The 471538-nt window shown below is 38.0% G+C and overlaps 13 protein-coding genes across 27 annotated transcripts; 8 read left to right on the top strand and 5 right to left on the bottom strand.

Moving 5' to 3' along the window:
• Positions 1-6039: 6039 nt before the first annotated feature.
• LOC127661893 (BTB/POZ domain-containing protein kctd15) lies at positions 6040-43662 on the top strand. Of its 2 annotated transcripts, none has more exons than XM_052152847.1 (5): positions 6040-6813; positions 9979-10154; positions 17591-17735; positions 30274-30579; positions 38793-43662. In XM_052152847.1, exons 2-5 carry the CDS (start codon positions 9991-9993, stop codon positions 38949-38951), a joined length of 774 nt encoding a protein of 257 aa, XP_052008807.1. In that variant the 5' UTR covers positions 6040-6813; positions 9979-9990; the 3' UTR covers positions 38952-43662. The 2 variants fall into 2 exon arrangements, with proteins under 2 accessions (XP_052008807.1, XP_052008806.1); XM_052152846.1 differs by lacking the exon at positions 6040-6813 and adding an exon at positions 6861-7110.
• Positions 43663-44090: 428 nt separating this feature from the next.
• On the bottom strand, positions 44091-161143 carry LOC127661766 (transcription initiation factor TFIID subunit 4-like). Its single transcript, XM_052152645.1, has 15 exons — positions 160073-161143; positions 156135-156277; positions 149151-149261; positions 145986-146129; positions 144001-144123; positions 141559-141648; positions 137739-137888; positions 134955-135030; positions 132603-132720; positions 129584-129753; positions 119949-120079; positions 118302-118433; positions 110487-110543; positions 93409-93531; positions 44091-47540 (listed from the first exon to the last, which is right to left on the bottom strand). Exons 1-15 carry the CDS (start codon positions 161085-161087, stop codon positions 47367-47369), a joined length of 2757 nt encoding a protein of 918 aa, XP_052008605.1. The 5' UTR covers positions 161088-161143; the 3' UTR covers positions 44091-47366.
• A 1186-nt stretch (positions 161144-162329) lies between these two features.
• LOC127661795 (protein LSM14 homolog A-like) lies at positions 162330-188485 on the top strand. Of its 2 annotated transcripts, XM_052152689.1 has the most exons (11): positions 162330-162611; positions 163180-163343; positions 168897-169029; positions 173180-173287; positions 175825-176004; positions 176209-176304; positions 176409-176600; positions 177848-178019; positions 180624-180653; positions 180838-181081; positions 186092-188485. In XM_052152689.1, the coding sequence occupies exons 1-11, from the start codon at positions 162491-162493 to the stop codon at positions 186113-186115; spliced, it is 1464 nt and encodes a 487-aa protein (XP_052008649.1). In that variant the 5' UTR covers positions 162330-162490; the 3' UTR covers positions 186116-188485. The 2 variants fall into 2 exon arrangements, with proteins under 2 accessions (XP_052008649.1, XP_052008650.1); XM_052152690.1 differs by lacking the exon at positions 173180-173287.
• Positions 188486-188658: 173 nt separating this feature from the next.
• On the top strand, positions 188659-193672 carry LOC127661527 (SS18-like protein 2). The gene is made up of 4 exons (XM_052152269.1): positions 188659-188891; positions 191507-191583; positions 191661-191742; positions 193155-193672. Exons 1-4 carry the CDS (start codon positions 188823-188825, stop codon positions 193221-193223), a joined length of 297 nt encoding a protein of 98 aa, XP_052008229.1. The 5' UTR covers positions 188659-188822; the 3' UTR covers positions 193224-193672.
• A 53-nt stretch (positions 193673-193725) lies between these two features.
• LOC127661526 (granule associated Rac and RHOG effector protein 1-like) lies at positions 193726-244891 on the bottom strand. Its single transcript, XM_052152268.1, has 14 exons — positions 244791-244891; positions 218367-219723; positions 208598-208810; positions 206258-206398; positions 206048-206143; positions 205561-205722; positions 204776-204934; positions 202277-202374; positions 201868-201993; positions 200294-201324; positions 199006-199171; positions 198580-198717; positions 197948-198026; positions 193726-196111 (listed from the first exon to the last, which is right to left on the bottom strand). The coding sequence occupies exons 2-14, from the start codon at positions 218868-218870 to the stop codon at positions 195782-195784; spliced, it is 3243 nt and encodes a 1080-aa protein (XP_052008228.1). The 5' UTR covers positions 218871-219723; positions 244791-244891; the 3' UTR covers positions 193726-195781.
• Positions 244892-246426: 1535 nt separating this feature from the next.
• Positions 246427-256506, top strand: LOC127661525 (glucose-6-phosphate isomerase-like). Its single transcript, XM_052152267.1, has 18 exons — positions 246427-246574; positions 247111-247201; positions 248685-248753; positions 249017-249136; positions 249766-249849; positions 250694-250840; positions 251407-251478; positions 251577-251621; positions 251804-251857; positions 252740-252800; positions 252900-252943; positions 253148-253300; positions 254173-254302; positions 254672-254748; positions 254899-255027; positions 255650-255725; positions 255809-255875; positions 256091-256506. The coding sequence occupies exons 1-18, from the start codon at positions 246456-246458 to the stop codon at positions 256212-256214; spliced, it is 1662 nt and encodes a 553-aa protein (XP_052008227.1). The 5' UTR covers positions 246427-246455; the 3' UTR covers positions 256215-256506.
• A 15379-nt stretch (positions 256507-271885) lies between these two features.
• Positions 271886-319387, bottom strand: LOC127661655 (Wilms tumor protein 1-interacting protein homolog). The gene is made up of 8 exons (XM_052152469.1): positions 317484-319387; positions 302876-302977; positions 283041-283108; positions 278730-278792; positions 278338-278468; positions 278022-278073; positions 277100-277168; positions 271886-276595 (listed from the first exon to the last, which is right to left on the bottom strand). The coding sequence occupies exons 1-8, from the start codon at positions 318871-318873 to the stop codon at positions 276443-276445; spliced, it is 2028 nt and encodes a 675-aa protein (XP_052008429.1). The 5' UTR covers positions 318874-319387; the 3' UTR covers positions 271886-276442.
• Positions 319388-321209: 1822 nt separating this feature from the next.
• LOC127661833 (short-chain dehydrogenase/reductase family 42E member 1-like) lies at positions 321210-324953 on the bottom strand. The gene is made up of 3 exons (XM_052152755.1): positions 324901-324953; positions 324375-324473; positions 321210-322678 (listed from the first exon to the last, which is right to left on the bottom strand). The coding sequence occupies exons 2-3, from the start codon at positions 324437-324439 to the stop codon at positions 321580-321582; spliced, it is 1164 nt and encodes a 387-aa protein (XP_052008715.1). The 5' UTR covers positions 324440-324473; positions 324901-324953; the 3' UTR covers positions 321210-321579.
• A 3899-nt stretch (positions 324954-328852) lies between these two features.
• LOC127661384 (E3 ubiquitin-protein ligase NEDD4-like) lies at positions 328853-374015 on the top strand. 3 transcript variants are annotated; one of them, XM_052152042.1, is made up of 29 exons: positions 328853-329101; positions 330300-330373; positions 331771-331849; positions 331950-331988; positions 338178-338231; positions 349148-349198; positions 351025-351086; positions 351353-351455; positions 352574-352737; positions 352908-353028; positions 353297-353449; positions 356562-356633; positions 357368-357487; positions 358803-359021; positions 359995-360072; positions 360590-360644; positions 361020-361078; positions 361600-361665; positions 363181-363410; positions 363848-363969; positions 364384-364454; positions 367213-367308; positions 368475-368548; positions 368902-368962; positions 369059-369118; positions 369361-369468; positions 370391-370487; positions 370965-371037; positions 372743-374015. In XM_052152042.1, exons 1-29 carry the CDS (start codon positions 329057-329059, stop codon positions 372843-372845), a joined length of 2709 nt encoding a protein of 902 aa, XP_052008002.1. In that variant the 5' UTR covers positions 328853-329056; the 3' UTR covers positions 372846-374015. The 3 variants fall into 3 exon arrangements, with proteins under 3 accessions (XP_052008002.1, XP_052008001.1, XP_052008000.1); XM_052152040.1 differs by lacking the exons at positions 328853-329101; positions 330300-330373; positions 331771-331849; positions 331950-331988; positions 338178-338231 and adding an exon at positions 340305-342195; XM_052152041.1 differs by lacking the exons at positions 328853-329101; positions 330300-330373; positions 331771-331849; ... (1 more) ...; positions 338178-338231; positions 357368-357487 and adding an exon at positions 340304-342195.
• A 6353-nt stretch (positions 374016-380368) lies between these two features.
• Positions 380369-421954, top strand: LOC127661286 (protogenin A-like). Its single transcript, XM_052151919.1, has 19 exons — positions 380369-380435; positions 382048-382347; positions 397646-397790; positions 398887-399020; positions 399150-399446; positions 399622-399781; positions 401239-401486; positions 402780-402944; positions 403848-404153; positions 405661-405852; positions 414771-414866; positions 415494-415680; positions 416242-416369; positions 416858-417028; positions 418334-418501; positions 419183-419306; positions 419768-419909; positions 420017-420115; positions 421541-421954. The coding sequence occupies exons 1-19, from the start codon at positions 380369-380371 to the stop codon at positions 421952-421954; spliced, it is 3543 nt and encodes a 1180-aa protein (XP_052007879.1).
• Positions 421955-427687: 5733 nt separating this feature from the next.
• LOC127661715 (pygopus homolog 1-like) lies at positions 427688-434439 on the top strand. Of its 4 annotated transcripts, none has more exons than XM_052152552.1 (4): positions 427718-427838; positions 429109-429176; positions 430154-430239; positions 430394-434439. In XM_052152552.1, exons 2-4 carry the CDS (start codon positions 429164-429166, stop codon positions 431513-431515), a joined length of 1221 nt encoding a protein of 406 aa, XP_052008512.1. In that variant the 5' UTR covers positions 427718-427838; positions 429109-429163; the 3' UTR covers positions 431516-434439. The 4 variants fall into 4 exon arrangements, with proteins under 4 accessions (XP_052008510.1, XP_052008509.1, XP_052008512.1 ...); XM_052152551.1 differs by having other exon boundaries at positions 430124-430239; XM_052152550.1 differs by lacking the exon at positions 429109-429176 and having other exon boundaries at positions 427688-427838.
• Positions 434440-439365: 4926 nt separating this feature from the next.
• LOC127661756 (cell cycle progression protein 1-like) lies at positions 439366-458725 on the top strand. Of its 8 annotated transcripts, none has more exons than XM_052152619.1 (13): positions 439366-439433; positions 440078-440221; positions 442669-442739; positions 445391-445472; positions 445738-445826; positions 445945-446152; positions 447388-447471; positions 449412-449575; positions 451601-451712; positions 452004-452101; positions 454684-454809; positions 454993-456332; positions 457658-457851. In XM_052152619.1, exons 3-13 carry the CDS (start codon positions 442680-442682, stop codon positions 457848-457850), a joined length of 2556 nt encoding a protein of 851 aa, XP_052008579.1. In that variant the 5' UTR covers positions 439366-439433; positions 440078-440221; positions 442669-442679; the 3' UTR covers position 457851. The 8 variants fall into 8 exon arrangements, with proteins under 8 accessions (XP_052008579.1, XP_052008578.1, XP_052008580.1 ...); XM_052152617.1 differs by lacking the exons at positions 439366-439433; positions 440078-440221 and adding exons at positions 441437-441547; positions 442359-442460; XM_052152618.1 differs by lacking the exon at positions 439366-439433 and having other exon boundaries at positions 440046-440221.
• Positions 458726-458728: 3 nt separating this feature from the next.
• Positions 458729-471077, bottom strand: pigb (phosphatidylinositol glycan anchor biosynthesis, class B). The gene is made up of 12 exons (XM_052152625.1): positions 470850-471077; positions 469406-469529; positions 469167-469284; positions 468894-468998; positions 468016-468146; positions 467780-467920; positions 467642-467693; positions 464280-464491; positions 464054-464118; positions 463746-463965; positions 461007-461187; positions 458729-459003 (listed from the first exon to the last, which is right to left on the bottom strand). The coding sequence occupies exons 1-12, from the start codon at positions 470965-470967 to the stop codon at positions 458872-458874; spliced, it is 1599 nt and encodes a 532-aa protein (XP_052008585.1). The 5' UTR covers positions 470968-471077; the 3' UTR covers positions 458729-458871.
• Positions 471078-471538: the final 461 nt, after the last annotated feature.

Genomic DNA, 471538 nt, shown 5'->3' with positions numbered 1-471538 from the left:
TTTCAGACCTGTGCACTTAAATGGCCTGACAAGGGCATTCTGTATTTAGGAATTACTTTTCTCCATCATTTTAAGGATATTGTTAAAGTCACCCCCCGCCCCCCCTCTCCCCACAATTGGAAAGATTTTCAGCTGACACAGTGAGATGGGCCCCCCTTTTTCTTTCCCTTTGGGGCAAGGTCAATGTATTAAAAATGAACTCCAAACCCAAAGTAATTATGTTTTAAGCTCCCTGCCTGTCACTGTCCATTCAAAATATTTCAGTATATTTGACAGGATATGTAAACAGTTTTTGTGGAATGGGAAGAAGCCTTGAATGCAGCTAGGGAAACTGCAGCTCCCGGTTGAGAGGGGAGGACTAGGTCTCCCCAAGCTATCTCTGTATCATTATGCATTTGGTCTGAGGCACCTGGGACAATGGATGTTACCTCCAGAGCGAGCTCCCCCATGGCTAGCCATGGAAAAATCTGTTTGGGCTTATACCATTTGAGTCCTTATTTATAACAAAACTATCATTACCAGTGCGTAATCATCCAATTATTTCCCATCTCCAAACAGTTTAGAAGAAGACCTCTTGTATTTTTGGGATTGACACTTTTTAAGCCCTTTGTCTGCTATCTGAGTCAGTCCAAATTTGTTAATAGGTGGAACACCTGTGCTATGGAAGGAACGGGTATATAAAAATATCAATATTCTGTAAGATCTTTAAGAGGATGATGCATTGATATCTTTTGAAAGACAAACAAAATTCAGCTTGTCTAACGATCAGTTCTGGAGATATCTACAGATGAGACACATGCTCACAAGTATTTTTGCCACCCCCCCCCCTCCCCCTCCCCCTCCCCCTCCCCCACCTGTTCCCAGGGGTAACACTCTCGAGATGATTTGGAATATCATGGGTACTGGCCATGAGGGATCTAAATAGTATTCCTTACTTATTAGTCAAATGGGCCAAAATATTATTTCTACGGTTAAGATAATTTGAGAAAAAGATTTGGGTGCCTCACTGGGAATTTATTTCTAGAGATATTAGAACACGTCTCATACAATTAAAAATGATACACAGATTCTATTAGACACCCAGAAGGCTGTTTAGAGCGGGTTTCAAGGATAATCCTGAATGTTGGCAATGCCAGAGAGAGGAGGGCAACCGATTTCATGTCTTATGGCAATGCTCAGCAGTCCAGCATTTTTGGAGAGAGGTGCATGATTATATTTTAAAGATATCACAGACTCAGTATGATTTCTGTCCGAGTTTATACATTCTTGGTGACCCTCTGCCTTTAAGTCATGTTAAAATAAAACTGAATCACAGTGGATACAGAGCTGCATCATGTTGGTCAGACATGTGATTGTGAAAAGTTGAAAATCTTCCAGAAAGCCTCCAATTGATGAGTGGCTTTCAGATTAGGGCGGGTGGTAGCCCTTGAAAAACTCTCCTATAGTCTGCATGGGAAACATTTCTGTAATCCTCAGTAGTAGCAAGCATGTGGCGAGACAAAAATAATGGTCATGGTAAATATGATATAGCTTCTAGTGGGAACAGCGGGATATAGCTCTTGTAACAGCCGTTGTTTCTTCTTGTTGAGTAAATTAATTAAATTGCTTCATAATTTTATATTTATCCCTTGTACTGTGTAAATCATGTATTTTATGTCTTCATGATTTCATGCTGAAATCTTTTTAAATCATGCATTTACTTTTTTAAAATATTTTTAAAACAATGTCTTGAGCACTGTTTAAATGAATTTAAATTCTTATTTTCATAATCATCAACATTCAACAGAGGTAAATCCTCTCGTGAGAAGTTAATCGCATTCTCTCACATGATTGGATGTGCACGAGCACGTAATCTAATCTTAAAGTCAGGATCGAAGCATGAGTTGACAGAGAAAGTTGTTGAGCTGAAATTTGTCAACCTGAAACCCTGAGTTCATTCAGTGAACTTCATTGTACAGGCCTCTGCAAGTAGCCCTACAACACAAACACCGCTTTGGGCACTAGTGGCAGTGTTTCGAACTTCGGTAAGCACAGACTAATTCTAGCTAAAGAAAAGTCAACCTACTATTTTCGATTTACGCTGACCTGGCCTGGAGGGGTTACAAATATGGCTGCAGAGTGATCTTGCATGGCAAAATACAGTCATCTCATTGGGAATCTGCGCAATCGTAAATTCTGCACGAGACTTCGGTGGAGAAGAATTTCCCCATGTGGATTTTAAGTTAGGAAAACTTTGATAGGCGAATTTGCCCCTTGACCAAAAGGAAGTTCCTTGGTTTGGCAGTGACACTAAGTTTTCACAATGGACAAGTATATAATTAGCAGCAAGCTTCTTTTTAACTTCACTCACCCAGGGTCAAAAGTGCAGCATTAAAAAGAGGCTGCTAGGCAATTCGTTTTTAATTACCCATGCATTCTAATTGTGAACGCACCTATAAAGGGACACTGATACAACCCACTTCTGTGCTAATTGATATGGTTTGAGCTAATTAGTGAAGACAGGTGTTACAGGTTACTAAGAGACCTTAAAACCCCTCAGTTTATAATTTTCCAGAAAAGGGAAGCATGAGTGTTTGTGTGTGTAAACGTATTTATGGAACGCTTGAGAGAAGTCTTGTTGCGCGGAAGTAGCGTAGAAGAAATAAGTGTGATTTTTGCATGGATGTGTTTATAGTATGGCCCCATGGTTTTTGTACACAAAACATGGCCTTACCTAATGTCTGAATATTAGATATAATATCAAAAGCTAGTGTCATTTATTTTAAAGAGAAAAATACAAGCACACTTTTCCAGCAAACGCATCCAACAAACCAAAAGACGTTTGCTGAATGATTACAAAAGAGTGAAGTTTAAGATTTCTGCTCTAGACTTCTCTTAAAATCTATTTAGGAGACATTCAAAATTCAACACACTTTCTACCAGATGATCCACCATTCATAAACTGTGAAAGAAGAATCGTTCTTTAATTCGATGAAAAGATAATTTTATCAGATTCACATTTTTTATAAATAGCACAGTTCAATCAAAACTGGTAAAAGCATCAAGATTCCATAATTTCCAATACAAATGTTGGATGGAAATCCATAAGTGATCTGAAAAGAAATCCAATCAAAATATATTTTACACAACTCTTGTTTTATTAACATGTTTGTAGAATCTAAACTCTGCCCTCTGAATTTGAAATGTAACATGGTATTCATGTACATTATACAGTATGATCAATAATGAAAATACATCTATTTCTCTTTCTTTTCTAATTTAATACAAAATTGTTAATTACAAATAATATTATCAGCATAACAAATTAATTTGAATCAAGTTTCTTTGTAAAATGTACATTATTATTTGGTATTATTTGCTTTAATGACAGCATGTACTCGAGTTAACATGAACTAATTCTATTGAGCCATGTTATCCAGCATGGTTTGAGAATGTTCCAAAGAGTATGTGCTTCGATCGAAAGAAGGAAATCTGAGCTTTTGTACAAAGGTGTTAACATAATCAATGCTACTAATTTGCTTACCTGAATACCTACACCTAGTGCTGAATCTTAAACTATATGCTGGGTTCAATACAAGTTCATCTTTATTGACGGCATTTGTGGCATAATGTTGATTTACCACAAAAATAAATTTCGTTTCTTAAAAAAAAAGCAAAAATGTGGGTTATAGTGAGGCACTAACAATGGCCAATCCGTAAACTTTAAAATACTCACTGTTTCAGAAGTATAGCCATAACATAACATGATTTTGTAAAATTTCATGTAAACTGTTCTGTGTAATCTTGTATCCAATTTTACAACTTTGTAGCCATAATGATGTAATGCCGTAAAACCTAAAACAACTGTTAAAAAAACAATGATTTAAGCAACTTTACTTAAATAATGAACAAGTTTTAACAGAATAATTCATGTTAGTGCTTTTAAAAAATTATAAGCTTCACATCTCTGCCTATAATCCCTCCAAAAATTTCACTTCAAATGTAAATACCTTCAAACGTAAATGCCCATGCTTGCCACGGCCAACGAGCCAGCGCCTATGCCTGTGGCCTCGACCGCTCCCGTGACTACACTCCCAGCTGTCCAGAAAAGGAGAATGAAAAGGACACCTTCTCCCCAGTTGCTGCCAGTGCTCATGACCATGGAGGTCACTGCCAGTGCTCACGACAACAGAGGTCCCTGCCCAGTCATCCAGGACTCTTAGTCTCTAGCCTCTGCCCACAGAGTCTTCCGCAGCTCCCCCAGAGACTCTTCTACCAGAGGCTCCACCCGCTCCCCGAGAGGCTATTCTGCCAGTGGATCCACCCACCCCTCCTCCAGCGGCTCCACCGCCTGACCCAGTCCCTGTCCTGTGGCTATCTCCCAGGCCTACTGACCCTGTCTCGACCCTGTGGCTGCCTACCAGGCCTCCTGACTCAGTCCCTACCCTGAGGTGGACTCCTTGGTCTCCTAGCCATCAGCCTGATCTGCTCTCGCCTCTTTGGTCTCTGGCTCCACCTTGGTCCTCACTCCCACCTTCTCTGCCTCAGTTTTCTGAGCCCCCAGCTCCACCTCAGCCCTCTGAACATCTGGCTCCAGCTTGGTCCTCCGAGCCTGCAGCGTCACCCCGGTTCTCCATCCCTCCGGCTCCGCCTTGGTCTCAAGCCTCTCTGACTTTGCCTTGTTCCTCTGCTCTCCTTGCCCCTTGTGCCTCCTTGAACTGCCTGTTTCCCCCTTCCCCCGACATCCTATGGACAATTTTTTTTGGGAGCGTCTGGAATCCGCTCCTTTAACGTATTCCCTGTTTCTTTGCTTAAACTTTTATTTTGAAATCCTTGTTTAGTTCCCCCTTCCTGTTAGTTTTGTAGTCCTTTGTAGTTCTTTTTATGATTGGTTTCCCCCTGATTGTTTTCCCTTTTCCCTGGTTTCTTTCCGTCTTCATATGTGTTGTCATGTTCTGTGCCTGGTTTTCTATGTTAAGCTTCCTTTTATTCTAAATTAGCTTGAGTATCTTTTGTTTCATTAAAAGCTGCGTTTAGATCCTCATTCCTCGCCACAACAGTTTGTGGAGTTCAGTGTGTATCATAACATTGAATCTGACCCACCCATCTTTTTCCTCTCACAGACACTGTGGTAAAATCCATAAATTAAAGTAATTAACTGAAAGCAACTAAAACACCTAGGGCCACTTTGTTAGCTGTTTAAATCTTTAAATTTACAACATCTTCTGCATACTAGTGTAATTGAACGTACTGCAGAGTTATTATACTAATAACGGAACAGTCTTCCTCTCTGGATGGAATGTTCTGAGGAACACAAATTCTTGCCGCAGGGCGAGTTTTGTTCTGCTGTGCTGGGGCAACCAGGAGGGGCTTTATCGTGTGTGTGTGTTCATATGTTAAGAAAAAAATACATTACTATTTATTATCATGACTATGGCAATTTGGTATTCTATTCTGTTATATTCTGTTCTAGCTTTCCAGGTTGGAAAACAGACAGAATAGTATTTTCTAGTAGCCATACCTTCTACATTATATTACATTCTAGCTTTCAAGGTTGGAAAAAAGCCAGAATTGTCTTTGGTTGCCATACCATCTATATTCTATTCTATTCTATTCTATTCTATTCCCCTGCTTGGGCTACAGCTAGAAGTCTCTCTGGTTGTTGTTTCTCCAAACTCACACTGGTAGGCGCCATACATCACGAAAATACAACGAGCATCCGTCTTGCTCATGAGATATACGGTAAATACAGGTCTTAACGCAACATCAATTATTCAGTTATTTACACGCAAATAAACAAACATTCGTATAAATAGGCTAATCAGCTAGCCCATGCGCGCACCTGCACGGGGAGAAGGGGACAGTTATGCACACTTTGGCACAGATAATGCCCAACGCAACTCTTGTGTTTGTCTGTTGTAAAGAAATTAAAATGTACTGTAACATTCCGTTCCTGTGATTTAAAACTGAGTTTCTGTGAGCCTCCCCTCCTGTTTACATGGGAAATCTTGGCAGCAGACAGCTCCATCTAGCCGTGCGCAATAATTGAAATGGCGCATATAGCTGCGGGCAAAGGCTGTGAGGGCGCACAATGAATGCATGTCCTTAGACGTCATTTGCTTTTAATGGCCTCCAGGAAATTTGGCATTACAAGCAAAGAGAGGGAGTGAGGATTGAACACCACAAGGATATAGATCTAGAATTTAGTTTAGGCTATAGAAGAAAAGAATATGCTTTTATCGCCACTTTATCAACAAGTTAAAATGCGCCTCGTGCTTAAGAGAGACTAACTGATTCGGAGAAGGAAAATGTGTTGCCTCTGTGAAAGCGCCTGAGGGAATATTACATCAGACTAAATGACAGAGATTAAAATCAGCCTTCTCTGCTTCTCCAAAAGTCTCTGGAACAGCGTGGTGACACTTGCCTGATGCGTAAACCGTTATACGATGAACTTTAAACCCTCACCGGCTATTTTTTATTTTTTTACTTTGGCGGAAAATACGAAAAGAACACAACAGTAAATGATTACGAGTAATCGAGGAGGGTATATCAGGTTTTTATCAGTTCAGATGAGTCTGGTCGGGCTTGAGTTAATTGTCCTCTAATCCTGTGGCCCCAGAGGCGTTTGCGCAGCCCGGAGCGAGAATTCTTCTTTCGGCTGTGCTCTGTGATTTACAGACGGATTATTGTCTTTCGTCTGGCCATAAGCAAAGCAGCAGTTTCATTTTGGCAACAAAAAAAGACAGTCTAGAGGCTGATATACGCAGCAGAATCTGAGTATTAAGAAATAAGAAGATCTAGAGGGGGAAGGAGCGATCTGGTCTCCCGGAGAAGGTAAGGAACAGTCCTGTGCGCTTTTGCGCTTGAGCTCAGAACGCGTCCAGACAACAGCATCTTAGTATAGAGCTTTAAAGTCACAGCGACCATTTCCAGTACATATGACATGTTGTTTAATGCTGTTTGATGGTGGTTTCACTCTGGACAGGAAGATAATAGATAGGCTGGATCGTATATTGGATAGAAACTTGAAAGAGAGGGAGAGAGAGACAGACAGAGGAACGCAAACCTTCATCTGGGAGCCGATTGAACCGGACTCGGATCGCGATTCGGAGACCTACGATGTTTGAAACGGTACAATGTCAAATGGAATATAATCTAAATGTAGTGCATGAATGATGATTCATGCATTACTGGTGATTTGTGTTTTTGAATGAATGCTATAGACCAAAAAAACGGCGCGTATTGAAACGCTTCGCCGCTTTTTACGCATTATGTCGTGTGTGTGTGTGTGTGTGATATTTGAAGGTCTAATGATTCTGTAACATTATTAAACGCCTCTAGGCATCGAGATATGCGTGTTATTATGAGTATATGTCTCATACCTGCGGGTTTATAGCGATGAGGACGACGCCATATTGTGAAATGATCTGAATTTAAGTTTTAACCCGTAGGGCACCGACCTAAAAACTGTTCCAGAGAGCAAAACTGTAATATTTCTTTCGTATAGATTCCGTCATGAACATTTCCATACATTTCTACGTTAACCTGCAGTTTTTTTTCTTTCTCCGTATTTGCCACAATAAATGTAATTTTGACCAGAAATTACTTTAAATATTGAATACTAGCTGTTTTAACGCCTTTATAGGAGTCTTTGAGAGTTTTAAAGGATAACTAGGTATTTTTTTAATTTATTTTTTTTATGAAAATAATCTAATGACTGATACGTGTCCCAAAGTTTGATCAAGTAAATACTAGCACCATCAAGTAAATACCGAACGTCCCATAACGTTAGGGTTTTATATATTTATATATACGTATAAGTATAAACAACCATTCCGAGATTGTTTTTGGCAGGTTTTTCATAACCAGGGTGCGGGGTTTGCCCTTAATCCTTGAACCTCCATAGAAATTCAAAACAAAAGGTGTAAGTGTGGTTCTCTTTCATCATCTCGTCAGAGAACCGGAGTTACGTGAGTAACCTATTGATATTTATTTTGCTTAAGTGTAAAGGCCTATATGTACTCTACTTTTCAACGGGGTACAGCAATGATGAAAGTTACTTTTCAAGTTACTGTGCGCTGCGTAGTCGATTTTCTGAGGTCGATTTTTAAAAGTTCGAGTTTTTCTGAGGTAACCATAGCAACAGCGGATCCCGCGCTTTCCATTGTAGTCTAAAAGTCTGTTAGATAACTGACGTTAAGCTAACTGTGCTTGTGCCGCGAAATAACAACAGCTTTAAAAGTTTCCAGAACCCAAAAGGGAGCCAAAAATGGTTAGCCATTGTTGGCATAGAGATATTTGGGGTCGTTGACATTGAGTTTGTTAAGATTGATTTCCTCCTATTAAAGAATAATTCTCTACTAACGTCCCACTTAACAGATAACTTTCCAACATCTTTGGCTAACATTATTTAAAGGTTTGGAACAAACGTTGTAAATAAATCATTAATGGAACATCCTTATAAAGTTATTCACCTTAAATAACGTTCTACTTCCGTTTTCATGTTCCCACAACCACAATGTAACATTTGGATAATGATTTAAGAACATTGATCTGCTAGCTGGGGTCGATCAGCGTTTCCTGTGACTTTAACAATGTAATTGTATACTTTTATCTGGACCTTCCTATTGAGAGAAAGAGAGAGAGTGAGGGGGTGGCTGATTCACTATATTCCCCCAGCATTAATATCTGGGCTTTTGGTTACAATGCCCTGTGGCTGTAGGAGATGAGCTTTATATGCTAAAACTTCTTGAGTCTTTTTTTTTCTCTAGTGGGATCTGTAATGTATCATCTTGCTTGTGTATTAAATGAGCATTACTGCTGAATGCATTGTGGCAACACCCTGGAAAATTCTGCCATCGGCCTCAAGCGCATTGCCTCAAGCACTGGAGCTGAATGCAGCCATGGACAACTGCCTCCTGTTTACCATGTATGGCTAAAATTGCAGGCGCATAAATGAGCCACTGCATGGAAGTACTTGTCGTTGAAATCCCTTTGAACTCAACGTTCACAATGGAGCAGTCTTTCTTATGACAACTGGAATATGTTAAGTCGGATTTCCATTAAACAGATGTGGTCCTGCGTGATCCGGGTATGGTGGGGTAAAGAAGTATGGACTTGTATAAACAAGCCTTTAAGTTTGGACACTTGTGAGCAGTTAAAAAGCTAACTTGTATCATTGATTCATTTCTAAGTGAAATTCAAGAGGAAAATGAAAGTACTCTTCAATTTTAATACAGTAGAGCTGAAGTCCATATGCTGATGTCAGGTCAGTGAATGGATGCTCTTTGATTCAAATTAAATGGCTCTTGGAGATCTGAATTTTGGCCAATGCATAACCTCACTCTAATTGCTTCTCATGCAAGGACATACTGCTGGTTTATACTTACTGAGTTGTGCATGGAGAAAATGCACTGAGTTCTGCACTGAGAGTGTTTTAACAGTTGCCATTTATGCATGGGAAGTGTATTAACATATGTTTTTTTGTGAGGGTAGAGAGGGATTCGGTTAGTAATGTAGGGTTGTTAAAGTGATTTGGCTCCTTAGTTCACTAACACTGGGATTTGTGGTTGGAAGTGATGCCTGGTATTCCACGTGAGCGTGCACAATGCCCTCGTTTCCCAAATGCTCAGATTGGTTGCTGAAGTGTCGGAGGAGATCACGTCTAGCACATAACACGACCTTTAATTAGAAACTTGCAGGTTTTTTTCCCATTCCCATCCCCGGAGGCAAACACCTCGCATCTCTCGCTCGCTCGCTCTCTCTGCAGCATTAATAAACATCCTTGTATCCTGCCCTCGGGCTGCACCAGTGAAAAGATGCAAACATACTTCATTAGAGCTGTGGCAATAATTTGTAAGCTAAATATGCGATTGGGCAGATGAGAAAGCGATCTAATAAGACTTGCACTGACGCTCAAGGTGGGAGAGACGTTAACGCATCGTGAAGGTGCATCAACATCCTCATTGCTCCATGGCTTTCCCGTTTGTCTGCTTCCAGGAAGGGAGAAGCATGTCACGTCTGTCTCTGACACGGTCTCCGGTCTCTCCTCTGGCCACGCAGGGGATTCCACTCCCGGCACAGCTCACCAAATCCAACGCGCCTGTTCACATCGACGTGGGTGGACACATGTACACCAGCAGCCTTGCGACCCTCACCAAATACCCAGACTCACGGTAAGACCCTTGGCCTCTCCTCTTTCAGAAGTGTAAAGTCAGCAACGTGTAACGATAACTATGAAGTTGCCAATGTTTTATGTACAATTTTGCTTCTTTTTTTTTAGGCTGTGCAAATGTATTTGACTTTAGTTTGGTCATATTTTTTTAATTAAGATGAACTGTTCTAATAAAAATCTTTGCTCAAATTGGAAGATATCTATAAAAAAAAAATGGGTAAGAAAAGATATTTTTATACAGTGGGGTCCAAAAGTCTTTTTTTCTTTCTTTTTTTCTTTAAACCTGGAAATGAGCAAGTTTTAGAATTTTGACAAAAAGATTCTGCATATTTTTAGGTCAATTAAATGTAACCAAATGTTACTTAGAGCATGTTAAGCTCTTTTATACATACAGTCAGATTACTTGGTTATATTGAAGCACACAAGATGCTCTTTGGAACATTCTCAAATCATGCTTGGAATTCATGGATAATCAGGCTTTGCACAAACTTGTCTATGCCAGCTCGAGTGCATGAGGTCGTTAAACATACCAAATAAATGAAATTTTCAAATTCATCACAGCTTTCCATTAAACTTCACTCAAATTGTTATGCTTATAACATGTCATTTGAAATAAATATATGTATGACATTAGAAAATTTCACTTTGGGTCTTAGACTTTTGCACCTCGCTATAGACAGTATATGGTGAAGGTGCATTAGGTATTTAATAATAGGTTATGCTTGATTAGTGTAGATTTGAAGGCATCTTACTCTCATTTCTGATTGTCTGTTTTGATGGCAGTCTGATTTATTCTGAACTTGACTGTGGACAGCAGTAGCATGATCTCATCTAGAATTGGGACTTTATTAGGAGAGAGACTGAATAAAAAAAGTCTAGAACACTCATTGCTTTCTTCATTTGTTTTGAGTGATTAATTCTGATTTCTGAACAGAGAGAGTGAGAGCAAGGGGGGGTCGAATAACTTATAGAATAAGGAGCATTATTTTACTTGATAAGATGGTCAATTATTGATAACTTAATTATTGTCACTGAAACACAATGTGACAACTAAAAAGTATATGTTTGAAAATATGTTTTGAACAGTTAACATTGTTCTAATAATTATTTTCCTTTTTTAGTATTTATTTTATTTAGCGCATTTCTCAGCCATTTTTGCAATGACTTTAAATCAATTGGTGTCAAGGTGATTTTAGTGAATTTAAGTAAGTTCCTACAGGTGTCCTAGCTGAGTAACCACCGGTGAAGTTCTTTACATTTACTATGAACATGGTTTAGGAATGTTTGACAGTTTTTGGTCCACATTTTGAACACTGTTTCTTTTGTTATTTTTTTTTTGTTTGTTTGTTTTCAAATCTATAATGCTTCTTTTTGTGAAATGCTTAAAGTTAGCTTGTGCTAAAATTAATGACACTTTCTCAGTCACACTTGGAATTATTACTGCTGTCAAATGCAATGGCATTCACACATTTAAGTGTGTCGTAAGTGTCTAAAAACTTTTTTGTAGGGATGTCCTGATACCATTTTTTTGAGAATGAGTATAAGTACTGATACTTTCTTTTTGGTACTTACCGATACTGCGTCTGAGACTCTTTTTTTATATTATTTTTAAATAACTATACAGCAGTGATTTATTTCTGTCGGCCATTTTTCCCTTAATTAAATTGAGCTTTTATTTTGAAGTGTTTCTTTGTTGATATGACAGCTCTGATGTTATGCTGGTGACTTCCCACTCTGGAAAAGCCAGTCATCACATGACTCATAGTGATTATTAAACTGCAAAAGGCTGATATTTAATTAAATGGATATTTAGTCTGTATGTGCCTCCAACTACAAAGTGAATTGCCATGAGTCAAGTAGCTCTAAAAGGTATGAGAACTTTGTGTTTTTATTTCAGCACAACCCCGGCTCCACACATTCACATTTAAAGAGCTGCACATGCAAACTATACATATATCTCATTATATCAGAGCTTTTGCTGTTAAATAATATCATTAGGACAAGACCTGATTTTAATTTGTATGCTGAATGTTTACATAATGACATTTATGCATCAGATGGTATTGGTTTTTGGTATCGGAGCATTTTTATTCAAGTATATAAGTGCTGTATTGGACACGATTCCAAAAACAGTATCAGTATCGGGACATCCCTAAATATTTGATAAAGAAATTATCATACTGTTTAAGCAGATTCTCTTTTCTACATTAACTACACATGACTGGACTTATGTAACCCACTTTTATTTTACATTATTATATTTCAAAGAGTGACCAGGCCTACAAATTAGCACACAACTACTCAATATAATAACTAATCACACTGACAAGTAGGAAACCCACTCAAAGACACAATTAAGTGCACGCACACACCAGCACACAGACAGTTAAACGTTCATGGGGTTTTACGCCTCAGAGGCCGAGGTGACAGCTAAGAGAGTCGAGTTAAAGAAGTTTAAGTTGATGATGTCTTTTAATAGATTGATCAGTTAATAATGCAGCACGGGAAGAGAAACTCGCTCTATAACTAATGTGTGAACATTCGTTTGCCTGTAGCACGGTGTGCAGAAGTGACAGGACATATGAAAGTTTCATGCCCAGTCTGTGGGGTATTTCTGACAGAGATCAGTAAGACGAGGGCAGATATAAAAGGATGCTAATGAGCATGCGGTGAGATCAGAACAATGTTGTAACCAGAGTGTGCGGTAATCTTTCACACTGTGAAGTTATCATAGTTGAATAGAACTTGTAAAATAGACAGACGGACAGATAGATGAAACCTAATATACAATCTAAATCTTTTATTTTATATATATTTGTCTTTATATGCACGTCAATGTGTACCTTTACTAGGTTCTAATGCTTTGGCAATGTATAGCCGTTTAACCACGTAATAAAGCGAGATAGGTTTACAAGGTTTTTACAGTGTCACTAAAGTCTCTTAAATCTAGATAGACATAAAAAATAGACAAATAGATGGAAAGATATATGCACTGTAGGACAGAACTATTTGGTGAATTTCCATTTGCAAACCATTTTAATTCCAGACTGTGATGTGTTTCTGAGTGAAACAGGATATTCAACAAGAAAAATGTTTTCTTTATTTCAGTAGTCAATTTAATCATGAAAAGTGGGTGACTTCATACCAGAATGGAGTCAGACCTGAATGTCAGTTTGTTAAAACAATGTCTAAAGTTCATGGCATGGCCATGAAGTTTTGGTATTTTCATGCAAGCATATGTTAAGTCTAGACGGAAGTGGGTTTGGCACAATTATGCACCCAAAGCGCTAATGGGCTGGGTCAAGTGCAATTTAATTCTGAGGTTCTTCTCCGGTAGTTGTAGCGTCTGCGTCCTATTATATAGTCCATCTCGTCAAGCACCAGTGATATAAACCAAGACAGCTCATTCATAAGAAGTTGGTAGTGTAAATATGGATTGTATGCAAGAAATTAGAAGAATTGAAATAAGGATTTACCTCATTTGTGCATTAACAAAAGAATGTCCGGCATATTCCTATGACAGTGACAGTGCTCATTTTACACACATGGAAACTGTGGTTTTCATCAGAATTTGGATGTATGCTTCGTTAAATCTTATTATTAATAATTTTCATCTACTGACACATAAATTATGGGTAGTATTAACAGTGATTGCATCGGAATGCACTTCAATTCTACCTGTCGAAATTCATTTATTAAAACACAAAAAATTTTTACCAAAAATGCACTTCAATCTAAATGAAAATAAAATCAAAATAACAGAGAGAAAAAAATAAATAAAAAATCCTACCAAGTCCATACCAACTTCTTGCACCGGCCCATTTTGCAGTGACTTCAAAGTCACTCTACGACAACAGGTGGAAAAATACCAATACAAATTAGATCATAAATACAATTGTAAATATAATCATAACAATTGAAAAATAAACACTATAGATAGTGGAGTGGTGGTGGCGTAGTGGACTAAAGCACATAACTGGTAATCAGAAGGTTGCTGGTTCGATCCCCACAGCCACCACCATTGTGTCCAAGTTGCTCCGGGGGGATTGTCCTGTAATAAGTGCACTGTAAGTCGCTTTGTATAAAAGCATCTGCCAAATGCAAAAATGTAAATGTAATGTAAATGAACACAAATCTAAAACATTGTTGTTTCATAAAATCGGTATTTTTGGCAGAGTTTGGACATGACCTTTTGAAATGTCTTGGCACAATGACTTATTTCTCAGGAAAATAGCAAATTGTGCCTTGCTTTACCATACGGATAGTACTCCCACCCACGACAACTTGTGCATTGCGCAATAATTGCACTAAGAATGAGCTCTTTCATGAAAATGAAAGTGTGCTTTGCACACTCACGAAAATAGAGCCCTATATACAGTAGCTATTTGGCCTTAGTGACGTCAGTGGAAACGAAAAGTCATTTCAGAGGAAGAGCGAGATTTTTTTATGAAGTAAACAATTTTTCTTTGGATTAACATGCACTGATGAAATTTTCACAAAGTAAATATAGTCAATTTTTATTTTATGTTGACTTCAAAGACAAAATAGGCAAAATACACTCAAATAAAAGAATCTCATCTGTTTCTGACAGTTATAAATCAGGTGTCATTGTCAGACTCATGTAGTGAGAGTGTTTGTGTTTCTGGTAGACAGAGAACTCTCCTCAACACAGGTTGTAAGGTGCTGACAGGAAGTGTCTGAATGAAACTTGAGCTCAAACTTTCTCTGCCACACTTAGACAAAACCAAACCCAAACCAGCAATCAGTCCAGTTTTACTCTGAGAGACAGATTCACCTGCTGAAGGTGATGGACAGACAGTGAGAGAGAGAAACTCATCCACTCAGGCTCTCAGGGCCACAACTGCTGATTTACCCACAGAAAACAGGGAAATAAAGCGATGTAGAGGAAAAGAGGATATATAGAGAGAGTATCAGAGAAAAGAGAGAGAGAGAGAGAGAGAGAGAAAGAGAGAGAGAGACTGGGAGAGGCAGAAAGAAAAGAAAAACGGGCAGCATTTTAATTGCTTTTTTAAAAAAAGTGCAGATGAAAAACAGTGCTTGCCTGCAGGCGCATGGTGAAATTCTAGCTGGAAGAATTGCAAGACCATATGAGAAAGGAAGACCGCAGGCGCTACAGGGAGATGAGTATTGGTTTTTTATAAAGCATTTTGCATCGATTTCCAAAGGGGAAAAGAGCGGTAGAGAGACAGAGAGGAAAGGATAAAAAGAGAGAAAACGAGAGTGAGAGAGAGAGAGAGAGAGAGAGAGAGAGAGAGAGGGAGAGCTTAAGAAAATGCATGAGGTAGAGAACATGCAACAATAAAGTAACACAATGCAGCTGATAAAAGACAGACTTGCATGAAAGTGAATGAATTAAATCATACTCGCTTTAAAAGGGACAAACATTCAGCGTTATAAAAAACATCCGTTATTATCCGCACCTGGCAGAGCTCAATGAACTGTGTTTGTGTTTGTAAATCACTTCCGTTACTCTGTTGCTATTAGATGGAGTCAATAGTGGACAGTCTACAATAAACACCTTTATACCTCTGCAGTTATTCATTATAACAGGCTCTGACATGCAGACCCAGTGCTTGCTCAGTCTCACTGTCTTTGTGTAGGAACAATTAAAGCTGAGATCTGCATGACTATATCGCTCCCACTCTGACTAGGAAAGGAAATGTTGGTTGTATCAGATTTCATAAAGTGAACTGAACTACTCACAGAATACTGAAGGTACTTCCAGGTGACCTATGAGCGTACGATCAGCTCTGCATTTAGTGACATTTGTACAGTATAATATCAGAGTGCGGTTTAGGAATGATGGAAGTTACAATCAGAATTAGACCTTTCTGTAATTGGCATGTACAGTATGCTTTTAACATGTTTTCCTATTAAAATTGGCGAATGCTCTCAATTATTAGAAACTTAGAAAAGGACAAACAGTGGCTCCACAAAGTATTTGGACACTTAAAGGAATATTCAGGGTTCAATACAAGTTAAGCTTAATCGACATCATTTGTGGCCTAATATTGATTACAACAAACAATTATTTCGACTCGTTAATCCTTTTCTTTAAAAACAAAATTCAAATATTTAGGTTACAGTGAGGCACTTACAATGGAAGTGAATGGGGGCCAATGCTTCGAGGGTTTAAATGCAGAAATGTGAAGCATTTGATAAAAGCAAATTTTTCTTTTAAAACTAGTATCGTAAAAATTGTAATTTTTATGGTAGTTATAGAGTTTTAGGGTTTGTTGACATCGTCATAGCAATTAAGTTGTAAAATTTGCTATAACTTTACTCAGAAAAGAGTTAGTACGTGATTTTATCACACTAAAATCATGTTAACGGCATAATGTTTATGTCTACTCTTTTGAAACAGTGAGTATTTTAACGCTTACAGATTGGCCCCCATTCACTTCCATTGTAAGTGTCTTACTGTTACACACAATTTTTTTACGCTTTTTTTAAAGTGTCATGTCAAAGTATTTTTTTAATCAATATTATGCGACCAGGGCTGGACTGGGAAGAGAAATCGGCCTGGGGATTTTACATGGCAACTGGCCCAAAACTTGTTTAAGGTGGGGGTGAGACAAAAGTTGTGGGGGTGGGGGGTTTCGCTGTCCTTTTCTGCATATCGTGGCGCCGTTTTTTAAGTTCGTTCTGCATAACGCAGCGGCTCATTTTAGCTTATCGCGGGCCAAATCAGCCCGTTTCGTGGCCGACCCACCGGCCTGCACGGTTCTTTCGATGGCCAGTCCGACCATGATCGGCCCCAAGGTGCGTCGGCCCACTGGGAAAATGCCTGGTATGCCAGATTACCAGTCCAGCCCTGTATGCGACACATGCTGTCGATTGATCATAACTTGTATCGAACCCGGACTATTCCTTTAGTGGACTAGAGTGAGATTTGTAATGGATGTATAAAGTCAGTTCCCCTTAAGTTTACACAGGTAGCAGAGTAACCGCAAATGTAGTTCACATTTTCATCACATTTTCGCCTGGTGGAAGTAAACAACCACTCAGAACACTCTAACAACCACATTGCAACACCCTGGAAACCACCCACAACACCCACCAGCATCGTGGCAACAAGTTTTGCAAGGGCAAACACCACATTTTATGTCTTGTTTTAGTGTAATAGTTTGTCATGTTTTCTGACAATGTAATAATGTTTGGGAGTTACATTATGACTTTTGAGAATATAAACCATTGCTAAACTGAAGCGTTTTCAGTGCTGTACTAATGTCACACTTGAAGGACGACTTCAAAATAGTTTTCTTAGGTGCTTAAATCCACCTAAAGCCTCTTGTTTTGGAACGGGAACGTTAATACACTTTTGGCTGGCCACTAATAAAATTGAAAAAGAAATGCTAATTGTGTCATGCTGGCTTCACTCTATTAACTGTGTGTGTGTGTGTTTTTCATTTTCAGGATCAGCAGGCTGTTTAACGGAACTGAACCGATAGTTTTGGACAGTTTAAAGCAGCATTATTTCATCGACAGGGACGGAGAAATATTCCGCTACATCCTTGGTTTCCTGCGAACCTGCAAACTGCTCCTGCCGGAAGATTTTAAGGTAACGCATGCCAACCCATCAGTAGTGTGCTCTTCTGAAACTGGACAAACATCGCAGTGAACTCAATGGCTGTGTACTAAATAGACTACTAGCATACTATCTACTAAAAATGTTACTCTATATACTGTATACTATTTTCAAAACAGTTGAATTACATTACATTATACAATGATTAATGTTTCCATAAACAGTATGCTACTTTGTTGTCATATGACCTCATTTTATTCAGCGAGTGGCATCCAGTTTTATTTTAGAAATCATTACATTTAATAAAATAAAATCCAATGCAAAGTATAAAAAAAACTTTTATATTTTATATTAAAATAATAGTTAGCATGCCATTCTGAACATTCTGAATTGAATGTTTAATACAGCTCCATATTTCTGATATGTTTTTTAATTAGGCTTTTACAAATGAACTTCTAAAATGTCTAAACTTTCTAAAACCTTCAATTAAATAACGAGTCAATAAGGAAATATCAGGGTTGTTATTTGCTACCGGTTCATTCTTCATATTGGAAAGGAAAATCAAGACTCATTGTTGAATACTGTATCTCACACATGTGCTCTGGTTGTAGATGGCACATTTTGGCAAATGTTGTAGGTCATATGGGTATTCCATGCATATAGAAAATTGATTTACTGTGCACAGTATGCATACTACAAAAATAGTTAGTAGTATGCCATTCTGAACATATCCAATGTCAGTTACACTGCAGATTACAATGCAGGTTTTCATTCAGTTTTGATTAAGCATACATACAAACGTCAAATTTTGTATTCAACTAATTTAAATAATTAAAAATATGAGTAGCTCGTAGCTTGGCGAGTTACAAAACTGCTTCCCCAACACTGGATTTGTTGATCATAATGTGAGAATTCGGAAAGAAATGCAAATGGTAGTCAGCGGTATCAAGTGTCTGCTTATCTGTGCGGCATCATGACTGCAGTGGCCTGCGGTTCCGTGTGTTTTTCTAAATCAATGTGAACGTGAAGCCAGAGCAGAATATGTTTTGCATCTATCAGTGGAAAAAGCATCATTTGTTTCTGTCTCACTTAACATAGAGAGAAAGAAAGATTATCTGTTGCTAGGCTACTTGAGTAAATAAAAGATGATTGCTCCTGTATGTACTGCTTATGAGGCCATAATGTGACGTAATTTCAAGCAAAACAGAAGAAAAAAAATGGAGTGCAGGACATGATTTTATAGATTGGGAAATGAGTTTTACATATTGTACCAAGATAGAGCAAGACCTGAATGCTAGTTGGCCAAAACAATGTCTAAATAGCTATTTGACTATTAAATAACATTTAACCAATAGCATTTAACCAATAGCAAGCATGATCTAGGTGATGTCAGGTAAAAAGGAAATTCATTTAAAAGGTGAAGCAAGTTACATTTTGGTGAAAGATTACTAAGACAAACATTTTTACTTCAGAATAGCATGCTCTGATGAATCGTTTGAAATAACACCAGAGACATATATAGATCAAGTTAATAAGGTCAATTTTGATTTCATGTTGACTTGGTTTTGACCTCTACAACAGCATGTGCTTGACAAAATCAGAAAGTAATGGTCATATCTTAGATGTATTAGATGGAGACAGGGGAATATCTCTGTCTCTCTCTCTGTCTGTCTGTGAGATGTTGTCTTGCCAGTGGGCAATAGAGTCAGATCATTATTTTGGATCACAACAGGCCTGTCGGAACGCCTGAACTTGGGATTTCAGGAAGGGAGTTGCTCTCTAAGAGCTAGCCGCTTCTCTTGCTCTTTCTCTCTTTCAGTCTTGTCTTTTTGGTTCTCTTTCGGTCTCCTTAACGCTGTTGTACAGTTTTGGTGCATAGAGCTACACTATAGATATTGAAAGTGCTTTAGAGAATGAAATATACAAAAAGACAGAGAGAGAGAGAGAGAGAGAGAGAGAGATGTTAAAAACAGACTCTGGCACATGTGGAGCACTTTTTTTAAGGCCTTGCAGACCCTGGAGCACTGATGCACTGCATGCGGTCTGTCATCTGCACTGTGAAGGGCAAAAGAAAGAAATAAAGAGAGGTAGATAAAAAAATAAGCACTCTCGGCCATCTTCTGTAATCTTACATATAACAGCATCAGTTTTCTGATTGTGTTGCATCACAGAGTCTCTCTCTGGGCTTCAGAACACGGCAAGGATATTTTCAATCCTAATTGGATTGAAACCCCATTTGGGGTTTGGAGAGTCTGGCTGGGTTAATATCCATCCATCCATCCATCCATCGTCAACCGCTTATCCTGTGTACAGGGTCGCGGGGGCTGGAGCCTATCCCAGCTAACATTGGGCGAAAGGCGGGGGACACCCTGGACAGGTCGCCAGTCCATCGCAGGTCCATTGCAGTCCACACATAGACAGACATACACTCACATTCACCTCCACATCCACACCTAGGGCAATTTTTTTTGGAGACACCAATTAACCTAGCCTGCATGTCTTTTGGATGGTGGGAGGAAGCCGGAGTACCCGGAGAGAACCCACGCAGACACGGGGAGAACATGCAAACTCCACACAGAAAGGCCAGGGCAACCAGGGTTTGAACCCACGACCTTCTTGCTGTGAGGCGACAGTGCTAACCGCTGCACCACCTAACTGCCGCCCCTGCGTTAATATATGCCAGAAAATTATTTTGAAAACACTAATTGTCCGATTGACATAGCTAAGATAACATACATCATAAAGAAATGTTGTTTTCTTTTTTTGGAGCTTGGCTTTAAAAAGCACCATCCACTGTTTTTATGAAAAAGAGCAGCTCAGACATTTTGCTTTGCATCTCTTTTTGTGTTTTTGACATAACTAAAAATAAAAATAAAAGAAAGAAAATAATATAACACGGGTGTTGTATTATTTTTCATTTGTTTAAACTATTACTTTAATGTTAAAGGAATATTCCTGGTTCAATACAAGTTAACCCTAAAACAGGCAAGAGTGGAAAATGATTAGCAAAAAATCATTTCATGTCACTTTTTATATCATTTGGACTTAAGTAAAACATATCCAAAGGACTTTTTCATTTTTTTTATATATTTTGGATTTTCCAGGATACATTGCCCTATTAAGGGACAAAAAAGTCAAAGTCATCAATATTTCTGTGTTTTATTTAATATAAAAAAAGATGAGTTTCTGAATTCCCCTCTATTTTAAAATATATGATACGTGTGTGTGTGTGTGTGTGTGTGTAAAGAAAGTATGTGTGTGAGAGAAAGAGTGTGTATGCGTGTTTTTGCATTTGTGTGTGTAGAGAGAGAGAGAGAGAGAGAGAGAGAGAGAAAGACTGTGTGTACTGTATGTGTGTATGTGTGTGTGAGAGAGAGAGAGAGAGAGTGAAAGAGTGTGTGTATGTGTGTGAGAGAGTGTGTGTGTGTAAGTGTGTGTGTGTGCATGAGAGAGTGTGCATTTGTGTGCGTGTGTGCGCGCGCGTGTGTGTGTGTTTTTGCGTGTGCATGAGAGTGTGTGTGTGTGTGTGTGTGGGCAGGTTTAAGTGGTTTACGAGGAATTTTTGTTTAGGTTACAAACTGGTAATTACAAGGGTATTATGCTATAAATGTGGTTACTGAGGACATTTCTAGTGTCCCCATAATTCAAATCGCTTAAAAAACATACTAAATTATGTTTATTTGAAAATGTAAAAATGCAGAAAGTTTGTTGTGAGGGTTAGGGGATAGAATCTATATAATTATGTCTGTCCTCATAAGGATAGCCACACCAATGTGTGTGTGTGTGTGTGTGTGTGTGTGTGTGTGTGTGTGTGTGTGTGTGTGTGTGTGTGTGAGAGAGAGAGTGTGTGACGTGTGTGGGGGAGAGTGTGTGTAAATGTGTGTGTGAGAGAGTGTGCTTTAGTGTACATTAACATTCCTTGCGTTTGAACATCATATTTACTGGCAAATTGGTGTAGTTTCTTTTTAGACGTTTCCATTGATGCAAAGAATTGTGGTTTATGAGTGCCCATGAAGGATAAACCTCTTGCATCCTCCGAATTACTGTGAAAGAAGGTCGCATTCGAAGGCTGCATTCGAAGTGTTTTACTCGCTTTTCTGAAATGAGACAGCCTCGATGACTTTGCGGCTGACAAATGCGACCTCCGGAGGACGTCTCATTCTAAACGAGACACAGCCCGTCATGGGACACAAATACTCAAAACAGACCCACATGATAAATGATAACAATATTGGTGTAAAGAAGTCAATGGAAAGGAGTAGGCGAGAACCGGCTTGATAATATAAATTATATTTTTTATGATAAACTGAAACAGAAGACAAACACACACATGACGGACATGTCCGTAAACGATCTCTCTCTCCCGCACCACCGTCTTGTCATCGGCCTTTATCCCTCTCAGAGGCTTGATTAGCCTGATAAGGGACCGGGAGTGTATGATCACGACCCGACCCGGCCCCGCCCTCCGCCCTGCCACAACTGGGTTTCTATTGGGTATCTCATATCCCCCATAAGATACTAAAGAGTATGCATCTTGTGGTGCACGTTGCCCGTTTTAGGGGTAAGCCCAATTGACAGCATTTGTATCATTATGTTGTTTACCACAAAAATTTATTTTGACTTGCCCCTCCTTTTCTTTAAAATAAGCAAAAATCTGCATTACAGTGAGGAACACACAATGGAAGTGAATGAGGGCAAACGTTAATGTTAAAATACTCACTGTTTCAAAAGTATAACCTCAAGATGTAAACAATATGCATGTTAACATGATTTTAGTGCGATAAAATCACTTACTAACCTTTTCTGTGTAAAATGATGGCCAATTTTACAACTTCGTTGCCATGACGATTTTATATCAACAAACCCTAAAACGACTGTAAAGATGAGGATTCAAACTTTACAGCTCAAATCATACATGACTTTTAACTGATGAATTAATGTAAGTGCTTTTATAAAATGATAAGCTTTGGCCCCATTCACTTCCTTCCTTTGTGCTTTTTTAAAGAAAAAAATTATCGATTGGAAATACGTTTTTGTGGTAATCATCATTATGCAACTGTCAATACTGTCGATTGACCTTAACTTGTATTGAACCCGGAATATTCCTTATTGTCCACTTAGCATCCCTTGTGGCAACGCTGAGAATGCAATGCATACTTGTGTTGCCTTATTTTATTTTTTATGCCCAATTCCCAATGCGCTCTAGGTCCTCATGGTGGCATAGTTACTTGCCTCAAACCGGGTGGCAGAGGACAAATCTCAGTTGCCTCAGCATCTGAGACCATCAATCCGCTCATCTTATCAGGTGGCTTGTTGAGTGCGTTAACGTGGAGACATAGCATGTGTGGAGGCTAGTTCATTCTATTCTCCGCAGCATCCATGCTCAACTCACCACTTGCCCCACTGAGAGCGAGAACCACATTATAGCGACCAGGAGGAGGTCACCCCATGTGACTCTACCCTCCCTAGCAACTGGGTCAATTTGGTTGCTTTGGAGACATGGCTGGAGTCACTCAGCACACCCTGGATTCGAACTCGCAACTCCAGGGGTGGTAGTCAGCATCTTTACTAGCTGAACTACCAAGGCCCCACTTGTGTTGCATTATTAATTGTGGTCTTAAGACCGAAACATACTCTACACAAGTACATAAATGCAGACATTTGAGCTTGATTTCGTGCGTAGTTGCCTTCCAAAATGTGTCAGACCACAATTCATAACACAACGTTAGCATTTTATTCTCAACATTGCCACAAGGGACGCTATAGTGGATATGTGTCTTTCCGCTTCTGCAGTGAGTTTTCTCTTTTAAGTCAACTAAAGCAACAGTTTGGAGAGAATTTTTGCTGAGCAAGTAAGGTAAAGTCAATATATTTATAGAAAATTACCTGAATAGTAACACATCCAGTTTAATGGCACAGACTTTTGAAGGTAGCTCTATAGCCCCCTTGAATACTGTGGTTTGTTACCAGCACAGTAACGCAAGAACGCACGTTGTGTATGCTCAATTGGACAGTGTGTTGGCCAAGTGCTCACAACTGCGTATGTATACTTGCATAAAGTAGGTTTCTGGTCTTACAAATTTCAGAATGCAAAGACACATAAAAATGAGCTTGTGTAGCTAGAAGCATTTCCGTTTATACACTTGCTTAGTGTATGTTCTGTGTCTAAGAACTGGTTATGAATGAATTCTTGTGTTTTATATTACGGTGATGTGTGGCTAACAGTACATTTCTCAGTCTGTTGTCTGCAGCAAGCAGAGTAATGCAGAGAAACTGTAAACAATTACTCATGTAGTTTAGTTACCATTCAGGCTGTGTGCTGTTTATGACTGTTTTCATCCATCTTTATGCAGATTTCTCTGCAGATGGTACAAACACAATCTTATCCTCAGATGCACTCAAATCTTCTTCCCTCATCCACACGCCAGTTCCTGCTCATGCAGTGCGAGGGATCAATCTGTGATGGAGAGAATAGGAAAAATTTAAGTACCATCTGGACTTGTGGGAAATAAAATCCAATATAATTCCAACATATTAATCTAAATTAGGTGATATCAGCAACTTTGGAAAACAGTCTTTATCATTAGGAATAAGTTTTCCCACACAATATTCCCTAAGCATATTTTTTTTTTCCTCTATTGCAAAAAAAGTCTGTAACGTTTGTAGTATCTTGCAATCACAAAACCTGCCACTTTATCCACTTCTCCAAAATTTGGACCTGCCAATCTGATTAAATGACCAAGTGTTGTTTTGGCATTAATAAAAGATTCAGTCAATGAAACACATGTCTCAGTTATATGTAATCTTGCACCATACACCAGTGGTTCTTTAAGAAGCCAATATAAGGATGTTGTGTTAATTGACCTTTGAAATTTAAAAAGGTTTCAGACTTTAAAAAGGTTCCGGTAAAAAAACATGAGCATTGATTACATTTTTTCAGAACGCAAATTTTGAATGTAACGCTTTTGGCCTTTCTTTTTTTCTGAACAAAAAAAAACTTGGATGGAACATCCATCTGCTCTATATTCTGGAATCGTGATCTGACCAATGCCACTTGCGCTTTCGTTCTATATAACTCCGAAAAAGCAGATCTTTTTGAGATGAGCGACTCATGAGAGTTCTTGATTTCCAGATGTCTGAATTATACCTTGAACATTTAATATAGCATTGTCTAACTCTTTATAGACTGAGTTAAATGTTTTGTGACATTTTGAGTAAATTGTTGACATAGTTGCTTAATTTGCACTTTGCCAATATCCCACCATTCCTGTATAGAAACAAAATTAACATTTTCTTCTATAAAATTCTTCCAGTGAAACTCAAAAACATCTTTAAACTGTAAATCGCTCAACAAAGTTGTATTGAAATGCCAATAAGCACTGTTTAATTTTACAGAACTTAAAGTTATTGTACATATAACTAAACTATGGTCAGAAAAGCCTACTGGAACAATAGAACAATTAAAAAAAATAACAAATGATACTTAAAACAATAAAACCTGTACAATCGTGCCAATGATATAAAATTATCATGTGCATGTGTCCATGTATACATTTATGTGCAAATTTCTCCATACATCACATAATTAATTTGTTTCTATCATTTGTTTAAGCTTTCTACGTGAAGCCATATGCGGTTCAATATGATTCCTATCTATGCTTTCTTCCACACAATTAAAATCTCCACCAAAACTAGAAACTAATCATTATTACATTTTTCTAATTCTGCACATAATTTGCACAAAAACAAATACATGATCTTCGAATTGAGCTCTAATCTTCAATAATCTAACTTTTACAATGTCTTCTACCAGAAAAGATGAATGATTGAAACTTCTATTAAATAAAACTGCAACTCCTCCACTTAGTGGAGTGTTGTGGCTTAAAAAAGAGAGACCACCCCATTCTTTAGCCCACTCAATGGCATTTCTTTCACTGCTGTGCGTTTCCTGTATAAACATTGCATCAATTTTATTCTGTTTCATTACTTCATATATCTCTGCTCTTTTTCTGCAGTCACTAGCTCCATTCACAATTATTGAAGCAATGCGAATGTCACTCATTCTTATGGAAAAAGAAGAAAAAGAACTATAAAGAGCGAGATAACTAAAAAAGGTATAAAAACTAAGCCATTTCACCATCACCATCATTCAATTGAGTTTGGATTTTTGTGACAATCTTCCTTAAACGATAGACTTATTTGTCTGTAAATTTTTCCTCACTCATTAAACACTTACAATTTTCAACAAGTCGTTTTAGATCGGGAAAGTATTCTACAATTTGTACTCTTACATTCTTGGTCAATTTCATGATTTTTTTTATTTCTTCTACTCCATAATCTAGACAAGTCCAACTTGACTGCAAACAAACTGAAACATTGGAATCAAAGAACTCACTCTCACTGCCATCATCATCTATGTTGTTCTTTTTTCTGTTTCCTGTTTTTCTTGCTTGTTTCAATGCAGTACCATTTTCATTATTTTTTCTCTTTACAGATGTTTTAAACACAACCTGGTCCATGTCCATTAACGAGCATTCACCTTGGTTTACACTTTGGCAAAAGCTTCTACATCAGAATATTGACTCAAACACATTTGTGTATCATGCATACCTTCTTCACTATCATCACAAGCATTCACATTATCACTTTTTTCTCACTTTCATTAGCACTCTCACCAACTAAAACTACAGATTTACTGCTGTTTACTACAGCACTAGTGGGACATGATTTATTCAGATCGGACTCGATAGCATTTTCATCTGCTGATCTTTCTGACTCGACTCCCTGTTCAGGAGGCGGTCTGGTTGCGGTCAGACTATTATTTGATAGCTGAGCAGTGTTAAAAACTCTGTCCTCACTTTGTCTTTTAAGACCATTGAAGGTAAATCTCCTAAATGATACCACATGTTTTACTAAATCCAATTTACTCCCAATTACAATCTTTTTCACAGTAGCTATCAGTTTACCAAAACATGACAATTCCTTAGTCAACATCTCATCCTTAATAAAGGGAGGTACATTTGAGATAGTGACTTTTTTACTGGGGGTGGAGAGAGGGATTACTGGAGTAAACAAACCTCGATTTTCAATTCCTTTCTCCACAACTTCATTCACTTTCTCCACTGTGCTTAAGAACAGGACAATTGAATTGTTCATTCTTGACGCTGCTAACACACACTTATGACCAATCAGTTCTCCAATGGCCAAACTACATTCCTCTACACTCCCCGCAGACACCACCTTCACTCTATGGCGTCACGTGAGTGAATCCAAAGAACTCACACCATGGGTTGCCACACTGCCCAGTGAATCACTGGATTTGGCGCCCAGCCCAGATAAACTATGTTTAATATAACTTAATATACAGAAAATCAATACAAAAGAAAGCTTTGAACCCCAAAAAAAAGGAATAGCTCTTCGTTAAACGCACTCACCAAATGCACACTCCACTCACTCAACAAACGCTCGCACATGCGCACAGAGAGAGAGAGAGAGAGACAGACAGAGAGAGAGACAGAGAGAGAGAGTTTGGCAATCTGCGGTTGTCTTCCTGGAAAATGAAACACTCCCAGCTTGAGCTTCATCACTGAGATGTTTCAACAAGATCATAATAGTGATAGTGGTGTTTGCTCATAGGGTTAGGGATTTCAACAAACCCCTAACCCTAAGTATTACACATCGACATGTTACTCTGCATGTTTGTGCTATGGATGTGAATGATACCTAAAATCATGTGGCTTGTTAAGGAGATGTTTGCTATTGCCTTCTAAGAGATCAGATTTATGGTTTTTCCAGCCTGATTTCACGAAATGTATGTGACAATGGCAACATATTTGTAAACCAAAATTACATGCTTCATTACACGTTTGGCTGCAGTTTCACAGTGAAATGTCCAGCAGGGGGTATCAAAAGCGAGTAAAATTATGTTGTAATCAGTCAAGGTATTTAAGGTGAATATTAGGTGGATGTTTCAATCAGTAAAATGTACCTTTATAACCTAAAACCTAAGCCTGAACCTAACAAATAGTGTTCTAAAAGATAAATGAGAGGTGAACAAAACAGACATCCTTACCTTTAACCAACACCTAAACCAAACCAATAGTGTTTTTAAAGGAAATTTGACATGAAAATCACATATACTGAAGCAACCATCACTTTAACTAAGAGTGTTTTGGCTGGGCTTGAGGCTCGAGACTCAGTCTCCAAATTTAAAGTCCAACAGGTGAGCTAGAGCAGAAGGCTTGTTGGAATAAATGTGTAAATGTAGGTGGGTCTAATACAGGTGTTACAATTTATTGTTTTTCAAATGATGTGTTAGAGTAAACGTGTTTTGATATAATAAAAAGGCAGGATATGAGTAATAGAGTGAAAAATAAGTAGAGCTGTCGTAATTAATGCATTAATCGTATGCGATTAATTAAAAAAGTTTAAAGTGTTAATTATTCTTAATCGCGATTAATGGATTTACTTTTAATACAGCATAAACCAGCATAAACACTTGTTGGGAGGGTGGAACCTTTGTGATGTGTCCGCCCGGAATCAATTCACTGACACATACATCACAAAATTTGCGATTAACTACAAGAAATGTGCGATTAATCGTGATTACAAATTTTAATTGACAGACAGCCCTAAAAATAAGTGTTTATAAAATCATAAACAGCCATAGTTCCTGTGATTTGTGTGAAAGTGAATAAAAAGCACAGTTATTGTTGCTTTTCTAGTGTAAATTTCACCAGAAAACTGCAGCAAAACGTAGAATGCAGCACGTAAAACACAGTTTGTAAAAATGTTGTTATAGTTACGTTCATTCTATGAGACTAGGTTGCGTTTTTCACCTGGTACGGGAAAAATTCTCATGTATTTATATTGAAGAAGGGACTCGAGCCAGAATATCACAGAGACTTGGGGATGAGCGCTTTTGACTTGGGCCAGTAAGCAACCACCCAAAATAGCAACATTAAAAACCACCCAGAACACTATATTATATTATAACACTATATTTGTCAGCAGCCATATCACTCTGCAGCTCTTGCCTGGTTGCCCACTAAAGCTAGGTAGGGTTGAGCCTGGCCAGTACCTGGATGGGAGACCTCCTTGGGAAAACCAAGGTTGCTGCTGGAAGTGGTATTAGGGAGGCCAGCAGGGGGTGCTCAGCCTACGGTCTGAGTGGGTCCTTATGCCCCAGTATAGTGATGGGGACACTATACTGTAAAAAAGGCACTGTCCTTTGGTTGAGATGTTAAACTGAGGTTACTCTCTGTGGTCATCTGTGGCCAGGACACTTCTTGTAAAGAGTAGGGGTGTAACCCTGGTGTCCTGGCCACATTGGAATTGATGACTACATCACTCTACTCTCTCCTCCCCACCAATAGCTGGTGGGTGTTCTGGTGCACTATGTCTGCTGTCGCATCATCATCCCTTTGCTATGAAAAGCGCTATATAAATGTAAGGAATTATTATTATATTTACACCCTAGCATTTACTTAAAAAAAAATCTAGTTTATACCTATGCCAATTGAAAGGCAGTTTAGTAATCTTTATCAAAACATAATCAAAATGTATTATTGATAATGATTATGTGTATTTTGGTCAATTTATAATTGTAGGATAAGAATATTTATGTCCTAATTATGGGGATATTAATGTTAAGTTCCTACCATAACGGAGTCCATTACAGTTTATAATTTAATGCTGTCTGAGGTTGGTTTCAGCTGTTCGGCTGTGGCCTGGATCCGTTTTTCTGCATCTTGCTCATGGAAAATTACTTCCACTAAAATCCAAATGACTGCATTTGTGGTTGTCAAGATTCATTTCTGTTGTATGTGTTGTGCTGTTAGCGATTTGCTATGAGAAGTTTCACAAGTAAATAAAAGTCATTTCACATCTACATTACAAAAGCCAGTCAGATTAACCAAAGTTTTCTAGAAGTGTTTTAGCACCAAGATCATTGTAAGACCTTCACTGAGGTGTTTTTATATATTACAATGTGATCTGCACAAAATATGACAGCTAGCAAAGGTCACTGTGGTGTCAGGTCAGATTCATGTAAAGACACATTTTAAATGGAAATAAATGTTTGCAGCAATCTCCATTAGCAGTTTCACCACTTTTTATTCTTGTTATGCTGATGCTTTTCATAATACAGTCTTGCAGTATTTCCAGACATTCATTTTAGTGCTCAGATGTTGCTTTTTAATAGCTCAGGACACTTAATGGAGTTCCCTATTATGTTTGATTCAAGTATAAATGTTGTTTCAGATGTTTCTTAAAAAATTCCTTACGATAAATAAAAATAGACACAAATTAGACAATTGTTGATGCTCAGTAGGAGTATAAAGCTATAAAGTTATGTGGATAACACAGCTCCAATCCTTTGCTTTTGGAAGAATTTGATGAGAAATGTTTGAGTTCTTATTGAAAGCTTTGACTTTTGATTCCAGTCTGTAAATTTTGTAACACGAAATTACACACATCAACTTTAATGAGTTTTTTTCCCTTGGACTTGGGAGAGTCCTGCAGGAATTAGACACATATTTCTAAACTGTCCTTGATCTTCCCTGTGTTTTAGGAATTCCACCTCCTGTATGAAGAAGCCCGGTATTACCAGCTGTCGCCCATGATCAAGGAGCTGGAACGGTGGAAACAGGAAAGAGAGCAGCGACGCCTGGCACAGCCCTGTGACTGCCTGGTTGTCCGCGTTACCCCTGACCTCGGTGAGAGGATCGCACTCAGTGGGGAGAAAGTTCTAATCGAGGAGATCTTCCCCGAAACCGGTGATGTCATGTGTAACTCCGTCAACGCTGGCTGGAACCAAGATCCAACCCATGTCATCCGCTTTCCCCTGAACGGCTACTGCAGACTGAACTCTGTTCAGGTAAATGCAGTCTACTGTTTTACAGTCACTAGTAACTGCACTTGTTTATCTTGACATCATGCGGGTCATTTCGTTTTATCATCAGGATCGTGTAATAACATTCCTACATGTTTAACATGTTTAAACATTAACTCAGTGGAGGCGTGTGTATGAAATATTGGTGGAGAAATCCATCCAAATATTGAGGAAACTCATTCCGTCCAAATGTTTATCATAATAATGGTTAAGACTTGAAAGGCATAAGTAGAGCGCTGGGTAAATGGCTAACATACTGTTTGTTTGTAGTTGATCATGCTATACCTGACTAGTGTTACCATATTTAACATTGTTCAAGTAGCTGCCTACATTGCAAGTACATTAAAAATAGTGCATGGAAGTAAATATGCCTTCTGATAATTTTTATTGCATTTTAATATCTAGCTGTTTTTAATGAAAGAACGCCACCTTAGATGGTAGCTGCCTATTGAGACAGTAGATAGCGAGGCAAGATGTGGCTCAAGGCATCTGTGCAGTAGCTTCTTTAAAGGTGATAAAGTTTGATATGTGGTTTTAGCCCAATTCTGGAAAGAAGAAAGTTTATTTGCACAAAAAAAAGCTAGATGCAGCGCCACAAATAGAGCAGAACACAGGTTAATACCATGCACTTTTTACAGATTAAATTATTTTTAACTTCACACAGTGTCTATAAAAATCGCGAGATGCAGAAAAATCAACGAGGCACAACACAGCGGTCAAAGACATTTATCTAGCGCATGGTTACATGGGAAAACAATTGAAAAATGGACACAAAAACGTGATTGTTGTGAACGGCCCGTAGTGGTTTATTAACTAGAACGAGAGTGGCAAGCAATAGTAACAAACCTGAACTCACACACACACACACACACACACGTGCGCGTTTATAACATAATACCCTTTTAATTACCAGTTTTTAACCTAAAAAAAGTCCATGTAACCACCCAAACCCGCCCACACACACACACACACAATAGAGACATAATACACACATACACCTGGGCACACCAGTAAAAGAGAGAAAGATGTCATGTGCAGCCATATTTTCAACTCTCTCAAAAACAAAATGAAAGAGAGCCAGAAGAAAAAATAGCTAGAAAATGATATGCATAATTTACACGTTTCTCCTTTTTAAGACACAGCTCTTCCCTTTTATAAAAGGCTCCAATGTAAGAGTGCCCAGAGCGGTTGAAATACACGTATTGCATTTTTTAATACATACTTACACTTTCTCAAACAGCCTCAACCCCTTTATGCTTGTTTTATAGATTTCTAAATGGCTTACAATATAATTAATTGGCTGCATCAACTAACACAACATTTTCTCTCTGAGATTCCTGTAAAAGTGTGTCCCTTATCTGTTTCCACTGAAAATGGCCTCTCTTTATTTGCATGCTACAGTAAAGCTCATTTCCTTCTACTACTAGTTGCTTTCCGTTAACCAATGAAGCTGGTCTTTCTTTAAAAATCTCAATAATAAATGCATCTCTTTTAAACAATTTAAAGAAAAGCTCAAAGCTTTATTCCAAAAATCACAAATTAGATCTCTCCACTACCTCATCTTTTCTCTTAGACAGCAGTGAGATTAAAAGGAGACTATTGATTTAGTGTCTTGCTTTTTATTTTAATTTTGGCCCTGTATCCACCTGTGATTTAGATGCGTTTTCGGTGATCAGATCACATGTGGTAAGCGAAACGCATTCCTGTTTCCACCTGGTATTACCATGCATCTCAAATGCATCTCCTGTGATCACTTGTTTTTGGATTTCGAGGGTAGGGTCTTTGATTTCATGATGACATACATCCGTTACTATGTCAGTGTGTTACTGCATGATAATAAACTGCAAAAAGGTAAAAAAAAAAGCGGCACACTGTTTCTCCCAGATGCAGCTGAAAAATAACCTGAGCTTCAGATGTGTGTGCTCGTCATCTATCTCTGCATATTGATATCAGACACACTGAAGAAGTTCTGTGAACTTCTCGTGCTTGTATATGTATTAGCTCTTTCAAAATTTCAGATGAGACGATTATTTTCTTTCAAAGCCGCATGTAACCGGCTAAGTTTAAACTTTGTTTTTTAGCACAGCGGTTAAAGAATCACAAATAAAGCATCTTAATGCCAAGTGGATATGGGGTCTCTGAGAAACAGACCCCACTTATCTCACATGTGTCTTCTCTAGAGTTTCAGAAAATTTCAAAACAATAACATTTTTCTCTGGGTACTGCCTTCATTGGCGGCTCCCTTCTAAGGCAGCATCCTAACGAAATATCACTTCCTAAGTGACCGATTTGGATCACTCTACATAAGTAGAAACAATCAATTAGCACTGTGACCTCTTGATTTTGTGAGAGGATTTCTGATTGAACAGACTGTGTCTCTCGCTTTAGTATTTTTTTAGACAGGCATTGCATGGAACACCTGGTTGGGCTGGCACAGAGGATAGAGAGTAGCTATGTTCAGAATGGCATACTAAAGCAATTCCAAACTTGGCCGGTGTGTGTTTTAAGGGTGTGTTTCTTTCTGAAGAGATTTTGATCATTACACTCTTCCTGTCTGTTGACTCTTTATTGTATGATGATATAGTTATCCTGTCTCACTGTATAACATAATACAACTGTGATCTGATTTCTGGCTAAAACCATGACTGCAGGCGTCTAACCACACCTCACCTGACAGACAAAGAGAGCGACAGAGAGACCCTAAAATGTGAAAACCCCACTAATAACAGACACAGAAATCTACAACAAACTTGGAAAAAGTGAGAGAACAAACTAATAAACCAATGCAGAGTGAAAAGCACTGTACATGAATGATATCTGTTGAATTTAGGAACTATAATCTAGCTTACTTTTTAATAGTTTACTTCCACAATTCAAACCCGGAAATATGAAAAGGATTCATTGAAACCACCTGCGTTGAGTGAGTCTACAGTGAGATGATTTGAGAAGTGAGAGTAAGCTTGCGGTAGGCCAAATAACACGTGAACAAGTCCAAAAAGGAAAAACATTTAGTCAACGCCTCACACACACACACACACACACACACACACACATAATGTTCCAGAGCTGAGTCTGTCTGGCTCTGTTCATTTCTCACAGTGATTGAGTATCTGTATCAACACAGACACAGTTGAATTTCAATCAAAATGACAGACACGCCACTGCCGAGAGAAAGAACTACTCTTAACAGAGACAACACTCACACACACACACAAACTACGTATGGATCAGGAGTCCTTATAGACTGTAATGGGCTTTTCACACTTAAAATTGTTAACCTGGGGTCATTTCTAACCCTGGGTTAACATAATCCTGTTCCATGCTTTAGAAGTTCACACTGCATGCTTTTGTCAACCCAATATGGGTTAAGCTACAGGCTTCTTAACTGACTAGTCGACTAGTGACATCAACCTGTTTTGTATATTTTTTTGTTGCTGGCTTTGTGATGAATATTGTGTTTACATGTGAGGTCTCCACTGTTGGTATTAGAACATAATTATGCTCTCTATACAGCATCAAACACACACACCATCTCTTATTTTGAATTATAAAATTCCACAAAATAAATAAATGGATGAAAAAAATTTATATAATAATTTCAGGGATCCAAACTATTCACCTTTCGGAGAAATTTGCCATTTCGAAACCATAATCGGTCACTTTTGTGACTGTGTGGAGCAATGATTAACGTGCAAAAGTGAGTGATATTTATATGTTAAGGGTCCTTCACATGACTTGTCAGCGCTGCAGAATACATTGTCTATGAAGTCTATGAAGTCACTTTACACCAAAGTGCCATCCGATTGAAGATCAGCGTTGAGATGAAAGGAGAGGAGAAGGTTGCTCCACCCCACAGCCAGTACACGTTTACACGAGGTATGCTTGACTTTAGCAGTCCTTGCTCTGCCAAAGTAAACAGTGCTAAAAACAAATATTAATACTGAATCTCAATAAGACTGAAGTCTTGTTAAAAAAAGTTTCACACTATCACAAATTTTTTACTGCTTGCAATGTCCAACAGTATATGTACATGCACCACAGGAAATGGCTGTCGTTTTTTCATTAGGTCATTCAACTTTCCACCACAGCTTAATTTTTTAGCACATTTCAAGTTCTGTACAATGGTTAACAGAATTCTGTGGGGAAATGATGGTGATGAAAATGGCAATTGAATGGTTTATGCATTTGTCTTGCTAAGGCCAATATTTATAGCAAACATTTTATGTATACTAAATACTTTTATTTGTTTTAATTACAGCTTCATTGGAAGTGATGCGCAATAATTTTTATTTTTGATGTGTTGAAAATGCGTGAAAATCTGTTTAATGTTTATTTAGCTATTTATTATATTATCATTGTTTTAAACATGTTATAATTTTTATTTCTACAAGGTGCTCCCCAAAAAAAAAACAGGACTACTATGTTTGATTGTTCATATCTTAAAAATGCATTTGCAAGAATTCTGGCGTACTTCTACGACTTTTTGTAAACAATAAAATTACTGTGATGTCATCGTGAGCAACAACTTGCTACAAATAAAAAAGTAAATTTTAGTTAAATTGCCAATGGCAGCAAACTTCTATTTCACCATGTGATCCTGTTTTTTGGGGGGATCAAACTATGTACTTATTTATTTATTTGTTGCAAGATGTTGCTCACAATGACATCACAGTGACAAAGAGTTACAAAAAGTCGGACAGTAGAAGCACGGCAAAATCGTGCAAACACCTTTATGCACTTTTAAGATATGAGCAATCCAACATAGTGGCTCTGTTTTTGGGGGAAGGAAAACATATATGGATTTTCATAGTTCAGTTTTGAAAGTCTGCGTCTGGGGCAAGGTTAAAACTAAATAAATTGTACATAAAAAGCATTAAAGAATACATGATGAAGGCCTAGTAAAAAGTTTGGGGATGCTTTCTGCTACTCTTGTCACGTGGAGGGCAATGCGGAGCTTGATGCTGGGTTCAGCCTCCAAATTTAAACTGCCACGTGAAGTGGTCTGTCCAAGCCAAAGATGCAAAATCTAATGATAATTACCTCAGCATCAGTCTCCCATCATGCGTTTGATTACGCATAGCCAAGTACCCAGTTTAAGTCGATGCGGTCGTGTTTTGTTCATATTTTAATCGTATTTGGTTTTTTTATATTGCGTTGTTCATATGTCGTGTTTTAGTGGCCTCCGCTGTCACTTCGGGGGGGGGGCATTCATCTGCTTCGTATGTCTCTGTTTTTCATCTGTTCTCTTCATAAATAAATAAATGCATAATCTGCTGTATGCTCGTCCTGTAAGTTCATGATTAAAAATGAAAATGTGAATGAAAATAAAAGCTATTAAATGTCTTATTATCATTAAAATATGAAAATTAAAATGATGGGTAATAATAAATTGTGACGAAATTTCTAACGCAAGCACTGTATGTGACTTTTTTTTTTTTTTTTTGCATAGCCGAATTTCAAACATTACAAGTAAACACACTACTAAGACGGACAGAAAACATGGGCAAGTTCTTGAAAAGGAAAAATATTGACGATGGTTAGCCTATGTGGGATAGTGGTGTACCGTAGAATGTTTTTAGTCGTAAAAAGTGTGCCGTGGCAGAAAAAATTTGGGAAACACTGGGCTAATATTTTATATTGAAAAATAAGGTCTCTGTGTGAACTTGAGAGTGTTACCATAAGTGTTTGAGGCAAATCTGAGGTCTGTGTGTGTCTTTGTCTATAACCTATAACTCACTCAAGGAGACAAAAGTCTTTTCTGTGATCGTCTTTGCCAGGAGAAAGATACACTTCCCTGATGCTTGTGTGACGCTCCGGTGAGATAGTCAGTCCTGTTTCACACTAAATGAGGTTGTATCCACTTATGATGGAATCAAAACTCACATCAATAATCTCTTGGCCATTCACATATCATTAATGACTTCATGAATGTGATTTTTTAAACAGCAGGGAGAGAAATAATGGGGGTTGTGCCTAATGATTAATGGCCCCATTTAAATACCTCTCGGTTGTGGCAATTACAGACATAACCAGACACACGCTTCTAATACATATACGATGCTGCTAAAGCCATGTTTGGCTAAATTAGAGAGTTTGGTGGAGAGAGGGTGTTTGTGTTTTGCCTGTTGGAAAGTTTTTTTTAAATGTTTTAAGATAGTGTCAAGTAACGGTCGACAATATATCGCATATTCTGAATTCTTTTAAATGTCGGCATCGGCCGATACATTTTCCCATTTGACCGATTTGTTTCTTGAGTGGGCTGAGAATTGCCTGCTTGCATGTGAAGCAACTGAGACATGTAAACGACCTGCTGTTATGGGTCATCTTGTTATTACAATAATAGACCGGTGTGCAACACAGTCTCATTTAAATGGTCCGCGTATCAAAGTCGCGGCAGACGCGTTTGAGTGTTCACCTGTTTCATTTTCCCTCTCTCTCCTCAACAGTTCCCTGTAACTTTGAACTGTCTTGTCTATTGAGAAAAAGGTAAATATCACTAAAACTAATATCATATATATTCACGAGCCAGTGTTTTCATCCCGTCGAGCGCTCATCTAATATCTTCCTCTGAAGTGTGTATTCCACCAGCCAGACACAAAAACTTCAGGAGCATACATTCCTCTGATTCACAAATCAAGATAGTCAGTCAGTGGCAATCTAAGCAGGTGATCCAGGCCATTTAAATGGTCAGTTGATTACTGCTGCTCATGCTGGATCCACTCGAGACCGTGAGTACAACTTCAAAGTAAAAGCGCTTCACATGAGCTATGAGTAAATGTCATATTCACTGTGCACTGTATGTACAATGGGTTTGATTTTGTATTTTTTGAGAAAATGCTATTTTTAATGTGCACTTGCCATCCATACTGTGTGTACTGTTATTTCCTTCCTAATATATAAAAAATGTCTTAATGTGCAATTAAATGACTAAAATTGACTAACATGACTAAATGTAATGTTTATTTTTGTCCAAACAGAGTGCTGAAACGTTTGTTTTGCCTGTTGAAGAGTGTTTTAAAAAAAAAGTTTTTTGTCTGTTGGACAGTAGTGTCAAGTTTGCTTTGACTGTTTGGAGGTAGTGTAAAGTTTGTTTTGACTGTTTGGAGGTAGTGTCAAGTTTTCTTTGACTGTTTGGAGGTAGTGTCAAGTTTTCTTTGACTGTTTGGAGGTAGTGTCAAGTTTTCTTTGACTGTTTGGAGGTAGTGTAAAGTTTGTTTTGACTGTTTGGAGGTAGTGTCAAGTTTGTCTTTGACTGTTTGGAGGTAGTGTCAAGTTTGTCTTTGACTGTTTGGAGGTAGTGTAAAGTTTGTTTTGACTGTTTGGAGGTAGTGTAAAGTTTGTTTTGACTGTTTGGAGGTAGTGTCAAGTTTGTTTTGACTGTTTGGAGGTAGTGTCAAGTTTGTTTTGACTGTTTGGAGGTAGTGTCAAGTTTGTTTTGACTGTTTGGAGGTTGTGTCAAGTTTGTTTTTTGACAAAGTTTGTGTTTTGGTTGATGGAAGGGGGTTTATTTTTGGCCAAACAGAGTGTTGAAATCTTTGTTTTGGTTGAAGGGGGGATAATGTTTCTTTTTGGCTAAACAGATCATTAAAATGTTTTGCCTGTTGAAGAGTGTTTAAAAAAAAATTGTCTGTTGGATGGTAGTGTAAAGTTGTTGTTTTTTTTGACAATTTGTGTTTTGGTTTATGGAAAGGAGTGTAATTAGTGATAGTGTTTTATTTATTTAATTTGTTTGCCTGGAATGTGGTGGAAAGTAAATTTTTTGTTTTCTGATGAAGGGTGTTGTAAAGTTTCTGTTTTGTTAAGTTGTGTTATCTCAAAACAGCTCTTTATCTCCAGTGCTACTGTTCATGTTATAACAGGAAAAGATACAAATTCAACACAAAACACACTGATAGTATCCAAAAAATAATACAATACAGGTTGGATTTAAAGGAGGAAGAAAACTAAACAACAAGAATGGTCAATTCTGACAAATGCATGAAGCACAGTGGGGTTTTGTCTCATTACGAATACTGTTGCTAGGTAGGACGCATCTTCAGTAGGCAGCGGTCTGAAACAAGACCGCCTCTGTGACATATGCTGCTGTCAATTACAACCTCAAGAGCACACATCCTTCGAAACAAGACACAGCTATTCTCTTCCATCCGATTTCATTTTTGATTGTGAGTTTTGACCATCTGTGTTCTCTGTTCTCACAGGTGCTGGAGCGCCTCTTCCAGAAAGGTTTCAATGTGGCAGCATCCTGCGGTGGCGGAGTTGACTCCTCCCAGTTCAGTGAATACGTGCTGTGTCGTGAGGATAGGCGGAGTCAGTCCATGAACACGCCCATTAGGATAAAACAGGAGCCACTGGACTAAAGGCACACATCGAGGCCCTCAGCCCTGATCGAACTACACAACACACTACACACACACAGACAGACGTCCACAGACTCACAGCTCTACAGAGCTCAGCGTTTATAAGGGGAATGTAATTTATCACACACAATATCCACAGCAGTTACAAACCCAAAGAACTTTAACAGGGAGCAGCTCAGCGTTCCAACTTCCTGTGTTCTCTCCAACCCACCAATGAGAGGGCGCCTTCAGTTCAGATGGGATACATGCCCCACCCCTCTCTCACTGCAGTGTGTATAAGTATGTTTTATTGTGCTGTGATGATTTTATGAGGTGTGCACCATTTTATCGGGTCACGCTTATGGACGCACTGTTCTTCTTTGTACGTACGGAATGGATGAAAACGATCTCTTGAACAACAACTGAGGCTGACATCACTCTCAACATTAGGGGTCTGGCGTAAACTTTTCTCACCATACGATTGTTTTTAATTTCGTCATTGTTGCTTATAAAGTTCTTTTTAATTTGTTTATAGCACCATGTTGTATGCAGTTATCACACTGTGAGAAATCTTTTTTTAATCAGTGTTTTTGTCTTGTTTTCCAGTAAAAATATCGAAATATAAAACAAGATATATTCACTTAAAGCAAAAATGAGTAATAAACAGAGTCAGAAAACAACTTTATAAGTTGTTACAAATACAAAACAGAAGAATTCATTATGAGGAAATTTCTTTTGCCACCCACATTTTGAATTTCTGGGGAACTTTTATCATTTTTGGTGGCTTCTTGCCATGAGCCTTCCTTAAAGGGATAGTTCACCCAAAAATTAAAATTCTCTCATCATTTAATCCCCCTCATGCCATCCCAGATGTGCATGACTTTCTTTCTTCTGCTGAAAACAAACAAAGATTTTCAGAGAATATTTCAGCTCTTTAGGTCCATACAATACAAGTGAATGGTGACCAGACATTTGAAGGTCCAAAAGACACATTAAGGCACCATAAAAGTAATCCATATGACTACAGTGGTTAAATCCATGTCTTCCGGAGTGATATGATAGGTGTTGGTGTGAAACAGATCAATATTTAAATCTTTTTTTACTATTAATTCTCATCCCTGCCCAGTAGGTGGCGATATTCACAAAACTCACACTATTGGTTGAGACAAAGTTGCTGCATCGATCTGGAAGGGCCCCTCAAACAAACAGTTTTATAGCCACTTTTTGGTGAAATTAACCTACAATTGGCTTACTTTATATTTGATTCTGCATATTAAGCGGTGATAGGATAGGTCTTTTAACTTGGAAAAAATTACAAACTTCAGCTTTAAAGATGTTTAGATATAATCACTAGAAATCATTACAAAAATACTGATTAAGACATTTTTTTTTTGCAGTGATTAGTACTATGATTAATTTTTTGTCTCTTTTTGTGTATGTTTCATGTGTTATATGAAGGATGTTGGGAGTGGCATTCTGAAGGCATTATATTTGAGAGCTTCAGAGAGACTTTTCCTGGCAGGGTTTGCAGAAACACTATTACGCCCTAGGGCTGCATGGCAAAAGCAGTCTGGGCTTTAATGCATTTGCCGCTGAAGAAAGCTTCTTTGTTTAAATGAGCTTCAAGCAAACATGGGTATTTCTAAACCCTGTGTTCAAAAATAGGTAACACTAAGAGAGAGACCAAGCGAGAACATTCACACTTAAGCATATCATTAAGGATTTTAAATGTTTATACGCTCTATAATTTTACTCAATGCCAACAGAGGGACCCATGTTGAATCAAAATCATTTTGAGTTTTGAGTGAAAATACACAAAGAAGGAAATTCAAAACCCTTCGGGGTAACTTGAGGCAAAATATTGAAAGATGAAGATACGTGATTATGTCTAGATGAAATACACATGATTAACTTTTGCACTCACAGTAAATACCGCTCTGACACCAAGCTAGTATAAAAATAAGCAGCCAGTGTTTAAACATTTAGTGGAAATAGACTCATGTCTGAGCTCACTGACAGAATGAGGGTAGGCCTACTAACTGTGATGCATACATTTTTAAACCATCTTTGTGAATGAATAATTATTAGCCAGATTTATCAGAATGGTTCATCTATCCAATTGTTTAAAGCAGGTTGAAGTTGACGTTATAATGTTAGATACTAAAATGTGTGAGTAAATGGTAGATACATCGTAAACAGGGTGCTGTATGATTTCACAAAATGATTTCAGGTTATTTCAGATTTAAGGTTGAATGTGTGGTCTGTACAATGCGTGTGTATACTTGTGCTCTTGTCTTGAGTGAAAGTGAAAATAAAGTAAAACTAACAGAGTTCTTACAAACCTGGTCTCAAGACAAGTCGTAATAATAGTACAAGATGGCAAAATTGTGTTGGCTCGTACAAAAACTAAACGAACCAACAAACCAGCAAGCGAGGTTTTTAGGTAAATAAAGTAATATACCAAGTTCAATTCAAGTTAAGTTCAATCGACAGCATTTGTGGCATAATATTGATTACCACAAAAATGTATTTTGACCTTTTCTTTATAAAAAAAAAAGCTCAATTCTGGGTCACACATACAATGGAAGTGAATGGGGGCCAATCCGTAAACGTTAAAATACTCACTAATTCAATAGTATAGCCACAAGACGTACACAAAATGAGTGTTGGCTTGATTTTAGTGTGATAAAATCGCTTACTAACCTTTTCTGTGTAAAGTTATAGCCACTTTTACAACTTCATTGCCATGACGATGTATTGTCAATAAACTCTTAAACGACAATAAAACTTACGATTTAAACAACTTTACAGCTCAAATCATATACGATTTTTAACAGAAAAATGCTTTAAAAAAAATATACGCTTAACATTTCTGTCTTTAAACCCTCGAAAACTTGGCCCAATTAATTAAAAAAATGTTTTATGGTAATCAACATTATACCACAAATGCTGACGATTGAGCATAACTTGTATTGATATATATTATTTCTTTAGGTTTAAACCTTTACCCTAACCCTAAACCTAACAAACTTGTATACCACGGATGAAAGAATACAACGATTTCACCATCTCATACAATTCATTTTGTGTTGTCATGAAGCTCTGTTAGTTCTTACACTATACATACATTGGATGCCTTCTCCACTGCAAACACTCAATGTTACTCGGCCTCAGTTTACGGAAGTCTATTTTTTAACGTGGTACACATCTACTATATGTTTTATTTACAAACATCAATTGATAGCAATGAATTTTACTTGTTGCGCTGCAACATTGGTTGCTTCCAGTGTAGACAGTTTTGCACCATGGCATTGGTTGACTTGAGTTAGGGGACTCAACTGTGGCCGTCATTTCTTTGCCTCCAAATTTCATGACTGATCAACATCTCCAGTTCAAAGATCTACAGAAGAAAGAATAAAGTCTTTCCATTCTTTGTGTTCATGTAACTCAGCAATGTGGTTTCTTCTTGCCCAAATGTGTTGATCAAAAAGATTAGGTCTCATTCTCATCCGTCTTGTTTAAACTCAAGATGGTTAGAAAACAATGTAGTATTAGAGCTGAACACTTCATTAACATAATGCCATTTGCTTGGACAGAATCATGTGGTTTTCTTTGCTGACTGATTAAATGTCCACCGTTGAGGCATCTCACCCCGTCCAGTAGGCACAACCAGACCCCCTATAGGGGAGCCAACTCAAGCTTGGCTTTGTTCTAACCCACAGCGGCCCAGTTCTGTCATCCAACTACCACAAAGGGAATGGCGAACCACTCCTTTCATCTGCCAAAGGGTGAGTGAGATATCCCAACATGCCTTCAACAGAATCCTCATACACGCTCTCAAAACTACACATTTAAAACCGCAAACACACACACACAGACCGCAAGCCACTGAACTGCTCAGAACATCAATGGACTTACTCAGAAGATGGTAATTCCCAACGTGGATAAAGTTTGGGAGTTTTGATAACATTGTGGGACAATTGTGCACTGGCATCATGACCGTATCTGATGTAAGATCAAAGTAAGAATGCTTGCACATTAGAGTTTAAGCTGCAAATCTATTGATTTCAATGGGGATGGTGCGTGGAGGTCAAACGTAAAGGTTTGTGAATGCAACGCTTCGTCATAGGACCAAACTATGAGAAAATGTCAACTTTTTTTATGTATACATCCGTTGACCAATGAGAATTTCGCACAGGTGCGAAATTGCGCTTTTGAAAGTTCAACAAATCACCTGACGTGTGAAAAATGTCAATGAAGTGCATTTGAATGTTCTCAAGTGCATCACCTAGTAGCAAAAGAGGCAAAAACGGTCTTTACATTGGAATTATTTCCGTATCGTTGTAATGCATTTCACATGTTGTAGATTGGACGATGTCGTTGACCAACATTTAAACATCATCAGTCCAAACCTCTGGAACCATGTACAGTTATTTGTAAATTGAAACGGTCCGGATGCAGGTTTTTTCTTTGTAAACGGAACCTGAAAAAATGAAAGAGATGTTGACACTGCTTTAATACTTGACTGATAGATTTCAAAAATTAGCAAAGCAATATGATATGTACATACACATAAAAAAAGAGGAAACATTTCAAAATGTCTACCAAGATGAAAATTGTCATTATTTAATGTATTAATAATTAGACTGTGGTATTAAAGGGCATGTTTATTTACAGTGTCTTCTTTTTATTTACTTGCATATTTGCTATAATAAAAAAGTGTACTATTCACCTGAAACATTGTTTGTACTTTGCTCTGGACAATGTTCTGCTGGGAAACCCAGCCATTCATGTGGACATCAATTTGACGTGTGCCACCTACCTAAACATTGTTGCAGACCAGGTACACCCCTTCATGGCAGCGGTATTCCCTGATGGAAGTGGCCTCTTTCAGCAGGATAATGCACCTTGCCACACTGCACACATTGTTTGGGAATGGTTTGAGGAACATGATGAAGAGTTCAAGGTGTTGCCCTGGTCTCCAAATTCCCCTAATCTCAACCCGATTGAGCATCTGTGGGATGTGCTGGACCAACAAATCCAAATGTAATGTATAAATCAGTTTATACGCAACAAAACAAAATGAGTACAATCAAATTAAGGAAATGGTTAATTGCACACTTGTAAACAAAGTATTTAAGTTTAGTAAACAGCTTATTTATTCCTTTACAAAATAGGTACAAATACAGAAGTATGTTCACACAAACAGAAATATTTCAGGATATGTACAGAATTTACCAAAAATAAGATAGTTCTAATTAACACAAGGTCTTGTAAACAATATATACGAATATTCCATAGACTGAAACATTAAATTCCAGCTGTGCACAGAAGTAATAGAATATGAAGAGGTTAGAGACCTAATAATATTTTGGCTACAAAGCGAAAGATCTAGAAAGAGCATCCTTCAGAAAACAGAAATGATAAGAAAAACAAAGTTGTTTGAAACAACCGAACAAATATATTTGTGCTTTCAAATTTGTGTGGCGTTCCAAAGAACGTGGGGAATAAACTGTACTGCCTAAAACATAAATGACAGAAACAAAAAATATAAATAGCTACAAAACAAGCTTTCCCTTTTACAGTTTTATGGGCATAGACTCATGGTTTGACATCAGAAATACTGTTTCCTATTAAGATATAAAAAGTAAACAGACATTCATAAAAATAAAAATGTAAATGTGCATTACTTTCTGGAAATTGTGTGTTAAACAACTGCAAATCAACAGGATTCATGGTGCATAGAAAAGAGGGCATCTGATTTTAAATCTGACATCCCGACTGTGATTGGGTCGGAACTCAGAAATGTCACACAGTACATCACCTAGAGGTGACGTCATGTCACGAGAGGTGACATGATGTCGAAATGCTTACAGATCGGTCCATAGTGGACGACAGTTCTTTTTTATAGTGGAGTAACTGAGCTTATGAATAATACGAGGTACAAATGTAATGAATAACTTAAGATTTACTTAAAATATCTGTATTACAATACAAGGTAACTGATGTAACAAGATAACACTGAGTGAGCATAAAACTGAAGTGTGTAATTTTTTTTTAATGTTTTTAAAAATATTTCTCCTATTCCAGCTTAACTGTAAGTAAGCCATTCATAAGTTTATTACCATAAAAAATGGGACTTTCTGACTAATGGCAGATAGGAGAGTGTAATCTGTGATCATTTTTGCAATTCCATTTGGTGACACTAGTGGTGCAGATGTTACACTTTTATTTTGTTTTTATTTTTTTAATTAATGTAGAGTTGGTTTGAAATGCACAGTTTAGAGCTGTGAAGTCCAGTTTTACACACCAAACATCAAAAATGTGTGAGAGAAAAAAAAAATGCTTATTTAATTCAACATCAAAAATGACCCTGTTTACTTCCTTAATACATATTCCTGGTCTGCGGATGCCATTTCATGTTGACTTTAAGTTTCGGACACAGGAACATCAAACTGATAGTGGCATGTGATGTGTTTTGTTGTCGTATTGCTCTAGCATGGATCGCTGCTGGCCTGTTTTTGGAAAACACGAGATATGTGCTTCTCATGGATACATATTAAAGGTGCACAAAACACGATGAAACAGTAAAGCATCGTGATATTAAAAAGCTCATGAGTTTTAAGGAATATTTCATTCCTTGTTATGGAAATGATTTTGAAATATTATTTTGTTGCTATAATATCATGTGGAAATAATTTCTACATGCTTTTATAAACACAATTCTTCAAAAAAACCTATTTACAGTGTTTCGTTGATAAAGATTTTGAAAAGTTCTTTCTTAAAAGATTTTTTAAGTGAATAAATTATTTTTATGGGGTTTTAAATACTGTGAATTGGTTTGACACTGATGTATACATTTGGGAAACCGTTCACCCCAAAATGGAAATTCTGTCATTATTTCAGCACTCCCATGTTGTTCGAAACCCGAATGCTGTTGTTTTTACCACTGAACACAAAAGTACATATTAAACTGAAACGCTAACTTCGAAGTCTTCTAAAGCCATACGATAGCTTTGTATCGACGTTCAGATTAAAAAATGGTGTCTAAGCATTATTGATGCCAAAACGGCACTGGCTTACAATAAGGCTGTCTAAAATTATTTTAAAAATTCGTCGAATTTAAGAAAAAAATTTACATTTGTGTGCCAAGCACTGACGATGACCGACAGGCCAGGCTGTTCAGACAGATCACATTCTTGGTCTTAAACACACGTAGCGCAGCAAATAAAACAGAAGGCGGGTGTCTCCAGACATGTTTAAAAGATTGAATTTCCTTTTAAGTTGACACAGCATCTAATAAAATTCAGTACTTCTGTACGAAATGCTGACAAAACAGAGAGACGTAGCGCAGCGGTCAAAGACATCCACCTAGTGTACGCGTTCGGAGTGAACGGCCCCTCTTTGGCTGTTGTGTCTTGCTCACTTATCAGCATCTCACTGTATAAGCATGAGGTACGTACATAAAACTTTATTTAATGAAAAACAATCTGGTACCTCCAGTATTTTGAAGCTTGAGTCTGTGGTAGTACTATGGCACCGGTATAGGCTACTGTGCAACACTAATTTTACATTGAACCGTCTATTGAAGCATTTCTTCTGGATTTCAGAATAAGCTAAATCATTTGACTTGATAATTGAAAGCATTTTTATTAACAGCTAGATATGTTCTTTGCAATAATCAATTGCTATAATACGGTGCTGTTTGGTTTATATTGATTCATTGCACAATCTTCTGGACGTAGGAGACAACAGTCATTTAGATATCAGATATCTTGAAGCTACCTTTTCCCCTACCTGAAATTATGTCTTTGATTAAAATGTTGTTAATATTTAAGTAAAACGTTCAAATGTAGTTATCAAATGAGACGTCATTTTAAAATTCTTGAATTCATAACAGTATACAGGTTAAGGCTGAGTTTTAAAGGTTATGGTGTGAGGAACGACATGGGAGTTAGTAAATGATGACAGAATTTTCATTTTAGGGTGCTATATCTTTAAAAAACTACATTGATCACTTTAAGATGTTTCGTCTTAAAGATTGTTCATTGTAAGCTCTCTGTGGTAAATATACAGTGAATTAGATCTGAGATCCACACACATAAAAACAAACATACATAAACAAAAATGTTTCTTGGCTCAAAGCCAGAGATTACATAGCTTTAAAATTCACTATCATAAATACAATTAATGTAATCACCGAATAATGGTGAGGAGAAACAGAGGAAACATGAAGTACATCTTAGAAAAACGTTGAAAAAAGAAAAGGAACTATCAAAAGTAACAATGACATTACAACGTCACGGACACTCAGACGGTGAATGAGGCTGAAGGCACGTTGCAGGGCTGAGGAGGAAGTCGATCGCTGGATGAACATTTGCTCGTTTCGTTTGGCTGCTGTTTCCTGTGTAGTGTTGACAGTTTGGTTAGCGTTAGCTACTTGAGAAGAGCACGGTACAGTAAGAGAGATCGGCTGGTCTCTCTCTCCTGCTCCATGTAGAAGATGAAGTCCCTGAGGTTGATGCGTGTTATTCTCTGGCGGGAATACTGCCGCGATGAGCTGGGAGGGGTGGACGTTCCGGATGGAGAGACTGCAGAACTCCCCGACACCTGAGGAGAAACAAAACAGACAAATACTGTGAATGGCATATTAAAATGAGACAAAATATCATTGAATCATATATGTTTATAATGAGCTTGAAATTGCAATGTCACAATTTAAGTGATAGTTCAACCAAAAATGGAAATTCTCTCATAATTTACTAACTTTCATTATATCCCAGATGTGTATGACTTTCTTTCTTCTGCAGAACACAAACAAAGATTTTAAGAAGAATATCTCAGCAATGTAGGACCTCACAATGCAATTAAATGGTGACAAGAAATTTAAAGGTCCAGCAAATCACATTAAGCCAGCATAAAATAATAAATAATGACTCTAGTGGTTAAATCCATATCTTCAGAAACTAAGTGGGGGAGAAACAGATCAATATTTAATTCCCTTTTTACTATAAATCTCCACTTTCACTTTCTTTTCCAAATAATTTTGTTTTTGGCGATTCACATGCTTCATGCATACTGCCACCTACTGGGCAGGGAGGAGAATTTGAATTTGAAAGGACTTGAATATTGATTTAACCCACACCTATCATATCGCTTCTGAAGATATGGATTTAACTACAGGAGTGGTATGGATTTTATGATGCCTTTATGTGCTTTTTGGACCTTCAAATTTCTGGCCACCATTCACTTGCACTGTAGGGACCTACAGAGCGGAGATATTCTTCCAAAAATCTTCGTTTATGTTCTGCAGAAGAAAGAAAGTCATATACATCCAGGATAGCATGAGGGTGAGTAAATGATGAGAACATTTTCATTTTTGGGACTATACCTTTAATATATTGTTTATTTCCATATCATTGAATATAAGCCTATCTGTTCACAGTTCACAGCAATCCATTCTGCAATTTGTTTACATTTACATTTGGCAGATGCAGACACATTTCCAAAGCAACTATTACAGGACAATTCCCCAGAGCAACCTGCAGTTAAGTGCCTTGCTCAAGGACACAATGGTGGTGGCCGTGGGGTTAGAATCTGTGACCTTCTGATTAACAGCCCTGTGCTTTAGCCACTACACCACCACCACTCCAACATTTGTTAATTGATCAAAGCCAAACTTTGGGGCTTTTCCCACTGTATTCTCACAGTCAGCAGTGGAAATCTGAGAGCAACGTGAAGGGGAACATTTTCATTGAATAATGACTATAAATTTGATCTGTTCCTCATAAGCCATTGTACGGCTTCGGAAGACTTTATTTAAAGTACATGAGTCAGATGGACTGCTTTTATGAATCTTTTATGGTGTGTTTTTTCTTTTGTCATTTTGGAGCTTGACAGTGTCCATCCCCATTCACTTTCATTGTATGGAAATGAGCAGCATGAACATTCTGCTAAACTAAAATCTTCTTTTGTGTTTCATGGAAAATAGAAGTCATGCCTTTTTGAAATGACACCAGAGTGATAACCCTTTAAAAATGAATAGATTCTGATATGAATTTCTCTTCATCTGCTGCTTTCACATATAAACCGATGTTTCTTTTAAATAAACATACAGATTCGTACACAGTTGCATCAAACTTCCATCACTCATGAATAAAATAAAAAAATCAGATGGTAGAATCCATAAATGAAAACAACAGACCGAACAGAAAGCAATATATGACCGGAAACAAAGTCTTACTCTCCGACAGACATTGTATAATTATATTGATTGCGTTCGGTAAACAATGCTGCGAGACATGGGAGTGGTAATAAAAACCATGTGAATGCAGACACAGGGCTTGGCCTGAAGTTTAACTCTAGCTGAAATCATTAATACGCCGCAGCTATGCTCAGAAATACAGGGTGGCCGCTTTCGTCCTGTCTTTCCAAAGGCATCAATGAATTTGACAAGTGGGGTGTATTTAGGACAGGCAGAACGCAGGAAGCCCTTGGGGTCGAGGTCCTTGGAGAAGGAAGTTCTGGCCTCATCAGACCAATCAGAGTTGACCTGGGTGGGCCTGCCTTCTGCCATGCCAATTACTGCCAATCATAAAGTGGACCAATCATTTGCATCCATCTACCTGGACACAGAGACAGCCTGGCCTCTGGCATGTGTGTGTGTTTAAAAATATTCACGTGCGCATGAGTTTTAGAGATGGGGAGAGAGAAAAAATGTATGAAGAGATGTGTGAGTAAAAGAGATACACTAAAAAGAGATGAGATGGCCCGCTAGTTTACATATGAATGGGGAAAATTGTAATGCTCAATATGGCACCTATTGTCTCCATGTAAGCAGGGCTCCCACTGTGCACCTTGCTGTAGAATTAAAAGTGCTTTTTTATAGATGTATTGCAACTCTCCTGTAGTAATGGAAGTTCCACATGTGTGGACATTGCATTTTGGCTTCACTACATGTAATGCATAACTTCAATTAATTTTAACTGACTGAATACTGTTCACAAGATTCTAGACTGTCATTTAAGTGTTAAACTTCTGTAGCACAGAGTCACGTGGCACAACAGCATGGCATTGTGTCACATGACTCCATTTTTTTGACTCCATTTCCATGAAGTGCTTCCATGGGCACAGCACCAACAAAAGTGCCTCTGGTAAGAAACCTCTTTAAGCTTTTTCCATTAAAACCTATTTAGGTGTAAAGAATAGTGTCCCTAGTACCGTTTGACATGCCACTTTAAAAAGCTCATACATTTTTCACGAGTCAGCATGCTGTTGTGATATTATTCCCTCAAAAGTTGAAAAAACATGTTTTTTGAAAACTTTCAACATTAACATCTCTATTGGCCATTTTGCTTCATTTTAATTTAAATTATTATTGTTATTATTATTTTGCTATCACTTTACAATACGGTTCTATTCAATAACATTAGTAAATGCAATCCTAAATTCACAGTCTATTTTTACATTGATGGGTTCAACTAAAAGCTGAAAAATGTTCAGAGGCTTTATATGTAGTTAGGATGAAAATAAGGTGCATTTCGAGTTCCTGAGACCAGTCAGCACACTCGAGGTTAAGCCATTCACTAAATAGGGAGCAAGGGAGCACCCTATATCTTTCTATGCAGCTATGTTTATTCACTCCTAAAACCTGTTCAAAAGCTCAGTTTCAGGTTGCTGATGATGTTTGTACCACTCAACATATTTAGCAGACATGGGACAATGATAATCAGTACATAGATTCAGAATTTATAAAGTATAATTTTATTTTAACATTGTTGGCAGTGATTGGATGATGCTGGTCATTGCTTTGAATCAGATTTAATTATGCTAATTTCTGATTGTGACAGGGCGGAGGGCGGGGCCGGGTGGTGATTCTACACACCCGGTCCCTTATCAGGCTAATCAAGCCTCTGAGAGGAATAAAGGCTGACTGCGGAGGGTGGTGCAACAGAGAGAGAGATAGTTTACGGTCAGCTGACCATCATCTATGTGTTTGTGTCTTTTGGTTTATTTCTTCATTAAACTATTATTTATATTGTCAAGCTGGTTCTCGCCTCCTCATTTCTCTTATATTCCCTTTACACTGATGTAATGTCTGTAACATCTCAATAACTTGAATAACTCCTGGAAACATATTAAACAGTTTTATGACTTTTTTATCCATTGAGAATTGATTGGATCATGAAAAGTGGACATGACATGCGAGAATGTTAAAGGGGCTTCCACATGACTCAGAGTGCACTTCCGTCAAGCGTTGTAAAGTGGCACTCGAAGTTTCAAGCGGTAGCTGATGATTACCGGGCAATTTGCATATCCAGTATGCAAAGTTTCTTTGCAAAGACAGGTCCAACTTAACATTCTAGTGATTTTCTCACAGGTTTCTGCCTCATTTAGATGAAAAAAGCCACTAAACTGTCAACATTTACGAAAAGATATTGAATGTCTAATTTTTTTCATGAATATTTACCTTTTTGTTTCCGAGCATCTAAAGACCTCAGTTCCTAAATTTAAATTCACCAAGAACATCCTAAGACCTTAATGTAAACGAGTCGATAACACTTTACAATAAGGTTCCATTCGTTAACATTAGTTCTTGAACTAGTAACATTAGTGCATGAACTAGCAATGAACAATATATTTTGTACAGAATTTATAAATCTTTGTTAATGTTAGTTAATAAAAATAGAATTGTAAATTTTTGGTTAGTTCACAGTGCATTAACTTATGTTTACATATACACGTTTTGATTTAAAAATGTATTACTATGTTTAAAATTAACATTAACAAAGATTAATAAATGCAGTAAAAGCATTGTAAATTTTTTGTTCATTTTAACTTATGATGTAGTGTCTAAATACATGTTTTAATGTTTACTGTGCACACTTTTTTTTTCACTCATAAATTCGGCCTTCCGTGGTGCTATCTGCAAGGCTTGTCATGTGGAGATCAAAGAGGCAGTCGGCACTCCTGCAATTTGTATTTGGCATGTGTGTATTTCAATGTGCGGTGAGTGATGAGTTGCTGTCTAGTAGTGTGTTCATTGCCTAGGGAACACATTTTGGCCCCAGTGCCTCCAAGTCCACACAAAGGCAGAGAAAGTGATCCAAACGCAGGTAGAAAGGTCACTCCTCCACCAGCACTCTCAGATCTCCGCCCACTGTACGAGTCTTATAACCAATGCCAACAACCCAAACATAGCCTTGTTGTTGTCAGTTTCCATGGAAATTCATGCATCTTGTATCCTCAAGCTAAGAAGGTCAGCTAAGCTGGTCTTGAGTCTGTTTACTCACTCTAATGTCGTTTTAAACCCATATGACATTCCTTATTCCATATGGCTTCTATCGTATGGCTTCAGAAGTCATATGAACCACTTTTATGTGATTTTGGAGCTTTACAGCCCCAGTCGACTCGACATTCACTTCCGTTACATGGCAAAGAGTGACCATGATATTCTTTAAAAATGTATTCAAGGGCGAGTTAAAAAATTAATCTATTTTCTAAGCAAACTATTCTTTTAATGAAGAATAGAAGACAAGATTCTGAGGTCTGCTTTGTGGGAAGGCAAAAATCCTGGAGGCAAAAAACAGCATCTGTCATTTTATCAGCGCCGAGCCCTCACAGGCGTAATGTCATATGACATATCCATCTGACTGCTCGCACACGGATACCTCCATACATCTTTCAGACTTCTCTGACTGCATGCACGTGTTTAGAGCAGAGACAGAGAGAGAGAGAGAGAGAGAGAGGACCCTAAGAGGATGTTGATGTTCTGGAAGGGTCCGACGAGGTGCCTGCCAGCATTCTCACCAACATGCTCGCCGATGACAGTTTGCTAGCGGCAACCGTACACACAGTCACTCACATATATGTGTCTTCACACCATAAGACTGGGAGAAAATGCAAGGTGACAGTGACATTAAGGAGTGTACGACTGTGAATCGGACCTAATTTAAATGTAATGCATGCATGTGTTTTTGGTCAGATACAGTATATTCATCTAACTCATTGCACTGTTAAGGTTGGGTTAAAGCCTTTGCTTCTGTCTCTTAATAGCCTACAGGTTTCAAAGTCCTTTAGACAAATTAAATAACATGGATAAGGATTTTAAACCTTCTTTTTTATAGAGATTGGACAAAGCTGAGCATAACTAGAAAAAAATGACTGTATATGAACATTTCCATGACTTTATTAAGATATTATTTTATTTACTCATATGTCATATTTTTAGGTGAACTATTCCTTAATCATTAAGTGCATTAGGAACCAGATGATGTCCTTATGATTGGAAGTCTTGATCAGAATCTCTGGATTTATTTCTAAACAAATCAATCCAAAGTTTAAAAGGCCTTGTATATTGTTTATCCTATCCATCTATAAGCTTTTGACCTTTTCATTCTTGTCAGCTGACACTGTATAACAGATCTAACAGAAATCTGTATTTTTGTCTTGTTTTACATTAAAATGATCAAAACATCCTTAAAACAAGATTACATTTACTTGAGAAGTGCACAATTGATCTTTTTAGAGTGAATTAAAAAGGTTTTTATGCTTTTTGCTTCTAGTTTTAACCTCCTGAGACCCAAGATTGACTGCTGTGTGAATTTCTCTTTTTTTTTTGTAATTAGTAGAACCTAATAAAAAAGATTTCTAGAGCAAATACTTTTCCTAAAAATAGATGTCCACATATGTGGACAGCGGGACTAAGTTGTTAAATGTTAAATAATACCAAACTATAGAAAGTATGATTTTTTTATATATATAAAATTGTTTATTATGTTTCCAGGAGTGTTGTTTATTCATGTTTTAGACATTACATCAGAAATTAGCTTAAATAATAAATCTGATTTAAAGTAATGGCCAGAATCATTCAATCACTGCCAACCATGTTAAAATAAAATGATACATTATAAATTCTTAATCTATGTACTGATGATCATTGTCCCATTTCTGCCAAACATGTTGAGTTGTCCAAACATCATCTGCAGCCTGAAACTTTTGACTAGATTTTTGGAGTAAATGCAGTTAGCTGCATAGGAAAGTTAAAGGATGCTTCCTTGGTCATTAGCTCCCTATTTAGTGAATGACATAACCTCCACTGTACTGTCTGTCTGCTCCGGTCTAAGAACAGTTTGAAATGCACATTATTTTCATCATAACAAAAATTCTCTGAAAGCAAAATTTGTCAGCTTTTGGATGAAACCATTGATTCTCAATGCTTTAATGTACAGTCAATATAAGATTTCTAAGGAAAAAATGTGCTAAAGTACACATTAGTGTACATTATATTTATCAGCATGGCGTTTCACGATAAATCGCTAAAATTTAAAACAGGTTTCAATTTTACATTGAAATTAGGATTAGAATTAGTTTTCTTCCCAGATGTAGTTTTGTTGGTGATTAGTGCCATGTTGTTTTGTCACGACACAGTGCAATAAAAGTTTAACCCTTTACTTACAGCACAGAGTCTTCTGAACTAAGATCAGTCGGTTTAAATTAATTTAGCCACAATACAACTTCCACGCAAGTGTACGCGGGGTGGCACGGGTTTAAGCAAAACTAACAAAATTTGTGAGGTTTATACATAAAATAAGAAAAAAAGCAATTTACCAATGGACCCCTCACAGACAGCAACACGTTTCCACATTATTTAGCTGTGTAAACCTAGCAAACGTTATGCAATTTCTAAATGATTTAGTGTAAACTTATAACATTATACTTGGTCTTATATTACCCTGGAATTAGTTCTGTGGGCTCTATTTTTGCAAGTCCACAAAGCGCAGAGCAATTTTCATGCCAGCGCAAATGCGCGTGGGTGGGAGTGTTTGCACTACTGTGGGTGTAGGCACGCAAACTATATAGAAAGTACAGAACATCAAATAATGTCCTTGACGATCACTGTTGAAGCCGTTTGTTGAATCCAAAAATTATGAGATTTGTTGAAGAAAGAGAGTAAAATGTTTATATTTGGTATGATTTTTTTTTTACCACTTCGTTATGTTGATTATATTTTCATTTAGTTTGAAGTGTAATTCGAATTTAGAAATATTTTTGGTTTAATTATTTAGTGTTTCAATAAATGAATACACATTTTCAAAATCAATGTTGACCGGTAGAAATGTAAGCGCAGCATAGTTCTAGCAGCAAGACTAGCAGCTGTACATCATTGCACCATTAGCTAGATTAAATTCACAACCCAGCCAATCACATGTAAGCCGTTGCTTTATAAGTCTGCTCACAATCTATCACATTACTGTTTCAGTGTGCTAACATGGCAACCTCCACCACACCACCACCACCAGTTGAGTCCCGTCCTGCACGGGGGTAGGTTCCTCACCCCTGTTCCTATCTCCAACAAGATATGACAGTTCCAAGCACAACCCCTTCGGACTGCCAGACGGGGCATATGCCAAAGAGAGACATTACATTTCTGTTTTATCTTCACCAAACAAATGTCATCTTAAATTTCACTCAAGTCTGCGAGTCTTCCTGATAGAACTGAAGTGTGTGCCGATACAATCACTGTTAATACAACCCATGATTTGTGTGCCAGTAGATAAAAATGATTAATAATACTAACATTCTCCGTAATTTAATGGAGCCTACATCCATATCCTGAACCACATTTTCCATGTGTAAAATGAAGAAGTGGCCCATTTAACAAGGGCGAACAAAATAATTTAAATCCATATTTTTTTCTTCCAATTCATTGCATACAGTCTATTTACACTACCAACTTCTTATGAATGTTTTGTCTTTGTTTATATCGCAGATGTATGCGATATATGGACTGTATAATAGGACGGAGACCGTGCCACAGAAGAACCACCATTGATCTGTGATTATGCCAAACCCACTTGCGCCTATACAGTGCACGATTGCACAAAAATACCAATACTTGATTAAATATGCCTATTGACTTTGCACATATGAGTTAATGCATTGTGCTGCACTTAGCGCTTGCACACTTAAAATAGTCCTAGACACCACAGCTAAGATGAGGTTCCTAATATAGCTGCTAAGTTTGGAACCTTTCTCTCTTCTGAATGCTGTAATCCACTGCTCTAAATTTTTTACATTTGAAACGAAATAATGGAGTTTTATTTTACAGTAGGAGCAAACGGGAACGCAAAAATTATATTTGCTGTGGTCTTCCATTTAGCGCTATACAGGTTTACCCTGCTATTGTTTACTTCTGCGTTTCACACCTGGATATGTGAAAAGGGTTCATTGGGTAAGAACAATTTTATTGGATGTTTAGATATTTTACTGAAATCAAGACAAAAATACTGATTAAGAAAATGTTTTTTTGCAGTGATTTGGCAATCAACGGTCAAGCCCCCACTTCTGGTTGTGAGCTAGTCACATTACAATTTTTCCTTGCAGTTTTTCAAGAGTGTAGTTTCTGAGAGCACGTCTAGTTCATAACAGGTTAGTGCTTTTATTTGTAAATCAATCACAGACTGTGTAACTAGTTCATCTTGTGCCAGAGTCTCACTATGCCTTCATACTGTATGTGCTCAGGGACGGAGCAAGTTTAGCTCCCACTTTGCTAAATTTACTTTCTGTTAATAATGTATGTTTTTCGCCCCACTATCTCTCTCTGTCTGTGACTTCCTAATTGTTTGATGGTTGGCAGAGAGCTGAAAGGTAGCTCGTTGAATTTGCATTCGGTCCATCTGCAGTAGGTTCCTGCTGATCAGCATCTTTCAAAACGTTTTTGAGTGGTGGTGAGGCGAGAGCCCTTGATGTTGGAGCTTATATTGGACTTTGCGGCGATTTTACCTAAGGGCTCCAGGTTAATGGTCCACTTTGCCAAGGACACACACACAAACATTACCAATACTGCTATCTCAGCAAACACCAAGAAAAGAAAGAAAGAGGCTGTAGATGAAACAATGGAATCAAGAGACACTGGGTTGAGTTGTTGCCTTTAAAATCTGAAAGAAAAGTGATGAAATAAAATCGTTTACTGAGGGAAAATGGGGCATTTATGTAGTGGTCAGCCGATATGAGTTATTCTATGACCAATAGCTAGAGAACGGATGATATACATTATTCCATGTTGGAGAAGCTGTATTCTTTTTATTGTGAAACTGGTGTTTGCCAAGCTGTAAGTTACTTGTAAACCCACTCTGAACTTATCCCATTGGTTGAGCCAGTGTCAGGTCAGATGCTCAAACAAGTAGAGCAATGTTTTAAAGTCACAAGTACTTTTCAATAGATTTCAATAGAGTTGGGATAAGAGAAAAAACAAGTATACTATAATTATAATAAAAAATGACTACAGTCAAGCTACTCTAAAAAGTAGTTAGCTACACAATGTTTTAAAGGGTGTATCTTGTTAAATATATAACTATCGTATGACATAAAAATACAGGGAAGACCAGGGCTAGTAGTCTCACTTTTTACTCCAGTTATTATTTCTCAAGGTAGGTTTAGTGTTGTAAATCAATTTCTGTCAAGCCATATCCTTAAGTCTTTGCTACAAAAACTCTTTCCATATACTGCCCAGGAAACACTTACCATTGTTGATCTTTTGTGACAACGTATAATATATATATTAGGCTTGCACCGAAATAAACATTTTAGCCACAATGAAAGTTATTTTGCACTTCTGTTTTTGCAGTTCAAAACAACAGAACACACATTTTACATGTATTTACTTTACTGTATATGATAGAACATTACAAATAAATTCTATGCATATGTTGGGTTATTCCATGGAAATGTCAACCACATCATCGAAAAATAAAAAGCCCCTTTTAAATTCTGTATTTTAGTGTATAATAAATAATGGATTGTATGCCTTCAAGACCGCTTACAGGGCGCTGCTTGCTCCCACAGCGCTGACTGAAGCGTTGAATGCAGAAATGCAGCCTTTTAAGGTTTAGTAATCACGCAAGGCCACATTGTGATTTCAAACTTAATTCAATCAATCATGCAGCATTAACGGCTATCCTACCGATGTCTGAGAAGTCAAAGTCTGCTGGTTTCAAAACATTTTGAATGGTTTCCCTCAGCATGTTGCCTATAGGTAAGTGCTGTTTACACAACTGTCATGTCCATTTATAGCAGTTTTTCTGCAATAAAATAATAATTAAATATTACATGTTCTTGGGAGTGCCAACCCTTCCACAAATTTTGACTATTATTATTTCTGGACAGTGCATTTAAATTCACAATGTTTTGCATTTAAATTCATTAGTTAGTTTTACTAATTAATTATAAACAACCATCCTTTTTTGGTCAATAATTGGCCGATAAATATTGGCAGCCGATACATTGGTGCAACCCTATATATATATATATATATATATATATATATACACACTCACCTAAAGGATTATTAGGAACACCATACTAATACTGTGTTTGACCCCCTTTCGCCTTCAGAACTGCCTTAATTCTACGTGGCATTGATTCAACAAGGTGCTGAAAGCATTCTTTACAAATATTGGCCCATATTGATAGGATAGCATCTTGCAGTTGATGGAGATTTGTGGGATGCACATCCAGGGCACGAAGCTCCCGTTCCACCACATCCCAAAGATGCTCTATTGGGTTGAGATCTGGTGACTGTGGGGGCCATTTTAGTACATTGAACTCATTGTCATGTTCAAGAAACCAATTTGAAATGATTCAAGCTTTGTGACATGGTGCATTATCCTGCTGGAAGTAGCCATCAGAGGATGGGTACATGGTGGCCATAAAGGGATGGACATGATCAGAAACAATGCTAAGGTAGGCCGTGGCATTTAAACGATGCCCAATTGGCACTAAGGGGCCTACAGTGTGCCAAGAAAACATCCCCCACACCATTACACCACCACCACCAGCCTGCACAGTGGTAACAAGGCATGATGGATCCATGTTCTCATTCTGTTTATGCCAAATTCTGACTCTACCATCTGAATGTCTCAACAGAAATCGAGACTCATCAGACCAGGCAGCATTTTTCCAGTCTTCAACTGTCCAATTTTGGTGAGCGCTTGCAAATTGTAGCCTCTTTTTCCTATTTGTAGTGGAGATGAGTGGTACCCGGTGGGGTCTTCTGCTGTTGTAGCCCATCCGCCTCAAGGTTGTGCGTGTTGTGGCTTCACAAATGCTTTGCTGCATACCTCGGTTGTAACGAGTGGTTATTTCAGGCAAAGTTGGTCTTCTATCAGCTTGAATCAGTCGGCCCATTCTCCTCTGACCTCTAGCATCAACAAGGCATTTACGCCCACAGGACTGCCGCTTACTGGATGTTTTTCCCTTTTCACACCATTCTTTGTAAACCTTAGAAATGGTTGTGCGTGAAAATCCCAGTAACTGAGCAGATTGTGAAATACTCAGACCGGCCCGTCTGGCACCAACAACCATGCCACGCTCAAAATTGCTTAAATCACATTTTCTTTGACATTCTGGCATTCAGTTTGGAGTTCAGGAGATTGTCTTGACCAGGACCACACCCCTAAATGCATTGAAGCAACTGCCATGTGATTGGTTGATTAGATAATTGCATTAATGAGAAATTGAACAGGTGTTCCTAATAATCCTTTAGGTGAGTGTATATACACACATACACTTGAAGTCAGAAGTTCACATACACCTTAGCCAAATACATTTAAACTCAGTTTTTCACAATTCCTGTCATTTAATCGTAGAAAACATTCCCTGTAGGTTCACTACTTTATTTTAAGAATGTGAAATGTCAGAATAATAGTAGAGAGAATTATTTATTTCAGCTTTTATTTCTTTCATCACATTCCCAGTTGGTCAGAAGTTTACATACACTGTGTTAGTATTTGGTAGTATTGCCTTTAAATTGTTTAACTTGGATCAAATATTTTGGGTAGCCTTTCACAATCTTCTCACAATAAATTGGTGGAATTTTGGCCCATTCCTCCAAACAGAACTGGTGTAACTGAGTCAGATTTGTAGGCCTCCATGCTCGCACATGCTTTTTCAGGTCTGCACACAAATTTTCTATCGGATTGAGTTCAGGGCTTTGTGATGTCCACTCCAATACCTTGACTTTGTTGACCTTAAGCCATTTTGCCACAACTTTGGAGGTATGCTTGGGGTCATTGTCCATTTGGAAGACCCATTTGCGACCAAGCTTTAACTTCCTGGCTGATGTCTTGAGATGTTGCAATATATCCACATAATTTTCCTTCCTCATGATGCCATCTATTTTGTTAAGTGTAACAGTCCCTCCTGCAGCAAAGCACCCCCACAACATGATGCAAACACCCCCATGCTTCACGGTTGGGATGGTGTTCTTCGGCTTGTAAGGCTCATCCTTTTTCCTCCAAACATACTGACGGTCATTATGGCCAAACAGAGGACATTTCTCCAGAAAGTAAGGTCTTTGTCCCTATGTGCACTTGCAAACTGTAGTCTGGCTTTTTTATGGCGGTTTTGGAGCAGTGGCTTCTTCCTTGCAGAGCATGTCGATATAGAACTTGTTTTACTGTGGATATAGATACTTGTCTACCTGTTTCCTCCAGCATCTTCACAAGGTCCTTTGCTGTTGTTCTGGGATTGATTTGCACTTTTCGCACCAAACTACGTTTATAATTAGGAGACAGAATGCGTCTACTTCCTGAGCGATATGATAGCTGCGTGGTCCCATGGTGTTTATACTTGCGTACTATTGTTTGTACAGATTAACGTGGTACATTCAGCCATTTGTAAACTGCTCCCAAGAATGAACCTGACTTGTGTAGGTCCACAATTATTTTCTGAGGTCTTGGATGATTTCTTTTGAATTTCCCCATGATGTCAAGCAAAGAGGCACTGAGTTTGAAGGTAGGCCTTAAAATAAATCCACAGGTACACCTCCAATTGATTCCAATAAGCCATCAGAAGCTAATTAGCTAAAGGCTGGAAATCATTTTTTGGAATTTTCCAAGCTGCTTAAAGGCACCGTTAACTTAGTGTATGTAAAATTAGGACCCACTGGAATTGTGATATAGTCAATTAAAAGTGAAACAATCTGTCTGTAAACAATTGTTGTAAAATTACTTGTGTCATGCACAAAGTAGATGTCCTAAACGACAAAACTATAGTTTGCTAATATGAAATGTGTGGGTTAATGATTTCAACCTAAATGTATGTAAACTTCTGACTTCAACTGTATATATACCTGTATTATACATGTACACTGGCGGTCAAAAGTTTGGAATAATGTACAGATTTTGCTGTTTCGGAAGGAAATTGGTACTTTAATTCACCAAAGTGGCATTCAACTGATCACAAAGTATAGTCAAAGTATTTTTTTATAAAAAAAAAAGCACCATAACTATTTGAAAATATCTAGACAGGCCCCATTTCCAGCAGCTCCAACACCTTATCCTAGAGTAATCATGCTAAATTGTTAATTTGGTACTAGAAAATCACTTGCCATTATATCAAACACTGCTTAAAGCTATTTGGTTCGTTAAATGAAGCTTAACATTGTCTTTGTGTTTGTTTTTGAGTTGCCACAGTATGCAATAGACTGGCATGTCTTACGGTCATAATTAGGTCAAAAATGGCAAAAAAGAAACAGCTTTCTCTAGAAACTCGTAAGTCAATCATTGTTTTGAGGAACGAAGGCTATACGATGCTTGAAATTGCCAAAAAACTGAAGATTTCATGCAAAGGTGTACATTACAGTCTTCAAATACAAAGGACAACTGGCTATAACAAGGACAGAAAGAGATGTGGCAGGTCAGATGTACAAATAAACAAGAGGATAAGTACATCAGAGACTCAAGTTTGAGAAATAGACGCCTCACATGTCCTCCGCTGACAGCTTCATTGAATTCTACCTGCTCAACACCAGTTTCATGTACAACAGTAAAGAGAAGATTCAGGGGTGCAGGACTTATGGGAAGAATTACAAAGAAAAAGCCACTTTTGAAACAGAAAAAAAAAAGAGAAAAGAAAAGGTTAGAGAGGTCAAAAGAAACACAGATATTGGACAATAGATAATTGGAAAAGAGTGTTATGGATCTTAACCCCATTGAGCTTTTGTGAGATCAGCTAGACTGTATACAACCGCTGTTGTATATATTATAAAATACATGCTCGCATTAAAGAGTAAAAAAAAACTATTTAATAAACAACAAAAATTTAAAAGGTAAAATACAAAAACATCTAAACAATTTAGTCAAAATTTTTGATAACAAATTTATTTAAAATACACTTGATGGCCTGCCCCAATAAAAATGTGACAATATGCCCCATCCAGACTTTCATGAAAAATACTTTTACTTTAATGTATGGCAGTGTGGTTTGATTATGTTTGCTTGCTTACCCAGGAGCTATAATAAAAATATGATAGTGAAGATTTACTTTAGGAGGCTAGAAATCACAAAAAGTATTCTCATTTAAAGAGGGTTTTGAACTGGGTGTATGAAACCAATATAGAAAACTTCTGTTAGAGAAAACATGTTTGAACAATTGGACTTTTGGACAACTAGCCCCGGTCTTCTCTATTTTTATAATAACAACCTCTCTGTCCTAGAGAAAGGCATTTTAATCTAAAAGAGTTCTAGAGGAATTTTCCTAATTGCGATAAAACACAAATGAATGCAGTCAAACCCAATGGCAGCTTGGAGTCTTCAGGCTCTGTTTGAAAATTACTTCAGACATTGAGATGACTTCTGCTTTTCCATTAGAACTTCACCACTCTCTGTCTCTCTCATCGTGAGTGTGGGAGAGGCCCTCCCATCATTTCAGAGCATCTGAGGCCGAGCCAAGGCTCAAAGCTTTCCCACATGTCTACCTCCATGTTGCCCCAGCTCACCCGCCTCCCCTCTCCCCATGCTCAGAGCACTCACACCAGCCTCGCCCCGGGGCAGACAGCCCTCTCTCTCTGCGCTCCACCTCCTACGCCAGCAACAGCCAATAATTAAGACCAGAAATTCCCTCTCGCTTTTCCTCCCCTCCTCCACCAGCAGAAAGGCCGATGAGGACATTTTGAAACAGTTAGCAGATGTCGAATGATTAGCCCGAGGCGTGTTCGACATCGCCTGAGTGATGTATTTGATGTGGAGTTTATTCAGCTCCAAAAAACGTATAAAGAATTACAATAATAATTCACAGATGTATATTGCGTGGATTATACATGGAGCCCTCACTTTGAACCATTCGACGGCAGCCAAGATTAACAAAGTCAGGAGAAAAGGATGCGGGATGCATTGTTTTTCAGCTTTGCACTAATCAAAGGATCAGGGTCACTAAAAAGCTGAACCCGTTTTAACATGCGGTTTATGCACCTTGATAATATTCTGTTGTACTGTTTGACAAGATGAAGTCTGTGTAATTTGTGTTTTTTCATTTTTAATTATATTGGTCTCTGAAAAGAGTAAATTGGGTAAATTATGAAAATGCTCAGCGGGGTCCCCCACACGCTTACCAAGTACTGTGGTGGTAGCATGGTACAGTACCAGATGGTAATACCCACGACTTAAAGGTTAAGTATGTAACTTCTGTCACTAGCATCACCTAATGGAATTGTAAAAATTAGGAGAAATATTTTTTTTTACCATTGGCCGGCCAAAAGATCAGCACAAGGACTGGTCATGAAATGGACTACATATACAATTATGAAAAAGAGTGTATTTAATACCCAAATGCAGCTAAAATCAAGTGACAAGAAGCAAAACAATGCAAAGCTCTACTACAAACAATGAAACTGTCTACAATGCAACGTGATATCGTGCTCTTGCAGTTTAGATGGGTTTTATTGATTTTATTGTGTTGTGATATGGTGATTTTCACAATAACTTGCATTAAAGATGATGTCTGTTAAATACTTTTTATTATGCAGGTGCAATTATAAGCATGCCATTCATTGCTTGATTTCCCAGAAGTGTGTAAACACTGTGTCGCTATTCAAATTTGCTTTGTTTGTTTTGAGCATCGTGACGAGCTCACCATAGCAAAATTGGCTCAATCAATTGCTTGAGTTTTGGAAAGGTTGACCTGTTTATTCAACCGATGGAAGACAGGAGGAGTGTTTTAGAAACCTGTTTGAGAACACAAAAAGGGCAATTATTTTAACCTTATATTAATTTATAGACTACATAGAATTGTACTAGTAGTGTAATCTGATTACAAATTAATTTGTTACTGTTATCTAATTACTTTCAAAATAAAAAAGTAGTGTAATACTTTACATTTTAAATACTTCTAAAAATATTACAGTTACTGATTTTCAATGAAATACTTTAAAATTACTTTTCAGTACATTACTTCGGATACACATATTTGTGAAATAATATTTATGTATAAAAAAAATTAAATATGAATTCATATGTTCATATGTATGTCTGTTTGTGTTTCTGTGAAGGTTAATCGATAATGAAAAAGGAGGAAATATAGGCCATGTCCACACTAATAATGTAGTTTGAAAACACATCTTTTTCTCTATGTTTTGGCCTTCTGTCCACACTGAGGCAACAATTCTGACAGCGAAAACTGAGCTTTTCAAAAACGTGCTCCAAAGTGGATAAATTTGAAAATGCTGTCTTCACGTTGTAATGTGGACTGGGAAAACAAAGATATCTGAAAACGATTACATATTTGCTATAATTTAACGCAGTCGTGTGATCCATTCAACCCAAAACAATCAAGACAGCAGCCCATGTTGTAGCGCTGTTGTTGTGCCTGATATTCACTTAAATGTTGTTAAAGATAAATGTTACTTTGTACAAGCTTCACATTGCATTCCTTCAAAGGCGATAGGAAATTTACTTGGATTTGCTGTCTGGGATGGAACACGACAAGGAAAATTGCGTTTCAGACTGTACAGAGATTTTTCGCATGCACAGTAAGGGGATTTAAGAGTTTTATTGTTTTAGTGTGAACGAGCAACTTTTGGAAAACACTCAAATACGGCAGTGTGGACAGAGAGCGTTTCGAAAAACGAAAACACAGTTTTCAAATGTATCTTGATTAATGTGGACCTAGACATTATTTTGAATTCATTGAGCTTAAAATTATTATTTTTTTAAATACAATTAAAAAACAATTGTGAAGTGTTTTAGTAATGTGATTACTTGATGAAGTAACCAGTAAAGTGACTAAAATTTTAGAGAAGTAATTAGTCATTTGTAGTGGATTTTTGTCACAATGCTGTTCCATTTCAAATTAATTAGTGTAGGCAAAAAGGTACAATATGTAAAAACACAATATTTAGATGGTAATTCAAGGTACTTCAAAGAACACTATGATGGAAGTGTCAAAAAAGGTAATACTGAACAATGGTACTTCTTAATACTGGCCTGAATGTTTTATTAACAGTAAGAAAATAGCTGTAAAATCATAAAGTACGTCACCTCGTTTTTGTTACAGTATTAGATTTCATGTAGTGTAAATAAAGGAAAAGAGAAACACAAGGAATGCAGGGAAAGAGAGAGCTGTGCTAGTCTGAAATTGATGAAAAATGGCAGAATTATGTTCAAAACAAACAACTGCAATTCGCTCCGTAAATACAGAGCAACAAATCTAAAAAAATATGGCGAGTTGGTAAGCATCTTAATGGCGCTATAAAAAACAAGAAAAAAAACCTGAGCAGTGAACTCCATGGCGATGCATAGCAACTGCAGGATTTCAGTCAAGGAGAAAGAAGGAAAAAAAAAACACCTTATTACTTCTAACTCCTGCAAGCCATTTTGGTCTCCAAAGGTTTCAGAGCGCCTGGGGCTCAGTGTCTGCAGTGTTTCGGGAAATGACTTGCCTTCGCACGAACACGGCTATGTTCTGCAGCAGCACCCGCGCTCACAGCATCCCCTCTCACACACTCCTTAACCCCTTCCTGCCTCGCACGGCACTGAGCTCTCGTTCGCTTGCTCGCGATCTGAGCCGCCCTGTCGCAATGTTTAGATTCACACCCACGCAAACAGCTTTTCCTTAGCCACCCCTCGGCCGTGAAGTCATGCGACATTCTAGAACAGCATTCTAGTTTTGTCTGTGTGAATAACGCGCTGCTCTTTCCTGCTCGAGTGTGTATCAAGTGTGGATTAACTCTTGACACAACACATAATTAAAACATCTCGCTTGAGGTCAGGAATTTTCTAATTAGTAGTGTACTGACAAAGCTGTAATTGCCTTGAGTTGAAGCATCCACACGTTACGGCTAAAGATGAAAGTGGTTCCCGAAGCGAACTACAGCGGGTTCCTCGCGTTCTACCTCTCTGAAGGTGTCAGTGAGCTAAGTGCCCAGAAGCTTCCCTCGCAAACAAAAAGCGCCCCAAACTTTCCTGCTCGTAAACTTATCTATGTCCCTTGGCCCCCCATAAGACCCCCAAGAGAAAGAGTTGTTAGTGCTAGACACTGAACAAAAGGTCTAATTAGTATTCAGTATTTTTCTAGAAAACACTAGTTTGGAACAGGTATTACAAAGAACTCAAAGTTCGTTTGATATGTAAGGGTGAAGATCACACAAGTTCCTGTCAGAACAGGCTGTAACGCAATACATGCTGTGTTTTTATTCCTATAAACAGAGCTGTTGTCTAGAAACAAACTCATTTGAGCAGAACCACTCCAGACAACTCGGCCGGCAGAGTTGCGTGAATATAAATGGGAATACGACCCAAACACATGTGAGCGAATTATGCTATTTTCCACTGCCATTCGTGCTGACCCGGATCTCCTCTTCCCTCTTTGACTCGCAGGCCATTAAAACAAGACTGTAGCAAAGAAGCCAATTTATGCAAAGGAGCATCCTTGCCAGTTATGGAACTTTAAAAAGTGCCGCATTAAATATTCAAAGCATTTCTTATATAAAACGAGCCCAATTAGAGTTAGAATGAGAAGTTTGTGTAATGAGTATCAAGTCTAAACGGTTGTACTCAGAATATCCAGCTAATGAGGCCTTGTTGATTTTGCCGACCTCGCTTTTTAAACGGCGTGGCAGCGTGTAATTTCTACAACTGTTTTAAATTTAAATTCTCAACAAGATAGAAGGTGGAGCTCTAAAGATAGCAACCAACACCTTTGTGGGAGTTAAAAAGAATGATTCGTTCTAGGAGGTCCCTGAACACGAGTTCCAAACAGTTTTTGATGTCTCTGTGAAACTGAACTACAATAGAAAAAACATTTTAACCCAAGAACCCTCAACAAGGCACAAGGGGTGACCTGGCAGAAGCAAAACATTCTCTAATAGGGTTGTTAAGGGAAAAAAAAGTGGCAAACAGAAGAGAGAGGGGAGTTATTTTTTATATGAAAAACTTTATCAGGCCCCTACATCAGTACAACTTTCGACCCAGAGCTGTCAAATGTGTCTCAAAAAGCTTTTCAGAGACAAAAAACATCTCACTCCAAATAAATAAAGCATGCACACACTGTGCACAAGTGCTGCAGAGATGCAAAAAGCTACAAAAGAACAAGATAGGCCTACATGTCAATCACAAAGAGCCAAATCGTTTATCCTCGATTTGTCCTTGAAGACTTCTCAACTTCCAAGATTTTCTTGTCTGGGATTTGGAGAGTGAATTATCAAACTTCCATTGAAGCAATAACAGTCATGTTTAAAATAGAGACTTCCCTTTTACACTAATAGTGCCTTTCCCCAATGCATTCAACTCTATGGAGGCGTCAAGCTATAGCACGACACTGCCATTGTGTTGCGAGATCCACACAATCTATTTGCCACCGAATAATGTCTCTTTAAATATCCTTTTTGTACTTTACAGTAAAAAAAAATCTAATAATGATCTAATTACACATAGTGATAAAGCAAACATGACTGTTTTTGCATCAACAAAATTTGGGAAGTCGCCCTCCAAATCCCAGATGATAAAGAAACCACTCGCAATAAGTGCTCAATCAAAACACTTCAGTGAGGCGCATGCTGAACTGCTGCTATTCTTAAAGGGACTGTCGCATTTTAGCACTTGTTCTACATGTACTTGTAAATAGTACAGTTATTCCTACCATCCGACCTATTCAAGATTGAAGTACCATCTGTTTTCAGCAGGGGGCAGTAAGCAAATCTCCAGCTGTATAAGCAATGCACAGCTGGTCAAACATTAAACCAAACTCAGGCTTGCTTGACAGTTGCAACAGGTCAAGCTGAGAATGCGTGCTTGCGTTCGTGTATGTTCAGCTGGACATAGTGCAACTCCAATTGCGGAGATCTCGAAACTTGTTTTTCTAAGTTTTGAACTATGTTTAACTTGACAGTGCGTGATGCTTCAAAAGCATCATTTGTACATTGATGCATACTTCAGACAAGCCATTATAAAACAATCTATCTTGGACAGACCGTCAAATGCAAAATGAATTGCTTTAAGCCAATGATAAGCTTATGTTCAATAATATGGAAATTAACAATATATTGCTTTCTAAAGCCACTTTTTGCATTGTCTTATCAACTATTTACTTGTCAGCCACAATATTGTAATGCATTTTAATCTGAAATATTCTATTTTTAATATATATTTTATAATTATTTAAATATAACTATAATTATTTAATAATTAAATACTGAATTGTTGTTATTTAATGGCCTTTCTCATCAAATATTAATATATGCAATTAATTGCTATTGGCATATTATGTAATATATGTGATTCATAAAAATATAATGTGACCAAAATGATGAAATACTAATGATTAAATGACTTGAACCAAGTTAGAAGGTTCCATGTACAAGTAACATTATTAGCTTAGAGAGGATTTCATTCATAAATAAGCAAAATGGGCTTTCAACTGAAACCAAATACAATCGAATCAAGAGCTTGTGAGTCAGAATTGAACAGAATCAGGAAATCTACATAGCCCTTGAAGCGCAGCTCATGATTACCAAACAATTGAAATGTCGAGTCGTTACATGGGCAGTGCCTGTGTAAAAATCGAAACAAGATGGAAGAGAGAATGTTCCTGTGCGTATCTAGATACTTTGAGTTGTACAACACAATGTCTCAACACATTCAGAGGGTAATCATCACTGTATGCACATTAGATATTCTATGCAAATTAATCAATTCTAATTGTGTTATTGTGTCGACTACCCTTTTTATGTGAAGATGAAAGTGCCGCATGATTCTTGAGAGATGTGTTGAACCCTTGAAAAGGACTTTATCCCTTGTATGGGAAGTTCCATTAGACTCGCACAAACATGTGCAACGTTTAAAAGCTTTTACATGTACTCTTTCGCAATGCGTTACACAGTGCCAAGTTTGAGTGAAATGAATATGCAAAATGCTAGTTTTAAACTTCTCATGTTCACAACAATCCACACACTATCAAAATAGTTCTAATGTACTGTAAAATAGTTAAATGTACACATCAAGCTAACTGTTAAGCGTTACCTCTGTGCCAAAATATCCTAATGCACTGTTAAGCTGGAAACTTGCCTTTTTCAACAGTTACGTCACAGAAGGCCCGCGGGCACGCAGTGCGCCAGCGGGCACACCTCATACCTGCTTGCTTTCTGCAACAAATCCAACTTCCTTTGTATTTAGATGTATGTATGTACAAACCTATCTACATATTGACTCGGATTAAATCTACAGCCTTGTCTGCTGTGATAATTACACAAGTTTGCAAGAGGAAGTGCTGGAGTCTTCCTGCACCTTAGGCGGGGGGCCCATTGGCACTGTCGGAAAACACCTAGAGCGCTGTATGATATTAGAACAGCTTCAGAACATAAACAAGCGCACACATTGACAAAAAAATAAACTGGATTAACTACTATATGAATATACACACACCAACATATAAAAACATAAAAAATTTCTAGTTAATCACTACGTGTGTGTGTGTGTGTGTGTGTGTGTGTGTGTGTGAGGAGGCCTAAGTATACAGGGCTTCCTTAAAGGGATAGTTTACCCAAAACTGAAAATTCTGTCATTATTTACTCACCATCATGCTGTTCCAAATACATATAACTTTCTTGCTTATAATGACATGATGGTGAGTAAATGCTGACAAATTGTTCATTTTTTGTGTGAACTATCCCTTTAAGACTCATCACTCAGACTCAAATATTCGATTTCGTAAACATGCCATATGAACGACAAAGAGATGCCAATCATTTATGATGGTAAGTAGGATATTTACATGTATGCATTCGTACATGGGACATATATTACAGCAACCTAATCGCATAATGAGCAGTCTGACGCTCTACGAGAAAATACCAGGTCGCTTTCAGAGCCACATCAGAGAGAGCTATCACTCAACTCTGTTCATTATGGCTCAGAATACATAATTTATAGATTGCTAAAAAATACATGTACGGATACATCAGACAGCGATATGACAGATGTAGAAAGCAGAACTTCTGTGCAAGTGACTGATTTGGGATGGTGCTGAAAATAAGGCTGTCTGAAAGCAGATTTGATGGGGTAAAAGTTTGTAATTACCATCAAAAGGTTTTAGAGTGTCTCGCATAATCACAGCCAAGAACAAACACAAGCATTCCAACTTTATTCATTTGTAGGTTTTTGAATTTATAAAACATTTAATTAAACGTATTATGATATATAACCCTAACCCTTACTTTAATTGCAGGTGTCACTACTGCCTAAAAAAGCTTTTGGCACACGAGTAAAGCATTGAATAGACTTTAAAAATGGCTTTAGATGTCAATATGTTGTTTGTTTTATTTCCTTGGTAATGAACAGTCCACAGGAACCCTTTTTGCAATGGTGTAAGGGGTTGTTCACACAGAATGCATGCTAGTTGTTACGAATGAGGCAGCGAAGCAGACGAGGAGAGCGGATCTAAATGCAGACTCACTTTATTTAAACAGTCAAACCAATAAACAAAGGAAAACCCTCAATGGGGAAATAAACATAAAACTGAGAACATGATGAAACAAAACTGAAAACTCGGGCAGGGAACACATACCAGGCTAACAACAACATTCAAACATTCAAACAACGACTGAACAAACAGACAGGGTTTAAATACAAGAATCTGGGACAAAGGGGCCAATGAACAAACAGAACACAAACTAGATGACAAGGTGATTAACAGAAACCAAAGGCAAATTAACAAGGGCAGGTGAAAACAATGAACAGTGAACACGAGGGAAAACAAGACTGTGGAGCTACAAAAGGGACAAAAATAGTAAACAAAAAGGGCAACAGTGGAACAAGACAGGGTATACATAACAGAGCCACCCCTCAAAGGATCGGCTTCCAGACGATCCTAAAAAACAAAGACAAAAGACAAAAAACCCACAAAGAACAAAATGATGGCACCGGGGCAGACAGGCAGACCAGGGGGGGCACAAGAGCAAGGCGGCAGTCCAAGGGGCACAGAGGGCAGGCAGGAAGTCCAAGGGGGCACAAAGGGCAGGCAGGAAGTCCAAGGGGGGGCCACGAGGGGAAATGAGACAGTCCACGGGGGCACAAAGGGAGATGAGACAGTCCATGGGGGCACAACGGGCAATTAGGCAGTCCACGGGGGCACAAATGGACAGGTTTAGATGGCCCGGGGGCTGGCCATAAGGCAAGGATAGGTTCAGGAGGCCTGGGAGTTGGCCACAGGGCAGGGACAGGTTCAGGAGGTCTGGGAGCTGACCTCAGGGCTAGGACGGGCTCAGGTGGCCTGGGAGCTGGCCACAGGGCAAGGATAGGTTCAGGAGGCCTGGGAGCTGGCCACAGGGCAGGGACAGGTTCAGGAGGCCTGGGAGTTGACCACGGGATGTGGGTAAGCTTGGGGGACCTGGGTGGTAGCCGCAGGATAGGGACCGGCGGAGCCACGTGAGGCGGAGCCAAGGAGGACTTCGGCGGCGGAGCCGTAGAAGACTTGGGAGGCAGCGCCGAAGGAGGCGTAGGCAGGACCGTGGGGGGCTTAGGAGGCGGAGCCGAGGGAGGCCCAGGAGGCGGATCCGAGGAAGGTGGCGCCGTAGGAGGCTCTAGAGGCGGAGGCCCGGAAGGCTCAGGAGGTGGAGCCAATGGAGGTGGCGCCGTGGGAGGCTCTAGAGGCGGAGCTGAGGGCGGTGGTGCCGTAGGAGGCTTTAGGGGCGAGGACCTGGAAGGTTCTGGAGTCTCTGGGGGCAGAGTCGTAGGAGGCTCGGGAGGCGGAGCTGTAGGAGGCAGAGCCGTAGGAGGCCCGGGAGGCTCTGAGGGCGGAGCCGTCGGAGGCTCAGGTGGCCCGAGAGGCGGAGCCGTAGGAGGCCCGGGAGGTGGAGCCGTAGGAAGCTCGGGAGGCTCGAAAGGTGGAGCTCTGGAAAGCTCGGGAGGCGGAGCTCTGGAAAGCTCGGGAGGCTTGAGAGGCGGAGCCCTAGGAGGCTCGGGAGGAGGAGCTTCCGGAAAGCCTGGGAGACTTGAGAGACGGAGCCCTGGAAGACTCGAGAGACTTGAGAGGCGGAGCCCTAGGAGGCTCGGGAGGAGGAGCCCTGGAAGGCTCGGAAGGCAGAGTACTAGGAAGCACGAGAGGAGGAGCCCGGGGAAGCTCGGGAGGAGTTCTGGGAGGCTCGAGAGACTTGAGAGGCGGAGTCCTGGAAGACTCGGGTGGCGGAGCTCTGGGAAGCTCGAGAGGTGCCATGGAAGACTCGGTAGGCGGAGCTCTGGAAAGCTCGGAAGGAGGAGCTCTGGAAAGCTCGGGAGGCGGAGCTCTGGAAAGCTCGGGAGGCTCGGAAGGTGGAGCTCTGGAAAGCTCGGAAGGCGGAGCTCTGGAAAGCTCAGGAAGCTCGCAAGGCGGAGCTCTGGAAAGCTCAGGAAGCTCGCAAGGCGGAGCTCTGGAAAGCTCAGGAAGCTCGCAAGGCGGAGCTCTGGAAAGCTCAGGAAGCTCGCAAGGCGGAGCTCTGGAAAGCTCAGGAAGCTCGCAAGGCGGAGCTCTGGAAAGCTCAGGAAGCTCGCAAGGCGGAGCTCTGGAAAGCTCAGGAAGCTCGCAAGGCGGAGCTCTGGAAAGCTCAGGAAGCTCGCAAGGCGGAGCTCTGGAAAGCTCAGGAAGCTCGCAAGGCTGAGCTCTGGAAAGCTCAGGAAGCTCGCAAGGCTGAGCTCTGGAAAGCTCAGGAAGCTCGCAAGGCGGAGCTCTGGAAAGCTCAGGAAGCTCGCAAGGCGGAGCTCTGGAAAGCTCAGGAAGCTCGCAAGGCGGAGCTCTGGAAAGCTCTGGAAGCTCGCAAGGCAGAGCTCTGGAAAGCTCTGGAAGCTCGCAAGGCAGAGCTCTGGAAAGCTCTGGAAGCTCGCAAGGCAGAGCTCTGGAAAGCTCTGGAAGCTCGCAAGGCAGAGCTCTGGAAAGCTCGGAAGGAGGAGCCCTGGGAGGCTCGATGGGTGCTGGCTCTTGGACGAGCACGGCTGCTGGCACTGGCTCTTGGACGAGCACGGCTGCTGGCACCGGCTCTTGGACGGTCGAGGCGACAGGCGCTGGCTCAGGGACGGTCGAGGTGACAGGCGCTGGCTCACTGACCTCTGAGGCGACAGGCGCTGGCTCACTGACCTCTGAGGCGACAGGTACTGGCTGGGTGACCGTGGCTGAGGAGGGCTCTGGCTCGCTGACCGTGGCTGAGGAGGGCTCAGGCTCGCAGACCGGGGCGGGCGTGGGCTCAGGCTCGCAGACCGGGGCGGGCGTGGGCTCAGGCTCGCAGACCGGGGCGGGCGTGGGCTCAGGCTCGCAGACCGGGGCGGGCGTGGACCGGAAGGCGGACGCCTGTCTTCTCCTCCTCCTTCGAGCAGACGAAGTTGGCCGTGCTGGCTCGTTGACAGCGACAGGCGTGGGGGTTTGCTCTCTGACCGGAGGGGCTGGTGTGACAGGAAGCGCTAGGGACGACTGGAGTCACCGCCATGGGTGGAGAGGTAGGGTCCTCCTCAACGATGCCCACGGTGAACAGTGAGCCGCAGACCAGCAACGTTGCCTCCAGAAGTCGCGGAGAGTCCAGCCGCGCGTTGCCTGTGGCAACCGCTCCTTCAGTGAAGCGTTTAAATTGCCCCTGAAGAAGACCACCAAGGCTGAGTCCGGGAAGTCTGAGATCTTTGCCAGGTTCAGGAAGTCGCAGATGTGGTCTTCTATAGGGTGGTCTTCTTGCTTTAAGCAGAGCAGGTGGTAGTTAGCTCGCTGAACCGCTGGATCCATTGTTAGGTCAGTCGTTCTGTAATGGTTGTGGAAGTAGGAGAAGGCAGACGAAGGTTGAGCGGATCTAAATGCAGACTCACTTCATTTAAACAGTCAAACCAATAAACACAAAGGAAAACCCTCAATGGAGAAATAAACATAAAACTGAGAACATGATGAAACAAAACTGAAAACTCGGGCAGGGAACACATACCAGGCTAACAACAACATTCAAACATTCAAACAACGACTGAACAAACAGACAGGGTTTAAATACAAGAATCTGGGACAAAGGGGCCAATGAACAAACAGAACACAAACTAGATGACAAGGTGATTAACAGAAACCAAAGGCAAATTAACAAGGGCAGGTGAAAACAATGAACAGTGAACACGAGGGAAAACAAGACTGTGGAGCTACAAAAGGGACAAAAGTGAAAACTAAGGAGTACAAAAGTGACAAAAATGGTAAACAAAAGGGCAACAGTGGAACAAGACAGGGTATACATAACACTAGTATTCCAGCTGCACTATTTGTTAATTGTCGAATATCACATCTCCCTAGTTTGGGTTTTTAAAAAGTGGCTCCTTTTACTACCTAATTAACTACATTTATGTTAAACACATCCACTTGAATTTCAAGCCTATTAATTATATTAATATTAACTACACTGTAAATGTATTTACAATCACCAAAGTTAATTTTGTAAACAACTGATTAGTTATGTCAAAATGATGAATTGTTTAGCCAAAATGAAGAATGCAGAAAGTAAAAAGAAAACATCCCAAAATTTGAGAGTTAATTAGGCACTATAAGGAAAATCACTCAGCAAGCCGTGAGGTAAACAGGCTCTTTTAGCAGGCGGATATGAGAAAACAGAGTCCCTGCGCACGGATTACTGTCTCCTACATTATGCATTCAATGATCGATTCTAAATCTTAATTACCCGAGTCAGAAACACACACTGGCTCTAATGAACCCAGTACCCTGTCAAACAGCTGGATGAATATATTTATTAAGATCATGGTTAAATTTAATTATTTGGCCAATTAGCCACAAATGACTCAGAAGTCTCAGAGGACACAGGAAGAGTCAGAGCAGGTGCTGGGTTAATCGATTTGATGACTGTTTGAAAGCAAATATTTAGCATCTTACATGAAATGGTTTATGACATCCTTTTGCCAAAAACGACGGCTTATTTTTCTCTGTTTTTTCAATTCTGGTACTGCATTGGGTACTTGAAGCAAAACCAATAGAGAAGCTATGACTTAACCAACCTGCTTCTTCAATAACTGATCTGTAGTAAATTATATGAATGCACACACATCCATGTAATATCATAAGAAAAAGAACTGTGATGTATCGATATATGAGCACATCAGCACAGCCCTATTGCAAACAGAGCTTCAACGTGCCAACAATTTATGCAGCACTAGAAGGATTTTTTCCATTAGAAAACATTGCAAACTTTTTAAAATTGATCAAATGGAGGAAGCAATGAACAGTGAAAGAGCGAGCGAGTGAGCGAGTAAGAGAAGAAATTAAGCTGAGCCAAAAAGTGTGACTTGGATTTAATATTTTATAATTGCCAAGGGACATTCCAAGATCAATGCATTTTTGCCTGAGACGCACATCAGAAAGAGATGTTCTTCAGTCTTTTTAGGGAACATTGGTCTATTTAATTCAGGCGTCTGATGCATTTGAAACATTTCTCCCTGGCCTGCACCGACTCCCTCGGGCGAGGCTGCGGGCGCACATTACCACTTTTAATGGGCCGCCCTTAAAAGAGGCGAAATAAGCCAATAACCCATCCACGCTAATGGATTGGCTTGTTTATTCACTACAGCCCCTTCTTGTCTCTTCTAATTTTAGCTGTGCTATGTTTTTCCACTCTTACACACACAAAGACACACAAATAAAATATAAGTTTGTGAAAAACACGCCATATGATCTTTGACAGCAAAAGGCGAGATGCTAGAGAGATTATTTGACATTGTTGTTTTAAACTCTACGTTTGGAGGGAAATTCAATAAGATTAGAAAGTTAGCTGAACATGGTGAGCGTGTTTTTTTAAAAACACAGCAAAGGATTTTACATGCAAAGTGTTTCATATGGATCAGTGACTTCATGTTAAACTAGAATAGAGGCATGTGAATGGACATTTGTATTGGAAATCTCAAAATTCAGTTCATTTTATTTTTGAAAGTCAATTTCTGTACAGTCACATACTGTAAAGTATTGGCTACACAAAAACTATTTCCAACATTATTGCTCAGGAAAAAAGATACAATGTTGTCACTCTATATGGGGTAAGTTGTCATAATGAAACTTGTCATTAAACAGCCTATTATTGGCTTTCCAACTAAACCAATTGTGAAACACAAATGTTACATTGATAAAATGCTTAATGGTCCTAAAATAGGCTTCATTTTCTTTATGCAAACATTTCTGGAGTGAAACAATACTTGTGACGCAACATGAGCAATCATCAAAATAAATCATGTCTTTATCTGTTGTTGCTTGGTAACATCTCTATCCTATCATTTTAATGATTGTTTCTGAAGAATTCCAAAGTGGAAGATCTTTTTCAATCACTCTTAAATGTAGCGTGTTGTGTCCGGTTTTAGGTGCCAGACAGGTGCTGGTGTTTGGCCTGTGATCTCTGGGCAGAAATTCAATTAGACTCCACCTGAAGCGCCTCCATCTGCAAACAATATGGTGCTCTCATTTTTAATCAAGCCTTCCCTGAACGCATCGACCAAAGGGCTTTCAAATTAAAAGTCACTTGCAGAAACTCTCGGAAACATAAAAATTCTCCACTGAACTCCTGGGAAAATAAATAACAATGATTTTACTAGAGCGAAAGATGAAACTCTCTGAATTTGGTTATGGCAACTTAATTTCCCCAGCAGCAAGGTTGTTTAAATATAGTATGATTATAAATTCTATTCGACTTGGGCTCTCAAAAAGCTGTTCAGGGTTACACACATTTTCCTCTGGCTTGCGTCTGCTTTTACGTCCCGCTAAAGCAAAAAGATCTTAATGAAATCAGTCAAATGCAGTTCGGTAATGTTTATTTTGGCAGATCTGTTTTGCCCACTCCATATACACTCACCTAAAGGATTATTAGGAACACCTGTTCAATTTCTCATTAATGCAATTATCTAATCAACCAATCACATGGCAGTTGCTTCAGTGCATTTAGGGGTGTGGTCCTGGTCAAGACAATCTCCTGAACTCCAAACTGAATGTAAGAATGGGAAAGAAAGGTGATTTAAGCAATTTTGAGCGTGGCATGGTTGTTGGTGCCAGACGGGCCGGTCTGAGTATTTCACAATCTGCTCAGTTACTGGGATTTTCATGCACAACCATTTATAGGGTTTACAAAGAATGGTGTGAAAAGGAAAAACATCCAGTATGCGGCAGTCCTGTGGGCTGAAAATGCCTTGTTGATGCTAGAGGTCAGAGGAGAATGGGCCGACTGATTCAAGCTGATAGAAGAGCAACTTTGACTGAAATAACCACTCGCTACAACCGAGGTATGCAGCAAAGCATTTGTGAAGCCACAACACGCACAACCTTGAGGCGGATGGGCTACAACAGCAGAAGACCCCACCGGGTACCACTCATCTCCACTACAAATAGGAAAAAGAGGATACAATTTGCAAGAGCTCACCAAAATTGGACAGTTGAAGACTGGAAAAATGTTGCCTGGTCTGATGAGTCTCGATTTCTGTTGAGACATTCAGATGGTAGAGTCAGAATTTGACGTAAACAGAATGAGAACATGGATCCATCATGCCTTGTTACCACAGTGCAGGCTGGTGGTGGTGGTGTAATGGTGTGGGGGATGTTTTCTTGGCACACTTTAGGCCCCTTAGTGCCAATTGGGCATCGTTTAAATGCCACGGCCTACCTGAGCATTGTTTCTGACCATGTCCATCCCTTTATGGCCACCATGTACCCATCCTCTGATGGCTACTTCCAGCAGGATAATGCACCATGTCACAAAGCTTGAATCATTTCAAATTGGTTTCTTGAACATGACAATGAGTTCACTGTACTAAAATGGCCCCCACAGTCACCAGATCTCAACCCAATAGAGCATCTTTGGGATGTGGTGGAACGGGAGCTTCGTGCCCTGGATGTGCATCCCACAAATCTCCATCAACTGCAAGATGCTATCCTATCAATATGGGCCAACATTTCTAAAGAATGCTTTCAGCACCTTGTTGAATCAATGCCACGTAGAATTAAGGCAGTTCTGAAGGCGAAAGGGGGTCAAACACAGTATTAGTATGGTGTTCCTAATAATCCTTTATGTGAGTGTATTTGAACGTCTCTTTCTGTACTCTGATTCCCTCCTCCACTGGCAGCTGTTAATGAAAGATCATTCCACCATTTTTACTCGCTCGTGTCCCCAGGCATCTACCTTTTCACCAGCAGAACATAGCTGACACAAATAATAAAATCAAAGAGAAACAACATTCTTTAATAGATAGCAACACAGAAGTGTTTTGCAGTAATGTCACAATGCAACGATACCACAGCTAATTTCACAGAGTCTAAATAAGTTTTGTAAGGTGATAGAAAGTAGATCCTGGGGTGATGTAAAACCTGACTGGATTCAGATTCCAGACATAATAGCTTCAAATAAAATTCAGACTATGTGTCCATCGTTATTCAGATGATTGAAGCATTTGTACTGGTGTTTGAGTGAATTTTATGAAAACAGTTCATATTTCATCCTAAAATCAATAGAATAAGAAATAAAATTTTGCATTTTACATAGGGAAAAATCTAAATTCTTAGATTCTCATTACTGTAATACAGCATTTTTAGATTTAGAAATTAATTCACCAAAATAAAGGTACATGTTACATACATATTTTCAATTTAACCTCATTCGACCCATGTATACATGCGTGTACATTGTATTTTGTCGATTGTATTTCAGTTAATTTATCCCGACTGAATACTCTTCACAACACTCTAGACTGTCATTTAAAGGGATAGTTCACCCAAAAGGAAAGTCTGATAACTGACTCACCCTAATCTAAATTCGGCCATTCGTCAACGCCTGACTGGAAGCGATATTTATAGTGAACAAGTGCTTAAATATTCTTTTTTGGACACAAAGTCATTGATTCGCTTTAGAAGACATTAATGTGAACACTGGAGATGGATTACTCTTATGCTGACTATCTGTGCTTTTTTGGACCTACAAATATCTAATCACCATCCTCTCCCCTTCTAAGGACCTGCTGAGCCTGGATTTATTTCTACAAACATTTAAAAGTGCTTTGCAGAAGAAAGAAAGTCATACACATCTCAGATGGCATGAGAGTGAGTAAATTATCAGAGAATTTTCATTTTTGAGTGAACTATCCCTTAAAGGGTTAAACTTGTGCCACACCAAGTCATGTGACACAACAGCATGGTGTTGAAGTACTAGTACGAAAGCAGAGCCAACAAAAGTGCCTCTGGTAAGTAACCTCCTCAAGTTCATTGAAACCCATTTGTGTAAAGCATTTCTAGTTTCATTTGATATGCCGTTTAAAAAATTTATACATTTTTCATGCATCAGCGTAATGATAAACATTATGTCCACATACGTGGATTTTCAGATAATATTCCCTCAAAAGTTTTTTGGTTATTTTGAATAACTTTTAACATTAACACATCTGTTGGTCATTTTGCTTCATTTTATATAATATATTCTTTTTTAGTTATCACTGTGCAATACAGTTCTATTCATTAACATTAGTAAATGCAATCCAATATTCACCCTGCATTTTCACATTGAACATTTTTCTGCTTTTGGATGATCCCATTGATTCTCAGAGGCTTTATATCGAGTTAGGATGAAAATAAGGTGCAGTTCGAACTGTTCTGCAACCAGTGCAGACAGACAGCACACTGGGGTTTAAGTCATTCACTAAATAGGAAGCAAGGGAGCAAGGGGACATCCTATTGCTTTCTATGCAGCTGAGTGCATTCACTCATAAAATCTGACCAAAAGTTCAGTTTCAGACTGCAAACGATGTTTGGACAACTCAACATGTTTAGCAGACATGGAACAATGGTAATCAGTACATAGATTCAGATTTGATAATGCAAAAATTTATTTTAACATGGTTGGCAGTGATTGGATGACATTACATTAAATGTAAAATATTTTATTCAGCTTCACAGAAAAACTGCACATTTAACCATTATGTCAGCGCAACGTTTCACAGGCAGCAATACCGATCCCAGATTTTACATGAATATGGAAATATTCATCTCAACACTACACTATTAGTAAAAATGTGTGTTTATGTACACACATTTAGCCTGAATTAACTCATTTGAGATTTAAATTCATATTTATATGTTGTGATATAATACACCTTTGTCGTACTGTAATTTCATACATGAGAAGATTAACATGGTCTCTTGACCTTCCTGTTGCTTGGTTTTCCATTCTGGCATAAGGGAGGACGCCAATATACTGTTAAACTTGTGATGTAGCTGATCTGTCCAAACTGGCAACCTTCCAGGTGCAAGACAGAGCGCTATTGTCAGGACACTTCTGTAGGCCAGTCACTGTTCAGCTCTACAGGACCATAGGGAAAACAGTGGCACTAAACGGCCTTTTCCTACGTGATGTGTAGCGTTTTTAGCTCCTCTATTTCCTTGGAAATTCCTCTCGTGTTGCACAAAAAAACACTTAGGGGGTTGTATACAGAGTCTTTTCCAACATAACATGCACATAGTACTAACTTTAAACCAATGGCAAAGATGTGTACACATGCAGCCAAGAAATATCTCTGCTGTGGAACATATGAATTGTGCTGGATTGTTTGGGAAGAGATGCCCATTAATGGAGCCCAAAGTCTAAATAGGTGTCAGCGAAGTAAACGTGACGTGACTACAGTGAATATATCAGTGCCGATGGTTTTAATTTTGTATGATTATTTCTGAAAATTGTTTATTTCATTCCGACATCTAGTCTAGTTTAAGGATTGGATTCAAATTGATTAATTGGGTGTGGTACAGTTTGGAGAAACAAACTCATGCGATACAGAATAAAAAAAAAGACACTTTACCAAGTGTCAGACCATTGATTATTGCATGCATTTATCTGCGAATTGCAAGAGCCCTTAAACCTATCTAAACCACAGACACGTGTTGACACGCTCAGTGATCAGATGTTTGGGTTATCCTACCATCTTCCTGTGGTTAGTTAAATCACCATTGAGTTGTAAAGAAACACATATATGATGCATCATTCTTATGCGTAAAATAGTAATTGCTCTATTGTTGGCAAGTGCTTTGCAAATATTTGCAGACAGATGCAAACAAACATTTCAAACCTAAGTCATGAGGTGAGATCAGCTGTGACATATTTCATTATGAATTTGTCTGTTTCTTATTAAGAAGGAAGGAAATGATTAATTTGCTCGCTTTCTCTCTAAAATAAGATGCCCGATTACATATTGGCATGTTCTACAGTAATGTGTTGCAAACCAAGTTCATAGCAGCCCTTTTGAAAACTGAAAAGACAGTCTTGAATTTCCATGCTGGTCCAGGCTGGTCTGGGTGGTGGACCATCATAGCCATGCGGTTCACCAATAAAACTTAAATGTATATATATATATATTTGACAAAACGGTATATAATTGGCCAACCTATTAGTTCATAAGTTTATTTAAATATATGAAAACAGTAATTATAACTAGGGCTGTCGATTTAACGCGTTAATTTAGTGCGATTCATTTTACAAAAAATGATGCGTTAAAAAAATTTACGCAATTAATCGCATCCCCGGACCATAATAGGAAGATTCCTGAGAAATGCAAGCTTGTAATACCACCTGTTTACTCCAGAGGGCAGTAAGTGAAATTTCAGCTGCATGAGCAACGCGCAGTTTATACAGTGAAGAAAACACAGCAGTAGGCAGAACAACACAAACATACATTACGTTCTTGCGTTCAAAACACTTGATGGAGCACAAATCCGAATTAGGGGATCTCAAGATGTGTTTAAATCTATATTTAACTTGACACAGTGACCTAAACATTTTATGTTTATGACACAATGCACCCGAGACGCTACACAAGGAAGTCTGACGTAGGTGTAAATTGACGGGTCCTTAAACAAGCCCTCATAATATATGTCGAACTGATTGACAAATTCACTTGTGAAATGGATTGCTGTGAACTGTGTGCCAATGATTAACTTATGATCAATAATATGGTAGTAAACAATACATTGTATTCTTATATATATATATATATATATATATATATATATATATATATATATATATATATATATAAAATAATTGTTTATATTTAAAAATAACTATGTATAATTATATATTGATATAAATATGTATAATCATTATATACTGAGTTATTGTTATATGAGGGGCTTTCTCAGCAAATATTTGTATATGCGATTAATCGCGATTAATTAATCGGGACACCATGCAATTAATTCGATTAAAAAATGTAATCGACTGACAGCCCTAATTATATCTAACAAGTATTGGTTTTACTAAGTTGTTACTAATAAATTGCTTACATTTTGAAATTAAAGACAACTTGACCCCCTGTTCTAAAGTGAAGGTTTAACCTATTGAAGTTATTACAGGGGGAATTACAGGGGGAATTTACTAGTAATAGCTTTGTAAAGCCAATACTAATTAGCCTTAATTACTGGCTTAATATTGTTTAGTGAACATCAGTGCTTGAAGTGGGGCAGTACGCAGCGTTACTCTGTACCTGCACTTCAATAATTTACTCTACAGAGTTTAGTCTACAGTTTTTCTTGCATACCACCACTTCTCAGAGTCTCCCTTCAGCAAGATCTTATGAAGGAATTTACGTCCAGACCTTGAAAATATTATTTAAATATCTATTTTAACGTAATTAAATACTATTTTAATGTAAATAAACATATTAACTGTTTTGTTTTTACATGTTAACATGTAAATTATAATAAAACTGTAAGATAAATAAGTATAAAAACCTTTGGCCCCAGTTCAGTTTATAAATACCAAAGATTATTTAACTATTTTTAATTAAACATATGTTGCAGATTATCAGAGTATATTTTATATACTCTCCTCTTCAAGCTCTGGTGAACATGATATATGATCTCTGAAATATAAGCATTAATTACATTACTTTCTACACAAAATAAGACATTTAATAAGTTGTAAATTATGGCAAAAATAGCCTTAATCTACATACAGTTAATTATTAATACTTATTCATGTTTCACTAGTGCATTATCCTCCTGAGACTCCCGCATGACTGCTACATGTATTTTCCATTTCCCTTTTTGATTTGTAACTAGTAGCACCTAATAAACAAGCAAAAATAAATAAATAAAGCACATAATTTATTATGTTTCCTGGAGTGTTGGATATTCATGTTTTTGAGATGTTACAGACATTACATCAGAAATTAGCATAATTAATTCTGAATCAAAGTAATGGCCAGCATCATCCAATCACTGCCAACCATGTTCAATTAAAATGATACATTATAAATTCTGAATCTATGTACTGATTATCATTGTCCCATTTCTGCTAAATATGTTGAGTGGTACAAACATCATCTGCAGACTGAAATATACTTTTGGTTGGATTATAGGATTGAACACACTTAGCTGGATAGAAAGCTATAGGATGCTCCCTTGCTCCCTATTTAGTGAATGATTTACCCTCCAGTGTGCTCTCTGTCTGCACTGTTCTCAGAACAGATTGAAATGGACCTTATTTTCATCCTAACTCCATATAAAGCCTCTGAAAGCAAAATTTTTCAGCTTTTGGTGAAAAATGTGAAAATGAACAGTGAATATATGAATGTTTTTACTAATGTTAACGAATAGGCTCGTATAGTACAGTGATAACAAAATAAAATATAACAGAATGTATATTAAAATGAAGCTATATGTTGGCACAGCCATTGATCAGGAAAATAAAAAATGGCACTCCATGTAAAAAGGTTGTCGATCCCTGGTCTAGAGTCTTGTGAACAGAATTCAGTCAGTTTTTATTCGTTTAAATTATGCGTTATGTACTGTATATCGAAGCCAAAATACAATGTCCACACATGTGGACAAGGGGTTGCAAAAGGTTATTGTGGTTTCTTAAAATAAAGTTTTACCAATATATTTTTTTTATTAAAAAATTCATTTGAGAAAAAAATATTTCTGTGTATGTTCAAATGTGTTTATACGTTTTTTGTTTCAAAATTAAATTAAAAACCATAACATAAATTATTCGTTTTGTTTAAAAAAAAAAACTGTTTATTGCTCATGGGTTTAAAAAGAGTACACAAATTTAATATTTGATTTTCCCGTGTGGATGGAACCTAAAAAAACACAATTGGTCAGCTTGCGCTGTTCTTTCTTCTGCCTCAATCACGTATTTTGTTATTCAATTTGAAAACATTGAACCAGTAATGAAACCGTTAAAAAAGCACTGGGGGCATGCTGAGTGACTCCAGCCAGGTCTCCTAAGCAACCAAATTGGCCCGGTTGCCAGGGAGGGTAGAGTCACATGTGGTTACCTCCTGTTGGTTGCGATTAAGTGGTTCTCGCTCGGGCGCATGGTAAGTTGTGCATTGATCGCGGAGAGTAGCATGAGCCTCCACATGTTGTGAGACTCCACGGTGTCGTGCACAGCGAGCCACGTTATAAGATGGGTGGAATAACGGTCTCAAAAGTGGAGGCAAATGAGACTTGTCCTCCATAACCCATATTGAGGTGAGTAACTGCACCACCACGAGGACCTACTAAAGTAGTGGGAATTGGGCATTCCAACATTGGGAGAAAAGGGGATAAAAAAAAGCTGGGAGTAGAAAAACGTTTCCCCTTTTTTATTCTGTGCTGCTTTAATGGTCTTCTAAGTTTTAGAAGGGGTGTGTGACTGTCCCTTCTGCTGGGCTACAAACCAAATAGCCTTTTAAAGCACACAAACACACACACACACACACACACACACACACACACAGACAACACACTCATGGCTTTCCTGTTTGTGTGGCCGACGATCTGCCCGTGGTTACTTGCAGGCTGGGAAATATGGGAGGAGAAACGAAAGACCAGGGCAAACATAGGAGCGAATAAACGAGCAAGGGCAAAGAATAGAGAGAGGCTGGATGGAAGACGAGGCTGTTCACTCCAAGTTGGGATTGATTTACTTAATTAACCAAGAATACAAGTTTAACTTACAAACTAGAGGTCAAAAATTCTCATTAACAAAAGGAGCATGTTGAACCGCAGGGCTTGGAGAATATTCTTATAACCGACTACACATTTCAGTCTTTCTTTGATGTTCACGTCGGCCTTTCTCTCTTTCTTTCTCTTTTTGCAGTCCAATTTTTTGGCAGTGAGGTTGATTTTATTTGTAGCTATAGAACAAGAGCACAGTTTGCCTGCAAGCCTGCCTGCACATCTGTAGCACAAGCATTTTTAGTGATACTGGGCGCAGTCCATCGCTCGAGGCGCATTTGAATGGTTCCAACCCCCCCTTTCTTTCCCAGCTCGGATTGTTTTCCACGTCATTCCTGTTAATTTAGCTGGAGGAAAGGGCATTAGTTTCCCTTGTGCTCTTACTCTCTCTCTCTCTCTCTCTCTGTTTTTCTGAATCTACCTTTTTACTACAACCTTAAAAGAAAAAGGTGACAAATTTAAATGGAAACGGCGATTCGATCTTTGGTGAAGTACCCTTGAATGTAGTAATTTTGTTACACAAGTCAGGAATAATTAGTGGTGTATGCCAAGGCAAATCGAACTATTACTATTACTCATACTTAAAGGAATAGTTCACCCAAAAATTTAAATTCTCAAATTATTCTCTTACCCTGATGCCATCCCAGATGTCTTTCTTCAGCAGAACACAAATTAAGATTTTTAGAAGAAAGCGCTCTGTCAGGTCCTTATAATGGAAGTACACGGGTGCTAGCACTTTGACAGTTCAAAAGTCACATTTTGGCATCAATAAAGTAAACCACACGACTCCAGTTGATCAATGATTGACTTCTGAAGGGAATCGCTAGGTTTATGTAAGAAACAAGTCGATAATTAAAAGTTTTTTACTTTAAATCGGCACTTCTATCCAGGGCTCTGTCGATGTTTGAAACGGTTGAACTCTCGTGTAACGTTCATTCTACTTTCATTTATTAATAGCGCCAAATCTGAATTCTCGCATGAAATCACCGACACGCTTACGTCACACTTTGCGTCAGCTGCTGGCAGGAAGCAATTTTTAAGTTAATAACGTTTTAATTATCAATTTATTTTTTACACAAACTTGCTTCAGAAGTCACCGCTCCAGGCGGTCGGGGAGTCCAGTCCCCACTCGCCTCGCGGACGGAAGCCGTTCACCGCGTCCGGGCGGTCGGTCTACTCCCTCCCCCCGGTGGATGGCAGCGGCGCTCCCCTGGGTGGACGGCAGTGTCGAGGACTCCGCGATGGGCATTCCTCCTCCTTCCCCGGCTTCGGCACCAGTGTAAAGAGATCAATGGAAAGGAGGAGGCGAGAACCGGCTTGATAATATAAATAATAGTTTAATTGGTAAACTTAAAAGACAAACACACACGTGACGGACATGTCCGTAAACTATCTCTCTCTCCCGCACGATCCTCTGCAGTCGACCTTTATCCCTCTCGGTAGGCTTGATTAGCCTAATACGGGACCAGGTGTGTAGGATCACGACCCGGCCCCGCCCTCCGCCCTGCCACAGTGTTCTAATACTTTTTTATTCAGTCAGACTGATGATATTTGGCTGGCGGATGATAAAATTGTAAATAAATAAAAAATCCCATTAACTCTATGTAAGATTTTTGATTAAAAATGAACATATTGCCATTACTGATTACCATCAGCACATCTAACAATCAGTGTTCTAAACAATGTCCTTACCTTACCCTGATTCACTACTGTAAGCCTAAATAAATTATTTAATGATTTTGATTTGCCGTGAAATCGCTGGTTTATGACGATCAAGCTTGCATCATGTCCGCACACACAGGAAAGAAGTGCCAGCTGTCTCATGTTCCGGCTGGAGAAACTAACTATGCTTGTTCAACTCAGATCAGTAACACTTACACAGTTCAGGACAGCATCGCTGCAGTTTAGATGGATATATATCCATTTGGCGAAGTTGTTTGCCTGCTGTAATGTTAGGATATGTCTTCTGGTAGGGTTGTTGAAACTTTACTCGTGTGTTAACCGATCGCAATGTATCTACATTGTCCGGTTAAAATACTGTGACATGTTTAATATGTATGACTTCTGAAATGTACTTCTTGTAATTGTTATATTGCATATTTAAGCATATTATTTTTACATTTAATATAGTATATTTTATTCCCATTATTACTGAATCCACATTTTATATTTTTAGTTTACATGTAATTGTAGTAACTGAGGCTGGACAATATAGTATAAAAATAATGATATATGAAAAATGAAAAATGAAACATCAAAATGCATCAAAACATATTTTAATATATTATTTTCTAAGGAGTGGTGGTGGTGGTGTAGTGGTCTAAACCACAGTACTGGTAAACTAGTAATCAGAAGGTTGTTGGTTCAATCCCCACAGCCACCACCATTGTGTCCTTAACTCCAGGTTGCTCTGGGGGGATTGTCCCTGTAAGAAGGGCTCTGTAAGTTGCTTTGGATAAAAGCGTCTGCCAAATGTAAATGTAAATCTAAGGGTTAAAGACATACTGCCTCAGTCACCATTTACTGTCATCTATTTATGAAAGTGAATGGTGATTTGGAATGATATGAGGGTGAGTAAATGATGACAGAATGTTCTTTTTTGGGTGAATTTTCCCTTTAAACTGAACTGACAAATTCAACTTACAATGGCATTGCAGGTATTACCTCAATAGTGAAACATAAGTCAAACTGTGATGTCATGTATCATCAAGGAAGTTACATCACCAGATAATAAAAATCTACTTGTGGGTAGAAACACCCTCTGTGTTGTATTTTTGGAGCAGATTGCTCATTTCCTGCACCTGACAACTCAACCCCTTATTCTGTTGTAACATTCAAATCCATTTACATTTTCTCCTTGTTCTTTTCCTGTTTATTCGGTCTGTTTGCGTCCCACACAGATTTTGTACTGAACTTCAAAAGCTCAAAATGAAAGAGTTTGTTACTGTGGCCCCTGGCTGTACAATGACCCCAAGCAAGGGCCAGTTAGGGGGCCCTCTGTCTCTCTCTCTAATCTATGCCTTGGAGCGCAGTAAGGTCTCTTTGTTCGCTCAGGATGGAGACAGACTTTACGCTGAACATGGGCTATCAGGTTCAGCCCCCGGGCCATCTGAAGCCTGGCCAGACGAGAGGGGGTTGAATAACGAGGTAAAAACACCCACAATCGCCCGCCACCAGTGTTACCTGAAATCAGTCACACACATACACACTCTGGGGGGGGCAATTGTGAGTAACCCGTAGAAAAGAAAAATAACATATCAGTTCTCTTTAAAGGAACAGTTCTTTAGTTCTGTCATCACTTACTCACCCTCATGTCATTCCAAAACAATGACTTTCTGTCTTTGTGAAACACAAAAGGAGATTTTTAGTAGAATGTTCAAGCAGATCTTTTCCTGTCCACCTCCAAAAATGACACAAAACAAATATAAAAAACAAAAATCACAATCGGTCACATGACATATGAGAACCAATGAGGTTAGGCAATGTTGACGTCAAACCTGGCAATGTAGCATATTTGAATATAGGTGATAGAGATTTGAGAGCTATGAAACTTGAAGAAAGAAGGTCATACGGGTTATGAGCGACATGAGGGCGAGTACATTATTACAGAATTAAACATTTTGGGTGAACTAACCTGACGTGGTCTTTTGCCGTTGTAGCCCATTCGCATCAAGGTTCGACATGTTGTGCCTTCTGAGATTATATTCTGCTCACAACAATTGTACAGAGGGGTTATCTGAGTTACCATAGCATTTCTGTCAGCTCGAACCAGTCTGGCCATTCTCCGCTGACCTCTCTCATGACCAATCAGCAGTTTCAGAAATACTCAAACCAGCCAACCTGGCACCAAAAATCATGCCACGGTCAAAATAACTGAGATCATTTTTTTCCCCCCACTCTGATGGTTGATGTGAACATTAACTGAAGCTCCTGAACTGTATCTGCTTAATTTTATGCATTGCACTGCTGCCACACTATAGGCTGATTAGATAATCGCATGAATAAGTAGGTGGACAGCTGTTCCTAATAAAGTGCTCAGTGCTTGTAGTTATTCATAACAATTCACATTCAATACGCATAATGTTTTCATATGAATAACAAGTTCTTTTAAGACCAAATGCTCAGTGCTATGCTATCCACATTAATTTTATAGCTTAATATGCTTACTGTAAGTCAATAATTGACTCAATTGTGTCTATTTTTATTTTTAATAAATAATCTTTTTAATATAAATTCCTCTGAGAAACAACATTTTCCTCTGCAAATATCACAAGCAGAACGAACAAAAGACAAACAAACAAGCTTTTTCTCCATTCAATTATAAAACAGTCCCTGATTTTTAGCATCTCACTCATTTCCTCATCTCAGGTTTGGTGACTGTTTCCAGACACTAAGAGGCTTTTGTTTGGGATTAACGCAGCAGAACAGAGTCCGGATATTCAGAGAATCTGAGCAGCCAGACCTCACCCTGAGCTCGCGCCCCACGGCACATTTCTGCGCAGATGAAATCTCTGCCGGGCCCAGAGTGAAACTCTGAGAAGGCCTGAATACGTCGGTGCTGCCATAGCCTGCAGCCACTCCGTGACCCCCTTAGAAAAGTCACATTCACTTTGCTCTGGAGAAAGCAGAGAAATCGCCCCAGGGCAGAACACAGCACCAGCCCAAATGAAGAAATGAGAGGAGGTGAAAATAAGTTTTAAAAAAGTAAGATTCCTCCCTTTGTCTCTCCTTTTCTCCTTCCTTCCTCTTCTAATTTCTAGCTATCTTGATCTTTAATAGGTGGCTTTACTTTTCAAAAACACCTTCAAATTAAACATACTGTATAACAGCATTACAAAAAGTAGTAGGGTGGTACAGTGAGGATATCAGATAGTAATACCATCATACTTTGACAAATATCTATCAAATATGATACTAAATGATAACCATATTCATATACAATGGCATGTACATACATTTACAAGGTACTTTAAAAACAACAAGTAACTATATTTTTATGATTTCTAAAGAAAATATGAGTGCCACCTGGGCAAAGGTTGCCACCATGATGCCAGATTGATGTGGGTGGTAGCCAGGGTGTTCCTATGCAGTTGTGAGGCTGTTCTGAGTAGTTCCTAGTGTGTTGCTATGCAGTTGCTAGGGTGTTCTGGGTGTTACTGGCCAAATTTACAAGTGTCCACCCCTAAGTCTCTATAATATACTGGTCTCTAGATATGGGCCAATAATGCCTACAATGTAAATCAATGAAAGTCTAAATCATTCATATCCATGGCACAAATGGTGCAGGACAATTTACATTTCAAAATTTAATTCTTAGTGTTGGCATTGAAAAGACTTGGTAGGAGGGTGCCTGGGAAGCTCAGCGAGTAAAGACGCTGACTACCACCCCTGGAGTCGCGAGCTTGAATCCAAGGCGGGCTGTGTGACTCCAGCCAGGCTTTCTTAAGCAACCAAATTTGCCCAGTTGCTAGGAAGGGTAAAGTCACATGGGGTAACCTCCTCTTGGTGAACATCAGGTGAACATCAGCTTGGGCAGGCAGGGAGACCATCTAAAATCAGCTGAACACCAGCTTGGTCAGGCTGGTAGACCATCCCGAACCAGCTCAGACCTTCTTAAACCAGCTGAACATCAGCTTGGCCAGGCTGAGAGACCATCTTAAACCAGCTAAGACCTTCTTAAACCAGTTGAACACCAACTTGGTCAGACTGGAAAACCCTTTTGAACCAGCAAACCAGCTAAGACCATCTTTAATCAGCCGAACACTAGCATGGTAAGGCTGAGAGACCATTTTAAACCAGCAAAGAAAATCTTAAACCAGCTAAGACTATCTTAAACTAACTAAACACCAACTTGGTCAGGCTAGAAGACCATCTTAAACCAGAAAAGACTACTTTAAACCAGCTAAGACAATCTTAAACCAGCTGAACAACAACTTGGTCAGCTTGGAAGACCATTCTAAACCAGCAAAGATTATCTTAAACCAGCTGAACACCAACTTAGTCAGGCTGAGAGGCCATCTTGAACCAGCTGAACACCAACTTGGTCAGGATGAGAGGACATCTTAAACCAGCTGAACATCAACTTGGTCAGGCTGGGAGACTATTTTAAACCAGCAAAGACAATCTTAAACCAGCTAAGACCGCCTTAAACCAACTAAACACCAACTTCTTCAGGATGCAGACATGTGCACGTGTCTGTTCATATACAGTTTGTGGCCGATGTTGAGGTCAGAGGCTCTCAGCTCAGTTACAATAAAACACAGTGAAAGAGGTTGCACTGTGTCACAAAGCAGAAGCAATGCATTTATTTAGTTATTTATTCTATTCATATTCATTGCAGGAACTCCCTGGCCGAACCACACACAAAACTCAATAAGCAGCAGGTTATTAAAATGACCAGTTGATGCTCACAATGTGTTTTTTCCGGTTTACCATGTTCAAGCATTAGTCACAATCCATGAGGGAATATGAACTGGCTTTCCAACTCCAAAAGCAAAGCTAAACATTCACCAGATGCAGCTAAACTCAATGACTTCATGTACGACACAACGTTGAGGAAATATAATACTCATATTTCTTCATGTCTCCAGTGTGTACAGCGTAATGCTCTATAATACAGAACAGAGCTGGTAGCCATATGTGCAGCAACAACGCTTTCTGCACCAGAATAACACTGTAACGCACTCATCCAAAACGTGCAGTGCGTGACCACTTCATTAACTGTGGGGAAGTGGAATGTTGCAGGGGAAAATGCTCTGGTGTTTACCTTTGCTTTGAGAAAATACATTCAATCACATGATGCAACACATGAATATTAACTCCTGTGGCAATATGCTGAGTATGTCATCTTGACATTAAATGACAAATGACCAATGCACATGCTATCCATCCTATAAAGAATGAGAATTAAAATTATCGCGTGCCGAATTATTGTATGTTTTAAAAAAGTCAAAAGTGGGGGCCTGGGTAGCTCAGCGAGTAAACCTGGAGTCGCAAGTTCGAATCCAGGGCATGCTGAGTGCCTCCAGCCAGGTCTCCTAGGCAACTATATTGGCCCGGTTGCTAGGGAGGGTAGAGTCACATGGGGTAACCTCCTCGTGGTCGCTATAATGTGGTTTGCTCTTGGTGAGGCGCATGGTGAGTTGTGTGTGGATGCCGCAGAGAACGGCGTGAAAACTCCACACGCGCTATGTCTCTGCGGTAACACGCTCAACAACCCATGTGATAAGATGCACAGGTTGACGGTCTCAGATGTGGAGGAAACTGAGATTCGTCCCCTGCCACATGGTTTGAGGCGAGTCACTATGCCACCACAAGGAAATGGGCATTCCAAATTGGGAGAAAAATGGGAGAAAATAAATAAATAAAATTGTCAAAAGTTATATTCTAGCTGCATTAAGTGTGTGCACTCGAGGGATGAGCGTTCCCGTGACAGAGTGTGCCTCAGCTAGGTGCAGTTTCAATCTCTCCCCCTTAGATCGGGACATTCGTGCAAGTCATAGAAGAGGCACTGACCACACAGAGAAATGCCAGTTTCAGAGTTTGTAGTTATTTACATGATCTGCTTCCGTAGTATTTGAACTTTAATAAAGCTATAACACATTAAATATAACTGCATTAAAGATGTAATACCGGGTTGTTTCCTTTAAAGACGCTCAACATGCAAGTTTTGCTTCAGCGGAGTGGCAGCTCCAGCTCTGCTTACTCCACAACGAGAGTGCTTCTGTATTTACATATTTTGTATTTTTGCATTACACTTCCCTCATACTTTGCGATCTACATCTCCTGAATCTGTTTGGAAAGTTTAGAGTGCATCTGGACTGTGAGCTGTGTAATTCTTCCTCTCCTCAGTCAGGTGCAAACTGCAGTACTGCCCACGAGCGTCATCATTACAGTTTAATCTAATGTTATTTTAAATGAGATCAAATGACACATTTTTTTATTGTTGATGCTGTCGATAAAATTGACTAATTGTTTCAGGCCTACTCTCAAGTTCCAACCAAATGCACCTATTTAAAATCAAGATAAAATTGTGTACAGAACCATCTTGATGTATTTCCTATTGATTTTATTCATCTGGGCTTGATTAAATTAAATGCTGCAGAGAAAAATAAGAGGACTTGGTGATGTCATTCCAAAAACGCAGTTGTTTAGAGATAGTAAATAGGGGCAATTTTAATTTCACGTTGCCTTGAATGTTGATTTATTGAGTCCTTAGAAGACATCATTGTTTTAGAATTCATGTAGAGGTTTGTACCTCAGTGCCTGACATGGTAGCTCCAGGTGAGTCCACCTTGCGTTTTTTTCGTGGGCCAATGGCGGCTAGTGCTGTCAAGTTGGCATCTCGTTGTCTCATTTGGGCGAGTTCCTGCTGCTGCATCTGAAAAATGGAAAAAAAACATGCAAATTATATACTGAAATGCAAGACATATCATATTAATGTACTGAAGCATATTACTGTTTGAAAGGTTTATTGTCATATAATGCTTACACTTTCACATGCTACTTTCAAAGCCGTGCATTCTGACTAAACAAACAGCAAAATTGCTAATATTTTCTTAAATTTTTTCTATCCACATTTTTCCTACATCCTGTGATGCTTAGTGAGAAATATGGGTGTTAATTCCGTTGTCAAGTAAACACAGCTTTTGGTGCACTTCGGACACACGGTCTGCACTTAAATAGCGCCTTTTTTAACCTTAGAGGTTACTAAAGCGCTTTACGCTGTGTCTCATTCACCCATTCGCACACACCTTCACACTCACATTCACACACCAATGGCGGCAGAGCTGCCATGCAAGGCGCTAGCCTGCTTGTCATCTTGTCACCCTGCATGTTCAAATCAGACAGACACACTAAGGAAGAGCTGTGAAGATCTCATACTTGGGTATGTAATCGCTTTTTCAAGTTTTCCAATCGGACGGTTATTTCCTTTTAAATCTGCGCACAAGTTTAAAACATTTGTTTGAAGGTTAATTGACTGGTGAGAGGTGGTGCTACGCTGCTGATGCTAACGCATCAGGATGCTGTTTTAAACCTCAAATGCGATGTGGTTTTTGACTTCCTCTGTATGTTTTTGTGATCCAATCACAAAACATTTTGTACCCCGTTTACAACTATATTTAGCGCTGACCTTTGCGATCAGATCATCTGAAACGTGTCTTATTACCAGCTGTAAACAGGGTCTTAAAATGACTGCAGCCAGAGCTAGGGAATGCTGTAGAGCACCTTCCGGCACATTTATTTCCTCAGTAAGACCCCCAGGAAAAAGGTGGAGAGTAGATTTTTTGGAGGGCTCTTAACAGTGGGAAATAGACTTTTGATTTCCTGAACTTCAAATATACAGTGGCATGGTAATATAGACTTTGCATTAACCAAACAAACTAGCTCCACCGTAAATCACAACATCACAAACTTTGTTTTGAGGCAAAAAAGTATATAAAAATCAGACAAAAAAGACAGGCACAAGGCTGTGTACTTACTGTCCTTCATGAGGGCATGGACTACAATCTCATGAAGCATTGTGAAATAAAAAACTATGGGAATATTTTAAACTATTGATTTTAGGTTGTTCATTATAAGTATAGAAACAATAAATGTTATGTTAATTGCAAAATATTCCTATATGTACAAATAGATAAGTAGTTTAAGGGTGACAAGACACAGACATGATTGCATCATTCACAGTGCGTCATGGGAGTGGGCAGTTGCTCTGAGGCACATTTCGCGAGCCTGGTTGGCTTCGGTTCTCTGATTGGTGAAGCTTTCTCTGCTGGACCATGGGTAATGTAGTTGTTTACCATGAAGTCCGCTATCAAATGAAGTTTTTAAATGAAGTTGAAATAACGCAGAATGATGGCTACAAAAAAGAAGCATAACATCCATGAACAACCTCGGAGCTCAAGGTAGGTCAGTCTTTAAAGGTTTATAAGTTATGGTTGAAAATAATTTAGTCTATGGAAAGTTGCACTCTATTGTAGGCCTCCATGATAGCAAATGTCTCTGTTGTGCATGGTGTCACAGAAAGTGACATCACAGTCTCCAAAATACAAATCACCAATCACTGGTAAATCACAAATAACATCTAAGTTTATGCAACCCAAAACCCTTTAAAATGGTAGTTTGTATGTTTAGAGACATTTATGTGTATTATGTGAATAAAAATATGTATAAATATTAATCAAAATGATTTGGAGAACTGTTAACATATTCTGCAGTACTGCATGAATATAAATGTGTGTGAGCTCACACGCTCTGATGTGAATTTTCACTTTGTGAAGTGTAAGAGGGCCCAGTGGCGCCGCAGGTAATGTCACGGTTTCCTGCGGGGCAGACTCGCTCGGCGAAGCCTTTCTGAGGACGCGTGAGGGCCTGGGGCAACACACACACACACACACACACACACACACACACACACACACACACACACACACACACACACAATAAGCCAAACATACAGACACATGCACACAGACATACACAGCCACATATGGCATCACACAAACACACATGCACCCGTCACAGTCTGTCTGTGGTGAGGGAGTGTGCAGCCGTGTGCCCGCTAGTGTTGCGAGTATGTATGTGTGTGTTACAGGACTGAATGAGGCCAATCAATGCAATCTTTCATTTGCTTTCCTCATTCTGTGTCTGTGTTTTGATTACAGAGACCTGTGATGTTGCAATCAAAATGTAGTCTTATAGAGATTTCTTTGGTTTTCAAAACTAAGTCCAAATTGCGCATGCTGTTTTGTGTAGTGTGTGTGTGTGTGTGTGTGTGTGTGTGTGTGTGTGTGTGTGTGTGTGAGCATGTATTTATCATTTTGACATTTTGTCGGTCCCCATGATGAAAACAGCTTATAAATCATACTAAATAATGTTTTTTGAAAATGTAAAAATGCAGAACATTTTCTGTGAGGGTTAGGTTTAGGGGCAGGGTTAGGGGATAGAATAAATAGTTTGTACAGTATCAAAACCATTATGTCTATGGAAAGTCCCCATAAAACATGGAAACACACAAGGGGGTGGGGCGGTAGTGTAGCGGTTAGCGCGCTGCGCTATGAATCTGGCCACCCACCCCCCACCCACCCGAGTTCGATTCCTGCTCATGGCCAACACCAGTGACAATTATCTGAACCGGTCCTGGGCCTCCCCTAGGTCGACTCAGCCTAAAATGAGTACCTGGTGTGGTGTGTAAAAACATTGTCACTGGGGAGACAAAGGCGGTCGGGCGTATTGCTGGCCACTCACCCCCTCGCGTTCCGGCCTTCATAGGTGCTCGCTAACAGCACTTGCCCCTACAGTCTGTTAAGGCTAAATGGGGGATCTTTGTTTTGTGTGTGTGTGTCCGAAGGCTTCACACTTTGAAAAAAACAAAGGAACACACATGTGTGGTGACATGATAAAGTTGTGTTAGTCTTTATCTACCAATAAACCTGCACCAAACCTTACAACCACCCAACATAATCACATGTGAAAAGTTGTTTCCGAAAGTTTATGTTCTCTAAAATCAACCCCATTCAGCCAACTTACTGTCAAGTGGCATACCCCATCAGACATTTTTGCAAATTTGGGTACATTTTCCTCTAGTGTTACTGATCGTTGCATGAGCAACCTCCAAAAAACAGGTTCTGGTCCCGTGATAACCAGGAAATAATCGTGTTCACATAAACAAGGATTTACGCAATTCGCAGGGTGCGTCTTTGCTCTAAAATTACACGTTTACTACACTGACGGTTAGGTTTAGGGTTGGGGTTTGAGTTAGGTGGTAGAGTTAAAAAAAATATGCATTCCTTTTGACTTAATTTAATAATTTACAACTAAAAATACAAATTGCTTTTGGTGCCACTTTGTGGACATTTCACCCGGAAACTGGAGCTCACTCATATCCATGTGTTTAACATCACTCCCATCTTTGGACACCTGGGGCAGTGATTTCAGCAGAACTTTCGAGTTCAGGGTACATTACAGTAACTTTCAAAAGCATCTTGTCAATTTCCCATGTGATCATGTTGCGTGGCCATCAGCTTTCATTGTATCATAAATAGTAACGTGAATATTTGAATAAACATCTGCTTACGTGTTCCACTGAAGTAAAATGGGTATTGGAATGACTTTAAACTCAAGAGCATAAAACCCGCCCCGACTATCTCTGCATCCCCCAGTTTTCTGTACTCGTATCGCTAAACATATCAGTACCCCCCACCCCCCTCCCCACCCACTCAGACTACTGACCCCTGCGATAATCCTGTTCCACCGACAGCCCCTGATGCACCACTCAAGTATCAGAGCGCCTCCATGTCTGCTCTTGCAGTTGGCACCAGACTCTGTGCCCGCTCAATGCCTACGGCTACTGCCCGAGTCTCAGATTTATGGCATTCTGATAAATGCAGGTCCCACTGAGCCATCTGTGGTGCCTGCTTTCTGAGCAGGCGCCATTACAGGCATATCATCCCCACATGTACCAGAGAGAGAGAAATTATAGTTCAACTATGTGTAGAGTTAGTTAACCGCTGAGCTCATTATTGGGGACAAATTTAGAGAAATATTAATATGAATTATTTTGGCTAACTGTTCATATATTCTGCAGTACTGCTTCAAAAATAAATGTTTAATAGTTAGATGATTGTAGAAATGGTAATTGCTTTCAGTGTTAAGTAAAACTTACAAAACTTCAAGTTTTAAAAGCTTGAGGTTTGAAGGTTTAACAGATGGATGGATGGATGGATAGATAGATAGATAAATAGATGTAGCTTAAAGTGCTTAATAGGATGTAGCTTGCATGAAGAAGTTACATTTAATTATTTTAGTCTTTGTTTAGGGATTTTGGAAAAACGCTAAACAAGTCTGTAGAATAGCAGTGTGTTTGCTTGACAAAGCAATTATTGAAAGCAATTACCATTTGTACAATTATCTATCTATTAAACATTTATTTTTAAAGCAGTATTGAAAGATATATTAATAATACTCATCAAATGTGTTCAGACTGTTCATACATACAAATTTTACAAAGAATATGAAATGTTTACGCACAGTATTCGTTGCTATCGAGAGACGTTTTATTTCTTAACCTGAAGTTCCTTCTAGCCTTATGTCATCTGTTTCAATTGTAACCTTTCAACAAAGAAAAGCAGCATCACAGAAAAATATAACCTTTTCAAGCCCTTTGTTCACAAATACAAAACCGCATAATGCTGTTAGATGATCAATATTTTAGTTTAAGTTTGAGGCTTTTTAAACCTTCTCTAAAACCTCCCTAAAGCTAAACCACCTGCCCTTTGAGGAGAGGGGGATACTCTTGTACACTATGATTATTTACAAAGGTCAACACTAGGGCAACATTAATGCAATTACGTGTAAAACTCTATAAAGCAATATCAGAGCAAATGGAACATTTTTACAATATTATGCACTGAAGATAAAGAATAGTCAGAGACGTGGTCTATACTCCAGCATTAAGAGCTTTGGTGCTTTTGCAGATGGCATTTAGTTTGAATCTGGCTTGCAACATTCCACTATAGTGTCCTACACTTATCTCCATTGTTTTCATATCTATCTATCTATCTATCTATCTATCTATCTATCTATCTATCTATCTATCTATCTATCTATCTATCTATCTATCTATCTGTCTATCTGTCTGTCTGTCTGTCTGTCTATTCAGGTCAGCATGTTTTCAATGCTAAAATGCCCAATATTAAAAGATCTGATTTTAAATTGCATTGCTAGTTTTCTTTCCTGCTGCCATAGGAGATCAGCAGTGTAGAGATCTACGTCTCAACCTCAAGTTCATGCACGTGAGGATTTCACTTCACATAAAGCACATGCCAGTGTATATACGAGCTGTTTGTCATGATGGCCAGACCTGCCCATCTCTATCAGCAGCAACAAAACCTTCTGTTCCCCCCACCCCCACCCCCACGAGCCACAGGCCCACAGCATTGCACACACACACACACGCACGCACGCACACACACGCTCAGACAGATGTCTGTGCCCGAGCATAACGGGAAGACTGGGGTGGTTTAGGGGGTCTTTCAATGGGCAACAGTGATTTTGAGTAACACCACAGTCTGAAATATAAAGGACCAGCAGGAGGCAAAATCTGCCCTCCTGTCCCGAGACACTGAACTGAAGTTGCTATTCTTGTGATGGCCAAACAACAGGGCTAAATGAACACCTTAATGAAAATTAGCTTTTTTCTAGTCACAAAATGTATCAAGATGGGCAAAAATATTTTATTTTTATTGAATATTGAAAATAATTTGTGTGAAATAAAATAATAATAAAAGATTGTTAATTTATTTTTTTAATTATTATTATTTATTTATTTTTTAAAGGTGACAAGTACACCTGGAGTTAAAGGCCCACAGCCTTGAGGTACAAGGACCGTAGGGGGGTTATAGTGATATAGGAGCAATAGTTATAGTGCAAAATTTGTCAACTAATGCAAATAATTTTGAGCCAGCAAATGCTTTTGTAACAAATTAAGATAATGATTGCACAAAATAGCTACTTCAGAAAAGGGTGCACGATTTCCTGTTAATTTCAAACACATTTGGCATTTTATAACATCACATGTATTCTGTAAACAAATTAATCTCCATTGTGATTGGATCAGTCAATGTGAGCCTTTCAAAATATTTCAGAACAAATCTATTCGCCTCACTATATAAAAACAGTGCATAGTATGCATATTTTATAGGGGCATTTATCCCCCGCAACAGGGGGGCTTTATACCCCAAATACTATCCTTTCACTTATTAAACAGTTCTTAAAAAAGTTTGATTTATTCACCTTGAACAAAACTGAAAATGATAAGTATTTTGTATCAAAATAAATGTTGATTTCAGGGATTTTCATTAGCTACATTTACATTTATGCACTTGGCAGAAGCTTTTATCCAAAGCGACTTACAGTGCACCTATTACAGGGACAAACCCCCCGGAGCAACCTGGAGTTATGTGCCTTGCTCAAGGACACAATGGTGGTGGCTGTGGGGGATCGAACCAGCGACTTTCTGATTAACAGTTATGTGCTTTAGTCCACTACGCCACCACCACTCCATTGCTACATAAATTAGCAAAACATTTTAAAATCAACCTTTAGACACCACACACAAAGATCTCATGGATCAGGAAATTTTTGCAGTGCACAGTGACAAACAGATGTTTAGGAAAGTGCTGTGGTAATTTTTGTTGCTATTTAGTGTTTAAAGAGAAAATAAAACCAAAGGAGCCTTTTACCCCGCTGGGCATTTAGCCCCATTGTACTTCACTCAACAGGAACAAATGTAGGGTGGGACTTGATTTTATAAATCAGGATTTACATGCATTGCTATTGTAAGACTATGATATTATCATTTAATATACATTTTCCCCGCCCACACAGCCTTGGTTACATCAGCAGAAAAAACAAAAAATTCTGTTTCAAAGACAAAAGATCAATATATTATGTTTGCTGAAAGATTATGAAAGTAAGCTTTTTTCTTTTGGAACAACATACACTGATGAATCGTGCAATCGTGCGAGACATTTATAAAGCAAAAAAGTAAAATGGGTCCATTTCATTTGGATGTTGGCTTTAAGAAACAATTTCTTATGTTAGATGTATTTTTAGCAAAACATTTAGTAAAATAATACTTTATTGTGTTTACTGGGTTTAAAATGTTTATCCATAATTACATTGATTAAAATGGCATATTTTTTAAAAGGACTGTGTATAGCTTTTAAAATACACAATTTACGTATACTGCATATACTATAATAGAATACACACAGTAGAGAAAACACAAGACCATTTGGCGAACTGTTGTGAACTAATGGCTTTTCAATTAATTCAAAGAATAAAAAAAGTAATTTACTTTTGAATGAATTGAAAAGACTGCCATTAGTTCACGACAGTTCGCCAAATTATAGAATATGCAGTATATGTAAATTGTGTATTTTAAAAGCTATATGCATCTTTGTGTTTGATTCGCAGTTATGTGTTGAATATGAGCAGTGATCTTTCTGACGTGTCACATTCATTGACCCCAGGGTCAAACAGGGCTCGACACGTTAACCTTGGAAAAAAGATACTGAAGATCAAAACTTGTGCTATCCATTAAAATGACTGGAAGTTTTGAAGCTATCCATCTGAAGCTTGGGCTTTGTTGAGAGATTTTGAGTGCCATTTCAGTGAAGCACCAATTAAACAAATGCCCTGGGCAAGCCCCCAGGGGTCAGGCTCATTATGAAGTCACTTCCTGCTCTTAAAACACCATTCGTACTCAACAAAAGACATGCAGAATAACATGTGTGCCGTTTGACCTTGGCTAAAACACATCTTAAATTATTGTAGTTATTAACATCAGCCAAAACAATGACCCCAATGTGTTAACAATAACAGAGAGGGGTTACAGCTCATTGAAATGGTTGACGTTATTATTTGAATGAGAACCTAAGAATAACACATTCAAGAGAGGAGATCATTAAAAATCTTGCTTATCTAAGTAGAAAATTTCCATCTTTTGTGTCACACAGGTTTGTCTCTGCTTGGGAAAGCAGTCTTCTCCTCTCTCTCAACCTCTTTCTTTCTTCCTTAAGTGTGGTGTGCTTCGACTTCACCTTCTATTGATCAGGTGTAATTTGCATCGGTGGCAGATGAACGGAGTCGTCTACACACTGAAAGGACTTTGGCGATGATTTATTCATTCTCAAATCAAAAACGGAGGATCTTCTGAGAGGTAGAGAGACTGCGGGCATTGAATAAGGGCTCTTGTGTTTCTCTGGATCTCTCGTTTTCTCTCCCGGAGCCCCGGGGCCGATGGTGTGCAAGTCCTTCTAATTAACAAGGTGAATCATGCTGCCGCTCCCTAATTAGCCAACACGACACTCTAATGGAAACATGCGGACAGCGCTGGCACACTTAGGAGACTCGCTCTCTAAATTCTCTCGCTCTAAATCATCTTTCTTTCTCTCACTCTTGTTTTCTGCATATCTTTCCCACAAACGACATTTTCACAATGTTCATGGGGAAAAGATAAACGTGAAGGCAGAAGTCGCATGTGTTGTCTGGTTTTTCATGCAGAGAGGTGTAAAAGGTCAGAGGTCAAGCCTACACTGGAAGTGACCAAGGGGTCAGGATTAGACTGGTTAATCTGGTGGATGCCATCATTACATCCTTCTGAATAAGGCCCAATGTTAGATGTGTTACAAATGCGTATGCATGGTTAGAAACAAATTATTTGATTGAAATGTAAAATATACATTTATAACAAAGAAATTACACATTATTTGTTAAAAAAAAAATAAATCCTTTAATTTCAGCCAGATGGAGAAAATAAAGAGGCTATAGCAGAGTAGCTGTGCAGACAGTGCAATGAAAATAGGACCATCTGTTAACTGAAGGAGCGTTGCAATAGAAAAAAGGCTCAACACATGTTCTGTGTGGTGTGTATGAAATCTAAAAATGTTTCCTTCTCAGGCTGTATACAAAGGGTAAGAAGGCATCAAAGGCACAAATCCAATGTTTGCGCAATATCCATTTTTAAAAGTTGAACAACTTTTAACTTAACATGCAGTCTCAAAGAGTGTAACTTCTGTGCCACTAGCTCCACCGAATGAGTTGCAAAAATAAATATGCTGTTGATCGAACAAACAGATTATCCCACCCAAAAACTTTGCTTTGTTGGGCTGGGCGGGTCACTCAAAACAAAAAGAGGAAATTTAGAGAGACAGTGTTTACACTTTTGAAAAAATTAAGCTTCGACTGGTTTAATGTATTCTCTGCATATTAGGGATAGGAGAAAGTATTTTAAAAGCGAAAAAGTGAAACAATTCAGCTTTAAAAACACAGTTTTCATGGCGAGAGATGCTGAAAAAGCACAACGCGACACAACCAAAAATATTGCATCACATGTTGATGCATTTTTACACGATTGCATGCAAAAAACAAAATGTTTAAATAGTGCAGATAGCATTCAAGAACATGATCTGCATGATTGGCCCCTTATTCTTCTCTTTTTTAGATAACATAGTATTTCTCTTAGCTTCGAAATACGTATCTGTGTTTACAGTACAGATTATTTGACTGAGGCTAAACGTGATATTATAATCAGTTCCCCTAAATTCACGTAGGTTTGATGACCCCTAAGAGAGCTCTGGCAACCCCCCGGTTGGAAAACCCTGTTCTAGATCATTAGTCAAACCAGTTTGCTTAGTAGGTACCTTCATTCAAAAACACGGTATGTTAGCCCTGCTGAAAAGTCTAACTTAATCCAGCATGAATTCCTATGGTTCTTTTTTGCAGTCCTTGACTGACCGGGAAGAGTGGCGGCAAGGGTTGCGTTGCAAATGGCTAGTTAGGAGCCTAATCTGCAAAAGCTGACCCTTTCATCTTTTTGTTCATTATCAAAACATCCCATACTCTTCTTCCCACTCCTTCATTCCATCTCTTTTTCTCCTTTCTCAGGCACATCGTATTATTACCAAAAGTATAGTTCTTTATTACTGAATCTCCCGCTGCTAACCCAAGGAGATTTGCATACAAAGAGAAAGACCTCCTACAGGCCACATACTCCAGGGCCTTTTCGCTTTTCAAATTCCTCACCATCTCGCTTGCAGGCAAAAATCTCGCTCGGTTGTTCTTTCTCTCATTACGGCACTTTGTAAAATTCAAAAACACACAGGGACAACAAAGGTATTTTTAAAAGCTTGCCTTTCTCCTTTTAAATATACATTTGTAATATGACTTAAGGAATTGTAGAGATGAAACTAGCAACCATAAATAGGTAAATAATAATAGTTTCAGGACATTTCAGCATTTGCATAATTTACTTTGTCTTACAAAAGAATATTTACAGTGTGATGTTTTAATTACCAATACAACTATCATCTTTTAATACTTTTAGACAGCTTCAGACAGTCTTTAGTCACGTGAAAGACTTGTTTAGAATTCCCTCTAACTATGACGGAGGGGGAAAATTCCATGCCTGATTATATTTTGAGGTCTTGACAAACATCCACCCAGAGCGTGACTTTCCGTCATATTTTCCAAAGGATAGTTTGATACAGAAGGAAGCACAGGCATTTTGGGATGTTTGTGTCTCAGCTGTGGGCTCTGTGCATATCTTGGTATAATTGGAAGTACACAATCTCAGGCCAATCGCACGGTTACCATCAACAACAGTGCAATGCAATACTCTCACAAACAGAGAGATGAAGATGGAGAAAGAAGAGTTGAATAGAAAAGGAAACAGAAAGAAATCAACTGAGGAGGAAAAATATTTGAGGAAAATTATTTGAACAAAAAGGAATTGGATAGATGCAAGTTTTACACAAATGTGAAATTTGAGATAAAAAATTAAACATCTCAAACGAGAAAAGACCACAACGGGGGTGATGCCTTGTCTGAAGATCTTCTCAAGGCTAATGTCATTGTGAGTGTGGTTTGGAAAACGTGACGTTCTTTATTTACAATCACCACCTGAGTAGAATGTAGCTAGCTAGGAATTGTCTCTCCGAGTTTGCTCAAAAGTTCTCTTTTTATATGATGCTCAATACAAACTTTACAAAGACAGTGTGTCCACAACAAATGCGGGAAGAAAATTTGCTCACCTTCATGCCATCCCAGATGTGTAGGACTTTCTTTCTTCTGCTGATCACAAACAAAGATTTTTAGAAGAATATCTCAGCTCTGTAGGTCATTTCAAGTGCAAGTGAATGGTGGACAGAACTTTGAATCTCCAAAAATCACATAATGCAGCATAAAAATAATCTATTGTAAATCAAGTAATCCAGACTCCAGTGGTTTAATACACTGTATGTCTTCTGAAGTGATGCAATCACTTTGGGTGAGAAACAGATCAATAATTAAATCTGTTGTACTATAAATCTCCTCTTTCACTTTCACGTTTGTGTGAAAGTGGAGATTCATAGTAAAAAAGGACTTAAATATTGATCTGTTTCTCACACACACCTATCATAAACCTTCTGAAGACATGGATTTAACCCCTGGAGTCAATGGATTACTTTGATGCTGCCTTTATGTGCTTAAACTTCAAAGTTCTGGCCACCATTCACTTGCACTCTATGGACCTACAGAGCTGAAATATTCTTCTAAAAATCTTTGTTTGTGTTGTGTAGAAAAAAGAAAGTAATACCCATCTGGGATGACATGACAGTGAATGGTGACTGAGACAAACATTCTGCCCAACATCCCCTTTTGTGTTCTGAGGAGAAAAGAGAGGTACATACAGGTTTGCAACGACACAAGGGTAAATGAGAGTAAATGATGACAGAATTTTCATTTTTAGGTTTACTATTGCTTAAACTTTTATTTCAAACTCTGATCACAAAACTACATGTCTAAAGAACATCTCAGCTCAACTGGATCATGAAGATGTTAGCTTTACTTGCTTTCTATACGCTGTCCACTCACACTCTCATCACTGGCAGTATAAACTAGGGTGTTTAGCTGGACTGCGAGCAACCATTTACCAACACCTATGTTACTTTGTCCTTGTCCATGACACGCTGGCCACTGGGCCTGCAGGGCCAGAGGCTGTTGTGGTAAAATGCACATGTTTACCCAGATGGTCATCAGTGGTCACTCTACGTCCTCTGCCCTACCTACCCTCTCCTATCCTGCTCAGGCCGGGGCAGCAATGATGAATCTGTGGCCGCAGAGTGTCTGTGTGTCCTGACATTGTGATGTATCTGCCAGGGTTTCGCTCGGTTTGTGTATTTGCGGCTTCTTTCACTATATTTTGCCTTCTTCCTCTCTCTATTTGTCATGTGTCCCCCGTGATCACTCTCGTTTTCTCTCCAGATTAGTTCTATCTGTGGCAGGGCGTTGCTGATTAGGGTGGGCCGCCCCGGTGCTGTATCCTGTCTCTTTATTTTGGCCATTGATTTTCACTGAGGGCATTTTAAAAATATCCGATCTGACCTTTGGGCATTGCTGAGGACTGTGGAAATAGGTTTCAAAACACACACACACATACACACACACACATACACACACACACACACACACACACACACACACAGGCTCTGTGACATTACGAGGAATCAAATGTTTGTGAAGGTCTGTAAAAGACGAATGGATAGAAAACCTGCCCCGATCAAACAACATCTGTCCATCAGACACACATGCTTGTAGAAGCAGACACTCACTTTCACATAACTTCCCTTAGGAAATAATTCACAAAAGAGATATATTTAAGATAGGTACATACAAGTCATAATAGTTTATCCTAGACAGCCATGGGATTCAATGCAGAGCAAATGGAGACAGTTGATCCTGAGAAAAGGTTATCTCAAATGTGTCTCCTCTGGAGCTCCTTATGAGATTTGAATGTCTTAAACTGTGCTCAGATTTGCCAAGATACTCAAGTCTGTAATTGAAGTTGGAGATTTACTTAATACTTTCTCAACAAGTACGAGTACCGCTACTTCTTTTTTAATACTCGCAGATCCCTTTTTTCCCCCCTGAATTTCATATCAACAGTTTGTTCAATTTTATCATAAAAATTATGCTTAAATTAATTAAAACTTTAATCAAATGAAAATATAACAATTATTATATTATTATATAAATCAACATACACTTTATCAAATGAAGTGCTTTTATACAGAACCTCACAACACAATCCAAAACACAAAGTTGGAGTTAATATACAGTAATGATATATTTCTGTCCTACTTTTTTCCTTTAAATTGAGCTTTTATTTTGGTGGAGCTTTTATTATGAAATTGTAAAGCTGTTCAATGGAAAGGAGGAGGCGAGAACCGTCCTGGTGATATAAACAATATTTTAATGATTAACTTCAACAAAAGACAAACACACACACGACGGACATGTCTGTAAATGATCTCTCTCTCGTCGCACCACCGTCCACAATCAGCCTTTATCCTTCTCGGAGGCTTAATTAGCCTGATAAGGGACCGGGTGTGTATAATCACGACCCGGCCCTGCCCTCCGCCCTGTCACAGAATGTTATGATAGAAGCTTCTCACTCTGGAAAATCCGGTGGCTACGTGATTCAAAGTGATTATTAAACCGCAAAAGGCTGCCATTTAATAAATATGTAGTCTGTACATGTGCCTCGCTCTACAAAATGAATGAGCACTCTGCTCTCTGTCATCTGCTACAAACAGACCACGGGATTCTCATGATGGTGTTTTCCGTGTATGAGACAAGGAGCTCTAAAAGGTATGAGCACTTTGTGTCTTTATGTCAGCACAACACTGGCTCCACACATTCACAAGCACTCACTTTTGAAGCACACAGCACATGCAAACTATATTTTTATCTCATTAAATCACATCCTTTGTGGTTTAACGATCAAACAGACATAATAGGATTTTTATTTGTGCACTGCATAGTTTCCGGAATGACATTCATATGCCAGATGGTATCATTTTGGTATTGAAGTACACGAGTGCAGTATCCAGAATCCGATACCTGTATTGGTAGTGGGACATCTCTAATATATGCAATATTTGTATATTTTTAAAAAGTGAAAATGTGACAAATGATGAAAAAATAATAATAAAATAAACTGTATATTTTCGTAATGTATCAAGTTAGAAAGTCCACTGTGTAATTAACAGCATTAGCTGAGAGCATGTCTTTCATATGTAAGCAAAATGGACAAATGGAATTAAATATACCCACATTTATTGGAATCTAATCAGAATTGAATTGAGAGCTTGTGAATCGAATTTGCATTTTATAATGACTAAAATGTGGGTCTGTTTTCTCACACAATTGTTATCGTGTGGCTTCAGAAGACATGGAATATAGTGCATCAGTCATATGGACAGCTCTTATGATAATGTATGGTAATTTTTTGAGGCCCCATTATATGGAAAAAAAAGTGGCTAGGGTATTATTCAGAAATTCACCATTTGTGTTCCACTGAAAAAAGACATAAGGGTTTGGAACAACATGCGGTTGAGTAAATAAGACAATTTTCATTTTTGGATGCACTATCCCTTTAACACACTCACACCCCCTACATGAGTACACAGTAGAGTGTGTGTGGTGTGGCGTGGTTATAAGTAATAAACCTCTATCTCGCCTTTCTACCCGTCAGAGAGAGTAAAGGCAGCGTGGATCAACCTCATTATACTGATGAAAATTTGGGCAGATGTGCAAAACCTCTCTGACAGACGCGAACAGCCGCTCTGTCACCCACAGCCAATCAGGGGATGAAAAAGGGAGGAAGAACCATGAAAAAAAAAAACGACTAAGGCCATTATGCCAAGAGAACGAGATGGGGAGAGAGAGGGTTTGAGAAGGAAAACGCTGCTTCTAGTGCTGAGGAACAGCAAATAAAACTATGATTTCAATAATTTTTTTGGAAACAAGTTGGGTGTGTGAGTGCTGTAGTAGTAGTCATTCATTGGGTTGTAAAGTTAATCTGCCTGTGTTGAATTGATGAGCTGCCTGCCACTTAACAGGGTGGAGATCCACTTTGATCACACGCCCTCAGGCACAGACTATTACAAATCACCTAATTTACATACAGCACAGGCTAATGGGAAGACGACTATCTACTGTAAAGGGTTACCACTAATGTGAAGCAGGAAAGAGAGAGTAAATGAGGGTTACACCCAGAAAAGTCAGACAGATGTCAGGTAATCCAGTAGTGGTGGAGATGATTACTCGTCTCGCACCATTTGTGCCTCAGACATGATTAGGTTTGGAAACCAAGAACTGGTTCTTGTTCAAAACCAGATCCGTTTCTTTAAAAAAATACAGTATGTTTTCATGACTTTCGGTTCCATTAACTGTTCTTGAACACGACATTTTCTGCCAATGCGGACAGAACACCATACCAAAATCCTCTTGACAGTGTTTTGAAGCTCAATTTGGCGGCAGCACTGTCCATCTACTGACCACTGCCCTTTACAGCGTGAAACATGTGTTCCCGAACAAATTACTCTTATGAGCCGGTTCTTTTGAATGTACAGAGTGAAACACATAGTGTAGTCTGATACCTGAGCAAATGACTCTTATGAACCTGTTCTTTTGAATCTTTAATGCACAACATACAGCGATACCAGTGTAGTCTGATTCCTGAACAAATGACTCTTATGGATAATTTTTTTAAATCTTCAGTGTGCAACATACAACACAACCAGTGTAGACTGATTCCTGAACAAATGACTCTTATGAACTGGTTCTTTTGACTCTACAGTGTGCAACATACAGCGCTACCAGTGTAGTACGATTCCTGAACAAATGACTCTTATGAACCAGATCTTTTCTCTGCTCAGTTCAACTGCTCTTACTTTCTTGCCGACTGTTTTCCGCAAACTGAAAAAAAATTTGCATTAGTGCTTCATTAAAGGGGTCATGACAAGCCTTTTTTTATTATTTTAATGTCACTTGGTATTCACTTATATTATTAATAATGTTTTTGCACAAAAAATAGACATTTATCTACCCGCATTCTCACCCTGTCAGAAACGCTCGGTTTTGGTGCTTCTTCTCCTTTAAGACTTGACAGTAAACACCCACTGTTATGATTGGCTTTTTGCTCATGACTGACCTGCTCTCTCCTTGCCATCTTTCTGCTCACCGCTACTGGCCGGGCTACGAAAGTGAATAAAGGTAAAGTGGGCTCTAATTTGTTATTGTGGAGGCGGTCAGATGCAAATGTCTACCACGGTGTGACATTACAATGTGGAGGAAGTAGAGAATGAGTCATTTTGGCAGCTTGGTTTCAACAAATGCTCTTTTTGCAGTGAGGAGGAAGTTTTGAGCTCTGAAACTTACAGCATGTTTTTACAGTACAATGACTTCTTATTTGTCAAACAATAAATGCACAATGTCATGACCCCTTCAAGTTGACTGGAAATAAAAAACAGCTCTTTAATTTAAAAATGTAATTTTAATGTAAATGTAATTTTAATGTAAAAAAACAAAATCAATGCAAAGAAAACACAAGCAAGCAGATTGTGCGGTTGTACCATAGTAACTACCAGATTGAGTGGATCTGCCACGCAGTCCGCGGATGGAGTGCCTTTACAATGCTAATGGCCTCCGCGAATTAACCGGAAAAAATGGGAAAAACTCTGACTTCATTTACAGTCAGATCCCCCGTTCCTCCCAGATAAAAGCACAGCACACACTCCTAAATATCAGCTCAGAGCGGCAGAAAAGAGGAAAACTCTCATTTTTTAATTCCTCCATTTTCGCAGGACATCAATCAATGAAAATAATTCCTCAAACTTTTTTGTTGAAGAGTCAGACTTTAAATGGCATTACATATGTAGCACAGCATGAAAAATTCATCCTGCGGAGCCTTGAAATGTCAGTGGTAATGATGGGATCACGGCTTACCTCTTTTGCTTTCTGCTTCAAACGGGCCTGCTCTGGGTCTTCCTGCCGCGAGCGACTCTGAGAGAGAGAGAGAGAGAGAGAGAGAGAGAGAGAGAGAGAGAGAGAAATAAAGAGAGCAGGTGAACATGTGGTATTGAGCTCATCTGTAGCCCTAAAATAGTTTTGTGTGAATGAGGGCACATGCGATGTGTCAAGGACAGAGTGTGTGTTCAGGAGAGAGTGATTCTATGCCCACAGGCTGTGCCCTCCAAACACACACACACACACACACACACACACACACACACAGTGCCGTGGGCAAACACTAATGAAAAGACACAAGAATTTCACAGCACACACACCTAAACACACTTTCTCTTTTTGTTCTACATGCTGGTGCATCCACAGAATGACACTGAAGTGTGTGTGTGTGTGTGTGTGTGTGTGTGTGTGTGTGCACGCAAGTGTACAAATATGAACATTTATCAGGCTTCCCCATTTTTTTGACCAACAAATTCCCATAAAAATCATTTTATAGAATTCACACTTACAAAGAGCAATTTTTTATATTTTAAAGGTGAGCATAATTACAAAAAGTTATAGAATAATACAGTTTTCCATAACTTTTTAAGATTTAAGATGTGCATACTGTATATTTGAGTGTTGTTTTTGTTTGTTGGTGCTTTTAGGTGTGAGTCAGTGTGTGTGTGTGTGTGTGTGTGTGTGTGTGTGTGTGTGTGTGTGTTGTGCATGCGCTTGATTATAGTGTTCATGTTAGTGGGTCTTGTGTGTGACCCTGAGGGCTTTGTGTTTAGATTTGTCATCTTTTTTTAATTGTCCCAAGAGGCTGTATCCTTACTCACCCTCTCATTGCTAATAGAGCTGGCGAGCAAGTAGTACTTCGCCCTTTTTCGCTGCTAATTGGATTTAAATATATCAGGCAGTTCACATACTGGTCGCTATCTCGACTGAGAGTAATGCGTTTGGCCCCTGGCCCTTGCTCACACGTCCCTGAAGACTCCAGTCATATTTAAAATGGACGATGAGACATATTTTAGTAGATTCATTTTTAAGGGGTCACATCACACTATATACAGTATATATATATATATATATATATATATATATATATATATATATATATATATATATATAGGGCTGTCGATTTAATGCGTTAATTCAGTGTGATTAATTTTACAAAAAATAAAGCATTAAAAAAATTTAGGCAATTAATCGCATGCCATAATAAGGAAGATTCCTTAGAAATGCAAGCTTGTAGTACCACCTGTTTACTCCAGAGGGCAGTAAGTGAAATTTCAGCTGTATGAGCAACGTGCAGTTTATACAGTGAAGAAAACCCTTCAGCAGCAGAACAACACAAACATGCGTTACGTTCTTGCATTCAAAACACTTGATGGAGTGCAAATCTGAACTAAGGGATGATGAATACTGGGCCAAGATACTGATGAACTCTTGGGCCAAGAGACAAACAGGCCTACCACGTTTCATTCCGAACTGCCTTTTCAAACCTATCTAATAGCTGCTAAAAGTTGATTGGCTGATGGCGGCCATGTTTTTCAAGATATGATATATATATATATATATATATATATATTATAAAAAAAATTCAGATAATTAAAATGCATTAAAATAAAGCCGCATGTGGCAATCATTGAGGTCAGAGCACATATTCCAAAAGATTCGCCGTGACACAAAGAATCACGGGAAATAAAGAATTTTGATCCTAGGCCTTACATTGAGTTGTGGTCCAAAATGTTTTGGGTTTGTTTTTTTGTTATGTATTGCTAGCCAGCCAGTGTACTACCATTCCCCATAGTTTCAAGTGTCTAGGCCTTATATTTTGGTCTGCATGATCGGTTTTAGGGCAGAATAATAATAATAATCCTTACAAATACAATAGGGTTTCAGCCCTTTAGGCTTGAACCCTAAAAAGAAAATCAGTACAAATACAATACACAAAAGGGTTGCAGCACCTTTGGTGCTTGGACCCCTAATTATTGTGGCAGACAAGTAAAGCATTGATAAGACAATACAAAAAGTGGCTTTAGAATCCAATGTATTGTTTATTTCCATATTACTGAACATAAGCCAATCATTGGCCTACAGTTCACAGCAATCCAGATTTTCAATCCAGAAGGGTTTTTCTAAGGATGCGTCAATGTACACCTGCGTCAGACGGACGCTTTGAGTGTCTCGCTTTGGTTGCATCGTGTCATAAGCATATAATTTTTAGGTCGCTGTGTCAAGTTAAACGTAGTTTGAAAGTTAGAAAAACACATTTTGAGATCCCTGCATTCGGATTTGTGCTCCATCAAGCTGTGTTTGAACGCAAAAACGCACCATCCTCTTCTTGTCATCCTGACTGCTGTCGGTAAGTGTGGTTTGTTCTCTGTTTAAGCTGCATGTTGCCAATAGTGCTGCAGTTTTTCTTACTGCCCCCTGGAGAAAACAGGTGCTGCTCCAAAGGTAGAAATATTCCTTAATATGGTCCGGGGACAAGATTAAATTGCGGATATTTTTTTAACGCTTTCTTTTTTAATATACATAATTTTACTGAATTAACGTGTTAAATACATGTTGGGGCTTAATTATGGTTTCATTAAAGTAACAAGGTTGACAGTTTTGGTATATCTACACATATTCACTTTTTAATTATTAATTGTTTACTATACAAGATCATGGTAGCAGGGTTGACATTTTAAGATCCTCACCTACTGACAAACATAAACATAACATTAAGTGTTAAAGAAATAGAATACTTTAGATTTCTTTGACTTATCTGTCAATACCAGAGTATGTGGGTGGAGTAGAGTGGCAACAATTTCCCCGCCGTGCTCAAAGCAGTCTATAATCACTCCACTCCAGCTATACTCGAATGGCTTACTAATAGTTGTTTCTGTTAAGCTGGGATAGGAGAAAGTATTTTAACAGAAAAAGTGACATACTTCAGCTTTAAATTATTTATTTATATAACTTTTGAAACGTCAGCAACATTCTCTGGATTAAATAAATTAAATAAATAAATAATAATAAAAAAACATGTATTCTATTATTTCATAGTTGTGATGATTTTACTATTATTCTAAAATATGAAAATTTTTTAAATAAAATAAAGAATGAGTAAGTGACCCTAAATTTTTGAATGGTAGTGTGTATATATATATATAAAATTACCAGACTTTCTAAATCAAATAAAAAAAATACTAATTTGTAATTCAATATTCAAATACTGGAAATAAAATATTATTAGGCCTATGTATTATTGCCCTTTAATATACTTTATAAATTAATCTTGCCCTATAATTCTATGAACGAACAAAAGGTTGGTTAAATGACATTCTCAGAATGAGAATCAAAACTATATGACCAATGTTATGTTCACTTCCAGAAATACTATAGCTTATAAACCTTTTAAAGATTTTAAATCTACCCCTCTCTGCCTCGGCCCGTGTTTGCTGAGATTCTTCATCTGCGTATGTAAATTGCATTAATTACAGCATTAAAATACATTTTAGATGGCAATCAATTAAGGTCAAACTACGCATAATTAACAAATTGATAAGTTCAGTTGGTGTATTAGGTCGTTAAAAGTTCAATTCTATTTAATGAGGGACAGTTGAGATGGTGATGCATCAGATGAGAATGATGATTTAATTATATAAAATATGTAATAGGGAAGAGAGAGAGATATGTATTACTGACCTTTAGATTTTCTTTCCACGTGTATATGGACATTATCGTGTTTTCTGGACACATACCTTTTAAGATTCCACAACAAACCTTTGTTCGTGGCAATCACCGTCCCACTCATATTCTGCTTTGCCATCATTCATTTTTAATATACATTTGTATTTTTTTTCACATTCTTCACATTCATTAGGTTGCTTTTTCCAGTGTGATAAGGTAATTACATTTTTTAATTTTATAAATACATTTTTTTTTTACATTTTAATACATTTTCATTTTTAAATATATAACTATTGTGTTTAAGTGGCAGTAAACTGCATTGTACCACAGTAATATGTTGGGAAACAATTGTTAAAAAAGTAACTGGGTTGAGAACTATAGTTTAATTTGACATCACAAGCCAAGGCTCCTACAAGGTGCTTCCTTGAAAGAGAATTTATTGCTGATATTTCTGCACCATATGAACACCAAATTGGCTCATCTGAAGTAATAAAAATAGGTGACTTAAACTTGTACTTGAAGAGTTAACTTCTTAAAAGGATGATGTCATTTTTTATTTATGGAATAGTTCATTACAGTAAAAGAGGGAAATGATAATGTCAACAGGGTTGACGCAAAACCTTTGGATATGCATGTTAACAGAAAATGTGTATATTAACACGTAGTAAAAGCTGGCACCAGCTGTTTATTCTAAAAGTTATTTTATACACATCTATATGATGGACAACAATAGCACTCATTTTGTAAAATGACAAGGGAAAGCTACAGATAGCACATTTAGAATACACTCGAGATGAAAATACACAATGTTTCCTTTATCGGATTTTAAGCTTCAGCGGAGTTAAAACCCCTCACAACTGTGATACTTCAACTTGCGTAACATCTTGCCAGAGCCCAAAGTCATGGAGGTCAGCGTGGCCATTCACACTTCGGGTATGAGCTAAACTGTCTCGTTTTGGCTGCCTAGCGGAGACATAATCTCCTGCGTCGTGGAGCTATAGCATAATAATGCCATTAGGCCGAAGGGCGGCGGGACTGGGGTGTGCGAGGGGGTCTTTACGGTGGGTCATCGTCTCAGAGCTAAATGAATTAATAACAGAAACGAGCCAAACTATTACACTGCCGTGCTCCAGGCGATGGGTGCTGGCCAGAGTGAAGCAATAGGGTCTTTAATTGGAAACTCCTCATGTGGGGTTATCGGGGACTTCCTGGTGATTTCACGGGCTTTGTTTGACACACACAGCACTAGATATACAAACACATAAAGACTCTATATAAAATGTCTCATATTTACTGTATGCTGAGTGTAGACACCACAGTACACTCAACGTTCTCCAATTTCAAAGGGTGCAAACTCTTTCAGGAAAGAGTAACTGACAGAATTTCAGGGTAAATCATTCATTAAAAACTATTTCAAATGTGTCAATTTACAAAGTAGTTTAAGGGACGAATTACACAGAAATTGTATTTATGTAATGTGTCACATTTGACGACAATTTACGTAGAAATTATTTTGCCCAAAGCCCAATTAAAAAAAAAAAAATGTTTTTATTTGATTGTTTTGAGCATAAATCACGAAGGTTATTTCTGTCCATTGTCACATTGGATGCAACAATTTTCAGACTGTAGGAAGGATTTTTCCTACAGCCAAATAGCTTTTTCCTTGTTTTTTCCTTGTTTTATTTTTAAAAAAATACAAAATACAAAATAAAAAAAACAAGAATAGGATTTAAAATGAGAAACAATATCCTAATTTACATAGGAATAATTCATAATAAAAAAAACATATTTCTGTAAATTATCACATCTGATTAGAGGTCTTCACGGGTCCACCCGAACCCAAGGACCTGACACAAGACCTGGGAACCCTACGGGTTCGGGTCCATATTTTAAACGGTCAGCCGGGTCCGGGTCGGGTCCCATTCTTGTACTTCGGGTCAAAGGTCTGTTTAACATCTGCAGTGACACGATGATTTTACCAATTGATGATTGGCACTTTTATTTAGAAGACTTTTTCCGCCATATCGGTGTTTGACAGATGACGTAAACCAAAGTGCATTACTGACATCAGCGCGATTTTTTTGATATTGTGGTTGGAGTTCGTTCGCTTTGTATATCTAAAATCTATGATCAGACATGTCTCAGAGAGCACAGATGACAGCAAATTAGGGATGCTAACGTCAGCGGCCATGGCACTGAATGAGCAATCGTTGTTATAGTTCAGGGGTTGGGAACCTATGGATCGCGAGCCACAAGTGGCTCTTTGTTCAAAATCAAGTGGCTCGCCGGGTCTCTCACCATTCACCAACACATGATCGTTTAAAACTTTCTACAGAAAACTTTCCAACAGAAAGTGTGGGTTCCATTGCAAAGCTTGAAGTCAATGACACTGTTTTGGTTTCCTTTCTCCCGAATTTTACAGCCTACTTCTGGTGAACAAGGTTTGAAATGAACACCCGCCAAATGCAGATTTTTCATGCCGAGTATTTTGCTGATGTACCAGCCACTGTGGAAGGCAACCTGAAAGACATGTCGGAGATATAATATGCATGCTAGTACACACAGCACAAAATGTGCTATCTGGCTAAAAACATGTTAGCTTTCCTGGATCAGATGACTCTATCGGAAATGATGTAGTACGTTGTCCCGCATCATGGAATGCTAAACCAATTTTATTACGATTCAGATCACTGCAACCAGAGATGGAAGTCATCTCTGGTTGCAGAGAGGACCATTCACTCTAATTAAATATAGCCACAAAGATATGGAGCCAAATACATGACACAGATTCAATGATGGCTCAAATTACATCTCGTTACTCTTGCCTGCATGCTTTGGAGAGAGAGCACACCTTTATTCATTGTTGTATTTGCATGTGTAATTAGTTACTTATGTACAATTATTATGTTTTATTTGTTTGGAGAGGTCTTTGGTCACTTGGAGACGGCATATTTTGGACACAAGGATAAATTATTTTTGTAATGCTATAACTTTTTATTGCTTTGCCATATCAACACAACATTTTACTCAGCTACAGGTGACATGATTGGGGGGAAAAACATAAGCAGTTTTTTCAGAGATACCTTATTTGTACCCTGAAATATATCATGTAAAATCAGAAAATCTTCTTAGGCTGAGAATTTCAGAATTTGAATATCATAAAAAATTGTGAAATGTTTTCTTTAAAATTATGCCAAACAATTTACCCTCCTTGTTGTTTTGTGTCGAGTTATAATCTACTAATTTAGGCTATGCCACTGAAACAGGAAATCTTTAAAAACACACTCAGAGCTTTGTATTGTAATTTATATAGCATTAGTTTTAGAAATGATTTACATATACAAAACGTTTATTTTGTAAATTACTTTGACACGCAGTTTTTTCTTCCTTTTTTAAGCATGAAGCACACAAATGTTATTTTCTAACATGTGATTAAAACGTGAAAAAAAAAAAAAGATATCTGAAAATTATTTTTTGTACATTGTTGAATTTGATACAACAGTTTACCTAGGAATGATTTTGCCTATTGGCAAATAGTTTTTTCCTTTTTTAAGCATAAACCACACTAACGTTTTTAAACGTATGCTAAAAACAAGAAAGAGAAATCTTAATTTACATAGGAATACTTTTAGAAAGAATTGTAGAAATCTTATTTTAATTTATCTTATTCAACAATTTATGTAGAAATGATTTTACCCACTGACAAATTATTTATTTAATTATTTTAAGCATAAACCACATTTAATTTGTATATATTATATGTTCAAAAGTAGAAAAATCTCACAATTTTGCTTCTCATGAAAATGTATCTTTTAAGGATTAGATAGTTTTACAGACAAAAATATTGATTCAGTTTTTTTTTTTCTTCTCAAAATGGCCACAAATTGGCCAATTTATCAGCCTGGCCAATTAATCTCTACTATAAATGTACAGATCTCTCTCTCTTTGCTTGAGTGGATATCTCATTTGTGTAGTTTCAAGTCGGGTGAACTCTCTCTCATGAAGATTCGCTCTGAACTTCCCTTGCAGAAATCCTCTTACAGTCTGTCATTAGTGTTAATGTGCTATAAGCGTTGATGAATTCGAGGTGACCTGAGAGAATATGAGGGGCCGTGGATAGACGCTCACCTTCGCTGCTCTGATGAGAATCTCTCGCTCTCTTTCGTCTTTCTGCTGTTTCTCCATTCGTTCCAAATGTTCAAAAAATTTAAGCTGTGAGCGAACATCAGATGACTGTTCGTACCACTCGTCCTCCTGAAGCTAGACAGAGAGAAAGGGGGTCATGAGCTGTTTAACCAAAACTTCTGATACTCATAAACACAGTTTAACTTACGTATTTATAATTGTTTATGACTCAATCGTGATATAAACTTTCTTCTTAAGCAGGTGGAACCAAAGTTTGTGTGTGCAAAACAAGGACTAACACAAACAACATGTTTACTTCAGAATGCGTCTTTGTTAATAGACTTCCTCTGTTACAGTATCCCTCTCCAGATCTTTTTATTTTGTCACAGCCGAATCATTATTCTCATTCCTGCCTCTCTATATTGCTGTCCTTTGTTGGCTATGAAGGAAGCACGTCTCTTTCAGGACTATCTTGTTTTTGTGCTGATGTCAACAGGCGCTCCACACGCCTCGTACGCCTCATTTACAAACCAGCGCACGGAGAAGGGTGAACACACACCAACAAAACAAAAAGCCACAACACACACACTAAACAGAAAAACAACAAGACAAAAGTGTGGCCGCGACAGCATACCTCTCTGCTAAGCTACTCACCGTGTACAAAAATAAACAGATTTTAAAGACTTCCGTCACCTGCTTTTCCTCCTTTGTGGGTTTGTTTTGTTCAGTTTTGGGTTCGCGTTAATACGAGCCGCTTGAAACAATGCTGCATTTAATGCGCTGCGCTTAACTTTGTTGTTAAAGAATATGTTGGACTCATTTTGAATATTGAATTGTTTACCTGTCTGTTTTTTCTCTATGTGATTTACTCTCTAGAGTTTCCACTTCAACATCAGTAACACTACAATAAGGTTGAATATGTTATTTTCACTTTTAAATTAGATTTTTAATCCAAGCGTTTCATGAAAAATTGTTTATTTATAAATAAATATTACCCAAAATTAATAATTGCTTTAGGATTATGTTCATTGTTCAAGATGTGGTGGTGGCGTAGTGGGCTAAAGCACATAGCACATAACTGTTCATCAGAAGGTTGCTGGTTTGATCCCCACAGCCATTGTGTCCTTGAGCAAGGCACTTAACTCCAGGTTGCTCCGGGGGATTGTCCCTGTAATAAGTGCACTGTAAGTCGCTTTGGATAAAAGCGTCTACCAAATGCATAAATGTAAGATACCTAATGTTAACATTTACAACCTTATTGTAAAGTGTTACAAGTATTTCTAAATAAATCATCACTATTCTCTTCAATTCTGATACTTGAGCAGTTGAAAATGTTGAAAGTGCTATAAAAGCAAATTATGTTCATGTTGATGATGTTTGATTCGTTTTGGTGGGAGCAGAAAAGTGCAACAATATGTGTTTGTTACTGTCAGATGATGTTGCTGTTGTTTATAGGAAAAAATACAACATCTATAAAATCTATTTATTCAGCTGAAAGAGTGTGTGTGTGTGTGTGTGTGTGTGTGGTGTGTGATATATATATATATATATATATATATATATATATATATATATATATATATACACACACTGTTTATGCATCTCTTGTGAGATTTTACAGAAAAAAAACAGACTCTTCCTCTCTTGTACCTTAGACGAGTCCATTCTGTGCTGCGCGATGGACGAAACTTTCTCCAGTACAGTTCGTAATCTGGACTGGGTGGCGTGAGAAATGAAGTTTACAGCCTCCAGCGTGACTTCCGTCAATCCAAACTTCTTGGCTGAAAGAAGACGACGCGATGTTACAAGGTTTTGACAATAAGAAAATACCAATAATCAGACAAACACAAGAAATAAGAAAGTTCAACTAAAACAAATGAAATGTGCCCTATCTTATAAATCTTTTACAAAAAGGTACAATATGTTTACAAAATTAAGTGTTATTTCCTTACATCGACATGATGTGTTTAAAACACAATTATGTTAGGAGATATTTGGACACATTTTAAACCTGAAATATCAGGAAATTAGTTTAGAGAGAGACACAAAAGCTTATTCTTCAAAGGTTGCACTTTCATAGCTCAGGTGCCTTAAAGGAGTTCTTTACGTACAGTAAAAGTATAAAGCTATAACATTACTATGGGTAGCATAGCTAAGCTCATTTGATGAGAAATGTTTGCGTTCGTATTGAAATCGTTGAATTTTTGATTAAAGACTTTGGTCTCTTGGCATATCTGTGCACAGTTTGAGATATTATTGAGATCTCTTCTGAATACTGGTGTCTTTTTCTCAGGAGAAACATCTGAGAAGCAGGAGACCCTCCATTTGCTCTCCATTTAATCTCATTAATGTTGACGAGAAACATTTATTGAAGAGATCTAATTGTCCTATTGCAAAGAGAAAAAGGACAGAAAAGGAAAAACAGGAAATTAAAAGCCTCTTTCTAGAGTAATGCACTTGACAACTTTCACTTGAAAGGATAATTAGGGCAAGAGTTTCTAAAGAACACTGCAAACCTTTAGAGCGCTTGTATCAATAACAACCCCCGTCTTTAATTTGCTATTACCATAAATTCTCCTTCAACTGTTGTTTTAAGAAAATCACACCAATTATTTAAATCAGCTGCTAAATGCTCTGAGATTCTGTAATGACTTCTAACGAGATTGTACGAGTGAACAAGTAATAAAGAAAAGAAAAGGAATGCTGAAATCGCATCTTAGAAATGTCAAGATATTCTGAAAACAAGCCCAGGATTTCCTAAGGCCACAACTTTCAAAAACACAGAAATAATTTTAGTATAAATGAAGAATATCTCTTCAGTCCAAAAAACATAAGCTACTTTTCTTGAAATAACGTCTTTTGTTAAAGCTCTTAAGGCAGGTTTACCTGTGCTTTAATACAGCATGCTCCCTGTGGTAAAAGACCTAAACCTAAATGTCTTAAAATCTACTTTTCCTTGATGTCATCTTTAAACAATTTAGCCTTATGAGAGCTGGAGAGAGCAGGACACAAACTGGATTTAGGCGAAGCCAAACATTAGGTTTAGTTAAAAACATGGCTAAAATGTGAACTAAAACATTTGTTAATTTTCTGTTTATTAAGAGGAAGAAATGGTCAAAGTTTATTATTATCAATGTTTGGTCTGGGTCTTAAGAAGGACTGCTTGTTTGACTGTTTTAGCTGGTCGGCCAGCTGGTTTCCCAGCCTGATCAGCTGAAAAGTCCCCCAAACCCCTGTAAAACAATCAAACTGACCAGTCTGACCAATGGAAACCAGCTTGGTGTACAGCCAAGAACAAATTAAAGGAATATTCCGGGTTCAATACAAGTTAAGCTCAATTGACAGCATTTGTGGCATAATATTGATTACCACAAAAATTAATTTTGACATGCCCCTCTTTTTCTTAAAAAAAAAAAGCAAAAATCTGGGTTACAGTGAATCACTTACAGTGGAATGGGGCCAATCTGTAAACTTTAATATACTCACTGTTTCAAAAGTATAGCAACAAGATATAAGATAAAAGAACAACATCTGTGATAACATTATTTTAGAGTGATAAAATCGATTACAAACCTTTTCCGTGTACAGTTATAGCCAATTTTATAACTTCGTTACCATGTAATGTCATGATGATGTAATGTCAACAAACCCTAAAATGACTGTAACAATTACGATTTAAACAACTTCAAAAAAATAATACATGAGTTTTAACAGAAGATCTTATAAAATTATAAGCTTTTGCATTTCTGCCTTTCAACCCTCCAAAAAAATATCCCCATTCACATCCAATGTACGTGCCTCACTGTAACTTTTATTTTTAGTTTCTCCCCTTTTTTCCCTAATTTGGAATGCCCAATTTGCAATGCGCTCTAAATCCTCGTGCTGAAGTAGTGACTCGCCTCAATCCAGGCCGCATCTGAGACTGTCAATCCGCGCATCTTATCACGTGGCTTGTTAAAGCGCGTTACAGTGGAGACATAGCGCATGTGGAGGCGTCACGCTATTCTCCGCATTATCCTTGCACAACTCACCACGCACCCCACCGAGTGCGAGAACCACGTTATAGAGAGCATGAGGAGCTTACCTCCTGTGACTCTACCCTCCCTAGCAACCTGGCCAATTTTGTTGTTTAGGAGACCTGGCAGGAGTCACTCAGCACACCCTGGATTCAAACTAGCGACTCCAGGGGTGGTAGTCAGCGTCTTTACTCGCTGAGCTACCCAGGCCCCCCCGTCTCACTGTAAATTAGATAAAAATTATTGTTTGTGGGAAAATCAACATTATGCCACAAATGCTGTCGATTGAGCTTAACATGTATTGAACCCGGAATATTCCTTTAAGCTGTTATTTTCTAGCATGTTTGTCACACAAAGATTTGGAATCAAACTAAAACTAAACTAAACTAAAATTGTGAAGGACAAGATAACTCTCCACATTCCTCAAACACTGAGAGAATATAAAGGATGTTTTCTTTGTCTATAAAGGTGAATCAAGGCCCTTTGTGTATTTATGTGTATGATTCTCTCAGATTGAGGCAAGCTGGCAGCCTCCATGCCTCCCTTGGTTTCCTGTCACCCAAGAGATCTGCAACAGCACATCAACCACAGAACCACACTGCTGCTCTGCCCCAGACCAGCAGGGAGTGCTCGGTCCTCCTACACTCACTTCTGGACGTTTGAGGGAATTTACTCGAATCTAACTCACGCAGCGCTTGTGGCGACAAATCAACGGTCTGCCATGCTGAGGTAAAACAGCATTGATACAAAGGCCTCTGACTCTCTGAAGATCCAACGTATAGCAAACATAACGGAGACATAACAAGTTTATGTACAGCTTGTTTAAACTAGTTTGTTATGAAGAAAGAACTGTGTGTCTTTCATACAACTCATGAAAGCTAGTTAGATAAACCGTCATGTCGAAATGTTGCTACCGTATGTTCCAGTACAGTGATATTTTCCCCATTCTGCCAAGATACTGAGAAGCTCCCATCAGACATTTTTGCATCAATTTAAATGTTTACCTTTAAATGTTTAAATGTTTAAATTTAAATGCTGTGCTGCCCCCTTCAGCCTGTCAGCGGGAAACTGTGCTGTAGTGTGCGCTCTTAAAGGCACCTCCCCTTGACCAAAAGGGCACCATTAGATTTGTGAACGAAAAGGGCAGGGACTTGCGCCCCTATAGCCCCCATTCTGTGCCCGTCCGTGAACTGCAGTACAACCCATTGAAAAGACAGTACGTCTGTACCTCACAGCCTCGTTGTCATTCTCATCAAAAAATCAAAGATGGTGCTGATGTGAATAGGGTCCCACTTCACCGCACGTAACGTAACGGATCATAAAGCTATTTTATCCCACTACATACTAGGTCCTTGTGGTGGTGCGGTTACTCACCTCAGGCCGGGTGGCGGAGGACAAGTCTCAGTTACCTCCGCTTCTGAGACAGTCAATCCACGCATCTTATCACATAGCTCGCTGTAAAAGGCACCGCAGAGACTCAGAGCATGTGGAAGCTTATGCTACTCTCCACAATCCATGCACAACTTACCACGCACCCCATTGACAGCGAGAACCACATAATCGCGACCACGAGGAGGTTACACCATGTGACTCTAACCTCACTAGCAACCGTGCCAATTTGGTTGCTTAGGAGACCTGGCTGGAGTCACTCAGCACACCCTAGATTCAAACTCATGACTCCAGGGGTGGTAGTCAGCATCTTTACTTGCTGAGCTACCCAGGCCCCCTAAGAATAACTTTTAAATTAGAGATGGGGTACTCCAGTTTGGATTCGGACTTGCATCCGAGTCACAAGTCCAATTTTAATGGACTTGGACTGGTCATGGATGCATTTTTACTCTGACTTGACTCAGACTCGAGCCATGACATTTGAGATGTAATGGAAAAAAGTAAATAAATAACAAAACAGAATTTAATGAAGACATCGCTGTCTGCATGCAGCTGTATTAGCCCCTGAAGTCGTAGTTGCTTCACTGTGTTTCAGAAAACACATACACACACACATACACACGTGCACAGGCACACTCATCAGTCAACCAATATGCTTGACTGTTACTACAGAGATTACTGTATGACATCGATTACCGAGGTGGCTGGCACGATGAAAACATAAAAATGGTTATGTATCCAATTTAATAGAAACTACTGTAAACAAGGCAGTTTCACACGACAAGGGATCTGATAACTGGTAAAATTGCGTGTGGCGTTTGTGCAGCCAAGACGGTGCTCACATTGCAGATTCATTGTGGTTAAAAACTTTAAATCAAGAACTTCTTTGAGTCAAATCACCCATATTATGTCTCTCACAGTTTACTAAAAACATAAAAATACAATCAAAATATATCAAATAATATTGAATATTAAGTGTTTTTAGGCATAATGTATCTACACATCTAGGCTTCTGTAGTCTCTTTTGGTTCATGCAGTGTTGTCAACTTGAACTGGTCCATAATAGCTTGATGAATTAACTGTGCAACTTTTTAAATAGTTGGGGGAAAAAAGTGTTATTGCTAAAGCAGACAGCAACTCTAAACAGATAAACTGCACCTATTTATTATTGACAGAATATTTTCAATGCACTGACGAGCTGATTAAAATACATTCTTTTACAGCATTTGTCCACCATTCAAAACATTCAACCACGCACAATTACTGTATATATTAGGATATTTTGGGCAGTGAAATGTTTTGTTTATAATTTAACTATAGACCATAAAATAAATGTATTATTCGATGACAGAGTTTGTGTATGAAGCTAAACTTCATGTTACGAGATTAATTTAGTTGGTTATGATGTTTTCTTTTAAATGTTTATTTTATTTGAATTGTAAACCACCGGGTAACTTATGCACGTCTTTTTTTAGCCTACATCTCTTACACTTTTGAAGAACAATTCTGTTAAATGTACTCAAAATGGTTAATCTCCATGTTTTTGCAGTTAAAGAAGAGCTCAATTAAATTTTCTTTGGTTGGTATTTAAAGATTTCAGACTGATTGCAGACCAACGAGGCTGCCGTGAGAGGCACACGGATGCATCAGGGATTTAGGTACACGAGCAGCACAAATTAACTAGAAAAGCATGTCTGTGGAAAGATATTATGAGTGGGCTAATTACTACTGTGTTGACTCATTTGTATGTACTGTATTTTCCCAAATCAGAAATCTCAGTATAGACTATTATTTTTTTAGAAAGGTATCATTTTAAATAAAACGAAATTAAATTGAATTGACAAATTGAAAATGAAGTAGAAATAAAAATGAAATTAAAATTTGAAACATAATAACCTTGTAATGACTAACTCAGCTTTCACTTTCTTTGGTTTATGTTTGAGTGGAGGTGAAAAATCAACAAATAACTGTAACGTCAACAGAACGCAATAAGAAGTGTGTTGAAGGACATTTTTGTCTTCATACACCTAAAACATATGATTTTATGTTTGTTCAGCAGGATACTAATCATAATATATATATATATATATATATATATATATATATATATATATATATATATATATATATATATATATGAAAGGCAACAGAGGTGTTTTTGTTACATTTATATTGACAAACTGAATATATTGAATATGAATATATTGACTGTGAAGTTTAAAATAAGCTTCAAATATTGATGTTGAGCTTACGGTTACAATTTGAATTCAGATTCATGAACCGACTCGGCCCCTTTTGGACACGGACACAACTCAGACTCGATTGTTTAAAGACTCGGACTTGACTCTGACTCGACTAAGGTGAACTCGAACCCAACATTACTTTAAATGATATGTCACATATCATATTATTAAACCGATGACATAAATGGTAAACTGAAGTTATTTGTTCAATATGAAATTTTGTGGAAGTGCTCTTTACTGTATTCCTGAAAGTGTTTGTACAATTTCTGCTTGTACAATAATAATAGAGAAAAAAAGAAAATAAAAATAGTAACAGCGACTTCTCTGATTGGTGAATGAATCTCGCTTCAAGATTAAATGACTGTTTACAGGAGTCTTTGCGTATGACATTGGACATTATCCATTAAACATTGAGACAGAGCTGTTGCTTCATCCAGTAAAAAAAAGAAGGGGTTTAACAATGTGCATTTCAAGTTGTATTGACCACAATGAGTGTGAATATTTACACGCCACAGCTGGCCGGTTCTGGATTAGCAAGGTCCCCGTTTCTGAATTCATATACTTATAATTAGTTTGCTTAATATGGCTAGATAAAGTGTGCTACTGTCATATTATAAGTTAGTATAATATGACAATTGACGATCCAGCTTCACATCAAACGCGATCATATATTTCCTCACACAGTGTCCCTTTTTTAACCATACCATCTGTCTAATAGTGGGGGTCAATATTAGTTCATTTCATTGTATTTATGTGCTATATATCATTTTCCACTTCAGCATAACTGCCATAACTGCCAGGGGCCAGTGGTGGCTCAGCGGTTAAGGCTCTGGGTTACTGACTGAAAGGTCAGGGATTCAAGCCCCAGCACTGCCAAGATACCACTGTTGGGCCCTTGACCCTATCTGCTCCAGGGGCGCAGTTTCATGGCTGACCCTGCGCTCTGACCCCAGCTTAGTTGGGATATGTGAAAACAACTGCATTTCATTGGCCCTGTACCTGTACTCTGCACAATGACAATAATGTTGAAACTTAATCTTAATTTATATGATTATAAATTGCATCCCATTCGCTGCTGAATGGAAGAGAGATGTAGGAATAATTATGAAAATGTTTTATTCTCCAATTCTTCCTTATTAGCAGAAAAGCAAAAAATGACGGTTAACAATGATACAATGAATTGAAATATTAAATAATGATTAAATTGTGCTATTGTTTCATTTCTATTGTTTAATTATCAAAAATAAAAATGAATCAATCATTCCACAACTGTTTATTTTTCATCAGAAGAATACGTGCTTGTCATGTGTAAACTCATGCTTTGACTATAGAGGGAAATCATAATAAATTATAAAAAAAAAAACAGTACTGTTTGAGATTTGTAGTGTTCTCGGTGAAGTGTCCTCCTGCGGATGGCGCTAAAACAGACTGTCTCCTTAACTTCAATGTATGATGTTTGTTTTTAGGTGCAAATAGGTTCCTACAGCATCTATGGATGGGTTTGGTGAAACCCATGCAGAACCCTGCTCCATAAGCATAATGTTATCCTAGCAATAGTATTAGTATAAAATAGTAATAATTATTTGTTGATGCCCACTGAGGTAAATCATGTAGGTCACAATGGACAGCGAAGGCCATTTTTATCATAGCACAAGTTAAATGTTAGATGTGTAATTTCATTTTCATTTTTAGGTTCCAATCTTGTGAATATTTTTTGTTGAAAATCTGTACCTGACATGAAATTTTACACAGTGGTATTCACCATAATACCATATGCAATTCAGCATTCATCCTATTATTGCTAGAATAAAGAATTTGTACATGTTTAAAAAGCTCAAATGTGATTAAAATGTCTCCAATCATGTATCTGTAGAGGGCAGCAATGCAGTGTACACATTGAAAAGTTTTGATCATAAATGAAGCAGCACCAAATCATTTTAAAATACCTGTCATAATATCATGTATCAAAATAAAATACAAAAACTAAATTCTTTCAAATATATACACTGTTTTTATGCTTATATTTAAAGGCTATTTGATGGAACTGTCTGGAAGTTTTTATCACTTTTTTCAGCTCCATCCAACAAACTCTGCAAAGAGTTTAGGCGTTTAGGTTCTGGCTTGCACTACTATATCTGTTCTTACTCGTCTGAATTATGGGGTGCGTTCTATTCATAATTGATCATCCCTATACCCCATTCCCTTCAACGACTTCAACCTCCACTATGAGAGCTTTGGAGGGCTCAAAAATGGTGGTCATTTTATTTGATTAGAAATTCTGTTCGGAACGACCCTACAGCTTGGCTACCATTATTATTACTCCAAACTATGTGCCCTGCGAAGGCTTTATTTTTGCTTTCAAACTGGCCACAAATCCCCAAGACTACATTACATTGACAGAGTTTGTTTTGGAATGTGGATGCTTTTTTTCTGACTGTAAGACCTGTAACAATGTCTAACTTCAAGCATTTAAAATTATTTAAAACTTTCAGACAAGGTTTGGTCAAACCAAGATTCTAGTTTGTCTCAACAACATTTACGTATCTAGTTTAATCGATACATTTCCATGCACATTTTTGAGAGAAAATAAAATATCAGTGTTTTATTTTCCCCAACCACCTAAGACAAGCTATTTGTTTGTAATGTAGGGAAAACATGCAGATATAGTATGTTTAGAGAACACCCTGGGATTTTCAGTGTTACCAAATATTAGAGTTTGCCAATGATAACTTCCTCTCCTTGCTCTATAGAAATGTATGACATTACAATTCAGCACATCAAATACAATATTATGTTTTTTTTAATAAATCAATTATTATCATGTTTTTTATACACCAAAAACTATATTGATGTTTGCTGTCTCAAGATAGTATAGTAAAATGGCATTCTAATATCTTGTAATATAAAACAATGAGATCTTTATAATGTAAATGTAAAGTAACTAGATTACTAATATTTTATGACAGTATTTTCAAAGCTCGTATTTTTATTATTATTATTATTATTATTATTACGATGGACATGGATGTAATGTAATGATGATTAAGATATATACCTCAAAACACTGTTGTATCACATTTTATACACACATTTTCAGCACAATTTTTCTATTAAATAATGTAGGACAAAAGTTAGCACACGTTGCTTCAATTCAGTAAATCCTCAATTTAAAATATTAATGGCAATATATAAACGTTATCGTTAATTTTACTCAATCAAAATCAGAAAAGATTTCACATCAGAACGATAAGTGCATCACAACACGAAGGTAGCCATTTTGGAAATAAAACTACAAGGTCTTCTACTTCCAGAATAACATGGAGACTTTCATCAGGAGGCTGTAGACATCTAGTAAATTGCATATAACAGGTTTTTCAGCAAAGTTTTGATCATGTTGATGATGTACAGGCTTTATAAGGCATGTATCAAATATGAAATGAGCCTTGTCTAGGCTTTGAGGCCCACATATTTGAGCATATATAAACATTTGTTTGTTTCTTTTTAAGACGATGGGCCACACCATGCAGCCCAGGCCCTCCACTAACGGGCCCCGGGCTGCGAGACCTTGCGGCACTGGCCTTATTGGCCCGGTCCATAATTCACCTATGGTTCAGACGTTTGTAAGTTAATACTGTACCTTTTTCCAGTATGCGTCGATGTAACAGGCCAGTAGGTAGGAATGCCTCATCTTTACAGGAGCGGATCTTTCTGCCCACCAGCTCGGAGTTGGTTGCTAAGATCCGAGCACTCTCTTCGTTGAGGTTGACCCCGGCCATAGATGCCACATCGTTGATGTCATCATCATCCCTGTCCACCCATGACACAACCAACCATCAATCTCATTACTTTGTAAAGAGTCATATTATGCCATAATAAGTGGTGCTTGCCCTAAGTATGAAATTTGGTGTGTAACCTTCTTCGTTTGTGCTACAACCACGAATTATAAAATCATGCGTTTTTTTGAGGTGTGCTATTACTTTTCCAAGCAATCAGGATAATGATTTTTGTCTGATGGACTTGTATTGAAGGAGGGATCCGAGTCATTTCTAGAGACCTTTTATCTTGTATATATTTCTGCATATAAATGACAAATATGAGTAAAGCTATTGACTTTGACAGTCAGTCACTGCTCATTTCAAGTTTTTGCACAGGCGTGACATTCCGTTGCTTTGAGTGGCAGCTTTTCCACCCAATAACTTATTTCCCTTTTCCTGTTGCCTTGGTAACAGTGTCCTAATTACGGCACATTAGCAGGGGAGCAGTGCTCGGGGCCCTGCTGAAAACTTCATCACTACGGTTAAAGAGGTCAAAGTTCACTCTGCTCCACTCTCATTTGCGTCCGCGTCTGTACCTCTGTTTCTGACACTGAGCCCCTTGGCATCTTGTGCCCGCATGCATGCCACCCTCGGTGCCCGTGTGTGCGCGTACAGCAGCGTCGAGCCCCCCCACCAGGGCTGCGATGGCCGCATGCCTCTCCCGGGCTGGGCAGGCCATATATGAGTACTGACACCGCGGTGGGAGCTGACACACACAATTAGTGCGACACAGAGTTAGCACGTTAGCCTAGCTGCTGTCTTGCGCCTCCGCCGAAAGACAAAGAAAAGAAACAAGAGAGATTCAACAGTTTAGTTTAGATGTCATAAATATTATAATTTTATCTTATTAGGAGCCCTTGAACCTAAATGATTTGTATGAGCAATAGTAATAGTGATGCTTGCCTTAGCAAACAATAGTAATAAAAACAAGGATTGGAAATAGGGATATTTTACTATAGTAACTAAACTAAAACGCAGCTAGCATTGGAGCCCAATTGGTGGACTGGTTTAGATTAGGGTGGGAGAGCCAACGAAAACATCATAATCACGAAACTCACCATTGAGTAGAAGGCCGTCATTAACAAGCAAACCTAACAACTTAATTAGCTACACTGCTAAAGATTTATTGGTTCATCAATCAGAGCCTGCGGGTGACAACCTTGGGGGAGAGAGAGAGCCATTTCAGTGAACTCTGTGAACTGTGACACACACATAAAACACAATAGCTCTGTTCCAAAACCTTTTGAGCTGCCTTGATGTCTATAAACTAAATAGGCAGATACATTTCAAGGCAGCATGCTAACTGTAATGGAACCTCATAAGCGACTGATTTGGAGTGTCCTTTATTCGGTACAACTCCATGTGTCACACAAAGAGCACTCCTCCTGTGAATCACACAAGAGACTTGTGTGATTCATAATTGATTCCAAAGCAGTTTGACAAAATGAGGTATCTTAGAAGGCAGCATAATGTTGCGGTCAGCCTTTTTGAACAGCCTTTACCTCAGCAGCACGACTATGATGTCTAGGTAGGCAGCTCACTTCCCTTGTGAAATGCCATAGTTTTTTTTACCACAGTTATAGTTACTACTGTGAAATCATAATACACTAACATGGGATTGTCTTCAAACAGTGTTAGGGGCAGTTTGCACCAAACACATTTTTATATCTGTCCACACTGTTTTAAATGTTTTTTTCTATGTACACATGCGGACATCTTTGACCGTTCACATCTTGCTGTTTTTCAGCATCTTGCGCAGGATTGTCAAGTTAAAAAGAACTTCTGTTAAAAACACATCTCGAGACACAACATGCGTTGTCTATTATTCGTGGAATTGTGTCTAACTTTTTTTAGTGTTCGCTGTGAACAGCCCCTTAAAGTTAAAAAAATATTTCTGATTACTTTTATGCTGTCTTTATGTGTTTTTGGACCTTCAAAGTTCTGGCCACCATTTACTTGCATTATATGGACCTACAGAGCTGAGATATTCTTCTAAATATCTTAATTTGTGTTCAGCAGAAGAAAGAAAGTCATACACATCCGGGATGGCATGAGGGTGAGTAAACGATGAGAGAATTTCCCTTTTTGGGTGAACTATCCCTTTAATTGTAACTATAATTGAAGTGGCAGGTATTTTGGTGGAAACTATGATTATCATGGTACATTTTTGTAAGAGTTTTTCTACTCGCACCCTCATGAGTATACACACTTGGCAATTAATTTGTGTTTGATATTAATAAACAGCGGCGCACGTCTTCCGTTCCAGTGCATTTTGTTAGGGTTAGCACAATGATGATGATACAATTTGATGATAACCTCATTGTTTTCTATAGTTTTAAAAACTTAATCAGATTACTTTGGCCTAAATTGAGCATCAAGTTGGAACACACATTTATTGTAAATACTATAAAAACACCCTAGTTTACATAACTTAAATCGTCATAGTCACATAGAAGTGATTGTTGGTAAAACAAGAAGCTATGCACTCAATAAACTGTTTAATTTCTAGTACAGAACAGTGTGTGTTAGCATGACGCTAATTGCTACACAGTCTTCTGTCACACACATCAATCAAAGGAGAAAAAAGCAATGTTCAGTAAAACCAGATTCTGAAGCAGTGAGCTACTTCATTTTAAGCTCCCTCATGTTTTCGGTCAAGAATAGAGTGACAGTTTTGAGCAAATGAGAGAGAAAATAAAGCAAAATCAGAAAGAATGGGTGGATGAGAGTGGCAGCGGTTGGCCCTAGCTGAGAGAGATGCCTGTAGGCATCAGAAGCAGCCCAGTGAAATGCTGCACCCGTGTGTCAGCAGCAGGAATTACACTTCAAACCTCTCCATACCTGAAAGAGCCGCCGCCCCCCGGATCATTCAGTTTGTTTTTCTGGTTTCCTGAGAGCTGGATTGTTACTCCTGCAGGACCTTTGCACATCTGGATAGATACTGGTTTGCCTAAAGTACCTGGGAAACGACAAGACAGTATTATCGTGATATTGAACATCTACTTTCATAAAATATATATGTCTGTGTGCCTCATGACCACTGCTGTTAATCTGGGAACTGGTTGCATTTCACTCCAAAATCAAAAGAAAGATGAATAAGAAATTAAATTTTTCATAAAGAGAACTAAGACTTTTTTAGATTTTTTGTTTTTGCATTGTAGTTTTTGTGCAAGAAAACATTGTGATTGCATTTTTATGGCAATCAAGTGGAAATTTTTAATACAATTTCTAATTATAAATTAAAGGCAGTACAAGAAATAATACAATGATGTATAAATACTTTTACAATTTGACTAATCCATTTAAAAAAATGTTTGCATTAGAGTAATGAGAATGAGATTTGTTTTTACTCATTCATTCATTCATTGATTGATTTATTTTGCATTACATGGTGTTTTAACTAGGTGCACCAGCAATACGTAATTCACCTGTCCGGTCCACACTGAAAGTAAAAATGTATTCAATTGTCATGTAAATAATGCAAATGTTTTCTTTATTTATTTATTTTCATTTTAGGGTAAAATAAGAGTCTATATGAAATATGAGGACATGGTCTTATGTGAGATTCGCTCTAAAACAAAAAACAAGAGGGAAAGAATCTATACTGGTGACTGATTTACTGACTTTCTGCATTATCTTCATGTTTCTCTGTTTTTCTCTTGTTTGTCTCTCAGCGTTCTCCAATACAGTCCTGAATGTGAAAATGACTGGCAGGGTGTTTTTGAATGTGATTTTAAGAGGCAAGTTCTTCACCTACAGCTACAGGACATCATATTTTTTTAAACTTTACCCCTGAAATCCAATTTAAGGGCTAAAACATAAAATGGATCAAACTATACTGAGCAGGAAGATCAAATCTGTATGCACATCTGAACGTGTGTATGTGGTTTCTCTAGGTGCTGTAAATTTAAGTGTGTCTTTCATGGTTTTGGTTTAACCAGCAAAGCCAATATTTCAGAATCTTTAATGTTAAGTTCACCTAAAAATCCAATCCAGTCATAATTTACTCACCCTAATGTCGTTCCAAACCTGTATGAACTTTTCCATATAATGAAAGTGAATGGGGGCCAGGGTCTGTCAAGCTCCAAAAAGGACAAAAAAAATCACCATGTAAGTAGACTCATTCGCTATATTCCAAGTTTACTGAAGTCATCCGAAAGCTTTGTGTGAGGAACAGACTGTAATTTAAAGGGATAATTCACCCAAAATGATAATTCTGTCCTCATTTACTCACCCTAATGCCTTCCCAGCTAAGCACAAACAAAGATTTTCAGAAGAATATTTCAGCTCTGTAGGTCCATACAATACAAGTGAATGGGTACCAAAATGTTCAAGCTCCCAAAAGCACATAAATGCAGCATAAAAGTAATCCATAGGACTTTAGTGGTTTAATCCATGCCCACAGAAGTGATATGATAACTATGGGTGTGACAATCAATATTTAAGTCCTTTTTCCTATAAAGTCTCCTCCCTGCCCAGTAGGTGGCGATGTGCACAGAGAATGCGAATAGCCAAAAATAAAAGAAGAATGTGAAAGTGAAGATTGATAGTAAAAAAGGACTTAAATATTGATCTGTTTATTACCCTCACCTATAATGTTGCATCTGAATACATGGATTCAACCACTGGAGTCTTATGGACTACTTTTATGCTGCCTTTATATGCTTTTGGAACTTAAACATTTTGGTACCCTTTAACTTGCCAACAGAGCTAAAATATTCTTCTAAAAATGTGTGTTCTGCAGAGAAAAAGAAAGTAATACACATCTGGGATGGTATGAGAGTGAGTAACTGATGGAAATTTTGTATTTTTAGGTGAACTATCTCTTTAAGTTAAATCTTGCCCTATATACGTATATAGTGCACAAGTATTATGGACTATGTTCATACTACATTTATTGTGCTTTTCTTTGAGCTCGACAGCCATTGGTCACTATGCTTTCTTGTATGGAAAAGATAAAAATTAATATTCTGCTAAATTATTATTATTATAATTTTCTATTGAAGTCAAAGATGAGTTTAAAATTAAAAAATTTTTACTTTTCCCATAATTTTCTAATATCATAATATATGAATCTCTCTCCTCTCACAGAAATTGTCTTCTGTTCAGTTTAGTTGGCATAAATTCTGATGAAATGAAAAGCTGATGAATATATTATGGATTAAAAAGTCCTCGGGTGTGCGGTGTCCTCACCTGCCGCTCGCACTGTCTGTGTGATGACTACAGGCATCCGTATCTGAGCCCCAGGGCCCGCCGCCCTCTTAATGCCCTACAAAGATACAACCAATACAGAATTTACATTCATTTTACTTTGTCATTTTGGCAGTTTTACAATCTACAGTTTTAAAATAAACAATTACCGGGTCAGATATGCCTCAGGTGCTTAAAGACATTATTAAACAGCATTCACAATGCGCTCAACTTGCATAATGTGGCGTATTACAGAGTGAAAAGATTATATTTTGCTAGAGTTGTTTTCAGCACAATGGAGAGAGAGGAAGAAAACAAGGTAATGATAAAGTGTAGAGAGGGGCAGAACCCGGGAAAAACACTAATAGAGACGCTTCGGTGCCCCGTGAGTCCCTTAGTGCCGCCCTAAGCAAATCCCATCCATCCATTCCACTTTCCCTCCGCCTGCATATTTCTCTGACTTGTTTGCTTTTGCCCGGACACACTGTCTGTCGCCACATTACAGCTCTGAGACAAAAAACCTCAGGGAGATTATCACATAAAGATACTAAAAAACCTTAGAATGCTACAGGACACAAACTGAGGGCCCACAGCAACTGAAAAATCACAGAAAGAGAAAAACAAATGTAGTTTTATGACAGTATCATCTGTTTACTCATACCACAGGTCACACAAATTTACCCAGAGCTGACTGAACATTCCCATAACAGTGTATTGTTGTACTGTATATTTAAAAGGCAAATATTCTGTATGTGGGTGTTTGTTCAACTTCGGATGCTTTCATGTGTCAAATCTTGATTTTTATTAAATTAACAGATTTTAACTTTTTTCTTTTTGTTATATGAAGGTTACTTTTCAAATGCCTTTTAAGTGCAGATTTAACTGTTTTAGCCTTGTCCCAGACCCTATGAAAATCCATCATAAAAATACAAATGATTAAATGTTTACAACTATGCTAATCTAAACAAAGAATTAAATAAACATAAACCCTTTCAATATTTATTGTGTAAAAAAACATTATCTATATACATTTTACAAAAATGATTACTGTCCCACATTTGTGGAGTCATTTCTACCACACCAAGCATTGTTAACCCTAATAAAACTTAGACTTAGTCAAAGGTTAGTGTATTTGTTTACCAAGTTGACAAAAGTGTCAGTGAAGAGCATAATTGGGATCAAATATGAGACAAGTAATATTTGGAGAAAACAAATGAAATTAGCATCACCTTCATTCCTGTCACTAAATTCTATACTGGTAATCACAATACAGAATTCGAGATTTACATTTACATTTATGCATTTGGCAGACACTTTTATCCAAAGCGACTTACAGTGCACTTATTACAGGGACAAACCCCCCCAGAAGCAACCTGGAGTTAAGGGCCTTGCTCAAGGGCCCAACAGTGGCATCTTGGTGGTGCTGGGGCTTGAACCCCCGACCTTCTGGTCAGTAACCCTGAGCCTCAACCACTGAGCCACCACTGCCCCACAGATGTGGTGGAAATTTTCATGACAGAGAAAATTACAAAAATGACATAAATCTCCTGTGATGCATGCACATACACTGTTGGACATTGTCAGTAGACACATTTTTAAAAGAGTTTTGAGACTTATGTTTTTAATAAGACTTTACTATCTTGAAGTTCACAGGGCTAAAAGTGTCTAAAGTTGAAACACTTTTGTAGCATTTTATTTTTCCTCTGAAGTCCATTTATAATGTTTCAGGGTTGCACTAAAAACACTCCTATTTTTAATTACTAATTTAACAGGCGGGTTTGACTACACTCGATTTACTCGTGGACAGTGGTTCGAAGTGTTTGAAATTAGTTTTCTTAAAGGGATAGTTCACCCAAAAATGAAAATTATCTCATCATTTACCCTCATGCCATCCCAGATGTGTGGAACACAAACAAAGATCCATATAATGCAAGTGAATGGAGGATTCACAGAAATTTGAAGGCCCAAAAAGCGCAAAAAGGCAGCATAAAAGTAATGCACACGACTCCATTGGTTTAATCCATATCTTCAGGAGCGACATGATAGGTGTGGGTGAGAAACAGATCAATATTTAAGTCCTTGTTTCTATAAATTCTCCACCCTGCCAATTAAGTGGCGATATGCACCAAGAATGTCTGTTTCTCACCCACACCTATCATATTGCTTCTGAGGATATTTAACCCCTGGAGTCAAATGGATTACTTTTATGCTGCCTCTATGTATTTTTTGGACCTTCAAAGTTCTAGCCACCATACTTTCATTGTACTGCATCGTTTAGTAACTGTTCCACGGTTAGCACAGCATTTGCTCACTGAAGCCTGCAATCAATTCCATGTGCGACAGCTACATATCCTCATCGTTAACTCAAGCTCCACTCTTCACCATGAACATAACATAAACTCTTCTAAATCTCAACATAACAAAACAGTAAACACTAACAAGTATCCCCCTTTATATTCATCTTGCACAAAAACACATAAAATAACACAACATTTTAACATTTACTCTCCTTTTCGAGTCCCATGCAAAGCATGCAGGGAAATATATTTCTTCTTGTGTATTATACCTTTAATGCTTCTAATTTAATTATCAAAGGGACAACGATTGCTTGTAGATGCCGTAACTACACCATTATATATCAGACCTCCTTGGTTATGACTGGCTAACCTCTTTGTGTATTCTTTTTGTTGATACATGGTTACAAAAGGAGACTTATGCATGGTAGAGAGAAAGATGAAATAATAGAAGAGATACAAATTGGAGAGAAGGTGAGATATAAGAGCATACTTGTGGCACTACAGTGGTGCTGTTGGGTTGATGTGGCCGGACGCTGACACCCATCTGGACGGGTGAGATGCTGGTTTTGTTTGGCTGTAGAGGTTGAGTGAGGAACTGCTGACTGTTCAGTAGAGACAAACGCAAAGCAGGGAGACTTTTCTAAACACACACAGGCATACAGATAGACACACAAACACACATGGTATTAGTCTCAAATGTTGTAAAACAAACCACTTTTAATTTAGATTTAGTGGCGTTTGCTAAGGCAAGCATCTCTATTCTTATTGCTCATATTTAGGTTTAGAGATTTTCAACAAACCCTAATTTTGAAACTTTAGCACACAACTCTTTCCGACTAGTTTGTGCTACAGATATAAATGATACCTCAAATCATGCGGCTTGTTGATGAGAGCTGTGCAATTAATTGTCCTAAGTGATCTGACTCATAACTTTCATTTGGCAGATGATAAAACAGGTGAAAAAATCCCATTATATTTTGATGAATTTGTTTTACCTGTAATAACATGCTTTGAGGATCGTTCACAATAAGGCCATGTAAATAGGGTACATTTCATGTTCACTTTAAACATGACATGCAATAAGTGCTGTATGTAAAGTGACATTTTATCACATAGTGTTCGAACAGTACGACAAAGATCATTAACCTCAGTAATCAAAGAAAGAATCCACACCCCCGTGAGCAGACCGCAGGCTGCTCATGTCTATTTCTGGAGGATTTTGATGTAAGCAAGCTAACCTCGCATGACAGTGTGGCTGTATTTGCGTTTACAGACTGGAGCGGGCAGGATGTGACACGTATTCGGCCTGGCTGGACGCGGCTGCGGGCTACTGACCGATGAGGCCGCGAGGAACATTGTGACATCAGGAATGGAGTCGAGTCAGAGGAGGTGGTCGTTTGTGAGAGTGTGTGTTTAAAGGAATAGTACACTCAAAAATGAAAATTCTGTCATCATTTACTTAGCTTCATGTTCTTTCAAACCTATATGACTTTCTTAATGTTCAGTGAACAACAATGACTCACACAAAGCTGTCGTATGTCTTCAAAAGACTTGAAATAAAGCTTTTTTGTAGCTTGACACCTGTAGTCCCTTTACACTTTCATTGTATGGAAACGAAGGGCCAGGATATTCTTACAAATCATCTTTTGTGTTCCACAGAAGAAAGAAAGTCATACAACAACGTGAGGGTGAGTAAATGATCTGTCCCTTTAAGTACATGTCTATTAGAGCAGAAAGATTCATCAAAATCGCAATAAGACCCACTACAATTATCGCACCGTGAGGGCTGCTTTTATTAAATAAACATAAAAATGCACTTTTTTGTCTGTAGTGTGTAGTGCTTTCTTACATACATGTAAACGGGGTCAGTGTATTACACATGTGTTTTCAGTGCTTTCAGAGCGGTTCTGTGCTGGTATCTATTTGGTGCACTGAGTGACAGATGTGCTCTGTTGGGTGTGCTGATGTGCAAATTATATTTAAAGCTGAAGTATGTCATTTCTGCGACACAAGCGCCACTGAATGGAATTGCAAAAAATAAACAATGTTTTCAAAACAGCTTTCTGAATACACCCCTCGCCTGCAGTTTTTCAGAGTCAGATATTCCTATTGGTTCAGTAACATTGTTGGGGCGGGTCTAAGTGGGTATAAAAAAAAAACACCGGAATTTTTATAGCACCACAGTGACAGTGTTTACTGTTTTCGAGACAATGAATCTATGAATGACTTATAGTTGTCTCTAGAAGAAAGTATTTTAACACTGATAAAGTTTTAAAGCACTCCAGTTTCACTTTAATTGCACAAATGCGTAATTTCGAATATGTTTAACCACTACAATTTACTATTCAAAAAATAATCCCATGACACCGAGTTTTTGTGGACAGAAAGGGAGGTGAGAGCATTTCACTGCATTAAAAGGATGTTGTCAACTCACCTGCAAACAACAGAAACTTCAGTTTCTTTAGTTTTCTGCCAAAATAAAGGCCTGAGGGTTAAACCTGACTGCATAGCGATGCCACGAGCAAATTAAGAAATTATTAAAGAAATAAATTACTACTGAAAAAAAAAACTAATGATATATAACAATAATAATATATATCTATAATAATTTATAAACTTAACATTAGTATTATTATTATTATTATTATTATTATATACAGTAACATAATATTCAGGTTATCTGGGTTTACAAAAATATTGATGAAAAATTAGCTGACTCTTTCACAAATTGGACAACAACAAAACATTGCACAGAGGTACGATGTTTTTTCCTCTATGTTTCACAGATTTCTGTATTTATTTAGTCTGGTTCTTTTAAAGGTCCCTATTATGCAAAATTCACTTTTACATGGTGTTTGAACAAAAATGTGTGTTGGCAGTGTGTGTACACAACCACCCTATAATGATAAAATTCCACCAGTCCTTTTTTTTATCCCCATTAATCACAAGCACTGTCTCAGAACAAGCCGTTCACAGATTCTGTACAAAGTGACGTCACTTTGTACATGCCCTGCCCATGACTGTTGACGGACATAAGTGAATATTGCGCAACATGTTCAACATGTTTTTTTTTTATAGCACATAACGAACGTTGTAACAGTATTTTTGTGTGTGTGTGTGTGTGTGTGTGTGTGTTGCTCATCCATCCTTGCAAAACTGCTGAAAAAACTCTACAACAAATAATTACATTTATCAAATAACCATTCAGAATCTTCCTGGTTCATTCTCAAAGTTGTTTGGACGGAGTCTCTCCCTCATCAGTGTCTGACAAATATGACATCAGTGTTCAAACATATAGGGCTGAACACCACTATTTTAGCTGTCAGTCATATTGCTTATGATGTCTAGTTATCCAAAGCAGAGATGTCAAAACTCCACCCTATTCTGGATATGGGGCAGGGAGCACCAGCTCATTTGCATTTAAAGACACACATACACAAATACAGCTTGTTTTTATTCCCACCCAAAAATGGGCATTTTCAACATGGTATAATAAATTATCTGTAATGTATTTTGAGCTGAAACTTAACAGACACATTCTGGGGACGCCAAAGGTTTAAAATACATCTTGTGAAAAGGGACATAATAGGTGCTTTTTAAGAGAACTCAAGTATGGGGGGGCCTGGGTAGCTCAGCGAGTATTGACGCTGACTACCACACTTGGAGCCGCGAATTCGAATCCAGGGCATGCTGAGTGAATCCAGCCAGGTCTCCTAAGCAACCTGGTTGCTAGGGAGGGAAGAGTCACATGGGTTAACCTACTTGTGGTCACTATAATGTGGTTCTCGCTCTCAGTGGGGCAAGTGGTGTGTTGTGCGTGGATGCCGTGGAGGATAGCGTGAAGCCTCCACACACACTACATCTCCATGGTAATGCGCTCAACAAGTCACGTGATAAGATGTGCGGATTGACTGTCTCAGACACGGAGGCAACTGAAATTCGTCCTCCACCACCTGGATTGAGACGAGTCACTACGCCACCATGAGGACCTAGAGAGCATTGGGAATTGGGCATTCCAAATTGGGGAGAAAAGGGGAGTAAAAAAAGAAAGAAGAGAACTCAAGTATGAATACCCTTTCTAGAACAGTATTCGGCAGTAGAGAATGGGCAAAACTAAATTTAAATATTTCTTTTTTTTATCATATGAAATACACCGAATTCCATTTAAATGCAACAAAACTATCAATCATTTGAAGCTAGATAATGTGTCAATCAAAAGACTTTTTAAGGCTGGTGGCAGTTTAAATCACAATATTTTTAGTAGATTTATTTATCCAAATTTTTCAGTTCTATTGTATATGTTTACGTACCTTCAGGAAAGGGACCAGGTAAGGCTGTGGAGACGATTTCAGCTCAGATTGAAGCCGGCTGGTAAACTCCTCTGGGTCAATTTTTGCATCCTGAGAGCAGATGACAGCACATGTTCAGATGTTTAGCTGGATTTGAATGTGTACAATGATATAAACATGCACACGGAACTACAGGAAAACAAGGTGATTAATGTAAGATGAAAACAAATGATCCTTTGACCTTAAACACATGAGTAAGATTTCATTTTACAAAAGCAGGGATTATATTTGTGTAGCGGGACATCATGTTTCAATATAGTTGCCGTAATACATAACATGACCTAATGAGTGAGATGATTCATAACTCGAAAAATACCGAGAAATAAAAATCAGCTGGTGTATGAATTGTTTCTGTTGCCCCCTACAGGAGACAAAGATACAACTGAGAGCCCACAGAGCACTTTATGAATTCCCTGCAATGAATTTCCATGACTTTTCAATGACCTTTCCAGTCATTCACGGGTACTGGATAAGATGTTTTTTTTTAATCATGTTATAGATATTACAAAAAAAAAAAAAAAACATTTCTAGCCAAAGTAATATTTTAGAGCCGAGTATAACTAGAAACTTTGGTAACGCTTTACAATAAGGTTGCATTTGTTAACATTAGTTATTGCAATAGTTAACATGAACCAAAAATGAGCTTTATCAGCATGTATTGATCTTGGTAAATGTACATTTTTACAAATATTAATACATGTTTTACATTAAAAGTTGCATCCATTAACATTAGTTATACAATATGAACTAACTTGATCAAACAATAAATAAAAGTATTTTTATAAATAAAACATTAACAAGATTAAAAATGTTCTAAAAAAATAATTGTTCATTGTTAGTTTATTATACCTAATGCATTAATCCTTAAAGCTCTGATGGTGTTTTTAAAGATTTCCTGTTTCAGAGGCATACCCAAAATTAAAGGCTTACATAAAAAAAACAAGGAGGACCAAGTGTGAGACTCTCTGCCAAAGAAACAGCTGAAAAATCAAAAAATAAATAGTTTTTTTCTTATTTTTCTGATTTGACATTATATATCTCTGGGTGTAAATAAGGTGTCTCCAAAAACTACTTTTGTTTTGTTCCCAATAATATCAACTGCATCTGATAAATATGTTGTGTTGAAACAACAAAGCATGTCATAACATTACAAAAATAATTTATCATAGTGTCCAAAAAATGTCTCCATATGTCCAAAAGCCTCTCCAAACCAATTAAAACATAATAATTGTACATAAGAACTAATTACACATGCAAATACAACAATTACTACAGGTTTGCATAGCATGGAGACATTAATTTAGTAATAATATATCACAGAATGAGTGCATTTGACTCAAAGAGTCTGCATCACTGAGTCTGTGTCATTTACTTGGCGCCATCTTCTGGTGGCCATATGTGACATTGTGCTTCGTATGGATTATCTAATGATCATTAATGATCATTGATTACCTGTGTGTGGGCACATTTGAAAGATATTTGCCACCTCTAAATGTAAATGGTCTGCACTTATATAGCTCCTTTTTTAACCTTAGAGGTTACCAAAGTGCTTTACACTGTGTCCCAATCACCCATTCACACACACATTCACACTCACACTCATACACCAATGGCGGCCTCTAAGTCATGGTATGTGGTAATTTATGTTCAGTTTATTTATCATGCCGTTATAAGCAAAAACGTGGCATATAAGCAACACCAATATAATTGTAAAAGACATATACTTAGATATTATGCACTATATTATTGTCTGTGAGTAAAACAAATAGGCTGGCTGTATTCTACTCTTCAGAGCTTTCATATAACCTGACATATGAATATTTGATGAGTTTGATGTTTTTACTAATATGTACAGTGCAAATTGTTTTTATAAATTATCAAAACAGAACACTTCAGATTTGTCTGCAAATTTCAAAGCACTTGTTCAGTTTTAATCATAATGCCTACGTGCATTTGAAAGTAGAGCTTCTAAGCTTTCAAACAATACCTATTTTATATAGGTCAAAACTGTAGTTATTAATATTGTGACAATTCTTTTTATTTTTTGTGGTTGCCCATGCGAAGGGTTAACTAATGAATAGAATGAAAAGAGCGAAAGTGTTGTAGTCACATGTTTATATTGTCTGTTACTCATTTTCAATACAAACTATACATACTTTGTGTAAAACAGTAAATGTGAGTAGATATTTTATGTCTCAACATGCTCTCTAACGAGTTAGAAAAAATGGCTATGTGGACTATTTGAAGAAATAGCCATTTTGTTCGCTGATGTCTCTGAAATATGCCAAAGTAATTGTTTGCGTTGTAACGATCATAAAAATAGATTCAAATTGTAAGAGCACAGATATGTCACTCTGCTCTGCTTTTAACATTCACGTTATGCATCAGAATCAGCACAAGTACCAGTAAATCCTGCACCAGCGTCTTCACGTTTCGAGACGTCTCTGGCGAAGGGGAATTATGGGATGCCAGCTTGATCAGCGTTGCTAGGAAGTTCTTACATTTCTTCACATTCTCCTGCATCTCCTGCTAAACAGAATGAGAGCAAACGTTTAGTTTTATTAGACATGTTGAATCCTATACTCATTGTGTTTATGAGCAGATCAGACTCATAATGACACAACACAGGCAGATGAAATGCGTGTCTGGATTAAGACAGCTGCTCGTGTTAGTAAACATTCGGTTCTGACTCAGACAGACGCACTCTGTTGTGCTTTTATTGTCGTGCCGATTAGCGATTATCCCTCAGGGGTAAATAAAGTATATTAATGAAATACACAGAATTCCATTTAAATGCTACAAAACTGTCAATCATTTGAGGTTAGAGACTGTGTCAATCAAAATTCTTTTTAAGACTGGTGGCATGTATTACACTCACACAAACAAATTGTTCTATTGTATACACTGAAAAAATATATTGTTGATAAACATCTTGTTTAAATGCATGACTGGGTAAATCTAAAACAAAAAAACATGTCCAGTTAATTGATGTTGTGCATAAAAGAAATAAAGCCTTTTAAACAATTTTAAAATATGCATTGTGACATCATGACCATTAAGCACTCTTGCCCCAAATTTTTATTAATGTAATGTGTAACGTTTTTGTAATTCTCATTACTGGAACAGTAATATTTGTGTAGAAAAACCATAATAGGCATCACAGCAAATACTACCATGATAATCTACTTTATCTAAATCTCATATATTTTACAATATTTGTTTTTTATTACAGTAACGAGTATCTAATGAGAATAATGAGTGAAAATAAAAGAATTACAAAAATTCTCAAAAGTAAAACAACCAGATCTCAAGCGAACAAGTACTGTTTTCACATTACGGTAATGTGAATTGTGCTTAATTGCTACTTTCTTTAAACAAAACGTAATTTCTTATGTTTTATTTAGATTTTGGAGAGAAAAAATATTATATACAGTATATGATATATATATATAGCATATGAATTTGGGAGAAAACATGCCTTATTGAAAATAATCACAATGCAAAAAAATCATAATGTTCTTAAAGACATTTTTTTTAAAGAGAAAAAATTTACTCATTCTTGTGCCATCCCAGATATGTACTGTATGACTTTCTTCTGCAGAACACATAAAAATATTTTTAGAAGAATATTTCAGCTCTGTAGGTCCTTACAATGCAAACGAATGGTGACCAGAACTTTGAAGCTCAAAACATCACATAAAGGCCACATAAAAATATATCCATAAGACTCCAGTGGTTAAATCTATATCTTCAGAAGCGCACTTTATCACACCATATCGCTTCTGAAGATATAGATTTAACCACTGGAGATTTATCTTCATTTGGCTTTTATTTGAATTTTTGAACTTCAAAGTTCTGGTCACCATTCATTTGTATGGACCTAGAGAGCTGAGATATTCTTCGGAAAACCTTTTCTTTGTGTGTGTTCCGCAGAAGAAAGAAAGTCCCATACATTTGGGATGGCATGAGGGTGAGTAAATGATGAGAGAATAATTGGGTGAACTAACCCTTTAATATTTCTTAATTTTAATCTTATTTCTTTCTTTTGATTTTGGTGTGAAATGTGACCTGTGAATGTTGTTGACAGGTTTTGTGAGATTCATGCAAATGTGAACATGAATGTGCGTGTATGTGATCATTGATGTGTGATTTGTGATATGCATCTCTTTGTGAGCTGGCAGATGTGATGAACACACAATTTACCACCACTCAGCTGTCTGTAGACTGGCACTGCCATGTGTGTGTGTGTGTGTGCGGTTTGGGGTGGAGCTTAACCAAGTCCTTTCAGCTAACTAGTTCAGCTTTAGGGGCCAAACAGTCACTCACTTGAAGAGAAACAGAGATAAAGAGAGAAAGTGCCAGGATACGATTCAGGAGGGCACACAGACCTGGGAGACGACCAGGGCTCCGGGGGCTGGAGTGGCTGCGCTCTGCGGGGCCAGTGGCATCTGAGTGAGGGGCCCCTGAGGGCCCAAGGCTGGCTGGACCTGCTGGGCAGCTGTCACTGCCACGGCAGCCACCACAGGGGCCTTCTGAAGGAGGAAGGAACAGAGACACAGAGATAAACGCGAGCTGACGTCTGCCTGCTAGCAAGGCCAAGGAGAACAGGAGAGACGCCGCAGTGTGCGCTGTCACATCGCGTGTCCCGAGAGTGCGGGACAACACTTCACACACAAACACGAGAGGGTAGAGAGAAAGAGAGGGTTGTGAGTGGATGTGAGTGTTGCACCTGACAAGTAAAAAGTTAAATTCGTTTTGTTTCCGAAGGCGCCTGTGCTGTCTCTTGCGGCCATCAATATTTTCCTTCTCTGTTCCTTATCTTTATGATAATAAATCATATAAAATAAGACTTTATGGATTACCCAAGAAGCAAACAGCAGATTTACATTTAAATTCAAATAAAACTCAAATAATGTATAGTTGAAGTTATATTGGACTTGACTTGGATTCTGATTGGTCAATACAGTGTTCCAATCATGCTAAAAAAAAAACACACAATAGTAACAACTATGCATTGTTAGAAAAAATTTACAAATATTTTACCTGTAAGGGTACAATCAAAATTTTTGATTTTTGTGGTTTTTAGTCTGTCTGTTAGCTTTAAAATCATATATGCTGATGTACTCCAAAAAGTTGGCAAAAAATATCTTTAAGCAGATATACAGGTACGTATTTAAATTTACAGTCTTTTCTGGGAATACAAACCAAAAACATTGATGACATCATCTTGCACTCACAGGCCACAGGACATTTTGTCAGTTGCGTGGATTCTATTTCTGCAGTGTCAAAGGCAGTTGCCACACCCCCTTTGAAATGTAATTGGTCCAAAATAGTGCCCGCCCACTTTTAGCCATTTTTTTAGCCATCTTGGTTTCAGAAGTGTTTTTCCCATACATTTCTTCCATTTGAGATTTCATAAAATCATTTATAAAAGAGTTCTAAGACATGAAAAAAAAAAAAAAACAGCTCCGAGGTGAATCCCTGCATTACAAACTTTGATTTGAAGCAAAAACTTATTAGAAAAGTGGAGAAAAAGACAAAGGTACAAAACTATGTACTTTGCTCCAATTTCATGAAGCATTGCAAATGGCATAGTCAATTTAAAAACTATGGAAAAATATAAAATTACAAAGCTAATCAATGTTGTTGTTTATATAGTATAAAAACAATATACTATATTTTTGCTAATATATAAGTAGTTTGAGTTTGAGTTGTAGGGACTCAATTACATCATAAATAGTGAATCTGGAGAGTGAGCGGTCACTGCAGAGATAGTTTGGCACACTTTGTTGGCCGGATTCTCATAACTAGTGTAGTTCTTCACCAGGAATTCTGCTAATAAAAACGATTCTTAAAAAACAGCGTTCAAATTACATTAAGTGATTGCTTCAACCAACCTAGTCTCTCATAAAATGAGCGGTACTATTACTACATTTTTCCAAACTGAGTTTTACATGATGCTTTCTACATTTCGCTGCAGTCTCCTGGTGAACTGAACACATGAGGCACTAAAAAAACACTTTCACACAAATCACAGGCATTATGGCCGATTATGACTTTATGAAGACTTATTTTTTCGCACTATTACTCACACCCTGCTATGTTATTATATCAAAACATTGATATAATCATATATCATACTAATTTGAAAAACAATACATTTTAACACTTGTATTACAGACCCACCTGCATTTACACACTTACTCCAATGTGATTAACTTCCGAGGTAGCTCACCTGATAGAGTTGGACTTTGGATTTGGAGACAGAGGCTCGAGCCCAGCCAATCACACACTCGAAAGTTTAAGTGAAGCAAAAGTGTCATAGAAGTGACCCGAAATGACATAGTTGCTTCAGTAAATGTGATTTTCATGTCGGATTTGATTTTAAAACACTATAAGTTAGGTTTAGGCTAGGGTAAGGATGTTTTGTTCATCTCTCATTTATCATTTTGAACACTATTAGTTAGGTTTAGGTTAAGGTTTTAGGTTAGGGAGGTATGTTTTACTGATTAAAACCTCCATCTAACATTCACCTTAAAACCTTGTCTGATTACAACATCATTTCACTCGCTTTTGGTGGACATTTCACTGGAAAACTGCAGCCAAACATTTAATGAAGCATAACATTTTGGTTAGCAAAAATGTTGTAATTGTCACTTAAATTTCATGAGATCAGGCTGGCTTCAACAGAAGCATTTGCCATCAATGAACAACCTCAGAGGCATGAAAGGTTTGTCTATAAAGGTTTATCAAAAATCAATGCCCTTGAGGGGGCCTGGGTAGCTCAACGAGTATTGACGTTGACTACCACCCCTGGAGTCACGATTTCAAATCCAGGGCAAGCTGAGTGATGCCAGCCAGGTCTCCTAAGTAACCAAATTGGCCAAGTTGCTAGGGAGGGTGGAGTCACATGGGGTAACGTCCTCATGGTCACTATAATGTGTGGTTCTCGCTCTCGCTAGGTGAGTCGTGCATGGATGCTGCAGAGAACAGCGTGGGCCTCCACACGCACTAAATCTCCACGGTAATGCGCTCAACAAGCCACGTGATAAGATGCGCAGATTGACGGTCTCAGACGTGGAGGCAACTGAGATTCATCCTCCACCACCCGGATTGATACGAGTCACTACACCACCACGAGGATTTACAGCGCATTAGGAATTGGGCATTCCAAATTGTGGAGAAAACGGGAGAACGTTTTTTTTTTAAATCAACAAAAAAAATCTATGCTCTTGTGAAGAAAATGAATGGGATTTTTACTTCCAGAACCAGACTGTTCAGCCCTATTAAACAACAAATATGTTCTGATTGGCCGTGCTTGTGTGATGTTGGACAGCATTTTCGCTTTCAGTGTGGACAGACATCAAATTGCTTGTCCCAGGAAATGTACCAAATTTATTTTATTTTCAAACTTAAACTCTGTGGCCACATACAGTTGACATTTCTAACACCTGACTCAAATAAGATAATAAACAAAGGCAGTGAAGTGCATAAGAAGGTAAAAGGAGAGAGAAAGACAGACAGATAGAGAGACAGACAGGTCAGGTGCTCACAGCAGGGCCGGTTGTAGTGCTGGTCTGGGCTGCGGCACTGGGTGAACTGGACTGGACCAATTTCGTTTGTGCCGTGGGAGCGGGCCGAATTGCCTGAGCACTTACAGGAGACTGCAGGAGGACAGGAGGAACAAAAGAGAGATAAAAAAAGACAAGCGGAAAAGAAAATAATGAAAGGAGAAGAGGAAAAGAGGAAGAAAGTGTTGAGAGCAGCATTAATAGAGGAAGAGCAGGGAATCAGACTCTGAAATTATTATCTGAGAGAGTGTGCAGAGTTTATTGCTATCTTAGAACACACTAATGTCTAAGTAGGCAGCTCACTATAAGGTTTGAAACAGAACCATTGTCACATAAATCATTGGAGGTTTCCAGAAAAGCAGCCGCACACCAAAACAGCTCTTATGTGTTAAAATCCCCCCGCTGAGGGTCAACGCTGCAATGTGAGCCACTGAATATCCCAGCACCACTCAGGAATAACCAGCGGAGTGAGAACAGATCCCTGGATGCCAGTCCTCACACGGAGAAGAGCCACTGCGGCCCCTGCCATGGCATCCGGCCATGCTTTTACAGCTTTAGCTCTGACGATCAGCCACTAGCCCTTATATAAACACTCATGGGGGGCGTTACCAGAAGCAGAAAGGGTAAAAGAGGGCACTGCCAACCCTCTCTCTCCACAGATGTGTGTCTCTTGGCGCCTACAGAGAGAGCACAGCCTTGGGGCCCCTGAGACAAGGAAGGGCCCAGGGCCACACACATGTACAGACACTGACAGCACTGCCATCAACACATCTCTCTCACTTCGCAGTGAAAGTTCTGTTCGCTTTTTAAAACATTCAGACAGTTGGAGGATAAATGATTAAACGCATTCGGAGGGAAAGAAAAACGTCTTCCGCCGCTGTGCTCGCAGAAAACGCCGGAGAGAAGTGCAAATTGACTGACAGCAGGATGAAGGCTGACACCGGGGAACATAAACTCTCACCTCAATAAATACAATTCAGACTTGAGTTTGTCAAGCATCGAGACAAAAGTTCTGCTCGATCAGCAGGGAAACATTCCAGAAGCAAAACGTTCCCGCTGAAATACTGTAGTAAAAATAGCTGTGGTAACATGGTATTTGAAAACCACTCGCTTAATAAAATTTTTTATTAAACAATATGATAAGAAGATTTTGAAAGCTTCTAAAACTCTTTGGAGGAGATCATAAATCAATTTACTAAAATTTTTCTGTAGTAACAACAACTGAAGAAACTTTGGCTGAGCGTGTTGCCACATAAAACATATAGTGAAACACAGCAAAACTTTGACTTGCTTTGTTAGGGCAATTTTAGAAATTGTTCAATTATTGGCAGGTTTATACATTTTGAATGGCCTGATTTCTTGTTAATATTGGGGTTGTGTTGAGATGTAGAAGACACAAATAAATCAGAGTATCTGGCGACATCTTATGGTAAAGAGTAAACATTGCAACCTGAGGCTGAATCAGATCTGCACTAAAGTGATAGTTAACCCAAAAATAAAGTTCTCTCATCATTTACTCACCGTCATGCTATTCCAGAAGTGTATGGCTTTCTTTCTTCTGCAGAAAACAAACAAAGATTTTTATTTTAAAGATTATCTAAGCTCTGTTGGTCCATACAATGCAAGTGAATGGGGTCCAAAACTTTGAAGCTCCAAAAAGCTCATAAAGGCAGCATAAAAGTAATCCATATGACTCCAGTTATTTAATGCATGTCTTCTGAAGCATTCCAATCTATTTTGTGTGATAAAAAAAATTTTTACTTAATTTTTTTACTACAAAACTTGACATCAGCAGTCTCCTTGGAGATAAAGATTTCAAGATTGATTACACTTTCTAGTGCTTGATTCATGCAAATGCCTAGAGACTGCAATAACAAGATGTACAGTCAAAGTTTAGTTACATTTTGGTCTGTTCTCACCCAAAACTGGTAAGATAGCTTCAGAAGACATCGATTTAACAACTGGAGTCATATGGATTATGCTTATGTTGACTTTATGTGCTTTTTGGAGCTTGAATGTGTTGGACCCCATTCACTTGCATTTTATGGTCCTACAGAGCTGAAATTTTCTTATAAAAATCTTTGTTTGTGTTCTGCAGAAGAAATAATTTCATACACATCTGGGATCACATGAGGGTGAGTAAATGATGTGAGAATTTTCATTTTTGGGTGAACTATCCCTTTAATGACAATACCAGCTTCTCTGCCATTGTTATCATCGTTATCGTTATATTAATTTATAATCTGTGTTTATTGGGAAAAATTCTGTCTTTTCCTTTTTAAACAATATAAACATAATAGTACGATGAGTAACGGACAAAATTAAGATGAAGAAGACTGCTGCTCTCTTGTGGTCACAACCTGTAAATTCTCTTCACAAAGACAAATAAAATAAAATAAGCTAACAAAAAATAAACCAACAGCTAAACCATTACATTTATACGGTCTTTAGAAAACTAAAATATTAAGGAAAACAACCGAATAACACTTAATGCCAATATTAATCTCTATAAAAGATCTACTTGGCCCTTGTAAACTTTATAAAGTAAAACCTAGAGGATATTTTCTTTGTGAGAACTCAACTCACAAAGATGAAAAGAAATCAAAGATGATAAATCGAAACTTTTTCTGCATATAGAGGATCTAATTCTGTGATAAATTAGATGTGTGTAAATACTGTTTAAGCTTTTATACAACGTTAAACAGCTCATTACAGAATGGAATACACTGAACTGCTCACTAGATGTTCTTGTGGACTTATTCAATCAAACGCTATAGATATCATAATGTAGAAGCGTTACATTTGAAACATAACAAACTATAAATTATCATGTAACTAGCAAATTGCTGAAGTGGGTTATTTTTTTCCATCTGTTACTTTTGTGTTATATAAATCTACTATGGACAGAACAACTCAAATTGAAGAAGAATTAATCTAAATTTGTTTAATTCTCACTGAAGACTTGATATGTGCTCAGGAGCCTGTGTCTACAGTTTTAAAGGAATATTCCATGTTCAATACAAGTTATGCTCAAATGACAGCAATTGTGGCATAATGTTGATAACCACAAAAAAAAAAAGAAATCGACTCGTCCCTCATTTTATTAAAAAAGAAGCATAAATCGAGGTTACAGTGAAGTATTACTAATATCACATCTCAGTGTGTAATGTCTCTCTGTGATCATTACAGAATGAAGCAGAACTTAAAACCGAAATGTTTTAATAAAGTAGAAATGTTTTAATCATTCATATATTACTGAGTCACTGTAAATTACTTAATTTCAATACCACAAGTTCACCATCAGATGGCAGCACTACATACGATTTATACATTCACTTTATCACTACTGAGGTCAACTCATGCAACTATTACGATGAGCTCATCTTCATGTCAAAACTCTACAATAAATAAACAAATAAAAATAATCTACACTTACCGTCATGTTGTTCCAAACCTGTATGACTTACTTTCTTCTGTGGAACACAAAAGGAAATGTTAGGAAAATGTTAACCTCAGTCACCATTCACTTTCATTGGATCAGAGATTCAATGAAAGTGAATGGTGACTGAGACCTACATACTGCCTAATATCTCCTTTTGTGTTCCCTGGAAGAAAGAGAGTAAAAGAGGTTAACATGAGGGTAAATGAACGATGACAGGATTTTATTTTTAGGTGAACTATCCTGTTAATTAAAAAATATATGTTTTGGATTTACCATATATGCATCATTTGAACAAGCATTATGATTGTTGATTATTACTTTGTAAAGAACTGTGCTGCCATCCATATAAATTTGTTTATTACTGAAAATCTATATAATTTGTATAATATTATATATAGGCAGCAAACAGATTTAATTTAATGAGAAGGGTTTTCATTCCTTAAGCAGAATTTTCACAGCTATCAGGGACAAACAAACATATAACTTAAGTATTGTTGAAAGTTAAACACTGGACTAACTTGTGTCACAGCAATCAAACTGATATTCAACAAGTATCATCCCAATCAGTGCTGGGTAAGTTACTCAAAATTAGTAATCCACTACAAATAAATAATAATTTATCTTAAACATTTAATCTAAAAAGTAATCACATTACTAATTATTTTACTTTTAAGTTACTTTCTAAATCACTATACCTAGAAAAGTTTTTGGTTTTCCACTCAAATTCAAAATGTATATATTTTCTCCTCATTCATTGTCGTACTCACTTCAGCCATACCTGCCAACATCGGACTGTGAAAAATAGGGAGCGGCAGCTGATGGATTTTCTGGTGGCCCCGTAGGGAGTAGGTGCACCATGCAGACTGTGTAATATACACATAGGGAGCAGTACCGGTCAGTAAATCTACACTGAAGATGAAAAATACCAAGAAATGTATTCAGATGGTCCCTTACCACATCCATCACAGCTTTAGCAATACATACTTTTTTATTTATTAATAATAAAAAGTGTAAACCTTTTCTTAAATGCTGAGAACTTTCCTGATCCATGACATATAAAAATATAACTATTTTTATTTCTTTGATTATTTATCTTGTGTATACATCTGTGTTGGTTTATATGTATTTTTATGTTTGTTTTAATTTTAATTATTAACTTTTTTCCTTCACCTGTAATTCTTGACATAATGACTTAATAGTAATAGTAATAGTAATAGTAATCATACATTGTTTAATTGTCAAATGTAATATTTATATTAAACCTTCTGTTTTTTAATAAATAAAAAAAATCCCTAGTTTTAGTTTTATGTGTGGACTTTTCACGGTCCCTTAACACACCCTCTGCAGTATTAGCACGTTTCAGCACAATGTGTAGACTTTTCAGATGACGCTTTACCCTCAATATGAATCATTTCTAACTTATATCAGTGTTAATATGATCTGGAATGATTTTGCCATGACACTGACTGGCTTATGGGACAAATTGCATCCTGTATTGATTTAATACGGGACGCATTATTTCATATTTTACAGAAACGCTAACAGACATACATATTCATTCATATTTTAAATGTATACACATATTACTTTAGCACAAGTAAGTTACTTAAAATTAATTACTTTCCTTAAAAATCAGTAACTGTAATCTGATTACAATAATTAAAAATGTAATGTATTACACTACTTTTTTGCTAAAAGTAATTAGATTACAGTAACTATTTACTTAGTAATCGTATTTGGATACACACAACACTGGTCCCAATACAACCCGTCTTCCTTCAAATGACTTGATTTCATATCAGATTCACAGCACAGAGGTTCAATTAAAATTTGGGATCTGAATTCTAAAAATAAAATGAAAGCATGAGCAGTGCTGTACAGATGAACCGTAACTCTAAATAGTAGTGAGAAATGTCATGAGTAACATCATGTTTTACTCTTGCTCTAGAAAAACAGAAACAGTGCATTGTTTGGGTATTTTATTGCTTTTCAGGTAGAATGTACATGAATGAAAAAATATGTATATATATATATATATATATATATATATATATATATATATATATATATATATATATATTATTTATTTATTTATTTTTTGATGGGGAGAGGTGGAGCTTAGCCTGCCTTTTATCTAGCTGTCAGTCCAGACACGTTTAAGTCATACTCAGAACGTCCGCTGACCGGATTTAATATTGGTAAGAAGTTTATGGATATGTTCATCACACGTGCAAAAAGGAGTTGTGGCGATGATGCGTCATCAGCACCAACCCCTAAGAAGTGTAAAACATGAAAGTATGACATAAGCTATCTTTAGTTTGGTTTTACGGTGGCTGGGACAGATGCTGAACCGCGGCCCCAGTGTGTCATACGCGCAGATTTGCTGGCAAATGATAGCCTGAAGCCATACAAGTTGAAGTGACATTTAGAAACCAAACACTCAACCCTCAAAGTGTTGATTTTTTCAAATTAAATGTATCTTGCCTTGCAACATCAGCAAACACACGTCAGTGTCTAACAGGTGTCTAGAAGCTTCATACTACGTCTCGCGATGAGTTGCTAAATTGGGAAAACATCACACAATTGCCGAGGCGCTAATCTTACCTGCTGCCAAAGATATCTGTCAAGTCATGTTTGGAGAGAATTTCGCACAACAGATTGGTGACATCTCCCTTTTTAACAACATCATTAGCCATCGCATATCTGACATGGCAAGCGACATTAAGGAGCAATTGCTAGCTAACATCATGCAAAGCCAGTACTATGCCCTGCAGCTTGATGAGACAACTGATGTTGCAGGGCTAGCACAGATGCTTACCTATGTCAGATATATCAAAAATGGTAAGATTGAGGAGGACATTCTTTTCTGTCAGTCTCTTCCAGCACACACAACTGGCGAGGCATTGTTTGAAGTTCTGGATGGGTATATATGGGATGCAGGCATCTCATGGGATAAATATGTTGGGCTATGCACAGACGGGGCCCGTTCGATGACTGGGAGGGTTAGTGGTCTCGTGTTCAGCATTTTGCCCCTTTAGCCAAGTCGACCCACTGTCGACCCTATCTCTTGAGTCTCTGGAGTCAGTTTTAAAGCAGGCAGTGCCAATGTGCATCCCAATTCGCATAATTCGTATGAAAAATGTTTTTCGAATGCAAGACGAATGGAATGCAACATGTTTTACATGTAAATAGTACACCTTATTACAACCTAGAGTTCTCTTGTTCAAAGTAATTATATAGTGTTCTGAAACATTTTTGATCATTTAGGTCCATGTTCCATATAGTTTTATAAGACATAAAAGTTATAAGAAAAATCATAAAAGTTATGAAAAGTAATTGAAAAAGTATAAAAAAAATCTATCTATCTATCTATCTATCTATCTATCAAAAACAGATTATAGATTAGGTTATATATAGATATAGATAATCATTATACCTGGTCTCCATTATACCAGGGGGGGTATAATGTAAAGGTTGAGAACCTCTGCTCTAGAACATTCAGCAGGTGTGTTTATGTACTGTACCTGTGGGGTCGTGACCCTAAATGTGGTACCGGTGGTGGGTGTGGAAGGTCGGGGTGAGATGTTGTTCTGGGCCTGAGCTTGAGCCAAAGCCTGCTGAGGAACCATCACCAGCTGACCCATCTCTGTACGCACCAGAACCATACCTGATACACACACACAGAGACAGAGAGAGAGTTATTTACCTGTAACCCAGAAATGTTAACATATTCAATTTAAACAAATCAAGAAAAACTTCACAAATCATGAAAAATATAATAAACATGCTATAATTCTGCCATATTTCTCTATGCCATATTTGATCATGTCTAGCAGCATTTTATTGTTGTTTTATTTATTTATTATTTTATAATATTAAATGTATTATTTCTGGTTTCTTATTTGCTATTTGCAAATGAAGTGTTCTTTAAAGGTGCACTCAGTAACTTTTGTCTTTGAGTCATCTTGAACTTACACTGACACCTAGTGGCTTGGATTCAGCATAATTTAAAATCAATAATTTTAGAAATTGAGACCATTTCCACCTGGTATTACGTCTTGTGTGATCCGATCCCATGTAGTCAGGTGAGACACATCGCTGTTTACACCTGGTCACTTAAATGCATCTCCTGTGACCACTTGTGTTTGGATTTGGAGGGGACGGTCTCTGTTTCATGACAACATACATCAATCACTATGTCAGTGTGTTACTGCATGATATTAAAGCACAACAAATTCAGAAAAGACAAAGAAACCGTGAAAAAAACGACACGCTGTTTCTCCCAGATGCGGTTGAAATTTAATCTAAGCACAAATGCAACAGGTCTAGCAGAACTATCCGTTAATTTAGCAGATTACCTGTATTAAAGGAGCTTCAGGAATACTTGTCATCTGTGTTGATATCAAACACACTAAACGAGATCCGTGAAGCTCTCTTGATTGTGTATGTATCTGCTTTTTTGTGTCCGATCTGACGGTTATTTCCTTTTAAAGCCACTTGTAAACGGCAAAGTTTAAACTCTTGTTTTAGTGCAGTGGTTGATTGACAGGTAAGGGGTGGCGCTTCACTGCTGCCAGGATGCATAAAGGACGTATAGAGCTGCGTTCACACTGCCAGCTGCTGTGGCTCAGGTGGTAGAGTGGGTCGGCTGCCAATCGCAGGGTTGGCGGTTTGATTCCCGGCCCACATGACTCCACATGCCGAAGTGTCCTTGAGCAAGACACTGAACCCCAGGTTGCTCCCAATGGCAGGCAAGCACCTTGCACCTTCCAATATAAATTGGTGTTTGAGTGTGTGTGTGAATGGGTGATTGGGACACAGTGTAAAGTGCTTTGGTAACCTCTAACCTCTATAAAAGTGCTGAACATTTAACATTGCATGTTGCCAGTGGCTGGTGATTAGATTGCTAGTGGTGTGTATGCAGTTTCCTTACAATTAATATTATTAAGGTTATTAATATAGTGCATTTATTCACTATATCTGATCATTTATATGATTTTGTTTGCTGTCATACATGTAACACATTTTCAAAACAAATTATTTATTAGTTAATTTTACAGGTTATTTGATGATTTAAATCTACTTGGAATCCCCGCTCTCTCAGATACACCTTTCCATGCATAATTTTTCTTAAATATATCTCTGTACGTGGACAGAAACACTCTCGTTGTGGAATAAGCGGAGCCGGAGCTCTTTAAAGGAAACACCCCGAAGTTACATCTTTAATGCAGTTATATTTAATGCGTTATAGCTTTATTAAAGTTCATATACTATGGAAGCAGATCATGTAAATAACTACAAACTCTGAAACTGGCATTTCTCTGTGTGGTCAGCGCCTCTTCTATGAGTTGCATGAATGTCCCAATCTGAGGGGGAGAGACTGAAACTGCACCCGGCTGATGCACACTCTGTCGAGGGGATGCTCATCCCTCGAGTGCACACACTTAATGCAGCTAGATTATAACGTGATGGCTCGCGACTTATTGAATCATAATATATGTGTCACTGTACATTTCTTATTGTGTTTTTTGTGAGTTAAAGATGGATTGATGTAAACAGAAAGGTGAGAGAGGTAGACTTCACCCCATTAAACACTGCAACAAAATATGTTTTTGATTTGTTTTTGTTTTGGCTTGTTTCCCGATATAAATATCTAAAACTCCTTTAAAACAACATTTACTTTAGCAGCTATACTGCAGAAGAATTTTTTTTTATCTGAGAATGTTGAATATAATATAAAAAATACAAATATTTTTAAATATCTAAAAATCCTTTAAAAAAAAGATGCATTCACCTGAGAAGCAGCATATACGATATTTAGACTTGCTTTAATACAATAAATCTTGAATATACATATATTTTGTCTTTACTGCACTCGCAGAAGTATAACCGAGTGAAAAAATACACTTACCGTATATACAAATTTACCTTATATTTAGACACATTCTCTTAAAGCAAGTATAAATCTCTTATATGTTACTCCTCAAGTAAATGTATCTTGTACTAAAGATTTTAGACCATTTTAAATGAAAACAAGAGAAAAACACTTTATAATAATAGGATTTTTTGCAGTGAATTTCTTTGCAGAATTAAACTTAATAAAAAGTATTTTCCCCCTTTATTTCAGTGAATGTCATTTAGAGGTATTTTTAAAAGATGATTTTGTCCTCTTTACTGTTAGAAAGCATGTTTAATACAACCTTTTAAGTCAGGGCACAAGCTGAATAATCAGTTAAGAGATAATGATTAATCATTACAATAATCGCCACATAATCATTCTAATAATCGTTAGTTGCAGCCCTACTTAATACCAGATGGAAACTGGGTCTAAAAGTCACATATGTTGCCTGTTTAGTTTCACTTTCACATCTTAATGTGAAAGTGGAGATTAACATGAAAAAAGGACTTAAATATAGGTCTGTTTTTCCCCCACATCAATCATATCACTTATGAAGATATGGATTAAACCACTGGAGTTTTATGGATTATTTTTATTCTGCTTTTATATGCTTTTTGGACCTTTAGATTTCTGTCCACAATTCACTTGCATTGAAAGGACCAACAGAGCTGAGATATTCTGCAAATGTAACCTGTCCTACTCCAACCGGTGTCTCTGGCATGGGAGGCGGGTGCGCTAACGAGGAGGCTAAAGGCTCAAGCGTCAGTCGCTAGTGTGCCACTTTGAGGCCAGGGGAGTGAGGTTTACACACTGCACAGCTATATCGTACCAGCCGGCTCCCATTAGACTCACCCCCCTAAACCTGACTCCCATCCGGGTCACGGCACCATTGTACATCACATGTCCTACTTGACCTGCTCGGTTACATTTGCACACTTGCCAGCTGGCTCCCGTTACACAAAGTAAATGATGAGAATTTTTATTTTTGATTGAACTATCCCTTTATGTTGATGATGCAATCGGACCATGGTTTGGGCCCAAATTATATGATGTGAACAGAGACCAGCAGGGGCAGGTGGAGGAAACTCGTGTTTGGGCCAAGCAAACTAACTAAGTTTGAGGGTTTTCACTATTTTGATTAAGTTTGATTACTTTAATATCACTTATTTTTACAAATTTGAAGTCATCTTTCGACCTCATTTGAAGTTTACTAAGAAATTTGGAAGTTTGGGCCCAGCCCCCTGGTTGAGAACCACTAAACTACAGTATGCCATTAGTACATTCATTTATACTGTATGTCTAATAAGTCTTATATGCTTACATGCTTGAAATTAGTAGACAAATATTAACTGTGCCTTTAATATACAAATATTTTTTACTACACTAAAAATGTAATTATTTTGTAATTTATTTACTTGGAGCAGATAGTGAAGGACAAGCAGCCAACAAGTGTCCATTCATGGAAACTCCTTCAATAGCCTCCTGTTTAAAAAGCATCCCAGGATGCACCTTTAAGTTGCTGTATTCAAACTTTTGACATACTTTACATGGTACCCTTCTTACCTGGTGGGATGGTGAATCCAGGTGGCAGCTGAATAGTAGTTTGTGGTTGTGGTGGTCTTACAATCAGCTGCGGCGTGACTATCCTCTGTTGCGCAGGTGTAACGGGACGCGGCTGCGTCTGCGCAGGTCTGATCAGCGGGCTAATCGGAGCCGCCCTGGGTTTGACAGGAACAGAAGTCACCGAAGTCGGCGCGGGACCAGAGACCAAATTCACCGCTGGTTTCGCGTCTGCGGGTTTACTGTGGTTCACCTGCGCGCCCGACGCTCCGATCTGGGCTCCCTGCTGGACCAGCGCGGACACCGTGGTGCCGTTGCCGTTCTGCGCGATGCTGGCGATGATATGACGCGGGAGTCGCTGCAGCGCGATAGTGGGCGTTCCGCGGTCCAGCGCGACTGCTTGAGGGTTACTAGACACGGTAAAAGTCGTGCTGTTCGGACACGGCAGGGTGACGGCGGTTGATCCGGTACCCGGAGGAGAGTTGGATGTGGTGGGTGATGCTGCTGCTGCTGCGGCTCCTCCGTTGCCATTGAGACTGTGTGATGCTACGCTCCGCAGGGAGCGCGTATTGGACGGGTGTTTCTTACAGGTGTCCCTCGGGCTCTCGCCTTTGTTGCCCGGTGCCCCATCAGATGCTGTAGTGATGATAACGATGTTGCCATGTGATTTCAGAGTGTTCTCCTTCTCCAAAGCTTTCGCGTGTAGTTCCATGCTGGTTTCTTTCGGGTCAGAATCCACGTTGCGCGCAACTGTACACCCGTGCTGCTGCTGCTGTTGTGGTGGTGGTTCTGTTTTACTGTCTACACTGGCACGCAGCTGCGCTCTTCCTCCCGCCTGCTGCTTCGCACTGCCCAGGTGTGTGTTTGCGCAGCCCGGGTGAGTGTTTTCGGGCTGTGCGGTGGCCTCATCGCTCTGGCCAACCAACTGAGACTCCAGGGAGCCAACCAGGTCGCTAACGGCTTTCTCGTCCACCTCGGAGAAGAGCATGTCTTCCAGAGGGTCGGAGGCGCCCGCCATGTTCGCTCTGTGTGCTGGGCTGTCTGATCTGCTGGTGCGCGTCCACGAGCGCGAGAGCGCAGTCGTGTTACTATGGCATTGTGGGAATGGGTGTGACGTCAGAGGAGCAAAACAGTTATCTTCCCCTTACAACTCAAGGTACTGGCAATGATAGTGATGTTGTGAATTTTACTATGTACAAATACCTCTTTTCTATGTTTTAATGGCATTGTATAATGATAATGAAAAGGATTTTTATAAAATTATTTAAAAAGAAAAGAAATGATATATTAAAGAAATTATGCTATAGGCCTACCTCTTGAATGATTCGGATAGATAGGTTCTTTTAGAAAAAAATAAGGTAAAAAAAGAAATAATGTTGTTAATTATTGTTGTTGTTATTTGTTGTTGTTTTAGAAAAGAAATAAAGTGTATGTCACCTTGTGAAGGTTATATCATTCCGTTTCAAGACAATATATATAAATTAAACAGAAATAGCTACAGATGTTTGGAAATCGAAAGGATTTTGTCATTTTTTTATTATTATTATTAAATTACTAAATAAATGAAACAGAAAAAGCTACAAAAGTTTGTAAAGCGACATTATTTGGTCAAATGTAAATATTTATTTATATATATATATATATATATATATATATATATATATATATATATACATATATATATATATATATATCATATTTAAAAACTAAAAGTCTATTTTAAATTGTATATTTATAAATATATTTTTTATTTACAAATAAAAGGGGGTGACTGAACAATACAAACTCTAAAATCTGAGTTTACAATTAAATTTAAGATTCTGAATACCATAGATCAGTGAATGAGACGACATAAAGATTAATTTCGAAGACTAAATCCTTTTTTTACTTATTTATCATTTTGCAAGGCATCTATGGATTTTATATTAGATGTTTAAGGGTATAAGATCTTTGAATTAAGTTTGAAATATCATATTTTCTCAAGAGCTAGTCCTATATATAATTGCTTTATTACACATTAATTGCTTCATTACACATGCATGAAGATGGCATGTGTGTTTGGAAAGATTTGATTATCTTCTAGGCATTGACGTAAAGACGCTTTTAGCTTTTTTACTAAAAAAACTCCCTTTTATTTATTTCCTAGATAATAAAACATACTCCCTCATACGTCATTCCCAATATAACGGGAGTCACGCTCAAACCCCGCGTGTTATCGCGATACTTAAGGCGAAGAGTCACATGTCCCAGAATGCATCTGTTCAGTGCGGAGGAGAACGAACAGAGCCGTGTTGAGTTAAACACACACTGAGAGAAAAAGCACACAAAAGAAGCAAAAACCCGCCTTTAGACCGAACGAATCTAAATAAACAGTGAGAAGGAGAGTTGGACCGCCGCGTAGGTGGGATTTAAAACATAAAGATGAGCGGAGGGACGCCTTATATCGGTAGCAAGATCAGCCTGATCTCAAAGGCCGAGATTCGATATGAGGGAGTTTTATACACAATCGACACTGAGAACAGCACTGTAGCTCTGGCGAAAGGTAAACATTTTAATCTGTATACACATTATATGTACTAACAAATGTACATTGAATATAAACGAACACTGAGAACAGAGCTGTAGCCCTGACGAGTAGGTAAACCAAAAATATGTATTCGCATATTAACACTTAATAAATACACGCATTAAGAACAGCACTGGCGAAAGGTAAATCAAAATGCATATACTCTCACTATATATTCTCATACATATGCACCCAATATGCATTTTTAGAACATCATCAGTGAAAACAGCACTGTAGCTCTGCTTAAATGTAAATAAATATACACACTATATACTTCCACATATACCCTCAGTAAATGGAACAGCACTTCTATTATATTGCAGTTGAATGCAGGCCACTCTCTGTTACCGATGCTTAGTTCAACAATGAACTTGTGCAGACTTCTGCTGCTTACGTTGCTGTCAGTCTGCTTATGCTATCCTCTTATGCATGACCTCTTAGTAAGAGTTTGCTTTTAAGATTTGCATTCAAGTAATTCATGTATTTGACTTATTGCATGTTTTGTTCTCTTTTAATATTTCCTCTCTCTCCCAAAATCTTTTAGTCAAGTCATTTGGAACTGAGGACCGTCCCACGGACAGACCTATTCCTCCTCGAGAAGACATCTTTGAGTACATCATATTTCGAGGAAGTGACATAAAAGATTTGACCGTGTGCGAGCCGCCCAAACCCACTTGTAATCTTCCCCAGGACCCCGCCATCGTTCAGGTGAGTCGTGCTCATTGATTTTAACGTTCAGCTTTATCTGCTGAACATAAAACCAATCAAAGTATTTCTAGCATGTCAGTCCACTTTCGGCCATCTTTGGAACGCTCCTGTGAGGCTATTTCCAGTCATGCCAGTGCAGCTCCTATCTACTTGAATGGAGAAAGACCAAAATCTCAAAAACGGTTGTAAAGATTACAATCAAAGAACACATTTCAAATAGCAATAAAATCTGACAATACTGGTATAATAAATATACATAAACCTCATATTAGGCAAAAAAAAAAATCCCAGTTTGTATAGCTAATGCATGCATGTTCTAGAGTTGATTGACAGGTGACGTCTGTTTCTAAAAGTTGATTGGCTCTTTTAATTGTAAGGCGGTACTTTCTACATCCATTGACCATTGGGCACTTAGAGTTCCTTGGTTGAGCTTTCCAATTTCTCCCATTCATTTTAATAGAAGTGGCCCATCTCTGAGCCAACCCTCTATGGACATGTGAAAGAATTAGGGATGTGCATGAGTAGTCGAATATTCATTCTGCAATAATTATTAGAATAGTAAAAATACTATTTTAGTTTTGCAAAGTTTTGCTTTGATGGACATATATACAGTGATGCATGTTAAATCCTGAACACACAAACTAAAACTGGCAGTTATAACTGAATGTATGTGGTGGCTCTGTTGAGTGTGGACACAAGTTGATCACATTTGTTGAGCAGACGGGTATGTCAGTATGTTTAGATGGACACCAAAAAAGCGGGAAATTGCGAGAATGTGGCTTACTGTGAGAAATCTGTGTTCCTTTTTAAATGTTCTGGATAAGCGGTGTACACTTTACTCTCGTATATGTGCAACTCATCAGAAAACGGCGTCCCCGTTGCAATGTAATCCCCGTGACGCTTCTTAAAACAACAAACATGGGATCCGAGAAAGACTATGCTAGCTGAGGTAAGGGACATTCCATAATTTAAACTGGTGTGTGTAAATGAGTATAGTTTACTGAACTTATTTTTCTCAACAAATATAACCACATAACTATTATATGCCGAGTCTTTATACTCGTCCTGTATGTTAATTGCTCTTTCTACTTCATTAGCGGTTTATTTTTCTTTGCTTTGCGTGAACTTAAATGCTTTCATTCTATTATTTTTGCTATTATACTATTTTTCACGCATTGCTTGTTTAAATATATTTAAATAAAACACAGGACATGATATAAGCTTGTTTTGAATATAATTAGAAGCTTGTTTTTTTTTTTTTTAATGGTGACGCAACCTTTATGACTAAAAAAAAAGGATTTTGCAACGTCTCTTTCTCATTAATTACCTTCATTTTAATAATAGAATATTGTAATATAATTTTTTATGAGCTTAAATATTCAAAAACCAAATTAATGATGAATGCCCATCCCTACTTGCTAGCACACGTGTGTATTTTTCTTTATAACGGCAACATTTTATATAAATAAATCTAGGCTTGCCAAGGACATGCGAGTCTTGAAATGTTGACCACTGGTTGGTAACAATGACAATCTTAATTAGTTACTACCGTGGTCTATTTGGCCAGAATATCCTGCAGTTCTAAAAACCTTACATTTGACCTTATAAGACTAACAATTGTTACAGTGAAATTTCTTTATTTAATTTTTTCCAGAGGAATGAAATGGCAGAAGAGGTTGGATGTGTTGGATAAATATGAAAAAGACTGAACTGTGTATTACACATAGTTATTGCACAATGTGGCAGTTTTAACTGTTCATGAGATGTATAGCCTGAGGGAAAAATCTGTTCCAGTGCCTGATGGTTCTGGTGCTCTGAAGCATCGGCCAGAAGGCAACAGTTCAAAAAGGTAATGGGCAGTGCGAGTTGGGTCTAGAGTGATTTTTCCAGCCTTCTTCCTCACTCTTGAAGTGTATAGTTCTTGAAGGAGGGCAGGGGGCAACCAATAATCCAGTCCAAACTGTCCTTTGTAGGCTTCTGATATCTGATTTCGTAGCTTAACCAAACCAGACAGTTATTGAAGTGCAGAGGACAGACTCAGTGACTGCTGCGTAGAACTGTTTCAGCAGCGCCTGTGGCAGGTTGAACTTCCTCAGCTGGCGAAGGAAGTACAAACTCTGCTGGGCCTTGTTCGCAATTGAATCAATGTGTGTCAGCCACTTCATGTCCTGTGAGATGGTAGTGCCCAGGAACCTGGAATGGTGTGGGGGGGTCAGTGTTGGGGGTGTTCCCCCTAAAGTCCACAATCATCTCCACCGTTTTGAGCGTGTTCAGCTCAAGGTTGTTTTGACTGCACCAAAGAGCCAGCTGTTTATCCTCCCTTCTGTATCTAGACTCATCGTCATCTCGGATAAGGCCGATGACTGTGATGTCATCTGCAAACTTCAGGAGCTTGACAGAGGGGTGCTTGGCTATGCAGTCACTGGTATACAGGGAGAAGAGTAGTGGGGAGTGCACACAACCCTCGGGGGGCACCAGTGCTGATTGTACAGGTGAAGTGAGTTTCCCCTGTCTCACAATCTGCTTCCTGTCCATCAGAATGCTGGTAATCCACTGACAGATAGACATGGGAACAGAGAGCTGGTATAATTAATTCTGGAGTATAGCTGGGATGATGGTGTTGGAAGCCGAACTGAAGTCCACAAAAAGGATCCTTCCATATGTCACTGGTCTGTCCAGATGTTGCAGGATATGATGCAATCCCATGTTGTCTGCATCATCCACAGACTCAAATAAGCAAATTGAAGATGATCTAGAAGCGGTCCAGTGATGTTCTAAGGTGTGCCAACACTAGTCTCTCAAATGATTTCATGACCACAGACGTCTGGGCAACAGTTCTGTAGTCATTACGTCCTGTGATTTTTAGTTTCTTTGGGATAGGAATAAAGATTGAGCATTTGAAGCAGCATGGGACTTCACGCTGCTCCAGTGATCTATTGAAGATCTGTCAAGATGGGGCCAACTGGTTAGCACAGGATCGAAGACACGCTGGTGAGACGCCATCTGGGCCTGAAGCTTTCTTCGTCTTTTTTTTATTTTCCCAGAAAGACCGGCTCACATCATCTTCACAGATCTTAAGTGCTGGATCATTAGCAGGAGGGGGGTTGCAGGAGGTGTTTGTGTGAAGTGAGGGTCAGAGTGGGTGTGGGATTGGGCCTTTCAAATCTGCAGTAGAACATATTCGGGTCGTCAGCCAGTTGTTGGTCCACCACAGGGTTGGAGGTAGGAGTCCTGTAATTGGTGAGTTGTTTCATGCCACTCCACACTGATGCAGGGTCGTTAGCTGAAAACTTGTTTGTTAGCTGAAGAGTCACTTCATTTAGCCACTCTGATTTCCTTACTTGGTGTGTTCCTGGCTTGATTGTACAAGACTTTATCCCCACCCATGTAAACATCCTTTTTGGCCTGACAAAGCTGCCTGAGCTCTACTGTAAACCACGGTTTGTCATTGTTGAACTTTAAATAAGTCCTAGTAGGAATGCACATATCCTCACAGAAACATGATGTAACCGTATATGTGAGCTCATCCAGGTAAGTGGCTGCAGCCCCAAAAACACTCCAATCCGTATAATCAAAGCAGGCTTGTAGTTCCCGCTCTGATTCATTGGTCCATCCTTTACAGTCCTTATTACTGGCTTGGTTGATTTTAATTTCTGCATATAGATTGGAACAAGATGAACCAGACAGTTATCAGAGAGTCCCAAACTGCTCTAGGGACAGAGCGATATGCATAATTTATTGTTTTGTAGCAGTGATCCAGTATGTTCCTGTCTCTGGTGGGGCATGTAATGTGCTGTTTGTATTTGGGCAGTTCACGTGTGAGATTTGCTTTGTTAAAATCCTCAAGAATGATAATAACTGAGTCTGGATATTGTTGTTCCGTGTCTGTGATCTGATCAGCAAGCTGTTGCAGCGTTGTGTTCACACACGCATTTGCCGTAATATACACACTCACCAGAATGAATGAGGAAAACTCCTGTGGCGAGATTGGCTTACACTTAATAAAGAGCACTTCTGCAGCTCGAGTATCTGATAGAAACACAGATCACAGCTTTGCTATATATATCTTTATTTTATCCTTAATTAAAGTTCATATAATATGGGAGCAAGTCATGTAAATAAACACAAACTCCAAAACTGTCTTTCTCGGTATGGTCAGAGCCGCTTCAACCAGTCGCGGAAGAGACCCAATCTGACCGGGAGAGATATAAAGTTCCGCAGGCTGATGCGCACTCTTAACACGGAGACGCTTGTCTCTCACCCCCGCTGTCTGCAAATTGCAACGTGTTGCATCATTGATGAGATCATCATAAGATCAATCTAATGTGAAAAATAACATTAAAATTACAACAAAAATTAAATGTGTGTGTGTACACAACAACAACAACAACAGTTTTAGTGGTTTGATTGAGTGAACCACACTTTTATATCCAATTTCCTTTTCAAAAGAGTTTATACAAAGTACATGTTACATCCTGCTTGAATGTCCCTGTTTGGACAATCTTATTTTCGTGAAAATTCGTATGTTCTTATTTATTGTTCCATTTTATTTAGGCGTAATATTGAGAAAATAACATGTTTGCAGTAATGCAAAGATATTATTTAATTTTGTAAAAATATTTTAATTTGAAAGCACTGTATTTATAGTTGTTGTTGTTGCTAGTTTGTATGATTTGAGTTGAAAAATACACATTTCAGCATTATCAGTAATCTATTTGTGCATTTTCCTTGATAACCAAGCAAGTTGACTCATGAAACCATTTGTTTATTATATCGCAATATGACTTTTTTTCCCAAATCGTGCAGCCCTACTACATATCTAAAAAAAAAAAAAAAAAAGTTTATGCACTCGTATGATTTACAGTGAGTTTACTGTACATTGATATGTATTACAAGCGCTAAAATTGTACTGTCTCTTTAAGAGAACCGGCAGCTCTGCAAGCAAATGTTTGTGGTTTAATGAGCGCAGCGCACATTTTTTGGCCTAATCCGTGCAATGTATGATTCAAATTAATGTTTCTTTTTTATCTTTTTGACCACCAGCTGACTGTAAATAACAGAAAGGATATAAGAAGAGACCTGAAATTAAAATGTGCCTGGATCTAGTTTTTGGACACAAAATACACGCAATGCGCCAAAATGAAACTTTAACTTGCATAATGTGTATGACTTTCCACTTTGTTGTCGTTAAATGCAATGCAAATGTAGTTATGCCATATCATGACATACATCATGGTGTCACCATAATCCATGGCTCCTCAGGACCCACTGCAGCAAAATAAGTTACATTTCCTTCAGAGTGTGTACACTAATGAGACACGGCATGCCGTAAAAGATGAGGTTGAGTCCAGCTTAATCGGCAGCTTTTTATTCAGCAATAGGATCTCGGTGCTTCGCCACTACACAACTCAGTCGGCGAGAGAAATCAGAATATTTACAAGCCAGAGGCTAATAACAGACAAGTTGATTTACTCGCAATGTAGAGAGCTGAAAGACCAACAATCATAAAGCAAAGTGAATGCTAACCAGTATTGTTCTCATGTTTATGTGTAGTCCTCACTGGCATCAACCACTGGCCCTGCGGCCCCTTCCTTCCAGTCATACACCCCCTTCAGTCGGGCCCCGTACAGGCAGTTCAGCTCCACTCCACTGGTACCCCAGCCATTCGGAGCAGCAGTCACCGGCGGTAAGTATATACTCACTCTCGTAGTCTCTAGTATATTGAAAGCAAAAAGTATGACCTGTAGGGGCAGGATAACCATGTGTATCGAGAAGAGATGGGTCATTATCAAAATATTGACTTTTCAGTCATGAAAAAGTTTTCAAATAGTCAAGAAACCCCATATAAAAGGCATCATTTTATAACCTAAACTTTCATAATATGGAATGGTTTGACTCTATATTGTTTAAAAAAAATAATTAATATATATATATATATATATATATATATATATATATATATATTTACATTTGTCAACCCTTGTCCACTACTGGTACACCTTTTACAATAATTTATATGATTATTTTTTTTTACTCTTTTGTTTTTTTTGCAGGTGCATTAATGCAATGCCTAACAAGTGTGCAAAAAAAGCAAAACAAAATAATTAATACTTTAATTTTCAAAAAATGTTTGATGTTTTATGTCATTTGTGTTCTCATTGTTAAAAACATGTGGCATATTTTGAAAATACAAAAAGTTGTGAAAAGGAACTTCCATGGTCAAAGTTCAGTGGAGGAAGGGGCTGCTCAAATGTGCATATAGTGATTGTCCTACCATGTTGAAAATGTTATTCATTCACATTTTAACTAGAGCCCAAATTATATGGGATTTTTAAAACCGATACTGATTTTAGAGGGGGTAAATTCATCGATTACTGATATGGTGGCTGATATAGTTAATTTGAGCTGGAATGAAAACAGACCTTTTCTATGTGGATTGTGCACCGATTGTGCACCCATATGACTATGCATAGGTACTCAGAAGGCTGTTTTCTTAAACAAATATTTGTATCACATAATATTTGACATTATTATTATACATTGTCAACAAATTCTAGAAATGAACACTGAGAAAATAAATATAAATAAATACAATAAATGGCTAAATAAACATCAGTACTGTATGTTAAGTATCAGTCAGTTGCTGACCATTTAAATAAAAATACAATAAATAGCTAAATAAATGTCAGTACTGTTTAGTATCAGTCAAATGCTGACTATTAAAATAAAGAATAAATACAAATAAAATAAATAGCTAAATAAAAATCAGTACTGTATGTTTAGTATCAGTCAATGGCTGACCATTAAAATAAAGAATACCTTAAAATAAATAGCTAAATAAACATCAGTACTGTTTTATATCTGTCAAATGCTGACCATTTTAATACTGCCAGTCAATTATTGGCAGGTTGTAAATCAAGAAGCATTTACACCTGCTGAGTCAAGAGATGAAGAGCGGCAGCGGTGTTACACAGTGTATTCTGCTATACAAGTTCAGGGGAAACTTTCAACGGTGGAAAACCGGACTTTTAAATATTACATTTTATAAATGCAATGACTGGAATTGTTCGGTTGAAGGGGGTACCAAACTTGAATTTTCAACTAGACTAAATATCAGTAAACAGCTGGACATTAATTAAATGGTTCAATCCAACCTTTGCTGAAAGCATTTCAATTGCCAGATGTTTTTGAAAAGACAACATTATCTGGTTTTAGGAAAATCTTGTTAAAATATAAAGTTTATGAATAAAACCTTGTCTAATAATCCAGTCACTGTATTTTGAGGATTGTACCATTTGAGCTACGGGAGCTAACAAGTTTAGCACTGATAAAGTTAAGTGCTTAGTGGGTTAATCACCTTGTTTTTGAATGCATTCTATATAACATTAATCAGCTGTATCAACATCATAACTATAATATTACCACTTACAGCTGCACAGAAAATTAAACGAATGCACAGCTGAACTTGAACAAGCTGTGGAGATACGCAACTCACATTGTGAATAGGCTGTAGCTGTAAAACTCTAAAGTCTGAAAACTGAAAATGTTTGTCCTTGGTAAGACTGGATTAACTTGCTAATGCTAGCTGCCTTGCTAACAATGAAGTTACGTCGGACACTGGATTGATTCCATCCGCACCGCAAGACTTAATGACAACGGTTGTGCTCTCTCATCGTCTCTAGTGAAGAGTGCGACTGAACAACAGCAATGTGGACAACAGCTTTGATCTTTCTGCGCTGTAATCTTGAATATTGTTTTCTAGCACCAAACATGCATAAAGTCTGACTGTCCCGCTCCGCACGCTGTTGCCTCTTTTCCCTGCATGCGTGTAGACATGAAGCGCCGCATGAGTTAACATGGTTTCAAAGCACCTTTTAGACCATAACGTTTTTCCCTTCTAAATGTATCTTTATTAGTCAGCAAATCGATATGTCTGGAATGGATAAGGAAAGACTAAAATTACTAGTTGGTAGACTAGTCTCTCACTTTAATGAAAATATACAATGTTTTTTACATAAAATATTAGAAAAAGGTTTTCTTATTAATTTTTCACTTGGGGCACCCCTGATCCCACATTCAGCATCATTCCACAGTCACAAAGGCTTCTATGCCCCATACTTGGGTATCTGAATCTAAAGAAATATAAAAAATATTTCATTTTAATGTAAAAATATTCCAACAAATACTGGACTGATGTCACTATGCTTCAGAACAAACAGATGATCTTTTAACATTCATTTTCAATTGATAAACTATCAAATATTTTAATATTTTGGTAAACGGTCCCGCAGACCCCACTGATTTGGCCATCTCTGAACCCCCTGTGCAGTTTGGTAGAGACTATATTGATCGTTTAGAATAAATATTTTCTTTTTTTCTTCCGTCAACTTTGAAATAAAAAAAAAAGAAAGTACAATGTGTAAATGTATATCGTGATAACAATTTTGGAAAAATCGCCCAGCCCTACATATACGGGCACTCCACAGGGTGGGGCGGATGTCACGGTGATCCTAGCAGCCCTAATCGTCACTGATGTTACAACCCTTGCTTCTTTTGTGAAACAAAATTTTATAATAAAATAAAGAACAACAGTCAAGTTGTTATTTATCAATAAAAATAATCCGTCACCGTGTTAAATGTTTACCCTCAGCTTTTATTGGCAAAAACTTTCAATATTTTGTAAGTCGGAAAATCACATTTTTTTGAGAACGTCCTGTACTTGATGGCATTTGTTGTACTTAAGTGCAAGCTGAGATGATGACATGCCATAGTTAACACTTTTTTACTGAAATGGTACTGGTTCCAAAGATCCTTCGGTCAAAGACTGTCACATTTCTGGAGACTTGAGAGACGAACTGTGACATAACTGGCTACATTTTTACTTCCTGATTGGGTGTGTACTGGCACTGTATTGGTGGAACAATGGTAAAAGTTGTGTAAATAAATATATAGGTACTTTATTAAAGAAATGTTCCTGGTTTAATACAAGTTACGCTCAATCGACAGCATTTTTACCACAAATCATTTTGATTAATCCCTTATTTTTTTATAAACATCACAGTTACAGTAAGGCGCTTACGTACAGTGGAAATTAATGGGACCAGTCCATAAACATCAAAATACACACAGTTTCTAATGTAATGCCACAAGACGTAAACGTTATACTAGTTATTATAAGTGTGATGAAATCACTTACTAACCTTTTCATTGAACAATTATATCCAATTTGACAACTTCGCTGCCATGATGTCACTTATGCAGTAACCTTGTAAGTGATTTTATCTCACTAATATCACTAAAACAGAGATTTTATCACATTCAAATCATGTCTAGACTGTAGTTAATAATATTTTGATGATTCTTTTTTTTTTCTGGCAAGCCGATCCGAGCTTATAGGTTTAACTTCAACCTGGACCTTTAATTTATCTCAGTTGGGAAACTGAGGTACAATACTGTAAATAAAACTTTGACTGTGTGACAAATAATTTATAGTGGTAAATACAAACAATTAAAAGTACATAATATACACAAGAATCCATTGCACATTTTGTGCTTCAAATTTCACACCATTTCACCAGAACTGTTGTAAACCAGGTAGCAGTTGCATTTGAAAGTCCACAAAATGTTTACATTCAATTGCACAGCTGTATTTCAAATCGGACAGAGTATGCACCAGGAACCTTAAAAACCAGAGATATATATGAATATTTGGATATTTTTCTGGCTTATAAGACTGCTAAATATAAAGCTACAGTTAGTCTCTGTCTGGAGGGTTTTTCTCGATGTGTGTCGTGTTAAAGCCCACACTTAAGGTTGTGCACTTCTTCCCCTGACAGGAAGCGGCTCAGGTCCTGCGTTCAGTAGCGAGGGGAGCAGTACTGCCCCTCTGTCCCAGAGCTCTGCTTTACCCCCGCGAACTCGCTCGCTGAGTCATGAAGCTGAAGGTAACCAGAGAACCTGTGCTAACGTGTGGCTTTAGTGTGTTGCACAGGGTTACAGCATGTGTCGTTGCTGTGTAGTGAAGTTGACTTTGCGCAGTTTTGTTACCGTCACTCTTCTCTGGTCTGTCAATTGGCAGTATAGATTCACTGTTGATGCACATGTGTTTAAAGACAACATGAAATCAAAATGTACCATTTTCTTTCTTAATAAATTTCTCTGGTCTTGTTGTGCATGATTCATCAATGCACTTTATTCACAAGCCAAAAATGTTTTCCATAATATTTCCTATGATCTAGTAATTTTTTCTGCCTTTTAAACAACTTTTCTGCTGATGTAATCAAGGCTGAGTAGGTGGGGGGAAAATCTAACCAGTATTATTAAAGCACACTTCTCCTGATCCAATAAAAATTGGAAAAGGAAAAATCAAGTCCAACTCTTCATTAACTGCTGTTGGACTCAGAAATATGTCCTGGCACTTAAAGCGTTGAAAATTATGTTTCATGTTGTCTTCTATTTACGTTTACTGCATTAAATGATACTGAGATGCATAGTTTTCTCTATTGTGTGCATAGCTGTGTTGCTTTTTGTTTATTTGTGAGTTTTACACCTTGTCCTAACAAGACGCGACAAGGAATACGTCTGTCCATGCTAGATGTGACAGTGCAATATTTATACACTAAAATTATAATAAATTACGATAAAATATTAAATCAGAACAGTCAAACGGAACAGTTTTGTTTATATATTTTGTTCTCTCCCCAATTTGGAATGCCCAATTCCCAGTGCGCTCTAAGTCCTCATGGTGGTGTATCGAATCTCAGTTGCCTCCGCGACTGAGACGTCAATCCATGCATCTTATCACGTGGCTTTTTGAGCACGTTACTGCAGAGACATAGCACATGTGGAGGCTTCACGCTATTCTCTGCAGCATCCATGCACAACTTACCACGCGCCCCACCGAGAGCGGGAACCACATTATAGAGACCACAAGGAGGTTACCCCATGTGACTCTGCCCTCCCTAGTAACCGGGCAAATTTGGTTGCTTAGGAGAACAGGCTGGAGTCACTCAGCACGCCTTGAATTCAATCTCGCGACTCCAGGTTTGGTAGTCAGCATCTTTACTCGCTTAGCGAACCAGGCCATAACTCGTTTTCTCCCGAGCTACGTATGGGCATACGCTTTCTATGGCAAAGCATTTGGGGATAAATACACAATCACACACATACACAGGGTAAAGTTACTTTATGGATTACATTCTAATTCAACCACTAAACATAACATAATTATTTTCACACATTACTCCTATTGTTATTTCGCCAATAGCCTCAGCTTTCTGTTGAATTTACACAAAAGTAGACTTGATTAAAAGAAATTAATAAAGTCTTGCAGTTACAATTTCTGCATTTTCTGGATTATGTTTTAATTACAATTTATCACCAAAACAGTGTTTAATCAAATTAATACATACATTTTTTAATCAAATGAAAATATAATAATTAATTGTAAAAACAATTGTCATTTTATTTTTTATCAAATGAAATGTTGCACAACAGAGCTTCCCAGTGTACACGCTTCATAGTGTGCTGATATTATGTACACATGATTTTGTGATATTGCATACATTGTTATTATACAACCTATATAACCATTATTGTACAATGTGTTAATTATTATTGCTTCTACGTTGTGTATTAAAAACTTTATACAGTAGTAAAAAAGAATTGTCAATGCCTTCAATTTAATGCATCTAGTTGAAAACAGCTTTTATTTTGGAGGAACTCTTGAGTTCTTCATGTTTTTGACAGTTGATTTAACAAGTTCCCCATTCCAAACAAAATGCTGAAATACTTGCAAGCTGCACCGGAGAAGGAGTTTATGTATGAGTGTTCACTGCCGCTCATACATTGAACGCACACCTTATGAGCATCACACGTGATCTCTCTGTGTGCATGTGTGTAGTTGATGACAGTGAGCACAGCGGCACCTCTATTCTATTCTGAAGCGTGAAGCATGCAGACTATATATTCAATTAAATGACATCCTTTGGTTAAGGATAACATTTGGACATTTTGAGATTTGAATTGGATTAATTGTCATTGATTTCACCTCAAATGTCACATCCTGTAAAATTGTGCTAGTAGCAACATTCTGTTTGGTAGAAGATGGTAGCACACTGTTTGACATTATTTACTAGTATTAGTTTTGTACTAGTATGCCTCACAACCCTACCTCAGACTCAAGAGAGCAAGACCTCAGGCAAAACATTCAGTAGGTGTGGCACCCTCTGCCAAAATCAAGTTGTTCTGATCCGGCTTGTGAGATGCCAGCTTTAATATCTTGTTATGAGAAGAATTTTAGACACATTTGCTTACTGGGCTGCCCAGCGCGACGTCGCAGAAATAGAAACCAGTCCAAAATATAATGCTCATTGCATGTTGCAGTCACAGGTGGTTTGGGCAAAAACTCTGTTTAACATGGAAAAGATGCCTTTTCTTCGGTTAAGACAGTGCCAAAGTCGGATTTTGCTCTGTGCTGCAGGTCGTTCGAGCCCGTCTCTGGAGCCCCTGAGAAAGACCCCGACCCTGGAGCATGCGGTTCAGACTGCCCCAGTTGCTCCCCCTGCAACTGCAGCAAGTTCGGTGGGTCAGAGGAGCCCTGGAGCGGCCCGACCCACCCTCAGTGCTCAGAAACCTGCTGAAAACCTGGAGCAAAACAAAGGTGAGAACCAGAGCTGATGCTTAGGATTTTTCTGTAACACAGACACACACACAGAAGCTATAATAAACAAATAAAAAAATAAACATGTGGCTCATCTAATAATGATTTTCAAAACTTAAAACAAATGTAAGGTCAAGGGATGGTTTTCACTGTAGAGTTTTTCATCTGCAGACATTAATTGCTATATCTTTTGTTCATCTTCAGCATCTGATCTTCGTAAGATCACCCGGGAATTACTTTGCCCGGAATCAGACACAAACAGGCCTGAAATCAAAGACTCACACAAACGGCAGTCTGGAGGCAATTCACTTTTTAGTTTAATTTTCTGCTTGTCTGTCTTGATTCACATTATCATGAGCAGAGCTATGAGGTTAATGTGTGGTAACCATTGTTTCTCTGTTTAGGTGGTGCTCCTGCAATGAGGAAGGGTCGGGGGAGTGGGGGCGGAGGTGGTGGTCAGCGTGGAAGGGGCAGGTTTAACGGGCGAAGAGACGGACCAATGAAATTTGAGAAGGACTTTGACTTCGAGAGTGCTAACGCCCAGTTTAATAAAGAGGAGATTGACCGCGAGTTTCAGAGCAAACTCAAAATTAAAGGTGCCATTCACAGACAATTCTCATTACAGTAGTAAAGTTGTTTTTTGATTTTTTTTTAATACAGTTCAGCAAATACCACCATGGTGTAGGATTGATTACGGTCATTTAAATTTTAGGGGAAAATGTGCTTCATTTTCTGGAATAGTCTCAGTGCCAGAAAAATATATATATCACGTCATTTGAAATGACATGTTATAAGACCAGGTACATTTATTTTGATTTCATATTGTCTTTCATAGAAATGCCCTATAAGCAGGGCTGGGTTACTCAAAAAAAAAAAAAAAAAAGTAGTTAATTACTAATTACATCTACATTGTAATTAGATTACTGTACTAATTACTTTCTAAAACCTTATCAACCTTGACCAGATGTAAAATACATGGATAGACATGAAAATGTTCTTTTAATTCATTCAAATAAATCCTAGTTAAAATAATCATATTTATTTTCAGTAATTACTTACTTAGTACTGCATTACACCCAACAGTGGGGTGGGTAAAAACTATCGATTTTCAGATGCATCGTGATCTTTATTTGAACTATCTCGATTCTTAAATCCCAAGATAAAATGTTACTCTGTGCGCAACACTTTACTTCAGTGTGAGGAAATAATTTGCATCTGCAACCAAATTTGTGTTATGCGACTAAATTGTATGCATTGGGCTACTAGCTGGTAAATGTTAACATTTCACTCACCATTAATTTTGTAGTATATTGGTGGAGTATTCAGCAGCAAGATCCCTTCACAGCGTGTTGAGAGTAAAAGTTGTTCTATTTAATGTGTGTGTGAGCCCAAAGACGAGATCCACGCAACTGATTTGTCATTAAATAATGTCTCTTTTTATACTCTTTCTGTTCTCTGTAGTCAGTTGTAGATCAAAAATAACAACAACAAAGAATTTAATTCTAATTATGCATAGCATCATTACAAAATAAACTTTATAATTAGTCAAATTCATATTTTTGTAATGTACCTAGTTAGAAGGTCCCCTGTATATTTATCTGCATTAGCTGAGAAATAATTTCTTTCATATGTAAACAAAAGGGACATTATAATTGATTCGATATCGAAGATAAAACGGAATAAAATCAAATTTTCATCAGTCAAATCAAAAAAGGAAATCTGTGTCAATACCCAGTCTACCTAGTCTACCAATACCCATCAATACCTAGTCATGATGTTTCTCTGTACTGACAAAGATGTTTAATATCAGCAATGTGTGTTGTAATGTGATTGTGTGTTACAGATGACAAGGTTGAGAAATCGGAGAAGACTCTGAATGGAGAGGAGAAGACCGATTCAGGTGTGGAAACTCAGAACAGTGAAGGCAATGCAGATGAGGAAGATCCACTGGGACCCAATTGTTACTATGACAAATCCAAGTCTTTCTTCGACAACATCTCTTGTGATGACTCTAGGTGAGATCTGAGTGCCTCCGTTAATGTTTTTACCACACAGAACTGTCAATGGTGCTAAGGTGTGACACAAGGAATGTTTAGTTCCTCGCTGAAAAATACTGAACATGCAGTCAATCAGAACACGTTGATGTTTAATATACAGGTGTATGGTTCAGGATTATAGACCAATAAGATTTAATTTTGTGTGGGGCTAGACAAGACAATGAAAATAGACACCAAGCGACCAACAAAATATCTTTGCAGGTGTCATCACTAGATATGGTGTGTTCACATACAGGTGAAACTCGAAAAATTAGAATATCGTGCAAAAGTTCATTAATTTCAGTAATTCAACTTAAAAGGTGAAACTAATATATAATATAGACTCATTACAAGCAAAGTAAGATATTTCAAGCCTTTATTTGATATAATTTTTATGATTATGGCTTACAGCTTATGAAAACCCCAAATTCAGAATCTCAGAAAATTAGAATATTACATGAAATCAATAAAAAAAAGGATTTTAAATACAGAAATGTCGGCCCTCTGAAAAGTATAATCATGCATATGTACTCAGTACTTGGTTTGGGCCCCTTTTGCATTAATTACTGCCTCAATGCGGCGTGGCATGGATGCTATCAGCCTGTGGCACTGCTGAGCTGTTATGGAAGACCAAGATGCTTCAATAGCAGCCTTCAGCTCTTCTGCATTGTTTGGTCTCATGACTCATCTTTCTCTTGGCAATGCCCCATAGATTCTCTATGGGGTTCAGGTCAGGAGAGTTTGCTGGCCAATCAAGCACAGTAATACCATGGTCATTGAACCAGGTTTTGGTACTTTTGGCAGTGTGGGCAGGTGCCAAGTCCTGCTGGAAAATGAAGTCAGCATCTCCATAAAGCTTGTCTGCTGAAGGAAGCATGAAGTGCTCTAAAATGTCCCGGTAGACGACTGCGTTGACTCTGGACTTAATAAAGCACAGTGGACCAACACCAGCCGATGACATGGCTCCCCAAACCAACACAGACTGTGGAAACTTCACACTGGACTTCAGGCATCTTGGATTGTGTGCCTCTCCATTCTTCCTCCAGACTCTGGGACCTTGGTTTCCAAATGAGATGCAAAATTTGCTCTCATCAGAAAAGAGGACTTTGGACCACTGAGCAACAGACCAGTTCTTTTTTTCTTTAGCCCAGGTAAGACGTTTGACATTTGAAGCCTATGTCCAGGACCCGTCTGTGTGTGGTGGCTCTTGATGCAGTAACTCCAGCCTCAGTCCACTCCTTGTGAAGCTCTCCCACACATTTGAATGGCCTTTTCCTGACAATCCTCTCCAGGCTACGGTCATCCCTGCTGCTTGTGCACCTTTTTCTTCCACACTTTTCCCTTCCACTTAACTTTCTATTAATGTGCTTTGATACAGCACTTTGAGAACATCCAACTTCTTTTGCAATTACCTTTTGAGGCTTTCCCTCCTTGTGGAGGGTGTCAATGACGGTTTTCTGCACAACTGTCAGGTCAGCAGTCTTCCCCATGATTGTGAATTCAACTGAACCAGACTGAGAGACCATTTAAAGGCTCAGGAACCCTTTCCAGGTGTTTAGCTGATTAGAGTGTGACACTTTGAGCCTACAATACTGAACCTTTTCACAATATTCTAATTTTCTGAGATTCTGAATTTGGGGTTTTCATAAGCTGTAAGCCATAATCATCAAAATTATATCAAATAAAGGCTTGAAATATCTTACTTTGCTTGTAATGAGTCTATATAATATATTAGTTTCACCTTTTAAGTTGAATTACTGAAATTAATGAACTTTTGCACGATATTCTAATTTTTCGAGTTTCACCTGTACAACGTGAAGCGAGCATTGCACAGATGCGATACGCCAGGCGGCGCTAATGCCTCATCTGGAACACGTGAAATCGCTTCATTAGTGTATTCTATCCACATGACCTGTTGTCACGAAAGCCTATCAGCATTGAGATTGTCCGGATGCCACTGACGTAGTAGCAGAAGAAATCTCAAAATGAATGAAAAACTTGTTGCGGTGTGTGGGCTGCTGGAATTGAATGACACAATTTACATACATGTACTAAGACCAGTCGAAAAAAGACATTGCTTGCAGGAAAGGAAGCCCATCCTCCTGTCCTTTTCCGGAAGAGAAGGGGGGATACTCGCGGGTTTGCGTTACTCATGCGAATGCAGGTTTGTTTTCTCATTTTTGCAATGTTTAACACATTTATAATCCAGCGGTCAAACTCGCGCGAGCAATGCGAGGCAAAGATTTTCTTCGTGTTTATGTGAACACACCATTAGAAGAAAAACTGCAGATGGAACTAGCAAGATGATTTTTTTTTGTGCCGTGTCACGCCGGTTTGGAAACTGTCATCTCTTTGAGGTTTGATCGCGTTTTTAAAATGGGCCAGAAAGGGTCCAGTTCATATTTCATTCACACTGTTGCTGGGACCAAAAGTGGGCTCTGAACTCATTGTCTTTTTCTTCCATAAACCAAGTGAAAATACCAACAGTTACCCTGGCTTTCAATGTAGAATTTGTATTTGTAATGATTAAATGTAACCATGAATGAATCAGAAAATAAAAGTGCATTCTTCTATCCTTTCTAGAAAGGAGAAATCTGGAGGTGTTCGTGGGAGGTATAGTCTCTTTAGTTGTATTTATTTAATGTATTAACTTGTACAATATGTCAGCTATACATTTTAAACCTATGTTACTGTTTCAAATCAGCCTTGAATAACTCATATTATCCTGGAATGTCTTCCCCGTATTAAACGGCACTTGGTAGAATTGGTACACTTGTATCTTTCTACTCTCATTTAGAGAGCGAAGGCACACCTGGGCGGAGGAGAGGAGAATGAATGCAGAGACTTTCGGGATTCCTCAGCGTCATAATCGTGGACGCGGCGGTTTCCGTGGCAGAGGTGGGGGCATGGGTTTCCGTGGCGGTCGTGGGCGTGCAGCCAGCAGGGGCTCGTTCATGCCCTCCCGCGGGGGCGGACCCGGATTCAGGGGTGGGTTTAGAGGTGGCAGAGAAGGGCGAGAGTTCTCGGACTTTGAATACAGGGTTAGTACTTCCTCTCTTACCCCTGTTATTGACCTTGTAAATCTTCTGACCATGTTACAGTATGTCAGTATGTTTACATGCATTTTAAAAGTTCGATTTCAGTTGGACTAAGACATTTTTCTTTTTTAAATGTTTTGTAAACACTTAAGTACAGTTCAATCATTGTAGTCTGATTTTTGCTGAGTCGGACTAACAGATCTAGCTAATGTGATTGTAGCATGCTATGTTACAGGCATGCATTATGTATTTAACCCAGTGTTTGTCACACATCGTCTTATTGCGGCTACGCAAAAACCCACTGAAGCTCAATTATAACATGTTCATGTAAGCATACTGACAATCAGCCAATCATATTTCCCCATCAGTTGGAAGCCGATAATATCAGGCAAATGTTTTCAAATTCAAAATGTTTTTTCCTATGCCTTGTTTCAACAGATATATATATATATATATATATATAAGACATAGACAATCGCGTGCGTGCGTGCGTGCACGTACACCGATCAGCCACAACATTAAAACCACTTGGCTAATATTGTGTATCTCAGAATAGCATGCTGTGGCTGAGTGGTGTGTGTGTGTGTGTGTGTGTATATATATATATATATATATATATATACGCATATTCTACCGGTCAAAAGTTTGGAAACATGACTGAAATGTTTCTCCTGATCTTAAAAATATTTTGACCTGAAGGCGTATGCTTAAATGTTTGAAATTAGTTTTGTAGACAACAATATAATTGTCACCATTAGGGTTGAAGCAGTATACCGGTTTCACGGTATACCACGGTTTGAAAATTTACGGTTATCAAACAAAATGTTTCAGTTTCATATGAAATAATCTAAAGGTAGAATCTATTAGACCTCATTTTATATCAACAGTTGCAGTTTTAGTTAAAGTTCCATGATGTGTTTCAGCTAGTATATATTTTTCATAAATAATAGTAATAATAATAAATTAAAGACTAGCACAATGACCATGGTAATGAGGAGCCTTTCCTTCTGTGTAATATATGTATAAATATGTAATATTAGGTAACAAATGGGATAATAATGGGCTCATATAAGTAAATATGCTCTTCAATTTTTAAAAGGGGGAGAGACAACTGTAGATTTTGTTGTTGACATCAACAATAAAAATAATGTCACTTGATGCATGCCCTTGTACTGGAAATCCATGAACAAAACTATGCAACATAAAAGGAAATGCAACCCAGGATACATTAAGTACAGGTTATGTTTAATCTATGGCAGGTCGACACTTAATTTCCAATGTAAAATCTGTCCTGAAGCAAAACCAGTTGAGAAGCGCTGAGATAAAGGTTCAGACAGCTGCAGTCTGGCCTCACTGTCGCACATCTACAGTATATGTTAACTGTAAATAATCATAGGACATTATTGCAAAAGCTCACACAGCTGATGTTATTTTTCATTTAGTAGTTAATTTAACATGTAAACTAACATGCTTTAGATATATAACATGTTATAGTTACATGATATTTTTATCATGTTTATAATTGTGTTATCTTTCTTATTTTTACTATTTATTTTATTTTCAAAAGGGAGACTTTTTTTTAGACATACTTCAATAAAATAAAAGGTTTCAAGTTTCAATTATAATAAAGTGTTTGCTCATATATAAATATTTAAATAACCCTTCGGTTTTCACTGATAATTGTAATTGTGTAATACCGTATACCGTGATATTTATCGTGAGACTGTTATCATACCGTGAAAATCTCATACCGTTGCAACCTAGTCACCATATTAATTTATAAAACAAAAATGTATTTAAAAAAAAAAGCTACATTTGCATGTCTGCTAAATCTAGGCAACAGGTGACTACTTTGAAGATGCTAAAATATAACAGTTTTGATTTATTTTGGAATTAGTTTAGTCACAAACATAATTCCCATAGTTACATTTCTGTTATTCCATAGTTATACATATTACGTATACGTATTATACATATATACACACACACATACACTCACAAGCACTTCATTAGGAACACCTGTACACCAACTTATTCATTCGATTATCTAATCAGCCAATTGTGTGACAGCAGTGTAATGCATACAGTCATGCAGATATGGGTCAGCAGCCTTATTTAATGTTCACATCAATCATCAGAATGGGGATAACATTTTATCTCTGTGATTTCGACTGTTGCATGATTGTTGGTGCCAGACGGGCTGGTTTTAATATTTCTATAACTGCTGATCTCCAGGGATTTCACGAACAATATTCTCTAGAGTTTACTCCGAATGGTGTCAAAAAAAAAAACATATCCAGTGAGCGACAGTTCTGTGGACAGAAACACTTTGTTAATGAGAGAGGTCAACAGAGAATGACCAGGCTGGTTTGAGCTGACCGAAAGGCTGCCGTAACTCCGATAACAATTCTGCACAATAGTGGTGAGTAGAATAGCATCTCTGAATGCACATGTCGAACCTTGAGGCGGATGGGCTACAACAGCAGAAGACCATGTCAGATTCCACATCTGCCAGCCAAGAACTGAAAGTTGAGGCTGCAGTGGGCACATGCTAACCAAAACTGGACAATGAAGATTGGAAAACTGTAGCCTGGTCTGATGAATCTCCAAATTTTTCTGAAGCACACAGATGGTAGGATCAGAACTTTGCGCCAACAGCATGAATCCATGGACCCAACCTGCCTTGTGTCAACATTCCAGGCTGGTGGTGGTGGTGAAATAGTGTGGGGAATGTTTTCTTGGCACACTTTTGGCCTGTTAATACCAATAAATCATCGCTTCAATGCAACAGCTTATTTGAGTATTGTGCATCCCTTTATGTCAACATTTTACCAATCTTCTAATGGCTATTTTGATGGTTACAAAACAAAAATTGTCTTAAACTGGTTTCATGAACAGGACAATAATTTTACTGTTCTTCTGTCTTATATATATACACACACACACACACACACACACTCACTTAGCACTTTACTAGAAACACTATTGTAATTCTGGGTTGGGCCTCCCTTTGCTCTCAAAACAGCCTCAATTCTTCATGGCATGGATTCCACAAGATGTTTGAAACATTCCTTTGAGATACTGGTCCATGTGTATATATATATATATATATATATATATACACAGTCATGTGAAGAAGAAAAAGTACACCCTCCTTGAATTCTATGGTTTTATGTATCAGGACATAATAAAAATCATCTGGTCCTTAGCAGGTCTTAAAATGAGGTAAATACAACCTCAGATAAACAACAACACATGACATATTACACCGTGTTATGATTTAACAAAAATAAAGCCAAAATGGAGAAGCCATGTGTGAAAAACTAAGTACAACTTATGATTCAGTAGCTTGTAGAACCACCTTTAGCAGCAATAACTGTCTCTCCTATTGTTGTGGAGGAATTTTGGCCCACTCTTATTTACAAAGTTGCTTCAATTCTTTTAGGTTTGTGGCCATTTGTTTATGCACAGCATTTCAATCGGGTTGAGGTCTAGACTTTGACTGGGCCATTGCAAGACCTTGATTCTTTTATTTTTCAGCCATGTTGTAGATTTGCTGGTGTGCTTGGGATCATTTTCCTGTTGCATGACCCAATTTCAGCCAAGCTTTAGTTGTCGGACAGATGGCCTCATATATTTGACCCTAGAATACTTTGGTATACAGACGAGTTCATGGTCGACTCAATGACTGCAAGGTGCCCAGGTCCTGTGGCTGCAAAACAAGCCCAAATCATCACCCCTCCACCACCATGCTTGACTGTTGGTATGAGGTGTTTTTGCTGATATGCTGTGTTTGGTTTTCGCTAAACATGGCACAGTGCATTATGGCCAAACATCTCTACTTTGGTCTCAACTGTCCAAAGGACATTGTTCCAGAAGCCTTGTGGTTTGTTCAGATGCAACTTTTCAAACCTAAGCCATGCTGCCATGTTCTTTTTAGAGAGTAGAGGTTTTCTTCTGGCAACCCTTCCAAACAAACCGTACTTTTTTTCAGTCTTTTTCTAATTTTACTGTCATGAACTTTAACATTTAACATGCTAACTGAGGCCTGTAGAGTCTGAGATGTAACTTCATTTTTTTTTTTTGCAATTTCTCTGAACATTGCACAGTCTGACCTTTTGGTGAATTTGCTGGGACGTCCACTCCTGGGAAGATTGGCAACTGTCTTGAATGTTTTCCACTTGTGAATGATCTTTCTCACTGTAGAACGATGGACTTAAATTGTATGGAAATGGCCTTATAACCCTTCCCAGATTGATGGGCAGCAACAATTCCTTATTTAAGATCACTGCTGATGTCTTTCCTCCTTGGCATTGTGTTAACACACACCTGACTGCTCCAGACAGCAAACTGCTAAAACTTTGGCTTTTATAGAGGTGGTCACACTTGCCGATGATCAGTTAATCGAGGGCATTTGATTATCAGCACTTGGCTACCAAGACTACTAACTAAGGTGTACTTAGTTTTTCCACACATGGCTTCTCCATTTTGGCTTTATTACTGTTAAATAAATCGTGGCACATTGTAATCATGTGTTGACCTCTCTCATCAACAAGGCATTTCTGTCCTCAGAACTGCCGCTCACAGGATATTTTTGGAGAAAATTCTAGAGACTGTTTTGCGTGAAAATCTTAGGAGTTCAGCAGTTACAGAAATACTCGAACCAGCCCGTCTGGTGGCAACAATCGTGCCACGGTCAAAATCAATGGTTGACGTGAACATTAACTAAGGCTGCTGACCAGTATATTCATGATTTCATGCATTGCACTGCTGCCACACAATAGGCTGATTACATAATTGCATAAATAAGTAGGTGTACAGCTGTTCCTAATAAAGTTCTCAGTGAGTGTGTATTTATTGTCCAAATAAATGTCAATTTAACTAAACATCTAAGTATGTTTTTTATCGAATATAATCAAAAGGCTGAAAAATATAAAATATTGAAACTACTTGCTACTTACTATACATTATGGTACTGTTGTAATGCATCTCTGTAATTTGTGTCTGTTTCAGAAGGAGAACAAAGTGGCAGCATAGTTAAACCTGAAGATCAGATCATCCTAACAGCCAAGAATCTACACTCATCACAGTCTAGATTAACGCTTTGGTTTTGACTCCTGAACAACAGACTCTCTCTTTCTCCGTTTAACACCAGCGCAGGTGCAGCCTGCCTTCTGCTGGACACGCAGCTTCTAGTTTTTTCCTCATTCCTTTTTTAGGGAAAAAAACATGTCTTTTGGAAACATTTGATCTTTGTTTGATATGTTTGGAGGGGAAAGAGAATTTGTGTTCCCGTTGCCGTGGAATTATCTGGTATTTTTTCATCAAACCTTTAGTTCCTTTTGTAACACACAAGAATGGATTTTGATAATACTTTGGTGAACAGAACCCTGCTGATACTGTGAGCGTTCCTCAGTCAAATAGCTTTGTTTATTATTTTTTTGGATCTAGTCTCTTATGTCTTTAGAAGCAAAAAAAAAGCCCAGGCTAGAGGCTGCAGGGTGTGTGTCAGACCAAAATAAACTGAAACCGCCTAATCGAAATAAATATTGAGTCTCTGGAGCCTGCTAGATTCACACGTGTGGACATGTGCTTTATGATTGCCCATTTGTGTTGAGTGTAATGTAGATGATATTTACTTCATTTAGTAGATTGACATGGTTCAAGTCTGTTTGTGATATTAAGTTACGTTTAAAAAATGCTTTTAGTTCGTTGTTTAATATCAGCTTTTTTTTTTTTCTTTTTTTTTTTTTTGCTGCTTATTTAGAAAAGTCATTTTTTAGTTCTGTACTGTGTACACACATCAGTATCTAACAATAGGTCAGTCCAACCTCCAGCATTTCACTTAAAAAAATAACAAAACATCCTGGTTTGGGATTGAATGTATTGATGAATTCAACGATGTCCGGAAGAACTCCTGTTGTTGTTTTTTCTTTTAAACTATTTTGTCCTTAAGTCCTCTCTATGCCACTGTATGCAGTATGTTAGTTTGTCCCTGCTGGAATACACTGCTCTGTCCTGTCTTTAAAAATTATTTAGTTAATTGAGTGGCAATTATTCTTGCTTTTTTATGTCAATGATATCGATTTCTAAGAGGGCTTTTTGATATAATCTCAACAAACCTGTATTATTGGACACTTATGAGCCCTGTTACTGCTTAACACCAAGATCTTCAGGAAAGATCATCCGTACCCTTTAAGAACAAAATTGGATGTCTCAAAAGGTTTATTATTTGCACTTTAAAGACGCATAACGCCTCCATACAGTCACATCTGTGTCATAGATGAAAATTTGATGATGTCATTTCATTATTCTCACACACCAGACTAATATTGTCAGAGAACCCAAAGCGGGGAACAAAAAAGTGATTGTTTGGAGACTTGGATGAATTAGGGAAGGATATTTTAGGTGAATAGATTGACATTAAAGGGATCCTTCCTGTCCGATCATTTCTGTCGTTTACCTACATTTTGGCTGATTTATCCCTTTAATCAGGACAGTATTACTGTTAAACACATAAATACATTGACTTATTAACGTAGTGAAAATGTTTTGCGTCATGCTTAAATGCAGATGTTGTTACCCAGACTAGTTTCACCTGAAATTAGTGTCCATAAACCCCTTTATTGTGAGTAGTTCCGCTTCCTGTTTGATTCTCATGTATGTTTGTGCGTTATTTCAGACACCAGCCGTTTATCGCTCTTTTAATTGTGGAGAAGTTTGTTCACCCAACTTTCCTTGTCTCTCCCCTTTGAATGTCTCTGAAGCATTAGTTCCCGTACTAATGGTTCAATTTAGTTATTTTGAGTTAGTTGTCACGTGGTGTGCTTCATATTTTTAATTTAAGAGATCCAAAGACTGAATTATGACTTAAAATTGAAGAAGAGATGCTCTTATAGTCTTTAGTTTTATATTTTGTTTTGCATATTAATAGCCAAGAGTTTGCCATCTTGTCTGTTTCATAGTTGAAACTGTTCTTGTATAAGCTAAACTGCTCCCTTTTAAAAGCACCACAAGTTTGCAAAGAACTCCCTCAGATACCTGGGCAGCTGGTGAAATGCAGTCTGATTGGCCACTGCGCTGATTATTTTTGAAAACCTTTGATTCACAGATATTCGGACTGAATTCAGACTGGACCGAGATGTTGAATTAAACCTCAGGCCTGATATAGTGATGAAGTTTAAGCCTAATCTTGTATTAGATTTCGAACTGGACAAATGTGCAGAATGTTTCATGTAATACCGGATTGATACATGATTTTTGTGGTATGACCTCTGGAAAAATGTAATTGGCAAGGTTTTTGTTTATTTTTTCTGAATTCAAGAAGTTGTACATGATGTGCTCTTTGAAGAATTCAAACAGGGGCAGACTGGGGTTTTTATTCAAACAAGAGAAATAAATAGTTGTTCAGTATCTTGTTTGTGTCCTTTTTATAATAAAAAAAAAATATATATATATATATATATAATATACCTTTGACGCCGTACAACCGTACTGTATGTAATACCACATTCATTCTGCAGGCGGCATCAAGACGCGCCAGATCTGAACAGCACAGAAGACATGACGTCATCAGTCAGCGACAAGACCAGTTGACCTGCGTAGAAGCACATTAACAACATTGTGAAATTCTTTAGTTCATCGTTGAGAGTTCGGGGTTTCTGAGCCGGGTTCTCATTTGGACGAGTTTGTCTATGAAGCTGAACTGGACTGTTTTGGTAGTGTAAGATTTTGAACCTGTAAAATGTCTGTTGTATTTGTTCCTAAGCGGCTGCGCGGAAAAGAGCAAATCAACCAGGAGACAATTCAGAGAGTGAGTATAAACATATACAAAATAACTCATTATTTACTGATCAATAATTTGTGAATGTGAAATTGACCAGTCACAATATTATAATTATTTACGGAGTATAAACCTACACATATGGCCGTGCGTGTGCTAAAATCACTATTTCTTTACATTCTGAGTCCATTATTTCTTTTTGTGGATAATTTAAATCGTTGTTTGTCGTTTTTGTGTGGGTGAATAGTGCCCTTTTTATTTTAAAATACCCAACAACAAAAACAATTGGTACGCCCATTATGGCGGATGTAGAAAATGATGTCCCGCCTTACAGGTTAAAGAGCCAATCACCTTTTAGAATCAGACATCACCTGTCAATCAACTCGGTAACGTGCATGCGTTTAGACCAGTGGTTCTCAACCTTTTTTGAACAAACGCCCCCCTGACCTCTTCATGATCCTCTTAACGCCCCCTGAAGTGAAAAAAACACTTCAGAAATACTATTACAGCCAAACAATTGCGACACTGATACCTGAAGCCTGAGTTTTTGGTAAAAAAAAAAAAAAAACTGAAACAGAAACAGAAGTTTCTTATTGTATTTAAACTACATGTAAAAGCCTCAAGTTGAGTAATATTGTGTTTGGAAAAAAATGCAAAAACACATGGATTGTTTGAAAGGTATTTCAAATGTATTTAGAAATTCAAACAAATTCAGGCTCACACAAATTTTTTTTAAGATGAACCAATCACGTGAACAATAACGTAACTAACCTAAATGGCCAATGAAAAAGCAGCGGTCGTTCGCGCACTCAATTAGGCAATATATACTAGGCTTCAAATTTGAATAGCCTACAAACGGTCATTTCTACCACTCTGACAGCTGCGGCATTTGTTTTTAGGCGTTGCTATGGAGATCATTTGCCGGTAACTAGCCGAGTGGGTTATTAGCAACATTTAAATATGAATTCATTAATTTGCACAGACATAATTTTATTTTACATTCAAATGAACATTGTATGAGTTGTCAGAGGCTTAAACGTTGTGATGAATAACAGTGAGTAACGTAGGGTGACCACCTGGCTATTGCTCTGTTGCAGGTCAGCAGACCTGATTTTGCGGGACACGAGGGAGAGAACTTAAGTTAATATTAATATACTAGGTGAATAACTGCAAAAGACAAATAATATAAAATCAATATTTATATTATTATGACTTTATTATTCCCATCGGCCAATTACACATTGCAGAGTAGAGATGCGCGGATCAGCTCTAACGTCACCCGAATCAGCTGTTAAAAACAAACTCACCATCACCAATGATTTTCTCCGATTAGATATCCGCACCCGATCATCACATTACAATTAAAATTCTCAGGGCCAGATGTACTAACGCTTTTGCGCCTACTTCAGGCGTATTTGTTTCGCAAAGTGCGCATAAAACCATGGCGAGGTATGTACGAACGTGACGCACCGAGATGAAAGCGCAGATTGCCTGTCGCAATTGAAAATGGCAAAATGCGCTTTTCGTGTCATGCATATGCATTCATGGGATGGACAAGGGGAAAGTGGGAGTTTCACATAAATAGATGGGAGGGAAGCGTAAACTGCGCCTAATTATGTATTCCGCGTTATGTACAGAAAAAGCCGGTGAAAGCGCCTCTATTTTGCGCTGAAAATTCTCCGCCTCTTAAAAGCATGTGTAACTTAGGAAGCGGCTCTCCTGGCATATCCTCCTGGTGAAGTGGCAGCAGTAATCCGAGCAAAACGAAGACATAGGCTAAGGAGAAGAGCTGAAAAGATTTTTGCGCAGGCCGCCTGTTGAGTACCTCTGAGTAACGCCCCCCATTTGTGCCTGAGCGCCCCCCTCTCTGCTGCCTCGTTCACACCGCCCCCCAACACTGTCCAAACGCCCCCTAGGGGGCAGTACCGCCCCCGTTGAGAAACGCTGGTTTAGACAGACCAGCTAGAGAAGGCGTTGTTTTTTATTGGGCGAAAGAAGCACAATTTACGATTGTAGTCATATTTTACTGCTGATTTGAAATATGTTCTTTGATCCTAATCTTGACCTATCGTTATGTAGATTTCTGTCTTTCCCCGTTCAAGTAGTAAGGAGTTGTACTTTCGTGCCGCTTTTATCCATAGAAAATAGCTGCACATTAGCGTCAACCGCACACACGGCCGAGTGGACTGACTTGCCGTAAATAAGCTTTTACTGGGACATCTAGTTTGTAAACAAAATGAACGAGGATTTGCTGACCGACTGAACAAGAGCGGGAATGCCGTTCGTTCAGTACAACATGTAATTAAATCTCGTTCAACAAAGGACAGAAAGGGTTCAAATTAATTCTGAATGTATTAAAGTAAATGGAGGGAGTGTCAGCGAGAGAGTGGAATATGGTAATGAAAAGCTAAATTACAAATCTTTTTGGTGCAAGAAACCTGGACATGAACATTATAATAAGTCATCAGGGAAAATAAAATGCAAAAGTGTAGAATGTAACCCCTTTAACATGACTTTTGCTGCCTTGCAAGCACTGCTATTTCCTGAAGGAAACGTATATCTGGTTTAAGTTGTGCATATTTTCCACTTTTGGGGTTTACTAAAGTTAGACTATTTAAATTCATTAATTGTTTTTTATTTCTCAGCTTCTTGATGAAAATGATCAGCTGGTCAGATGCATCACGGAATATCTACAGAAGGGGCGAGCCACCGAGTGTGTGCAGTACGTGCCATTTAATGTCTCTGTTCACATCAGATGCTTTAGTGCTTTGATGAAAGTACATACATTGTCTTTTCCAGATACCAACAGATTCTGCACCGGAACATTGTGTATTTGGGAACGATAGCTGATGCCACCACTGAAATCCAGCCTGATAAGACTGTGAGTTTGCTGCTGTATACAGCGTTGGTTTATTAGTTTGTTTTTCTGTTCACAAGAACACCGGTAACACGGTTAGTAGCAAATATGAAATAACAGTAGTGATAGGCCGTAGTACAGTGCCTATAGAAAGTCATCATAACCCTTTTTTTCCTCTTGCAGCCTGAAATAAAATCCCATTAAACAAAAATAAATAAATCCAGCTTTATTTTCACACTTTGCCTTACTACATTCAAGTAATGAAGAAAAAGCAACAGTTCCAAAACTTTTCATGCAACCATGGATTTAATACTTCATAGAGCTAGCTACCTTTTGCTTTAATAACAGCCAGCTGTCTTTCCTCAGCATCCATTTTCCCTTCAATCTTGACAGATTGCCCAGTCCCCACGGAAGAGAAACACCCCCACAACATGTTGCCACCACCATGCTTCACAGTAGGTATGGTATGTTCTGGGTGGTGTGCGGTGTTTGGTTTTCTCCAAATATAGCACTTGGAGTTCAGTCCAAAATGTAACATTTTTGTCATATCTGACCATAAAACCTTTTGCCACATGGCATCAGGATCCTCCAAGACTTTTCCAGAACAGGCTTCTTTCTTGCCACCCTGCCATACAGGCCAGCTTTGTGTAAAGCTTGGGAGATTGTGGTCACATGCACGGACCGATTAATCTCATCCATTAGAGCTTGTTAATCCTTCAAAGTTGCCTTTGGCCTTTTAATATCTTCCCTGATCAATGTCCTCCAGTCACGCTCATCCAGTTTAGAGGGACAGCCCAATCTAGGCAAGGTTTTGGTGGTGCCATGCACTTTCCACTTCTTAATAATGCTCTGATCTGTACTCAGAGGGATAGTTAAAGCCTTTTAAATCATTTTGTACCCTTCTCCTATCCTGTGCCTTTCCAAAAGATAATCCCTTAGCCCTTTTGAAAGACCTTTACAAACATGGTGAATTCTTAAATTCATTACCATGCACGACTAGTAATGTAATACTCATGGAGCAGCCGGCTTTATTTTGAAGTTATCAAAACCACTACGGTTGTCAGGTGGGGGTCAGTTAGCCAGGTATGTGATCTGAAAAGGGATTGTTTCACTAATCACTTATCCAAACCAGGTATTTTACCAATTAATTTGTAATAATGGTTTAGATTTGTACATGTTATTTTCACTTTGATGTTAAAGGTTATAATGTGTAAATACAGCTGGAAAAGATTAGATTTAATTTATTTACATTTCAAGGGTGTAATGTAACCAGTATTTTGGCAAGGCATGATGAATTTCTATAGGCACTGTAACATGCTGTTCTATTTTCTTTTTTCAGGTATTTTTAGTTTCCAGTAAATATTGTACAACGTTTATTTTTTGCATTGTTGTAGTTGTCCTTCATGTTTTTCTATTTTATTTTTTTACAAACACAGACTCCTTGTGAAAACATCACACTGGCAGCAAGCAAAGACCCTTCAGATGTTTCGGATCAAAGACATTAATGTTCACATCTATCCCGACTTTGGAACATTATTATGTACAATTTCATTTTTATTTAAAATGTGTAATAATTGTATGAAAAGAAACTCTTTAAAACGTTTATGTATATAACCTGGCCCACAAAGACTGCCATCATTTGTAAATGACCACACATTAAATATATATGTACAATGCCTGGCCAAAAACAAAATATTAAAGTATGCAACTTTTTTGGGGGAGCCAAGCAGTGTATTTGGTTAATTTGCTTTCAGCTATAAAGAGTGTAGTACTCTCAACTTTTAACAATTTAACACTGCAGATTCTCCCTCAATATCCCCCTATAAAAACACAGCATGCCCATTCATATCAAAGTAATACTAAATCCAGAATTAGATAGGCCTAGAATAGCCTAAAATGAAATGTTAGCTTGAGAAAAAACTGGGGGATTTTGTGGCCCCACATTTTGCATTTCTATTATATTTTTGCTCCAAATGTAAAAAAGAAATAAATACATTGAAAGCAGACTTTTGTAATGTTATATATTTATTTTTTGCATTGCTGGTACACTTGGAAATAATCAGTTGCCAGCTCTAGTGAACAATAAGCAACATAAGCCAAGCAGCCGCCCCTCATTTTTAAACTCCTTTAATTTTTTTTCAAGCCACTAGTAAACCATTTTGACACAGCTAAGAAATGTTGAGCGTTACAGTCCAAGGTCATTGTAGATGTTTTTTCTTAGGAAAGAAAATAAAAATTATGCCGCAACAGTTTGGGAGAAAAAACACAGGCAAAGCAACGAACCTACATTTTGATAGAACTATAAAAAGATATATTTATATACAGCAAACAATTCTCTGTAAACATGGTAAGTATGTTAGTTTTCAGAAAACATGGTCATATCATAAATACAGGCAACATTGGCATCGGCAAACGTCACAAAAAATTAACATTCTGGGCTTTTAAGATGCAGCCCAATACCACAGAAACCAAAGGAATCTGGGTAAAAAAAAAATAATCACCCCAATCCTACCATAACCATTTATTAGTGTTTATAATGGTGTATTTGGTAACCTATGCAGAAAGAAGATAGTTTAACTCTGTAGGAAAGAAAAAATGTGCTTCACATCTTGGGAAAATAATGTTTTACTTAATAATAAGCCTATATTTCGCTAACTTGTACAGTAATGGTAAAATGTTTAAGAAAATACAAAAATAAGATTAATACTGTCAATATTTGTACAAGAAATATATTGTATTTGAAAGGAATAAAATGTTATTTTTATTGTAAGTGTTAGTGTCTTTCGGAAGAAAGCCAATCGGAAAAGCAAAAGCGCATGGAGGATTATGACCATACAGATTTTCCCAAAGGTTTTATTTTTAGATATTTATAACTACTACTACTACATCTACAGCTCCCAAACGGCATTTCTTTACATTTCAAGCACCAATTTCCCCTTTCTAAACAATACTTTGGTTAGAGAAAATATCTGCAAGTGCTATTCAAAACAACATGGCACAAAGTTTACTTACTAACATCCCTTTTTTTTTTTTTTTTTAATCTGTCAGATGATGAAAAAGTAGTGTATTTCTTTCAAATTACACCTCTGCTATGATTATTATATTTCTGCTGAGCCTGCTCAAAGCCTCTTCATAAAAAGTAAATATTTATAGTTAATCTTTTTTCTCATTTTTGAGTCATTTACAAGCTATGGAACAGTTAGTTGAGAGCTGCATTCTGGCTCATCCGACATGAGATTTGGCAGTTACAGCTATTTAAACACAGTATCGTTATGGGGGCATGTCCGGTTATAGTACAAGGACACCCCTAAATCTTTGTAATGCGGCTGCAGTGATGATAACGCGCTATGAGTGAGCATGATGGCCATGCATATTGGGCGACACCACGTGTAAACGCAAACCCCGCAACACCACAGCAAGACTGAAGACTTCTAGAAAGAACTAGGCAATTTTTTTACAATGCACTTTGCGCTGTTGGCTAGTAGTTCCAGAGCGCGTTATGCTTTCAGTCGTGCGTTGGAAATCGGGCTGAACCGGCTGCCAGTGAAATGGTCCGACTTGCTTCGTCGAGCATGAATCATGCATTTTTATGGACAACGTGGAAGGCAGTTACGTTTGTTTGGGGATTTTGACACGCATCTGTGTACAAAAACTTTATTAACCACTACTCTAAATGCAAATTTCCCTATAAAAACATTAGAAATCTAATTTACAAGGTTGGAGTCTTGACCAGGGTCGTATCGATTTACGATACACTTTATACCAAAAGGTGAAAATCTCAACTAGGTTTCTACGAAGCCCCAGATGAGGGCCGTGTGCCAGCGTACGAGCCTTACAAAAATAATAAAATATCCTTCCCCCAGCCTTACATGTCTGAAAGTTTGATTTCCAACATCCCATGAACACTGAACACAGTGCCACATCATGCTCAGAACTCAAAGTATAAGTTGCCTTCAGATGGTTTATCTAGTTTCACCCACATCCTGAGCGTTTCTCAAACTCAAATACATAAAAACTGCCCATGGATAAGAAATGGGGCAACCTCTCCCAGCACAGGTCCAGCTCAGTACTGGTGCAGGTACGAGGGTCGATGCTCAGGTTTGAGTGGGAAGGTTTTAAAGCCTTTGCTCAGGATCTTGTGCTGGGAGACCTGCTGCTGCTGCTGTTGTTGTTGTTGTTGTTGTGTGAACGGGAAGCCAGAGGAGATCACAGAGGATGGAGGGCAGTCACTGGCTGTCGACCACACCGGAGACTGCAACATTTGCATGGAGTCGCCCCACTGGCTGGAGGGGATGGTCATCTGATAGAGGGAAGAGCTGGGATTGGGCATCATGTTGGAGTGGGAGGAGTGCTGCCAGGGGGCTTTAGGAGGCCACGTTTTAGTTTTACTGTCCTGTACAACAAAGAACGCAACATATATGAAGCTAACCAATGTCAACGTGCAGGAAACCCCAAACAGAAGTCAATGGCAAATAATACTTGGTGTTATTACAGTGAACATAAAAAAGCTAATTCAATATTCGGTGTGATCACCTTTGCCTTTTAAACAACACCAATTCTCCTAGGTACACCTGGACACAGTTTTTATTGGTTGTTGGCAGATAGGATGTTCCAAGCTTCTTAAACTATTTCGGCTGTCTCAATTGCTTCGGTCTCTTCATGTAATCTCAGACTGACACAATGTTCAGTGGGGGGTTTTGTTGGGACCATGACATCTGTTGCAGGGCTCCCTGTTCCTGTTCTTCTATTCTAATCTTTTCCATTTGCAAAAGTAATGTTTAGGAGTTTAAAATGTATTTTTCCTATTGACACACGAAAGCTAAAGATATAAATAACCATCTTAAGACAAATGCTTTTGTGAAACATCTTAGGTGCCTCAGACTTTTGCACTGTACTGTATAACTTGACACACCTGGTGCATCCCGAACGTCACACTTCTGCACTATTTTACGCCATTTTGAAGTGCGAGTAGTATATTCACACTGAAAATGCAACAAAAAGAAATGTACGACGAGTACCCGAATGATGCACTTTTTCAACCATCAAAATGGAGTGTGGAATGCAGGACACTTTGTGCACTCACCGGACATGGCTAGCCGTACATAGCAGAAGGGGCGGAGTTACCGGCGGATGGTGATCATGCAAAACAATTGTAAATAACGGAGAATGTGACAACTAGCGAAACTTCTGTGAAGACAGCACCTTACAAAAATGAGTTAAACGCTTTACCATCGTACCATGCTGTGTGAATATGTATATTATTGAGATGTACAGTACTGTGCAGAAGGCACATAAGACACTTCACAAAAACATGCATCTTAAGATGGCTATTCATATTTTCAGCTTTAGTGTGTCAATAGGAAATATACATATTAGAGTGCCAAACATTCCTTTTGCAAGTAGAATTAGAGATGTCCCGATCAGAGTATGTGAGCGGAGTGGGAGCGGCATGATTTTGCCTGGAGCAAGGAGCGTGTTTAAATAAATCGGAGCGTCATTGTTTCTCTCGCTCCAAGAGCACGCCACTAATGGTCCATCAAGGGCAAAACACCTGTTAACAGACCTTAATCCAATAATTCACCACGTGTTAAACACTATTGGAATGAAGGAAAGATGGAATTTCTGATATAACCAGAAATAATCAACTAAGTTTGAAGAATTTTGAGGAAAATAATGAATTGAATCCATTTTGGAATAAGGCTGTAACATAACAAAATGAGGAAAAAGTGAAGCGCTCTGAACACTTTCCGGATGCACTGTAACTGACATTTTCGTCAACAGTATGCCTTAAAATCATTTGCTTATTGTTCCCCAATCAAGCGTTTGTTTGTAATTTTGTTGGTGATATTAACACCGGATGTCTGCTTGAATGTGAATGGCTGTAGTCGTGGTGTTTTAAAGAGGAGGAATTTAAAGACTCAACTTTTCTAATAGCTAAAGCACTGCACACTATTTAAAAGTACTGCCACTAAAATATCAACACAAAAAAGAAAATAGATAAACTAGTTGATCTTATTAATTAACCATCAGGACTCATCCCTAGCACAAGTGATGCAAACACATCCGCTTGAGCTCTAAAATTCATGCTGCATCAGCAGAAAGAAACAATGGTTTGGGAAAGTGACACTCTGTGTTATGTGTGAAAGGGCTTTCTGTCAAATTTAATCTCTTGTATCATGGGATATGTGAGTGTTTATAAAAGCTGAAGTGCCATAAGTATTATGTATACCTGGTTACTGTCGTCACTGGTGTGGTGGAGTGGAGGAGAGGGCAGAGTACACACTTCCTGTTCACCACAGCTGTGTTTCCTAAAACACACTCAACATGAGAATCAACAGTACTGGGAGACATTAACAAACTAACTAGTTTCCTTTCAGGCTAACTTCTGAACTTTGTACTAAAGCACTTCTAATGTTAGTCACTTTTCTAATGTTCGTCACTTTAGAATGAATCACAATAGACTTGTATGGAGGACCACTTCTGCCAATATTCGGGATACATCTGTACATACACTTGTATTATATTAAAGACTGATATAAGATTTTGGTCATATCGCCAGCCTCTTAGACATTCATTCAACAGAGATCATTCATTCCCTATTTGACTTGCTCTGCCTTAAGTAGAAAGCACACCCCCTCATTACCACACATAAATAAAGAAAAAACATTTAATGTGGAAATATATACATTTGGAAAACATATACATGTAGAAATAAATACATGTGAAAATGAATTTATTTCTATGTTCACTTTTTCATTTTTGACATTTATTTGCAAATATATTTTATAAATATATTCTAATATTGGCAGACGTGGTCCTCCATACAATAGTGCAGGCTCAATACATATAAATGTTTGTTACCGTCTCTGCTTAACAGCTGCCACCAGGTCAGGCCCAGAAAACATGGAGAACAAGCTGTCCCCATTGGCTGAGGAGGCCTCATCACTCGAACTGGCTGAGTCACCCTGATTGGTTGACCAGCCACTGTTGACCGCCTCCCTGTAAAGCAAAAAACTAAGGTTCTTACTTATTACTTATGATCAATGACTGACAGTGTGAACTATGCTAGGTCATAGAGATTACCAAATCATAATTCAAGTAATTTACATGAAGTCTTGAAGGAACAGAAGCCTTCAGAAAGTCATGTGAACTAAATTATGACTGTTTTGGTGTTATGTCAAGAAACCTTGTCTAGCATTTTAAGTGGAGAATATGGCTCTTACACATCTGCTTCTTTGGTTTGACAATGTAGGCAATCCTCAACTTCGATTGGTCAGTGTCACTCACCCCTCACTGTAGTATTCTGGGTGTGTCCAGCCCCTGTGCTGGTCGTCAGGGTGGGGCCAGTTGCTGCGAGAGTTGCTGGGACGACGAACATGCTGTGCCTGCCGTTTCTGCTGCATGGCCTGATTGACCCCAGCGACATAACGCGCAAACTCTGGATCAGAGCCAACTGACAGAGAGAGTTTGATATCAGTTTAATCCCATTCTTTGTTTAAATTGTCCAGCACAGCAGAAATGCACAAAAGGTTTAGTCTCACACACACAAAAACCTGCAACACACTAAAGAGAGCTGCTGGACCACACTAACCACAATACACACATTTAAAAAAACAGCAGTGTAAAAAATATGGCTGCATCCCAAATACGCACGAAAGTGTGTAGCCTACTTTGCCAGTAATTAGAAAACACATACTTTCGCCCTTTATCGCATGCTGCTTGTATGGAAGTGTTAACATATAAACTGAATTCATTAACATAAAATTAATCACGTCATATAAAAAAAATCAATCATAAATATAATAATCAAGAGGGTGAGTTCTTATTAACTTATGGCACTTCATTTAAAGTGTTGCTTTACTTTAATGTACTTTTAATAAATTGTTCTCTGTAGTTTAAATTTTGTAGACAGGTGTGTACTTTATTATTAATGAGAAGGTGTGGCCTAAGAAAGGTGCATTTTCTGCCATCCTGAAGCATGGCCGAAGTGCATATTAATGGTGCAAAAGAACAAAGTTGCATGTGACCAACACATGCATTTTTAGTGTTTAAGACCCTGGCTCAGACTGCTCTTTAAAAATTAATCAGTAATTTATGCACTAATTGCCATTGGCTGATTGGTATTATAATCCAAATTGTAATCATGTAATCCATAAAATGTAAATAATGAAATTACTTGCATTTTTAAATGTAATCTGCTAGATTACAATTACAAGTACCACATTTTGTAATCTGATGCATAATCCAGATAACATTTAAACCATTACCACCACACTTGTGATACAAATCACAATATAGACAGACTTTTTATGGAAAAGTGACAACTTAAATATAATGTTCTTTTGAACTACAACAAATGCCCTAAGATTCTGAAGCAAACCTCAACTGCACATTTTGGACATAGCCTTCCCTCGGGCACCTTTGAAATACTATTTTCAATGATTTGAACTTGAAACTAATCCTAATATCACTTCTTTTTTCAGGATGGAAAGTATGCAAATTTAGATGCAGCCCATTGTTATGGAGCATTTAATCATTAATTCAATACCTCTTCATTCCATTGAATATCTCATACCTGCGGGGTCAAAGGGCATAGATTCTCCCAACACTCCAAACAGACTCTGCTCACTTTGATCTCGGTTGGGCCAGGTGTTGTTCCGTGGGCCCTGAGGGGGCTTGTGACCGAGCATCTCAGACATAACGCTGTCCATATATGTGCTGACCAGCCCCAGACTGTACAGGTCAGAGCTGAGGTCAGGCAGGCCCGGGGCAGCCCACTGAGACAGGGGCCCAATCGGGGAGAGACCGCCCCCCAAGGGGCCCTGGGGCCACTTACTGGGGCCTCTTTGCTGAGAGATTGGCTGCGTGGTTGGAGGCTGCTGTGAGGAGAGTTGCGGAGAAACGGGGGCAGTCTGCTGTACCTGGGGTTGAGGCTGCGGCTGGCCAATCGGCTGCAAGAGATGCTGGTAGAACTGCAAAGCTTGTGACTGCACTGGAATCTGCTGTTGTTTTGGTGTTGACGGCTGCTGCTGTTGTTGCGTTGACTGCTGCAGGCTTTGCGCCAGCGACTGCAAGGTATTATGGGATACCTGAGCCAGCGAGGTTGGTGGCGCCGTTCCACTGGCCGTTTTCAAGTCAGCCGCATTTGTGGACGCCACAGAGTTCCGCCTCTTCACCAGCGGAGATGCCTGTTGCGATTTTCCCATGTTGAAACCCGACAGGAAGTCAATGACGTCTTGCATCTCCTGGTCGGTGGGCAGGTTCATCCCCTGCTCATCAGATGCTGCTCCGTTTGCGATCTGCGCGTGGCTGGGGTCGGGTGTGCACGGCATACTGCTCATCTGCAGAAGGCTGTGTAGACGCCCAGGTTTGTCATCAGAGTTGCTGTTCAGGGCACTTCGAGATGGCGTGCTGGGGATTGAGTAACTGCCTCCTGCACTGGAGTTCGAGGAGGTTTTCTTGGTGAATCGTGAGGTGAGTTTGGAAATGGTTTTGGGGAGGCCGCCGGAGGATTTAGTGCTGTTGCCGGGAGGAAGATCGGCGTGGCTACCATAATCAGTAGTGTCCCGCTGCAGCTGGATCTGAATGGTGGGCAAAGCCTGTTCCCTGCACAAACCAATAACACCAGACAATTTAATTTTCAAGTTAAAAACAGTCAACACTGTTGAATGATAAATCATAAGTTGCACTTGCAGGGTTTTTCAGTTGCGTAAAATATTAACATGCACAAGATGGACTCCTTTGATGACATCTCTCGCTGTTTTTACAGCATCTTACACCATGAGCACCGTATTCCTATAGCGCTGTCAATTTAGTTTTAAAAACACCAACTTGAGAAACCTGCGTTTTCTTCAATTCCATTGCAATCTTTCTAGCTTTTTCGATCACAAGAACGTGTCCTGTGCAAACAGGCCCAAATTAAGATTTTTGGATTATTTAAACATTGCAGGTGTGTGTGTTCAGGGCCATTGTGAGGGGGCACATTCACTCGGGGCATGTGATGAGTGAAAGACTACTTATTAGGCTCAGGGGAGAAGGGGCCCACACAAAATATTTTGTCCAGGGGCGGTGTGAATTTAAGAGGATTTCCTTGGTGTGTTAGAACCAAGTCGAATGTATGATTCCCACACTAACGCTGATGACACTGACTTGCGCTCTTTCCAGCGGTGAAGGTCAATGACAGCCGTGTAGAGCACATCCACCAGGCCAAGGGTTTTCTCCGGATCCAAACTGCGCTGCAGCAGAGACATGGTGGCTGGATCCTCCTTCAGACACCTGAGAGACAAACAAGTCACTCATTACAATATACTTATTACAGGAAGAACCCATCTAAAATAACCATGGGTTAAATATCTTGCTCAAGGACTCAAAAAGTTGATTGAAAATAAATATAATCAAAACCACAGAACTAAACAAAACCCACAGGCAAACACGTTTACGCTCTTGCAAACTTGCAGCCACACAAGATCAGAATAAATCAATCATTGTCTGGATGACTGAGAATCAATTAATTGCTACTGTATGTGTGCAAAAGTTCAAATCCTACACATTTTCTCACCATGTGGAGGGAACTTGGATGACGACTCTAGATCCTTCAAGGCAGATCTGAGGCGCATAAGCTTCCTTATTCTCGATCTGAGCTGTGTCAACCACCACCTACACAAAACGACATCATATGCAGGTTTTATAAAGATCTACCTGGATGCTTGCAACCTGTTTTTAAAGTCATGAAATAAAAATTGCCCCATTTACTGTATTAATACACATCCTTGATGTTAATGTGCACGATTCATCAGAGCATGTTATTCTAATTAAAAACTTTATTTGTGACATCAAGCCCTCGCAAGCCCTAGGTATATCATGTGGAACCACTAATTAGTGCAAATAAATCCAGGCCCATGTGCATTCTGCATGTTCAAAGACACGAGGTTAGAAAAATTGGGATGTGTGCATTTAGTGCTCGTGCACTCTGCTGATGACGAGATTTGCGTCACGTGGACACTTCTGACCGAAGTATACTTTGGGCTTTGTTTCCAACCCTCACCTCCAACTACTTCCCATATAGAGACCATTTTTCACCATGCAATCAATTTTGATGCATTCAATAATTTATTTCTAAGAGAAAAATCACATTTAGGAGTAAAATGGGTTATGAATGCCATTTCACGTTAACTTTAACAAAGCCCCAGTGACCAATTTTTCACGACTGCATGTCAACAGAGCCATTTCCACCCAAAAACACAAATTAAACATTTCCCACCTTTCTTGAAAAGCAACGCCGAAGCTTCGTTTGAAAAAGGGAGTGTGTTTCCTATCAAACAGGAAGTGTGCTATTGTTATTAATAGTGCAGGTGTATCCTCATGACTAATCTAATGGGGAGTCTCCATGGAAACGCACACACTCTCACACACATACACACACACGCGCGTGCAGCGCCAAGAGGTCACGGCCCACACAAACACACTGCAAGGACAGAAACAATGTGATGGAAACAGATTTTATGATTCGGAGTTCAGTCCAGTATTATTTCATCCAATTTGTGTGTACCTGATAATCAAAAGGTGTGTTGCTCTGACATCAGCACACGAAACTAATACTAGATGATCATGGATCTGCAATAATGTCGAGTACATGAGATTAAACACAACATTCGCCTCATGGAATCTACAGTTGAAGAGGTCAGAAGAAATTTGGTGCGTAAGTTCTTTACAAAGTGCATCACATCCTTCACCTTGGCTGTTGTGACTATGCTTTCAGCTGGCACCAACGCCACATCCACACTAATCCATTTCAATTTAAACACTCCGATTTCAATGGATGGGAAAAAAGTAGCAAAATCAATGCGTTTTCAAACAAAAAGGAAACGTATGGATGTGCCACTTAAGGCATGTTCACACTAAATCTGTGACGAGTTTGCTGTTGAAGCATTTATTTACCCTAATTTGGCATAACCGTCATTATGCTCTTTCCATGGTGGTGATGCATTTTGAGGAGAATATAATCTGTTTTTAATGCAAGTGAGATGAGTAAAGAGCACTGTTGCATATTTATTTGCACATGTATTTTGCTATGAGTATACTCCAAATGGACTATTTTTATAATGCCTGGAAATATAACAAAAGGTATAGTGATATAAATATACATGGAATAATGTACATTAAGAATAACAGTAGGCTATATTATAAAATGGGATGCATAATATTAAAAAGAAAACACTGGCTCACAGTCTTTTCTTTATTTAAATTATTGTAATACTTTGTTAAATTATCTTTGCAATAAAAATATCAGTGTGGTTCTGCAATTCGTTTGTCTACAATACAACATTGCATGTAATTAATCTTTTTATGCGGTTTTATACTGCTTTGTTCTTGCTGTGAACAGACTGTAGTACTCTCAACTACATTTTTACATGTTTTACTATCTTTAAACCCATTTAGCAAAATTATGCAGATTTACCTCCAAATTCAGAGGAGAAAATGAAGTCTGCAGATTCCAGGTAGCAAATTATTCAGTGGAAAACAATTACTTGATTTTATCCATCGGGATCTGATTGAACTGAAAAGTTGACATTCTATTCCAATAACACTATGCTGGATTGGATATTATTGGATAATTAAAAAATTTTCCCAATTAAAGCACCTTTTGTTACATTAGAAGAAAAGTCATTTCAGAGGCAGATAAAGTTAACAGCATTTTGATAAGACTATGAACCTTTTCCACCTAGAAACAAAAGGTTGTTTATTTGTTCCCTTGCTGCTTCAATGAGCAATTCTGAGGAAGTTTGCAAGGTACACAGAAATAAATCTTTATAAGATACCCTCAGTGTTTTGTTTCAAGCACTGGAGTAGTGTGTAAACAACATACAGTATCCTTGAGCACAACTGTATATCCAGCTTTGTTGTCCGATTATTTTTTTGGTATCATCAATTTTAGATTTTAGTGCCCCTATAAGTTAAATAAACAAAATGACAGATGGTCGTTTGACATCTGAGTCAGACAGGCACTTCATGAATAAGTGGGAAGCTCCAGACTTTGATTCCACGCTGATGGACTCACCAATCCGGCCTGTCCAAACAGCAGTTGAACGGCAGTCTTGCAGGCTCCTCTCCAGCTGGAAGGACACACCTGACTCAGCACCTCTGTGACAGGGGAACTGTCTCCCACCACCACACCATTCTGATCCACTGCGTCCTTGATCAGCTGCAGCACTGCATGCTGGAAAGAAAAAAAACTCGAACTCAAAAAAAAAATTCTCTGCACAAGAGTGTTTCAGGTTCACTGAAGACAGTTTGAGGCTTTTTTTGTGAATTCTTGTTCTTGATAATCCTCTTTAGATTCTCAGTAAAGTATTAGTAATTTTTAAACTTCAACTTTTCTTATTTTAATTAGCATAAATTAAAAGCAGTACAAATACCTCCATGGTGTACACATTTAAATTATACAGTATATTTTTTTTTAACATCACAGTAATGAGAATAACATTTTGTTGCATTACGGTACAGAGAATTTGGGTGGAAAATGTTTTTGTCTTAAATTTGTATTCACAAAGCAAACCTAATATTGGTGGTCCCAAAAAAGGCTTCATTTTGCTATGGAACATATAATTCCTTATTTTCTTTTGATTGTTGTGTGCCAGACCTGCTCTTGAAAGTTTTTGTGAGATTCACCTGCCAGTGGTAAAACAAACAGCACAATGTGTGCAGGTTCCACCTAGAAGTACTCTCTTATTTGTGTAGCTCTTGTTAATGCCATCACAGAAAACACCTGAACTTCCTCTTGAGATTAATAAAGTATTATCTCTCATCGTCATTCACGAGTGTGTGCTTGGAGAGGACATGTACCGTTTTCAGCTTCAGGTTGTCTGATGCACTTTCGTTGAAGGAAACACCTCTGAGGAGGTGAGAGCCGATCTGAACGGGGATTGTGGGTAATTCACACTGGATGGCCTGAGATGTGGTGTGAAACCGGCCCGCCTGCTGTGCCTCAGCGTCACTGCAACAGCCCTGAACACACACACGAATAATCAAATACTCACAATAAATTTACACACAATAAAACTACATATTTTTTAACATTAACCAATCTAAATGACATCACAAACAAATAAAAGCATACACAAATCATGTGCCTCGATTACACACTACCAGACTGATACAAATCTTAAAAGGAAGAAATAGTTGGGGGTGGTTTAAATGGGAGGTTCTTGGCCAGAATAAGATGCAAAGTGGACTACACTTGATGATATCCAAAAGTATGACTCTTTGAGAGTAGTGAACACAAAGAAAGAGGAAAGGTAAAATGCTAATTTGCAGTAACCTAAAAACATACCTGCAATGCAGCTTCCACTGATTTGGGATTAAGGTGAAATCCAGCCTTCAGCGCATATTCACTGTGACCTAAAGAGTCCAACGCCACTTTATATGCCTAAAGGACAGACACACACACACACCTTACAAATGAGGTCAGTGGGTCAGGCAGACATGTAATTGAGAAGTAATTGAAAGTACATTATGTAAAAGGATGTTTGTGCAGGTTTACCTGTAGAGCATTGTCTATCTTGGCATTGAGTTCTTTAAGTTGGTGTTCAGGTATGGAGGTGTTCTGAGAACAGAAGAGCTGCTGAACCTGAATGCCAGACAGACTGCCATCTCGTCCTCTCTCCCTGAGACAAGCAGTCACCTAACACACACACACACACACACACACGCATCTATTTAACATACAAACCTGGGTTTCCTTCACCGATGCTGAATATATATGTTAAAGAGGACTAGATTTTTTATGTGAATGGTGTTTGTCTATGCAAAACTCACCACCATGATACATTTTTCATTCTCTACTATACCGAATGAATAAAAATGAAGCAAGAAGTACGTGAACCTTTTGGAATTAGCTGGTTTTCTGCATTAATTGGTCATAAAATGTGATCTCATCTTCAAAGTTACAAGTCTAGATAAATATAATGTACTTAAGCTAACAATAAACAAACAATTATAATCTTTCATGTCTTTATTGAACACTTATCATAAAACATTCACAGTGCTGTGGAAAAAGTAAGTGAACCCTTGGAATAAATAACTGGTGGATCCTCATTTGCCAGCAATAACCTCAATCAAGTGTTCCAGTAGCTGCAGATTAGACCTGCACAATGTTCAGAAGGAATTTTGGACCATTATTCCATACAGAACTACTTCAGTTCAGCCATATTCTAAGGATGTCTGGTGTGAACAGCCTTCTTGAGGTCATTCCACAGCATCTCTATTGGGATGAGGTTTGGGCTGACTGGTATACTCCAAAAAGTCAATTTTCTTTTTTAAGACATTCTGTAGTGGATTTACTTCGATGTTTAGGCTCATTGTCCTGCTGCATCAACCAACTGCTACTGAAATTAATTTTTTCCCTCGATGGTGACAAGTGGTCCAGGCCCAGCAGCAGCAAAGCAGCCCCAAATCAGCTCCCTGAAGTTGAACTGATAACCCATTGGTGTAATTAAATTTAAAGTGAAAATTTTGGTTAGTTCTCCCACATTACTTCACCGCTGGGATGATATTATGTTGGTATGCAGTGCCCTTTTTATGCCATACATTGTGCTGCTTGTTCTTCCAAAATAATTCAACCTTAGTTTCATTAGTCCACAAGACATTTTCCCCAGTAGCGATTTGGAGTGTCAATATGGTATTTGGCACACTTCAGGCATGCAGTAATATAAATTTTTTTTAGGAAAACAGCGGCCTTCTTTCGTGGTGTCCTGCCATGTACACCATGCCGGTTAAATTTCTTCTGTATAGCAGATTAATGAACAGAGATCTTAACAAGTTCCAATGGGCAGTGGTGGCTCAGTGGTTGAGGCTCAGGGTTACTGACCAGAAGGTCGGGGGTTCAAGCCCCAGAACCACCAAGATGCCACTGTTGGGCCCTTGAGCAAGGCCCTTACCTCCAGGTTGCTCCGGGGGGATTGTCCCTGTAATAAGTGTTCTGTAAGTCGCTTTGGATAAAAGCGTCTGCCAAATGCATAAATGTAAATGTAAATGATTCCTTCAAGTCTAGTTGTCCATCTAGGGTTCTTTTTTGCCTCACTGAGCATTCTGCGGTGTGCCCTTTGAGTCATCTTGGCTGGATGGCTACTTCTAAGATTAGCCACAGTAATAAATCTTCTCCATTTAAACAAAATTATTCAAAAACTGTGGTCAAATGAATATCTAATCTCTTCGAGATAACTTTAATAAAAACATAATAAAGATAACATAACAATTCATGACACTAGGTATTTTGAAATCTCTTTTTTGTGAGGCATTGCCCACGTCAGCAGATGCTTCTTGTGAAAAGCAAACTCAAAATGTTTGAGTGCTTTTTACATGTCAAAGTAGCTCTAACCAACACCTCCAATCTCAATTCATTAATTGGATTCCAGGTTTGCCAACTCCTTACTCTAGGTTAGCTTCTAATTACATCATTAGATTAGAGGTTCACATACTTTTTCCAACCTACACTGGGAATGTCTGAATGATGTATTCAATAAGTCCAAGATCAATACAATAATGTGTGTTTTATTAGTTAAAACAGATTGTTTTGTTCAATATTGTAATTTAGATGAAGATCAAAACAAATTTTAAAGATTTAAAAAATATATACAGGTAATTCTAATGGGTTCATATATTTTTTCACCGTCACCGTTTGCTTCTTTTGGCTATACTTTTAAACGGTGTGTATATTAATTTTAATAGACTTATATATTCACTTTCATAGTTCGTGCTTTACTGTAACTGCTATTTTTGCTTAGTGTCAGTAGGGTCAACATTACAAAAATAGAGGGTTTGGTCCTCCGGGCTAGTACATTGGTTTATTGATCGATACTTTTGTCTCTGCACTGCTCAGTACCTCCGATGCTCCTTTCCAGGAGCGCACAGCATCGTCCAGCTCAGTCAGGGGCCCAGTACTCGTGTTCTGGGTGTGGGCGTTACCACGCCTCTCTTGAACCTGTGCTAGCGCCTCTGCCAGGCAGGACTGCGCCACCGGTTGCACCTTCTGCAGTGCTTGGGACAGGAACTGAAAATGCACCTGCATCACTGTCAGGAAGCAGCGACCTAACACCTGAGAGACAGACAGATAGATCAGGGCAAAGCAGAACTCATATTTTGACACCTGCATGTAGAGCAAAACACATCTAATATAATAGTGAAACATACTGCTATAGGCCACTATTGTGCAATTACATCTAGATCATGAATGAGGCAAATCATCTAAATATCACTTTCAGAATACTTTGACATCAATCAGGCTGGAAACCGCTGTGTATATCTGGTGCAGACATTATATTAATACAGAACCAAAACCACACACTGAATGACGCAGTAAACCTCCTTGAGGTCATCACACCAGACCGGCTCACAGATCCAGCACAGATCTGGGAAACAATGGATGAAGATCATGATATTAAAGTGTGTGTATTCTGAGCAGATTTACAGGGTTGTGGCTGTATTGCTGCCTATATAGGGTGTCATTCCTGACTCATGTCTTACTCATCAGGATGAGAACGTGGACTCCAGCACATCAAATCAAGAGTCAGGATCGTTATCTGGTCAGACTATTCAGGAATCCTCTGCTAGGTCAGTATTTCCACGGCATTTAGCTGAGAGACAGTGCTTGTGATCAGAATTTTTTTTATTCTTTTTAAGGGGCAGTACTTGACTCCTAGAATTTATTTTCAGGGGAATTTTTTTTAACTATGAGGTCTTTTTTTTTTTTCTATCGATACACAACACAAACTCTGCTAAAGTGGTGTTATGGTACGACATTTTCACGGTATGATAACGGTCACAAAAATTACCAAGGTATTACAGTTTCACAGTATTTAGGTGCATTGATAATATTAAAAGCAGTTCAATATTTGGTTATGAATATAAAACGCACAGATACACATTTCATTTATAACCAATTCTTGAACTTTATTTTGGATTTCTTCAACTTTAATCCTTTAACATTTGATCTTGAACATCAGGACACTCTTAATCTGACAAGGTAAAAAAGAGAAAGTAGTAAACATTAATACAAAAGTTTTTTTGGCAACATGTACAGTAGTCAAATGATTATAACTACACATATTTTGTTATTGTTATTTTATCATTTAAGAAATTGAATTGTAATAATTTGTAATGACTATTGCCCAGGTTAACACTTCAAATATGCATTTGCATGCATTCAGTAATTTGTTGCATTTGTGATTTAGTTCAATTCTACAATACTACTAAAAATATATTATTCATGTGCAGTTTATTTATTGGCATTTTGTCCAACACTGACCATTTCTGCCACAGTTCACTGTCAAATTCTTGCATGCATATTGTCAATTTCCTGAACACCAAAAGCCATGCATTTTGTAAACCTTATTTAGTACCATTTTTTACAAATAAAACATATTATTAGTATTATCAAACACTTGTTACGCTGCGCTGCAGCTCAGCGACAGACTTCCGGATGCCGCCATTCAGCTAGACGGGCTCACCTCGTTTCGTGCCGACAGAAATGCAGCTCTCTGCGGTAAGACTCGCGGTGGTGGCTTGTGTGTTTACATCAACACGGAATGGTGCAAGAACTCTATGCTAGTCTCTAGTTACTGTTCATCGCTGTTGGAGCTTGTGACTGTTAGATGCAGACCTTTTTATCTACCACGGGAATTCACCACTGTTTACATAACCGGAGTTTACATTCCCCCCAGCGCTAACACTAAGGAAGCGCTCTGTGAACTGTATGGGGCTATGAGCGAACTGCAGAACGCTCACCCCAATGGACTGTTTATTGTCGCTGGAGATTTCAACCATGCGAATCTCAAGACAGTGCTCCCTAAATTCCATCAGTATGTGGACTTTGCAACGAGAGAGGCTGAGCAGCTTGATCTTGTTTACACAAACATCCCAGAGCGTGCAGGTGGAGCCCGCCCCACCTCGGCTACTCAGACCACATCTCTGTTATGTTAATTCCAGCATACAGACAGCTCGTCAGACGCACAAAACCACTTCAGAAGCAGGTGAAAACCTGGCCAGCAGGAGCCATCTCTGCTCTTCAGGACTGTTTTGAGTGTACTGACTGGCACATGTTCAGGGACGCTGCAACATATGGCGATTCTACCAACTTGGAGGAATACACAGCATCAGTGACCAGCTACATCAGCAAGTGCATTGATGATGTCACTTTCTCCAAGACCATCACCACGCGCTCCAACCAGAAGCCGTGGATGACTGCGGAGGTGCGCACGCTGCTGAGGTCCCGAGACTCCGCCTTCAGAGCAAGCGATAAGGCAGCCCTAAGAACAGCTAGGGCCAAACTGTCACGGGCAATTAGAGAGGCAAAGCGCACACACGCCCAGAGAATCCACAGTCACTTCCAGGACAGCGGTGACACACGGCGCATGTGACAGGGCATCCAGGCCATCACCAACTACAGGACAACATCAGTTGCCTGTGACAAAGATGCCTCCCTTCCAGATGCACTGAATGACTTCTACGCTCGGTTTGAAGTGCAGAACGACGTGGTGGCGAGGAAGACCACCCCTCCTCCCAACGACCAGGTGCTCTGTCTTACCACGGCAGATGTGAGGAAAACTCTACGTAGTGTCAACCCACGGAAGGCTGCTGGACCAGACAACATTCCTGGCAGAGTGCTCAGAGGATGTGCAGACCAGCTAGCAGATGTTCTTACCGACATCTTCAACATCTCTCTGAGCAGCGCCGTCGTTCCAACGTGCTTCAAGGCCACCACCATCATCCCCATGCCAAAGAAGTCTTCAGTGTCCTGCCTCAACGACTTCCGTCTCGTCGCACTTACACCCATCATCATGAAGTGCTTCGAGAGGCTCGTCATGAGGCACATTAAGACCCAGCTGCCCCCCTCACTAGACCCACTGCAGTTTGCGTATCGTCCAAACCGTTCAACGGACGATGCCATCGCCACAACCCTCCATCTGGCCCTCACCCACCTAGACAATAAGGACTCATACGTTCGAATGCTGTTCATAGATTTCAGCTCAGCATTCAACACAATCATTCCCCAGCACCTGATTGGAAAGCTGAACCATGCTGGGCATGGACACCTCCCTCTGCAACTGGATCCTGGACTTCCTGACTGGGAGACCTCAGTCAGTCCAGATCGGGAACAGCATCTCCACCACCACCACACTGAGCACTGGGGCCCCCCAGGGCTGTGTGCTCAGTCCATTGCTGTTCACTCTGCTGACTCACGACTGTGCAGCAATGCACAGCTCGAACCACATCGTCAAGTTCGCCGATGACATGACCGTGGTGGGTTTCATTAGCAAGAACAATGAGACAGCATACAGAGAGGAGGTGCAGCGGCTGACGAACTGGTGTAGAGCCAACAACCTGTCCCTGAATGTCGACAAAACAAAAGAGATCGTTGTTGACTTTAGGAGAGCACAAGGTGAACACACTCCGCTGAACATCGACGGCTCCTCTGTGGAGATCGTCAAGAGCACCAAATTCCTTGGTGTTCACCTGGCGGAGAACCTCACCTGGTCCCTCAACACCAGCTCTATCACCAAGAAAGCCCAGCAGCGTCTCTACTTTCTTCGAAGGCTGAGGAAAGCACATCTCCCACCCCCCATCCTCACTACATTCTATAGAGGGACTATTGAGAGCATCCTGAGCAGCAGCATCACTGCCTGGTTTGGGACTTGTACCGTTTCGGACCACAAAGCCCTGCAGAGGATAGTGAGGACAGCTGAGATCATTGGGGTCTCTCTTCCCTCCATCAAAGACATTTACAAAAAACACTATCCACAAAGCAACCAGCATTATGGACGACCCCACATACCCCTCACACAAACTCTTTACCCTCCTGCCGTCTGGCAAGAGGTACCGAAGCATTCGGGCCCTCAAGGCCAGACTGTGTAACAGCTTCTTCCCCCAAGCCATCAGACTCCTCAATACTCAGAGACTGGTTTGACACACACACACGTGTCCTGAGTTGCACTTTAATTACTGTCACTTTATAACTGTCTGCTACCTCAATAACTGCTATGTGCATAGAACACAAATAACATCTCATAGTATGTTGTGTTTACGTTTTTAGAAACTGTCATCTTTTTGCACTACTCAGTACTGGTTGGCGCTGCACTGTGTCTATTGTCCTGTTCATTGTCAGTAATTTGTTGTACTGTCCCGTACTTTGCACGTTTGCGTGCACATATATATATGCATATATATACATATATATATATATATATATATATATATATATATATATATAGGTATTTTATTTCGTTGTGTTGTCTCATGTGGTCCTGTGTTGGTCCTTTTTTGTTTTTATGTAGCACCATGGTCCTGGAGGAACGTTGTCTCGTTTTGCTGTGTACTGTACTAACTGTATATGGTAGAAACGACAATAAAAACCACTTGACTTGACTTGACTACTTAGGCAAAAGAACAAGCAGTTGGCACATCGTAAAGTTGAACGAGGTCTTAAATCAGTTTGCTGCATTTGTGAATGTAACAGTAAGCATAAACATAACTTTAGCCTAACTAGTCAATTACAAATCAAAAATAAAGGTTCAGGCTCAGACATGTCTGTATGTTGCACTCGTGCTGGACTTGCTGGATGTGCTCGTGATGCACAACGCTTGCGACACCTGCATGTCACCTTTAAAATTTAGTGATAGTCAAATGCAATGAGGAAGGTGCAATTTAGAGGTTTATTTTATCTTGCTAAGTTTATATGATAGTGTAAATGTTGCAGATTCTGTCTTAAACTGATTTTGATTTGAGAAAAGTTCAGAAAAAAATCTGTTTTTATCTTCATGCAATACAGTCAATGAGAATTTAAACAGTATAATAACCATCCATTTGAAAACAAAGGTATATTGTGAAACCTTGAAACCGTTACATCCCTACTCTGTTATCATTGTCACCCAATTGAAAGTAATTCCACACAAGAGAAGAGGCATTTTCTTTTCACACAAAGCATGACTTGTAGGCTAATAGTCAGATGCTTTTACTTGCCCCATATTACTATAAACTGGAAATAATCAAACCCAATTATTGACTGTTTGTTTTCTCTTTTTCTCCCCAATTCACTAAGTTCTCGTGGTAGCGTAATGACTCGACTCAACCAGCCTCCGCATCTGAGACCGTCAATCCGTGCATCTTATCATGTGGTTTGTTGAGTGCATTACTGGAGACATAGCGCGCGTGGAGGCTTCACGCCATCCATCGCGGCATTCACGCACAACTCACCACGCACCCCACCAAGAACGAACCACGTTATAGCAACCATGAAGTGGTTACCTCATGTGACTACCCTCCCTATAACCGGACCAATTTGGTAGCTTAGGAGACCTGGCTAGAGTCACTCAGCATGCCCTGGGATTCTAACTCGTGAACTCCAGGGGTGGTATACAGCGTCTTAACTCGCTGAGCTACCCAGGCCCCTACATTATCGACGGTTTTTAAACAGTTGACCAATTCCCATTCAATAGCGTAGATAATTGCCTCGATACCAATGTTTGGCTGATACATTGATGCATCTCTAACAATAAAGCTATACCAAATAGAATATTGTGAAATAACAGATAAAAGTAATGGGGCATTATTTTATCCCCACAATTGTAATATCTGGGGGAATTTAACACTTTGGGTTTAAGGCAAAAATGCCACCCAGATTAAGTTCTGAGCCCGCTTTTGATGAACTATCACACTCTGTTGTGAGAATGTATTTCAGGCCGTAGGACGCAAGCAGAAACATACAGCACTGTGCAGAAAGAGAGAAGCTAGAACACATTCTTGCCACCCCCACCCACAGCAGAAAGGGTTTCTATTAAATGTATCTGCTGTAAATATTGTGCTACAGAGAAGCTAGAAAGTCAATCAGGTTTGAAACAACATGAAGGTGAGCAAATTATGAAAGAACTTTCATTTTCGGGTGAACTATTCCTTAAACCTTTCATATGGAAACAAATCAGATCACATGGTTGGGAATTCGGATTCAGAATCAGTCCTCAGGGCATTTCGAGACCTAAAACTCAAAGTGGTGCCAATTGGTCGAGCAGTGCAGCGGGTGCATTTCTGTAGCGGCACTTCATTAAAACAATCACAGTGTCAGGTAACACCCTAGGGGACAGGAATACCCTGCCTGTCGCCCTGCCAACCGAATGCAAACAGAAGAATGCACTTGCAACTTCACGCGCACACACACCCACAATACAGACAGATTCCCACGAGGCAGGAAGAACTACTTTGCAAACAAATACGGTCATTAGCAAATATAACAAGCTCAATAGACACCAGCTACCATTGGTACAGTATGTACAGTGTTTATGGAGCATATGTGTACTGGAAAGTATGTGCATGTTTGAGAAATATTTCCTCTGGTTTTCTGTTAATTAGTTCAGCAGGGTTCCATCTAATAAACAATGACATTTTAATGCATATTTGGCAACTGAATGCAGAGCTCAGAAAAAAACACACCAGCTTTGCTTTCAAAGCAGCACTTAGTAAAGTCAACATTAAATGGTATTTGCAACCCATTTTACTTGCATGATGTGACGCAATTCGGAGTGAAATCTTACACTGAGTATACCCAAGCAGGCGTGCTGTCATGTAAACACCTTAAGTTTTCCTTTACCGGGGTAAGGTAATAGTTTAAGCATAAACTGATGGGCACACTTGATTTCTAGATATATAAATGACTGATCAGTACATTATTTGAATGATACTTTGAGGCACTGATATATTAACATTAGCTGACATTTAAATTAGAAGCCTAATTTGTGTGCTTTCCAACACACTGCAAGTTGTCTTCCGTTTATTGTAGTCTAACGTAATAGCTTTGGGAGACCACAAGAGGGTGATATAACATTTAATGAAGCCGTTCGTGGGTAGGAAAGGAACATGTATCACACACACAGGACGAGCTGATGCAGTGCAGCAGATGGCAGTCTAAAGTTATGAAGGTTTTGTACTTTAAGAATGAACAAAGCAATGTTGATGAGTTTGCAGGTTAGTTTAAGAAACTGGTGTACCTGCGCAAACTGAATGATTAGAAATGGTGACATTTATTATGTAATGTATGTAGCCTTGAATAGGTCTTTCATTCAAGCGGTCAACCCACAAAATGACATACTTGTAACTGAAAATATATTGTGTAGGCTATATGAAAGACGCATATACACACAATATATCATCCTGTGATAGCTAGAGTAAATAATCTATGTCCTTTAATAATGATCTGGGTCGAATTTAAATGGAAAACTATGCGATTTGCGCTTCGTAGCACTGCAGAATTTGAGTGCAGCCTCCAGAGTCATAGCTCGGCGGCGGGGTGCATACCTTCATAGAGAATAAGTGTTTTGAATTTTAGAACACGTCAAGTCGTTCACTAGATGCATCCGGGATGCAACCCCCTTTTAATTTTCTCTACCGCTCACACTTTACCAAAGTTGTGTAGGGAAACACGTTGGAAAAATAATCATTGGTAAAATCTGATTATCGATGCTTGAAAAAGGCATTGATCCAAGGCCTAATGATTTTCAAGTCTCATGTAAATGCAGTTTTGTTTTGTCATCAGATATTTTGTGCATGTAGATGTACTCAATGAGAAAATAAATTACAGGTTGGTACTTGATTTTCTTCATTGTGAATTGATTGGATTATGGAAAATTGCCATATTTAAGGGGTTGAAAAATAAGGTTTGGTGATGTAAGCCGATATGAAAAGACATTTCAGAGTTGGAGCAATTTACTACATTTTGATGAAAGATTGCAAAGAAATACTTTGCAATTTAGAGCAAAGACTTTAAAAAGTCTTTCCAGAATGACCCAACTTATTTCTCACTGCTGATTTCTGGGTAGAATTCAGGACATATTTGCTTCTGCAAACATTATAAAACACTTTCAATATTTGAAAACATTCCACAGTAAACACATTCAGGGGAAAGAATCTGGAATTACCAGAATATTCCATTTCATACGTTCAAACTTAGACGTTTAGCACAAGGTTCCGTAGAGACTTCAGCATTCTGATGCTTGTAAAGTTGGTCTCTTTAGCTGCGGGCCTGGCCTGAGTCCCTGCCGCAGCGTGCCCATTTTAAAGACCTGTGGTGTGAAGCCTTCCTGTTCTGGGCAGGACCACATCCACCAGGGCACAAAACCTCGCTCATTAAAGCATAATTTCAGTTTATATATGTTGCTGGAGTAGAGACACAGAGACTGACCAGCACCAAGCAGCAATAGTCAACTCAAACAGCCATCCACATGAGCAAGAAAGTATGTTCTCTTGGAAAGCAGATGGTTTTCTAAAGTATCTTGGAACTCGGAACTCCACTACAAAAGATCTAGAGCCCCTCTTATCTCCTCGACTTTTAAACATAATCAGTGACTCAATTGTGGTGCTTACAATTCAACATTTTCAAAAATACATCCCTAACTGATGTCAGAATTGAGTATGGTAGAGTAAGCTCCAATCTAATTGGCTGACATTATGCAATATCTGAAAGTCAGGGTATGTGTACAAAATTCTGAGGGGAAACAAAATTTTTTGGTATCAAGGAAATCCAATAAGCTGTTCAAAGGAAGAACAAAGTTTGTATGACAGCAAATATTTGAAAGATAGGTATTCGAGAGGTTTGGTTTTAAACACCTAGTAGTATGTCAAAAATATATCTTTTAGCATACCTTTTTATTAAAAGTTTGTGATCATGGATCATCTACTAACAAACTGATGAGTTGAATCAGGTGTTTTACTAGGGATGAGAATCACAAGCAATTAAACTATTCCAGTTCTGATTCCTCTCAATGATTCCGGTCCCTTAAAGGAGTCATGACATGTCTTTCTTTATTATTTGTAATATGTTCCTTGAATATATTTGTAAAATGATCATTTACCACCCCGTTCTGACCTACTATCAGAAACACTCGGTTTTGTTGCTTCTTCTCCTTTAAGTAAATGCCCATTTTTATGATTGCCTCTCTGCCATTTACTGACCTGCTCCCTCTACTTGCCAGCTTTCTGTTCACCGCTGCTTGGTGGGCTATTTAAGTGATTAAAGATAAGTAGGCATTGATGTGTTGTTGTGGAGGTCTACCACAGTGTGATCTCACAATGTCAAATAGAGAACGAGTCATTTTGGCATCTTGATTTCAACAAATGCTCTTTTTGCAGTACCAAGGAAGTTTTAAGTTCTGAAACATGTGAAATGTTTTTACATTACAATGACCTCAATGAATACAATGACCAAGGAACATTTTATTCCTCATATCATGACCCCGTTATTGGCTCCATTAAAAGTTTTTTTTTTTGTTCTTTTGAGGAAGAAATATTATATAAATATATATAAATAAGCATTATTATTGGATTTACTTCCCTCAGAAGCCTGTAACCAAATGATGGTGATATTTAATATTTTAACAGTACAGATTCTTGCAAAAGGCGTTTACACAAACTTCCTAATTAAGATTTTATTCCTTTTTAGAAAATACAGCTCATTTCAAGTTGGGCATCAAAGGGACCAAAAGTCTTGAAAATCATCCGTTTCTGGCATTTAAAAAATAAATAAAAATGGAACCGGTTCTGAATAGAATGTTACATACTCCTGGACTAGGATTGAGAACCACTGATTAAAAGTAACAGACACGGTGACTTACCTCAACATCCTGCAGGCTGAAGTCATTCTGGTCTTTGAAGTTAGTGGCGCCTGCACTGAGCTCCATCAGCATTTTGCCGATCTCAGGCTTTATTGCTGTTGTGAGCCGACTGGTGGTTTCCATGACATGTTCCTGCACGTCCTTCAGTTGCATAGCTGCTTTGGAGTAACGGGAGTCCCGGAAAACACTGCCAAAGATCTGCGTGAGGAACGCACTCGCACGGCAGAATGCATTCAGCGCATCTAGGTATTTGGAGATGCCCTGTTGGATGTCCGTGATTGCCGTGGCGGCTCCCGGGGGTGGGGCGTGGCAGCTAGAGGGGGAGGAGCCTATGGTTGCCATGGGAGATGGAGTGGAGCAAGAAGAGCCCAAAGGGGCGCTGAGTGTCCGGCTGAGTTCAGGCAACTGGAATTGCTGGTGCTGCTGCACTTTGTGCTTGGACCCGCCAAGCAAAAAGCGCAGCTTGTAGTCCATTTTACTTTCTTGTGCACTGCAACAATACATAAGTATTCAACGCGCCCAGTGAGTGTCGGTCCTAGCGAAGTGGACTCCTCTGTACTTCACCTTAGAAACTATAAAAGTTCTCAATTCTACCTAATTTGGGTCTCCTGGAATCAAGTAAATAGATAATTTAAAGATTCCATCACACTGGAAGTCATGATAGTATTCCACTCTGCAGCACAGCTGCAACTCGACGCATCAAAACGTTTGCACAAAAAAACAACAAAATATCCCAATGGAACAGCACGATTGCTGTTAGAACTGGTTCGCAGGTGGCTCTCAAGAAAAAAAAATTCTACCCATCTCTTTCACATGAAGAATAGCTTCAATACGGATCAAAATCCAAAGTGCAAAATCAATCATTCAAATGGAAGCAAAAAAACTTCTTTCCGAACCCTAGCTTTCTGTAGACTTCTAATAAAAATAGAAAAATCTTAAAAATCTGTCAGCAAAAAAACAATATGAATTTTCAGAAGAGGAAAAACAGTGAAACTGTTCAACAGCAAGCACAGAGAATTCCACCTTGGAGGAGGATGCAAGCTACAGGGTGATGTCGCCTTGGCACGTTCAGGGCTCCAGGAGGCGTGTGGCGCTCTGACGGATCCAGTCGGTCAGAGGGTTCGGAGTGGTGTACAGCTGGTCTCGGTCTGGTCAGGGGTGATCAGGGTCCTGGTTGAACAGACACAGCTGTCGGGAGAGACAAAGAGAGATCGATGGGCACCCTCTTGATCAGTTTCCAGTGCCTGAGGTAGTGAATACTCACAACGGAAACAAATGTGCTTCCAGATAGGGGTCTCTCAGCAGACAACTGGAGCAACAAAAGCAGAAACTATCTGTAAGGCCTCTCGGTCATTTCCTGTGAAAAAGACAGAGACAAAGAGAAAATGTCAGGGAGATGTCACACAGAGGATGTGTTCTGACATTTGTTTTCAAGCGTCTCTTGGAGATTTGATTCACAAGTAGTGCACTGATTATAGCTTACATAAGGAAGGGTTTGTGGGAAATTTCTTAGTTCTGCTCATTAAGTCAAGTCAAACTTTGTTTATAGAGCACATTTATAAACATCAGGAGTTGAACCAAAAGTCCTGTACAATCTAGAAGCAAAGTGCAGATTAAAAATAATAAAGATAATATAATGTTAAAACTTACAATAGGAGTAAACTTGGGCAGTGTAAAATGTAAAAAATGTACACCATTTCAAAAGTACATCCACACGATATTATACGTTAACATGATCATAAAAGTTATAAACAATGTGCTAAATTTAATCCAACATTTTAACTCATGTCATTTTTGTATGTTTTGATGACAGCTTCACACATCTGGATGAGCAGTTTGCTAAATGCCTTAAATGTGCTTAAACTGCAAAAGGCTGAGGTTTAATTCAATAATTATGTAGCCTGCATCTGCTGCACGCTTAAAGCTTAACACACATTCTGCTGTCTGTAATCTAGTACAAACAGAAAGCGCACATGAAGCTTATGAGGTGTTATCAGTGTATGAGCAGCCGGCTTCACACATTCCCTTTGAAGCATGCAGCACATGCAGACTGAATATTTATAAAATTAAATCTTAGCCTTTTGTAGTTTAATCATCACACTAGGACATATCATGACTTAAATATGATTGAGCATTAGAACATTTATTTTATCCCAAGTATGTCAAATTCTGTGACATTCCGCATTTATTAGTTAATTCTGTTTTTATTACTACATTTCAGGATTCAATCTGTGTTTTTTGCATCACATGCAAGTGCATGTAAACGTTGATTGAAAGTGCATTACTGTAATTGTGTTGAATCATTGTCACAAATGCTGTCGATAGAGCTTAATTTGTATTGCAACCAAAATATTCAGTTGAATGAATAGATCTGACACAAGTAAAGCAGTTAGTCGACTCTTAGTTCGCATTTCAGGAATGTTTCTCTCGTTTGCATTCCCGCAGGTGGAAAAATAGGCTGTTACTCGCATATGGGACAGTGTTTCAGTGTCACGTTTATTAAATGAACCAGTCAGTGTTGAGATGAGTGTCTTTTTCCATCCCATAATTGTGTTCCTGGTTTACTGCTACAGAACTCACTGTGCTGGTTTGTTTAACCAGCATAAAAACATTCCAGAAGTCTTCTGTTTGTCTGCGGTGTTCAAAGGACCTCAAAATCGGACTTCCTTTGACAAAAAACAAACAGTTATCAAGGAAACACATGCACACATGCAGAACTGGATGGGCCAAACAACAAATAAATTCACTGCAACAATCATGTCAGCTAAAGGATGTCAGTTGTCTCCTTTTGTGAGAGTCTGGTGTCTTTAAGAAACAAAAAATGTGTGTATCCTTGTTAAAGTCAGCATGAAATGAAAATTCACCTCATCTATTTTCTAAAAGCATGTTATTGATCTTATTGTGAACAATTCATCCATGCATTTGTTTTATTTAACAATAGACTTCTCTCTGTTGACGCATGTAGGACCTTCTCCAATCATTTAGTCTGCTTAAACCCTACCCCTTTCTTATAAATACCACAACCTTGTGTAGAGTTGAACGAAGTGTCAATCGCATGTTGGTGAAAATGTAAAGGTGTATTTTAGTCTGTTTTCCTTCAAAAATATAATCCTTAACCCAAACTTCCTTGATTACAGGTAAGCTGGCTTGAATTTATATTTCGAATGAGGAGGAATAAAGGCAAATTCACAGCTGTGTTCAGACATTTCATGCCTAAATTGCTGAGGTGATCACTAATGAACACAACGCTTCGGATGCCTCTGAAGTTTATTTATGTTTTTGAATCTTGGGATGCACAGCACGAGTAAGTCTTTTCTTTATATTTAGTGTATTGTGATACAAAACATTAAAATATGGTTATCTTTTACTCATTTTTTAACAGCTACAGCCTTTTCGTAAGCAAATGCTTGTGCATTTATGTTGTCAGCTAGATGATAAATGTGTTGAGATTGCTGCTCAATTTCACCGATAACTGGTTCCCACTTGAGCAGCATGGTGGTAGGTGCAGGGCTCCAGACTAAAAAAAATTACTTGGGAGCCACTGGCACCTAAACTGAAACATTAAGGAACCAAATTGCTGGTTTTAGTTGCCAAATCACAGAATTGCTCGATTTAGATTGCTGTTTAGAAACAAGATAGAAAGCCGAATATATACAGAATATATGGTTAAGATAAGTTTGCATTCCCTTTTGTCTCATAAATTTTCACAACCTTTTCATAATTTATATAGAGATATTAATCTACATTACAGAATATTACAAAAGGTATAGTGTAAATATATATATATATATATATATATATATATATATCAATTGTTTTATAATATTGCCTTAGTCTTTCTTTACTGTTAACGGATGGCCCAGACACAGAGACTGCAAGAGTGCAAATTGAATGAAATATCAGATGCAGTTTATTGTGTTACTCCAATCAATAATTACCGCAGAAGAAAATAAATTGGTACACAATACAGGATTTTTAATTATAAAGATGCCCGACATATACATGGGACTCTTATATTAAAATGTCTGCACTCCCAGTTGTGAGCTCAATGATGGCTGATTCTGAGAAAGTGAATCTGATTCAAACTGCTAACCTGTGCTCAAACCCTCAGTTCTTTTCAGGTGATTCATGGAAAAGACCAGATTAAAAAAAGTCATTTGTTCTCGACTCTCTTGCACTGGGATTGTTGATGTGTGCAGTGCAGCGAGCTTGTCGAGAACAGAATGGGTGAAAAACGGCTCGACACACACTGATGGTGCCGCTCTAAATGATGTACTCGATAACTCACAAGATGATATCTGACGAACCCGCATTTGAATGCGCAAAACCCGACTGTCGCCAATGGCGACTACATTTTAAATAATTTTTAGCCGTATTAATGACCACATTAGTCGCAGTCTGAAGCCCTATAGGTATGTGTTTTACTGCAAACGCCCATTCAGATCTGCCTCCGTTCCACTATGCAATGCCCATATTTTCACAATCCAATCAACAACCAATTGATAAACTCAAATCCCCACCCAAAAATGTTTCACTTGGAAATTCGTAACAATATGAAAGTCGGTCGCAACTTCCATTTCATGCAGACTTTAAGCTCAGTCTTTAAGTATATAACAGGGAAGAGGGGAGCAGAGTCCCTGTATGCAGTCCTCAGGGATTGACAGCGCCAACCAGGTCACAGTTTCACTTCATCACAAACACACATTTCAGTAGAAACAGGGTGGTAAACACTGCATCAGTGTTGGGGGAACTGTAGCTTGCCAAGTTACTCAACATTTAAAGAGGCTCAACTACAGTCAAGATATTCTTTTGAAGAAGTAGCAATAATTTTGGACTGCATGACTGACGAAGCATAATTGTTGATTATTTCCCTTGATATCGTAATAACTTTGATTAATAGAATTTACATTCAAATACTTATTTAGGGTGGATCAACTGCATGCCATTTTCTTTATGTTGGCCACACATCCAAAACAAGCTGAGAACTGTGTTCCTGAATGACTTTATTGATGTTGTATACATCAGGGAATCAAGAAATCAAGGAATCCTAAACAGTCAACTTTACATTGGCTCTCTTAAGCATAACAAAGCTGTTATTCAAGTTGTGAATAAATCATACACAGCAGCAAGTGATGGACATGTCTCTGAATGGTTACAATTATTTACCACTGCAAAAACATACATATAAAATCTAATTAAATGAAACATTTTGAAGCAAAATGAGCAGACCTACAATACATGGACTGCTATAATAGACACTTTTTGCAGAAGTAAATTGTGGTAGCTTTATTTGCAATCTCGATTTTCTTTCAATTCATTGTGCAGCCCTACTATAAATTGCTATCAAAAAGTAGCTAACTACATTACAGCATTTTAAAAGGTAAAGATAATCTTGGTAAACATATCTATCCTTTAATCTCATTTTAACATTTAAAAAGTTTTTCAACCACTTTACACAAACTGCCTACTACAGGGGCACTCAATAGGCAGACTCTGAAGGACAATTCAATCTGGACCGAGATCCAAATCTTTGTGCTAATTATCTGACAACTGGCTAAGTGAGTGTGTAAGCATTTGTGTATACGCGCATGGATCGGGAATAAACTGCGCTCAGCACTAGAGAAATATTTCTCTCTAGAGCAAGCAATAAAGTGCGTCCAGTGCTACGTGCATATTCCCACGTTGAACATGCTTTATTCTGCTCTGCACATGTTGCCTCTCTCCCCGCTACAGAGGCGCTGCATAAAGCCTAAACTGACCGTAGCTGAAGGCGCTGAAGCATAGTAACTGATCATCAGATCTTCATCTGTCTGATGTGTGATTCAGATGGTTCAGCTAAGCAAGGTTTGTGTCAGGGCAAGTTAATGTGCTGTCTTTAGAATATAATTTTTTTCTGTCTAAATTAAAATTAATTAATCAGCATGTAAGCCTTTCATAATAAACAAACAGATTTTTGTTATAATTTTTTTTAAATTAATCAGATGTCATCATGGCCTGGGTGGCAAGGAAAGCCTATTTATAATTAAATTAAGCATACAGTATTTTTAAGCTTCACTGTTGTAATGCAAATTGTTTTTGTTTATTTGTTAGTAGATTCTCACTTTAAGGAAAGTATAAAAATGGTCCATTCAGACTTTTAAATTTGTATACATTCTCTCATAAGGGACACCCTTGAGCAACATACAGTATTTTCTGAATGTATTATTTAAACACAAACTGACTTCTGTCATTCAGCTTCAAAACTAAATGTTGATCTTTTTAAAAGGGACTACATTGTGTTTATAATTATGTTTTTATTTTTTACAAAAGTACTATTGCTGCCAATGTGGCAAGTTATAAAAAACATCCAAAAAATATATATTATACAGCCATATGACACTATGTAAGCTACATATTATTATTCGGACCTTTGCTGGGAAGGAAATGTAGAAACTGAGCCTCTTGGAACTGAGTACCCCTGGCCTACTACACTGAGATTCCCTACTTTCATTGGACAGTTGAGAAACTCCCATCACTGTTTGAAAACACCCACAGACTGGGAAATGCTCAGAGAACTAACACATCCGGCTGAAAACACAATACTTGAAAAAATACATTCAAGACTAGAATGGTAAAAACAAGAAAATGCTCTAATCTACATAAATGAATTGAAAACATGTGTAATGAACAACAGCATTAAACTAATTTTTGCTTAAAAAGAAGCCCTAAAATGCTGTGCAGGGACATAAATCAGTGAATTATTTAATTGGTTTATTTACATGAACTATCCAAATGAACTTCCAAATGCTACATATGAGAGAGAGGACAGTTTAGATAGTTAAATGACTCAATATAAAAACAGTGATATAGCATTTTGTCAACTTGTTGGAAAAAAGTAGCTTATTGAAAAAAGCTATTCCATCTTAAAAACAGCTAAACTACTGTCATGTTACGTTTATTGCCACTTTTAGTTAGTTACTGCCCAAAACTACACCGCAACTCATTCAAAACATAGCGACACATATAGGAGTTTGTTGGGAGGCGCTCTGACCTGGCCTAAAACAAATTATGAAAAGTAATCTGATGATGGATCGTCTGTGCGGAAGAGCTTGTGCTAAATAAAGTTCATCACTTCCTCTGTCAGAAGAGCTCCTTAATGTGTTGACAAAGGTGTAAGACAAAGGCTAAAAATACTGACTGTACCATCTATGCCAACTCATTCTACAACAGCCTGAAATGAAATATGTTGTAGTTCCACAAAAGTTCTCAGAGCTGTTAGTGTAAAAATGTATAGTTTGGCTGCACCCAAACAAACACATTTGATAGGAGGAAGACAAAGGTAGAGCAAGACAGAGAGAGTAAGAGCTGGCACAGCTCCAGGTTGGTTTAGCATGGCTCCTTTGGTTTAAGAGGGGCGGCTCTAATGTTAGCTCAGCTTACTGATAGTATGACTGGCTTGGGTTTCTCTGAGCTTTCAGTTATAAAACTCTCCACTCCCTCCTAACCATGCGAGTATGATTCATACAGTATACATTCATGCATACAGTCTCTCTACAGCACAGATATTAGCCATCAACAAGCAGTCAATCATCTTCTCAAATTAATGTGTCAAACACACTTAGGACAAGAGAATAAGTATAGATGCAAGTTGTCACTTAGTATTAGACTCTTCGAAAGATGTACACATAAGCAGCGCCGATAGCCCGGGGCCAGTGTGATAAACATTTGGGCCAGTTTCTAGAATTGTCACTTGCCTGATCGGGCCAGTGCTGCATTTATAATAGTAGTGTAAACAAACAAGTGAGAGAGCACAAAAATGACATGGAGCGAACAAAGTCTTCTAACCGAGGAGCAAGCGTGAGTATCTTTATCTCGCAAAGATGCACATACGCATAATATACTGGACGCGCCAAGGCACAGTCGCGTGCACACACAAGATCGTGCAGACACAGAGCGCACTCTCCTCGCTCTTTTCCAAGTGTCTTAGCAGCAGCTATTACCAATTTGTAGAAAATAGCAGGAATAAACCCCACTTAATGAATTTTGTAGAGGGACTTAACGTGTTTTGCAACATTTTAAGTATCTCCGCACATTCGGTGTTCACGGTGTGCGAAATCCCCATATTGTTTATTTTTACATTAAAATTAGTAATCCACACATTGAAATCAACAAGTTTCTTTCTATAGGACCAAAAATCCATGTCTCTCTGTGCATATGTATCCTCATCATTATCTCTCTCTGTGCAGCTTAGTCTGTTTAACATGCATGTGCTCTCGTAAAGGAACAGAGCACTAGTTTTATTCCCACTGTAAAAAACAAACATACTTTATCTCATTAATTCGCCTTTAGAGATGAAGCGCCGAATGAGACGTAATAAACTTTGATAAACCCCAATTATTAACGTGTCTGGAAATCACGAGCTGCTCAATATCCAAAATGTAAGTATACATTTAATTAGGTTAGGTTTCAAAATGTAAACATTAATTCGATATGATAAGAAGCAAGATAACTATGGCTATTACGCCATTATTATCAGAGCTGTTCAGCTGCAGGGTGAAGATGAATATTTGAAACAGTCTGTGGCATGGGGTGCATAGTTGTTGTGCCGCCAGCTGCGCCTCACTACAAACCAGGTGACAAGCCTTACCGCTCTCTCTCTCCTGCAGACCGACACACAACCACGCCCCCCCATGCCACACGGTCTAATTCATTTCATCCTCATAAAACACCTGTTACATGTCTCATTTCTGGACCATACAGGTATTTTTGTTTTTGTTCTTTGCATATCAGTCAGTGTTGGTCATGTTATATACATATTGTTAATTCACAGATTAGACCTAATATCTACCTACTGTATATTACACATCACAACCGATTTAGTAGCAAGTCTGATCTCTCAGCCAATAATCAAATCTTTAACTCAGTAACTAAATCTTTGATCCTTCTTGTGAAAACACTACACATGGGCAAAGGTTGCATGACTAAACAGGTGACCGAAAACCCATCATCTCCTCCACAGAACTCTTGGCTTAAAAACAAATGTGTAAATGGCAGAACATCTGAGGTTAATACGATGTATTTAGGAATTTATATCTGTAAAGCGCATATATGGGATCACATAAGGCATAAATCATATCTTGCAAATTATAAATGGGATTCAATTTTGGGGGACATTTTTTAGTTTATTCCTCCCCTTTTCTCCCCAATTTGGAATTCCCAATGTGCTCTGAGTCAATGTGGTGGAGTAGTGCCTAAATCTGGGTGGTGGAGGACGAATTTCAGTCGCCTCCGCGTCCGAGACCATCAATCCATGAATCTTATTACGTGGCTTGTTGCATGAGTTACTGTGGAGACAGTGCATGTGGAGGCTTCACACTATTCTCTGTGACATCCACACACAACCAAACCCCACCAAGACCAATCCACATTATAGTGACCACAAGGAGGTTTTAAAGGATTTTTTTAAAAACAAGGGACAAGGCGAAATTAGCTTTTGTGGTAATCAACATTATGCCACAAATGCCGTCCACTGAACTTAACTTGTATTGAACCCAGAATATTCCTAGATATCATTTTAAGAATTCATAGACATTATGCCAACTTCTAATTGGCCATTTGAGACCAAACACATACCTGTGGCAACTTGACATGGCTTCTAAAAAAACATGCCACTACTTCACAAGATGTTAAAAAAACCGAGATGTGGCACAATAGACATAAATATCCGTCCAGTGCATTGACACAGGAAAAACTATTGAAAGCGCACAGACGCACAAAACGTGTTCAGTGTGAATGGCATTAAACATCTAATTTAGGTCAACATCTAAGGCAGCATTGTATCCTTCATCGGGGCATGCTTTGCAATGAGCTCTGCGAATAAAAAATAAATAATTTAAGGTGGCATAGTCAAGAGAAATTCCAGTTTTAGGTACACACTTATTCAAAACTGAGAAGCATTAACACCCGCCACATTATTTTGTTTTATTAATGCAGTGTGGACAAGATGGTCAAAGTCGGCCTATACGTGACTTTGCATTAGGTAAGAACCATCTGCAGTATATTAAATACTGTAAATACAGAAACAGATTAATAGATTTTCTGACTACTATGCATTGCTAAATTAAACCAAACGCCTGCAGTGTTGTATTTCAGCTCTGAAGAAACGGAAAGACCGGTGCTCACGTCGCAGGCAGCTGTCGTCCATGATCCACCAGCCACTGTTCAGTTCCTGTCGGGCTAAACAACTGCCCCCATGCACAAATGATAAAGCACAACCAAAACACAAGTGTCCACCCCACCATGCTGAACTGCTTTCCACAGCAGAACACGTTTTGAAAGTGTCCTTCACATCTGTTACTAATGAAGCACAGGAATGTTTCACAAAAAGGTGGATCATTACCAGAGCAACAACAGAGAGAGATAATGCTTTCGTCCTTTATGATACCGTGACAAACGACAGGAGGAGGACAAGATCAGGACGTCATCAATAATGCTGGAACAGTACTATACTAGTGGCGATAAGCTTAGAGCTTTCAGACATAACAGAGCTGCAATAATATATAAAAAAAAATAATCACCTGGTTTGAGAAAATAAAAAAATGACAAACTGTTAAGCTAAATTCCACAAATGTTTTTCCAGACAGGTTTTGGTCTGTTGTCTGACCAGAGAAAACATAAAATCACATTTAAGCCCGAGAATATACACAAGTACGAGAATGCAAATGTCTAGCTAAGCATGGTTAATGTAATGTGTTACAATGGAATTCATTATTACAGTAAACTGTCTTCTATAGTCTGTTTTATCTTTCAGGTCAACTACTGTAATGCCAGAGCGACAGTTGGAAGAGAATCATTTTGTTTCTTTTAAATAAAAATAATAAATAATAAAATTTACTGGTGAAAGAAATCGATAAATTATGATCAAAGACAAAATAGGAAAAGCCATGGATTAATATTTACCGAGTGAGTATATCCATGACATATGACAATTTTCACCAATGATTTTGGAGCAAAATCACAGGCCAAAATTTACTTGAAAGGTGGCAGTCTTTATTTTATTTTTACACAGAGATAGTCATGTTGTTGCATTAAATGCTGATGGTGCGAGTCCAAAAATTGGTTCCCTATAACTCCAAAAGAATTGAAGACATCTTAATATCTGGTTCAGAATAAAGTTCCTAATTTATGGCCCTGTTTGGTTAAATCCCAAAGCCATGGGTATCTCAGTGTGGCTCCATATAAAATTATTACATTTGACAGCATTTTAATGTTCAAAAACCAAATGTGGGTCACATGATATGAAGCTAGTTTGTCTTGTTCAACAATTTTGAAACTACAGATTTATATATTATAAATACATTTTCACACTAATATAATGTAAAAATCTAAATTTTCAAGAGTCCAAATAACTTTTTCAAACGGTAGTTCTGCTCCAAAAATCATAAAGGGACACATTGTTATTTTGAACCACTCTACAAAATAATGGATTTCTCAGTAAATATTAATCCATGGCATTTAATATTTTGGCTTTCATTGTCATGCGTTTCTTTCATCAGAAAAATTAACAAAATACAAAATTTCAGCTAAGTTTCTGAAATCTGGTTGATTTGACATGAAATAACCTTATTACAATAAACAGAGGGTCCAGCTCTAAACTCTGATTTGTTGTACCATTTGAAACATAATACTTGGCAGAAGAATTGCATATAGTGATTATTATAGTGAACATGGGTATATTTTATCAAATTGCTGTTGCCACTGTTCAAATAAAGGAATCACCCGTCAAGGCTGCGCATTACTTGAATTTCCCACATTTAAGCTTCTGCTTTGTTTGTGCCTAGCAACACCATTTAAACCCACTGTAAAATCACTGTAATGCACTGCCTCAAGTGGCATACTGCTTCAACCCTGCCATTCAGCCAATGTTTCTTGCAGTGTCCCCTTGCTGATCAATATGTCTTTATATTGATCTACTCATCCATTTTAAAGAGGTACACTCACTCCAGAGTGCCTGAGGATTATTTCAGGGGTTTCCCAATGCATAGCAGAAGGTAAACCGGCGACAAAACACAAATGTTAAACACACATGTCTCTCAGACAGCAGTGCAGACTCAACACGTGCTGTGTGCAGCTGCCATATATGCTTATCTCAGCATTTAGTGCTTGTCTTCGACAACATATATAATCATTGTTTTTTCAAACAATCCCATTAAATAAAAAGCAGTAACATGCCTAAAAATACAAGAATTCCACGATGAAAGCGGACCTTGAAGCAACACCAGGCCAACTTTTGTAGATCCTGAGCTTTCTGACGAATAATGCTATTCAAACCGAGACTCTGTTTCATACCAGTCACGTACGTTATCTCTCTAGAATTCTTCTTTTAGATGCGTCTCAAGGCCTGGTAACAGTGTATGGCCCCCTGAATTCAGACCCCTGCTTCAACTCACGACTCCATTTCGGCTATACGCCATAAGGCATGGCTCGGGTTTCAAAAGTAAGTGGTGCATTGTGGGAATTATGGCCAACTCTGCTACTTGGCTCGCTGGCAGACCTGACGTGGATAAAAGATTGACTGGGTGTCTACGTATGATTCAATGATGTTTGAGATGAAGTGTCTCATGGAAAACACATTTTGTGGCTGTAATGGCTTCTAAAAGCATCTTTTAGGTGACAACACAAAATTGCAAAGAAAACAAGCAGTGTTTAAAGGAATAGTTCACCTCAAAATGAAATGTGTTGTCATTTACTGTTCCAAAACTGTATGACACTCTTGACAGTATGCTAGCCACAGTCACCATTCATGTTTATTGCATCTTTTTTTGCTTACAATGAAAGTGAATGGAGGATAACAGTCTACCCAACGTCTCTTTTGTGTCCCAAGAAAAAGGTCAAACGGGCTTGGAACAACATGAGGGTGAGTAAATGACAGAAATTTCATCTTTGGATGAACTGTCACTTAAAGAACAAGTTTGGTTATAAATGACCAAACATTTTTCTAGTCTCCATTTATTTGAGGTTGTTCTATGTATTTTCCAAAGCAAAACAGTTTACGTTCCACGATAACCAGACTGGAGAGCATAAAAATAACCCTTGTATGAATTTATGAGCGAGCTCTAGCCACACTAACCCACAACTCTCTGTACATTACAGCGAGTCATTCTTTCCTCAAACTAATGGACCGATTAATATCAATAACATCACTGCCAATAATACAGTAAAAAACCTATAGACACACACAATAAGCATTTTGGAGGGACGTCTCCACTGAGAGCAGAGCACTTACACTATAATAATAAACATTTGTTTTAGCCGTTCTTAATCAGGTTCCATAAGAAATCCAGACAATCTCAATTAATTTACATTCAAGAGCCGTTTTCCATAAAACCCAACCAATAATGTTATTAATTCATATTGGAATCTGGCATGAAATTACAGAAAAAAACTAGATATTTTTAAACATTTCTGGAGAATTTGTGAGTGGTGCTTGCCCATTCAAAAGTTACTATTACAATGCCAGGGTATACTTAAAGGGTTAGTTCACCCAAAAATGTTAATCCGCTCATGATTTACTCACCTTTAAGGCATCCCAGATGTGCATGACTTTCCTTCTTCAGCAGAACTGAAGTGAAGACCTTTATAAGCACATTTCAACTCAGTTTTGTAGTCCACACGAATCCAGTCGATCAATGTATTCTGACGCAAACCAATAGGTTGGTGTACGAAACAAATCGATAATGAAAAAATGTTTCACTTAATTTTTGCTTCCGTCCAGTGCTGTATTTTTTTTTTATTTCATTATTAATTATACAAATATTACTTAAGGTGTCTGTGTGCATCTTACACATTAAGAAGTTACTTATTTATATTCAACATAAAACCCTATTATAATATAGGGAGATATGATTTCCTTTAAGGCTCTAAAAACTTAAAATATTGCACAGTGGTAAAATTACATGACAAAATATTTAAAATACTTTTGTATTTGGAACCCAACCAACCTGAATAGCTATTCTATTCAATTAAATTGTAAAATATTTCTGTCCTAAAATCTTCAAATGTTATTTTAAGGCTCTTCCATTAAACCCACAAGTCCTTTTTTCGCATGAAGGAATACCTTTGAGATTCTGTGTGTGGAAATACGTTTCTTTATTCTATCATTTCCATAGTAACAGAGCAAGTGGGCATCTCCTCATCTGTGTTACAGCATTTACACTTTGTGTATGAAACCACAATGACCAAGAACATTTGCCACTATGCATCAGAAAAGTAAAACAGAGCGCTTAGTGTTCTCTTTTTAGACTTTCTTACATTTTCACGGGAGTTTGGCGTGATCCTCCACGGACACAAAGTGCTTCAGAAACGGTTCATCTTCAGAAGCCACAGTGCAGGTCAGTGCGATGTTCGGAGTTCATTTGGAGTTCTTACATAATGCAATAATATTGGATAATGATACAAAACAATAGATTCACTTAAAATGCTCTTAACTTTGGCGTCATCAACATAGCCACATTATTTTGGTTTAAGCATAATCCAGTTAAAAAACCCACGGTAATATCATAATACTTTGGTACATTTTCTGTCTGGTACAGTTTCAAATGGAAAACATTTATTTAAGTGATAAATGCAGCCTGTCTGTGCAAGTGACTTATTATTATTAATGAATGACACGACTGCTTACGTTTTTTCCTCTGGAAATGTGTTTGTACTAGTTACCTCAGAAACCAAACGGCAACACATAAGGCCAAACCAAGCATCTAAACTCACAACATTCACAGTTACCACAATTTAGGCTATTTATACAAGAATGCACAGACACTATTACACCATGTACTAACCAGGCATAATGGGATACGATTCCAGTTACAAGTCATTTGTTTCACCACACTGAAAGCGGCAATGCTGTGCAATGAGAATCAGTCGCAGCCAATAAAATCATTTTATATGATATGTGTTGTGAGATTTTGGACTATTGAACACCGACTATTGATTCACTGTGGCCCAAGTTATCCAGCATGATGCCACAAATATAGAAACCAAGCAAATGACAATCAACAAAATCCATCATCTATCCAAAATTATCCATATAATGAAAATGAATAGTGACTGAGACGGTCATTTCCTGTTGTGTTCCACTGAATAGGGCTGGGTAAAAATGTGGCAACTCTCCATAATGCAACCAAACCTCATGCTATGCGACTAAAAATGTCTATGATTAGCCATAGCTAGTAAATTCATTCACCAGTGATTGAGTAGTATAGTGAAGAACAAGTTATTACCACAGAGGTCCTTACACTACGTGTTAAGAGTAAAAGAGTGGTTTATTAGTGTGGAAGCAAAATGGACATTGTTACAGAAATGTACTCATATTAATCGTAAGCTTGTCAATCGGAATCGAAAAATCTGTATTAATACTCAACCCTACCACAGAAGAAAGTCATGTGGGTTTAGAATAGAGATGTGCCAGGGTGGTCAACTAACCGACTAGACTAGTGTTGTCAAAAATACCGTTACCCCGGTACCAAATCGGTACTCAAACAAAAAAGAATTTACTATACCAGAATTTCTGAAGGTACCGGGTCACCGAGTACCGGGTCTACCCGTTACCCATGCAGAGGAGGGAACTTTCGAACGCTCACAACAAGCAAAAGATTGCGGCAAGCAAATGAACAGCTGCTGCGGAGTCTCAACTGAATCGTGTCGAAATGAAAAGTGGAAAAAGCCAGGTAATTTGTGGCTGATGAAAAGGGAAACATCATAGATCAGCAAAAACCCATTTGTACACGCTGCTTTTGCAATTTTCTGATGAAAGGTTAGTGTATATAAAGGTTATATAAGTGTTCAAAAATACTTTAAGCATACATTGTTCAGTTTTGTTATAATTAAATTATATATTTAAATTAAATTGTTGCTCAATGGCATATTTTTGTTCTTAGTTCTGCTGCTAATGTTTTGTAGACTTTGTTACTAAAAGAGTGTTGTTCAGAAACCTGTTTTTGTGTTTTGCTTTGGTACCGAAAATGGTATCGAGTACCGTGAAATTTCACTGGTATCGGTACCGACTACTGAAATTTTGGTACCGTGACAACACTAGACTAGACTAGTCGTTCAACAACTAACTAGTCAATTAGTGGGGTCAACTAACATTAATATTTTTTAGTGGTAATAGTTTTAATAGGATTCTCAAATCAACTGAGAGACGCCACTTCTCAAAGTGTTTTTGAGTGATGACTTGCTGTGCTTAACAGTGAATAACCTCTGCATTTTTGTCTCTTAAACGCTTAAGGTTTAGTCCATTTCTGTGCTTCTGTTATAGCCTTCAAAGCATTGCATCAATGACAGTATTTGGGGTTATTTGGAGCAATTTTGGGGTCAACTTTCCCTGTAAGCTGGGATAAGAGAAAGTTTTTTAACACTGAACAAAACTACACACTGCAGCTTTAATGGAAAATGTTAAAGGAAGATTTTCTTCTTGTGGCCTTTGGCTAACTTGGAACAACAGGACCTCTGAAAACACAAAGTTTAAAAAAAGAAAAAGTCTTGCATTCATACTCAATGACCTCATTGCTTACTATAAGCAGCCCTGACGGCTCCAATTCTGGTGCGGATAAACCCGTAACAGTGAGAGAAGTCATTTGTTTTGAGTTAGAATGTTCTCTTTGTTCCCAAAACCTTTGGTTTTAGTTCATGACAAAAGCAGTGCAGCATGAACTGCGCATTGAGGAAAGCCCTGCCAGTAGAGATGTCTCGTTAGGGCATGTATGTTGAAGGGTGAAACTGAATCTTCAGTGAAACTAAGAGTCCTTCCTGCAACACCTGTTTTTTGTGCTGACATCATCCCGAGGTCACGGATGTTTGATGTGCTTTCTAGAGATTTTCAGATATGTTTGAAGGCAATAATGCCTAAAAATGTCAGGTAAAAGAATGTGTTAAGCTGGTGTTTTAAAAAGTCTCAAATTCATGATGGATTCACTCCCTAATTTTTGTTTATCTTGAATATTCTGTGTAAAATGTAGCCTAAATTAAGCACATGCTGTTTGTACAAAAAAAAAACTGAAATGCACTTACAATGAAAGTTCATGAAACAATCATTGTACATTTGCCACATAGACTTCAAAAGGTAAGGACATTCATTTCAACGCTTTGTTTTCACTGGTAATTTAAAGTATATCAAAGATGATGTTGAAAGAACTTAAAGGAATAGTTCACCCAAAAATGTTTATTCTTTTATAGAGTTGTCATGGTACCAAAATTTCAGTAGTCGGTATCGATACCAGTGAAATTTAATGGATCTCGAAACCAGTTTTGATACAATAGCAAAAATATGTCAATATACATATAAAAAAAAAGGGTAGCTCAGCAAGTAAAGATGCTGACTACAAAACCTGGAGTCACAAGTTCGAATCCAGTCAGACTTCCTAATTGGCTCGGTTGCTAGGGTGGGTGGTCACGTTGGGGTAACCTCCTCGTGGTCACTATAATGTGGTTCTCGCTCTCAGTGGGATGCATGGCGAGTTGTGCGTGGATGCTGCGGAGAATAGTGTGAGCCTCCACACGCGCTAGGTAATGCGCTCAACAAGCCATGTGATTAGATGCGCGGATTGACTGTCTCAGACGCGGAGGCAACTGAGCCACCTAGATTGAGGTTAGTCACTACACCACCATGAAGACCTAGAGGGCATTGGGAATTCCAAATTAGGGAGAAAAGGGGAGAAAATCCTCAAAAAAGAAAGTAATAATTTCTCACCAAAATTGTCTAATAAATAAATTCTTAAAACTTTTAACAAGTGAAAATATAACTTTTCAACATGTCATTGTATTTCTTTTGCCAAACTTTTATTCAACAGCAGTCTTGCTTGTGATATTTTGATTAATTATTATTATAGTGAATATTACATTTTCCTATAGAGTTATTATAGAGTAATATAAATTGTATTACATGTCTACAATGCTTTTATTATGACGCATGTTTTTTGCCGGATGCTTCACTTTTCACTTCACTAGAGTGTTTGTTTTTTAGATTACTGATGTTTGTGTATGTTGTCATTTTGAAATGTTATGTTGTAAATTTTCTTACTGTGAAGCACTTTGGTCAACTCTGTTCTTCACAGTGGATTAGTGCTCTGCTCTGTCACAACATACAACTTGAATGATTCTCAATCTGTGGAGTTTCTAGTGGATGAGTGGTGGGATATATTTAAAGTATGCAGATCTTCCACAGTAAGATTGCTTCCTTCAGCATTTAATAAATCAAACTAGGACATGTCACGATTTTAATTTGATTAATTGTCCATTTCAGTGTAAGAGGAGTAACAGAGCAAGTGTTCAAAATAAGCCTGTGAGCATTTTAAAGCAGTCATGTGTCAGTGATATTGTCTGGTACCGGATAGAGTCCGTGCTCGGAACTACCGGTACTGCAGAAATACTGGTATAGTTACATCTTTTTTTATTTTAGTTCTGACTTGGTACTGAAGTACCAGCACATTTAACAACACTATTCTTTTATCATCTACTCATCCTCATGCCATCCCAGGTGTGTATGAATTTCTTCTGCAGATCACAAAGATTTTTAGAAGAATATCTCAGCTATGCAGGTCCATACAATGCAAGTGAATTGGGTCCAACACTTTCAAACTCCAAAAAGCACATAAAAGCAGAATTAAAAGTAATCCATAAGACTCCAGTGGTTTGATCCATGGGTTCTGAAGCGATCCAATTGATTTTGGGTGAGAACAGACAAAAACGTAATCCACATAATTTCGAAAACGATGATGTTTGGAAACTGAAAACTGAGTTTTCAAACGAAAACACATTAGTGTGGATGTGGCCCAAGTATTTAAGTGTTATTAATAAATAAAAACGAAAAGTTTCAAACACTGTTATACCCAGTCTACACCAGATGTGAACATTGATACAATGACTTGAGGCGGTCTACACTGGAAGCATCAAAGTGAAGATTCTAAACAGCGGAATCAATCAGCTGTGAGCTCTATAATAAAGTGGTTGAGTAGCTCTGCAGCACGTCAGCAATAGAACAGGGCATGCGTTTACTGTCGGCACAATGGAAGCTTACAGTTTAGAAAGTACGTCTGCACAATTATTAAAAAAATTAATCCCAATTACTATTACGGCTGCCACAATTATGTAATCGTGAAAACGGATGATTACAGCCATAAATTAATCCTGCTCCTGTTGCGTGAATGGTTTATATTTACAACACATTTTTGAAATGTTTGAGTATTCTAAACAAATCAGACACGTTCACCATGACTAGTTCGCTAGTTCGAATCCCAGGGCATGCCGAGCGACTCCAGCCAGGTCTCCGAAGCAACCAAATTAGCCTCCTCTTATAATGTGGTTTGTACTCGGTGAGGCATGTGGTGAGTTGAGTGTGGATGCTGTGAAGCCTCCACACATGCCATGTCTCCGTGGTAACGTGCTCAACAAGCCACGTGATAAGATGCGTGGGTTGACGGTCTCAGACGCGGAGGCAACTGGGATTCCTCCTCCACCACCCGCATTGAGATGAATCATTACGTGACCACAAGGACTTAAAAGCACATTGGGCATAGGGCATTCCAAATAGGAAAATAAAATAAAAACAGTACAAAAAAAAACCCTACTGAAGGTAGTTTTTGTTTCTATTAGGTGTGAGTATGTGTATTTATCAGCCCGTTACATGTCACACAGACATTTTGAGTAAAAACTGGTTGTCAATATTTGTGAAGAAACCTACATGTATTTCTCATATACCATAGATAGCCCTTTAAAATAATTTTTACAGTTTTATTAGTCTCAACATTAACAAACATTACAATACTTAATGCTTAAAAGATGCTTAAACTTCAGTGCAGCTCATATCCACCATTCAAATCTGCTACTCTGAAGAACCCTGCGGGTTGCCTACTTTGTGAAGTCATGGTAATTTAATATTTTTTAATCATGATTACAATATCAAGGGCAATAATCGACAATTATAATTTTTGTCATAATCTTGCAGCTCTAGTTGACAGCATTTTTGATAATGGAAAAGATATGCTTTTCACGCGACTCTTGCATCCGTTGTAGACAGGGTGTTAACTTGTTAACATTTGTGGCACAATACCGATTCCCACAAACACACGATGAAAAAAATGACTTACAATGTAATGTCAACAAACCCTAAAAATCTAAAACGACAATTTAAACATGTAAGTGCTTTTTAGGGCTGGGACGACGCGTCGACGTAATCGATGACGTCGACGCAAAAAATACGTCGACGCAAAATATGCGCGTCGATTCGTCAGACCAAAACAAAGATGGCGGCGCCGGAGAGAAGAAGCAAAACGAGTGGCTCCTCAGACTACCAGAAGTGCAAGGCGGCACGCACTCTTTCATCTAAAGTGTGGGAATTCTTTAAAAGGAAAAAATTATGTGATATGTCGTCTTTGCAAAATGGAGATGGCTTTCCATTCTAGCACCACGGCAATGCACCAGCACTAGGGCTGGGATGACGTCGACGCAAAAAATACATCGACGCAAAATATGCGCGTTGAATTGTCAGACCCAAAACAAAGATGGCGGCGCCGGCGCCAACACGAGTGGCTCCTCAGACTATCAGAAGTGCAAGGCGGCATGCACTCGTTCCTCTAAAGTATGGGAATTATTTAATTTAAAAGGAAAAAATTCCGTGATATGTCATCTTTGCAAAATGGAGATGGCCTTCCATTCTAAGCGCCACCGGGAGCAGCCGCAGATGACAGAGCACTGTAAGTTTTTTCAACTCCCCACTTTGCACTTCGATGTTGGAGTAAGCTATAATACGTTGTCGACACCTAAAGTTTTCAGCTTATAGCTATTAATAATGCGTTTATAGCTATGAATGTCGTGAAAAATACATAGAGGACACTGACAACGCGCTGACAGACAGGACCAAGCAGGTAACATTTAATAAAGTCTCAACTTTCAAATTTGGTCATTCAAAGAAAATTAAACCATAAATAGGCCTACTATTTTGTGGCTCTTTAATGTGTCGTGACAGATTGCCTCAGTTAAAGCTGCTCGTGAACCGATCATCCTTTTCTTGGTTAATTTATAGCATCAAATAGGCTAAACATGAATGTAGCCTACATCAGAAGGACTGTTGTTTTAACCGCGGAAAGACGTCAGTACAGTAGCCTACAATCCATTATTCAAATTCAAATCCACTGACGTTAATCTTCTCTCTCCTGACTACTTTGTCGGACAAAAATGGCGAATTACGATTGATTGACCAGATCGCCAGTCAATCAAACTCTCGGCAAATTTTTTATTTTTTTTTTACATTTTATACACCCCTACCCCCGATGAAACAGGTATTACCGGTGTTGTCACAAGTCGATTAATCGAATCGGACTGAAAAAATTAATTGTTAGATTAATCGATGCATCGAAAAAATAATCGCTAGATTAATCGTTTAAAAAATAATCGTTTATCCCAGCCCTAGTGCTTTTATAAAATAAGCTTCATATTTCTGCCTTCAAACAATCCACAAATTGGCCCCATTTACTTCCATTGTAAGTGCTTCACTGTATCCTTGATTTTTGCCTTTCTAAAGAAAAGGGGAGTCGAAATACATTTTTGTGGTAATCAACATTATGCCACAATTGCTGTCGATTGAGCTTAACTTATTAACGTATTGAACACTGAATATTGCTTTAAACACAATCTTATCTCAACAGTACTATAAAAAGGGTGAACTTTCAGATAATGTAGAAGTTGTTTTTGTTTTGTTTCAGACAAAATTCAAAAAACATCCATGAACCATAAATGAGAACTCCTAATCGGAGTTCTGTTACAAAAAATAAAACGCATACGCACTCGCCCATCCCCCATGAGAAGATTCCATTGTGACATTCTAAACTGCAATAGCAGTCAGCAAGAGAATGCAGCATATTCTGAACAACACTGGAATGCTTTGTTAGGGGGATATCTTTCAGCCTGCTGGCACACACAGACCACTGGCTCTCGCTGTATCCAAACCTAGCTGCATGCAACCTTGAAAAGTCCCTCTGAACTGTGCTAAGAGGCAAAGGAAAAACAATTCTACATTCACAGACTGTTGAAAGAGGAAAAGTCATCATGTATTATTGCTAATTTGGGCAAAATTACTCTTGAGATTGAGAAGTGAAACTTTATGAAATCAGAGGGATTGGCAGCTTGCGCCTGACCTGAACATTATTTCCATAGCAACAGTATTGGCCAACAACGCTGCTCATTCCAAATGCTGGTCAAAAAAAGAAACGTAAGTGATTGTGTTTCACAGGATGCAATAATGCAGTGTACAGTTGCGTGCTACAAAACAAAACATACTAATACAATGCATTAAATGCATTTCAAACCGTTTGCAAGCAAATGCAAAGCAATTCTAATTGCTGAAATGCCATTTTTGCCATTTGATTCAACAAAAATGACTGTCATTCAGACAGAAAAAACAAAATAAACAAAGAAATTCAGTACACTTCCTTTCTAGACTCCAAGAAGCATAATTAGGTCAAACCCACTTATCTCATCTGAGTGTAGTTTTGAAAAGAAAATCACACATACATGTTGCATTGTCAACAGGCCATAGAAAACAATCATGTGAAAACTCCCTTATACAAACTGCAGCAGCCTCCATTAAGCAGCGAGTCACGCTTTTTCTTTCATTTCCAAACGGAAAGGACCCAAACAGGAAATACATTCCACATGAACTCAGAGAGAAGCCATAGCCAGTGAGCCAGGCTACAATAGCTCCGAGGGGCAGGTCATCTGTTTGCAGTACTTTACAAAAGGGGGTTTAGCTAAAACCCTGGTGGAGTTTTTGAAGCAGCACTTATAGTGGAGCAAAACAAAATCAAGTTAAATGAATAGAGCGCAATTGACCTACTCAGAGACTAGTCGCAGACTGCTGAGGAATCCAGGGTGTAAACTGTGGAAAATAACAATTATATTCACACTGCTTTGAAAGTACAGTAAACATTGTATTTTTTAATTTGCAAACTAAATGGCATCAGAGGTATTCAACAGGTAAAGATTATTCAAAATAATGCTAAATCCAAATAAAATGCAATGAACCACAATCGGGTAAAGATAAATAGCTTTGTTAATGTTTATAGGGATGGATAAATAACTTCACTTGTTCAACAAATCAAATACCAGCAAATAGTACAAATTACGCAATTAAACAATAAAAATGTGAAAAATATGCATATTTGTTCATTAAATACATTGATTTGTTCATTTTTTAAAAGCTAATATGTAACAAAAATGATGAAAAACTATTAAAATATGATTAGTAAAATGTATATTTTCATGTTGTACCTAGGTAAGTCCCAAACCGAATGCGTCTGGCAGGGTATGTATCAATACCCAGCCCTAAATACGACGTAAAAAAATAAATTCTGATTAATGGTGATTTTCATTTGAACGTTCCCGATAGCGATTCTTAAAAGAATCCAAGATCGATCTTTTACTTTAACTTTTACTTCAGTTCTGGTTGTCTTGATTATTATATATGTTCAGTAAATAGCAATTTAACTGCATAGTTTGGACCTTATTGTTAATTTCTGTAATTAATATCAACGTAAAGCACCAAGTTAGAAGATTCCCTGTATAATTCATAGCAATAGCTGAGCATTTCTTACATAAGCAAAATTGACAATATAACTAAAATATAGGCATGCAAATACATTTGAATCAATTCAAATCATATCGAAATCAGAAATGACTCAAGAGCTTGTGCATCTGAATCACATTCAGATGTTGAAATCTGTATCAACCCAGACTTACAAAAATAGATAGACTTTAGAAATCCAAAATACACTAAACCAGGTTTGACAACGTTTAGTTCCGAACACCATACAATTTGTTGAGTTATAAATGTGGGAGGAATAAATATTTATAGATTTCACTGTTTAAGTACATTTTGATTACTTGTATGATCAACAATTGTGGTACTGGAGGAAAAACCGATTAAAAAACATCAAAAATACTACAGAATCAGTTCAGATGAAATTAAAAAGCAACTGCTCCGGCAAACATTCCCAAAACAAGGCTATTCCTAAAATATACATTTAACTGCACACAGCAAAGTGAAATTTAAGATACTTACAGGGTTACACTAGTGAGTATAAATATCCCGACAAATTCTAAGAGCTACTGAGCCCAGAACCACTAGAGCAGGGGTTCTCAATGGGGGTGGTACCGTACCCCAGGGGCCGTTCAAAGGATGCCATGGGGCACTAAGATCAAATAAGTAGAGAGGGGAGCATTAGGTTACAAATGGGGGGCTTTTATCAGTCATAATTATCAAATTTATCGTCAAGTGCCTTTTTGCATTAAAATATTTCTTGACTTTGTGTGTATCAGTTGGTTTTCAATTATACGTGTTGGTATACATTTGTACCACGGTTTACCTGATTTTGAAGTCTTGCGAGGCATCTGAAGTATCTGGTTTAGCAGCATCAAATACACAGGCAGAAGCACAACCTCAGCTAATGCACCTGTATGGCTCTGTAGATGGACACGGCTCAATAGACAGAGCAGCACTAGTGCAAAGAAGGTGCGTTTTTACTCGTAGACCGGTCTTGAGCACTTAAACTCGCAGCTTTGCAAGAATCGGTGAGAAGACGTGAGAAACGAAAACCATTTGAATTCGGCACAGAATTTTACATCACCACCCTTGAATTTACTGTAGTAACAACAACTGTAATTTAGGCAGAAATAGATTGATAATAAATATTTTCATATCACTATTTCAGCTCTATTAAATGTGTCATAGGCTACATTAGGGGATTGAGGGAATATAATACATTTTTGTTGCAACTTATTTATATTTTGTATTTATTGTTTTACATGAGTAGGTCTACTTTTAATAATTAATAAAAATGACAGTTTGTTTTATAGAAATCATGTTACATCTATCCATGGTAGTGAAGATCCATGCTTCTATGTGCTTGCTTACTATGGTCTTTTTACAAATACCACTGTTAAAACTATAACAATTGAATTTAAATTAAAAAAAAAAAATGGCAAATGCAAAATATATATATTTTTTAAGATGAAATAGAAATGTGATCCTAAAGAATAGGCTAAAATATTTTTGAGTGTAAGAAAAAAATAACTGGTTTAATTTTATAGATGTTCTAGATAACCTTACTGTTGTTGATTAAGAGTTAATTTACATCTGCATCCAACTCCAAATCAATGCTGTAATGTAGAATGAGCATTTCAGTGGGACAAAATATGCAATATTATTGCTTTTTCAATTATTTTTTAAATATATTAACTATCATTTTTATTATTAGTTTCGGTCTTCGCATTTCCGTTTTATAAGCCCCAGATATAGCCATCCTAAATCTGTTTGAATTCAAGAAATGCAAGGTTTGGTCTCACATTCATGACATGGTGTTAGCCTGATGAATTTATTAACAAAACTTTAAAATTATGCAATGCATCAAAGTTGCTTGGAGCAAATTAAGCAAAATCACACAAATACTGAGTTTTTTGGTACAACAAAGTCTCCACTTTCAAATTATGTCACATGATTGGGGTTGCTGGTAAGGGGCCTTCATCAAAAACAGGTATCTGAATCCTACAGACACCCGGGTGGGTTTGGAAGTCAATAGATCCCCAGAAACACACAAATAGATCCAAATATAATTCAAATACTTAAGCAACTCTGTATGAGATCTTCTGGACACTCCCTCCAGCAAAAGTAAACCCAAGCCAATGTAAAACGTGGCCATCAGAACCAGTTGCCCTGTGTTAAACTCTGATTACAAAGTACTGATGCCTGATTTCATATGGAGTAATGATTGTTTGAGACCCTTCAATACCCTGAAAATTACCGATTTGTTCCACTGTATCCTTGTAACACCATAAAAACGCCATCTAAAGATATGCAGGCTCGAGAGCCTTCAAAACCCTAAAAATTACCTAAAACCCACTTAACACCCGTCAAGGATTTGGGCGTGCATGACACCCGTCGGGGCGTCATTAAAGTATTGAAAGGCTGCAATGAAGCGCATCAGTGTTTTTTCAGGGCGTTAAAGGGTCTCTGATGATTTACTGACCAGGGGCAGTTAATTACCCTGTTAATTAAGAGTAATTAAGACCAGTCCGTTAGACTACAGCATATATTATAAGATTTAAAAGGCTCGATGCTTATACAGATTAACCAAACCCAATTTACAATCCACATAGACGCTTGTCTTCGTAAAAATATCACTTTAAGCGCTGTCGTGGTGTCATTTCACCCTAATAAAAGCACTGAAATTATGTTTTTAATAATGTTTGTGAAATCCATCAGTGTTTGTGGAGCTAATCTCAGTTAGCCGTTAACACCCGTCGCTGACACGGATTTTACATAAAACACAGACAACACGTCGAAACACACCCGATTTCGGCTGCTTCGAGGCGGCTGGGGTAAACAGACACGGCACCTACCTGCAGTGGCTCCGGGAAAGGCGTTTATTGGTGTGAAAAACAACCCGATCTGCAGTCGGATCACGGCATCACTAACCAGCTGTTTGTCTCCACCCTCCTGTCTGTGGAGAGCGGAAATGACGTAGAACGGCTTCCGCGCGCGCTCTCGAGTCACAAGCTCGCGCATGCATAGGCGAGGCGCGTGACCAAAAATACCTCGGCGAGCGAACACGTATTTAAAGGGATAGTTCACCTAAAAAGGGAAATTCTCTCATCATTTACTCACTTTCATCCCAGATGTGTATGACTTTTTTTCTTTTGAAGAACACAAACGAAGATTTTTAGAAGAATATTTCAGCTCTGTAGGTCCATACAATCCAAACGCATCATGTAAAACCCCTGGAGTCTTGTGGATTACTTTTATGCTGCCTTTATGTGATTTTAGGAGCTTCACAGTTCTCTAGACACCATTCACTTGCATTGCATGGGCCAACAGAGCAGAAATATTCTTCTAAAAATCTTTGTTTGTGTTCAGCAGAAGAAAGTCACACACATCTGTGATGATAAGGATAATGAGGGTAAATGAGGAGAGAATATACATTTTTGGGGTGTTTATATTTATAAAAATGTTTATTTTGCTAATCAAAACAAAAACTCATCAATGAAGGAGAGATGAATAAAAATTATGACGAAAAATAAATCTCCAAGAGAAATTGGTTAAAATAAAAAGTTTAATAAAGAGTTTAAATAAGATTGTATGGTACTGTAAAAGCAAACAAACCATTAATAAATGGGAATCACAATATCAATGTCATGTTTTTAACATTTCTAGCTTTGACACATCACAAACGCAACTGCTTGAATTGCCATTAAGCACTAAGTGTTGGATGAGCTGGTCTCCTGTGTCCTCTAGTGTTCAATATTTGAACAGATGAACACAATATTCCGCGTCTCTCACAAAGACGATAGTGCCACCAGATTCACCAGAATGCATTAGTTAGATTGTACGAGTGGACTTGCTTCATCAAAGACGTTTGCATTCAAATAAAATACATTTAGTTCAAATATAAAGCATTTTAGTGTGCTAAGATCTAAAAATAAATTTAGGGTAGCTTCACGTCTATAAAATAAGTGTATAACACACTAAAATGTTTTGTCAAAAATGTTCTTCATGTCGTAAAATCTAAATTAACTGGTGTTATACAAGTCATTGTAGTCATATTATTTGATTAATTAATTATTACAAATTGTTTAATTCAGAGTAATTCAACAAAAGCCCTTCATGGTTAAAATTTGTTTAACTGAAAATATATTATTAGAGAACCATCAAGTAAAGGACTTAGATTTAAACACAATATACTATACTTATTTTATTCCAAATATAACTTATATGTGGTGAAACGTTGCGCTTGTAAATTAAAAACGAGGAGAGGAGCAATTGTTTATGAAAGCTAAATCATTTAGTAGAAATAACTCCTTAAGGGGCCGTTCATACCCAACGTCTTGGGTATAAAGGTGTCTGTGCGTGTGTGTGTGTGCGCGTGCGTGCGCGTGTGTGTAGGAGTGAATTGCTGTTATTGGATCAGCTGCTTCATTCGCCCTTTATAGGGCTGATCTCTGAGACATTTGGGATCATTTTAGCCGCGTTTCTCACACACAGACAAGTTCGGCCCGACACACGCCGCGATGGGACTGACAAGTGACCCAAACTTCCAGAATTTGGAGAAATGGTACAAATCAAACGGGGCTAATCTCAACATGAGGCAAATGTTTGAAGCTGATAAAAACAGATTCCAGAAGTTCAGGTATTTTTATTATTATTATTATTATTATTATTACATTAGTTCTGTGTGAAGATTGTGATCATTTTAATGACAATTTTAATTTCATTTTAATTTTATAATCGCAAAAAAAAATAGTGTCCACAGATCGTGTTGTAGCTTTGTGGGCGGGGTCACATATGTAGCTATTTTAGACCGTCCTGTCGATCATTATCAAATTCCGCCCTCCTGTCATTCAAAACCACACATTTTAAAATGCTTTCAAATGTTTATACGTTAAAACATAGTAATGCAATATCTACTTTGTGCATTCCAATAGTTGGTCAAAATGTTGTTTAAAATGAGAGTAGTGTAACTACTGTATCTAGATGTATTGAAATTAAATTAATATATTATGTTATCATCTAATTTATTGTATTTCCAAGGGTAACTGTGAAAAAATATGTACTTATCATGTTTTAATATTTTGCTCTGTGATTCTGTCAAAAGTGCAGTCTGTATTTTCATACAAGACATAATCTTAGTGTTGTTCATGATGCTGTATTTTTGTCTTCTAACAGCTTAACTTTAAAGACAGATGATGGGGATATTCTACTGGATTACTCCAAAAATCTCATCAATGATGACGTTATGAAGATGCTCATGGAGCTGGTAATGTTTAGAGATTTTGAATGTTTACTATTTTAACCCTCAAAGGTAACATCACCAAACATTATTACATACTCTGGTCTTTAGTCTATCACAAATGGATCTACAAAGTGAAATTTCATGAGACGCAACTGGCTGTCAAACACATAATTTGCAGTTGCATAATTTCAGTAGTACACCCAAATGATATAATAGCCAAATCATACTGTTCATGTGTTACACTTGCTATAGTTCACTTCCGCTTCTTCATCATATAGCAAAGTCAAGTGTAAATCCAGACAATCACTGAGACATCAGCACCACATTGAGTAAGTAATAGGATGTATATTATGTATGTATGTGTACATGCTTATGGAATACTGATAATTCACCATTGTTACACAGAAAATCATTGTGATATCATATTAGTCTTCTGTATGAATATTGTACTCCTTTGTCTTATAAGAAACATAGACCTGAGGTATGCATTAAAGGGTTAACTCGTGGGTTTTTGGTTACCCTCACAAAAACTAATGTGGTCAAGTCATATTTATTCGCACAGCGCTTTTCACAACAAAGCAGCTTTACAGAAAATCATGCATTAACAAAAAATGAAACTAATATCTATAAAGTCTTAGAGTGGCCATTGTGTAGTTTGATTAAATATGATTGCAAATTGTGTATAAAAATGGCTGGAACTGGCTGGCTCTGGTAAACTCGGGATATGAATTCCAGAGACATGGAAACAAATAGAATAATATTAGCATAGATGCAATTACATTTTATGCAGAGTTGTAGATCATTATGGATGTTTCTGGTTCCATCAGACCTAACTAAAGCAGCCTAATTGTGAGTTGATGGATAAATGAGGTGTATGCCTGGCTAAATGAGTCTTTAGTCTAGACTTAAACCGAGTGAGTGTGTCTGTGTCCCGAACAGTGTTAGGGAGACCATTCCATAGTTTAGGAGGCAAATATGAAAAGGATCTACCTCCTCTTGTGGATTTTGATATTCTAGGAACTATTAACAAGCCAGAATTTAGTGATCGTAATGAATGTGATGGAATATAGCATAAGGTCGCTTAAGTACTGTGGAGCTAGAGCATTCAAAGCTTTGTATGTAGTTAACAGAATATTTAAATTCATACAAAATTTAACTGGTAGCCAATGTAACAACGATAAAATTGGGCTAATATGATCATATTTCTTGGTGATACCATGCAGTATCCATGGTACAGTGACAAAATTATAATAATGTGGTGCTTTTGATAAAACTAGGTACCATGGTATTTACATGGATTTGTACAGGTAGCAAGGATAAATTATATTTTACATATTACACATACTGTCTGTATTGCACTTAGTGGAGATATTGCACAGTAATTGAGAAGTGTTAACTGTTCAAACTGAAACTTTATGTCCAAAAAAACATAGTATTATCATGTTCATCTTTTTGTTAGTTTATATTTATGTATTTTCTCTAACTTTCTGGTTCCTCTATCTCCCAGGCCAAGTCCCGTGGCGTGGAGGCCGCCAGAGACAAGATGTTTTCAGGAGAAAAGATTAATTTCACTGAGGTATTTAATATGTCTGTCTGTCTGAGATAAATAAGCTATGTGCCCAAATACATGTCCCATTTCCATATTTTATGGTAGAGAAATGCTCAGCATTATTTGGACATGCTCAAACACGAATGATGGAAACTCTGGCCAAATGGCACTTAGTATTGCAAATTTTGTGGAACTGACGTCTTATTCTGTCATTTTTCTTGTGTAAAATGCATTTGTAATCGTGCTTGAGATTAAATACAATCAGTACACACACACTGCTGTGTCTCCAGGGTCGTGCGGTTCTCCATGTAGCCCTGAGGAACCGTTCAAACACACCTATAAATGTGGACGGTAAAGACGTGATGCCAGAGGTCAACAAGGTTCTGGAGAAGATGAAGAACTTCTGTCATGTGAGTGACACTTGATGACTAATCAATGTCATGCAACATACTCAAGTTCTTAAAAGCGTAGTGTGTAATTGCGGTGCCACTAAGATCACCAAATGGAATAGCAAAAATAATGATCTGTCTGACAAACAGATAGTCCCGTCCCAAAGCACATCACTTTTTGTTGAGAAAATCTTGCTGTGTCAGGGTGGACGCAGGGCTGGACTGGTAATCTGAAATACCGGGCACGAAATGTGCCGAATGGGCCACGATAAGCAAAAATGAGCCGACGCGTTATGCATAACGGACAACAAAATGGCGCTGCGATATGCAGAAAAGGACAGCTCAACAAGTTTTGCACCAGTTCCCATGTAAAATCACGGGCCGATTTATGTTCCCAGTCCAGCCCTGGTGGTCAAACAAACAGCAATGTTTCAAAAATGCCACAAAGCCACGGTGTTAACACATTTCATGCAGGAATCAAGCAACAAATGGTTCATTCACTGTTGTCTTGGCATATTAAACTGAAACGAGAACGTATTTTAACACCCCCAAAGTTTAAAACGTCACCTTTAAGATCTGGAATGAGAGAATGCAAGTAAAAGCCTTTTAAAACAGTTCCAGGATTAGTTATTTCTTCTTTTCTACCGCAGAAAGTGCGCAGTGGCGAGTGGAAGGGGTACACCGGAAAATCCATCACTGATGTGGTCAACATCGGCATCGGGGGATCTGATCTAGTTTGTGAAATCCTACAATCTGTTCAAAATAACAATTCAGCATTATTTGCACTTTTAGAATACATATAGTTACAAAACAGTTTAGTAGAGAATAATGCCTTAAAGGGATAGTTCACCCAAAAATTAAAATTCACTCATCATTTACTAAACCTCATGCCATTCCACATGTGTCTTTTGCAGAACCCATACGAAGATTTTTAGAAGAATATTTCAGCTTTGTTGGTCCATATAATGCAAGTGAATGGTGACCAGTGGTTTAATCCAAGACATCTGAAGCCATCCAATCGAGTTTGGGTGAGAAAAGGCTAAAATATAACAATTTTCACTAGAAATCTTGATATTAGCAGTCTCTTTGGTGATCGTGATTTCAAGCTCGATTACACTTTCTAGCGCCATCTAGTGCTCTGTGCATGCATCAAGCACTTGGAAGTGTAATCGAGCTTGAAATCAAGATTGTGACTACAGTAGAGACTGCAATGGCAAGATGTTCAGTAAAAATTTGTACATTTTGGTCTGTTCTCACCCAAAACCGATTTAAATAGCTTAAGAAGAGATGGATTAAACAACTGGAGTTTTATGGATTACGTTTATACTGCTTTTATGTGTTTTTTTGCAGCTTTAAAGTTCTGGTCACCATTCACTTGCATTATTTGGACCTACATAGCTGAAATATTCTTATAAGAATCTTCAATCATACACATCTGGGATGGCATGAGGATATGTAAAGGATGAGAGACTTTTCAGTTTTGGGTGAACTATTCCTTTAATATACCCAGTGATTGAGGCAAAGAAAAATATCACTATAACACATCATCCTCTTTATCTCCTGCTTTGGGATTATTAGGGTCCGTTAATGGTGACAGAAGCCCTGAAGCCGTACTCAAAAGGTGGACCCCGGGTGTGGTTTGTGTCCAACATTGATGGAACGCACATCGCTAAGACACTGGCTGAACTCAGTGCAGAGACCACTCTTTTCATTATCGCATCAAAGGTATAAACCGCATTAAACATGAACATATTATTGAACATTAGGAGGGACATGTCAAAAGAGCCACAAACTTTACTAGCGACCCATAAGGATAAAACTGAGGTTACAGTGAGACACTTACAATGGCCAATTTTTGAGGGTTTAAAGAAAGAATGTGAAGATTAAAATTTTATAAAAGCACTTGCATTAATTCTTCTTTTAAAAGTATATTATTATTTTAGTAGTCAAGTTGTTTAAAACATTTTTACAGTTGTTTTAGTGTTTATGGCATTACGTCGTCATGGTAACCAAGTTGTAAAATTAGACATAACTTTACTCAAAGGTTAGCAACCAATTTTATCACATTAAAATAATGTTCACATGCATATTTATACTTTTGAAACAGTGAGTATTTTAACGCTTTCAGACTGGCCCCATTCACTTCCAACCCAGATTTTTTTCCTTTTGAGAAAAAAAAAAAAAAAGTCGAAATACATTTGTGTTAATCAACATTATGCCACAAATGCTGTTGATTGAGCTTAACTTTTATTGAATATTCCTTTAATAATTTTCTTATAATCGTCCTTCAGACTTACACAACCCAGGAAACGATCACTAATGCTGAATCTGCAAAGGAGTGGTTCCTTCAAGCAGCAAAAGACGTGAGTCAAGTTTGTTTCAGTGACTTTAAATGAGACGACTCATTTTTCAGTATGCGATCCACAAAAATATAAATTGTTTGTTTTTATACTTTTCACAGAAATCTGCAGTCGCCAAACATTTTGTGGCCCTCTCTACCAATGCAGTAAGTTAATTATCATTCACAGTACGTGTCAGAAGTTTGAACACACCTACTCGTTATTTATTATTTTTCACATCTTTGAATAATAGTCATAAACTATTTAACAATTGGAGTATGAGAATTATATAGTGACCAAAAATCCAACTTTAACTTGTATCTCTGTTTCCTCTGGTTCTGTGTTTCAGCCTAAAGTGACCGACTTCGGTATCGATCCGGTGAACATGTTTGAGTTTTGGGATGTAAGTGCTGGTCTGTTAAGGGCTCTGAATGTGTCTGGATAAAGAAGGCTCTGCCATGAGCTATTTTTGGTGTAGTGGTTTGACCTGTGAAGTAGGTGTCTGGCCAGCTGTCGGGTAACCAGAGTCTCTCAACTGACTCGTGGCCGACCACTGGAAGGTTTTTAATGATCGTGACCTTATGTTGTACAGAGGTCACGCCGAGGCTGGTTCACTCGAAAGGCCGACGTGCTACTTTTAGTCACATTGTGGATATTTAAAGGGCAAGGTTCTTTCAGATGTCCTTTATTATAGACTCTAAAAGCTGTTCGGGATGATATATACTGTACACAGTGGCCCCAAAAAGTATTTGTACTCTTAAATTGACAGTTCACTCAAAAATGTACATTTCCTCACCCTCATGCCATCCCAGATGTGTATGACTTTATTTCTTCTGCTGAACACAAAGAAAGATTTTTAGAAGAATATTTCAGCTCTGTAGGTCCTCACAATGCAAGTCAGCAGGGTACAAAACTTTGAAGCTAAAAAAAGCACATAAAGGCAGCATAAAATACATTTATAAGACTCCAGTGGATAAATCTGTCTTTAGAAGTAATATGACAAAATATTATACATACAATGTCAATATGACAAAAATCTATATTTAAGTCCTTTTCTTTTACTATAAATTGTCCTCCATGCCCAGTAGGTGGCGATATGCATGAAGAATCTCCAAATGCAAAAGAAGAATGTGAAAGTGGAGATTTACATTATAAAAGAACTTTAGCTGTTTCAAAGCAGGTGGCATCTGCAAACAAATAGTACCAAAGCTATTCTCAGATCTCACTTTACACTTCTAACCATTTTTTTTTTGTAGTGAGTTAAAATGAGCTCTTTGTTTTCCAGTGGGTCGGTGGACGATATTCCTTGTGGTCTGCGATTGGCTTGTCCATCGCACTTCATATTGGTGAGTTCTGCTGTCATATGACTAACATATGACTCTTCTCATAAAGTCAGCCAATGAGTGTCATATATTCCCAAGCATCTCTTCAATCACTTGTCTCAGGATACGAGAACTTTGAGAAACTGTTGGCCGGAGCTCATTGGATGGTGAGTTTTAAATGTACATTAGCAGCACCAAAATTACTCAAACAATATATTTTTCTTAACATACTTGCATGGTGCCTTAACTCATTTGCTTACAGCAGTTTGGTCCTGTAGTGAAAGCTGTTGCCATTTGGATCCACATATTTACTGTACATTAACTTAACATAACATATACATTCTGAAATGGATCTGTCTCATCTCTTACAGGACACTCATTTCCGTACGGCCCCTTTGGATCAGAACGCACCAATGCTGCTCGCCCTGCTGGGCGTCTGGTACATTAATTTCTTTCAGGCTGAGACACATTGCCTGCTACCCTACGATCAGTACATGCAGCGCTTTGCAGCATACTTCCAACAGGTCTGTCTCCAATACTCACATGTTCAGTTTACAGAATATCACATACTCATTTACAGTACCTGTTAAAGTTGGACACCCCTACTCATTCTTTATGATTCATATTTTACACATTATAGAATTATAAAGTCATCAACTGTTAAATTACATACACCCCCTCGCCATCCCAGATGTGTATGAATTTCTTCTGCTGAACACAAATGAAGATTTTTATAAGAATATATCGGCTCTTTAGGGCCATACAAAGGAAGTGAATGGGGCTCAAAACTTTGAAGGTCCAAAAAGCAAATAGAGGCAGCCTAAAAGTAATCCATAAGACTCCATTGGTTAAATCTATATCTTCTGAAACGATCCAATCGGATTAGGGTGAGAACGGAACAAAAAATGTACCTCCCTTTTCACTGTACAGGTTGTCAGCAGTCTTCTTGGTGATCATGATTTCAAGCCTGATTACACTTCCTAGTGCCATCTACGCATGCGTCAAGGATACTAGAAAGTGTAATCAAGCTTGAAATCATGATTGTGCCTATAGACTGCAATGGCATGATGTACAGTGAAAAAGCATATTGGATCACTTCAGAAGATATGGATTAAAACACTGGAGTCTTATGGACAACTTTTATGCTGCCTTTATGTGCTTTCTGGAGATATTCTTCTAAAAATCTTTGAGTTCAGCAGTAGAAAGAAAGTCACACACATCTGGGATGGCATGAGGAAAAGTAAATGAGGGGAGAATTTTAATTTTTTGGTGAACTATCCCTTTAAGGATGGAAACTCGTATGAGCAAATGCAGTATTTTAAGAAACCTTGTTAGAAAATGTGACTCTTCTTTTATGGGCTTTTGTGCATTAATGAATACATGATGCTGTTTACAGGGTGACATGGAGTCTAATGGAAAGTACATCACAGTTAACGGTGGGCAAGTGAACTATCACACCGGGCCAGTTGTATGGGGAGAACCAGGAACTAATGGACAGCATGCATTCTACCAGCTTATTCATCAAGGTTCATTCATAGACATACTGTATTAGCTACAGAATCTGATGCTCTGACTTCATACATCTACATGTGCTTTGTATAGAGAATTACATATACTGTGAGAGGTACATACTTTACTTTGGGTACAAAATCGTAAAAAAAAAATGCTTTGCTTTGGGGACATTTGGGATGTCCTCGGTTTAAAAAAAAATGGTACATAAATTAAGTAAAAAATGTTTTTTTGAAAAATGCAAAAAGTTTCCTTTTAGGGTTAGGATGTGGGTTAGGGTTGTTATAATTCGCTTTACATGAAATCTGTTGAAGTGTAAGGTATTACCCATTTATATGTTAAGTAAACATGTGTTTGTGTCTCTAACCCTTCTGTCTCCTCCACAGGAACTCGTATGGTCCCTGCTGACTTCCTAATTCCCGCACAGAGCCAGAATCCAATCAGAAACAACCTTCATCATAAGGTACCAAGTTGGAGTCTGCACACATACACAACACAGATAGACAGACCGATAGAATTAGAAAAAGGATACAGTATCAAACCATAAACACTATACACAGAATACATTACAGTATGCACAGTTTTGATGAACAGTGTTTTATGTTTTATGTAGATTCTGATGGCTAATTTCCTGGCTCAGACGGAGGCTCTGATGAAGGGAAAGACGACAGAAGAGGCAAAGAAAGAGCTGGAGGCTGGAGGACTGAGCGGAGAGAAGCTAGAGAAGATTCTACCACACAAAGTGAGAATATACAGTACAGTAAACAACTGTGACCTCACAATGACTTCTACTACCCTCTGCTGGACCAACTGAAAATAAACATTATAAATTAAGGGCTCTGTCCCAATAGTGCAGTACCCTTATTATTTCTTCAATATGCATATTGTGTAGTGTCTGTATGCACGGAATACCTGGATGACTAAGTCTAAAATGTACAGGATATAGGTGCACATGATACTGTTTTTACTTTAGTTTTTATGCAGTAAGCAATACACTAGCATTCTGTTTTGGACATACTGTAGGCTAACACGATTTTTGTAAAGGCATGCAGACAAGTAAGATATTCATCCCCAGCATACTTATCTTTTAAATGTTTATTGTTGCATACTGTCTCACATATGATTTTTAAACAAACAGTAGGAAATATGCAGCGAAGCAATACATCAATATTTCATTCCAAACACCCTTGTCTGAGGTCACGTCCACACTAAATCATTTTAATTTGAAAAAGCAGTGATTTCCCAATGTTTCTTCCTCTCATCAACACTAGAATTGATCTCTATTTCTGCATAACTTGTGAAACAATGACGTTTGAAACTGGAAAAAGCTTTCCTGGTTACACTATTTGTTCTCTTCTGTCCAGGTATTCCAAGGAAACAAGCCAACCAATTCAATCATTTTCAAAAAGTTGACTCCGTTTTCTCTGGGTGTGCTGATTGGTGAGTTAAAAGCTAGTTTAAATATATTGTGTTTGGTGAACCTTAGTACCTTAGTGAAACATGCTCATTTACTCATTTTACAGCCATGTATGAACACAAGATCTTCATTCAAGGTGTCATGTGGGAGATTAACAGTTTTGATCAGTGGGGGTAAGTTGTTGGATGTACAGTATTACATATTAAAAAAAAAGAACTAAGATATAGATTAAATAATACAAACAAAAAACATGCAATTTGCAACTTCTAGTTCTATCTATCTTATAACTAAACTCTTACTACAACTAAAGTAGTTTTCTAACCAGATGTGATTTCAGTTGTTCAAGTATTTTATTTGAAATGACTGTCTGTATTCTCTATAAACTTAGTGTGGAACTCGGGAAACAGCTGGCAAAGAAAATCGAACCTGAGCTTCAGGATTCTGCAGAGGTCAGTTCTCACGATTCATCCACGAACGGCCTTATCAACTTCCTCAAGAAGAACTATGCTTGACTGCAGCATGAAGAGGATGTGGTGTTCCCCAGACACTTCACTCACTGCTGAACTACGACCCTTTGGGACACCTGCAACCTACTGTGTGTGTGTGTGATCAGCTAAACTACAAATAAAAGATTACACACTTTGTTGTCTTGGCATAGAATTTCACAAAGGCACAAAAGTACATTTTGATAAGAATTACTTGGTTTGATCACTTTTTTAATGTACTGTTTTTTTTTTTTGTTTGTTTGTTTTTTGCAATTAAACCATAATTGGAGACCCATTAATCATAAATCCCTCTTTTAATGACCTACATACGAGTCATCTTATGCAACAGAGAAAATAGCGCGCAGCCATCTTGAAAATGTTGTCTCGGAACTTCCGTTCTAGCGGTTCTGTGTAGAGATCTGTTGTTGATGTCAAAGTGTAATTGGCTAGCGAAGTGGATTTACAGGTTATAGAGCTGTCAACCGCTATCATGAGTATTTTAAAGTGTTCAACGGGATGTCATAACAACTGGAAGCAGAGGGGGAGATTTTAAAACAAGAGTACTTCATTGAAACTCCAAGAAACAACAAAGTCATTACAAATATCTCTTTACGACATCTCTGACCATCTTCTCATGTCATTCATTCATCCATCGTGTTATAGTTAAGGTAAGCTGATTTGTTTGAGTGTTAAACTAGGATGGGGCAAGGGGTGCTACTGTACTGTCTATACACACACGCACGTGAAAGTGTGTGTTTTATATTATTTTACAACCATTTAAGCCTCTAAAAAATGTATGTAAAAAGTCCAATTGTAATTTTCTCTCGTGGAATTTGCATGTGTAATAAAACGAGCTGTCACGGTTGTCAACTACACATTATAACAAGTTGAAACCTAGAAAATAAGCAGAATCACACGTATAACAATGTGTGTATTGGAAAAACATTCAGAGTGGCAGAAAAACACCTCACTAGCATTTTCACATATTAAAGGGGTGCTGTAGACTCGCACCATCAACTTCTTGGGTAAAAATACTTTCTGTGCTCCCACATGTAATCTATTTTGATCGACTCTTCACAGTAGCATTAGATGACACAATTCGGAAGAGCGTAGTGCTGAAAAGGGGCGGGGCTGAATAAGGTGAATAGTTTGAAATCACTGTATACTGTTTCACACACTGTTTTTTTTAAGTAGCAGCCGGTATTCAGAATATACAGTACTTCAGAATACTATGCAGTAAAGCTGGCTCTGTACAAGCAGACAGGTAAGACTGTTTTGCTGAGATCTCCTCTCTAAATTCAGAGGTCTGACAAGACCCATTAAAAATGGTGGAGGGGTGGCACACATACTGGCAAACCACGACTATCTCTCTCTGATCACTGTCACATCTATATCCGTATGTCTGCCTATCTATTGCTCTATCTATCGGTCTATCAATCATCTGTCTATCTATCGTTCATCTATCTATCTGTCTGTCTGTTGTTCTATCATTCATCTATATATTGTTCATATATCTGTCTGTCATTCTATCATTCATCTATATATTGTTCATATATCTGTCTGTCATTCTATCATTCATCTATATATTGTTCATATATCTGTCTGTCATTCTATCATTCATCTATATATTGTTCATCTGTCTGTCTGTCATTCTATCATTCATCTATATATTGTTCATCTGTCTGTCTGTCATTCTATCATTCATCTATATATTGTTCATCTATCTGTCTGTCTGTCATTCTATCATTCATCTATATATTGTTCATCTATCTGTCTGTCTGTCATTCTATCATTCATCTATATATTGTTCATCTATCTGTCTGTCTGTCATTCTATCATTCATCTATATATTGTTCATCTATCTGTCTGTCTGTCATTCTATCATTCATCTATATATTGTTCATCTATCTGTCTGTCTGTCATTCTATCATTCATCTATATATTGTTCATCTATCTGTCTGTCTGTCATTCTATCATTCATCTATATATTGTTCATCTATCTGTCTGTCTGTCATTCTATCTTTCATCTATATATTGTTCATATATCTATCATTCTAGCATTCATCTATCTATCTGTCTGTCATTCTATCATTCATCTATATATTGTTCATATATCTGTCTGTCATTCTATCATTCATCTATATATTGTTCATCTATCTGTCTGTCTGTCATTCTATCATTCATCTATATATTGTTCATATATCTATCTGTCTGTCATTCTATCATTCATCTATCTATCTGTCTGTCATTCTATCATTCATCTATATATTGTTCATCTATCTGTCTGTCTGTCATTCTATCATTCATCTATATATTGTTCATCTATCTGTCTGTCTGTCATTCTATCATTCATCTATATATTGTTCATCTATCTGTCTGTCTGTCATTCTATCTTTCATCTATATATTGTTCATATATCTATCATTCTATCATTCTATCATTCATCTATCTATCTGTCTGTCATTCTATCATTCATCTATATATTGTTCATCTGTCTGTCTGTCATTCTATCATTCATCTATATATTGTTCATATATCTGTCTGTCATTCTATCATTCATCTATATATTGTTCATCTGTCTGTCTGTCATTCTATCATTCATCTATATATTGTTCATCTGTCTGTCTGTCATTCTATCATTCATCTATATATTGTTCATCTGTCTGTCTGTCATTCTATCATTCATCTATATATTGTTCATCTATCTGTCTGTCTGTCATTCTATCATTCATCTATATATTGTTCATCTATCTGTCTGTCTGTCATTCTATCTTTCATCTATATATTGTTCATATATCTGTCTGTCATTCTATCATTCATCTATATATTGTTCATCTATCTGTCTGTCATTCTATCATTCATCTATATATTGTTCATCTGTCTGTCTGTCATTCTATCATTCATCTATATATTGTTCATCTGTCTGTCTGTCATTCTATCTTTCATCTATATATTGTTCATATATCTGTCTGTCATTCTATCATTCATCTATATATTGTTCATCTATCTGTCTGTCATTCTATCATTCATCTATATATTGTTCATCTGTCTGTCTGTCATTCTATCATTCATCTATATATTGTTCATCTATCTGTCTGTCATTCTATCATTCATCTATCTATCTGTCTGTCATTCTATCATTCATCTATATATTGTTCATCTATCTGTCTGTCTGTCATTCTATCATTCATCTATATATTGTTCATCTATCTGTCTGTCTGTCATTCTATCATTCATCTATATATTGTTCATCTATCTGTCTGTCTGTCATTCTATCTTTCATCTATATATTGTTCATATATCTATCATTCTATCATTCTATCATTCATCTATCTATCTGTCTGTCATTCTATCATTCATCTATATATTGTTCATATATCTGTCTGTCATTCTATCATTCATCTATATATTGTTCATCTATCTGTCTGTCTGTCATTCTATCATTCATCTATATATTGTTCATATATCTATCTGTCTGTCATTCTATCATTCATCTATCTATCTGTCTGTCATTCTATCATTCATCTATCTATCTGTCTGTCATTCTATCATTCATCTATATATTGTTCATATATCTGTCTGTCATTCTATCATTCATCTATATATTGTTCATATATCTGTCTGTCATTCTATCATTCATCTATATATTGTTCATCTGTCTGTCTGTCATTCTATCATTCATCTATATATTGTTCATATATCTGTCTGTCATTCTATCATTCATCTATATATTGTTCATATATCTGTCTGTCATTCTATCATTCATCTATATATTGTTCATCTGTCTGTCTGTCATTCTATCATTCATCTATATATTGTTCATCTGTCTGTCTGTCATTCTATCATTCATCTATATATTGTTCATATATCTGTCTGTCATTCTATCATTCATCTATATATTGTTCATATATCTGTCTGTCATTCTATCATTCATCTATATATTGTTCATCTGTCTGTCTGTCATTCTATCATTCATCTATATATTGTTCATATATCTGTCTGTCATTCTATCATTCATCTATATATTGTTCATATATCTGTCTGTCATTCTATCATTCATCTATATATTGTTCATCTGTCTGTCTGTCATTCTATCATTCATCTATATATTGTTCATCTGTCTGTCTGTCATTCTATCATTCATCTATATATTGTTCATATATCTATCATTCTATCATTCATCTATATATTGTTCATCTGTCTGTCTGTCATTCTATCATTCATCTATATATTGTTCATCTGTCTGTCTGTCATTCTATCATTCATCTATATATTGTTCATATATCTGTCTGTCTGTCATTCTATCATTCATCTATATATTGTTCATATATCTATCATTCTATCATTCATCTATATATTGTTCATCTGTCTGTCTGTCATTCTATCATTCATCTATATATTGTTCATCTGTCTGTCTGTCATTCTATCATTCATCTATATATTGTTCATATATCTATCATTCTATCATTCATCTATATATTGTTCATCTGTCTGTCTGTCATTCTATCATTCATCTATATATTGTTCATCTGTCTGTCTGTCATTCTATCATTCATCTATATATTGTTCATATATCTGTCTGTCATTCTATCATTCATCTATATATTGTTCATCTGTCTGTCTGTCATTCTATCATTCATCTATATATTGTTCATCTATCTGTCTGTCTGTCATTCTATCATTCATCTATATATTGTTCATCTGTCTGTCTGTCATTCTATCATTCATCTATATATTGTTCATATATCTATCATTCTATCATTCATCTATATATTGTTCATCTGTCTGTCTGTCATTCTATCATTCATCTATATATTGTTCATCTGTCTGTCTGTCATTCTATCATTCATCTATATATTGTTCATCTATCTGTCTGTCTGTCATTCTATCATTCATCTATATATTGTTCATCTGTCTGTCTGTCATTCTATCATTCATCTATATATTGTTCATCTATCTGTCTGTCTGTCATTCTATCATTCATCTATATATTGTTCATATATCTATCTGTCTGTCATTCTATCATTCATCTATATATTGTTCATCTATCTGTCTGTCTGTCATTCTATCATTCATCTATATATTGTTCATATATCTATCTGTCTGTCATTCTATCATTCATCTATATATTGTTCATCTATCTGTCTGTCTGTCATTCTATCATTCATCTATCTATTGTTCATATATCTATCATTCTATCATTCATCTATCTATCTGTCTGTCATTCTATCATTCATCTATATATTGTTCATCTATCTGTCTGTCTGTCATTCTATCATTCATCTATATATTGTTCATATATCTATCTGTCTGTCATTCTATCATTCATCTATCTATCTGTCTGTCATTCTATCATTCATCTATATATTGTTCATCTATCTATCTGTCTGTCATTCTATCATTCATCTATCTATCTGTCTGTCATTCTATCATTCATCTATATATTGTTCATCTATCTATCTGTCTGTCATTCTATCATTCATCTATATATTGTTCATCTATCTATCTGTCTGTCATTCTATCATTCATCTATATATTGTTCATCTATCTATCTGTCTGTCATTCTATCATTCATCTATCTATCTGTCTGTCATTCTATCATTCATCTGTATATTGTTCATCTATCTGTCTGTCTGTCATTCTATCTTTCATCTATATATTGTTCATATATCTATCATTCTATCATTCTATCATTCATCTATCTATCTGTCTGTCATTCTATCATTCATCTATATATTGTTCATCTGTCTGTCTGTCATTCTATCATTCATCTATATATTGTTCATATATCTGTCTGTCATTCTATCATTCATCTATATATTGTTCATCTGTCTGTCTGTCATTCTATCATTCATCTATATATTGTTCATCTGTCTGTCTGTCATTCTATCATTCATCTATATATTGTTCATCTGTCTGTCTGTCATTCTATCATTCATCTATATATTGTTCATCTATCTGTCTGTCTGTCATTCTATCATTCATCTATATATTGTTCATCTATCTGTCTGTCTGTCATTCTATCATTCATCTATATATTGTTCATCTATCTGTCTGTCTGTCATTCTATCTTTCATCTATATATTGTTCATATATCTGTCTGTCATTCTATCATTCATCTATATATTGTTCATCTATCTGTCTGTCATTCTATCATTCATCTATATATTGTTCATCTGTCTGTCTGTCATTCTATCATTCATCTATATATTGTTCATCTGTCTGTCTGTCATTCTATCTTTCATCTATATATTGTTCATATATCTGTCTGTCATTCTATCATTCATCTATATATTGTTCATCTATCTGTCTGTCATTCTATCATTCATCTATATATTGTTCATCTGTCTGTCTGTCATTCTATCATTCATCTATATATTGTTCATCTATCTGTCTGTCATTCTATCATTCATCTATCTATCTGTCTGTCATTCTATCATTCATCTATATATTGTTCATCTATCTGTCTGTCTGTCATTCTATCATTCATCTATATATTGTTCATCTATCTGTCTGTCTGTCATTCTATCATTCATCTATATATTGTTCATCTATCTGTCTGTCTGTCATTCTATCTTTCATCTATATATTGTTCATATATCTATCATTCTATCATTCTATCATTCATCTATCTATCTGTCTGTCATTCTATCATTCATCTATATATTGTTCATATATCTGTCTGTCATTCTATCATTCATCTATATATTGTTCATCTATCTGTCTGTCTGTCATTCTATCATTCATCTATATATTGTTCATATATCTATCTGTCTGTCATTCTATCATTCATCTATCTATCTGTCTGTCATTCTATCATTCATCTATCTATCTGTCTGTCATTCTATCATTCATCTATATATTGTTCATATATCTGTCTGTCATTCTATCATTCATCTATATATTGTTCATATATCTGTCTGTCATTCTATCATTCATCTATATATTGTTCATCTGTCTGTCTGTCATTCTATCATTCATCTATATATTGTTCATATATCTGTCTGTCATTCTATCATTCATCTATATATTGTTCATATATCTGTCTGTCATTCTATCATTCATCTATATATTGTTCATCTGTCTGTCTGTCATTCTATCATTCATCTATATATTGTTCATCTGTCTGTCTGTCATTCTATCATTCATCTATATATTGTTCATATATCTGTCTGTCATTCTATCATTCATCTATATATTGTTCATATATCTGTCTGTCATTCTATCATTCATCTATATATTGTTCATCTGTCTGTCTGTCATTCTATCATTCATCTATATATTGTTCATATATCTGTCTGTCATTCTATCATTCATCTATATATTGTTCATATATCTGTCTGTCATTCTATCATTCATCTATATATTGTTCATCTGTCTGTCTGTCATTCTATCATTCATCTATATATTGTTCATCTGTCTGTCTGTCATTCTATCATTCATCTATATATTGTTCATATATCTATCATTCTATCATTCATCTATATATTGTTCATCTGTCTGTCTGTCATTCTATCATTCATCTATATATTGTTCATCTGTCTGTCTGTCATTCTATCATTCATCTATATATTGTTCATATATCTGTCTGTCTGTCATTCTATCATTCATCTATATATTGTTCATATATCTATCATTCTATCATTCATCTATATATTGTTCATCTGTCTGTCTGTCATTCTATCATTCATCTATATATTGTTCATCTGTCTGTCTGTCATTCTATCATTCATCTATATATTGTTCATATATCTATCATTCTATCATTCATCTATATATTGTTCATCTGTCTGTCATTCTATCATTCATCTATATATTGTTCATCTGTCTGTCTGTCATTCTATCATTCATCTATATATTGTTCATATATCTGTCTGTCATTCTATCATTCATCTATATATTGTTCATCTGTCTGTCTGTCATTCTATCATTCATCTATATATTGTTCATCTATCTGTCTGTCTGTCATTCTATCATTCATCTATATATTGTTCATCTGTCTGTCTGTCATTCTATCATTCATCTATATATTGTTCATATATCTATCATTCTATCATTCATCTATATATTGTTCATCTGTCTGTCTGTCATTCTATCATTCATCTATATATTGTTCATCTGTCTGTCTGTCATTCTATCATTCATCTATATATTGTTCATCTATCTGTCTGTCTGTCATTCTATCATTCATCTATATATTGTTCATCTGTCTGTCTGTCATTCTATCATTCATCTATATATTGTTCATATATCTATCATTCTATCATTCATCTATATATTGTTCATCTGTCTGTCTGTCATTCTATCATTCATCTATATATTGTTCATCTATCTGTCTGTCTGTCATTCTATCATTCATCTATATATTGTTCATATATCTATCTGTCTGTCATTCTATCATTCATCTATATATTGTTCATCTATCTGTCTGTCTGTCATTCTATCATTCATCTATATATTGTTCATATATCTATCTGTCTGTCATTCTATCATTCATCTATATATTGTTCATCTATCTGTCTGTCTGTCATTCTATCATTCATCTATCTATTGTTCATATATCTATCATTCTATCATTCATCTATCTATCTGTCTGTCATTCTATCATTCATCTATATATTGTTCATCTATCTGTCTGTCTGTCATTCTATCATTCATCTATATATTGTTCATATATCTATCTGTCTGTCATTCTATCATTCATCTATCTATCTGTCTGTCATTCTATCATTCATCTATATATTGTTCATCTATCTATCTGTCTGTCATTCTATCATTCATCTATCTATCTGTCTGTCATTCTATCATTCATCTATATATTGTTCATCTATCTATCTGTCTGTCATTCTATCATTCATCTATATATTGTTCATCTATCTATCTGTCTGTCATTCTATCATTCATCTATATATTGTTCATCTATCTATCTGTCTGTCATTCTATCATTCATCTATCTATCTGTCTGTCATTCTATCATTCATCTGTATATTGTTCATCTATCTGTCTGTCTGTCATTCTATCATTCATCTATATATTGTTCATATATCTATCTGTCTGTCATTCTATCATTCATCTATCTATCTGTCTGTCATTCTATCATTCATCTATATATTGTTCATCTATCTATCTGTCTGTCATTCTATCATTCATCTATCTATCTGTCTGTCATTCTATCATTCATCTGTATATTGTTCATCTATCTGTCTGTCTGTCATTCTATCATTCATCTATATATTGTTCATCTATCTGTCTGTCATTCTATCATTCATCTATATATTGTTCATATATCTATCTGTCTGTCATTCTATCATTCATCTATCTATCTGTCTGTCATTCTATCATTCATCTATATATTGTTCATCTATCTGTCTGTCTGTCATTCTATCATTCATCTATATATTGTTCATCTATCTGTCTGTCTGTCATTCTATCTTTCATCTATATATTGTTCATCTATCTGTCTGTCATTCTATCATTCATCTATCTATCTGTCTGTCATTCTATCATTCATCTATTTATCTGTCTGTCATTCTATCATTCATCTATATATTGTTCATCTATCTGTCTGTCTGTCATTCTATCATTCATCTATATATTGTTCATCTATCTGTCTGTCTGTCATTCTATCATTCATCTATATATTGTTCATCTATCTGTCTGTCTGTCATTCTATCATTCATCTATATATTGTTCATCTATCTGTCTGTCTGTCATTCTATCATTCATCTATATATTGTTCATCTATCTGTCTGTCTGTCATTCTATCATTCATCTATATATTGTTCATCTATCTGTCTGTCTGTCATTCTATCATTCATCTATATATTGTTCATCTATCTGTCTGTCTGTCATTCTATCATTCTATCATTCATCTATCTATCTGTCTGTCTGTCTGTCTGTCATTCTATCATTCATCTATATATTGTTCATCTGTCTGTCTGTCATTCTATCATTCATCTATATATTGTTCATATATCTGTCTGTCATTCTATCATTCATCTATATATTGTTCATCTGTCTGTCTGTCATTCTATCATTCATCTATATATTGTTCATCTATCTGTCTGTCTGTCATTCTATCATTCATCTATATATTGTTCATCTGTCTGTCTGTCATTCTATCATTCATCTATATATTGTTCATATATCTATCATTCTATCATTCATCTATATATTGTTCATCTGTCTGTCTGTCATTCTATCATTCATCTATATATTGTTCATCTGTCTGTCTGTCATTCTATCATTCATCTATATATTGTTCATCTATCTGTCTGTCTGTCATTCTATCATTCATCTATATATTGTTCATCTATCTGTCTGTCTGTCATTCTATCATTCATCTATATATTGTTCATATATCTATCATTCTATCATTCATCTATATATTGTTCATCTGTCTGTCTGTCATTCTATCATTCATCTATATATTGTTCATCTATCTGTCTGTCTGTCATTCTATCATTCATCTATATATTGTTCATATATCTATCTGTCTGTCATTCTATCATTCATCTATATATTGTTCATCTATCTGTCTGTCTGTCATTCTATCATTCATCTATATATTGTTCATATATCTATCTGTCTGTCATTCTATCATTCATCTATATATTGTTCATCTATCTGTCTGTCTGTCATTCTATCATTCATCTATCTATTGTTCATATATCTATCATTCTATCATTCATCTATCTATCTGTCTGTCATTCTATCATTCATCTATATATTGTTCATCTATCTGTCTGTCTGTCATTCTATCATTCATCTATATATTGTTTATATATCTATCTGTCTGTCATTCTATCATTCATCTATCTATCTGTCTGTCATTCTATCATTCATCTATATATTGTTCATCTATCTGTCTGTCTGTCATTCTATCATTCATCTATATATTGTTCATCTATCTATCTGTCTGTCATTCTATCATTCATCTATCTATCTGTCTGTCATTCTATCATTCATCTGTATATTGTTCATCTATCTGTCTGTCTGTCATTCTATCATTCATCTATATATTGTTCATATATCTATCTGTCTGTCATTCTATCATTCATCTATCTATCTGTCTGTCATTCTATCATTCATCTATATATTGTTCATCTATCTATCTGTCTGTCATTCTATCATTCATCTATCTATCTGTCTGTCATTCTATCATTCATCTGTATATTGTTCATCTATCTGTCTGTCTGTCATTCTATCATTCATCTATCTATCTGTCTGTCATTCTATCATTCATCTATATATTGTTCATCTATCTGTCTGTCTGTCATTCTATCTTTCATCTATATATTGTTCATCTATCTGTCTGTCTGTCATTCTATCATTCATCTATATATTGTTCATCTATCTGTCTGTCTGTCATTCTATCTTTCATCTATATATTGTTCATCTATCTGTCTGTCATTCTATCATTCATCTATCTATCTGTCTGTCATTCTATCATTCATCTATTTATCTGTCTGTCATTCTATCATTCATCTATATATTGTTCATCTGTCTGTCTGTCATTCTATCATTCATCTATATATTGTTCATCTATCTGTCTGTCTGTCATTCTATCATTCATCTATATATTGTTCATCTGTCTGTCTGTCATTCTATCATTCATCTATATATTGTTCATCTGTCTGTCTGTCATTCTATCATTCATCTATATATTGTTCATCTATCTGTCTGTCTGTCATTCTATCATTCATCTATATATTGTTCATCTATCTGTCTGTCTGTCATTCTATCATTCATCTATATATTGTTCATCTATCTGTCTGTCTGTCATTCTATCATTCATCTATATATTGTTCATCTATCTGTCTGTCTGTCATTCTATCATTCATCTATATATTGTTCATCTATCTGTCTGTCTGTCATTCTATCATTCATCTATATATTGTTCATCTATCTGTCTGTCTGTCATTCTATCATTCATCTATATATTGTTCATCTATCTGTCTGTCTGTCATTCTATCATTCATCTATATATTGTTCATCTATCTGTCTGTCTGTCATTCTATCATTCATCTATATATTGTTCATCTATCTGTCTGTCTGTCATTCTATCATTCTATCATTCATCTATCTATCTGTCTGTCATTCTATCATTCATCTATATATTGTTCATCTATCTGTCTGTCTGTCATTCTATCATTCATCTTTACATCATTCTATCGTTTATCTCTCGGTCTGTCTGTCTATCTATCGTTCATCTATCTATCTGTCTGTCGTTCTATCATTCACCTATCTGTCTGTCTGTCTGTCTGTCTATCATTCTATCATTCACCTATCTATCTGTCTGTCTGTCTGTCTATCGTTCTATCATTCACCTATCCATCAGCCTGTCTGGCCGTCCGTCTGTCCATCCATCCATCGATCGATCTGTCTGTCTGTCTATCATTCTATCAATCCTTCCATCCATCTGTCTATCTGTTTGTCCGTCCATCTATCTATGCCTTAAAAGCCAGTCAAAACACTTTTATCCACAGCAGAAAGTCATGGAAAGTTTCTCTCTCTGATCTCTCTCAGGTCAATCACTGATCTCCCTCATCCATAAGTATCAGTCAAGCCACGAGTTGTGAGCTCCCAATCCAGGGAAGCAAACGCAACAAAAACAACCCTGAATCATTCATCTAATGCCTTCGATGTCGTCCAGAGCTCTGATTCCCAGGGTCACGGTTGGATTTACACCACACACGCTTGACACATGCTCTCTGGGTTCCCACGGCTCACTGAGATATGTGAAGTGCAGTGGAAATGCGTGGGCAGAGTGAATCATGCTACAAATGTCCAGACTGTTTGGGTGGTCTTCTGGCCTGGGGTTGTAAGACCAGAGCTCTGATGTAGTCTGACTTTGTCATCAGATCTGCGTGGAAAATCTGTTTCATAGTTTCAGTGCTGATTTGGAGTCAGATTTCATGTTAGATTTCAGTCACATCAAAACAAAAAGTGTGATTGATTTAGAACCAGCCTCACTCCTAAAAGTTTGTAAAACCCACAGTTTGAAAAAGAAACTCATTATTAACTCATCCCCATGTCGTTCTAATCCATGACTTTTTTCTTCTTCCGTAGAACACATAAGGAGATATTTGGAAAACATCTCTACATATCATATTTTGTTTATATTTATAACACAGTATGTCCAGAATACAGACACACTGAAGCACACAATTAAAGAACAACAGTCTAAAGTACAGTTAAATGTAACTTCACATGACAGAAGTGTTATTTTATAATTGCTACGGTTTGCCGGCTATTCATTGTAATGAAGTAGCAAATGAATTCAACAGCTCTTCTTATCAAATTTCTTTTCCTAGGAAACATTACATAGTTTATCTTTTTTGCTTTGGTTGAAAAGTATTTTACTGTATACTGTATATACAGTATAAGAGCTATCTATATGGGAACATACTACTTTATAACTGTCATATAACTAAAGGCCATAAGACAACATTTAGTATAAAGCACACACGTGTACAGCAGTGCCTCTGAGTTTCATAAAGGTTTCTTTGTCTCCATGTTGATGATGTAAGCAGCCACAACATACACCTTCCCAAACCCATACTGAGGCTGCGTTTCCTCTCCGTTACTGAGAACAAATCACTATTTAAAGAAATTCCACAAGTTTTTCCAAACTAGCAACTTTTCCCTCTCACATGCTATTTATGAATGAAAAAAAAAACAATAATCTAATTTTGACAACCATGACTCAACCAATGGCATGACTTGGGGCGGGACTCTCTGTTTGTTGGATTAATGAAGGGGGTGTCCTATAAAGCTTGAAAGCAACATTTATTTTTGCAGTTCTATATATATAATATATTCAATAAATTCGAAATTGTATAGGCCTATTATATATTTATTCTTATACATAGAACATTTTGTATACTATACAATTAACCCTTTACACACCTCGGGTCTTTAGTGACCCGGCACGTACATCTATCACAAATTAATCTTCAAAATGGCCAGCGTTTTTCAAAGCGTTTTCAACATAATAGAATATATTCTGTTATATTTTGATGTTTTATTTTTCATATATCAAATAGATGATGAAACACATGATAGAACGAGAATCATTACTTCCATTCTAATTGTATGAGCTGCAACTCAAACAGATATTGAGCTGCACAACAAGATACACATACTATGCATTTTCTTAGGAACTTATTGAGTCTAAATAGATGTAATTTGCCATTTTGGAGAGACTTTGGACTCTTTAGGATTTCATATTTCTTTCTTTTACAAGGCATAATGGCTGTCAACTTAAGACACATTTAAATAAATATTCCTTATTTTATATTGAATACTGCTCTCGTTTTAAAGCCGTACACCATATTGAAAACTATAATGAGTTAAAACAGACAATGGAACTAAAATCAGGTTCAGATCATTTCATTTGTTGCACTAGTACATTGCAGCTAATGTTGGCAAATATCTCGGACAGATCTCAGGTCAGGCATCAGGGTGTGGCGAGCATTCATCTCTCTCTGGAATAACCGTGACAGTGGAGCGTTTGCATGCAAGGCAGTGATTACAGTGTAAATGCACACATATTGATGTGGACTGATATGCCTGCTAAGTAAACACACTGACCCCAGATGCCACAGGAAACCACTGCTAAACAAAAATGATCTGATGCAAAACTGCTGGAAAATGAGTGAAACTAAAGATGGTGGACAGAAGAGAAGTTTGCATAAATTTTAAATAACAAAAATGTATACAAAAGGCAAAAAATATTTTCTCCACTTTCCTTTAACACCATGCAGATTAGACGTTTTTTATTCTTTGCATTAATCCAAGTTGCAATCTGTGGCGTTTACATTTTCTAGTGGTTAAATGTCTATCACAGGTTATTGTTCAATAAACTTGAATATGTGTTTCCACTCTCCCACATCCCCACATGGAAGTGAATGTAACAAACTCTAGTGTGATCGCTCTTTAACAGGCACTTTACTTCACAAAAGATGCATAAGACATTGTGAAACTCACCGGGCTGTTCTAAAAAAGGGTTGACTTTTTCCACTTTCAACATACTTTTCTCTTCGATTTTAAACATTCCTTAGACAAAAAAAAAGTGTTAATACATTGCATTGTGCCATCTCAAGCTAAATTAATTCATATCAATGTATATTGGTATATGCCTTTAGAAAAGAACGGTAACAGGGTTGCCAGTTTTACCATTTAATTTAACCATTTCTAGCCTTCTGCTCAAGGTCATTGCAGTTCAAAGTGCCTATTAGAAATAGAATTTAATACTGATATGTATACAAATTCAACAATTGCTTATTCAACAATCAATTGTGATGTTTACTATATAAAATTACAGTAGCAGGGATGACAATTCACCTTCTGACAAACCTAAAAAATACACAAGATAAAGTAATCTCTTTTTCAGAGTTCACAATAAGTGTTTTTGATTTATAGCTGTGGTCAACCAGGAGGTCGGGACCCACTAGAGGGCCTCAGCATACTTCCAGGGGGGCCTTAAGATCTCTTAAAATTATTTAAAATATGATAGATTATTAATTGTTATATACTTATTATAATTCAACTTACTGAAAATACAACAAATATGTAATAACTTCCTTCAACAGCTTGCTTTTTATGAATAATATACTGTTCTAGACATTTCTGGAATCACAAGTTTTAAGGAAATATCTTATAAATATGTAATAGCCTACATGGGGGGGGGGGTCTCCAACAATGGGGGGTCTTGGAGTCAAAAAGGTTGAGAACCACTGATTTACAGAATAGTATACTATTTTAATAAGGAACGTTAACATGAGTTGGTAACAGGGTTGATAAATCAAATATTTTAAAGAAAAAAGTAAATGTGGGACACAAAAGCACACCCCTTCTTGTCAAATGACACCCAAATCACAGCCACAGTTTCAGTTAACTACAAAAACCACTTTATTTAAAAAGCAGATTACATAAATCTACGGTTAAATGATACGTCCCAACTTTTAATACATTAAATAACTTTAAACTTTTCACGTTTAGATAAATAAATCTACTTTGCTTTTTCTTTATGAAATATCTAGGAAATCAAAACATTGTATGATAAAAAAAAAAGTGATGCAACAGAACATAAAATGTGCATAAAAAAAAGAAAACTAACCGAAGGAAAGCTAGCATTCATTGGAATCTCTGATAAATGCAGAAAATACATTCTAAACTGATTATTTACAGGGACTCTAGCGTTGTGCTATGCAATAGTAGTACGTTTTAAAAGTGGATTAAGACAACGTGGAGAAAAACATTACACACTTTTATTAAACGATATACTCTGGGAATGATCTGAAACCAGGAAATGTTTTAAAGGAATATTCTGTCATTATATTGAACATTCATGCAGTTCATTTCTACAGATAATATTCATACCTCAATTTTCAACCAGTGCACGCTTGCCCCATAGACTTCCATTGTAAGTACATAGTTCGCAGCACATGTTTTGTTAGGATGTGTCAACATAATTTCCTGTTGTAATCTGAAACATGTCACCGATGCTATCCATATATTGCTTGAATAAGCTGCACTTAGCCAGAATATTCCTTTAACTAAATCTTACACTCTATTCACATAAATGACTTTGTGCTTCCGATACAGTAATCAGTCAATAAAAACACATTTTCACATGGTTAAATCAGAAAAGTTTCAGTCTGATTTGCAGATATGAATCACTGGATTTCAAGAAATCTCTCACAAGTCACTCAAGTCAGGGGAAACACATGTTGCCTGTTTCTGTCTGTGATTCAGTAGTATTAGAGTAGACGTGTGTGTAACAGGAGAGTGTATATAACATGCATTTGCACACACACTCAAACAGGCTCTGTTCCCAAACCTAGTGAGCTGCCTACTTAGACAGCATTTTAAGGCATCATATGCATGCAAAACGTTGCATCATGTTGCAATAAATCGTCAACTCGCACAGAAAATGAATTAATTCTGGTCAGTGTGAATGGCCCTTTAGAAAGCAGCTGTCTATGTAAACAGTAGACAGCAAGGCAGCTCACTATGATTTGGAACAGTGCAAGGGAGTTGTTCTGTAAGAGAGAGTCATCACGAGCCGTGTTAAGCAGGCTCGCTACAAACACACACACACACACACGGTGGTCCTGCCACTGGTGTACATGAACATACACACACACACAGACCCTCTCTTCCACTTACAAACACACTGTGTCCAAACCAAGTAGGATCCAACAAGATTCCAGTGACTAGTAATTTGTTCTCCACACAAAAATACTGTGACACAATCACGGACAATGTAGAACATTTTTGATGAATAAGTTATATGGAGCAGGATTTTGGACTACAGGGTTCCCACACCTTTTGACCAGTGAATTTATTTTCCTTTGTTATAACTAGTTAAGGATAATTATGTAGAGTTTCACCTTACAAAGAGCAATTTCAAGCCAATGAAATACATTAGAGCTAAGCATAACTATAAAAAATTTATTCACTGAATACATTTCCATGACTTTTAAAGATGCTATTAAAGGTACTGTAAGCGATTTTAGCCATTCTGGAATTTCCATGCTGAGCCGTTGGATTAGCCACGCCCCACTTTCCAAAACCGTCATTCTAAAGATACCAAATGAGCTTTATTTAGACCGACATGGAGCAGTTGTCAAAAACAACAGCGGAAAAATAGCGCCCTCAACTGACAACTGTTATAAATAACATGGCATAAAAATGGCATTAAGCCTCAATAATTTGCTGCAACTACAACAATACCATGAGAATGCACAAAATGATTGACAGGCAGAAAGTGTCAGAAACTGCAGCCCGTGGACACATTTTTGTTTGCTTTTAACAGGTGCTGTCACAGAGACCAGTCAGATATCTCACAACACTTATTTCATTAATATTTTCATGGAGCAGGACATTGCAAACCTTTCCGTGAAAGAAATAGCTTACAGCACCTTTAATTTCCAAGACATTTCCAGGTCTATTTTGACTTTTTCAGTTTTTTAATGACCATGGGAATCCTGGGACCAATTCAATTTCACTCTGGGTGTGGATTCCCATCGCAATCACAGAAATAGAGTACCACTTTTTCAGTCGTCTTTGTTCCGGAAGTGCTTTGCCCATTCATTCGATTCATAGGGATTTCAGCTTTTTAAGCCATTAACCAAATCAATCAGCTCCGAGGTGGATAACAAAATTAAACACTTTGATTTGGTGCAAAATGTATTTGAAAATCAGACAAATAGACAAAGGTACAAGACTGTATACTTTACGTCTTTCATGAGGGAATGAACTACAATCCCTTGAGGCATTGCAAATGATGTAATCGAATTAAAAACAATGGAAAAATCTAAAAGTTGTTGATTATAAGTATAGAATCAATATATTTTAAGTGTATTGTAAAATATTCAGATATATATACAAATATATTAGTAGTTTGAGGGTGTAGGGACACAAAGAGCTGAAAAGTTCTGTTGGCACTCTTTGTTTGCTGTCATTGTCTGATTGTTGGGCCTTTCTCTACAGCATCATGGGTATGAAGTTATTTACCACAAATTCCACTACTAAACAGGATTTGTTTTTTTTTTTTTAGTTATGAAGTTGAAATAACGCAGACTGATGGCTTCAGAAGAAGCAAATATAATCAAATAACAACCTCGGAGCTCACGGTATGATTTAAAGATTTAAAAGTATTTGATAAAAATCGAGTAAATTTGTGGAATTTTTACTTTAGAACAAGACTGTTCAACTCTATGGACACCAAGTGACCAAAAAAACATCCTGTCACTTTGTCCCTGGTCAAACACAAAAACAAACTCATTGCAGGACAAACGCAGGTGGTCTCTGATTGGCCTGTTTGAGTCCAGCAAATCCAGGCATGACCTTTGACCCCTGCACACATCAGCCCACCTCTAGAGTCCCTTAAGAGTCTCCTGAGAGACATAAAAAGGAATGTCCACTCCATGTTTAAGAAATATTTAAGGCAGGAAGGCACCCGACACTTCGGCGGTTTTCAGTGCTCGTCCAGAGGCAAACCAGTGTCTGAAGAGCAAAGAAAGCGGAATTCAGTGGAGAACCCTGTTCTTGCTGGTGTCAGATCTTAATGATCTCTCTGACCCCAGCCAGAGAGATTTCATTAACATACCTAGTGTGAAGCATATGCAAAATATACACTTGTTAAAATGGTCCAATTATGTGCAGCAGACTTGTCATGTGGCATCACAACGCCACTTTGTTATGAACTAAGCCACATTTGTGCCACCAATGTTCAGCCAACTGCTGCCTCTAGTTCAGGCATTTAACTGACGCTTCACACAAAAATAAAAAAATCTGCGTAATTATTTACTCACCCTCATGTTATTCCAAACCCATATGTTGTTATTTTTCAGTGTAACACTAAAACATGGATTTTTAAAGAACATCCTGGCTGCTCTTTTTATTATACATATATATATAGAGAGAGAGAGAGAGAGAGAGAGAAAGAGAGAGAGAGAGAGAGAGAGAGAGAGAGAGAGAGAGAAACTGTCATTGTATGGAAAATAGTAGCATATAAAGTCATTTGGGTTTGCAGCGACAAGGGGGTTGAGTAAATAATTTACATTTTTGGGTGAACTATTCCTTTAAATGCCCAAGCAGCAAGGCACAAAAGAGTGGGCACTATACACGCACTTTCACACACACACACACACACTAACACACACGTGCGCACACACAGAAATGGTGGATCTCAAAGGCAGTGAAGGAGGTGACGACGTGTCCAACTCTGGATTCGTAATGAAGGCACAGAAGTCATACATCAGTCTGTGTGTGTTTAGTGCTGTTGTCTGTCACTCAGTGTCTCGGGCAGAGGTCATGTTTGGAGGAACAACAGAGGCACAGATCGCCCTCTGCTCCCCTGTGGCAGTGCTGTCGACCTAGCGCTGGGTCTATACGGCCCTCGGCTTATCCGGCATAAGCCATGTTCTCTCATCTGTGTGAATGAATGCAGTCAAAACCCCTCGAAAAAGCAAATGTGACCAAAGCGAGAGAGGAGAAGATGATTGGGGGAGGAAAATTATGAAAATACAACTCTAAACTCCCCAGTTGGTTAAGTAAACCTTAATCAAGTGGCAACTAGACATGACAGAGTTCCCTATTTAGTGTTTAAGGGAAGGAAAGACACTCTCTCTGTCTTGATTTCCACTTTCTCTCTCTCTCTCTTGTGGCACTGAAGGAGTGATGTGATAAACTCCACCCATCAGTGTGTCTTTTTTTCTGTTCTTCAGCACAAGTCTGTGTGTTCACAGTTCGGTGACGTGAAGGGGGTAACTTGGGGGTGGGTGGGCAGGTAGATGGGTCTTTAACCGTTGCAGATGGCATCGATGGCACAGCAGATGCCCCTCGAGAGGGTAACAGCGATGCCCCTCCTCATCATTCAACTGCAAATCACAATCCTGCGTAAAAACAAGACATGCATTTCCTTTAATATGATCACACAAACGTACAGGTTTGGAACAACATGAAGGTGAGCAAATGATGACAGAATGTTCATTTTGTTTAGTGAATAATTCTATGATTTATGGGAGGTTGAGAATGTGCTGAGTACCTGTGTAGATGTCAACACTGAAACTAACACATTTTGGATGACCCATTCTGGAATGTCATTAGTCAATGATTCACAATATTATTACACATTAATACCAGATCCCTGGACTAATATACACAAAAACATCTTATGTAACTGTAGGGCATTCTCCTGGAGTTTAGATGTTGTTTACTCAGAGTGACTCACAGTAAACCAGCTGAAGGGACAGTGGCATATGGAACAAAACCTGGTTTAGTGACTGCTTGAGGACATAAAGTTGACCTCTCCATTCACCAGGTCACCTTTAGTTGAGTTTGAACCTGTGGTTCAGAATTCCAAGAACAATAAGCACTGATTCATTATAGAGAATTACCTCACAGTGATAGCATTCCACATGGTAATCTTTATCCATCGACACCACTCGTATGGTCTCTTCTGAACCCTATGAACACACACAGTTTGTCAGTCCGAGATAAAAAAAAAAGAGAAAGTGAAATCTTTTGAAAATCTAGCTAAAACGCATGTCTACTTAGTAGAAATATAATATTTGTGTTTGTTGAAAAACATTGATAGCATTTTCTAAAAAACAAAAAAAATACATTTTTAAATAATTGCCACAAATGTTTAATTGAATTAATTACATGATGTGCTGATTAATTAATCAAATTAATCGCAGTTAATTGCATACATCATTATTTGCTGAAAAAAGGCCCCCAAATATAAATAATTCAATATATAATGATAAAATATTTATAATTAAATCATTTTAAAAATGATATGTAATACATTTTATAATATCAGATAATTCAAAGAGATTACATTGTTGTGGCAGATGAGTATAGCATTTATAGACAATACAAATACAAACTACACTAATACAAACAATACAAAAAAGTAATTGCGTACATTTTTTTTGTTATATTTTTTTATATATAATTTAATCACAATGAATAAATGTGTAAAATCAACAGCCCTAATTTATGTATATATCTATATGTATATATAAATTATATTAATTAAAATATTTTAGTTATCATGAAAAATAACATTCATAATAACATAACTACTTATGCCAACATTTCTTTTTTGCAAGAATGACAGCTTTAAACAAGACCAAAAATATAATACAAAATCCCCAGCATAAATGTATCAAAATCATACTAGATGTGTATTCAATTAATTGTTTTGTGTTAATTGCATTTTTACTTAATTATCATAATAGATCTGTTAATTTAAAAAAAAAAATAAAGTCACATCACTAACCCATATGCCATCAGTCTACATATCACTCTCACCTGTGCTGGGAGGATGGGTTGGCTACATGAGGCACATTTAGGAGCAAAAACCCTGTGAAGACAAAGAGAATTAAAACAACATGATCTATTGGTATTATTAATATTAATTATGTAGCAAATATCTAAAGATTAAAGGTTTTTGGGACCCACACCCCCCCCATCCACCTGGAACTCTGCGTAGGGCATCAATTTGGCCAGCGGTCCTGCTAACTAGCATGAACTAGCCTGGACTATTTCATGTAGGTTTAAGCTGGTTATTTCAGCTGGGACATGTGGCACAAAATATTGTGAACATTTTTATTAGCATGACACTCACGTGTGGTAGTCTTTCACACAGTAGATGTTGTTCTCCAAATCAACGGTGAAAGGAACTCCATCCAGCCCCTCCTTACACACCACACAGCGGAAACAGCCTGGGTGATACGACTTACCCAGTGCCTGCAAGATCTACATCACACAGGGTTTTATGAGCTGTTGTATGATTTTCTGAAGAAAATGTGAAAGGCACTTTCCTGTGTAAAACCTGCCATCACACTGCTAGCATAAAGTTTAATACTTAGGGTTAGGATTCATTCAGATCACTGACCCTAAGTGTGAGCAATAGTAGTAGTGATGATTGCCTTAGCAAACACTACTCATAGAATAGCATCAAGACAGACAATGCAGCACAGGGACTTCTGAAACACAAAATTGTCAAACTTTTCTTACCATCTCCATGATGAGGTGACCACACACAAAGCATTTTTCTGCTGTCTGCTGGAATCCGGAATACTATGGAAGAAAATACCACAGCTCAGCTGTAACATCATGTTTGACAGCATTTTCTGTCTTTCATATTCATATAATCTGTCAAATGCTCTGCTGAAAGCATTTCTTTTCTCTCTGTGCTATTTCCCTGTATCAGGTCCATCGGCCCTTTTCAAGCTGATTTTTATTTCTTTGGTATTTTGATTTTCTGAAATCTAAAAATCTTTTTAGCAGTTGCTTTGTATTTATAGTACGATTGCTTCCCTCTGAATTATGTTGCTCTGTTACAATATTTTGGCTATTTTACTGCTTTTGTGTACATTTTATACATATACATTTTATTTGTTTTTTATAATTTTATTTTTTTTTCTTAATATTTTAACATGCACTAGATAATTTATAAGCATGTGATACAAACATCATGCAAGTGATTAGTTAAAGGGATAGTTCACCCAAAAATAATAATTCTCATTATTTACTCACCCTCATGCCATACCAGATGTGTTTTACTTTCTTTCCTCTACAGAACACAAAGATTTTTAGAAGAATATCTCAGCTCTGTAGGTCAATACAATGCAAGTTAATGGCCAGAACTTTGAAGATCCAAAAAGTAATTAAAAGGCAGCATAAAAGTAACCCATATGACTCCAGTGGTTAAATCCATGTCTTCAGAAGTGACATAATAAGTGTGCTTGAGAAACAGATCAATATTTAAGTCCTTTTTTTAATATTGATCTCCACTTTCACTTTATAACTCCTCTTTTGTTTTTGGTGATTTGCATTCTTTGTGCATATCACCACCTTATGGGCAGGGAGGAGAAATTTTTGTGAAAAAGTACTTAAATATTGATCTTTTTCTCACCCACACCTTTTTTCACCTTCAGAGTTCTGGCCACCATTCACTTGCATTGTAAGGACCAACAGAGCTGAAATATTCTTCTAAAAATCTTTGTTTGAGTTCAGCAGAAGAAAGTAAGTCAAACACATCTGGGATGGAATGAGAGAGTAAATGATGAGAGAATTTTCATTTTTTGGTGAACTATCCCTTTAACAAATAACATGTACAGCTGTGGCCAAAAGTATTGGCAGTGACAATTTTTGTGTTTTGCAAAGTTTGCTGCTTCAGTATTTGTAGATAATATTTTCACGTTTCTATGGTATACTGGAAAACAATGATAAGCATTTCCTAAGTTTTAAAGGCTTTTATTAGCAAAAACATTCAATATATGCAAAGAGTCAATATTTACAGTGTTGACCCTTGTTCTTCATAACCTCTGCAATTCGCTCTGGCATGCTGGATATCAGCTTCTGGGCCAAATCCTGACTGATGGCAATCCATTCTTGCCTTATAAGTGCTCCGAGTTGATCACAATTTGTGGGCTTCTGTTTGTTCACTCGCCTTTTGAGGATTGACCACAGGTTCTCAATGGGATTAATATCCGGGGAGTTGCCTGGCCACGGATCCAAAATTTCAATGTAATGATCTCCGAGCCACTTCATTATCACTCTTGCATTGTGACATGGTGCTCCATCATGCTGGAAAATGCACAGATCATCAGCAACCCCACACATGGATGGTCTCAGGATGCTTCACTGTTTGCACGACACAGGACTAATCATGGTAGTGTTCACCTTTTCGTCTCCGGACTATCGATTTTCCAGATGTCCCAAACAGTCGGAAGGGGGCTTCATCAGAGAAAATATCTTTGCACCAGTCTTCTGCTGTCCAATCCTTGTATTTCCTGCAGAATTTCAGTCAGTCATTGATGTTTTTTCTTGGAGGGAAGTAGCTTCTTTGCTGCCCTTCTTGACACCAGGCCATTGTCCAAAAGTCTTCGCCTCACTGCGCGTGCAGATGCACTCACACCAACATGCTGCCAATATTGAGCTCTGCCCTGGTGGTGACACGATTCTGTAACTGACTCCTCAGGATGAGACGGTTCTGGCACTTGCTGGACACTCTGGGACGTCCTGAAGCAGTTCTCCTTGAATGCAATATTCTTTGCAGCAATTTCCTTGCATGTGAGGCCATTTTGATGCAAAGCGATGATGGCTGCACGTCTTTCTTTAGAGGTAAACATTGCTAACAAGAACACAATGATTGGAAGCACATCTTCCCTCCTTTTATAGCAATCAGTCTGCTCTTATAATCCAGTCAGAATGATAGAGTGATTTCACCTGACTAGTGCTCGTTCACACTTTCCCAGGTGCTGCTGATATGATTATTTAAATTATGTTAGCTGGTCATTTTGTGCCAGGGCCACAAAACAGTGAAATTTGTGTTTTTGTGATAAGTCAATTTTTTTGGCCAAAGAAGCTTTTTGCAATTATTTAAAATGCATCTGATCACTCTGCACAATAATCTAGAAACAATGTGAATCAACACCACAACAACTGAAGCAGCAAACTTAGCGAAACACAACATTTATGTCACTGCCAATACATTTGGCCATGGCTGTACATACACTTTTGCCAACATCAAGGTTTTAGGTTAAATTGATATCAATATGCAAAATATAGAGGAAAGAGTATATTTTAGACCAGTGATGTAACTGGTCATGATTTGTTTAGTTGAACCATTTTTAATCACATGTTAGCCTTTTTGCAGTTCACTTAAATAGTCCTGCGGTGTGAGAATTTCATTTCAGAGTAAAAATATGTAATCTCTAAATTAACATGTGGTTACTAAAATTTATGTATTAAAATTTGCAATGCAAGAACTAGAAAATATTCTTTAAAATAGTTCTATATGGAGTATAGCATGCCACACTGAAGGACACTGATGTCACCTCTAAAAATAATGTCCTTCCAAAAACCTCCACCAATAATTAATTCAATATATAATGAATCACACTCTCTAGGGGGCACTGGTACTCTCTCTGTGCTGAAAGGTTCAGTAATGTGTTATTGGGGTGTATAGCTCCTTAGAAAGTGAGGCAGACCTGATTAAACACGTAAGACATTAGCTGAGAATAACTGCCACCATCGACAAAATTCCTGAGAAGATCCACAGCTTTGGTAGAGTTTCAAATAAGGATAAGTTTGTAGATGCACTTTGCGAGGTTTTGAAGATCGAGTTTATCTGAAATGTCTTTAGATTAAGGACATCTACGGTTTTATATATAAAGACTTCAGATGTCTTAAATGCTGGACAGGTTGCAGGCATCTAAAATATAGAAACGACTCAGAGGGGAGCCATCTGTCCCGTAAAAAAGGGTTTTGACCTGGTTACCAGGGTGACAAGGGTTTGCAGCACAGCGATTAGAGTAAGGATGTTCTCAAGCATGCACTCGATGTAAATGAGAGGCAAAGGCAACACAAGATTTTAACGACATGGAACTTTCTGTCTGACTGTGAAGCAAGGTTCCATTCCCTACTGATGACATCACTGCTCGCTTTAAGGTTCTATTCAACTATGTGTGTTTGTGTATGTGTGCATGTTAATTGTGGAGAGGGGACCAGCAGGTGGTGTTCGAAGGGACTGATCAATACCAGGAAACCCCTAACCAACCACTTTAGACAGACCATCTGCTGGACCCCCAATGACTGGGGTGGGTGGTGCGTTCCCTGGTCAGTGTGGTCTTACATCAACTATATGACCAAAAGTCACACACTAACAGAATATATTTGAAATATGTGTCAAGTAGCTATTGACCAGTATGTTTTTCGATGTCCAGTCCTGATGTAGATCCCAGGGTGGCTATTCACTGAAATTATAAATGATATATATAACTATAATCAAATATAAATATTTGATTATATCTTTTCATGTGACAACTCTGAAGAAATGACACTTTGCTACAATGTAAAGTAGTGAGTGTACATCTTGTATAACAGTGTAAATTTGTTGTCCCCTCCAAATAACTCAACACACAGCCATTAATGTCTAAACCTCTGGCAACAAAAGTGAGTACACCCCTAAGTGAAAATGTCCAAATTGGGCCCAATTAGCCATTTTCCCTCCCCGGTGTCATGTGACTCGTTAGTGTTACAAGGACTCAGGTGTGAATGGGGAGCAGGTGTGTTAAATTTGGTGTCATCTCTCTCACACTCTGTAGCGTTACAGCAGGACTAAGATTCAAATAGCATATTTCAGTTCTGTCTTATTCAATACGGAGTTCAGTTAAATGTTTTGGATGTGTTCAACAGAACCACAATAGAGAGTGAAAATGTGTCTACAATGACAGATCATCACCATCAAATTAAGGGAAGACATCGTCAACCACTTAATTTATAGATGCGTAATGATGACAAAATTGAACTTATACTCACCAGAAAGTCCTCTTCGCAGTAAACCTTTCCGTTAATGTTATAGAATGCCTTCCCTCGTAGCCTCCGCCCTGATGGAAGAAAACCAAACGCTGTTACCATGCTGAAAACGACTATTTCAACATACACACCGTGCATATTATTAAATTCCATGAGGAATTTCCATTGGTCTGCATTCTGCAAGTTTACAAAGAGCTTAGACAACAAACAAACAATTATTTTTAATGAGAAACATCAATTGATTAAAAGGAATATGTTTAATCTTTGATGTATGTGGAGCTGAACAGCTGTGTAATGAGACACATGCTGAGCTGATTAGACGTCAATTTACACAACACACACACACACACGTACCATTCACTGACTGTCTGGTGCATATTGCACTAAATAATGGCAAGTGCTTTCTCTCTCTCAACAAAAAGCTCCAATCTGATTGACTGAATTTACAATTAACCGTGACTCAAGGTGCATGTTTTTAATACAGCCTCATGATCTCATGGTAATTATGTGCCTGTGGCGACATTTTTGCTAAATAATATTACATGGTTTCATACAGGTAACTCAGCAGTTCCGAGTTGAAATGTCCAATGTGTGGCGCTAAAAGCCAGATACATTTTCTTCCAAACAGATGAGGTTTTTATGGTTAATGCTCAACAGTTTAAAATCAACAAAACCTACCTCCTAAGCCTAAACAATTGTGTCAATTCGACATGAAATATGCAATTGCTGAAGCAACCAATTTGTGAAATTGGATTTCAACATTTCCAGGTTGGAAATCTGCCTTCCACTATTGCACTTTTATGAGAAATTGCCATTTTTTAATGCAACATATTTGCCAGGGTTGGGCAGTAATGGAATATATTTAACGGCTTCACGTATTCAGAATACAAAAATGAAGTAAATGTTTCCAGCCCTTGTTACGTTTCAAGAACTGCTATTCAGAATACAGTTACTTTCTAACATTTTGTTAGAATACTTCTCTCATCAGGGCTCCAGACTACAACTAAAATGGTCGCAAATGCGACCAAAAATAATTGATTGTGACAATAATTTAAAATGTAGTCGCCATTGGCAAAAGTCGAGTTGTGTGCGTTCATATGCGGTTTTGTCAGATATCATCTTGTGAGTTATTGAATACATCATTAGAGCGTGCACCACTAGTGTTTCTCAAATCGCTTTTCATGCATTCTGTTGTGATGACGAGCTTGCTGCACCGAACACTACAACCAACCCAGCGCGAGAGAGTCGTGACCAAATGACTCTTTTGAACTGGGTCTTTTTCACCCGAAAAGAACTGAGAGTGTGAACTCAGGAGCTCAGGTTAACAGTTTGAGTCACTTTCTCAGCGAGCATCCATCAGTGTGTTCACAACTGGGAGCACAGGCATTTCAAAATAGGAGTCCCATGTGTATTTCGGGCTTCTTTATAATTAAAAGTCCCACACCACTTATATATATATATATATATATATATATATATATATATATATATATATATATATATATACACAGTGCATCCGGAAAGTGTTCACAGCGCTTCACTTTTTCAACATTTTGTTATGTTATGGCCTTATTCCAAAATTGATTAAATAAATTATTTTTATTGTCACTCTGACAGAGCTCCAGCATTTCTCTGTGGAGAAAGGAGAACCTTCCAGAAGAACAAACATCTCTGTAGCACTCTACAAATTAGGCCTGTATGGCAGAGTGGCCAGACGGAAGCCACTCCTCGGTATAAGGCACATGACAGCCCGCCTGCAGTTTACCAAAAGGCACCTGAAGGACTCTCAGACCAAGTGAAACTAAATTCTCTGGACTGATGAAACAAATATTGAACTCTTTGGCCTGAATGGCAAGCGTCATGTCTGGAGGAAACCAGGCACCGCTCATCATCTGGCCAATACCATCCCTACAGTGAAGCATGGTGGTGGCAGCATCATGCTGTGGGGATGTTTTTCAGCGGCAGGAACTGGGAGACTAGTCAGGATCAAGAGAAAGATGAATGTAGCAATGTACAGAGACATCCTTGATGAAAACCTGCTCCAGAGAGCTCTGGACCTCAGACTGGGTCGAAGGTTCATCTTCCAACAGGACAATGACTCTAAGCACACACCCAAGATAACAAAGGAGTGGCTATGGGACAACTCTGTGAATGTCCTTGTGTGGCCCAGCCAGAGCCCAGACTTGAACCCGATTGAGCATCTCTGGAGAGATCTGAAAATGGCTGTGTACCGACGCTCCCCATTCAACCTGATGGAGCTTGAAAGGTCCTGTAAAGAACAATGGGAGAAACTGCCCAAAAATAGGTGTGCCAAGCTTGTAGCATCATACACAAAAAGACTTGAGGCTGTAATTGGTGACAAATCTGCTTCAACAAAGTATTGAGCAAAGGCTGTGAATACTTATGTACATGTGATTTTTTTGGGTTTTAATTTTTTTTTTAAATTGGCAAAGATTTCAAACAAACTTCTTTCACGATGTCATTATGGGGTATTGTTTGTAGAATTCTGAGGAAAATAATGAATTTAATCAATTTTGGAATAAGGCTGTAACATAACAAAATGTTGAAAAAGTGAAGTGCTGTGAATACTTTCCGGATGCACTGTATATATATTCTGGAATTGAATATCTGGCAACCGCACCAGTATACCGTTGTCTTAACATTCAGCAAACAGTCAGCTGTGCGCAGGATCAATACAGCTGGCAACAGTTTTTGATGATACATTGTTTCTCGTGATTGTAATTGTTGTGTAAATACATTTATGCAGCTGCAGATGCTGCTTCTGTGCCAAGCTTTACAGTGTAAAGACAAACGGCTCTCGATAAGCATTTGGTGAGTCACGTCCACATTGCAAACTTGCAGAACGAAGATCTGTTGTTATTAACAACATTAATATGAACAAGTAAAATATAGGAAAATCACACGTATTGTAACATACAGGCATATGTTACATGTGTCAGTAATAACACAGTAATAAAAGAGATAAATAAATAAATAGGCTTTAATATGGAAATATGCAAGCAAGCCTAGTAAAAAATCATTATATACTACATTGTAGTCACATAACCTCAATATTTTGTAATTAATTTCTGCAAGTGCCATCCAGGTATCATCTTGAAAATAAATATGGTTATTCTGCATTTCTTGTCTAATTTTGTGTCAAAATGTATTAATCTCTGTCAGTCCAATCAAGTAATGGGTCTCTTGCTGTATAAGTGGGTGGTTCTTGGTCAGAATAAGTGGACTAGATGACAAGTTTGCTGGATACACGAGATTAGGTTCTCTGTACCGTATTCACACATAAAAAACAAACGGTCTTCTTTCTTTCTTTATCTCTCATACAAACACACAGAGTTCATAAATCAGTCTGATTTGCCCGTTTCCCTGTCCAACAGAGCTCCCTCTTAATTTATGGCGTTCAGGGCAGACATCTTGTTTCTTTTCAACAACTTAAAATGTATGCACTTGCCACATTCAAACAGCCAGCAGCCCGCCAGAGAAATGAAGACTCAACGTAATTTAGAACGATAAAGTGCAATTCAAACACAGAATTAAGGAAAAGCCCATACTTGGCATTAGTGATTTGAACAAACCCCTAACATCACGATTAAAAACTGGCATGCCACTTGTCCTGCACCATTTGCACTATGGACATGACTAGAAGAGGTGTGTTATTATTAGTTTACTTGCCTGGTAGATGATAAAATGAGAGATTAATGTCATAGACTTACATTCTCAAGTCATATCTAGAGACCAGAATATCATAGAGATAATGGGGTGGCCCATAACAACCACAAAACCACTAAAGTTGCTAAAAACAACATATTGGCAACCTCACACAACGGGTGAGTTTTGGATGGTCAAGCACAACTGAAATTTTCTTCATAAACTTTAAAACTCTAATTAGTGTGTGAGACTCTCACGGGAAGCAGGACAGGAAACAAAGGTTTCAACAAAAAGGGTAAGGCTTTAATTGCCGTATCTCTTCCAATAATTTACACACCAAACATATAATAACACAAGCGCACTGGGTTGGTTTGTTCTGGTCGGGGGCTCCCTCTGCTCTGAGGCTGCTGGCTTTTTAACCGCTCTCCTCACTCTACTGCAATTAGAGACAGGTGTTAGTCATAATTTGGCCCAGGTGTGAGCGCCCTTACCGCTTCTCTCTCCCGGACGGGCGCTTGACCACGCCCCGCTGCCACATACCCCCACCGCCCGACTCAGGCCGGGCGTCATCCGGCCTGCCTACCACTCCCCCATTTCTGGAGAGGAAGTCGGCGGCAGCCATCTGCACCCCGGTCTGTGGATCACCTTGAATTTAAAAGGCTGGAGAGCGAGATACCAACGGGTGATCCGGGCGTTAGTATCCTTCATGCGGTGGAGCCACTGGAGTGGGGCATGATCCGAACAGAGGGTGAAGGCCCGCCCCAGCAGGTAGTAACGGAGGGTGAGGACCGCCCACTTGATGGCCAAACACTCCTTTTCCACGGTGCTGTACTTAGTCTCCCTTAAGGAGAGCTTCCGACTAATGTACAGCACCGGGCGCTCCTCCCCTCCACCAGCTGCGAGAGTACGGCCCCCAGCCCTCTGTCTGAAGCGTCCGTCTGCAAAATAAAAGGGAGAGAAAAATCAGGTGCATGTAAAAGCGGCCCCCACAAAGTGCAGCTTTAATCTGCGTAAACGCCTGTTGACACTGCTCCGACCATTGGACCGGATCTGGAGCCCCCTTTTAGTGAGATCAGTCAGCGGGCTGGTGACGTCCGAATAATTAGGCACAAATCTTCTGTAATAGCCAGCCAGCCCCAGGAACTGTCTCACCCCCTTTTTGGTCTTAGGTCTAGGGCAAGTCGCAATCGCCGCAGTCTTTTCAATTTGGGGACGCACCTGGCCATGACCCAAGTGGAACCCCAGATACCGTACCTCCACACGCCCAACCGCACACTTCTTAGGGTTTGCCGTGAGCCCCGCCCGTCGCAGCGATCTCAGGACGGCCCTCAGATGATGCATGTGCCGCTGCCAATCATTGCTATAGATGATAATGTCATCCAAATAGGCAGCGGCGTACGCGGTATGCGGTCTGAGGATCCGATCCATGAGTCGCTGGAACGTGGCTGGGGCCCCGAACAAACCGAAAGGAAGCGTCACAAATTGGTGTAATCCAAACGGCGTGGTGAAGGCTGTTTTCTCGCGGGACATTGGTGTCAAGGGGATCTGCCAATAGCCCTTTGTTAAATCCAGGGTCGAGTAAAATCGAGCAGTACCTAACCGATCGAGCAGTTCATCAACACGGGGCATTGGGTACGCGTCAAATTTAGACACCGCGTTGACTTTCCTGTAATCCACACAGAACCGAACCGACCCATCACTCTTGGGAACAAGAACAACCGGGCTGGACCAATCACTGTGGGATTCCTCTATTACGCCCATATCGAGCATTGCATCTAATTCTCCCCGAACGACTTTCTTTTTATGTTCGGGTAAGCGATAGAGGCGGCAACGCACCACCGCGCCCGGCTCGGTCTCGATGTGGTGCTGTATGAGGTTCGTACGGCCCGGGAGAGGGAAAACACGTCCGCAAACTCTTTTTGTAACTCGGAAACCTCTGTGAGCTGCCGCGGTGAGAGCTGGTCCCCACAAGTGACCGGAGTGTTAAGATTGTAGTTTTTGTTTACCTCCGGTCCGAGCTCCGCCCTCTCCGGAACTACCGTGGCCAACGTCACAGAGGCCGCCTCCTCCCTCCACAATTTCAGGAGGTTGAGGTGATATATTTGACGCGCGCCCCCTCTATCGGTACGTTTGACTTCATAATCGAGATCCCCTACTCGTCGTGTGACCTCAAACGGTCCTTGCCACTTGGCGAGTAATTTTGAGCTCGATGTTGGGAGTAATACAAGCACTTTATCTCCCGGTGCAAATTCCCGTAGCTGAGCACCCCTGTCATACAGCCGGCGTTGGCGTTCTTGAGCCTGGAGCAAATGCTCTTGTGTTAATCGCCCCAGTGTGTGGAGCTTTGCTCGAAGATCAAGAACGTATTGAATTTCATTTTTGGCATTAGAAGGTCCCTCCTCCCAATTTTCACGGATGACATCGAGGACCCCGCGTGGGCGTCGTCCGTACAACAACTCAAACGGGGAGAACCCGGTGGAGGCTTGCGGGACCTCTCGTACTGCAAATAACAGGGGGTCTAGCCACTTATCCCAATTTCTAGCGTCATCGTGTACGAATTTACGAATCATGTTCTTGAGCGTTTTATTAAACCGTTCCACTAGGCCATCTGTCTGAGGATGGTAAACGCTAGTGCGAATCGATTTGATGCCCAAGAGCTCGTAAAGTTCGCGAAGTGTTCGTGACATAAACGTTGTGCCCTGGTCGGTGAGGATCTCTTTCGGGATCCCCACCCGGGAGATTATCTTGAAGAGTGCCCCTGCAACACTGCGTGCGGAGATGTTGCTCAGAGGCACTGCTTCCGGATACCGCGTCGCGTAATCCACTAGGACTAACACGAAGCGATGTCCGCGTGCCGACCGTTCTAATGGCCCGACGAGGTCCATCCCAATTCTTTCGAAGGGGACCTCGATTAATGGTAGAGGGTGCAATGGCGCTTTTGGGGTGGCCGGTGGGTTTACCAGCTGACATTCACGGCACGCCGCACACCACCTGCGGACGTCACCGCCAATGCCCGGCCAATAGAAACGGGCTATTAGACGGAGAAGTGTTTTTCGTTCCCCTAGGTGACCGGCCATAGGATTATAGTGAGCCGCCTGGAAAACCATTTCCCGACGGCTCCGTGGAATCAACAATTGAGTTACTTTTTCCTTTGTCTGGGCGTCCTGCGTCACCCTGTATAAGCGATCATTGATCAGCGAAAAGTACGGATATGAGACGGCGACACCCGGCCGGAGTTGTTGACCATCGATTACTCTCACTTGGTCAAAGGCGTGCTTAAGGGTTTCATCCCGCGACTGCTCCAAGGGAAGTCCCCTCCGGGAACTCCCGGAGGGGAGGAGCGTCCACCTCGCCCCTTCCCACGTCACTCGGAGCAGCAGAGGACGGCCCTGGCTCCGCCTCCCCGCCAAAGCCTCGCACATCACACACCCCTTCACTTTCACGCAGGACCCATCCGCGCAAACTCCCTCCAATAATTTCCTAAAATTTGGCCAATCTGTACCCAGAATTAGCGGATGGGTGAGGCGGGGACTAACCGCTGCCTCTACACTATGCTTTTCTCCCCTGAATTTGATCGCCAAAGTCACCACGGGATATTTGTGAATATCCCCGTGCACACACCTTACCCTCACCAGTTTAGCTGAGCCCAAAGCCCCGGGTTGAACCAAGCGTTGGTGGATGGTGGTCTGGTTACAGCCGGTATCCAACAAAGCTTGGTATGTACCCCTGGATTCTTACCGGAATCCGATACGCTCCAGCTCGATCGGGGCAGTCTGTGGAACATCGGAGACCCGTACCACCGCCCCTATTTCCATCAGCGGACACTGATCCCGGAAGTGGTCCGGGTCTCCGCACCTCCAGCAGACCGGCCCAGACGCTGCGGCCGCACCCGTGCTGGCGGGCGCCCCCACCTGAGGAGGAGAGCGGCTGAAGGATGGAGAAGGGCTTGGTGGGTGTTCCCAAGACCGGGGAGCTGGGCGCGCGAACGCTCCACGCCTGCGGGGGGCAGGAACGGACCCTGGGGAGAGAGCAGAGCGAGAGGGAAGAGGGGAGGGAAAAAAACAGGGGAAGACACAGGGGAAGGGGAGACAGACAGAGAGGGCTCATCCGCCCTCGGAATCGCCGCCATGTGGTCCTCCGCGAGCCGGACGGCTTCCTCCAGCGACGCCGGGCGGTGGCACTGGACCCACTCGGCCGTCTTCCGGGGCAAACGCTGGACAAACTGCTCCAGTACCACCTGGTCGACGAGCTCCTCGACGCCGCGGTCCCGCGCAAGCAGCCACCTCCGACACGCATCACGGAGCCGTTGGGCGAACGCGAACGGGCGGTCGGATTTCTCCAGTTTTAAGGCCCGGAAGAGTTGGCGACTTTCCTCTGGGGACCGACCAACCCGTTGCAGGATGGCTCTTCGCAGATCGTTGTAAGCCAGGAGGCTTGTTGCCGGCAGTTGTTGGGCCGCGAGTTGTGCTTCCCCGGACAGGAGAGGGACTAATCGGGCTGCCCACTGGTCTTGGGGCCACCCCCAAATCTCCGCCGTCCTCTCGAAGAGGTCGATGAAGGCCTCTGGGTCGTCCGCCGGCCCCATTTTCTGTAACGCGGGTGGGGGCAATGTGGCGCGGGTGTCCGGGGTCGCGGCTGCGGCTGGAGCGGCCTCCTGGCTGAGGAGGCTCCGGATGGCATGCCGATCCTCTGCTTGAGCCCGCATGATTTCGAAAAAACGGCGATCCTGGTCTTGCCGGAGCTCAAGCAGGGATTGTTGGTGGCTCTGGTGGAGTGTCGCGAGGGACTGGAGGACTTCAGCCAGCTGGGAGGACTCTATGGGGCGACTCTGTTCCATTATTAATTTAATATCCCGGATTTCGGCACCAGTGTGAGACTCTCACGGGAAGCAGGACAGGAAACAAAGGTTTCAACAAAAAGGGTAAGGCTTTAATTGCCGTATCTCTTCCAATAATTTACACACCAAACATATAATAACACAAGCGCACTGGGTTGGTTTGTTCTGGTCGGGGGCTCCCTCTGCTCTGAGGCTGCTGGCTTTTTAACCGCTCTCCTCACTCTACTGCAATTAGAGACAGGTGTTAGTCATAATTTGGCCCAGGTGTGAGCGCCCTTACCGCTTCTCTCTCCCGGACGGGCGCTTGACCACGCCCCCGCTGCCACATAGTGTTTCTCAGGACAGTTCAGGTGGAAATCTCAGAGATGAAGATGTCATTTTTAATAATAAGAGGGCATCAAAGGTGAGGCTGTTTGTAGACATGTGGAAACACAACAAATGAGGATCACAGAGATCCCTGGAGCTGACAAATGTCTAGGGAGGGCACAGAGTCTGAACACAAAAAGAGAGAGACAGAGAGAGAGGTCTGAGTAAACGGGGACATTCTTTCAGTCTGAGGTCACTGGCTGGTCCCACTGCCACCCCCTTAACCACGCAAAATGAGAGAGAGACTAAGAGAAGGGGGGTGGGGGAGGCTCCATTCCACCAGCCTTTGTCAAAGACTACGGCCACAGTCAACTAGTTCTCTTCTCTTCTCTGATGAGTGTGTGGGTAGTTTTTGTTTTCATGGTACAGTCACTGTGTTCAATGCATCCTTGAATTTAATTTTATACTTTAGATGTTCTGAATGCATGTTTGGCGTGTCTAAAAGCTGCCACAGAGGCAGGACATCTTAAACTCTCTATGCACCTATCAAACGAAGCGAAAGAGACAAGGAGTGCAATAATTTTGGCAGAAAAATCTTATTTTGATAGAATATAACATTCACATTTTTTTTATTACATTTTGTATTAAATTATTGTGCGACCCCGCAAAAACACGTGTGGATGTTGTATTTTGGCTTCGCTAAAAAAAATTTTTCAGAGGATTTATATGGAGTTGACATTAAAATAAGGTACATTTCATACTGTTCTGAGTCCAGTGCAGACAGAGAGCACATTGGAGGGTAAGTCCTTCACTAAATAGGGAGCAAGGCTTTCTATGCAGCTAAACACGTTCACTCCTATAATCCAACCAAAAGTTCAGTTTCAGTCTACAGATGATGTTTGGACAACTCAGCATGTTTAGCATAAATGGGACAATGATAATCAGTACATAGATTAAGAATTTATAATGTATCATTTTAATTGAACATGGTTGGCAGTGATTGGATGATGCTGGCCAATACTTTGAATTGGAAATAATGATGCTATTTTCAGCTGTAATGCCTGTAACATCTCAAAAACATGAATAACCAACAAAATAAACTATTTTATAAAAATAAAACAAATCTGACAGTTTCTATAGCTTGGTATTATTTAAGATTTCCCAACTTAGTCCCACAGTCCACATATTGTATGTTCCCATCAATGTATATTAGGTGCTACTAGATATAAATCAAAAAGTCACGCTTGGGTCTCAGGATGATATAGTAAAAAAAGATATATCTAATAAAGTCCATTGATGTTTTTGCAATAAAATAAAGCCATTTTATATAATTATTTAAATATAAAACCTTATTTAGATATACCGGAAGATAAACAACCTTAAATAATGTGTCAATAAAAAACAGCATCAAAACATTGCATGCAAGAAACCACACATGCCCCACAAGGCAAACTACCTTAAAAAAAAAAACAGTGACACATCACTTGTGATAGTGATGATAGAACTAACTTTTTCCCCAATCTGAACCTCATATTCTGTGACAGCTGACTGCTTGTACACACACACACACACACACACACACACACACACACACACCCCACTATATCATTGGAACACAGCTGGTTAAGACTGCTTTAATCAAAGTTCTAGATTCTGGGAAAACAACAGCAGAGATAGAGACAATGAGTGGATAAACATTTAAAAAGAGATACTGTATATCACATCTTCAGCAATAATGTACAAACACAACCACTCATAAAGAAATGTAAGACAGACAGACAGACAGACAGATAGGGATGTACAAATAATTCATAAATAAATACATAACTGATAGTGATAATACTGTCAGAGTACCGTAATACTGCTTAACAAGATTTTAAAACAGACAAGCAACGCAACATTGAGAGTGCAGTCTCTGCCCTGAAGCAGCAACACTTAAAGACACTAAGGCATGATTTTCTATAAAGCTGTTCACGGTGGGCTTTAGACATTTAGGATATTACAGTGGATATTACAGTATGAATTTATTTAATGCTGCTTTGAAAACATATGCATTGTGAAAAGCATTATGCAATTAAAAATTGCTTGTATGTTGGGGCCTGGGTAGCTCAGCGAGTAAAGACGCTGACTACCACCCCTGGAGTCGCAAGTTAGAATCCAGGGTGTGCTGAGTGTCTCCAGCCAGGTCTCCTAAGCAACCAAATTGGCCCAGTTGCTTGGGTGGGTAGAGTCACGTTGGGTTAACCTCCTCGTGGTCGCTATAATGTGGTATGCTCTCGGTTGGGCTCTTGGTGAGTTGTGTGTGGACACCACAGAGAATAGCATGAATGCTCCACACGCACTATGTCTCCACAGTAATGCTCACAACAAGCCAAGTGATAAGATGTGCAAATTGACGGTCTCAGACGCAGAGGCAACTGAGATTTCTCCTCCGCTACCCGGAATAAGGAGAGTTACTATGCCACCACGAGGACTTACGAGCACATTGGGAATTGGGCATTCCAAATTGGGGAGAAAACAAATTATAAATTACTTGTATGTAAGCAAACTAGCTAATGTTTCTCACGAAAAACATGTACATTTTGTTTATTTATTTTTTTCCATTTATTATTTTATCACTTTACAAATCTTTTTGTTGTCGAAGAAAGTTTCTTGCCATCATAATGACTTCATCAGCACCATGCCAACCAATGAAGATCAGATATTCAATACACTGCCTAAACAAACAGATCCATTTTCATCATATGAAAAATAAAAGTGTGAATAATGATTTCTAAAGTTAAGATTTGAAAAACAAATGAGATTTTTAGGCAGTGTGATCAAAGCCAGTGTCTTTTTCCAATTTCTCTCCTTTCCTGATGCTGAGAGAACACACACACACACACACACTACTATGAACACCGAGAGAACAAGCAGGTCTTTATTATGTGCAGGTGGGTTCACACTCAGTGCATGATGGGATACAGCAGGTGACGAGTCACTGAAAGGGTGTATGTACATGTTTCGGAATTCACATCCAGACTGTAGACTTAATGTGAGTGTGTGTGTGTGTGTGTGTGTGTGTGTGTTACTAAAAGGGGGAATTCTAGTCTGTGGTCCAGAGCATGTGCAGGCCTGCTGGTCTCACTCAGACACATGTTCCTTTTCCCCTTTTTCTCTCTCTTAATTTCAGTTTGATGTGGTTTACATTCGTACTGACAAAGAATGAGCACCTTGGCAGCAGACAATGAAAATAGTGTAAAAATAACTATAGCACAAAATAAACTGAAGTGCTACATCAATTAAGGACATAACAAACAACAAACATTCTCTCTCTTCCTATTAATATTATACTAAACAGTTTTGGAATGGCACTTGTTAAAATAACTTCAACTGTATAAAGATTCTTATGTTTTGTTCAGTTTTAAAGCTGCATCAAATGTTGATTTGTTTATGATTCCAACATTTTAAGAGTTTTCACACCAAAACAAAGTTATCCTTTACATTCATTACAAACACAAACCATTCGAATAAATCATTTAAAAACTATTTGTTTATGCAAGTCCCTTTCACTGTTACATCTTTCCTGATCACCAAACAGATACAAGATATACTCTTCTTGAAGTCTAAAGTTTCAGATGGACTTGAGGTGAGTGTGAAAGTGATGAAAGCAGACAGAAATGAAACATGCTTTTCTGAAACAGTCAGTGTGTGTACGGAGAGGAACATGAATGCTGCTCACACACTCACACAGAGAGCAGCAGAGAGCGCCAAGTGCGTGGGTCGTTGTCATGGTAACCATGGTTTCTGAGCGGATTGCAGCAAAACTAGAATGAAAGTATCATCAAATCATCATGCAATTCAATAAAATATCTTCCCATCCCTGCAATCAATACCAGACATGTGGATACCAAGAAGGACGTTGATTATATTTAATTTCAAATAACAAAAAAAAACCCAGTGAGCCTAACTGCTGAAACCAGGACATTATTAAATTTTTTTAGAGAAATGTCTGGACACCAGGACACTTCGTAAAACCGGGACCGAATTCTGGTCACCCTAATTTTCTGTAGCGGTTCCCTCCCGCTCTGTCTTTGCTAATACAATGAGGGCAATAGGCTATCTGCTAGTGCTATCACCACCTAGTGGCAATTTTACAGATGCGGAGGCAACTGAGATTTGTCCTCCACCACCCGGATTGAGGCGAGTCACTACGCCACCACGAGGTCTTAGAGTGCATTGGGAATTGGGAATTCCAAATTGGGGAGAAAGTAAAAAAATTACATATTTTATTTTTATTTTTGTTTAGTTTTTTCAGAGCCATGAAAATGTATTTAAGTTTAGTTCAGTTTTTCCAATTATGTTTATTTTTATTTTTATATCAGTTTATGAAAATATGTTTTTTACATTCAGTTTTCATTTTCGATAATAAACTTGATACAGCACTACATGTGACAGAGTAGGAGAGAGAGTAGAGATGGAGTATAAAGGAGTGCATTCCTCTGTCTTTGATGAGAACAGGGTGGGTGCTGCTCTGGATATCAGAGCAAAGCTCAATTATACAGAGAGATAGAGAGAGAGAGAGACACAACCAGCCAGAAAATCAAGAACAAACACTCGCTCTCTCTCTCTTTCATAGTCTGTCCATCCGGACGCTTGTGTCAAAATCAAATCAAATCACTGTATTGTCACTCAACCATTTACACAAGTGCAACAGTGAGTGAAAGTCTTGTGTGCATTTCCAAGCAACATAGCAGTCATGATAGTGATGAGATATGTACCAATCTACAATAAACATTTAATATACACATAACACAGTATACAATATACAACTAATAATATACAATATACACAATATGAAATACACAGAATACATTAAAAATACACAGTTCCACTGTGTGGAGCTGCACAGCAAGCTCTTCAAGACCAGAGCCCAGAGTTTCACATCAAGCTTGGAGGGCACTATGGTGTTGAATGCAGAGCTGTACAACAGCATTCACACATATGTGTTCCTTGTTTCCAAGTGGGAAAGAGCAGTGTGTAGTGTAAAGGCAATGGCATCATCAGTGGAGTGGTTGCTTCTGCAAGCAAACTGAAGTGGGTCCAGGGAGGCAGGCAGCACAGAGCATGTCTGATAAGCTTCTCAAAGCACTTGTTGATGATGGGAGTTAAGGCAACAGGACGTCAGTCATTTAGGCAAGTTATCTTTGACTGTTTTGATATGGGCATAGTAGTGAATGTCTTGAAGCATGTGGGAACAACAGACAGGAAGAGGGAGAGATTGAAAGTGTACGTAAATACAATCGCTAGTTGATCCGTGCATGCTCTGAAAGAGTGGCCTGGAATGCCGTCTAGACGCAGCTTTGCACATTTTCACCCATTTGAGAGATCAGGTTACATCCGCTACAGAGACAATAAGTGAACTAGCATCTGCTGTATCGGGCACGGGAGTTCTCTCCATGGAGGCAATGTTGTTATCCTCAAAACAAGCATAGAAAAAGTTTAGCTCATCCGGCAGAGAGGTGGTGGTGTTCACGGTGGTGTGTTTAGTTGCTTTGAAGTCTATGATGATGTTGATTACCTGCCATATACTTCTTGCATCTCTCTCTGTATAATTGAGCTTTGCTCTGATATCCAGAGCAGCACTAGTTGACCACTATTTAATACAGTGCTGTTGGACCAGGGTCAGAAATTAGCTAGGGCTCAATGTGTTAATGCCAAAGGATGTTTCAAAAATGCCACCCTAATGAGTTCTTCTAATTTTTATATGTAATATCTGATATATTGCTTAATATTCTATTCTAGACATAATTCCACAAATGATCAATGTGATGACCATTTTAAAGTTGTGTCTAAAGTGTTCTGGGGCATATGCCATGTTAACTCATCAGTTATTTCACCAAAAACATGATAGAGAAAAAATATCATCCCTCAGTGAACAACCCTTTTAAAGTTCCAAACATCTTAACCAACACATGGTTGAGGATTCGTCTCCCTCTAGCTTAAAACATTACAGTGGCTCATAATTAAGATGAAGTACTTACAATCAACAACAGCAGCTTATTCATCATGAATAATCCAAACATCTACAAACACAGGCTCAAACGTCACATTTAATGTTCCTGTGAACTTCAAGAACATATTATGCCCTTAAAAGAGCCTTCCAGTTCCTCCCAAACCACAATGCCATGCATCCGGTTTGCTGGCCCTTATTCTTTAGCGAACAATACGTTTACAGCCCACAGCTAGCATTACGTGTAAATTATCTGCACGGGCTGTAAAGCGCAAGGAAACAGTATCTGTGTGAAGGGAAAGAGTGAACGAAAGAAAGAAAACTGAACAGCAGTTGTGCTTGACGGTACCGCAGTGATTTCTCTCTCATTTCTAGAGGAAACAGGAGAGAAGGGGACGAGTTAGGTGAAGGACCAGCCCTGCAGCCCACACACACACACACACACACATTACCACATATAGAAAAATGTATTGAGCCAATATGCCGTCTCAGTCGCTACACCTGTTTGTCTCTGTTTAGGAACTACACCTACCCGTCTTTGTCTCAGTACCTGTCCATGACAGTCTTTTAAAAGTCAGAATTTTACATGCATTATAAAAGTTCAATTTCAGTAGGACTAAAGCAATAATTAATTTTTTCAAAAAGTCATGTAAACACTTTAGGATGGACTAACAGACCTAGATAATGTGACTGAAGTTCGGCTTTGTCCACATGTATAGTATATACACCTATGACATGATTACTGGCACTTCCTCAGCTGACATCCTACCTTGAAATATTCGATTAGGCATTGTGTCATGAAACTTGGACACTGACAGATGAAGAAAGTGGTAAGACTACACAAAAGCCCTCTGTAGCTTGATAAGGTGTTACATAAATGAAATAAATTTGTACTGTATTTTTTGTACTTTTCAAACGCCTTTCATGCAAAGATTTAACTGTTTTAGCCTTGTCCCAGACCAATAATATTAAACTATGAAAATGAATTATAAAAATACAAATCATTATGTTTAAACTATGATAATCTAAACAATGAGTGAAAAAGATGCACTACAATATTTATTGTGTGAAAATTACTTCTATTAACTACGATAATACCTATTAAATCCTGTTTTAATTTATTTTGTATATATTTAAAAATGTTTTATGACTGTAATTGCATTGACCAGTAATAAGAAATCATCTAAAACACCTTGTGTTGAAAAAAGTTGTTTGTTTGATATAATTTTTTACACTGTATGACAAAGAAAATGTGTAAATTGCTCAAACTGGACAAAAAATATTTTTTGACTAATATTTGCATTTTTTGACCCAATATTTGACTAATACTTAATATTTAAAATCTCATTAAGTATTGCAAATGATGTCATAGAATATAAAATGATTGGAATATGTAAAACATTTGATTATAGGTTGTTCATTATAAGTATAGAAACGCGTTTATTGTTAAATATTCAAATATGTACAAATAGATAAGTAGTTTAAGGGTGAAGAGACCGACTCTGAGGCATGTTTTGCAGGCTTCGTTGGCCACTTTTCTCTGATTAGCGAAGTTTTCTCTGCTGGACCATAGGTTGTTTAGTTGTTTAGTTTAGTTTGATTGCATTAGAAATTATGCAATCAAACATGATATTTAATAGGCTACCCCCGACCAAAGATTTTCCTAGTCGACTAGTAGTCATTAGTTTAAGCCATTAGTCGACTAGTCGCACGTTTATGATATTAATTTAATTACTTAAATAGATATTTTTGGGGGGCATCAGAAATTAGTTTAAGTTCCAGGACTGAGAAAAAATGTTATAAGTAACATTGCTACCACTGTTCTACATTACAGAGAAATACTAAACCGTAATAATGAGCCTTTAAAATAGAAATCGGCAGCGGCAAAAGTGGTAATGATCCTGAATGTGTGGGAAAACCAGCAAGGAGACTGTCTGAACATTTTGTTAATTATAGAGAAATGAGCATTAGGGTTGTGCCGACGGACGATGATCTCTGGATCCACGATGGTCAGAGTGATCGCCAATAGCTGATGCCTTTGACCATGTCAAGACTTTAATTGGCTCTTTTTTCCATATTTTAAATTATTATTATTATTAACTCTTTCCCCGCCAGCGTTTTTAAAAAAAGTTGCCAGCCACCGCCAGGGTTTTTGCTAAACTTTAATGGCCCGCAGAATATTTTCTTCCATGAATATATGAAGATTCTATATATCAAAATAAAGATCTGAGCCTCTGCTTTTAGGCAAAAAAAACGACTTTATTTTATCTTCATTTGTTCTTTTTTTTATTGCCACTTGAACAGAGGTAGGTTTTGTCAAAAACAACATTTCGGACAAAAAGCTGAGAAAAAGGCATTTTTATCAAACAAGTGCTTTAGTATTAGTATGGTGTTCCACTTCACGTTTGAGACGATCGCAGTCTGTTTCTTTGATCAAAGAGTTGCGTACTCTTTCAAAACATGCGCGCGGGTCTTCCTTACCGTATACCACCTAAAACACGGATACCCGGAAAATTCCGTGTTTGGCAGGGAAGCGTTTTTCATAAAACCCGGAAAATTCCGTGTTTGGCGGGGAAAGAGTTAATATTATTAGGCTATTATTACTATCAAATTAAAATGACTAATTATTTGCCTGTAGACACATGGACACGTGCTTAAATAAACTCACTTTATTATATTATTAAGAACATATGACGAAAAACGTCTATGCACATGTATGTTTGTTTGGAGGCGTGTAGTCTTGTGGAACACACACATGTAAAAGGTTCTCACTCTTTTTTTGTTCCTGTCTTCTGAATTTGTTTGTTGCAACAGTATTGTCTATAAGTGCTGCAAATTACCTCAGACATCTCAGCTCAGGAGGTGCTTTGAGTTCAATTCAATTTATTTCCATAGAGCAGTTCATTGTGTGTATATATATATATATATATATATATATATATATATATATATATATATATTTTTTTTTGGATCACTTCATTATTTTAATAGATTTTTCATTTTGTTTGGAGTGCAATTTGAATTTAGATATGTATTTGATTTAAGTTTTTCGTTTTTAAATAAATTAATTTTCAATGTAAATTCACTAAAGCAAGAATATTCACCGATCCCGCCGATGTAATTGAATATTGCGAGATTATATATATATATATATATATATATATATATACACACTCACCTAAAGGATTATTAGGAACACCTGTTCAATTTCTCATTAATGCAATTATCTAATCAACCAATCACATGGCAGTTGCTTCAATGCATTTAGGGGTGTGGTCCTGGTCAAGACAATCTCCTGAACTCCAAACTGAATGTCAGAATGGGAAAGAAAGGTGATTTAAGCAATTTTGAGCGTGGCATGGTTGTTGGTGCCAGACGGGCCGGTCTGAGTATTTCACAATCTGCTCAGTTACTGGGATTTTCACGCACAACCATTTCTAGGGTTTACAAAGAATGGTGTGAAAAGGGAAAAACATCCAGCATGCGGCAGTCCTGTGGGCTGAAAATGCCTTGTTGATGCTAGAGGTCAGAGGATAATGGGCCGACTGATTCAAGCTGATAGAAGAGCAACTTTGCCTGAAATAACCACTCGTTACAACCGAGGTATGCAGCAAAGCATTTGTGAAGCCACAACACGCACAACCTTGAGGCGGATGGGCTACAACAGCAGAAGACCCCACCGGTACCACTCATCTCCACTACAAATAGGAAAAAGAGGCTACAATTTGCAAGAGCTCACCTAAATTGGACAGTTGAAGACTGGAAAAATGTTGCCTGGTCTGATGAGTCTCGATTTCTGTTGAGACATTCAGATGGTAGAGTCAGAATTTGACGTAAACAGAATGAGAACATGGATCCATCATGCCTTGTTACCACTGTGCAGGCTGGTGGTGGTGGTGTAATGGTGTGGGGGATGTTTTCTTGGCACACTTTAGGCCCCTTAGTGCCAATTGGGCATCGCTTAAATGCCACGGCCTACCTGAGCATTGTTTCTGACCATGTCCATCCCTTTATGGCCACCATGTACCCATCCTCTGATGGCTACTTCCAACAGGATAATGCACCATGTCACAAAGCTCGAATCATTTCAAATTGGTTTCTTGAACATGACAATGAGTTCACTGTACTAAAATGGCCCCCACAGTCACCAGATCTCAACCCAATAGAGCATCTTTGGGATGTGGTGGAATGGGAGCTTCGTGCCCTGGATGTGCATCCCACAAATATCCATCAACTGCAAGATGCTATCCTATCAATATGGGCCAACATTTCTAAAGAATGCTTTCAGCACCTTGTTGAATCAATGCCACGTAGAATTAAGGCAGTTCTGAAGGCGAAAGGGGGTCAAACACAGTATTAGTATGGTGTTCCTAATAATCCTTTAGGTGAGTGTATATATATTTATGTTTATATATACACACACACAGTATATATATTGTGAAGGAGGAAACAAAATTTATTTATTCACACACATGATGTATTTTCCCGGGCAACGAAATGCCCCGGTAGAGAATGCACAGTTGAAGTAGGTTTTTTGCTTTGCCAGAGATGTTGACAACTGTTCAAAACGTTGAACAACATTGCATTTTTTTCCAGTTTAATTTGAATTTTTTGTTAAAATAAGTTACAAGTTTTAAATCAAGGTGTCTTGCTTTATTGTGTAGGCTTATCCCTAACTCTGCTTAATGAAAATTACCCCATAGTACATAGTAGGACCAATCAAAACTTGTTCTCATCGACTAACCTTTGGTCGACTATCAGGGGGCAGCCTTAATTTTTAAACAAAAGTTGAAATGACGCAGACGGACGGCTTCAATGGAAGCATATACAATCGATGATCAACCTCGTAGCTCGTGGAAGGTCTGTCTAAATGTTTATAAGTTATTGTTGGAAACCAATTTGTCTATAGAAAAAACATATGGGATTTTTACTTCCGGAACCAGACTGTAGCTCTCCTGTGTTCCTGAATATGATTTAGACATGCAGAGCCAAACAGCAGTATGCAGTGTGCATTTATGTGTGTGTGTGGACACTCACCGCATGAGCAGCAGGTGAAGCAATTAGTGTGATACAGGTTCCCCATCGCCTGACAAGCTTGACTCGCTCCATAGACACCTTTACCACACTTTACACAGATACCTACAAGAGAATACACACACAAACAAACTTGTTAAAATCACAGCAATTCACATGTGGAATGGATGCTGTACACTGAGTTCTGAAACAAATACTCACCTTTATGTTTTACTGTATATATATACAGTAATATGCTAAACATTTTACTATAGTGAGGATATTTTCAAAAAAATTATGCCAAGAATAATTTGGATTTATCCATTCACTTCATATAAAGTTCACTAAACATAAACAAAAACTGTAATAAATATTTGGCATGACCAACATCTGCCTTTAAAACAACACCAATTATCCTAGGAACACTTGTGCATAGTTTTGACTCTAGTTATACAGCAATCGCTCGGCATTGTGGAAGAGTGAGTCAGCATCTCTAATGATCCCTACACTCTCACGCGCAAGATGGCCTCCAATGGGGTCGCATTCCACACTGGGGCCACGGTCAATACCTAGACATGTCATGCTGAGGTCATCACGCTTACAAGACACAACATTACCCCCACCCTCCCTGACACTGACAAAAGAGCAAAAAAACGGAGAGATCGCGCATGAACCGACAATGGTTTCAATCAATCATTCTGAAAACTGAATCCACTGTTTGGGAAAATGACGTCCTCAGATTCCAAACCATAAACATTTTGCCTAAATTGCATAAAACCTTTATTAACATAAAACCCCCAAAAAAGCCCTGGGCACCATTTACACATGTGATGACAAGCTGTAGAAGCAATCAGATAAGTCCTTGGTGACTAAATGCTTAACTCGTCAAGATAATTATAGGATCATTGAGAGGGAATTTCATGTAGCAGCATCCAGCACTCTGATTTAATCGTGTTGGTGAAAGTCCCAGCGAGCGCTTAATTTATCTCCATCAGTTGCTGCCTCGGGCAACCTCGACAACTTAAGCCCACAAAAACAGCCATTATCCACCATTCGACCTATTCATGTAAAATGTACTGGTACTTCGGTACCAGTTTGATACAAAAATAAAACAATTTAACAATACCAGTCTTTGTACTGTATTGTTAGTTCCTAGTACCAATTTGGTACCAAAATGATGTCTGAATATGCACGGTAGGAAAATACTGGTGTGTTCACATTGGAAAAATCAAGGTGACTTCCAGGAGGAGCAGAAAGATGGCATTTTTCTCATTGAGATGGCCAGCGAGTCTTGTTGGATAGTTTATAAATTGTAAAATACAAGCTTTTACAATCAAATACTGCCTTTACCAAATGCATTGTGTGTAGCTCACATGTAACTATAAGAGTTTCTAAAATGACAGTCACAAATTATTAATGGTTAGGCTTTGATAAATGTAGACTGTGGTAGGTTATAATAGCCTAAAACTAGCCTAAGAATGTCATATATTTTGAGTTTGCAGTTCTTTGTACTTATTGTTATATAATACTATCCTTTAAATAGTTCATAAAACATAAAAAACATTCATAAAACATCTCAATTTATGAATGTTAACCTGAATACTTGATACTGCTGTTATAAACCTGAAAACTTTGTTTACTTAATTTGTATCTGATTACTTCCATCTACTTGAATAATTACTTTTTCCCCTCAGTTTACTTAACTGGGAAATACTTGAAGGCTGCATGCCATCGTTTTAATTGGTAACGCTTTACAAAAAGGTTGTATTAGTTAACATTATTTAACACAATGGTTAACATGAACTAACCATGAACAATACTTCTACATTTATAAATCTTGGTCAATGTTAATTTCTACATACTGAATACTAGTACATTTTTACATTACAATATGTATACATTAACATTAGGAAGTGCAATATGATCTAACATAAACATTGAACAATAGTATTTTGATAAATTTACATTAACCAAGATAATAATAATATGCAAGATAATAAAATAAAGATAATAAATGTTGTTCATTGTTAGATTGATACCAAATGTATTTAATATGTTAATGAATTAAACCTTATTTTAAAGTGTTTCCATTTAACTTAATTTGTTAATATTTACATTAATATTTACATTTTAAATAAAGGATTAAGGTCTGGTATTAGTATTACATACTGAAATGTTGGTATTGTGACAACTCTAAACAACATAATTCATCATATAGGCAGCGCAATTTAAAGTTTCTCAGGTGAGTGTTTGTATGCTGAAACTAATTGACACAGTCATGCTGAACAAGGGAACTAGTCGAAATACCAGTATTATGCTGACCTGGATGCTGTTCGCTCCTTCAAGGACACAATTCGGCAACAGTTAGAAAAGCACTTCAAGTTGAAGTCCGATGACATGATGGAATACATCCCGACCGTCAACTTTGTGTGTTGGGTCATCTGACTTGGATGCTGTTTGCTCCTTTAAAAATGCGCTTCGGCGTTTCAGCGTTTAAGTTCGAGTCCACTGACTTAACGGAAGGCATTCCCATTGTCGTCTATATGGTAGATCCCGTGGCCACCCGAAACCATCCGAACAAGTGCCTGCAAGGGGACGGGGAACTGCCTGCGGGTAGTCGAGGCTAAGCAAAATATGCTCAGACACTTATGTTAACTTTAATTACGTTACAGCTCAATGTATGCCTTCCTATTGTGCGGTAGTTTGGGGATGTAATGACATCAAGACTAGCCAAATTTGACTCAACTAAAGGCCTCGACTAGTCGACTATTAAACATCAGTAGTCGTGCAACCCCTAAGCTGAACACAATGTTAATCTTCATTTCAGAGTGACTCTACATATGCTCGGCAGGAAATTCTGACTCAATATATATGTCATTCTGAGTCACAGTCTTTCCTTGGCTGACCAAAGTCACATGGATTTAAGCAGAATATCCACCTCAGCTAGCCGTGTGAAAACTCACACAACTGAGAAAACAGTGAACCAGTAAAAGAAAAGTTGATTCAACTATTTTAATTTGGTGGAAGGGATGATAGAATGCCAGTAGGTGTTATTAAAGAAGTGGATAGTCCCAGTGCGATTTCAACTTCCTACTTCTAAAACCCTAATCAAACTCCTCCAGATATGAACACAAAATCCTCATGGTTCTTTCATGTTAAATATTCTGAGAGCTTGACTATATTCAGAAAAGCATACTACAATAATATCTGTGCCATTCCTGCAATTTCATGCCGCTCTCTAAATAAAACATTGCAACATGATGAAGCCATATGACAGCAATGTAGCATACCACATTTAAACTTTTAAACATTGTTTTCTCAGGCTAAGTGAAGGCAATATACAGCTACAGTATATAATGTGCGGTATGCAAGAAGCAGTAAGCTAGTCTTTTATTTTGAACATTGCCATGGTCAATATTCTGCTGTTTATGAACAACAGTGAGCACTGAACATGGCCAATTCACAATTCTCCATAACAGCACTCATCCTCCAGACGCACTCCCCTCACATGGTACGGCCTGGTACAACTTCCTCTACAGCCCCTGAATGACAACTCCTTTCCTTTCTGGCTAATAACAGCTCACACAATCATCTCCAATAGAAACACAGTGCAGTGCTTTGCTTTGTTTTACACAAGGTCAGAGAAAATGCTACTTTCTTGTCTTGCAGTCAGATTTTTTGCAGCAATGATCGTGAGTCTGATCACTTAGTAACTGCACACCCTCAACAAGCCGAGTTTAATATAGTGCTTAGAGTTAGGTGTTTGTTCAAACCCTTAAATCACTAAAGTATGTTTTTCAAGGAAAATTCAAGATGCCAAGGATCAAGCTGTCCTGATGTGATTTCAAAATTCATAGAATGGAAGATCCCCTATGCGGATGTGGTCAGTTTACTTGTCCGGCAAGATAAAAAAAAAAAAGTACAATTTAGTGTTTATTTTAAATGAGAATCCCTTGTGCCTGTGTGGATATGCAGAGGCCAGAGGTCAGCTAAATCAGGACTAAAATAGATGAAAATGGTGCCAGTAAATGTCCATATCTTCTCAGGAACAGATTTCTTTGGGAAACAGAAATGTCAACAAAGCTTCTAAAGTTGTATTTAGAGTGTTGTAGCACTGCTTTGTATGTGTGCGTGTTTGTGTGGGTGTGTTTGTGTGCACATGTGCAGACCAAAATAATTGTTATTCTAAGCAGGTGATCAGTGTCAACCCCCAGCAGCTGTGTCTGGCTGCAGAGACAAACACTGTGTGCCAAGAGTCTGGTACTGCCCAGCCACCCCACTGGCAGCCTAATGAAGGGTCTTACTGCCGGAGAGAGAGAGAGAGAGAGAGAGAGAGAGAGAGAGAGAGAGAGAGAGAAACAGAAACAGAACGGGTCTTTGGTAAAATCCCTAGAGGATCAGTACAAAGAAAGTACATAAAATACACATCCTAGTATACTCAGAAAAACACACTCTTACACACATAAACACACTTTAAAGAATAGTGCACTCAAAAAATGTAATCTTTGTCATGATTTACTCACTCCTTATGACGCTTTCTTATGAGATGTTGTCCTTTAACATACAATGAAAGTTAATGGTGATTTATGCTGTCAAGCTCCAAAAAGTACTAAATAGCACCATTAAAGTATCTTAAAAGTAATCTTAAGTCAAAATGACCAAAGTCTTTCAAGCCAGTCAGTCCACTGGAGGCCATCTTTCGAACGCTCCTGGGAAGCTATTTCTAGTCATGAAAGTGCAGCTCCTATCTCTACTTGCATGGGGAAAACCCAAATCTCCAAAACGGTTGGTCAAGATTACGATCAAAGAACACATTTCAAATCAGCAGTAAAATCTGACAACATTGATATAATAAATTGTGCGTCTTTACCTCAGATTGCACAAAAAACGCAATTTTGCAGGGTTGTATAGCTAATGCGCATGCACGTTCTCAAACTGATTGACAGGCGATGTCTGTATTTAAAAGGTGACTGGCTCTTTTACTAGTAAGGCAGGACTTCCTTTCTACATCCGTTGACTGCTAGGCATTCCAATTTTCATTTTAATAGAAGTAGCCCATCTCTGCTAAATAGTCTCTGATACAACTTGTTCATTATGTTACAAGACTTCTAAAATTAAACAAAGTCATACAAGCGTTTTGTGATAGGTTTAACATCACTGACGCCAAACACCATTGGTTCTCACATGTCATGTGACTAATCGCACACTGCAAGTTTGAATCTCCTCAACTGCAAATGAGATGAAAATGAGAACCATGCTATGGTTAAGTGGAGGACAAACAGTAACTTAAATTTCGATCTGTACTCCATACAAAGCTATCGTATGTCTTCAGATGGCTTGGAATATGGTGCACAAATCATATGGATACTTTCATGGTGCTTTTGTGGGACTTTTTTTTTTTTTTTTTTTTTTAATAAATACGGGTTTGGAACTACACAATGGTGAGTAAATAATGACAAAATAAAACCTTTTTGGGTGAACTATACCTTTAAAGATTTAAGAAAGAGAAATCACAAATCCCAAGCCAGATCGCTTTTAGGGGAGCTGTTGTTACTGTAACGGAGTGAGCTCGTTCTTGTGCAGAGACTAAAGAGGTTTCAGCATGCAGTAAAAAACATCACCTGCTTCACAGTGGCAAAACCACACACATACTTCCATCACTAGACTTTCTCCATCTAAACCTGTTCAAATGTGTTTCCAGGCAGTAATGCGAGCAGACGGAAACAAACTACTGTTGCTATGGAGACACAAAAGTTGAGCCAATGCGAAACAGTCCCATTGACCCAAAGCTTGTGTTAGCTTATGTTAGAGTGCCCTACTTGATTGCGCAAAAAGATGAAGATCACTAACTATTTTATTATTATATTACTATTGTATTACTATTATATCATTGCTAATACTGTACTTAGGGTTAGTGATTTGAACAAACTCCAAACCTATTACATATCAGCATGTAACTTGTCCCATACTATTTGTAATATGGACATAAGCGATACCTCAAATTGTGTGGCTTGTTGAAGAGAGGTGGGTTATTACTTGTCTAAGTGATGGGACAAACCATTTTTGCCTGGTGAATGATAAAACAGGCGAAAACTCTCAATGATTTACTTTGAAGGAGGGACCTGAACCATATCTGGAGACCAGAATTTCACAGAGACATGGAGATGGGCTCTTTTCACCAGAGCCAGTAACTAGCCAGAACACCATGACAACAACCTAGGAACCACCCAAAACAACCTGACAACCACACAGAAATACCCTGGCAACAATACACAATACCCTGACAACACATTGTGGTTGCAACTTTTGCACAGGGAAGGGCCACTCACATTTCCTTCACAAAATGTGTAAAGATGTAGTTTTAATTCTGTCAATTCTAAAATCAATATAGCAGGGACATATATACTGTATGTATGTTAGGGAAGGCGTTTTGGTAATTTTGACTAATCAAGTACTCAAACTAATTAAACTCGTCTAGTACTCGAGGGGCAATGACATGTACACAACTCTATATATAATATGTCTGACATATCTGACATAAGTCTTGCTGTTCCAGTGTATCGTCAATTAATTATTATAGGCTGTTATAAAATAATCTGTTACAAAATGTACAAAAGATTGCATTATCAAAATAGAATGCATCATATTTTGTCATTATGTGAAGATTCGCTGCCCAACTCAATAAAAGAATGTGCACAACGCGCATCTATCTGTTCTTACTTCATGTTACCATAGTAATCTTAGTAAGAGTGAACCAGTTTTTTTAGTGACTGTCTGAACGTCTATTTTCAAATCATGGTTGGCTTAACAGGAGACGCCATAACCGAGTTTTCCATTTAGCGGTGCACTTTCTAGCTGTTTGAAACACTTGCAGAGCGTTGAGTCCACTGCCACATGCCTGGTGTGTATGTGTCACACACAGCAACGCTCCATATTGTTGTTGCTGTGATGATTCAAAAAGTGTTCCATTCAACTCGGAGAGTCGTAATTTCCACCTTTCAACTGGGGCAAGTGCAACGAAATGACACTTCATGTCGGTCTACTAACTGGCAAATATATACTAAATGGTATATATATATACAGGGTTTTTCCTGGCTCAAAATGGTGAGAGGTGTACCATACTGATCAAAAAAGTGACGTTAAAAACACGTAAACGTTGGCTATGCATTAATACACTCCTAATGACCTGGCAACTGAATACTAGTGTTAATTTTGTCAGCTGTTTTTAAATTTAGTCTTAATCCTGTGTCAAATGTCCTTTTTAGTTTTTATCATATTTAGTCAACCTTATCCAATTTTTATTAAAAAAAAATTGTCAAGTTTTAGTTGACAGAGTCTCAGCTTTTTAATGTAGTTTTAGTCAATGAAAACTGATTACTGAAAAACTGAATTACATTTTAGTAACATTTAGTCATATTGACATTTTAGTAACTGAACACTGTAAACATTTTAGCCATAAGAATATTATTGATAAGCATTTGTCAATTTTGTCTATCCAAAACCAATATATATATACAGTGAGGAAAATAAGTATTTGAACACCCCGCTATTTTGCAAGTTCTCCCACTTGGAAATCATGGAGGGGTCTGAAATTGTCATCGTAGGTGCATGTCCACTGTGAGAGACATAATCTAAAAAAAATCCAGAAATCACAATGTATGATTTTTTAACTATTTATTTGTATGATACAGCTGCAAATAAGTATTTGAACACCTGAGAAAATCAATGTTAATATTTGGTACAGTAGCCTTTGTTTGCAATTAAACGTTTCCTGTAGTTTTTCACCAGGTTTGCACACACTGCAGGAGGGATTTTGGCCCACTCCTCCACACAGATCTTCTCTAGATCAGTCAGGTTTCTGGGCTGTCGCTGAGAAACACGGAGTTTGAGCTCCCTCCAAAGATTCTCTATTGGGTTTAGGTCTGGAGACTGGCTAGGCCACGCCAGAACCTTGATATGCTTCTTACAGAGCCACTCCTTGGTTATCCTGGCTGTGTGCTTCGGGTCATTGTCATGTTGGAAGACCCAGCCTCGACCCATCTTCAATGCTCTAACTGAGGGAAGGAGGTTGTTCCCCAAAATCTCGCAATACATCCTCTCCTTAATACAGTGCAGTCGCCCTGTCCCATGTGCAGAAAAACACCCCCAAAGCATGATGCTACCACCCCCATGCTTCACAGTAGGGATGGTGTTCTTGGGATGGTACTCATCATTCTTCTTCCTCCAAACACGGTTAGTGGAATTATGACCAAAAAGTTCTATTTTGGTCTCATCTGACCACATGACTTTCTCCCATGACTCCTCTGGATCATCCAAATGGTCATTGGCAAACTTAAGACGGGCCTTGACATGTGCTGGTTTAAGCAGGGGAACCTTCCGTGCCATGCATGATTTCAAACCATGACGTCTTAGTGTATTACCAACAGTAACCTTGGAAACGGTGGTCCCAGCTCTTTTCAGGTCATTGACCAGCTCCTACCGTGTAGTTCTGGGCTGATTTCTCACCTTTCTTAGGATCATTGAGACCCCACGAGGTGAGATCTTGCATGGAGCCCCAGTCCGAGGGAGATTGACAGTCATGTTTAGCTTCTTCCATTTTCTAATGATTGCTCCAACAGTGGACCTTTTTTCACCAAGCTGCTTGGCAATTTCCCCGTAGCCCTTTCCAGCCTTGTGGAGGTGTACAATTTTGTCTCTAGTGTCTTTGGACAGCTCTTTGGTCTTGGCCATGTTAGTAGTTGGATTCTTACTGATTGTATGGGGTGGACAGGTGTCTTTATGCAGCTAACGACCTCAAACAGGTGCATGTAATTTAGGATAATAAATGGAGTGGAGGTGGACATTTTAAAGGCAGACTAACAGGTCTTTGAGGGTCAGAATTCTAGCTGATAGACAGGTGTTCAAATACTTATTTGCAGCTGTATCATACAAATAAATAGTTAAAAAATCATACATTGTGATTTCTGGATTTTTTTTTTAGATTATGTCTCTCACAGTGGACATGCACCTATGATGACAATTTCAGACCCCTCCATGATTTCCAAGTGGGAGAACTTGCAAAATAGCAGGGTGTTCAAATACTTATTTTCCTCACTGTATATACGCACACATTTTATTGTTGTTGTCATTTTAGTGTTATTTTTCACATAAGATTGATCTTATCATGATGATCTGATGATGATGACGACAGTAACTCCGTGTTAGTGCGCATCAGCCGGTGGAACTTTAAATCTCTCCCAGTCTCGACTCCCGCTCAGAATGGGTCTCTCCCGTGACTGGTTGAATTCTGGTGGATTCTCTGACCGCACAGAGAATGACAGTTTTGGAGTTTGTGTTTATTTACATGGCACGCTCCCATATTATATGAACTTAATTAAGGATGAAATAACGATATATCGCCAAGCTGTGATCTGTGTTTCTATCAGACACTCGAGCTGCAGCGCTCCTCTCGTCTCGCGTGTCAACATTATAGATTTAGATTATCTCAAGTTATGTTAAATTACATCAAGCGACTATTCGAGAACGGAATTATTTTATTATAATTGCCGAGATTTGTAGTTACAAATGACAACCCACTGAGTGCAACGTTTGTTAGTGTTTTCCACGAAGAAACCAACCTGAGTTTTGTAGACAGCTGGTGGCGGCCGCCTAGTAATTCTCTATGCAGGAAAAACCCTGATATATACATATATAAATATATACATATATAAATATATATATATATATATATATATATATGCCATTACACTCACCTCCTAAACTTCACTCCCATACGGGTCACGGCACCATTGTAACTAGTCCTGGTCGCCCCACTCCGAACGGGACTCAAACCGATGTCTCCGGCGTGGGAGGCAGGTGCTCTAACAAGGAGGCTAAAGGCTACAGCCTCTAGCGTCAGTCGCTAGTGCACCTCTTGAGGTTAGGAGACTGAGGTTTACACACTGCACAGCTATCAACCAGCTGGCTCCCGTTACATATATATATATATATATATATATATATATATATGGATCTCGCTCGTCTTTGGACACACATTACACAAAACAACTTTTACTCTCAACATGCAGAAAAAGGATATTGCTGCTGAAAACTCCACCACTATATGACAGAATTACTGGTGAGTGAAATCTAAACATTTGGCCAGTTGTAAAATATTTATATATGTAGCCTCAGAGTGCGAAATTTGGTTACAAATGCGAGTGATTTCCTCTCATTGTAGTTGAGGGTTGCACATACAGTAAAAGATCGATCTTAGGATTTAAGAATCGATTTTGAGATCGTTCAAATGAAGATCATGATGTATCTGGAAATCGATATTTTTACCCACCCCTTATATATGTGTATATATATATAGCAGTGAAGAATTCTGCTGTTGTCTTAACCTCCATTACAAACACACACTGCTAAAGAACATTTTTGTTGATGTTTGGGAATTGGAAGGACACTGGCAGGAAGTGGCGTTCAAACTGGGAGACAAAGTATGTACTCTCTGAAGACTGGCCTTTTTCCGTCCAGGTCTGGGCCAAAAACAAGCTGCTAAGAAATCTGTTTGTCTGCTCACCAAGTACAAAGTCCTTTCTGGGCATTGCCAGTCGGGATACCAGCAGCTCTTTTTTTGATTGGCCCACACCTGCTGCTCAATGTGACCAAAACCAATCAGCAATCAGCTGGTTACAATGCTAAACGAGCCAGATCCCAGTTACTGCTCTATTTGGCCAAAGTTCATGTGCCAAACTGCATACTTAAACCCCTTGAGTCAGGTCAAAAACTTATACAAATACAAATATACAAATGATTAATACACAAACAAAACAAAACTGCATTAACTGCTAAATGCATGCCTCCCTACAAACACAAACGGGACCTCCTTAATATGTTGATTATCCTAGGCAGCAATAAGAATATATGGAGGGCAAATGGAGACTTTGCCTTAAATCTCCTTCTCAAATGTTTTGTCCTGACAAAAAGATATGAGTAATCTCACAAGTGTCTCTCTAGAGTGTCTGAAGTCTCAGTCTGTGCTCTAGTTTAAGACCAGATGTTCTGAGCTATACTATCAACATTAATATGATACCTTTTACTGTATGTCAACTATTTGGGTCTATTTTTATTTTGCCTGAGGAATTTTAAGTGAAACATACGTGTTGATACTTGATATAAGAAAAAGGAGATTTTTGAGACTTATGAGCTATGAAAGAGCAACCTTTGAAAAATAAAATTGCACTCAGTGTGCAACTAGCTTAATGAATGACATAACTAATGATTGTTATTTAGTCTCATTAGTTTTATGTGTTGCAGCATGTCCTGTGAGTCTGGATTAATTTAACAGGATTCAACCACATCAACCACGATGCCCAAGTGTGTACACACCGTCATATCCCATACATTATAAAAAGCATTTTTGCAGGTTGTTCAGTTTACTTAATTAAAATGAATTAAAGAATCACAAATCTTGAACATTTTGTCACAACTTGATTTCATTGCATTCTATCCAATTAAATTAGTAAAATGTAAGTTTACTTAATCCATTTGAGTCAGGACTACATACATACTTTTTGTAGCATTGATGAAACTGGGCAGGGGATTTACATTTCCCAGCATGCAACAAATGTTGAAATTAAGTGTTATTTTATGCATTTTTGAGCTAAATGAGAATAGGAGATTTGATAATGATTAATGTTCTGTTATATTGGTATTTAAAAAGAGTGTCGGGTAAGCTGGTGTTTTAGGGTGTTACCATTGTGGTGAAGGTTTGCTTATGCTTAGTTTGAGAATGAAAGTTTTTCATTTCGGTTTGTTTTTCGTTTTTCGTTTCGGTTCTGGTGTTCTGCAGCCTCCTTTCCAAATGGTATATTAGAATGAAATAAAAGAACGGTTTTAACTTTTAAAAGTTAAAATGTTTTGAAACATATTTATTGACCTGTTTGTGACCAAAATTTCATACACCTTCAGTGTACTGCGCTGTGGGATGCAGCAAAATCCAGCGAAAATGTTGTTGCTATTTATAAGTCTTGTAAAGATGATACAGCTGTTTAATTACCAGAGGAAATGTTTTATTTTTCTTTCAATAAAGTTATATATAAAGTTATATAAAGGTTTTATTTTAAGTGATATGGCTTCATTTTGCCAAAGTATAGCAAAAGCACAGTCTTTGCAAATTTTTTCAGACATGCCAGTTATTTATACACATGTCCACTATATTTATAGCATAATCGAGTCGTATACAGTTAAACTGGAAATGCACATAGGACGATGTTATTCATAACACCCAGAATGTATATAGGTATGTTATAATTCTAACACATTATAATAAATAAAAAGCACTATAATGTGAATATATAGTACATATTTAATGTGTATATACTAATATCAGTCAATAAACAACACATCATAAGATCATGAAGCACAGACTTTTTTTCAAACCACCAGACTACGTAAAACACTAATATGCCTCAGTTGCTTTCTGTACTATTTCATTCATACAGACGGGATCATCACAGACGTTTTGTAATATTTTGGCCGAATCAGAGAAGAAAACAACTTCTAAATGAGAGATGGTTACGGTATTGTACCGGTAGGCATGTGTACTCGCCAGTTACACATCAGACTCGCTGGCATACAGAGATAAATTGTGGATAAAATATATTTAAATGTCCGCGAAATTCAAATTTGCCTATATTTGTGCTGACCTCAGACCTGTATACACCTTTCCTGGGACTTTGCATGGACCAAAAGTTTTTCTTGATACTGTTTTACAGGTGTTCTTCCTGAGATCGTTTTACAAGTGTTTTTCCATTCACCGGCATTGTTTTCTCCCACTGTTGGTCACATATATGTCGGCTGCAGGGAAAAACTGACACTGAAACAGGTCAACAAAATCATGAGCACTCACATGAGATTGGGACTCAGTCATATCAGTAACCTTATAAAAGCTGTTTTATTCTACATGGAGAGGGTCTGCACATGGGGGCGGCCATGTTAGGATCACATAACAAGCAAAATACTACTCGCTTAATCTCAGTAACTGTCCTGTTATTAGACACTTTCAGTCATGGATTAAATTAATCATGTCTGAATGTGAATATTTAATTTCTACAATGGCATCTGAAACTGAAAACTATTGCGTTAGAATGATGCAGCATCTACGCCCTTTGAGTTCAGTGTAAGTGCAAGACAGAATATTTCTGAATGCACCTTTAAATACTGTATATCCCTAAAAATATTTTAAGTATTTCAAATATTCATCTGGCCATCTAAAATCAAATAATATCCTAAATCTCTCTCTCCTGCATGCACATACACACTATGTTGGCGCGTTTTGAGAAAAAATTACATTATGCGGGCCAAATTTTTTTTTAAATGTTGTTTTTTCGACCAACAGGAAGTGGTGTAATTCCGAAAATGTACTGTGATAAACCTTTTGGTCTTTTGTTTCATAAAAAAATATCAGAACAAAATTAACTGGTTTTTAACCAGTTACTAGCATTTCAAAATAATGTTTTCACTCCGGAACAATTGAAAGGGATTTCGTTCCCCTTTACGGTTACATTCTGCTAAATATTTTGTTCGTTTTCGGTTTCCGTTCCTTGAACCATTTTTAGTACCTGATACTAATTATATATATTTTTTTAATTTTCTCCCCAATTCGGAATGCCCAATTCCCAATGCACTCTAAGTCCTCGTGGTGGATTGAATCACCTCAATCAGGGTGGCGGAGGACGAATCTCAGTTGCCTCGAAGTCTGAGACGGTCAATCCGCGCATCTTATCATGTGGCTTGTTGAGCGTGTTACCGCGGAAACATAGCACGTGTGGAGACTTCAGGCTATTCTCTGCGGCATCCACAACTCACCACGCACCCCACCGAGAGCGAGAACCACATTATAGCAACCACGAGGAGGTTACCCCATGTAACTCTAACCTCCCTAGCAACCGGGCCAATTTGGTTGCTTAGGAGACTTGGCTGGAGTCATTCAGACGCGACTCCAGGGGTGGTAGTCAGCGTCTTTACTCACTTCATTTTTTGAGTGTAGATTCTCTCCAATATTTCATTAGTGAAAAAGAAACACTCTGTTTGATCTGCAGTTAGTTCTAAATAATGTCTTTACATACTCTCCACACCTCTCTATAAACTTGTGTTTTGGTCCCGGGTAAAAGTCAATCAATCATAATGTATTTAAAACGAGTAAACATTTAAAGAGGTAAAGTCTAAAACCTCTTGTCTAGAATAGAACACTGATTCATTGACTAAACATGACTTACACCTGTTTTCCCACACCCTAATGATACTTTAATGAGTCAAACACAATGGCTCCTCTGTGTTTAGCCTGGTAAAGTGTGTGAGAGTGTGTCCAGGTGTGAATAATAACTTTCCACTAAAACTTTGCAATGGAAAAACACAACTTTTGACGTTATAAACTGTAATAGGCCCTACTCCAAATAATCATTTATGTTTTGATTAAATGAAATAGACTTTCTGTTTGGGCCATGTAGCATACTTTCATAGAAATGTACTAAGTGTACATAAAAGCTCTCCAAAACCCATGCCTATATGTTACTTGCTGGACTTTTTAGTTCAAGTGCTTTGACATTACCAGAAGACCAATTTCTGAAGTGACTCTGGATCAACTTACCAAAATATTCCTTTTTCATGTGCATCTCGAGTTCTTTCTCCAGCTCCAGGGTGAGGGCCTCTAGGCGCCTCTCCACCTGACTAGGGCCACTATCCCGGGATGGAGTAACCTGGTACGGCAGCTTGAAGCGCTGCGCCGTGGCGCCCGTTTTCCCATAACTGAAGGTGATGCTCACGTCTGTATTCTGCTGTTGAGGCTCTTCCAGCACGGGGAACGTTTGAAGGTGGACGCGGTTATTGTGGAGGCCGTTTGGCTCAGTGAAGTCCTGCAGCAGCGCGTCCTCCGGTAACCCGGGTCCCAGCATGGATGACCGCGGCGAGGGAAGCTGGAGCTCAGGATACGCGCTCATGGATCCCCGGGAGCTCCGTGAGCTTCTGGAGCTGTGGCTGGAGATGCTCGACCGGGGGCTGACCACGCAGTTGGACGCCCCGGTTGGTCGCGCACCACCGTCCTGGCTGCAGATGCTGGACCGGGGGCTGGTCACGGGGATGCTGTGCACCGTGGTGCCCTCCAGCTCGTGGTTTCCGGCGGGCATGAAGCGCGAATCCGAATAGCTGGAGCGTGGACTAGTGGTGCTGGAATATTGGCTAGCGGTACTTGACCTGGGGCTGATGTGTCGTTGATCGTAGCCCATGCTGATGCCACTAGTTCGGTTACTACTCGGTTTGCTCCCGCAGTCGTAGCTGTTCAGGCTGGTTCTGGGACTGGAATGTTTACTGGTGTCACTGGCAGTGCTCGCATAGCTGGACCGGGGACTAATCACGCTGTTCCCCTCGCAGTATTTCTCCTGTCCGGGTGACACCAGGCTGGACCGCGGGCTGCTGATGCTGGACCTCGGACTGGTGTGCTTGCTCTGATCTTGAGACGAGTGGGACGAAGCCAAACTGGACCGGGGGCTAGTGGCCGTGTACCTGCCATCAGGGTTACTGCCTATGCACATGCTGCTGCTTCTTACGCCCGAAACGGGCACCTGTTTGCCCAGAATGAGCCCGTCGTACGCGCAGCCGGTGCTGTAACGTTGCCCCTGCACCTCCGCGTGCGTGTATCTCCTGAGCCGGTCCGACGCACCGGTGTAACATGGCAAGGCAACTTCAGATTTGGTGCAGTATGCATCGGGCTCTGGATAAACCGCTTCCCGTTGCGGAGAACATAAATCCAAAGGCACTGAGGGTCGGTTACCGTTGACGGAGCGCACCGGAGCCGCGTTGTAGACTTTGTTTCCAGTCGCGTGTGAGGAGCTGCCATTCATTCGCTTACTTTTCTGCTCAGATAGTGCACCCGACTTAAACCCCATCTCTGAGCTCGGCTCCCCGTACATCCTGTCATTGTACACGTTATATATAGACAGGTTTTCCAACATTTTGCTCGGATCCTCGCCATATTCATCCATATCGCGCCGCAGGATCGTGAAGCGAGTTGAGGGACGCAGAACGGGAGCGCGCGGAGCACTAGTCAACTACAGCACAAACTGCATTTTACATGGATATCTCGAGCGAAAAATGCCGCCTCAGGCGAGCCATCGTTGCTTGTTTACGTTAACTTAATCCTCTACCGTCATTTCGTCACGACACATGATCCCCGCCTATCGAATTGTGGCGATACACTCGTCGTGACAAAGTTTCCACACAAGAGAACGTTTGTCAATTTCAGTTTTTGTGAAGTTGAAAGGTCTTTACAGTCAATGGCGCGCTGCGCGGAGGAATTTCATCGCTTTGATTTTCCGCGATTGTCGCTAAAAACGTTTTCTCCGTCAATTCCAAGTCGCTTATAATTTCTTCCCGAGTTTTTCGTGACAAACAAGATACATTGTGCGTGCGCAAATGTATGAAAAATGCTTGTATAACGCGAACTGTTTTGGGACTCGTTTGTGCAAGAAGGAATGCGCGGAGGGAGACGTGTTGTGCTGCGGCTCTCTGGAATGTGGTTAATGCCGGAGCGAAACAATGATAGAGAGCAACTCAGCAAGGGGGAGCAGTATACTGACCACAAAAAAAAAACGTCTTTTGGAGAAGCCTATGTGTGTCCACTTTCATCCAGCGGCCAGATTAAAGATTTAACCACAAAGTCCAAGTCCACAGAACATAATTAAATAATAATACAAAAAAATAATAATACAAAATAAACAGAACGTCTCAAAGTAGTAAACACTAAAGCAATGACAATTCTGATTATTAGGAGAAAAACAGAGATAAAAGCTGTTCTTGTAAAACTGGTCATTTTATATCCCCTGTCTCTATGCATCAAATAATGTAATATTTATTTAAAGAATGTTGCTTCTTTATGTTAATAACTGTGCACTCAGAGAGTTATTTTAGCCTATTTTTAAGATTTATGCACATTTTATTTTAATTTGATTAAATATTTCTTGATTCAGTTTGATTTAATTTAGTTACAAAAATTGAAATGCATAAATATTCAAATTAGCTTTTTTGAGTGTAATGTATGTGCAGCAGGCCAGTGAATGTTTGTATTGAAACAGGGGGAGGAACCCCACTTTTTTTATTGTGTGCAAGTTAAAAAGACTTTGTAATTAACGTTTACTACTGCTTTTATATCAATATAGAGATTTACATGCGTGTATTGTACTGCTGGTTAACCATTGATTGTGATGAACAAAAACAAGGCACAATGGTATCCTTTTTGAAACTGCAATATTAGTAAAACTATTACTAAAATAAACACTTCTGGGTTAATCAGGAACACAATATAAAATGCACAACATTTTGATCCTGTGTTAATCACATACATAACCAATCAAAAGTTTGGACACACTTGACTTGTGTTTGGCATGATCTTAAAAAACTTTTGATCAAAAGGCTTAAGCTAAAATGCTTTAAATTAGTTTTGTAGACAAATAGAAATGATACCTGCATATACATTTCATACTAAAATATGTATTTGTTTTTTTTTATTATTGATGAATGGGTAGTAAATGAAAAACAGTCAAGCATTGTCCAGCATGAGAGCTCCTTTAAAGGGATAGTTCGCCCAAAAATACAAAATTTGCTCAACATTTACTTACCCTCATGCCATCCCTGATGTGTTTGACATTCTTCTGCTGAACACAAAGATTTTTAGAAGAATATCTCTGATCTGTAGGTCCATAAAAATCCAAAAAGCAAATAATTGCAGCATAGAAGTAATCTGTATGTCTCCAGGGGTTAAATCTGTATCTTAAGAAGCGATATGACAGGTGTGGGTGATGAACAGATCAATATTTAAGTTCTTTTGTCCTATAAATTCTCTTCCCAGTCTAGTTGATGGCGATATGCACAAACAATGCGAATCGCGTAAAACAAAACAAGAATGTGAAAGTGAGAGTGGAGATTTATAGTACAAAAGGACTTAAATATTGATCTGTTTCTCAGCCACAACTATCACATCACTTCTGAAGACATGGATTGAACGACTGGAGACATATGGTTTACTTTTATGCTGCATTTATATGCTTTTTGGACCTTTACATTTCTGGTCACCATTCGCATGCATTGAACTATTGAGTGGAGATATTCTTATTAAAAATCTTTGTTCGTGTTCAGCAGAAGAAAGAAAGTCATACAAATCTGGAATGACATGAGAGTGAGTAAATGAGAGAATTTAAATTTTTGGGTAAACTGTCCCTTTAACACGGTTTATAAAAAAAAAAACATCTTAGCGTTGTGACTTAGAAGAGGCTCAAATGTAAGAGTTATAATTTATTATTGTTTTAACTTTTTTTTGGGGGTGTCTCGTAATTCACAGAATTCCCATTTATGTTATTTCACAGTTGTAATTACTTTATTCTAAAACATGGTAAAATGACAAGAAAAAAGCAGTAGATGTGTCCAAACCTTTGGCTGGTGGTGCAATTCGTTTCGAACTTTAAGGCTCAAGTTGAAACAGAACCGTCCAATGCCAAAAGCAGAACTCATTAGAGAAATTAAAATACATTTATCAAGGGTAAGCTAATTTGTAACTTCTAATTTCACAATGGAATATCCCTCATGTACATTGATCTGTAATACATGTTTTGATCATTAATTCAAAGTAATTAACACATCCAATCAGTATAAACCTCACATAAGGCACAGACAGTACAATGATGATATTTCACATTTTACTGCCCCACAACTGGAAGACAGGAGAGAGCTATTGCTGCAAAGGCCACAACGAGCACAACATTTAAAATTAGTTTCTTTATTGATGACTGGTTGTGCTTTTTCCCATGACCTCTGCTTCTAAACCACTGCACAACTTCTTCCAGGTCATACACTTTTGGCTCGTACCCCAGTTCATCTTGTGCTTTCCGCATACTGAAATAGTGTGTGACGCCAGTCTTGTAGACTTCTGTACGTGTCAACAGGGGCTGGAAGTTATAGATCTGGCCCACGACATAGTGAACCATCTCAGTCAAGAATGCAAAGAGGTATATTAGACATATGGGTAGTCGAAGGGTAGGGAACGAGTATCCCAACCCCTCCACCAGGGGCCTGAAAAATTCAAAGTTGTTGACAGGCCTTCCATCGGAGATGAAATAGGGCTGACCAGCAGCGCGGTGCTGACGTTTTTCTGTTAACGCATCGGCAGCTAAGAGGTGTGCCGACACAAGGTTATCCACATGAACAAACTCTACAAGACTATCAGGGTCCCCATAAACAAACCTAAAGATCCCATTTTCTATATAACTAACTATCCTGGGCAGGTGCCTTTGCTCCCCTGGGCCGTATATACCTGCTGGACGCAGGGCGCAAGTCCGTAGGACACCTGCGTTGTTCTTTAATGATGAACCGTTTGCTTTTAACACCTGCATTTCGGCCACTGACTTAGTCCGGGAGTAGTGATCAGGGTGCATGTGTAGGGGCAAATAAGGGAGACTTTCATTGCCGTTCTTTATCACTTGACCACCAAATACTACATTGTATGTGCTGGTGTAGACCAATTGGTGGACTCCTTGAGCCACACAAGCCCGGAGGATGTTTTCTGTCCCTTGTATGTTCACTTCTTCGATCAGTTTGCGATTGAGTTGCTCTCGACCGGACATCCCATATGAGGCGATGTGGAACACACATTGAACACCTTGAACAGCTTTTTCCACCTGCATGTAGTCACAGATATCTGCTTGTCTGAATACGATACCCTCAGGCAACTTTTGACTCGGGGGCGTCAAGTCAAACAACACAACTTTTGAGGCGTTTCTGAGGAGAGCACAGGCAAGACTGAAAGAGATATCACATGTATTTGTTTTAAATTCTGTTTGTTAACATTACATCATCGTGGCAACAATGTTGCAAAATTGGCTTTAACTTCACACAGAAAAGATTAGTAAGTGATTTTATCACACTAAAACCATGTTAACATACATATGGTTTGTGTCTTGTGGCTATACTTTTGAAATAGTGAGTATTTTAATGTTTACAGATTGGCCCCCATTCACTTGCATTGTAAGTGACTCACTGGAACCCCGATTTATGCTTCTTTTGAAAGAAAGGAAGTGGCAAGTCACAATTAATTTTTCAATTAATTCACAATCAATTAACTGAGCTTAACTTGTATTGAACCTGGAATATTCCTTTAACTGTTTTGTTCAAAAAGTTCAAGACGCACTTGGGAATATTCTTAAATCATGATTGAATAATATAGAACTTGTCAAAATCGATAATATAGTTTATAATGACAAATATTGTGTTAAATGCGAAAAATGCATATTGGAAACATTTAAAATGTAATTTGAATACACTTTTGGGCCCTAGTGTACATAAATATATCATATATATACAGTACTGTACAAAAGTTTTAGGCACTTGTCAAAAATGTTGCATAGTGAGGATGTCTTCAAAAATAATTGCATAAATAGTTTTCATCACTTAATGTCATACAAAGTCGAGTAAACATAAAAAAAGCTGAATCAATATTCGGTGTGACCACCTTTTAAAACAGCCCCAATTCTCCTTGGTACACCTGGACAGTTTTTCTTGGTTGTTGGCAGATAGGATGTCCCAAGATTCTTGGAGAAATCACCACAGTTCTTCTATCTATTTCGGCCGTCTCAATTGCTTCTGTTTCTTTATGTAATCTCAGACTGACACAATGTTCAGTGGGAGGTTTTGTTGGGGCCATAACATCTGTTGCAGGGCTCCCTGTTCCTGTTCTTCTATTCTAATCTTTTCAATTTGCAAAAGTAATGTTTGGGAGTCTAACATTTTTATTTCCTATTGACACACTAAAGCTGAAGATATAACCATCTTAAGACAAATGCTTTTGTGAAACATCTTATGTGCCTAAGACTTTGCACAATAGTGTAAATGAAAACATAAATCATGTGTATACATAAATATTACACCCTCAATATATAGCTATTCACACTGCTTCATAGTTACATAATAACAGTGTATTGTATTGGACAATGTGGGGAAATGCATCATCATCTTACTGGAAACAACTGTAACATTTATGATTTTACTTAGAACGTTCATGTCAACTGAATATCCACATCCTGAGTAAAAGCACCCAAATTACATATTGGGCGAATTCCAATTGAAAGTGATCCAATTCACTCTGAAGGACAGAGCTCCTGATATGGGCACTTTGAAGGGAGCATGGCATTACTGTATGAATGTACCTTTCACTAACAGTCTTGGGAAAGGAGCATTCGTTAAAAAAATAAAAAAATAAAAAACATTTTCTTACTATCGTTGGAATGACCCTTCGAGTGTCGTCCCCTCCCCGCAGTGCCCTTCAAGGGCCCAAAAATGACGTTTGGGATACGCCCATTATATAACACAGTGTGATGGCGTCATCTAGCGTTTTGAACAGATACTGAAGTAAATGCATAATCACGGCTATGAGGGTTTTGTAAACAATAATAGGGGGAAAACAAGGAATCTGAAACATTTGGTTGTCATAAAATCTTACCGGAATCCAAAATAACCTCCTCCACCGGTTATGAGGAAAGTGCTGCCTTTCACGTTGACTTCCATTCTGTTGAAGTTGAAGGAGGGAGGACTCTGCGAACTACAAAATCGAATTATTATTTTATTTAACAGCAATCATTATGTCTTCTCTGACTGTATGACTGCACTAATCCTTTAGTATTCATTGCGTAAATGATCGGAGTACAGTGAACTCATTCAGTCAGATGTTTAGGTTGCCTGCTACAATATACGAATGATATTTAATGTTCATGCATATTCTAAACGTGGATGAGACGAAACTCGGAATCATGCAATACAGAAATGCTTCACCACTTTCTTTAATAATGGTAAAGTGTAATTGCGACACACCAGTATCTCTTGAGCAGTTGTGTAACTTCAATGTGGTGCATTTTTTATAAACACGAATTTCTTATTTTTATGAAGTGCAAATAAAGCCTGTTGAGAGGCAATACTCTTTAGTTTGCAGAAACAGTTAAATGTAAAGTATAACATAAATAAATGCATACCTTTACAACCGTGCTTTGAATCGAGTGTGTAACGTGCACTTCCTAGAAACGGGGGAATAGGCGGGACTAATAATCAATCATTTTCATTGGATAAGAGTGAGCTATGCCTAGTTGTGATTGGCTGAGAAGGAACTCTGTCCAACGTCCAATAGGCAGACCGTTAAATAATAGTAAATCCAATCAATTAAGTATTCTATTCTATAATTTAATTTATAATCTTATATTCTTTTAATGTAGGCCTATTATTCGATTCTAGTCTAGACTATACAAAATTAAGACTGTGTTCAGGGGCAGATTTGGGGGCCCTAGGCAAAGTACAGGATTGGGGCCCTCTTCATTGTTATTGTTATTTTTTATTATTATTATTGTTTTATTATTTATAGTATTGCCATGAAAAAAAGTTGCTTCATGACAATCTTTAATTTCTTTCAATGCCGTAAACTTTGTAAGCTTTGGCAAATCTAATAAGGTTCTCATTGTAACAGCCTGGTAAATTTTAAACGATGATTGCAATTTCTAAAATGTTTCTTATTCCCGATTTGTAATAAATAAATGAATAAAACACATATGAATACTTTGATTTTAAATAAATGTTTTTATTAACATGTTCATTGTGGTGCTTTATAAATAGACCACTAATTTTACTATTACTATTAGAGGAACTCGTCCCACTGTGGTGTTTGTCTTAATCTCAGAAGCATACTGAATCCAGTGTTTCTCAGTCACAAGCTCACCACTACAAAAACTCATCTGTTAGAAGTAAAACATCTAGACATTCACAGACTTTCAGGGAAAGAAGAATAACACCTCACATTTTAAGTGATCTCCTCTTAGCTTTTTACGTGCAATACATAAAATTGTAGTTCGTGGATCTAGAGTGTTGCAGTGTGACCAGTGAGTAGCGCAGAGGTAACATTACCTCAAACCTTAAAGTGCGTCCACATCCATGCACTATAGTTGGACCACTCAAGATTTCCCTGCCTGTTACCTCCACGAACTTGCGTAGATGTGTAAAACCTTGGAATATTCCATTAAGGCCAGATCTGAGCGGGACGCTTGCATTGATGGTGCTGAAACAGCAATATTAATCATATCAGTGTAATAACAGTGATATTTCAAGTTTCAGTATGTTATTTTTGCAGTAATAATAATAAAAAAATATCATTTGTATTTTTAGGGGGTCCATAGTTTTTAGGGGACCTATAGGCGGTTGCCCACATTTGCCTAGTGCTAAGTCCGCCCCTGACTGTGCCATACCTCAGAAAGAGATCTCTTATGGCTAAATAGTGTAACACACACACAAAAGATTGCAATTGTTTTGTTAATATTGGTTTAAGTACCAAAAGTGTATAGGGCCATTACATTTACATTTGGCAGACGCTTTTATCCAAAGCTACTTACAGTGCACTTTTTACAGGGACAATCCCCCCCGGAGCAACCTGGAGTTAAGTGCCTTTCTCAAGGACACAATGGTGGTGGCTGTGGGGATCAAACCAACATCCTTCTGCTTAGCAGTGCAGTGCTTTAGCCCACTACGCCACCACCACTCCATTAGAGACCCTAGGTTTATAATAGTGTCATGTTGTTGTTGTTGTTGTTTTTGCACTTCCATAAATTATATTTTGCATCATTATTTTATAACTATACAAGTATAACTATCACATGATATCTATTTCTTTGTTTATTACAAGATAAATGTATATATTCATACAAATAAATACTTTATCATGTTGATTTTCTGTGCAACAATGGTGAATTATATGTATCCCATATCCGTGTACACATACATGTTATACATGCTATTTTTTACTCAAGGTGGTGCAGATGTTTCAGTGATTGACTTGATTTACATTTGACATTGCTAGCTGATGTAGAAACAACATAGAAGTAAACTATAGCAAGTGTAACACGTGAACAGTATGAGATATGACTGTTGTCATTTGGGTGATATTGTTGAAATTAAGCTGTCTAATTAGACTCAATAAGTACCTGAGAGAATACTTATTTGTGGCTGATGTGCAGGGCTGGAAATGGGGGGCAACGTGGAGGAACGAAGAAAAAATAAAGACATTTATTTATTATATATATATTTTTTTGCAGAATGTTCAGTTTCTACCAAAAAAAAATATTTTCTCAAGTGTAACGTTGTTATAGATTACAGATATATAATATCTATAATCTATAATAAGTGTTTTATGTTTTTATTTTTGATAAAATGTTATTTTTATCCATGATGCTAAAGCTCCATTTTCAGCTGCCATTACTCCAGACTGCTTAGAAAATAATGTGTCGCATAATCCTTTAGAAATAATTTAATATGTTACCTTAGTACTAAAATAACATTTATTTAGATTGGTTAAGCTACTTAATGAAGTGTGGAAATCACAATATAGTGTCTATTTCCAGCTGAGGTGTGGAGAAAACTTGCATTTTTTTTTTTACAAGTTACTTTACACTTGCAAGTCAAAATTCCGTTTTAAAAATAACCACAAAATAAACATGTTTCTCCTTAAATTCATCAATCTATTGTTCTTCGGAGATGAAGGCTATTCCATGCACTACTGTTTTGAAAGAGCATGTGGCATGGGGGCGTGGTCATGTGTCTGTCTGCGGGAGGGCTCGTCACCTGGATTGTAATTACTCCTACACACGTCTCTCATTATAATGATGGCGGAGGGAGACCTGATAAGGCACAACAGAGCGGGAGAGAAGCACGCGGCCGCGTTGCACGTGTGTCTGTTTTATGTTCATTTATATAATTAAAAGTTTATGGTGACTTTTCTGCCGGTTCCGCCTCCTCCTTCCCGGGTTTCGACACCACTGTAACAGTATACGGACGGGCAAGATGGAGGCGGGAACCGGCAGAACAGTCACCATAAACTTTAATTATATAAATGAACATAAAATAATTACAACCCAGGTGACGAGTCTTCCCGTTCTCCCTCTCCTGCTTCTAGACACTTGACCACGCCCCCCATACCACAGAATAAAACAAACTTGGTCTAACCGGGACAGAGAGAGAGAAGTTAGGGTGACCATACGTCCCCCTTTTCGGACCTTAAAAAAAGCGTCCGGCTGGGATTTCTAAATTTGCCAAAAAAATGTCCGGGGTTCGGCTTTAGTTGCATTATGATGTGCATCAGGTATAATACTTGATTGTGTGCGCGCGCATTGCTTTAACCGCTCTTTGTAAGTCCCGCCTTCTCGCACACTAATTGGTCGATTAAAAGAGACTTGCAAGCAACTATTGGCCAAATTCCTGCCTGTCAATCTCTCCGCGAACGTTGTTGAACTGTTGTGTTCGTCATCAAACAGTTGCTTGACAGTAGCAGCAAATGACAGCTGAGTGGAAACAATGCTCAAACGAAAGTGCACAAGTCAAGTGGTTTTTAAAGTGGACATTGGTCATTATTTTAAAATGGCCATGCTTTCGTCCAGGTCGAGATCCGTGGGAAGCAGAATGTAGCCTATGACAGGTAAAGCTGGCACTTATGTGTCAGTTGCTAATAAAAGTGCAAGTGATTTAGAAGCACACATTAGCTCTGCGAAGCATAAATGGTCAGCAAAAGGTGAAAGTTCATGAGGTAAATTAACAGACAGTTTTTTGCACAACAACAAGAGTACAAGTAGCCTACATCAGAGTCTATAATTTGAGAAACAGTCACCTCATAAGTCATAAACTAGCATATTTAATGAGCAGTATATGCCGAACAGTTGCATTGCTGAAAGTAACGGATGAACAGAAAGTTTGAATTTATTTAAAAAGAAATAGTCAATTGAAACATTATAAATGCCTTTACGGTAAGTTTTCGATTATTTTCAACCAATGCATCCTCGGTGAACAAAGCACCCCCACCCCCGTTCATACTGCAAACTCAGGTGACAATAAGTATATGAACAGTGTTGTTGTGATGATGGCATGGGATCACCCATTGTGGGGGCGTGGCGGAAATCGCGGGGGGCGTGGCGAAGCTAAAACATACAGCGAGGATGTTATTTCCACGATGCATTTGGCAACCTAAGCAGACACGCTCAGGTTACAACATCTGAAACGATTTTCGTAATCGTTTGACGGGCTCTTTGGCTGTTCGGATTCCCTCGGTTATTTCTCGCGTTCATATTGACGCAGTTTGGCATCCTAACACGCTACGTGATCATGGCCGCGCAGCTCCCGGAGGTTCGAGGACTCGAGACTGATGAGGTATATATGCAATCAGCTGTTATATCATGTGATGCGTTTTATCAGTTACATCGATTCTGTTATATTGCCTTGCATATGTGGCCTTATAAGCATGAGCATCATTTGATTGTCTGTATATAGCTCTTGTGTGATATGGGATCATATTGACTGCCTGTGCCATCTGCTGGGAATTGGAGAGGAAGTTTGAATCCACTCTGTGTTATTTTTGTTGTAATCATCAGTGTGACTGAAGATATGACTATATAACCACTCTCGAACTCTCTTTGGATATAGGATGTGTTTTGTTTGGCTACAAAGCATGATAATTAACACTTTCATTATAACTATGATGTCTTGTGACTGAAGTAAAGTATTGCGCAATATCTACCCTATGAGCTCCCATGATTGTGTGACGTCATACCTCTTAACTTGTAGGGGTGTTGCAATAATTATAACTACCACGTTTAAAAAGTCCTAAGTTAAAAAGTGATCTGATGACAAAATAAGGTAAGTTGCAAAATATCAGTATTGGTATAGTTATCGGCCTATAGTTTAAAATTGTGGTCAAATAGTTATCGGTATAGGCAAAAATGATAAATAAAAATCATATCAGTGCATCCCTAATTTTATATATTGTCCCTTTTCAAATCATGAATTTAGACATTGTCCTAAAAGATTAAATATATATATATATATATATATATATATATTACAATATAACCGATTATTGAGCTTAATGGAGTGACTCTTAAAATCCAATTGGCCAATGTCCTTAAAATGTTGCTAATTAACAAGCGGTAATTACATTTATTTCAATCTTTAAGTAAGAGAAAAAGGTCTTACGAAGAGGGAGAGTTTTAATTCCTACTATTCATTAAACTTGTAATTAAATAAGAGTCTAAGGGTTTACTTATTAACTACACAGCATTTTTTTAATTGAATGTTAATTGTTGTGTATACAGTTTTAATGACCTCGTATTAATCAAAGACCGCATGAAATAGTTGTACTTTTAAAAATTCATTTGTCACACCACAGGACCGTTTAAAATGAATTAGTGATTGCCAAAAGTTCAAAGTGATGAAAAACTTGGAGACTAGAGATCTCTAAACCAGTCACAGTATCATAAAATCTACACTTTCCCATAAACAAATATATACATTTTAACCTAACTACCCAATTTGTTCAGAAATGTTCATCTAACCATGCGCTGTCCTTTAGGATGAGTCCAGGATCTTAAGGGTGAAAGTCATTGCTGGAATTGGATTGGCCAAGAAGGACATATTGGGTGCCAGGTCAGTTTTAAATGTGGTAAGATGTCATGTTTCCACAGAGGACACTGGTCATTATTTTAAGGTCCTTTCTTCTGCTTGAAAAAGGGGTCATCATTTCTTTTCTTTCTCATACCACCAAAAGCATTTAAAAACATTTAACCAAGACCATTTTAAGTTGATCAACTTTGTCTGGACTTTTTAAGGACACTTTGCTCGGCTCTGTGGTTTGCATAGGTTTGCTTTTGTGTTCCTGCTTCACCAGCATCATTATCATGTGTCCACACGCCATCAGTTTGTTATGAAAACATGAGAGAATTTGTGTGCAGCTCATGTACATGATGGAGGTTCCGTTCTGTACAATCTGACACTCAGACAGGCTTTTATATGTTGCTGAAAAACAAAAGGTTTTCCTGGAGTTGTGAAAATTCTCATAGATTCGTGCAATTAATAGGTAAATAATTGGCCAAGTTGAATACTTTTCCATTTTAGCTGCATATTATTATAGACTTAATACAAACTCCAGTAACTTTCGTAATACACGTTCCTGGTTTTATTGTGCAAGATTCATCGGTGTATGTTATTCCAAAGTATCCTGTTTCACATTACGGACATGGAACAGGATGCAAATGCTGTTTTGTTTTGACTTCAAATGAATAGTTGGTATAATAGTTCTTAATTGGCATTAATTTGGTCTTGTCTTTCTATTTAGCGCAATAACTTCACAGTATTTCGCCAAGAAAAGATAGATGCTACAGGATTAATTTGATGCATGTCCTGCAGTAAACTAATGGAAGTCTCCCTTTGTTTTGAGAGAAATGCACACATTAAGGTGTTCTGGTCTGGTCAGTGCAGTAGATGGCAGTGCTAGCAGCAGTCCTGGCTGTCCTTGAGGGTACAACCAGATCTGTCGTTCTCACTTTAACCTAAATAACACAGCTCAAAGTATGCAATCAATAGCAGTGCTGAGCGATAGCATCTCTCCTTGAATATATTACTCCTTTTGTACTTTCCTTCAGCTGTGCTTGGATAACGGCCAGATATTCAGTAAAAAAAACTGAATAGTGACTCAAATTAAATGGTTGAAGGATTGTGAATTGCTTTCACCTGAGGTTGTATGTTGGTTAAGATGCAGAATTATATGTCCCCAAACCAGTAAATCTGAATAGTTACTTGATTGGTTTGAGAGAATCGTTCTTGATCATTTTTTAGGAATAAATATGTGACTGCATGGTTGGCGAAGATGGATCCATTCCATTCTCACATGACTACTAGTCAAGATATTCAAGTTTGAAATCATGTCTGTGGTATTAATAAATATGACCTCATTACTAAAACATTTAGGAGTACTTCCTGTATGACTCCAATGAGAATTATTTTTCCATTTGTGCTTGTGTAATATATATTTGTTTAATCTCCAGTGACCCGTACACAAGGATCTCTCTGTATGACCCCGTCAATGGTGAAATCACCAGCATACAAACTAAAACTATTAAAAAGGTAAACATCCTCTTAATATACAAATTTTCACTAAAAACGAATATGCAGAATCCAGCATTTTAGCACTTTTTGAATTTTTTATGAATTGTATTTTCCTTAGACACTGGATCCAAAGTGGAATGAAGAATTCTTCTTTAGGGTAAGTGAATGAGTTCATACAAAGTTCATATTTTTGTTCATCTTAAGAAAAGAGTTTGTTGTCCCTACCTTCATTCTGCCCTATGTCATATGTCACCCTAATATCAGTAGATTGATAAAATATTACCCCCCCCCCAGTTATTAGTAACCTACTTCAAATGTAATAATAAAAAAAAATATGTATAATGTATGTAATGAAAACTTAAAGCTGAAGTATGTAATTTCTGTGACACTAGCACCACCGAACGGAATTGCAAAAATATATCTTTTTTTCAAAACGGCTTTCTGAATATGCCCCTCATCTGCAGTTATTCAAACAGTCACATAGTCCTGCCCCTAACTCACGGCATAGGTTGAGAAACGTTGTTGGGGCGGGTCGCTTAAAACAAATGCAGGAATTTTATAGCGCCACAGAGACACAATGTTTACAGTTTGAGAAAATTAACCTATTAATGGCTTCTTTATATAATCCCTAAACACTGTGGTTCCAATAAAGTGCCCGTCGTGGTCTTCTGCTGTTGTAGCCCATCCGCCTCAAGGTTTAAGGTGTTGTGCATTCTGAGATGCTATTCTGCTCACTACAATTGTACAGAGTGTTTTTCTGAGTTACTGTAGCCTTTCTGTCAGCTTAAACCAGTCTGGCCATTCTCCGTTGACCTTTCTCATCAACAAGGCATTTCTGTCCACAGAACTGCCGCTTACTGGAAGTTTTTTTTAGTTTTTGGCACCATTCTGAGTAAATTCTAGAGACTGTTGTGTGTGAAAATCCCAGGAGATCAACAGTTACAGAAATACTCAAACCAATATGTCTAGCACCAACAATCATGCCACGGTCGAAATCACTGAGATCACATTTTTCCTCATTCTGATGGTTGATATGAACATTAACTGAAGGTCCTGACCCGTATCTGCATGACTTTATGCATTGCACTGTTGCCACACGATTGGCTGATTAGATAATCGCATGAATATGTAGGCGTACAGGTGTCCCTAATAAAGTGCTCCGTAAGTGTTGTCTCTGCATATTAAGCTGGGATAGAAAAAAGTATTTTAACTCAAGTAAGTATTTCATACTTCAACTTTAATTCAAATTAAACCATTTGACTTGTATTTTTTCCACTTTGCGATAATTTAAATTTGAGAGGAGAGTTTGCCATGAAAATAATGTCATAAAGTCACAATGCAGAAAATCCTCACAATCCTAAAAACTGGATTTGTATTCTAAATGCAAAATATAATTTCTTATTTTTTCCTTTTGATTTTGGCCTGAAATACGATCCGGACAATATGACTAGAGATTTACCCGTAAATACTGTACATTTCTCATAGAATTTCTGTACCTTCTGTCCCATGAGATATGTAACATATATACAAACATGTCCTTCCTGATGACCCCTTAAATGGTATCATCTTTACTGTGGAAGATAAACATCACCTGGTTAAATGTTTAACTGGCTGTTTCTCCTTCTCACTGGATTCAAATTGTTTTGTCATTAGAGTGTTATGGTATTGTTTGTAGTGCGCCACTAATTCAAACTACGAACTGATATCAAACACAAAATCAATTGTTGTGTTCTGTAATAATACAAAATGTTAGACAATATGGGATACTCACTTTTCAGTTTTATAAAACACTTTTTTCATTTTATATTATTTGACCGTATGGAGTTATAGCAATAATTTGTCCACAGCTAGCCAAAAAAACCAATATAAATCAAAATAATGGGTTATAACTCACACTTTACTCAGGCACATGCTGGACCTACTTGGCTCATATTGTTTTGTTTTTTTCACTTGTTTCATATTCATATCCTAATTTATAAATTAATCTACATCCATTGATATTGCTAGACAATAATGCATGATTTTTACTTGGAGATCACACAAAAATGAAAATTCTGTCATCATTAACTCACCCCAGTGTTGTTCCAACCCTGACTTTCTTTCTTCCATGGAACACAAAAGATGTTAGGCTAGGCAGAACATTAGAGGCCATCATCTTCAGTCACCGTTCACTTTCTTTGTATGGAAAAAAGTATGTAATGAAGGGAATTGTGATTGAGACTAACATTCTGCTGTTAGATCTCATTTTGTATTCTATTGAAGAAAAAGTCATATGGGTTTGGAACAGCGTGAGTGTGAGTATATGGCAGTATATTTTCGTTTTTGGGTGAATTACCCTTATACTCTCCTCATTATACATTATACATTTTACAGTTTTTTTGTGAGACGGGTATCGGTTTTATTTTAGTGACGCACACCACCATGCAGGAAACATTTGTGTGTATATATAACAGCATATATTCTGTAACATGCCCGCTGTGTGTGTTTTTCTCTGCTCCTCACTGTGTTTACACTAACCTAAGAAATATAGTCATATGGCACAGAGCCTCCAGTCCTACTACCTTTACATTTCATGAGACCAGAAACGTTCAGCGTGTGCTTGTCCTCTTAGAAATTGCATGTCTGGTCTAGACCATAATTTAAATGAACACAAGCCATTTCACTGGTTTTATTTTGAGCCTCATAAGATGTTTCATTCGAAATGAGTTCTTATTTAAAAAATCCTTTGCTGTTTATTCAACAGATCATGTTTGCTTTGTGCTTGAATCCAGGGTTGGCAAAATTCAGGTTTCCAATTCAGAGAGAGAGAGAACAATAGATAGATAGATGGAATGATTAAACGATAGATTGAATGATAGACATTTCAGATAGGAGTGACAGATGGAACAATAGATGGAACGATTTAACTATATAAATAGATTGAACGATTGATAGATAGAAGGATGGATGGAGCAATTGAATGTTAAGAGAGAGAGAGATAGATAGATAGATACCAACCTTTTTTCTACCGCGGCACACTTTTTACAAATAAAAAAATTCTACTGCACGCCACTATCCCACATAGGCTAACCATCGTCAATATATTTCCTTTTCAAGAACTTTGTTTTCTGTCCATCTTAGTAGCGTGTTTAACTGTAATGTTTGAAAGTCAGTATGCAAAACAAAAAAGTCACCTAGATAGGTTTCGCCGTGTGAAGTCACAGGAGCCAAGAGTGCTAAATGGATAATGGAAAAAAACAATATAATAATAATTTTGAGTTTCAATAATGTTCTTTCGTCATCGTAAAGCGCATTTCACACGAGTTGAGTCGAGGTGTCAACGCTCCGTTCAACGGCAGCGTCAAGCTCCACATGACAAGAGTAGCAGAAAGCATCACAGAGGGGTGATTTTATGAGTTTGCCACGTAAAAAAGCGGGAGGTGTGCACAATAAACATTGAAAACATGTATTTGGAAGAGAGACAATAGCAGAAAGTAATAACAGGACACGTTTATGTTTAGGTCGAAGCGTTTTCTTGGTGAATTTAAATTAGTTCAATAACTGGGGTCTCTGATATTCATAAAAGATAAGGTAATATTTAATTAAAAGAAATTATGAGACATTCAATGTCTCTTCATAAATTTGGACAGTTTGTAAATATTTCTTATTGCTTAGTACTCTCTACGACATTATTGGTGAAGCAAAAACGTGTGTGTGAAAAACATTTTGGTGTAAAGTGACGTCATAGACTTCAATGTATTCTGCAGCGCTGACACGAGTCATGTGAAAGACCCTTAACATATAAATATCACTCACTTATGTACATTAATCATTGCTCTTCACAATCACAAAAGTGACTGATTATGGCTTCTGAGCTAATTTCTCAGAAAGGTGAGGCGTTTGGAATTTGATCATTTTCCACGGCACACCTGACAATCTTTCATGGCACACTAGTGGTTGGGAAACACTGAGATAGATGGATGGATAGATGGAACGATTGAATGATGGATGGATAGATTGAATGATGGAACGATTGAATGATGGATGGATAGATGGAACGATTGAATGATGGATGGATAGATTGATGGAACGATTGAATGATGGATGGATAGATGGAATGATTGAATGATGGATGGATAGATGGAACGATTGAATGATGGATGGATAGATGGAACGATGGAACGATTGAATGATGGATGGATAGATGGAACGATGGAACGATTGAATGATGGATGGATAGATTGATGGAACGATTGAATGATGGATGGATAGATGGAACGATTGAATGATGGATGGATAGATTGATGGAACGATTGAATGATGGATGGATAGATGGAACGATGGAACGATTGAATGATGGATGATAGATTGAATGATGGAACGATTGAATGATGGATGATAGATCGAATGATGGAACGATTGAATGATGGATGGATAGATGGAATGATTGAATGATGGATAGATGAAACAATTGAATGATGGATGGATGGATGGGACAATAGATGGAATGATTGAATGATAGATGGATGGATAGAAGGATGGATGGAATGATTGAACAATAGACAGATGGAAAGATGGATAGATAGATGGAACAATTGAACGATAGACAGATTGAATGATAGATAGATAGATGGAACAATAGATGGAATGATTGAATGATAGATAGATAGATGGATAGATTGAATGATAGATCGATGGGGAGGTAGATCAATTGAACAATTGATAGAACAATAGATTGATAGATTTTTTTTTACATTTTATATACTGTAAATAAAATAAACATGTTAGGACATAATTTAATCCCGTCTGATTTAATTATTATGTGTCTTCCTTCACTATTGATTTAAATGTATTGCCTAAATGTTTAGTTGGGTCTAGTCGACAGATGTTAACAGAAAGTCTATCTCTGTCAGGCTCAAAGAACTTCAATTCGAGATTATAATTAAATATTAAACTTTCTCTTTGGGCAGCATGTGATAAGAGATGCATTTCCACGTTGTGGGGTCAGAGTTTGGGGGTCTGGGGTCAGGAGTTGTGTTGCAGGGACCACTGGAGAAGAGAGGTGCCTCTTAAATTCAGTCCAGTTTTGCGGTGGAAATGTGACAAGCTGTGACTCATTTACTGACGTGATTTGCAGGTCTCTGTTTCATACACATCGCACATTTTATCAGAAAGGACCGATAGATGCAGGTGCAAAACAACAGATACATCGTAAAACGGCACAACATTTTCTGGAAACCTCACTGTACAATCATTACAAGACATAATTTGTTGGTAGAACTCATTTCACGATCTTAAGAGGACTGTTTATCGACTATTTAAATGAAGCCTAGATGTGTAGATATATTGTAAAAATGAAGACACAAGGTATTGTTACACTTTGTGGTTTTCAGATGTAAGTGATACTATGTAAGTCCATAGTTAATGTGATTACTCTGCTAGGACACCTCTGTGAATTTAATAACTAACTGACTTCATACATCCACTAAAAATCAACCTGACACCAGTTGCTGTCTCTTAAAAAATGGCTCAGAGAAATTAAGTTAGTTCAAAGAAAAGCTCTAACATCATTTGTTTACAGATGACTCTTGGTTTTATATTTTATTATCGATTGAAATGAAATTAAGACATTTATAGGTGTGACTCAAGTATCCAAATTCTTTTTTGCGACCACTGTATGTGTAAAATGTCTTATTCGTTCAGCTTTCACACTGCACTGATACAGGAAACTTGACTTGAGCACAAACTGGTCACCGCACGTAATATTCACTATATAAATCATGGCTATAAGCACTGTATATAGATAGTGGTATAAGAACGGTTTTGGCTGAGCACTGTCCCGAATTCCAATGCCGGAACTTGACGAGAGGACTAAATTAAATGCTGTCTGGGCTGCCACTGAGCTTACAGGCACACTGCTATGAGTCACTGGCCATTTAGGGTTCTTACAGTCAATGGTTATGCATGGAGGATAAACAGACCCTCTTTCTTGAAATTAGACATGATTTATTTTACATGTGCCCTATTTTTCTTTTTATGAATGGGTAGTTGACATATAACATTTCCATCCAACTTATTTTTATTCATCATCAGGATTTAATGTTAGAAGTTATATAAAAGTTTAAGGAACATTCATATAAAGTGTATATTTTAGTTCCTGTAACTGCTCACGATTTCATTTTGAAGTTTTCCCTATTTTTAGCTACCTTTTGACTTTATATTTCAAAATGGTCCTGCAATGTGACATACATTTTTAATTGCACAAATTCAGTCTCTCAGTTGATATGAGGTCATAGAAAGTGTACATCTAGTTATTGTAGAAGAATTCAGAATTAAAAAAATTCTCTCTCTTCCTTCTCTGTCACAGGTACATCCCAGGAAACATCGTCTGTTACTGGAGGTGTTTGATGAAAATCGTTTGGTATGTACATGGGCACATTGATTTACAGCGATATAAACCAAGTTCATTTGTGAATGAGTTAATTGAGGTGTGAAAATATTTTTCAGCCTAATATTGGTGAAATTCTTTGTTTGAATGTTTGCTTCAGTGGCTATTGATTTAAAGCTGCACTCAGTAACTTTTTCCTTATTAAAAAAAACTCCTAAAGACGTGTATTGTAATTTTGCAATATTTAAAGGTAATAATGACCACTCACATTTAATTGAAGACTCCAGTCATATCAGTAACCGTATAAAAGCTGTTTTATTCTAAATGGAGAAGGTCCATGCATGGGGGCTGCCATGTTAGAATCACATGACCAGCCGAATACTACTCGCTTAATCTCAGTAACCGTCCTGTTATTTGACACTTTCACTTATCGATTAAATCATGGCCGACTGTGGCATCTGAAACAGAAAACTATTGATTTTAAATTATGCTGCAAGTCCAAGATGACACAAAGACAATAGTTACTGAGTGCACCTTTTAGGAGCTGTTTTGTGACATCTGTGCCACTTTGTTTGAGCGGCCTCATTCAGCAATGTTGGCTCCGCTATTGCATGAGTTTGGAGCGTTATTTTTTGTCATTCTGTTTGGTGCCACTAATGGTACAAAATGTTAAGTTAAATGCTTTCTTCAATCCCAGATGTAAGTAACAAATTTGTACAAATTTAAGTATTAGCTTGGTAATAAAATCATACACGTAGTTTAGCAGTCTCAAATCCATTCTGCACATTAGTGTTCAGTTCAGCTCTGTAATATCAGCAGCTAGTGTGTAATGAATGAACAAGGATACCTTTTTGCAAGTAGCCACCATAAAACGCTGGTATGGGTAATGAACTCTACCCTTGGGTGCTGTTAAAAGTGAAAAGTAACCGCTTTAAAGCACATAAAAGTGAATGAAGCATGACACATTTTGAGGGGGTGCTATCCGTCACAAGCTGATGGCATCGTCCGTGAATAACGAGGAAGGTTAAACAAACGCTTGCATAAAGGAAGCAGTGTTAATGATAGAACAGTAAGTCTTGATAAGACTATAAACTGCACTCATCCTCCTGTATGTGACAGGTAGGTCAGCCCTGTTATTGGATATAAGAAAAACTGGCATGTCATTGCTAGAATGTGTTCGTTGGCATGAACCAAGCATGCAAGCTATTTCTATCTCCTTAGGAATGTGGTACGTTAAAGGCTGGATGACACATCATTTAGCACTTGGTCGGCTCTGTTGGACTTACTTTGGATCTGCGTTTCATTTTGTGTATATGTTTCTAGACTTTGTTCAGTCATGTTACAAGGGATAGTAATTGAAATACTTCCACAATGTAATTTTCCAATATCTCTTTGCGTATAGTGCATTTCGTTTTCTCACACTCTTGCTCTTAGAAGTGGTTGGTCTCTGCTTTCAGTCATTTTACAAAAGACCATGGTTAAAATACTTCCAAAGCATAATATTGCATTTAAAATTTTCCTCTATCTTGCATATACTGCATTTTTTTTTTCCATGAAGTAAGGTTTCATATTCTTGACCTGTGTGCTATGGTAACTGCACTTACCCCTGTTGCAATTGCCCCTGACTGATGAGATGGCATGTCTCTTACACAAACATGGTCTTAAATGGCTGCAACAGTGGGTGTCAAATGACACGTGATGTGGCATGTGTCCATGTGAGTGTGCACAACAAGCTCAGTATTTGAATTGGAGGCTGTTTCTTGGCACTAACAGAAGCACACAAATTGGCTTGTTTACTTTAGGTAGTTTTGCTGACTGAATTTTTAGATGAAGCTATTATGCTTCAAGCTGTGCATGGATGGAACTAGAGTAATGTGCCAAGCGTTCGGTTTATGAGCTTGGCGGTTTCAACACCCTGTTCCATGTGTATCTGCAACACACAGGTTGATTCAGAACCTGAATGTTGTTTGGAAACTGAATCACCCAGTTTGATACAAAATCAAGCCTTCCTCTTTATTTGCTGTAACTCTATCCTGGTGGGGTAAAAATATTAGCAGGGGTGCAGCTTTGCAGAAACTCTAGACACTGGGCTGTCGCTGCTGCAAGAGAAGAGGTGGCAGAGTTGAGGTTGGCTTGAACAGGAGCAAATGGTTCCACCTCTCTCCGTCCTGGCATGCACACATATTGTTGATTTTTGCAGCAGGGTAACCAGCAGCAGGGCTTCAGACAGGGGGAGGGCACCCATGCCTGAATCAGTTCTTGTGAAACTACAGAAGGCACAACTGACGCACTCCTGAGGTCTGGCACTGTAGAGCCATCTGCAAACAAGAAGGATTGTTCCTGTATGGAGCAGTTGCTCTGTAAAGCTTTAAGTTTGCTCCTACTTCAAAGAGGAAGATCTTTGGGCTGACAACTGGTGTTCTCGTAAGAACTAAGTTAGTGGATGTTCATTATGGTGCTTTTGACATCTCATAGCTGTTAGCTTCTGAGAAAAGAATGTCCGTTGTCACCGCTGCTATTTTGGCTATGTGCAACAGCTAATGATTGCGATCACAGCTCTGGACCAGGAGCAGTTGCTTTACTGCTCGTTGACGTCTTATTTTATTTGTTATTTTCATGAGCAGGTTTGCCATGTCGTGCTTTCCATTGAATTCATTGGATTAGGAGGCTTGTCTGCATGGCACGACACCTGCGATTGCATTTTGCTTCTAGGAGAAGCAACACAGACCCTCTGTCAGAGAGCTGCAGCCATGCCGAGGAGGGTGGGCTCACTGTTGCCAGCCGTAGCTCCACCGAGGGCCTGGCGCACAGCTCTGTCCACATGAAAGTGACTCCGGGACAGCTGGCACTGGCTTTACCACCCTTGTCACCAGAGTACGGTAATTTGCAGCGGCACAACACCGTATTTATCCCCAAGGTTAATGGAAGTGAAGCAAGCAGAAAAAGCACACTGCAGATCTCCTTGCAGCCTTACAAACAAAGCAGCGATATTGACTGTGGTGCTGGGGAGGATGGAGAGCTTGCTAGCTGTGTTGGTGGAAATGGGAGCACGTACGATGGAGGATCTTGTAGCAGTAGTACGAGTGATGGCGGTTACTGCAGTAGCAATAGCATCTTCGAACCGGATGTCTCAGACCGAAGGGCGGCTCAGGAGAGGACCGTGTTGCGGCGGAAGATGAGGGTACCCTTGCGTCGCTGCTCTTCTCTGGTGATCTTTCCACAGAGCCCCTGTACCTCACCGCCTGCGTCCCCTGTTAGTCCAGTAGCATCTCCCATGATTCCGCCGCTCCCCCCATCTGCGCGAAGTTCCTTTCAAACTTCTCATCAGATGCAGCTGTCCAGTGCGGCTCCATCACAAGATGACATGAAGGGATCCATTGCCACAGCAGTTAATGGTCTGCGGCTGTCCAAAACCAGCTGTACGTCGGTTGAGCAAAGAGACGCCAAACCCATCGTGCATTTCAGTGTTCCCCCAGAACAACCATCAGGACCAGAGCGAACTGAAAAACACTCCAGCGTTTTACTACACTTCGCAAACCAACGACCACTTCCTACAGGAAAAGGAGGTTCTGCCAAGACTAAGGTTAACGTTGACTTTTCTAAACCTCCCGAGGGCCCACAATCAGACAACGTACCAGAACCCCATAAGGTAAAGCTGTTTCGTAGCACCTCCGCATGTATGCTGCCAAGCGGAAGGTCGTCATCGACAGAAAGAAGACACAACACTTGTCCAACTAGCAGTAATTTGGAAAAGCCCTTAAAAAAAGGCTCTCATCACATCCTTCACAGAAGTATTTCTCTGGAGTTACCCTGTGCCAAAACTGAGATATCTTGTCATGTTTCAAATGCAGCACACATGCATTCTAAGAACGGCCCTCCACGTGTACACATTCATGTATCTCAAGGCACAGGTGCAAGAATATCAAATACTCTAAAGGATTGCGGCACAAACGACAAAGAAGATCATGTTCCAACCTGCATGGAGAGAAATGTTACCGTAAGCCTTTCTGTTAGCATGTGGAAAATAAGAAAGTATTTGTAAGACCATTTAGATTTATCTTGTACATAAGGGTGTAATTTGACTCCATTTTGCCCTGAAATTGAATTCAAATCACGTTAAAATTCTAGATATTTTGGGAAACCTTTTAAACACAAATTATAAATCCCACAATTTTAAAAAGAATGCTTACAACAGGGGTCCACGTCTTACAACAAAGTGCAAGTTTTTCTCTACTCTAAAGTACTCACTCGCACGCACATGTCGTGTTTTAGAAGGGTTTTCCATTTTTATTAATCTATTAACACTCTGCAGTCAGTGTAAGTATTTACCTTGTGGATAATTCTAGATAGCTGAGCCCCTCAGAGTCCCCCACAGCCCTAGGCCTATAAATACAGAGCTCCTAAAATATTCCCCTTGACTCCAGTTAGTCTGGCCGAGCACCACACTGTCCAGCCCACAGGTTCAACACGATATGCACGGGCTACACTTGGCTGTTGGGGTGTCTCAGCTGTTGGGACAAAGGTCAGCTGATTGGGGGAGGGTTGATGGGGCAAAACTATGCCGGGACTCTACAGTTAGGGATAACATGTTCTCTGTCCAGCAGGTCATTCCTTAGCTAGGGCATCAAGCGTCTTGATTTCTCACCCTTACACTAATTTAATTTGCACTCTCTCTGTGTACCTCTGATTTTAACCATGTTAGAAACAGGTTGCACAAGCAATTACCAGTGGCTGTTACCTTTTATTGCCACTGTAAGCTTGTGTAATCTAATACAAATTTGAAGGCTGTAATTGAAGTATGCTGGTTGTTGGTGCACACCATTTGTGATGTTGAGCCATACGAATACTTTTTAATATATTGTTGTAGGTTGTTTGGATGTATACATTTCAGGTGCATACTGTAGTTGTTTGCAAAATTCTGCCTTGTATACTTCTATACCTGGTTGTAACTATCTTACAATTCCTCTGTTTCCTGCTCAAAGACAGTCACACCTTGTGTTCTGTGACAGATTAGTTAACTCATGACTGTGTGAGCTTTGGCAGAGGTCAAAGCAATAGAGCTAGTGTGTGTGTGTGTGTGTGTGTGTGTGTGTGTGTGTGTGTGTGTGTGTGTGTGTGTGTGTGTGTGTGTGTGTGTGTGTGTGTGTGTGTGTGTGTGTGTGTGTGTGTGTGTGTGTGTGTGTGTGTGTGTGTGTGTGTGTGCTTGCTTGCCAGGGGTTTTGTTAGTAGATGACCGTGTGTGTATGTTTGTGCCAGTTGTTGTTGTGTTTTTCCACAAATTGTCTCTGTGCTTGATTAGCATTTATCAATCAACAATTCAGCACTTTTTATGTCTTTAGTGATGGCTGTCCTGCTATGGTGCTTTAAAAGCTAATAGATTTACTATAATTATTTCAATAACCGCTTATTTTATCTTCGATTTGACATATTGAGACTACATGCTCATTTCTGATCTTGCTGTACATGATTCATCAGTGCACATTATTTCAGGAAAAAATTTCTTCGTAATCTTTCATCAAATGAAATAACTTGCTCCACCACTGAAACAACTTTCCTTTTTTCAGCTCATTTCACTTAGGCTGCGCAGGCTGTTGGTCAGGGCTGAACTGGTAATCTGGCCTACCGGGCCGACGAATTTTGGGGCCGATCAGGGGCGGACTGGCCATCGGGATTACAGAGCGTGCCGGTGGGTCAGCCGCAAAAAAAAAAAAAAGCTGGCCCGTTATGCAGAACGGGCCACAAAACGGTGCCGCAATATGCAGAAAGGGACCGTGAGCACCCAACCCCCCCCCGCTCAACTTTTGGGCCCGTTACTATGCAAAATTCCAGGCCGATTTCTCTTCCCAAATAGCTATATAGGCATTGTTTTAAGCTACTGTTGTATGTAGCATTTCTAAAATCGCTGTTTTCTTTCCTGTGTTGACATATTTCCTCTTGTAACGGAAAGTTTGGGTGGGGCTTTTTTTTATTTATTTAGCCAACAGCCATGAACCAAGATTTGCTACTCTCTATTGCTAGTCAGAGGCATGTAGGAGGAGAGGTATTCTCATTCTAGAAAGCATTTTATTGGACAGAAATTCATATATGCCACTGACTACAAGATGAGTCATTAATAAAGCTCATAAAACTCTACATTTTGAATCATGGGGTCTTGTAAACCATCTCCTTCTGAAAGAGAAGAAATGGTCGCAAGTTTTCTTTGGTTGGCAGCATTTAGCTTTGAGTCATCAGCTCCGCTGATAAAAGTGAGTTGAGTTATTGTCAGGGAATGCTGATGTTTGTCAGGTGTGTGTTTTGCAGTAGCAGCCATGCTCCTCATGTAGCAGATAATTTTTCTCTTGAGCTTCCATCATTAAGTGTTCTCTTTAAACATTTGGCATCATTTAGTCTATTGTTTTCCCTCTCATAACCGGGCCAGACGAGGCTAATTGGATCTGGCTGCTTTCACATAATTCACTAACATGTGGCCTTGTTTCAAAAGATGAGTTTCATAATTTAAAACGGGACTTACTTTACTACTCTATACTGTACTATACAATACTATGCAGTACTATACAATATGATGTTATACTATGATCTGCACTTCTCTACTATGCTACAGGTAGATTATGCAATGCTGTATTATATTATACTATGCTTTTCACTACTATGATATGTTATGCCATACTATACTAATCTAGACTCTACTATTATATACTATACTATTCAATACCTACTATACTACACAATATTATACTGCATATACATCAATATATGCTACATTACTGCACCATACCATACAATTCTGTTCTATGCTATACTGATTTCTATACTACTCTACTATGGTGTATTATGCCATACTATCATAATCTAGGCCCTACTATTCTATACTTTATGATACAATACACTATCATACTATACTACACAATATTATACTACTCTATAGTATGCTCTACACTATTCTGCCATGCTATGCTATGCTATACTATACTTAACTATTTTAACCTTGACCCAACTATTCTATACTTTAAAATACAATACACTACCATATTATTTACCATACCATTGTTTCCCCTAGGATTTGTTTCTGCAGCAGTGCTGTTGTGCATACGTACACAGGCCTGCAACACTGGACCCATGTTAACACGTATTGGTTGAGGAATTGCTTAAAACAGGGGGTCAAGCTCAATTTCAGCCTCAATTTATTTGTGCCCTCAAAGGGCCCAGCATCTGCTTTTGTAGCACCCAAGCAATTACCAGTAATATTACATGTTATGTGCATTGAAATGCACATTTGACAGTACAGCATTGATTTTGAGGTTAGGATGCAGATGAAAATGATTAAATAATCATGAAATAATAAACACCTAATTTTTATATGGCTGAATTGAAATATTCTGACAGTGTGACTAAGTTGGGTCTTTACAGATTCATTTAATCAGGCTCCTACTGATTAAACTACAGCCATGTCTTGGAATTCCGTAGTCCTTCCATAATATCCATAGTTTTAACAATGATATTTGTAATAAGTCCATGGTAAACCTAGGTAAAACCACGTATGGCTCCTTACTATCATGATTAGTAACTATGGTTTCTATATAAAGAACGATGGCATTTTTGTAAAGAAAATAACAGCAGTCTAAATACATTTAGAAATAGTTTTTTTTGCCACAGCTACCATAGTTACAGTACAATTAGTGTTACTACATTAAATCCATGGTACATGTGATTTGGGAGTTGAAAAGCCTTCTATAACATTATTCCTGTTTTCATTTTGTCATTTCCATTTAGAATGTGGGACTGTTTTTTTTATTTGAACTAGTTTCATCACAGAGACATAAGAGTTTTGCAACAGACAATTCTGCACTGCATTCAAATGGGTTTTGGAATCCCTGCCGAACAGCTCCACTGGTTTACAAGCACATTTAAAATGGCCTGTGCGGTTAAGACCAGTTCGCGAATTAAAGCACCTGCTTTGCGCTCGTGCTGCTCTATACATAATTGAGCCGTGTTGATAATTGTTCTATGTAGCGCTGTTTCATTCCGCTTTTGAAGTGAGCAAAATGTGCTCCCAAAACATACTGATGAAAGGGGAAGGGTCATTGATATTCCCGAGGAAAGCACTAACTTATTGATCAGTGAAACGTTGCGATCACATGCCATCCTACGTTTCAGAAATGAGCCTGCGGGCCACATGAACTAAAGCTAGTTTGACACTGAGAGTTAGGGCCTCGCGATTTAAACAAAGTCATATTGCGAATATTTTTCAAAATATTGCAATTTGAACTATGATTCTGATAGACAAATTTATTTTGATGTTTTTCACATGTTCAACTGCAAACAGGTTGCTGTGGTTTTCACATTGAACTTCTTTTTAAGAAGGTTTTCCACCGTCTAGCTGTTTTGTAAAAAAATACTGTTGGTTGGTTGAATAATTAAATAAACACAAAATATGATTCCATTTTACACTCAAAAACAGGATGGCTTATACAAACTGTTTTTGACTATATAAGATAGTCCTAAAGAATTTGGCTTAATGTCAAACTGAAGTTGAACTGATAACCCATTGGTGTTATTAAACTTCAAATGAAACTTTTGGTTAGTTTGTTAATTTTTGTTATTCTTTATTTTATTATATTTCATTTAACAATGCATTATATTATTATATTAATATACAACAGTTAGTTCTGGTCCTCGAATCTGATTGGACGAGAGACGTTCCATGAGCACTGATGGTCTGACACCATCAGCACTCGGATGCTTCACTGTATGCATCACTCCGCTTGTGTTCATGCCATTCGAAACTAAAGTGTAAGAGCAGTGCAGATGTCTTAAGAGCTATGGTTTGTCTTTTTTATTTTTCACATGTATTGTTTACATGTACTTATTACATTACATATGTTAGCCAGCAGTTGGTGGCAAAAGATCATTTTTAAGTGTAATATGTGCCAGTTAGGTGATGTGAAGTGAAGCCGCTTCGTGATCGCTTTTATTACTACTACTAAAGCTAGGAAATATTTTTAAACCGCTTTAAACAAACAACTTCAGCATTATGACTCATCACAGCTGAGAGACACAACAGTCTGATTAATTACTCAAACTGTGTGTGTGTGGTGGGGTTGGGTCTCAAAGTACACAGCTGACATTTTATGCCTTTTATGCACAACTGTATACTATACTACCGCCCTACTGCCCTACTTTAAAATGCTATTTTATGCTGTTCTATATACTATAATATATACTACATTACTATACCATACTATTCTGTTCTATACTGTTCTCTATACTACCCTAGTTTGCTACATTATACCTCTGATTATATATTATACTTTGCTATTTCATACTATACTATGCTATGCACTACTCTACTACGCTATAGCGTACTATGCTATGCTAAATTATACTATACTATATAGTACTATACCATACCCTCTATACTGTACTATGCTCTCTACTGTACTATCTGATATTGTGATGTACTCTGCTATACCATGACACAAAATGCCGTACCTCACAGCATCCATACTATGCTGTGCTATACTATACTGTGCTACACTTGACTCTCTTACAACATCGCAATAGACTCTTTAATGCCATGCTAGGTATTTTCAATAGCTATGCTAAGCTATCACTATGCTGGATTTGTCGTATTTTTGTGCAATACCATGCATTGCTATACCCTGCAATGCCATATCATAGTATACCATACTATGCAGTGATACGCTATATTATTCTGTGCTCCGTTATACTCTGCCATACTGCACTACATTTCGCTGGCTTAATGACTTCAATGACATGACTTGACAACAGACACGGCGCCCGTCAGAGTGGCAGAACTGCTTTGTGGTTTGACCCAAAATCAGAACAAACATATGAGGCAGGCATTAAAAATAGAGGGAATACATTTGAGGTTTAGTCACCATTAAGGCTTGTTTAACGGCATAAAAAATTAAATAAAAAATGAATTGCCCCTTTTAAATGTGGGTCAGTAATTTGCAAGGATGTCCTATGTGTTGATAGACATGTTTGTTTAAGGTACTGTAAAACAAAACCATCTGACACCATTTTGAAAGACGAATGCCTCATTTAGGTATTGTGTGTAACTTTTCATATTGTTTCGGTTAACATAATGAAAGTGTGTATAAAGGTTGATACATTTACATAACGTGCTTCCAGCCATTGAAATGAATGGCACCAGCTGGAAAAGGTTTTTCAATGGGAATTATTTTTTCCGAAAACAAACTCTCTCTGCCTCTGTTCTGTCTCACTCTTTTTTTTTTCTTTTTTTTTTCTCTCTCTCTTTCTCGTGGCCTATTTTGACCTTCACTCTATTTTTGGAGCTCGCTCACAGTCTGAGGGATACACCACTGGGAACGCTACCTTTTATAAAACCTTGTTTATATATAACTCAAGTACTTATGTAACTGTAAACAATGTAAGCCCTGTAACATCTCAGATAAGGTCAGTGTCTTCATAATAGTGACGTCTTTTATAGAGTATTTCCTACAACTACTGTCAGGTTTAAGTGTTTAATGTAATTTATTTGATTCACAAATCAGACTGTTAAATTTGCAGTATTTGGAGGGGCACAGACAGGACACTGGACATATAATATTGTATTTAGTGATCGTATCAGTAATGTCTATAGCACAAACAGTGCAGGATGTGTTTCACACTTTAGGGTTATAAAGAACAATGAATTTAAATTAGATCTATATACAGTAAATACAAACTTGGTTTGTGTGTGTGTGTGTGTGTGTGTGTGTGTGTGTGTGTGTGTGTGTGTGTGTGTGTGTGTGTGCTTGCAAAATTTGTAATAGATTCAGTGGAAACACATTATTTGTTCTAATGCTGAATAAATAAGTATTCATTTAATTCTAAGATGATTATATCTGTCTAATAGAATCAGAAGGTTTTGTTAAAGTTATTTTTTTTTCCTAATCTTGACATAACTTTTTCTTTCTCTGTAGACAAGAGATGATTTCCTCGGACAAGTGGATGTTCCTCTACATCCGATCCCTGTGAGTGTTTTTAATGCATTTTAAATGTTAGTTTTATGGTCTCACTTTATATTAGATGTCTTTAACTGCTATGTACTAACATTAAAATACATATAATACCATGTATTTATTGTGTAACTTCATGTTGTTTTGCAAAATTCTCTCAAAATTCACATTTGCCACTACTGATGTTGAGGTACAGGTAGCTTTAGGAGTAGTGGTTGGGTTAGGGTTGGTTTAAGGTAACTGTTGGATTAGGTTTATGGTTAGTAGGGCTGGATGTTTGTGCCCTCAAAGGGCCCAGCATCTGCTTTGGTAGCACCCAAGCAATTACCAGTAATATTACATGTTATGTGCATTGAAATGCTGATGAACGATCTCCTTTCTGTTCTTTTTACCCATAATGAAGAGTACTGCATCTATTGAAAACATTTGAACAAGCGATCATTTTGACAAACTTTGCTAACTGAATTGTAATGATAAATGATTTCATATGGCTGTACTGCTCAGCGTGAACCGCTAGAGGGTGCATCTCTATCTGCAGGGGTTTATGAATATACACATTGTTTTATATACAATGAGTACTTTCTAGATCAATTTGATAATTTATAGATCTCGATTTATAGATGGCTTTCTATATGAACTTGGTTTAGATCAAATGAAAACCTACACTGGCTTAGAATTATTTAGCAGTTTTCTTATTCTATTATTTCTGAACATCTGGGTTTATTAGATTTGAATTTATTTGACATTTACACTCTTTGACAACTTCCCCCTGTGGTGCATTTGTACATTTTTATTGTGCACCTTTGTGTCCTGTAATGAAAAGATCTTGGATTTCTCTTACCAGGTTGCGTTGCATTCAATTTGGAATGCCCAATTCGCACTACTTAGTAGGTCGTCGTGGTGGTGCGGTTAGTCGCCTAAATCAAGACTCAGTTGCCTCCACTTCTAAAACAGTCAATCCATGCATCTTATCACGTGGCTCATTTTGCATGACACCGCGGAGACTTGCAGCACATGGAGGCTCACGCTACTCTCCGCGATCCATGCACAACTTACCACGCGCCCCATTGAGAGAGAAAACCACTAATTGTGACCATGAGGAGGTTACCCCATGTTACTCTACCCTCCCTAGCAACAGGGCCAATTTGGTTGCTTAGGAGGCCTGGCTGGAGTCATTCAGCACACCTGAATTCGAACCAGCGTCAACATTCGCTGAGCTACCCAGACCCCTATGTTGCCTTACATTCTAATATAGAACAAACAATTTGAATCATGTTGGAGTACATTTAAAAGTTGAAAAAAATCGAATCGTGAATTATCCAAAAATTTATAAAATCGAGATTTTTTTTTATTTTTTTTTTGCCATATCGCCCAGCCCTAACGGTTAGGGGTAAGGTAAACAGTGTAACTACAAATGTAATTAAATGTAGGTACTTTAAATGTAACAACACGTATGTACATTGTATCAAATGCTTATATACATAAGTCAATGACACCTAATATAAAGTAGATCCAGTTTATTAATTGTCTGCTTTGTTAAAGCCTCCTGACTTGTGTTGTATTGTGTTCACTAATAAGCCTATAGTTTAAAATTAGAGGTTAGCTCTTATTTTTAATAGCTCTACCTCATATGTCTTTAGAGACACCCATTTAACATGACATTGTAAAATAAATAAACCTCCTGGTCAATTACACCTAATTATGAGTCATTGTGAACATTAAACTCTCTTTATAGATGTGTGTTGGTTGGCTGAGTGTTCAACATTCTTTATTATGAATGGTTAATGTAACTTAAAGCACGAGGTAGAAGTTAAAAGCATTTTCTCCTTTTATGTCCACAGACAGAAAATCCAAACAATGAACGGCCGTACACTTTCAAGGACTTCCTGTTGCACCCGAGAAGGTTAGCTGCTGTTTTAACTGTTATTTCAGACACTATTTTCAGCACCTTGATACCTGCATGGTTTATTCCCCAAACATCAGTTGGGTTTTAACCTAATGCTAACTTGTGTAATTCTGTTAGTTGTTGTCGTTAGTACTTTTAACCTCATCATGTCATTCCTTGTAGCCGTGTATTGTTTTTCAGCTGAGTTTGCGTTTTTAAGTGTTTTTTGGGTGTTTTGATGTGGATCTATTGTTGACATATCTGTTTAACTGTTATTGTTGCAGTCATAAGTCCAGGGTAAAAGGTCACCTACGACTGAAGATGACTTACCTGCCCAAAAGCAGTGATACGGAGGACAATCTCGCTGAACAGAATGAGAATCTGGATGTAAGAATACTTCAAATGTTAATCACACACCGACGTAAGACTTCCTAACAAACACAAGCGTTTTAATGTTTACCCGTTAATTCTAGAAAGGAAAGAACATCATTAAAGTAGGTTTGAGTGGCACCACCCTCAAATGTTTGTCTTTGATGGTGAGCCCATGAAAGCATAATATAGATTCCTTTTGTGACTTTCCCTTGTATGAATACTAATACGTTTCTTTAAAGAAATATGCTGGGTTCAGTACAATTTATGCTGAACAAGCTGTAGATTACCACCGAAAAAACCTCATAAACGCATACAAAATACTTGAATTACTGCTGCGATTAATAAAAGAAAATGTACTCAAACATCTCTTTATAATACAGTTTGAAATAAGTGTCGAGAGATATCTCACCGGACTCTTTGACAGCTGTAGACTTTGTAAATGGCAAACAAACGTGTGTCTGCGGGCCGCCGTCTCCGCATTCACGTAGTATTGTAGTTGCCCTGAATTATTGAGGCTTAGTGCTCAATGTGCGCTCTTATGTGTTCTTACGGACTCGTTCGACGTCATCATCCATTGCCAAAGTTCAGTTCCAATACTCAGGAACGCAAGTACTGAGAATGCATATAAATACTCAGATGTGTTCTCTATCAGGCCAAATATTGTGGATGCATCGGATGGTCACTTGTGCGCAAGTTCCCATTTGAAATGTCATGGCAGACCAATTACGTGTATTCTTATTTTTCCCTCAATTTTTGTCCTGTAAGCTCGCTAAAGTCTGACGGCTGGTGAGAGTCGTCATACTCAACATTTGTTGTTTTGTGGGGCACATGAAGGAAACGAGTCTTAACAGATCAGTTTCCTCTCAGATATCAGTAAGACATTCAGCTGATGTGTTTGAGAAGTTTGTATTTAAATCAGCTCGTTTTAAGATGTCTATCAGATGCTAATTAGAATATGATGCTTTCCAGATGAAACGCCCTTAAACGGATATCTTGGAGATGTAATTGTGCTATCTGGGTTGAGATCAATCATGTGCAAACCCAAAGTTTGAGCAATAGAAATGGTGAAATTTTGCTACTAATTATGCCAGAGAGGCTGAATGTTTCATGCAGTCTTCATTTCTGTGTTGTAGCCTGGTTGGGAGGTTTTGGATCCTCATGAACTGTGCAGTCCGCACCAGCCACACCAGCTGCCAGTGCTGCCCCCTGGCTGGGAGGAGAGGCAGGACAACCTGGGCCGAACCTACTATGTCAACCATGAAAGCAGGACCACCCAGTGGCACAGACCCACCATACAGTAATGAGCACTTAGGTTTTAAACAGACATACTACATATAACGCATGCCCACAATTCCAACACACTTTAAACGGCTTACACAACACCAACACACTCTAAAACCACACACAAGTTAGAGATTTAAACTCTCATTGTTTTGAGCACTGAAATGTGTTTGTCCTGTTTGACAGGGATAGTCAGAGAGACGATGAACAAAGACAGGACACACAGACAGAGTCTCAGCGTGCATTCCTCATGCGCAGACAAATATCTGAACACAACGGAAACCGTGAGCGCAGAGATTCACCTGAGGTATTTAAACACACACACTTGAACAAACATGTTCACTTAGCTCTCTAAATGCAGACATATTATAGACTTCTATTTTTTTATGTAAAGCTAATTACATTTACTATAGATTAACCTTACCATAACCCTAAAAGATGACTTTATAACTTGAAAAAAGCAGTATTTAGAAGGTTTTGTCAGATTCAGCTCACACACACAAACACATTGTTCTGTGACTTCTTCCAAACACTCTGACAAATGACAGACTTTCACATCTGGTGTGTGTGTTTAGAGCTGGGAGATCATTACAGCAGATGAGTCCACGCTCAATAACAGCCACAGTGAGTGCTCACCGCCACCCCCCCACTCCCCGATGGAGTTCACAGGATTTTGCGAGGAGTTTAACAGACAGCAGCCAGGAAACGACAGACGCACATCCCTCACGGTCAGTCTACACATGCTGATGCATGTTTTTGACATTGCATGCAGTGTTGTTTGTGAACTTATTCAGCATATGTGAGTGGCTGTGGCTCAGGTGGTAGAGCGGGTCGGCTGCTAATCGCAGGGTTGGCGGTTCGATTCCTGGCCCACACGACTCCACATGCTGAAGTGTCCTTGGACAAGACACTGAACCCCAAGTTGCTCCCAATGGCTGGCTAGCGCCTTGCATGGCAGCTCTGAGGCCATTGGTGTATGAGTGTGAATAGGACACAGTGTGAAGCGCTTTGGTAAACTTTAAGGTTAATAAAAAGGCACTATATAAGTTCAGACCATTTACAATTTACCTAAAGAATGGACATGACTTTTTAGCAGACCGCTCTCTGTAAAAACTGCAGAAATAATGCTAGCCACAGGATGAAGAGGGATCGGCAATCATAAGAACATGTTATTCTTTGTCATTTTCACATTAATGTAAAAAAAACCAGCATGACAATTATAAAAAAACAGCACTTGCATGTACGCACATGTTGAGTGGAAAACCCATCCAAAGCTCTTTTTAAAAACGGCAAACGTTGACCTCTGAGACAATAGTATGATGTCTGTTAACGGAGCATTATGGAATTAAGATTGTTAATGTTAATAAAAATAATATTTTCAGTGTTCATGTTAGTTCCTAGTGCATTAACTAATGTTAACATTTACAACATTTGATTTTAAATGTTTGATATATGTTGAAATCAACATTACCCAAGATTAATAAATGCTGTAGATGTAGTTTTTATTGTTAGTTCATGCTGACTAATGTTGATTATTGAGTGGGGTGGGGTAGGTGGTGTTGGGGGGGTGGGTGTAATGTTTGCTGTCCTCCAATTTGCTTGGTACATTTTCCTGCTTTTTTGTGCTCAGCCGATCACATGCCTGAATATTCACAGTATATAATGGTATAGTACCTTATTATGCTTCATGCACGATTGGAACACTGCTGAGCAATCAGCATTCAGAACCAGACCTATCCATTTTATAAAATTACATTTGAAACCATGCATGTTTGCACGTGTCACATTGTTACAAGATATATGCCTACCAGTGTTGCATAATTTGTGTAAACAGTCTACAGCATTATTTATTGTTACAGTTCATGTCACTTTTTGAGAGGTTTTTCTGTTTAGCGACGTGATGCTCATTTATTTGTTGTTTTATAATGAAATAAAGTAAGCCTTCAGATCAAAATAATTTTAAGATCATGAGAAATATTTCAGTCAAGTGTTTCAAAACTTTTGACTGTTAGTGTACATCGATGACCGCTTTATAATTGGGACAGGGTTTACTAAATTCTAGGTTGGAATATATTTCATTTTCTGTGGAGAGGAGCCATAATACAATAAATATTCTTGACGTATTAGTTTTAAAACCGAATCATTCCTTAAATACTACAATTCCATCGGTTATGTCGAATCTGTGATTCAGCGGAGAATTTTGAAAACAGTCTTGCATAGTGTTTTTAATCCGTTTCAATCACGGGATATCCACATGATTGGCTTCAGTCAGCATATGATAAGGTAAAAGGACTAGATAGGCAACAACTACGAAGTCAGAATTATAAAAGAAAGAGTAGACCATTTTCAGTTAAATGTGTACTAACTTACAATAAGTCCTCTCAGAAAATCTAAATTATTATTAAAACATACTGGAACATTCTTTCTACAGATCCATCATTACAAACTATTTTTGGCAAATAAATTGGTAAAATCGGATGTAGTTGTAGAAAAGTTGTTTATTAGTCACTTGACACATTGGATCACTCGATTAAAATATCTGGTTCAATTAACAAGCTTCTGAAAAAAAAATAATGAAAGAATTATGCTGCTTTGTTCCAAGTACACAAGTTTCACAGAAAAATATATCAAAAATAAGAGTTTTTTGCCCTAATATCAAAGGTCTTACTAGAGAAAAGAAAATTGTATTTCTTGAAATAACGATGATCGTGTCTTGTAAAAGGTGTATATAAAATGGCTAGAAATAGCATTGTAGCTTAGCATAAAGCTAAACGTTCACATGACAATTTACACGAGGTTTATTTCTATTTTTGCTGTTCCAAATGAACTTCAAACTTCTCTGTCTGCTCGTATGAATGTAACACGTCTTTAGGAAAGTGTTTCACTGCTGTTCAGACGTTCTTTGGATCTCATCATTTATGTGGATAAATGTTTTCCATCTGAAAGGACTAAATATTAAATGAAACAAATGACAAAATGAAATGCAGAGTAATCTCTTCAGTTATCAAAATATTTTTGGAATGATTACCAATGATTTAAATTGTAACTGTAGTGAAATACAGTTACTAATATTTTGTATTTAAATATGTAATCCCATTACATGTATTCTGTTACTCCTCAACCCTGTCTATGCTTTACATTTCTGAGTTCAAAGTCATTTTTATATATTTTATTGGGCTTAAAGTAAAAAAAGTCATAAGTGGGGTAACTGTACTGAGACAGTAAAAAAGAGAAAAGGTGGTGTGGCGTAGTGGCTAAAGCACAGGGCTGTTAATCAGAAGGTCGCTGGTTCGAACTCCACGGCCACCACAATTGTGCCCTTGAACAAGGCACTTAACTCCAGGTTGTTCCGGGGGGATTGTCCCTGTAATAAGTGCACTGTAAGTCGCTTTGGATAAAAGCGTCTGCCAAATGCATAAATGTAAATGTAAAAGTATCATTAAAAGCTGATAATGATGCAAAAAAGAAATTTTTGCATTAGTAGTTTGGAATAATCTTTAATTATTATAGCAGTGAGACTGCTTTTATTTATTTATTGCCTTTTCTGACTTTATTAGCAAGAGGGTAGTGGAAAGGTGACAGGAAATGTTAGGGAATGAGATTGGGAAAGGACCTCATGAGCCAGGACTCGTACTCTGGTCATCCCTGATGCATCAGCATTATATGTCATGAGCGCAGCCCGCTAGGCTATGGCTCAGACTTTTAAAATATTTTGGAGGGAAAATTCTATAAAATGAAACAAATATAAAATTACTCTGAACTTGTCACATGTTTTAAAATAGATTTGTCAAATTGTAATCACTTTGGACAACCGTTATAACAGTCCTGTGTTTGTTTCAGCCACAGGGTCACAGTAGTCGCAGAGGAAGTGGACAGACACTCACAGTGGAGGAGCATCCAGTTCACCCTGTTGTGAGAACAGAAACATTCAGAAATATATCCTTGTGTGCTCTAGTTTCAGCTGAATGTAGAGTGTTTTGCTCACGGTGTGTAATCCTAGCTGCCCCAGATATCCCAGCATGCCCTGTAGCTCGTACATCACCTCAGCTGCTGCTCTGTGCTCCCTCAGTATGCTGTGTTTCACAGCCGAACTGCTACAGACAACTATTTATGACACACAGACGATCTTTAATGGATTGTTTCCCTTTTCTGCTCTTCTCATATCACCCCCTCTACATTTTCATTTTGTAACTCGGTTTATTCACTTTCATTTCTCCTGTCCCTTTGTCCTCCAATCTCAGTTAATGCATTATGAACTAACTTGAACGAACAATGAACAATTGTGTTTTTATGAATTAACATTAACCAATTAATTATATGCTGTTAATATTTGATTGTTCATTATTAGTTTCAGATATCTAATGCATTTACTAATGTTGACAAATTAAATCTTTATTGCATAGGTGATTCCGGCCTAATAAAGTACCATGTACTTTGAAGTTGAATATTGTGATACCTAAAGCAGACCGAAATACGTAACATGAAAGTAAAATAACAATAGTGCAAATGGAGGAAGCAAGAAAGATTATGAAGTTTAAAATAATATTGTAAAATTAATTTTGAATAAAGTACATTACAAAGGTAACATTAATAATAAAACTCACCACCAATTAAAAATTATTAATAAAAAATGACTATCTCTCCAGATATTACCCACCTCTGCTGGTTTGCCTCCAGGCTGGGAGGAAAAGCAGGACAGTAAAGGGAGAATTTATTATGTCAATCACAACAGCAGAATTACAACTTGGACACGCCCACTGATTCAGGTACATCATTATGCCTCCTACACACAACAGGACTTTCAAAGACGCTGGATTGTGGTGTTGTTCATATTACACAACTGTCTGTCTTGTCATGGAAGTAGTTACATTTTCAAATTACACGATGAATTGGTGACAGGTGTGAACACATTACAAAACATTTCACTATTGACGAATCCCCGACGACTCTGTTGTGAAACATAATTTGGAGTCCAGGCAGAGTACATGCGAGAAGTGATGCTAGATATGAAAACAAATGCATGATCATATGTTATGCGTTTCAGAATATGATGTGTGTGTTTTTAATCAAAAATTTTATTGGTTACAATATAAAAAAGTACCTCCTACTGAAAAATCAACCTATTTGCTTGCCTGACTGTCCAAGAGAATTGGCAATTTCTCTCCAACTCTTCTCTTTCTCAACCCGGTTGTGGTACAGTTCAGATGAAACATCAAATGCCAATGTTCCACTAATTTTTCCTCCATTTCTTAAGTCCAATGAGACTTTCTTGATACCTAGATACATGCTAGTTGATGTTCTGTTGCAGGTATGTCTAGACTCCTCCCCCTGAAACTTCCCGTGCCCCGTTTCTTGCCCTCTCATTGGCTGTAGATTAACACTGCAGTTGTATTCAGTCAAAACATATTTCACATTGCACGATTTGGAATCGCAGATAGGTCCAGATATTTAACATTCTAGATATCTCGCTGACATCGATGCGTCGGCGATTCTCGCATCTTTGATCTCCTTTGTCTCTGATTTGCCTACGATTTCTGGCTTTTGTCGGTGATCTCAAAACTATTGTCGAGCGAAAATCGGCCTTAACATAGTGCAAACTCTGCATTAAACGTACAGTTCACCCAAAAATTTAAATGCTCTCATTATTTATTCACCCTGCTGTTGTTGTTCCAAACACATATGGCTTTCTTTGATCTGTGGACTACAAAATGAGAAATTTCTGTCAGTCACCATTCACTTTCATTGCATCGTGTTTCCATTCAGTGAAAGTGAATGGTGACTGTCATGACAGTCCGTTACATTCTGCCTAACATCTCATTTGGTGTTCCATGGAAGAAAGTCATTTTGGATGGGTTTGGAACAATATGAGGATGAGTAATTGATAACCAAATTTTCATTTTTGGCAAACTATCCCTTTAAGGGTCTAACATTACATTATTTATATAGCTCTGTTTATTATTTACATAGCTCTATTTATATAGTATGCTTCATTCTGATTAGTCTGAGCAAATATTTATGAATTATGACTGCTAAACTTGAATCTGTAGACCAATCAATGAACTTTGACCTTTTGTCTCTCAGCTCATACAGCCGTCCTCAGAGGTGGCGAGCGGAGTCGTGACTCTCTCTCAGAATCCCACAATCTATGCTCCGCCCCTGCTCTCCCCAGACGTATCGCCTCAGCACACACACGCCCACGCGGCAGAACACGCAGGGCTGATGCCGATGGGCTGGGAGGTACGCAGTGCGCCAAATGGACGCCCATTTTTCATAGACCACAACACCAAGACCACCACATGGGTAAGACCCCGACAAACAAATGTACCAAAATGTAACATGCCAGTACTGTTTCTTTTACAATACCATGATATTCCTTGAAGTACCTTACCATGTGTAGACCATGGTACTGTATGTAAATATGGTTATCAATCAGTACCATGGTCCACACTACCAGTCAAAAGTGTGTGTACATGTGACTGAATTTATCTTTCTAATGATCTTAAAGGGATAGTTTCATTTTCCAAAATTCTGTCACACTCTTATTGTTCCAAACCCATATAGCTTGTTTTTTTCTTTCTTTGAACACCAATGGAGATGTTAGGTATGCAAGGTTTACTTCAGTCACTATTCACTTTTTTTTCATATTTTTTCCATACAATGAAAGTGAATGGTGACTTGAGACGGTTTCGGCCTATTTTCTTTTTTGAGTGGTGGTGGCATAGTGGCTAAAGCACAGGGCTGTTAATCAGAAGGTCGTTGGTTCAAACCCCACAGCCATCACCATTGTGTCCTTGAGCAAGGCACTTAACTCCAGGTTGCTCCGGGGGGATTGTCCCTGTTATAAGTGCACTGTAAGTCGCTTTGGATAAAAGCGTCTGCCAAATGCATAAATGTTAAATGTTAATGTTAATTTTCTCCAGTTGCATTTCATGGAATAAAGAAAGTCATACGGGTTTAGAATGACAGAATTTCCCTATTTGGGTGACCTATCCCTTAAAAAACTATTGATATAAAACTTTATGCTTAAATGCATGGAGATCTTTTTGTAGACATATACAAATGCATAGTTTTGATTTATTATTACTATTTTCTACATTTTAGAATATTAGTAAAAGAATGAATGGATCTGTCCAATCTTTTGACTGGTGCTTTTTAACTTCTGATACCTTCAATTTACCACGGTGCCACCTTAGTACTTTTTTGTAAGTGTTTTTTTTAGCATTTCCATGCTGAAATCTACATCCTTTGTTTGCCGTTTCCTGTGTTGTCACAGGAAGACCCCCGGCTAAAGGTTCCCGTGCACATGAGGAGGAAACTCTCCCTTGACCCCTCTGACCTCGGCCCACTGCCGGTAAGAGCCATGATGTCATCAGTGATGTCATTATTCAGTGGCTCAAAGATTGTTTAGTATGACTTAATTGGCATGGTCTTCAGCACAGTGGTTGTGTGTGTGTGTGTGTGTGTGTGTGTGTGTGTGTGTGTGTGTGTGTGTGTGTGTGTGTGTGTGTGTGTGTGTGTGTGTGTGTGTGTGTGTGTGTGTGTGTGTGTGAGCGTGTATTTATCACTTTGTGGGGACCAAATGTCCCCATAAGGATAGTAAAACCCGAAATGTTTGACCTTGTGGGGACATTTTGTCGGTCCCCATGAGGAAAACAGCTTATAAATCATACTAAATTATGTTTTTTGAAAATGTAAAAATGCAGAAAGTTTTCTGTGAGGGTTAGGTTTAGGGGTAGGGTTAGGTTTAGGGGATAGAATATAAAGTTTGTACAGTATAAAAACCATTATGTCTATGGAAAGTCCCCATAAAACATGGAAACACAACATGTGTGTGTTTGTGTGTTTGTGTTTGTGTTTGTGTTTTATAGCCCGGTTGGGAGGAGAGGGTGCACAGTGATGGCAGAATATTTTATATCAATCACAGTAAGTTTCAAATTCATAATCATACCAACACCTGTTCACTAAACCACAATCTAGTCATTTTCAGGGTCAGAATGAAAATGTTTCTTCCTGCTATTAAACAGTATTTTTGCTACACTTTTGTCCATATGACTATGGCATGATTTAGATGTTTAACTAAGATGTATGTTTAAAACCGCTCTGCGTGTCTCTTCGCTGCATCATATAAGAGACGAATCAGTCTCCATCTCTGCACCTGAGACAAAAACATGAAAACACATTGTGATTTTGTTTCTCATATTTTCATTTTGGTGGCTTTAATGTAAGGAAGATTAGGATTATTTCATTGGTGTTGGGGTTTTTAGTAAAGAGTTTAAATGTCTTCTATTTATTTTTCAGACACAAAAAAAACACAGTGGGAAGACCCAAGACTACAAAATTCAGCTATCACTGGTCCAGTAAGTTCCAATGCATTCGGTTTCTATTTAAAGAAGCAGAATCAGATTCCTTTAGTGCACAATGATCCTAGTCATATCCTGTTTCTAAAAATATTTGGAGGCAGAAACCCTGTACATTTCTTATCATTCTTTTCCTGTAAGAGTGTGAGTGTGTGTTTGTCATTGGGTCAATAGAGGAGGGGAGGTTATATTTGTCCTGTCTGAAATTTAAGATGATTTTTGGGTTGGGATGGCTCAACATCTGAGCAGATAAGAGGATGTGGAGTGGTGGTGGTGTGTAGTGGTCTAAAGCACATTACTGGTAATCTGGTAATCAGAAAGTCCCTGGTTCGATCCCCTCAGCCACCACCATTGTGTCCTTGAGCAAGGCACTTAACTCCAGGTTGCTCTTGGGGGATTGTCCCTGTAATAAGGGCTCTGTAAGTCGCTTTGGATAAAAGCGTCTGCCAAATGCATAAATGTAAATGTAAATAAGAGGTAATGGATTATTGCTGAAATGATTGTGTTCTGTGTTATTTCAGGCTGTGCCTTACTCCAGAGACTATAAACAGAAGTACGAGTATTTCCACAAGAAACTCAAGAAACCAGTACGTTCTATTTTTGTTCAGTGTTGTCTTGTTCAGATGTCCATATGTGGGGGCACAAATTAATTTGTACTAAGACTGTCCCAGCACAGTATTTACAGCTTTAGATATATAGTTGAAATGAAATGAAAAGTTGCCTTATTTTCTGTCCAAATCAATGTTTTATTTTGCACAATTAATTTGTGCACATTATTTTAAAGAAAAAAGTTTGTATAATCTTTTATAAAAAAAATTTAAGTTACTAGTCAATGAGACAACTTTAGAACTGGGTAAAAAAGATGCAGAACAATCTTTATTTAAATGATCTTTATATCGATTCTTAAATCCCAAGATTGATCTTATACTCTATGTGCAACCCTCTACAATGTGAGTAAATCACTCGCATGTGCAAACAAATTTCGTGCTGTTCGACAAACTTTCTTGTTTTTCTTTTTGTTTTTTGCATTAAGCCAACCAAAGTTGCTAGAGAGCGTAGAGTCACATGGGGTAACCTCCTCGTGGTCACGATTAGTGGTTCTCGCTCACAATGGGGCACGTGGTGAGTTGTGTGTGGATTGCGGAGAGTAGCATGAAGCTCCACTTGCTATGAGTCTGCACAACGAGCCACATAATAAGATGTGCGGATTGACTGTCTCCGAAGCGGAGACAACTGAGACTTGTCCACCACCACCCGGATTGAGACAAGTAACCGCGCCAATACGAGGACCTACTAAGTAGTGGGAATTGGGCATTCCAAATTGGGGATAAAAGAAAAAAAAACATTAAAAAACAAACAAACATTACGTTCTAATCATACGTAGCACTGCGCTAAAAAAATACATGAATAAATTGCACATCCTCTCTCCGGTAGTCGGTACCAGTAGTCTTAAAGCGACAGTACCGATTTAGCATGTGTTTTACATATCAAGATAAATACTTGTAAATATTCCAAATTATGCATGTAAACAATAAACATGTAACAATAAATACTGTATATATGCAATTTCAAGACATTTATTAATGGAATGTACTGAATTTGAAAATTTTACAGCAGCTTAAATGTTACAAATATGATAAAAAAAAACTAACAAAAATATAAATAGTAAAAATAACGTTATCGATTGTACCTAGAAGGTGAAAAGCCTTAGCTGAGAGAGAATTTCTTTCATAAGTAAAATAGACATTGAAGTCACTGAAATATGCCCATATGAATCAATATTGAATCGAAATCGAATCGAAACGAGAGCTTTTGTGTCGGAATCGAATCTAATTGGTAAATCTGAATCAAAACCCAGCCCTAGATGTAATCAAAACCACACAGGTCTAGAAAATGTATATTAACCAACAATTTAATACCCTAACATGTTTGATCCAGTTAAATCCTGATGGGTAAAATCCCAGTTTCATTCAAAATTACATTACAGAAGTTAGATGTGTTGAAAATGTAGTTATGTTGTCTCTTCAAAAATTGAGAGGAATTGTTCTGTGAATTCAAATTGAATAAATTTGTCGTCTTCTATCATGATTCCCCATTTTCAGGCAGACATCCCAAACCGCTTCGAGCTGAATGTAAGACGGAACGCCGTTCTGGAGGATTCGTACCGGCGAATTCTGTCTGTCAAACGACCAGATCTACTGAAGGCCCGCCTCTGGGTGGAGTTTGAGGGCGAGAAGGGTCTGGACTATGGGGGTGTGGCCAGAGAATGGTTCTTTTTGATCTCCAAAGAAATGTTCAACCCGTATTATGGGCTGTTTGAGTACTCGGCCACGTGAGTGATAACATTATATAATATAATGTAATATATTATATAATTTAATATTCTCTTTTTTGTAGAGTGATGGTTCACCCATAAACAAATTCTGTCATCATTTAGTCACCCTCACAATGTTCCAAACACAAATTACTTTATTCCATGGAACACAAAAAAGAGATGTTAGGAAGAATGTTACCCTCAGTCACTATTCACTGTCATTGTATGCAATGAACGTGAATGGTGACTGAAGCTCACATTCTGCCTAACATCTCTCTTTATGTTCCAAAGAAAACAGAAATTTCTAGAGGTCCTTATTCAACTTGAGGGCTAGTGAATAAATACATTAAAAACGTGTGTGTGTGTGTGTGTGTGTGTGTGTGTGTGTGTGTGTGTGTGTGTGTGTGTGTGTGTGTGTGTGTGTGTGTGTGTGTGTGTGTGTGTGTGTGTTGCAGTGACAACTACACTCTACAGGTTAACCCCAACTCAGGTCTGTGTAATGAGGACCACCTGTCTTACTTTAAGTTCATTGGCCGGGTGGCTGGAATGGCCGTTTACCATGGAAAGCTGTTGGACGGTAAGTGATGTCACGAATAATCTATCAAGACCAATAGAAGTACCCACAGCTCACACTGACAACATTTCACTTTAACAACTGCCCTGAGCTCTGTGCATTCCAGTGTTGGGGAAGTTCGCCATACTACAAACTACTCATAATTAAAAATATTTCAACTACAGTCATATTTATGTAGCTACATTAAAAAACATTAAGAAACATGAAATGTTGCTAGCAAAATAAATGTACAAATGCACATGGTGGTATTATTATTAATAATAATAATAATATTGGGGTTTTTTTTAGCAATTTTAGTCTTTAGTCATAAATGCTTTCCTTCTATGACCTGAATCCGTTCCTTTTCATATACAGTAATAACGAGCAGGTTTCCGATTTTTGTTCATCATGGTGGCTTTTTCTGTTTCGTCTGCACAGCTTTCTTCATTCGGCCCTTCTATAAGATGATGCTGCAGAAGCCAATCACATTACAGGATATGGAGTCAGTGGTGAGTGAGTGACATGCCTGAACCAATTGGTTCTTAATGTCATGTTGATGAATGAACTGGAAGTAGCATCAACTGTGATTTTTAAAGGAATCACCCAAAAATGATAATTCTCTCATCATTTACTCACCCTTATGTCATCAAACTTGTATGACTTTCTTTCTTCTGTGGAACACAAGCGAATATATTTTAATGGAGATATGATGTCTGTTTGTCCATACAATGCAAGTGAATGGTGACCAAATTTTCAAGCTCCAAAAAGGACATAAAGGAAGCATAAAAGGAATCCGGTGGTTTAATCCATGTCTTCAGAAGTGATCAATCGATTTTGGGTAAGAAGAGAACAAAATGTAACTCCTTTATCACTGCACATCTTGCGAATACACTGCTATCCTAGTGCTTGACACATGCGCAGAATGCGTAAGAAGTGTGATCGAACTTGAAACTGTGATGCCATGGGGACTGCTGATATCAAGATTTATAGTAAAATGTATGATATATTATTAATTTGTGTTTTGTTAAATAACAAAAAACCCACAACCGATCGTTTAACTTCAGAAGACATGGATTAAACCACTGGAGCCTTATTGGTTACTTTTATGCTGCCTTTATGTGATTATTTGGAGCTTGAACATTTGGTCACCATTCACTTGCATTGTATTGACCTACAGACATCATATCTCCATTAAAATATCTTTGTTTGTGTTCCGTGGAAGACAGAAAGTCATAAGAGTTCGAGACGACATAAGGGTGATGGTGATTAAAGGGTGATGAGAATTGTCATTTTTGGATGAACTATTCCTTTAACAGAGTGGTTGGTGTTTCCCACTCATGAAAGATTGTCAGGTGTCCGGTGGAAATTTTTATCAAATTCCACAAAATAAATAAATTCATGAAAACAAAAAATTTAGACCTAAACATGGTGGTCTTTTCTGATAAAAGTCATGCTCAGCAGTTTAAATAGGCTACTGTAGGAAAATGATACCATAGATATGCTTTGTGTTTATAATTCTTATACTGAAGTCAGTAGATTTGTATCAATGCAAGTTTTAATAAAGGAGAAGGTAAGGATGCTATTGAAACTCACTATTATTGTTATCTTTTTAGATGAAAAATAATGCTCGGACTGAAGGAAGACTATAGATCTGCTTTGTTCTTTTAATGCTTAAAGGGTAACTAAACCCTAAACCAACTTTTTTTAGTTAATGATCTGTAAGCATGGGGCTTTATTACTACTGGTCATTGATTCAAGTAATTTTTTTGACATTTGTGTATAAAGTGTTTTCATTCTACAATATATGGTGTAAAAACTTCTGAGTGCTGCCCTCTTCAGGTTGAACAGTGGCTACTGCAGTTGAATTTTCCTATTGGCTGTTGCGGTACTTCGTGACGTAAGCGGTGACAGCTGACGTAAGCAGGTTCCAGCTCACCACGCCAGATTCATGTACATGTCGTCTTGCGACCGTGTGAGGAATAATAACAACATAGAGTCTGACAGCAGCTGTCAATTAATCCGTCACTACGAGTCTCAGGTGCCCCCAAGCTCAGCCCTGCACTCGGTTCGTTCCCTCTATCCCCGCCGGGGTCTGCCCGCTTTTCCTGCATTTTCAAATATTTCTAGTGGGTGGAGTCAGACTCTGAGCAGGTGTTTAGTTACCCTTTAAACACTATAAAGTCTCTTGGTAGATTTCGGTCATGAACAACTCAAAATGATTCACTGACTCACTCATAGCACATAAGACGCTCATTTGTCACCACCTAGTGACATTTCCAGAAGGGGTCACTGAACCAATCAGTTAATAAAATGTAACAAATTTGTGAAACAGAAGCCTCACAAAAATACTCTTCAGCTAATTCTGCACAATTGTAAACTTGAATCACTAAAATACTATCTGTAATTGGTGCTTTTAGCTTATTCTTTAAAAAGAATTAGCTTATTCTTTAACGCCCCTCATGAGTTTGCAGCCCTGTAATTTGTTGTGGCATTGTAAAGAACAAATCTACAAACTAGAAAAGAACCAAATTTGTTGTTTTTTTCATTACCCATTCAGCGCTCTTGCCACCTGTGTCGTCACACAGCGTAGCCTACCTATGGGACTTGTTGTGTGTTTTTTTTTGCATAGCCAAATTTCAAACATTACAAGTAAACACGCCACTAAGACGGACAGAAAACATGGACAAGTTCTTGAAAAGGAAAGATACTGACGATGGTTAACCTATGTGGGATAGTGGTGTACAGTAGAATTGTTTTGGTCGTAAATGGTGTGCTGGGGCAGAAAAAGGTTGGGAAAACACTGCTTTAACATCATCTTTACTCAACTTTTGGCAGTTTGATCAAATGATAAGACATTTTCTACACAAAATTGGATTAAAAACTCAAAACAACTCTATTATATATGAGATTATAACTGAATGCCACTGAATTAAATATGCAGCATAGTGTCACCACAATAAAGCATACTGCTGTTTTCTATATTTAGCTAATGCACTATATTTAGTTTCACATGACATTTAAAATAAATACTAAGCAGTGTTTGCCAAGCAGTTTCCATTCCCAACATACGCAATGCCTCTGAATCTTTAGGGACATTTTTATGTCATTTTCATAAGTGCTATGCCAGGAGTAGAAGTAAATATTTGACAAACCGTACACACTAGTGAGCATGTTAATAACATGAAAAATGTCATTAATGTCCCATGGAGCTTTGGCTCTCAGGTGTCAAACACTAGTTAAGCTGTTGTTTTGCTTATGTTATTTTAGGACAGTGAATACTTCAATTCTCTCAGATGGATCTTGGAGAATGACCCCACAGATCTGGATCTCAGGTTCACTATTGACGAGGAGCTGTTTGGACAGGTATTGCATTATTTGTTTAGTTTTACACCATATAAACACCATAAAAGTATTCAACAAGACTATTGCCATGGTTTTCAAATGGGGAGGCGCGCCTCCTCAGGGGGGGGCGCCAGAACATGTCAGGGGAGGCGTGGAGATTGATGATAATTTCACTAAGTAAAATGGAGTGGTGGTGGCGTAGTGGGCTAAAGCAAATCATTAGTAATCAGAAGGTTGCTGGTTCGATCCCCACAGCCACCACCATTGTGTCCTTGAGCAAGGAACTTAACTCCAGGTTGCTCCGGGGGGATTGTCCCTGTAATAAGTGCACCGTAAGTCGCTTTGGATAAAAGTCTCTGCCAAATGCATAATTGTAAATGTAAAATAAAAAGATACATAAATACAATAAAAATGTATTGTGAGTATAAATGACAAGTATTGACATAATGGACCATAGTCCTGCTTATACGATAAAACATTGTTCATGTCAAGAGCACAACATTCACGTGAAAGCGCATCCATGTACCGGTTGCACCAGCGCAAATCACTCCCCACACGGGCGGCTCGCTCAAAACTGGACATGTGCTCTCAAATAAACAATGCTGCTCAATGACAATGACATTCGCAAATCTATTCTAAACCCATACACCTCTGTTTATTCATATTCTGCTTCTGCAGATGTGTTATATCAAGGGAGAAACAAGACCGGAGTTTGAGTAATAAACTCACCATTTGGCTGATAAGATCATCTTTTTTTTTTTTTTTATTCAGAAAATGCAGCATAATATGGTTACAGTTGCATTGTAGGAATGATATTCTGATGCTCGCTGCTGATGTAAGTGACGTGAGCAATTAAACATCTGTTGCGACTGACATCATCTTTCACCTCAGTGGAAAACAGCTGCACAAGGGGGGTGCGGTCTTGACAATTTTCTCAGAGGGGGGCTTACAATCCAAGACTTTGAAAACCCTGGGACTAGTGCACTATATTCCAAGTCATCTGAAATCATGCAATAGCTTTGCATGAGAAACAGTGCGAAATTTAAGTCGTTTGAAACTGAAAAACCACATGAGGGTGAGGTACTGACAGAAGGTTCATTTTTGTGTGAACTATTCCTTTCCATATGATTTGTGAAGTTGAATATAGTCAGGTCAGATATAAAAGAATAATCTGATCTCTTTCGCAGACACACCAGCATGAACTGAAGCCAGGAGGCGCTGATATTGTGGTCAATGACAGCAACAAAAAGGAGTATATTCAGTAAGTTTTACTGCCCCCGTGTGACACATGGAAGCTTATGTGCTAGAAATTGTATTTCCTGCTCAAAGGCATCCATGCCATTACTGTAATGGGGTCAGTGTTTACAAAGGCGTGCATCACTACTTTTGCTCGTACATACTTTACATGATTTAAACAAACACCTAACCCTACAGTAACTCGACTCGCATCATTTGTTCTACAGACATTAATGATACCTCAAATCGTTCAACTTGTTGAGGACAGGTGTGCTACTACTTTCATGGCCAAAAAAAATCCCATAGACTCTAGTTCATTGTTGTTTATTAATAATACATAATAAGATGTAATGCATGTCTTTTGCTGTTTATTTGCAGTCTAGTGATGCAGTGGAGGTTTGTAGATAGGATTCAGAGACAGATGACTGCCTTCAAAGAGGTACAAACACAGATTCTATCAGTTTGAACCATTGATACCAACTGAGAGGTTTGCCTATGTTTGAGGTTTGATGTGTGTTTCATCTTTCATTGGCAGGGTTTCTATGAACTGATCCCTCTGGATCTAATCAAGATCTTTGACGAGAATGAGCTGGAGGTGAGAGCTTCTGCTTTATTTAAAATTATTATTATTATTATTATAAAAGAGGGGAAATTACAAGTAAGAAATTCACTTCAAGTCCCATTTTAACATAGAGGGTTTTCGGACTCTTTGAAACAGTATGGCACAGTAATGCAAATGGTAGACGTTCTGTTTTAAACGGTTTGTGAGACTTCAGATGTGTGCAACTAATTCAGCTGAGCTCTCAAAGCACTGATTTGTATATCTTTGCTCCTCAGTTGTTGATGTGTGGGTTAGGTGACGTGGATGTTAACGACTGGAGAGAAAACACCAAATATAAAACAGGCTACAATCCAAATCACCCTGTCATCATCTGGTTCTGGAAGGTCAGATTTTATTCTTTCATTCTATGTCTGTGTGTCTGTCTGTCTGTGTCTGTCTGTGACCCATTTGTTGCAAGAAGTGTGCAAAATTAAAATGAAAAAATAAATAAATAAACTCCCTTTGGGGAGATTTTGAGATGTCTTCATTTGGATAAACAATCCAAAAATGTATTAATAATAATTTTGTTTTATTCTAATAATGCAAAAAGGTTTTCTGTTGGGTTAGTTTAGAAATGATAGTTGGCTTTGTATAAAAACAATAGAAGTCAATGGTATGTCCCATTTAGATAGCTGAGCTTTTTTGTTGTTTAAAAAAAGGTTACAGTCATTTATAATCTGAATTTATGAATGCAGTTATTTACTACTGTACTACCAGGAAGCTATTTGCACTAAGTGCAACTAGATAATTATGTATTCTATTTGCACTAAGTGTAAAAAAAAAAAACTGCTTCTTTGCAATAAGAGCAAATAGTGTTAGATGCAATTTGCACCCCGGCCAAATAATGGCACAAATACGTAAACACGATTTGATACTAACATACAGTATAGGGGATCACTGCAGCATGTTAATTGTGATAAATTAGAGTCCCACAGACACTGTACACCTAAACCTAAACCCACACTGTTGTTACGCCCCATGTCACTGCAGGAACACTAGGGGGAGCAGTTTGTCTTTCATTTGTGTGTTTCTACCAGACTATTTGAGTGCAGCCACGCTGTGTGGCAAGTGCTATTTATGCCTAAATAGTCACTTTGAATAAAATGATGTAAGAATGACTAAATATCTTTATTTTATAGCCTTCTGCAAAAGACATACATTTTCCATAATTGCTTAAACACTATTAGTATTATTTAGAAGTATTATTATCTGTTAAGTAGATTCTAAAAAACTGTTATAACTGTAGTGGTTTATTTTGATTTTAAGACTGTACTGCTGATGGATGCAGAGAAGCGAATTCGTTTGCTGCAATTTGTGACAGGCACGTCCCGTGTACCAATGAACGGCTTTGCTGAACTCTACGGTGAGTCCCGCCCACGTGGCATAAGGACGTCACATGAAATGCAATGAAAAAGTTGTTTTTATACTACTGGTAATTCTAATTTACAGCAGGTTTTTTTTTTCTCAACCTGATCTCAGAATCATATTACTGTACCTTAATGTTTGTCAAAGCAATTTTTTCCATGGATTGTTATACGTACTGCGGCAGTTACCTAGTGAAATGAACACTAGAGCTAGAGGCGCTAAAACAACAGTGACTTTCATTCTCTTTCAATCAAGCCATGAGTAAAACCACAGACAATCAGTTCATTAACACTTCCTGTTTCTCACACTTTAAGCATAAACTTTAAAACACTCTGTTTGGCAGAAAATGTTACTCGCTGTTAGTGCCACACAGTGGACATTTGCTCTTGGAACTGCCATGATATGTGATATTTTCCAGTCACATAATTTTCATAAGACCAGGCTGTAAGATCATGTTTTTCTGTTTAATTTTCAGGATCCAACGGGCCACAGTTGTTCACCATTGAACAGTGGGGCACACGAGACAAACTGCCCCGAGTGCACACATGGTGAGACATCTTTATCTATGTATCTGTATACACCTGTCTGTCTCTCTGCAGGTCTCTCCTGCCAGCTGAGTTTCTGTCGACAGTTTTAAATCATTCATGAGTCGGTTCGTTCCTGTGATGCAGCACCTTTTCAACTGTAACCGATGAAAATGCTTGTGTTGTATTTTAGGGCTGTATTTCGATAAAGGGGTGTAGCAGACTTATAAAATAGAAATATTCTCCTGATCATGCTCACACACGTAAGTGGGGATAGTTCACCCAAAAATGAAACTTCTCTCATAAGTTACTCACCCTCATGCCATCAAAGATGTGAATGACTTTAGTTCTTCTGCTTCTTCCTCGGCTCTGTAGGTGCATATAATGCAAGTGAATTGTGGCCAGAACTTTGAAGGGCCACAAAGCATATTAAGGCAGCATAAAATTAATCCATACGAATCCAGTGGTTAAATCCATGTCTTTAGAAGTGATATGATATGTGTAAGAAACATCAATATTTAAGTCCTTTTTAACTATAATTTCTCCTCCCTGCACAGTAGATGGCGATATGCACGAAGAATGCAAACTGCCAAAAACAAAAGATTAAGAATGTGGAAGTGAAAGAGATTTATAGTAAAAAATAAGGACTTAAAAATTATTCCGTTTCTCAATCACATCTATCATATCACTTCTGAAGACATGGATTTAAACACTGGAGTCGTTAGGATTACTTTTATGCTACCTTTTATATGCTTTTTTTGATCTTCAAAGTTCTGGCCACCATTCACTTCCACTATATGGACAGAGCTGAAATATTCTTAGAAAAATCATTGTGTTGTCACATTCATCTGGGATGGCATGAGGTCAAGTAAATGAGAGAATTGTATTTTTTGGGTGAACTATCCCTTTAAATGCTATAAATTATAACTTGGCTATTAAAAAATGCAAGTAAATGAACCGGACGTCTAATAGGATGAAAATAAAGCACTCAAGTTAGCCATTGCTCAGTGAGATAGTAACCGTCATCTTACATGAGGGTGACAACTTGAAGGTAATTTTGGCATTTTTTTTTTTTAATCTTTTAAAAATGTTTATGTCATACCAATTTTTGTAATTTATCAAACAGGATTAGAGTTAAACCAACTAACACCACAAAACATCCCATTGCTAATTCTCTACTGATGTGTATGCTGTCATAATGTCACTTCCTGTAGTGTGATGTAGTAGTGTGAATGAAAAGTGACTGAGGACAAAACTACAATATAATTAATTACAAATTGGATAAACATATTCTTATTTTTTGAGAAGACATGATTAACACAGCAACATTGGCTCAACCAATGGCCTGAGAGTAGAGCGTGACTATTCGATTTTCGACCACTGGAAGATGGGGTAAGTGATCGAAAATATGTGGTCTGTTTGAAAACATTGTGCGGCATTAGTTGTGCAGAAATGACACACTTCAGCTTTAAGGAACAGCCAGTTTTTCTTTTTTTTTAGTAGGGCAGCATCCGCTAAAACCAATGTAGAGAACTTGTTCAAAATTCACCCGTTTACACTTCATTGTTTTATTGTGATTCAAAAAATGAAATAATGTGATTTTCATTAAAATATTGAGTTCGTTATTTTATCCAATATACTGGATGAAGGGCACATGAAAATGTGCTGCATTGTAGGAATATCCCAGTTATTCTGTCTCTCTCTCTCTCTCTCTCTCTCTCTCGGTCAGTTTCAACCGGTTGGATCTTCCTCCTTACGAATCATTTGAGGAGCTTCGTGAGAAACTGCACATGGCGATTGAGAATGCTCAGGGCTTTGACGGTGTGGATTAGATGAGACTGGAGCAGCCACGGTAAAAGTGTAACTATGGTGACCTGTTGGTTTTAAAGCAGGCAAGCACACAAGTCCACATGGCTCTGCAGGAAATATGAATGTCCAGTAAACTGACCTGAGAGCAGTTTTTGCAGCAGACAGTGTGAATATAGTATTATGAAAAGTTGATCAGCTGTCATTCAGTTCCCCTAATTGAAAAACAAAACAAAATCAACATATTGAGGATAAACCGAACTGTGTAATGTGCTCTATATCACAAATTTGTATGTTTATGATGTTTACAAAATAATGTTTTGTAATATACTTCTGCATACAGCGATAAAGTATGTTTTTACGTATGCTGTTTCAAAAATATCTGTAGATTTGAATCATGTCTATGCATTTCAGCTTAAAGAATTGTCTTTCTGATATGAGCTTTTAAAGTACACTTTATAGTTACAGGGGAGGTGTGCACTATGTGGCAAATAAGGCCTACTGAAAATTTGCCAAAATGCAGAATAAGAGACCATTTATCGTTTGCGTTTTTTTTTTGTTCAATAGTTTATCTTATTAGTTCTTCATACAGTACGGCTTTCACTTTTATCACTTAAATGTTTACTTAATTTTTGTTTTTGTTTACAGATACCCCACTTTTAAAACTATTTGTTTGATTTAAATCAATCTTTTGTACTGGTTTTGAATGTTGAAGCACTTTTCTAAAAACAGGTTTCAAGTCTTATTGTGTATAGATCACCTCAGTCAAGCTCTTGTGTGATTTTGTGACAAATCATTGCTTTATGTAATTTATTAAACGTTTACAGCATAAATACTGCTTGAAGTAAACTTATTGGACTGTTAAATAACATTGCCTTTTTTTGTAATATAAAACCATTTGATTCAGTGTCCTGAAGAACAACTTTATCTTTTAACGGAGAAACACTTGTAATGTCTATACTGTTGTATAATTAGACGCTACTATAAAAAGTTCCCTTGAGTTTGTACCGATTCAAAGCATTTCTGGCTCTGATGAAAGGGAACATTCAGAAAGTGTTTTCTATCGAAGCTTTATCAGCAAATGTGTCTTTCATTTGAAAGTAAATTGTGTTGATTTGAATTGCCTTCATGGCTACGTTTTAATGTTTTTTTTTTTTTTTTATTGGTAAAAATAAAGAAATGCATCTCTGCCCATGTGCTGTTTTCAGTTTCATTTTATATTTAAATGAATTAAATATTGTTATATTTATTTAATGTTTAAATAATAATTTGTTGTCTGTTTTTGCTGTAATGCAGAAAACGATACATTATTTTAATACTATGCTGTATTACAGAATGCTAATTAGAATCATAATTGTGAATCATGAGAATTTAGTTTTAAAGATGCAAAATATAAACTTCCTGATGCATTACGGTAATGAGAATTTTGGGTGATGTGTCGTAAAATTTGGCTTCTTTTTTTTTAATGGCAAGTAATGTATTACTCTACGGGGTTGTAGTTCTCTAAACATCCTTTAGGTGGCAGTAATGCGCATGTAACGATTAGACGCATTGCTGCTTTCAACCAGCAGGGGGCGGATCATAGCCATTAACTTTTTTTTTCTATAATTATACAATAAACTTTTAGTCTACATAAGATGTCACTTACATAGTAATTCTAATATTTTAAAAGTCATATGTGATCAGAAAATCAGTGTGTAAGTGATAGAAATCCGTTATGTTTTTCTTCTTAATTTATGAGAACGCTCAGTGCTGCTCCGTTCAATAAAAGAGTGAGTGAGACATGACAGTGCTCTTGTTTTGCTCTTTTTCTCTTTTTGCTTTCTTTATTTTTTTGCCCAACCTCCTGACCAATAGCACCCTCAGAGGTCAGCTGACAGGTCACAGACCATTTCATTCAGTCTCTTTGGACACCGAATGGGTCAGAGGGGTGTGGCCTTCTGCTGTGGGGGCGGGATCATGTGGGAACTGACAGCACTCTTGACCAATGCGAGGGGTGCTTTTTTTTGTGCCGCGAGAAATCATATAATGATTTTATCCATTATTGATCTCTTAGTGCATTAGCATTTTAGAAGCTGCTAATCCAATATTAAAATGGAATAAATTAAACACATGCTCTCTTTTGCACACAAACGCACCCACAACTAATCAAGAAAATGTCTGTTAATCTTTAGCGTTCAGATGTTATGTAACGGCATCATGTTAACAGAAGAGTAGGTCGAGATTTAGAATTTATTTTCACCGTTTAAAATCAATATAAATGTGTAGCCTGTTCAATTGTGACTTATTAACAATATTTAGTAGTGGTAGTAGTACTGTGTTAATATTAGCATTATTGTTAGTTATAATATACAATCAACATTTACTGAATTCAAACTAGTTAAAAACTGAAATGTTCTGTAATAACATTGTCTTGTTTTTAATGACTAAAAGAAAAATTACATTAGCCTACCTATTGGGAACTTGGCAGTTGACATGAAATACTTGTGCATGTTTTTTTATTTATTTTATTTTTACATCCCATTTTCTCCCATTTTGGAATACCCAGTTCCCACTACTTCGTAGGTCCTCGTGGTGGCATGGTGACTCACCTCAATCAGGGTGGTGGAGGACAAGTCTCAGTTGCCTCCGCTCCTGAGACAGTCGAGCCGCGCATCTTATCACATGGCTCGCTGTGAATGACACCGTGGAGACTCGCAGCATGTGGAGGCTCATGCTACTCTCCGCGATCCACGCACAACTTACCACGCCCCCATTGAGAGCGAGAACCACTAATCGTGACCATAAGGAGGTTACCCCATGTGACTCTACCTTCCCTAGCAACCGGGCCAATTTGGTTACTTTGGAGACCTAGCTGGAGTCACTCAGCACACCCTGGATACAAACTAGCAATTCCAGGGGTGGTAGTCAGCGTCAATACTCGCTGAGCTACACAGGCCCCCTCTAATACTTTTGTATGTTGAAATTGTATATGATCTTGGACCATTTTCAAACAGCATTTTCCTCATTCTTTTTATAATTTATAATTATGTTTCGCTTCTATTAACTCATATTAAAAGAGAGACTACATGGAAAATGTTTCTTTTGAATAATATTATTTATTTTTTTTTACTTTGCAGGACCATTTAAAATGAACTAGTGAGGGGGAAAAGATACATACATCTGAAATGTACTCTTTCCCTTCTACATTTACACAAACGCTAATGTAAAATCTTGATGTTGATCAAAAAAATAGTTAATGGACACCTGCGTCAACTACCCAAATGTTAAATGTAAAGTGGTTTTAGAAATCTGTAACTTTAAAAACACTGAAAACACATCACTGGTTTTCATTGTGAGTTTATTTGGTTGGCTGTGATGGGGACTTTTGCTCCATGTGAGTTTGCTGATGGTAGGAAAGTGCGCTTGGGTCCTTTTCTCCTGATATTCACTGCACAGATGTATTGTCCTGCCTGACCCCTAGTCCGAGCAGAGCTATTGTCCTGCTGGTCAGTGGGTCCAGATGGATGTTAGCACTGAACGGAGGGTGTGAAGGAAAGAGGTTAGAGGAGGGGAGAGGAGAGGTCAAACTCCTCCTCCACTGAAACAGACAGAGCCAAAGAGCAGATCAATATTTTTCCTTCACACTGCAGCTGTCACACAGAACTTATCGATACTGGGCTGGACTGCGATCTGTTTTATCACCTGTCAGAACCAGAGGGAGTTAACACTCATCAGATGAGTGCACTTGATATAGTACTGCCCAAAACAAGGAATGTGAGCATTATAGAAGTCTCATATAAGATCAAACCATTGTCACCGACACATGACCAACAATAAAACAACTTTAGCATGACAAAAACAAGACAATGATCAATGCAAACTTAAAGATCCAGTTCAATAAAGTTTTTTTTAGAGCAATACCATCATGCCACAAAATAGAGGAGAACAAATGTTCTGAATATGTTAAAACGTTAAGGTGCAAAAACGTAATGATTCATCAATATCAATATATATTGATATATGTTGAGAACCTATAATCATTCTAATATAATTCTGCCATGAATAGCATATAAAAATAGGATATAAAATTCAAAGATACTTTAGCTTTATGACTATTGTGGTCTGTATAATTGAAAATGATTGAGCATTAGAATTTGGTTTAAAACACTGTTTGGATTTTACTGTAATAAAGATGACATGTTAAAGGGACAGTGCACCCAATATGTAAATCCTCTCATCATTTCCTCACTCTCATGCCATCCCAGATGTGTATGACTTTCTGTTCTCTGCAGAACACAAACTAAGATTTTTAGAAGAATATCTGTAGGTGCATAAAAGTCAATAGGGTCCAAAACTTTCAAGCTCTAAAAAGCACATAAAGGTAGCATAAAAGTAATCCATAAGACTCCAATGGTTGAACCCATGCCTTCAGAAGTGACAGATCAATATTTAAAGGAATATTCCGGCTTCAATACAAGTTAAGCTCAATCAACAGCATTTGTGGCATAATGTTGATAAAGTATAAAATATCAAGGTTACAGTGAGGCACTTACAATGGAAGTGAATGGGGCCAATTTTTGGAGGGTTTAAGGGCAGAAATTTGAAGCTTATCATTTTATAAAAGCACTTACATTAATTCTTCTGTTAAAACTTGATGTAAAGTTGTTTAAATCTTAATTTTTACAGTCATTTTGGGGTTTTAGGATTTGTTAACATTATGGCTCGTCATGGCAACAGAGTTGTAAAATTGACTATAACTTTACACTTAGGTTAGCAAGTGTAAGTTTTATCACACTAAAATCCTGTTAACATTGATATTTTTTGTTTTGTGGCTATGCTTTTGAAATAGTGAGTATTTTAATGTTTACAGATTGGCCCCATTCACTTCCATTGTAAGTGCCTCACTGGAACCCAGATTTGAGCTTTTTCTTAAAGAAAAAGAGGGGCAAGTCAAAATATTTTTATGTGGTTATCAATATCATGCCTCAAATAAAGTAAATTGATCTTAACTTGTATTGAACCCAAATATTCCTTAAAGTCCCTTTTTACTATACATTCTCCCCCCTGTCACTGGGTGGCGATATGCATGAAAAAAAGGACATATTGATCTGTTTCTCACCCATACTTTTCATGTCACTTCTGAATATGTGGGTTCAACCACTAGACTCTTATGGATTAGATTTATGCTGAATTTATTTATTAAGTTTTGGACCCTGTTGACTTGCATTATATGGACCAACAGAACTGAGATATTCTGGTATGTGGATGAGTAAATGATGAAAGAATACATTTTTTGGGGTGAACTATCCCTTTAACATACACCAACACAATAAGTTAATTATTGTGCCTAAAGTTTTGAGATAGTTATAGTTATATTACTGTTCTAATCAAATCACATTACTATTAATATTATTATAACTATTATTATTTTTGTTATTATTTTAAGTAGTAGTAATAGTAGGCCCTAGTAGTAGTTGTACTAGTGTAAGTTTTTGTATTATATGCATTTTAAATGACTGAAAAATATTTATTAACATTATGTTACATTCTAATAATTAAAACATTAAACTTGTAAGATTTTGATCACTTTAAAAAATGTAAGAGGAAAATCTATAATTTAGGAGCTGAACGTATTTGCTTATGAAAATAAAATCTGGTCACATCTGTTTTCTTATTTTTCTTTTTTTAATTTTTTTTATTGATGCTCAAAACAGTACAGTAAAAAGTAACAGTCAACAACAAAATACATAAAAAAATATACATTAAAAAAACTAAAAGCTGGGGGTGCACATAATATAAATTGTACATATTAACAAATTATGAGAATTACATGATGGTCACATCTGTTTTCTTTTTTTTTTTTTTTTTTTTTATTCAACAATTGCACAGTTTACAGGAACGTTCATCTCCATTATAAAAATAATACATTGTGCAGTTTCCAACATTGCGGGTGTTTTAACATAAACAAAACATAAACAAAAGACTCACATCATCACATTTTGCCAGGGGAAGTACGGATTTACAAAAAGATATCAAATTGTTTACACACATTCACAGTTTTTGTTGCCTTTTGATTAAGAGAATACTTAAGCGTGTTGACATATTGCTTGACCTCATTGTTAAAAGCAATAAAAGATGTTTTGGAATGTGCAAACTTACATTTATGAATGTAAAATTTTTCCAAGAGAATAATGAGATTAATAATGAAAGTTTCATTAGGCCTAGTCTTAGTTCTGTTGAGGTCATAAAGGCCAAAAAGAACATCCTTCCAAAACAACTTGAAATCGTTCTCAATTTTTTCTGCAATAAAATTACAAATATCAGACCAGAAACTTTGGACAAAAGGGCAGTGCCAAAACAAATGGGTAACTGTTTCAATACTCATAGAGCAGAAAGTGCACATTACATCAATGTCTTTTTATTTTATTTTTAACAATATGATCATTAGACGGGTAAAACTTATGAATTATTTTAAACGATATTTCTCTAATTTTGTTGGTCAGCAAATATCGGTTGGGTAAGAGCCAGACCTTCTTCCAGTCAATGTTTTTCACAAATTTATTCCAGTATGGAACCACATATGGGACTGTGATAATATCTGTTTTGAACAGGGCGCTAATTAGTTTATTGTTCTTACCATTGTTACAAGAAAAACAAATCTTACCAACTGAAGTGTTAGTCAGCGATAACAAAGTTAGTTGTTGTGTGTCCAATCTTGGTTAAGCTCTATATAACATGCAAACACCAGAAGAAATTGCTCCAAAGACTTTGGCATAATCTCCAGGAGACACAGGAATTTTGTATTCTTCTAGAAACTCATTATAAGAGTAAAGACAACCATCCCTGTTAAATAATTGGTCAACAAAAATAATGTTATTATTAAACCAGTAATCAATAAATAAAGATTTGTGTTTAAACAATATGTCTTTTTTGTTCCATATGTAATATTTGTTGGGTGAAAAGTTGTGTTTGAAAATAAGAGACCATGAAAGGAAGGCCTGGCGGTGAAAGGCTGACATTTTTATCGGGACTTTATCAATATTATAATTACAGGTTAAGAAATAGCTCAACCCACCCAGTTTTGACAGCATATGACATGGTATGACATTCCAAATAGAATTAGGGTTTTTAAAGAAATGTTTCAACCAATTTACTTTAAAAGTATTATTAAGAGTACAGAAATCGATAAAGTTTAATCCACCCTTTCCATAGTCGTTTGTTAGAACAGACTTCTTCACATGATGAGTTCTATTTTTCCATAAGAAGTTAAAAAGAAGCTTGTCAATCTCAGTAATATGGGTCACATCTGTTTTCATAAACGTGGAACAACTGTGACGTGACGTCACACTATATATGTCAAACCAGAGCCCTTCTATCTCAAGCCCGACACTGGCGGAGGAATCTCCTCCACTCTGACGAACCGCATCACTCAGAACGCTGTTTGGGAGATACCGCGCAAAGTAGTGCGAGCAGCGGTCAGCAGCGCGCGCCCCAGTTTAACCTCAGATTAGTGTGGAACTCGAGTCCGCAGTCAATGGATTCAGGCATGCTCGGAATACTAGAGTAAATGGCGTCTTTTAACAAGGAATTATACCAGCGTTTGCTGTTTTTTGCGGTATTTATGTCTTTCTCAGGTAAGAGAGAGTTTAATAATATATCTTTATGCAGTCCCTCAGAGTTGCATGTCAGGATGTTTCATGAATAGAACGTGCAGATTTGATTTACTAATTTATTAAATCCCCCCAGTTATTTAGATCTCAATTTAAATTCAAAAGTTATTTAAATATCAATAAGTGGTTAGAATGCCCACAGACCCAAAGCAATGTGTCTGTGTCTTCAACAAATAAGCAATTCTTTATAGATGTAAAACATCTCAAGATTATATATGACTACACTGTATATGTAGAAATGATAAACCGAACAGGAGATTTCACAACACAAACACACACGTCGAAAATGTTGATCAAAGCTCCTCTGTAAGATGAAAACTGATTCCTCTCATCACAATGAGTTTACACTTTCTGAATGGTTGCACTTTCATTAAGACCATTTATACCTAATTCATAAACAATTTATAACATTTATAAGAATTTGTGTTAATGCAACACAGTCTTTTGAATTATTTTCATATTTATTCATATTTAAATGTAGATGAACTACTGAAAATTTTATTTCAGGTGATCAGTTTGTTTTAATGAAGTCAAATATTATTTAAAATCATTGAATAAACCAGAATAATTCAGGTTACATGAACAAAATTGCTTGTTAATGATCATTTTAGGTTGAAATAATTCTGTAAGGTCACAACTGCACATTAAGTATATGTTCTTATTATGTTTACGAAAAAACCTCCATGCAACGTTATAGGAACTTTATTGAATGGTTATAAACAATGGTAGCACTTTACAATAAGGTTGCATTTGTTAGCATTAGTTAATAACATTATCTAACATGAACTACCAATAAACAACACTTTTTAATTTAATTTCAACATATAGTATATATATATATATAATACGTTTTTAAAATCAAAAGTTGTACTGCTTATGTTAACATTAGTTCAAGCGCTATTAATTAATAATAAACAATAGTATTTTTGTTAGCTAACATGAAAACAGATGAATAAATGATTTACAAAATATGCATTACATAATGTTAATGAATGGAACCTTATTGTAAAGTGTTACCAAAAAAAATATAACCAAATGGAAACCAAACACTAACGTTAGGGTAACGTTCTGTGTTTGCTGGGTTAGAGTGTAAGCTTTATTTCTATGCCATGTTTAATTTTGCCATTATTTCTCCAGAAATAAGTGTTTCTTTTATAAGAAAAGCCATTTAAAATCCTTTGTTAGGGTGTTTAATTCTATTCCACGCTGAGATGTTTCTTTCTCCTTTCTTGTTGTTCTGCTGTCTTGGAAGCTCATCATGGTGGGCAGCTAAATGTCTTGTAAATTTCATGCTGGGATTTAAGTTTAAGTGCTTCTGAAGAGTAGGATAGAATCTTGGAGTCGACTCTGACTTTATGAGCCATGAATAAGGGGATTATGGGAGTAATCCATCTTGTCAAATATGATTACAGCAACTCAGAGAAGCCCAACCAGCTGCTAGATTTCACCTGCCATCTGAGAGCCACACACTGAGTTTTACAGTCCCACTAAAAGGAAACCACCTTAACTTTACATTTAAACCACTATTACTTTACTGTTACTCACTCGTTCCTCTTTGTCTTGCCTCTCTCTGCAGGTGTGATGTGTTTTAGCGAATTGTTTTTTATAAAAGAGCCTCGTGATGTTACCGTGATGAGGAGAGACGCTGTCATTTTGGACTGTCAAGCGCACGGCGAGGCTCCAATCGGCATCCGGTGGCTAAAAAACAGAGTGACGCTCACAGAATCGGAGCGTGTTTACCTGCTCTCCAACAAGTCGTTGTTCATCTCGGAGGTGGAGAGTCGAAAAGACAAATCAGATGAAGGGTTCTACCAGTGCCTTGCCCAGAACAAATATGGATCTATTCTGAGCCAAAGAGCTCGCTTGACTATCGCAAGTAAGTTTCGTTGGGAGTAAAATGCTCTTTTATGTGCCCTACCAACAAATCCCTTTAACATTGGCACCCAATGTGTCTTAGTGTTAGTGTGATTAAATCAACTGCTCTACTCAACCTACAGTGACATCAGAAAGGAACTACAGACCTTTAACACTTAATGTGTAGGGAAGGTGTAGTTCATTTGATGACCAAAGATTCTTATGTAGGTCAAGCAGGCTGTGGAGGTTAAAAATAAAGGTTCTTCAATTGTTCTTCCAAACATTTTTGCCTGTATAGGGTTCTCGGTTTGGCTATATGGTTCTTTGGAAGAACAATTTACCCAAAAATGAAAGTTCTGTCCTCATTTACTCACCCTGATGTCGTTCCCTACCTGTAAGACTTTCTATCTTCCATAGAACACAAGGAGTTATTTAGTAGAATATTCTGGGTGCTCTTTTCCATACAATCAAAGTGAATGGGGACTTGGGCGGTTAAGCACCATAAATGACAAAAATGCACAATAAAAGTACCCTTAGGACTTGTGCAATATATTTCAAGTATCTTGTAATCTTCACTTATGCCGTACCTCTCATGTGTCATTTGCTTAAGGGTGAGTAAATGATGACAGAATTGTAATATTTGGGCAAATTATTGCTTTTTTTTAAAATGCTTGATGTTTTATTATAGGTTAACGAATATTCCGGGTTCCAAACAAGTTAAGCTCAATCGACAGCATTTGTGGTATTATTTGATTACCCCAAAAATGTATTTAGACTCGTCCTCCTTTTCTTAAAAAAAAAGCATAAATCACTCCAGTCAGGTTTCCTAAGCAACCAATTGGTCCAGTTGCTAAGGTTGGTCACGTTGGGGTTCTTGCTCTCTGTGGGGCGCGTGGTCAGTAATGCCATGTGATAAAATGCGTGGATTGACAGTCTCAGGTGCGGAGACAGCTGAGAGTTGTCCTTCGCCACCCGGATTAAGGTGAGTCACTATGCCACCATGATGACTTAGAGAGCATTGAGAATTTGGCTTTACAAAATGGCAAAAAAAGGGTAGAAAAATCCCCCCACCCCACCCAAAAAAAGGCATAAATCTGGGTTAGTGAGGCACAATGGAAGTAAATGGAGGCCAATCCATAAATGTTAAAAACGTTCGAAGGTATAGCCACAAGACATAAACAATATGTGTGTTAACATGATTTTAGTGTGATAAAATCGCTTACTAACGTTTTCTGTGTTAAGTTATAGCCAATTTTACAACTATGTTGCATGAAAATCTAATGTCAACAAACCCTAAAACGACTGTAAAAATGATGATTTAAACAACTTTACAGCTCAAATAATATTTTTTGTGGTAATCAAAATTTTGGCACATGCTGTTGATTGAGCTTAACTTGTATTGAACCTGAAATATTCCTTTATTCAGATCATTGTTTTGGTTTATGATTTTCTAATTAGCTTGAGACCATAAAGTTATTTATTTATTTTTTTTCCAGAAAGGTTCTCCTGTGACATTAGACTGTTAAATCCTTTTGGTTTTATTTGCTGCGTTTATTTTTAAGCTTGTGTGTCCTGACTGAGTGTCATTCCTGACAGATACGTTGATACATAGAGGAAGTGCAGAGGGGATGGGGCTCATTGTTTACTGCACCGTCAGGTGTTCTATAGCAGATTTACAGCACAGAGAACAGCACAGTTGGTCATAATCATTACAGCACTACTCATGTGGGGCCGATGTAAAGGTCAAGACAACATGAGATAGATAAATAGATAGTGTTACGTTGTTACATGTCTCAAGACCCTGAACTCACAATCCCAACAAGTAATGTAAACTAATATTTTGTTTATAACAAAGTGGGAATAACAGAAAAATACTTTAGGAGTGGGCTAGGCCAAAATAACTAACAAAAATAGACTTCTCTGAAGGGGGATGCAAATTACCTGGAAAAGAAAAGAACAAACTACAGAAAACTTCCCTGTCTCAAAATTATAGATAGAAAGATAGAACAATAGGATGATAGAAAGAGTGACAGGACGCTAGATAGATAGACAGACAGATAGACAGACATAGATAGATAGCTGGATGGATGGATGGATGGATGGATGGATGGATGGATAGATAGATTTGATATCTTCATACATGTTCAGTAATATTTGTTGTTATGTGTGGAATTAGATCTAACAGAAGAATCCATCAGTGGTCTTTTCACGTCCTGTGAGGGGGAAGGGGTCTCTGGGGTCACGGGTGTGTGAGAATGCGTCTTTTGGTGTGCAAATGAAGTCCGACAGGTTTGAAACCCTCAGTTTGCAGTGGACCCAGTGTTAAAGAGCATCTGACCCCTATTCACAGAGCAGAGCCTTTATATAAGCACCTCCTGACCAAGATCGATTGTTGTGTGTGTGTGTGTGTGTGTGTGGGATATATGGAGGGGCAGTTTGCTGGGCCAGAAGCTTTTAAAGGTCCTCTCCTCTCCTGAGGCCATGCGTCTTGCTGCGCTACTTCAGGACAAAAGCATGTGCTGTCTTTCCTGTGCATTCTGTTTCAGAGCGAAACTCAAGCTCATTGGCAAATACTAGAACAGGAAGTGACTATTCTTAAGGAGTTTCTTCAGCAAAGTCTGCACTCAAAAGTCAGAGATCTCAAATATTTCTCAGCAAATACGTCTTAAGATCAAATGCTCTGAGCTATGCAATCCATGTTAATTTTATAGCTCTACACTGACTCAATGGTGTCTTTTTTATTTGTTCTCTGGAATTTTCAGAGAAGCATCCGAGATGAAGTTGATGTCCATTATGTCTCTTGAGCTACAAAAGAGCACCTTCTGAGCAATAACATTTTTGTATGTGCATTTTCAAACATACAAAAAACATTCAGGATATTTAGACACGTTGATAGAAAGTTTAGTGTTTTTAGGTGCAGTAAAGGGATGTATATGTAGCTTATATATAGGTGTATATGAGCTGTAGTGGTCCTTGTCAGTTTGGTGGGTGAAGTTGTTGTAAAAGATGTAATGAGCCTCGTTTTGCATAACAGCTCAGGAGGAAACTGAGGGGGGAGCAAAGCAAATGTTTGAGAGTGGTAAAATACGACATTTAACTCTCCTCCCCTTCTCTACAAGAGCACATGGGGCATGTCTATAGTGTGCAATTTTATAGAGTGTTTATGGGAATCAAGTTTTGTGTTATGAAGTGAAAGAGATGGTAAAGACAGCGAGTGTTTTAACAGACTGGTTTTAAAGGGAAATTTAGACTCGCTCTACAGACTCTTTCAAAGCCTGGGAACTAGAGCCAAGAATATTATTTGGGGGATATTATTTGCTCTTAATATTGGGCAATATACACTCACTGAGCACTTTATAGGAACACCTGTACACTTACTTATTCATATGATTATCTAATCAGTGTGGCAGCAGTTCAATGCATAAAATCATGCAGATACTCATCAACCATCAGAATGGGGGAAAATTGTATTTCAGTGATTTTTGGTGCCAGACGGGCTAGTTTGAGTATTTTTTGCAACTGCTGATCTCCTGGGATTTTTATGCAAAACAGTTTCTAGCGTTTACTCAGAATGGTGCCAAAAACAAGAAACAACCAGTGAGCGGCATTTCTGTAGACGGAAACGCCTTGTTGATGAGAGAGGTCAACAGAGAATGGCCAGACTGGTTCGAGCAAATAGAAAGGCTATGGTAACGCAGATAACCACTCTGTACAATTGTAGTGAGCAGAATAGCATATCAGAAAGCACAACACATCAAACCTTGAGGTGGATGGGCTACAACAGCAGAAGACCCTGTCGGGAGCCTTATTAAAACCATAGTGTTCCTAATAAAGTGCTTGGTGAGTGCATCAAAATATTCATGATTTATTTAATAACAATGTGAATATGTTATTGTGATTTTTATTTGGCCATTACGTTTCCTAAAGACTTATTATTAGACAAGTTTTGCAACCCTTCCTTGTCTCACTACTAGTGAGTATGAGAGCAGTGTTAAAATACAAATGTTTTAATTGCGCCTCTGATTCCAACTTTAGTGACAAATATGCGGTTAGAGATGTGAGCTCTATTTTCATTACCGGGCTAAGCACAATTTCCGTGGCAGCAAAAAGTGCAAGTGGACGTGGGTGGGAGTGTTTGCGCTATCTGTGGGTGTATGCGCACAAACTGAGGGTTTATAGTATGTTAATGAAGTGGTGCAAAGTGCAATTTGCTATTTTCCTGAGAAATAGGTAATTGCGCTGAGACTTTGACAACCACCTCTAATCTCGGTGCAATGTCTAAAATATTTTCCTGAATTTGCAGTTTGGAGATTGGAGATTTTCTATGAATGGGCTGTCTCCATTTATATTGACGTAGCTTGACATGAAATGGAATATATATAATAGGACACAGACAGTGCAATAACCAGAGAAAAGCGCATCAGAATTCAAGTGCACTTGACCCAGCCCATTAGCGCTTTGCACGAGCGGCTACGCTAACCCACTTTGTCTAGACTAAGCACATGCTTGCATGAAAATATCCAAACTTCATGGCCATGCCAACTGACTTTGCACATATATCCATTTCTATGAATATATACTGTATATATATATATATATATATATATATATATATATATATATATATATATATATATATATGTTTGTGTGTGTGTGTGTGTGTGTGTGTGTGTGTGTGTGGATACAGTACTGTGCAAACGTTTTAGGCACTTAAGATGTTTCACAAAAACATTTGTCTTAAGATGGTTATTTATACCTTCAGCTTTAGTTTATCAATAAGAATAAATACATTTTAGACTCCTAATGAAGACTACATGAAGAGGCAGAAGCAATTAAGACAGCCGAAATAGTTAGAAGAACTGTGGTGAATTCTCCAAGAAGCTTGGGACATCCTATCTGCCAACAACCAAGAAAAACCGCCCAGGTGTACCTAGGAGAATTGGTGTTGTTTAAAAGGCAAAGGTGGTCACACCAAATATTGATTTAGCTTTTTTTATGTTTACTGGACTTTGTATGACATTAAGTGATAAAAGAAAACTATATATGGCATTATTTTTGAAGACATCCTCACTATGCAAAAAATGTCTAAAACTTTTGCACAGTACTGTATATATATATTTATTTATTTACAAGTCATCCTGGTATTTATTTTTGTGAAAACAACCTTGTATATTTTTCACTAGATTTTTTACTCAATTTAAATTCTTACATTAAATATTTTGAATCTACCTGGCAACAGTGACTGTTTAGACAAATGATGGTTCCTCTGATTTAAAATAATCACCCTTGGAAGGCATTTCAGAGCATTTATAATACATAAATATTTATATCGGTACAGGCTGAAAAATATTAAGATTTTAAATATTTCTCCCAGCCATTCTGCATTCACAAACAAACTAAAAACACATGCACACACGCTCATAGTTGTAAACTGCCTCCTCTCCTCCTGAATGGCTGATTTTATTTCAGGTGTCAAGCTGGTGGTCTCCGTGTGATGGCTTTCTGCTCCGCTAGTTTGCAGAATTTATGAAAAGCTTTTCTCTCAGTCTCCTTTTGTTCCATCTGCCCCGGCCAAAGCAGAGGATTCCTTAAAGGTGCATTTGTTTGGCCAAAGTGAGCTGGACAGGACAGCTGGCGCTTTACACCAACGGAAGGGCAATTATGCAAATGTGACTAAAGTATGCAAGGTTTTGCTCAAGTTTGATTAGTGTTTAGTTTGATGGCTTTGGAAAAACAGATCAGTAGTGAATGTGAGATTCCAGAGGTCGGAGTGTGAATTTCTCTGCTGGCGTTTTAGCACCATTATACTGTGATAGAGGTGACACCCTCTATGCATTCTCTTCTTATCATGCTTGTGTTTTTAACGCTGTGTGTTGGCAGATGTTGTGGATGGGTTTTAAAGTAAGTGTGTGTTTGCTTTGGGCTGTTGTGCGTTTGTTTGAGTGTGTATGTTTTGTGTAAGATTGATGGTTCCTTATGTTTGGACCTTTTGCCATGTGTGATTCTCTCTCACACGCTCATGTTTAACATGCTATGTAAATTAGGATGTACCATTAACTTCTACTGTTTTATTTTAATGCTCCATTACTGTTGCTCATACTTAGAGTTAGTGATTTAAACAAACCCCTCATCCTAAGTATTAAACCTCAGTGTTTTAGTTTACATAATGTTACCTCAAACTGTGCAGCTTGTTGAGGAAAGGTTTGCTATTACTAGTCTTAGTGATCAGACTTACGGTTTTTGCCTGGGGGATGATAAAGATGGCAAAACAATCCCATAAACTTACATTGAGGGATAGACCCGAGCCATATCTAGAGACCAGAATATTGTAGAGACATGGTGGTGGGCTCTTTTGAATTGGGCAGGCCACCCATATCATGCAAGAAACAACCTAGCAACCATCCAGAGCACCCAACCAACCTCAAAGCAATACCCTGTCAACTAACCTAGCATTGTATCACTCATGTTTGCTTCAGAAAATAAAAAAATCGAATTAACAATCTATTCTCTCACACAAATAGGAAAGAAAAGATAACTTTAATGTCCCTGTGGCAATTCCAGGCATTTCTTGGAACATATTAGAGGCCCTCAGGGACCCAGTAAGAGGGGCCATTTCCCAACAACGGACCTTAAAACAACCACGTGTGAGGCGCAAACTCAGGCATGTTTCTAATTTTAAAGTGGTGAGGAAGGCCACGTATGACATCAACACTGACCCTGCCTCTCTAAACAGCCTCAAAAACACTTTTTAAACAGCCTCTACATTAATTCAGGGAGTTAAGACCTTTTACAATGTTTATCACATCATCTTTACTATATTTTAGGCCTGTCACAATCAGTCTTACTATCTCTAAAAACAAACATCTTATGTTTTTGTGGTCTAAGTAATTAGGAGCTTACAAAGCTGTGCAAAGTTGACTAAAAAAAAAAACTAAATAATGTAGTGTGTGGTTGTCAGGGCTAAGGTTCTGCAGTTGCTAAGGTTTTTGTTTTAAGCATGTTGCTATGTGTTTGCCAGGGTGTTCTGACTGGACTCGGTCAAAAGAGTTCACCCCCTGGTCTCTATGGCTTGGATCCCTCTTTCAATGTAAGTCAAAGGGACTTTTTCACACGTTTTATGGCTCACAAGGTGAAAATCGTAATTCTGATCACTTAGAAAAGTATTAGCACACCTCTCCTCAACAATTATGTCTTTAACACAAACTGTGCAAGTCAAATTCCAAAGTTTATTACTTGGAAGAAGTGTTTTATTCAAATAACGAACACTACCTAAGAGCAAAAGTAATATTTATTCTTTAAATTCTATTATTTATAATTTTTTACCTATAGTTGCTAGGTGATGTCACTGGCCATCGAGTCGGTAATAACCAGGGGAAAGGGAAAGACAAACCTGCAGCATTTGAGTTTGAAAATAAATGTTTGAGGAATTTCGAGGGACAAAACTGCTTTAGATTGCAGAGTGGCGTGTTAAAGGTTTCCATGGTTTCCATGAGTGGCGGTCAGAAAAGGTCAAAGTTTGCTTTAAATGGCACAGCAGGCTATGTGCAAGGAAACAGCAAGAATGAGCTAAAAATGTCCACTAATAACAGATAAAAACATGCCACCGTGGGTCAGCTCATCTCTTTGGATATACAAGCCTGGTTCCTGGAGTTCTCTCGTGTGGATGTATAAATCCCATCCACTCCAACGGCCACGATCCAGTCCTAATATTAGGGATGGACATTTTTATATAATATTGTAGCCATGTACTCTAACCCACAAAAAAACAAGTGATCAATTTCAATTACTTGTAAATTCAAATGTAAAAGTATAGCAAGTATGTGAAATGTATGTTTTGTTTTATACACAAATGTTAAAAGAACGGTTATACAATATGCACCAGTTAAAAAAAAAAAAGTATTTAAAAGTAATAAACATTTACACTCACCCAGAGTTTAGAATCATAGAAACCAATACTGACGGCATTAGGGTAATTCACATATTTAAACTTTGAATCTTCATAAAGGCCATCACATTTTTATAATTTCACATGTTATTTTTCTGAAAAACTTTTTCATTTTATTTTTATTTTATAAAATGTGCTCAGCCCATGTAAAGAGATTTTTACGCCCATACACATATACTGGTCTGATAAGCTTCAGAGTTTCTTGTACCGCTTCTGAGTTTCCTTCCACCATAAAAGCAGATCCTTGGCCCTCGATAGGCATGACTCCAACAAGAACTAAATATCAGCAGATGAAGAATAGAAAAACTATCAATATATTAAAACAATATTACTTTACTTTCAAAAGCAAAGACACCATCATATCTTCTTTTCTCACCCAACTCCTTGACGACACACATCCACAGCGCCCCCCAGTGGACTCAGTTGTAACTGTAAGATTTGGTGAGAGATTCATTTGTGGCATAATGTTGATTACCACAAAGATTAGTTTTGACTTCCCCTCTTTTATTTAAATAAGGAAAAAAATCTGTGTTAGTGAGGCACTTACAATGGAAGTGAATGGGGCCAATCCGTGATCGTTAAAATACTCACTATTTCAAATGTATAGCCACAAGACATAAACCATATGCGGCTTAAAGTGACTTAAGTGCGATAACCTTTTCTTTGTAAACGTATAGCCAATTTTACAACTTTGTTGCCATGACGATGTAATGTCAACAAACCCTAAAATCCTAAAACGACTGTAAAAATTATGATATAAACAACTTCACAGCTCAAATAATACATGAGTTTTAATAGAAGAATTAATGTAAGTGCTTTTATAAAATTATAAACTTCGCATTTCTGCCTTTAAACCCTCATAAAATTAGCCCCATTCACTTCCATTTTAAGTGCCTCACTGTAACTTCGATTTTTGCTTTTTTCAAAGAAAGGAGGAACTTGTATTGAACCCAGTATATTCCTTTGAGCTATTTTTTATTTTCTTTGTCCATTCTTTTTAGTATTGAATGAATTATACTGTACAAAATTGACATTTCTCTCACTCTGTTCTCCATTTTGGATATACTTTGTCTAACTAGATATATATTATTAATGCCTGCCTGTGATAGTTCACCAAAGAAATTTCATAATTTACTAACCTTCCTGTTGTTCCAAACAACAACGTTTTTGTGGAACACAAAGTAGATGTTTGGCCTAATGTGAGCCTCGGTGACATTTCAATTTCATCTTATTTTATACAATAACTTGAATAGTGACTGACTAGTGACTGTCCATCAGCCTAACATCTACTTTTGTGTTCCACATGAGAAAGAAAGTGTTTTGGAATAACAAGAGGGCGAGGAAAAGATGGCAGATTTTTATTTAAAATTTTTGGTTGAACTGTCCCTTTAAAATGATGTCTTAAGTTGGCAGCTCACTAAGTTTTTGGAACAGAGTGTTACTCTACATTTATTTTATCACAGATAATGCTGTCTGGTTGACCATTTGACCTGTTGCTGTTCAGCGGATCAGATAAGACACAATAGCTGTGCTGTGCTAAAGTGGGTTGGGACAGTTTTCTGAGCTCCGGGGGCAAATAAGGGTCTCCTGCCCCCACTCCAACTGCCTACAAGGCTAAAAGGCTAAAGGGCACAAGGAGAGGTCCTGAGTATGGCCTCTCATTGGCCGGAGAGGGCCAGATTCTGGCTTCTGATTGGCTGAAGATGGGGCCAGTGGTCTGGGGTTGAACTCGCTTGCTGGCTGGGTGTACTCTTGATGGAGCTGCAGACCTTTGGGGCTTTGCATTCTTCCCTTCTGTTCACGTACGAGGCATTCTTTAACTCTGCTGCCTTTAAGGAAGGAGCAAGGTTCGGGTCAGGTCAGGGCACAGCAGGACACTGTTTATTCACAGCCCTGGCTGGGCGTCTTTTGAATAATGCAGCCACTAATAAAACCTTAAAACTTCTCAAATTACGTTCGCATTAAAGATGAATTAATGGATTACCTGACCTATTCCATTACAGCATCGTGAAATATGTACTTTGAAGATGCTTTTAACTTGTCGGACAGATGGATTACGGAAACAAACACCTTTGGTATTACGTGCAATGATGAATCTTGTATAATAAGACCATGAACGTTTATTAAAGAAATGGTTCAGCCAAAAATTTAAAGTCTGTCTTCATTTACTCACATTCACTCATGTTGTTCCAGACCTGTATGACTTTCTGGAACACAAAATGAGATGTAAGACAGACAGTATGTATTCACTTTCACTGCATCTTTCAGTACAATGTAAGTCAATGCTGACTGAGGCGGTCATATTTCCAGACATCTCCTGTTGTGTTCTTTGGAAAAAACGAAAGTCATTTGTGTTTGGATTTTAAAACAACATGAGGGGGAGTAAATACATCTTCATTTTTAACAAAGTAAACATGGTAAAGTTTGATTTCATATTGATTTTAATGTCCTACATTATCATTGAAAGGCTGTGAAATTTGAAACTTGAATTTAAATGCGAAAAAGCTTCATACACAAAATTAACCAAAGCTGACAAACTTATAGATAAAAAAATTACAGAAACAGTATAGTTTCCGTGTCTGTGTGTGTGTGTGTGTGTCTGTGTGTGGGGGCAGGTTTGGGTAGTTATGAGGACATTTCTTTTGGTCATTGGTAATTACGAGGGTATTATGCTATAAATGTGGTTTATGAGGACATTTCTAGTGTCCCCATAATTCAAATCACTTCAGAAACATACTAAATTATGTTTTTTTGAAAATGTAAAAATGCAGAAAGTTTTTTGTGAGGGTTAGGGGGCAGAATCTATAGTTTGTACAGTATAAAAATCATTATGTCTATGGATAATCCTCATAAGGATAGCTGCACCAACGTGTGTGTGTGTGTGTGTGTGTGTGTGTGTGTGTGTGTGTGTGTGTGTGTGTGTGCGTGCTGAACTGTCTGTATAGTGGTGGTGCTTCTCTTACCTGCACTAAAAGATCTTTAGGGCTCTTGGTAATGATCCAATTACAGAAAACACGTATCACAGTAAACACACTCGTATTTCTTTGCTATCACTGACAATCAAAGCGGACGGAAACACGGACATTAGGGCTAGGTATTGATACAGATTTCTCATTTCAATTCTATTTAAATTCACAAGCTCTTGATTAGATTAGATTCCGATTTCAATTCGTTTCAATATTGATTCATATGGGTATATTTCAGTTATAATGTCTCTTTTGCTTACATATTAAATAAATGGTCTCTCAGCTAATGCTGTTAATTATACAGGGAACCTTCTAACTAGGTATGTTACAAAAATATGAATTTTACTAAATATATTTTATTCGTTTTTTATCATTTCTGTCACTTTTTAGCTTTTGAAAAATTAACAAATCCATGTATTCAATCGATAAATGTTGCATATAGTATATTTTGTTACATGTTTTTTGTTAAATTGTTCAATTTTCAGTTTTTGCAAGTATTTTTATTGATTTGTTGAACACGTTTTAAAAACATGTTTCTGTAAGAAAACCGGCATTTCTGGAAAAAGCGTCTGTAAATGAGCGCATGTTAACAAGCGGGTCATCCGTGCTCGGCGTGATTAGATATAAATGTTTTATTTAATTTTTTTTTACATCCACACCCATACACTGATTACGCTCTAAATCAGCTTATTTTAAAAAATATCTAAAAGGCAAGAAATCCGCGTTAACATGACATTTGAAATAATCGTGTTATTTTCTACTTTTGATGTCAAACCTTGAAGAGGCATTGGATGAGCTGGTAATCATCTGATGAGGTGTAAATCTTCGTAATGGGCAAAAATCTACCCGTGTCTATTGGGTTATTCATAAGCCGTTTATGGCCTTTTCGTCCATAAAGGAAGTCAGTTTATTGCATTTACATGTCCGTATGTGTTGTCAGCTTATTAAGCATAATCGCTGTAAGAACGTGCATGTACACACGCTCATTATTTATTGGCAAATGTGTAGTGTGCCTCTCATCTTTGGACACAAACACATATTACATGGAACAACTTTTACTCTTAACATGCAGTAAGAGGATCTAAAAATTTGGTGAGGTTTTTGATTTAAAGGATTGGTCACCCAAAAATGAAATATTATTTACTCATCCTCATGTCGCTCATGTCGTTTGACTTTTTAATTTTCTTCTGTGGAACACAATAAAGGAGATGTTTGGCAGAATATGAGGGTCTGACCTTAATCACCATTCAGTTTTATATTATGGGAAAGAGGTGCATCACTATTGTTTAAAGGAAGTCATAATGGTTTGACAAATAAACTTAGTTCAAGTTATTTTATCTAAAAACAAGCCGTATTGTCTAGCACAAGTAAATATATCTGGTATTTTTAATAATGTTTACGGACGCATTTTTACTAGAAAACAATATTTTTTGCCTTGCAGATAAGCTTCAGTGATCTCCCTCTCTCTCAGTGAAAAGTTGACCCAGGGTTTTTTAGGGGGTGAAATAGATATTGTGGCCCTGGATTGTTGCAAATCAGGCTTCTGCTGTTGTCATGGGAATCATTGTCCCTCTCTGACCTGTCCGATGACCCTGTGTGTACTGATCCACATACCTGTGTTTGTTGAATGCATACCTCAGAACTTTTCAAAGACCCATTATCAGAGAGAGAGAGATAGTGGGAGGAATTCAAGGTGAGATCACTAAAATGAAGTGGAAGTGAGTGCTTTTACATCCACTTTTCCACATGTTGCTCTGTTCTGTTACTGGTTCTGTTAAAGTTTGCTATACTTTTATTTAAATGGATATTTATTTTTTTACTTAAAGTCAACTTGAAACTGCATTCACAACTCATTTTACTGGTGTCATGACATATTTTAGAGTGAAATAGGTTGAATGAGAAAAATTTTTAGGGCAGGATTGATTTTATCCATAAGGATTGATTGGATCGTAAAATACGGCCGTTCCATATCAGGATGGAGTCAAACCTGAATGTGAGGACTACTCCCCCTCCTGAAACTGTTCGGCTATATCCTGTTTTATAATATCCTGTTTGGTCTTGGTGACATCAGCCAAAATGAATAGTTGTTTCAGAAGCTGAACAAGTTATTGCATTTTGATTAGTGCATAATTATCGAAACGCGTTAATTCAGTGTGATTGATTATATAAAAAATAAAGCATAAACAAATTATGCAATTAATCATGCAAATGGACGAAAATAAGGAATTATCCTACCATATGAGCAATTCAAGCTTGAAGTACCACCTTAATGATTTTAAAGAGGCCCTATTATGCTTTTTCGGATTTTATCTTTCCTTTGTTGTGCAATATAGCTGTTTGTATATTTGCATGTAAAAGGTCTGCAAAGTTACAAAGCACATAGTCTACGCCAAAGGGAGTTACTCTCTCCCACAGAAAACACTGCTCCTGAACTGCATGAAATGCCTGGTTTGCGGTCCAGCCATTACTTTCATGACTTAGCTATGTCACTATGTAACACATTTGCATAATGCCCGCCACCTAAGAGCTACTTTAAGCTGAAACTCATTATGGTAAGGGGCATTACATTTCCGACACACGTCCTAAGTGGTTTGCCAATCACAACAGACTGGGCCAGCTGACCATTCAGAGCAGACTGGGATTTTTGGAAAGGGGGGCTTTAAAGATACAGGAGCTAAAACAGAGCGTTTCAGACAGAAGGTGAAAAGAGGTGCTGCAGAAATTTACAGAATGAGAAAAATAACCTGTAAATGAGTTCTGTTTTTTTTTGCCCTGATCCCCCCCCTTTATATCTGACCCTGCTCTGTCTACAATACTGTATGTTCTGTGAAGAAAGAGCCTGTACAGTTTAAATCTATGAAGATACTTCCAGTGATTTGATCTTACTTACCTTAGTTATTATCTTTGTACTAAAACACTCAGGCTTTAGGCTATGATTTTATTGTTATTATCTCCATCCTATAATGAGATTTATACAGAGGTCTGTATGTATAGCAGAGGTTTAATTGATTTCAGTTAACTAATTATTGACCTGAGGCTTCTTTAGGGCCTGGCAGAGGGGAGGTGATGCCAGAGGGTAGGAAGGGGCAGATTTTAATGGCTTTTGGGGGTTTTATGTCTCTGAGTCCTAGAAGGTCAGAAAGGCAAAACAGCTTGCAACACTGATGCCCCTGTGGTGAAAAAGTTGAAGTTAGACAAGTTACACAAATATTAATACCTTTCAAAGTTTGTACAACCATAAAGCAGCCTGTTTACGATGTGTTGTGTTTACTTTTACTGATTATTATCACTCATAAAAGGAGAAGGGACATTTCTGTCATCATTTACTCACCCTCATGTCAGAGATTTGCACAGATTTGTTTCAAACCTGTATTATTATTTTCTTACTTCTGTCGAACAAGCAAGGAGTATTCACGCTGTTCTTTTCCATAACATGAAAGTAAATGGGAACCGGTGCTGTAATGCTCCAAAAAAGGCACCATAAAAGTAGTCCATGTTAATCTTGCACTATATTCCAAGTTGTCCTTGTATGAGGAAAACACCACAACGTAAAGACTTAAATTCATGATTCAGGGCCTTTCAACACTGTTTTCATGTATCACTGTTGGTAAACAGAGAGCACAACAGTGAAAAGAGAGAAAAATGTGAGTGTTTGATAATTAAAGAAGCAACTGGCCCCAATTGGATGACCTAGTGACCATCTGATGCCACAGTATAGTGGTTAATTATCTAGGTGAGTAACCCAAAGGTTGTAGGTTCAAACCCCAGAAGGGCTTATAGTTACTTGAGCAAGAAGCTACAGTCTTATACAAATCTATCATAAGTGAATTGTTGCTTCAGATATAATGCCTGCTAAATGACCAATAAACATGATGGAACCAGTGTGTGTGATTTCATCACCAAACTCTTTCTCTCTCGTCTCTCATTATAATCTTCTGTCTCTCTTCATTTACTCTTTGACACTCTCTCTTGTTTTGCACATCTTGTTCCTTTTTTACCCATTTCCAACATGATCAATAATAGACCAATAAAATGCAGTAAGAGGGATAAAAATGGGTGTTTAGTCCATTGATTAAAATGGCAGCTCTCACATTGTGTAATTTAGGTAATTCAATGTGGCTCAGGTGGTAGAGCGGGTTGGCCACTAATCGCAGGGTTGGTGGTTAGATTTATGGCCCACACGACTCCATATGCCGAAGTGCCCTTGGGCAAGACACTGAACCCCAAGTTGCTCCCAATGGCAGGCTAGCACCTTGCATGGCAACTCTGCCGCCATTGGTGTATGAGTGTGAGTGTGAATGGGTCAATGTTCACAGTGTAAAGCTCTTTGAAAACCGCTAAGGTTAAAAAAGCTCTATATAAGTGCAGACCATATATAATGGTGAATTTATTTTGTGATTTTTCTGCAGGTATATCACCCTTCATGCAGCAGCCATCATCTATCATGGTGACAGAGGGTTCAGTTGCCCGATTCACCTGTAAAATCACTGCCACACCCCCACCAATCATCACTTGGGAGTTTAACAGAGTCACTTTACCACTAGCCACTGAAAGGTATGGCTCCGCCCACCTACTGGAGGAGGGATGTGCTTAGTTGAAAAATGAATATTTCACTAAAAATGAAAATTCTCCCATAATTTGCTCACCCTCATACCATCCCAGATGTGTATGACTTTCTTCTGGTGAACACAAACAAAGATTTTTAGAAGAATATCTCAGCTCTGTTGGTCGATATAATGCTAGTGAATGGTGGCCAAAACTTTGAAGTTACAAACATTTTCAAAATTGATGTAAGTGTGAGTGAGAAACAGATCAATATTTAAGTCCTTTTTTTACTATAAATCTCCACTTTAACTTTCACATTCTTCTTTTATTTTTTCCTATTTGCATTCTTTGTGCATATCTCCACCTACTGGACAGGGAGGAGAATTTATAGTAAAAATGGACCTGATCTGTTTTCACCCACACCTATCATATCGCTTCAGAAGATATGGATTAAACCACTGGAGTCGTATGTATTACTTTCATGCTGCCTTTATGTGCTTTATGGACTTTCAAAGTTCTGGCTACTATTCGCTTGCATTATTTGGACCTACAGAGCTGAGACATTCCTCTAAAAATCTTCATTTGTGTTCTGCAGAAGAAAGAAAGTCACACACATCTGAGATGGCGTGAGGGTGAGTAAATGATGAGAGATTTCTCAGTTTTGCGTGATTTATCCAATTAATTAGACAGCACCATTTGTGATTGAAAGGAAAGTTAAACTAACAATGAAAATTTTGTCACCCTCATGCTGTTCCAAGTCCATATGACTTTATTCCGTGGAACACAAAAGGAGATATTAGGCAAAATGTTAGCCTCAGTCAGCATTCACTTCACTGCATCTTTTTTCCATACAATAAAAGTAAATGGTGACTGAGGTTAGCTTATTCATTTTATTCTTTTGTAAATAATAACATAATTTTCTTTCTTGGGTGAACTTCACATTTAAATGAGCTTAATTACTAGCGAAGTGTAGCAAAGTAAAAAAAAAACTGAAATGTAATCATTTTAAATCTTAATGTTTTTGCATTGGTAAGAAAGAAAGATATCAAAGAAAGTAAAAAAAAAAATCAACACATTAATTTTTACGTGTTTGTTTTTGATCTAGAATCACAGTGCTGCCCAATGGCGTTTTGCAAATCCAGGGAGTTGAACAGAGTGACGCTGGTGGTTACCGCTGCGTGGCGAACAATATTGCCGGCCGACGCCGGAGCACGGAGGCAATATTAACCGTGACCACAGGTAAGACAAACCATTCAGTTCACAAGAGTATGTTTTTATACAGTTTCTACATTATTTAGACTGCCAATCAAAAGTTTGGACACATTACAAAAAAAACTTTCACTAACTAATCTCTTTATTTCTCAATAGTTTCATCTCCTAGAATCCCTCAGAGGCCTTGTATCATCGCTGGGCCACAGAATCTGACCATAGTGACTCACAGTAGTGCTCTGCTGGAGTGCATGGTGACAGGAAATCCTCGTCCGCTCATCTCGTGGAGTCGTGCTGACCAAAAATCCATTGACGTTTACAACACCAAAGTTCTTGGCAACGGAAACCTGCTCATAACTGACGTAAAGCCCCAGCACGCAGGAATATACTTCTGTCGCGCAACTACTCCCGGAACGAGAAACTACACTGTTTCAGCTGCTAATATAACTGTGCTTGGTAGAGTGTATTTTCATGACATATTTTATTATTTTTACAGTTTGAAACTTTTAAATTTAACAGTGAGAACATGTTATGTATAATTACTCTTCAGATAATACCTATATATATATATATATATATATATATATATATATATATATATATATATATCTGTACTGCTATTTCTGTGTAGCGCCCCCATCTCTGGTGGAGTGGCCAGAGAGTGTGACCCGACCAAGGGCTGGCACCGCCCGCTTCATGTGTGTGGCAGAAGGTTTTCCGTCCCCTCAGATCTCCTGGCTGAAAAACGGAGAACCCGTTCACTTAAACGGACGCATCAAGATGTATAACAGGTATTGACACAACACACGTAAAAACGTCAATGTAAACAGTTTCCCAAACTCACACTGTTGGTTGGGCCTAACGCAACAACGTTGGCTCAACCAATGATGTGACTGTGTGACTATGACTTTTTTCATTGTCACACAGTATATTGGAAGACATAAAAACAACCATTATTATGTTTGCAATTACATTTGGTGGCACTATAACACAGATATTACATAATTTTTTTATCTTTATTGCTTTATTTAAACTCTTCTGTAGTCCTGACAGAGTGTAATCCACAATAAAAGTGGCTCTCCGGGAAAACTGGAACAGTTTAGCATTTGTTTATATTTGACTTTGCAGGAATTTTAGGCGATGTATATGTCGAGAGCCGCACCTGATGCCCAATCTGGCTTTAGTACACTGATGTTACTAAGGGCTTGAATTGCCTCATTTATCTGCTAGAAACTCTGTTGCACTGAAATATTCAGCAGTCGGTTTCTTTGCTGGAATGAGGGAGGATTAAATATTCAATGCTCTGCTAATTGTGTTTTAGTTGATTTTATCTTTGATTTTCCTCTAATTTGTTTCCTCTCTATGTTTGTTATGTGATGCTGAAAGCAAAGGGGGGTGGACTAGAGCATGTTGAAAGGAAAAGTATCTCTATAGCAAATGTTTTATGTAACTTTCATTACTTCCATTTACAAATATTCATATTACAAAAACAATTTCATGAATCTCACAAAAGCAGTTTTGGGTCACATTTAATCCCAAATGAAAAAATAAGTCAATTATATTTAGCATAAAAAAACATTATTATTGTTATTATATATTTTATTAGTATTCTTATTACAGTTAAGCACATTTTGCCCCCAAATTCTCATTAATGTAATGCGTGCAGTTATTTAGATATATTTTTACAGATATACGTTTGCTTTTTTGTTAATTCTAATTATTATCAATGGTGATTCTCATTACATGCATGTGATCTCATGCCATAAAAGGGAAGAACGCAAAAGTTAACGGTTGTAACGAGTCCTCTCCAAGTCAGAATGCACCCAATGCTCAAGTCCAAGTCCGAGTCATTAGTGTTCAATCCGAGACAAGTCATCAATATCGCAACTCATGTCCACGTCCTGGACTCAAGTATTACAACGCTGCTTTTCACAATACACATAGATTAAAGCAGCTTTACAGAAAATCATTAAAATCTTAAATGTCTTTTAGCTCCCTGAGAGTAAGCCAAGGGTGACTGTGGCAAGGAAAAATCTCCATAAGATGTTTCGCTTAGTGGAGAGATTACAGCTCGAGAGGAAGCAGAAATCCGTTGGCATAACAACAGATCATTTAATAGATTAAATGATGCAATTTATTTGTATGTTCGTAAGGCAATATTTAATAACTTGATCTGGGGTGAAATATGACTTGAACATATATCAGTGTAATTGGGCACATGAGGAGAAACTCTTGTTTGTTTTCGCAGTAAACTGGTGATAAACCAGATTATTCCAGAGGATGATGGTATTTACCAGTGTCAGGCGGAGAATGAGCAGGGTTCTGTTCTGGCCATGGCTCGTCTGATCGTAGTGATGTCTGACAACCGGCCGAGCGCGCCCAGAAACATTCATGCCGATACGGTCTCCAGTTCAGCCATCTTGCTGGCTTGGGAAAGGCCAGTGTACAACTCTGACAAAGTCATCGCTTACTCTGTACACTACATGAAGGCAGAGGGTGAGTGACAAATAGGATCAACACAAAATGTCTCTATCCATACACAAATATAACTAGTTTTAGGGGTTTGCTAGGGGGTTCTGGTTGGTATCTGGTCTCTAGATATGGCTCATGGCCCTCCTTCACTGCCTATATCATATTGTTTGCACATTTTATCATCCTCCAGACAAAAATCTTATGTTAAGATTTGAAAAGTTAAAGCACACCTCTCCTCACCAGTTTTGTATGGCACAGGAATCCAGTTAGTAATTTAAGAAAGACTCTTGACTTTGTAAAAATGCTTTAAAGCCGCGTGGGAACTTTTCTCTCTTCCTCCATTCATGACATCTCATTTTCTCGTGAGTTCTTACTGTGAATTGGTCAATGAAAGAGCTGTAGGAGTCACTCTTGACAGGAATATCGAGAATTGCTTGTTTAGTTTGTCCAAAACACTTAACTATTGAAATCCTTTGACAATCATAGCTTTTGAGAAAGTCGTCCAAATACAACACCTGCCTGTCTGTGAGGAGATAACAAAGAGAAAAAGAGAAAAAGAATAGACGTAGAGAAAGAATACTTACTGCATCTGCTCTGGAGGGCAAAAAGCATCGGAAGTAATTGAAAAAGAGGGCTAGTTATCGTGCATGTTGGAGGGTCTTATCTTGCCCTGAAGAGGCTTTGAATGTCTGCGGGGTGGCCATTATGCACCAGAACAAGGCCTTATTCTGTTGACGGTTGAGGATTTAATTTATTGGGTCAGAAATTCAGTTTGGTGCTCAATGCATGTCAGTGTTCCTTTTATTTCAATGTCTTAATGTGGGCTAATTAAAGTGCTATCAGATGCAGTGAACTTGTGGGAATTGCAGCGGGTGGAATTTGGCTTTAGTTACGTTGATAAAGCGGTTAATTAAACGAAAGCCTGGCCATGTTGATTGAGTGGACATGTTTCTTTTATAATGGCTCAGGATTTTGAATAGCCACACAGACTTATAGTTAAAAACTTGATGGATTTACAATAAGAAGCTCAATAAGCACTGTGCGAGGCCACTTTAGCAATTGGAAAGATGAATCAGAAATTAGATATCCCTAATATCCCAATTGTTTCTCCTAGACAGTAATGAGATTAAATGGAGAGCCAATGGAAACAAAAAGTTTCTCCTGAGAAAAAGATCTGGGTAATCTCACCTGTCTCCACTAGAGCTTCAGAAGAGATCTTAACAATGTCTTAAAACTGTGGACAAATTTGCAAAGACATGATAGAACTTCTTCCGAAAGCATATGATCTGAGCTATGCAATCATCATTGTCCCAACAGGTCTAAATAATGAGGAGTACCAGATTGTTATCGGTAATGACACCACCCGTTACATCATAGATGACCTGGAGGCAGGGCGGAACTACACATTTTATATCGTAGCATACATGCCCATGGGTGCCAGTCGCATGTCTGACCACGTCATACAGCATACACTAGAGGATGGTGAGTAGCGGATGGTACATGTTTATTCCAGGCTTATAGACTGTGACACAATGTTATATGTGCTTCCTTTACCTTGGGCTAAGACAACATGGGAAATTCCACACTTTTTCTGACCATTAGAATTATAATACCTTTAAGACTTCTATATCTAAATGACATCCAATATGATTGGCTTACCTCTTCACTTGTGAAATGACTAACAGCACTTATTTGCATTTCCCATTTTGGTTTTGCTGTCAGGTCGAATATAATATGGAACTAATCAATGCAATTTGCTATTAAAGGAATATTCCGGGTTCAATACAAGTTAAGCTCAATAGACAGCATTTGTGGCATAATGTTAATTACCACAAAAACAATTTCGTCTCATCCCTCGTTTTCATTCAAAAAGCAAAAATCTGGGTTCCAGTGAGGCACTTGCAATGCAAGTGAATGGGGGCCAATCTGTGAACATAAAAATACTCACTGTTTCAAAAGTATAGCCGCAAGACAAAAAATGTGTGTTAACATGATTTTAGTGTGATCAAATCACTTACTAACCATTTCTGTGTAAAGTTATGGCCCATTTTACAGATTCGTTGCCATGATGACACAATGTTGTAAACCCTATAAACCTAAAATGGCAAAAGAAAGCAATTCAAACAACTTTACATCTCAAATAATACACAAGTTTTAACAGAAGAAATAATGTAAGTGCATGCCTCACTGTAACTTTGATTTTTGCTTTTTTTTAAAGAAATGGACAGACGAGTCTAAATACATTTTTGTGGTGATCGCCATTATGCCACAAATACTGTTGAGTGAGCTTACCTTGTACTAAACCCGGAATATTCCTTTTAAGTACATTTTATTTCTCATTATTGCTCTCTTTATGTTCTCTTTCCCTCTCTCTCTGTCCCTCAGTTCCCTTGCGCGCCCCTGAGTTGAGTCTCACCAGTCGGAGTCCAAATGATATTCAGGTGTCGTGGCAGCCACTGTCTTATAAACTGAGTCGTGGTCGTGTGTCTGCGTACTGTCTGTCATACAGAACCAGCACAGATGGAGCAGTGTCCCAACTAGAGCTTTCAGAGCACAAAACCCATTACCTCCTGGAGGGTCTCCAGCCCGATACCACCTATCTGCTCCGTATCGCTGCAGCAACCATCGTGGGCTGGGGCGAACCGTCCGCCTGGACGTCACACAGAACACCAAAAGCTTCCAGCACCAAAGGTATCTATCTGTCTGCCTGCCTGTCTGTCTGTCTGTCAGTCTGTCCGTCCGTCCATCTAGATAGATAGATAGATAGCTAGTGGATCATGAAATTGAAAATCCCACACATTTATTTATAAAGATTAGAGCGAATGGGGTCTGGGTAGCTCAGCAAGTATTGACGCTGAGAGTTCGAATCCAGAGTGTGCTGAGTGACTCCAGCCAAGTCCCCTAAGCAACCATATTGGCCCGATTGCTGGGGAGGGTAAAGTCACATGGGGTAACCTCTTTGTGGTTGCGATTAGTGGTTCTTGCTCTCAGTGGGGCGCATGGTAAGTTTGTGCGTGGATCGTGGAGAAAAGCACGAGTGTGAGTCTCCGCGGTGTTATGCACAGCAAGCCACATGATAAGATGCGCGGATTGACGGTCTCAGAAGCAGACGCAACTGAGACTTGTCCTCCGTCACCCAGATTGAGGTGAGTAACCACACCACCACGAGGACCTAGTAAGTAGTGGGAATTGGGCATTGCCAAATTGGGGAGAAAAGGGGCGAACGCTGCTCTCTTTCACTTTTTTTGTTTTGGGATGATAATATTGTTAAAGCATTGCATTTGTTACAGTGCGACCTTTGATCCTCCTTCTCATCCACATTGGAAAGGCTTTAGTCATGGTTATAAAGCGAGAGCCACGCTACTTTTACATACCAGCCGATAGATCTTCATTTCTTCAGTTCAGCCTCTGTTCACATATCAAACTCTGTCAGGCAGTAACATGGGATCCACAACAACATACTTTGTTACATTGCTTTGGTTAAATTTAATGACTACAACAATACACTTGAACCACAGGTAACTCTGCAGGAGTGTGTTTAATTAAGCACAAATTGATTTAAGCCTGGTGATGCTCCTGTGAGGTCCCATCTCATGTGCACTTGAGAGATTCATAGCCGCAGTTGTGGCTGATAAATCTTGAAGATTTGTTCTTTTGAGGTTTTAGGGTTGCTGCAGACTGTGCTTTAAGGATTGCAGGAGTTTTAGAGATGTGTAAAGCATTCCTTGCACACAGAAACTATGCCACCACAAAAACCACCACAATGAATTAGATCTCTTTAATACATCTTGTATCTCAAGTTGTGTCTCCTTGACAGCATTGAGATTAAATGGAGACTGCATCTCAGATGTTTTTTTCCTGAGGAAAAGACCACAGTAATTTTATACTTCTTTACAGTACGTCTCATTTACTGTATGTCTGTTTTTTCTCCTAATTATTTTTCAGAGAAAAGTCTGAGACAAAGTTGACTCCATTATGGGTCCTGAGCTCTGAAAGAGCAACATCAGAGCAAAAAATATTCTCTGGATTATCATGCAGTCCAAAATTAAGATCACAAGGGAGTTTTTTTTTTGTGAGAAAACAAATTGTTTAAAAACATTTTAATGGCGCAATCAACGTGACTTGTTCATGAGTGAGATATATGATTGGATGATATGAACTGTTTCTGATTGGCTGTTTACAATTTTTTCTCCCACAGTGCCCCTGGCACCAGAGCTACAGTTGGATACTCTGAACTGCACTACTATTGTGGTACATTGGCATCTCCCAGCGGGAAGCACTGCCACTGGACTGCAGGGCTACAAACTCTCGTACCACGAAGAAAGTCAACCAGATGGACCCCCGACCCAGATACCCCCACACCAACACCAGTACACCATTGGAGGTTTGGGTGAGTACACAGTACAAAAATTGGATAGCAAAATGACCTCACGATATGATACAAAAAGTATTTGGACACTTAAATAACAATTACAATATATCTGATTGTCACTCCATTAGATAACAAAATATCAAAGCAAATGGCTTCTGCACAGAAATGATGCTAGAGCTTTTCTCAGAACTAACTTCATTTTATGCAACTGTCTGGTATCTAGGTGATTTTTAGTGGATGTATCAAGTCAGTTGCCCTGAAATCTATCTGTATGTCTGTCTGTCAATCCATCGACCGATCCATCTATCTGTCTGTCCGTCCGTCCACCCATCTGCATATCCATTTGTCTGTCTATCTATCTATCTATCTATCTATCTATCTATCTATCTATCTATCTATCTATCTATCTGTCTGTCTGTCTGTCTGTCTGTCTGTCTATCTGTCTGTCTGTCTGTCTGTCAATCCATCGACCGATCCATCTATCTGTCTGTCCGTCCGTCCACCCATCTGCATATCCATTTGTCTATCTATCTATCTATCTATCTATCTATCTATCTATCTATCTATCTATCTATCTATCTATCTATCTATCTATCTGTCTGTCTGTCTGTCTGTCTGTCTGTCTGTCTGTCTGTCTGTCTGTCATCTATCTATCCATCCATCCATCTAGAATAAACATTCTCATTTCTCTTGCTATATCAGAGAGGTCATTAGAAGATGACACTCAAAAAACAGCAGATCTTTGGAGCATATATATTTAGACATTTTGATGACCTATTGACATATTTTTAGCATCCCCCATCAAGTGTCTTAAAATGAAGAGGCCAGTGCTTTACAAAGAACAAAAGCATTAAAGTGTTATTCAGAAATGTAGATTTATGGCTTTTCACCCTAAATGACCACACCCCTCCCCCTCTGACCTCTGACCCTGCCATCCTGGTGCCTAAATTCTGGACAGTGCGGTGGTCTTCCCTGGTGTGGTCAAACTCTCTCACCCAAAAAGGTCAGTTTTATCTGGGCCTTTGGTGGTCAGTGGTGACCATGAATGCCATCCCAGAATGCTTTACTTGACCAGTAGACATCTGTGGCCGTAGAGAGGTCAGACAGCTGGTCAACATCTGATATTCAAATCAACCTAAACTGGACCCAACATTTGCTTAAATGTTATTTAAAATGACCCTCATCTGCTGATTGCATATTGGTTTAATGTGTCCGATGACGATGGGACTTGAGCAGAAGTCTGTAGTCATTTACTCTCCATTTAACCTTAATGGTGTCAATGAGAAACAACAGAACAATAAGGAGGCAAGCAAGTTAATACATGGCTCCAACCATAAATACTTAACCATTTAAATCATATATAATTATTTCACATATTACATTAATGACAATTTATGAAGGAAATGTGCTTTATTGTCATGACAATATTGTCACAATGCCAAAAAATTTAATGGTCCTAAAAATAGGCTTAATGTTTTTCATGCAAATTATTAATAATACAATTTTTGTTTTTAAATAGTTTTTTAAAATTTAAAAAATGTAAACATTTTTTTTTTGATTTCTTCATTTTGGGGTGAAATATGGACTTGGCATGGACATGTTCTTGAGAGGTTTCTTGAGATCCACCCTTAAACATGATTTAAACTATTCAGTAAGACACGACGGATACATAGAGATCAGCATTCATTAGTGGTGTGGATGAGTCTTGTGTTGATTTTATGGTGTATCAGTCCAGAGGAGGTGAAAAGAAGAGGAGACAGTGTTAGGAAAGAAAGAAGAGCTGTTGTGTGGGGGGTATATGGTGTGTTTTATGACTGCAGTGGAACAGAATGTAGGATGAGACACCACTTCAAAGCTCTTCATACACAGGTTTAATGCCCTAATTCACACACACACACACACACACACACACACACACACACACACACACACACACACACACACATACTCTCTTTCTCACACACTCAGCACGTGTACATGCACTTTAAAAGTTACATTTCAGTTGGACTAAAACAATGATTCTTCTTTTTAAAATGTCATGTAATCACTTTAGTCTGACTGAGATCATTCCTGTCTGATTTTTGCAAAGTTGGACAAACAGACCTTGAAACTGCAATTTTAGCTCGACTTCTTTCAGCATGTATATAATTGAATCGACCACAATTGTCCTCTGTGTTGTTCACATGAATGCTTTGAAAGACAGAGGGTGACATGCAACAGGTATTTAAAGGAATAATTCTCTCAAAAATAAAAATGTTCTCATCATTTACGCATGAAGATTTTTAGATTCAGCTTAATAGTTCAATAGTTCAGCTCTGTTTTTCTATACAATACAAATGAATGGTGACCAAATTTCAAGCTTAAATGACATAAAGTCAGCATAAAATAAACTATAAGACTTCAGTGTTTTAATCCCTGTCTTCTGAATCGATCCAATCGGTTTTGGGTGAGAACAGACCAAAATATAACTACATTTCACTATAAATATTGACATCAGCAGTCTACTTGATAATCATGATTTCAAGCTTGATTTCACTTCCTAGCATCATCTAATGCTCTGCGCATGCATCAAGCACTAGAAAGTGTAATCAAGCTTGAAATCATGATTGTGCCTAGAGAATGCCGTGGCAACATTAACAGTGAAAAGGGAGTTATTTTGGTCTGTTCTGACCCAAAACCAATTTGAACATTTCATAAGACATGGATTAAATCACTAGAGTCATATGGATTACATTTATGCTGCCTTTATGTGCTTTTTGGAGCGTCAAAGTTTTGGTCACCATTTACTTGCATTGTATGGATCAACAGAGCTAAAATATTCTTCCAAAAATCTTCATTTGTGTGGGATGGCATGAGGCTGAGTAAATGAGGAAATTAATTTTCATTTTTGGGTGAACTATTCCTTTAAAACTTCCTTAACTGATGTCCTTCTTTCAAATATTCAATTACCCATTGATACACATGTATACTCAGACAAATAGATGAAGACCATAGCTTGACTACACAAAAAGGGCTGTGTTCAGAACAGCATGCTACCATACTATTCTTACTATTTTTGCAGAATGTATGTATTTATATTCTGCAAAGTGTAAAAATAAATGGTTATTATGTAATTCATACTGTTTTACATACTTAAAAAAAAACACTAGCACACTAATTCAGTATTTCATTCCAAACATAGTCTCCGTTAAACAGAGAACCACAATATGCATCCTGCACTTTTAGAGGATGTTCACACCAAACTGTTTTTGCATCTGTCTGTGCTGTTTTTCAATTGTTTTATCTACGTTAACATGTTCTAGAAACAGGAGCGCTGCATTTTTTAAAACACCACCTTTAAAACCAAGACACCTAAGAGACATCTGCGTTCTGTTCTATTCGTTGTGCTTTCTGTCTGAATGACCCCTTAAACATGACTCGTTCCTTGCGAGTCATGCTGCTTTTTTCCCCCTGGCTTTTATCACTTATGATATTTAGTGCTCTGTGTAGGTGAGGGTCCCTGCAGTCATTGCCGGGTGTTATGGCCCCTAATCCTCACCCTTTAATTAAAACAGGGAGTTGTCATTAATTTAGCTCAGCTTTAATATCCATGAGAGCTGACCTCAGAGAAACGTAGGTGGCATTTATGCATTGATTTTTCCCTCCCTTGCCTGAGTGTCAGATAATGAGATATAGGGTTGTACGGAGCAATCTGATTGGTGGAGATCTCATATGAGACGCCTATTAAAGTGACGCTGGATGTTTGTTAGACATACCATTTTCTTCAGAAATGCTTGGCAATTTTTGGACAAATGTTTTGACTCTTAGCTATCACTCCAGGCCACTCCTTGAACTATTGTTAACTGCTTGACAAATTTGACTACACATTATGTGAGATGTGTATGTGTTTAAATACTCTGAACTCAGCACACTGATGTCTATTCATTAATAGACATTAATATGTCTATTAATGAATGTGTTCTTTGTAAGTTGTGTACTGTAGCCTGAGGGTGTTAAAGCATCTGTGAGTGTGCGTTTCCGCATTTAGAAACATTATGGGATCTTTGCTGTCAGGCAGAAGATGAATTTCTACCAATGTGACAGTTGATTAAGTGAACTACAGGATTTAAAAATATGTTTAACCCTTGACCATAAATCTAACTGAAGAACATACCTTTTCTGGACAGCAGAAACAGCTCAAAATGTGTTAAAGGCCTGTTTAAGTCAGGTGACCAAAAGTAGATTTATTGGATTTGATTTATTGGTCAGCACAGAGCTGAGGGCCCTCAAGTACAAAAACAATCCAGACCCTCATAACACGCTCTAGATCTAGAACTATTTGTAGTTCTACAACAACTGTACGTTTTATTCACTATGACCCCAATCCCACCTGGTTTAATATGTGTTTCTGGTGATTCGATCACATGTGGTCACTGGTCAGCCCTAAATACAGGTCTAAATGGGGTCTAAAGCATTTTATGATTGGATCACAAAAACTACATACAAATGTGATCAAAATGCATCACATTTGAGGTGTAAGTGCTAATCTGTCCTGTATGCATCCCGGCAGCAGTGAAACTCCACCCCTCAATTGCCAATCAACCACTGCGCTAAAAACAAAAATTTCAACTTTGCTGGTTACAATCGACTTTTAATGGAAATAACTGTTCAGTCAGAAAAAATCAGATACATACACAATCATGAGATCTTCACGGATCTTCTTTGGTGTGTCTGATATCAACACAGATGAAAATCACGAACACCTGAAGCTCCTTTAATACAGGTAATCCGCTAAAATAAAGGATAATTCTGCTTGACATGTTGCGTTTGTGCTTATATAAAATTTCTACCGCATCTGGGAGAAACAGCGTGCCGTTTTTTGTGCTTTATTCATTTTTGGACTTTGTTGTGCTTTAATGTCATGAAGTAACACACTGACGTAGTGATTGATGTATGTCGTCATGAAATAGAGACCCTCCCTCTAACAGGGTCTATAATGCATCATTTGAAAAATGGCCCGTTTTAACAATTGTAATACAGACCCACCTACATTTACTAACTTATTCCACTGTGTTTAGCTTTCCCTGTAGCTCACCTGGTAGAGTGTTGGACTTTGAACTCAGCAAGCCACCGGTTTGAGCACAGCCAAACACGCCAGCTGACATGTGAGACGAAAGTGTCATAGAAGCAACACAAAATAACGTGGCTGCTTCAGAAAATATGGTTTTCATGTCGCATTTGCTTTTTTCACACTATTGGTTAGGTTTAGGTGTTGGTTTAAGGTAAGGTTATCTTTATTTGTTCACCTCTCATTTGCATTTAGAACAATATTGCTAAGGTTTAGGTTAATGTTTTAGATTAGGGAAGTGCGTTTTACTCATTACAACCTTCTAATATTCATCTTAAAAACTTTGTCGTCTGATTATGACACCATTTCACTCGCTTTTGATGCCCCCTGCTGGACATTTCACTAGGAAACTGCAGCAAAATGTGTAATGAAGCATGTAATTTTGTTTTGCAAAAACGTTGCCACGGTCACGTAATGTTCATGAGCTCATGCTAGAAAAACTTGATTCTGATTGGGCAATCGCTGCATTATTTTGTATAATGAGCACTAAACTGTATATTTGACGATTGTCACAGTCACTCTCTAAACCTCTTTGCAGGATTTGACTCACCCAGATTCCATATCAGAGGTCACGACAGATGATAAACCCCTCCTCTCTCTCTCTCTCTCTCTCTCTCTCTCAGTGTGGTCTTGGAGCTATCATATTAGATATTGATGTTCATGTTGGTTTTAGGGTTTGAGGGGGTCTCTTTTTTCTGTTGACTACATTCTCATTTAGACACATAGTCTAAATCAATAAATGAGCATGTGCCACTTAATCTATAAAATTTTTTTAGATGAAAAAATATTCAATATTTTTTTCAGTTTTTTCTTTCATGTTCAAGTTTTATTCTTGTTCTTAAATCAAATAGGCTTTACTCTTGTTTGTGTCTCACTTCCGTCTCCAAATACTTTCTTTATCTCTGTGTCTCTCTAAATGTTGATAGCCTGGAGAAAGAGCCCTGACTTGTGTGCCTGACCTCTGACCTCAAGATTCTTTAGGAGTTTTATCTGAGTGTGAACCTAGACCCCTGACTGGCTCCACAGAGTCTCTTTTAGAGTTGTGGATCTCTATGAAAGACACTTTTTAGCCAGCTGACCAATCACGACAGGGCAGTCTATTTGACCCTGCCTCCTTAATCACTTCTCCAAGGCTGTGTTCAGAACAGCATTCTACCATTTCGCCTTACAAAGCCAAAGTGCAGTGAGTACGGCAATATTAAAACTGAGAAAATGACTTCAAAGATCTGTTTAAAAGACCCGAATTTGGTACTGTTAGAAACGTTTATCATAGTTTCACATTCTATTTTTAAACAATAATACAATTGCATACTGCGCAGTATGATAGTATTCCATTTGGAATGCATCCCTAGACCTCTGTAGTATCTGTTTAACAATATAAACTCTATGTTTTGATTAATCAGTCTCAACTCATCAAGTGATCCATGGGACCCTAGTTGAGATCCCTATTGGCGCCACTATTTGGGGGGGTGGGGGTGGTAGAGGCCTCCTCTTTGGCACCCTCCCAGGTGGTGATGCCCTAGGGCGACAGCCTAGTTCGACTATGCCTAGAAACGGCCCTGCACACCAGTGAAAATAAAATGCTTGATTGGCCGAAGTTTCATATCTACTTCTTAAACTCTTTAATCTGATGATAGTGAATCTATGTCTGTCATTGTTTCTATGTAACAGTAATTAGGCAGTTGACAAGACATGTCAAGGAGTGACTGCAGTGTGTCATGCTAAACTTTATCTCAAAAAGTTTCTAATTCTTGTATAATTATTATGCAAGTGTTTTTATAAGATCATAATATTTAGAGACTACATGGAATATTTATTATGTATTAGTACTGTTTATTATTTACGTTGACATTATATATGACATTTAATTGGTGAAAAATGTTGACCAGTTAATGCTTCTAAAAGTATACACTTTGACTTTCCATTATACACATTAATATCAAAGAATACTCAATACTTAAACACATAGCCAATGTTGTATTTTGAATAAATTTACATTATTCTCACAACTCTGTGCTGTCTAGCACTATCACGTGGCAAAAATAAACACTACATAACAATATGACTAAAGTCCAAGACTGCAATTTACACATATGTCAACTTGTTAACTTTGAAGAATCTGTCATTCAAAAACCCACTATTCTGAATATTGATGGAGACTAAGGATGTAGCCAACCTTAATGTCTATGTTGGTGATGACTCTGTTCTGACCATATAAAAGAATAGTTTTGTAGAATTCTTTTAATTAGCATCCGCACTGAAACTGTACTTTTTGGGCACTAACGAGGAAAATGGGGTTCAAACTGAAGATGATTAAATTGTTTGTTTATTTTTTCTATCTCTCCATTTTTCTTCCCAATTTTGGAATGCCCAATTCCCACTACTTACTAGGTCCTCGTGGTGGCGTGGTTATTCACCTCAATCCGGGTGGTGTCAAGTCTCAGTCGCCTCCGTTCTGAGACAGTAAATCCGTACATCTTATCATGTGGCTCACTGTGCATGACACCGCGGAGACTCACAACATGTGGAGGCTCATGCTACTCTCTGCGATCCACGCACGACTTACCACGTGCCCCATTGAGAGCGAGAACCACTTAATCGCGACTACGAGGAGGTTACCCCATGTGACTCTACCCTCCCTAGCAACCAGGCCAATTTGGTTGCTTAGGAGACCTGACTGGAGTCACTCAGCACACCTTGGATTCGAACTTGCGATCCAGGGGTGTTTGTCAGCGTCAATTCTCACTGAGCTACCCAGGACTCCTCAAAATGTTCAATTTTTGTTGGTAGTTTACAGCTAAATCTAAGGGGTATGTCAGCAAAAAAAAAGGAAATTCTGTTATCATTTACTCACCCCCATGTTGTTCAACCGTATGACTTTCTCTCTTCCATTTAATAGATGTCAGGCAGAATTTAAGAGACTGACAGCCTCAGTTATCATTTACTTTCATTTTTTGGAAAACAAAGATAATGAAGGTGGCAAAATGCTGATTGAGACTGTCATTTTTTGTTCCATGGAGGAAAGAAAGCCATATTGGTTTAGAACCACATGAAGGTGTGTAAATGATGAGAGAATTAAAATTTTTGCTGAACTATACCTTTAACAATACCTTATATATTTCCCTATAAGGGTGATAAAGGAGGATATCTTGTAGAAAAATTACTTGGATTTGTGTTTTTTAAATAATGCATTACTGTGATTTGGCATCTTATTACACTCGTTCCTGAATTAGATATCATTTAAATATTTATTAATGAGCTCAGGTGGGCTACTCATAACTTTGCATTTGCTGGACTGCTGCCTGCAATCAATTTCTGATCAGCTATCAATGTTTCTGTGGGTCAGCTGTCCCTGAGGTTGTGCTTTAGGCCATATGACTGACCTTTCTTTCTCTCTGTGTTTCCCATGACCTTTGGGTCTTTGATTTTACCTCTGTGTGCTGGCTGTGAATGGGATTAGACCGCTCCTCAGTGGTCAGTCAGTGGGGGTTTAAAGCTGAGGGGTGACGGATGAGTGAACTGATTGGGGGATGGACAAAGGACAGGACTCACATACTCACTGACCTGGATCCCTAGTTTAGGGCATCTGCTACTGATTAGCCACACGTGCACAGATGAACATACATATAGATGGACACAAGGACACACGCCTTCCGTACGTCACAACTATTGCCACACACTACAGCTGACCACATATATATTCTCTCACTAATACTGATGTTGTACATCTGCTGGGACCTCTCTCTCAGTGAAATATTCTGTGTGTGTAATGTGCAAATACAACAGAAACAGATTTTAAACATACATTTTTCTGCTTTCTTTCTTACAGACCCCAGGAAAAAGTATCATGTCAAACTTTTGGCCTACAGTTTCATGGGTGAAGGTTACCAGTCAGACCAGACCATCAGCACACCGGGATGTGTTTGTGAGTTTATCAGCAACATCCATCTATCCATCTATACGTCGTTCATCTATCTATCTATCTATCTATCTATCTATCTATCTATCTATCTATCTATCTATCTATCTATCTATCTATCTATCTATCTATCTATCTATCCATCCATCCATCCATCCATCCATCCATCCATCCATCCATCCATCCATCCATCCATCCATCCATCCATCCATCCATCCCACTGTTGTCTGTCTGTCTAGCTATTTATCTGTCTGTCTGTCTGGCTATTTATCTGTCTGTCTGTCTGTCTCTCTGTCTGCCTGTCTGGCTATTTATCTGTCTGCCTGTCTGTCTCTCTGTCTGCCTGTCTGGCTATTTATCTGTCTGTCTGTCTGTCTCTCTGTCTGCCTGTCTGTATGACATCTGTTTGGCTGTTTATCTATCTGTCTGTCTGTCTCTCTATAGTAACTGTCTGTACAACTACTGTACTGTAGTTTATTTAATAATAAACACATTTCTATTTCAGCACTATTATAGATATTACAAACATATTTAGAGGGTTAGATGGCAGTCCTGTTTTTACAGTTGTATGAATACAAAAATTATAAAATAAAATTGAAATAGTGTTTTTGTTGATATTTGTTTGTTTTGCAGCGGTTCGTGATCGTTTGGTCCCACCCCCTCCTCCGCCTCATCACGTTTACGCCCAGAGTAACAGCTCCTCCTCTGTGTTCCTGCACTGGGCCCGACCCGCTTTCACCACTGGACAAACAGTTAATTATACCATCCGTTGCAATCCAGTCGGGCTGCAGAATGCTTCACTGGTGCTCTACTTGCAGACGTGAGTATTACTGATCTGAGAGAGAGACAGAGAGAGAGAGAGAGAGAGAGAGAGAGAGAGAGAGAAATTACATACTACCATACTAATACTATTTGTGCAGTATGCATTATATGTACTGTGCACAGTATCCATTTATCTTTATGCATATAACCTACTAGATTTGCTACAATGTACAGTTTACATCCAGAGCACACTGTGTGGAATATTATATCTTACAATGTAATGTGCTCGACTTGCCCTTCCAGTTCAGTGTGATGAATGCTGAATGTTTTACATTTAAAAAATGAAAAACAACCATATTTATTTCCAATACTTTAAGTGGACGCCTTTGCTGAATTTTACATGCAACATAATGAGGCCATGTGAAACAGTGATGCATACTATTGTATTGTATTGAACTGTTTCATATACTATTTAAAAGTATTTAGGTTATTGTAGGCAATATACATTGTACACTATGCAGAATAGTAAGCAGTATGCTAGTATTCCTTTCATAAAACAGCCGGACAGACTGTAATTGTCGTCCTCTCACACTGTATGTGTTGTGTTGTGTATCTTCAGTGGTGCTCAGAATCTGCTGGTGAGCGATCTGGACCCAAATACTAATTATGAGTTTGCAGTTCGTCTTCATGTGGATCAGCTGTCCAGCCCCTGGAGTCCGGTGGTGTACCAAACCACACTACCTGAAGGTACATACTCACGCAGACACATACACAGCCTTATTCTGGCTGTAAGTGTTTTCTGTGTCCCTGTTAAAACCTGGTTTTCATGTCCGTTTTGGCTGTTGAGCTCTAAATTCAGGTGTAAAAGGTTCCAAAACATTTTGTGATCCAATCAGTCATATTACATTCTGAGTTAGTCAAAAATGCTTTGAAGGACCAACTATTCAATTGTCAATCATCTATTGAGTCTATACAGTATCTGCTAAATGTTTATTTTTTTAACTTTTAGGAGTACACTAGCATATAAATGACTTTTATGCTGACATGTATGGAATAAAGTCACAAAACATAGATTTTGATTTCATAAGGTCTTTGATGAGAGGTGTAAAATCCGTTGTACGTCAGAAGCAGATATTCTCTGTTCCTGTCAATTATGCACTCTGTGTTTTATAACACTATCTTATGGAGTGGTTTTGAATGACAGGCAACTGTTTCTCAATTTGTTCTCTGTTCAGCTCCCACTCGTGCTCCTGCAGGAGTCAAAGTGACTCTGATTGAGGGTGACACAGCTCTGGTGTCATGGAAACCACCTGACGAGCCCAGCATTGCAGTGAAACACTACACCATCCTGTACGCTTCACGCAGAGCATGGGCATCCGGAGAGTGGCAAATCATGCAAAAAGAAGGTGTGTGTGTGCGTGCGTGCGTGCGTGTGCGCCAGGAAGATGCTCAGACTTTATCCTGGTCTTTCTTGTTCTCTTACCGGAAACCAATAATGCATTTCATTCTTTCTTTCATATCTGTGTTTACCGCCCATCTGGGCATCCCTTTATTAGTTTTTTCCCTGTACATTTACTATTTGTTTAGATATTATATATTTTGTAGGTAACACTTTACAGTAAGGTTCCATTTGTTAACATGGACCCTTACATTGAACAATATATTTTTACAGCATTTCTTAATCTTAGTAAATGTTTGTTCATTAATAAACACAATTGTTCATTATAAGTTTATGTTAGTTCATAATGCATTAACTAATGTTAACATAGAAAATGATTAATTTAAAAACTGTATCAGTATATGTTGAAATAAATATTTATCAAGATTAATAAATGCTTTAAAAGTATTGTTCACTGTTAGTTAGTGTTACTAATTACTAATAATTACTAACTAATGTAAATAAAATGTAACCTTTTTGTAAAGTGTTACTATTTTATATATATACACCAATCAGCCACAATATTAAAACCACCTGCCTAATATAATTTGGCTAATGGCATATAACAATCATGCCCATCTGTCAACAACAATCATGCCATGGTCCAAATCACTGAGATCAAATTTTTTCACCATTCTCATGGTTGATGTGAACATTAACTGAAGCTCCTGAGCTGTATCTGCATGAGTTTATGCACTGCACTGCTGCCACACGATTTGCTGATTAAATAATCGCATGGATGATTGTTGGTGCCAGTTGGGCTGGTTTGAGTATTTCTGTAACTGTTGATCTCCTGGGATTTTCACACACAACAGTCTCTAGAATTTACCCTGAATGGTGGCAAAAACAAAAAACATCCATTGAGGGGCATTTCTGCAGATGGAAACACTATGTTGATGAGAGAGGTCAACAGAGAATGGCCAGACTGGTTCGAAATGACAAAATCTACAGTAACTCAGATAACCACTCTGTACAATTGTGGTGACAAGTATATAAAATCAGAATGCTATTCTGAGATGTGGGTTTTGGTGGCATGAGGGGGACCTTCACAATATTGGGCAGGTGGTTTTAATGTTGTGGCTGATCGGTGTATATAATTTTATATTAATATGTTTTTTTCTTGTGATTTTGGGGTAAAATGTGAACCAGACAATGCCCGGATTCACCCCCTTCCTGACTGCATGGAAATCATTACTATTTTATAGCCTACCAATGAAATTTGACAGGTGTTTGTTATTGTTGTATAAAACTAACCCAGCTGTCTCGTTGTCAGGGAGCGTCACTATGGCTCTGCTGGAGAATCTTCAGTCTGGTCAGGTGTACCTGGTGAAGGTCTCGGCATCCAATCAGATGGGAGACGGGCCATTTTCACCTGCTGTTGAACTGACCATGCGTGCTGAAGGCCACATCTCTCGATCACATGGCTCCACCCGCTTTACAGGTCAATGTCAAGTACTTTTTAGCACCCCCTATAGACCGCCCTGGAATAAGATGGCTGAAATAGATGTTAAAAATTAATTAAGTCGTTACATAGATGTCAAAAATCATAATTTCACATGTAAAATTACTCCAAATGAACACATGTCATACTAAAGATGCTGACATATTATAAATGCTAATTTGTATTATTAATACTCTGGATAATTGAATCTGCATCAGCTGTGCAGATGTGTTTTATTTAATCAATAAGGTACGAGAAGCAGTGCTGTATTTTAATGATATTCTACAGGCACTAAGCAATGACACTATTCTATTGCACGACCTTAAGTGCCTTATTGCTTTTGTAAAATTTTAACTACATATAAAAAATATTAAGGGGACAAATTTGAATTATAAGATTATTTTATTAATCACATTCATGAAGTGGCTTTCACTAAAATATTTCGTCCCGGACATGTAAACTTAAGTTAATAGTTGGTTTCTATTGGTCCTTTCATTTATAGATAAAATAGCTGGTTAACAGTGTTTCACGTTATAACTATTATAACTATATTGTGTATTTTAGCATGGCTGGAAATAAGTATTGACTAAACAGCATCCAGGACAGAACTAAGCATTTTATATTCTATATTCATTTTATCTGCTTGAAGCCTTCATTAATGAATCATGTTTGTGCTTGGTCTGTTTTCAGATGGGTTTTATCACCTGGATCAGCGATCTATGACTGGTATAGTGGTGGGCACGTGTATAGCTTTTACCTGCATCATAATCTGTGTCCTCATATTGACCTGCAGGAACAAAACCAGGTGAGAGCTTACCTGTTTTATAAACACTTGCCACCTCATGTAATGAATTGTTGGGTCTGTTCCACAACATAGTGTGTGCTCTCGACATGAAGGCTGATCCAAATGTAGGTTTAATTATGCTGCCTCCTAAATATATCTCGTATTGTCCAAATTCTGAGGTAGAAACATATGTATCTTTCTTTGATGTGCTCTGTGGTCAAATAAATTGAAGAAGCAGACGAACCAAGAAGATGAAGAGCATTCCAAATCGGTCTCATATTTCAGTTAGGATGCTGTCATACAAGGCAGCTACCTGTAGGCAGGAGAAGCAAAAGATAGCAAGACAGCTCACTCACTAGGTTTTGAAAAGATCTGTTATGTTACGTCATATTTGCTAGTAAGTTTGCATTCCCAAGTGTCACTTAAGTGATCATTTCTATGTTGAAACTGTGACTAACTTGAATTATTACATCATGACACAGGAAATCCTGTATCACCAAATCTATAAGACAAGCATGTGGACAGACTCCGCCCACTCCTGTCAACCCGACCAATGGGAGTCCAGCAGAGAGTGTGGAGGAGGTGATGATGCCAATGATGAGGGACCATTTCGTTGATGCCAAAGTACGTTCAAATTGACACATAATTTTATAGAATTTTTAGACTTCATTCTGTATATGTGTGTAAGAAACAATGTTCTGAATATTATAGCTGTTGTAAAACATTTTTAGGGTGGAACAAATCTGATCATCAACCGTTATGGGCCGGTGAAACCCACCATTGAGAAAAAGAGAAGAAATAGATGGAACTTTTTTAAGAGAGTTGACAAGGTATGAAACCATTTACAATTTACAATATGCATTTATTAAAGAAACAGACAATTGGAGGTGCTATCTAATGTCAAACCAAAGGACTGTTATGGGATATTAGGGTAAATATAATGAAAATATGGTCTTTTTTTTTAAGAAGAAGAAATTATTTTATTATATATATATATATATATATATATATATATATATATATATATATATATATATATAGTTATAATATAGAGAATTTTGGGTTGGTTAAGTTTAGAAAGTGGAATTTTCCCCCATTCATCCATTATGTAGGTCTTCAGCTGCACAATTGTACAGGGTCTTCGTTGCTGTATGGTGTGCTTCATAATGCACCACACATTCTCAATTGGAGATGGTCAGGACTGCAGGCAGGCCAATCTAACACCCTCTCTCTGCTTAAACAGCCATGCACTTGTAATCTGGCCAGTATGTGGTTTGAAGCTGTTCTGATGGAAAATGCAGGGACATCCCTGGAAAAGACAGTGCTGGATGGTAGTATATGCTGCTCCAAATTTTGTAGATATCTGTCTGCATTTATGGTGTTCTCACAGATGTGCGAGGTACCCATGCACCCCTGGCCCATACAGACACTGGCTTTTGGACCTGATGCTGATAACAGCATGTATGGCCCTTTTCCTCTTTGGCCCGGATAACATGACGGCTGTGTTTTTCAAAAACTATTTGAAATGTGGACTCGTCAGACCAAAAAACACAGATCCACTGTTCTACTTTCAATCTAAGAAGAGAGCGAGCCCAGAGAATTCGGCAGCGCTTCTGGACAGTGTTGATGTATGGCTTCTCCTTTACATAGTAAAGTCTTAACTTGCATCTGTGGATGCAGCAGCGAGTGGTGTTGACTAACAAAGGTTTACTAAAGTAATCCCAAGCCCATGTTCATCATATCCATTACAGATGAATGATGTTTTTTTAGACAGTGACGTCTGAGGGATCGGAGATCATGTGCATTCAGAAGTGGTTTTCATCTTACCCTTTACACAATGAGATTTGACCATATCCCTTGAATATTGTAACTATATTGTGCACTGTAGAGGGTGAAATGCCTAAAATTCTTCCAATTTGTCTTTGGGGAACATTGTTCTCAAAATGCTGGATTATTTGCTGAAGCATCTGTTGGCAAATTGACAAGTCTCAAACAATCCTTGCTCTCGAAGGACTTGGCTGATTTTGGAGGCTCAATTTTTTTGGAGCGTGTTGCAATCTTTGAAAAAAATTTTTTTTATATATATTGTGTAGTGTTAGTGCTTTTAATAGAGCAAAGGGTGAATAACTTTTTGTTTTTATCAGCATTTTTCAAACTGGAATTGGGGTTGTACATTTTTGGCTGAAAATGATGTCTCCTTAGTTTTCTGCCATATTTTTTCTCTTTTGTTTACTGGTATTTTCTGCTTTTAACAGGATGTGAAGAGGGCTCCCAGTCCTTCATACTCGTATCATCAGGGCACCACTCAGCTGTGCTACACCGAGACATCGCCCGGATCTCATCAACACCAGCCATCTTCTCTGCAGGGACTGTTTGGCCCATCAGGGGGCGATAGCGAGGGCTCTCATTCCAGTGAGGACAGTCATGAGACGGGTGACTCGGGACGCTACTCTCACGACGATATAGAGGCAACCAACCTGTCGCGAAGTGCGAGTAGCCAATCGGCCTCCCTGCATGGCGAAGAGAGTGTGGCATTGGACGGTACGCCCATCAGCGAGGAGAAAGAGCCGCATTTATACATCGACATGGCAGAGGTGACTGAAACGACACCTCGGCTGCAGGAAACAATGGAGAAGATCTCTTTGTCCCCACCTCCAAATCCTGTTTAGCATAAACCCTGTGCTCTCTAGCACCCCCTTCTGCTTAAATAGACTACTGAGCAGGAAACCCACGGAGGTCGCTTTGTACTGGGCGAACGGCTTTTACCCCAGATGTCCAAACAATGGCCTCTTTCTCGGTGAATGTATTATTTGTTTCTCTCTTTTTCTTTTCATTTTTATAAATGACTGTGTGTTTGAAAGAAACTAGAATCTCACCCACCATGAATGTTTTAAAAATCATCCAATAATGCAAAACGTCGCATTTTCTACCGTAACCTCAGCGGGAGTGGATGGAAAAGCCTCTCTTGACTATATAATCTACCTCAGTTTACCTACGATGGTAGACTCCTACTAAATATTTAATATCTACTTACACTCGTCGTGGTCGGAGCACGCGGGGTGACATGTCAACGTTAATTCCTCTTAGCAATAATGTTTGTCATTTTAGAGTTTGTATGTTTATTGTTTGTTTGTCCTGAAGTATGAGATTGCAAGTGTGAAACGCTTTACACCGTGTCCTAACCAGGAAGTTTCCAGCAAGCAATTTGTTTGACCACTATGATCGTGAAACTGCTGCGCAACTCGATACAATCACAGCCAATCAGAACGGATCTGATGTTTAATATACAGTCATGTGAATTTGGACCAACTAGATCCACGGTGGGCACTGGGCAGAGCTTCCCAGTGCAAACAAACGGTTGACAAAGTGTCCTATTGCACATTGCTTGTCGTGACCATGGCTGGCTAATCAAAAATAAAGCTTTGCATTATCGTGTCGCGCCTGGTTAGGACATGTTATTTTCATTCAGGATCAGAAACAGCTTTACCTACCTCAGGTTCATAGATGTTTATCTTGCAGTTGAATGTATTTCTCCATTTACATACAATTGAGTATTTTGTCTTTATTTACAACTCCACTCCAAATCGCATGAGATTACTCAGGTTCATCGTATGAATGCATGTATTCTTGCTCTTACAGTCCCTGTTTTATACTACCTCATTTTAGCTTTTATTTTTAGCTGTTGTTGTGTTTTTAGTTTTTCTTATCTCAGGGATTAAGTTTAGTACATTTGAAAAGCCATGTGTTCTGTGACATGGTTTGATTGACAGGGTATCATTGTGGGTGGTTGACCCGTATTGAATGTGTTTTATATTAGATGTGCGTGAGAGTAGGACTTGTGTGGTTGCTGTGGAGACAGATTCCTTTTCCATAGTTTATTTCTTCCTAAATTCTTCTTTTGAGTTCGAAGTAACCAAATAATGCTGTAACTGATCTTTCTCGGTTCAGCAAATCCCAATAGCTTTAAAAAATGTCCTTAATGTGTGAAGAGCTGTGCAGACATACAAGGATGAGATTCATATGATTGCAGTCTGATATTATGGAGTGAATGTTTTGAAAACCAAAAATCTGAATGATCATGAACCTTTTTGCCTCAAAAGATATATATATTTTTCTTGACATTTTGTGATATGTACTACTGAGTATGCATTGTAGTTACTTTAGTGCTTTGAAATAATTGATGCTATTTTAGATATAGAAACATAAGTTTAGCACTTGTCAGTCAGGTTAGTTTTGGTTTAATGTGTAGGTCATGCAACTACATGTACAACGGTGACACGCCATTATCCTCGGAACTGTTTGCTTCTTTTGTTTAATCTTTTTCCTGGTCTTTGGATTGATAATATGACAATGAGATTATCCGTGAATCAGACCAAAGATGTTTCAACCAGAGACCAGTGATCGCCTGCGACTAAAACGTAACAAGGGACTGATTCTAGAACACAGAGTCGAGGATCATACAGTTTTGTTTTAGTGCAGGCTCAAAGTGCTGCGTTTAAGAAGGAAAAGAGGCTATTCTGTGACCAAATAGGTTGAAGATGTGGCCCGTTAAACAAATCAATGACAGTTGATGGTTTTACACTCCTAGGGTGAATCAAACAAAACATGTCCAAGTCATAAAATCAACCTCAAAATCCATAATATAGAAAATAAATCGTTTTTTGCATTTTTAAAAAAATTTGCCTTTTTGTAGGATAATTAAAGGAATAGTTCACCCAAAAATGACAATTCTCTCAATATGTACTCACCCTTATGCCATCTCAAACTCACATTACTTTCTTTCTGATCTTTTCATTTATGTATAATCTGTTTATATCCATACAATGCAAGTCAATGGGGTCCAACTTCCAAACTCCAAAAAGGACATAAAGGCAGCATAAAGATAATTCAAACAACTCGAGTGGTTTAATCCATGTTTCCTGAAGTGATGCGGCCATTTTTGGGGGAGAAACAGACCCAAATGTAACTCCTTTTTTGCTATTATTCTTGCTTGGAAGTTTTGGACCCCATAGACTTGCATTGTATGGACATGAACACCTCATATCAAATTGTATGTGTTCTGCAGAAGAAAGAAAGTCATACAAATTTGAGACGGCATAAGGTTGTGTAAATTATGAGATAATTATACATTTTGGGTGGTCTATCCCTTTAAATTTTTTTAAAAGTGTAAAATATTTTTCATGTCAATAAATCACATTTCCCCTCAAAATTCTCATTACAACAATACGTTAAGACCTTTGTTTTTTTTTGTTTTTTTGTAATTGGTACTGTTCTTAATGGTGATTCTCATTACATTTGTATTCCTGTATTACAGTAAAAATACTTTTTTTATTTTATTTAAATCACCTTAAATAAATGGCAGCACAACAGATACTACCATTATATATAGATACTGTAGACTTTACAATTTAATCATATAATTATATTTTTCACATTACTGTCATGAGAAAAAAATTCTCAAAATAAGCTTCATTTTATATATATATATATATATAGTATATACACATACATACATACATACAATAAGTTATTTTGATTTTAGAGTGAAATATGAATGTTCTTGACAGGTTTTGTGTGATTTACTCCCTTAAGCCAAATATCAGTAATCAGCTTTCCCCCATTATAATTTCAAGTGCAGCATGGATGTGTTTGTATTATATATGAAGATTATATGCAGAGAGATATTATTTTATATTAATTAGCATTCCATGCTGCTGAAATTCTTCTCAATCAGGGGAAATGTATTGGTCTTTGATGACCACATTATTTAAATCAAAGAGACACAATCAAGTTTTGATCTTTTCTTTTCAAAGCAAACAGCCTGAAACCAAAGAATGTGTTCACCGTTGCACAGAAGATGCCTGTAGATTCCTACATTTTGCATGGTGGTTTGTCATTTTTCAGAAAAGCTTTATTCCTAAGTAGATCTGATTGCTACTTACTGAAAGGACATTAGGAAAACAGAAACAGTGTTACATATTGGTCGTACTTTCAGTCTTCCATGACTTCCAACAAAAGCAAACCAAAGATGATTGCTTTCATATCTTTTGTTTCTTTTATAACTTTTCTCACTGGAGGAGAAATATTTTATGGTGGTTTTTGTTGTTATTGTTTTTGCTTATGTATCCTGGATTTTGTTCAAATATCTGACTAAATATTTTGGTTTCACAGCTGAATTGTTCTTTTTATAATATGCATTTGAATATACCTTATTGTTGTTTAAAATTGTTGAATTCAATATTGTTTGTGTGTGCAAGTGTAGTTCCACATGTCAGTTCTTTAGATATACAAAAGCTAAATTGCTACAAAAGTCGCACTTTAGAATTGCAAATATTTTGCAGCTGTTTGTGAAACGTGAAGCGTTTCCTTCCTCAGCATGAAGATACACATCCAAACAGAAAATCTTTAATTAGTTTTGCTGAGACACACAGAATAAAATGTCTCAGATCACTTTTGAAAGTTTAACCAAAGTTTTATAAGGTTTACCAACCTATTTAGGAGATTATACTCGGGATGTAATATTAATCCAGTTGCATGTCACTATGGACAGTACTGATGTGAACTGCACTTGCTTAAGACTCTCATGGTTTTCTAAAGAAATTATTTTGTGTTGAATTTGTTTTGTTCTGAATGTGTTTGAACTGAAGGGAAAAATGGAAGAAATTGATAAACTCTTCCAAAAAGAATCAGAAAGGTTTAACTAGTGAATGTTTGGTTTCTCCAGGCCTGACTCCTCAGTAAACAAATCTATTAGCCTTAAAAAATTGAATGTATTTCTCAATATATAAAATGATAATTGTCAATATTCAGTTACACATTTTCCTTTGCAAATCCATGTACCGTGTGTTTATTAAAAGACAAGTATGGTGTAATTATGCCAAAAAGGTATACATTTAGTTACCCCCACCACAAAATAAAAGTTTAAATAAATTGTTGAAAATCTTTATTTATTGTGTCTCTTTTTTGTCTAAAAGAAATTTTTTTTAAAGAGATAGTTCACCAAAAAATGAAAATTATCTCATAATTTACTCACTCTCATGCCATCCCATATGAATATGACTTTATTTCTTCTGGTGAACACAAATACAATTTTTAAGAAGAATATGTCAGCTCTGTTGGTCCATACAATGCAAGTGAATGGTGGCCAGAAATCTGAAAGTCCAAAAAGCAGCATAAAAGTAATCCATAAGACTCCAGCGGTTAAATCCATATCTTCAAACGTGACATGATAGGTGTGTGAGAAACAGATAAATATTTAAGTACTTTTTTAAAACTAAATCTTCAGATATCTGGCCACCATTTAATTGCATTGTGAGGACCTACAGAGCTGACATATTCATCTAATAATCTTTGTTTGTGTTCAGCAGAAGAAAGTCATACACATCTGGGATGGAGTGAGGGTGAGTAAATGATGAGAGAATTTTCATTTTTGGGTGGACAATGCCTTTAAGTGTAGCTTGCTAAGAGGTGATGATACATCAAGTTATTGTGTCATGGTGCAGTCGGAAATGTAATGTAATGTTGTCCATAAATTGCTTTTCAGGGTCAACAAAGCTAAACTGTCACAATATTGCAAAAGAATACAAAGTAATTGTAATACTTTAAGGAAAAGGAATAGACCAAAAAATAAGATGACGTAAATTAAGAAATAAATGGAAAAAAATACTATTATTTGTAGTACATTATTATTATATATATTATAACAACAACAACAACAGTATAACGGTTATTGCTGTTTTTCATGTTAGGAAAAGTTACAGGTACATTATCGCATAGTAGATCAGCATTGTTTAAAAATGCATACAGACAATTTTGTTGTAAATCAGCGGATGATCGTCATCATTATCATTACACGGGTCGCGTGCACATCAAACGCAGCACTTTAGACACAAGCACGTGCTTTAATGTAGAGGGGTATCCGCGCTCCCGCACACACACACTCCCCCGGCAATTTCCCCTCACACACCGCTTTTCACTCTGCCTTCATATATAGCGCCCCAAAATACACCGCGATCAAGTAGAGCTGTCGCTCATTTACTTGAACGTCCACATAAAATAAGAAGTCAAAGGTGTCCGCTCCTCCCAAACTTTGCGCACGGTTGCAGATTTCCGGATCGCGCAATTACCGATACTACTACAGCGAAGGCTGAGCTAATGAATATTAATTTATCCATGCTGACGTTCCATGTGGTCTTCCTATGGCTGAGGACGTTCTCATGAATACTAAATCATGCTGACGCGCCTTCCAATGACGACGGCTTTATTATTTTAATATTAATTAGGTTACGATGACGTTGCTTGATTTTCTTCCAATGGCGAAGGTTTGACTCATGAATATTAATAAACAATACTTCAGCATAGTACTAATCGTAAATTCGCTTCCCGGCGAATCAGGGGAAGAACGAGACGAGTTTTTGTACACACTACAGTCACTCTTTTTAACATCAAAGTTACACCATTTTCCCGTTCCTTCCTTGCGTTTGAGTCATGTGAGGGGCCCTGTAATGTCAACAGAGCAGGATAAAGATTCATTCTCTCTAAAGCGAAACCGAGGTAAAGTGGATTTTCCGTGTTTTTTAGTGGCTTGGTTCAGTCTCGGTCGTAATTACCGGAGCGACAGCAGCAGTCTGGCGGCCTTCAGGCCTTCAGTGAGGAACAGAAAAGTAGACAGCGACATTTGCAAATTAAAGGATATGCTTGACAGGCCTCAAAAAGCGCGTCCTGTCATAAACACTTTTGGAAAAGGAAGTTTTGGGGAAGTGTACTCAAGTTCGGAGTTGAACAGAAGGCGAAATCAAAGTTTATTTATCAAATGCACATCAATACAACACAATGTTTTGGTGTCATTAACATGATTTGAACATGTTATTTATGCAATCTAAAATAATATAAATCAAAATTACAAAATTTAGAGTTAAAGTTATAAGTTACATAGAAGGTAATAAGTGAAGGGGGACATTGAAAAAGACAGCAATTTATAATAATAAATCTGTATGAATATAGGAATGTATATATGGTATAAAGAATGGGTTTGTAACGATTGGTCAATGTGAAGTGTCAAAGGCTACTGCCATTAAACTTCATATTAAGGCTTATTTTCTGAAAATGGCAACCATTTAGTCTTTATAATCATATTCAACTTTTATGACAGATGTTGAACATTGCTAAAATTGTATCTGATGTCATAATGTAATGTGGATTACAAAAAAAATTATTTGTAACAAAAAAAAAGCAAAACAAAAAAGCAGTTACAGTATGGAAGTGAAAAATGGGCCAGTCCATAAACGCTTAAATATTCATAGTTCATATTCAATGTTCAAAAGTATAGCCACAAGACGTAAACATCATGGGCTCTATTTTCACGAGTGCGTAAAGCGCAGAGCTACGTGCAACATCCGTGCGCAATATTTTCCACGCCAGCTCAAAGAGCAAGTGGGTGGGAGTGTTTGCACTATCTGTGGGTGTGTGCGTGCAAACTGTGGGTGTATTGTATGTAAACAAAGTGGTGCAAAATTGCTAAAATATTGCTATTTTTCTGAGAAATAGGTCATTGCACTAAGAAGTTTCTAAACTCAGTTCCTGCATTTGCAGTTTGAAGATTCCACCAGCAGGTGGTAATAAAGCTATTTTCCAAACTCCGAAAATATAGTTGAACATCAAATTATGTCCATGACGATCACCATTGTAGCCCTTTTATGAAACAAATATATCTTTATTAAAGTTCTGTCTTTAGGTCATGGTGTATTTTTCAATTATTATGTTTATATTTACAATTGTGTTTATGATCTAATTTGTATTGGTATTTTTCCACCTGTTGTCATAGAGGGATTTTTAAATCACTGCAAAAGAGGCCGGTTGAAGAAGGTGGAGAGAGTAAAATGTTTCGATTTGGTATGATATATTTTGACCACTTTGTTATTTTGATAATATTTTTTGTTTCGATTGAAGTGTCATTTGAATTTTGAAATATATTTGGTAAAAAAATATTTGTGTTTAAATGCATTTAATTTTTCAAAATCGACCGGTTTAAGTGAAGTGCGTTTCGATACAATCGCTATTAATACCAGCCATGACTTGTGTGTCAGTAGATGAAAATTATTAATAATACTTACATTCTATATAATTTAAAATAGCGTAAATCCAAATCCTGACGAGAACCACATTTTCCATGAGTATAAAAGGAGCATGTCACTAGAAATATGCCTCAGATTTAACAAGGATGCGGTTAATTCACGGAAGAACAAAAATCCATATTTCAATTCTTCTAATTCATTGCATACAATCTATTTATACTACCAACTTCTTATGAATGTACTGTCTTTGTTTACGTCACTGCTTGAACGGGAATGGATTATATAATAAGAAGCAGACAGTGCCAGAGAAGAACCTCAGAATTAATCTGCACTTGACCCAGCCCATTAGCGCTTTGCGCATACAATTTCGCCAAATCCACTTGCGCCTAAACTTTGCGTATTTTCATGCAAGCATGCGCCAAACTTTATGGCAATGCCCATTGACTTTGCTATTGTGACTTATGGCATAGTGCTGCACTTAGTGCTAACACTCTTAAAATAGAGCCCAGAATATGTTAACATAACTGTATGAATAGCTTAATTTGTTAAGCTTAACCCAGGATGTTCCTTTAAACATTTGAATGTTGTTGTTGTTGGCATTGGCCTCCCTGTGCTTTATATGCAAGCAGTATAGGCCATTGAAAAACCCAAATCAATTGATCATAACCATCAAGATTAATTTCTAAATGGTTTGAATTGTTTGGTGTTGACATTTTTTTAAATTAAATTTCACTTCAGTTATTTTTGATTATTATTCTGTTTTAGGAGCATTCACCTCACAGTTTGATTTTACAGGAGGTGAAGGTGGGCTGGATATTTTAGGGGGTCCTGACCTGCCACTGGGAAGCCCTGATAAAAAGAGACGCAAGTCAAGCACACAGGTAGCGTATGCAATTTTCCCATGAACACATACTGGCCTTGTGCTGTGACTGTGAGCTTCAATGTATGTTCTCGGTAATAATTTTTGGTGCATCACAAATCTTTTAAATCATTTGAGCATTCAGAGTTATAATGGAAGACTCTCTTTCTCTGTAGGTGCCCCCATTCTCTCCTCTCTCTGAATATGCCCCTCCGCCAAATCCCAGCTCAGATCACTTGATAGCTGCCAACCCTTTCGATGACAACTACAACTCACTATCTCTGAAACCACTCCCCCCTGCTAACCCTTATTTTGGCCACTCCCAGTACCCAGGGTTCAGTGGCTATGGGCCGCACAGGATGGCCCCCCAAATGCCCAACAGAATGCCTTCTCCATATGGGACCCCTTTCCAGGTGACAAACCAGCCCCATCCTGTCTCCCAGAATCCCATGGGCATGGGTTTTAACCGGGCACAAGGATTTAACTATGGACATCCAGAGAACAGAAGTTATGGGCACCAGTTTGGCGGTAGCATCAGAAACATGCCACTTCCTCCAGGGCAACACTTTAGACCGGGTCCTGGAGAGAATGCCATTCAAATGCCACATCAAAACCTGAGCCAAAACAGTCCTGATGGTGGACCAGGTTTCGGTCAAGAGGGCAACGGTAGAGGAAATCCAGTGTCCGCTAAAACTGCCCCAAATATGAGTCCTAACATCTCTCAGCAACAAAATAACTTTGCTCAGTCCAACACGCCAACACCCAAACTGGACAGAACACAGAACCCAAGGAAACGAAATCAAAACTGTGAAGAGAACGCATCTCAGGATAACACTTCTGAGCTGAAGGCAAAGGGCCGAAGGAACACGCCTGCTGCTCTGGACGGAGGTATCGAAAAACTCAATGGTGTTCTTCACCCCAAGAATGAAGCCATGAAGAAGTTGCCACAACCTTCTGTTGACACCCAAGCGGATAGAATTCGTAGGGGCAGCAGTACCAATAATAAAGTACTGACCCACCCTAACAGACGGAGCACATCGTCTTCTTCTGAGCCTGTGTACCTGTGTGGCATCTGCCTGAGCGAAGTGAACGATGATCAAGAAGCAATTTTGTGCGAGGCTTCATGTCAGAAATGGTTCCACAGAGTTTGCACGGGGATGACAGAGATGGCATACAATCTACTAACGGCAGAGACATCGGCTGTTTGGGGTTGCGATGCTTGCATGGAGGACAAGGGAGCACAACTGCTCAAAACCCGAGAGGTGCTCGGGACGCCTTCTGTTACCAGCGAGGTATAATCATGAGATGACTCAGTGAAAGGTCACTTTTGTCGAAGCTCAAATCAATCATTTCTCTTCGATTTGAACTGAGTTCCAAAGTTTTCTTGGCTCCTCTAGTCTTTATTCTCTTGCTTGAACTCTAAAAAAATCAATCGTCTCAAGATGCGTTTTTAAAAGTTGAAGTATTTTTTAACTTGAAATAGCATCTAAAAACACAAGATGCTCCAGCGATAGCAGTGGCACAGTGGTCAAATACGTCCATCTAGTGCTTGTTTACATAGAAACACAGATGGATGCGTTTTAGTGTGAACAGCCCCTAAGGTTTAAAGAAATAGTTCACCACAAAATGAAAGTTCTATCATTTTTTAATAACCTCTGGGATGTTCCAAACCTGTTTGACTTTCTTTTTTCTATGGAAAACAAAAGAAGATGATGAAAGCATCAAAATGCATTGCATGCCAGTGACACCAAACATCATTAGTTTCATTACCAAACATGGCACAGCAAGTGTGAATATTTGGAAGTGCATTTGAGATGTGACGGCTGCGACGAAGGGGAAAAATTTCAGTGAATAACATCTTACATTTTGGTCTGTTGCTCACACAACTTGAAAAAAGTCTCAAAAAATATGGCGCACCAGCGGTGGTTCTAGCTTGTATGGCGCCCTGGACGAAACCCGCTTCAGCACCCCATGCCGCCCCCTCCTCAAGATGCCGACCCAGGTGGCTCCCCATATTGCCCATGTCAATTCCCAGGGAACACACAAACTGATCAAAACTGATCAAAAATAATAATAATTTATACCTTGAATGCACTGAGAGTCACTTTGGATAAAAGCACACAAAGCTATATCTGGAAAATTGGGAATATCATGCATGAGTTGTATGGACTACTTTTATGCTTTTTTAGTCTTTTTGGGGGGCTTGACAGATGAGGTCACTGTATGCGTTTGTTGGAAATTAGCAGCGTGCTCATTCTGAGAAATGTCTCACCAATAGATGGTGTTCCTCAGAAGACAGAAATTCATACAGGTTTGTAACAATGAAAAGGATGAGTAAATTATGACAGATTTTTTTTCTTCCAGGTGAATTATTCCTTAAAAGGTAGTGATCTGCAATCTTATTTGGATTAAATATGGAGATCAGACTGTATTTTTTCATTTTTCACCAAATACAGAAATCGTTGGTCGAGGTCAAATGTCTTCCATGGACTCACTCTGATCAAACTATGAAACATATCTATAATGCCATAAACTCTTCGATTGCTTTTAATGATGATTTTTTTCTTTTCTTTTTTTTTAAATCTCTTCCCAGTTTGCCCTATTTAACTGGGAATCTTACAGTCTGTATCCAGGTTTCATACATCTTCAACAACTCTAAACATATCAAGCCACTTTTCATTCTCTTTAGCCAGAAAGTTTCTCTACTTTTAAGTTCTAGGTGAAACTGGTAGTACTCTTATTGCTAAAAACACTTTTTAACATGGTTGGGTCTTTCCCATTGAATGTATCTGTAGTTTTATAGACTGTTGCATATTTTCAGACAAGTATCCAGAGAATCAACACGTGTCAGATAACCTTTGAAGGTACTGTGTAACAGCATGTAGTTTAGTCTTAGTGAGAAATAGACCTGGTTGTGATGTATTGCACTTTGCTTTGATGTGTTCCTTCCCACAATGTTTTGTTTAATGCAGTGTGGATCCTTGATTGTTGGATGATCAAATGAAAATCTTGAATTGGCAGCAGAGCCACAGAACAAGTTTCAAATGGAAACATTGGATGCACTAGATGCTTTTTAATAAGTTTTGTTATTTGCCTGCTTTGACTGGGGTTCATTTTATTTTAGGGCAGGAGAGAGAAGGTTTGTTACTTGAAGGCCTTATTTCTGGGCATGATGCATGAAATAGCACACAAATGTACAGTATTTATACCGTCAAAAATACTGTGTGAATCAGCCTTTTTAACCTTTTAAAATTCATTGACACTATTGTTTTGAAATAATAGTGATAAATGTATTCCACATTACAGAATGTGAAATATTTTTTTGCATAACAGTATTGAGAGTAGGAGGAAGTGCTTAACTGTCATTACAATAATGTCACAATGCAAAAAGTATTTTCCTGTGTCCCACAAAATGTCCTAAAATTAGGCTTAATTTTGATGGCATTGTGCATGTAAATGTAATGTCCTGCTCTCTTCCATTTGATTGTCCAAATATGTCCAGACATTTTCCCTTGAAGATGTTGTTGCATTGAGTATTATGTGTTTACACACTTTGACAGATTTACTCTATTGTAACAGTGCAGTAACAAATGAAAGCTTTGTGCTGAAGGTTTTATTTCTACCCTTCAATTGTTTTAGGCTAAAAGAATGTAAACAAAGCCTTATATGTTCCCCACCATTTATTAGCAAGCATTTTAACATTTTGTAGTGATGAATTCATGATGATAAAAGCAAAACTACACTGTGTCAATTGTGCAGTAGATTGCATAATGTGTCTTTCAAAATAATGTAGGCCACATGTGATTGTTGACTGACCCCTGGTGCCTTAAATCTTTTTTTTCTTTTTTTCTAAGATTCTAAACATAAGACAATGCGCAGTTAATTATATGCTCACTTATTAATTTGTGGGAATATTTGTTATTTATGCAAATAATTTTATAACAGAACAATGAATGTACAGAGCCAATAAACTGTAAATAATGAATTATATGAAGTGTTTAACAAGAATACTTGTGGCATCCTCGAATTCAAGCTGGTACAGTTCATGCCGACATTTTCTGAATGTAAATTATAGTTGTCTTATGTGTTTTATGATAACTCATATTTCCCTGTGAACAACAGCCTCATTTAATAGAGAAACCTGGGCAAAGCCATTGTTTAAGTGTCTTTTAAGTGTCTTGTTTTGGTGTCACTTCATACTGCTGCGTTTAATAAAAATGGTTTCAAAACAAATTCTCCTATATATTGTTAATTAATTTAATAAAATAAGTTGCTTATCTCTCTGCAGAATGTGAACATCACTCACAGTAACAAATCGTTAAACATAAAGAGTTGGACCAAACATAATATATTGAATGTAAACAAACTTATTTACACAAAAGGACAATTGTGAACCTATTCTTATTTTGAGAGAAGTGAAAAGGATTTTAAGGCACTTCAGTGCAATTAATTATTAAATAACCTTAACCAAAACTTCACTTGTAAAAACATATAATAGAACAGTATAAAATATAAACATGTAGTAAATAACCTCTCTATTTAAAATAATAATAATAATAATAATAATATAATTTTGAGAAACCCTTTCGAAACACTATTCAAACACTAATTCCTACACTCCAATACAAATTTTAACTCCTAAAGACATGCATTGAAATTTTGCAATGTATGTTGGAAATCATGACCACTCACATTAATATGAAGACTTAAGTCATATCAGATACCTTATAAAAGCTGTTTTATTCTACATGGAGGGGGTCCGCACATGGGGGCTGCCATGTTAGAACCACATGACCCTGTAGGGTTGCTCCAGCTGTGCATAAGGTCTCACCTAAGTTAGGATGCAAAGTTCACACTAAGGGCTTAGTAACTACTAGTTAGGTTGTAACTAAGTCAGTGCTTAATTTGGTTACACCACCTGTTCTTAAGGCAAGACTTAACTAGGTCGTGAACTTCAATTTGATCTTGTTATGATTATTGACAAAAACATTGTTTGCTCTCATAACTGTCAGCTGTAATAAATTATATCCCCATAACAATACATAATACATTTCTTTATGATAAATCGTCTATTTACCGATAAATCGGTTGATGGAGGGAACGAGACGTTGTGTCGAATGAAGCGATACTAGGGGACTTTCTTGAAGGCGGAGACCACCACCTGCCCAGGTTGGGGGCAGGTAAAGTGTAGCGAAATACGTCACATGGGTTTTCAGGCCACGTGGAAATGGCGCGGTGGTAGATCCTACCTGCTGTGAGGGAGGAGTTGCTACAAATACGGCTGCCCAAGGGAGACGCGGGCCAGTAGGGGGACCGTACCGCAGAAAATACACACAAGGGGATTAGTCCACAAAGACCCATCCTATGGACCACCTATTCCAGTACAGAGTAATTTTAGTACCCGTAGTGTGTCTTGTCGGGGAAATCCTCTGCTGAATTTGCGGACCAGAGGGCTAGGGAGGAAGAACATCCAGGGAGCGCAAGTTTAGTGGACTCTCCTGGGCAAAAAGAGCGCACGTGATCACCTTTGTGGAGGGTAAAGGCATTATGTGCAAGCGGAACACCCGGTCAGAAGTTCCGCATTACCGAGTTCTTCGTGCTCGGACCTGAGAGAACACGGGACAAGAACGACTCAAACCTGAGATTGTAAAATCTCATAAAGGTATTGGGTGTTGCCCAGCCTGGTCGCGGTCTTAGGACGACATGGGTGTCTGCCGGACCGAACTCCAGGCAAGTGTTGCTGACAGAGTACACTTGCAGGTCCCCAACCCTCTTGAAGGAAGCGAACGTGATCAGGAGGGCCGTCTTCAAGGAGAGGGCTCGACTGATTCTAGCGGCTCGAAGGGGGGTCTCTGAAGGCCTGAAAGGACCATGGAGAGATCCAATGAGTGGAACAGGCATAGCCTGGGAGGGTTCAGCCTCCGGGCACCTCTAAGGGACCAGATGATCAGATCATGCTTCCTTAGGGACTTACTGTCCACTGCGTCGTGGTGAGCCGATATGGTGGCTACATAAACCTTCAAGGTGGAGGGTGACAGCCTCCCCTCCAGCCTCTCCTGGAGGAATGAGAGCACTGACCCGACTGAGTATTTCTGTGGGTCTTCGGATTGGGAGAACACCAATTCACGAACAAGTGCCACTTCAGTGCTTAAAGTTGCCTGGTAGAGGGAGCTCTTGCTTGGTTGATCGTGTCTATGACAACAGGTGGTAGGCCACTTAGATCTTCCGCATCCCGTCCAGGGGCCAAACATGGAGGTTCCAGAGGTCTGGGTGCGGATGCCAGAGGGTGCGCCGTCCCTAAGAAAGAAGGTCCTTCCGCAAGTCCTTGTGGGCCAATAGGGGGACACCAGAGTGACTTGTTCCTCGTCCTCCCTGACCTTGCACAGCATCCGTAGAAGAAGGCTCACTGGGGGAAATGCGTACTTGCGCAGCCCCCTGGGCCAGCTGTGTGCCAGCACGTCTATCTCGAGGGGAGCCTCCACTAGGGAGTACCAGATCGGGCAGTGGGAGGTCTCGTGGGAAGCAAACATGTCTACCTGTGCTTTGCTGAACCGCTCCCAAATCAGCTGGACCGCCTGGGGTGGAGCCTCCACTCTCCGCTGAGCATGCCCTGTCGCGACGCTGCCATGTTGAGGTTGCCAGAGATATGAGTGGCACGCAACGACCTGAGTCGCTGCTGGCTCCAAAGGAGGAGATGGTGGGCGAGTTGCGACATGTGACGAGAGCGCACGCTGCCATGGCAATTTATGTACGCTATCGTGGTGGTGCTGTCTGAGCCAGTGTTTCCCAACCTTTTTTCTGCCACGGTACACTTTTTACGACTAAACAATTCTATGGCACACCACTATCCCACATAGAGGTAGGCTAACCATTGTCAATATTTATCCTTTTCAAGAACTTGTCCATCTTAGTAGCGTGTTTACTTGTAATGTTTGAAATTCGTCTATGCAAAAAAAAAAGAAAAAGCCTTAAGATCTATATGCTCCCAGATCAGCTGGCTGTATTAAGATCAGTTTCACCCCACGCGTGTTTCTCACTGCCCTGAGACAATCTCGAATCCCGGAGAAGGAAGAGGTCAGACCTGGGTTTCTCTGCATATTAAGATGGGATAGAAGAAAATATTTGATCAACTAATAATCAAACTACACACTTCACTGTTAATCTGTTACTTATTTCAAGCGGACTGTCCCTACTTGTTATATACATACTGTAGGGGACTTTGGATTCAAGTGCTAGATGACACCTCAAAATAATTCTAATAATGATAACCGAAACAGGTTATGGTTTTAAAGAAGGTTCATGTGTTGTTTTGCACACAATACATTTATATTATTCATTCAGCAGGCGCTTTTATCAAAAGTACTGTAATTACAAATGAGAATAATAAATCCAAGGGAGGACACAATACAAGTGGTACTACTGTTACAAATGTAAATAGAATACTAGAAAATTACAAAACTAGAGCAGAATTGTACAGTAGAAAGTTAGGGAGAAGTGAAGATTTTTTGAAGAGCATTTTAATATAAAGTTAGTTTATGAGTGCTCCTGAAAGACAATAGCTGTGTCCCAAATGACGCACTTTAGACTGTATTCACGCTAGCGCCATCTTTGATGTCAATAGGAATGGCTATGAGGAATGGACGTACAGTCTCTTCAATGGGCTGTACTGCTGTTTAAAGTGTTTTTGGATCGTTCTGAAGACAAAACATTAATAAAATATCTGTCCAAGAACATTCAGAATACAAAGAAATCCAGACAGCATGAGTTGTGGAAAATCATATGTGATCTTGGGAGCTTTTTACAGTTTTATACCGTTCATGTCACTGAAAAGATTACTATATCTCACAGCCTCGTTGTCATTCCCATAAAAAAAAAAGATGGCACTAGCTTGAATAAGGTCTATACACTATGCACTTACAATATACACTATGCACTCAGCCATGAAGTGTATGAATTCTAGTATCTAGAAGAGTAGTATCTACCGGGGGGCCTGGGTAGCTCAGCGAGTATTGATGCTGACTACCACCCCTGGAGTCGTAAGTTCAAATCATGAGGGACTCTAGTCAGGTCTCCTAAGCAACCAAATTGGCCCGGTTGCTAGGGAGGGTAGAGTCACATTGGGAAACAGCCTTGTGGTCACGATTAGTGGATCTCGCTCACAATGCGTGGTAAGTTGTGTGTGGATCGCAGAGAGTAGCATGAGCGTCCACATGCGGAGTCTCCTCTGTGTCATGCATGACAAGCCACGTGATAAGATGCGTGGATTGATGGTCTCAGAAGCGGAGGCAACTGAGACTTGTCCTCTGCCACCCGGATTGAGGTGAGTAACTGCACCACCACAAGGACCTACTAAGTAGTGGGAATTGGGCATTCCAGATTGGGAGAAAAGAAAAGATTAAAAAAAGAGTAGTATCTTCCCAAATTAAACACTGAATGTTTTTTTATTACACGGAAGCATTCACCATTTAACAGCTGATGGAATTTACGTTTTTGAACGCATGTGATGTGTTGGCACTAGCTTTAGCGCGTTAGCCAACCTCAGTTCAACACTTGTGTCTCAAACAACATACATATTCACACAGTGTGGGTAATGGTGAAGCATTCAACTTACATTTGTAAAGTGTTATCTTCACAGAAGTTTCGCTAGTTATTTACTAATTGTTTAGTCAGACCAGCAATGAAGCCAGGTAACTCCGCCCCTTCCGCTATGTACGGCAAGCAGCAAGCTTATATATTCCAGACTCCGTTTGACAGTTGAAAAATTGCATCATCTGGGTACTCATAGTACATTTCTTTTTGTTGCATTCTCAGTGTTAACATACTACCCGCACTACTTACACTACAAAATGATGTAGAATAGTGCAGAAATGTGCGATTTTGGAGTTCAAAATGGAGTTAGTAGTTCAAACAGTAGTCTATACCATTTACAATGTTGACCCATAAGGCTATGAAGCTAGGGTAAAACATAGGGTGTGAACTCACTTTTATAATTACAAGTGTGAAACATTGCTGAACCCAGTGTTAAAAGTGGCCTTAACCCGGGGTGAAAAGTGATGTCAGAGGTAATACCATGTCTGTGTTTGAGTGTGTGTGTGTGTGTGAGCAGTGGTTGAGGAAACAGGCAGAGGCCAGGAGAGAAGTGAACGCTGATCTGACCGAACTGAAGGATCTGAGAGAGGAAGAGAGGAACCCAGACTGGCTCAAAGAGAAGGGAGAGTGAGTTTTACTGGTCACACTCACAGAGAATTATAGACAGTGAATGAAAGTATATGAGTGCGATTGCATTAGATATCAATATATCAAACCAAATGGAATTTAATTTGATGAAAGATAGCAAATGCTCCCTTTTCAAATGAAATGAAACTTGTTTGGTTTGTAAGGGTAAAACAATATTTATAATGTAGACAAAAAGTATTTAGACACTTTGTGGTTGTCAAACATTAGTGGAACATGTTTTGAACTACACATGTGGTTACTCTGCTAGGACACTTGTGAGAGCTGAAGGGGAACTGACATACACCCACTAAAAATAACCTTGACACCATTCACTTAAAAGTTGCTCAAAAAAGTGAAGTGAGCTCTGTGATCATGATATATCCACAGCATTTATGCCTCCATCTCTCTCTTCTGCTCTGTAGTAAATTCTTCATGGCAGGAAACTATCAGGCTGCTGTCAATGCGTATAATTTAGCTATCAATCTCGACAGGAAGATCCCAGATCTATTCTCCAATCGAGCGGCCTGTCATCTCAAACTGAGAAATCTTCACAAAGCAATTGAGGACAGCTCTCATGTCAGTTTTTTGTGTTTATTTTTTTTCTTTAAATGTTATGTGGAAGATTGTTTATCTTTTTCTGATAGAGAGGCCTGTTCCCGTCACATTAAAAAGTTATTTACAGGCGCTGGAATTGCTGAAGCCTCCGGTCACTGTAGAGGCCACAGCCCACCTAAAGGCTCACCTGAGATGTGGAACAGCATTCTGTGAGCTTGAGCTCTATGTGGAAGGTACTGGATTTATATGAGACTTTATATGAGACTATGCAAACACAGAAACCTCTGCTGGTATAAACAGAGTTATCAATGTTAATGTGTGGGAAAATGCATGCAGAACTTTGTTATGAAAGGTGCGGTGAAATCTCTTTTGATCAACAGTTATAAAAAAAAGTTCTGTATTATGCTCTGTTCAGAATTCAGAATGTCAAAATTGGCTCTCAGTTCATGAGTTGAACCTATCGGGGCTAATTTGATACAACACCAGTACATCCCACAGATTCCAAGATGCTGCGAGAACGTCTGGGAGATTGGGTGATAGGAACAGAGTGAGGATTCAAATGTGGGTGATCGGGCACTGTAGTTGCTGGATGTGGTTTTATACATGAGGCTCTGAGATGTGGCCAGTGCTGGATCTTCAGCTGATGTGTGAGATCCTGGTTTTAGCATGCAGGAAAAAACTTGTTTTCCAGGATTTGCACATGGAGTCTTTGGAAGCTAATGCATATAACAGAAGGATGAAAGTAAAGATATAAAAGAGGTTAATCACATTAAAGGTACAAAAGCACAGACATAAGTCAATTAAAACTTTTATAAAACGTATTTTCTATAAAAGTTTAACACTTTTATTTTATATTTTTTATTGTATAAAATAAATTGTATTGTATATATTCACTTTCCTTTTTATCAATATTACATTTATTTGTTTTGTTATAATTTTATTTTATTATTGTTCAGTTTGTTTCTTCTAATCTAGCTAAATTACATAATTATAAAATGATGGAAAATATTAATTTCTACGCCTTCTGTAAAGTAGTCTTACCAGTTTCACAGTGCAAGTGGACTATCTGAAGCTGTTGTCGTGAATTCTCTATGGCAGCGGGTGATCACGTAACCAGCGCATGCGCAGAAGTAAAAGAGACAAAAATAAAATTTTCAGCCTCTTTCAACTAACTTCACGTAAAATGAACTTCACGTGAATCGAATTCAGGCATCGGGTTTACTGCTACATATGGTTAACTAATCACCATCACAAACAAAGAGGCTTCAGAAGCTTCAGAATCTCGTAGTCACTCACATGACACGTTAGCCTTGTGCCTTTGCCGCTATTGGAGATCATGGTAATTGTAGTTTATAGAATTGGTGAGCCTTACGACGTCAATAGGACATTGCGTATGTTTAAAACTACAACTCCCATACCGCTCCTCCTCTCCACTGCCGCCGTCGTGTTGTCGTTCATGATGTTGATGTTTTGATTCAGTTGGAGAGGAGTGACTGTCTATTTGCACAGAGGATATTTTCCTGTTATATTTCTCACGCTGCAGTTTACCATTAAAACAGGTAAGAACAACTGATTAATTCAGTAACAGTATAAATTCATCATGAATTTATAGCAATTATGAAATGTTTAAGTGACTCATTCATATTATTGCGTGTGTGCGATTCAGTGCATTTTTCTCTTCATCAGTCCAGTTCGTTTAGTGAATCAAATGCTGATGTTTGGATGCATAGTTATGTAACATCAATCTATTTTTAGATGGGAGTCTTTAGAATATAAACCGTCTGGCTTTGGTTTGTTTAAATAAGATTTAGTCGAACTAAAGAAAGGTTTTCAGCATTATGCACCAGCCAAACACATAAATGCATCCAAATATCATCATTCACATGCTTTTTCAATGGAAGTATATTGGTAAAGCTGTTCTAGGTTCAGTGAAGGGTGGATGATGCAAAAAGGGTGTAATGTTTTCACTGTGCTTCTGCTTATAGGGGATTGGCAAACCAAAGTGTGTTATTATTGTAATTGCTTCCTGAATAAGCAATAAGTGAAACAACCAGATTTTTTTTAAAAAGCAATAGTTCACAGAAAATGTTCTTGTCATTATTTACAGATCTTCATTTCATTCCAATTTTATGGAACACAGAATAAGATTTTATTTTGGAAATCTTCATGTAGTTCTTTTCCATACAACTAAAAAGGACAATAAACACTATATAAGTAGTCCATACTACTTGTGCACTATATTGCCTATTGTCCTTTGAAAGCCATAATATAGCTTTGTGTGAGGAACAGACCAAAAATAATAATTATTTAGTGAAGAAGTTGTATGGACTACTTTCATGAGACTTTTGTGGTGTTTTTGGCCTTTTTAAGATTGACTGGTGTGGTCACTGTGAACTGCCATTGAATGAAAAAAGGAAAGTACATTCTTCGAAATTGCTCCTTATTTGCTCCATGGAGAAAAACAACATAAAGGTTTGGAACTAAATGAAAATTAAATTTCCATCCCATAATTAGCATTCAGGTCAAGGTCACAGAAATGACAAGACAAATATGAACTGGGGCCTGAAATAGTGCAGTTTGCATAGCCAAATGTGTTGTCTCATTTCCTTTTTAATATATCAGTCCATACATCTGTTGTGTTAGTAAAACGGATGTTGTGTGTTATTTTTTTGCTGTTTAGCTTGTTGAAAGATGTCTGAAAGCTCCAGCGACACTGAATCTTCCTGTGGATGGACTGTCATTAGTAATGAGGTGATTTGATTATTATTTTATTAGCTGTAATGATATCCAATTTACTTGTGTAGTTTACCTTGAATTCAGTGTTGGAGTTAAGTCTGAAGAGGTGGGCATACTGTGAATTTATGAAGGACCCCCAAATACAAGTTGAAACACAAACCCGCATCTCAGAATAGCATTCTGAGATGCTATTCTTCTCACCACAGTTGTACAGCGGTTATCTGAGTTACCATAGACTTTGTCAGTTTGAACCAGTCTGGCCATTGTCTGGCCAGGTGCTTCCTTCCACAGAACTGCCGCGCACTGGATGTTTTTCTGTTTTTGGCACCATTTAGAGTAAATTCTAGAGACTGTTATGTGTGACAATCCCAGGAGATCAGCAGTTACAGAAAGACTCCGCAAGTGGAGGCTGATGGTACTCTCCACCCACAACTTACCACATGCCCCATTGAGAGTGAGAACCACTAATCACGACCACAAGGAAGTTATACCATTTGACTCTACCCTCCCTAGCAACCGGGCCAATTTGGTTGCTTGGGAGACCTGGCTGGAGTCACTCAGCACACCCTGGATTCAAATTTGCGACTCAAGGGGTGGTAGTCAGCGTCAATTCTCACTGAGCTACCCATGCCACCCTGAAACTCTGTACACTTTTTAAAATAAAATAAAAAACACACACAATTCACTAGGGCTGGGACGATTCATCGACGTAATCGACGTCATCGATTACAGAAATACGTTGATTTGCATAACATGCGTCTGTGCATAACATTTCACTCGCCAGTGAGCGCGGAGGAAAAAGCACTTGTGTCTCATTCACTTGAACTCCAAACATCTCAGGGATCCGCACCGCGGACGTCACGAGCAGCTCTCTTGAGAGTGTGTGAAGATTAACCACTATTCAAGCGCACTGATGAGCACTGATACATGTCTAAATAACTAAAATATTTTGATAATTAAAATATTATTTTATTATAATATTATTTGACTGTCATTCATACATTTTTGAAGCCTGAATAGGAAATCATATACCCTTATTTTATTATATGACCCAAGCTAAATTTGTGTAAATGACTTTGTTGTGTGCATGAAGCACAACATAGTGAGTTTGTATGGTAATTAATCATCATATTCGTGAAACACCTAAAACAGACAATTAATTATCATAGTCATAATCACAATTATTTGTTTGACAATTAATTATCAGCCAAATTTCACAATCGTGACCCCTAATTTTCATTACTAGGTTCCTTCCTTGTGAATTGTTTTGTTACAAATGTTTCTTTTACTGAGAGTTGATTAAGAAATCACAAGTTTTAGTTATTCCTATTAGAAAAACATTTAAGTGTTACTCAAATTGCACTAATTTTACTGTAAAATAATTTTATGTTGGACTGCTAAACTCGAGGTTGCACAATGTTTTGATATTCCCCCTGAAAATTTATTTTGTTGTTGGATTGCTAAATGTAGATCGCACTTTCCTTTTACTCGAATTGAACAAGTTCTTACTTAAAATCACTCCAAAATAAAATTGAAGTAATCTACATTTAGCAATCCAACAACAAAATAAATGAAACAAATGTAAAATTCAAGTCACTTTCAGGAGTAGTGGGCTAAAGCTCATAACTGTTAAACTGTTAATCAGAAGGTCGCTGGTTCGATCCCCACATTCACCACCATTGTGTCCTTGAGCAAGGCACTTAACTCCAGGTTGCTCCAGGGGGATTGTCCCTGTAATAAGTGCATAACACTTGATAACAATAGGATATTTGTCAGGGAATTTCTTTGCAGAATTAAACTTAATAAAAAGTATTTTCCCCTTTTTTCAGTGAATGTCATTTAGAGGTATTTTTAAAAGATGATTTTGTTCTCTTTATTGTTAGTAAGCACGTTTAATACAACTTTTATATCAGGACACAAGCTGAATTATTGGTTTAAAGCTAATGATTAATTGTAGCAATAATTGCTGAATAATCATTCTAATAATTGTTAGATTAATCTATTATCAAAATAATCGTTAGTTGCAGCCCTAATTTATTTATATATATATACACACACACACACACACACACACACACACACACACACACACACACACACACACACACACACACTGGCGGCCAAAAGTTTTGAATAATGTACAGATTTAGCTGTTTTGGAAGGAAATTGGTGCTTTAATTCACCAAAACTGCTCACAAAGTATAGTTAGGATATTACTGATGTAAAACAGTATAAACAGTGCATTACTGACTTAAAAAAAACAGCACCATCACTATTTGGAAAAAGTAATTTTTTATCAAATCTAGACAGGCCTCATTTCCCGCAGCCATCACTCCAACACCTTACTGTAATACAAAAAAACCCTAATAATTATATGTATTTTTAAAATTGCAAATCATATTTTTAAAGTACAATAATAAGTAAACATCATGCAAGTATAGTTTTTCTGAATTTAATTCATGTTGATTATTTTAATTTTTTTTGAACGATTGTGTCTGGAAAGCATGATGTTTATTACTTTACTATGTGCATTATAGTAATGAGATTTATTCACTTTATAGTAATGCAAATATAGGGGGTAAATGTGCTTAATTGTCATGGAAAAGAATTTGCAATGCAAATGATGATCCAAAATAAAGGCATTTTATTTCTCTTTTGTTATTAAGGGTTCAGATATTGAGACGCTGGGACCTGATAATGTTGGAGACTGTGATGGAGAGGTTAGCCTTACTCCGGATATACCAGCCGGTAAGGATGTCATGAAGATCTGTCATTTTAAATCTTGTAAACTCAAAACCGTGTCTTTTGTTTCAGCTGGTGGAGTGGCATGCATTTAATGTTGATCTAATCTGGTTACAGCACATTTTATAATTCAGTATTATTAGTGATTAGCTATTTGTTTCAGCATACAAAAGCTAAAGTGCAGGAATGAATGTAGTTGATGGAATTCCTTTTACACACACATGTAAAATCAGAAGTGGTTATTTAAGTTATATTTGAACTTGTTTTACAGCAGAATGTGAAGAGGAAAGTCTGGTTGAGTCTTCTCTGGAACTCACCTTGAGAGCGGAGGTGACTTCGGTGGTGGAACCCGCCAGAGAGGTATGAAATATTTGGAATACTACCCCAAATACTTTTTAATGTGTTATTGTTCCTCAGAGAGACTTCAAGTCTAGACTAGACAATTCTCTAGTAATCTTGCACTCTTTTTGTCTTGCAGACAGGAGAGGATGTTGCTCGAGAAGACCATACGATTCTTTGCTCCTCCAGTGAGAACTCTGACATCATTACTCTGGGGGACACTCGGGAGGCAGATATTGACACATGGGTGGAGCCTGTTGCTAAGGAGACGGAGGAAACAGGAAGTGAAGAGCTCTATCTTGGATCTTCATCAAGCAGCCACTATACCTTCAGAGAGGTAGAGACAAGTGAGTGGAAAAATAGCTCGGAACAAAAATGCTACCGACAGTGACACAAATGTCCCAAATATAAAAAACTTGTCTTATAGGGGCGTTTGTGTTTAGTTTGATTATATAAGAAAAAGCATTATATGTTGAGGTTATGAATGTTTTCAATCACTTGATTCAATTCCAGTATTTGGTTTGAAAAGGAAGGTGCATTAGCCGCGTTTCCACTATCGGGCCAAATGAGGGCGTGCTAGTGCTTGTCAGGGCCAGTTGCATTCCCACTGTTACTTCCGGGGCTTCATCGTGCCTCCTCTGACTTTCTCGGGGCCAATGGCCTGCTGATTACCCTTGGCCCAAACAAGGCTAGCCGGGGATTGAGGTGGGTTCACTGTTAAAGGTAGAGTTTCGCCGTACTTGTCAGTATTGGTATACAGCACACTTGCAGTATAGGTTCAGGCAAAAAAAATAAAATGAATGTGGGCACACTACAAATCTGTTAAAATTCACAATAGATAAAGCGGTGCCCAAAGAAATTACTTTTCATGGTTCTGTGAACTTTCATTACACTGTGTGCAGGGACATTGTCCCGCTGTTAGTGGAGAGACCACACGGGAGATGATATGGCAGTTACCGTCAGTGAGTTGTTAGCGCTAATTTATCTTGCTAGCTAGCTAATGTTTACATTTCAATATAGACTCGATATTCTAAATAACATGATTCATCAGCTTGAGCTTCCCTCTTGCTTGTGAAATGGGCGGGTTGTGTGATGTTGGCACCAGGGTGGCATATTAAGGGCTGGTTTTAGGGCAACACTGCGGGGCTGTTGGCCAGATTTTGGGAACACAGATTGATTTTGGCCCTGGCTGGCTAGTTGATAGCCCTGGCTCGCACTGGCCCGATAGTGGAAAAGCGGCTAATGTTTTTGCTTGTTGGATTCGAAAAAAACAAATGCTACTGGAATCATTTCCGAGGAGCAAATATTGCCCCTACTAAAAAAACGAAAAAACATTTAGTTAATTTCTGACATGATTTGTAGCCTCTCTAATATGTTTCCCAGTCTGCACCCCATAAATGGGTGTCTATAAGCTGGGTGAATTGTCATTGGGTTGTAAAAGTGTCTTTGGAAATTTGCTGAATTTCCTAGAAACATGGCTGGAATTCCCAATGTGTGTGTATCCCTCCCCCTACTATGTGCCTGTTGTTCCTATAATGTTGAAATACACAAAGCAATGTTCCTCTCTCTCCTGGGGTGGCAGTGGATTGGTGGAGGTGTGGATGGGGATTTTCCAGAACGCTGTGGGAATATGGCAGCCAGCTGCAGAGCTCTCTCTCTTTCTCAGGTGCTCTAAAATGATGGTGTGTTTAACAGGCAGCATGCTGATAAAGCTCTGAGGACTGTGTATGTTTGTTTGTGACTGAGTGTGTTAACTGATGTGGCAAAAATGGGTTGTGCCACATTAGTCTGACTGATGAAACATCCACCCAATAGCTGCATGAGCTGATTACACGTGTAAAGTGTGTGGAAAAAACCACTGCAATGTGTTTTTTTTGACCTGCATTACAATGTGCTGTCAAATGTGTTTTAATTCTATTTCTTGACAAGATTGTGAGTTAATTGTTTGTGTTTGCTGAGGCAATCATCACTATTTATGTTGTTCATACTTGGGGTTTGTTCAAATCATTAACCCCAAGTATTAAAAGTAACTCCTCCTATTTGTGCTTCAGACATGAATGATACCTCAAAATATTTGGTTTGTTGAGAAGACATGTGCTATTATACTTTGAAGTGATTTAGGATTTTTGAAAAAATTCCATAGACTTTCATTGTTGAATGGGTCCGAACCATATCTAGAGACCAGAATATCATGGTGGGCTCCTTTGTCTTGAGCCAGTAAGCAAACAACTCAGTACTTCCTTGCTACTGCATAACCGTGTGCTAGTAACAGAACATCCTTTCAGCCACACACGTAGATGCCTCATTCGGCTGGTTCGGTTACGTCAGCCGCAGCACCATCTTGGAATGGTCAACAAAAAGAGCTTGTTTGTTTGTACGTGAATGGAGAAGAATCCTCAGACTGCTGCATAATCTGCTTTTGTGTGGAAACATTTCATCATGTAATGAATTGTCTGTCTGGGTGCTAATTTTAATGTTTGCTATGATAAATTCATTTGTAGACTTTATTTGCAGTTTATTTATTTCCTCCCATTCCTTGTTGACCTTTCCAAGATGGTGCCGTGGTGGACTGATCTGAGCCAGCCAAATTAGGCATCTATGTATGTATACTATGTTTGACATGGTACCTGTTTGAGCATACCACCATAAACATAGTAGATATACACAAATGCTTTAGGCATGCACATTTCTGCAGTTTTATAATCATGAGCGGCTTGCTAAGTGTGTGTTTTTGGAGGACAAGTCATGAGCTGGTATAGTCGATAAGCTCATTATCTCAGAGCCTGTTATCCTGCACTGCATCTTGGCATGAGAGGTCTTCTCTTAAAGCATGTGTTTGTGCCTTGTGTTTGCAGAAATGCTTGTGCATTTAAATGCTGAGCTACAGCAATCCATGTTTTGCACCAACACACTGCATCTGCATTTGTCAGTACCCTACAAATCGTATTTTCCAAGAGATGACTCATTTGAAAGGTGTCTGGAAGGGGTTAGTCTCAGCTTGAGACCACCCCCTGTCCGTTCACTGACTGTCTAATGCATATTGCACTCAAAAATTACTAGAGGTGACTAAAAATCAACAGTTAAAATCTGATTGGCTGTTTTTTTTAAACTTTGGGGTGTTTTTTTTACCATGCCAGGGTATTTTGGTATGAACTATTTTATATACTGTAAACCCACCCTTAAATGTCATAGAAAACAAACCAAATATGTCAGACAGAAGGTCTCTTCCTGTCTTAGTTGGCGGTTCTTTGCTAGAAAAAGCAGCAAATCAGACCAGACTTCATGCCGTTAGTCAAAGGTCTGGCTATGCAAGGCTAGTAAAGGGTTAAATTAGGGTTACTGTGTGGTAAAAAGTAATTTAGTGGCTGATGCTTTTATCCAAAGGGACTTGCTGGAAACAATGGTGTTAGCTCATGGCTCACTCTTTATGGTACTCGAAACAGCAACCTTTGGGCTTTAGACAGTATTTCACACCACCTAGTAGTAATAAGTATTAGCTTAACTTTAAGAACAATGGGAAGCCACCACCATGATACCAAAATAGATGTTTATTAATAATTTGTGTGGGTTTTAATATACTGTGTGTGTTTGTTTATCCATAAACAGTTTTTCCAGTGGATCAGCCTGTGCAGAGAGACTCCAGTAACAGCAGCAGCGAGGAAGATGATGATGAGATGAAGAGCAGTCCTGTGGTGAGGAGACGTAGAGTGAGGTGGAGCACGAATGGCTTGGAGCCCGGGGACTCGCATGAGCCACAGAGGAGACAGGAGGTGCCGTATCACAGCGACAAACAACTCATCACTCCATGAGTGTGCATAATGCTTAATCATACATTATATGCTATAAATTAATATTATTCTTTAAACAAAACCATGCTCAACTGTATTGTTTATTAGTTATTTCTTTTAATCTACAGTAAGTAATAAATTAAGTGGAAAATAAAAACGTTACAAAACAACATGTACCCATATTCAACTCCGGGGCCGTATTTTTGCTTGTTACATCATGAAACATAAACAGAATTTGGAAAATGGCATATCAATACTTACAGCAGATGATCCCGATTAAAACGAGCCCAAACACAATATTACATGGTGCATAGATCTTGAAATAATCCTCACCGAGCAACTAGCAACTGGGAGTGCATCTAACGTGCTTGTTGTTTTTTACAAGTTTGAGACATTACCAACATTAGGACTCATGAAAATCCAATCTGTATGATGTTTTTAACAATTCCCATTATGATTACTATTATTATCTGATCATTACCACCGCTGCACACAGTATAGCTGCTGGCATAAATTTGATGCCATGAATACAAATATTGGTCATGTGCAAGCATTACCATAAATATTCATAAATGGGCATGATACAACTTATGCAACTGTAATATGATTTATTGTCATTCATATCAGCATACATATTCAATATAGACATACCAATATATTGTAGGTTCAGGTTGCATCTGCCAAACCACAAATAGCTGCAGTTAAGAGTAAAGGTCAAATTGTGAAGTCCAGATTTCTATTTTGTTTCAAGTGAGTAGATATTTTTTTTTACCCTTTAATCTTGGATTTGCCCTCTGGTGAAAACAATAATTATCAAAATTTGAATAACTACAGTCTTGACCAACACAAAATAGGTATTAGTTTAAAGCTTAGAAGCTGTACTTTAAACTGCATGTGTGCATGATGACCAACACTGAACAAGTGCTTTGAAATTGGCAGTGTTGATCATTTATTAATAATTTTGCACTGTACAGATTGTTATTGTAGAAACATCAAATTGATCAAATAGCCGTGTGCCATATGTCATTGGAAAGCTCTCAAAGAGTGGAATACAACCAGCCTATATATATATATATAATAACAGCTATATAGTGAGTAATAGTCTTTGACATACATATTGCATGTAAACAGGTGTTGCTCATAGGCTATGTTTTTGCTTTTAACTTCACTAAAAATAAACATAACATTACTTAAAATGTGTCCACACACAACTTAATCAGATGCATGGATCTTTAGATAATCCACACGAAGCACAATGTGCACACAGCACATATTGTGCTATCTGGCTCTAAACATGTTAGCTTTCCTGGATCAGATGACTTCATCGGAAATTATGTAGTACATTGTCCAGCATCATGGAATGCTAAACCATATGTTAGGATTCAGATCGCTGCAATCAGAGGTGGAAGTCATCCAAATATGGGCAGAGAGGAACATTCACTCTAATTTCATATGGTCACCAGGAGATGGTGCCAAGTATAAGAAAAGGCTCGATGGCTCAAGTGACAGAATGAAACTGAATGAGATCTTGTTACTCATTTCTGCATGCTTTGGAGAGAGAGCAAATTTAGTAATTGTTGTATATGCATGTGTAATTAGTTACTTATGTACAATTAGTATGTTTTATTTGTTTGGAGAGGCTTTTGGAGACTTGGAAACATTTTGTACTCTAGAATAAATTTTGTTTGTATTGCTGTAACTTTTGATTACTTTGTCGTATTAACACACATTTTTTTCTCAGTTACAGTTGACATTTTTTTTTACGTTTTCTTTAATATGATACCAAAAAATTGACCCTCTTTTATTTTGTTTTTGTAGAGTTAATTTTGTGCATGCCACAGAAACAAGAAATCTTAAAAAACACCTTCAGAGCTTAATTAGCTAGCCGCTAAATTTAAAACACAGTAATTTAAATGGTTGGTTTTCAGTAATGGCCACAATAAAATTCCAGTGCAAAAATTTGTGCATCCCTTATTTGATTCTATAATGTATTTGATTCTTCCTTAGGTCCTTGAAGAGATTCAAGCCCCCCATCAAGGCCAGATCAGCGGCACTCTGAACAAATGCATCCTTCTTGCACTGCTCATTGCCATCAGTATGGGATTTGGACACTTCTATGGTGAGCAGTGCCGCATTGTCTCACTTTTCCATGTGCTCTTCCTATTAAGTGGTTAAAATATTTAAAATATAACTGCTAGAATCAGTACTCTTAAGAAAAATACTGGAAACCCTGGAAATATCTGGAATTTTGTCATTTCCAGTCCTGGAAAAGTTGTGAAAATCAATAAAAACTTAAATAGGTTCTATGTTTAAAATAAATGTTTCTAGTTATGCTCATCCCATTGGCTAGAAAATTTATTTTGTGAGCAATGTTTGTTTCCAAGCTATGTAAAAACTGTGTATGTTTCAGGCACAGTACAGATTCAGGAAAGGCAGAGGATTGTGGAAAAGAGTCGTGTGAATGAGCTGGAGACACCGTGTAAGAGAGAGATGGATATTGTCAGTAAGGTCTGTCACAATCCACTCACTAACTCTGATTGAGGTAGACTGTGGCTTTACTACAGCTTTAAACCTCAGTTATTCAAGCACTCCTTTGTTCTGGGATAATAAAATTAGGCAAAAGGCTTTGAATTGAATCGAATTTCCTGATTGCTAAATGTCTCTCTACGTTTCCTGGTTTTCCCCTGTATTTCATGCTGTCATTGGTGAACTTTGTTTCAGCTTTCCTTGTCTTTTATCTTTTCTGATAAGTTAATTTCCTCTATGATTCAGCCTTATATGCTGAAGAAGATCAATGAAACTAGTACTTTTTTTTAAGTCCCAAAGGCTCACTCTTTACATTTCTTTATTCTGTGTTTAAAAGGAATGAAAGTCGAACCATAAAACAATTTTGGGAACTAAATGATTTTGACGTACCATTCCATTATGGTATATGGAACAACTTAAGACGTCTGGCGATGCACTTTGTTTTTAAAAGTGGTGGGGATAATTTTGGTGGTGACATCACAAAATAATTAGGTTATGTAATTAGGTCACCTATTAATTAGGTTATGTACAAATAATGTTAAACGGTATTTTTCTCTTCTGAGAATGTTATTCTTCATGACCAATTCAAGTGGTCCAATACATTTTTAAAATAATTAATTTAATATCTTGATCTGTACATCTTACACTGTACTGATATTTTGCACTGGGATATTGTTCATTACGTTTTAGCCAGAATGATTGATCTTATGGTAAAAAGTTCCCAGTTCTAATCTGCCTTAATAAAACTTTTTTTATTTAATAAACAAAGATTGCATCTGTACATAAGTGGATGTACATAATTTTTTTTTTTTTTTAATACTTCTAAATTACATTCATTGAATTAAAGACAAACTCTCTCACCTTTCTGTTCACTTCAATCCATCTTTAACTCACAAAAAATATTTTCTTCACGATAAGAAATGCACAGTGACATATATATATTGATTCAATAAGTTGCGAGCCAATACGTTATAATCTAGCTTTAGCAAGTGCACGCTCGAGGGATGAGCATCCCCGCGACAGAGTGTGCATCAGCCGGCTGCAGTTTCAGTCTCTCCCCCTCAGATCGGGACATTCGCGCAATTCATAGAAGAGGCGCTGACCGCCAGTTTCGGAGTTTGTAGTTATTTACATGATCTGCTTCCGTATTATTTGAACTTTATTAAAGCATTAACGCATTAAAATATAACTACATTTAAGATGTAACTTTGGGGTGTTTCCTTTAAAGACGGTCGACATGCAAGTTTTGCTTCAGCGAATAAGTACTCCACTTATTCCACAATGAGTGTTTCTGTATTTACTTTGTATTTTTGCATTATAATTCCCTCATACATCTGCATCTGGACTGTGAGCTGTGTAATTCTTCCTCTCCTAAGTCAGGTGCGAGCTGCAGTGCTGCTCTTCATCATTAGAGTTTAAAGTGATCTCATGTTACATTAAATTAGATCAAACGACTATTCGACAATGAAAATGTTTGTCGACTTTGTTGATAATACCAATTAATCATTTCAGCCCTAGAGGGGACACATCTGTTTGCATTTTGATTTGCCATTTATCTGGAAAGGAGCGTGAGTTGCGCAGCAGTGGAGGGAGTAGAGCGTATATCTGGATGCACAAGAGAACATCACTGCCACAACGAGCACGTTTCATAACAGTAAAAAAATAAACTCCAGTGATGGATCACACTTATTGTATTGGAATTATTAGAACACAAACAAAATGGAAACTCCAGTTCAAGGACTGGAGATGTTTTTTCAGCATTAGACACTTACCTGACGAAAGCTATTCCATAAAGTGGTTGGGACAAAATTGGCAAAGGTCAAAAAAGGGTAGGGAGATATCCCACTCATCCTATCATATATGGGAGGATGCGATGCACAAACATAATATGGTCAAGGAACAGTAAAGTTTGCAACATACACATCAGAGCCATTTATAAGGTCAAGTTGTCTTTAGGCCCCCAGTGAGCAAGCTAGAGGTGACTATGGCAAGGAACCAAAAACTTCATAAGATGTTAGTTAATGAAGAAAATTAATCTTGGGGGAAACCAGACTCAGCTGGGGAAGCCAGGTCCCCTCTGGCTATACAGCATGAATATTATGCCAATATTAGTTATTTCTGTGTAATACAAGTCATGGTTTAAATGAATAAACTGAGTAGATGTTGGTAGCCAATGTTTAAACTAAAGGATTTCACCTTAAACTTTACCATTATGAAGATCAATATGTCTAAATTTCTGCCAGTTATGCCATCACGTTTTCAGTCACCAAGCAATTCTAGAAATACGCTATACTTCATTATTTTGTCAGTGAAAGTGTCAAATTACAGAGGATTAAAGAGATAAAGAAATCTCTTGAGTTTACATGAGTTTACAACATCCACCAAATTCCTTATGATTCCCATCCGTAGTGCTTAATGTATTTCTCTCACTATTTTCCAATTATTCATGTAATTTTAATGTTTTCTAAAGTATACCTGGGTTTATGTAGCTTTAGAAAAGCTATAGTTGGCTTTTTTGCTTTTCATAGGAGTCCATTCTTACACTACTGTTTTAATATATTCAGGAAGTGGTTGAGAATCTAAAGGAAGATCTAGAGGAAAAGCAGGATATGGTGCTGTCCCTCACAAGCATTATGGATAAAATAACTAAAGAAAACCAGCATCTCCGATTTAAACAGGAAGAGCTACAGGTAACTCTAATCTAAAACTAATCGATTAGTCGTTGCAAACCACATTGGAAAATGATACAAAATGACAGCAACAAAATTCACCAATTATTTCTGTATTGTCACCATTAGTGTGTGTTGAGTTGTCTCCTACTCATTTGTGAAGTGGACACTGGTAACAGTTTGATTTTCTGTTTGAAAACACAGGCACAAAGACAAAATTTATATAACCAACTGTCACAAGCCAAGAGCGAGATGGGGTCTCGGCAGAAGGATTTGACCATGGAAAACCAGCACCTTAAAATCACTCTCGAGAAAGAGGAGGCGTCCCTCTCGGCCTTACAGGAGGAACTGAGGTACCTACGTGGACAGATTCGAGAGTTAGAGGAGAGAGGAGCTGGAACAGACTCGATCTTGTCCGAAAACCAACGTTTGAAGGGCCACTTGCAAGAGGAGAAGCAGAAAGTGCGTAGCTTCATCAGCCAAAGGGAGGCGCTCATGAGCGAGGCTCAGGTCCTACGGAAGGAGCTCGATAAAGAACGAAAGGTTACAGACAAGCTGAAAGAGGACCTTGAGGAAATGAGTCAGAAAGAGGAAGACATGGAGGGAAAGACTGATCCAGAGACCAAAGAACTCCAGGCTCGTCTTCTGGAGCTCGAGAACAAGTTGCGATTTGAGCAGCAACGCTCAGATCTTTGGGAGAGACTCTACGTAGAGTCAAAGGAGAAGAAAGCAAAAGGTGATCAGGATGTAAAGACCAAGATTCCGAAGGATGGGATGATGGGAAAGGTGAAGGAAACTTTTGATGCTGTTAAGAATTCCACAAAAGAGTTTGTGCACCATCACAAGGAGCAGATCAAGAAGGCCAAAGAAGCAGTAAAGGAAAATCTCAGGAAGTTTTCAGACTCTGTTAAATCCACGTTCAGACACTTTAAATACTCCGCCTCCAATGTTTTCAATAGGGGTGACGAAAAGAGGTTCCAAGAGAGGAAGGACGCCAAACCTCAAAGTCAGACATTTCAGCAAGATGGGTTTAAAGAACAGGGCAACAAACGTGGAGAAGACATCCATTGGCAGCCTCAAAAACCTTTACATCGACACCCTCGCAAATCAACCATCGACTCTTTTCACGGCGATAGCAACACACGCAAACCCGGCACTCAGAAAGATCAAAGTCAGAAAATGCCCCCCAAAGGGTGTTCAGGTGTTTTTGATTGTGCTTATCAGGAGTCTATGAGTCTGTTCAATAAGGCAATGGACCCCATCCGTGCGGATGAGTTTAACGAACTCTTGCGAAGCTATCTTCAGAAAGAGGTCGGCTATTTCCGCCACTGGAGGGAGCTAGAGAGCTTCATCAATAATTTCTTCCATAATGGCGTCTTTATACACGACCAGATGCTATTTACCGACTTTGTTAGTAGTGTTGAGGATTATCTTGAGGAAATGGATGAATATCACAGTCTTGACGATGACGTATTCGAAGATCTGGATGACTACATCTACAGGCACATATTTGGCGATACGTACTTAAAATATTTTGGGCCGAGGTAAGCCATTTTTTGGTCTTGAAAAATCTTTTGTTTTTATATCAAGCGAAGTTACACTTAAGAGATTTGTTGCTAAAATGAAGAAATCCTGCTTAAAACTCTAGTCGAGTCAACATGAAATTGTATTTGCAACCGCTTATACTTGTATAATATCACATGTTTACAAGCGAAACAGGACATCCAACAAGAAAAAACATGTAGGGCAGAACTTGATTTTATCCATAATGAATTGATTGAATTTTGAAAAATATGAAGGATTTGTGAAGCCAAAAATTAAAGTTTTTTTTAGAGGTGGAACAATTTACTTAATTTTGCTACATTATTGACTACGTTTACATGGACACCAGAAAGCGGCTTATTGCGAAAAAGCAGCGTTCCGGTTTGCATGAACTGTATAAGTGGTGTACTCTTTACTTCCATATACATGCGGCTCGGTCAGTAAGCAGCTTTTTTTTTTACAGCAACGTAATTTCTCAGTGACGCTTGTGTAAATAACAAACATGGCATCGGAGTAAGACTTTGCTATTTTATTCTCTGTTGCTTCACTTTATTTCCCAATATTTTAGAGTTGTTGCTGTGTTTGTTTCCTTAACTTTCCATCACTACCTCCAGTGAAACTGCACTGCAATAGTGAGGTTTCCCTCTTATGTAAAACTCTGGGATTCCCCCAATGTACAAGAATATATGCGAATGTTAGGGACATCTATATTTTACGTTGGTGTGTATAAATGGGTATAGTTTATGTGCTTTTCCCACTGTACTCAACATTTTAAATGTTGAATTCTTTCCGCTGTTGATTTGATTTTGGGCTCCATCCTATGATGTTTGTTATGTGGTGTTCACGCACATGCGCACTCTTCAGACACCCATCAGAATGCCGCATATGTGTTTACATGACCACATAAGCCACGTTGTCAAGGAGATGCCTAGGTGTGTTAAATTGCTTTGTCTCAGTCCCTTAAGCAGTGTAAGGAAGCTGCTGTTCTTGTTTACATGACATTTCAGAGCGTCTCTTTCTGCAGAAACCCTGGAATAAACCGTTTTCTTAGGTGCATGTAAACATGGTCATTTTGAAGACCAACATTTATAATTTCTTCAGAATGATGAATTGTTCACAATAAGACCTGGAACACATTAGCAAAGTAAATAGGGTCAATTTTGTTTTCATGTTGACTTGAAGTTGCATGTTTGTAACTGCATTTGTGTCTGTTACTTCCCTATCTGTAGGTCTGAGAATCAGTAGAGTGCATGTTGACACGCATGAGTGAACCACATATGAGGCTTAATGGCAAACCCTAAAAAATGTCCTGTTTGTAAATTTGCAGTCGACCCTTTGAAGGGCCGGGGTCAAAGGGCAAGCCATGGCGTCATTGTCTGCGGCAAAAGAGGAAGCACCAGCAGCCACGCCCTCGGCCTCAAAGAGCCAAGAAATGGAGCCAATCAGGACGCTATCCCAACCAACAGTTTGCTGATGTCAAAATAGAGCTTGGCCCTATGCCCTTTGATCCAAAATACTAGAAGAAACATTAAATTTGTTCTTAATGTTGTTTGAATTTTTGGAGATGGTTGATGAAATCTTTAGGTTCACATTTTCTGTGAAATTTGCACATTGTAATTGTTCTAATGCTGGTTAAATGATTCTTTATGTACTTGCTCTCTTTCTGCACTATGGTGACTGCAAAGTCTTCGTATTTAAACTGCAATTTTCTTGTAGCAATTTATAATTAATTATAGGTCATTTTTGAGGAAGATTTATTTTTATTTTCTTCCCTGAGCATGTTGAAAAAGTTGATGATTTATAAGTATTTGAAATGGCTATGAATGAATAACAAGTGGGACATACTCCTTTGATTTGGATTATTAACTAAAGCACTTTGTATGGATGCGTTTTACAAAAAAATTGGTTTCTAAACAAAACAAAAAAATCTGTCATTGAGGACATAAACAAGTTTTAGTTGTTAGGACCAAATAAAAAAATTAGAAATTATATTTTGTAATAGTGTGTCAGAAGTTCAGTAGATTTAGGATGAAAATTAAAACATTGCTCTTGGTTATAAGGTTATGTTTTAGATTGATTTGGTTTGACTGGTCATAAATCGGCTGCTATATGTCACCACTGTTTTATTTGTGAATGCAGATCAGTAGGGACTATTTATTTTTGTGTTGAATTGGCAGTTGTTAGTGCAATAATTTCCTCCATTTTGTTTTATTTTTCCTGTGTGATCCTTAAAACATACCTGAATAACATACCTGTAAGAGCTTGTTTGGAAATGACTTATAAGACACACACTTTATCTACTTTAATGTAATTTTAAACAAATGCACTTAAACTGTTGCACATAAATCTAGAATAAAAGTCTTTCATTGCTTCATAAAATATTGTCCTCCATTGATAAATTGACCTGAAATATTGGATCCTACATTGGAGAAGAATTTTAACTGAAATAAAGGAAACAGTGAATTTAAACAAAAGTTTTTATGTGAGCTGGTGATCAGTTGTACATCCTCAATACAATAATGAGGAAAAAAAGGAAAACAACTAATTAGTGACTGGTCCAGATCCTCTCGCATATATTAATATATTCTCTCCCAAACGACCTTCGGGGAAGTGAGTGTGGAATATTTCAGATTGTTTGACAAATCTGTTTTCCACCAGGAAACCAGCAATATCCTAAAAGATGAACAAACAAGCCAAGTTAAACTTGAGAGAGAACATATACATCTTAATAGTGCAATTAATATTTTACACTAATTAACTGAGAAATGCAACTGAAGTCATTAAAACTCATTTTTTAATCTCTCCGCAGATTTAATATTAGCAAACTATAGTTTTGACAAGTCGTTTAGGACATCTGCTTTGCATGACACAAGTAATTTTTCCAACAATTGTTTACAGACAGATTGATTCACATTTAATTGACTATATCACAATTCCAGTGGGTCAGAAGTTTACATACACCAAGTTAACTGTGCCTTTAAGCAGCTTGAAAAATTCCAGAAAACAATGTCAAGCCTTTAGTGTCAGTTAGCTTCTGATAGGAGGTGTACTGAATTGCAGGTGTACCTGTGGATCTATTTTAAGGCCTACCTTCAAACTCAGTGCTTCTTTGCTTGATATCATGGGAAAATCAAAAGAAATCAGCCAAGACCTCAGAAACAAATGTGTGGACCTCGACAAGTCTGGTGCCATCATACCTCTCAGGAAGGAGACACATTCTGTCTCCTTGAGATGAACATAGTTTGGTGTGAAAAGTGCAAATCAATCCCAGAACAACAGCAAAGGACCTTGTGAAGATGCAGGAGGAATCAGGTACACAAGTATCTATATCCACAGTAAAACGAGTCTTATATCGACATAACCTGAAATGCTCCAAAACCTCCATAAAAAAGCCAGACAACAGTTTGCAAGTGCACATGGGGACAAAAGATTGCACTTTTTGGAGTACATCTTGTCTAATGAAACAAAAAGTGAACTATTATAGTTCAAAAAGTGAACTATAATGACCACCATTATGTTTGGAGGAAAAAGGGTGAGGCTTGCAAGCCGAAGAACACCATCCCAACCGTGAAGCATGGGGGTGGCAGCATCATGTTGATGGGGGTTTTGCTGCAAGAGGGAATGGTGCACATCGCAAAATAGATGGTATCATGAGGAAGGAAATTATGTGGATGTATTGAAGCAACATCTCAAGATATCAGCCAGGAAGTTAAAGCTTGGTTGCAAATGGGTCTTCCAAATGGACAATGACCCCAAGCACACCTCCAAAGTTGTGGCAAAATGGCTTAAGGACAACAAAGTCATTGTATTAGAGTGGCCATCACAAAGCCCTGACCTCAATCCAATCGAAAATTTGTGGGCAGACCTAAAAAAGCATGTGCAAGCAAGGAGGTACAAACCTGACTCAGTTACACCAGTTCTGTCTGGAGGAATGGGACAAATTTCAGCAACTTATTGTGAGAAGCTTGTGAAAGTCTCCCCAAAATATTTGATCCAAGTTAAACAATATAAAGGCAATACTACCAAATACTAACAAAGTGTATGTAAACTTCTGACCCACTGGGAATGTGATAAAAGAAATAAAAGCTGAAATAAATAATTCTCTCTACTATTATTCTGACATTTCACATTCTTAAAATGAAGTAGCGAACCTAACTGACCTAAGACAGGGAATGTTTTCTACGATTAAATGTCAGGAACTGTGAAAAACTGAGTTTAAATGTATTTGGCTATGGTGTATGAACTTCTGACTTCAACTGTATATTGATTTTAGTTGCAATAAGAATAATTAGTGGTGCTTGCTCATGCATAATTTTCTTTTGTCACTTTTTATTGGTATATTTGCTATACAGTATAAGGCAAGTATCAGTATTATTATTTCTTATAATTAAGATCTGGGACATGAACAAACACAGAGTCCCCTAGCAACTGCATACAAATGGGCCATTAACCACCGACAACACCCTAGTGCCATGTCAGCAAGTTTTGCAAAGGTGACTCACATTTTTTCAATGAATGTAAAAAAATTCTATATGTTGTAATTTATATTTTACACTATATATAGAGATATTAACTTGGCTATAAAATAAATAGTTTTTACTTAAAACATATTATAATTAGGAGTGCAATTTGACTCGTTAATTGTTTTGCTGGAGATAAATGTTTGTATGCTTTACCTTCTCTAGGGAGTCGAATAGCAGCACATGTGATGGTAGTGTGGACTGAGCGGGGAAGGAAGTTCTAAGCCAGTGAAGAGGATCTGAGAAGAACTTTTCGGCTTCATCCACATACTGCGCATTTCCTGTTAGATCTGGTGGGCACTCCAGAAAACGCAGTTTGAGTGGACAGTGCAGGTGACTGCAAAAACAGAGAAAATTGATATTGGGGAAGAAATTCCCACGATTTTTCATTGTCCAACTTAAAATTTGTTTTGCTTTTGGCTTGACTTTTGGTGGTGGTGTAGTGGTCTAAAGCACATAACTGGTAATCTGGTAATCAGAAGGTCGCTGGTTCGAGCCCCACAGCCACCATCATGGTGTCCTTGAGCAAGGCACTTAACTCCAGGTTGCTCCGGGGGGATTGTCCTTGTAATAAGGGCTCTGCCAAATGCATAAATGTAAATGTAAATACATTTTTTCCCTTGGCAAATTATGCCTGTTTTTAGTATGCACAGCATATTTTAAATTAGTTTGTTGAGGAAGATGAATAAAGTTTGATTGGTTTTAACCAATCATCAGTGCTCTTCAAAAAGACAAATTATTTTATGTCAAGAATTTCAGGGATGTGCGCAAACAGGAGAATTATTCCCAAACAAACTTTTAAGCGGAACAAAAACTTCAAATTAAAAGAAACCTGTTCGCCCGGTGAGTATACACCAATCAGCCTCAACATTAAAACCACCTGCCTAATATTGTGTAGGTCCCCCTTGTGCTGCCAAAACATTGCCAACCCGCATCCCAGAATAACATTCTGAGATTATATTCTTCTCACCACAATTGTACAGAGCAGTTATCTGAGTTACCGTAGATTTTGTCAGTTCGAACCAGTCTGGCCATTCTCTGTTGACCTCTCATCAACAAGGCATTTCTGTCTTGTTGATGGATGTTTTTCTGTTTTTGGCACCATTTTGAGTAATGTTGACAGTTTAGTTATTTATAATAATTTAATAATTATAGTTTAATAATTATTATTATTTTCCAGAACTCCATGCTTTAAAGTTTAATTTAATTTCATCATCAAAATGGTGCCAAATCAATTAATTATTAAAACTTTTAACAAGTGACAATAATATTTACATTTACATTTATGCATTTGGCAGACGCTTTTATCCAAAGTGACTTACAGAGCCCTTATTTCAGGGACAATCCTCCCGGAGCAACCTGGAGTTAAGTGCCTTGCTCAAGGACACAATGGTGGTGGCTGTGGGGATCGAACCAGTGACCTTCTGATTACCAGTTTACCAGTTATGTGCTTTAGACCACTATGCCACCACCACTCCAAATAACACTTTTCAACATGTCATGGCATTTTCCCCCAAACTTTTATTCAACAGCAGTCTTGGTTGTGATATATTGCTTGATTATTATACAGTGAATTATACAGTGAATAATACATTTTACTTTACAATTGTTATATATTTATGTCACAATTTCTTCAATTTCAGGGCTCTAGCTTTATGCTTTTATTATGATGTGTGTTTTTTGCCGGAAGCTTCGCTATACCGGATAAACAGTTTGTGGCCCAGTGTGATCATTGAAGACTTTTAAGTCAAGTCTGAAATTCTATTTATGGTACTTTATAAGCATGATTGTGTTTACATATAATATTGCCAAAGCATTAACACACAAAACAGATAATGACAAGACAAAAAATAATAATAAAACAGTAACAAATAACAATAAAAACTGAATTTAAATAAGGTGCCAGGTAAAAAAAAGCTGTTTTATTTAAACTTTACAGTGCTTACATTTTTGTACTATTTTCTACAAAATAGTTGAATGGTAGTATGAATCTAATGACAATCACCACTAACAATAGGAATTACAAAAACTCAACTTTTTCAACAAAAGTGAAATGTCTTATGCTTCAAGGAATATTCCGGTTTCAATACAAGTTCAGCTCAATCGACAGCATTTGTGGCATAATGTTGATTACCACAAAAATTTGGGCTTGTCCGTCCTTTTCTTTAAAAAAATAACAAAGGCACAAATCTGGGTTACAGTGAGGCACTTATAATGGAAGTGAATGGGGGCCAGTCTGAAAACTTTAAAATACTCACAGTTTCAAATGTTTAGCCACAAAACATAAACAATATGTGAGTAAAATCGCTTACCACCTTTTCTGTGTAAAGTTATATCCTATTTTAAACCTTCGTTGCCATGACAATGTAATGCCAACAAACCCTAAAACACTCAAATGTAAAAATGACAATTTAAACAACTTTACATCTCAAATAACAGGCAAGTTTTAACAGAAGAATTAATGTAAGTGCTTTTATAAAATTATAAGCTTCACATTTCCACCCTTAAACCCTTCAAAAATGTGCTCCATTCACTTCCATTGTAAGTGCCTCAGTGTAACCTTGATTCTTGCTTTTTTCAAAGAAAAAGGACAGATGAGTCGAAATGATCAACATTATGCACAAATGCTGTTTATTTAGCTTAATTTGTATTGAACCAGATTATTTATTAACGCTTAATTGTAATGAAAATAATGTCACAATGCAAAACAGCTTAAAGGTCTAAAAAATAGACTTAAAAAAATATTGCAAGATATAATTTCTTTTAATTTGGGGTGAAATGTGACCTGGACACGTTTTCATGAGGTTCAATTAGACACTGCCTTTCCTAACCTGTTCAGTTTACATTTTGAATATCATATAAGAATGAATGATTTCCAGTCATGTTAAATGTTACCTGTACAGCGGTGTGGAGTGACAGGGCATGAGGAACAGAACGTCAGGCTCAGGTGCATTACGAGACTCGCTGATGTTACACAGTTGTTGCAGGTGATTCATAACATCCAGAGCTCCACGCTGGTGAATTAAACCAGTGTATAATGCAGGAATTATATTTAACAGCAGCAGGGCACAAGCCGCAGGTTTCCTCCACGTTTGGAGCTTGGCTAAAGACAAACCTGTCAATAAAAGCACGTGAAGACTTTCAGAAAAGTGCAGTTTCAAATCTGCATGAACAACTAAATATTCAGAGTGCAAAGTACTCACCACAAAATATCATACAGAATGGCAACACCGGATAAATAAACCGGAACTCCTTGTGTGCGAGCAAACTGCAGAAGACATTATATTCAATGAGCTATTCTTGAAAAAAAAAGGCTGATATTAATTTAATATTTATTAAGAAAAATTGCCAATGCAAAAGATACAACTTATGCACCAAAGTGGTATTTCACACCCATTAGAACAATTCCAGGTTTGTTTTGCTTTTCACCTGTAAATCGCTATCGTCCAAAAAATGGTTATAAGCAGGATTCTGTGTTTTTTGGTGGAGACTTTGCATCCGTACAGGAAGATAGGGAGGTGGGGTCCAATCACAACCACCAGACCCTGAGTGAAGTACCAGTGCCACGGGTGCGTTCCATAAAACTCTGCCACATTGTGCAGCACATTAAACTTCAGGAAGTTCCACTGGACCAGAATCCACTGGAGGAAAACACACACATGATTGTGATGATAATACGGTAATCATACTCGCATAACTGTCAAAGCTACAAGCTGTTCTTGTTTCAATGTTTCAATCATTTATATGAAAATACTATAATAGGGTGAATCCTCTAAAAACTGTCAAGGACATGTCCGGTTCACATTTCACACCAAAATTAACGGGATATTTATTAGGAGGCCAAAAAAGTGCCAAAGTGCAAGAGCAAAACATTTTCGATTTACATTGTCACGATTGTCAGAGTAAAATATTGTATGCAAACTTTTTCTTTCCTTGTAATTTATTTTTGGAGCCTACGCACCGAATATATATATGTGGATATATATGCTTTTTAGTGTTTGCCGCGGGTGTTTAAACTGTTTTTTGGCTATCCCTAAATCAAAAGAAAAAATAAGAAATTATATTTTACTTGGTGAAAATTAAGCCTGCTTTTAGAACCATTAAGGTTTTCGTGACTATTAAGCACAGTTTCCTCTCAAATTCGCATTAGTGTAATGCATCCGGACATTTTACTTTCCTTTTCTTTCTTTTTTTCCAGTAAAAAATATTGCTGATTTTCTTAAAAAAAAATAAAAAGAAGAAACATTACATTTAGTAACAAATAACAAAATATAACAATTAATACAAATATGCTTTACAAGCCAAATATTATATCATTATTTCATTTAATTCTTATTACTGAAATACAATATTTATTTATTGTATAACAGGGGTGCCCAATACGTCGATCGTGATCTACCAGTCGATCGATCGCAAAGGCAATACTGGTAGATCGCACACAATTTAAATGTACTTTCGTTAAATTTTTATAAAAATAAATACAATGTCTTTCCTTCTTGTAGTTTCTGTCTGACTTGCACTTGACGAGTAAATATTGACCAGGCGAGGTTTTGTTTATTCAGTTGCCATGACAACTAGGTTTGCGCATACACGCCTTCCAAGGACTTCTGAGAACAGAGCGCGAAATTGCGATGCTACTGCCCGGATTTGGGAAAACTGTCTGATTCCATTCAGTTTTGTCTAATCCGGGCAGTAGCATCGCAATTTCGCGATAATTGCCCTGGCTATTGTAATCTATTGTGCTGTAGGTGTTTTGGGTTTAGTTTTAAAACTGAATGATATCAACATTGAACATTATTATAGATTTTTTTTATTAATTAGAAGATGAATTCCATGTAGGGATACATGCAGTAGTCCCAACAAGCATTTTCTTATTTTAAATGAAACTGTGTTTTTAGTTGGTAGATCTTATTGAGTTGGTCATTTAAAAGTAGATCATCATACAAAAAAGTGTGGGCACCCCTGCTGTATAACAATAATAAAAAATTTTGTAACAAATATTAGGGCAGGGTATTGATACAGATTTCCCGATTCTATCTGGATTCACAAGCGCTCGATTCAAATTAATTTCGACATTGATTCATATGGGTATATTTCAGTTATAATGTCCCTTTTCCTTACACATGAAAGAAATTCTCTCCCAGCTAATGGTATTAATTATACAGGGGACCTTCAAACAAGGTACACTATGAAAATATTAATTTTACTAATTACATTTTATTAGTTTTCCATCATTTGGACACATTTTAGCTTTTAAAAAATGTTACACATCCATTAAATCAATAAATATTTCTATAACATATTTCTTGTTTAATTGAATAATTTGCACTACTTACAGGTATTTACATTGATTTGTTGAACAGGTGCTTAAAACCGGTACTGTCTCTTTAAGAAAACCAGTATTTCTGTAAGAGTGTCTGTAGGTGAGCGCATGTTAATGAGAGATGACTCGAATGGCTTTATCTCATCCGTGCTATGTATGATTAGAATTAAATGTTTATATTTTCTGTGTTTTTTGATCAACAACTGACTATAGAGAATAGAAAGAGAATAAAAAATACATTATTCAATGACAAATGGGTTGCGTGGATCTTGTCTTTGGACATGCATTATGGAACAACTTTTACTCTCAGCACACAGTGAAAGGATCTCGCTGCTGAATACTCCACCAATATACTACACAATCACTGGTGAGTGAAATCTAAACATTTAATAGCCAGTTGCCAAATATATACATTTTAGTCGCATAGTACAAAATTTGGCTGCAAATGAAAGTGATTTCCTTTCATTTTAAAGGGCTGTGCAAAGAGTAAAAGATCAATTTTAGTATTTAAGAATCAATATCAAGATTGTTCAAATGAAGATTGCGATGCATCAGAAAATATTTTTTTTTAACCAACCCCTAACAAATGATGAATTAACACAGTACTGTGCAAATGTTTTATGTTTCACGAAAACATTTGTCTTAAGATGGTTATTTTATCTTAAGTGTCAACATGAAAAATACATTTTAGACTCCTAAACATTACTTTTGCAAATTGAAAAGATTAGAATAGAAGAACAGGGAGCCCTGCAACAGATGTCATGACCCCCACAAAACACCCCACTGAACATTGTGTCAGTCTGAGATTACATAAAGAGACAGAAGCAATTGAGACGGCCGAAATAGTTAGAAGAACTGTGGTGAATTCTCCAAGAAGCTTGGGACATCCTATCTGCCAACAACCAAGAAAAACTGAGTCCAGGTGTCCCTAAGGCGAACTGGGGCTGTTTTAAAGGCAAAGGTGGTCACACCAAATACTGATTTAGCTTTTTTATGTTTACTGTATTTTGTATGACATTAAGTGATAAAAGAAAACTATATATGGAATTATTTTTGAAGACATCCTCACTATGCAACATTTTTCACAAGTGCCTAAAACATTTGCACAGTACTGTACTTTACAGTAAAGCTTTGTCTGTATTAGATAAATGAGAATAATAACCTTTTTGCATTACAGTAATGAGAATTGGCTGGATAATTTTGCTTATTTGTCATAAAATCTTAATGGTCCTTAAAAAAATGATTTGAGTAAAATATAATTTCTTCTTCTTTCTTTTGATTTTAGGGAGAGAAAATATGTCTCGGACATGTTTTTGACAGCCTTTGTGGGAAACACGGTACCTATTTCACCCAAAATAGGCAGTGTTTAGAAATAAAAATCAATAAATTACTAACAATGCACTAGAGCAATACACACTTTTATTATTTTGCAATCAGTAAGCAGATGTTGTGTCAGCGGTAGAAATACCTTTCCATAGAATACGGAGTCGATTAATATCGAGACCCCCAGTGCAAGAGCCCTGTACAAGAAATACAGAAAGATCACAAATAAGATAAAAGGCTTAACATAGTGAATAAGTAACAACAAGAAAATTGCAACATTTACACAATGGGAATTCCTTGCTGTATGATGAGTGCCAGTTTGTTCTCTTCCATGCAGAAATGATAAAACAGCAGAGGAAGCCAAACGATCAGAGCTGTGGGACGGACAACGATGGCCAAAGACACCAGAAACAAAAACTTCCAGCTGAAACAGAGAGAGCAGAAAGAAACCATCAGTGAAGATGCTTTTAAAGGTTACAGCACTGACTCGCTGTATTGTGACGGCACTAAATTATGGACCTGCTGTGCATTTTGGAGCCCGGTAAAGGATAAAAGCAAATCGCCAGGGTGCTCAGAACTGTTTCCATGGTGTTGGTAAGAGTCCGGCTACAGCAGTACCAGGTGAACCAGGAGCACAGCTGACAGAAATACTGACAAAAAAATATAAAAATAAATAATTGAAACATTAAGAGTGTATCTGGGTAGATTCAAGTTTAAATCAATGTATAAAGTAAAGTCAAAGTGCATATCTTAGGTCCTGTGACTTTTTACATTTTTTTACCATTGTAATCACATTTATTATGTGATAAATACTTATTTGTATTTAATTAATATACCTGTATTTACAGGTATAAAAAAATAATGCTGTTTAAAACCATTACAGATGGAGTATGGCATGCCACACAGCAGGACATGTGAAGTACCCAAAAGCATTTCTTTTTTTTTGTTAACAACTGTTTATTGAGTTTTTCTTTTTTAAAATCAAGAAAATACAAAGCAAAAAGCAACTATACAAATCTAGAACCCACCCCACCCCTGGTAGACTTCAAGAAAATAACAATAAAATCCAAACATAGAATGTAGACTCCATAAAAATAAAAAATAATAAATAAATAATAATAGTAATAAAATAAATAAGAAAATAAATAAATTACATGGATGTTAAAAAGGTTGATACACTATCAAAAGCAGCATGCCATAAATTCACAGTCTTAACATTGGATCCATGCATACGAGAAGTTGAGAGTTCCATCGATATAATATCCAGCAAAGACACTGTCCATGTTCGTCTGTCCATTGTGTGAGGGGGGTTCCAACGGTTAACTAACATTTTTCCCAAAAGCATTTCATGTCAACTACTCATTTGAATAATATCAGAGTATCAAACAGACACTTACGGTCCATTTTGCCACATCCGGAGTTTCCCACTGCAGGACGAGACGGTACAGCTTCACGTCAGCATACGCGGCCAGCAGAGCTTGGAAAATGCGAGGCACTAATATCTGCAGAGAAGGTATTCATGTATGGTATGATTCTAAAAATAATAACATGCATCTACCTAAATGATCATTTTGGTACTGTGTTCAGTTATCATATGATGCCCAAGGTAAACTCTGGGTCTTGAGGCAAAACCAGTTCAGAACCACTGAAGTATTACAGCGATGCCTTACCAATAGTTGAACTGTGTCATAATTCATCAGATGCAAGACTTTATACATCACAGCAAACAGAAGAGGATATGAGTATCCCCGGATGCCTTCCTTCCATTCCCAGGTCTCATAGCCATAAGTAGGACGAAAATGTTAAGGAACTACAGTGAATATACTTTAAAATATATTGGATTCAAATAACCAAACTTAACCAGCTAGAATGTATGACAGATTGTGGGTGAGTGTGTAAGTGAGGATATTTGAAGACCATTCGATGAGAAACCTCAAGCGACTGCCAGTATTCATCCGGGACAAAGCTGCTCTGGACCAGGAGACAGTTGACCAGGCGGAATACAACAGTGAAAACTGTGACTCCAAGGAATCCTGCAGAAATAATATTAGGGATCAGAATGTAGTGCTTTTTGGGGCCTTTAGCCCCTGCACCAGTGGTGGTGGTGTAGTGGGCTAAAGCACATAACTGTTAATCAGAAGGTTGCTGGTTCAATCCCCACAGCCACCACCATTGTGTTCTTGAGCAAGGCACTTAACTCCAGGTTGCTCCGGGGGGATTGTCCCTGTAATAAGTGCACTGTAAGTAGCTTTGGATAAAAGCATCTGCCAAATGCATAAATGTAAATGTAAATGCAACAGTTGGGCTTTCACTTATTGGACAGCTATTAAAAAACTTTTGATTGAATCACCTTGAACAACACTGAAAATGACAAATACGTTTTTTGTTTTAAAATAAAAGTGATAATTTCAGGAATTTTCACAAGCTACATACATTTGGAACATTTGAAAAAGCATTGAGTATTAGATGAATTTACCTTAAAACAAACCTTTAGACACAGAATGCAATGATCTCATGGATCAGAAAAATGTTGTGACAACAAACAGGTGTTTAGGAAAGTACTGTGCTGGTTCTTGTTGTGGTTTAGTGTTTTAGGAGCAGTGTTGGGTGTAATGCATTACTAAGCAATTCATTACAGTAATTCAATTACCATTTCATTGAAAAAAGGAATGTAAGGGATTACTCTAAATTTATTAGCAATGTAATTACAGTTAATATTGTATTTTCCATGTTAAATACTGTATAGACTATAGGACAATTCTATATAAAATAGTGAATTTAAAATCGAACTTTAACATGCATTGTTAAAATGTATGTTTTCTCATTTAATGCAGCCCCCTTAAATTCTTTGGCCAGTTCATGAATAATTTATTTGATTTTATATGATTTATTTGAAAGAACAATTTCATGTCTATCCTTGTATTTGTCATCTGGTCAGGGTTGATAAGGGTTTTATAAAGTCATTATTAATAAGTAATGCAATTACTTTTCAGTAATTAGTACAGAAATCTAATTACACTGAAGATGTAATTAGTAGTTAGTAATTAATTACTTTTTTAAGAGTAACTAACCCAACACTGAGAAAATAAAGGTTATAATAATGATAATAAAATAATAATTTTTTAAAAAATAAATAAAATGTGCCTTTAGCCCTGATGTACCCTTTCAGAATATTGTCATGAAAACCAAATTACTTAAATTAACAGCTAATTATCTAACTAACTATCTAAAACTAACTCCATGTATTACCATGGTACATTTCCAAAAACATTTAGCTACTTTTTGTGATTATTATGAAAAACTTCTAATTAAAATATGTTTAGCTGTAAGTCGATGATGAGTGTTGTATTTACCGTGTGTGTGAGCGTTGCTGTCATCTGTGTTGTACAGAACAGAACTCCTCTTCCTCAGTCGCACAGTGTCCGATGGGGAAGATCGGTCCTGTCTGAAGCGCGAACGAATCTTTTCCATCTCCACAAGAAGCACAGAGCCGTTTCGACGGTTAACATCTTAATAACAAATACATATGTCCATTTTTTGGTGCGTTTGTCTACTTCAACGTAGAGACGTACTTCCGAGTTTGTCTCGTGACGTCACACACACGCGCGCGCGTGAATATATACATGAATAAATAAAACATGCATAAAGATCTTTCTAACGGCACGGGTGCAATTCAGACGTTTTTTTGTAGTTCGTATTAATTTGTTTTGTGTTATTCATAAAAATAAAAATAGTAAATATAGTGTATGATGTTGACAAAAGTCAAAACGCAAGTATGTAAACGTCTGATTTGGCCCGCACGCATTGCCGTAGTCGATCATTCGTCCTTGCCTACATACGTTTTAACTGAACACAAACACTTGTCACTTTAAAAAAAAAGTATATATAAATTACAGTTATAACAGAGTGAACCCATCAGGGTAAGTGTGCAAAATTAATTGAAAAATATACAAAAATGTTCATAGTTCTGAATGATATTGTTTATTAATGATCTCGGAATAAGTTTTACATATCAATGTTGTCATGCACAATATACACTAAT

The sequence above is a fragment of the Xyrauchen texanus genome, chromosome 21 (genome assembly GCF_025860055.1).
Source record: "Xyrauchen texanus isolate HMW12.3.18 chromosome 21, RBS_HiC_50CHRs, whole genome shotgun sequence".
Taxonomy (NCBI): domain Eukaryota; kingdom Metazoa; phylum Chordata; class Actinopteri; order Cypriniformes; family Catostomidae; genus Xyrauchen; species Xyrauchen texanus.
Note: the sequence above shows the minus strand (reverse complement) of the source record. Positions and strands in the feature narration are given on the sequence as shown.

What these genes read in the sequence shown, in the direction of transcription:
- LOC127661655 (XM_052152469.1), bottom strand. Translation starts at nt 318,873, where the DNA reads ATGGATGAATATGGCGAGGATCCGAGCAAAATGTTGGAAAACCTGTCT. An exon ending in CATGAAAAAGGAATATTTTG is followed by an intron (nt 302,978 to 317,483) that starts GTAAGTTGATCC and finishes ATTCTCTTGTAG; the next exon opens with GTATCTGTGTAAAGTGTGGT. An exon ending in TGTGTGAAAGACTACCACAC is followed by an intron (nt 278,074 to 278,337) that starts GTGAGTGTCATG and finishes TTGTCTTCACAG; the next exon opens with GGTTTTTGCTCCTAAATGTG.
- LOC127661526 (XM_052152268.1), bottom strand. Translation starts at nt 218,870, where the DNA reads ATGTATTGTTGCAGTGCACAAGAAAGTAAAATGGACTACAAGCTGCGC. An exon ending in GCAGCTGTTAAGCAGAGACG is followed by an intron (nt 198,027 to 198,579) that starts GTAACAAACATT and finishes AGTGTGTTTTAG; the next exon opens with GAAACACAGCTGTGGTGAAC. An exon ending in CCAGTGACGACAGTAACCAG is followed by an intron (nt 196,112 to 197,947) that starts GTATACATAATA and finishes TTTGTTGTACAG; the next exon opens with GACAGTAAAACTAAAACGTG.
- LOC127661756 (XM_052152619.1), top strand. Translation starts at nt 442,680, where the DNA reads ATGTCTGAAAGCTCCAGCGACACTGAATCTTCCTGTGGATGGACTGTC. An exon ending in GAGCTCTCTCTCTTTCTCAG is followed by an intron (nt 447,472 to 449,411) that starts GTGCTCTAAAAT and finishes ATCCATAAACAG; the next exon opens with TTTTTCCAGTGGATCAGCCT. An exon ending in AGCCACAGAGGAGACAGGAG is followed by an intron (nt 449,576 to 451,600) that starts GTGCCGTATCAC and finishes ATTCTTCCTTAG; the next exon opens with GTCCTTGAAGAGATTCAAGC.
- LOC127661766 (XM_052152645.1), bottom strand. Translation starts at nt 161,087, where the DNA reads ATGGCGGGCGCCTCCGACCCTCTGGAAGACATGCTCTTCTCCGAGGTG. An exon ending in GCACTACAACCGGCCCTGCT is followed by an intron (nt 146,130 to 149,150) that starts GTGAGCACCTGA and finishes TTCCTCCTTCAG; the next exon opens with AAGGCCCCTGTGGTGGCTGC. An exon ending in ACCTGGTCCCTTTCCTGAAG is followed by an intron (nt 137,889 to 141,558) that starts GTACGTAAACAT and finishes GTGTGTGTTTAG; the next exon opens with AAAAGTCTCCCTGCTTTGCG.
- LOC127661286 (XM_052151919.1), top strand. Translation starts at nt 380,369, where the DNA reads ATGGCGTCTTTTAACAAGGAATTATACCAGCGTTTGCTGTTTTTTGCG. An exon ending in AAAAGCTTCCAGCACCAAAG is followed by an intron (nt 404,154 to 405,660) that starts GTATCTATCTGT and finishes TTTCTCCCACAG; the next exon opens with TGCCCCTGGCACCAGAGCTA. An exon ending in GCAAATCATGCAAAAAGAAG is followed by an intron (nt 417,029 to 418,333) that starts GTGTGTGTGTGC and finishes TCTCGTTGTCAG; the next exon opens with GGAGCGTCACTATGGCTCTG.
- LOC127661715 (XM_052152549.1), top strand. Translation starts at nt 427,790, where the DNA reads ATGTCAACAGAGCAGGATAAAGATTCATTCTCTCTAAAGCGAAACCGA. An exon ending in CTCTCTAAAGCGAAACCGAG is followed by an intron (nt 427,839 to 430,123) that starts GTAAAGTGGATT and finishes ATTCTGTTTTAG; the next exon opens with GAGCATTCACCTCACAGTTT. An exon ending in GACGCAAGTCAAGCACACAG is followed by an intron (nt 430,240 to 430,393) that starts GTAGCGTATGCA and finishes CTTTCTCTGTAG; the next exon opens with GTGCCCCCATTCTCTCCTCT.
- LOC127661527 (XM_052152269.1), top strand. Translation starts at nt 188,823, where the DNA reads ATGTCTGTTGTATTTGTTCCTAAGCGGCTGCGCGGAAAAGAGCAAATC. An exon ending in ACCAGGAGACAATTCAGAGA is followed by an intron (nt 188,892 to 191,506) that starts GTGAGTATAAAC and finishes TTTATTTCTCAG; the next exon opens with CTTCTTGATGAAAATGATCA. An exon ending in CGAGCCACCGAGTGTGTGCA is followed by an intron (nt 191,584 to 191,660) that starts GTACGTGCCATT and finishes TGTCTTTTCCAG; the next exon opens with ATACCAACAGATTCTGCACC.
- LOC127661384 (XM_052152040.1), top strand. Translation starts at nt 340,876, where the DNA reads ATGGCACGACACCTGCGATTGCATTTTGCTTCTAGGAGAAGCAACACA. An exon ending in CCATGGAAAGCTGTTGGACG is followed by an intron (nt 363,970 to 364,383) that starts GTAAGTGATGTC and finishes TCGTCTGCACAG; the next exon opens with CTTTCTTCATTCGGCCCTTC. An exon ending in TTGACGAGAATGAGCTGGAG is followed by an intron (nt 369,119 to 369,360) that starts GTGAGAGCTTCT and finishes TTTGCTCCTCAG; the next exon opens with TTGTTGATGTGTGGGTTAGG.
- LOC127661795 (XM_052152689.1), top strand. Translation starts at nt 162,491, where the DNA reads ATGAGCGGAGGGACGCCTTATATCGGTAGCAAGATCAGCCTGATCTCA. An exon ending in GCTGAGTCATGAAGCTGAAG is followed by an intron (nt 173,288 to 175,824) that starts GTAACCAGAGAA and finishes TCTGTGCTGCAG; the next exon opens with GTCGTTCGAGCCCGTCTCTG. An exon ending in AAACCTGGAGCAAAACAAAG is followed by an intron (nt 176,005 to 176,208) that starts GTGAGAACCAGA and finishes GTTCATCTTCAG; the next exon opens with CATCTGATCTTCGTAAGATC.
- pigb (XM_052152625.1), bottom strand. Translation starts at nt 470,967, where the DNA reads ATGGAAAAGATTCGTTCGCGCTTCAGACAGGACCGATCTTCCCCATCG. An exon ending in CGGATGTGGCAAAATGGACC is followed by an intron (nt 468,147 to 468,893) that starts GTAAGTGTCTGT and finishes TTTTTTTGTCAG; the next exon opens with TATTTCTGTCAGCTGTGCTC. An exon ending in TATTCGACTCCCTAGAGAAG is followed by an intron (nt 459,004 to 461,006) that starts GTAAAGCATACA and finishes TTCATCTTTTAG; the next exon opens with GATATTGCTGGTTTCCTGGT.
- LOC127661833 (XM_052152755.1), bottom strand. Translation starts at nt 324,439, where the DNA reads ATGGAAGTCAACGTGAAAGGCAGCACTTTCCTCATAACCGGTGGAGGA. An exon ending in GGAGGTTATTTTGGATTCCG is followed by an intron (nt 322,679 to 324,374) that starts GTAAGATTTTAT and finishes TATCTCTTTCAG; the next exon opens with TCTTGCCTGTGCTCTCCTCA.
- LOC127661525 (XM_052152267.1), top strand. Translation starts at nt 246,456, where the DNA reads ATGGGACTGACAAGTGACCCAAACTTCCAGAATTTGGAGAAATGGTAC. An exon ending in TTCTCTGGGTGTGCTGATTG is followed by an intron (nt 255,726 to 255,808) that starts GTGAGTTAAAAG and finishes CTCATTTTACAG; the next exon opens with CCATGTATGAACACAAGATC. An exon ending in AACAGTTTTGATCAGTGGGG is followed by an intron (nt 255,876 to 256,090) that starts GTAAGTTGTTGG and finishes CTATAAACTTAG; the next exon opens with TGTGGAACTCGGGAAACAGC.
- LOC127661893 (XM_052152846.1), top strand. An exon ending in TCCTGCCGGAAGATTTTAAG is followed by an intron (nt 17,736 to 30,273) that starts GTAACGCATGCC and finishes CCTGTGTTTTAG; the next exon opens with GAATTCCACCTCCTGTATGA. An exon ending in GCAGACTGAACTCTGTTCAG is followed by an intron (nt 30,580 to 38,792) that starts GTAAATGCAGTC and finishes CTGTTCTCACAG; the next exon opens with GTGCTGGAGCGCCTCTTCCA.